Source organism: Episyrphus balteatus, chromosome 2 (assembly GCF_945859705.1).
Source record: "Episyrphus balteatus chromosome 2, idEpiBalt1.1, whole genome shotgun sequence".
NCBI classification, from domain to species: Eukaryota; Metazoa; Arthropoda; class Insecta; order Diptera; family Syrphidae; genus Episyrphus; species Episyrphus balteatus.
In genome coordinates, this window is record NC_079135.1 from 120,205,805 (window position 1) to 120,782,520 (window position 576,716).

Below are 576,716 nucleotides of genomic sequence, written 5' to 3' on the forward strand. Positions count from 1 at the left end.
CTTCTTGCAAATCGATTGGTTTATGTCGACTTTCCTGTTCTATATGTAAGCCGTCATTGTCACGCTACATCAGAATAAACCAAACAACCTTATACAATCAGTGCCAACGTATGTATATAATGAGAAAACAGTAGAACCTATTAAGAGCGCCAACTACAACTCTTCTCCAACTGTGCTTGCCAACCAAAAGCCCATTATTATCCTTGCCACAGAAGGAAATGCCTCACTTAAGCAGTAACGCATTAAGTTGTGTGTCACACAACACAAACTATAGCCTACATCTCTCCCCGTGAGTCCTTTAAACAGTAAAAGTAGCAATAAAATTGTACTTGATTGTTGCACTATAACAACATCAAGCCATCATGCCACTTGCATGCGGCGAAGCATTCATTTCAATTAACATCCTAACGTTCTTTTCGCACCTTCCGGTGGCACATAACGACGACTGAAGCGGCTTATCGTGAGTTTAGTTCATTAACTCTTGAATGTTACGAATGTTGATGTCGATGTGGTAATGTGAGCGTTTCCTCTTCATCGAATAAATAATTACACAGTCAAATATAAAAGAAAACGAAAAAAAACTATATTTTTAAGTACCCCCAAGGTACTGAATAAGTTACAAAGTCAGTCTACCTCCATCCCTATACTCATTCGTCTACTTACAATTTGCATGTCATCATAGAATTTCACGCCCTACTTTTAGTATTTTATGTCCTTCAGCATTTTTTTTTTACCAGTTTTTACCCTATCTTTATAGAACATTATAACTACGAGTACCTAAATACACATACGTGTAAATTTAAATATACAAAAATATGCACAAATTTTAAATTGAAACAATAAATCTTTTCGAAAAAAAATTTTTAGTGAGTCAAAATATATATATAAAAAAAAAATGTTCTAAACACGCTACTGCCACATTTATTCTTAAGAGCTGGTATTAAAAGCATTTAATGGTTGCATGTACCTTCCGGTTGAGCTTTAAATTTTGTTTTTTTTTTTTTATATTTTCACGACTGTTTTAGGGAAATGTATTGGATTTGGAAGAGATTTGTAAAATTTATTTCAACATTGCATTTTCATAAGCGATTGTCAATAAATCTATATTTGTGAAATCTCTGATAAGTTTTGTGAAATATGTATATTAGGCTGGGTCAAAAATGTATGAAACAATTTTTTTTTTCGAATTTCAAATTATAATAGCGCGGAAAAGTGGCGAATGGTGCAAATTAAAACAAAAAATCGAAGAAATAGCATAAAAAAAGGTCTAAATTGTATTTTACTACTATGGTACTTTGTGGTCTTTGTTTTAAATTTTTTTTTAATTTCTTTTTCATTGAATATGAACAGTTCTATAAATCCAAGAGCAAACGTCTATTTTACATTCATTTAGTAAAATTTCTAGGTTATGTACAGTTATGAAAAAGAAAATTCTATTAACACTTATTCTGTCCGCCATTTTGGAACCACCATTTTGAAAAAATTAAAGTTGGAAGATTTTTCGTAATTCTCATACTAATAGATATGCTTCAGTGTACCAAATTTCATGACTTTTCGTCAAGAAATGGTATTGCAAATGATTTTTGACGCCATAAAGCACCAAATTCACCACTTTGTGGCGAGGACAATGATAAGTGGCCAAAGCCAGCTTGACTGCCAGATTTTCAAATCTTCAGCGAGTTCTGACTTTCCCTGATGGTGTCAACTTCATTTTTACCTCTCATTTGATAAAAATAATAATTTAGCATAATGGTCCATAAAAATGAAAAAATGTCGTAAAAATAGGAATTGTGCATTATTTCGACAGATTTCAAAACGTCAGAAGTCTGGAATCCCTTACCCAAAAAATAAGGCGTTAAGGTTGTCAAATTTTTGTTCTAGAGATACAGTTTTTTAATTTTTTTTTTTTTTCAATTTTCAAGGTCAAATTAGAGGCAGAAGATATTAACTGATTTTGATTATTTTTTAAACCCTTCTTAGTCATCACCATTCGCCACTCACGCTATTAGGATTTGAAATTCGCAAAAGTGGATTTTTGACTTATCTTAATGTATATTAAAGAAAAAGAATACCATAGGGTTTTAGGGCTGAACTCGTCTTCCTTGAAGACTAAAGCAAGTCAAGTACAAATTTTCGTATTCTCCCTCCAATGTTTCTCCCTTGTTTCATCTCTTCCATTTTTCAAATGGATTTAATTCAATTTTTATAGCTAATAGGGAAAAAGTGTATGACCATAATACATTTGCCTTAAAATGTTGAACGTTTTTTGTTAAAGGCTTGACTCTACACAGTGTTACATCTTGAAAAATGAGAGATTACTGCGATGTCTGGAAATAATTGTTAGTAGTTATTGGTTTTATTAGGTTGTACAAATTTAAATAAAACTAAAAAAATCTAAAAAGTCTCCAAATTTTCTTAAGTGTTGTATTTTATTTAAAAATTTTGATTTTGATCTTTACTTAATTATTTATTCAGTTAATAACGCGGTAAACTAAAATTAAATTAGTTAACTAATTCATTAATTCAGAACATAATTGAAAAATGTATTATATAGTTGTTATGAAAGTCGAGCCTCTACACTTGAGAACCGATTTTTAACGCGTTCCTTTTCTAAAGTGGATGTTTTGTTTACAAGACAAACTCAAATTTTATTATGATGCAATTTTTACCGACTTCCAAAAAGGAGGAGTTATTCAATTCGTCAGTTTTTTTTTTTTTTTTTTTTTTTTTTGTTACCTCTGAAAATTATTTTTATTTTTAAGCATAGTGATTGAATATACATAATTCAATTAAAAAGTTTAAGTGACCTCAACTCCATATGCGTTTCGCCCAGGTATGACAGTGGACTCATCAGTTAGATGCTGTCATACCCTTACTAAGACGCAAAATTTTAGTCCATCGCCATCGGTAAGGCCGCTGCTGAAAATGCTTATGAGAATATTATGGATGGAAGAGTATTTTGGGGTATCCGAATGAAATTTGGTATAAACGGTTTCATTTGGTAGAAGAACCTAGAATTAACCCTCTGTCGGCACACGGGTGCGAATTTGGCAGGACAAAAATAAAAAAATTACGATTTTTCAAAAAAGTGGTCACAAAAAAGTCTCTTTATAAGGGAGAAAATATTTTTTTTTTTGAATTATGAATACAATATTCGAATTCCTTGGAATATTCTACATCAATTTCATATTTGATTCTCCATAAAATATTGTGACCGAAAAAAGTTCTAGCTACATGAAAAAGTATAAACCAAATTCGCACCGGTGTGCATATCACGTCACAAAAAAGAGGTGTGCCTACAGACTTTATAAATTTATTTTGTTTAAAAGGGTTTTTTTTTAGACAGAAAAATGTTTCTTCTTGTGAATAAGTTTACGAAGTACTTTTAAACCTTAAAATGGGGCAACGACTTTAAGCCACACTATATCTTTCCAATATATATTAAATATCTCAAAATCAACTGTAGGTTTTACGTTTTGAATTGCATTTCTTGTCACTTTTTTCAACGCATAATTTTTCGGGAGCGGGTCATAATTCTGCTTGTCAAAATTCTGTACGACAAAATTCTGTGGGGTCAAAATACTGTAATACCATAATTCTGTACGTCATTATACTGTAAATACAAAATTCTGTACGTCAAAATACTGTATCAACAAAATACTGACATGCAAAATTCTGTTTTGTAAAATTCTGTACGGCAAAATACTGTATATCAAAATTCTGTAAAAATGCTGTAAAAAAATATCGTTTTGATAATGTAAAAAAGTGCGCGCGCACTTTTTTATATTATCAAAACGATATTTTTTTACAGCATTTTTACAGAATTTTGATTTACAGAATTTTGATGTACAGAATTTTGAAATACAGTATTTTGACCAACCAGAATTTTGCTGTACAGAATTTTGACTTTCAGAATTTGGTTCGTACAGCATTTTGCACGTACAGAATTTTGACATACAGTATTTTGGCATACAGTATTTTGAATACAGAATTTCGCAACATACAGAATTTCGACCCCAACCCTAATTTTTCATATTTTTTCATACAGTTGCCTTATTGAAAAGAAAAAATCAATTAATTTTTCCAGGAAGAGACCCCAATTTTTCTTGAAAATTTGCATAAATTTCAAAACTTCAAAGAATTAAAATTTAATAAGATTTTTGATATTATGTAAATATTTAACATTTAAAACAAATTTAAAGAAGTTGATATTAAACTGACTTCAGACATTTTTTTAAACTTTTACTTCTAGCACCAAAAAATAGCTTCCATTCAAATGTAGTCCAAAATTTCCATTTTGTTTCCTGGAAAAAATACCCTTCCATCCAAAAAGTTTTTACAAATACTTTTGACCCTTAATCCTTTTTTCAAAAGAAAACGTTTTGCCAAAGTTTAATGAGGATAACAGTTTTTTTTTTTTTCTTAATTTAATATCTTTTATACCTGTGCTTAAAACTTATTATTTGTTTGAAACGGGTTGGGGTCGAAATTCTGTATGGGCCAAAATTCGGATTCCAAAATTCTGTATTCCAAAATTCTGTATTTTAAAATTCTGTAAATTCAAAATTCTGTATTTTAAAATTCTGTAAATTCAAAATTCTGTATTCTAAAATTCTGTAAACACAAAATTCTAGATTTTAAAATTCTGTATTCCAAAATTCTGTACTCCAAAACTCTGTAAATGATAAAAGAAAAATTGTTTTGATAATGAAAAAAGTGCGCACTTTTTTCATTATCAAAACAATTTTTCTTTTATCATTTACAGAATTTTGGAGCACAGATTTTTGATATTTTATATGCAGAACCTTGAAGCAGTTTGCGTTCGACAGCTTAAGTTAAGTGTTATGAGTTAATCGTGATATAAAATGAATTCAGAAAAATGGAAAATATTAAATTATTAAAACCTAATAAAGGAAAGGATAAATTGTGTGCCGATGGTTTTATGTTTAATAACGAAGAAAGAACAATTTACAAAAAAAAAGTGCATGACAACTCCATTCGAATTTTGTCGAAAAAAATTGAATTTTTTGAGAAAAATGAAATTCAAGCCAGCAGAACATGAAAATCTCGGAAAACTTATCGGAAAATGGAGCGCTTAGTTCAAATAAGTTTAACATTCAATTATTTATGTAAAATTTTTTCGAAAAAGTGGAATTTTTTGAAAAAAAAAAAACAAATTCAAGTTGGTAAAACATGAATTTGTATGGAAAATGAAAATATTTTTTTTAATGTAAAATTTTTTCGAAAATTGGGTACTTAACTCAAAGCACTTAATTATTCAAGATAATTTCAAAAAAAAAAAAAAAAATTTTTCGACGATCACAGAAAAAAAGCACTTGATATAATTTTGGGGTACTTGTTCTGCTTACTTGAGGGACATGTTTTAATGTAGGGATTTAGAATTACAGAATTTTTAAAAGCAGAATAATGGATTTGCAGAATTTTGAAAAACAGAATTTTATATTAACAGAATTTTGAAATACAGAATAATAGAAAAGCAGAATAATGGAATACAGAATTATGTTCATACAGAATTTTTTCTTCAGATACAGAATTTTGCTCATACAGAATTTTGGAATGCAGAATAACGACCCGTTCCCGTTTGAAACATTTTGCCAAAAATAGTGAAAGTGCGTGTGCATTTTTTTACATTATCAAAACGATATTTTTTACAGCATTCTTACAGAATTTTGATATACAGAATTTTGATGTACAGAATTTTGAAATACAGTATTTTGACCAACCAGAATTTTGCTATTCAGAATTTTGTTCGTACAGCATTTTGCACATACAGAATTTTGACATACAGTATTTTGGCATACAGCATTTTGAATACAGAATTTTGCAACATACAGAATTTCGACCCAACCCATTAAAAGAATTTAACATAAATCAACTATAGTCAAAACTGGCTCAACCTAAGCTATTATACTTACATGGAAAAAAATATTGAGAAAATACAAATACATATATAGACAAATGAGTTCCCTTAACATATTCCGTCTTTTTATGAATCGTCCAAAATAATAACAAACATTTTTTTTTTTTGATTTGGGGTTGGGGTCGAAATTCTGTATGTTGCAAAATTCTGTATTCAAAATACTGTATGCCAAAATACTGTATGTCAAAATTCTGTATGTGCAAAATGCTGTAGGAACAAAATTCTGAAAGTCAAAATTCTGTATAGCAAAATTCTGGTTGGTCAAAATACTGTATTTCAAAATTCTGTACATCAAAATACTGTATACCTATCAAAATTCTGTAAAAATGCTGTAAAAAAATATCATTTTGATAATGTAAAAAACTGCGCGCGCACTTTTTTACATTATCAAAATGATATTTTTTTACAGCATTTTTACAGAATTTTGATATACAGTATTTTGCCGTACAGAATTTTACAAAACAGAATTTTGCATGTCAGTATTTTGTTCATACAGTATTTTGACGTACAGAATTTTGTATTTACAGTATAATGACGTACAGAATTATGGTATTACAGTATTTTGACCCCACAGAATTTTGTCGTACAGAATTTTGACAAGCAGAATTATGACCCGCTCCCTTTGATTTGGTCAATTTCATTGCATTTCCGAGATAGCTACTAAAAGAGAAAAATACAGTGACGACTATGAACCTTTGAACTTCAAACATTTTGTAGACAGAATAAAATAGAATTTTTACGATTAAAAAGGTTAACGCAAAAACAAAACAGTCCTTAAAACTCATTGAAACATTTGCTACGTAACAGAAATCAAAATTCCTCATAATTTCATCTACATACCTAATCTAAAAGCACCAGCAATAGCATGTTTAATATCAGTAAGAAAGCACAACACCGTGGTGTGTTTTATTACATTTTTAATTTTCAATCTAGAACTCTTTCAACATACATCTAGCATTTTTTGTTTTTTTTTTTTTTGTTATTGCTTGTTATTTATACGCCAATCCGTCATCCGACCCCAACTTTTATTTCACTCTAATTCAGCCTTCTTGTGAATTTGAATACCTTTTATAGAGGGTATACCGGGTTACCTATGTGTGTTTTTGTTTAGCACCGTTACCGTTACCTACCTATACATCAAAATTTATACGTCGCAGTTAAATTAATTACACACCCCCTCACCACCACCAACCCCCACAAAAAAAAAACCCAAAAGCAAATTGTTAAACCCTCTAGCCGGAAAGCTTAACATGCTTAGATTTTACCAGCAAGCATATAGAACCTACGTATACAAAACCTATTACGCCGTTAACGGTTTATTGCCACCCTTGTCATATTAAATAAGTTTCATATAACGTAAAACGGATTTGTTGTATTTGCAACAAAACATTGATCCAAAGTAAGGTATCACAGGGGCTATGGCGATGTGTGTGGAAGTGTAAAAGGCATAAAGTAACAGTAAATTGTGGAAGGTCGGAGTATATGGCTTCCTGACTTTCAGATAATTCTAGGGCTCATCCATTCAATACAAATAGTTATCACCTTTATAATTACACGAAGGTGGATTGGCAACGTATGATGTGAAAAGGGAGGAGGGAAAAAGAGTACCTATATAAATATTGGCAAGGATAGGTTATATGGTGTGTCGGTCTTGGCATTGTAAATTTAACTTTATTGTGGCGGATGTGTCGTGCGTGGTAGGTAACACTTGGGTTTGAATTTAATAACAAATCTTCACAAACAACTTGTGAACATATATTAAACAACACCCCTTTTCATTTTGAGAGGGGATTTCGTTCTATAAACTATGTACCCATTTATAGTTTGTATGTGTAATTATTATGGGGGGATTTCATATCTTCGTCATGTTATTGTGTTTTAATTATCACACCCAGGTAATTGCTGTATGTGTTCTTGTTGATTGGATGGATGGTTGTAAAAAAGTTAAATTTGCATTGAGGAAGTTAAATAAAGAAAAACACGAAAATTAATGCATATTTTTACGGGCAATTAAAAATGAAAAACACTCTTTACTTGAAAGGTATATCGGCAGTAAAACAGAAAATCAAATTTATTTTTACATAAAAACTTAAGACAGGAAGGAGATTTAAAATTTATAGCATTTTTCTGAAGATGGTTTTAATTGCAATTAATATGCAATGCCTTTTAAAAGCACTATAATTTGAGGTGTTATTTAACAACTTGATCCATTCATTAAAGCTCTCACTGCTTTGACATGGATACAAAAATAGTATATACCTACATGAAAATAGTATTGAATTTTCAACAAGAACAGATTTGAAATTTTTTTTATTTCAGAACTTGTCGAAAATATTTTATAATATAATCGTTTTTAATATAATGTAAGCCTTTGTAAAAATTAACGCAGATCACATTTGTAAACGGATTTACCGAGTGAAGATTTTCCTTTAGTGAAGAATATTAACCAATAAATCAATTAAAGGGCGGTTCGACGCCTACAATCAGACCACACTAGAAGGCACTAAAACTGAAATCTTTTACTAACAAAGATCATCTAATATTAGATAATGCACAAAACTCAATTGACTAAAAAAAATTATACAAAAATGTTACTCATACACCACAGTGACCGTTTGCGTTTATTTTTTTCTTTGGAGTTTGAGCATCATCTTAACAAAATTTAACACATAACATAGTGTTGGATTTTTAAATGATGCCTACCAAATTTGTATCCATTTTTTGAAAATGGTTAGATTGAATTTTTCAAAATTTTGTTTTTAGATTTTGGTTAAAAGGTACCTACTTTCTTAACCCTTTCGAACCCAACCTATGAAAATGAATATTAAAAAATGTTTTTTCGGTATTATCGGGTCAAATACATCACAACTAAGAATTATAAATAGCAAAAAGTTATTTTCCAAAATAATAAATAGCAAAGCTAATGTGTTTTTCTCTGTTACATGTAAGTAACATGCACTGCCTATGACCACCAAAAAAAGTCGGAGAACTGAGAAAATAACTTTTTATGAAACTATAATGTATGCTACTTCTTCTAAGCAAAAAAACAAAACACTTTCTGCATTAACATTTTTTAAAAATTTTTTTTCAAAATTATGACCATATATAAAAAAATTTTTTTTTGCAAAAAATGTGTGATTTAAGTATGATATTTGACTAACTTTTTGTAATAATCCAGTAACTAGGCATTATTAATTATCTTTCAATTAAGATATCGTAACCTAAAAAATTGTTTAATTTAATATTTTTTACGAATTTTTAAAAAAATGTTACATGAGAGTAACGCTGGGGCCGAAAGGGTTAAAAGAATTTTTTTTGGGAAAATGTTACATTATTTTTTATATATATAAAAAAATCTTTCTTTTTTGTAACGGCTAGGCTCCGTTTTTTTTATAAAAATTGCTTTTTATACAGGAAATCAAATGGAATATTTTCTGTTTGTGGTCAAAATCATTTAAAAAAGGTCTTTAGGTGTTTATAAAAACCAGATTTTATATTTTCTTACACTTTTTATGGAATTCCTTAAGAACATCAAAAATAATAATTTTTCACTAATATTATATAATTTTTCATAAAAAGCTTTAACAAAAGAGCTTTTGCTTTTACAGCAAAAGACGACTGTGACCCATTCGTGCATAATATTTAGCAAAGTGAGAGTAGACAAAAAATTGTCAAAGAGAGGAAAAAAATTGTAACAGGCAGATTTTTGGTATACAGCTTGGTGTTAGGGTAGTTTACAGTCGGTGAAAGGTCCTGAAGTTTCCTTTATTCGCTAGTACCATTATAAGGGGTCAAAGGTCACAACATTCTAAAAACGGTAGGTTTTAGAAACAAATTATGTTCTACAAAATTATAGCTGCAGTTATTTATTATTTGCTAATATAATAGTGCAATTATAACAAATTTTCAAAGTGGATTCTAATGACAATTAATTTCTGTGTTAAATTAAACAAAGCTATATATCAATTTTCACTAGGATAATAATTTTATGATAGATTTTTTCATTGGCTATTTAACCTGTTTTTTGAATTCTCCTAAAAAAAAAACACTATTTATCGGATAGTCATAAGGACTTTTTAATTACATGTTTCTCATTGCAAATTTTTCTTATTCGTTATTGCTGTTTCTATAACACATTGATACTGAGTTTCATCAATGTATCGTAATTTTCTTTAAAAAAAAACGAGGTTTTCTGTAAAGCCGGTTTACGGACGATGATTTTACGTGATAACTAAATCAGAAAACGGGTTGTGTGCTTTTGTTTAAAATGAGTCAATTGAAGCGTTTACTTTTTTCAAACAATCATAATTTACAAGAAAAAGGTAGAGAAAAAATACCTTTTTCATTTTCTCATTATATTAATTTTTTTATTTTAAAAGCTTACAAAAAAATTATGCAATTTAAAAGCATAGTATTTCTTCTTAAGAATAAAACCATTTTTAAATTTTTACAATGCGCAAAAAGGAAAAAAATAATTTATTGAAAACAATCATTTTCATAAAAAAAAAGCAAAAAAACATGAATTTTTATCTTCTCACGTCATTAATTCCATTTTTTTCCTAACAACCTATAAAAATTCTACAAAAAGAGCTAGAATTTTTTGAACTCGATCAAATTTCATTAAAAAAAAGCAAAAAAAAACATTTATTTTTATGTTCTCAGGCTATGGAATCAATTTTTTTGTTTGACAACCTATAAAAAATATATACCATGTGAAAGCTTATTATTTCACCTTTCATATGACGTATCAATCTCATTTCAAAGATGCCCACAAGAGAAGTTAGAATTTTTTAAAGTCAACCATGTCGAATTTCCAGACTGAGATTACGGTACTTCCCACACTGGTGGGTGTTTGGGGGGCAACAGATCTCCACTGGTGTTTTGAGGTTTTTCGCAAGTTTCTTGATTTAACATTGTATAGCTTATAGTTAGTCTATAGTTCTGTGTGATATACCAAATGAAAGGTAATTGTATCAGGATGATTAAAAAGTTTAATAAAATTTCTATCTGCTCTTGGTCAAAAGTTATAACCTGTTGAATTCTAAAATTTTATTTTACCGTTATCTCAAAATTGTGTATACGAAAATGATTGAAACTTCGCACACATATAGTCGTAGTCATGGTCTCCATATACTTTTCCTGTATCTATTAAAGAAAAAAAGATCAAAATAAAAAACGATGAAAATTGGTTAAAAACTGTCAAAAAACGTGTTTTTTGTTAAACTTGTTTCTTCTGTTATTCAATCTAAACTCACTAAACGATATGAATTTGTATGCATAAGGCAAAAACCTACATGTTCTATAAGTTTGAGATTTTTTGAACGCTCCAAATCAAAAACTATCCAAAAATACCCCTAAAAAACAAGGTGTTTTTCAAAAATTCATATTTCGAAACGCAGAGTGTTGGAAAAAAATCCGTATTAGACTCCTAATTTTTTTTTTTCTCATCTTTCACCTGTCACCTTTAGAATTGTCAAAAAAAAATTCCCCTACCCAAAATCATCATTTTGTCATAGCCCCAACACGTGTACAATGTTCAAACAAAACGTTGTAGCTTAGTTTCAAAATTTTTTAGAATTTTTTCTTGAATGCAGTTATTCTTAAATTATTTTTATCTATCTCTAGCAAAAAAAATTAACTCTCTACAATTTCGCGTTTAGATTTTAGCCCAAACTTCATCTTTAAGTTTTACCCCTGTTTACCCTATTAAATGATGGAATTTTAAAAAATCCTTCATTTGCATTAAGCTTTAGGTTATTATCTTTCAAATAAGCTATAGAAGATTTTTGTATCTCTAATAGTTTATTTTTAATTTTTAAAATGGCGCCACTTTTTTGTGGTGGCTGCCATGGTTCATCGATTTATAAGACGTTATCACGTCAAAAAAGCCTTTCTTCTTTTTAACCAAGTTTCTTGAGGGTAACATTTTCGTCATTTTAATGTGGGTTTCTTGTGATATTTTACCTGAAGTACAATAAAAAAAATAGAATATATAAAAAATATTGGCAAATAATAAAAGTTTTTAAAATATTTCATCATTTTTATTTCTCGTAATTCTTCAGAAAATTTACTGATGCAAGTAAATATAGAAAAATAGGCCAAATCCTTTTCTTACTTTTCCCGCAGGTTCTTATATACGCGTACATTATACGTTTTTTATATTTATCTAGATAATCCTATTAAAAGTTTTTGCCTATGATTTTAAAAGGACTGTTAATTTTTATTTACATTGTTCACCTGGAAAATTATTATTAAAAAAAAAAAAGAAAGAAAGTAAAAACAAGGTAAAATAAACTTACAAACCTAATAAACCTCTTATTTGCCCTTCTTTTCCCTTTTACAAGTTTGTTCCGTTTTAGTTTTTCTTTAATCACGTTTTTTTTTAATAGTCCGGAAAACAATTTTGTATAAAAGGAAGAGTCTAATAAAATTAATTACGAACAAAATCAAAAAGAGTCATATCAAATGTATTTAAAAAATCAAAATAACATTATCCTTTCACAAATTCCAACATTAATTCTCAAACTATAACCATTACATGTGCCTGACCTAAGCCAACCAACTAAATGCTGAAAGGGAACCTAGAGGTTCACTTGACCCCTTTTAATCTATTCGTTTTCGCCATCCAGCAAGACTACCAACAAGGACCCTCCGCTTTTTCTCTCCACCATCACCAGATAGAAAACTACTGCAGCGAAAAATAACTAACTTTTTTCTCATTGTGGTTATGGTTGGGAGAGAGATAGTTCAACATCATAGGTCCGTGATACATATTATTATTAGGGGTATGCATCCGAGATAGGTATGAGATATATATTTTTCCTTCTTTTTTGTCGTCAAGCAATCAGGACTTTCTCATTAATTTTTATTACACGAACTGGGTGAACACCCAAGATTGCTGCAGCTGGAGTATTCTAGATAACAAGCGGAAGTACCATAAGCATGAGAAGTTTTCTACGAGTACCCGAAAGAGTGGAATAAGATGGCAAGGAGTGGCACATAAAGGTGATGGCTGATGAGGTTATAAGAAGGAGAAGGGTACAAAAGCTTAAGTATAGTTAACATAGAAATTGCGGATCCTAGTTCTTGTCCTTCTTCTATTCAATGCTTTTATAGGATTGTAAATAGAGGCACATCCTTTTGTTGTATACCATCTCACAGAGAGTTTTTACGAGCGCAATAGATAGGCACAGGCACGTTTGGTTCGGTTGTCTATGTGTGTGTGTAAGTCTGAACTTCATTTATGTAATTGTTGTGATTTCCCATGCAACTGGCAATAAGGAGACAATGGATGCCATTGAACATCCTCAAGCTGAATAGAGAATTCATTTTAGGCTATAAGTTTCTATTCATATTGCTTTGAGAGTGTCTATTCTCTGTCTTGTACATTCTATTTACACCCTATTGCTACCCGAAGTGTATGTTTTGTATATTGCCTTTTGTATATTGCAATACGTACCTATCCTGTGTGTTTTGTGTAGGGCTTGTTGGAAAACAATAATTTGTCTTTTACTCTGGTATTGTTCTCGAATGGGTGATATGCAAGGAGACGACAGCATCTGAGTTGTTGGTGATAGTTTTTGAATGTTCTTTTGTTACCTATAAGATAGTGGGGAATTAGATTCTTGTTTTCTTTGAAAAGATTCGAGAAAATATAATTAAAATCGTTTCGTCTTCTCAAAAAGGCACTCTCAAAGAGACAATAAGTAAAGGTTTTCTTCCTTCTTTTGTTTACTTTGATAACAAAAAATTCTCTTGTAGTAAGAATATGCAATGTAAACCGGAAATTGGAGAAACTTCATTTTCGAAAATAAAGTTAATTTGAGTGTGCTTAATAAATAATTGATAGGATTACAACGCATATAAAAGGATGGTAAGAAAACTTGTAGGGGTTTCTTTAGTTTAAGATTTTTGTAAATGTTTGATATAGTAAATTATTTTTTTTTTTTTGTTCTTTCAAAGATGATACTCTATCAGACCAAATAAGGAACCGAAGGCTAAAATCATTGATCGATTTTCTTCAAATTTGGTTTACAGAATTTTTTCAGTAATTCTGCAGAGGAGTATTATTTTATTTCTTAGGGCATCTGTAATACATCAATTTTGGTCAAGACATACAGACAAACCCTTTGATATAATAAAATTTAGTACTATTCCAAATACCTCTCGTAACAGCAACTCGAATGAAGCCTTTTTCAAGCAATTTAAACAATGAGTGAATGAGAAAACTTAAGGTTTTTGAGGTTATGGATGCAGTGTTCAATCAAACTAAAGACTACCAGAAGTAAAATATGGACAAAAAATGGTAAGAACACAGATAAGAGTCAAACAATAGAAGAACTACCTAGGTATGAAAAACCAGATTCAAAAATGTCGTTTAGTGTTTAAAAACCTACTTTTGTCTTAAAAGAGGTTGTCTGTAAGGCCGGTTTACGGACGATGATTTTACGTGATAACGTCGTAAGAAAACAGGTTGTGTGCTTTTAAAATGAGCCATTTGAAGGGTTTATTTATTTCAAACAATCATAATTTACAAGAAAAAGCTAAAAAAATACCTTTTTTCTTTTCTCATTATATAAATTTTTTTTATTTTAAAAGCTCACAAAAAAATTATACCATTAAAAGCCAAATATTTTTTCTAAATAATAAAACCATTTTTAAATTTTTACAATGAGCAAAAAGTATTAAAATAATTTATTTAAAACAATCATTTTCATCAAAAAAAAAGCAAAGAAAACATGTAAATTTATCTTCTCACGCTATTAAATCCATTTTTTTTTTTTAACAATCTATAAAAATTTTTACACCATCTGAAAGCTTATTGTCTTAGCTAAAAATATATATATAGATCAAGTCTATGACTATGAGACATCTACAAAAAGAGCTAGAATTTCTTAAACTCGATGAAATTTCATCAAAAAAAGCACCTTTTAAATGACGTATCAGTCTCATTTCAAAGATGCCTACAAGAGAAGTTAGAATTTTTTAAAGTCAACCATGTGGAATTTCCAGACTGAGATTACGGTACTTCCCACACTGGTGGCTGTTCATTGTTCATGGCGCAACAGATCTCCACTGGTGGTATGATGTTTTTCGCAAGTTTCTTGATTTAACATTGGGTGATATGCATAAAAAATAGCAAATGCTTTTACTAGAGAATTTTCAAGTATATACTATTTTTCATATGCATAACAATCAAGTAAATGCTGAAAATTAAGTATTTACTATCATTCATAGTAACTACTTTTTTGGATGAACTTTTTCAGTAAATACTTCATTCCATATGCATAAAAACTAGTAAGTACTTTTTTTCTTTAGGAATTACTAGATTTTTTTCAAGATTACAAAATACCAACTTGTAAAATTGATAGTATAATTAGTATATACTATTTTGTTTTAAAACCGCAATTATGAAGCCATGAAACTTATGAATAGCAGTCTTGAGTCATATTTTGACGCAATCTTTTCATGGTATTTCTTAAAAATGGATGGTTGTTAATATTTGTCGAAATGGCAGAATTTGTATGTATCAATTACCAAAAAGTTTAGAATGATCGATTATCGGGCTCAGAGTTAAATTTAAAAAAAATTTATCAATAAGTCATAGTAATGAATAGTAATTTTTTTTCAATAAGTTTTTATTTTAAGTAATGTCAAGTTTCAAAACTGTTGAGATAATTTCATCTCTGAATCATATTTGAATTGCCAACAGTATATTAACTTTACTAGCCATGAATAATATATTTTAAGGAATTCGCAATGAAAAAAAAAAAAATGCAAAACTGTGTCGCACGTACTTGCTCTTATGTCAAAAGTTGCTTGAAATATTAAAGCTTTTTACAAATTCATAAAAGATTATTTTTAAAAATATAAAAAAAAACTTTAAAATAATATAAAATTTGGTTTAAAGTTAAATAACGTTTTTTTTTTTTTTTTAATGCATCACAAAGAATTGGAAATCTAGAGCCGCTTTTTTAAAAAGAAGTTTTTTTTTCATATAAAAATGTTCACAAATTTTTTTAAAAATAAAAATGGTATTCCATTAAAAAGAAGATATATTAATTGATAAATAAAAATAAAGTTTCAATAGATAGATTTTTCATACAAAATTTCGATCTTTTTTTAATCCAAAAATCATTTTATTGAAAATTTTGTTTTATTTTAATATTAAGGCCACTAAAAAGTTTTTGTTCATATTTTTTTTATTGAAATTGGTGGTGTCGTTTACTAAAAAACGGTTCTATGGGAAATACCGTTTATTACGGTCCATATTTTCAATATTAAATTTTTTAAAGAAAATCGTTAGAGCCATCATGTTATATCTGACTGTTATCTCAAGTTCAATTTTTTTATGCTGCTGTTAAGTTCACTTTTGACTCACAAAAAAAGCACGAACAGATGTTCACATCACAAACTCAAATTTAAGAAACAGTAAAAATTTGTATTGGATTACACGGTAAAATTTTCAGAACAATTTATTTGTAAGCCCTAGTACGCTGCTAAAGCTAAACGAAAATTTGTCTAGGTCTCCAAAGTCAAAAAACTCTTTTTTAGCAAGTAAAATGACCTGGACAATTAAATGCTAGTGACAAATGATTTTAATTTTTCCAAATGTGCGGGCAAAGCTAAGAATTTCGTTGGCTAAGCTGAAAATAATTTTTCGTTCAATTTAGTTGTGCTTTTTTTTGTAAGAAAATTTTCGTATCGCTTCAGCAGCATACGTACCAGGCTTAAATTCGAAACGAATACCAATCATCTAAAAAAAAGTATTTACTATAATTTTTTTTGTGAATTCTAGTATTTACTTGGATGAATTTAGTATCTACTTAAAGTATTTGCCTGCTAGCAGGTACTTTTTTTTATGCATACGAAATTAAGTAAATACTATGAATTTTACCTTTTACTAGAATTTATAGTATTTACTTTCACCTTTTACTTTGAGTAAGTACTACTTTTTTATGCATATCACCCATTGTGTGGCTTGTAGTTGGTCTAGCGTTATGTGTGATATACCAATTGAAAGGTAATTGTATCAGGATGCTCATAAATGTTTAATCAAATTTCTATCTGCTCTTGGTAAAAAGTTATAACCGGTTGAATTCTAAAATTTTATTTTACCGTTATCTCAAAATTGTGTTTACGAAAATGATTGAAATTTCGCACACATATAGTCGTAGTCATGGTTTATCATTACTCATATATAATATTCCTCTATCTATTAAAGAAAAAAAAGGTAAAAACGGTTAAAAACGGCCAACGGTTAAAAAAAAACAAAAAGAATCAACTCTCTACAACCACGCGTTTAGATTTTAGCCACAAATTTCATCTTTCAGTTTTACCCCTGTTTACCCTATTAAATGACGGAATTTTAAAAAATCCTTCATATGGATTAGGCTTTAGATTATTATCTTTCAAATAAGATTTAGGAGATTTTTGTATCTCTAATAGTTTATTTTTAATTTTGAATTTTAATTTTTTGCCGCACTGCGAAAGTGCGAGAGTGTAACGCTAGAAAATGGCGTCACTTTTTTGTGGTGGCTGTCTTGGTTCATCGATTTATAAGACGTTATCACGTCACAAAAAAAAAAACAATTTGTTTTGTGTGTTTTTAGACAAAAGAAGGTTTTCCTGATTCCGATTTCTTCAAAACTTAATGACATTTTTGGATCTGGTTGCCATTGTTTTTAAACTTCATTTTTTTTTTATTTAAACGTGGAGATAGAAACCCAGTCCTGAGTTTAAAAAATGCTTGTATTGGATCCCCCTAAAAAACTTAAATATTTGAATATTTTGTTTACGGTGTATTATTACAGCCACTATAAAAAATTTCGTATTTTTCTATTCGAAGTTTAAATATTAAAAATAATGCGCAAGACAAGTACATTGATTAATGTATCAGTTTTGTATTGACTTCTTCTCGACAAATTTTCAGGAATGATTAATCGCACTTTCTCAAAATGCGAAAAAAGTGACAACATTCTTGCAAGAAAAAATAAATTAAAGTTCAAAATTCTCTATTTTTTAAAATTTTATGTATCCAAATAAAGTACCTAAATGTTAATGAAAAAATAATATAAAAAACTTAAAATTTGTTTACAAAGGAAAAAACAAATTCTAAAGTGAATTCAAGCTCTATTAAAGTACGCAATTTGATTTCTTTTAATAAGATGCATTCAAAAAAAATTAAAAGTCGTTAGAATCACATCTGGGAAAAAGTATTTTTGTTTTAAATAATTGTCTAAGTAAGTAGCCTAAACTGAAATAACAAACAAAATTAATGTCCCGTTTATGAAAATTTGATTTTCCAAAAACCAAATTTAAACATTTTTTAAAAATCTAAAAACTTATTTTTTCAGAGTTTTATTTTTTATTTATATTAAAACTTAATAGGTAGGTGCTTTTTAATATTAAAAAAAATCCTTTAAAATTGATTCAGTTGTTAGGTTTTCAACGATACCTCATTTGCAAAATTTTGATAAGTAGCTCAGCGTAGCTCACACTTTAAGCCATTTCAAAAATAAATCTTAAATAAGTAACATTTTTTCTGTTGTAATTTTGTTTAAGTTGAAAAAAAATGTGGTTCAACTTATAATAATTGACTCAACTAAAACAGCTTATTTATCCAAGTAAAGTAAACAGCGCAAGCCGTCTCATCCTATTGAATTGACTTGAATTTCCTTCATCCTTTTGAAGCGGCTGCTGCTACCTTTTCGCAGACTCATTTCATTTCAAATACGTAATTTATAAATTTACTCTTTTTTATGTCTACGAGTATATAAAAGCATATACATATTTTTTCAGTCAGACTGAAAAACATCCTGTGAACTTTTGATTTCATCCTTTACCCATCAGTTACTTTACTTTAAAAATAATGTACACACATATACATTTGACGTATACAATACACCTTTCAAAAGAGGTCTTTCTCATCTTTTTTAAGAAAAAGGAAAAATAAGTAAACCCACTCTTATGCCCACGTCGAGTCCATTTAATGTTTTGATGTATTAAGTTTATCCGTGTAAATATTTATCTTTTGCACAGCAAAAAAAAATTAAGGGAAGGAAACGAAATGTTTGAGAAGATCCTTTCACTTTGTGCGTTGAAGGATTTTACCTTCATTAAATCATGATGAAAATGTTGACAACACCGCCAGGCCATCTTTCCGTCTTCGTCTTCTTTTGACTAATACCTGTATACTTTTTCATCTTAAATTTTTTCTTAAATTTCAATTAAATTTAATCCAAAAGGAAATTAAATTCTAAGCAGCGATTATTTTTGTTTTCTGTTATTTGTTGTGTATTTTTCTTTCGGAATTTTTCGGGTGAAGGTTCATTGGACGGAATTTTGCTTTTCTAAAACGAGAATCATATCCGTTTTTACCCATCTCCATTTTCTACATTTACTATCCCCTTCTCCATTTTAATTTCAAATCAGCTAAAGTCGAAGAAGAAGAAAAAGGACACAAAAGACGCAGAAATATACAAAAATGAACGGCCTTTGAACAAAATTTATTATGCATGACAATTAAATGAATCCTGTTGGATATAAAAATGATAACGATTTGTCAGGCAACGCTTTTTCATCCTCAGTTGATTTTGAGGGTGGATTCTTAGAAAATGGATAAGAAAAAGACAAGATAAAAATGTGTTAGAAAGATAATAATTCAAAACACACACAAAAAAAAAATAAAACTAAGCAAGTAGGTTATGGAAGTCCTTTTTCGGACTTCACAAAACATGGATATTGAATGAATACGTTAGCAAAAACTAGATAAGATGTATCTTAAGGAGGATGAAAGAAGATAAAAAGAAAATTATGTCAAATTCATCATCAAAATAAGAAGAAAAAAAATAATCATAATACCTCCTTTAAGACCTTTGGAACTTATTTTATTTTATTCCAAGACAAGTTGTTGGCTTGAATTTTAAAAATGTTTTACCCAAGTGGATGTTATTTCTTTTTCTTCTTCTGTTTTTGTGTTGGCCTCATTAGCATAAATGTTTTTTTTTTTTTTGGAAAAAAAAAAACTGAGTGAAGTTCCTTAATATCTCTGGGAAATTAGCATTTTACTTGAGTCCTGTCGTGCAATTTTACCAAACTTATTGCTGTCAGACATGACGAGGACGGGGTCTTTATGCTACACAGGATACACAGACAATCCTCTCTTCACTCGCATCTTTGCATAATAAAGTAGTTTTTGTCTGTCAATATGTTGTGTTTTGGATAAAAACACATTCCTTGTTTCTGTCTTGATGCATAAATTTTGTGCTTTAGAGTGTGAAACCATAAAGCCTATGGTTAGTCCAGAAGAAGTCAGAGATAATAATTGTTTTGACCATGGTTTATATTTTTTGACAGACATTAGATTTTGTCAACTGAATTTTATGATGTCACTTTGCATTAAATGGTAGCTATTGTTGATGGAAATGAATGGATACACAAATTACGACAAATTTTGCGAAGCTTAAAATTGTTAAAGATTAAAAAAAAAAAAGTTAAGCAAAAAAAAATAGAACATTTCAGTACATTTTTTAGTGGTATAAAATGATGAATTATTATTTATTAAATCTTTGGGAAAAATGATAAAAATAATACAAGGTTTAAAAAAAAAGTATTCAAGTAAAGAAATAATTTTCTACTTTGCAGAAAAATAGAAAATTCCGCAAAGGGTTTAAATGAACACCCCTGCAGAAAATAATTGCGTAAACAAGGAAAACAAACAGCTGTTTGCTAAACGTCAAATTGAACTTATAAAATTTGTTGAATTGATAAAATAAAGTCAAGCTAATTTTGCAAATACTATGCAACAATAAAAAAAATGTATTTTGATGAAATAAAAAAATATTCTGTTTTTAATATTAACATATTTTATTTGTGGTTATCTGAATAATAAGACATAAATCGCGTTCAAAAAGATATTCCAGATAGCCTACATATATGATAGGTGATTGAGCACACACGTCTTATAAATCGATGAACCATGGCAGCCACCACAAAAAAAGTGGAGCCATTTTCTCCCGTTCCACTCTCGCAATTTCGCAGTGCGGCACAAAATTTCAATTAAAAATTAAAAATAAACTATTAGAGATACAAAAATCTTCTATATTCTATTCTTATTTGAAAGATAATAACCTAAAGTTGAATGCATTTGAAGGATTTTTAAAAATTTCTTAATTTAATAGGGTAAACAGGGGTAAAACGGAAAGATGAAATTTGGGCTAAAATCTAAACGCGAAGTTGTAGAGAAATAATTTTTATTGCTATAGATATATGAGACTAATTTAAAAATAACTGCATTTAAGAAAAAATTCTAAAAAAATTTGAAACTATGCTATAACGTTTTTTTTGAACATTGTACACGGCTATGACAAAATGATGATTTTAGGTACGGAAATTTTTTTTTGACAATTCTAAAGGTGGCAGGTGAAAGATGAGAGAGTAAAATATTAGGATTTTTTTCCAACACTTTACGTTTCGAAATATGAATTTTTGAAAAACACCTTGTTTTTAAGGGGTATTTTAGGGAAGTTTTTGATTTTTAGCTTTTTTTGGAGCGTTCAAAAAATTCCAAACTTTTAGGTAATGCAGGTGTAAAAAATTGGAATCGTTTAGTCAGTTTTGACTGAATAACAGAAGAAACAAGTTTTTAATAAACACGTTTTTTGACCGTTTTTAACATGGTTTTTTTATTTTTATCTTTTTGTATTTAATAGATACAGGAATAAAGTTTACGGAGTAATGATAGACTATGACCACGACTAAATGTGTGTGAAGTTTCAACAATTTTGAGATAACGGTAAAATGAAATTTTAGAATTCAACAGGTTATAACTTTTGACCAAGAGCAGATAGAAATTTTATTAAACATTTTATAAGCATCCTGATACAATTACCTTTCATTTGGTATATCACACATAACGGTACACTAACTACAAGCTACACAATGTTAAATCAAGAAACTTGCGAAAAACCTCAAAACACCAGTGGAGATCTGTTGCCCCCCGAACAGCCACCAGTGTGGGAAGTATCGTAATCTCAGTCTGGAAATTCGATATGGTTGACTTTAAAAACTTCTAACTTCTCTTGTAGGCATCTTTGAAATGAGATTGATACGTCATGTGAAAGGTGAAATAATAAGCTTTCACATGGTATACTTTTTTTTTTAGGTTGTCAAACAAAAAAATTGATTCCATAGCCTGAGAACATAAAAATAAATGTTTTTTTTTTGCTTTTTTTAATGAAATTTGATCGAGTTCAAAAAATTCTAGATCTTTTTGTAGATGTCTGATAGACCTCATCAATATATATATATTTTAAGCTAAGACAATAAGCTTTCAGATGGTATAAAATTTTTATAGGTTGTTAGGGAAAAAAATGGAATTAATGACGTAAGAAGATAAAAATTCAATGTTTTTTTTTGCTTTTTTTGATGAAAATGATTGTTTTCAATAAATTATTTTTATACTCTTTGCGCATTATAAAAATTTAAAAATAAAAGAAAAAATACTTGGCTTTTAAATTGCATAATTTTTTTTGTAAGCTTTTAAAATAAAAAAATTAATATAATGAGAAAATAAAAAAAAGTATTTTTTTTAGCTTTTTTTTGTAAATTATGATTGTTTGAAGAAAGTAAACTCTTCAATTGACTCATTTTAAACAAAACCACACAACCTGTTTTCTGACGACGTTATCACGTAAAATCATCGTCCGTAAACCGGCTTCACAGACAACCTCTTTTTTTTCTACGGTTTCTGCTTCAAATTTGTGTGATAAAATTCTATGATTTGCAGAATTTTTTTCCCATACAAATTTTGACAGCTCATTTCTACCGATAGAAAATTCTACGGTTTCTATGGGTTTTCCGCGCTTACGTGAATACCCATATTAATTCAAGTTACAATTAATATCAAAGGAAAAAAAGTAGCTGTCTGTAAAATTGGATTACGAACGATAATTTTACTTCATAACGTCATAATTTAATTTTTGAAGCTCAATACATACTATAAAGAAGCAAACAAAAATGAATTAAATTAAAAATCAGCATTTCTCATTATGTAAATTTTTTTTATATCCGATAAGCATTATATTTCTTCTAAGGAATTAAACCATAGTATTTTTCACACATTTTTCGAAAAAAAAAAAAAAAAATTCTCTTTACACATCATATTGTCAATATTTTTGCATACCAACCTATAATAAATTTTATATCCTCTGAAATCTTATTATTTAAGCTTTCAATATTCACCTCAATCATGTTTGGACGACATCTAGAAAAACAGCTGGAATTTATTGAATGCAGTCAGTTTTCATAAAAAATCTCGATTTGATCCTTTTTTTTTTATTTGACAACTTATAACAAATCTTATAATTAAAAAGTTTATCTTTTAGCCTTTAAAAATATTCCTCAAATATATTGGTACAAAAAAAGTTACAACTTTTTGAAGACATCCATGTCAAAATTGAAACTGAAATGACGTTACTTCCCTCACTGGTGGCTAGTGTCGGAAAATGATCTCCCACAGGTGTTTTATTCTCGCTCGTCCCGATCCGTGCAAGGTTCGTACAGTCGTTCCATACCTACACATTCCTACATTCACGTTAAGCGAACCACCCGAGTGGGTGGTGTTGGGTTTTTTCTTCGTTACGAAATTTCTTGATTCGGTCGCCGCACTAAAAGCCCGCGATAATCTATGCAAAGCTTAAAAATTGGAATTTTTTTATTGTTGCCAACATTATAACGCCAAAATATATGGTACAAAATTAAAATAAATTTTAACGCCATATTGACTCAAGCTAACGTGCTTAAAAAAATATTTGATTTAATATTTAAATTTAAATATTATACCTATTTATTATATTTATATTTTATTTATTTATTCCAATCATGCATCAAAATTAATAAGATTCAAGAAAATTATTCAAAAAAATCAATCAATTTTTAATTTGCTACAAAAAATAAAAAAAAAATACTGATTTATTTTAATTAAAAAAATATTCAATAATTTATGCATCCTTTATTTAATAACAAACAACAACTAAATCTACATTCGTTAGTGCTTCAACATTTATAATATATTCACCCAAATAAAAAAATGAACAAAATAATAAAAAAAAAATAAAATACACAACAACAGAATATATTCCAATGGAAAACCCTCAGTTAAATTTACGCTCGTTAACGACCAATTTGGAAAATTATTCACCAAACATCAAATAAAGAGTCGAACGATTTGTGAACGTAGTGGGTAATGCTAGGTCCTTTGACTTTTTTTTTTTTTTGTTTTCTTTCTAAAAGCCAAAACAAATAAAAATATAAATTCTTTTTCTCTTTCCTCAGAGCAACAAAAAAAAAAAACACATAAACAAGAAACCCTCACAGATGGAAAAGAAGAAGAAGAAAGGGTCAAGAACATATCCCCGAGAATACTCAAAGTTCAAAATTTATAAAATTCAAATGGTAAACAGCATCAATGAAAGGTCCGTAGCTTAAAACTCAATTAAAGGGGGGAGGGGGGTCATTGATTTTGGTATGGTAAATAGTTCTTCCTTACTTCCAAACGTCAGGCATTAGATGTTGGAAATTTACTTTTCTTAGGGACCACCATCCATAGTCTTGGATAAACTAGCAATTAATGGACTATATTAGAACCTAAAGAGGCCGAATAGCACTCAACTTTCAAACTGAATTAATTTCGCATTAAAAACGAAAGTTGAGGATATACTTCAGACAAAATAGACATAAAAAAGTGCAAACCCAGATATATTTTGTACAGAGCTGAAAATTGATATAGAGAAACATCGATTAAATTAAAATGTCAAAAATCCCTAAAAGTCCCATGTGTTGTGTGCATGAAATGCTATTCAAGGTTAGGTATATAACGAAAATTTTGGTTTTTCATTTATAACTTTGAAACGGGTTAAGCTATCAAAAAAAAAAAAAAGATGAACCTAAAATTTCCTAAAAAAAGTTTCCACTTGTTTTTGCGAGCAATCGTTTAAAAGTTACCATGATTTTAAAATGTGTCAAATGTCGAATAACGATTTTTTGTATCATACTCTTCAATTGAAAAGTTGTATTTTTTGTATTAATTAAAAATAATTTTGAGCGGAAGTAACAAAATACTGTTGCAAAGTAGGAATTAGGGTGGTAAAAAAATAAAATATAAAATATAACGTTGTGAAATTGCAAGTCGCTACCTTAAGCGCAAGAGGGTGCTGATTACAGTTAAGGGCCATTTGCTGAAACGATGCTTAAATATTTAAGTAGAACATAAACTCTTATTCTCTACTTTTTTTTTAAATTATTATTTCTATGTTTTTTCAAAACCAAACTAAGGGGTGGCCCAACCACTTTTTGAAAATTTTATTTTTCCCATACAAGCGTGGACCACCTTAGTAGGGATTTTTCGAAATTTCACAAAAAACTGCATTAAATCGAAAACATTAAAAATTTGTGATGAACAAGTTACCAAATTCTGAGAGCCCTTTAGTTCAGCATATTTCTTTTTGATCCATTACTTTTGGGTCACCCTGTATATATAGGAAATATCGTTTTTTGCCAATTTTCTTCAAATGTTCGATATTATCAAAACAAAAATTTCAAACAATTTGTTGTAATTTAGTTTATATTTCTCAGAGCTTTTAAAATAGCAAAAATATTTGCGGAAAAATAAAAAATTACGGTTTTTTTGTACTTGACTTTTCGAAAACGCGGTTTATGAAAAAAATTTTAAATTTATTTCATAGATCATGATGCTTTTTAAAAAAAAAGCTTAAATGTGCTTTTTGGTACTTGCCATCGATAGTTTAGAATACATTAGGTTTTAGGGAGAACACTATTCAGCTATAAAAATTGAGAAATCTTCCGGGTCAAAACTTCGCAGTTTTGTCTGTAGCTTATTTTAAGGTTAGAAACGCTTAACATGAGTTATTGAAGTGAAAACTTCTTTAATATTGTATTTGAAACAAGATGAAACGAAAAATCGACAGGAAAAATCAATTGATTATAAGTTTTATATAGATAAATTAAATTATTTTAATAGATAAATGAATGAAATTTATACTGTAGATAGATAATTAAATAAACTATGATTGTGCAAAATTTCAATTAATTTCTTATTCGATATCCTGAGATAACGGTAAAAAGATGTTTTTTTTCTACAGACGTTGTATTTTTTGATCTAGAGCACATAAACATTTTATTTAGCTTTAATACGCATGCGATAATATTACCTTTTATTTGATATATCACACATACGGGCAAGTGCTCTACAAGTTACACAATCTTAAATTTAAAAACTTGAAAAATACCTCAAAATACCTGTGGAGATCTGTTGCCGATGACCAGGCTGGAATTTCGACATATGGTTGGCTTTAAAAAATTCTTACTTATTTTTTTACTTATCGTAGAAATATGATTGAAGCGTCATATTAAAAGTGAAATAGGTTTCCAGATGATATAAATTTTATCATAAGAGAAAAAAAGATTGATTTTTTTGCTTTTTTGATGAAAAGTGATTGGGTTCAAAAAATTCTAGCTCTTTTTTAGATGTTTTATAGACACGGTTAATATAAATAGATACATATAAGCTTTCAGATGATATAAAATTTATTATAGGTTGTCATATAAAAAACATGGATTTACAGGTGATAAAATACAAAATAGGTAGAATTTTTCGATTTTTTTTTTTTTTTGCAAGAAAAATGATTTTTTAAGGTTTCACTTCTACCATGTGTGAATTGCACACATGAAGTTTTTTTTTTGTTAAACTGCTGTTTTTTGGTGTGTTGGTCGACGAGTTACTTTTTTTTATATCAAATCAAAATTAAAACTAAACACATATCTATATAGGAATTTCACCCCCAAGCTACTTGACTTTCTGACTTTTAAGTAGACGTTTATGCCTTTAATTTTAATTTAAATTCATCTTTAAACTCGTCGAATTTTTCTTGAGTTATTCGTCGAAATTATCATACTTTTTGCAAAAGACTGTTTTGTATTTAATTGTTTATCAATCTCATTATATGCCTGGAACTTGTAGATTAATTTTTAAAGTTTTTTATAAATGAACTGGTATTGTTCACAGTACATTGAACAGTGTTTCCCTCCTCCAAGCTACGACACTGAATTTTTCACAATTCAACACCACACAAACGGTCAGGGTTAAAATGCAAATCAGTTTCAATTGATTGTCCTTATTACCATTTTTCCCGTCTTTTTTTGTATTGGCAGCTCCAAACGAAACAAAACAGAAAGAACCAAAAAAACAAAACAAAAAAATATAAATGGCAAAAGCATTAACCATAGCAAAGAAGAATACAAAAAAAAACACCCCCTAAAACCGAGAAATTAGCTTCGAACTTGGATTCAAGTTGAGGTGTCAGCTAAATTCAATTTCTGTTCTATTCGATTGAAATTGAAAGAGGATGTGACCATTTCTTTTTTTTTTTCTACACCAATAAACTTAAGCAAATTGAATTTAATAGCTTAGTGGGATCATTTGGTGTTTATTTTTGTGGTGCAAATTCAACTATTTTATACTCCTTCATTTTGAAGGATATTCCAAAGTAGTTGTCTCAATATTAGGTATATTTCCTCAAGGACCTTTTATCTTGAATTTAAATTTTACAAGGAATTAATTTAAATTAATTGTCAACGCAATAATGTTAAGTTTTGAGAAGATGCAAACTATGACATGTTGGTATTGCTATGTGCTCCTTAAAGGATATCACAATATCAAATTAGAAGCACTTAAGTGCGTTTGATGAATTTTGAAATGAAGTTGTCCTTGTTTGTGTGTGTGTGTGTGTGTGTGTGTGTGTGTGTGTGTGGAGGAAATGTGCAGGATGGAATGGAATGGAATGTCTCAGTTCACAACCAAAATATTTCTTCATTGCATCTATAGCAAAATGTAATTTGAATCATTCAAGGACTTGCCATCAAAGGATCTCTCTCTACTCTGCAATAGTGCATAGGAAATTTGTGTATGTTTTTGCATATAAATAAGAGTAGTTACCTCTTCTAAAATACAAATACTACACAAACACAAATACACAAACACATCGTTTTAGTCATATCAAATGGATTTGCTTTTCATATAATGAACTTCTGTCAAAGGCAAATTAAATATTAAGACAACAAATATCAAAGGACTAAATGTCCTTGTAGTAGAGTATGTGTGTATTTTATATCCTTTTTTGGAATGAAAAAAGGTTTGTGGCCAAATTGGAAACATTTCATTTTAATGGGTACAAAATAAATGGATTCACATTAACATGATACTCTGGATTATTCTTTTAGCCTTAAAAACAAATGTTTGTCCTTTCAACCAAATGCGGGCTTAATTCATTTTTTATGTGTTCCTTTTTTTTTCAACTGTTATTTTTTTGACCAAAAAAAAAAAACCCATTTGAAATGCTAAATGAGTGTCGTAATTTGGCGAAGCATAAAATCTTCTTCAAGGAAAAACGATAAGCAAATTGTACGAAATAAAGTATCCTTTTCTTTGCTTTTAATTAGTTACACATCACTGGAGTTAAAGGATGAAGGAGGAGAGTAGTAGCTAGAATTAAATGGCAGGTATAAAGTCAGGAATGGATTGAGAAGAAGTAACGAAAAAAAAAAAATGTAGAACAAGTCAATTAAAGTCGGAAATACCAGCTTTAAGTAGGAGATGCTGAAAACGCACAAGGACGATATGATGACTATGACAAACGAGAAGTACGACAACCAACGATAAGGAAAACGAGAGAACGACAACGACGAGATGGAAGATTGTGCTTATTTTAATCCTTTTTTCGAGAGTTTTGCTTAATTTAATGCCATGGTAATGTTACTGTGTGGTTTCTAAATGAGAAGTTCTTAGGAAAAAGCTTTTATATTTTGTAAGACTTCCAAAAAAAAAGGATGATGAAATTAATTTACTTATTTTGGGAATTAATTTTTGTTACTTTTTGCTGATAAATCGAAATTGTGGTTGTGATTGAGGTTAAATACGATTATTACTTAAGTTGCATAGATTTGTAACTCTTAATTAAATTAATATAATATTTGAGACCATGGTTTTTGAATTTAAATTTTAATTTGTGAGGTAAACTCGCAGCTTATTTAAAGAAAATACACAAAATACGGGTGGCAATGGTACAATGGATGTAGTGGCTTCACTACTAACCTGGAGGTGTGTTATCGAGGCCTACCTTAGGCAGCATTCTTTTATTTATTCCTCAGCTTGGACGCCACCCGTGGGATTATATGAGATAATAAATCATCCTACTCTCAATTCACTGTACCAACAAAAATGTGTTCCTATCATTCTATTTCTTCTAACAAGTGCCGTGCAACATGCATTATAAAACCTTAGGTCTTACAGGTATATAAAGTTAAAATTATTTTTAAAAAAATCTTAAAACTCCCCAAAAGTAGAATCAATATGGTTGGTTCGAAAAAAGCTAATACATATCTTCTTTTAAAATAATTTTTTTATAGGTAGATATGTACCTATAGGTATATAAAAATTTTCTAAAAATGTTCACAAAAAAAAATTGGTAAGCCATTTTGATATAATAAATTTACACTTAAAAACCAAATTTAAAACTATTTCACTAACCCGTTTTCAAAAAAATTGATTTTTCAAAAAAAATTGAAATATTTTTTTTTTATAATCCAAAAATGTGTGTTTTTTGAGAATTTTCTAAAATTTTAATAATAATACGGTTACAAAAATGCTTTTGTACAATAGTTTTCGTTGAAATCGGGTTTGTCTTGTTAGAGATATTCAGAAAACAGAAAAACGGTTTTATGGCAGGTACCGTTTGTAACGGTTCCAAAAAAAATGTTTGTTTTATCTGTAAGATTACACACACAAATTTTAATCAAAATCGTTTTGAAAAAAAAAAAAAAATACTTTTCTATTTCTGTTATATGGGAGGTACCGTTAGTTTTGGTCCATAAAATAAAATTCCAATTTCCCCTCTAGAGAATCACTTAAAACTGTTAAATACCAAGTTTGAAGAAAATCGCTTTTCTAGTTTAGGCTGTAACTTGCGAGGTATATACAGACAGACAGAATTGCAGGACCAACTTTTCTGGGATTCTCCATCATCGTAATTTTTTTTTAGCATTATAAACTTTTCCTATAGTATGATCCTGAACTTTGCAGACAATTTGTCTGCTGAGGTTCGGACAGCCGACAAAGTCGCAAAACTCGACTAGTTTTTAAAAAATAAACGCCAATCGCTTTGTTAAATCATAATCTAGGCCAAAAAACGCAAAAAATACAAAAAAATTAATTTAAAAAGTTTTGGACTTTCGTCACCACTGTAATAATGGACCCATTTTAAAAAAATAAATGTTAATCAGTTCGATTAATCAAAATCTAGGGGCGATATTTTTTAGCTTTTTTTTATTTCTCTTAACAAAAAAGTTATGACCAAAAAACTCAAAAAACACCAAAAATGTATTAAACAAATTTTGGACTTTCGTATCCACTGTAATAATGGACTGATTTTCATAAAACAAATGACAATCGCTTTGTTTTATGAAAATCTAGGGGCGATATTTCTTAGTTTTTTTTTTTTATTTGTCTTAACAAAAAAGTTATGGCAAAAAAACGAAAAAAAAAACATCAAAAAAATTATTTTTTTTTAAATTTTGGACTTTCTTCACCACTGTAATAATAGACTCATTTTCATAAAATAAATGGCAATCGCTTCGATTAATTAAAGATTTTTATAAAACAAAGTGATTGTCATTTGTTTTTTAAAAATCAGTCCATTATTATAGTGGTGACGAAAGTCCAAAATTTAAAAAAATAATTTTTTGATGTTTTTTTGCGTTTTTTGGCTATAACTTTTTTGTTAAGACAAATAAAAAAAAAACTAAGAAATATCGCCCCTAGATTATGATTAATCGAAGTGATTGCCACTTATTTTTTGAAAATGGGTCCATTATTACAGTAGTGACGAAAGTCCAAAAATTTAAATTAATTTTTTGGTGTGTCGTTTTTTCGCCTTGTCCCTTTGTTGCCTGGTATCCTTGTCACCCTTTCTCAATGTCGTCGTCTAGTTGAGTCTTGTCTGCAAATTATGAGTAATTAATAATTAAAAAGAAATATAAACATTTTATTCAATTATTTTAGAAAACAAAAATATCAAAATAGATGAAAACACCGACAAAATCACATCCGGAATCACAGTGTTGTCAACAAAACTTCAACCAGACCCTGGAGCAAAACAACTTGGAATCGTATTTTTGAAACAAATACAATCCATCTCTCAAAAATTAATTAGTTACTCACATCCACACTTCCATTGAAAACCATATATTTTTCTTTTGTTGCCGAAAAACCTCAATTTCCAATAGCCCGCATGCAATGATAAGAAAAATAGAGGAAAGACTTTTATTTCTTTATTTTATTTTTTAATTAAATTTCATTCATTTGTACTTCTTGGTTTGGTGGTGTTGAAGTTGGAAATTGAATGGATGTCTGGGATGGTTGTCCTCCATCAAACCGGAAAACTAGAAAATCTTTTGTTTGAACATCCGGTTCTTTTTATTTTTTTTTTTTGTATGAGTGTATATATATTTTACGTCCGGTCCAATCATAGTGGTATTTGTTTGAATTTTTTGAAAGAATCGATATGAAAAGAAAAGCCATCAGAAATCCTTCGAGACTATATACAATATTTCAAAAGTTTCATAGTGTTTGTATGTTTTTTTTTTTTTTTGTTCTTCTTTCTTTTTGCAATTACCTTTCTTGTAGATCTAAGAGTGTTCCATTGTGAATTATATTCCACTTCCTCTCTTCATTCAATATGTCCTAATTAAAATGAAGATAATATTAGTACTTGATTGGTGAAATTATTGAGCAATTTCTTGTTTCTTAAAATCACGAAGTGGTGCAGATATATTTTATTTAAGTTTTTTCTTTTCTTCAATTTTTCTTTTATTCTTTGTATTTTTTTAATTAGTTTTCTTCGTCAGAGTAAGTACTTTAGAAGAAGAACTGCACTGTTTAATTGAGTTTCTTTTGGCACATCAATTATACAAGACAATTAAGTAGGTACAAAAAAATTGAAGAGCACCAAGAAAAAAAATAAGAAAAAAGGTATTGAAACGGGTAAAGTAAGTAAGTGGTTATTTTTCAACTTAATTTTTTTTTTTGCTGAGAGACAAGACGTTGAGACGTTTTCAAGATGCCTAACTATTTTTGATGCAGTTTTTTTACTACACGGAGTAAAAAAGGGCACCTTAAATTTAAAAAAAAAAACCATTGCAGCTTAAAATAAGTGGAATCCTCTTAAATACTGTTAATTTCAAGTCGATATCTTTATTTCATTTTAATGTGAATTTTCATCTTAAAAATCCAACAAAAAATAAAAATTTTAAAACTATAGTCAGACTTCAGCTTAAGTAGTTACAGTTTCTCATACTAATTTCCAACAGTGAGAAAGAATGATTGCTAAGCACTCGCCTGACTAAGCAGTTTTTAGTTTAATCATAATTGGTTGTCAGTTTTTTTTTTTATTAAAATGTTTCCACATAAAAATAAAACAACTTTCCGCTTAAATTAAGTGGATTTATTTTAAATTTGCACATTCAAGAAATAAAGAAGATTTTTCCGCTTAATTTAAGACGAAAGTCATATTGGCAAAAATCCATGCAGAAATCGGCTTAATTAAATGTGGAATCCGCTTATTTTAAGGTGGTTTTTTCTCCGTGTTTTGTCGAAAATACATTCTTTCGGATTCTTTGCAGAGCTCCACATGATTTTCTTAGCAAAGACGTCGCAAAATTATTTATTTTTAAACTAATTTGGTTTTGTTTTCCTTATTTTATTGAATTTTCCGCCAAAAAAAATTGAAATGAACGCTTTTCAATTCCACAAACTTGGTTTTTATAACATGAACAGTTTTTTGTTATTAAAAACTCCGCTAAAATAAGACTGAAGTTTGTGGACAGTAATAAGAAAATAATTATTTTTTAAGATGTTGAAAATTGTAGCAAATTAAATGTTAATTTGTTGCGCATTCATTAATTTTGTAGTTCAACCCATTAATTTCAGGTTTGATCAGGCTACTGAAAACATTTTTAAAAAATATTTTTTTAAATTTTTTTTTTCTGTTGCCAGTAATTGAAGCTTTTCAAAACCAAATTTTCTAATTTTGTAGCTCCAAAACTTTTAAAAATATTCAAGGTTTTGTTTAAAAATATTATTTGAGCTAATATTTTTAAACAAAACCTTGAATGTTTTTAAAAGTTTTGTAAGCTTTCAAAATCAAAAAAAAAAAACGAAATGCAATCTTTTTTTTACCGACTTCCAAATAGGAGGAGGTATTCAATTCGTCTGATTTTTTTTTTTTTATGTTTGTTACCGCATAACTTTGGACAGAGTGCATCAATTTTGATAATTCTTTCTGTATTGGAAAGCTAGTGGCTGCAATGTGATCCCATTTCAATTGCACAAAAATTATTTTTATAGCACTTTCAATTCGCTGTACCAATGCATAAAAGTATAAAAAAGATCTTTTTTAAATTTTTTTTGCCAGTAATTTTACCAAAGGATTTCAACTTGCAATCACTTCTTATCGTCTTGAAAATTTAATTAAAAGGTCACTTTTTGTAATATTTTTTTTTTTTCTATAAAATTTATAATTCACATTGTGTTTTGTTGTTTCATGTAATTACAAAAGTGTCAAAATTGGAGACTTCCTATATACTAACCAAAATATGCACATTCTATCTATTGAATTTCAATAAATGTTTAACCAAGATAACGTCACAAAACCTTCTATATTGTGAGGTAATCTGCCAATAACGGACACTCTTATGGCTTACCTCTCTATAACCTATTTATCTATACCAAAAATAGTCGGTCCATTCATGCTTTTCTCGGTAGGAAAATAATTTCCGTCTTTTCGTCCCCTAAATACCAATTTTCTAGACAAGAAAACATTATTAATGCATTCACCCACAGCAATTGAGTTTCGGTTAAGTCCGGAGGAGCCAAGTTTTACCAGGGTTAGAACCTACCTTAAGGGATCTCTGTGAAGGTAGTCTATTAAAATGTTCGTCCTTGATTGTATTCCAAGTGTTATTCTCCTTGTCCTATATATATAGCAGTGTAGAGAGTTTATATGTTTATCCAAATTAATATTGTTTCCAAGGAAAATCTATCTGTTTCGGAAATTTGGTCAAAATGATTCCCACAAGATGAGACAAAGTCCTCATCGTATCAATCCTGGTAAATTTCCTTATATTCACTATTTTGTTGGTTCGATATATTCTATACATATGAATATTTGTAGGTTTTGTTTTGTATCTTTTTAGTAAAAGATTCAATCAGGTGGATTGCAACGATCGATATTCACTTTAAACCAAGCATTGAAGCGTATTATTTTTAACAAAATTGTTGTGATAAGTCAGAGATTTACATACCCCTACAAGAATTAAAAAGATCTTCAGTCTTTACAGTGTAAAGGATATGGATTAGGATGAGTTTGGAAAATGGAAAGTAATGGTTTTAACTCATGTCGTTTTTCGAATATTTACTCCTAATGTTGTTGAGAATATATTAAAGGCCGGTAAATAATTTGAAAAAAAAAAATATTTTTGTCTAGGACGGTCATATAATAACTTTCCGATTGGGAAAAATCGCTTATAGGAGTAATAACTCACATAATCCATCATTGAGAAGCTTTATATAAGCGTTAGAGAAGTAATTTCTTCTATTATCAAATTATTGAGGAAGTTTTTCTACAATAAATCATCCTGTAAAATATTTATAGAAAACTTATTGGAGTTTCTGTTGTTTTATTTCTTTTTTTTTATGAGCAAACACATAGAACCTAGCCTGCAGTTTATTTATATTTTACAATGAACCTTGTATCTGTTATGGGGTTGTTTCTTCATCAATTTGTTTATTTTTTTTTTGCATTTTTTTTTTTATTTTAATATCCTACAGTCATTATACGAATATACTCGTATATACCAGTATTGAAAAAAGGATTTTCCATTTTTATTAAGTTATATAGAGGACACAGTGAGCCTGAACAAGTTTAAGGTTGACCTAAAATGACGACAAAAACTAAAGATGAGGCTTTGTTCCTGAAGGCCTCAGCAATAATAATCCGTTTTTACCAAAATCGGATTAGCTTCCTTTTTCGAGATACCCCCCTTAAACGTGTTTTTTTCGAGAAAAATTTATATCAACGCAAGGCTCCAGTACGATAACTTAGGCGCCGAGAATTGAAAACGGTTTTTAGTTGAGGTATTCAATACAATCATTTTTGGTCTTGGGAGGGAGGGTCTATGCCCCCCCTTTAGGCGGGAGGGGCAGTTTTCTAAAAAATCAAACAAAAAATTATTAAAAAACAATGGCAACATTAACAGTTATGAATGATACCTTTTTCAAAAGCTAGAATTGTACACTTAATTTAAGTTTTTAAACAAAGTTATTTTAAACAGTTGTTTTCGAAATAATCGATTCCAAAGTCAACAATTGTGAAAAAGAAGTTTAAAAAAAAATACATTGAATACTATTTTGTCAAGACTTTGGGTTTCATTACGGGATAAATTGATAAAGTAAACTACCTCAATAAATTCTTTATCAAATACCGAAAACCATATGTTTCTATGCCTTCTAGTTTTTGAGAAAATTGAAAAATACGAAAACTACTTTCTTTATCTTATTTTTATTTTCTTGGCTATTTTGCTTTGCCATTATCAAAAATTAAAAAGTACTGTGCTTAATCTACTTCGATTCCATGAATTTGTTTTATTTCCATTTAAAATTGGACCTTAAAAATAAAATTTCTTAGTACCAGTGTGGTACCAGAACGCTCATTAGTGAGCCTGATAAAGAAAGTAGTTTTCCTATTTTTCAATTTTCTCAAAAACTAGAAGGCATAGAAACATATGGTTTTCAGTATTTTATAGAGAATTTATTGAGGTAGTTTACTTTATCAATTTATCCCGTGATGAAACCCAAAGTCTTGACAAAATAGTATTCAATGTATTTTTTTTTAAACTTCTTTTTCACAATTGTTGACTTTGGAATCGATTATTTCGAAAACAACTGTTTAAAATAACTTGGTTTAAAAACTTTAATTAAGTGTATAATTCTAGCTTTTGAAAAAGGTATCATTCATAACTGTTAATGTTGCCATTGTTTTTTAATAATTTTTTGCTTGATTTTTTAGAAAACTGCCCCTCCCGCCTAGAGGGGAGGACATAGACCCTCCCTCCCAAGACCAAAAATGATTGTATTGAATACCTCTACTAAAAACCGTTTTCAATTCTCGGCGCCTAAGTTATCGTAGTCGAGCCTTGCGTTGATATGAATTTTTCTCGAAAAAAACACATTTAAGGGGGGTATCTCGAAAGAGGAAGCTAATCCGATTTTGGTAAAAACGGATTATTATTGCTGAGGCCTTCAGGAACAAAGCCTCATCTTTAGTTTTTGTCGTCATTTTAGGTCAACCTTAAACTTGTTCAGGCTCACTGTGAGGAGAAAGGAAGCAAGATTTATTGAAGCGTCACCTTCGATTGTTGTGAATTCTCTTGTGGATGTTGAAAGAAGAAAACAAAAATGAAAATGAATTTGCATTTTATTTAAGACGATTCATTTTTAAAAGAATAAATCTTATTGTTCATTGAATCAAAAACCAATTTTTATACTACAAAAAATAAAGCTAAAAGAGATTTAAGATTAAAAAAAAAAAGCTTTAAAATGAACTTCATCGCTTCAATGGTTCATATGGTATAAAAAGAATCTTAAATTATTCCATTTTTACCGACTTCCAAAAAGGAGGAGGTATTCAATTCGTCTGTATTTTTTTTTTTTTTTTTTTTTTTTTTTTTTTATGTTTGTTACCGCATAACTTTGGACTGAGTGAACCAATTTTGATAATTCTTTTTGTATTGGAAAGCTGGTGGCTGCAGTGTGGTCCCATTTCAATTTCGTTCACTTTTAGCCATAGGAACTATTTTAAAAACCATAAAACCCAGTTTTGATCCATGGAAGTCGGTTTTGTTTTTTTGCTAAAAATGATTATTATATATAGATTCAGTGTGGTAGAGTTTTCTTATAGAAAATTAAGCAACTTCCTTGTTAGAAAAAAAAGTTTGGTATTAACAACATTTTATTTACCAAAAAAATAAATAGATATTTCACCTAAAATATTTTCAAAGACTGTTTACTGACCAAGCTAGAGTAATTGCAATGTTTGAAGGTAGGAATGGCGGTTGTTAGTACAAAAAAACCGGTTTTCGGTTTTTCCGGTTTTTTTTCCTTTCTGTTGAACCGGCCGGTTTTAAACCTGGCCAAAAAACCGGTTTTCGGTTTTTTTTTGCTTGATTTGACAGTTAAAACAAAAATTTAACCTAATTTGTCAACCAAAAATAAACTCTTCAAAAAAAATCCCTAAGATTTTGTTGTAACGGCCATATTATTCACTAGATAAAGTGAATCTTCTTCGTTGGCTATAGGTCTTGATTTGAGTCTATCTTTTCTTCTTTGTCAAAGAAGAAAAGATAGACTCAAATCAAGACCTATAGCCAACGAAGAAGATTCACTTTATTTAAAAAGAAAGGTCACGGAATAAGGAAGTATTTATTATTCACTAGTTTAAAAAATACGTCTGGATGTAAAATTGTCAAATGTCAAAAATAAATCCAAATCCAAAATAGTTATTCCGATTTTAACTATGAAAATAGTTGAAAAATAGTTAAAAATGACTATTTTTTTTCTCTTTTTGACATTTCAATTTCTTTACATCCAGATGTATTTTTTAAACTAGTGAATAATATGGCCGTAAGAGTTCTTAACTCACTTTTAGTAGGAGTTTTGAGGAATTTTTAAAGCTGAATATGAATGAAAATTTATAATTGTATGGTTAGTTAAGAGAGGGAATGAAAGTTTTGACGGTTTTCAGTTATTTGTCTCGTCGGGTCTTTTTGTTTGATGTTTCTTTTTCTTCCGGTTTTTTTTCGGTTTTTTGGTTTTTTTTTGTAAAAACTGGTTTAAACCAGGAGGACAAAAAACCGAAAAAAACGGTTGACCAAATCAAAAAAAACCGAAACCGGTTTAAACCGGTCGGTTTTTCCCATCCCTATTTGAAGGTCTAAAAAACCATTTTTTGTCTCTTAATTCAGTTTTTGAAAGTGTTTTGAAAAACAGTTTTAATATATTCAATATGACCAATAAAACCTATAAGGTTTTATAAGGAAAGTATTTTTAAATTTCGTTTTTTTTTGCTAAACAGTGTATTGAAATGTAAAAATCTGTAATTTTTCTAAATAACAAAGAAGTCAAAAAACTAAGTTAAATCAAAAATTTGGCAGATAAGTGTCAAGTTATATTTTGTTTTTGCTCTCTAATAACACTGGTCGGCAAAAAAACAAAAAAAAGTCGGGAGCAAGAACTCTGTAAAGTGATTTTAATAAACTTGAGTGTGCTGAATTCAAAACAGTTAAGAGATTTTTTCCATCACGTCTAGTTTTTGAGCTCTGCTCATCACAATTTTAGCTATAAAGTTCCAAAAACTAATTTTAAATAAAATGTTTTTTGACATTTGATCTAAAAATATTATTTTTCCGTAATATTTTGCTATTTTTTCAACCGAATCAGGAGTCGAAAACTGAAATTTACTTCAAATCTGCTTCAAAAACCATAAGTTACCTTAACCACCAAGATTTTTCTATACCAAATATCTTTTAGAAAAAAAATAATTTTTTTAAAATAAAAATAACCGTATTTAAGAAGATAAAATATGGCTTTTGAATATTGCATATGTAGTTTTGCGAAAAAAAATTTAACGGTGATGAAATTGAAGGCCAAAAGTACCACAAAAACACGTTTTTGACCTGTTAATATTAAAATATTTCGAAAACTTGATGTGTCAGTGAAATTTTGACTTCAGATAAGGAATCAGTACATAAAAGTCCTTTAGAAAAGTATGGTTTGGTTCAAGCTCCATTTTCGTTGCCGACCAGTGTAATATAAACATTATTTCAAATACCTTTCTTGCTGATTTTTGGTGAATTATTCCTCAAACATCGAGTTTCACAGTTTTGACTTTTAAACATCCATATCTCGAGTTGCTGATTTTTTACATTTTTTTTTTTTTTGTATGTTTGACTTTAACAGTACATATTGATTCCAGTATCAATATTTTGAAGTGAGAACTTCTTTAGTATCGTAGTGATTTGAAACAAGATGAAACGAAAAAGCGAAACGAAAAATCAATTGATCATAACTTTTTTGTTTTAATAGATAGATGAATGAAATTTATACAGTAGATAGGTAATTAAATAAATTATGATTGTGCAAAATTTTAATTAATTTCATATTCAAAATTCTGAGATAACGGTGAAAAGATGATCTTTTTCTAAAAAAATTTCGACTTGGTTGGCTTTAAAAAAGTCTTACTTTTTTTGTAGGCATGGTAGATATATGATTGAAGCGTCATATTAAAGGTGAAATAATAATGATATAAAATTTATTATAGGTTGTCTTTTAAAAAATGGATTTATTGGCGTTAGCAGAGAAAAGAGATTGATTGTTTTGCTTTTTTTATGAAAACTAATTGGGTTAAGAAAGTTCTAGCTCTTTTTGTAGATGTTGTTTGACATGGTCGATATTTTGAGCTGAAACAATAAGCTTTCAGATGGTTTAAAATTTTTTGTAGGTTGTCATATAAAAAAAGGGATGGAATAAAAAAAAGTTATATATTTTTGATTTTTCTTTTAATGATTTTTAAGGTTTCACTTCAACCACGTGTGAATAGCACACATGATTTTTTTGTTAAGGAAATAGGTTTTTGTACTTTTTCTTAATTCACCTCAGTTTACTAAAATTTCAAATTTCTAGAATGCCTGAATATTCGGATTTTTAAATTTAATTTTCTCTGACATGATATTTTTTTACACCTCTAAGACTTACCATATAAGCATCAAAAAATTAATTTTAAAGCGTGGCAACCCATTGCCTCGACAGGACGTCGCCATGCAACCCATGTGCAAATTGTTTCACTACCTTTAAGAAAATATAACTCTCAACCGGTATAACGATAAGGATTGGTTGTCCTATGGCGGGATTTTAGACTAATTTGGGTATCACTTTTGTCACAGGTTTTTTTGTACTAACTCTTAATTTCACCTTTTCCTTTTCTTAAAAAAAAACATCCTCTCTTTTAATATTTTATACCATTCATATGCGTGTGATTTCGATTAAATCTAATCGCTGATGTCTTTCCCAAAGACATCAAAGTTCTTACAGCCAAACATGCATTCGACAAACAAAATTTAATGCAACTTCCTTTTAAATAGAATCCGAGTTTTTAAATTTCTGTTGATTTCAGTCCTAAATTACCAGTTTTTGATTGATAAGTTCCTTAAATCAGTAATACATTATTCCACGATCTCAGTTTTCAAATATATATCATTATTTTTATTCAATACTATTTTCCGAAAACTATAAAACTGTTAAAATTTCCCAACAAAACTATATCAAAAGTCACAATTTCAACTTTGCCTTTTCTCAATCGATATAACCTCTAAACCTAAGCCGGATCTTTTTTCCTTTCTATATGAAAAATACTTTTGTCAACAAATATGGGACCATCACCCAATTCAAAACTCTTTTATTTGCAAAACAATTGAAAATTTGGTATACAAATTCCCAATGAATTGGAAAACGAACAACGAAAAGGGGTTTTATGTCGAACTTTAAAATGCCCCCAAAACAGAGTGGCCTAAGCTTATCAATAAACATTGTGATCATTACGATTTGATGTTACAACAAATCCGCATATATACAACCTCCTCCTCTAATTTTTATATTCTTTCAGTTGTGCGAAGCTGTGTATAGGCTATTTTCATATCATGAAGTTCCCACTTTTAAACCAAAACTTTTTGAATACCCCAGCTATACCCACTATACTTTTGGCTCATTTAAACTCGGATAAAAGGGGGCGATAATGGTAGGTTGTATTCGGTAAATGGGTATCATTAGAATTGAAAACCACCAGAAGGCTTATTCATTCGGTTTTACATCAATTGCAGCACAGCACTCGCAGGCAAATATAGAAAGTACAAGTTGTTCATTCGAAACCAAAATACAAAAGTGGTATCATTAGAGAGAGAGAGATACGCACAGCACATGTGAAAGTTTATTTACACTCGAATAAATACCTACCACGCCCTCTAGTTTGTTCAATATGTTGAATTGTGCTATCGGGTCTTTTGAAGACCGCCATCTAAATCCACAACATTATGCACTCTATACACAGACATTTCTAACCTTTTATAGTTTGGTTGAAAAGAGTTGTTCAATAACTCTTTTTAACTCGTTTGTTTTTAATCCTTTGTGAAGGTTATAAGTTCTTCAAAAGCTTATAATATAACTGGAAGATGGAGAGGTTTAAAAAATTGTTTATTAATTTTCTGTATTTTGAGGAGCTTAAAACAATGTTTATAAATTTTTTGAAGACCTTTTCTAATTTAAAAAAATGAGTTGCTGAAGATTGGAAAAAAATGCTGCCACTAAAGTTAACTGAGGGAAAGCGTTCAGTAAGTTTTTCACGGTTTCAAAAACGCTGTCTACAATTATTTCAACCTAATATTCCCAGACTATATTTGTATGCATTTGTCCTGAAAAATTAAAACAAAACAAAAAATCTGTTTTGCAAAAGACCTCACTTCACCACAATGTACCAGTTCCAGAGACCAACCATTCAGTTCGCTCCAAACTATATACCTACACATTTTCGTCGAATTGAATTTAATGTGCTAAGAGCACAAAAGCCTAAATTTCTAATGGCCAATTCAATTGCGTTTTGTTCTAACGCTAATATAATAGCGCAATTAGTGGAAATTATTTTCCCATTAACGAGAGCATTTATGTAGGTAATTTTGTGTTTTATAATAATTTTTGCATTTGAATCGGGTCGCTCATGAAGAACAGAACAAAAAAAAAAAAAAGAAATAAATTTGAATAAATTAAAACCATTTTCACCTCAAACTCAATTTGAAAACTATTATATTCCAAATATCAGGATAACAGTGGCGGCGCTTCCAGCAGTAGCGGTGTGCAATTGTTGTCAAGTTCAAGGGAAACTTTAAGTTAGGATATTGTTTTAAATCTCCAAAGGCTGGATAACCAATTTGAAGCCGACTTCGGTTAAATCGCCATTTGTACAGGTTTCTTACACTAAATTTATTCTTTTGCAAATCAAATTCACCTTCTGAATTATTTTCACATTTAATTTAATTCTCATTCTACATCTAGGATCCGAAGTTCCTGAAGACCTAAATATTGACGAATAAGTTATAGGCTTTTCGAAACAATTAAAACACAGAAAAGATATACAGAAAAAATGGACTAAATTTAGTAGTAGATCGAAAAAAATTGGTAAAGCTCAGAAAATCGTTTTGATTTATGATAAAGTTGGTTCTGAATCTGCTATTTTATAGGTTTTTATTATTTTATATTTCAATACCAGGGTGTTTTATGAAGTTCCTAAGATCTTCAATATTTTCAATTTCTTGTAATTTTTGCTTTTGTTTTATATACAATGAATTGCACGACTGGGGTCGCACGTACTTGCTCTTATGCTTAAGGTAGCTCTAATGTTAAAGCTATTTGTTTTTATTCAAGAAATTTAAAATTTGATATTTTGAAGAAATTTCAAAAGTAGTAATTAATTAAACACCGTTTTAAATGATCTTTTACAAAAAACCAAGCATGCCATTTTATTTCTTGTATAAAAAGGTATTTTTAGAAAAAAAAATTTCGAAAATCTTTGTAGCCGTTTTTTTAAAAAATAATTTTTTATAAATAAAAATTTTCTAACATTTTTCAAAAAAAAAAACGTTGGTATGCCATTTTGAAGAAATAATTAATTTACACATAAAAACGAAATTTAAAGATTTTTCGTCAAAACCGTTTTGAAAAAACTGATTTTTCGAAAAAAAAATTTTAAAATATTTTTTAAAAATTTAAAAGTTTGTTTTTTGAAAATTTTCTTAAATTTTAATATTACCTTTACTTAAACGCTCTTGTATACAAATTTTCGTTGAAAGCGGATTAGTCTTGTACGAGTTATTATTAAGTCAAAAAAACCGTTCTATGACAGGTACCGTTAATAACGGTAAAAAAATATTTTTTTTTATTTCAAAAGTTGGCTCTTATGTGTAATACTTCACACAAAAATTTTAATCAATATCGTTAGAGCCGTTTTTGAAAAAAATTAACTTTTCTATTTCCGTTATATGGCAGGTACCGTTAGTTTTGGTCATAAAAATAAAATTCCAATTTCCCTTATAGGGAATCACCCAAAACTGCTAAATACTAAGTTTGAATAAAATTACTTCACTCGTTTAGGCTGCAGCTCCAGGTAAAGACAGACAGACAGAATTGCCGGACCCACTTTTTTGGCATTCTCCATCATCGTAATGTCACGTAAAATTGTTATATCGAGTTCGATTTTTTTACGAATCCTAAACTTGCCCTATAGTACCTATATCGCAAGTAAAAAGGATAATCCACTTGAAATATCGGCCCTTCTTCCATGACAAGAAGTGAGCTCTCCATTTTCAGAATTTTACTACAAACAGTTCTCTCGTTTATTCAAAATGATTTTAATATCCAAATTTTCTCCAAGTTATTGCCATAAGTCCTAATTTTTGGCGTTACAATTCACCCAAATTCTCCTTCTTCTTGATTTTTTGATAGACATCTTTTTTGATTATTTAGGCTTGGTTTTTCTTCGTCGTTGAGTTTTTTTTTGGTACAGTAATTTCACCACCAACTTTAACCAAAAACACATCTTTGGTTTTCGTCCAATGTTTTACCAGTTACATATTTATTTGGAAACTCAGCTTTATCTCGACAACCTTCAGCTGCAGTTATGCGACCAAAGTTGAATACCTTAAATCTAGCTACAAAAATGGTCAGTATAGGAATGATAGGACTTTGACAACTCCATCAGACAATCGCATATATAAAAGCTCATACAGTGATGCAATGTTATGCATACTAATCCTTCTAAATTGTATTTAAATTGTACCACCTCCCCTGAACGATATTCGGGAACTTGTTCATTCATTTCATGGAGAAATATAAATTTTCAATATAAATAAATGTCTACAAAATGAAATGTTAAAAAGAAGAGGACCTAGATGTCTGCCTTGGGAACATTTGAGTTTGTTAACCAAAATTTGATGTGTAAATAGTGATAGGTTTTTTTCACTTGTTGGTTATGACTTAAATTTAACAATACTTGACTTGAACCAACATTGGAAAACAAACTCAGGTAAAGTTAAGCAACGTGTTTTTTAACATATGCTTTTAAAAATTTCCAAAGTGTAAAAAAGTTTGAGCAATATTGCAAACTTTCACAAAGTCTTATTATATAAAATCATGAAACTCTATAATGAGTAGGGTGGGTCAAAATACAATTTTTTGGATTTTCAAAAAGGCTCAGCGATTAAAAGGTGCTAAATGGTTGGGTTAGCTTATAAGTAAAATTTCATTTCATTATTTTAAGCCTAAGTGCCTCCGGATTGTGGTTTCATTTTTGAAAAAAGTTGTTTTTTGCCTAAAAACCACATACGCTTTGCTTAATTTATTATTATTTCATTTCTTATACCAGCTAATTCAAGAGGATGTGCCAAAAAGGTTAAGCGTGTAGGTTGAGTCGGGACAAAAAAAATCGTTTTGGAGGGGGTTAATATTCGCCCCCGTTTAGCCAAGAGGGGCAATTTTCTAAAAAAAATATTGAATTAGGAAAAAAAAATTATTAAAAATCAACCGTTATACCTACAACAACATGTTATACCTTTTTGTTGAGCCCAAAATCTCCTTTTTATTTTGCTTTCAAATAAAGCTGTTTTAAAAAACAGTTTTTGAAAAATTAATTTCGGAAAAAAATTTTTTAATTTGCGAACTAATTTTTTTTCAAAATTTTATGCGTTTAAGTACTATTTAAGTTTTCAAAATTCAATGCTCTTATTTGTTTTCAAGCAAAAACAGAAAACCGGATGCAAAAATGTTTTGTCGTTTTTGAGAAATGAAAAAAAAAACCAAAACTACATTTTTGTAAGACTTGTTAATTACTTTATGAAACATTATACCTATATTTCTTTTATTATTTTTAAGGGAATACCACGCCTCCAAGGCAGAAAATCTGATGTTTGAATATGTTTCCTTTGCATTAACTACAATACTACCAAGTTTTAAGATTTTAGGGTATTCAGAAGTATATTTTTTAATAAATTGATATTAATTCTACCAAAATGGGCGGTTACCACTCCCCCTGAATGTAAAAACTCAATTTTTCGATTTTCTTCTTTGTATGTACTTCAAGATCCATGACCATAACAAGTTTCTATGAAAACTAGAAGTTTGCCATAATTTGTATCATTTGTTAGTTAGTATGTTAGTGAGTAAATCAGCTACTCTTTTTGCGATTTTTGAAAGCCTTTTTCTCAGAAACTACCAATCCTACGTAGCTGAAAGTTTTGAGGAGCTTGATTTGGACTATGTTAACAAATAAAACGAGTTTGAAATGTTTGACATTATTGAAACAAAAGTTAGAATGGTTCGAAAACGGCCTGAGTTGTTTCCAAAGGGTGTAAGACCAAAGTTCATAGAGAACTTGGCTGGGCAACCGGAGGCAGAAGATAAAGTCTGATTATAACCAAACTTTATATTATTGTTCTATTTACAGTTTGGCACCTTTTCATCACTGTGCCCGTAAAAAAATCAGCAAACAAAATTTCTCCATACATTTGTGACCCAGCCTAATAATGAGGCTCTAAAAATCGTCATAACTGTGTTTCATTCACAAATATTAAGCACAATTTAGAAAAGCTTTTAATGTCTGTCCACGCGGAAGCGATAACAAAATGAACTCAACACTAAACCGCATTATATACCTACTCAGCTATATCTCTCGATTGTTACTAATTATTAATAATATTATTCGTGTGTGTGGTTTATTTGAAAATTTTGCATAATTAAAACGCCAGAAGGACAGTCTCTCAGCTCAGCGAGTTCCCCCTAAAGTGTATATCTCCACAGTTTCAATTTAATTGGCTTAGAAATTTAATTTACAGCCTTGATGGGTTTTGCCCGTATGGAATAGCCATGGCCTCGCTCGCTCGTACACAACCAAACTCCCCTTTAGCAATGAGTTTTGATGGAAAGACATGTACCGGATATGACACTCCTAATACCGGATGCATGGTTAAACAAAACTATTATATGTATCGAAGAACATTAATCTTTGTCATCACTCTTTGGTGTCTCTCTCGCACATATCTCCCTCTGTGGAACCAAAGAGAGTGAGTGCGAGTATGAGAAGTGTTATCCAACCGATTAAAGACGGAAGTCCTTGTCGAGAATACAAATTATGTGCGAATGCACGTTCTAGTCATGCGTTAATAAATATTCCGCTCAATTTAACGATGAATAATGTCATGTTTTTTTTTCTTATTTTCATTTATTTTTTAATGCTCATGCATTTGGCATATGTCTCTGTTTTTTTTTTTTTTATATCCTTAAGCTCGAAAGGCAGATGAGATCTTCTTTCTTTATTTTTTTTTTTTTTTTTCATTTTCGAAACCGCCTTAACGATAAATTTTGTGGAGGCAGGCGAAGAAAGTATGAAAAACCCATCCGTATTTTGTTGTATGCTCGTAAATTTTGTAATACCCAGGGTACCCTTTTTGCTAGCTTTTATAATGAATATAGTGTCCTTTGCAGCCGATATAGGGGTGTTATGTTGTGGAAATAGGAAATCTTCTCTGTGATCGGGAGGAAGTTGGATATGGAGGGGAAAAAAAGTGCAACTATAAATATGCTTGGATGAGGTTTTGTGTTTGCATTTTTATGGCTTTTCGCACAAACCCAGTAGAAGATAGGTTTATTATAGCAACGGGTCGGTGTTGGATGAGAACAAAACGTTATGGAAGGAGTAGTTTTTTTTTATATTTATACGCACACGAAGAATAGATACAGTTGGGAGATTTAATTTTAGATCGTTAAATTTATATATATTTTTTATATTTAAATATATTGCAGTATTTTTGTTTTTCAAGGAAATTGATATTTATAAAATATAAAAACGGTTGTTATAAATTAATTTTTATATGTGATGGAGACAACTGCGGAGCAAACAAAAATTTAATTTCTTGAAAATCTCACTACCGGAAATGACCAAATAAGATTTCGTTTTTGGAGAAAATTCTGAAAATTTAAGAGTTTCAAAAACGCGTCAAAAATATAAAAACAATACTGGAATAATGAAACTTATGCCATCTGATAGCAGTACCTCCAACCTTTCTTAAAAGACCACGCCCACTTTCCCAGGCCCACGCGTTTAGCTGCCAGACGCAATTTAAGCCTTTCGAAAACTATCCCAAAAATTAAAGGGGTTCGAAAACATGTCGAAAACCCTAGAAAAAACAATCCTGGAATAACAGGACTTAAACAATCTGATAGTATAACATCCCACCTTTCATTAGAGACCACACCCACTTTCATACTCCCACGCGTTTAGTTTCTAGGCGCGATTTCAGCGTTTTGAAGAAAATCCCAAAAATTTAAGAAATTCTCACACCTTCCACTTCTGTAAAAATTAATGATTATAACATAATAATACTTTGCTTTATTTAATGGACTAAGCGATGATCGACGCACATAGGAGTATTTGCAGTAAAAACCTTCTCATAAGTCGATTTTCTGAAAATCAAAATTGACACCAAAAAGTTTGGCAAAGTGGGTGCAAAATAAACCTGTGTCAATATGCTGCACACATTTTTTTGTTTTTCGATCGTGTCTTGTTAAAAAATGAGTTCAAAGTTAACTGTTACATCTACCTCATTCTAATTTGAATTCGAAGTATTTTGGTAAGTGATATTCTATATGCGATATCGAAGTGTGTTGTGATAGAAATCTAAAATTTAAATGTAGAATTTTTCTTCAGTTATTTATTCACGATATTAATAAAGTTTTGAAAATGTTAGATGGTTTTTTCTATTTTAATTCGGGCTTAGAACTAGTATCTAAAAACTTGATATTTTTGGTAAGTTATTATTTGAAATTCTACATTTTAATTTAATTTAATGATTTTGTTTTAGTATACCCCGTTATTCTGCGATGAATTGAAACTTATGAGTTAGTTTATATATTCTTTAACACAATGCAACAAAAATTGGGTGCTCTTAGGTGCTCTTTAGAGAATCGAGGGTCAATTAGTTTTTCACTTTCTGATAGAAAATACTCCTTACATTATGCAACGTTTTTTATTTTTAAATTAAATTTACTGATGTTATTAGTGTATTTTATTTTAGGTGATCTTAATTAAGGTTGGGGAACAAAGAAAAGAAACAAAGAATTGCGTATTAGGGATGAGGAAAAAATTTTGAGAAAAATAATGTCGACAGGAGGAGTACAGGCCATTAATCAATTTTTTTAGTTTTTGGTAAAAAAATAAAAATAACAAAAATTAGGTTTATATTGTATTTTCTTGTAGGAATACTCATTTTAAACAGAAATAATAACAAAAACCACGAAAAATTTTTATGGCCAGGTTTTTGATGACAATACTCCTATGTGCGACGGAAGATAAAACTTAGACCTTGGATAACAGCTTCGCAAGGAGAAGGGATAGACTTTCTCTACTGTTCATCGATAAGACTTTTGGTGATAATGAAATTTGGCTAAAAGTTAGATTTACGTGTTATAATATCCACGCCTTCAGCCTTCAGACTTCAACCCTTCTGTCAGAAATAGTTTACTATAGAGTAGAGTAATACCAACTGGTACTAATAGTTTTAAGGAAGGGTTAATACCCGTTCCGTGATCCCTTCGTAATCAAATGTCTATTTTTTTCGTTTGCCAGATCTGTATTACCTAGAATCTGGCTGTGTTATATGGGCCCCTTATTACAATGGTCACAAAAATATATTTGAAAGTGTCCAAAAGAAATTCATAAAGTTTTACCTTCGATTTCTTTCTCGGGCAAATTTAATTGAATAGCCCTTCTACCCTCAGAACCTAATTCTATTGAATATCCCATCCCTTTCTGCTCATAGAGAGTTTTTACAGCTTTGCTTCATCGTTGGATTAATGAATGGATCTATTTCCTCCTTCTCAGTTTTGGGTCGTTTGAACTTTAACGCGGCCCGTTTCGGGTTAAGAAGTAGATTGCCAATACGTCCCAGTTTTAGCAGATCGAACTATGGGTCTAACAGCCCGGTTAATCAGTGGTCAATAAATCAAATCAAATCAAAAAGATGTGAAAATTTCATAAAAGACAATTTAGAGGTTCGTTTTTTGTTTTAACACTTCCAAAATGTTCGTTATCGGCTAACGGACCACCCTGTATCTTTATTTATAATATAATAAATTATATGACATGCAAACTTATAATAGAAAAACAATATTACAAAATAAGTAAAATGTAACTCATTTCTGATTGAGATAAAAAATGTTACGTACACGCCATACATACATATATTTTTTTTATTATTTTTTTTCATTATTATTAATTATTAAATTTCAAAGGTGCCCTGAACTTTACGAAATTGTGTTTGTATTTATTAATAAAAAAATGCCATAAGACTTCTGGCCAAAACTTAAGAAAAAACACGGGGAGCGGGAACATTTCAATTTATATTTATGTATTTGTATAGCAAACACTTCAAAGCACAATTAAATGCATTCAAATTGCAAAAATTATTTCACTTTGAAAACAGACAAAGGCAAAATTTCTTATAAACCGGAAATAAGAATTTCATTTCATTTAAAAACTTATGAAATTTAAATTCTCATATATTTTCATTTTCAATTCTAATAAAGTTTAGCCAATAAAATGTGCAAAGATTGAATCCTTAATTTGTGATATTAATATCACCTTATTCTTTTTGAAAAGCAAATTCATTCCGTTTGACATTCAAATCTATCAAAGACTTTTTTTTTGTATTTTCAAATGAAAAACCCATTCTCAAAATCAATGTAGAAAGACCTAGAGGGTGAAAAAGTCTATACCACAATAAACGATTGTCAAAATCAAATGTCTGTCCACACTCAAGCCGTGCGTATGCGTATGACTTGAGTCTATTATGTAAATTGATAGTAAAGCCTTAGCAAAAACTATAACCTAACCTGCCAATGACAAATCCAAGATGACCAGAAAATGATTTGAAATAGACAAACGTCTATGACAGAATGAATTGGTCAACTTATGTGCCCGCCTTTTGTCAATAGGTACTGTAGACTTCATGGGCGTAGATAATTTTAAATATGGGGAGAGCGACTGTTAAATCCTTGATATTAAAACATGGTTTTGACTTTAACTTTTATAGCCTCTTTTTTTTCATTTGTCTATTAGACCAGTTAATACCAGTCAATAGAATAACAAAAATAAGTGCCGTTCATATCCCGAGAAAGATTGATCAAACTCTAGAAAATTGATACTTTCCTGGTTTATACCAATCAGTTCTTTATTTATTTTTATACCATTTATACCATTTATTTAGATTTAGATAATTTTAAATATGGGGAGAGCTACTGTTAAATCCTTGATATTAAAACATGGTTTTGACTTAAACTTTTTTAGCCTTTTATTAATTTTTTTGTTTCAGTTGTCTATTAGACCAGTTTATACCAGTCAATAGAATAACAAAAATAAGTGCCTGTCATGTTCCCGAGAAAAATTCATCAAGAGACGCTAAAAAAGTTGATGTGCATTATTTAAACTCTTGAAAATTGATATTTTCCTGGTTTATACCAATCAGTTCTTTATTTATTTCTATACCATTTATACCATTTATTTAGATTTATGTAGATAATTTTAAATATGGGGAGAGCGACTGTTAAATCCTTGATATTAAAACATGGTTTTGACTTAAACTTTTTTAGCCTTTTATTTATTTTTTTTTTTCATTTGTCTATTAGACCAGTTTATACCAGTCAATAGAATAACAAAAATAAGTGCCTGTCATATTCCCGAGAATAATTCATCAAAAGAGACGCTAAAAAAGTTGATGTGGATTATTTAAACTCATGAAAATTGATACTTTCCTGGATTATACCAATCAGTTCTTTATTTATTTTTATATCATTTATACCATTTAACCTTTCTCACATAATTTAATGGCGCTATTTTGTCAATAATTAATAAATCCAATCATACATTTGCTTCACTGGTCATAAATTTCATTTATTAGTTTCCTAACTGGTATAAACTGGTCTAATCATCTTAAAAGAATTTAAATAAGGCACCTTTGTAACCTTTGAAAAAAACTTCGTCAGCCGTCTATGTCATACCATTTCTTGAAGAAATAAAAAAAGCCCTCCCAATCACTGAAATTCTACACCATACAACAACCTTTGCAATGTCAATAGATTTTCATTTAGTGTATCGACTTCTTGCCACAAAAAAGGATCATATATATGTTATTGGTACAAAATGTCAGAAAGGTCAAAGCAACTCCATATCATATCTACACATGATGGTAATGGTTAAAGAGGGGCCGTAGTCGATGGTACATTGTGGACTATGGTAACATGCAGAAAAAGCTGAGGAATCCTTTTGTGTAAATGCCATATCAAAGTCGATTTTATTGTCTATCGTTTCCTTGTTGATGGGGATGTGAGTTTCAGTTTTATATACCCACAAAGAATTCCAAAGCAATTTCGGAGGTTTTTTGAGGAGAATATTCTCTTCTATGTGTACTATAGTGCCATATGCCCTGAATGATATGTTTTCTGTGTGTGTTTGACTAAAAGTGGATAAGCCTAAAGGATTCTATTGTTTGAAGATTGATACGTACCTACTATGTGTGTGGTTGGTATAGATTTTGGATTTTTTGTCCATAAAAGAGATTTTTTTTTTTCTTTAAAGAAAATTCCATTGAGTTTATCTGAACGATTACAATTGAATCGATTTTGAAATTATATCAACTGATGTTTGGTACAATTTTGTATGCTTTTAAAGTTATGTTTAATACTTTTAAGATGGTTGGCGAGTCTTTAGAAAAAGCTATAACTTTGATCTGTCCATTTTTAATGAGAATTCTCTCTAGGCCTTAAAAGCTTGTATTGTAGGTTGGTTGTTTTTCTAGAATGAAAGCTCATTAAAATTGTTAAAATCCAGGTTTATTTTTTGTAATTATTCTACGTTATCGTATTTCTGTATTTTTTTATACAACTTCCTAGTAAATTAAGGCTTTTACTACCACGAACTTTTTTATTTATAACTTTTTTAATGGGAAGCTTATTTTCAGCCAGAGATTATTTTTGTTTAATTAAAATCCATAAAAAATATAACATAACATAGTTATACAATCAATCTGATACAATTTTTCCAATAATTCCTCACCTTTTCTACTTGCAGAGTGATGAAATTTGTCATTTTTATTTGTCAATTTTATTATTCATAGAGATATCGATTGGTTTTTTCATCCGAATGTCACAGTTTCAAAATAATTATGTATTTTCACCGAATAATAAATAATTCCAATTTATTTTGTTCTGTATTTTTAATCACATTCAATCAAACAAACAAAAGAGATTAATGAATGATTCTTGAATTAAAGCAAAGTTTTTAACAAAAGAACACGTCCATATAATTTTTTTTTTTTAATCAGTGGGTGTTGGTATTCAGAAATAATACCCATGGGATCATTAAAATATAATGACATTTCGTTTCAGTAATTATTTCATAATTTTTTTTTATTTGTTTTTTTTTTATTTTAATTTCACTTTCGAGATAATTTTTATGTAAATTATGAGACTTAAAAAGTTTTTTTTTTTTTATTTTTGTTTCATTTTTCAACTTTTCGCTAACAAATCCGTTGCTTTCACAAGGAATTATAGTAAATTCGTTCCTATCCGCCTTAGTAAAAGCTTTCTGTGAAATTATTTTTTTTATTTTTAAAACAATAAGAGGAATTACGGAGATTAAATCGGTTTTTACTCACAGAATTCTTGTCTATAGAAAAATTTTATTATTAGCCAAGGAATAAATTAAGAGAATTGCATGTTGGAAAATAAAGTTATACAAAATTTTGCAATATAATGTTTACCTTGAGTGCTTTTTGTGTATGACATAATGTACCTATGCACATGTTTTTCTACTTAAATTTTCAGAGAAATATTTGTCCACCTCCACATAACTGTATCATGGAAATGAAAAATGTCATGCATTTTGATTTTTTTTATATTGTCAAAATAAAAACTTCACCTGCAGATATTTCATGCAAATGGGTTTTGTGAAATATGAAAACTCGTTCAAAATTGCACGTCAGTTACATCTGTTTCTTCTAAATACCATGGGAATCGAAAGGTCATTTGACAGTAGTATATTTTTTCAGACAATTTTTAATATATAAAATGTCCAGAGCTACATGTACTGTACATATAGGTACTTCTCTATAAGATTTTGTTCATATAGTTTGAGATGTTTGTATTTGCAATGTCTGTCAGTTTGATAACAAATTGAAAATTTTTAACTGGCTCTTTGTATTTTTTGATTTTAACATATTATGGTCGCTAGTTTTTGATCTTGTAATTATAATTTTTCTATGAAAATGTATTAAATTCATAATTACAAAACGAAATCCCTCTACCAAAAACCATTATCAATTCTCGGCGCCTAAGTTATCGTACTCGTGCCTTGCGTTGATATAAATTTTACGCGTTTACTTAGATATTTCGAAAAAAAATCTAATCCGATTTTGGTAAAAATTTCGATTATTATTGCCTTCTAAATAAAATGCACGACTGGGGTCGCACGTACTTGCTCTTGCAGTTCAAAGCACTTTTATGTTAGTTTACTTGTAGATTTTAGGAGCTGGCTCTATATAAAGAAAAAAAAATTGATATGGGGGAAGAGCAAAATTTTGTTAAATGAAAAAAAAATTTTTTTTTATTTGACTTTTTTTGGAAAAAAATAATAATGCAATTTTATTGCATTTGCTTTGAATACGACGCACTGTGGTCTAGAACGCTTTTTTAGCTGGAATTAATTATAGAAATTCTCGAAATAATCTAAAGTTGCAGTTAAAGCCATAGAGATGATGTCGAATGATATAATAATGATAATTTTATGGTACAACAGACACTAAAGATAAGACCAACAACAAAAATAAACGAAATATTATGTTAAATAAGGGTTTCCAATTTACAACAGATATTATTGGTATAAAAAACAAAAAAATGAGTTTTTTGAAGTTTGAAAGCATCAAACTCGAAAATGGTGTCATTGAACGCTTACAAAAGTTGTTTTTACTAAATAGAGAAGGTAAAATGTTAATGCAAAAAAAAAAACCGCTATTTGAAAACATTCAACACGTTTTTTTTCATCGTAAGTGGTTTTTTTGAACATTTTCTCACTATACTTTCAGAGTTACAGCGAAAAAAGTTTGCTCTTATAGGACATAGTTTTATAAAAAACATAATGCCATATAGGCTAGCTACTTTTTAAAATTATTTCTAGAGTGTGCCTACGCGTGCTTTTTTTTTAAAGCTTAGGAACATTCGTTTTATATGAAATCGGTGCTAGCAACATACTTTACCTTAAAATTTATAAACAAAAGTTCAATATAATTACAATTTAAAAGCAAATACTATATTAGGATATATCACTAATTGATAAACTAGCAAAATTTTCACAATCGATCCGTTAAAACAAACTCAGTAAACGAATATCTGGATAGAGGAAAAAGTGGACTTTTTTGTTTTTTTTTTCGAAAACTTGCTTTTCGATTGTGTTTTTATGTATCCAATGATTGCTTTGACCTCAATTTTGAATGAACAATTAAAGCTAGTCCATTTATCTATCGAATAAGACTAAAATGAGCAATATTTGAAGAAGTTGACTTTTTAAATAATTCCTGCTAAAATAGCGTTCTAGCCCACAGTGCGACGTCTGCAAAGTTTAATCAAAATCGTTAGAGCCGTTTTCGAGTTATTTGGTTAAAAAAAAAAATTTGTATGGGAGGCACACTTTCTTAACGAGATAAAAAAAAAAACAAAAAAAAACAACTTTCAGAATTCCATAAAAATCATCTGTACCAAATTTGAAGAAAATCCGTCCACCCGTTTAGGCTGTGGAAATGTGTAGAGGTGGACGCACAGACGGACGGAATCGCGAGACCCACTTTTTCGGAGTTCTCCATCATCGTAATGTTGGTTTTGATTAAAACCTCAATTTTTTTTCGACACGAAACCAATACTTGCTTTACTGAACAAGTAAAAATTTTTCGGTATTTTAGTCTATTCACAGGATCTTGTTTTTTAATCGATAATCCAAGATGTACCTTACTTAAAATTGTTCATCCATTTATATATCGTTGTTATTAAAATATTTAATAAGTCTTGAGTTATTGAAATTCAAATTTTTTGTATTAAAATATCAAGAACTTTTTCCTGAATTTAAAGTTTCAGTTTATTATACCTAATGATATTTCTTTCTGTTTCTTTTTTATTATTTTAATTATTTTCTTTCTTACTTCTTTAAAATGAAACATAATACAGTAAAATAAGGTGAAAAAAGGGGTACTTGCGGACATGAGATTTTTTTTAGATTTTTGACATAAGATATAGAATATCCAAACAAAGATAGAAACAAAAAAATTGCCTATTAGCACTAATTCCGAGATTGTACCAGAAGTGCATATCCCAAAATTTCCCCTTGTCTCAAAAAATACCAATTTTTCATAGATATGAATGTTTTTTTCATTGCATTGTTTTGATTCTTAATGATGATGGATATGAAAATCTTCATACCAATTTTGGTCCCTCTACCATAACTTTTAAGGGTTTTTCGGTAGTAAGTTTGCAACTGTTATAATAATATGGTTTGACAGATGAAAAACTGGTATAACTTTTTTCAGAGACGTCAGATTGTCTTGACTTTAGATTTTTTGGCATCAGCATTAAAAAATACCTCTAAGACATGTATCATATGTGTATATAATACCATTGTCTATTATTGCTAATTCTGAAAATCTCCTTTCGCGATTTGACCTTGAAAATCGTGACTTGCGGAGCAAAAAAAATTTCTATTAGCATTCATTCCCTTATAGACCAGTGCCGATGCCTTCAAAAACATTAAAAAGTACAAAAAAATCATAGTAGGATGAAACATATTGGAAAAGGAGGTGAATATGATGAAAGGATTTCATGTAACATTGATAAATCTTACGTTTTTTTGAGTAATTAAAGTGTAAATTTGAATAAATAATCCAAAATTGTAAGCAATGAGAAAAAAAATTTTCCAAATTCAAGCTTTTTTCATTTTTTGAATTTTACGAGAACATGTTCTATAGTATACTAATGTAAATTTTTTTTACACCATCAGAAAATAGACATTTTAACGAACGAAATGCCCACCGACTTTTTGAAAAAAGCTGATATTTTGACACGTGAATTTTGGATTGAAAATTAGGGTGTTTTTTTGGTATTAAGTCAAAATAAGGTGAACAAATTAATATTTTAAATCAAATAAATTACAGTGTATTAGGGACATAATAAGGTAAGTTTTCACCAAATTTCGTAGAAAAATTTTTGTTTTTGGAAAAGATAAAAATAAAAAACCAAAAACTCGGTTTTTTGAATTTTTCACATAAATTTTAAGGTTATGTGAAAAAATTGTTGATACAAAAATTGTAGATCTTTTTATTACTTACAACTTTGCCATACAACTTTTTTCTATAGGATTTGTAGTTTTGTCGGAAATCGAGATATACCATTTTTTACCATTAAAAACTCAACCCACCCACTTCCCGAACTCGGCTCGCCCGTAATTTATTTTTCCTTTAATTTTCATCATATTCACCTCCTTTTCCAATGGGTTTCATTCTACTATGATTTTTTTTGGTTTCCAAAACTATCGACCCTGGTCTATTATTTGACTGGATTAACAAAACATTTCTGAAAGTGATTAGTCATCATAAATATAATAGAGGTGATATTATTATCTCTTTGTTTTTCCCAAACTATGTGAAGTGAAATCTTATTGCCGATCAAATTTTGTCATTAATTAATACATTTTACTTCGAAAAAAACACAAAATAGTGCAAATTCAGATTTTTTATTTTCTAACAGAAAAATTTTAATAAATAGGCCAAAGTTATAAACAATGATAAAAAATATTTTTCGAATTCAAGCCTTTTTCATTTTTTTTGCATTTTAGAAAACATTTACTATAGTACACTAATGTAAATTTTTTTACACCTTCAGAAAGTAGACATTTTAACGAAAGAAATGCCCACCGACTTTTTGAAAAAGCTGATATTTTGACACGTGAATTTTCGATTAAAAATTAGGATGTATTTTTAATATTAAGTCAAAAAAAGGTGAAAAAATAAACATTTTAAATCAAATAAATTACAGTGTATTTGGGACATAATAAGGTAAGTTTTCACAAAATTTCGTAGAAAAATTTTTTTTTTTGAAAAATATAAAAATAAAAAACCAAAAACTAGGTTATTTGAATTTTTCACATAAATTTTGAGGTTATTTGAAAAAATTGTCCATTGAAAAGTTGTAGATCTTTTTATTATCTACAACTTTCCCATACAACTTTTTAATTTAGGACTTGTAGTTTTGCCGGAAATCTAGATATACCATTTTTTACCATTAAAAACTAAACCCACCCACTTCCCGAACTCGGCTCGCCCGTAATTTATTTTTCCTTTCATTTTTATCATATTCACCTCCTTTTCGAATGGGTTTCATTCCACTATGATTTTTTTTGGTTTCAAAAATTATCGACCCTGGTTTATAATTCAAAAGGTTGTATTAAAAACTACGACAGAATTTTTAATCGTGAAAGATTATTCTTTCATTGAAAAAGAAGTAGATAATTATTTCTATATTTTTTTGTAAGGCATGTAGGAATTCTTTAAGAGCATTGCTCTTTAGTGGATTGAAGAATACAGAAACTAATTATAAGTTTATGTTATGATTTCTTTATTGATTTCTGTATTGATTTCTTTATTGACAAACAGATTGAATTTTACAATTACCAATTTGGGCTATTCATTAGGATTACACAAGGATTGGTTTCTTATAAAAAAATGGTGGTGTAAGTTCTGACCGTTTTATTACTTTCTCACTGCTGAAATTTAGTAAGCCTAACTCTTCCGAATCAAAGCAAGTAACAAGCACCGCTGCTATAACTGCCCTGATATTCCTCAGTAGAATTCTTGTAATATCTTATCACAACAAAAACATTACTGTTAAAAAAAAGAGCCAAGTTCTTCTATGTTGAAGTTATGCTAGCACAAAAAGTACTGAAATGTAAAAGTGTACCAAGCTCTAAAGCTTGGCTTTAAATTTGTATATAAATAAAATGTTGATTGTTCTCTTGACAATTTTTCTTTAAATTACCGATTTTAAAAGCTATTTGAAAAATTACCAAGTAAACAATCAACATTTTATGTATACAAATTTAAAGCCAAGCTTTAGAACTTGGTACACTTCTACATTTCAGTACTTTTTGTGCGAGCATAACTTCAACATAAGAGAAATTGGCTCTTTTCTTAACAGTAATGTTTTTGTTGTGATTTATCTATCGACATTTATCTATCGACATTTATCAAGAGACATTTATCTAGAGACATTTGTCTAAAGACATTTGTCTATCGACATTTATCTAGAGACATTTATTTAGAGACATTTATCTAGAGACATTTGTCCAGAGACATTTGTCTATCGACATTTATCTAGAGACATTTATCTATCGACATTTATCTAGAGACATTTATTTAGAGACATTTATCTAGAGACATTTGTCCAGAAACATTTGTCTATCGACATTTATCTAGAGACATTTATCTATCGACATTTATCTAGAGACATTTATTTATCGAGATTTATCTATCCACATTTATCTATCCACATTTATCTATCGACATTTATCTAGAGACATTTATCTATCGACATTTGTCTATCCACATTTATCTATCGACATTTATCTATCGACATTTATCTATCGACATTTATCTAGAGACACTTATCTATCGACATTTATCTATCGACATTTATCTATCGACATTTATCTATCCACATTTACCTATCGACATTTATCTATCCACATTTATCTATCCACATTTATCTATCCACATTTATCTATCGACATTTGTCTATCCACATTTATCTATCCACATTTATCTATCGACATTTATCTATCGACATTTATCTATCCACATTTATCTATCGACATTTATCTATCGACATTTATCTATCCACATTTATCTATCGACATTTGTCTATCCACATTTATCTATCCACATTTATCTATCGACATTTATCTATCGACATTTATCTAGAGACATTTATCTATCGACATTTGTCTATCCACATTTATCTATCGACATTTATCTAGAGACATTTGTCTAGAGACATTTGTCTAGAGACATTTATCTATCGAAATTTATCTATCCACATTTATCTATCCATATTAATCTATCGACATTTATCTATCCACATTTATCTATCGACATTTATCTATCGACATTTGTCTATCCACATTTATCTATCCACATTTATCTATCCATATTAATCTATCGACATTTATCTATCCACATTTATCTATCGACATTTATCTATTGACATTTATCTATCCACATTTATCTATCGAAATTTATCTATCGATATTTGTCTATCCACATTTATCTATCCACATTTATTTATCGACATTTATCTATCCACATTTATCTATCGACATTTATCTATCCACATTTATCTATCGACATTTGTCTATCCACATTTATCTATCCACATTTATCTATCGACATTTATCTATCGACATTTATCTAGAGACATTTATCTATCGACATTTGTCCATCCACATTTATATTTATTTATTTATATTTATTTATCTGACTTAATTCAAGCGAAACAATATATATGAATAACAAATAAAAATAAAAATAATTACAAATTAAAATATAAAAATATAAATACAAATAAAATAAATATATATATATACATTATGTACAGGTCAAAAAACAAAAATTTTAATGACAAACAAAAAAATAATCAAATTAATTAGAGGATTAAGGTAAGGAGACATATAGTTCTTTTCGAAGGGATGATAGGCTCTTATTAAAGTCAAGGATATTATGTGCACTATTGGCAAGGCGTAGCATTCTAGTGATAGGGTTAAAATGACCATAGTTGGTGCGATGAGTGGGGAGACGAAAAAAGGGGACTGATCTAAGGTTGCGTGGGTTTGTATTAATGGAAAACAACTCAAGGAGTTTTGGGGAATCGATGGTACCGGTAATAATTTGATGGACGAAAAGAATGTCTGCTATCTCACGGCGCCTGGCAAGGGTAGGTAGATCAATTAAAAGAAGACGATTTTCGTAAGGGGGCAAGATAAGAGGGTCTGACCATGGGAAACTGCGTAAAGCAAAACGGAGGAACCTACGCTGCACTGCTTCAATTCTGAGGGATTGGGTTATTTGATAGGGGGACCAGACCTCACTGCCATACTCAAGAATAGGTCGCACGAAAGTGATGTACAAGGTCTTGGTTACATAGGGATTGGAAAATTCTTTTGACCAGCGCTTGATAAAACCAAGGGATGAGTTTGCTTTCGCAATAATTTGATCAATGTGAGCCCGAAAATTGAGCTCTTTGTCACATACAATCCCGAGATCACGAATTGAGGTAACAACGGGAATGATATCATTTCAAAAATGATAAATTCTAGGAGGGGATGGTAGACGTTTGCGAGAAAAAGTCATTGATTGGCATTTGTTCACATTTAGTTCTAAGAAATTATGTTCACACCATATAAGGAAAGAATTTAAGTCTTCTTGAAGAAAAGAAGAATCTAATGAGGAAGAGATTACCTTAATGATCTTTATATCATCTGCATAGATAGTAAGTTCGGAGTTGGTTATAATACTGGTTACATCATTTATGGCTAAAATAAATAAAAGAGGTCCAAGGTGACTGCCCTGAGGAACACCTGACGTGGCAAAGATGGGATTGGACACAGCACATCTGAAAATAACGTTATAAACACGATTCTCCAAGTAGGACTTCACCCAAGTAATAAAAGATGGTGGGAAACCTAAGGCTTTTAATTTTAAATAAATGATTTGATGGCTAATCTTATCAAACGCCTTGCTAAAGTCGGTTGTTATGACATCGACTTCATGACCTTTTTCTAGAGCGCACAGCGTTGTTGAGACGAATTGAGAAAGATTCGTCGTTGTAGATCTTCCTTTTAGGAAACCATGCTGAAGTGGTGAGACGACGGACTTACAATGGAAGTACAGGGCGTCATAAACGAGACTTTCAAAAAGTTTGGGTATAGAGGAGAGCTTGGCTATAGGGCGATAGTTGGAAATTTGATTTTTACTGCCTTTTTTATGGATAGGAAAGATAAAGGAGTTTTTCCAAAGGGTGGGGAAGACTGCTTGTGATAGCGAAAGACGGAAGAGGGTGGTAAGGGGTAGGCAGAGTGAATCAACACATTTTTTTAGGAAGATTGCGGGGATACCATCAGGGCCAGGAGAAAAATCATCTTTTAATGAAATTATCTTTTCATTAACAGTCTGAGGACTTATATCAATGGACTGGAGGGAAGTGTTAGAGCAAAGGGACAGAAATCTATGGTAGTCCAAATTAGGATTCATTTGATCGATGCTGTAGGATTCACTAAAAAAATTAGCAAACAAATTGGCGATCACAAGAGGGTCAGAAGATGTTGTGTTGTTACAATTGAATGTGGAGGGAAGGCCATCAGATTTCCGCTTAACATTTATAAATTGGTAAAAACGCTTTGGTTGACAGATGAGGTTGGACTGCATTTCTTCAAAATATTTATGGTATAGTGATTCGCAGAGAATGGAAAAATCAGTAGATGCTTGTTGGTAGTAAGCGTAGTTTACGGGAGACTGGAACTTCATATAATTTTTCCACAGTTTATTTCTAATATTACGAAGAGTTCTTAAGTTTTTTGTATACCAAGGTGGTGATGATACAAAACTTTTTTGAACTGTATATGGAACACATTGGATAATACAATCGAAAATAGAAGTGAGAAAGAGGGAAAGGGCTACATCAATGGGGGTTTGTGAGTTGAGAAAGAGGTTGAAGTTAATTTTGTTTAGGAGCACGTTCAGTTGGTTGAAATCGGCTTTTCGGAAGTTGAAACGAGAGGGATTTTCTGATTCAATGGTCGGGATTATTTGGTCCAGAGAGATGAAGAGAGATAGAGGAGGGTGATAAAGGTCAAGGGTGGACAAGAGGTGAGAGCTTTCGGAGACGATGGAGTTGCAAGGGTCAGAGGAAAAGATAAGATCAAGTTGTCTACCTAAATTATTGGTGACCTTACTTAGTTGGAAAAGGCCGGATTCAAGTAGACGGTCTGAGAATAGAGATTCTTTTTCAGAAGATGCATTGGAAGGAACAAAACAAGATTCGTCCTCAGAAGGGATCCATTGCAAATCAGGCAGATTGAAATCACCGATAATAATAAAGTCGTCACTTGATGTTGCACTTTCAATTATGGAATCAACCGAGTTTATCTATCGACATTTATCTAGAGACATTTGTCTAGAGACATTTGTCTAGAGACATTTATCTATCGAAATTTATCTATCCACATTTATCTATCCATATTAATCTATCGACATTTATCTATCCACATTTATCTATCGACATTTATCTATCGACATTTGTCTATCCACATTTATCTATCCACATTTATCTATCGACATTTATCTATTGACATTTATCTATCCACATTTATCTATCGAAATTTATCTATCGATATTTGTCTATCCACATTTATCTATCCACATTTATTTATCGACATTTATCTATCCACATTTATCTATCGACATTTATCTATCGACATTTGTCTATCCACATTTATCTATCCACATTTATCTATCCACATTTATCTATAGACATTTGTCTATCCACATTTATCTATCCACATTTATCTATCGACATTTATCTATCCACATTTATCTATCGACATTTGTCTATCCACATTTATCAATCCACATTTATCTATCGACATTTATCTATCGACATTTGTCTATCCACATTTATCTATCGACATCAGAGTTGGGTAATCGAATCGTTAATTACATTACATGTAATTACAGGGTAATTGCATTGTAATCGAATTACTTTCCCATTACAATGGAAATGTAATTCGAAATGCAATTACAATTAAATTACCGTGTAATTTTATTGTAGTTACATTATGAAATTACAAAAGTAATTGCATTGTAATTAAATATTTTGGAATTTGAAAGTAATTATATTGTAATTGAAACTCTGAAATTAATTTCTAAATTAAATTAAACATTTTATTTTAGTCAAATGAAACAAAATCATTCAATAAATTAATTAATATTCGCTGTGTTTTATTATTCCCGTGATCTAGATCAGATTATTTTATTTGTTAGCTATACAATAACAAAGCAAGATCCTGCTTTTTTTTGTAAGAGAAATGAAAACAATATGATTTGATCTGGATCACGAGAAAAATAAGACACAGCAATTATCATATTACGCGAAAAGTTACAGTAAAATTACTGGTAATTTATTATTGCTTTAAGCAAAACAAACTTTTCAAAGTTTGTGTCCGATAACTTATTTCACCGCAGCGCATTTATTATGCCCGCAAATGAAGAAAATCTTTCAATGGGAGCGACGACGATTGAAGTATTGTGTTGTACATCAGGAACAATGGCTTTGCAACTTCCTACATGCAACTTCCCACATGCAACTTGGCACATGCAACACATGAAACTTGCCACATGCAACTTGCCACATGCAACTTGCCACATGAAACTTGCCACATGCAACTTGCCACATGCAACTTGCCACATGAAACTTGCCACATGCAACTTGCTACATGGAACTTGCAACTACATGGAACTTGCAACTTGCCACATACGGCTATATCTCGGAATTTTGAAAAAAATGAAAAATTTTTTTTTTATGCCCAAAGGTAGCGGGGACTCCAACCTACATTTGGGTACAACTCCTATCCCTGTAGGTGCACGCGTTCTCAAACCGGGAGAACTTAAAGGTCAAACAAAAGATAAGCCCGATTCTGAAAAAATAGGCATGATGCGGTGGTTTAAAATGGAAGATGATTTTTTAAAAATCTGACAATGTGCAAAGCGTAGGCCCATGACACAAGCTATCATTTGGCACAACTCCCAAAAATTGCTCTCAAGCGGTTAAGCTTCGCGGAGCGTTGAAAGGTTCGGGGATTTTTCGAAAAAAAATTTTACCCCAACTTTCAAACGCAATTATCTCGGAATTTTGAACAAAATCCAAAAACCGGATTATACCACTATTGGGTAGCTGAGAATATAATCTTTCATATGGCACCACCCCCATGTCTCTAGGTCAAAGCGTTCAGCTCCCAGAAGCTTTTTCGCGCCCCCAACTTCCAACGGCTATATATCGGAATTTTGAAGAAAAAAATGAATACAAAATTTTTGATGCCCAAAGGTAGCGGGGACTCTAACCTACATTTGGGTACAACTCCCATCCCTGTAGGTCCACCCTTTACATGTGGCATGTGTCATAGTTTTTCTTTGAAATGTTGAAGGTTTAGATTTTGGTTTTATTTTGTTTTTAAAATATAATTACTTTAAAATTACAATTTTAATTACAATGCAATTACTTTTGTAATTTCATCGTTTTAATTACAATAAAATTACACGGTAATTTAATTGTAATTGCATTTCGAATTACATTTCCATTGTAATGGGAAAGTAATTCGATTACAATGCAATTACTCCACTAGTAATTGCATTGTAATTAATTAGTAATTAATTACAAATGTAATGATTACTCCCCAACTCTGATCGACATTTATCTATCCACATTTATCTATCCACATTTATCTATCCACATTTATCTATCCACATTTATCTATCGACATTTATCTAGAGACACTTATCTATCGACATTTATCTATCGACATTTATCTAGAGACATTTATCTATCCACATTTATCTATCCACATTTATCTATCCACATTTATCTATCGACATTTATCTATCGACATTTGTCTATCGACATTTATCTATCCACATTTATCAATCCACATTTATCTATCGACATTTATCTATCGACATTTGTCTATCCACATTTATCTATCGACATTTATCTATCCACATTTATCTATCCACATTTATCTATCCACATTTATCTATCGACATTTGTCTATCCACATTTATCTATCGACATTTATCTATCCACATTTATCTATCCACATTTATTTATCGAGATTTATCTATCCACATTTATCTATCCACATTTATCTATCGACATTTATCTATCCACATTTATCTATCCACATTTATCTATCCACATTTATCTATTGACATTTATCTATCGAAATTTATCTATCGACATTTATCTATCGACTTTATCTAGAGACATTTATCTATCGACATTTATATATCGACATTTATCTAGAGACATTTATCTATCGACATTTGTCTATCGACATTTATCTAGAGACATTTATCTATCGACATTTATCTATCCACATTTATCTATCCACATTTATCTATCCACATTTATCTATCCACATTTATCTATCGAAATTTATCTATCCACATTTATCTATCCATATTAATCTATCGACATTTATCTATCCACATTTATCTATCGACATTTATCCATCGACATTTGTCTATCCACATTTATCTATCCACATTTATCTATCGACATTTATCTATCGACATTTATCTATCCACATTTATCTATCGAAATTTATCTATCGATATTTGTCTATCCACATTTATCTATCCACATTTATCTATCCACATATATCTATCCACATTTATCTATCGACATTTATCTGTCGACATTTATCTATCCACATTTATCTATCCACATTTATCTATCCACATTTAGCTATCCACATTTATCTATCCACATTTATCTATCCACATTTATCTATCCACATTTGTCTATCGACATTTATCTATCCACATTTATCTATCGACATTTATCTATCGACATTTGTCTATCCACATTTATCTATCCACATTTATCTATCCACATATATCTATCCACATTTATCTATCGACATTTATCTGTCGACATTTATCTATCCACATTTATCTATCGACATTTATCTATCCACATTTATCTATCGACATTTGTCTATCCACATTTATCTATCCACATTTATCTATCCACATTTATCTATCCACATATATCTATCCACATTTATCTATCGACATTTATCTGTCGACATTTATCGATCCACATTTATCTATCCACATTTATCTATCCACATTTAGCTATCCACATTTATCTATCCACATTTATCTATCGACATTTGTCTATCCACATTTATCTATCCACATATATCTATCCACATTTATCTATCGACATTTATCCATTTATCTATCCACATTTAGCTATCCACATTTATCTATCCACATTTATCTATCGACATTTGTCTATCCACATTTATCTATCCACATATATCTATCCACATTTATCTATCGACATTTATCTGTCGACATTTATCTATCCACATTTATCTATCCACATTTATCTATCCACATTTCGCTATCCACATTTATCTATCCACATTTATCTATCCACATTTGTCTATCAACATTTATCGATCCACATTTATCTATCCACATTTATCTATCCACATTTATCTATCGACATTTGTCTATCCACATTTATCTATCGACATTTATCGATCCACATTTATCTATCCACATTTATCTATCCACATTTAGCTATCCACATTTATCTATCCACATTTATCTATCGACATTTGTCTATCCACATTTATCTATCCACATATATCTATCCACATTTATCTATCGACATTTATCTTTCGACATTTATCGATCCACATTTATCTATCCACATTTATCTATCCACATTTAGCTATCCACATTTATCTATCCACATTTATCTATCGACATTTGTCTATCCACATTTATCTATCCACATATATCTATCCACATTTATCTATCGACATTTATCTGTCGACATTTATCTATCCACATTTGTCTATCGACATTTATCGATCCACATTTATCTATCCACATTTATCTATCCACATTTATCTATCCACATTTATCTATCGACATTTGTCTATCCACATTTATCTATCCACATTTATCTATCCACATTTATCTATCCACATATATCTATCCACATTTATCTATCGACATTTATCTTTCGACATTTATCGATCCACATTTATCTATCCACATTTATCTATCCACATTTAGCTATCCACATTTATCTATCCACATTTATCTATCGACATTTATCTATCCACATTTATCTATCCACATATATCTATCCACATTTATCTATCGACATTTATCTGTCGACATTTATCTATCCACATTTATCTATCCACATTTATCTATCCACATTTCGCTATCCACATTTATCTATCCACATTTGTCTATCGACATTTATCGATCCACATTTATCTATCCACATTTATCTATCCACATTTAGCTATCCACATTTATCTATCCACATTTATCTATCGACATTTGTCTATCCACATTTATCTATCCACATTTATCTATCCACATTTATCTATCCACATTTATCTATCGACATTTATCTATCGACATTTGTCTATCCACATTTATCTATCCACATTTATCTATCGACATTTATCGATCCACATTTATCTATCGACATTTGTCTATCCACATTTATCTATCCACATTTATCTATCCACATTTATCTATCCACATATATCTATCCACATTTATCTATCGACATTTATCTTTCGACATTTATCGATCCACATTTATCTATCCACATTTATCTATCCACATTTAGCTATCCACATTTATCTATCCACATTTATCTATCGACATTTGTCTATCCACATTTATCTATCCACATATATCTATCCACATTTATCTATCGACATTTATCTGTCGACATTTATCTATCCACATTTATCTATCCACATTTATCTATCCACATTTCGCTATCCACATTTATCTATCCACATTTGTCTATCGACATTTATCGATCCACATTTATCTATCCACATTTATCTATCCACATTTAGCTATCCACATTTATCTATCCACATTTATCTATCGACATTTGTCTATCCACATTTATCTATCCACATATATCTATCCACATTTATCTATCGACATTTATCTGTCGACATTTATCTATCCACATTTATCTATCCACATTTATCTATCCACATTTCGCTATCCACATTTATCTATCCACATTTATCTATCCACATTTGTCAATCGACATTTATCTATCGACATTTATCTATCGACATTTATCTATCGACATTTTTAATTTGTATAAACAACCAGCTCTAACATTCTACCAAATTTCAAGATTCTACGATAAAACCAGAAGCACTCTATAATATTTTATGAAAATTCAGCGGAAATGGGCAGATGCCACGCCCCCTGAATTGAAAATCTCAAGTTTTCGATTTTTTCCTTTGTATACACCACAAGTCCTATCACCGTGTAAAATTTCAAGTTTCTACGATATCGGGAAGTTCTCCATAATTTTGATGATCTGTCAGTGAGTCAGTGAATCAGTGAGTCAGTGAGTCAGTTACGGTTTTTGCGATTTTTAAAGCCCTATATCTCAGAAACTACTCATCGTAGGAGGCTGAAATTTCTAGCATCTTTGGTGTGGAAGTTAGAGGGGGGTCGAAAATGGCCTGAGTTGTTTCCTGTAAATAAGGGTGTAGTGCCAAAGTTGCTAGAGAACTCTGCTGGGCACTACCGTGCCCCTTGATCAAATCTCCTCGAACAAAAAACAAAAAAACTGAAAATATTACTGACCTAATTTATTATATCCAGTTTCAGATACATCAAAAGGTCATGTTATCAATTCTAACAGAAATCAGATATAACTCAAAAATAATTCTTAATTTGACTAATGAAACAACAACTACAGCTGCAACTATTGAACGTTAACAATATTTATCAACTTTTACAGATAACGTCCTCAACCCTTACTTTCTCTATCTCTCTTTAAATATTTTCCTTTTTCTAACATCAATCCTTAATTATGACATAAAATATACAAAAATACCCCATATTACTTTGTTCTCATTGAATTTGGTCTACGTCTATATCTCTTAGAATCCCCAAACTCCTTTGTCCTTTGTCTTCTTTCTCCCATTAATATCAGCATAAAAAAAAATCATCATAAAAAAAAAGAAATCTATTAATTTCTTCAGTCTACGACAAGCCTTCTCTTCCCATATATCCAATACACAAACTAATTCTTCATAAAAATCTTTAACCCACTCATACTTTCTCTTTTAATACAAGTTAACTAAACCAAGTTAAAGGCAAAAAAGATTTAATAACTTAGCTTCGTTCTAGGTTGCCTTTCTAGAGAGAGTGCTCAAACTCACAATAAGGATCCTTTAACCACAATAATAAAAACGTAATAACTCCAAATAAATAATAAAACCAACAACTCAAGTCACACCACACCGCCACCGCTAAGATGTGGGAGGGAGAGGGACAAAATGGTACAACCAAAAGGATGAAGAACGTCTCCTTCGTTTTTTTTTTGCTTTTCGACAAAAAAAAAAAAGAGTGTGTGTACACATGTACACTCGACTGAAGTTATACTTCTCATTCAGTATACATATATAAATGAATTTCATTTGATTTTTTTAATTTCTATTATTAAATTAATTAATCCACACTTCGTTTTTTACATTTTTATCAAGTGAACAATAAATTAATTCTTTCATCCTCCTTGCGTCCATGTAGTTTTCAATTTAATCTGTGAACTTTACTCATGTTGTGCGGTTCAGAACGTACTATATATGGTTAACGAAAGTAAATGATTGCGCATAAAATGTGCGATATGGTAATTTTATGAGAATTGTGTGTGCTTCAGCACTAGTAGTAGCAATATGGAACTTGCAGGGTTGCTACAAAGCTCAAAAGTCAGCTGAGCTCAGCTCGCAGCTCAGCTCAAATTTTGAGCTAGCTCACTTTTGAGATATGTACCATAGCTCAGCTCATTTGAGCTGAGCTGAAAGTGAGCTGAGCTGATGGTTGAGCTGAGCTGTTGGGTGAGCTAAGGTAAAGTGAGCTGAGCTGAGCTGTGATGGGTGAGAGGATACATTGATTTTTATTTGGAAAGTATAATGAAATATGAAGATATTTTAAACTTTTATATAACACCATAGCTTAAGATGTTTGGTTCTAGTTATTAATGGAATTATTTTAACACATAGATATTTTTATAAATAAGACAGATAATTTTTCGTGATCTTTTCTCTTGGTGTTTTTGATAGTAAATATATTTCTATTTTTTTTAGTAAAATATTTCTTTTTTTATCATAAAAAAAAATTAAGGTACAATCCGGTTTTTCGATTTTTTTCAAAATTCCGAGAAAATCGCGTTTGAAAGTTGGGGTAAATTTTTTTTTCGAAAAATCCCTGAATCTTTAAACGCTCCTGGAAGCTTAACCACTTTAGAGCAATTTTTGGGAGTGATGCCAAATGATAGCTTGTGTCATGGGCCTACGCTTTGCACATTATCAGATTTTTAAAAAATCGCCTTCCATGTTAAACCACCACATCATGCCTTTTTTTTTCAGAATCGCGCCTATTTTTTTTACTTTTAAGTTCTCCCGGTTTGAGAACGCGTGGACCTACAGGAATGGGAGTTGTACCCAAATGTAGGTTAGAGTCCCCGCTATCTTTTGGCATCAAAAATTTTATTTTCATTTTCTTCAAAATTCCGCGATATAGGCGTTGGAACGCTTTGATCTAGAGACAGGGGAGTGGTGCCATATGAAAGCTTATATTCTCAGCTAGCCGATAGTGGTATAATCCGGTTTTTCGATTTTTTTCAAAATTCCGAGAAAATCGCGTTTGAAAGTTGGGGTAAAATTTTTTTTCGAAAAATCCCCGAATCTTTGAATGCTCCTGGAAGCTAAACCGCTTGAGAGCAATTTTTGGGAGTGATACCCAATGATAGCTTGTGTCATGGGCCTACGCTTTGCACATTCTCAGATTTTTAAAAAATCATCTTCCATGTTAAACCGCCACATCATACCTATTTTTTCAGAATCGGACTTAACTTTTTTTTTACCTTTAAGTTCACCCGGTTTGAGAACGCGGGGACCTACAGGAATGGGAGTTGTACCCAAATGTAGGTTAGAGTCCCCGCTATCTTTTGGCATCAAAAATTTTATTTTCATTTTCTTCAAAATTCCGCGATATAGGCGTTGGAACGCTTTGATCTAGAGACAGGGGAGTGGTGCCATATGAAAGCTTATATTCTCAGCTAGCCGATAGTGGTATAATCCGGTTTTTCGATTTTTTTCAAAATTCCGAGAAAATCGCGTTTGAAAGTTGGGGTAAAATTTTTTTTCGAAAAATCCCCGAATCTTTGAATGCTCCTGGAAGCTAAACCGCTTGAGAGCAATTTTTGGGAGTGATACCCAATGATAGCTTGTGTCATGGGCCTACGCTTTGCACATTCTCAGATTTTTAAAAAATCATCTTCCATGTTAAACCGCCACATCATACCTATTTTTTCAGAATCGGACTTAACTTTTTTTTTACCTTTAAGTTCACCCGGTTTGAGAACGCGTGCACCTACAGGGATGGGAGTTGTACCCAAATGTAGGTTAGAGTCCTCGCTACCTTTTGGCATCAAAAAAATTTTTTTTTAATTTTTTTCAAAATTCCGAGATATAGGCGTTGGAAGTTGGGGCGCTCACTTTCAGCTCAGCTCACTTTCAGCTCAGCTCAAATGAGCTAAGCTATGGTACCTAGCTCAAATTTGAGCTGAGCTGTGAGCTGAGCTGAAATGTGAGCTTTTTGCAACCGTGGCAACTTGCCACATGGAAATTACCACATGCAACTTGCCACACGCAACTTGCCACATGCAACTTGCCACACGCAACTTGCCACATACAACTTGCCACATGCAACTTGCCACATACGACTTGCCACATGCAACTTGCCACATGAAACATGTAACTTGCAACGTGTTGTGTGTTTTATGTTTGCCGTACTGCGGCGTACTGCATTTTTAAATACTAAAGTACTGCCTACTCTAAAGGTGAAACGACAGCCCTGCTACCCAGGGTGATCGCGTCATAATCCCTTTGACATTCTTGTCAAAAAGTAAATTTTCATACCCACCCTCCCATAAGAAGTATAACTTCAAAAAAGAGTGAGAACAAAGTCCTTGAACTTTCTTAAGTTTACTACAGCAGGGTCGTAGATGAAAAAAATGTATTACAAGGAAAAAGGGAAAGGTACTTTGTGTCTTGCTTGTCGCCAAACCTTTTAAAGCTAAGTAAGAAAAACTAATGAACGCATCAGTTTTTCTTAGAACCTAACGAGTTTACTTAAGCAAAGCCTTTAAAAAAGAAAATAAGCAAAAGGCCAATAAACATATGAAACTCACTCCTCCTCAAAGAACAGCCTTGACTCTTTCACCCAGGTGTGAGTACCCAGTATCAACTTTCAAAGAAAGAAAAAGCATAAATTTGGACTTAGTTTCAACGAGTTTTTGACGGCTGTTTGCTTTCACTTTACGTCTACGTCTACACACGTTTTGAAAATCAAGATGATGGCTGGTGGCTCCCCCTAACGTCGAATAAAGTAATACAATTTAATTGAATTGCATGCGCCAAGTCACGAAAAAGAGTTGTATTTTCAGTTTCATTTCAGAAATCACTGATCCGAAAAATAAATATAAATGTGTCGTGTATATGCAAGGAAGGCAAGAAAACCCGAAAAAAAACCATACAACTCCTAAGAAATATTTCAGAATTCAATAAAATTAACGACTGCCTTTAACGCCTTTTGAAAAAAAACTCAAAGAAAACAAAGAAAATAACGAAAGTATCCGACATCTACAGAAGAACGGAGAAAAAAATTCCACAAGAGGAATGTGGTTGAAAGTTTTTTTTATTTCCATTCAATGAACACCCGGACCAAGTGGTAAAAGTCGAACTATGCATATAGTTTGCCTGAGCTCTTGAGGCCCTATAGAAGGCAGAAGAGAGGCTGAGAGAGAGAAAGCCGGTTAACCGGGTGGCTAACTCGATAGCTTTAAATATAAGTTGACTCGACTGGGCATCTGGCGTTCTTCGATCGTTTCGTCGGATGAAGTTAATCAAAAAATGAAAATAAGGGTAATAATCCCTGTAATAGCACAAAAGGACGAAAAGCAGTCGTCGATGAAATGAACGAGGCTGCCAGAAAGTTTGATAGGCTTTCCGCTCGTATGGATCTTCTAACATAAAGAAATAATATAGCCTATATAATATAAAAGGAAAGTGAATTACTACTATTTTATTGAAACTGATGGGGGTTTCTGAGGGGATTTTTGTGAATTTTTTGTTGAAAAAACTCTCAGGAATAGAGAGGAACTATATTTTCGAAGGACTTCTTCAAGTAGATTATAAAGTGGGTCTCTTTTAAAGCGTGAAGAATTATATGCATTTTTGGTATAATGTAATATGAGAATGTGTATGTTGGGTATGTGTATGTGCTTGTGGTTTGAAGGTATGAAAAATTTGAATACGTAAAGTGTAGATGGAAAGTTTTGAAGGTAAAATGTATTTGAAAGTTTTTCTTATTTTTTTTTCTTTCGAGAGAACTAAATGGATTGAGAAATATGAGGACTTTTTGAACTTCTTTTGAAGAAGTTTTCCTTAAGTGATTTCTGATGCTTTAAGTTACGGTGGTTATAGTAGAATTGCTTTTATAGAACTTTCGTTTAAATAAACGAAAGAAAACATTATTTTTCTATTTTAGAATATTAAAATGTGTTGAAGTTAAAAATAAATAGCTATTAGTTATTGGAAAACAAAATTGAATAACTACCTCAAAATAAAATTAATTGTTTTTTTTTTACATTTTAAATTGTAAAAGAATTAAATTAAAATTTAAAAGATTTAATACATATATGTTAAAGAGTTAATAATCCTCTTAAAAATATAAATCTTAGACGTGGTGAATAAAATAAAGATTTTTGAAATTCTTATACGTTTTGGTCCAAATTGATCTGCTATAAATTGACACTAGACTATTGTTTAGTATTCTGAGTGTACAAACGTTCTGGGTCTTCACATAGACTTGCATCAATACTTCGCTGGCTGAGAATTATAAGGGTATATTTCATACAAAATACAAAAAATGAGTTTTATACACCAAAATTTTCGTAATTTCAACGGCTTTCACATAAAATTTGAAGAAAAAATAGAAAAAAAATTAATGCCGACGGTACTGGTTAAAAAGACATACAACTTTCATGATTTTACATAAATGTATTAATATAATAAGGTTCTATGTTATTCAAATTGCAACATAGAACGCTTTTACTGATTTTTTTCAAACAAACAAAAAAATACATTGACTTAAGTTACATAGAACTTTTTTGTGCAAATTTTTCAAAATGAAATCTTATGGAAATGATCTTTTTTTAACTAAAGTAAACATAAAAGATCTTTTGATGCTTTTGCTGGTATTGAACAACAGGGGTGGAATCGGCTAACTTGATAGTCAATAGTTGACAGTCAAAAACGAAGATTTCGCTCCATAATTCGTCGTTTTTGACTTTCAACTATCGACTATCAAGTTAGCGGATTTCACTCCAGGGCTTTTGCTAAACAGCAAAGAATTTATTTGTATCTCATTCTGTACTCTTTAAACCAAAATCAATCAATTTTGGCATACATTTTGCTGTTTTGTGCAAAACTTGAATAAAATAAAATTAAATCAAACTCTATAGCATAGGGCAAGTATTGGTTTCGTGTAGAAAAAAAAATTCGAGGTTTTAATCAATACCAACATTACGATGATGGAGAAGATCAAAAAAGTGGTTTTCGTCATGCCGTCCGTCTGTCTGTGCGTATGTGCGTATGTGCGTCCATCTGTACATCGAGCTAGGGCCTAAACGGATGGACGGATTTGCTTGAAACTTGGTACACACGATTTTTACGTAATTCCCTAGACCCAATTTTTTTTTATTTTTCTAATATCTCCTTTTAAACGCATATCTCCCATATACAGTTTTCGAGGTATTGCAAATTTCTCGAAAACGGCTCTAACGATTTTGATTAAATTTGGTGTAGGTAATACTCCCATTGATTCTTACAAAACTGCGTTTTTAGTTTTTCTCAAAAAATGCGGCGAACGGAAATATGACGTTGCCGTTTTTCAAAAATTAACATATTTTTTAAGTCCATATATTTCATCAAAACATGAGTTAATTTTATGCAAAATTTACAGACATAATTTTGAAGTGTCAAAAATAAAAAAAAAAATTAAAAAAGTTTTTGAAAATTTTTTTTTTTTAAGTTTTTGAAAAAAAAATTTTAATTTTTTTAACTTGCAATTTTTTTTGATTTTTTTTTTCTCGACGCTTAACAAAATCTTAAATTTCCAATAGCTTTGAATACAAGAGCAAGTACGTGCGACCCCAGTCGTGCATTTTATTTTTCATATAAAATCAATTTATTACATGTAAGCTCTTTATAACTATAAGGTTCTATGTTGAACATACATAGAACCTTTTTCAAATTTTTTTTACAAACTTTTTCATAAAAAGGTTCTATGTCATTTTTTAAGAAATGCTCATAGAATCCTTTTTTGTTGTGAAATTAATGTTTTTTTCATGGTTTTATGATTTTTTTAGGATCCTTTATGAGACTGCATCAATACTTTACTGCTTTATAACTATTTTATCCAAAAACCAGCCTTAAAAAACTTTGAGATCGATTTCCTCAAAACTAAGGTGAGTTGACATACAACCCTATAATTCTCAGCCAGCGACTTGTTAGCAAAATTCTTTGCTGCCTTGTACAAAGGGGTTAAGTCAAAAAAATCGTTTTTCGGATTTTTATTGGACTTCAGTCAGTTTTTTTTTCTGTCGTTTGATCCTATCGCCATAGCTCTAGTGTATCTCCTTCCGTTAGAAATGATTCGGTACAAAGGGTTTAAGTCAAAAAAATTTAAAATTGTGTTGTTTGTAAGTTAGTGTGCGTAAGTTGACTTAACTCCTTTGGTTTTTGTTCTTGTCTAGTAGTGCATCGCCCCTAGGTGTGGTGTTTTAAGTTTGTTGTTCGCTTTGTGTGGCGTTGTTTCACTTTATTATGTGTTGTGTAGCGTTGCGTAGCGTTGTGTAAGTCAGTCCATATCAACATGATCAGTATAAGTAATTGAGACAAAAAATGTGAGGTACTACAGCAAAACGACAGATTTTGAACTAAAATGTATCACGAACATTCTCACAATGAAAAGTCACAATCATTTGTCATTCTTTAATATCTCACTCCTTTATACATTAAAAACTATCTTGAAATAAGTTTTGCAAAAATAAAATAAACTTAATTCTTTCCTAACCCCTCTTTTCACACAAATACTTCTAACTTCACATGTGACAATTCTGTCCAAAAGGATACCTGCTCTGTGTGTTAAAGTTTGTTTGAATTATTCTCAAAGGACTTCCGAACCATTTTCATTTGAAATAAATCCGTTTTTAATTTGATTGCAAGGAAAAGACTCACAATAATAACTTTTCCATTTCAGTTCTTGAAAATAATAAACTCGCACAGGGAGAGAAAGTCGTCAGGTACGAGAGAGTCCTGTGGCTTATTTGTTCACGTAGCCATAAACAATCATCAAACAAAGTTTCTTAAGGTAGAGGTATAGTCGCATGTAATATAGCAACCAACGTCCTTTAGTCCTTTTCAGTTGAAAGTTTACTTGTTGAATTTTTATTCTCTTTCTCTCTCGAGTCGTCGTCTTTCTGTTTCTTGTGATTCTCTGTTTGTGGAAAAATAAAATAAAATCTTATAACTTCAACTGCAAAATTGCAATAAATATTCTTTCTCCCTCAACAGCATTGATTCATTACACAAGAAAAAGAACGATCCCATCACAGGACTTTCATGATGTTATTACTTCTAATTTGACTTGAAGTAAAAGAGATAAGAGAACACCTAAAAAAAAAAAAAAAAAAAAAATATATTTTATCTCTTTTTTTTTTTGCGTGTCCTGTTCATCGTCCTTCTAGTTGTGGTGTTCTTGGCCATTTGTTTATTTGCAAAATATGAATGAAAAAAAAAAAAAAATATGAACGAGAAAACTTTCAAAAGTTATTAAAAGAACGGCAAAACGTGTTTGGCAAGGACCTGTTGTAAAGAGGCAGAGAATGGAGAAAAAAAGAATCGAGAAAAAAAAACCATCAAAAGAAAGGGACAACTTTTACGAAAGAGAACAATTTTCTCTGTTTGTATAATTTTTCTGCAATTTTTTTCCAAACAAACTTCGTTTCGCTTCAAGCTGTTTTTGCTTTTTTTTTCATTTTTTTTTACAAAAAAAGCAATACAAAATGCATTTCATTTAGTGTTTTGACCTTTTTTTTGTTTTGAGTCAGTTGTAAACCATTGCCACTCATCGGTCTTTTGACTCTATAACATTAACCACCCACTGTGTGAGCCATGGTACTGTATGATGTTGGCAAAGGGATACTATATTTTTTTTTTTTGTAATTTTTGTTTTGGGGTAGGATTGGGGATTGCAAGAAGGTTTGGTTGTATTTTTATATTTTTTTGGCTGGCATAGCCTCGCCACCCAATTCACGAATATCATCTAGTAATATTTACAAAATATAACAAGCCGTTATATGCTTTTAGAAATATTAAAAAAAAAAAAAATAAAAATCATATATTCGCTTGGTGTGGCTTTTAAATTATTAAGTAATAAGTCTTGGGAATATAAACAACATTTGCAGCAAATGCGGACCATTGGGTGTCATAATCGTTTAAGGAAGTCTGTTTTTAATAACACGAAGTAACGGTTTTTTGGGTATATTTTTTTTTTTAACAGAGCTGAAGACTTTTTATAAAAACCAAGGATCTCTTAGACAGAACAACAATATTTATTAACTTAACAATTTTAAACATGTTCACCAAGTTTCTAGACAGAACAAATATTATGTATACTGAGGGAAAAAACAACTTAAAATAAAAGCAACAAAAACCACGTTGAAAAATAGGGTGATAAAATCAAACAAAAGCTAAATTCATACAAAAATTAAAATTTATTTTACATTGCTTCAATTTTAACTTTAAGATGTTTCATGTTAATTTTTTCAACATTAAATCAACGTTGCATTTTACGTTGCGTTTTTTCCCCTCAGTGTATACAAAATTTCATTAAAATCGTTAGAGCCGTTTTCGAGAAATTTTGCAATTACTGGAAATTTTTTGTATGGGAGGTACACGTTCTAGAGAACCAACCTTCGGAACTCCATAAAAATCATCTGTAACGAATTTGAAAAAAAAATCCGTCCACGCGCTTAGACGGCAGAAATGTGGAAAGATAGATGGAGTGGGGATCGGGTCATAATTCTGCTTGTCAAAATTCTGTACGACAAAATTCTGTGGGGTCAAAATACTGTAATACCATAATTCTGTACGTCATTATACTGTAAATACAAAATTCTGTACGTCAAAATACTGTATAAACAAAATACTGACATGCAAAATTCTGTTTTGTAAAATTCTGTACGGCAAAATACTGTATATCAAAATTCTGTAAAAATGCTGTAAAAAAATATCGTTATTTTTTTACAGAATTTTGATTTACAGAATTTTGATGTACAGAATTTTGAAATACAGTATTTTGACTAACCAGAATTTTGCTATACAGAATTTTGACTTTCAGAATTTTGTTCCTACAGCATTTTGCACATACAGAATTTTGACATACAGTATTTTGGCATACAGTATTTTGAATACAGAATTTAGCAACATACAGAATTTCGACCCCAACCCGATGGAGTGCATGACAAATCACATTTTTTTGAAGTTCTTCATCATCGTGATGTTGGCCTTGGGAACGGGTCGTTATTCTGTATTCCAAAATTCTGTATGACCAAAATTCTGTATCTGAAGGAAAAATTCTGTATGAACATAATTCTGTATTCCATTATTCTGCTTTTCTATTATTCTGTATTTCAAAATTCTGTAAATCCAAAATTCTGTTTTTCAAAATTCTGCAAATATTCTGCTTTTAAAAATTCTGTAATTTTAAATCTCTATATGAAAACATGTCCCTCAAGTAAGCAGAGCAAGTACCCCAACATTATATCAAGTGCTCCCCTACTTTTGGAAAAACTTAATGTTCTGCTAACTCGATTTAAAGTTAGCAGAGCAATTACCAGAAAATGCCTTAAACTGTTAATAAAAAATTCGGGTTTGGTTTAATATTTAGGTGCCAAACAAAAATTCAAAAAAAAAAAAAAATTTTACAAAAATGATTTTTTTTCTGTGATCTTCGAAAAAATTTTTTTTTTTTTTAATTATTTTGAATAATTAAGTGCTTTGAGTTAAGTACCAAATTTTCGAAAAAACTTCCAAGATTTTGCATTAAAAAAAAAATATTTTCATTTTCCATATAAATTCATGTTCTACTAACTTGAATTTGTTTTTTTTTTTTTCAAAAAATTCCACTTTTTTGAAAAAATTGGACATAATTAATTGAAAGTTCGACTAATTTGAATTAAGGCTCCATTTTCCGATAAGTTTTCCGAGATTTTCATGTTCTGCTGGCTTCAATTTCATTTTTCTCAAAAAATTCAATTTTTTTCGTCAAAATTCGAATGGAGTTATTAAGTGCATGACTAATTTGAGTTAAATACCCTATTTTCCGAAAGTTTCTTCTTCGTTATTAAACATAAAACCATCGACACACAATTTATCCTTTCCTTTATTAGGTTTTAAAAATTTAATATTTTCCATTTTTCTGAATTCATTTTATATCACGATTAACTGATAACACTTAACTTAAGCTGGCGAACGCAAACTGCTTCAAGGTTCTGCATAGAAAATATCAAAAATCTGTACTCCAAAATTCTGTAAATGATAAAAGAAAAATTGTTTTGATAATGAAAAAAGTGCGCACTTTTTTCATTATCAAAACAATTTTTCTTTTATCATTTACAGAATTTTGGAGTACAGAATTTTGGAATACAGAATTTTGAAATCCAGAATTTTGTGTTTACAGAATTTTAGAATACAGAATTTTGAATTTACAGAATTTTAAAATACAGAATTTTGAATTTACAGAATTTTAAAATACAGAATTTTGGAATACAGAATTTTGGAATCCGAATTTTGGCCCATACAGAATTTCGACCCCAACCCGTTGGCCTTTCCGACAAACAATTTTGGTTCTATAAAGCTTTACAGATGCAATTTTTGCTTCTGTAAAGCATTAATATAGAAGCAAAATTGTTAGTAGGGTTGATTAACCCCTTGTAACCCAACATCGCAAATTTTAAGATTAATAATGTCAATCGACTTGCCTTCGGCTATAATAAAGTACGTATTTTTTTAAAATTCAATATTTTCATTATTTACTTAGTTATACGAAATTTAAGGACTAAAAAATAAGTTTAAATAATTTATTTTTGTTGATAAATGCAAAAATTTAAGCAAAAGCTATCTAATATTAATTTTTAGGCGCATTCCTAAAATCCAAAAATGAAACCCCGTTAGTTCATGCAGAAAAAATATTTTTTCTGAATTTTGTAGTTTTTACACAAATTTGCTTGTTTTAAAAAAAAAGCCGAACTTTCAACTTTAACTGCCAATTAAAAACTATTGGTGTCAATTATTAAAAATATGGTATAGGTACTATTTCGATAAACCAATATCTAAAAAATATGTTATAAGCTTCAAAAGAAGAAAAATATAGTTTTTGCAACTTTTGTGGGATCTTTGTTGGTTTGTAACAGATATGTCACATGGGGCTATAAGGGGTTAAAATCTCGATTTTTTACATGAAACCAATACTCGCCCTATTGAATAAGTAATAAGGACTATTAAGGCAATTTCGTGCCAAAATATTTGTTATCTTATAAATGTTTACTTTAAGATGGATGCCCAAGTAACATTTTCGGAGCTACGAGTTGTTTAAATGTTCGATTTAAGCTTTGAAGGAGTTAACTTCGTGACTACAGCTCTATTTTATACTCCGTTGCAACTTCTGACATTTTTTTACTAATCATGAGCTCTATATTTTAGTTTCATAACATCTTCAAGCTCTATAGCCTTATAAAGCTTACTGCTCTATTAATATGCTCTTATACACTTTAAAACACAACCTTCCACGAGCCATACTTAATTTCTCATACATATGCTTTAAAAAGGCATTTTTTGAGAAAGACAAATGCTCTTTAGAGCCACTCAGTAGCCTTTTGATTTAATTCGTACCCATACAAACAAAAAAGCAAAAGAATCGCCTACAAACACGAAAATAAACAAAATCATAAACAGGGTGATTCATTTGTTAAACTCCTATTTATTTTTTAGAAATAATTAATCAAACAGAAAATACTTTTAATAAATATTTTGCGTAAAAACGCATTCACTGCTTGATATTTTGACAGTTGCTCGTGTATTTATAAGAAAAACTTTTAGTCTCTTTTTTGTGTTTGTTAGTCAGATGTCAAATTTTAGGAACACCGAGATATGACTTATGAGAATACCAACACGAAAAAGTGATAAATAATTTTTCTTATATAAAAACTTTTCGTGCTGTGTCGCTTTCTCGTATCGCATTAGTATTTAAAACGACAATGACATTTGGGTTTTTTTTATATTATGACAAAACCTACACCGACGTACGCGATGTCATTATCGTGTCGCATTTGCTTTTAAAACCCTTGTGGTTTCGCGTAGGTATTAATTTTTTTTAAATATTATCGTAGGCAAAAAATCATCTCTTTCACTTTTAAGAAATAATTTTTTGTTACACATTGAGAGAAAATCGAAACAACAAAATGTTCGTGCACAAAAATAAAATCGCTAATGAAAAGCAAACTCCGCGACAAATATGTTTGCAATTATTGTTTGTTTAAAAAGATGTCTTCAAAAAATTTTTTTATTTTTTTTTTTTTGATCTGAGGCACCCTTTATCTTAAATAAAAAAGATGCTTTACAACATATCTCAAGCAATACTTTTGTAGACATTGAGATCTATAGAAGCTCTAAAAGAGTTATTCTTGTTGCTCTACCAAAATGGCTCTCTCGGTAGATGCTATGAAGTTTCTCCAAACATTTTTTTAAATTTTTATTTTCAAAATAATATTAAAAAATTAATATTTCTGAGGCGCGTTGTAAAATTTGAGGTGCAATACCTATGTTTGTGATGAAAATAAAGTGGCACATAAAATCATGCATTCGCATGTCTTAATCATCATTATTTAAAGTATAAATATTTTTAGTAGGTATAGTTTGAAGTTTTACTTTCAAAATATTTGTGTTTAAGAAATGTTTTCACAGATCAACACAAGCAACCATCTCATTTTTTTCTTTTGTTATTATGTTTTACTAATACTAAAGCAAAATGAATTTATATTTACACTTCATAGCTCTAAATCAAATGCAAATACACTTACACAAACGCTACTGGCCACTAGGAGCTATACAAGAAATGAAATAGAGCTCTTTTTAGCTCTAAAAATCGAAAAAATAGCTCTAAATAAGTTTTTAAAGAGTTTTATTGACGCTATAGAGCTAAATGAAGTTAAAGAAGCCAAATTATTTAGCTTTATAAGCGCTTCTAGAGCTAAAAACGAACTAGAATTGTTACTTGGGTGGCGTATCAAACGAATTGTAAAAGAGCAACTGTCGATTAAATTGCAAAAATTTGATATCATTTGTAAAATAAATAATAAAATAAAATTTCTTCTTTCCACCCAGTTATATATATATATTTTTTTTTTTTTTTTTGATGAGATTAAAAACAATCTATTATATATCCACTTTAATTTGATGTATACATTTTACAAATCGAACTATATTTGCCAAAGAGCTTATTATATAAACTATTCTAAAAATGGGTCACTGTGGTGTATGGGTAACCTTTTTTCAGCTGAAAGTTTTAAATATCGTCGCCGTTCAGTGAAAACTCCTTAAGTCAATTTCGACTTCAATTATATTTTCCAAGTTAACCATTTCCCAAATAAAACAATTATTTTACGGAAATGTTAAAGAAGGTGTAGATTAAACCAATTTTGGATTTTTAATATTGGACAACCAATTTCTAATGCAATTTCTTAAAAACTGAAAAAATTACTTTTTAAGTTTTTATTGAACAACGATGATATATAAAAAGCTTATTAACTGAACGATAGAATTTTGTATACGTATAAGAGTGAAAAAAATTATCACAGTGTCCTAAAAAATTCATCATTTGTCATCCAAAATTATATTTAATCATAAAATCCATTTGTCACTTCAATAAATATTTTTTATATTTCTCACAAAACCATATATGTACAAGTACATATATGCCCGTATATATTCCATAACAATAAAATTCACATTATTTAAAAATAATTACAGCCGGAGATGAAAAAAAGTCGTCTGAGCCCTTTTGAGCAATCGTCATCACACAAAATAATCGTCATCATAACTACAAGGATCATAAATACTCTCATTGGCATCTCCCTATGGAATTTCCACTTTCAATTACTCACAGGCTTGCTTAAATATGATGATATTAAGTTTGTAAAAGGTATTTAACGGATAAGAAACGATATAAAAACCAGGATATTATAGAGTCCTTGACTGGTTTTTGCTGATGGTTTTCTCCAACACTCACGTCAAAGCGATAAAATTTACATTTCTTATTCTCCCTGGAAATTAGCTTTCTTCTTAAACTCAAATAAACTGATGAAATGGTGGCAAACAAAAATGGAGATTTTTATGATTGATATTAAACCAAACGAAGTGAAACAAATAAAACCAAAGTCAAAGACCTCGAAATACTTTGTTTGAATTAAAAAAAAAAAAATCTCTTAAATTGAAAATTACCCAGGTACTACACATCCATCCTAAAGCTATCAGATTCAAACTTTATCTTTAAAGACAATTTAATGACATCATCAACTTACACATCTATTTCCGGGCAACAACAACTGTAAAAATTTCCCCAGAGGGAATTCGCACATTTCTTTTTAATGTTATACCCAAATCTCATGGATGGGGGTAGCCATTTTGAAGCGACCGGAAACAAAATGTCCGACAACCAAAAGAACCTAACCTAGAAATAAAAAACAATTCGTACAACCACAACTTCTGGAAATAACAGAGTCCTAAGGCATCATTCTTCATTGCAAATAGTCCAGTCGTAGGTAAAGTCGTGTCGTGTTCCTTTAAACAAAAAAAAATGTTAAAACATTGAGATTTAACAGGAAATTGGGTGGGAAGATTGATGGCGTCATTTGTTAACGTTTTCAAAACATGGTTCTTACTCCTGTTGTTAGTCTGTTTTTTTGTTCTTGTTTTTAAGACACAAATCTACAAAAGATACCAAAAAACAAAAAAAGGATACCTACCCAATTCCGCCCACTTAAATGTTCTTTTCCACAAAATTAGATCAAAGTCAAGGTACCTACATAAAACGAAGATAAAGTCGGTCATTATTGACATACAAAGTCTATCCTTTTCTCGTTTTGTTTTTGATTTTTTTTTTTTTTTTTTGCAAAATGCTAAAGAGAAAACATTAACTTGAGGTTGCGAGTTGGGCCAAGTAAAGTGCAAACAATAAATTTAATCCCAACATAGATTGGAGGATAAATTTATATGCAAAAGAAGAAGATGTACTTCAGTGGTAAAGTGATATATAGAACAAATAATCTGCATGCTACACATATCGTACAAATGCATGTGAACAGCTGTAAGGAGGAGATTCAGTTAACACTTCAACTCATTCGGTTTAAATTATATCCTCCATATCGGTTGAGGAGGTTTGTCTTGTTTCTCACGAGTGTTAATGTGGTGAATTTAATTCCCAGAGATGTTATAAAATAAACCACACAACTAAAAATTTTTCTTCTATATAAGGTAAGGATCTTCAGTTTCTTGCAGTTATTATTTCTACAGTTTTTATATTTAGTTGGTGTATCAAAGATTCTAACTTTCGAAGTAATACTTTGATAAACAGCAAAATACATTTAAGCTATTGGCCATAAGCATGCATTTGAAAAAAAATTTCATGCATTTTAAAGGATTTTTGACAAAATAACTGAAAAAATGAGTTTTTTTTACCCAATTTTGTTTGCCCGTTTTTAACCGTTTTTTTTTTTTTATTTTTATTTTTTTTCTATAATAGATACATTTATACTGTAGATAGATAATACGCAAGACTATAGTTGTGTATTTCAATCAATTTCGTATTCACAATTTTTAGATAACGGTAAAATAAAGCTCTTTTTTTTTAAACGTTATATCTTTTGATTTAAAGCAGATACAAATTTGATTTAACTTTATTGAGCATGGTGATAATATTACCTTTCACTTATTATATCACATGTAACCGTACATTCACTTAAAAGCTACACAATCTTATCTGAGTTTGAAATTTCGAATGGTTGGCTAAACAAAACTTCTTACTTTTTTTTATATTCATCTTACAGATATTATTGAAGCGTCATTTTAAAGCTGAAAAACTTTCAGATGATATGAGATTTTTATAGGTTGTCATATAAATAATAGATTTTTGGGTAATGAAAGTGATTTTTTCATTTTTTTTTATATAAAAAATTATTGTTTTCAATAAATTATTTTTACACCTTTCGCCCATTTTATTTTACGTGTGGTTTTATTCTTTAGAAAAATATTAAGCTTTTTTAAGGTATAATCTTTTTTTTAAGCTTTTCATATGAAAAAATTGATGTAATGAGAAAAGAAAAAAAAATCCGAAGTAAAAAAAAAAAAAAATGAGTTTTGAGATATAAGAAGTTCAAAATGAATTTTTATCTACGAAATGTGACGTCAAATATTATTTTTCACTTCGGATTTGAATTAAGAAAAGTATATTTTGGTTCACCGAAAAAATTAATTCCAACTTTTATTGAAATTTATATATCTCATATTTAATTAAAAACAGTTGGCAACCATATAACCCCAATTTATTCAACTTTTTATGAAACAGAAGAGACGTCAAAATTGTGCTAATTTAAAAAATTAATCCATGAAATAGCGTAATAAGAGGTCTAAAAGTGTGTTACTAATTTGGATTTTTTATTATTATTTTCAAAATTTGTGATTTTTTTTATGGAATTTGAATATTTGAGTTCTAAATCTAAGATCCTATACTTGTTTGGCCTGAATTTAGCCAAATTTCTAGCTTATATACTATTTTGAAAAAGAAAATTCAATTTAAAGGCTTATTCTGCCCGCCATTTTGGAGCCGCCATTTTGATTTAAAAAAAGTTCGCAGCTTGTTCGCATTCTTCATACTAATATCCTTCAGTGTACCAAATTTCATAACATTTAGTCAATACGTTGACCCAAAAATGTGTGTCAACGCGAGTGCCATCGTACCAGTCAACGCAATGACAGCAGTTTCCGTTGGCGGTCACACGACGTGACACTCTTGGTGTCCCAACGCATTGATCGATTTCGTTGACTGTGTAATCATAGCTTTAAGCCTTGACCACATCGGAAGGGTATGCGGTAGCGGTACGGGTAATTGTGTGAAAAAATTGATATTTTAAAAAGTAGGTACAGGTACATATGTATATAATTTTTAAGAATTACACAACTATTTAAATAATTCACATAATGCGACTCTTAAAATCCCATACATGATGAGCTGAGCGTGTATAATGGGTATAAACAAAAAAAATTATTAGCGGTTTTATAATCGGGTGATAAGATTTCTGATTAAAGATAATAATCTGAATTGGTTAGTTTATTATGTAATCATCTGAGTCTCATCGGCTTCATGAAGTTTTCTTTTTCATTTGCTTGCATGAGATTGAGTTTATCAAAACTCCAACAGTACCTCAGATCATACGGAAAGAAATCGATTGAATTCACGCCTGCAGTAAGGAAATCAATAGCCTTAAAATAAAACAAAAAATAAAGCAAACAAATGAAAAATTAGTCTATAGAGCTTTGTTAGTTGTGTGTGTTTAAAGTTAAAACATATTGAAACGTATTAAGTTATGGAATATTATGTTTTTTCTTAATAATAAAAAGCCAATAAAAAAGATTCATAAGAACAAAATATAAAATGATCATTTACACAAAACTAAATATGTCATTTGAATTCTTGTATAAAAAGGATTAAAAAAAATCGACATAATCTTTTAATAATTTTTTAAACATACAATTTTCTAACAACAAAAATTTTTTTAATATTATTCCACAAAAAGGAAATTTCGATAAAATTTATCAATCCGTTTTCATAAAATGTATTTTTAAAAAAATTTAAATACTTTTTAAGTATCCAAAAAATTGTTTTTTTTTTTGAAAATTTTGTAAAATTTTAATATTAGGATTATCTAAACGTTTTAGTATAAAATGGCTGAAATCGACTTGGTGGTTAACAAGAAATTCATAAATCAAAAAAAGCGTTTTATGGAAGGTACCGTTAAAAACGATTCAAAAAATATTTTTTTATTAGAAAGTTGGGTCATATTTGTAAAATTAGACACAAAAATTGTAATTGAAATCGTAAGATCCGTTTTTGGAAAAAAAGTAACTTTTCTATTTCCGTTACTTTTGGTCCTAAAAAAAATTTCAATTTGTCCTCTATTGAATCACTCAAAACTGTTTCCTACCAAAAAATGCAAAAAATGATTACATTCAAAATGTTAACATCCATAACAATGCAGTTTTTAAGTTGTGTTTTTTCTTATTTTTTAATCTTTCTATTAAAAAAAAATTTTCTAGATCCCAAACACAGAGCTCGTTAAGATGGTTAAAACAAATCTATACACAATTTTAATTATTACACTCAACTTTACTACATTTGCTGTTCCATTAGATTGGTGGGAAGATGCATCACTTTACCAGATCTATCCAAGATCTTGGAAAGATAGTGACGGCAATGGAATTGGAGACTTAAAAGGTAATAATAGAATTTATGGAGGTTTCGAAAACAAAACAAAAAATATTTTTATCATTAAAGGAATAACCGAAAATCTTGGTTATATCAAAAAAATTGGCATGACGGCAACTTGGCTATCGCCAATTTTCAAATCACCCATGGCTGATAATGGTTATGATATTACCAATTTCACCGAAATCGATCCAATCTTTGGAACAATGGACGATTTTGATGCTTTAATAAAGAAATCCAAAGAAATTGGTATTAAAATAATTTTGGATTTTGTGCCAAATCATTCGAGTGATGAATGTGAATGGTTCCAAAAGTCAGTCAATCGAGAAGATGGATACGATGATTTTTATGTTTGGGCTGATGGCTTGGATGATCCGAAAAATCCATTAGGACAAAAATTACCTCCATCCAATTGGGTACTTGTTCTTTTTGAAAAAAAAAATACTTCAAAACTTGTGCAATTTTATCAAAATACTCTCAGGTCAGTTTACTTGGAGGACCAATGTGGAAGTGGAACAAAAAACGTCATCAATTCTATCTCCACCATTTTTTGAACCAACAACCTGATTTCAATTTCAGAAATGAAATAGTTCACGAAAAAATGTTTGAAATTATGAAATTCTGGCTCGATCGTGGTGTTGATGGTTTTCGAATAGATGCTGCTTCACTAATGTACGAAAAAGTATTTGAAAATGGAACGTATCCTGATGAAGATCGAAATACTGTTACCTACACTCAGAATCAGTATGAAACTGTACAGTTGTTGTACGATTGGAGGAAATTTTTGGACATTTATCAAAAAGAAAATGGTGGAGATACAAGGTATGGGAATGCCTTAAAATTTTGTAAATTGATTTGGTACTAAATTTATTTTAGATTCTTGCTTGCTGAAGCATACTCACCGATTTCATGGCTTGATAAGATCATTGGCAATAGAACAAAAAAGGGTGTTCATAGTGCATTCAATTTTGCATTATTAGAATTGAATAAAACTGCAAATGCAAGGAATGTAGAAAACCTGGTCGATTCGTGGATGAATGTCATGTGGAAGAAGCATCAAATAGCCAATTGGGTGGTAGGTTTTCTTTATACTTTTTTTTTTTACTTTTCGTAAAGGAAATATGTACCAATTTTTGATTTTAGACTAGCAACCATGATAGAGACAGAATTACAGAAAAAGTTGGTCAAAACAAAACAGATTTAATGTATTTCTTGGTTACTGGTTTACCCGGTATAACTATCACTTATTACGTAAGTCTTTTTTTTTCATGTCTTGAATACCTTTTTAATACCTTTTTAATACCTTTTTAATACCTTTTCCATACCTTTTTAATACCTTTTTAATGCCTTTTTAATACCTTTTTGAGTAAGTACCTACTCTTAATTTGTAATTTGTATAGGGTGAAGAAATTGGAATGTCAAATGGTGATATTTGCACAAATTGCTCTAAACATTTAAAGCGTAATAATGAAAGGACTCCTTTCCAATGGAACAACAGTACATCAGCTGGATTCTCATTGTCGAACAATACCTGGTTACCAGTTAATAATAATTACAAAAATGTTAACGTACAAAATCAATTAGCTTCGGAAAAAAGTCCTTTGAGAATTTTCATAGCATTGCAGAAATTAAAAGAAACACGTGCATTCAAATCATTCAAGGACAAAAATGGTTTTAGTTATAATTCTGTTAATGATAATGTTTTTCAAATTATTCGGTAAGTAAAATATTGTGGAATGTCTTTTTTCAAGAATCACGAATTTAAATAGTTTGCTGTTATTATATAGTCGATCATCAGATGAAGAATATCGTTTCTTGATCAATTTCGGTGATAATGAAGAAGATATTGGAAGTTTTTTAAGTTTAGAAGAAAATAGCCAAAACAATTTAATGGAATACAGAGTTGTTAGCAGAAACTCTCCGCATGCGATTGGGTAACATTTTAAAAACAACATTATTTTTCAACATTTAAATATTTTTGTTTTTTATTTTATTTTTTATAGAGATACTGTAAAATTGACAGATATTATACTAATGCCATTTGAAGGAATTGCTTTGAGAAGAGTTTACAAAGACTAAAGAAAACGTTACTTTAACTAATTTGTCTAATATGTTAAATATCCAAGTTTAAGAGAAAATGATAACCGTTAAAATGTTTTTTTTTTAATTGTTTTTTTTTTTATTTTTTACTCCATCAATCGATCTCATTTACCTCCAAATGCAAATTTTTTTTCGAATGCATTAGAAACATTGCATATTTGCAAGATAAAAACATTGCATACTTACTTATAAGTAAAAAATATTGCATACTAACAAGAGAAAACGTTGCATACTTATAAGAACTTTTTGAAACTTTCTAATGACTTTCAAACAAATTTGAAAAAAGCCTTTCTTTGTTATTGAAGTTTACAAGGCTTCTTTTAAACACTTCTTGGAAGTCTTATAGGGACCTTCTTTTTTTTTAAATCGTTGACTTGCGTTAGCAAGCTATAAACTAAACCTATACAAACTATAGCTTCTCGAATCGAAACACATTGGACCTTATGCCAGAAAAAGTGACGCGAGTCATTCTTGAAAAGCAAAGCAAGTCATTTTTCAAAAGTGACGCGATTTATTTCTCAAAAGTGTAAAGCGTCATTTTTGAAAAGTGACAAGCGACATTTCCGAAAAGTGGCGCACGCAATATTTAGAAATTGACGTGAGTCATTTTTAAAAAGTGGAGCACGTTATTTTTAAAAAGTGACTACTATCATTTTTGAAAATTGACTAGCGTCATTTTTTGAAAAGTGACTAGCGTCATTTCTGAAAAGTGACGCACGCAATTTTTAGAATTTGACGCGCGTCATTTTTGAATAGTGAAACGCGTAATTGTAACAAAGTGATACGAGTCATTTTTAAAAAATTACTAACATAATTTTTGAAAAATGTGACGCACGCAATTTTAAGAAATTAACACGCGTCATTTTTGAAAAGTAACGTGCGTCAAATTGGGAAAGTCACGTGCCTCATTTTTAAAAAGTAACGCACAACATTTTTTAAAGTGACGCGTGTCATTTTTGAAAAGGGACCAGCCAACTTCATTTGAAATCAAATTTTTGAAAGTGATGCACGTCATTTTATAAAAGTGACGCACGTTATTTTTAAAAAGTAACGAGTGTCATTTTTGTAAAGTGAAACACGTTTTTTTCGAAAATTGAGCTGAGTAATTAAGTTTTGATTTGATTATTACTCAATCTCTAATCCGAAAATCGATACAATCCGAAAATACCGTTACACTATTGTGGTTGTTTTTGCATCTGATCAGACCATTTTGTAAATCATAGTAAGAAAACAAAAAACTGATAACATCCCTGGTTTGAATGCACTTTTAAGTTAGCATATCATTTTGAGTTTCATTTTTTTTTTTTTTTTATTGAAAATGCCCTTAAGCTGACATTTGCAGAACTGGAACTCGAACTCTCTTATTCCTTTCGTGCATTGCACATTTCATTCGAAAGAATGTTAGCAAAAGATATTGCCTAGGGAATCAGTTTATAATGTGGAATGTAAACGAATATGCCTCTTCTACTATTTATATATAATATGGACGGAGGAGTTTTGTGCCTTTGTTAAGAAGAAAAAGAGAGAGGATTATCGACATAAAATCGTTTTGGTGGAAGTTTGCGTTCCAAACCAGAATATCCTTGAGGGAATATCCCTCTGCGCCGCCATCTGGGGTTTTTTTTTATTATAATATACTTACTCTACGCATATACAGTATAATAATGAATTTCTTAACTTTTGTAGAAACTCTCTCCATTGTAGTCGTTTGAAATCGTTATCCGAATATTTTGAATTATTTCCTTATCCGGATCCGACGAAACGACAACGAGCGAGAACAACTTATATACAAAGGGCTATACACGTTTATGGCTTTGTGTTATTTTTGTCGTGAATATTTAAAGTTTAGAACTGAGAGAGAAAAAGAGAAGGTTTATAATATGATTTGCCAGAAAATCTACATATATAGTAGGAAAAGGTATGAGGAATGTTTGTTTATATGTAATTAAGGACTTATTGAAGTTAAACACTTTGAAGCCTTAGGGAACACATTTGTGTTGTGTTAAAGCTTAGTTTTTGGAATTTCTCCTGATTATTATCAACACACAGTACTTGAACCTTCAAAGGTTTTCTGTTATAAGAATATATGTATATATTTTTTTGTATTAAGAGAAATTCTTTTATATTTCATTAGACGATGAAAAATACAAAGGAAATATTTTAATCCCTTAGGTGTTATCAATTGTTTGGGTAAGTATCTGATACTGACTTTAAATTAAATTTTTACACTTTATTTATGAATGGGGAAAAAGCCAGAAGGGCATTCTTCTTCAATTGACCCTTAAACTTTATAAAGAATAATCGAGAAAGTTCAAAAAGTTTTATTAGATGGGAAAAGGAAGTAGTTAGCTGATAATATCTTAATGGCAAAATATTATTAATTGAACCTGATAAATATTGAAAAGGAAATAGAAAAGGATGACCTTTTTTTAATGAAGGTAATCGTTTTTTTTTTTTCAAAAAAAAAAGGCTTTAGAGTTCAGAGAATTTACGTCTTACGTCAACTAGATTTAAATTACATCACACTCCTTCCAAAGTAAAACAGAAAAAAAAAATGCATTGCTAATAATAAAAAAGATCAATAGAAGATTGGATCCGAATAGTTAATTTCTCAGTTCTTATGATTGATTTCGACGTAAAATTTAAGCAGCAGTAAATTAGGTGGGAAAGTTTAAAGTACTTCAAAATCATATTTTTTAGTTTTTCTTACCACGTAAAAATAGTGGAATTAGGCAGAGGTGATAGTTAATAAAACCAAGAAAAAAAAATTGTTTTTAGCAGGGTTGTAAAAAATAATTTTTTTTAACCCTCTGTAGGCACACCTCTTTTTTGTGACGTGATAGGCACACGGGTGCGAATTTGGTTTATACTTTTTCATTCCACTAGAACTTTTTTCGGTCACAATATTTTATAGAGAATCAAGTATGAAATTGATGTAGAATATTCCGAAGAATTCCAATATTGTATTCTCAATTCCTAAAAAAAAATATTTTCACCCTTATAAAGAGACTTTTTTGTGACCACTTTTTTTAAAAATCGTAATTTTTTTATTTTTGTCCTGCCAAATTCGCAACCGTGTGCCGACAGAGGGTTAATGTAGGTATTTTTTTTTCCATTACAAATTAAAAAAAAAATATTTATAGCAAATACAAAAATTTTGTATTAAAAAAATATTTTTATTGCAACTGAAAAATATTTGCATTGAAAACAAAATTTGTATAGCAAACGCAAATATTTTGCATTAAAAAACAAATTTTCTGCATTGATACAAAAATTCAATGCAAAATGTGTGCCTTAAATATTTTTTTAATATAGTCAAAATTGTAAGAAATTAGACGAATAAAAACAAAATACTTAAGGCACACATTTTGCATTGAATTTTTGTATCAATGCAGAAAATTCTTATTTGCAATAAAAGTTTTTTTTTTAATACTTTTATTTGCAATACAAATTTTGTTTTAAATGCAAATATTTTTCATTTGCAATAAGACTTTTTTATAATGCAAAATTTTTAAATTGCAACAAATATATTTCTTTGATGCTAATTTTTTGCATTTGCAATAAATATTTAATTTTTTTTTTTAATTTTAAATGCATTTTTTCAATTGATATTTTTAAATTTCTAGTTTATAGAATCTATAGCTCTATCACAATTGTTTTTCAACGTACATATTTTTTACTAGTACTAGTGTTGTTTTTTTAAGCTCGCTCCATACGGCCCCCATTTTTTGAAAAAAAAAATACCAAAATGGCCCCTCTTTCCTTAAACCTACAGTTTTTGATGCTAGAATTATAAACAAAACAAACTGTAGATTTGAATTACTTAGTTTTGGTTAATTGTCAAAATCCAATATTGAATTATTTTTTTTAGAAATCTATCAATCTTTTATGTAGTGGAAGGACCCTGCAAATAGTTATTTATTTTCAAATTAACAAACCAATTTCATTAATTTAGTTGACTTGTCACATTACTTACCAATTAATAAAAAAAACCTATTTAAATAGATTTAAATTTAAGATAATCAACATAAAAGTCTTTTGCTTGTCCTTATTATGTCAGTCAAAGACAATTTCCTCCTCGCAACCCTCAGATTTGACTTTAATTAAGTGATTTATCTGCATTTAATGTACTTCTTCAATAGCAGAAGAAGAAGTTATTTTTTGCTACTGTTATTGCTGTTGAAGTTGTTGTCATTATTTCTTCTTCTTCCTGTCAAAGTCTTTAAATGACAGATTGTCTCGTTAAATTGTACACAAAAACAAAACAAGAAAAAACAACAATAAATGAAACCATCGAAGGACACCCGATTTAGAACGTCAAAATGAAAACGAAATTTCTTTACTATAGAAGCAAAAAAATGTTAAAGTTGATTTTTCTTTTCGTTTATAATTCTCTTTGTTTTATGATTCTTTAGATGATTTCTCTTTATTTCGTTTGTTTTATATTCATATAAAATTATAATTCGTTATCGTTGAAAAAAGTTATTTTTAAATGTCATTCAATTCACAGGGAGAGAAGACATTTCTTGATTTATGTGCTAGACGTTTTTGACAGTTATATTTATGTTAGGTACATGGTCTAAATAAAAATTAAAATTGGTAATTGAGGACAGACTGGATTAGTAAATATAGGTTAACAACAGTACTGAACAATATTAGAGGAACTTAATAAAAGGAAATTTTTTATAATCCAAATAGAACCTTTTGAAAATCTTGAGTGGATGAAAAATCGTTTATTAATCATAAACTCGCTAGTCGCAATTTCTTAGAATTTAATTGTTGGAATTGAATGTATATCCTTAAAAGTTGCTAATTTTTTCAATCATATCGACACATTTTTCCAGTTTGATAATATACTTACATACCTACACTTTAAGAGTTGGTATTATTATGCTATTTAGTAAGTTAACATTTTGACAATATGCCTTACACTTGTAATCAAACCAAATTTGGAGTTACACATAATATTGTTGTCAATTTTGTTTTCCATTTCGGTTGATATACTCAATTGATAATTTCTGTTCAAATGAAATAGATAATAGGAAACCTTTAAACTTTTAAGAAATATCAGCGAAACTAGTTGCGAATTTAAAAAAAAAAAATAAAATAACTTTCATCGATTAGGATTTTAAAATATTTTAACTTGCAAAGCATATAATCACTTTAAATTGGGAGCGGGTCAAAATTCTGACTTCAAAATTCTGATTTACAAAATTCTGCTTTTTTCAAGAAAATTCTGTTTTTCAAAATTCTACTTTTCAAAATTCTGCCAGCATTTTTTTAACAAAAAAATTCTTCTAATTCTGCTTTTTTTCCATAGCATATGAGTTTACTACCCCAAAATACATCTCATTAATGTTTTCTTAGGTTAGTAGGTATTTTCTTAACTGCTTGCTGTAGTGTCCGACCGAAGCTTCGGTTTCGGCCGGATTCGGCCAAAAAAACAACATTCGGCCAAACCTTCGGCTTCGTCCATTTTAGGCCGAAGTTTTGGCCGAAGCCTAGGAATCTGTTTATTATATGGAGCATCGTACTAGGCACCGGAAAAAATGTCAATTTTTTAAATTTTTCAATACCGAAGAAAAAATTGCAATCATTTCTTCGGTAGGTATTCAAAAATTTTAAAACACATGTGTGTCATCATAAATAAATAAATATAAATAATATTTTTTTCCATTTGGCAAGAAGAATTCTTGACTTTTTTCAACCTTAGGCTTCGGCCGAAGATTTTCTTTCAGCCTAATAATTCGGCTTAGGCTTCGGCTTCGACTGAAAATCGACCTTGGGACACTAGCTTGCTGTTTAACCATCACATAATAACCATTATAATTAACTATAAATAATTTTCAAACTGCTTAGAGTACTGACTTTCTTATAACTCACATCTATACGAGTATACCGTGTTGAAAACCAATTGAAGAAACGATGTTGTGTGATAATAATCCAGTCAAATAATGGTTTAACCTCGGAATGAGTGTTAAATGAAATTTTTTGCTCAATATCTTCCTTTTGCCATTCTATAACATATCTCAAAAGATTAGAAAAATCTCATGTCCGCTTGTCGCGATTTCAAGGTCAAATCGCGAAATGGACATTTTCAAAATTAGCAAAAATAGTCTATGGTATTATATACACATATGATACATGATTTCAAGGTATTTTTTAATGCTGATTCCAAAAAATCTAAAATCAAGGCAATCTGACTTCTCTGGAAAAAGTTATACGTGTTTTTCATCTTTCAACCCATATTATTATAACAGTTGCTAACTTACTACCGAAAAACCCTTAAAAGTAATGGTAGCGGAATCATATTTTGCATGAGGGTTTTCATATCCATTATCTTTAAGAACCAAAACAATGCAATGCAAAAAAAAACATTTATATCTATGACAAAACGGTATTTTTTGAGAAAAGGGGAAATTTTGGGATGTGCACTAAAAAACATCCTGGTACAATCTTGGAATAAGTGCTAATAGGCTAATTTTTTTGTTTCTATCTTTGTTTGGATATTCTATAACTTACGTCAAAAATCTAAAAAATCTCATGTCCGCAAGTTCTAATTTTCCAGGTTAAACTAAGTTAGGTGCAGATTTAAAAAAAATAATAAGAAAACTTTAGATTCTTATATGTATACCAACATAACAAATATCATTTCAAGGTATTTTTTAACGCTGATTCCAACAAAACCCACAAACAAATCAATATGACCATCCCTGAAAAGTAATGTACCTTATTCATGTTGATCTGACACAAATATCTGAAGAGTAGTTTTTTCAATTTTTTCAAATCTGCACCTTATCTTCAAACCAAGAAAATTAAGACTTGCGGACATGAGATTTTTTTTAGATTTTTGAGGGTAGTTAAAGAATATCCAAACAAAGATTAAAATGAAAAAATTAGCCTATTAGCACTTATTCCTAAGATGAACAAGAATCTTCTTTAGTGCATATCCTAAAATGGAGGGGCAACTCCATCAAAAAATACCATTATTTCTTAGGTATATATATTTATTTATATATTTATTTAATAGATTGTTTTGATTTTTAATAATGATGGATTCTAAAATCTTCATGAAAAACTTGGTTCCGCTACCATAACTTGTAAGGGTTTTTCGGCAATAAGTTTGCAACTGTTATAATAATATGAGTTGACAGATGAAAAACAGGTATAACTTTTTCCAGAGAAGTCAGATTGTCTTGATTTTAGATTTTTTGGAATCAGCATTAAAAAATACCTTGAAATCATGTATCACATGTGTATATAATACAATAGCCTATTTTTGCTAATTTTGAAAATGTCCATTTCGCGATTTGACCTTGAAATCGCGACAAGCGGACATGAGATTTTTCTAGACTTTTGAGATATGTTATAGAATGGCAAAAGGAAGATATTGAGCAAAAAAAATTTCTATTAACATTCATTCCGAGATTTACCCCTTTTTTCTCCTTATTTGACTGTATTATAAAGTATATTCCTTTTCTTATTTAATGTTTTGAATATCAATTTTTATTTGACTAATTAAATAATAGCTGTGCTTTATTTTCCTCGTGATCCAGATCAGATCATTGTTTTTATTAGCTTTACAACAAAAGCAGAATTTTGTTTTGTTATTGTTTTGCAAATAAATACAATGATCTGATCTGGATCACGAGGAAAATAAAACACAGCTAATGTTCAATTATTATTTTTCGAAGATATTTACCATAAAAACCTTTTCTCAATATTATTAAATTTATGGATTTATCAAAAAAATATGAATATTACAAAAAATTGAAAAATTACTGTAACTAACCCGACAAACAATTTTGGTTCTATAAAACTTTACAGATGCAATTGTTGCATCTGTAAAGCATTATAGAATCAAAATTGTTAGTAGGGAAGTAATCTCAAATAGGCAGCAAATTCTGCTAGAAGATGATTTTACGAAATTCTGCCAAATATTAAAAAATGATTTGGAAAATGTTAAAAAGCTCGCGCTTTTTAACATTTTCCAAATCCTTTTTTTAATTTTGGGCAGAATTTTCTAAAACAGAATTATGAAAAGCAGAATTTTGAAAGCAGAATTTTGAAAAACAGAATTTTAAAAAGCAGAATTTTGAAAGCAGAATTTTGACAAAAGAATTTTTACCCCCGCAGAATTTTAACCCAAACCCCTTTAAATTATGTAGTTAATTTTTTAAAATAAAAATTTTAGTCGAATTTTATCTGGGCTATGTTTTCTTTTTTTTATTTTAAAAACTTTTGTATATTAATTTCGAAAATTCTGAATTTATCCAGATTTTTTTTTTAAGTACGAAATAATCAGTTTTTCTGTAAGAAACAAAAATTAACTACAACTAATTAAAAGTTCCAAAAGTGAAAACCATCAAAAAGATTCAATATTCATATAGTGTCAAGTGTGGAATTAGAATCTTATAAAAATGTACCTATTTTTAACTTCTAGAGTTTTCCTACAAATACAAAAAAAATAAACTGAAAACAAATAAGAAGCCTTTCTTCAAAGTTATCTTTTAATTTAAAATCCATCTATGAATCTTCAAGAAACTTCTCTTCGATTTATTCAATTTTAGGCAAGAGTTTGTTCTCTCCTTGAAATACAAAATAAAAAAAAAAACTGTCATAAAAATATAATACATTTTGAGCACTTGGCAAAGAAATAGCTAACTCAGCATTACATTTTTATATAAAGTGGATACTCAATTGATGCAATTGACCTGAATGTGGTATTCGTGTAGGGACATACTATGTTCTCATAGATAGATATACATCCTTGTACTTCATCTCCTTGGTTTGTATCGTCAAAATGAGTATCCTCAAATAATATACAATGACGTATCCATCTCTTGATGCACATCATCTTTATGGGATAGCTTCAAAAAGTTTGTTATTTTGATGCTACCTCATACGAAAAAAGAACACACAAATATAGGTTAGTTTAGATAGCTTGTTATATTTGTAGGGTGACCAAATGTCTTTATGTTTTGTCAGTGCAACAATTCTATTATCATCCGAAGATTTATAGGAACCAAATAAAAAAACAAAACCGACAAACTTTACGCTGTTTTAAAATTTTATAGTTTAGATAAAACATACTCAATCCATTCTTTTTCTTGCAATTACATTTTTAGTGTAGGGTAAACAGGGGTAAAACGGAAAGATGAAATTTGGGCTAAGATCTAAACGCAAAGTCGTAAAGAACTGATTTTTTTGCTATAGATAGATGAGACTAATTTAAGAATAACTGCATTTAAGAAAAAATTCTAAAAAATTTTGAAACTAAGCTATAACGTTTTGTTTGAACGTTGTATACGTGTTGGGGCTATGACAAAATGATGATCTTCGGTAAAGGAAATTTTTTTTGACAATTCTAAAGATGCCAGGTGAAAGATAAGGGAAAAAAAATTAGGCGTCTGATACGGATTTTTTTCCAACACTCTGCGTTTCGAAATATGAATTTTTCAAAAACACCTTGTTTTTTAGGGGTATTTTTGGGTAATTTTTGATTTTTAGCTTTTTTTTTTTTGAGCGTTCAAAAAATCTCAAACTTATAGGACATGTAGGGTTTGGCTTTATGTATACATGTGCAAAAAATTGAAATCGTTTAGTGAGTTTTGACTGAAAAACGGAAGAAACACGTTTTTTGACCGTTTTTAACCGATTTTCGTCGTTTTTTTTTATCTTTTTTTCTTTAATAGATACAGGAATAAAGTACATAGCGCAATGATAGACCATGACTACGACTATATGTGAGCGAAGTTTCCATCATTTTCGTTTTGAGATAACGGTAAAATTTTATAACTTTTGACCAAGAGCAGATAGAAATTTTATTAATTATTATGAGCATCCTGATAAAAACTTCTAACTTCTCTTGTAAGCATTTTGAAAATGAGATTGATAAGTCATATGAAAGGTGAAATAATAAGCTTTTACATGGTATAAAATTTTTTATAGGTTGTCAAACAAAAAAATTGATTCCATAGCGTGAGAACATAAAAATAAATGTTTTTTTTTGTTGCTTTTTTTAATGAAATTTGATCGAGTTCAAAAAATTCTACCTCTTTTTGTAGATGTCTCATAGACCTGATCGATATATATATTTTGCGCTAAGATAATAAGCTTTCAGATGGTATACAATTTTGTACAGGTTGTTAGGGAAAAAAAATGGAATTTATGACGTGAGAAGATAAAAATTCATGTTTTCCTTGCTTTTTTTTGATGAAAATGATTGTTTTCAATAAATTATTTTTATACTTTTTGCGCATTGTAAAAATTTAAAAATGGTTTTATTCTTAAGAAGAAATACTTGGCTTTTAAATTGCATAATTTTTTTTTTAAGCTTTTAAAATAAAATAATATTATAATAATGAGAAAATAAAAAAGATATTTATTTTTAGCTTTTTCTTTTGAATTATGATTGTTTGAAAAAAGGAAACGCTACAATTGACTCATTTTAAACAAAAGCACACAACCTGTTTTCTGACGACGTTATCACGTAAAATCATCGTCCGTAAAGCGGCCTTACAGACAACCTCTTTTTTTTAATGCAAATTTTTTTCAGTTGCAGAAAACATTTTCTTTTAACACAAAAAGTTTGCATTTGCAATTTTTTTATTTTTAATGGAAAACAAATGCATAAAAAAATTATTTTTTACAATCCTCGTAGGTATATAAACCCTTTTTAAAGAAGAATATCAGAGGTACTTTGTATTTGTTTAACTCCTTTTGCTCTACTTGTTTAAGAAAGATAAATGGTCAATGGTCAGTGGTCACCCTAAATTTATTGTAAGTACATAGGTAAAGCTAGGAGCATCAATTTAGTTTGAAGTGAATTGATCCAACGGTAGAGGCGATGCAATATTATTTTGAGGAAATTTAACCGAAAAATTATTGAAGCATTTACCAGCAAAGTTTGAAGAAGAGAAAAAAAAAAATAAAACAAACCACAAACAAAAGAATTTCAAGTTGAGTTTTGAAAAAAAAACTTTGAATTAGAAGGTAAAATCATTGATTTTAAAAAGGATGAGGAAAAACAATTTTTTGTAGGTATTGCAAAGTTATCTCTAGGTATTATTCGCATGTAGATATTTTATTTGAATTTTATAGGAAAATTATTCTATTCATGAATTTTTGGTATTTTTTTCGGTTGAGTGGAATATTTGAAAACTTTTTGTTTATTTTATTTTTGTATATTGATTAAATTTTGCAATGATGGTTATTGGAATCAAAACTTACACCATGAAACCAAACTATTCCAGGAAAGATAAATATTCTAGGGTAAAAAAAAAAAACTAATTCGTAAAATTGTTAAAATTGGTATCAGAGAGGATTTTTTGTATAGAAAATCCAGAGTTCTCCGCAATACCCTGCCCTTATTAGCCTTTTGTAGATAGGTAGTAGGTTTTTTTTTTTTGTTAAATGAACTGTTACCGAATTTTGTTGGAATAAAATTAAAATCAATACATTTTAAACCAAGAATTTACCGAATTAGACTTGTGTGATACATAAAGGACTCGATGGTATTTATTTTAAAAATATTTTAAACTAAAATAGATCTTCCAAAACAATTTCAAAGAATTTTCATTTTGAATAATATGTATTTGTTTGTTTTGTTTTCTTAAAATTCCTTCACTCCAAAACAAACGAACCAAAAATAGAAAAAAATCAACACTTGACCCAAAAAATAAACGAGCAATATTTTAGCTAGCCTCCTCCACTTATTTTCCAACATTTAGTTTACAAAATTCCAAAAGAACCAGTAAAACCATTGACAGTCCTTTAAACCGAAACCATTTGTCTAACAAACATTCCTCGTTTGCCAACATATGACACTTTATAAGATTAATGTGATTTTCCTTCGAGAAAAACAAAACAAAAACCTGCAACAAATAAAAAACAAATCACAATCTTTTTTTTTTCAAACTTTCACTATCACTATCGAAAACGCACGTTGAAGATACACCATCTTTTTTTCTTAAAATTTAAATAGATGGGTTTTATCCATCTCCAAATCATATCCTCAATTTCGATAAAGGAAACAACAAATCTTGTATACTCGTACCTTGTACGTGATTGAGGAAAGTTTGGATTTATGTGTTGTTTTATTTTTTTTCCCCGTATTATATACAAACGCAATGCTGCATATATTTGGTTCTCGGTGTTTTTCTTATTTTCAATTTTTGTATATGGATATTAAATTGGATACTTGGAGTAAAACAAACAATATAACAAGTTTTCCATAGCCGAGATGTGTCCTTAAACAAGGGACAACTTGTTTTATACATATCTTCCAGAGTAAAGTTTTTTTTTACTTATGATATGGTTAGGTAAATTTTGTAAGGACAAGTAATTGAGTCATAAAAAAACAAAAGCCTTTTAGCGGAAATCCGACTTTTTAAACACAAACTATCAAAATAATTCATATTGCTTCGGTATGGGGCCCAAAAGTCCATAATGGGCTATTGGCCCTGTTGGGTTATAAGGCCACAAATCAATTATGGTAAATAATCCACAAAAAATGAGCCAGAACTCCCACTTTTAAAGGTTCTTTTTCTTTAAACAATGTAACAAGATTTTTTAAATTGTGTAATAAATTTGGTTTTTGTTTTAAAATTTCATGAATTTTTTCGGAAACAGAAACGATTTTCGTTTTTGTTTTAACTTAACGAAGTAATTTCGAAAAATCGTTCTAAATTTTAAAAATAACTTTATATTTTTTTCAAAAATGAAAAACATTTTTCATCTTTTAAAAGATTTGTTGGAGAATAATATCTACTTTCCGATGGCAAATTGCTACCCGGATTGAAAAAGGAAAAAAATGTCGGATTGTACATCTGTTCGATTTTCAAAACACCTATGAATCAGCAAAATGTGTTCGAATACGAAATTTGGAACAGCTAAAATTTGAACACGAAAGAAAATAGAATTGGAATGGAAATCAGAACAGCCTTGATAGTTTATGGTATCTGTGAAAAACAACATTTGCCAAGATTGGCTACTCAATTTTTTTACAAAACTGGGATGTGAATCAGAATTCATAGAAAAATTTCTGCGTTAGTGTCTGTTTTTTGACGTGATAACATCTTATAAATCGTTGAACCATGGCAGCCACCACAAAAATGTGACGCCATTTTCTAACGTTACACTCTCGCGCAAAAATTTGACGGCAAAAAATTCAATTCAAAATTAACCCTCTGTCGGCACACAACTTAGCTGCAAGTATTTATGATAAACTTTTGTATGGGCTCGACACACTGTGCACGGGTGCGAATTTGGCAGGACAAAAATAAATAAAATGCACGACTGGGGTCGCACGTACTTGCTCTTGCAGTTTAAAACACTTTTATGTTAGTTTATTTGTAGATTTTAAGAGCTGCCTCTGTATAAATCAATTAAAGAAATTTTGTTGATGTTGGGGAAGAGCCGACATTTAGGGCAAAATTTTGTTAAATGAAAAAAAAAATGTTTTTTATTTGACTTTTTTTAAAAAAAAAAAAAGAATGCAGTTTTATTGTAATTGCTTTGAATATTACGTTTGTAAAGTTTAATCAAAATCGTTAGAGCCATTTTATAGTTATTTGGTATAATTTGAAAAAATTGTATGAAAAATGCAGTAAAAGTGCAAAAAAAGAATGCACACAGAGAAAAATATGACCCGCTAAAAACTAACAGATTGCCATATTGTTTTACCGTCCATACATTTCATAAGGAAATCTTATTAAAAACAACGATTAATAAGGTTTTTTTAAGGAGATTTCTTATTATTTTTATAGAGAAAATCTTATTAAAATTTGACTGAAAAGTTGATTTTTTTTTGCAAACTTAGCACTAGAAAAAAAATCGCGATCAATATTTTCATGGCAGGTTGGTTCAGGTGGTAAGGTGGGCGACTAATGATTTGAAGTCTCCAGTTCGATTCCCAGCCTGGTCATCGTTTTTTTTATTTTTTTGCAGATTTTAAAACAATAAGGAAAACCCGATTGTTTCAATAAGGTTTCCTTCTTGGATGAAAACCATAGAGAAATCTTATTGTTTTTGTTCTATTTTATGTGGTCTATTTTTCTCTGTGCAGTTTTATTGCAATTGCTTCAAATATTACGTCTGCAAAGTTTAATCAAAATCGTTAGAGCCGTTTTCCAGTTATTTGGTTTGAATTGAAAAATTTGTATGGGAGGTACACTTTCTAAGCGAGATATAAAAAAAAAAAAAAAACAACTTTCAGAATTCCATAAAAATCATCTGTACCAAATTTGAGATGGACGCACAACCGCACAGACGCACGGACGGAATTGCGGGACCCACTTTTTTGAAATTCTCCATCATCGTAATGTTGGTTTTGATTAAAACCTCAAATTTTTTTTTCGACACGAAACCAATACTTGCCCTATAGAGCACGTAAAAATTGATATTGGGGAAGAGCCGACATTTAAGGCAAAATTTTGGTAAATGAAAAAAAAATTTTTTTGTTATTTCACTTTTTTGAGAAAAAATAAAAATGCAGTTTTATTGCCACTGCCTTAAATATTACGTATACAAAGTTTAATCAAAATTGTTAGAGCCGTTTTCGAGAAATTCGTAATATCGTATTTTTTTGTATGGAAGGTATACGTTCTAAACGAGATATAAAAAAACAAACAAAAAAAAAACTTTCAGAATTCCATAAAAATCATCTGTACCAAATTTGAAGAAAATCCATCCACTCGTTTATGCTGTGGAAATGTGTACAGATGGACGCACAGACGCACAGGCGCACGGACGGATTTGCGAGACCCCCTTTTTTGGAATTCTCCATCATCGTAATGTTGGTTTTGATTAAAACCTCAAATTTTTTTTTAGACACGAGACCAATACTTGCCCTATAGAGCAAGTAAAAAATTACGATTTTTCAAAAAAGTGGTCACAAAAAAGTCTATTTATAAGGGTGGAAAGTATTTTTTTTTTTTTCAGAATTGTGAATACAATATTCGAATTCCTCTGAATATTCTACATCAATTTCATACTTGATTCTCTATAAAATATTGTGACCGAAAAAAGTTCTGGCGACATGAAAAAGTATAAACCAAATTCGCACCCGTGTGCCTATCACGTCACAAAAAAGAGGTGTGCCTACAGAGGGTTAAAAATAAACTATTAGAGATACAAAAATCTTCTATAGCTAATTTGAAAGATAATAACCTAAAACTTACTCCAAATGAAGGATTTTTAAAAATTCTGTCATTTAATAGGGAAAACAGGGGTAAAAATTTGGGCTAAAACCTAAACGCAAAGTTGTAGAGAGTTGATTTTGTTTGCTATAGATAGATGATACTAATTTAAGAATAACTGTATTTAAAAAAAAATTCTAAAAAATTTTGAAACTAAGCTATAACGTCTTCTTTGAACGTTGTACACTTGTTGGGACTATGACAAAATGATGATTTTGGGTAGAAAATTTTTTTTTGACAATTCTAAAGGTGCCAGGTGAAAGATGAGTGAAAAAAAATTAGGTGTCTAATACGGATTTTTTTCCAACACTCTGCGTTTCGAAATATGAAGTTTTCAAAAACAAGTTGTTTTTTAGGGCTATTTTTGGGTAGTTTTTGATTTTTAGCTTTGTTTTGGAGCGTTCAAAAAATCTCAAACTTATAGGACATGTAGGTTTTTGCCTTATGCATACATGTGCAAAAACTTGGAATCGTTTAGTGAGTTTTGACTGAATAACGGAAGAAACAAGTTTAAAAAAAAAACACGTTTTTTGACCGTTTTTCACTGATTTTCATCGTTTTTTATTTTTATCTTTTTTTCTTGAATAGATACAGGAATTAAATATAATGAATAATGATAGACCATGACCACGACTAAATGTGTGCGAAGTTTCAATCATTTTCGTAAACACAATTTTGAGATAAAGGTAAAATAAAATTTTAGAATTCAACAGGTTATAACTTTTGACCAAGAGCAGATAGAAATTTTATTAAACTTTTATGAGCATCCTGATACAATTACCTTTCATTTGGTATATCACACATAACGGTAGACTAACTACAAGCTACACAATGTTAAATCAAGAAACTTGCGAAAAACCTCAAAACACCAGTGGAGATCTGTTGCACACCCCAAACAGCCACCAGTGTGGGAAGTACCGTAATCTTATTCTGGAAATTCGACATGGTTGACTTTAAAAACTTCTAACTTCTCTTGTAAGCATCTTTGAAAATGAGATTGATACATCATATGAAAGGTGAAATAATAAGCTTTTACATAGTATAAAATTTTTTATAGGTTGTCAAACGAAAAAATTGATTCCATAGCGTGAGAACATAAAAATAATTTTTTTTTTTGCTTTTATTAATGAAATTTGATCAAGTTCAAAGAATTCTAGCTCTTTTTGTAGATGTCTCATAGACCTGATCGATATATATATTTTAAGCTTAGACAAAAAGCTTTCAGATGGTATAAAATTTTATATAGGTTGTAAGGGAAAAAAATGGAATTATTTCAAAATTCATGTTTATTTTTGCTTTTTTTGATGAAAATGATTAAATTATTTTTATACTTTTTGCGCATAAAAATTTAAAAATGGTTTAATTCTTAAGAAGAAATACTTGGCTTTTAAATTGCATAATTTTTTTTTTATAAGCTTTTAAAATAAAAAATTAATATGAATAATGATAAAATAAAAAAAAGCTATTTTTTGTTAGCTTTTTCTTGCAAATTATGATGAAATGAATGAAATTATGTTTGAAATAAGTAAACGCTTCAATTGACTCATTTTAAACAAAAGCACACAACCTGTTTTCTGACGACGTTATCACGTAAAATCAACGTCCGTAAACCGGCTTTACAGACAACCTCTTTTTACAAGCTATCATTTTATAGGCCATCAAGTAATATAAGTAACTGATCTTTTTTCAATAAAATAAAAATAAACGAAATGTTGTGTTTTCAAAATCATGAGCAAGTCCATGCTATGCAGTTTAACACTTAATTTTCATCCATAGTATCATTTTATTGAATTAAAAATTTGTTTTTTCGCATTTTTGTTGTTCTTTTTCTTTTGAGACTTCAAGGAAGGATGAACAAAATTGATTTCATTTGGGATTTTCTTTTTCCCAAAAGTTTGTGTTCTCAGCTTTTCCATATTACGAGTATTTTCTTTATAGAAAAACAAGCATATAAGAAGTGAGAGTAGATATACAAAAACCAACTTGAAAAAGTTGGTTCCTCTCATTTTCATGAATGGAAAATGGAATGAATAGAAAAAACATTTTCAACAAAAAAAAAAAATAAAGAAAGAACTTTGAAGCAAGGGTTAAGTGAAATAGTATTTTTGAGGTGGGTGGTACTTTACAATTTTGTGTAGAGAAAGTTATTTATAGTTTTAAGTGCGGAAAATAGTGGAGATGTTGTTTTTTTCTTGTTATTGTAGATTGGCAGTTTGTCAAACGTTTCCTAGAATCATGTTCAAAGAAAAGTTATAGCAGTGAACTTTTAGTTAAGCTCTGTAAAAGATTCTGGTTTCTGTTTGATAGTTTTTCCAAGTTCATTTTCGAGCAATTAAAATAAAGAATTTGGAGTTGGAATTTTCTTCAAAGACCTCAACTCATTTGGCATATCAAACTCAGGGCCGTCTTTAACTATCCTGGGGCCCTTGGGCACACAAGAATTTGGGGCCCTTTTGGAAAGTAAAATAAGTACAACGGTTGGCTTAAAAGCAATGGTTGGTGAAAAAAGGGGGCCAATATATCGTTCCATATTAGAGCTCTTGATACCCGGATACCCGAGTACTCGCCCGAGTACCCGGGTACCCGAGTATTCACCATAGGTATAAGATTGAAGGCAAAAATTAATTCAAAGCAGTTCTCCAGTCAAAGCAAAGAATCGTCGTCAAAAAGAATTTTAACTTGGTTTCCTACAAAAAATTAAAAGATGCAACATCCGCATCGTCTCCATTCCTCTGGGTGGCCGAAGTATGCCCACCGGAGAAGGGTCCTTGCCGTGTGCAAAGATACCTTTCATTTTGTTTATTCAGATTTTTATAGATTTCCATAAAAAATTTCCAAAATATTAAGTAAAAAAAAGCGGAGAAAATGAGATTTGAAAAAAGCTTTCCTTGAAAAAATAAGCGAAAATTTGTTTTAAGTGGTTGCATTAAAATGTAAATATTTCCAGATATACGCTATACACTTTCCAGATTAAAGTCTTAAATTAAATCTGATAAGATTATTGAGGGAATGTAATCATAAAATTAGAAAAAGGTCCAAAAAAGTTTTGACGTTTGATTAAAAAAAAAATCGGAAAAAAATCAATATGGCTACCTTCAAACGCTTATAATATAAGAACGCCGCAAACCAATGTTAGTGTTTATTGTCTTAAATTGTAGCTTAGAATATACCAATCATTTTTGGTTTTTGGTAAAAAAAAAAAATGTCCACCCATCATAGATCCCATGGCCCTAATAGTCTTAAATCAAACACTATCAAATAAAACAAACAAATGGCTTTATTGTACCCGGGTACTCGGGTATTATAATATATGAAAATACCGGGTACCCGGGTACCCGGGTACTCGAGTAATACTCGAAAATACGGGTACCCGGGTATTAGTGAAGACGGGTACTACCCGGTCGAAATGAAGAGCTCTATTCCATATAAAGTACCTAGTGTCTTTATTATTGGCAGGGGCGCCAATAATACATGCATTGTGACATCAATCGTTGCCACTGCCAATAATAATCCTGTATCCGTTATAAGTTTCAGTTCGAAGAATTGGAAAAAAGAGCTCAAAACGGATTGATAGATTTGTTAAAAACTTTGTAGAGACGATTTGTACGGATTTAACGGATCTCCAATATAAAGTTTTCGAGGTATTGCAATCTTCTCAAAAACGGATAACAATTTTGCTTTAAAAAAAACATGTAATGCTGCAAATAAGCCGCACTTTTGAAATGAGAAAAATGTTTGTTTGGACTGTTATTAACGGTACCTACTTGCCATAGAACCGATTTTTTAATGTAAACGACACAATCGATTTTAATGAAAATTTTGACATTAAAATGTTTATACTGATATTAAAATTAAGAAAACTTAAAAAAAAAAATTATTTTTGGATATAACAAAAAATTATTTTTTTTTGAAAAACAATTTTTTTAAAGTTATTTAATGAATTTTATGTGTCAATCTGTCAATCTTTAAATACGAGAGCAATTCGCAATTCAAATTAAAAAATGTTTGGGGGTGCCAACCATTGTACCATGGCGTTTTCCATTGAACCAAAACATTGATGTACCGTCGACGAGCTGGCAATAATTTTTTCTTAAACGTTTTCCAACGGAAAAAGTATTGATGTTTTTTTGCCGACGAATTGATTCTTTTTTCGTCTTTTAATACGAATCTTCACATATTTTTACACAAGCACTAAAAATTTGACAGTTTTATAAACTTTAAATGAAATTATTATTTAAGGAAAAAGATAATGGAAGAGAATTCGTTGTTTTTATTAATAAATAATCTTACCTACCTACAGTGGAAAGAAAAAGATATTTTTCTTGTATTTTTTGAAAATATTATTGTCTTATTTTTTGGAAAATTGAATTTGGGTTTGGTCGTTTGAATTTAAAATTTTGTCCGCATAAAACGCCACATAATTTGTTTTCATTTTGAAAACATACATATATTTTCCGTATAGGTGTAGAAAAAACTTTATTTGGTTGTTTGGTTGCCATATAAAAACTATAACTTTTTTGGTAGATGGTCTACCCGACAAAAATGTTTTAAGAATAAATGTGTGAGAGAAATTTTCGTTCCTTGGGGGCCCCCCTGAGAATGGGGGCCCTGGGCACGGGCCCCGTGTGCCCTTATGGTAAAGACGGCATTGATCAAACTGCTAAAGCCCTCTGCACAAAAGAATAGACTGAAAAGACATTTTGATTGACGTCTTTATCTACTTCTGAACACCTTTAAGGCTTAAATTCAAGCTTTAGGTTTTGTGAGAATTTGCTAACAATCATCGATTTTCTTGCAAATTGGAACATGCAGCTGTGCGAAAATATACTCTCGACTTTATTCAAATAAAACTTTAACTAAACACAAAATTTTTGCCCGAATCTTTGCGAAAAAATACTAAAAACGCATGTGGTTAAATCTTATTACCAAAATCACTACCGGAAATACTCAAAATAAATCATTTCACTTAAATCCCAATAACTGCTAACGATAACGACCACCATTTCATATCCTAGCCCGTACACACGTTTTATTATTTCCTCTCCAATTTCCAAAACACTGAAACAGTATAACAACATTGAAATGAATAGTCTTGAATATTGACTTTTGCAGAAACATAAATGCTCTATAAGTGGAATACATGATCTCATTTCCGATTTTATGCTTAAATTAGCTTCATATCACGTATCGACCATTCCACTCCACAACTATCATACAATTACCTTGAATATCTCTCTCTACTCGTACATTCAACTTTGTATCCTATTCGTATACCTGGTAACAAAGTTGTGTGTGGATATCCTCATAGTGCTCCCGATATGCTACATTATCACCATCATCACTATCAAAACTATGTTGGTATAAAGTTTTGCATCGATTTCGGTCGAAAGTCACGTTTTGGTATTTTATCGAGTTCTGAATGGTTGCAATAATGATATTATAGATAGATACATTGTCCATTCGAACATATTGCATATGATGCACCAGTACAATAGTATCACTGATGAAGGTCTCTCCTCTTAGTATATCCTGTAAATTATTATTATCTTCCTTAACTTTGTTCATTCAGTTGAAAAATTAAGAAAGAAAAAAAAACTTCATCAATTCATCTGGGAAATGCGTTTCATTATCATCCTGCTGTGCAAAAGAATTTTAATTTTCTTTGTCTTAAGTTTTTGCAAGTCGTCTTTGGTCGGTCGTCATGGTTTTTTTTTTTTTTTTTTGTTTCTTTGTATGTGTTCATAAAAGATAGAGAAATTCACTCTAATTAAGTTTGCTTGATAAATTTTTCGTCTTTCTTTATCCTCTTGATTATGTTAAACAAGACATACTCCCTTCGTTTCTTTTTAAGTAACGAAATTATTTTCTAAAGCTTAAGAGAGCTTAAATACGAGTATGAAGGTGGATTTCATTAATTTCACAGCCACACAAAAAAAAAATTTCTGGCCTGAGGTTGCGACTTTGATTTTCATATACTTTTTGGGTCGCTGAACCCGTTTTACCCTATCACGTCAGGTTTTTGAAATATTCTCAAAAAATGTGAAGACCAAAAAAAAAAGTTCTTATCTAAAATTTTTTGAGGATATCTCAAAAACCTGACGTGATACGGCAAAATGGACTTCGGATTCGGTTTTAGCGACCCAAAAAACATACGACTAACATATTCACACCCCCAGATAAAAACTTTTGTTTTTTTGGTTTTGACATTTTTTTGAGGATATCTCAGAAACCTGACGTGATAGGGCAAAATTAACTTCGAATCTGGATTCAGCGACCCAAAAACTATATGATGAACATATTCGTACATTTACATTTCCTGACATTTTTGAGGTTATCCTGACGTGATGGGGAAAAACAGACTTTGGATTCGGTTTTAGTGACCCAAAAACTATATGAAAATCACTGTCGCAACCCCAGGTCAGAACTTTTTTTGGTTGTGTTTTTAATTTTTTCAAGTTTGAGAACAATAGCATTTGTACTTGCATATGTATTGTGAAATATTTTTTTATTTAAATGGTAGAAATAATTTTGACGTTATTTCGTCTTATAAATCGATGAACCATGGCTGCATCCACGAATTTTTTTTTAAATACGTTCATTAAATAGGGTAAATAGGGGTAAAACGACATTGCAAAAAAGCTATTTTCTAAATTCAATGTTGTAGGAACTTGCATTTTTGACGTGATAACGTCTTATAAATCGATGAACCATGGCAGCCACCACAAAAAAGTGACGCCATTTTCTAGCGCTCCACTCTCGCACTTTCGCAGTGAGGCAAAAATTTCAATTTAAAATTAAAAATAAACTATTAGAGATACAAAAATCTTCTATAGCTTATTTGAAAGATAATAACCTAAAGTTAAATACATTTGAAGGATTTTAAAAAATTCTATCTTTTAATAAGGTAAATAGGGGTAAAACAAAATTTCAAAAAATTAACTATTTTCCAAACGCGACAATGTAAAGTGTTGAATTTTTTTTTAATCAATAGATAAATTTATTGCAAAACTGACAATGGTATTGAAAAAATTCTAAAAAATTTCAAAAACCAAGCTATAAATGGTTTTCTAAAACTAAAACATGAGGCAGACCTTTGACAAAGTAGTGATTATAGGAAGGTAATTTTTTTTTTACAATTTGAAAAAGGTCATTCGAAAGATAATTTAAAAAAAAAGTTAGGGGTCTAATACAGATTTTTTTTTAAGTCTCTGCGTTTCGAAATATAAATTTTTGAAAAACATCTACTTATTTTGGGGTACTTTTGAGTGAGTTTTATTTTTTTATTTTTTGTAGCATTCAAAAAATCTCAAGCTTATAGAACATGTAGTTCTATATGACTGTGCGCAAACATGTGCAAAAAGTTTTTTTGTCCCAAGTTTTTTTACCTTTTTTAACCGTTTCTTATTTTTATCTTTTTTTCTTCATCAGATAAATAAATGAAATTTATATTGTAAATAGATAATAGACAGGACTATGTATATCTGTGCAAAATTTCAATCAATTTTGTAGTCACAATTTTAAGATAACGGTAAAATAAAGTTTTATTATCCAACAGGTTCTATCTTTTGATCTAAAGCAAATACAAATTTGATTTTACTTTATTAAGCATCCTGATGATATTAGCTTTCATTTGATATATCACACATAACTATACATTCAGTACAAGCTAAACAATGTTAAATTAAAAAACTTGCGAAATACCTCAAAACACCTGTGGAGATCTGTTGATCATGAACAGCCACCAGTGTGGGAAGTACCGTAATCTTAGTTTGGAATTTCGACATGGTTGGCTTTAAAAAATTCTAACTTTTTTTCTAGGCATCGTAGAAATAAGATTGAAACGTCATATGAAAGGCGAAATTATAAGCTTTTACATGATATAAAATTTTTTATAGATTGTGTAAAAAAAATTGATTCAAAAGCGTGAGAACATACATGCTTTTTTTGATGAAAATTGATCGAGTTCAAAAAATTATAGCTCTTTTTGTAGATGCCTAATAGACATGATCAATATATATATATTGAGTTGAAGCAATAAGCTTTCAGGTGGTATACAATTTATTATAGGTTGTTATATCAAAAAAATGAATTTTTGTGTGATGAAAATGATTTTTTCACTTTTTTCATAAGAAATGATTGTTTTTAATAAATTATTTTAATACTTTTTGCGCATTGTAGAAATTTAAATATGTTTTGATTATTTGGCTTTTTAATGGTATAATTTTTTTTTTTTGTATGCTTTTAAAATAAAAAAATGAATATAATGAGAAAAGAAAAATTGTATTTTTTTTTAGCTTTTTCTTGTAAATTATGATTGTTTGAAAACCCGTTTTCTTACGACGTTATCACGTAAAATCATCGTCCGTAAACCGGCTTTACAGACACAACCTCTTTTTTTTTAATCGACAGATAAATTTATTGTTAGGTATTGAAAAAATTCCAAAAAAAATCAAAATAAAGTTATGAAGAGTTTTTGAAAACAAAATCATGAGGTAGACCTTCGACGAAGTATTAATTATGGATAGGGGGAATTTTTTTACAGAAATTTGAGTTATATCGATGGAAAGAAAGAAAGAAAGAAAGAGAAAAGAAAAGAAAAAGCATAATTATTACATCTAAAAATTTAACATAGGTGTAGAATCAAACCCCACCAATTTATGACTAAGAGAGATATGCAATGCATGCACTTGTTGTGTGAAAGACATTCGTGAAAAAAAAATAACCCTTAGGCACAATTCAATGATTTAATATCCTTTCTGCATCAGGGAATCAAGAAAGCCTCTTCAGATCAACAAACAAAGCAGCAGTTTAGATGACTATTATAAATTTTTATTCACTGCAGCTACTTAGGTTTCAATGCATTGTATTTTATATCTGCACGGGTCTATTCTTAAAATCAATGTTTTGTTATAGAAACCTCTTATTTTCCACTTAAAGCCTGGTTAAATCCACCTTTGCTATTAAGCTACTGGGGAACACAATTGTGTTCGCGAACACTAAATCTGTCAACAGCAGAAGCAGCAGCGGAAACATCAAGCACTGTGTGCCACTAAAGATGAAGATACAAAAAATAAGTTGAAAAAAAAAAAAAAACAAAGTACGGTACTTTTAAGCTAATGCATTTAATAAAGTTCCTCGTCCAACCTCCTCTCACATTGTTTGCTGTATAGTTAGATGGAAGAGAGCGAAGGCGAGGAATTTCATCCTCAAGTGAAGTAATGAATAGAAGGATTTGTATCTGGCAGGCTGTCCTCCATCTCCTCTCTAGCTTGTACACAAATCCGCTGTATACCAACGTCATGCAATAAGCTGTGCGTTGCTAACACCACGAATTCTTGAGTGGATTCTTCGTATAATTTTTTTTTTTTTTTTACATTTTTTGTTGGAGATTTTCATAGCTGACAACATCAGACAGAGTGAGAGAGAAAGTAGTGCAGTGGTGCATCATATAGTACAGAAGCACTGAGGAGAAAATCAAATTGGATTTGGGATTGGGTAATATCTCTGAAGAAGAGGATTCCAACTCTTCTGTGCTATCTGAAATCCAATTTTCGCTATCTAACCTGGAAACGACAAGAAGTAGAAATACAGAAGTGAGATTGTGTGGAATTTGTGTCGCCAATGTTGTCGAGACTTCTCTAAGGCTAAGTATAAAACCTGGAGCCTGATCTTATAGACCGACAACACGGTACAACAGCAGTAAAATCAGCAGCAGCAAATGGTTGTTGTTCATGTGTGTTTATATGCGCCTCTTGGTTGATGACTTCAATATTATGCCATTTGATGATGCGTACATTTTCGTTTCCTTTTATGTGACTCAAGGATATATTCACAAGAAGATGCAATTTTTCAATGCAAATTGTATACGTGGCAACACAGAGATACAAATTGTGGTAATAAACTACATGAAAGCACTCCATGGCGGTGGAGATTTCTATGGCATGAGGGAAATGTAAGATGATTTGTATATTTTGTGTGACGACAAGGTCGAACGATTGAATTTATTTGACACTTTTTGAAAATTCTACTTCAAAATGTTTTATATCAGTTGAGATGTTATTTTATTTTTTTATAATTTCTCCACATTTTGAATTTATAGTAAATTGTATTTGCAAAAGAGTACAAAGTAATGTGTTATAAAATCTAACACTTTCATTCAGTTTATGTCTGTTACACGCCAAGTGATCGCCTGACAGTAATCTTCGATAAGTTTCTCTTCAATTCATTTTAAAATCGTCTTTGAAGTGATAACACTGAAGACCCAAGGATAAAGTGTATGGAGCTAACTTGTCGATTTCGGTATATCAAAGCTTTAAATAAAAGTTTTACGGTGCACACAAACGATCCATTTATCCACCCATGATAAGAATGGTTACCCTATTTTTTCAAGTATAACTTGAATTTAAAAAAAAAAACACGAGAGGGATATAAAATCCTTCGAATAACTATTTTAAATCAATTGACTCTATAAATTGATCAGAAGTGAAAGATTTTATATTTTAAGTTGTACAGCTGAAATAAATGTTACGCATACACCACAGTGACCTATATTAATTTGGCAGAAGAATAAAAAAAAGAAGATCGGAAGACAAGACTGGGATTAGTAAAATTAGTACAGAAGAAATCAGAGAGGTGGTAAGAAAACTCAAAGAAGCAATACGAATAGAATGGAATTAAAAAAAAAGAGGTTGTCTGGTAAAGCCGGTTTACGGACGATGATTTTACGTGATAACGTATTTTCTCATTATATTAATTTTTTTATTTTAAAAGCTTACAAAAAAAATTATGCAATTTAAAAGCCAAGTATTTCTTCTTAACAATAAAACCATTTTTAAATTTTTACAATGCGCAAAAAGTATAAAAGTAATTTATTGAAAACAATCATTTTCATCAAAAAAGCAAAAAAAACATGAATTTTTATCATCTCACGTCATTAATTCCATTTTTTTCCCTAACAACCTACACAAAATTTTATACCATCTGAAAGCTTATTGTCTAAGCTCAATATATTTATCGATCAGGTCTATGAGACATCTACAAAAAGAGCTAGAATTTTTTGAACTCGATCAGATTTCATTAAAAAAAGAAGCAAAAAAAAACATTTATTTTTATGTTCTCACGCTATGGAACCAATTTTTTTGTTTGACAACCTATACAAAATTTTATACCATGTAAAAGCTTATTATTTCACCTTTCATATGACGTATCAATCTCATTTCAAAGATTTCTACAAGAGAAGTTAGAATTTTTTAAAGTCAACCATGTCGAATTTCCAGAGATTATGGTACTTCCCACACTGGTGGCTGTTCGGGGGGCAACAGATCTCCACTGGTGATTTGAAGTTTTTCGCAAGTTTCTTGAATTGACATTGTGTAGCTTGTAGTTAGTCTACCATTATGTGTGATATACCAAATGAAAGGTAATTGTATCAGGATGCTCATAAAAGTTTAATAAAATTTCTATCTGCTCTTGGTCAAAAGTTAAAACCTGTTGAATTCTAAAATTTTATTTTACCGTTATCTCAAAATTGTGTTTACGAAAATGATTGAAACTTCGCACACATATAGTCGTAGTCATGGTCTATCATTGCTCCACATACTTTATTCCTCTATCTATTGAAGAAAAAAAGATTTAAAAAAAACAATGAAAATCGGTTAAAAACGGTCAAAGAACGTGTTTTTTAAAAACTTGTTTCTTCCGTTTTTCAGTTAAAACTCACTAAACGATTCCAATTTGCACATGTATGCATAAGGCCAAAACCTACATGTCCTATAAGTTTGAGAGACACTCCAAGAAAAAGCTAAAAATCTAAATTTACACAAAAATACCCCTAAAAAACAAGGTGTTTTTCAAAAATTCATATTTCGAAACGCTGAGTCTTGAAAAAAAACCGTATTAGACTCATATTTCACCTGGCACCTTTAGAATTGTCAAAAAAAAAATTTCTACCTAAAATCATCATTTTGTCATAGCCCCAACACGTGTGCAACGTTTAAACTTCAAACAAAACGTTATAGCTTAGTTTCAAATTTTTTTTAGAATTTTTTCTTAAATACAGTTATTCTTAAATTAATCTCATCTATCTGAAGCAAAAAAAAATCAATTCTCTACGACTTCACGTTTAGATTTTAGCCCAAATTTCATCTTTCGGTTTTACCCCTGTTTACCCTATTAAATGACAGAATTTTTAAAAATCCTTCTTTAGCTTTAGGTTATTATCAAATAAGCTATAGAAGATTTTTGTTTCTCTAATAGTTTATTTTTAATTTTTAATTTTAATTTTTTGCCGCACTGAAAAAGTGCGAGAGTGTAACGTTAGAAAATGGCGTCACTTTTTTGTGGTGGCTGCCATGGTTCATCGATTTATAAGACGTTATCACGTAAAAAAAAAAAACATTTCTTGGCCCCCGCACCACAGCCATACCACCGTTATTTGGCGGAAAATTTTGCCGCACTACCGCCGCAGCACAGCCGCACACTTTCATACCAAGATAAATAATGTTGGATTGAAAAATTTAAAAAAAAAACACTACTCGACGAGAAAATGTTTCGAACCCGGGTGCTCAAAGCAAGTTGAATTAGCAATCTAACGCCTTAACCACTCCACTACCTGTACTTAGTCATATTGGTAGGGACTGACATTATGTTGTTTATGTCAAAATAGCTTCCAAGACGATTAAAACATTTGCAAAATTACGAGAATAGAATTTTTGATCATGGTGCGGAAGTGATGTGGCGGAGTAGACATTTTTTAACATGGTGCGGCGGTGATGCGGTGGAATAGATCGTTTTTGATAATGGTGTGGTGGCGATGGTGCGGCGGAGTTTAATTTTTACTCGGGTAGATTCAGTATAGACAAAAAAATAATGAGGGAGGCTTTGGAGTGAGAGAAGGGCTAAGGAAAAAGAGTGGCGAAGTTCTACAAAGGAACTATGAGTAGAGTAAAATCGGCAGTATCGATGGGGGAAACATTTGGACTGGAAAGGGAGTAAGGCAGGAATGGTCGATGAGCCCAATTCTGTTCTGATGCTTGTTTACGGCAGATATATAAGATGAAATGAAGAAGGAGAGATGGCAATGGGTGAAAGTGTTGGAAAGAAGAATTTGCTTACTGGGTTATTGGCCAAATAACAATTTCGCTTCTATAAAGCTTTACAGAAGCTATAGAAGCACCTGTAAAGCTTTACAGAAGCAAAATTGTTTGTTGGGTGGCCCACTGGATGGCGTATTGGCAAAAATGAAGATGAGTTACAAATTATGATAAGAAGACTGGAGAAGTACTTCGAGAGGTAAAGACTGGAATTAAATGTGGTAAAAAAAGGTGATGAGAAAAAATCAACTTAAACTTATTCCGTACGAATTGTAAACACAGATTCCACCCAAAAAGAATGTCCATCTCTAGAATTTTCGTGGTTTGAAAGACAAACCTTCTTCACATATTACTCATTCCATCCCTTAAATTTAATCTCACTTTCGTCTCATCGGATAAAAGAACAATAATACTAAGATAAAAGGTGATAATAGGTTTTCTATAGAAATTATATGGTGTGCGTTAAATTTGAGTCTGAGTGTATATAAATTGTAAAATATTTAAGCTAAAAATTAAATAGAGGTCTATCAAACTTTAACTATTTTATTTCTATTTCCTTTTGGAATTAACTATAATAGTTATGCTCTTCCTCTTTGTACAACAAGTAACCACGTAAGAATCAAATACCATCAAATTCGAAAAGTCCCTTGACGAAAAGTGTCAATTTTCGTCCTTTCATAACATGTCTACGATAATTTTTTGTTACCTTTTTCCATCATTAATGATGGCAGCGGTGGTGTCAACCTCTTATTTAAATACCGGACGATATTATTAAATCGTTTCAACAATTTCTATTTCAAAACAAAACATTCAAGTTTATGTATAGAAAGTTTTGTCCCCTGTCTTTCATTGAAAAGGGTAGGTAGTATACCTATAAATGTCCTTTTTGAAATTCTCTATTGAAGAAAATGCCATTAATCTTCATCCTGAAGTTGAAAATTAAACAATTTTCAGCAATCAGATAATCGGGTAAACTAATTTACAAAAGCTTTGCAATCGAGGCAACTGCCGCCCCTCGCAATTTAATGTCAAGCATAACGTTGGTTGTCGTTGTCTTTCGGTTGTCGGCATTTACCACAACAGAGGCACACCCAAATCCCTGTCATCACCTCTGAATAATACTTAATCCCCCTTCGAGCAAGGTCAAACATATTCTGTTTTTGGATTTTAAAGCCAGCAAATACTCGTAAACTTGTTGTATATTAAGCCCAGGAGCGCGAGCTGTGGCGAGTGTGTTCCTGTCTGTGTATATCCACAATTCCCATGTGAAACTCCCTCCATCTCTTCGACTTGTTCCTTGTTCGTTCGGGATGTTACGAACAAAAAAACAAAAATCAAGGATTTCACTCTATAGCGTCCTACCTCCCCCAGAGCCGATGCCGAGGGAAGCTAGGTATAATTTTTAATCTTTTTCAATTTCTCAGTCTTGGTCTTATGCTGGCAGGATAATATGTGTGTGTTTGTGTATAGCGATGGCTTGAAATGGTTTCTCTGTGTTTTATACCATCCCATTGCCACTCTTCCACCATTGACTTTTTGCAGCTTTAAGGAGGAATGGTGAACTACGATTTAAAATTAAATGTAATGGCACTGCAATGACGTGCCGACGATTCATGGCCAACGCCTTCGGCATCGTCAGCCATCAGTGGCAGAATGTTATGTATATGAACGTATATAACAACCGGAGCCGGATGTTGCGGCGGATACTGCTTTAAGTTGTTCGTGAGAGTGTGAGACACCGGGGTTAGCATAACTTTGAAAACAGGGTCGTTGATGGCTGCGGAGTTAGTTGGTTGGTTGGTGTGGGGGATGGCAGTTTAAGCTAACAAATCGTTTTGGTAGCAGGATTTTTCTGCAAATGGTGTGACAGATCACAGATTGAAAATATAACAAAGATGAAGTGCACAAACGGGTGTTTTCAAATTACGGCCATTTTCATTTTTGTGTGTTCTCGTAGAACTTGGACAAAATGTGTTACTATATTACTGTGTTTTTAAAATTTCGGAAACCATCTTTAACTATCTATTTCATTGCAACTGCTTATTTTCGAAAATTCAATGCAAGAACACAAGCGCCAATAAAATATCAAAAAATAAATGGAAACGCAGCGAACATTGGTATTGAAGATTACAATAGTGTCCAGCTGAATTCCAGTCACGTTGTAAGTAACTTAACACCATTTCGGTTGGTTGAATAGTTGCGGTTGTGGAATATTGGATTTGAGTTGAGAGTACCAGTATCACGTGCTGAATTGTGAGATTTGGTTGGTTTCTATATGTTACGGGAAACAGCTTGAGGTCAAAATGTTACAGAATTTGTGAGTGGGTGTTTTGGCAATTTAAGAAACATAATTGCTAAACGGAAACGCAAAGCATGGTTTTAAGTGTACTCATATTTGTTCGGAACATTTGGTATCTTGATATGAGGTAATTTTGGTTAAATGAGAAATTATTTTTATCTCTTGAAGAGGTACCTACTTTTAGAAAAATACAAATAAGCTTATAAGTCTAAGGCATGAAGGAGAGTAGCTTTAAAAGAAATACATTGATCTTCGCAAGTCATTTAAAAACTAAAACAAGCTTATTTGTATGCTGTATCTAACAATATTAAAACCAAATTTGTACGACTACTCTAAGTCGATATAAAAGTTCTTTAAATGTAGAAGCTATTTTTAGTGCAACAAATACATATTTTAGAAAACTTACTTCCAATGATGTTACAGGGATAAAATTCGACATGAACGTTTCATTTGCCATTAGAACCAAGAAACAAAAAAGTGCATCGAAATATTTTGGTTTTTGGCCGAAAGGGTGTTTTTCTTAAAGGAAAAAGAACGTGAAACAAGTACTTAAACACCCTGTTAAAATAATGCTGGATTTAAAAAAATTGATCAAAATTTTTGATGATCATTGGCGTAACGAATAAAAATGACCATAAGCATATGCTTAGTAAAAGAATGTTTTTTTTTTCTATTAAACTGAATTTTAATTGGATTTAAGAGCGATAGCTATCAAAATTTTGCATTATTTAAAGTAGGAAGATACATAATTTCGAAATTTTGGAGGAGAAGTGAAAAAATTGAGTAACATTTTAATTTTTGTAGAATATGTTTACTAATGAGTAAACCGAAAAAGAATAACTTATTAGGTTTGTACTAGGAACGAAATTAAATGACAAAGAAAGGAACACATAACAGTGCAACACACAGTGGGACGACTCATGGTAAGTAAGTAATCCCAAATATATGAAAGCTCAAAATGCAATCAAATTGTTTGCAATTATTTATTAGTCCATAAGTTGTAGACAAGTGAACATAGCCTCTTTTCAGTTTTTTTTTTTATAAAGAGTTTTAAGGTTTTTTTTTGTTACAGCTCATTATTGTGCAAATATATTTCTCCTGTGAAAATTAAATTAATAATGGAGTGTATTAATAGTCAAGGTCTTTAAATAAAAAATAGTTTTTTTCGTGTTTTTTTTGTTTTAAATGGTGATTTTAAATGTGTTAGTGCGATATGAGAAAAAAAAATATTTTCAAATTTTAAGTGGAGTTTTCTAAATATGGTCAAATATGGTTTTTGGGTTTTTTTTATTTTTATAATAAGCAATGTGTCTATAAACCGAATCAAGAAAAAAATTTTGCGCAAGTTTGCGCCATTTTAAATAAATTGACATTTTAAGGTTCAAAATGGTGACTTATTTACAATATGGCTCGATTGTGAAAATTTCAAAATTTTCCAACAAAATTAAACAGTTACTTGGATTGAAAGAGCTTAATGAATTAGAAAATGCGAAATTTAAAGAAATTTCGAGGATTTTTGTGTCAGTTTGAAGCTAAAATAGCAACATTGCCAGAGAAAGAAGAAGGGCTTAATGGAGGATAACCAACGATGGCTTCACTTTAATTTTTTTGGCAAGTTTGTAGACCAGAATATAAGCTTCTGTTTGATGAAAGAAAAAAAATTAATCTAGAGAAATTTAGGCAAAAAATGGGACTTCTGGTGGACATACCGAAACCTGGTTATGGCACAACAAATGGTGCTTACTTTACGTATAGAAGTATATATTTGTTTAACTATTTATTTAGCTATTAAAATAATGTAATCTATATATAGCAAAACATAAGCAAACAATTATAAATAAAAATTGAAATAAAAACAAGTTCGCTGCTCAGCTCTTTTAAATCAAATAACCTAGATTTATATGTTTAAGTGTATCAATTTCTTTGTTTTTAGGTTGCAATCATAGATATAAGTGCTAAAATACTATTTCAAGCATATTTGGCTGAATTTCTTATTTATTTCAACTGTGCAACAGTCCAAATCATTTAAAGAACTTAGGGAAACCTTTAGGCAACTTTATAAAAGTAAAAAAAAATACACTCAGGCATTTTCCAGTAGTGAACTCTTTGATTAATTTTCACAACTTCAGATTCTTATTTAGAACTTCAAAACACATAAACTAAGCCCTAAGAAACAATTACAATTTGTTTTGAATTCCAAACAAGAAAAAGAAAAAATATGTACCATGTCCAAAGCTATGCCAGTAAGCACTTTAGATGAATAGAAAACCCTTAATCTTTCCATTAGTTGTAAATTTTGCAAAGACCTCCACTCTGCATTGTGTTTATCAACAAGAAAACAAAATTAAAATTAAAATAAATTCCTTTGCAATCTTTCCACTTGACATTTTGTTTTCGTTTTTGTAATTCATATTCATCAGGCGATAAGATTATATGCTGGTAGAGTTTTCATTTTGAATAAAGTTGTCAACTTGTAAAGTACTTTATCCTTCACACACTTTGCACCAAACATTGCGGCTTGAGTAGGTATAGTTTTATTATAGTAGAAAAAATACCAAAAAGCAAAAGCACCTACACCTCTATGAACTTAAATAAATTCCTACTGCACGCGTGAAATTAAATTAAAATATTTCTCCTTTATGAAGCTTGGACTTTTTGTATGTTTATATGCTTTACCTTCACCTCGTTTTTAATACTCTGTCTGCTCAGCCAACCGAGCAGTCTTCATTCCAGGTACAAACAGTGCCAGTGTATATAGTATAGTAGCCCCATCAGGATTGGGTAACATGGTTAGTTGACTCTGGTCAAAGTGTTGTGTTCAATTAGAATAATTTATTTAGTCAGAATGACCCTACCGCAATTCTGTGGTAATATTTGTATGGTGTTGGTTTTGAGTGTGAGTATGTGTGTGTGTGGTACGTTGTTGAGACGAATTAAGGACTCTGCAATTGCAGTATTCTTAATTCAATCCCTGGTACATACAAAGCCATGCAGTTGTATACTGAACCGAAATTTAAACAGAAAGTATATTTTCTGCAAAGAGAGAGAAAGAGAAGTTAAAAAGTTCAAGGATATGCACAGTATTCAGTCAGAATATATCCCCACTAACAAACCCTACTAAACCCCTTTACTCTCGCACAACACACAAGACTCAATCACGTCACCTTGAATTGGATTGGAGGAAAAAGAAACTTTTAGTGAATTTAAATTGAAAACAATATAACCTTACGGAAGAATTTCAAAAAGGAGGTCCGGGTTCGAGTTCAGGTTCAGGTCCAGCCAACCATCAGCTAGCCAAGCCAGCAGTGTGATCGTTTTTGGGTTAAATAAATCCCAAAAGTTTCGTTTCGTATAAAGCATATCCTTTGAGAAGTTGTTGAACAAACTTTTTTGACTGCCAGAGACTTTGAAATCCTTTATACACATTCAATGAGACCGTGAAAGGACATTGCTCACCGAGAAAGAGTGAATACCTGTATGTTTGTTTCAAATTCTTTTTTCCCCCAAAAAAACAAAACAAAAGAGCATAAGATGTGTTCGTTGTTCACTGACCGAAGACACTCTCGCAAACAGAGGACACAATAATTGCGTACCGAATAAATTGAAATTGACTTTGGAAAAGTTTGTTTGTTTTATTTTTTCTTTGTTTTTATTAAGTTCGAATTTTGTATGAAAAGTTTTTGTTTAATATAAAAGTTTTGCCGGAAGAAAATCATACATTTTTTTTTGGATATTTTTGTTGGATAGGAAAGTGCAACTTTCAATTATGTAGAGGTGAGGTTTTAAAAACTCGTTTGCAAAATTGAACTGCAAACTTAACTTTTTCTCCGAAAACATATTATTATGTTATAATAAATTATTGACAGTTAAAATCAACAAATAATTATTCTAATCTAGAAATGAAAGCCGCAATATTTCCAATTTAGAAAAACCACAAAATAGTTTTCAAAATAGCTAAAGCTTTTCCTGCTAGAGACATTTGAAAATTAACAAAATCAATTTTTAATGAACTGAGGTATAAAAGCAAAAAAATGATTCATACAAGGATTAAAAGCTTCAATTTATAATGATACCTCTTTTTTTGATTTAAACTTTCTTAACTCTTTTTTTCCATTTGGTATCGCTGATTTCAAATCTGCCCACAATTTTTTTTAGCAGCTCTTGTTTGGGTTATATAGTAGCAAATAATAGATTATTAAGATTTTATAACAGGAATATCTCGAAAACACAAGCTGATAATGATAAAAAAAATTTGATTTCTGATTCGAGTTTATATACTTTGGAAAAGTATTGTTTTGTTTCCGAAACAAGACCACTGTACGCTAAAAACCACTGTAGCTTAAAAAGTAGTAAAAAATCGATGACTGAGATTTTATAACGGGAATATCTCAAAAACTCAAATCTCAAATTGTTGGCTTTGGATTCGAGTTAAGTTCAATTAAAAGCTTAAACCACTGACTGTAGCTTAAAAAGTAGCAAAAAAGAGGTTGTCTGTAAAGCCGGTTTACGGACGATGATTTGACGTGATAACGTCGTAAGAGAACAGGTCTTGTGCTTTTGTTTAAAATGAGTCAATTGAAGCGTTTATTTATTTCAAACAATCATAATTTACAAGTAAAAGCTAAAAAAAAAATTACCTTTGTTCTTTTCTCATTATATTAATTTTTTTATTTTTAAAGCTTGCAAAAAAAATTATACCATTAAAAAGTCAAATATTTCTTCTAAAGAATTAAACCATTTTTAAATTTTTGCAATGCACAAAAAGTATTAAAATAATTTATTAAAAACAATCATTTCTTATGAAATAAGTGAAAACTTCACTTCCATCATCCAAAAATCCATTTTTTTGATAAAACAACCTATAATAAATTTTATACCACCTGAAAGCTTATTGCTTCAGCTCAAAATATATACATATATAGATCATGTCTATTAGACATCTATAAAAAGAGCTAGAATTTTTTGAACTCGATCAATTTTTATCAAAAAAAGGCAAAAAAACATATAATTTTATCTTCTCACGCTATTGGATCAATTTTTTCAATGACAACCTATAAAAAATTTTATATCATGTGAAAGCTCATTATTTCACCTTTCAATCATGTCGAAATTCCAAACTGAGATTATGGTACTTCCCACACTGGTGGCTGTTCATGATCAACAGATCTCCACAGGTGTTTTGAGGTATTTTCCAAGTTTTTTAATTCAACATTGTTTAGCTTGTACTGAATGTATAGTTATGTGTGATATATCAAATGAAAGGTAATATCATCAGGATGCTCAATAAATCAAATTTGTATTTGCTCTGAATCAAAAGATATAATCTGTTGAAAAATAGAACTTTATTTTACCGTTATCTCAAAATTGTGTTTACGAAATTGATTGAAATTGCAAAAATATAGTCCTGTCTATTATCTATCTACAATACAAATTTCATTTATTTATTTGTTGAAGAAAAAAAGATAAAAATAAAAAAAAGTTAAAAACGGTCAAAAAAAACTTGGGTCAAAAACCATTTTAAAATACCAATTTTTTGCACATGTATGCGCACATGGTCTATGAAATTCAGATTTTTTGAACGCTGCGAAAAATTAAAAAAAAAACAAAAACTCACCAAAAAATATCCCAAAATAAGTAGGTAGGTGTTTTTCAAAAATTCATATTTCGAAACGCAGAGACTTAAAAAAAAATCCGTATTAGACCCCAAATTTTTTTTTATTATCTTTCGAATGACGTTTTTAAAATTGTCAATTGTCCCCTACCTATAATCCCTTATTCGTCAAAGTTCTACTTCATGTTTTAGTTTTAGAAAACCATTTATAACTTGGTTTTGAAATTTCTTAGAATTTTTTTCAATACCATTGTCAGTCTTGTAATAAATTTATGAATCGATTAAAAAAAATTCAACTCTTTATTTAATTTAATTTTTTGCAATTTTGTTTTACCCCTATTTACCCTATTAAAAGACGGATTTTTTTAAATCCTTCAAATGTATTCAACTTTAGCTTATTATCTTTCAAATAAGCTATAGAAGATTTTTGTATCTCTAATAGTTTATTTTTAATTTTAATTGAAATTTTTGCCGCACTGTAAAAGTGCGAGAGTAGAACGTTAGAAAATGGCGTCACTTTTTTGTGGTGGCTGCCATGGTTCATCGATTTATAAGACGTTATCACGTCAAAAATAATTATAATTCTATACAAATTTTATTTTTGGATTCGAGTTCAGCACACCAAAAAGCTACAGAAAAATATTGTTTTGTTGATAAAAAAAAGAACACTGTAAGCTAAAATCCACTGTAGCTTACAAAGTAGGAAAAAATCAATTATTGAGATCTTATAACGGGAATATCTGGAAAACTCGAACTTATAACAAATATAATGATTTTAGATTGGAGTTCAACACCCCATAAACCTGTAGAAAATTATTGTTTTGTTCCTGAAACAAAACCAATATAAGCTAAGGAAATGCTTAAAAAGTAGCAAAAAATAGATTATTGAGATTTAATAACGAAAATAGGAGCTTATAGAAAATTTTTGACTTCGGATTCGAGTTCAAAAACCTTCGGAAAAGTTCATCAAACTTAATAAAACAAAACCCTTGTTGCTCAGTGTGATCTGTTAACCTAGTCTTGGAGAAGAATTATGTTAATCATTTCCAGGAAAATGTCTTATTTTTAACAATATAAAAAATTTCATCAGTTATCGTGTTTATTTTATTATTTAAGCTTGTTCCACGCAAATAGTTCATAGTCATTTACATAAATATTGTCTTTTATGATCCCGTGTTGATAAAATTAGAATGCAATTTTAACTTTTGTTTAAAAAATCCATCAAAAACTTTATTAATTTTCCAAAAAAACAAAGATAATTTGTTTACTGAATCTTAAATTAATCACATTTATTTGTTATTTCATCTATTAAAATAATATTACACATTTTTCTTATAAAATAAATATTTACACATTCAACCAATTATTTACATTTTTTGTCAAAAAAAAAATTAAAAATCGTTCTTATTTATCAGTAACATTACCCAACTGACGAGTTATCTCTGTCAAATTATCAATTTCCATTCGATCAACTCCCATAGCACTTCGCAACTTTCTCAATGTAGCCTCACTGCAACCGGTACTTTTAAGCTTAGCTTCAGCATGAGCAATCACATCTCTGATACATTCCAGTGCAGCAGCATTTTGGGCCAATTTCATTGTAATAAACTTATGACGAAACTTGGACTTGGCCTTCTTGATTTTGTTATTGATTCTTGACTTTCGACACGATTCGGCTCTTTGTTGTTGCAATGGATCACGAACTGATGAACTTGATTCAGAGCCCGATCGATTTGACGGTCTTCGTTCGACGATCACTGGATTTTCAATTAATTTCTGATCTACGAAGCTTGCCTCTTCAGCAGTGTACTTGGCCATGACTTTTTTCATCTCGAAGTCGATGATTGTGTCAACACTTGCTGGTGTAAGATCATGATGGCAAGCTAAAGGTTTTAAAACAGCTTTTTCGCTAGTTGTGGGGTTGAATTTTTGTAAAAATATTCCCGAAAGGTAGTTGGTGGCCTGAATTTGCATTTCGGTTTGCATTTTGAGTAAAAATTTAGTCACTTTTTATTCACTTTTCTTAAAGAACACTCTTTGACAGTTAAGTTGTCACTTCTATGTCAGTTGGCAGACTGTGATGATCGGTTGAGATCCTGTTAGGTTTTATATTTTCTCTTCTCCGCGCAATTTGCTTCTTATCATCCCCACCCTAACCATTCTAAAGTTGTTTTTGTTTACGACAAAATGTGTCATAAAAACAGACAAAAACACATATTTTTTTTATCACTGAATGAACACAGGCTTGAGAGAGGCTTAGAGCAGGTAGCACTTTGCGCCTTTTACAGCAGATCAATTAGTCATTGTAAAGTGTTTACTGCCTGACAGATTGTGTCGTATGCAATAAAAATTGGTTTTTAATCGAGGGGCACACGCTGTGTCTTTTGTTTACGAACAAATAAAAATGTTGTTTGTCTGCCAAAAATTGATGACAGTCACGGTCACAGGACGAGACAACAGACAATATACTCGAATTCTCATTATGATGACTATCTTTTGGAGAGTTGTTGTTTTGATACTTTTCTGGACTAGGGTTTTGTGATGACTTTCTTACACAAACATGTTGTTGATGTGCAAATATGTACATTATTTGAAATGGATGCAATTTTGAAAAAAATTAATGAGATAAGTAATGTTTTTCTAATCTATTGTGTCGTCTAGGTGGAATTTCTAACATCAACAACGATAACAAGTCTTTGAATTAAGAATTGAGTAATTTTTAAACACATTGTTGTTTTTGGTGTTGTTCATGAGGAGACATAATTTTTGTTAAATTGTGAGATAAGCAAGATGCAATTTTTGAACAATGGCAACATATTTGAAACATATGGTGCGGCGGGCATACATATTTATTGTTATTTTTCAAAAACGATGATAAGAATTGCAGAGTCATTTTTGAAAAATGGGGAAGGTGGTGAGTCATTTGTAAGATGTTGATGGATATAAATTCACAAAGTTAAAAACTTAGTTAATACTGGTTTATAATAGTGTTAACGTAATTTCGTTTGACATAGCATTGCTTTTGAGAATAAGGTTTTTTTATCCACCTTCTAATAAAAAAAATTCCATAGTTCACAATCAATGTACATACAATAATTAAATTTTTGGGTAAAATATTAACCCTTTTTTATAATATGTTATTTAATTTATTACGCGGAAGTTGGAAGATGCCTTTTTCTGAACTGGTATAATTTGCCCTATACTCTTCTTGGAAATTGGCGTACGAAATTTACATATAGTTTTATCAGTTTTTTTGTTTAGATCTTAAAAGGATTAAGAGCTTACTTTGGCCAGACATTTTTATGGTATAACGCAAAAACATAATCAGGTAAAAATTATAAAAAGCTTTTACTATTATTGAAATATTTACTCTATTCTTGTATTTTACACAATACCTACCATTTTTTACAGGTTAAATTGAAATTCATCATATTGAAACTAAAATGGGTTTTTGTTCATTTGTGTTTGTGTACGCGTTACCTTGCAAACATTTTTGTGAATATTCACTTAACGTCCAGTTTATGTGAAGAATGTTAATTCGAAAAACATTCATTTTTCTGCATCAAATATGAATTTCTAAACAAAGGTTCAATTTTCCTTCACATAATGTGAATGCGCACAAGTAAAACCTCAAAAAAGTTATATCTTGGGTGTGTTCACGTCCTATTTATGTTCACTTAAATGGAGAATTCCCTGATCATTTATGAACCATAAAAATGATTCGAATGTGTTGCCACGCTACCCAGGAGAAAGGACTCAAAAAGGTTCAAAATTGAATTCATAAATGAAGGTTTTGTTCACTTATGTGAACCAATTATGATTCAGTTCTGAAATGTTTGGGAAATGTTTGCTGGGTACTGTTGGTCTGTGCATGGATTTGTACAGTACACTAAGCCTAATAATGGATGGACTTGCTTGAAATTTTTTACAGATCATTTTTACGTCATTTTATAGAAAGGTATCTGTTAAATAATCCGCGCCTATTTGAAGAAGAAGCCTACTAACACACACGCATGGCATGCCAACCAACAACACCAACCAACGATCGTGTGTGTTTCATTATTCTTCCCTCCCTCTCTTCTCCTCAGTCTTAATAAGATCCTTGAATAAACAGGACGCGCAGTCCAATAAGAACAAGAATTCATTTGTGTTTTATTTATTTATACACTACTAATAATTTACAGTCCACTACAACGGCGTATACAAGGGGGGGGTCACGGGGTCATGACCCTTCCCAAGAACTGAGAACTTAAAAAAGAAATTATTGTGTGATACTGAAATCTCTTGATTAAGATGATTTTCAAAATGTTGAAGTTTTAGAACATGAACGAAAATTAAAAGTTAAAAAATTTTTTGGTATTCAAACAAACTAATTTACCATAATTTGGCGATGTGGTCATATTTTTAGCGAACGCTATTCTGGATTAGGATTATTTTGATTTGTTTGATAAAATATTAGTTGAGCTGTACTGTAGAGTTTTGTAGTTTTGTATGGATTTAAAATCCGAAAAAGTATTATATTCAAAGCTTTTTAAAAGAAATTAAATAGGGTAGTTACACAAAAATCATCTCTTAAGGGCTAGTCACTGCTTACCAGTAAATAAAAAAAGCAATCTTGTTTTTTTATATGATGATTATATGATGAAGTGAATAAAATATCAATTAAATAGGGAAGCTTTCTGTGCCTTGCTGTGTGAAGGTCATACTGTTGATTACATTCGCCATCGGCAAAATTTTAAAGAAGGATATCATTACTCAAATCTTTTTAGTTTTTTTCAATGTTCCAGTTCAATACATTCGTCTGATCAAATTTGGTGAATTTTGTTTGCTTACAGAATATAACAGTGTTTTGTACTAGATTAGTCAACTCTGTTACATTTTTTGAAACAACTATTGATGTGTTAATCATCAATGGCAAACCGATTATAAATACGAATGTAAGCAACCTTGTCTAAGGCAAATATTATTATAAATATTATTTTTAAATATCACTTAGGGCTAATTTTTCAATAGAGTCAGTTAGAGCTTATTCCTAGAAATAAAAGTTTTTTATATTGACATTTATTCTTCTGATAGTCTAACTGACGATTGAAAAAACAGGGCTTAATCTAATAAATAAAACTGAATGTGTTTTATATTGTAAACCGCTGAAAACTGACGAATTCCAAAATATCGCAAAAAATATTTTTTTGTGTTTACTATTTTGATAGGGGTATTTGAATCAGAAACTATCCTTAACATGTGTCGGTGTTAGGTTTTATGCAAACAGCATTGAATTCTAATTTCTTGTAAGAAAACTGTATCCCCCGCGTCATTAAAGTAATAAAATTCCCATACAATTTTAAAACAAAATTTAAAAAAAATTATATTTTCAAATGCATTTTTTTTTACAAAACTTTGCGATTCGTTTGACTGAGGTTAGGAAGTCTTTTAATTCAAAAGTTACCACTGTAACGTACGCTGCTGATGTGAAACGAAAAATCCAATACAAAAATGAAACAATAAAATGGTAAACCAAAAATTTCGTCCAACTTTTCGTTCTGCAGTACGCTGTTCGGCACAACGAAATTGAAAAGTCTCCACTTCTTTTTCGCACACAAACAATTGCCGGGAACATTAATTGTGTGTGGAAAATGACATTTGTGTTTTTACTTGCTCTATAGGGCAAGTATTGGTTTCGTGTCGAAAAAAAATTTGAGGTTTTAATCAAAACCAACATTACCATGATGGAGAATTCCAAAAAAGTGGGTCTCGCAAATCCGTCCGTGCGTCTGTGCGTCTGTACGTCCATCTGTACACATTTCCACAGCCTTAACGCGTGGATGGATTTTCTTCAAATTTGGTACAGATGATTTTTATGGAATTCTAAAAGTTGTTTTTTTTTTGTTTTTTTATATCTCGTTTAGAACGTATACCTCCCATACAAAAAAATACGATATTGCGAATTTCTCGAAAACGGCTCTAACGATTTTGATTAAATTTTGTATACGTAATATTTAAAGCAATGGCAATAAAATTGCATTTTTATTTTTTCTCAAAAAAGTTAAATAACAAAAAAAAAAAATTATATAAAAAAAATTTAGTCTAAATGTCGGCTCTTCTCCAACCTCAACAAATTTTTTTTAAAATTTAAATAGAGGCAGCTCGTAAAATCTACAAGTAAACTAACATAAAAGTGTTTTGAACTGCAAGAGCAAGTACGTGCGACCCCAGTCGTGCATTTTATTTTGTTTGTTTTTGTTGTTCATTTTGTCATTGCATGTCTTTCTGCGATGGGTGTTTACTTTTTTTTTATTTATTTTTTGCAATTTTTGAGTATTTTTCCGTCCAGATTTCGCAAGCATTTCTTTGTCCTTGGGAGACCGACGAAAAATTTCGTTTCACATCAGCAGCGTTCTAGGCCCTAAGGCTTAACGTTAAACTTAAACGAATCTCATACCGTTTTTGTTTGGTTATTTTTAGAACTATTTTCGGAACTATTCGAAGCAGATTTTCAAGTTTATGCCTGCTATCAAAACTTTTGAAAAAAAAATTTTGGCATGACCCCCCCCAAGAAGCAATCCTGTATACGCCCCTGGTCCACTAATAGATTATTGTTCAGTATCTCTCATAGTTTTCTTTAAAAAAGAGGTCTACCCATTTCGATTCAACTTATTTTCTTTATGAAAAGTAGCCCATTTAAGGTCTCTTGTAAATTTTATAATCGGTTAAGAGTAAAGTCATAACATTAAAGTATGAAATTCGAAATTCTTCATTATGTCCAATTATAACATGTCTGCAACGGTTGATTTCTTAAACTCAATTTTGAGTAATTTTTTTTTTTTTAATATTTAAACTAAGTTTATCTTCTAATGAAGCAAGTCAAGATCCCATTCCCGTAGCCAGGCGGGGGCGGGGGCGGGGGCGGGGGCTTTGAGGGGCAATGTCCTACCTTAAATTTGAAATGCCCTACCTTAAAATAGCTTTACCTTGGAAAATGCCCTATATTAAAAAATGCCCTACCATCAGAAAGGGATTGCCTCCAAAAATGCCCTACCTTCAAAAATACTTATAAAAATACCGTACCTTCAATAATTCCTAGCCTTAAAAATGCCCTAATTTAAAACATTCCCTAGTTATGAAAATATCCTACTTTCAAAAATGCTGTGGCTTTTAAAATGCCCTAACTTCAAAAAGGCTGCCCTTATAAAAATGCCCTACCTTCAAAAAAGCTCTAGCTTTAAAAATGCCCAACTTATAAAGATGCCGTAGCTTCAAAATTGCTCCAGCTTTAAAAATTCCCTGCCTCAAAAATACACTACCTTCAAAAAAATGCCCTATTTATGAAAACGTTCGACTTTCAAAAATGCACTTCTTTTAAAAATATCCTACTCATAAAAGAGGCGTTATATTTCTCTTTTATGATATTATAATACGCCAAACAAGTGAAGATATCTCAGATAATAAAAAAAATATCGGAAAGATTTAAACAGTTTTGACAGAAGACAACGTTTTTTAAAGGAACCGGTTATTAAAGCATAACCTCAAAAAAATTTCACTACGAAATAAGGCCCCAATGAAATAAGACCCCAACACTAATTTTGAGGAGCCTTATTTCATTTTTCATAATTAAGATGAAAATGCTAATGCTTTCAAAAAACTTTTGTGAAATTCCGATTATCAAGGACCCAGAATTGTCAAAGTACCGCTTATTGTGGACTCGCTGATGGGAAGTAACAAAATAGCTGACAAAATCGGGCGATTTATATAAAATAAGGTCATGAAAAAGAAAAATTGGAGATTTATTTCATTTTTCCACAAAAGGTCAAAAGAAGTTATTGCCTAATTTCATTTATTTCTGAGGCATTTTTTCATTCCGTTATGGCCTTATTTCATACCCTAATTTGGGGCCTTATTTAATTTTTTCTTCTGGGGCCCTATTTCCAGGGGCCTAATTTTGCAGAGCCGAGTTGTATTGAAATAAATAAGATTTCACTATTTGTCAAAGATTACGCTGTGTGACAAAAACTAACATTTAAAGATTACTTTAGTCAACACTTTGTAAGTTTTGTCAAACACAGTAAAGAGGCCTACTTTGTTCCTTCAATATACCCCCAAAATCTGGATTTATAGCAAACAAAAACAATAGGGGTATTCCCGATTCGATGCAAATGGTCTCGTATCGTTGCAAAAGTGTACACTTTTGTACTTTTGCTATATATAAAAAATACAATGGTGCAAAATTTTTCTATTTGTAGTTGTAGTAGTAGAAAAATAAAATTTAGCAATTTAACACTTTTTTGTTGCACCGGATCGTGAATACTCCTAAAAAAAAACTAAAACTAGTTTTGCTTGCAAAATGGGGATACTAAAACAAATTAAAAAATGAGAGATTGTTCTAAACGCATTTAATTAAAACCTTTAACAAAAAATATAATATATAAAAAAAAATAAGAAAAAGTAAGGAATGTGATATTAAAAAGAAATCAATTAACAAACTAATATTTACTTTAAAGTTTCAGAAGAACAATCAAATCGTAATAATCCCATAGATTAATAATAACATTAAATGATCACAACACCTTAAATTAAGTACACACTACATAATCAAAAGAAATTTCATTTAAATATATTTCAACTTATATTTGGATGCATTTCAACAATTTTGATATTTAAATAAATGAAATTTCTTTTACTTGTGAACTCAATTTAAGGCTTTAATCATTTTATGTTTTTATAAAAGAAGTACCGTTTTCATAATGTGTTGAAGGTACATATTGTGTGGGCCTTACAACGCAAAAAATCAGTTTTACTAATTTTTTGTCTATTTCTCATGATTTTTTTATTTGTGAATTAAGCATGTATTTTGTAAAAAAATCGGGATTTTCGGGATTTGACGGGATTTTAAAATGCGGGATTTCAGAAAACGGAATTTAAAAAAGCGGTATTTTAGTAAACGGGATTTTGAAACTTTTTTTTGGGGATTTTCGAAAAACGGGATTTTAAAAACCGGGATTTCGATACGCTCCCCATTCAGCTTTGTCATTTTTCAACTGACTTGGGTGTAGAATAAGATATTTGGGCCATTTCAGGAACATATACTATATGTGTTTTGATAAAATAAAAACATAGACCTTGTAAGATCAAGAATCTCAAGAATACTGTTTTTCTTGTAAGCTTCATTTTTGCCATTTTGTTATCGATTTAAGCTATACGCTATTAAAAGAACATTTTTTAGTGATTTGGATTAGATTTTGGATAAATGTTAAATTGTGCAACCGAATTCCATAGCATTTTTCGTCTAACTGCTAAAAATTTACTTTTCATAAATGTCTAACTTTTTTTTAGTGATTATTCAGAATTCAATAAATAGTTATCGATTTCAACGAATTATGTAAATTTTTTGTGAGTGTGGGAGTAAGCGGAATGGTGTTGATTTTTTCTGCTATGTTCATTATTCTTGAAAATTTCATGAGAATCGAGTGAGTAGTTTAATTTTTCTATAGTTTTTTCCCCTCTACCATACAAACTGCCCCACTGTGTGCCGTTCCTCGGTTTGTTCGTCCTTGTGTACATATTTTCACTGCTTAAACATATGATAAAATATGTCCAATGATTAGGCACCTAAAAGTGTTATATTTCAAAACGTCCTCTGAGTATAAAATCTTATTTATGTTTTTGTACTTACCACCAGTTCTACCTTTTATTCAAGATTTGATAATAATTTAGAAAAAAAACAGCCAATAGGCCCCTTGAGAACAAAGTTTTATATTATTTCCTTTGCATAAAATACTCGTGCAACCAAGTTTTAAATCTTTGAATTTTTCAAATCGGTTCATTAATGCCTTAGATATGACCAATTGTTTATAACTCATTCTCTCTTTTAATCTTTTATTATAAACAATTGGTCATATCTCAGGCATTAATGAACCGATTTGAAAAATTCAAAGATTTAATTGTCTTGATAGACATCAATTATAATATTAACTCATTTTGTTTTAAATGGCGCTTACCGATTTTGAGATAGTTCCTTTTGTTTATAAAATTTCAGGAATTTGTAAAAACTAACATGGCAGCTAGATTTCTAATGCCTAAAAACATATAAAAACACTCCCATATTGCGTTGATCTTAAAATCTATACTCAAAGTGGGTAAAGTTTAAGCTGAGTAGGGGTATAGTTTTTTTACAAACTAACTCAAAAAATATGGGTCATATAGAAAAATTTATTAGGCTAAAAGTTATAGAAAATTAAATTTTCTACAAGTTTTACTCGTATAATTTTTGTCAAAAATCAAAAATGGCCGAGTTGTTCACTAAAACGTGTTTTACCTTTAATCCAAGATGGCGGCTTTGGCTCAAGGTCGATTTTCCCGAAAAACTGGTTTTAAGCTCTCAGTCCTATGAAAAAAAAATTGCACGATCTAATTTTTTCCATTTGAAATGATTAATTCGACTGGGCTATAACCAGATTCATTAGAGGTTTAGAGGGATAAGGTTTATGCTACTAGAAAGTTGCTGTTGTCGTGGTATGTAAGTTTACAGTGTGATTTGATTGATTTGACTACCAAAAACAAATCAATGTCTAGCGTAAAAATTACGTCAAAATCTTTCCCAAGGTTTAAGTCATTTCATGTGTTCACCCACAAAAAATCCTATCAAAGGGTTGATGCGTAGGAAGGCACTCACACTGAAACACATAACAAAATCAAATACTTGACAAATAAATTATATGTAAATATTGCCCAAGGCTGATAAATATTATAATAATGTTTTAAAATGCTTAAATTTTCTACTTGAATAAACTTATATTCAAATTAAAATGTAAACACAGAACCACAAAAAAAAACACAACTTAAGTTATTAATTTAAACAAAAAAAAAAAAAAGAAAACAGAATGTCATCATCATTTTACCTTAAAAAAATCCCAAAGTCCTGATTATATATATTCAGCGAAACAAACAAAATTGTTGGCCAGAAAATACTTCTTATTTATATCATCGAAAAATATCACCCTCAGAATATTCATGACAGCTTAAGTGTGTGTCCTTTTAAAGCCATGACATAGATGAAACTTAAGAAAATGTTCCTCTTCTTTAATTAAATTTCCCACTTCCACCCGAGTAAACTTTCACTTTTCTCTTGTTTATGGTTGGGAAGTCTCTTATAGGAGTCTAGTATACCCGTAGAAGGAAAACATTTCTATATTCATAAGCCGTGTTGATGATGATGTTTTTTTTTTTGCAAAATTTCAAGCTTCATAGCTATTATGGTAAAGAAGTAGCAAGAAGCAGGTACCTCTTCTAGTGTGTGTGCGTGAAGTTTGAGCTTGATAAAATATTCTGATGAAGAATAAGATGAATAGGGTGTTTCAAGGTCTTATTTTAAGACTGTAGTATTATGGTCTTTTTTTTGGTTTGAGGGACGAAAACTTAATTTCGCCCTTCAAGAAACTAAATAAATAAGAGGTAGAAAAAAAAAACAGAAAACATTTTAAAGTGAAAACAAGGATTTTGAAAAGAAGCAGACAAAAGTTGATTAACTTCACACCTGACTTGGTACAAAATTTTTTAACGACAAACCAGACTTTTAATATTTGAAAATGTTTTCTCAAAATTTCTACTGAAAGTTTATTTCCACTATTAAAGGCATTAAAGGCAAATTAATTATACATATATCTGAGTTAAAAAAAAAACCTCTCGAGAAATACGAGTGAGTGTTTTCAAACACCCTGTCAACACTCTAAAACTGTTTGCTTGCCTGTTACTGACAGATAGAAAATTTCCTCTCTTACGCGAATGTGACACCAGACTCAAAAATACCCTTCGTTAACCAAAATGAACCCGAAATATAAGTCTGAAAATTGTTGGGGAACCTTAATTAACACTTTAACACCAGCAGACTCCTATCAAGCATCAAGCACCAACTCCATTGGAAACCAACGTGAAAGTTTGTTTTTTTTTTTTTTACTTGCTCATGATTTTCAATTGCTTCTGGGATTTTCGTAACATTTTCACAAAACATTGAATTAAATTTACTGGAAATAATATTTAGAACCAAAAAAAAAAAACACATCACAAGAAAAAAAATATATATATAAAAATAAAGGTTATATTAAAGGGTTGTTGGTTTGCTTGACGGTACTGAACTCAAGGGAGAACATTTTAACGAAAATTTTTATATCAAGAAAAAGGCAAAATTGTATACATAAAAAAAAAAATAATGTGGGTATAACTGACGACAATAAATGGGCTGACATAAAATCTTCATTAGAAACCATAATGCCGTAAAAATTTAAGTACCCATAATTTGAGGTGTACTCTTGGGAAAAGTACCATTTTTCATATACATTCTTTTTTTTTTTGTCGTCTTGTTTTTTTTTTTTTTTTGTTTAAGAAAAGTTTTATGCACAGTATTAATCTACTGGATGGTCATTAAAATTGCATCAGCTTTAAGGAAACAAAGAACAAATCTTTAACAACTTGAAATGACATTTAAGTATAAAAAAGTTCTTCTTTATAGTTTCACATTAGCATAATATAAAAATGTGAAAATGCTCAAGTTCTTTCTTAAGAGTAAAGAAAATTAACTTTTAATCTATTTCCTGAAAGAAGTCATTTTTTTCATGCATTTGATATGCTTTGAATATTATGTATAAAATCATCGGAGGTAAAGGTCAAATTAATAATTAAAGAAAAATCCTGAAAAAAAGTAAAAAGCAGAATTATTTACAAATAATAAAATTATAACTGGCTTTTCATTCCAACAAAGATGAATAATCAAGAAAAGAGCCGAACTACCTGCATTAATTATTAAGAATTTTCAACAACAAAAAAGTTACTCATACACCACAGTGACCCAAATAATGCATTTTCAAAATCATCAAACAAAATGGAGTAAGTTAGCGATAGTAACACAAATTTGCAACACTAAATTTTGAGACACACATCGCAGGCTGCTGTATAACTTTTTTATGTTTTTTTTTCAGGCTTCATAAAAAACACACAGACTTAAATTTTTGAAAAGCACTAAAGTCGAAATAGAGTTATAATACCTTAATATTCCAGATAAATCATCGTTTACAAATATTAATAAATATAATGCAGGAATGAATTGTACGTATGTATGTAGGTACTGTGTAGCTAAAATGTTGTAGAATTTTATGTAAAATGGGGAAGCTAAAATAATAATCCGATTTTTCCAAAAGAAATGAAAAAAAAAAACAGCATAAAAACTATAAAACTCGTATTTTGAAAGACAAATTTTTGTTCAATACAAAAAAAATGTTATTTCACTTTTTGAGAAAAACTGAAAATGATTTTATTGCAATTGCTTTGCGTATTATGTATGCAAAGTTTTATCAAAATCGTTAAAGCCGTTTTTGAGAAATTTCGACTAGAACATTCTGTATAGGAGGTTCACGTTCTAAGCGATATATAAAAGAAATAACTTTCAGAATTCAATAAAAATCTACCGTACGAAATTTGAAAAAAAAAAAAAAATCCTTGCAACCGTTTTGTATGTTGAAATGTGTACAGATGGACGCACAGACACGGTGGTCTTGAAAACGCGGCAGGTTTTATAAAAATGGATCCCAAAAGTAATGATGCAGATTTGTTCGAAATGATCTCATGATTCCAAATTTGTAAATTTCAAAATCGTACCTGATCCCTTTTTTGAGTTACAGGTATTATACATATATAAACATTTGACTTTGAATGGGGGAAAAAAAATTAAACAAAAAACAAAAGCACATTATAATTTCCTATACCTTTTTGGAAAGCTAAAACATACTCCTTGAATTTGATGTTTATTTGAAGTTGATTGAGTAAATAGTTTTTGAGAAATTTAATTTCAAAGTCAACATTAAAAAAAAAAAAAAATAATTTTTGTAAAAGTTAATTTTTTTTAAATTTGGTACAAGCTACAAGATTTTTTAATCTTTAAAAATAGATGCAAAAAACTATTCTAGTTTTTCAAAAATGGAAAAAAAGATATAGCCCAGGGAAATTAGTAATTTAAATCGCATTTTTCGCGGGACAAAATTTCTTTCATGGAATGTGTTCGGGTGGTTATCCTTATCATAAAAGTCAATTTGTTGGGAAAATTGGAGGTTGGGAACAGCCGCCATCTTGGAAAAGAGATTGGTATCGTTTTTATTGAATAGCTCCATTGTTATTCATTTTAACAGAAAATGACAAAGGTAGGACTTATTAACAATAAAATTATCTAAACAATGATATACAAAACAATTCCGTGAGTTGATTAAATAAAATTTTATAGTTGGTCAAAGTGCGGGTTTGTATCGCAAGGTTGGGACAAAATGACATTTTTTCATATATCTGACGAACTTTTGATTTGTTTGGATAATTCTTCAAGAATGAATTGTAGTACTTATAATTACCTATAAAATGAGCCCACAATCGTTATTGTAACCATCGTATTGTTCAAGTAATCTAACTCCGAAACTCTCCATGTACTAGTCAAAAGTGAGAAAAAAGCTAGTTTTTTGCTAGTAGGCCGAGAAAATTTTGGGAGTAGAGGTATAACCAAAATATAAGTACGCAGTTTTGCTGCCATACTCGTGTTAATGTCGATTTCAAAGGTCTGACAACTCTAATTTTGGGCTTTATACGGTTTTTGGGGGGTTAAATAACCTAAGTTTTCCAGTTAACGTGAATGGGCTAAATTTATACTATTTGAAATTATAAATATACAAGCTGATGCTCTATTATTTTTCCTAAATCTGGACACCTCAATCTCTGCGATCGGGTTAATAGAACTCACGATATAAGCTTTTTTAACTAACCATATCAGGCTTTTCAATTCAAATAAACAAACAAAAATCTAAACAAAAAAAGCTTCTAAAACATAATCGTATAAACGGCTTATATATAGTTCTATTGGTCACATCCTCAAGATTGGGGTGTTCAGATTTAGGAAAAATAATAGAGCATCAGCTTGTATATTTATAATTTCAAATAGTATAAATTTAGCCCATTCACATTAACTGGAAAACTTACGTTATTTAACCCCCCAAAAACCGTATAAAGCACAAAATTAGAGTTGTCAGACCTTTGAAATCGACTTTAACACGCGTATGGCTGCAAAACTGCGTACTTATATTTTGGTTATACCTCTACTCCCAAAATTTTCTCGACCTACTAGCAAAAAAACAGCTTTTTTCTTACTTTTGACTAGTACATGGAGAGATTTGGAGTTAGATTACTTCTACAATACGATGGTGACAATAACGATTGTGGGCTCATTTTATAGGTAATTATAAGTACTACAATTCATTAATGAAGAATTATCCAAACAAATCAAAAGTTCGTCAGATATATGAAAAAATGTCATTTTATCCCAACCTTGCGATACAAACCCGCACTTTGACCAACTATAAAATTTTATTTTATCAACTCACGGAATTGTTTTGTACATCATTGTTTAGATAATTTTATTGTTAATAAGTCCTACCTTTGTCATTTTCTGTTAAAATGAATAACAATGGAGCTATTCAATAAAAACGATACCAATCTCTTTTCCAAGATGGCGGCTGTTCCCAACCTCCAATTTTCCCAACAAATTGACTTTTATGATAAGAACAACCACCCGAACACATTCCATGAAAAAAATTTTGTCCCGCGAAAAATGCGATTTCATGCCCATATTTTGACTAATTTCCCTGAGCTAATAGGCACTTTTATATATGTTTTATTTTGTTCCTAAGGAAAAATTTGTGTAATGGTTATTTAATCAACTGATTTGTAAGTTCTAATCACACTTAGCGTGACTCAGAATCAACCCCAAAATCGTAGTGGCATTTTGGATCCTTTTTTGAGGTTTTTTTTGTTCATTTTTTGTGTAAGTGTTTTTTGACATTTTTAGAGTATTTTTTTTTTAAGTTATTTTTATTACGTTCTGAATATTTCAGGATTATTTTTAAAAGAGTTATATTATAAAAGATACATTTTTCCTTAAATCTCAAAAACTAAGATACTTTTAAACATGCGATTTTTTGTTTTTGACTTAAAATCAATGAGAGCATTGATTTGTGTAAAATAATTGTACCCTATATTAAAAACAATTGAATAAAATAAACTAAAAGAAAAAAAATATTTTTTTCTAAAATAATAACTTTAAAATTAAATTTCTCAAAAACTATTTACTCAATCAACTTCAAATAAACAGCAAATTCAAGGAGTATATTTTAGCTTTCCAAAAAGGTATAGGACATTATAATGTTTTGCTTTTTGTTTAATTTTTTTTTCCCCCATTCAAAGTCAAATGTATATATATGTATAATGCCTGTAACTCAAAAAAGGGATCAGGTACGATTTTGAAATTTACAAATTTGGAATCCTGAGATCATTTCGAACGAATCTGCATCATTACTTTTGAGGTCCATTTTTATAATACCTGCCGCGTTTTCAAGACCACCGTTCTGCAGAGCGACGACGGACGCGATGTTGGCTTCGAAATTTTTTTTTGACAAGAAACCTATAGGGGAAGTGGGGGCAAGACCGCCCCTTAAGTGTTTGATTGTCTTCAAAACTAATAAAATAATTAAAATAAAGTCTTAGGCATAGTTTATACGCTCTCGATTAAATTTAAAATGTCCATTAAAAATTTGAAAACTGTCAAATCGCATACAAATTTTAAAATTGCCCTTTTTAAATGGTGATTTTAAATTTAATTGAGTGTGAATAAATTGGGCGTTAGTCCATTTAGTTAATTTTTTACTGTTGGAACTTTCATTATTATAAAAAAAAATAAAAAATATTAAACAAAAAATAATAAGTTTTGACAAAACATCAAACAAAAAACGGTCTTGCCCCAACATGGGAGTAAGACCGCCCTCTAAAATTTTGTTGGTAGAAAGTCTCTTTTGATTTTAATATATCCTATATTTTCATTAAAAATTTTATTTTTTTTAGTGTGAAAAATGCAACCGACTTTTCTTATGAAAGATAACAATTTGATGAAAAATCACAAAATTTACCGTAACTCTTTGGCGTCTCAACTGAACTTGCTAAATCTTACAGACGTAATCGATCATATCAAAAGGCACCAATTTTATATTGCAAGTGGTGCCAATTCTACTTTTTTTCATACAGAATAGTACAAAAACGGTCTAGCCCCCACTTCCCCTACTTGCCCTATAGTAGCAAGTAAAAAACAACAAACGTGTTTTCGAAATTTTATAATTTTAATTTGCTGTTGCTCAAACACTTCTGTATATACAAAATTTTGTTGAAATCGGTAAAGTTATTTAGGAAAAAGTCAGAATTCAAGAAAACGGTTCTGTTATAACTTGTTCAAAAAATATTTTTCATTTTAAAAATGGGACCTTAGTTGTTCATTGTTTAAGCCCATCGTTATAGCCGTTATTTAGAAAACCAAGCATTTCCATATAATTGGTCACAAGACGTCCCGTTAATATTTGGCCCTAAAAATACAATTTTTTAACCTCTAGAGAATCTGCCAAAACTTAAACTTAAAACTACAAAGTTTGAGGAAAATCGCTTTAGTGGTTTTTGGCCCCAGTAAGTTGATTCAACCTAAAATTATTTGAGGTCGATATTCACAGGCCCCTCATTCGGTGAAGCTGAAATGACGTATCGTGAAATTTTCTGTGGAAATAAAAAAAAGAATGTTTAATTGCAAACCGCAATAAAACATTGCAATATATTGATCTACTTAAACCATTCTACTTAATTTAAGCTGAGGTCCCTTCGAATACCATGAAAACTATCATATTTTCAAGAAACTTAGTTGAATGTTTATATGAAAGCTATGCTGTAGTCAAAAGCGTTTATATATTGCTTAAAACTTTAATCGCTTGCGTTATCTTGATGATAGGCAATTTATCTTTGTATTGTCAATCATCATTGAAATCAAGAAATAAATTTGTAATTTATTGGCTTTCATATAGTTTACCATAGGACATTAGTGATGGTGCTAAAAAAAATAATTCTCAGAAAACTTAAAACTAAAGTATAGAAGAAAAAACTCCCATTAACAAGTTATCAAAGATGCTATATAAGACAACACATTCAACAAGACCAGAACAAACTCATTGATTGATTCTCAAAAAGTACAATAAACTTATATCTTTTTTCATCCCCAAATATTTATAAATAAATAAAACTTCTTATGCAAGAGAATTTCAGATTTCCTTCTTTCTTTGACAAAACTGGCTGGAAATAAAACTGCCACACATAAATTGGCTTAACATTGAATACGTTAACCTCTCCCATTTATATATTATTTTTCATTAAAGTCCCATAAAAACGACGTTCGCACATCTGTTGCTCAGTAATAAATAATCTCATCCTCTCAGCCTTGTGACTTTGTGAGTCTCAAAAGTAAGGATTATGGCCTTAATGACTCCAAGGTGATGGGTAGTTATATACAAAAACATGCCTGAAAACCGTGATGGGGCTGCAAATGCCGGCAGGACTTTTATGGTAGGTATAACTACCAACATTCCATCCGAAAAACAAAGTTAGCCTTTCATTAATAAATTGCTCTTTAATTTGTAGTCATAAAGCTGGCTTGAGCTCCTTTGTGCCACAGCAGCATAGCTGAATTGGTATTTTGAAGGTTTGTGTGCTCTGTAAAGCCAAAAACAACAACGAAAAAACAACAACAAACACCAGCAAACCAGAGCAACAACTAGTAGGTCCCTATACAAAAGAAAGAGTTGTCAACTTTGAATTATTCCTGCCACGAAACTCGTGAAAGCATCGCGGTACAAAACTTTTCGTCGTTCGAATAAATCGGTTTTTAATTATAATTGAAGTTTTTTTTTATTTTTTTTTTTTGCTCTCTCATTCATACTTGGCTTGCTGGCTTTATGTTGTGTATAGGTAGAGGTCTTGCCGTTTTTGACTTTCTGCTTGAACTGCAAGTGAGACATCAACTTGAATTACAAATGAATTACTATCCAAGTGGAATCAGGCGTTTCTCGTAATTTCACCATACATATTATTTTGTTCGTTTAAATTGATTGCTATAAAGAAATATGCCAAACTTAGGGACGGTATGAAACTTTTTCACAGGCATACAATCTTTTTTTTTAGTCTCCCCGGTGGCATATTATATACAATGAAGGATTTTCATTTCCCATCACATTCTTAGAAAATTGCTGTCGTGGAATTTAATTCCCATGCCATCATCACATCACATCATGGATGGCAGAGAGGCCAAAGTACACAGGTTCATACTTCATACATACAATGCGGTTCAAAAGGTTAGATATAATAGCAGAATTGTATTTAAATTTTGTTTTTAGGGTTTAACTTGTTGTAAGTATTTTTTATTTTAAATGGCGCCCGGGTATCACATTGTTTTTTCAATTTAATTAACAATTTTGTTGAAATCCAAGACTTCCTCTAAATCTATTGGGGTGGGAAAAAAGAGTTACTGAAAACCTTAAATATAGGATATGAGGAAAATCATAGGAAAATAAATTTCATATTGGCGCCCAACGTGAGTCTCTAACTTAAATTAAAATTCTTACCGCCTATTTCAATATAAATTACTATCTTAATGCAGAAACACCTTTAATTTCAACAGCACATGCTAAATAGGCTCTAAATCAAGAAAGTATATTATAAATGGCGCCCGGGTATAAAACTTTTAAATATAATTATTATAAAATGCTCAAATTGAACTCCTTTGAAGTAATATTCCATTGAAATTATCCAAAAATTTAAAAAAAGAATCGAAGTATTTAACTCTTTATAAGGGAATGTGTGAAATTAAATGGCGCCCAATGCGAGTCAACTACAGTTTTGTTTATTGAGAAACAAAATGACAGAAAAAACACTCGCGCTTTGGCTTTTAAAAAAGAAAATAGATGGGAATACGTAGGAAACTAATTGATAGTTGAGTTTGGGAACTTAAATCACCATAAAAAACAAGACTTCAATCGAAGGATGAAACAAGTAATGAAACGCCATTAAATTAGTCCCCACCCTACAAACAATTTTGCTTCTATAGAGCTTTACAGAAGCAACGGTAGCATCTGTAAAGCTTTATAGAAGCAAAGTTTTTCGGGCATTTTCACATTTTTTTATACACTAGAAACTCCGTTATCTAGTGCATAGTACGATATAGATAATCACGTTGGAGGTTTTGGGTTCGTTGAGCCAACGAAAATTTAATTAATTTTCAGCCGATGAAAAATTTAATGGGCTAAACGAAATAGCTTTCATACGTTAATGAAAAACTTCATCATTCAACGAAAACTATAGTATTTTAATGAAATTTTTCATACAAATTTTTGATCGAGAATTAATGGATTTTTACATCACTTTACGAAATTTTTTCATCGATTAACGTAAAATTTAATCAACCACGGTCATATTTTTCGTTAGTCAATGTGTTTTTTGATTAATTTATGAAAGAACTTTCGTTAGCTAAGGAATTTTTTCGTAAATTTCGTTAGCTAAGGAATTTTTTCCTAAATTTTATGAATATTTTAATTAAATTACGAAAAAATATTCGTTAGCTAACGAAACTTTTCGTTGTATTAATTTTTTTTTTAGTAGATTATAGTATATATTTATTGGACTTGTTAAATTATTATTAATTTAATACAGTCCAAACAAAAAATTGGCGTTTCGACCCGGTGGAGCTCACTTGGACTCATCAGTTGACTTATCCGTGAGACACCTTGTCAATACGCAAATATTTTTTATATTCAGCTCAACTTACATAGATTTTTAAACAAAAACCTAATGTGAACTATATCCAGCAAGATTAAATTATTAATCCATAAGGCAACGATTTTGTTTCGTTAACTGATGTATTTTTTCATAAGCCAATGTAATATTTCATTAGTATATGAAGAATTTTCATAAGCTTATGAAGATTTTCGTTAGTTAATGTTTAATTTCATAAGTTAATGAATTTTTTCGTTACTTAATTAAAACTTTGATAAAGTAAGGAAAAAATTCTTATTTTTGTTTTTTAAAATGAGTAGGAAATTTTTCGTTAATTGATGAATCTTTTCATTGAATTGGATTTTTTGGCACTAAAAAGGAAGAAAAAGTGTATGAAACGTTTTCATTAATTGATGAAGGTTTTCATAGCTTGATAGAATTAGAAGTACAAAGATCCGAGGAAGCCTTCATGTTAAAAATACCATCTCCCAAAAAATTGAACACGACCGACTCAGTTGGTATTGCCATGTTCAAAGGAGAGATCCTGAGAACCCCGTCAAAAAAGCAATATCATATAACGTTCCAACACGAAATAAAAAGAAAGGTAGGCCTAAAAACTCCTGGTACAAGCAAATGCAAAAACACCAGCATTCAGTTGGCCTCAGAAACGGAACAATACAAAACCGGGAGGCTTGCCGCCGATTTCTGAGGTCAACCCGGCGAACCCCACAGGCGGATCACTAGTGTGAAGCAGTAACGTGGGAAGGTTATGATCCCCTCGACATCGAGATCATAACAGCCCCGAGAAAAAGGAAGAAGAAGATGAAGGTTTTCATATTACGAAAAATTACATATTTTCGTTGAGCCAACGAAAGTTTCGTTGGGCCAACGAAAATGTAGTGTATGAAACGATTTTCGTAATTTTACGAAATTTATTATTTTCAGTGTAGATGTCCTCCATTTTTGCACACAGAAATAGTTCAGAGTGTAAGTTTCTACGCCTCCATTTTTTCTGAACTATTTTTTTTTGTTTACAACCTTTAAAAATGACGTCTCCAAAAAAAACTTCTACGAGCTCCCCGTTTATTGCTTGAGCCATCATAAGTTTGTAATCATGCAAACTCCAAAAATTCTAAACGCAGAAAACCCAGAATCCAGAAAATCCAATATCCTGAAAACCCAGAAGCCAAATTAAAAATCCAGAAAGCAAAGTAGAAAAAGTAAATAAACTCTTCCAAATTTTTACTGAACAAAGAGAAATAAACTTTAAACGTAGAATTATTTTTCTTAAATCGGGACTTCGAGATTTTTGGTTTTCGGGATGTTGAACTTTTGGGATTTTAGATTTTCGGAGTTCTGGGTATTAGGGATTCTAGAATTTCGAATTTCTAGACTTTGGGTTTTCGGATTTCCGGTCACCCAAAAAGTCCAGAAACTAAACTCAATTTTCAATGTTCAAAATAGAATGACAAAAACTCTCTTATTTTTTGAGTTTCGTAAACTTTTCGTTCAATCATGTCAAATCCAAGTTTATGATGTTTATCAAGAGGATAAAATTAATAAAAAGTTAATAATAATTCTGCATCTTAAAAGCTTTATAGAAGCTATATTATTTGGGTAATTAAAACGGTGCTGAATCAACTCTGTTTTTTGTATTTATTTACAATTTACCGACTTAGCTATTTTCGGGAAGTTCACAATATGTTTTCGTTCAACAGTTAAGCCATTTATTAAGAAGAAAAAATTCAAAGTATATCTGCTTGGTTCCCTTCCTAATTGATATAAATCCGCTTACCCGTAAGCTATTCTATGAAAGAATGCTCTTCTGTCTCATGCTAACCTAATAGAACGCTTTTGTTAAGTGCATCCAACCAAACAAACCGCAGTGTAGAGATAACTTTTTCTATCGACCAGAATGTCAGAAACTTTTTTTGTACCCAACATCTTTGTTGGGATTTGTTCCTTGCCGCATTGGGCTTTGTTAGGTGTTAAATTTTTTTGTTCAGTTTTTTTTTGTTTTAAATTAAAATCGTCCCATGAGAGGAACTCAACCGAAAAAAAAGGGAAACCTCCAAACCGGAAAAGGACATCTTTGAAAACAGAAAGATATAAAACTTTTATAACCATTAAAATGGGAAAAGTTCTTAAATATTTCATATATACATTAGGTATAGATGCGCCTACTTTAGGTTCACGTTGAATATTGCTGTAAAAAAAAATAATATAAAAATGGAGTAGAGAGATGAATTAAAGAGCCTCTCTTGTTCGTCGGAAGAATGCATTACCAACACGGGACACTGGTCTCGAGACAATAAATCTTTTTATTATCATTTAAGCTAATTTTTTTTTGTTTTGTTAAAAGGTAAGAGGCGTTTTATGATGTCGAATGAAATTTTGTCTTTTTTTATTTTTTGTAAATTATAAATAACAAAAGGAGATTAAGTGTTGGGTCCAATAAAATGAAATTATTCTAAATCCGTGGCAGGTCAGTAAGCTTGTTTATGAGCGCACAGAGATTTAACTGCTAAGAAAGCTATTTTATTGTGTTAATTTGGTCACTTAATTTTGACATGGAAATGGAGATAACTCCGACTTGGTATGGCTTGGATAAAAGGTATTTTTTTGTGCACTGAAAAAGGTAGTTGTATTTAAAACAGTATATGTATGTAATGGGAAGTTCATTTTAAATAGGTGCTATAGGTACGTATAAAGAGACGATTGCACAGATTATATAAGTTACACTCCATCAACTATTTTGGAACATTAAGGGTGACTATGGAAAGGCTATACCGATCCAACACAGTGAGTGACTTTATGTCAAGTTCGTTTGTACGCGATATTAATCATTACATTTTGTTAACGTTATGTAATAAGAGCTTTTTAATACCTATTCTTATAATTTTTTGCCAAAAGATCTCTTTAGTTCGGGCAAGTTCTATGATATCCTTGCTTTATTTCCAACTCTTAAGCTTCATTTGTAATCATTTTCAGGTACGGTTTAAGTTCCCACTTGTTGCCTTTTTAAACATAGGACACTCTTAGGAAAGATATCAACTAATGATACGTATTTTCTCGCCAAATAGGTTATATCAAATTTGAAATCGTTAAAGGCTTTTTAAATAAGTCGCAAAATCTCAAAATAATCATATGAAAATATTAAGTTGCTCCAAATTTTTCTGTTCTTACAAACACACCGACGCACGTTCCGACGAACAGTATGGCAAGATTCAGTTTTTTAGACATCTTGATCATCGCGATGTCAGTTGCCATTAAAACCTTAAAAAATTTGCTCCACAAAACTAATAGAGCATATCTGCGCATATCCACATGTCTACATATCCGCATGTCATAACCGCATGTGTCCGCATATCTGCAAAGCCACTGTCCAAACATTCGCATAGATACATGTGTCTGCATATGTCCATATGTCCGGCATATCCGCATATGGCTGCATATCTGGATGAATATGCATATGTCCGGCATATCCGCATATGGCTGCATATCTGGATGCACGCACACCCGCATGAGACGCATATCCGCATGTGTGCATGTTCGCTACCTGCATACCGGCATATCCGCATGTCCACATTTCCGTGTGTCCACATACCCGCATGTCTGCATATCCGCTTGCCTGCATATCTGGATGTCAGCTTATTCGCATGCCTTCATATCTAGATGTTCGCATAGCTGCATGTGTCCGCATTCCTGCATATCCGCATGTGCGCATCTTCAAATTTCCGAATGTTTGCATACCTGCATGTGTTCGCATACCCGCATGTTCACATGTCCACAAACCGTATGTCCGTATGCCCGCACGCCTATATATCTGGACGGTCCCATACCCGCATATCCGTATCTCTGTATATTCACATGTTCGCATATTGGCATGCCTGCATATACGCATGTTTACATGTTCTCAAGTAACCGCATGTTTGCATGTCTTCATCTTTGTTTCCAACATATCTCTAAATCTTAAATCCAATGACAAGTTTGTAGTTTACATTTGTCTGCCCAAGCGAATAAGTCACTAAATAATTGTGAAAGTAATTTTAGCATTCATGCCAAGTCGTAGATAATTTAAAATTCTGCTAAATCACCTAATAATCCAAGAAAATAATCCACTAGATATAAAGTACATGATGTAGGTAATCTAAGGTAATTCCAAACTCTGGACATGAAATCGTCTTAATTAATAGAGCTCTGGGATATGTCCTATATACTAATCACTTTTATAACCAAAAAGTAAAACTATACCTCTACTGCAGCAGAAAAAAAAAGAACATACATAAACTCCTATTAATATTCCAAGTTTACATTTGCGACATCCTGTTCCGTAATAAAACAGAAACCCAACCATCACCAAACAGAAAGAAAAAAAAACTTTTTCTTTTTTAACTTAATTAATGCTCCCAAAGTCATTATCATCACCGAACGTACATCCTTATGGCCAAGCCATTATGAATGATGCTTTCCATAAGCTGCCTCCTAATGACCCAACATTATCCTTGGTCTCATTTCAAACTAACCCCAAACTTGTGCTCCTCTCCATATCGTCCTTATTAGAATTGCTAATATTATAGCTGGCAACAGTGTTTACGATTAGAGACCACTCTATATGTCCTGATCCTCTCTGATGGCAAAAAATTCATTCAAACCCATAACAAATATAAAATAAAATAAAACTCACATGTTTGTATCCTATTTTCTGTCTTTGAGCCTTTGCGGCACAGCGGATATACAAAAATAAGACAATTTACATTCATTTCGAGGCAAAGTCAGGCCTCGCTTCGAATATAAATGATGGCAAAGTATCTGTCACACAATTTCACTGCCGCAACTAATAAAATCATATTATCATCATAAGGCAGAGCATATGAATTGAGTAGATTCTGTCTAAGGATTAGCCATGCATGCACATTCCCTTGGTTCTTTTAAATTAAGTCAGAAACAGGAAAAACAAGCAGATATTTCCTTTTATCTATTATCGCAACCTCAATTAAGTAACCGAAGCTTTATCGTGCCTGCTACCTCTTTTCTCTCTTTGTGTGAGCTCATCAACCAGCAACAGGAAGGACACCAAGGACATCTATACATTCGTTTACACATGAAAAAAAAAAAGTAAAAATAAAAAAAAAACAATGGCGTGCCATCAAATGCCGTCATTTACCTACCTTTCCGCAACCTGTGTGATGCTTCTGTTTGCGTAATAATTAAGTGGATTATATGAGTCATTTACGTTGTTCTTGTATATGTGTGTGTGTGTGAGAGTTGTTTGTATAATGTGTGATAATTTTTTTTTGTCTAGAGAGTGTATAGCTTTTGTTATCCTTTGTTTTCTATTCTTTTTTTTTGTGAGCGTCGTCATCAGTTTGTGGTGATTGTTTGTCGTTTATTGTCACAACAAAATGCTGGTGGTGTTGTTGTTTACTTTCGTTTTAGAAAATTGTATATTATGATGCCTGTGTGTGTCCTGTGGATGTCCTTGGGATTTATTTGAGAGCACTTTTCTCTGCTCTTCGGCTCTGGCTCTGCTGACACAAAAACACAAGGATTAAAATATAAATTGCGGATTTGTATTTTAATTGCGGCGAATTTTGTTATTTTCTCATCTCTCCAGGAACAGGCTGATGAAATTGTTTATTAAGTGGATTAAAATTTAAAGCCTTTTGTTTTTGAAAATCTTTTTTTTTTATGGCTTAGATTAGATTCAATATTATAGGTAGCTCGATGTAGAAGGTATATAGCTAGCATATTTATTTTTGGGATAAGGGTGTAGCGAAAAATCGTTTTTGGTTATCAAAAGGATCTGGGGGATTTAACAAAGGATTTATATATTTTTTTCCCTAGAAAATTTATAAAATATTATGCAATGTTTGAAACCATTAAGAGCTGCGTGCTATGGGTTTATTTGGGTCAGGAAATGATTTTATTTTCAAATCAACCATAAAGTTTACCTACGTACCCTTTGACAAAAAAAAAAAAAACCGAATTTATTAGGGAAAGAGTGCGTGGGTTAAAAGTTAATCTTCGATTTATTACATTCCGAAATGTGTCAATTTGGCACATTAATTCGATTTTAATAGCTGGGATTCGAAATGGTCACCTTTGGACTCAATTTTACCCAAGGAGAAGGTTGCAGTCGATTTTATTGATAACATACCTTTTTATTTTAACACTGTATTTGAAAAGTTATTTTGCTTTCGGTTTTACGTAAACCCAACAAGAAATGATTTTTCTCATCAAAGTACGTGGAGTCATTAACAGAAATGTTCCGCCCCCGTTTACCAAATCAATCATGCCTTGATTAACGTAAGGTATTCTTCCAATAGGTATTCTAGATGTACAATGGTTTCGAATAGCCAACTGGGATGACTACAATATCTCGTTCTTGAACAATCAACACCAGAGTATGTACCATTTTAGCGGAATACGCTAGTATTTACCTAAATATTCAGTTCATGTTTGGAAAATTGAAAGAACGCAGCTTTAAGGCGGGTCATCCTAAGTAGGTAAGTAACTTTTCTGAAAAAATTATTTACGAGCTCATTTGTAAAATAAGTCCGAAAAAATTACTTTGAAAAAACATAACTAGAAGCTCAGCATTATCGACCCGATTCCACAAAACAGATGCTTGCATTCTCTGCGACAAGTAGAAAAGTATCTTTTTGAAAACCTCCTGAAAGATTCTTTCAAACGTTTTGTCCATTTTAAACCGTCTCTACCGTCAGGTGCGGAATTAAAAATATTTCTAAGGGATAACATCTTTTTATATTTGGATAGACTGCACTTTTGTTTTGTAGTTTTCACTTGTTGCGATACAAAAATATTGGAAATTTTTTTTTGAGATTCAGCTCTTGTGGAAGATAGCTTTTTTTGGATTTTTTTCTGGAGTAATAAATTTCGCGGCAGTAGAAAGATGAAATGTGAGTTCTAACAGCAGTTGTTCTTTCAGAATCAACGGGTTTAGCCCTGTTTCCTCCTCGTCTCTCTCTTGGGATGCCCATTTCATGCAGGTCATATTTGGCTATGATTGCCAGACTACTTTCAGATACTCCCAAGATATTTTTAAAAAGTTGGTTACAACCTGGAACTCTCTTGTTTTCTTTTGTGTTTGTGAAGTACTTAGTCGCTGTTGCATGTGGCTTCTTTCTTTGGGCGTTGGGTTCAGTTTATCCTGATCCACTTTGTTTTCAATTTTTTTGAAATGATCGGAAAAACCAATAAACCAACACCAATAAACAACTTAAACCAAACAACTCATATAATAATAATTACTTTCCAACCACAGGCAAACTTTGTAGAGTTTTGCAAAAACGAGCCATTTTGTTGAGTTTTGCAAAAACCTCCAATAATTTTGTTGAGTTTTGCAAAAACCTCCAATAATTTTGTTGAGTTTTGAAAAAACGTTCGATTTTAAATATTTTTTAAAATTAAAACTGTTCACTTTTTTAATATTTTTATTTTGTCATCTTGTGCGCCTGGTCGTGCCAAAAATTTCGATACCAATAACTCATTTTCGCAAAAAATGCGTTTGTTGAGTTTTAAAAAAACGCTCCTCATATGGACACATCGAGCTGTTAATAAACTACTATAGTAGTACACCTTCACCCATTGAAAAAATTCTAGCTTCGACAATTTTGTACCCATTTACCAAAAATTATTAAAAAAACAACGTCAACACTTACAGTAATAAATGATACCATTTCCTAAAGGCAAAATTGTACATTTGATTTTAATTTTTAAATCAATATAATATAACCAATAGTTTTTGAAATAATCGATTTCAAAGTTAAAAATAGACGAAAAAAAATTTTTTAAACTCATTTTATACTATTTTTGTCCAGACTGTGAATTTTAGTAAAAAAAAATTACTCACACAGAAAACTGCCTCAATTGATTCCTTATCGAACCATGAAAACTATATGTTTCTATGTCTTCTAGTTTTTGAGAAAATTGAAAAATTATTTTATCAGATTTTTCTTTTTTTAAAATACATATTTTCTCATAAACTAGAAGACATAGAAACATATAGTTTTCACGGTTCAATAAGGAATCAATTGAGGCAGTTTTCTGTGTGAGTAATTTTTTTACTAAAATTCACAGTCTGGACAAAAATAGTATAAAATGAGTTTTAAAAATTTTTGTTCGCCTATTTTTAACTTTGAAATCGATCATTTCAAAAACTATTGGTTATATTATATTGATTTAAAAATTACTGTAAGTGTTGCCGTTGTTTTTTAATAATTTTTTTTTTTTTTTATTTTGATAATTTTTTTTTAGAAAAATGCCCCTCCATTAAGCAAATTGAGAATCGCTCATATTAGGCCTAATTTCGGAGGATTATTGAAAAGAAGGCTATCGCAAAATCTTATCCTGTCAACGAAAAACTGATCTTACGTAATAAATGATCTTTAATATTTATGCGTAGGTAGATTTCGTGAGGGTTTAATAGTAACTACCTATTGCATATTTCCAAGAAATTTTGCACAAATGGAAACTCCGCCTGTTTTTATTGCACCATAATGCATGTTGTACAATTTAAAGGTAGATACAATTTCCTATATAAACCTCTTTCAAATTGCATTTTCAAATCAGTATTTAACACTACATTCAAGTGATAACCTTATACACCAGTATAACCAAAAATCATTTTTTCTATATAAGCAAAAATGCAACATCCCGCACTGCCAGACATTTTTTTCAAGAAAGTCAACTTTTCCGAAACACCACCACCACCAGGACCAGTAAATTTTGATGAACTTGGAGACTACAGTGAACTCACACCAGAAATTGTTGATCCCGTCATTGAATCAGAAATTCAAAGGCTCAGCAATAAATATTTCACCCAAGAAGAAAAATTCATAGACATAAATCTACGAGAAAATCCAATAATTTGGTATAATCGAACATCAACTACAACACCAGATAGTCCCAAACCAAGTACTTCGAAAGCAGCTAAATTAGAACAATTGTCAAATTGTACTCGATGTAAAATGCTTTGCAAGATCAAAAAAGCTAAATTTAAACTTCGTTATAAATTTATTACATTGAAATTGGAAAAAAATGCTGCAACATTACAAAATTTACGAAATTGTATAGCAAGTGCTGAAGCGAGTTTGAGAAGGAAAGGACGAAGTGAAAACGAAATAAGGAGACTGCGAGAAGCAATGGGAATTGATCGAGTCAGAGTTGAAAATCTTCCAGAAATCAATAGACAATTTTTCAGAGCTGCTGAAAAAGCTAAAGAATAAATTCTCATTGCTATAAATGTAGATTTAATAATTGTAGATTTTTTTTTAAATATTGTAAACTTATTCCTGTGAAATTTTAATTTTTGTTTTAATAAAAAAAAATAATATTGTAACTAATTTTATGTGTATTCTTCTTTAACCACTGACGTCAAATATGCTTTGCCTTTTCACATGGATTTAAAAGATATTTTCTCTTCGTAGCTTAGAATTACCTAACCTAACAATTTTATCATCTTTCTCCTGCTTGCCCTTCCTTTCCTGATGGCAATTCATGGACGGCCAGGTCCTTTAAGAACTCCAACTACCACATGTGCCTGAAAAAACAATCGGGCTTATCACGAATTCCATTCGTATCGGAAATGTTCTACTATTCCCGAAAAAAAAACAATCACGGAATCCGTTCGTAATGGAAAATTTCATACAAATCGTCACTACGATCGGATTTTGTGATTGTTTTTATTTTTTTTTTTCTGGAATCTAAGAAATTTTCTGCATGGCATTCGTGATAAGGCCGAATATGCATGATCAAGGATAATGCTTGAGAATCACTTTCCAAGAGTAGCAAGACGATGTAATTTTTGTTTGCGGTTGTGCATGAAGGGTGTACAATGTACATTTTCAATAATATATGTAGCTTCTATTTTGATTTAGGATTAGGATTCGTTTGCAAATCGCAACATTGATTGCCCAAAATACAAAAAAATGTCCAAAAAATCACAAGAGGTTTTCAGTTTAAACGAGTGCGTGTTCTGATTGTGACGAAAAGCCTTGATGAATGGATTAAGGGCCATTTTTTTCACTCGGAGTTAAACATAACTTGAGAATTTTTAATATAAAAATTCTCAATTTATGTTCAACTCCGAGTGAAAAAAATGGCCCTAAATTCTTTCAAGAAATCTCAGGCACGAAATTTGGATTCATCATTTAGATGTTATTATTCCTAACAGGTGGTTAAAGTCATAGAAAATTTGACTTAGAAATGGGTTCAAATTGTCAATAAATACCTACATACCTTTGATATTTTTGGAAAAGCGAGCAAAGAATACGAAGGGCCTGTACCGGCACTATTCAAGAGCTATGACAAAACACAAATAAGGAAGCAATCATCTTAAAAAAAAACTGCTCAAAGAATAAGAAATGCTAAGAAATTTACTATCAATATTGAAGCCCAACTGCTCGTGGAAGATGACGATATTCTTCAAGGATGTCGACAGTATTGTGAAGGAATTTTAAATAAACAATTTATCAGGCTATACTTTTTAATAGCTTCAACTTGCTTAAGCAAAGTATCCGACGACGTCACAGTCGAAGAAGTTAATGAAGCGAACCACAGAGTTTTGGCAAAAAATTGGAAGACATGGCTTATGATTCTTGTCAAGCTTATAAATCACACCAAATCAAAGGAGAGAAGGTTTCCTTCTTCTAATCTGCAAAGGATTATACGCGAATATGTGATAATTACCGTTCGATCAAGGTATCACACACCATGAAGATCCTTGAGCGAGTCTTGGGTAGTCGACTGCGAAAAATAAATTAGGCTATCTGATGACCAGGTTTAATGAGGCCCTGCCTCATACGGTTCACAATTTTTGACAATTTAAAAAAGGTGTGAGAGTAAATTAACATCAGTTGAGATGAAGATGCTTCACAATGACAGCTTGAGTAACAAAGCTTGATTGAGTTACAATTATGGAGATCCGTGGAAGCCTTCAGGTTAAAAATATCATCTCTCTCTCTCAAAAAAAAAAAAAAATAGAACACCCAATATCCAAACAACATGTAACAAATTTGGAAAGAAATTTCTCACTGAAAAATGATATTGAAAAAAAAATATTCGAATTCGAACAAAATTGACGATATTTGAGTAGCAATACCTTGAAAGTAATTAAGTATGTATATAGGAACGTTCTTAGGCTCAAATTATAGGAAATTATAATTTAATTTTGATTCATTAATTTTGAAAATAACTTGTCTTTAAGGCTGAAATCATCAAACATTAATAATTTCGGATATTTTTCGACATTTTTGAAAATGTTGTGTTCAACAACGATAGCTTTGGATGTCTACTGGCGCAAACAACTGCAATCAGTTGTAAATGAGGATATGCAATGAAATCTAGGTAAATTTGTTTACCGATTTTGTCTCGTGCGGGCTCGAAATGACCGCAACGAAAACCTTGAAAAACAATAATTTTTTTTCTTTACCTGCACTAATATTAGTTTTACATAAATTGTAAAACTTATGATATTCTTACGTTTGTTAATGAAGTTATTTAAAAAATAATAAGGATTAAGTTCTTACTGCCCTACATCTGAAATACCCAATCTTATACCTGAGGTTATAAGTTCTCAGAAACTTTTTCAAAAAGATGAAGACTCCTCCCATTTTTATTGCTCTGTTATTGTTATTTTCTTCAACAACAGATGTGTTTACCACTTCTAATTATTACTGATGCTATTTCTATAAAATCTTCCTCAATAATCTCTTACACTTCAGTCTCTAATATACCACAAAGCTGATAACTTCATAAAAATGCGACCTCGAAGACCAAATCTCCTACCGGCAGCCTTTTTCCAAAAAGTGCACTACTCAGAAGATCTACCAGCATCGGCACCAGTTGATCTCCATGCATTTGGCAGCAACTATCGTGATTTAACTCAAGAAAATGTCGATCCAGTTATTGAAAAAGAAATTGAAAAATTCATGACAAAATTTCGTGCCGAAGAAGAATCATACGTTGATCAAAATTTACGTGAAAATCCAATAATTTGGTTTAGTGAAAAATCAACAACATCATGCAGATCATCAAATTCCACTAACGAACAACAAACACCAAATTGTACTAGATGTAAAATGCTCGCTAAGATCAAAAAGGCGAAATTCAAGCTTCGTTATAAATTTATGACCACAAAATTGGAACACCATGCTATTACACTACAAAGTCTTAGAAATTTCATTGCCAGTGCTGAAGGTAAATTAAGGATGCGAGGACGAACTGAACAGGATTTGCAAGAACTACGAGATGCATTGGGGATTGATCGACATAGAGTTGAAAACCTAACTGAAATTAATAGACAGTTTTTCAAATCGGCTGAAAAGGCTGCAGAATAATTTTATAAAATCTCTTTTTTTACGACATGCTTAAACTCCTGTGAAACTTTTTTTAAATTTAATAAAATGATAATAATAAAATCTTAAATATACAATAAATGACAACTAATTGATGTTTCCGAGTTCTTTTTCTTATAACAATCCAAACAATGTAGGTATCAAGTTAATACATTTCATTCTCGACAAAGTCAACTATTTATACACACATTTGCCATCAGAGCCTTTTCAAAAAAACAACAAATCTACAGACTCAGCAGGATAACATTTGAAGTAAATTGCATGTCAATTTATTTCGTTTCTTGTCAAAACGCAAGAAATCAAATTACAAAAACTTGCAAAGGCAACATGTTAGTACACAGAGAGAGTGCAACTGCAACGTAGATCCATTTTAGGAGTGATGCACGAATACGTTATTGGATTTCTGGCAGTTAGAGGATATGCAATGAAATCTGTTTCAATTTTTTTTTCTTTTTTAAATTTTTTTTTGCATTCGTTTTGTTCCTGCACATTCCTTGCGCTGCTGAAAATGGATATTTTGTTCTCATGGCTCTTGGTAACATGCAGCTCCATTAGTTGCAATGACATGCATTTCCCAAGGGACCTGGTCGATGTGGAGATGATGGTAGAAAATGACGACGACGATGGGGGCAACCGACACGCCGTCGACGATTGTAGAAATAAAAAGAGGTCCTTCCATAGCATTGGCAGTGGGTTGCACAGCAGAGTAGTTGGATGCAATGCATCCTAAGTCACTCAAAGTACTCTCGTTCGTCGTATACCTCCTAACTACCTCGCTGAGTAATTCAATTCGTTTCATTGATGGTTTTGTACCAACGTTTGATTCGTTTTTTTTTTTTCTATCTTTTATTTTTTAATATATTGGATGAAAAACCTAAAGAGCGAAATTTCAATCATTTTCAGGGACAATGATCGAATAGAATTTTTGAACTTTTATTTTTTTTTTAGTTTTTTTTTGAGTTTTTTCTGAGTGCGATGTGGTTTTTCCATGAATTGCATTTTGATTCTATATTTAAGGTTTTTGTTTGGTTTTCATTTGACATTTTTATTGCATGACAGAGATGGGAAAACAATCACTTGGGGTTTTCTTTTCAAATGTCCAACATGATTTAAAATTAATTAAATGAAAGACAAAAAAATATAATATGACATAGAAGAGTTAAGTTTGAAATGGTTAAGTATATTTAAACTTTCTCTTTTCTACATTATCCTTGAAATAACGTGGCATTAGAAAGGATACAGAGCGCCAAAATGTTTCAGATACAAATGAGATTAAAAATCTAGAAAAAAAGAACATTTTGAGAAAGTGATTTTATAAACCTTCAAGTCATTTTCAAACCTCAAGGAGTTACCTACCAGAATTAAAATTGAAGAATTAGGGTTGAAAAGGAGATAAAGTTATAGATGTACATTTGTCTTAAGTGTCTGGACATTTAAATGGAAATTAAAATAGAGTTGTTAAGCGATTTCACATTCGTGTTGTTCCACTAAAAAACGATCTCTGAACTTGACGGTTTGTCCGAAGTCAAATCAGGATGGGTCCTTTCCACTTATTTCTCATTGGTCAATCTGCACTGTTGAAGAGCTTAAGAAACATTTTTTCCAATTCTAATTACAATAAAAAAAAAAAACTATTTTTCAGTACAAAAAACGTTTGTTTACATCCTCACCAGTCCAGAACTGACATATTCGGTGGAAGTTCCCCGTTCAACCTCACAATGAACGCTCTACAAAACTTTTTAAAAAATAGTGTCCGCAATTCACGATTTTCAAGGTCTAACCTGGAGGTAGGTAATATTTTTCAATGACAATTCCAAAGAGACCAATATCAAGACGAAAGACCATAATGTCGACTTTTCACGAGTTGATCTTTGCCGTGCGGCGAAACTTTTTGGCGTATGGAATTGTGAAAATTAGTAAAAACAAGAAAAAGTTTTTCGTATATGCAATGGAACAATAAAATATTTTAACTCATCAGCAGAACAATTTGTTTGAATTTGTTTGATATTGCAATAAGCTGTGACGAAAAATGAATTTGCAGCAGGAAAAGGAATAAATACAATTTTAGCAAGAAATAATAGTTGCATTGAAATAAAAATTCTAAAATTTATAATCGATTTGTAGGTATTCTATTATTTGCACTTCGAATCGAATAAAAACATCACAAAATACATATTTTTTTTGAATTTTTTTCTAAATTCATTTTCATTATGTGTATAACCGCCCCGGAAACAGTTAAATCACCAACAAAATTCTGAGAACAACCCTCTTATGAAAGTTGTGTACAATGCAACTGGTTTTATTACTTTCTGGATGGATTTTAAGTCGAAAAACTTATGAGGTAATTTTCTCGTTTTCGTCCCGTTTTCGAGTTACCACGGTTTTTATGATTTTTGTTCTCTTTTCCCTTATCTGGCTTTATCTATGCCAAACTACTTTTGATTTGAAAGATTTGTTTTAGAACCAATCAAGAATTTATTACAGTTTTAGTTTGTCTCAAAACTTTTTTTCTGCGGACAACCGTTTTTCCACAATTTTGCATCAAACACAATTTTCTTCGTTTTTTAAGTTGTTTTTTACACTTTCATATCATTTAGGTCAAAAAAACACGTTAATGAGTATTAATTTTGTGTGCTTATAATTAAAGCCCAGTTTATTTTCATAAAAAAAATAAGTTTTATTTCATAAAAAAGGCTACTGAAAGTAATTAAAAAAATAAACAAACTGAGTGAATTAAAAAAAATTTAATTTTTAAATAAATAATATTAATTTATATGAACTAAAAACTTTTTCTGAGCTATTGTGGTTAAGAAAAGAACAAATAGATAAAGCTCAGAAAAAGTTTTAATTCATTTAAATTAATTTTGTATTTAAAAATTATTTTTTTTTTAATTCACTCAGTTTGTTTATTTTTTGTAATTACTTTCAGTAGCCTTTTTTATGAAATAAAACTTATTTTGTTTATGAAAATAAACTGGGCTTTATAAAAAGCACAAAAAATTAATACTCATTAACGTGTTTTTTTTTTGACTTAAATGATATGAAAGTGTAAAAAACAACTTAAAAAACGAGGAAAATTGTGTTTGATGCAAAATTGTGGACAAACGGTTGTCCGCAGAAAAAAAAGTTTTGAGACAAACTAAAACTGTAATAAATTTTTGATTGGTTGTAAAAAAAATCTTTCGAATAAAACGTAGTTTGGCAAAGATAAGGACAGTTTAATGACAAGAGAGCAAAAATCATAAAAACCGTGGTAACTCGAAAATGGGACGAAAACGAGAAAATTACCTCTTAAGTTTTTCAACTTAAAATGACCTCAGGAATCCATGGTTTTCATTTGGGGCGGTGACTGTGTGACACCCTGTATATTCCAAAATTGTTCAGTGACATTGTAAAAAAAAAAATAAAATAAAATGGCTTTTGAAATTAAAATTGTTTAAGTCTTTTCCTAATTGACCGCAAAAGGACTTAAAAAATTTTAATATAATCGAGACCACAAATTTTGTTCTTTTTAACAGATTAACTTGTTAATAAAAAATTTTTGTTTTGCTATTGGCTTTATATAATATGCACTACATGATCGCAATTTCTTGCTGAATAAAAGAATTATTTTAATTTCATTTGAAAAGAAATGTTAAAATAATAAAGCATACAAATATTAAAATTTACGAAAACTTCAAAACTCTCAAAACTTTTTATGAGATGTAGGTAGGTACGGTTTATAATAATTGGTTCAAAAATTATATCATTGCTCTGCCTAGAAATAGCCAATCTGAGCCTATGTAAACAATTTTTATAATAAATAGAGTTACTCTGTTTTTATCATTGGACCTTATTTCATTTTAGCTTATTTTAGTGGAGTAACTAAAGCTCAAAAATTGGAAATATTAGGAAATCCGGCAGAACAGCTTAGATTTCGATGATCTTTTTTTCCAAACGTCGGTAATTAAAAATACTTTATAGTCTATAGATTAAAAATTGCCGATGTTGCCGTATTGCTCTTTAAAATTAAAATTAAATTTTTTTTTAACAAAACCATTTTTTTTTTTGCTTTAATTTCATAAAACAAATGATAGCAAAAGATTCTCTAGGTAATTTAAGGAAAAAAATATAAGAGAGTAAGGGACAATCTTCCATCGTTTAATCGATAAATGCAATTTTCTCACAATCTGACTTCAAACACAAAAAAAAATATTTTGAAAACAACGGCAACACCTACAATGTTTAAAAATACATTTTAAAAAGCCAGAAGCTCATTCTTATCTCTTAAATTTTAATCCACTAAATTTAATTAAGAGTTTTTGAAAAAATTGCCGGGTTCCCTAATAATTTGCTTTAGTTACTCTACTATTTATCTGGTTTGGTAATCTTAATTTTTATATACTTAAATAAATACAAAAGTATAAATTTGATCATATTTTCGAGCACCAATATGTTTTATGTCAATTTCTAAAAAAAATCAAAATTCTAATTACCTACATACATATATTAAAAAAAAAACTGAAAACATGAAAACGAATAAAACTAAAGATTGCACTAAAAAGACTGAAAAATCTTTAAAAAATCTACTTCTTGCATTAGAAGAACAATTTAAGAACCATTTAAAAGCGTTTTATTCTAATCTAGATATTCAAAAGAACATTATTGATTCAATATGGGTTATAAGTCAACGATTTTTGATCTTAACAAGGTTTGTTTGGAAAATGCTTGTATTGTAAACAATTGACAAATTTATAAAATTATAGAGGTGCCATCTGTGTACGTCCATATCCAAAAGAACAAAGTGATCGAGAAGAACGAGAAATGCGATCAGATTTTAAAATTCAAAAAGACAATCTTACCAATTTAAAGTACCAACATAAATCGATATCGTTCCAGTTACTTATGAATGTTTATCATTCTTCCTTTTTATTATTTTAGCTTAAAATTGGACGTCTCATTGGAGACCTTGAAGCAAAAGTGTAGAACATTCGACAGGACTTTGGCAAATATCGATACGAGTCTACCAAATCAAACCATAGAAGGCAACAACGAACGTCAACCAATACACTATTACATCGAACTCTTTGCTGATTGTTTAAAGTTTTTTAAAGCCACTCAAAGCCAATTGAGTCCGTTGGGAAGGTTTTTGAATGTTGAAGATATAAAATCAATTGTAGAGTGTAAAAAGCTTTTGGAGCCAGACGAAATGGTGATGGAATACTTTGAGAAATCGATATGTGAGCCTGTGAATAGACATCTCTAAGACTTTTTAAAACTTGAATCTTTCCATTTTTTTTCTTAAATTCAAAAACCTCAATTTTATTTTTGAAAGATATACTATGTACTTTTATCTCTTTATATAACCAATTACTTTGAATTGAAATATGTTCCTGATTTCTAAAAACAACAATATCCTTGAGAAACTGGTCCAATAAAACATATCATTGCATACATGAAAGTTTGCTGTTAAATAGTTTAAATTCAACTATAACCACGTATTAAAAGGCAACACTATATAAGAAAACCTTCATTCCCCATGTCCTTAGCTGGGTAGAAAATTTATGATCCCATCAATCTTGGGGCTGTCCTTGTTCTTGGTCACATATCCTTCAACAACTACGACGTGGTGGCGCTCGTGGCTGTGATGGGTGATATGGTTGGTTGGTATGACGATGATTTCAATGCTCATTTAATACGACAGCCTCATATATGACTGCAAGACTCTACGAACACGACCACCTGCTCGCTCGTAAAAATTGGTTCAATATGACGTGATAAATTCACCTGCAGATTCCTGTTTGCACTCATGCCACACGCCATCAAAACACACAATGACATACACACACACACACACACACACTCGCAGCAGAGAAATTCGCTCATGGGTGATGGTCGCTGCGGGAAAGCTGACAGAAGATTTATGTTTAGTGCAAACAGAGTAGCGTTTTGGAAAAGCCCTTTCATATGCCATATGCGGTGATGTCTAACAAGGTTTTCGCTGGTTGGCTGGCTGTGTGTCGCTATCGGCTACATGTATTGCTGTCCTGTCATATAAGATTGCGACCTCTGCTGAAGACATTTTGCTGGTTAGGGTGATTTACATTTGTAACCCTAGCTAAAGGATATTATGTGAGATGTCTGTAATGCTACTCTGCTGTGCATACTTGTAAGTCATAGAGGTACACGGACAAGTGATGTTTGATGTCATTTTTGGTGAATAATTTAGCGTCCTTGAAAGTGTGTTGGCCAAATTGATATTTGGCCATTTATCGACTTACACCCCAAACAAAGTTCATGGAATTTTTTTTTTCCATTTGTGGGGAAATTCAGGTGAATTCAAGCATTTAAGAAAAGATTTTGCATATATTCCCTTTAAAATAATGATACTAAAAAAAATTCGTAAATAAATCGAATTGCGTGTATTTCTTTTTTTAATTCTTTCCTTGAAAAACCAAATATTATTATGGCTTTTTAACAAGCGATGATCAACAGAAGCTAATAAAATCGTGGAAAATTTTGTAAAATGTTGGCCACCAACAAAGTAGCATTGAAAATTAACAAAACTTAAAAAAATGTTACACATACACCCTAGTGACCCATTTCATTTATAATCCACTAAACATCCTGTATTTCGACAATTCCCTTTTTATCTTAATAAATGTGTGTAGGTTATAAGAAAAAAGATATAACAGCTATACTTAGTATACTTAGGTGTAGATAAAGGAGCCTTAAAAAATGCACTTAATAAATTTAGGCAGAAACCAAAAACCTGTTTTAAATAAAATTATAGCATTGAATAATTATATATAGAAGTGACACCGATAGTTTCTAGCGCTACAGAATTTTATTTTTTTCGGCAATCAGGGCCCTATTTCATAAAACTATTAGTCTAATAATTATTAGCGAATTTACTAATAATTATTAGTTTATTAGCAAAAACGTGTTTCATAAAACATTTTCCGCACTAATAAATTATTTCTCCAGCGCCAATAATATTAGTGGGAAATTATTACTGTAGGAAGATGAAATTTCATACCGACAATTTTATTATTAAATTTTTCTGCCGGACTAATAAATTAATATTTTATTTTTATTAGTCTACGAACGTAGGTAGAAATACTCTAATAAAAAAATATAATAGACAAAAACGGTCAATAGCTGAAAACGCTGTCAAAAAAATTGCAATAAATTAGTTTAAATTTAACATTTAAATGTTATCTGATAGTGAAGACGAATGGGAGGAGTACGAACTCATAAGAGCTCGCCGTATTCGCTTTTTCAAGCCAAGAATCAATTTTGTGCTAAATAATACTTTCGAATTTAATGAAAAATTTAGAATTAAAAGTGAATCCATTGAATATTTGCTGCAAAAAATTGGTCCATATCTTGATACTCCAACTAGGCGGAATTTCGCTTTGTCACCTAAGCAAAGATTACTAACAGCACTTCATTGGCTAGGAAATGGAAGCCAATACCATGGAACAGCAGATATGCACGGCATTTCGAAAGCCACTGTTTGCCGTGTTATAAAGGAGGTTGTAAGGGTAATAAATGAACACGTTTTCCCACACGTTGTGCGATGGCCTAATGACATGAACACTGTTGTAAGAAGATTTTATTCTATAAATCAAATGCCTGCTGTTGTTGGATGTATCGACGGCACTCTTATAAAAATTGATGCGCCTAACAATCACGAAGACCGTTTTATTGACCGCCATGGAAATCATTCCATAAACTGTATGTTGGTGTGTGGGCCTGATCTTCGATTTTATTACTGCAGTGCTAAATGGCCCGGTAAAGTACACGATGCTCGTGTCTTACGAAATAGTATTCTCTATGAAAAAATGGAAAATGGTTGGCGCCCAAATCCAAGATCAGTGCTTTTGGGTGATTCGGGCTACCCTCTTAAAGAATGGCTTATTACTCCTAAGTGTAATAATTTAGAAGATCCTGCCGTGCGCAATTTTAGTAGGGCTCATAAACGAACAAGATGTTTAGTTGAAAATTCAATAGGTATGTATATAAGTATATCTTTAAGCTTTGAATAAAGGTCACTAACAATAATTAAAATATTCAATAGGTATATTAAAGGAAAAGTTTCCTTGCCTCAATCATTTGAGAGTACAGCCTATTTACGCCTGTAATATAATTAAAACATGCGTTTCAATTTGTAATTTGACCACAAACACACATGAACTCTCAAACCAACCCAGCAGTGACCAAAACTTTAATGAAGGTGAGCCAACGAACGAAATGCTAATACAACCATCAACATCCGGGATAATAAGACAACAAGAACTTGTAAATTCATTTAGATAATCAAATAAATTTATTAATTACAAAAGAGTTTCATATAAAATTATGTACGTTTATTTACACATTTTCTAAAGTTAATTCAAAAAGTTTTTGCAAATTATCTTGTTTTCCACATCCGTCAGAAACAAGCTTTTCGAGAAGTTGATTTTTAAGCTTCAAATTTTGTGTTTCTAGGTTTTTTTTTATATTGTCCTTCTTCAATCCCTCTATTTTTAATTCTTTGGAACACATTTTTAATTTGAACTTTCAAAACGCGTCAGAAAAATCAACATTTATATTTATTTTCAAAACATGTCAAAATAATTTTTAAAAATATTTACTATGGCATACAGTATTTTGTTTGGGAATTCTTTACTAATAATTTCTACACTAATAAAATATTTGTTTAGGTATGGGATATATTAGTAGAAAAAGATTTTTTTATGAAACTCAAATTTACTAGTCAAATATTTATTAGAACTAATATTTTTGAAATTATTAGTATTAGACTAATAGTTTTATGAAATAGGGCCCAGATGTACTAAAAAATCCCCAGAGAGAATGGGGCTTGTCTTAGAAAATTATTTTTCCAAAAATTTGTTTTTAAAAAAGGAAATTTCACAAATACAAACGTAACAAAACAAATATCAAATAAAAATAAATTGTATCAACACGTCGACATCCTATAGTAGAAAAAAAAATAAGGAAATTTTACTCACACATAAAACATAAAACAAATATCAAACAAAAATAAATCGTATCGACACATCGACATCCTATAAATGAAAAAATAAAATAAGGAAATTTTACTCATACATACAAAATTACACAAATATCAAACAAAAATATTGAAAAGTTAGTTGACATTATAAATGTATCCATAGTAACTCGAAACTAAAAACAAGAAATTTTGTATTAACGACGAGAATTTGAACAAAATTAAATATTATTGTTGTATATCCTAGGCACGTTATAGCTTATAGGGCATGAAAGTTACCCTTGTTTCAATAGTCCTATTAGCGTAGGTGACAAGGTGATTGCTGTTTAATTTTGCTTTCTGAGTTCGTATCCCCACAGAGATTGCTATTTTTTTTATATTATATTTTGTTTTGGAATATTATGAAATGCGTAACAATTAGAGTCTTTTTTTGCTGAATCGAAACTTAAGCATTTAATTACAACATAAATCCTTATGTGACAGTTTACGCCGAAGTCAAAATAGAGCCTTAAAATTTATGTTCAACATGAATTATTTAAGGTTCGTTTCAGCTAATGGCCCTTAAAGAAAAAAAGAAAAACGTTAAGAAAAACTCAATGTAATAATTTAAATGAGGTAAGAGCTCAAACCAATAAGTCGTTTTGGCTCAAACTTTTTGTTTATTTTTGATTCCAAGGAGGGAAATTTGAAATTTTTTAACGGCACCAACTAGAGATGCTGCAAATAATGATTCGGTCGAATACCGAACATTCGACCACGCTTATATGTACAGTGCGGTTCACTTGGTTAGACGCACCAATTTTCGTTTACATAAATTTCATTTTTTTTTGTGTGTGTGCAAGAATAACCAAAAAAATTGTATTTATTAGAATGGTTATTTAGTTCTTAATAGAAAAACAAAAAGAATTAGTGGGTGAGTGGAAGTTAACTGTACTTTTTAGTCCTTCTTGTCCTTGATGTAAGAAAAAGGGCAGCTTTTTTCGGTTCACATGATTAGACGCACACCTTAAATTAGTTAGTTTGGCGAGATCTATACAACTGATTTTTAAGATATAGTAGTTTTTTTTGAGATTTTCAAAATACTTTAATGCGAATATCTCAGAATCCTGACGTGATAGAATTTTTTTTGACTTCGGATTCTAACTCATCACATCAAATACTATAAGACAAGTATACTTTTGTTTCTAGGAGAAAAAAAAGCATTACAAGGCGGTTTAGTGAATAAGATATTTATAATTAGAAAAATAGTATATAAAATTACAAAACACGTAAAAATTTTGTTTAATGTATTTTACTATGGTTTTCTTTACATATCCCTCTGTAGGCACACCTCTTTTTTTTTGACGTGATAGGCACACGGGTGCGAATTTGGTTTATGCTTTTTCATGTCGCTAGAACTTTTTTCGGTCACAATATTTTATAGAGAATCAAGCATGAAATTAATGTAGAATATTCCGAGGAATTCGAATATTGTATTCACATTTCCGAAAAAAAAAATATTTTCACCCTTATAAAGAAACTTTTTTGTGACTACTTTTTTGAAAAATCGTAATTTTTTAATTTTTGTCCTGCCATATTATGAGGAATAAGTACTTCAAATTTGAGCTCAATGCGACAAGTAGTTTTAATTTTATACAAGTTCAAATGAATCTAAAAGGATGATTTTTTAGAAACTACCCACATTTTTCAAAAATCATTTTTACAAAAATGGTACCTGATAGAATTTTTCTGAAACCAGATTTAGATTTAAGAAAATCTAATCTTTCATAATATCAAAAAGTTATTTGAAGGAGAAAAAAATAGTTAAATTTTGCAGACCAGTGTAATCAAATTAAAGGTTCACTTAAATATTTAACTGAATTATACATATTTCTCTCAACCAATATAAACAATTTAATACTCAGATTAAAGGCTAAAGCTCGGCTAAATTTAATACTTGAGTTTCATAACCATAAAATTTAACCGAGCATTAGCTTTTAACCTGAGTTGTTTTTATACACTAGCCCAAAAAGTTTAAGGAACAAAGGAAAATTCGTGATAGCTCCAAAACAAGTACCAATTCGATTTGATTTTTTCTACTAAGATAGATTTTTAGAAAAAAAAAATTTCAAAATCGTTGGAACCTTATAAATTAAAAAAAAAAAACTCAAAAATAAAATTGGTATGCAATTTTGTAGAAATTACTAATCCAAAAACTATTATTTTCCCAAATTTTCTTTCTGTTTTATATCTAAACTATATAAATGCTTTTGTATAAAAAATTCGTTGAAATTAAATTGGTAGTTTGGCACGGTTCTACGGTAGGTTAGTAATAATTTTAAGAAATGTCCATGATTGCCCAAAAACTATTATATAATTTTTTTAAACAAAATCACTGGTACCGTTTTCGAGAAAATTAAACATTTCCTAAATTGGTTTATGACAGGTATCGTTATTTTTGATAAAAAAAAATTAGTTCTAAAAACCCCTATGGAGATTCTGCAAAAAAATGCTACATACCAAGTTTGATGTTACTCGGTAGATCCATTTAGCTGTTCCTTTGGGAGGTGGCAAAGTACTACTAATAGTTAACTAGCGATTTTCAATGGAACGCACTTTCAACGAATTCAATACAAATCGTATCCACTCGGGAAGAAGAGCATGAGTAGGTAGATGATAGTACTAGATTAAACAAAAAATCTACTATTAGCAGACTACCACCTCCAGTGGAACAGGGCTATAGTAATCCCATGTCTGATTGTTATCTCAACTTTTTTTTTGTACGAATGCATAGCTTGACTATATCATGACAAAATAAAAAGCATGTAAAAGCTACATTCTTCTAGTTTTAGAATCTTAGAACCAAATATGTATTTTATTTCAAATGGTGAAATAGAAAAATCATTGGAACTATCCCAAAACCACATTTTCTTGCATTTGCGATCAAAATATGCCCTTTTACCTTTTGAGTTTATTTTAACATTTTATTTATAAATATCGTTTAAATTTTAGATAGCAAAAATGTTTTAATTAAAAATAAAAAAAGTATACAAAAATGGTACGAAAAGATTTTTTTTTCAAAATTTAATATTTTATAAAAACTTTTAATTTTTATTTGCAGTTGCAAATTTGAACAAAGCCGTATATCCAGAGTCCTTGTTCGCAAACATAAATCAGTTTAAGCAAATAAACGAGGTTGTTTCGTATTGTATTAAAATACTTTAAAATAATGTGAAATATGGCCATATTGTATGAACTTGATCCCTACCTACTTTTGCATTATGCGGTTTAAGAAAATAGTAAGTATATGACACAGTGCATGTGGAAAACATTCAAACAATGTGAACTACAACTTTGGCCTAGATATTATTACAAAAAGCACCCTAATCAAAATTAAATAAACACTTCTATAACTGAAGAAAATCTTCTTCTTTTCGTTAATAAAAACAAAAAACAAAATCCTTCCAAACATACATAAGAATCAAACATTCAAAAATAAATATTCAATTCAAAATAATACAAAAATTTAAAATAAATTAGGTCCGTCAAGATAGCACCCACACCCCCAAATTTCCAAAATCTGAGTATGCAATAATTTGTTGCTAATTTGTTGCTAATTAGTTGCTCTAATCCCGAATTTGTTGCTCCACCCCTTCCCCCTCAAAATTGATGTGGAAGGTGTGGGTGCTATCTTGACGTCAAGATAGCACCCACACCCATTAAAAACTCAACATTTAAAAAAACTGAGTATGCAATAATTTGTTGCTAATTTGTTGCTAATTAGTTGCTCTAATCCCGAATTTGTTGCTCCAAGATTTGACCTTGAAATGCACTTTAACAGTTTTCTCAAAAAAGCTAAATTCCCTAAAAATGAACGCACAGCAACAAAAATGGTGTCAAATTAAAGGGCTTCTCAACACCTTTTCAAAAAGGTCTCATTTGACTTTTAAATCCATCTCCTTCATGTCCAAAATGCATTGTGGAACTTGTGGAACATATCAAAACGTCAAGATAGCACCCACACCAAGAAAAACTTACAAATTTAAAAAAATGAGTATGCAATAATTTGTTGCTAATTTGTTGCTAATTAGTTGCTCTAATCTCGAATTTGTTGCTCCACCCCTTCCCCCTCAAAATTGATAGAAAGGGTGTGGGTGCTATCTTGACGTCAAGATAGCACCCACACCCCCCTATTTCCAAAATCTGAGTATGCAGGATTTTAGTAATAATTTGTTGCTAATTAGTTGCTCTAATCTAGAATTTGTTGCTCCATGATTTGACCATAAAATCGGCTGCAACAGATGCATTTTTTTGGAGACTTTTTATCTATAATTTTTTTCAAAAAACTAAAAATGCCAAATTAAAAACATGATTTCATGCTCTGCAAAAAGTAACATACAAATTTTCCATCACTTTCCATTCCAGTCTTATAGTCCAAAAACTAGTCAACTCTCGCCCCTAAAAACTATAAAAAACGGTGTGGGTGCTATCTTGACGTCAAGATAGCACCCACACCCCCCTATTTCCAAAATCTGAGTATGCAGGATTTTAGTGATAATTTGTTGCTAATTAGTTGCTCTAATATTGAATTTGTTGCTCCACGATTTGACCTTCAAATCGACTGCAACAGATGCAATATTTTGGAGACTTTTTATCCATTCGCTTTTTCAAAAAACTAAAAACGCCAAATTGTAGACAGAATTTGTTGCTCTGCAAAAAGCTATTTTTAAATTTTCTATCACTACCCAATCCTCTCTTACAGGAGAAAAAATTTTGCGATAACGTCATCTATCAAGCTGAGTACCTACGCCACAACGAAAAATTGAAAATTTAAGTACGCATTAATTTGAAGATATTTTGTTGCTAATTTATTACCCTAATCTAGAATTTGTTGCTCCACGGTTTGACCTTTAAATCGGCTGCAACAGTTGCAATATATAGGTATATATAGCTTTATATAGGTATATTTTCAAAAATGAATGCTTTTTAAAAAGTTACATTTCCAATACTCAAGTATTCTTGCCCTTTCATAAGCCCTTAAAACGAGTACCTACTTATAGGTACGGAAGACGTTAAGTAAAACTCAACAGCAAAAACAAAGTTTATAAAGGTACCTACTAATGCCATTTAATTTCTCTATATTATATAGACAGCTTTTCCGTTCCTATTTTACCATTAGGTACCTTACCTCAATTTCAAAAAATTAATTTGATTTAACGTATAAACATCTACCTACCTTTTTCAAAGATATCTTACAACAACGAACATCTATTAAAAGAAAAAATGTCTCCCATGTCCTAGCCTAGAAGAAACCTAGACATCTCTTGAAAACGATGCCTACCCCCCAACATTTTTTTGTAATTCTTTTCATCGCTTTGTTACACTTTAAGTCTATCACTCTAGTTTTGGAGAGATGCATTTTACTAACTACCACTAAAGCAACCGAAAAACACAACTCAATGCTATTCAACCAATCAGGTTGCGATGCGACTATTTTTATTATAAAAACAAACCAAATACATAAATGTGTTCATAGTTAATAGGAATAATCGAGTGTGTATGCGTTGATTTATATTTTGACTCCGCCTTCCACAGTCTGAACACATAAATGTGTTCATAGTTAATAGGAATAATCGAGTGTGTATGCGTTGATTTATATTTTGACTCCGCCCCCCACAGTCTGCTTTGATGAAAATAATACAAACGCACACCTTGAAATGTTTTTTCCTTAGTTGGTTTCAGACCTCTATGAAGGTATGATGTACGGTCTCTCGCTCGATTTAATAATTTTATGACTTAGGTACCTACATAATTTATTATAGACACACCAAAAGGTAAGTTAGGTACGTATGTTTGTAGGGCCTTCCAGTTTATCTGGATTTATGCAATTTTTTGTGTTATGGTACCTATGTCGCAAGGGTCTTATGAAAAATGTTGCATATTTTTAGGGGAAAACTTTAAATTCAAAACCACTGAAAACCCGAATTGAAAATTTCTTTAATTTGTTGCTTCACAATTTGAACATTAAATGCACTTCAACACTACAAAAAACCTTAGGTAATTGCCTAAAAGGAAAAACTTTAAAATTTAAGAAAATATGTAAGCAGGTGTGCAGGAATTTGTTGATAATAATTAATTGCTCCAACAGATGCATTAGGTAGGTATTTTAAAGACTTTTTATCTATACCTACCTAATTTTAATTCAAAAAAAACTAAAAATGCCAAATTATAGACATGAATTGAATTGATAGTTAGCACCTTCCTTCTTATGCAATAACTTCATTCCCCTTAGGGTGAATGCCTCAATCCCACATTACCGAACGTTTTCAAAATTGAAATTGAACTTAAAAATCTTTGGCACCGGGTACAAAGGTGTTAAGTCAGAAAAGGTAATTTTGAGGAAAATGAAATTGAAGTTTCAATTTTTGTTTGTAAATCTGAATAATATTATTTTGAAAAAGTAATGATGCAGAAACATTATCTATAAGATCTTTTTTAATATCCATATGCTGTTGTACGGAAAATGACCGTTCTTAAAAAAAATTGTGTTGACTTAACACTCTAGAGCCATTTACCTAGTCTTCATAAATAAACTTGGTCCAAAGGTGTTAAGTCAAGAAAAATCTTTGTTTATATTGATAACAAAGCTTAATTTATAAAAGAAACTTGGAAATATCAATGTGATTAATTACCAATGTGAAAATTCTTTTTTAAAAAATATGTACCTAATATAATTCTGTACAAAAATTGCTTTTCGTTTTCTGTCTTCCTCTTGACTTAACTCCTTATGATCAATTCACAAGAAAAATGATTTATTAAGGTATCACTTCTACCACGTTTGAATTACAAACATGTTTTTTTTAAAGATTTTGTCAAGCTAAATTATGTACTGTGTTACCCCAAAAACTAAGTTACATAATAGTCCAAGAGCTAGTGGCACATTTGACTAAGGTAGCTCTTGTAAGGCTTAAAATTCTTTCAGTGGTAATTTTTAACATGATTAGTAAAATAATTTTGGTCTGTCAGACCTCAGCTGTGCATATCATGTATATATATGACCTTGAAAGTGTAACTTTCAACTTTTTATTCTCAAAATTTGACTTTGTTTAATATTCTGCCTTTTGAAAAATGTCTCGTTCATAACTGTAGGTGTTGCCGTCGTTTTTAAATATTTTTTTTTAGTTATTTTTTTAGAAAACTGCCCCTCCCTCCTAAACGGGGGGAGATAGACCCCTCCCACCTATATTAAAAAAAACTCTTCTACAAGAATTCGTTACTAATTTTGCCGCATTTTTTACTATAGGTGGGAGGGGTCTATACCTACCTAATGCATCTGTTGGAGCAATTAATTATTATCAACAAATTCCTGCACACCTGCTTACATATTTTCTTAAATTTTAAAGTTTTTCCTTTGAATTTAAAGTTTTCCCCTAAAAATATGCAACATTTTTCATAAGACCCTTGCGACATAGGTACCATAACACAAAAAATTGCATAAATCCAGATAAACTGGAAGGCCCTACAAACATACGTACCTAACTTACCTTTTGGTGTGTCTATAATAAATTATGTAGGTACCTAAGTCATAAAATTATTAAATCGAGCGAGAGACCGTACATCATACCTTCATAGAGGTCTGAAACCAACTAAGGAAAAAACATTTCAAGGTGTGCGTTTGTATTATTTTCATCAAAGCAGACTGTGGGGGGCGGAGTCAAAATATAAATCAACGCATACACACTCGATTATTCCTATTAACTATGAACACATTTATGTGTTCAGACTGTGGAAGGCGGAGTCAAAATATAAATCAACGCATACACACTCGATTATTCCTATTAACTATGAACACATTTATGTATTTGGTTTGTTTTTATAATAAAAATAGTCGCATCGCAACCTGATTGGTTGAATAGCATTGAGTTGTGTTTTTCGGTTGCTTTAGTGGTAGTTAGTAAAATGCATCTCTCCAAAACTAGAGTGATAGACTTAAAGTGTAACAAAGCGATGAAAAGAATTACAAAAAAATGTTGGGGGGTAGGCATCGTTTTCAAGAGATGTCTAGGTTTCTTCTAGGCTAGGACATGGGAGACATTTTTTCTTTTAATAGATGTTCGTTGTTGTAAGATATCTTTGAAAAAGGTAGGTAGATGTTTATACGTTAAATCAAATTAATTTTTTGAAATTGAGGTAAGGTACCTAATGGTAAAATAGGAACGGAAAAGCTGTCTATATAATATAGAGAAATTAAATGGCATTAGTAGGTACCTTTATAAACTTTGTTTTTGCTGTTGAGTTTTACTTAACGTCTTCCGTACCTATAAGTAGGTACTCGTTTTAAGGGCTTATGAAAGGGCAAGAATACTTGAGTATTGGAAATGTAACTTTTTAAAAAGCATTCATTTTTGAAAATATACCTATATAAAGCTATATATACCTATATATTGCAACTGTTGCAGCCGATTTAAAGGTCAAACCGTGGAGCAACAAATTCTAGATTAGGGTAATAAATTAGCAACAAAATATCTTCAAATTAATGCGTACTTAAATTTTCAATTTTTCGTTGTGGCGTAGGTACTCAGCTTGATAGATGACGTTATCGCAAAATTTTTTCTCCTGTAAGAGAGGATTGGGTAGTGATAGAAAATTTAAAAATAGCTTTTTGCAGAGCAACAAATTCTGTCTACAATTTGGCGTTTTTAGTTTTTTGAAAAAGCGAATGGATAAAAAGTCTCCAAAATATTGCATCTGTTGCAGTCGATTTGAAGGTCAAATCGTGGAGCAACAAATTCAATATTAGAGCAACTAATTAGCAACAAATTATCACTAAAATCCTGCATACTCAGATTTTGGAAATAGGGGGGTGTGGGTGCTATCTTGACGTCAAGATAGCACCCACACCGTTTTTTATAGTTTTTAGGGGCGAGAGTTGACTAGTTTTTGGACTATAAGACTGGAATGGAAAGTGATGGTAAATTTGTATGTTACTTTTTGCAGAGCATGAAATCATGTTTTTAATTTGGCATTTTTAGTTTTTTGAAAAAAATTATAGATAAAAAGTCTCCAAAAAAATGCATCTGTTGCAGCCGATTTTATGGTCAAATCATGGAGCAACAAATTCTAGATTAGAGCAACTAATTAGCAACAAATTATTACTAAAATCCTGCATACTCAGATTTTGGAAATAGGGGGGTGTGGGTGCTATCTTGACGTCAAGATAGCACCCACACCCTTTCTATCAATTTTGAGGGGGAAGGGGTGGAGCAACAAATTCGAGATTAGAGCAACTAATTAGCAACAAATTAGCAACAAATTATTGCATACTCATTTTTTTAAATTTGTAAGTTTTTCTTGGTGTGGGTGCTATCTTGACGTTTTGATATGTTCCACAAGTTCCACAATGCATTTTGGACATGAAGGAGATGGATTTAAAAGTCAAATGAGACCTTTTTGAAAAGGTGTTGAGAAGCCCTTTAATTTGACACCATTTTTGTTGCTGTGCGTTCATTTTTAGGGAATTTAGCTTTTTTGAGAAAACTGTTAAAGTGCATTTCAAGGTCAAATCTTGGAGCAACAAATTCGGGATTAGAGCAACTAATTAGCAACAAATTAGCAACAAATTATTGCATACTCAGTTTTTTTAAATGTTGAGTTTTTAATGGGTGTGGGTGCTATCTTGACGTCAAGATAGCACCCACACCTTCCACATCAATTTTGAGGGGGAAGGGGTGGAGCAACAAATTCGGGATTAGAGCAACTAATTAGCAACAAATTAGCAACAAATTATTGCATACTCAGATTTTGGAAATTTGGGGGTGTGGGTGCTATCTTGACGGACCTAAATAAATTCAATTTCAATATTACAGAAACAAAAATAAAAAAACACACTACTAGCACAAAACAAAACTAATACAAATACACCAAATATAAATAATATTGTAAATGTGGTTACTTAGTAACCAAAAGTCCTTTTCAGGGATTTTTCGGCCATCGAATACACAATCCTAAAACGATTGTGGCGCCACCCCTCAAACGATTGTGGCTCCACCCCTCAAACATAGCGGACGTTTTTTCCGGTGTCACTTCTATATATAATTATTCAATGATTATAGTATACTTAATTTGGCAATTCAGTTTCAATTTTCAAATAGAAAATCAAAAAATTCAATTTTAATATTTAGCGTAGAATTGTGTTTGTTGAGAAAAAAAGTATATGTGAAGCTTGTACCAAAATACTTAGTTATAATTTAAGAGAATTTGGCATCACTTACCGTTTGCGACGAAAATAAAATGCCTTTTATTTTTATTTTTAGAAAATAAGAAAAAATAAAATTCGTTCTTCGAAGGAAAAAATAACCCCTTTGGGTTTGCTGAAAATTTTAATCAACCTCCAAAAACAATATTTCAAATTATAAAATGCTCGACTGGGTCGCACGAACTTGGTCTTAGAATTTGGTAAATTTTGTGGGAAAAAAAAACTTTAAAAAAAAAAACAAAAATCTTTCTTCAAAGAAAAAATAAAATGCACGACTGGGGCCGCACGTACTTGCTCTTATGATAAAAGTAGCTTTTATGTCAAAGATTAAAAAAAAAAATATTTTGAATTAGTTAAAATTTGATTTTTTTAAGGAATTTCATAAGAAATGCAATCATACGAAATTATTTTTTTTTTAGTTTTTCTTACGCCATATTTTTGTTACTGGTGTTTTTTTGACAAAAACAAAAAACGCAATTAGCTACGCTACATATATTAAAATCACTTAAAGCATTATGTATGTCAAATTAAGTCTAGAAAATTGTAATAACTCATTAACGGTGTACGGGAAGAGCCGACATCAAAGATTAAAAAATAAATGTAAAGTCATATTTCCATTATCCGTATTTTTTGAGAAAAACGAAAAACTAAAAATGCAGTTACGTTAGATTTACGTATAACATTACTTGTGTAAAATTTAATCGAAATCGTTTGAGTCATTTACGAGAAAATTGCAATAACTAAATTAAGATGTAGGGGAAGAGCCGACATCCGCGATTTAAAAAAGAGTTAATGTCATATTTTCACTATCCGCATTTTTTGAGAAAAACTAAAAACGCAGTTATGTTAGAACTGCAAACAGCATTACGTATGTTAAATTTAATCAAAATCGTTAGAGCCGTTTTCGAGAAAGTTGCAATAACTCCAAAACTTTGTATGGGAGGTATACGTTTAAAGCGAGATATTAAAAAACAAAAAAAAACCAACCTTGGAAATTACAAAAAAATCATCTGTACCAAATTTCAAGAAAATCCCTCAACCCGTTTAGGCTGCAGCTTCATGTACAGCTTTTTGTGACGACGCACCGACGCACCGACGCACAGACCGACGGACGTCATGACGAAAACCACTTTTTCGGACTTCTCCATCATCGTAATGTTAGTTTTGATTAAAACCTCGAATTTTTTTTTTACACGAAACCAATACTTGCCCTATTGAGCAAGTAATAATATCTTAAGACTGGGTTCCCTTTTTCAGCGAAGTCAGATCACATGTAAAAGCATTTGTGTGTATTAGTGAATGTGTTTTGCTCTCTCGCCATCGAATTCTCTGGTTTTTTCCTCTCCAGGAAGTTGGTTTTCATTTTCATTCATGCAAACTGGTTGCATGAACAACTTTATTAACTTCTCATTAAAAAATACAAAAACATTTTAAAAAATAATCACGCTTTGCCCCATGACTAAAATGCTAAAAAAGTGCATTTTGACACCTTTCCTTCAAATTAACCGTTCAAACTAAATTTAAATTAAATTTTAGAAATTTTATTGGATTCTCCTAATTTCACTTTATTATTTTCTTTTTGTTTCATCTAAAAACACTAATAAACGGTAAAGTTATTCTAAGAAGAGTGAGTAAAAAAAACATGAAATTACAACAAATTACCGAAGCTTTTTTTCTAATAAAAAAAAAAAAAATCTGTTACACGTACTAGACCAGTGCCGATGCCTTCAAAAACATTAAAAAGTACAAAAAAATCATAGTAGGATGAAACCCATTGGAAAAGGAGGTGAATATGATGAAAATTAAAGGAAAAATAAATTACGGGCGAGCCGAGTTCGGGAAGTGGGTGGGCTGAGTTTTTAATGGTAAAAAATGGTATACCTTGATTTCCGGCAAAACTACTGCAAAACATACGTTTATTACCTTTTCAAAAAAGTACGTTTCATAAGATTATCTTATAAACTGCAAAAGTTATACAACAATTAGTCAACCATCTTCCATTAAATTGCTATGGAAACCCCCCCTTAAATGAATGAATTTGAGCTCCAAAAAATTTATGCAATTTAAATTCCTTATTAAGACCTAAAAAAAACTACATATTATTTTTATTTCCAGAAAAAGACGATAACGCTGAAGACGTGTACCGATACTTTCGAATGGCCGAAATCTTAAAATTAATTTTTTAAACTGACCCGCCTCGCAGTTTGTTCTGAATTTACATAATCCTTCCCCAAACAAGTACAAAGAATATACAAAAAGAATAAAGGTAATTGGACTTCCCGTTTGGTTTACTATATAAAATACTATATATAAAAGTATTATGTATAAAAATTTCGTTGAAATAAAAAATGAGGAAATTAAATACGGATCTATGAGGAGGTGCCGTTGATTTTTGAAAAATAAATCATCAAAAGATTGACCTAAATAAGGTTTTTTTTTAACAAATTCATAGCAGTCGCTTTTAAGAAAATTAAATTGTTCCAAAATTGGTACCGTAATTTTTGGTGCTAAGAAATTAATTCCAAAAACCCCTCTGTTAATGAAAAAATTCGCTTAGGCCATAGCACTTTATACAGACTCAGAAACAGACTGACTGACAGAGAGACAGATGGACTTGCAGGACCCACTTTTTTGAATTCTCTATCATCTCAATATCTTGTTTGATTGTTATTTCAACTGTTTTTACGAATGCATAATTTAATATACAGGGTATCCCAAAAATCATGGTCCGAACAAAATATGCTTAAAGCCCCACTAAAGAGCTCTCAGAATCTTGTAAGTTGCTCATCTCAAATCCTTACGGTTTTCGATAAAATAGAAATACCGGGGACCCATTTGTTTCGCATTGTTATTATTGTAATGTTATGTGTGCTTTGCTAAATCAAACTAATTTTTTTTTTTTACGAATTCAAAACCCCGTCAGAAATCTTCTTTCTTCTATGTTTCGTACTGAAAGTATGAGCTTTCGAGTGCTGTTTGGCGACAGAAGACAAAAAATAAAACCGTCTACAATTAACTTTTTCTTATCAACACAGGAAGATCTATCTTATGGCAACATTTTTATCCTATTGTCACATTTATTTTATTTATTTTCTTGTACGTGCGAGTACGAGTTAACTTGACAAAAATCGTCTATGAAAAAATCTTTTCACAATTTAAATTTATCACATATCGGCCATTCCAAAGTAACGGAAAAGACATATTGACCTTGTTTTCAGTCTATCTCATTGAAGAAGCAATTTTTTTTTCTTGAAACTTGGTAGGTGTTAAGGGCTCATGATAAAGTTGATGTTCTAGAAGTTTCACGAAAAACTAATTAAACGTAACCAAATTATTCACAGATAAAACGGTAACGGAGAAGACGCGTACAAGTCTCATCCGTTACCGTCTTTGTTTATTAATAATTTTGCTACCTTGACTTAGTTTTTCTTGAATCTTCTAGAACATCAACTATTTCATGATTCCTTAAGACCCACCAACTTTCAAGAAAAAATACTCTTTTTGGGGGAAGTTTAAACTTTTAATACTTTCCCATGTTTTTTTAGACCATAAGCTCATGAGGCTTGGTTCTTCTTAATCTCCGAACATGGTTTCTTATATTCAAGACGGACTCCATTTCAGAATTAGTATGACTTTGCAGTCTCTGGTTGTGCGATACAGCATAGTTTTTAACAACTTCTGTAACAATTTATATTTGTAAGTCACGATGTAATGTAGATCCTTATTTCTTATGTACCAAGGTGCATTAACTATTCCACGAAAGACTTTGTTTTGGAATTTTTGGATGATTTCGGTTTGTTTTCTTTGTACAGCCCCATAATTGGATTCCATAGGTCCAAACAGGCTTTAGTACTTGATTATACAGCATTATTTTGTTTTGGATTGATAAATCAGAGTTGTTACCAAGTAACCAGTACATTTTTCTATATTTCAAGTTTAGTTCTTCTCTTTTCTTTTTGATGTGCTCTTTCCACTTTAGCTTTGCATCCAAAGTCATTCCACGGTATTGAGCTGTATTGGCGTAAGGTACAGCTTGATTATTAATGAATATTGGAATACTGTTTATCTTTTTATTTGTAAAGTTTATATGTGAAGATTTTGTTTCATTGAGTTTGATACGCCATTTTTCGGTCCAAGCTCTCACTGTGTCGACGGCATTTTGTAGTTTTACTACTGCCTTAGAGACACATTTGTCGGGTACCCAAATTGCGGTATCATCTGCAAAAGTAGCCATTATGGTGTGATTAAAAATTCGGAAATCCCTTGTGTATAGTAAATACAGGGTAGGACCTAGGACACTTCCTTGTGGTACACCGGTTTCTATTTTCTTCAATTCCGAGTATTCTTGATCGTACCTTACTTTAAACAATCGGTCTGAGATGTACGATTTTAATATTTCATAGTACTGTCTGGGAAGATCCCTTTGCAGTTTGTACTTAAGTCCCTCATGCCAAACCTTGTCAAAAGCTTGAGCAACATCTAAGAAAATAGCTGAACATACTTGTTTTTCTTCTAATGCTTTTTCTATTACATCCGTTATTCTATGAACTTGATCTATCGTGGAATGTTTATTTCTAAAGCCAAACTGATGGTTTGGGATTATGATTTAGCTAAGTCTCTTTAGAAGCAGTTTTTCAAAAACTTTTGCCATAATTGACATAAGCGATATTGGTCTGTAAGACGTCACCTCTGTAGGTGGTTTACCTTGCTTTGGTATGACAATTACTTCAGCAATTTCCCAATGGTGTGGGACATACCGTTGCTTAAGGCATGCATTTATTATAAATATTGGAGTTTTATGAAGGCTTTCAATGGCATTTTTTTTTTCATAACCTGAGCAGTAATTAGATCGTAACCTGGTGATTTTTTATTTGATAGTTGATGTAAACGGTGCAGGGAACTAAGTCCACGGGAACTAAGTCCACTGAGGGACTTCGTTCTCATTGAGTGGGAACGAAATCCACTTTATTGAAGTGGTTTTCTTTCCCATTCAAGGTGAGATTGAATTCCACTCTCTAATGGGAACCTACAGCCCTATTTAAAAACTCATCATAGAGAGTACATAGCATTATGTACTCTTTATAATGTATTTAAACAAAAAATTGTGATTTATAATATTTATGCAACGTTTAATAAAGGTTGTATAAGCTAAACGAGTTTTTAGGTTGTTTAGAGCCTGAATAAGAATTTATTTTGCTTAAATGTCATTTGAACATCAAATAATTTTCAGAAAAAGAAAAAAATGTCAATATTTGTATATATTTTTGTTTTTTTCATTGAAGAATTTATTGTTTTGATTACATTTTCAATTAAATGAACAACTTGAAGTCAACTACATCAAAAAATAAGAAATTTGCAGATTTGTTCCTGGTATAATTTACGAGAAATTTTGGAGGCAGTGCTTATAAATTCATGTGGGTCTGTGTATTCATCTTTTTCTTATGTGTCTACATTTTCATACATGTGAACAATTTGTTATCAAATGAAATGTGTTTTTTTTAGAGATTTTCTTCTACATACATACAGGGTGTCCCAAAAGTAATGGATCAAACGAAATATGCTGATTGGGGAACTTAAGGGCTCTCAGAATTTGGTAACTTATTCATCCCAAATCCTTACGGTTTTCGATTTAATGCAATTCTTGTGCAATTTCGAAAAATTCCTACTTGGCAACAGTATTTTGCTTCCTGCGCCCATTATTGATTTTTGTTTTTTTAAATTCTTTTACGAAAACATTGCCAAATAATTAGGAACCATTAATTTATCAAAAAAATTTTCATTCCATACGCCATTTCGCTGCAAATTAACTAACAGTTTCAAGTTTTATAAAAAATCTATTTCTAACTTTTATTTGAAAGCAACACCGCACAAAAAATTTGTATGGTGTGAGAGTGGTTTATTATTTTAAAAAGTTGCCCTGTTATTGCAGTTTTCAAAAAAGTATAAATGTTTCCAAAGTTGAAGTTAGATCGCAAAATATTGCAATTTGAATTCAACAAAACCAGATTTTTCAGAGCAAAAGTTCAAACAAAAATAGACGCTTTTGTTCAAAGAGAAATAAACAAACAACCGTTCAAGAAAATTTGTTTATTCTTGTTTGTTTTTTGCTCTGAAAAACCCTGTTTTGTTGAATTCAAATTGTAATAATTTGCGATCTAGCTTCAACTTTGGAAACTTTTATACTTTTTTGAAAACTGCAATAACAGGGCAACTTTTTAAAATAATAAACCACTCTCACACCATACAAATTTTTTGTGCGGTGTTGCTTTCAAATAAAAGTTAGAAATAGATTTTTTATAAAACTTGAAACTGTTAGTTAATTTGCAGCGAAATGGCGTATGGAATGAAAATTTTTTTGATAAATTAATGGTTCCTAATTATTTGGCAATGTTTTCGTAAAAGAATTTAAAAAAACAAAAATCAATAATGGGCGCAGGAAGCAAAATACTGTTGCCAAGTAGGAATTTTTCGAAATTGCACAAGAATTGCATTAAATCGAAAACCGTAAGGATTTGGGATGAATAAGTTACCAAATTCTGAGAGCCCTTAAGTTCCCCAATCAGCATATTTCGTTTGATCCATTACTTTTGGGACACCCTGTATATGACATTGAGAACTTTGGTTCACGTTTTTGTTTATTTTTTTTTTTGTTCATTTTTTAATCAGATGAAATTATTTTATCGACAGATGGAGTTGTTTGTCGTACTAATTTTCCATTTTTAGTACTTTTTTGGACACAAACCTAGCATAACAATAATGGCTAGGAAAATGTTTAATAAATTGGAATTTATGTAACGTTGCATAAAGGCTACATAAAACTTTATGTATTGTATAACTATGCAGCCGTTTAGAGCTGTTTAGTGAAATCTAATAAATAAGGCTGCTAGTACACACTCAACAAAATTAAAAGAGAATTTAATAACGAAAAACGAAAGTAATCAAATAAGTGTTATTTTTCGTAAAAAAACGCGTAGGGGCATAAGTCCCGATTTTTTTCGGCATTTATGTCCTACTTTACTAGAATCCAATTCGGGACTTAGGTATGTCCCTCACTACTGAGACTTAAGTCCCAAAAAAAACAATTTCGGCACTCATTTCCCACATGTTAATGGTTAGTCGAAATAGCATCGTAACAAAATAAGATCATGGAAATGAAAGTCTTTTCGAAAATATTTTTGATATGTATTCTTTTTGAGTTGATAACAGGGTGAAGGGGAAAAACATTCGTGCGAATTTTTATTTTCACACCTCAAAATTGATTCTCCCCTGGGCAAAATTTTCTATCTACAAATTAAATAGATTCTCATATTAGCAAATGTTTTTCTGCTTCTCGTTTGCCAATTTATAACACTTCACTAACATTAGTCCAGTCAAGTTATACTTTTGCTGAGAATTAATTCGCAACTGCTATTCGTACCTAAAATATGAAAGTACACTAGTACAGGAACTAAACCCCCCATTTTCCTAACAAATGTCTGGACGACTTTGGCCGCCATTTTGTTTTGAACAGTTTTGCGACTATCGCTTGTAGTTCGGCTAGTTTTGGTGTTAGAGAAAAATGTTATGGGACAAACTTGTAGTAAATTTTATTTCCCACAAAATATATTTTATAACTTTTTACTCTAAAACCCACCATTTAGAAATTATAATGAATTTCGTAAAATGCTTTGCTCACTTTTTTTTTATATGCACCATAACTTTTTATTTTAAACTTTTATCAAAAAATTGTTGTTATAAAAATTGAAGAACTATTAATTAACTATGTTTTTCTCATATAAGGTTTTTTTGTCCGACGTACCGTTCCCTCACTAGAACGAAAAATCAATAAAAAAAATTAGAAAAAACAGGGTGAGGGGAGAGCACGATAACTATGGCGCTGAGATTTGATAACTGTATTTTGTAGAAGGGTTCAATACAAGTATTTTTTACTTTGGGAGGGGGGGTCTATCTAACCCCGTTTAGGCGGGAGGGGAAATTTTCTAAAAAACAACCTAATATTAAAAAAAAATATTAAAAAACAACGGCAACACTAAGAGTTATGAAGGATATTTTTTTCAAAAACCACAATTAAAGGATTTATTTTAATTTTTAAATAGTGTTATTAAAATTAATAGTTTTTGAAATAATCGATCTCAAAGTTAAAATTAGCGAAACAAATTTAAAAAAAAAAACACATTCAATACTATTTTTGTCATGACCATTAATTTCAATACAAAATTTACTATTAGGTACAATAAAACTACCTTGGCTGATTTTCTGTCAAACACTGAAAACCGTATATTTCATGACTTCTAGTTTTTGAGAAAATTAAAAAAAAATACTTTTTTATCAGATGTTCACTTATTTTTTTTTTTGCTATTTTGATAACTTTGGCCATCAACAAAAAAGTTGGTAATTTTCTGCTCCACTTAGGGTACGAAAAGTCGTCAGGTAGGCGCCAATGTCAGCAGTTTTTTAACTTAAAAGTACCTTACCTGCCCTGCTTTGCGGGTTCTCAGCATCTCTGTGGTGAGCGTAAAATGTTTTTTTTTTTTTAAGGCATAAAGCTCTCAACTAACTCTATATGTAATAAATACATAAGATCTTTTTTGTTTATGATATTGTTAGTACCAAAGTTATCAAAACAGCAAAAAAAAAATAAAAAATTGTTAATCTGTTTTTTTGTTTCATTTTTCAATTTTCTCAAAAACAAGAAGGCATAGAAAATCAGCGAAGGTAGTTTTATTGTAATAGTAAATTTGTATTGAAATTAATGGTCATGACAAAAATAGTATTGAATGTGTTTTTTTTTTTTAAATTTGTTTCGCTAATTTTAACTTTGAGATCGATTATTTCAAAAACTATTAATTTTAATAACACTATTTAAAAATTAAAATAAATCCTTTAATTGTGGTTTTTGAAAAAAATATCCTTCATAACTCTTAGTGTTGCCGTTGTTTTTTAATATTTTTTTTTTAATATTAGGTTGTTTTTTAGAAAATTTCCCCTCCCGCCTAAACGGGGTTAGATAGACCCCCCCTCCCAAAGTAAAAAATACTTGTATTGAACCCTTCTACAAAATACAGTTATCAAATCTCAGCGCCATAGTTATCGTGCTCTCAACTCACCCTGTTTTTTCTAATTTTTTTTATTGATTTTTTGTTCTAGTGAGGGAACGGTACGTCGGACAAAAAAACCTTATATGAGAAAAACATAGTTAATTAATAGTTCTTCAATTTTTATAACAACAATTTTTTGATAAAAGTTTAAAATAAAAAGTTATGGTGCATATAAAAAAAAAGTGAGCAAAGCATTTTACGAAATTCATTATAATTCCTAAATGGTGGGTTTTAGAGTAAAAAGTTATAAAATATATTTTGTGGGAAATAAAATTTAATACAAGTTTGTCCCATAACATTTTTCTCTAACACCAAAACTAGCCGAACTACAAGCGATAGTCGCAAAACTGTTCAAAACAAAATGGCGGCCAAAGTCGTCCAGACATTTGTTAGGAAAATGGGGGGTTTAGTTCCTGTACTAGTGTACTTTCATATTTTATGTACGAATTGCAGTTGCGAATTATTTCTCAGACCTCCATACAACCAAATATAATTTGACTGGACTACATACAAACATTTGCGTCTGCCTGGCGATCTAACATTACCTAAGCAGAAGAACGAACTTGCGTGAGCGGTCCACTTAGGATATTTAAAGTCGCCAATGTCGGCGTCTTTGTAACTAACTGAAACCTTGCCTGCCTCGCCTCACGGGTTCTATTTTTCAGTTCTTTAAATCCCTTTTAGGGTTCTCTGTCCCGCTCACGTAACTTCGTTGCTCCGCTAAAGGTATGTAAAGTCGTCAGGAAGGCGCCAATAACAACACTTTTTTAACTAAACTGTGCCTTGTCCGCGCGGATGTTAATTCCAAATTAAATGGAACTAACATCCAATTGGATTAGTTCCGTGGGTGTTACACTCCCTACTACCTAACAATTTTGCTTCAATAATGCTTTACAGAAGCAAAAATTGCATTTATGTAACCAAAATTGATTGTCGGGCTCTTTTCAGTTTCTTGAAAACTGGATTTCGAAATGAACTGCTGATTTTCCAGATTCTGTAAAAAGTCAAATTTAAAACTCGCGACTCTTTTTCTTCTTATTTAACTTCTTCTTGGTGAAATGGGAATTAAGTTAACATTCAGAGGGAACGAACACCACACGTTTTTTTCCGGAATTAGATTCCCACCTAGCATGGGAACTTACTCCACTTTACTAAAGTGGGTTTCGTTCCCACTGAGTGGGAACTAACTACCTCAGTGGACTTAGTTCCCCGCACCGATGTAAACACATACTTTTTATTTCTTTAAGTCTTACAATTGGTATTTCACTTTCATCTATCTTATCAACAAACTGTAAGCTATTTTCAGCCTCGTTTGTTGGGTATGGCTTAAAAACATTCGCAAGATGTTTAGCGAAAAGGTTAGCTTTTTCTTTCGGGTTACCGATCCATTTCCCATCTTGAGATTTCAAGGACGAGTTTTGTAACTGCGGTCTTTTCAGGCGCTTGGCTGCTTTCCGTAGCGAAAAATCGGTTAAAGCATCAGTCGTTAAATTCTTTAGGAATGTACTGAGTGAATCATTTTTGAATTTATAAATTTGTTTTTTTAAGATTGTTGCTTATACGGTTAAACGTTGTTTTATCATCTGGAAATCTAGTATTTTGCCATTTTCTTCGAGCTCTTCTTTTCTCTATTATCAACTCTCTTATCTCTAAAGGATATTATATTTTAATTTGTCTTCTATTAGAGTGTTAAACTGACTATTAAATTGGTAATTGGTATCGTGAAATATGTAGAATTTAGTTAAATATTAAAGTGAGCTTTAAATTTGACCATTAGTTGGGCCGTATGAGTTTCAAAGCATCTAGCGTGAACCATACATAGACATAACATTGGCCATACTACATTGTATTTCCTATTCTACTTGAGAAATATCTCATTTGCGTGTCAGACCACATTCACAGAATTCGGTTAGCTAGAAGAGTATTAAATCAATATCTTCATATGATATTGATATATTTACAGGTGAAATCAATATCATCAAATGTTCTTACATTTCTTCACACCTCCAGAAAAATAATTAAAAAAGAAAAGAAATTCAACAAACAGAAGCTCAAATGATCTTAATTATCTAATTCGTTTATTTAAGTTTGTCGGTAAATAAAAGAGAATTGTAAAAAAGAAGTAGTTTTTTTTTGTTTTTTTTGGAATCATATTAACCAGAGCATCCACGACACCCGCAATGCACACATTCGACCACACGTCCTTCTTCCAACTTTGATTTCGGCACTCTGCAAATGCAATTTGTACCGAAATTTGTATCTCTCGTTTGAATGCAACGCAGGCAACAAAGATTTTCATATCCAGACTTTTTCCATTTGGCAATTAAATTGGGATCTGCAATTTTTTCTTTCAAACAATAGTCGTAGAGTTCCCGACTGATGGCTTTTCGACGATAGAAGAGATCATAAATGTACCTGGACTTTTGATGATGGATTTTGAAAATTGGCCACAACGATTCATTGATACGTTTACCTTCATGTGGTTCAGTTTCAGCTGGAGTCGAAAAATATTATAATATTCTTTAATTAATTGAAATGTTAAAATAAAAGCAACACTTTACCTTCTCGCATTTTTTGTTCCAATTCTTCTAAGGTTGGTTCAATTAATTCCCATCCATCTGGAGGTGCTTTTCTGCTACGCTTTACTTTAGGCATTTTTTATTTTGATTTCGTTTTATTCGAAAATAATAAAATTAAGTTAAAAATTTAAGATTTTAGAAGAAATTTACTTTTTTTTAACAAACAAACGACCATCGACTTCAAGGTAGCTGAATGACAGGTGACAGGTGTCATATTTGATAGTTGCCATTGTTAATTAATTTAGTTATGGTAAATTCACAATGGGTGCTGAATATGATTAACAGTTTAAGGCAGTTATTACACTATTAAAGATTTGAAGGTATGCATGTGACGGCACTAGTTGTCAAAGTTAAAACTAAACTTGAAAAAGTAAAAACAGTTCCGTAGTTTCCAGTATTGTTAAATAATTTTTCTTTGTTATATATATATATTGGGCACATACAAAAATGGCAAAAATAAATAAAATGGATCGTGCTTCAGAGCAGATCACAAATTCGAAAGTTTTTACTATGCGAAAACTTTACAACATAATCATAAAATCATAAATATAGGTGCTCTTAGGGCTAGTTCAACAAATATTTATTCCGTGGTTCAGCTACTTTTATCTTCTGAACTCGGAGGTGAAATTGATTTTTAGCTTTGGTTCTAGGTTCATATAGGTTGAAATAGCTAAATCCATCCTTGAACCAAAGTTGAATCACAGCTAATCCGCCGAAAACGGAAAGTTAAATTAATGATCCGAGGCTGAACCACGTTTGAACGTTTGAACTTCGAAACAGCTTGTATAGCTCTTTAATACATGTCTTATCGAAATTAAAAAAAAAAAACAACTACAAAAACAAAAAAGAATTCTTTTTTAGCAGGTTTTAAATCATAAATTTTATCTTTTGACCTGATATAATATCTGCGTTCCTTTGGAAATATTTATCTACTTTTTAGTACTTAATAGCCTGTTTTCACTACACCCCAAATGAGGTAATTTAGCAAATTAGCAAAAAAGTGTTTTCACTACAAATTATCTCATTTGGACTGACAAGAAGTGTCAACACTAAAATTTGAATTTGACGTGTCAGGCATATATTGACGATTGACACATTTAAATGTTTAATTATTCAAAGAATTAATAAAATGGAATAATCCAAAGAGGTTCTGGATAAAGGTTTGTACTTTCTCTAATAACTATATAAAATATGTTTATCATTTATATGCATATAAACTTCCAGCCTTTTCTTCTTCATTATTCTGACTTTCTGAGCATTTGCAATCTCGCTGTCGAAGGGAAAGAGAAATCATTACCTACCCAACATTTGGTAATTGTGGCATTATACCGTTTACCCAACCTCGGACATGATTATGGAGCAGGTTGCTGCAGATCCTCTTGCAAAGGTGAATTTGGAATGGAAAATATGTAAGACTCAGTCTAATCTTTGTCTTACTATTCAGCTCGTGACAGCATTAACCAACATCAAACCAGAAAACAAAATGATGCCGTCCCGCTGCTCCAAAACTTTGGCAAAGATCATCAATGCCAGTCAGGACAGACTTTCCTTGGTTATTGGGCTCGATTCCCGCAAGACCAGAAAACACTTTTAAACTTTGAATGCTCCTCTTTTAATGAATAAAAACAAAAACAATTTTTTCGTATTTTTTTTACGTATAATTAACTTTTTCTCTTTTGGACAAAAAACTATTCAACTAAGTTCCAAATCTTAATGTTTCTATCGTCACTACACGACAGCAATTGGCTAGCTACTGAAGGATTCCATTTCAGATACGCTTTGTTCACAGCAGTGACCAGCAAAAATGTTGGTCGTTCTTTGATGAACCTTCGTCTTCCTTGAAAATGTAGATGTAATCATCCACACGCCTTTGCTTCCCCGGTCTGATGGCACCAACTTATGTCATAAACTGCTCGTGTGTGTTCCCCAGAAATGGTGCACACGGTTTCGTTGTCAGGTGTATGGACGTCCTTCGTTGGCAGGCAGGTATGCCAGCCAGATCTGGATGGTTTTGTCATCGGAGTAGGAAGTCAGTCGTATACCGAGAGATATAGAAAAGAGTGTTATTCGTAGCCTTCAAACAAAAGTTGAGCATTTCTTGTTTCATCCTGTAAATTAATATATAAAAAGGATAAATATTAGGTATATTGAGAGAGAAAATTTGCATTTATATTCTTACATCAATTTTTGCTTAGGTTGAATCATTTGCCAAACCACAGTTTTCTTCAATTTCTTCAAAAAATTGCCGAATATTGAGGAATTTGAGGTTCATTTGGTGGCACTACGATCTGGCATAGTTATTTCGGAATTATAAGGTTTATTTTTAATTTTTGTTTACCGACGCGACACCATATATACACAATTTAATTTTACCGCTGTGCTATGTTTTTTTTTTTTTATTTTTTTAGTTTGACGTTTTGTAAGAATTCATTATTGTGGCCTATTCACAATGAAATTTTATGAGCGTTCAGGCGATTTGACTTAATTTCCTACCTAATTTCGTCGAAATGAGATGATAATTATCTCATTTCAAATTTGAAATTTGTATGGGAAATTATCTCATTTCGAACCTCATTTGGCAAATTTGATCGAAATCATCTCATTTGCTCTAGTGAAAACAGGCTATAAAGCTGCTTTGAACTACTTTTTCAGTATAGCAAAGTAGATCAAAGTAGTTTTAAGTACTAAAAAGTAGATAAATATTTCCAAAGGAACGCAGCTTATATATAACATTCCATTAGTATTTAGTATATCTATTAATAATAATTTGAAAAGTATATCATTTTTTACCACACCCAGGAATCGAATTTCGTATCTGCTTGGTAGTAGTCCATCACTCTACCCACTCGGCCATCCTAGTATATTCATTAATGAAATAAAAAACTTAATCAGTTCAAATAGCAGAAATGTCAATGAAAAAAATGTCCGAGCTAAATTATTCAATTTCAAAACCAAAAAGTGTCCGAGCTAGATTTTTCAATATCAAAACCAAAAATCAAATAAAAACTTGGTAATTTCTGTAGCCTCTATAAATTCACTAAGCAAGCTTATCCGAAAAACAAGCTTTCTTCGTTTAAGTTTCTTTAACAGTATTTAAACAACTTATTAGAAGCTATTAAACAAGTCCGAGCTTCTATAAGCGATTAAATTCTGAAGGCTTGGCCACACCGGAGGGTATGCGGTATAGCGGCAACGATATTTGTACTAAAAAAATTCCACACCTGAACGTCGATGTGTCAGTTTGGAATTTTTTTCATACAAGTACCCTCACCGCTACCCGTACCGCTACCGCATACCCTCCAGTGTGGCCAAGCCTTGAAGCAAGCTCAATACAAGCTGTATACAAAGCAGAACCTGTGAGATCTCAATTTATAGAAGCTGTTGTGCTAGTTGGGTACTAAATTTTAAAGGCTTGGCCACACCGGAGGGTATGCGGTATAGCGGTAACGATATTTGTACTAAAAAAATTCCACACCTGAACGTTGATGTGTCAGTTTGGAATTTTTTTTCATACAAGTACCCTCACCGCTACCCGTACCGCTACCGCATACCCTCCAGTGTGGCCAAGCCTTAAGGCTTGGCCACACCGAAGGGTACATACGGTAGCGGTACGGGTAATTGTATGAAAAAAATTCCACATCTGAACGTTGATGTGTCAGTTTTGAATTTTTTTCATACAAGTACCCGTACCGCTACCGCATGTACCCTTCGGTGTGGCCAAGCCTTTAAAAGAAGCTGAAATGTAGATTTTGTAATACCTTAACCGAAGCTGAACTACAATGACCTAAAAAGTGAAAAAGGGCCTGTGTTGTGCACAATCACGTTCCAATTTACATTTCATAGGAACAAACGTCAAAAAGAGGAAAATCCTCACCCCTCTTCCCAACTAACATTTCAGCTTCGGTTAAGGTATTACAAAAGCTACATTTCAGCTTCTTTTAAACTTTAGTAAGGTTGTTGGGCATGGAAAAAGGAGAACGTTATACAAGTTTGACCCTCTATAAGGATTTTAAACGAAGCTTTATCGAAGCTCTACCGAAGCTTTGAGATTTGACAGATAGCTTCGGAAGAGCTTGTATAGCTCTTTAATACATGTCTTATCGAAATTTAAAAAAAACAACTACAAAAACAAAAAAGAATTCTTTTTTAACTGGTTTTTATTTGATTTTAAATCATGAATTTTATCTTTTGACCTGAAATTATGTATATTATTCCATTAGTTTTTAGTATGTCTATTGATAATAATTTTAAAAGTATATAATTTTTTACCACACCTAGGAATCGAACTTCGTACCTACTTGGTGGCAGTCCGCCACTCAACCCACTCGGCCATCCTAGTATATTCATTAATAAAATCAAAAACTTAACCAGTTCAAATAGCAGAAATGTCAAAAAAAAATGTATGAGCTAAATTATTCAATGTCAAAACCAAAAAGTGTACGAGCTAGATTATTCAATATCAAAACCAAAAATCAAATACTAACTTGGTAATTTCTGTAAAGCTTCTATAAATTCATTAAACAGGCTTTTCCGAAAACAATCTTTTTTCGTTTAAGTTTCTTTAACAGTATTTAAACAACTTATTAGAAGTTGTTAAACAAGTTCGAACTTCTATAAGCAATTAAATTCTGAAGCAAGCTCAATTCAAGCTGTATAAAAAGTAGTACCTGCGAGATCTCAATTTATAGAAGCTGTTGTGCTAGTTGGGTTGCCTACAACCTGACTGGTTAGGCGATTGAAAAATCACGGTGTAGCCCGGCACAAAGTGGGAAATTTACAAAAGTAAAAATTTTATATTCCTTTTAAACGCTATTTTTGTTTTTGGAAAAAAATACAAAAATTATTTTTAAGACCAAAAAATAAGCTTTCTCCATAATTATTTTTAATTTTGTGGTCGGAAAAACTGTCACAAAATGAGTTTGAAAATTTTCATTTTATGACTTTTTGCAAAAAGTGGCCGTTGTAGTTATACCTTAATTTTATAAATTTAAATTTTGTTTTATTTGCTATTTTTATACAAACGGTCCACTAATTTTTTGTGAATAGTATATTTTTCCCAGCGCCCCCTACAATCGAACACACAACAACAACAATGCTATGAAATTTTGTGCACCCCTTTAAAAATCAATTTGACAGTTCATTCATTTTGCAGAAATTTTTTTTTTTTTAATTGTCAAAACTTTCACTTCGCGAAGTCGCACATAATTTTTTTTCCATCTCAAAAAATTTCAATTATTTTTTTTTCTACAAAATTTCTCAATATTAATTAGAATAAAATTCTTATTGAAATAATGATAAATCAATTGGAAAAATGTTAAAAGGTTTAAGTGCAACAAGAAGAATAGAAAAGTTAAGAAAATTTTAGAAAAGATACGAAAAGAAAGGAAGAAGAAAAAAAAAAACCTATTCAGTGCGTGTGAAAACAAAAACAACACACCATTCAGCTACTATGTGCAGCACTACTGGCTGTATTTATTTTTTTTCTATTGTGAATAAAATAATGATGTGATGATGAAAAATTGATGGATTTTGATTTGATTTTGGATTAAAAAGAATTTATTCTCATCAAAATAATAAATTTAAGTGCGGAGTTAATCAATTCACACTCACACACACAAAACATTCTAATGAGGAATATAAATAATCATCATTCAGGTAAGTTTTTCATACTAATCAATTTTTATTATAATTGTTAGTGGTGACTGGTGACAGTCTGGGGAAAGGTATTCTTTTCTATTTAGCATCCATCGACGTCGTTGTCATTTTTCTCGGAACACTTCAAATTGTACATTTTTTTTATAATCTGGTTGCACTACCTTTTTTCAATTGAAGTTTTTTCTCTTTGTTTAAAAAAAAATACAACAAAGTCGTAGCATGGCAAAGAAGCTTAACGTTGTCGTAGTCGATAACAAAACTTTTCATCGGAAGCTTGTTGTAGTTTGGAGCAATTAATTTGCACTCCATCCATTGCCATTGTTTTGGCTGTTATTATATTTGGCAGATTGATGTGGGATAAAATCAATTTGTGGTCCAGCGAAACGCGAAAGAATGTACATTTTTTTTTTGTGTTTTTTTGTTCGATTTTACTTGTAAGTGGGCGTTTTGTTAAATGGGGGAGGGGGAGTAGGAAGAGCGTGTTAGCATGTGTGCCTGGTACTGCCATTAATGACTGATAATGCTGTGCTGTTGTACGAACTGAGTCTGAAATGCATTTTAATTTAATATGACCGTAAAACAGCGTCAAATGGAGCACATAGTACCTCTACAGTCTACACAGAAACTCTTAATTCGTTCACAAAGTTTCTTGTTGTTGTTTTTTGTATTCATAAGTATTTTTTTTTTTTCTGTATAAGTAAATTGTTATTTGTGTATTCGAATACGATTGAGATCGTGATGAATGCAAATGACCTTAAATAAAAATTTAGTGTTTATTTGTTTTTAAAAGTAAAACAAAAAAACACACACGAAAGTATTGCTAGCTCCCAGCGAACAGATTATGTGTCTTTTTGTTTTTTTTTTTTTTGAAATTCCTGGAAAAAACAAACAACTCATCTCCGGATGTAAACAAATCATAAATGGGAACATAAAATGTTTTTATTATAAATTATGTTAATAGCACTAGGGCAGTGAATATGAATACTGTAAGAGTTATGCGAAAGTGAAATTATTCATTTTTGCTGTTTTATTTTTTGTTTATGAAAATTACAGTAAAACTTGTTTGATATAATCTGAAGATCTGAACAGATTAATATAATAAAAAAAGCTTATCTGAGGCTCAGTTTGCTTTGTGAACTTTTTAAGATGTATTTTTTAAATTTCTAGTTGGAAACTCAATTTTCTTTCAACTCTATTAGTATTGGTAGACATTGTATAAATAACATATAACATCTGCAATTATATTATGTAACTAGACTTTCAGAATATGTCTTAAAAACTGACGGCCAATTTCTTCACATGAGTCCTAAATCAGCCTAGTACCCGGTCTAACTAGACCTAGGCTCGAACTACGGCATACGTTCGTATTGACGCTTTATGTCTCTATCATTTTATTCTGATTAAATAGAGAGAACAATAGTCAAAACGTTAACGAACGTATGCCGTAGTTCGACCCCAGGAACTAGCACTAGTACTCGGTCCTAACGAAAAGTTAGTACCTGAGCATTTTTTCACATTTATCTAAGCGAATCTAAGCGATCTAAGTTCACAACGCGGTCCTAAGAAGTCATCGATACGAGTGGCATTATTTTACCACGTACCACATAGCCTGCCTGAAAAACTATTTGTAAATATAACAGATATAATGTCCCTATTTTGTGATACCATAGCTTTGGAGGATTCAAGAATGGTTACCCTCCTCCTAAAAAATGGACTCGAAAGATCCTACTTTGAGCGAATGCTATTTACATGTGGCTCCACTTATACTTTCATAAGGCATGGTTTTTCTATAAAAAATAGAATAATCTATTGTACCAACAATTTTTTGTTTACTTCCATAATACCTACAGAATTCAAAAACTGAATTCCTATTGCAATGTTATATGCACGAAAGAACCATCTTTCTTGACTTGGTTTTCACTTTTAGAAAAATCAAACCAAGTTTATATACTTTTTTGGTACTTCTTCATCAGGAAGTGTTCTTTTGTCCATTCTTCCCGTTCCGGCATTGCATTGTGATTTCAGATGTTTTTGGTAAATTTTTGAAAATCGTTCAAATCATTTAAATCACAAAAAAAAAAACTCTTGTCAAGCGAAATAACACCCAAAAAATTAAAAAATCTGGCAGATTTTTCTTAAAAAAATTTGAGTAGTAACTTTAGGACTAAGACCGGTATTAGCGCTAGGACTCTGTAAAGAAATCGGCCGTAAAACTATTAAAATTGACTTGATATCCATTTTCTTAACTCTATATATCCCTAAACAAAGGATCCTTGCCTTTACATAATCACTTTTCTTGGTTCACGATCGCTGGCATACAGTGTCGTCTGGTAAGGCTTATTTTTAAACCTCGTAGACTGCTGAAACGAAATTTAAATATTTAAGTAAAACATAAAATCTTATTCCCTACTTTTAATCTGTGCAAACTGTCACATATGGTTTTATGTAGAACTTAAATCCTGAAGTTTCGTTTCAGCAAACAGCTCTTAGTTCACAATCACGAAATTTTGTCGAAAAATTTTTCGCTTCAACTATTTCTGCTTTTCGTCTAACAATTATTAGTGACATACATAAATTAAGTAACGGGCAGGCTAAGGTTTTCGTAGTGCAAAAACTTTGGCTTTCCAATTACAGTAGACATATTAATGTATTCTTTACCTATATCATATTCCATATTCCGATCGGTGTCATTCGTGCAGTTAGTATTTACTCCGAAATAGATCAAATTATTCTCTAAATGTCGATAAAAAATTTCATTTACCATAACCCGAACAATTTCTTACTCACCTTGAATTGTTGTCAAAGGCTTTAATAAAGCAGCCGATAATCACAATGTTCTCTGCGTATCCAAGCATTTGAACTAATTTGTTGAAGCCTTATCCATTTTAACACCAATCCTGGTTCAGAACAGGATTGAAAAAAGCTGACGATAGCGCAACTTCTTTCCGCGATACCGAGTTCATTCACCACCATAAATAGCTCCTGACGATATTTTGAATACATACCTATGGTGACGAATGACAGATTTTAATTTCCTTTAAAATTTCCAGAACAACACTAGTTTACTGATAATGACAAAATGTAGCTCTGACTGACCTCACTGATTATTTTGGGTAAAATGAATTTTTTATTGTATTTTAGTCTTACGAGGTTCTACACTTTAATGGGCGATAGCTATCGTATCCGGAATTAAAGTTAATGAAAAATTAATATTTTAGTGGCATTCATATGGAGGTGCGACCTGCGTCTGCGATTTGCAAGTGGTCGCTGAATTTGGCATTTCATTCAAATGAGTAGACGCAGAGAGCTGTAAACTGTAATACAAAAAAGTTAAGTTAAATTAAAAGCGAGTTTAAATTCGAGCGAATGCGTCTTGTATTTGTAGACTAAGAATTCATATTTGACAGTTCGCAGGTACCTAGTAGTTATGGTTGCATAGAAAACATTAAAATTTTTTTTGTAATTTTAACTAATTTGATGCAAAATACTATATTTAAATATGTAAATATGACCACTTATTCACTTTATTTAACAATCAAAATATGAATGAGTTGATATTTGCTTTAAAAAAAGCTTTAAAATAAAGACGCAGGTCGCAATTCATAAATGAAACTTTAGAGACTAATAAGCTCATTCCAGAATAGTTTAAATAAGTAAGATAGGATTGTGGAGTACATTGTTTGATTCGAGCTGCAAGGAAGTTATAAGGTCAGAGAGGTAAGCTTCGGTTGTTACAAAGCCAACCGTACAGAGTAAAACCGGAAAATATTAAAACAAGCTACATAAAAAGTCCAACAATGTCCATATTCGACGAATCAAATTTTTGTATGCTCAAACAAATACTTAACATGTTAAATAGGTATTAAACATTTGTGATAATTTGTAAAAACAGTAAAACTCTACGTTATCTTCGGTTCCAACGCTTGTCTTTAATGACAAGACTTTCTTTTGCCAAAATATCTCACCTTATCATGATTGGAGAGATCGCAATTAAATGATGAATGTCTTCTCGGATGTTCAAATTGCAAAGTAAAGGCAAATCCGGGCGATGAGGCTTAAAATGGTGTTTCTATAATCTGCTTTCTAAAAATTCTAATTCATTAAATTGTTTCGTTGAAAATAGTTACCTACCTCATTTTGTTTATATCTTTGAGGATTTACAACATTGTCCTTGGCATGTAGAACTTCAACTGCAAAATATGATAAGTTAGATTTCTTGATTTCTTGTTGATTGACTTTAGCAATCGATAAAAATACGGCCAACTTGCCGTCTCTCGTATTGTATTAGAAATCTCCATAAATGGTTTACCAACCACTAAGTTCATAGAAAATCATTTAAATGCGCAGAATATTAAGCTACCAATTCTATATCATCTATTTGAATTTGATTATTTTAGATGGATGAACGTTAAGTTTTCCTATATTAACTTCACTTTTTACTTGCGATATAGGTACTATACAGGGTGTCCCAAAAGTAATGGATCAAACGAAATATGCTGATTGGGGAACTTAAGGGCTCTCAGAATTTGGTAACTTATTCATCCCAAATCCTTACGGTTTTCGATTTAATGCAATTCTTGTGCAATTTCGAAAAATTCCTACTTGGCAACAGTATTTTGCTTCCTGCGCCCATTATTGATTTTTGTTTTTTTAAATTCTTTTACGAAAACATTGCCAAATAATTAGGAACCATTAATTTATCAAAAAAATTTTCATTCCATACGCCATTTCGCTGCAAATTAACTAACAGTTTCAAGTTTTATAAAAAATCTATTTCTAACTTTTATTTGAAAGCAACACCGCACAAAAAATTTGTATGGTGTGAGAGTGGTTTATTATTTTAAAAAGTTGCCCTGTTATTGCAGTTTTCAAAAAAGTATAAAAGTTTCCAAAGTTGAAGCTAGATCGCAAATTATTACAATTTGAATTCAACAAAACAGGGTTTTTCAGAGCAAAAAACAAACAAGAATAAACAAATTTTCTTGAACGGTTGTTTGTTTATTTCTCTTTGAACAAAAGCGTCTATTTTTGTTTGAACTTTTGCTCTGAAAAATCTGGTTTTGTTGAATTCAAATTGCAATATTTTGCGATCTAACTTCAACTTTGGAAACATTTATACTTTTTTGAAAACTGCAATAACAGGGCAACTTTTTAAAATAATAAACCACTCTCACACCATACAAATTTTTTGTGCGGTGTTGCTTTCAAATAAAAGTTAGAAATAGATTTTTTATAAAACTTGAAACTGTTAGTTAATTTGCAGCGAAATGGCGTATGGAATGAAAATTTTTTTGATAAATTAATGGTTCCTAATTATTTGGCAATGTTTTCGTAAAAGAATTTAAAAAAACAAAAATCAATAATGGGCGCAGGAAGCAAAATACTGTTGCCAAGTAGGAATTTTTCGAAATTGCACAAGAATTGCATTAAATCGAAAACCGTAAGGATTTGGGATGAATAAGTTACCAAATTCTGAGAGCCCTTAAGTTCCCCAATCAGCATATTTCGTTTGATCCATTACTTTTGGGACACCCTGTATATCAAGTTATGCATTCGTACAAAAAAAAAAAAGTTGAGATAACATTTTTCCATGACATTACGATGGTAGACAATGCCAAAAAAGTGGGTCCCGGAAGTCCGTCTGTCTGTCTGTCTGTCTGTCTGTCTGTCTGTCTGTCTGTCTGTCTGTCTGTCTGTCTGTCTGTCTGTCTGTCTGTCTGTCTGTCTGTCTGTCTGTCTGTCTGTCTGTCTGTCTGTCTGTATAAGGACCTACAGCCTAAACGGATGGACCGATTAATGTCAAACTTGGTATGTAGCGTTATTTGGCGACTCTCCAGAGGGGTTTTTGGAATTAATTTTTTTGGACCAAAAATAACGGTACTTGTCATATACCGATTTTAGTAAAATTGAAATATCTCGAAAACAGCTCCAACGATTTTGTTTAAAAAATTCAAATGTTAGTTTTAAGCTAAGGTCTATATTTCAATGAAAAATTTTTTTTTTGAAAATCATTATTAACGGTTACTGCCATAGAACGATTTTTTTCAAATTCGAATATCTCCGAAACTTCTTATTCGATTTCAACGAAACTTTTTGTGAAAAAGCATTTATATAATTTAAATATAAACCAAAAATAAAATTTCCAAAAAAATAATTTTTGGATTTTTAAAAAAAATTTGAAAATTTTTTTTTGAAAAATCAAATTTTCGAAAACGGGACATTGAATTTTTTTGAAATTTTGTTTTTAGATGTTAATTAGTGATTTCTACAAAATGGCATACCAATTTTATTTTCAAACTTTTTTTCCAAAAAATTATTTATAAAAAATTGTTTTTTTTAAAAACGGCTCTAACGATTTTGAAAATTTTTTTTCTAAAAATGCACGTTAATATATCAATCAAAACTGCATACTTGTTTTGGTGGGCAATTCAATTTCAGATTTTATTTTATTTTTTTTTTTTTAACGAATTTTATTTTTTTTCCAAATTTCTATATAAAAAGTCTTAAAAATTTAAGCAACTTTAACTCCAAGAGCAAGTTCGTGCGACCCAGTCGTGCATTTTATTTCCTTCGTCTTACATGCTCATATAAATTGTAACATATAAGTAAATATTGAACTAAAAGAAGAACATTCCTAAATTAATGTCACTCGTTTTCCCGAAAGTCATCTTAATCTAAACTGCCTAGTGTTCGTTTAATGGGGAAATACACAACGATTAAATTTAAAATTTATTATAACAGTCATGAATTTGATTAATAAACATGACATTAACATTTGAACTGATTATTCATAGCTTTGATCTTCTATTCTCTATTGGAACGATTTGAATAAACAAAAATAATTGCTAATCAGAATCACAAAATATTGCAATTCTTCTGTAACTGTATTCCATGTAAAGCTATTTTCTACCTAATCTCGAAATGTCCTACAATTTGTTTTTTTTCATAAACTTTAACCTTGGATTTCCCATTTGATTATGATTGTGTAATATTTGTACAACGTAGGTAATGTCTATTATTATTATTATTATTTTTCAAATTCCACCTTTCCAACCTGTCGATACTATAAATAACATTATGAATCACTCGATTTGTGTTTAATATCCGTTTTGTTAACTTCCTAACAAGAACATCTGTCACGGAAACCTTATGACAGTGTGTATATTCTGTGGTGTCTATGGTAAAGACTTCCCAATTAAGGGTGGCATTCAACATAACAAGTTTATAACTTCATTTATATCGTATCGTATATCAAGTGGTTTGTGTATAGTAAGTGAAATAGATATACATACTCGTATATCGAAGAAGAAACATTTGTCGCAATTGTTGGCTTCTTCTTTATCAGGAATCGCCAATGACGAAAAAAATACAATAAATTCTAGCAAAAATGATAAGATAAAGAATGTAAACATTTATTGTTTATTTTTCATATTAGGTAATTCCTTCAAACACACATTTTTTGCAGACTAAAATGCATTTAGAATTTGATGATTTATTTAAAAATGCAGAAGATAAGGAAACACATTGAATTAATATTTCAGATTTGCACATTCTGTCCTGAACTTTCCAAGTAAAAGTACATTACTCAAACATCAACACACCATGGATGGGGATGGCGAAGGTAATCTATTGGAGATTATGGATCTTGCGCGTACTTTGCGCCAAGAACAACTTTTTATCCAGAATGAACAAGCTGCATTTGCAACCTTAACCGAGTCAGTGGCTTTGAGTTCTTCACAAATAGCTCAGGTATGTAAAAAAAGCTAGTTATAATAGCTCTCATCCTTTAATTTGATATTATTTTTCAGCTTGCCTATATTTGTGCACAACAAAGACAAAACCTGAACGATCTTATCACTTCGCGACCAGAATCCGGTCCATCGATCTGTTGCAATCGGGCTAATGGGCTTGAGAATACCAAGTTTGTTGATGCAAACAAAGCCAAGTCTCTTAAATATGAGGTACATAATTCTTTGAGGAGTTTATAAAAGTGATCAGACATTTTATTTTTCTTGATTTTAGTATATCATTGCATATGTAGAGCTATTCAACTATCTTTATCGAACTCCTTATGTCCTGGCTATGGCACTATCCACTGGCGATCGCATTCCCGAAATTACCCCAAGTCAAATGAATTCCGTCAATCATACCATAGCAACGGGACTCTATGGCAACGCAATTCACACCAAGGATGTTGAAACACTTCTCAAGCTGTTGCGAGAACTTATAGAAATTCAAATTGTCGTTAGTGAGAATCCTAGAAGAATGATTCGTGCAGGATCATCATCATTTGCAAGACTTTTCCACCGACTTAATGAATCTATGTTTTCGGCAAAGATATTCCTCACAGCAGCATTATATGAACCCTTGATGAATGTCCTTGTTGAAAGTGAAACGATGCTGGACGTCGATTCCAATAAGGTAGTAAAGAATTTCAGCAGCAAAGAGAAGCTTAAACGATTTGGTGAAGAATCATCGCCAGACTATCAAGAAAAAGTTCAGAAATTTCGTGAAGATATCATAAGCAAGCTTCATAAACTTGCGAGTTCATTTATTACGAATATAACCGCCAATTGGTCACTATTCCCATCGACCTTGAGATGGCTCATTCAAACTATGTGCCATCAATTGAAACAGGCGCGAACCAATGAAAAGGATATTAATGAGATTATTACCGATATGGTTTTTACTCATTTCATTTGTCCGGCAATTGTGAGTCCAGATTTACTTGGCATCATTGATGCTCCCATCTCTGAGCTGGCTCGTTTTAATTTGATGCAAATCGGTCAAATCATTCAAATGCTTGCCCTGATGAAGTATCAAGATGTGGATCCAAAATTCAGTGAAGTTTATCAACTTTTTGATGCAAATATTGTTAGTAAACTCTTGGATTTGCTTTTGGTGAGTGATTCTGGGGAGGATGTTGTTGCAATTAGATCCCAACAAAGTGATTTTGAGAGGGCCCATCTTCTTATCACTCAGTCCGAGTTGAATACTTTTATTGAGTTCTTCAGAGTTCTCCTGCAAAGTGATGAGCTTGCTCTATTGGAAGAAGATCGTCTCAAGCTGAAGAAGATAATCGATCACCTACCAGAGCATGTTCAGGTAAATGGTGATGCACCAAGTCCTATAGAATCTTCTTCACCACGTTCCAAACATAGCCTTATCCATTTGGGAAAGAGCACAAAAAATAAGCTTTCAAAAAGTCTCAGCAATGGAGCAACTGCATTAACCAATGGTCATGCTTCTGTAAACTCTGCTCCGCTATCACCAAATGGTGGAGAAGAAAATGAACAAGTTTTAGTTTTTCGCATTTGCATATCCGACGACAATACTCTGCAACCCCTAACCGAAGAAGAAGTTCTTAAAATGAATGCAATTGGACAAGAAATCACCGATGATGCCAATAATATTGAAAAACTAGAAACCGATGGAATGGATGGACCTTTATTGAGGCCTTTGCATACAAAAACAACACGTTTTTCACTTTCACACGACGATGCATCGATTGGAAATTCAGATAATCTTGAGGCAGTGAGTGAGGCTCCAAGTAATCACTCAGTGACAAGCTCTCTAGAGCTAGAAGAGAATGACCAGAATGATAATCTCTCCGATATGGTTTCGGCAAATGTATCAGGCCGTGGAACACCAAATATTTCTGGACGAGATACACCTTCATCGCAGGTTACAGACGGTGAATCTGTAACAAATGTGATACCTACTCCCCAGATGGCCAAGTTGTTATCAAAAGCCCGTTCCGATATTGAAGATAAGTTTTGTAAGTTTGAGATTAAGAAACTAATGGAAGGTGATGAGACTGTTTCAATCATATCGGATACCTGGAGTACAGATGTGCTGGCTAGTGATTCGGAGACTTTGGATGCAAATGAGCGAGATCGCAATTTCTCAACTCCACTCATTCCATCTGCAGTTGTTCTGCCGGGGGATAATAATTTTGATCCCTTATCGAATGCAATTCCTCAAGCTAACTATCTAGAAGGCTCTGAGACGCGTTCTGAGTCGAATTGGAGTACCGATGTATTGGCCAGTGATTCGGAAAAGCTTGCTGAGGTCGATACCGATGATAACTTAAGCATCACAGCCAAGTCTGACATTACCAATGCCTCAGTGGCAGAAAATCTCTGCACTCCCGACTCACCTTTCTTTGCTCCTCGAGCAATGAATGTAAATTATAACCAACCAGAATCTCCTGCTGAGGCAGCTGCTGGGGGAGTCCCTAATGGACAACCATCCCAGGATTCGGCGTTTTTCGATGGATCCGACCTGCAGGCAATATCTTCACTAGCTCGGAGTTCAGTTCGCACTACAAACCAGTATTCGGGTGAGAATAGTTTTCAGCAAAATTACAAGAGTGACAAAGAATCATTCTTATCGCCTCGCATGAGACGTCAAAACTCTGCCGAAAGCAGTATCTCCAGTCAGAGTCTCAACATGGAAGACAAACCATCCATATCGAGACAGAAAAAGAAACAAAATAGGCAATCAACAGCATCTGTTAAGGATCTCATAGATTTTTCTGATTTTGATGATGGAGCTGTTGGTCTCGAAGAGAAGGTTGTGCCAGTAAATGAGGATGAAACGGAATCTTTTAGTGACATGTTTGAAGCAGTTGTTGTTCACCGCAGGTCGGCCCATGAACCAAGATCACCGCCATGTGATGGACGTCGTAATGGCATTATGGTGGATTCATCAAAGAATTCAGATCCCACCTCTTCTTCGTTAGTCAATATTCGACGTCATCAGAGTTTGAACTATGAAAACCATGAGATAATTGTAAATAAAAATTCTCAAAGGATCACTATGACAGAGTCGTCTGTTAGCGACGATGTCAAGTCGCAACAACAACTCAATGACGTAGCCATGTTATCTCTGAAAACAGAAGAACTCACTCTAAATGGCCCCTCGCATTCATCTATGGAAAATGTAGTTCCAGTACCGTCACAACCAGTTGCATCTACATCCACAGCAAAACCAATCAAATCGACAGGCGCCATCCCAAAGTCAATCAGTTTTGATGCATCTGCTGATAAGTCAGCACGTAATATGCATTTGCGTCGACTTCAGCAAGAACACACTCTTAAGGCTGCTTTGATACCATCGACAAGCATTAGTGCTGCTGTAACGCATGGCGTCAATGGATCTGGAATATTCAATAAATTGAAACAGAATTTCTTTAAAAATCGTCGTGGCAATAAACACCATGCAACAACTGATGATTTTCCCAGCCGCAACGTGTCATTTTGTACAAATGCTGAGACACTGGAATTTAATGATGTTAACATGCAGGTCGATGCGGCAGCAAATGACCCGCCATCATACTGTGATAACAACGAAGATATTTTAGCCAAATATCGGACAAAAGCTTATGCTTCGAATTCGACAACGAATTCCAATTCAACGGATAATAGTTGCCATGTAAATCGAAAGAATTCCACCGATAGTGACAATAGGTAAGTCTAATTATGAGTGTATCATAAAACCGACTTTAATTCCATGAGTTATATTTCAGAATTCCTAGCGTTGTTTTGCATGACAAAGTGGTGGCTTTTAATATGGTCAAGCGAAAGATACGCAAAGTTTTATCTAAAACTGATCTTCATACTGGTGATTTTCGACACACCACAGTAAGCCCCTCAACAAATTGAATTTATCAAAAATATCTTCATAACATTTTCTTTGCCTATTTTAGTTCTCTAATGCCTCGCCCTTGCTCACATATCTGCAAATTCAAATGGCCCAAGCAATTAACTTGCAGAATTCCCAACAAATCTCTTTTGTATCGGAGGCAATTAGATGTCTGGCAACACTGGAAGCACCACAGCATCAGCAGCTAATGGAAGAACTACAAAGTGACATTCTTAAACGGCAGAGTTATTTGCAATATCTAATGCGTTATCGCCAGAATTTACTCTTGATAACGGAAAATATCAATCAATTCGATCAACGTTTGCGTAGTGAAACAAAAATATGTAACAGGCATTTGGTAGCTGTATGTGTGAGAATGTTTTTGGAGAAAAGAGAAACTCGCATTGAGACTTTCCATGAAGATTTTATCAAACTTACTGCTGTCGATGATAGGATTTATTTGTTGGATGTTTTTATGAAAGATTTAATGTCTGAATTGGCGGATGGTGGCGCATTAAATGGCATGGCCGAATGGCAGCTACAAGAGGCGAAAATATCAATAGAAAGAGCTCTTTTGCAAAGATTGTATCAGCATGTGATGTTTCCAAATGATGAAGTTGATTTGAATAGAGATAAGTAAGACAACAAAGTTTGTGTTTTTAATGTTTGTTTAATTTTAATTTTGTGTTTTGTATTGTAGAGTTTTAAACGAACATATCCGAAAACTTCAACAAGTTATAAGACCATCTCATCCAGCATTACGTATACCACCAGAGTATCTTACGGAAGCACCATGGACATTTGCTCAACAACAATTATATTACATTTCAGCATATACAACTCCACAAGAGAAACTGCAGTGTGTAATAAGGTAAGACCATTCACTGATAAAAACTACTCACTTTCGTTGTTTTCCGAGAACAATCCGCCAAAACTCTCTGCGGGATCATAAAATAATTCTATTAAACTAAGACTTCATGAAAATCCCCGTTTGTACTTAACCAATTGTAAGGTCTGTAAGTGAAAAAGTTGTCCCAAATGTCTTACAACAACTTTACAAAAGAAAACTAATATCTGTGTTTTCTTTTGTAAAAGTAAAGCTAAACTCCTCATTCTGCAACTACGAAAAGAACTGCGATAAGCGGTGAATACAAACTGGAAATTTGAATAAAATGGCTCTAATTTTGCCTACTTCACACTACAAGAATATTCTGAGCTTGGGATAAACAAAAAATGTTTCTTTTAATCTGATCACGAATTTTAATGGAATTTCTCTTTGTGTTCCTCACTCATCTTACCAAGATTTTCGGAAAAAAGTCTAAGCGGAAGAATAAAAAAAATTCTCACATTCCATACGTACACTTTAAAAGTCTCTGCTATTAGTTGGTAGTATTGCTTTGAAGAACTTGTCTACTACAGCAAGATAATAATATCATGCTTGTGGTGCCTTGTGATATTTCTAGGTAAATCAACAAAGGTGAAGTTATTGATTTATGGTTGATACATATTTCTTACTGGTCAATTCTTGTTGGTTAAGTTATTTTTTGTTAAATTTTTTTAATTAAAAAAAAAACTGTTTTACTTACTGAACCGAAATACATTACATTCGAAAGACATTTTTTCAGCAAAACTTTAAATACGCATGTGATAAAAAAAAATTAATAAAAAAAAATAATATGCAATAAAATGAAGAATGAAAATATCTAAAAAATATACCTCCTAGAAAGGAACCAGTCTGATTTTAAGCTAAGTGAACCCAACTACATTAGGTTCACTGAAAATTTTTCTGGAAAATGTTCTGGAAAACAGTTAAAATAACCATAACTTTAAAATAAGTATGAAATTACCCCCCAAAACCTGAAAAACTAAAGTATTTTTAAAAAATAGAGCTCCTAATGCAATTTTTAGGCTTACTGAACCCAAATACATTGATTTTAATATTTTTTTTTCTGGAAAATATTAATAAACGCTCAAAATAAGAAAAATTTTAAATTAGTTTGAACATACCCCCAAATGAATATTCTGGAGCTGCTAGAAAAAAAAACAATATGATTTTTGAGCTTACTGAACCCAAATCCATAAAATTTGATATAAATCTTTCTGGAAAATTTTAAAAAGTTGAAAATTGTTGGCCAGTGTAATCAGTCCTCGCAATTCCATACTTTACCGATAATATCTTTTGATTGTTATTTTATGGAATTTAATTAATGAGTTACGAGGTCTGACGGCGACGATATGCTAAAATTAAAGCGCCCGAATCGCGTATATATTTTACGATCGATCGGATGACAATCTGGGATTTTTCAAAGAACAGTCTATTCTACGTTTTTTCACAATATACCATCCTTGAAAAAATTGGTCAGAAGAAAAAAACTTCAAAGTTATTGAAAATTTATCATAATGAGTACTTAAAAATTGTTTTCGTGTTTTTTGGCATCGTTTAAGTTTTACAAGATACAAAATGGTCACAAAGGTTTCCCCTAATAGTGTGAAGTCACAAACAAAAATATCTCGGAACAGTCCGTAGAGGTTTTTAAGAAGTTAGTTTTATGTGATAGCTATAACAGAAAATATCGTAAAATGTTAGAAAGGCACAAGAAAAGTAATCCCTATGCATCGTATGAAGGTGAAGAAAAAAGTCTGAAATTATTGAAAAGAAACCTGCAAAAAAGCATTAATTCTAATGGAACGTAAATCAAATAAAGTTTATTCAAAAATAATTCAAAGTATTAAATAATCAATTGATTTCCAGATGCATCACCAGTATAATGAACCTCCTGCAAATGGCATGTGATCGTATACCGGCGGCCGATGATTTGCTCCCAGTTCTCATATATGTTGTGATCAAGGTAAATTTATTCAAATTTTTTAACAAAAGTTATTTTTTCATAACAATTTATTATTTTTTACAGGCCAATCCGCCCTATTTATTATCAACAATCGAATACGTTACAAGTTATATTGGTGAAAAATTAGACGGTGAGGAACAATTTTATTGGACCCAATTTTGTTCTGTGGTTCAATTCATCAAAACCATGGATTATTAAGCAGAAAAAAAATATATATATATTTATTCATTATCATTCTCCCCTTTTTACACCAAAATTGTTTTTGTTTCTTGTCTATTGTTTACTTTGTTTTAGAAAAAAAAAAAGAAATGTATTTAAACAAAAAAAACCCTTGTTACATTTTGCCAGATTTATAAATATTCTTAAGCAGAAAATTGTTATTTTTTTACAATTGTATACCCATTCTCAGCTCGCAAAGTTGAGATATTAAAACCAACCATAGCAAAAATTGTGTTTCAATATTAAAAAAAGAAAAAACAAAAAAACAATAAAAATCTTTTTTACATTTTTTCCAAAACAAACTAACAGAAAAAAAAAAATAATTTAAAGAAACGAGAGAAAAAGAAAACAGTTGTAACAATGCAATAACTAATTATTAAGTTAGATTACTACAGAATATTTCGCATACATATATACAACATATAAAGGCGTTTGTTTATTTAATAAATACAAAAAGTTCTAATATATAATTAATTGAAAATAATTGCCAGAGGATTGTTCTTTTTCTAAATAAATGCTTCATGGATATATAAAATGCAAGTTTTTGTTTTTTGAAAATAAAAAGAACGGAAATGTGTAAGAAAAGAAATATATTTAATATGTATGCAAATTCTGTTTGTTTTTTTTTTTTTTGTAATAAATTAGTGAAAGATAACCAGATTAATATTAATAGACCAGGTGCTGGAAGTCATTAGTTTTGCAAAACAAAGTGAAGCTAACGTTTCTTTTGTATTCCGTCAGAATTATGGAACACATATTTCAAAACTTTGAAAAGTTAATTTTAGAATATTTGCAGTTTAAAGCGCGTTTATATTTCGATACTAACGTTTTTTTTTATATTGAAATCTTTTGGACAATATCCTTTTCCTATAGTTTGTTCATACATATACCGAATACATTTTAATGAAGCAGTGGCCAAGCACTATTGTTTCTAAACGTAATTTTATTTAACTGGGGGAAAGAATCACATTGTAAATCAAAATAGTTTTCTTTTGTGCATGTTTTGAATGCTCCATAGAACTGAATAAGCATCTTGCAGAATGTTATTTCAATAATAACCAAAAATAAAGAACGGTTTAGTTCAACTAAATTTTGCAAACGATATAACTTCTTAAGCACCTGCAATATATATGTATTCGCATATTTTTTCGATATTTATTACATATAATTCTTAAAAAGGAAATAAAACAAAAACTTAAAAAAGAATTCTTTTATTTCTGCATCAAACAGTTAAATTTCTGTAGTGTTTGTAAAAAAGATATGGTAGTTTTAAAAAACTGCTTTTGCCAATGGTTTCAAAATTGTTAATCATAAAAACAAAGCTTACATTCAGAGTTTTACAATAGTTTAATCACAATTTTAGAGCCTTAAATGAGAAAAAAGGATGAGCGATTTGTTACGACTTTCGATGTTGATTATCAAGATAAGAGTGCAGCAATAACGAGTTCAATCGTAGTCGTGATGTGTTTACTGTAGAATTACATGAAGACCGTTATTTGACATACCGTTGCAACGGCTGGATTCAGGCAATATTGGAAATAAGCAAATAAGTAACGTTCATTTTTGGGGATGAAAAAAAATTTGTTCAATTACACATAATTTGCCAATAGCTCAAAAAAAGTCTCGTGTAAATTTGTGCAAGGAAATGCTTTAAAAAATACAAACAAGGCTGCTTAAAATTGAAAAAAACGTGACAGGTGACGAATCATGGATAAATGCGTATAATCTAGAAAGGAAGAAGAAATCGACATAATGGGTCTTTGGAAGCATTAAAAAAACACTTTTTGAAGATGTCTCGAGCGGAATGGCAAACATTTTTTGACAAATGCAACGCATACAAAAAAGTATAAACGGCTACGACTTTTTCAAAGCACTTCAGGTTCATTAAAAATTCTTAGAACTTCATAAGTAAAACTTTTTAACTGTTTAAAAGGTAAGTGAGTGGTGAAGTTATTTAATTTTTCTTCAGCTGGACAAAGATTTCATATGAACAGTGAAATTAGTTTTTTTTTGCAGAAAATGTTACACATACGCCACAGTGTCCTTTTAAGTTTAAGCACTTTTATATCGTAATTACTTTAATTCAACTTTTTTGATACGAAACCAGAGTTATTAAACTCTGGAGGTACTTTAAAATTTTAAAATTGGCATCTATATTGCTCTTACAGGTTTGAGGAAGATACGAAAATGGCAGAATTACACATATACTTCAGCCGTGAGCCAGGAATCATAGTAAACTTGTCTCATAAGATAGAAAACTAAAACTTGTTGCAATTATAGGCTTTGTTAATATATTAAAGAAACCAAATCGGCAAAAGTGTAAGTTAAGAAATAGAGTTGCCAGAGTCATAAAACTATAATTTTTTAAGTACATACATAATATAAAAAAGAAACCTGACTTAGCACGAGGTTAAAAATTGAAACCCATCAACCAAATGTTATAAAGATACAAAACCTTACAAAAGCATACATAGGTGAAGCGAAATGGTTTCCTGATGCCAATAAATTTTCAAGCATGGGAAAAATATTTTAAATTTTTGCTAATATGTATACAAAGCTGAAACTAAGTATCTAAATAGCTTTTATTGTTAGAATAGAGAAAACCCCTAAATTAAAATGTATGTAGCCAAAAGTCATTAACCTTTAAAATGTAAAAAAAAAAAAAAATTGAAAAAAACCCTTATTACTTTTATTAATCCTTTGAAGAAAATAAAACGATTGAAGTATAGGTTAACAATGCATATTGCCCTTTTTGCATCAATATTGTATACAGGCTCATAAAGAGTGAGAAGTTCTGGTGTAGTTAGTTTTAGTAGATTAGTTTATGTTTTTTGGGGGTGCTGACCACGAATCTGAACCCAAAAAGTGCCAAAATTTTTTTTTGCAGTTAAGCGTTACAAAGATAGTCTTCCAGCCCCAAAAACGTTTATATATATATTCTTAGCTAAAATAGATAAATATATATATTTTTTTTTTTTCTACGAAGGTACATATGTAAACTCATGAAAATAAACTCCGAACTTACATGAATCATTAACTAACCCTTTTAACTTATATAATTTCTATAAAAATAAATTCAACATTTTAAATCCGTTCAGAAAACTTCGTGACAAAGGTATACTAGTTTTAAATTCTATCATCAACATCACCCAAAGGTCAAAAGTTGCAGATCCACAACAAAAGCCCACAGAAATAAAAAAAAACGTAAACAACATTGTTTCCATTAGAATTTTACTCACTACTAACCCACTTGGACTTCCATATGCATTTACTATACGAGTATATCCAACCTATTCACGCGAATTCATCGACCAAAACAAAGATCGTGATATTGTGTGCGCTTAATCTCTGACGTAATATCAATAAAAATCTTCAAGAAGCCAACAGAGACGTCATCAAATATATATAGGTACAAATTAGCCACCTGCTTTAGCTCCGAGAGCATTGCAATAATCCCTCACACCCGCACCCAGTAGGTATACACAAGATTCGTGCTTCGTGATGACCCTGAAAACCAACAAAAAATACAAATCTTATGCCTTTTATTTCTCTTTCTCATTAACACAATACGTCTCTCTAAAGTTCTCTCCGCTTTCTGCACAGCAGCAGCAGCATCTCAGTCTCTGAAAACTAGACTGGACTGGCCACTTAACCACAACAAAACATAAGCCACCTTCACTTTTTATTATTTTTTAGCTAAGCTTCGTCGTCGTCGTAGTCGTCGTCATCTAATGTTCAGCTTCGATTCTCACAGCAAAGCACGTAAAGCGGATGAATCGATCCGTCAGTTGAACGTGTACGCTTTCCGAGAGAAGTCGCGCAAAAAATATCTCCAGGCTTACCCGGACGCACTTAAAAAGCTAAATACCAGGGTTTAAACAGTTATTTAAAATTAACAAATCTTTCATTAGCCAAAATGAATGATGCCAAACTGATTGACCTTGTAGAGGCACAACCAGCCATCTACGACAAAACAGACATTTTCTACAGTAACAAGGAGCATGTACGTTCCATCTGGCAGATGATAGCTGGAGAAATGCAACAGGAGGGTGAGTAGGGTGCAAATCCCAAACCCAGACCACTGCATGTGGCGCGGCTAGACAAGATAATCGCAGCGAATCAGTTTAATTTATGCAAACATTGCGCGGATAGTGAATGTTCACATCAGATTGCTCGCTGATGATAAACGACCAACTAGAGAGGTAGGCTATAGTAAGTTGCATAGCGGACCGAAGTACGGATGTTATGTTAATGATTGCTCGTAAAAAGCTGAACACACAAATCTAGATAGTGGATGGCGACCTTGGCGTTTGCGTAAAAACCGCTTTTGCATAAATTTTTGCAATACGATCACTTTACAGCATCAGCAGCAAAGGAATTAGAAAGAAAGAGAGAAATACAGAAAGAGAGAGAGAGAGAGAGAAAAAAACCATTTGAAAAGAATGCCGCTAATCTTCGTTTATATATCTTTTCTTTGCAGTTCCGGTTTGCCAGAAGCGCTGGAGATATTTGAGGGATTATTTTGTTCGACAATTGCACATCACTGAAAACAACAACAACAACAATCTTACCATTAACGAGGACGGCGAGAAGCATCAATTGGCAACTACTGGTAGCGGAAAGCGAAGCTATTGGCCATTTTATGATCGATTGTCGTTTCTTAAACCATTCTCTTCTACTCGTCGACGAATGAAGAGAATCTCAACTGAAGAACTTAATCAAACATTGAATACTTATGACGACATCAACTCTACACAATCTATTTGCAGTGAGGGAAGTGATCAAACGAGAGTTAGTAGTAGTACAACGGTTTCCGGAAATCATTTGCCCGAAGACAACATTTCGAATTTGGACTATTTGAAGTTCTATCAAGCTATGCAGATGGCAGCACAGCAAAACTTTAATTCCACAAGTAGTGATGGTTCGAATGGGTATGGAAATGGTACTTTTCCGGTTGAATGTGATAGAAGTCAACCGAAAAGGAAACTTCATCAAAATGATCTTCGTTCAAGTTTCCAACAAGTTGATTATGCTATTGATGAACATGATTGTTTCTTTAAGAGCATTTTAAGTTCGGTTAGGAGAATTAGTGATGAGCATATAATTGCTTTTAGAACGGAAGTTCTACAGGTTTTAATGAAATTTCGAAACTTAAGTGAGGGCACCGATAATGAAGGCTCGGATATAGAAGCAAATGATGAGTTAAATGGTGATGATGATGTGGTTGTTGTTAATACAGAGGAGGCGCATTGGAGGAAGAATCTTTTTCGAAAACAGTTTTAGAAAATAAAGAAAATATTATTTAATTGATTATTATGAACTAATGGATTCGTCTTTATCATAGCCAGTATTTATAGTACAAATATGTAAATTGAATTTTTATTTTTGTTTGCTCTTTTTTATTTTGAATAAAGTTATGTATTATAAATCTTATTATTTTTTTTTTATTTTAAATTATTTTTTTAAGCCTTTTCTCATCCTGGTTGTTTGTATTTTCACCACTGCTAAAAGCTTTTCTCGCATAAATTAAAATTTAAATGTGCACTATGGTGTATGAGTACTATTTTTTAAAAGTTTTTTTTTAGCCGAGATAAAATTCCCATACAAGTTATCGATAATTTGTATATGGGATCCATTTTAGCTGGGTTAAATTTTTCGATAATTTGTAGGGGAGCTAAATTTAGCGCGAGCTGCGTACCAGGCTTAACGCTCTACTCCGCGGACTTTGGATTAGAAAAAAATGGAAAATATTAACATTTAAAGAAGTATCAAGATCAGATACAAGACGATTGAAAAGAAACAATAAACTTTTGAATTATGTATTCACAAAAAAATATTTGAATTTAATTTTATTAGAAATTCAATAAAAACATGAAACAAAAATATGGCACAGTTTGTTTGGAGGTTTTTTTGACCTCCAAACAAACTATGCCATAAAATTTCTTGTGTAATAAAACATTCTTATTAATTTTTTTTTGAAAATCATTGAAACCATTTAAAAAAAATAGATTTTTATAAAAAAAAATCAATTTTTTTTCAAAAAAAAAAAAAAAAAATGGTATGCCAATAAAAAGGAAATATTTATTGATATCTATATGTATAAAAACAAAGTTTCAAAAATATTCGTTAATCTGTTTACAAAAAATAATTAAAAAAAAAAAAACAAATGTTTTGTATTGTAAAAATGTATTTTTTTTTTTTCATAAATAATTTTTAGAAAAAACAAATGTATTAAAGTTGGTATGACATTTTGTACCAATTAATTAATACCTTATACCAGAATTTCAAAAATTTATTTTTCAAAAAAAAACATTTTTTTTTTCAAATCCAAAAAAATATTTTTTCAAAATTTTATTCAAATTTTTATTTAATTAAAATTGAATCAGATAGACATTGTTAAAAACTAATTCCTGAACTTTATTAAAAATATCGCTAGAGCTTTTTTTTTTGAGAACGTTATACTCTTTTATTATTGGTATAGAATAGGTACTTACTTTATTTTAAGTCTTAGAGACATTAATTCCAAAAACTCCTCTGTGCAATCTTCAAAAAAAGCTATATACCGATTGTTAATAAAGAGAAGAATACAAATTTGGTTAAAATACTTTTTAAAAAATTAAAAAAAAAAAACTTATCTTTTGAAATGAATTTATTGAGCTCCAAAAAAGTAATTCTTTTATATGTATTTTTATTTTAAGAAAACAAACTAAATTGTTAAAGTCGATTTGAAAATAAATTGGTAGTAATTATCAATCATCACAAAAAAAAAATATAAATAAAAATCCCTTAAAAGAAATTCCAAAAATTAAATTTTGGATTTTTTTAAAATTGTTTTTAAATCTAAAAATAGATGTTTTTGAGAAAATCGCATAAACTAGAAAATGATTTATGATAGCGATAAAATTATCCATCCTATTAAGCGAGATATTAAAAACTCAGATTTTCATAAAAACATCTGAAAATAAAATGCACGACTGGGTCGCACGAACTTGCTCTTAGAGTTCAAGTTGCTTAAATTTTTAAAACTTTTTATATAGAAATTTGGGAAATGTACCTACCTATATAAAAACAAAAAAAAAAAACAAAAAAAAAATTTAAAAAAAAACATAAAATTCGTTTTTTTAAATAATTAAAACAAAATCTGAAATCAAATTGCCCTCCAAAACAAGTATGCAGTTTTATTTGATATATATATAATTCTCCTGTGCGTTTGTTTGTGACCCTACTCCTTCTAAACGACTTGATAGATTTTTCTGAAACCTGGTGGGTGGGATAAGGTCCATCCAAGACAGGTTTTGTTTTATAATTGGACCCGGTAGGTGGCGCTATTGTCAAGTTATATGCAAATTCCGTATTTGGGGTCGAATGACTGAACAGATTTTTGTGAAATTTTGTGTGTGCGATAAGGTCTATCCGAGACAGGTTTTGTGTTATAATTGGACCCGGTAGGTGGCGCTGTTGTCAAGTTATGTATACGCAAATTCCGTATTTGGGGTCGAAAGACTGAATAGATTTTTGTGAAATTTTGTGTGTGCGATAAGGTCCATCTGAGACAGGTATTGTGTTATAATTGGACCCGGTAGGTGGCGCTGTTGTCAAGTTTAATTCAAAATTTTTTGTGAAATTTTGTGTGTGTGATAAGGTTTGCCCCAGACAGGTTTTGTGTTATAATTGGACCCTGTAGGTTGCGCTGTAGTCAATTTATTTGTGCTCCACATATCAACCGAACCGAGTGAACCGGAAAAAGTTTAACACATTACAGGGCTAAAATTTGAAAACAAATACTTGGAAAGGCGGAACGAAGTCCGCCGGGTCAGCTAGTTTGATATATAAAGGTGTATTTTTAGAAAAAAAAAAAATTTCAAAATCGTTAGAGCCGTTTTTTAAAAAACTAATTTCTTGGAAAAAAAAGTTTAAAAAAAAAATTGGTATGCCATTTTGTAGAAATCACTGATCAACATCTTAAAGCAAAATTTCAAAAAAAAATCCAATGTCTCGTTTTCGAAAATTTGATTTTTCAAAAAAAAATTTCATATTTTTTTTTAAATCCAAAAATTATTTTTTTCAAAATTTTATTTTTGGCTTATATTCAAATTATATAAATGCTTTTTCACAAAAAGTTTCGTTGAAATCGAATAAGAAGTTTCAGAGTAAATCGGATTAAAAAAAAAACTGTTCTATGGCATGTACCGTTAATGATTTTCAAAATAAATTTTTTTTATTGGAAGATAAACCTTCTTTTAAAACTTACATTTAAATTCTTTTAACAAAATCGTTGGAGCCGTTTTTGAGATACTTCAATTTTACTAAAATCGGTATATGACATGTACCGTTATTTTTGGTCCAAAAAAATTAATTCCAAAAACCCCTCTGGAGAGTCGCCAAATAACGCTACATACCAAGTTTGACATCAATCGGTCTATCCGTTTAGGCTGTAGCTTCGTTTACAGACAGACAGACAGGCAGACGGACTCCCGGGACCCACTTTTTTGGCATTCTCTATCATCTTAATGTCATGGAAAAATGTTATCTCAAATGCATAACTTGATATATAGTACCTATATCGCTAGTAAAAATTTGAAAAAATTCCATTGCATATTTGTGCTTGCACATGCACAAACCGTGACGGATGGAATGACGGAATTCTTTTTGCATTTTTCTTATCGCAGTGTTGTTTTTGCTTAAAACCACTATTTTGTATACCTACTAAATATATCAATCACAAAATCCGATCGTAGTGTCCATTTGTATAATTCATTCATTACGAACGGATTCTGTGATTGTTTTTTCGGGAATCGTAGCAAATTTCCGATACGAATGGAATTCGTGATAAGTCCGAATATAAGTGAAGTAATTTTAGAAAAAGTTAATAAGCCATATTCCTGTGCACCGTTTCTAAAGGTGGAAAAGTACTTTCCTACGTTTTTTATCAAATTAAACTAGCTGCTTTTAAGAAAATAAGCTTTTCAAAATTAGTAGCGTATTGTTTTGTCCTCCACAATCCACGAATCCTTTGGGAGAGTGTTTAAACCATGCAAGTACTTAAAAGAAATCGATCATTCGAATAGTGAAAACCCTCTTCCTAAGGATTTTTCATTATCGTAAAGTCACGTTAAATTCTTTTTCAGACTCTATTGTATTAGGTACAAGCACAACTTGAGGTAAATGTATAAAAAGTATGAATACAAATGTTAAGACAACCCAGTACCAGTATGCGTTTGTATGTACCTACTTAGCTACTTACCTATAACCTATCACTCCGATAAGAATAAGCTAAACAATTAATCAATTTATTTAAGCCACTTTATTTTTGTAAATGATGACTGCACACATAATTATGCAAAGCTATTTATTATTATATTGCTAAGGATGCTGTTTATAGATTTCTAAATAGATAATTCGATAAGTAAACAAAATATATGTTAAGCATTTTTGAAAACACAATCGAGTCTTTGGAAGATTTTCGTTTTTTTTAAATTGGTGATTGCTTGTAGAGAACTCCTGTGATTTCCCCGTCTTTTTGAATAATGCATCTCCTAAAGCAATACAAATCAAATGATTATAAACATATTGAAATAAATTGTTGGTACTATGAACAATGAATTTTACCTATTTCCACTGTACATGCATATAGTAGGTGGATTTAAGTTCGGTTCCAATTTGCAAGCCTGCTCAGATATTGCTATACCAATTCCAGCCATTTCTGAGCTAATTGCTCCTTTTGCTATTGATAACAAAGTACAATTATTATTATTTATTGCTAGAGATTATTTATTACATATTTATTGAACTTACTGCAAAGACAAAGGCCTTGTTTGTTGGCGAACAGACATGCTGTGGTTTCAGGTGCTGAAACACTTTAAAATATAACAAGTGAGTGTGGAAGTTATTTTATAATTTTAAATTAATTTAACTCACATATCAGTTAAGACTTTTTCTAAAGATTGTTCCATTTTTTTTAATTTTTTATTGGGAATTTAAAGAAAATTTGTGTCTCAGACTTGTCTGGCTCTGCCCAAAGATGAAAAATGCACAAAAAAAAACATAAACAAAAGTGACGTATGACATTTTTGACAGGTGTTATCAGCTGACAGAATAGGGTGACCAAATTATATATATTTTACTTTTTTACAGGTTAGCTGGATTTACACAGCGAATTTTTAATTTTCGGTCCTATTCTGCTATTTGATTCATGTGATAGCCTAAAATAAGAAGCGTTTAAATGGGGTTTAAAATTAAAGTTAGGCTTTTTTATTTGATTTTCTAAAACAGACGGACGCAATATGCTTTGCTTTCGAAAGTAAGAGGTTTTTCAAAGCCATTTTGACGTTGTAAAGGAAGAAAATCTTTCGATTCACGTGAATCGAGTACCAGAATAGGGCTTAGCAGAATTTGTGAAAGCGATTTGAAGACAATAGCTGCGTTCCTTTGGAAATATTTATCTACTTTTTAGTACTTAAAACTACTTTGATCTACTTTGCTATACTGAAAAAGTAGTTCAAAGCCATGGTATAAAAAGACAAGGTATGATCATTAGAGCCGCCATCTTACAAAATGGGGTAATAAGGTTTTGACGTGTGGCATTTGGCAAAGTCAAAAGCAACAACAATTTCCAAGACAAATTTGTTTACAACAACAATTTCAATGGGCTGGGCTGTCAAAACCTTAAGTAGCCATAAGTTTTGACAGTTCTCGATACTGAGTTTTTTCTAATGATCATACCTTCTCTTTTTATACCATGGTTCAAAGCAGCTTTAAGTACTAAAAAGTAGATAAATATATCCAAAGGAACGCAGCTAATGGGGCGTATTCATAGACACTGTTCAAGCAACTTTTAAGAAAAACTCGAGTTTATCTAATTTGAATTACACTGGGTAAATACCATTTTAAGTTCAACATCAACTATAATTATGGCCCAATATGGCCCCTATTCTATAACGTTTTAAATGACAATAAAAGCAATCATATCTCATTAATATAGTAATAGATGTGTTTTTTATCACAACCTATCTTAACTGGACAAAAAAACGCAGTCGGAGCTAAGCAATTTACATTTTAAATGCAACAACACAAAAGCCCCTTGGGCTTAGTTGTTTAGCCCGGGGATTTCTCTGGGCTTAACTTTCTGAACAGTTTTAAATCTGTGCTAACAAACTATTTTTTTCATAAATTGTTTAGAATTTGTTTACAAACGTGAAAACTGACGTTTGGATTGACAAAATGTATTTTACTAGTTTTGCTAGCATACATACAACTCTAAATTTTTGTTGTGTCTTGTGTTTTTGGAACATTCAATATAAAGTGCTGCCAAGATTTCAGGTTAAGCCCCGAGGCGTTTTGTTTGTCCAGTTAAGCCCGGTGGTAATAAAAAACACACCTAATAACAACTTTCTTCAAAATCGATTTTTTGAAAATAATATTCATAAGTACTGAATGTAAACAAAATTCTTCTGAATTAATGGAATTAGGTTGGTTATAAAGATGTTCAGCAATTTTATATTTTATTATACTGTTGCTGTCTTTTTGTGAGAATTGTGCAAAGTACGTTCGTTAACGTATTGACGATTTATGTCTCTATCATTTTCTTCTGATGAAGTAGAGAGAGCAATAGTCAAAACGTTAACGAATGAATGCCGTAGTTCAACCCCTGATTGCGCTGTGAACTTTCGACTCTGTTGTTGATGGGTGGTGAAATTAAGGCTTCGAATCACGGCACACGATTACGATCATAAGTTAACGTTTTGACTATTGTTGTTTCTATTTTATCAGTAGAAAAAGATAAGGACATATAGCGACCATACGTTAACGAACGTATGTAGTAATTCGGCCCAAATTTACTATCTCTCCTGAACTATAAGGCTGTAAAATAAAAAACTTACGGTGTATTATCGTTTTAAATTTCTATGTGTTTTATATATTTTTAAATTCAGTACGTCATAACGTCAATATATGATTTAAATAAATACGAAATAGCACGTATACGCCACAGTGCACATAGACAACGTGCAAATAACGTGAATTACAACTTTTAAATAATACTAGCACTCAATAATTGAACAAAATATTCATCTTTGTCGTCACTGCTGACAAATAACTAGAAAAACAAAATCGTTTTAAATAAGAATCCAGCTTCGTAAATTTTCTTATCAAGATTTCCCTTCCCAAAAACAACATCTGTTATATGATCCAATTAGGAAATTAGATAAAAACTTGTTTAACACTTCCGCAAGATAAAAAAATGCGTTTTTTTCCTCTGTGAAGCATAAATGTTTATTTTTTTTTATCAATCATATCATTCTAGATGTACATAACATTTTTTCTAACTTTGATTTAATGGCGCTGAGAGGAGAAAAAAAAGTAACGTGTTTAAAATATTGGCGCAGAGTTTCTGTTATCTTAAAGATATACACACTTCCTCACCTTACTATAATAAACATTTTTTTATGATAATGTACCTAAGTGTATTAAAAATAAGAGAATATGTATATTTATATTTGTTTTTTTTTTTTTTTTTTTGTTGTATAGTGTGGGGAATACGAATATAACAGAAAATAAAGACAAAAAAAAATTATAAGAAACTGAAACTAAAATTATTTTTTTTAGACAATTTCATATTTATCCACAAACAAGACTGATTCGGTTGAGTACTTGACTGGCGTTTCATCATCTACAGAAACCACATCCTTGGCATGTAAATCAGCAAATGGAGTTTTCGAAACAAATGTAACCTAAAAATTTATAATAATTAGAAATATGGGCTATTAGAGTTTTAAGAGAGTTTATTACTTGTAATGGGAAAAAGTCCCCTGGAATGGATGACGCACAACTAAATTCCATTGATCCTGCCTTGTTTGAACCATCAATGATCGGAATAAGCCATTGAAGAATATGTTTTCTAGAATCGTAATTATATGTTCCATCATATTCACCAACTGATGGTTGAATATTCAATCTAAAAAACGAAGTTTTTTTTGTTAATTTATTTGAAATAAGGACACGATCTTAAACTTACGGCAGGGGAATAGCAATGCAAACATCTTGCAATTCAAGGCGCTGTGCCTCAAGTTCATATTCAATGTTGACATCACAACCACCATCACCATTCTCTGATGGCCAACAGTTAACTAAAACAAAAAACCAAATTATTAATTGCTGAAAGACATTTTGTATGTTGGAAAATTACTTGTAAGGGGAATAGCTGAATCATCTTGAGTGGTATAACGCCATTTAAGCACACCAACATCTGTGTTCAATGGGAATGGCCTGGCTGGGTTCTTAAGTCCAATTTGTGAGCGTGTTTTGAAGAGTTCCTTGTCGACATTTGGATGCGTTTGCAATTGAATACCATGCTTGTCCTTATTTTCCAGATTGACCTTGATCCGTCCGAACGATTCATCTGAGATTCTCAGTGTTAGCAAACCAGAGAGTTCGAATGTTTGCAGTCCTCCATCGCGACCAAGACGAACAACCAATTTATCTTCCATTTTGAGATGAACGCTGGAAGGAAAAAAATTTTTTAATAAATTTGCATTCGTAAAAAAAAAGTTCAGATAACATTAAGACATGACATTACGATGATAGAGAATGCCAAAAAAGTGAGTCCCGGAAGTCCGTCTGTCTGTCTGTATACGAAGCTATAGCCTAAACGGACGGACCGATTAATGTCAAACTTGGTATCTTGCGTTATTTGGCGACTCTCCGGAGAGGTTTTTGGAATTAATTTTGTTGGTCCAAAAATAACGGTACTTGCCATATACCGATTTTAGTAAAGTTGAAATTTCTCGAAAATGGCTCCAACGATTTTGTAAAAAAAAAATCAAATAAAGGTTCGAAGACAAAGTCTATCTTGAATTGAATACATTTTTTTTTGAAAATCATTACACTGGTCAACAAAATTAAACTTTTTTTTTGCCACAAGAACCGAAGTATACTTTTCTGAAGGTTTTTTGTGAAAAATTTTATTGGCTTCCGTTTTAAAATATAACCGTTATAAAATGACAAAAAAAACTTAATTTTGGCCGTTTTCGAAGCTAAATTTTTATGTGAGGTAATTTATTACAAACAAATTTGCAACGGTTCCTTTGGGAACTTATTATTTTCTTACAAAAACTGTTTAAATCTTTCCGATATCTCTTTTATTGCTAGAGATATCTTAAGTTTAAGTTAATAAGCCAAAAACAAACTTAACTTTATTAAAAGTTTAAGTCACTGGTCAACAAGATTTTTGCCACAAGAACCAAAGTATATTTTTTTTTAAGGTTTGAGGGTTCTTGAACTCGAATTCGAAATCAAAAATATTCTATTAGCCTTCGTTTTTTAAATATTATTAAAAACGGTAATATAACGGTAATGTTTCAAGAACGGATGCTAATCGAATTTTTCTGATTCAAGTTCAGCACCCCAAAACCCTTCAGAAAAGAATATTTGGGTTATTGTGGCAAAAAAAGTTAAATTTGGTTGACCAGTGCTATTTTTGAGCCAAATACTTATACATAATAATCTTGAGATATCTAGGGTAATAAAAGAGAAATCGGAAGGACTTAAAGAGTTTTTGAAGAGGGCTCGGTCACAAATTTCTTTGTAATGAATTACCTCGCATAAAAATATAACCTCCAAAACCTACAAAATGACGTTTTTCGCCATTTTATAACGGTAATATCTCAAGAACGGCGGCTAACAAAACTTTTCTGATTTTGGCATTTAGTACGTATATATTTTGGTTCTTGTGGCAAAAGCCTAGTTGACCAGTGTTATTAACGGTACCCGCCATGTTTTGTTTTTAATTCGATTTTCTCCGAAACTACTAATTTCGATTTCAACGAAATTTTTTGTAAAAAATCATTTATACAATTATAATATTATGCCAAAAAAAATTTTGAAAAAAATTAATATTTGGATTTTTGAAATTTATTTTTTTTTTTTTGAAAAATCCAATTTTCGAAAACCGGACTTTGATTTTCTTTTGAAATTAATTTCTTAAGAATGGCATCCAAATTTTAGTTTTTTTTTTTTAAAGACTAACGCTTTTGAATTTTATTTTTTAAATGCTTCTTAACAAAAGAAATGAAATTGCATACATGTTTTAGAGCTCAATTTGATTTCTTTTGAAGAACGAATTTTAAGTTTTTTTTTTTTTTCAAATCAATTTTCTAATTTTTTATACAAATACCCTTAAAAAATGTTAGCATTTTATTATTTACCTTTCGGTGAGAACATCGGAAATAAGTTTTGGCCTGACGGTTGTAGTTGAAGCAGCTCCACCTAAACTTGGAGTTAAATTGGCAATCTTTTCACCTTCGCTCTTTAGTTGATCAACAAAACTATCAACATCCTTGGTTTTGCCACCTAATTTGAGCGCATTACGAGCCATTGGTTTCCTAAAACAAAAAATGTTTTATCTAAAAAAATAAGGAAGAAGATTGGCAGAAACTTACTGTGCTTTAGGAGCAGATTTGATTTCACTAGAATCAATACTTGGTGTTGAAATGGATGAACTACTAATCCCACCCGATGATGGTCCAAATCCTTCCAAACTAGAACTAATGTGATGACTCATGCTGGCAGAGCTACCTCCACGTTTGGCTGATTCCATCCGTTGTCTTTGCAGTTCCTTGGCCTTTTCTCTCATCTTTTGACGAGCTTCACGTTCTTGAGTCTCTCTAACTGCTTGATAGACTTTCTCTTCGTGAGAATCCATCTCAACGAATGTCTTAATCTGTGCCAAATTGACACTTTCGCGATAACCAAGAGCAACAATTTCATCGAATGCAAAAATTAAATTGAATGCATTATCGAGGATGTCTTTCTCCTCCAGGGAGTGACAATATTCTGGAATCTATCAAAAAACGACTTAGAAAAGTATTCATTTTTTTGGAGGAATGAGAAAACTTACAACTTTCGAAAACAAACGAAGTGTTTCTAAATCTTCCAAAATGTTACTAGCTTTTGTGGTAATTAGAAGCATATAGAGCTTCTCCATGGGTTGATAGACATAACGAACTGAGTCTGTTTCAACGAATGTATGTTGCTTGCCGGAGGTCATTAGTTTGGGGAATGCAGCAAGTAGACCTTCAATACGGGCTTTGGTCATTTCGACAAACTGTCGTGATATAATGACTAGAATTTATTTAAACAAATTGAGTTTTAACATTTTCAGGTTATTGCAATCTTTTAGAAAACAAGAAAGACAAAAAAAAAAGTAGATAGGTATTTACCTTTGCCATTCTTGGTGCATACCGCTGAGGCGATGAGAACCTACAAAAAAAAAAATTTGGACACATATTTTTGTTAGTTTTGAAAGGTTTTTTTGATGAATTTTTATATTTACCATATTGTTTGATTATTTGAGAATTGTTTTTAATAGTTTTTTGTTAAATATTTTACAGAATTTGGGTAGTTTTTCTGAATTTACTGCGGTCCTAAAAAAATAATTTAATGTCGCTGACGTGTTCGATAATTTTTTTTTGTAGGGAAGATGTCAAAAAATATTTTTGTGTGCTGTTGACAGTTTTGTGGTGGAGAGGCTATTTATCGATATTTATTTTTTCGATATCAAAAAGCTATGTTTGTTTTTTTGATTTTTTGTGAGTTCTATTTGATTGTGAAAAAGAGGGTGTTCAATTAAAAGAATCTATCTATACCTGAAGCCTGGTACGCTCTCCACGCTAAATTTTAGCCAAGATAAAGTTCCCATAAGCCTGGTACGCTGCTCGCGCTAAATTTTAGCCGAGATAAAATTCCCATACAAGTTATCGATAACTTGTATGGGATCCATTTTGTCTCGGCTAAAAATTTTCGATAATTTGTATGGAACTAAAATTTAGCGCGAGCTGCGTACCAGGCTATACAAGTTGGGCCTTAAGCCTGGTACGCTGCTCTCGCTAAATTTTAGCTGAGATAAAATTCCCATACAAGTTATCGATAACTTGTATGGGATCCATTTTATCTCGGCTAAAAATTTTCGATGTATGGGAGCTAAAATTTAGCGCGAGCAGCGTACCAGGCTTAACCTGACTATTAAATTGGTTATTGGTATAGCCTGGTACGCTGCTCGCGCTAAATTTTAGCTCCCATACAAATTATCGAAAATTTTATCTCGGCTAAAATTTAGCGCGAGCAGCGTACCAGGCTTATGGAGAAATATTTAACGCTCAGTTAAATATTTAACTGAGCTTTAAATTTGATTATTGGTAAGGCCCGTTGTCGATAATTTGTATGGGATCCATTTTAGCTCAGATAAAATTTTTCAATAATTTGTATGGGAGCTAAAATTTACCGCGGGCAGCGTACCAGGCTTCAATGACAACAAGAACAAAGAAAAAAACCGACACAACAGCCAAACCCTCTCGCACAGGACAGACAAAGATAAATTTGGAAGCACCAAGAAAATTGTCAAGACCTCCGGTCTCGGTTACTTTGGCAAATTCATTCCTATTCTTTCATCACGCAATCTAACCCACCGCTAGTTCCTCTCCCAATTGTGAATGCAGCTCCTACAACGAAAATTCAATTCAGATACGTCTATCTACTCGGGAAGAAGAGCATGAGTAGTACCGGACGAAATCGTAAACGAAAAATTTCTTTCTGCAGTACGCTGCTCGAGCAGCGAAATTGAAAGGTCTCCACCAATTGTTCTTACAAATAATTGCTGGTGACATATTTGTGTCACATTTGATTTTTTGGTTTTGTAAATCTGATATTTTATTTGAATTTTTAAAAGAATATAATGGTGTTTTCGTTTGGTAAAAAAATCAACTTATTTTTTGATCTAGGTCTGTCAAAAAGCAATTTTTGATCAATTAAGTAGTCGCAATTAAGTAGTCGCAACAACAGTTTTTTGACATGTTTAGATCAAAGAATAAATTGATTTTTTTACCAAACGAAAACACCATAAATAATTTTCCTACAAAAATATTTTGAAAAACTGTCCACTACTACACACTCTACAAATCTGCCTTTTTTTAGAAAGGAGAATTAACGAAACGAGTGTTATTGAGACTTTTCACGAGTCGTTTTTGCCGTGCGGCAAAGCTTTTCGACTCGTGTGAACGTAAGTCGCAGGTGGCTTAAGTGACATTCCCCATAGAAAAATCCTAGTCGACCGACATATCGTGCGGCCAAAAACGACTTGTGAAAAGTGAGCGTTACTTCTCGACTACACATTTGTAATCATTTCTAAAAATGTGCTATCCTAAGTCCGTATTTGGCGATAACTTTCTTACAAAAAATCGATAACATTTAATTTGTGCATTCAGTGCGAAAATATTTATTTTCATCACTTCAAATTCAAAGTGACAGTAGCGAACAAAAAACCGCCTAATTTTGCTGAAATGGCTAAAAAATAAAAGAACCTTTTCAATTTGTTTTAAATTTATGTTAATTTTTGCTCTCATAAAAAAATAATAAAAAAAATCGACAAAATGAGTTTCGATGAAGCAATAAATGCCTACTTCTTCATTGACGAAACAAACGATGACGAACCAGCCGAGCTTAGTTCAGCTTTTGCCACACTCAAAGAACACATCAAAAATGATAATCACATCAAATGGATACAATCCCAAGAAGGTTTCTCTTTAATACGTTCTGGCAAACTAACCCGAAAAGATGTCTTTATATTTGCTAAATTTGATGGTGAGCTATTTGAACAATTACAAACTACAAAATGTTTAATAGTTGGTCCAAAATGCTTAATTAATTGCTTACACAAATGTGAACCAATTCCATCGAGTTCATCACCAATTTTCACCACAGCAATGAGAGGATTGCATATATCAGCATCTGGTCTAAATGCTGCTGATAAAGAAAAGATTAGAATTTTAGTTTCTTGGATGGGTGGGTCGTATTTTCAGAATTTAGGTCGTTCGATTACACATTTACTATCGAATACTATCAAATCGACAAAGTATGAACATGCTACTTTGAATGGCATTCCTGTAATGCATGTCGAATGGGTTCATAATGTTTGGCAAAAGAGTTGCTCTACGAATTCTGTCTCGGCGACAGATCCCGAATTTGACAAATACAAATTGCCAGTGTTCTATGAGGTGAATATCACCTGCTCGGGAATTGATAGTGAGAAGAAAGCCGAGATTATGAGGCTCGTAGAGGAAAATGGGGGAACCTATAATCGAGCTTTTCGGTCACAGTACACTGACATTGTCATTACCGAAAGAAACAAAGCGAATTCTGATAAATATCAGGCAGCTATCAAGTACAAAAAAGACGTACTTGTCCCTGAGTGGATATTCGATAGTGTGACTAAAGGTTTCGCTCTTCCAACAAAGAACTATAAAGTCACTACGATGAAAGCATCCACTCCTACCAAATCCGATCATAGTGTGAGTGATTACACTCAACTTTCGGATGTTTCTAGAATCTCGGTTATGAATGCTAGCAAACGCATGGATTTAACCGTAAACGATTCCATTTGTTCCACTTTAAACGAAACTGGTCGATCTCAGGGAATGGCCAAAGCGGTTCTGACCAAACAGGCGAACTCCGTTGTTCCACAGTACAAATCTATTTTAGCTGAGATTTGTCCAAAAAAGTCAAAGAAAGCAGGAACCTTTTTAGATGGTTGTTGTATCTATTTAAGTGGTTTTCGTGGGGAGGAGAAGGATAAATTAAATCGAATCCTTAATGCTGGAGGAGCGACTCGTTATGATGAAATAAATGAAAATTTGACTCATATCATAGTTGGTCAATTAGATGAGGCAGATTTTCGTGCCTGGCGAAGTCAGGGATTACTCTCAGTGGTGAATATAGTTCGCCTTGATTGGCTTTTAGAAAGTATAAATCAAAAGCAACCGGCTAGTGAGAATATTTATCGAGTCTCATTGCCAACTAATCGTGAGCCAGATGCTCCATCGCCGTCGAGTAAGAAAACTTTGCGATCAATGAATCATAGTTTTAAACAACCAGATTTGCCAACGAGGAAGAGATTGTTTTCTGGTGGTGCCAGTGCAACTCCGACTACTTCAGAACCACCATCTTCTGATAATAGTTCAACACTCTCAAAAAATGAAGAGGATGATTTGATATCACAGTACTCTCAAGATACACCGGTTGTTTTAATGCCACCACCACTACCTATGGCAACACCGAGATTGGAAGATGCATCATCAATTAGAATGCCACCACCAATGAGTTCTTCAACTCAATCGAGTTCAGTTGGAGTTCCACCACCAGCTCCGGCTGTTTCAGCTCCATTAACTACAGACTCGGAGATGAGTAATGGATTGACAACATTAGATTATGAGAATTTGAATTTCCTTCAAGGAATGGCTGTTTATATTGATCCGAAACATTTTGATGATGAATTTCATACACAATTGGTGTGTGAGTGTGAGGCAGCTCATGGTAATGTAGTGAAGGCGAATTTTAGAGATCCAGTTGATTATGCAATTGTTTCGTTTGAGAAGACATTGGATGTGAAGAAATTGCCGGTGAAGGCGAGGAATATTGTTACGGAACTTTATGTGGTAAGTAAATAATATAAATATGTTTTTTAATGTTTTTGTTTTAGTTTTTGAAAGGAACACCGTAGATTCTAACACAGCATACATTCATAGTTGAAAGAGAATATGACTGGAAAATAGTACAATAACTTAATCTGACAGATAAATTTCTAGATAACCTGCATAAAACCAAGCTGATGAAGTGTTTTTAATTAATTTGGTACTTTCGATTATTTTGTAGTTTTGTATAAATTTCTTCCATTTTCCACCAAAAGAGTCGTTTTCTGTGAAATGCTGATTAACATTTTAGCCGGAAAAATAGTTCCCAATTAAATGAAATTTTTCGAATTTAAAAGTTTTCCGCACTAAACTCTTATATAAGAAATGTGAAATATTATTTTTTCCGGAGAGAATTCTTTTTAATATTAGCCAGTCAGTATTGTTTTTATGTGTCTAAATTTAATCAAACACTCCTAAAATAATATAGTTTCCAGTGAATATTCGCAATCGCAATGGAGGTGATTGCGTCGGAAATAAGAAATTTTTAGACGATTTCGTGGTCAGCGCAAGGCTCTGTAATAAATTTAAATGATAATCTGTGAAAAATTCGAAGCAATTGTTAGGGAAGTATGAAAACGATAAATTCAACAGCCTTATGAATTTCCAAATTATTTCATCACATTGAAGTTTCATCCAAAAAGTGCAGAACAATGCATTTTTTTCAAAAATTAAATTTGAAAAATAAATGGTGAAAAGAAAATTAATTAAAGGCTTGGCCACACCGGAGGGTACGCGGTAGAGGTACAGGTAACGGTACGGGTATTTGTATGGAAAAAATTCCAAACTGACACATCAACGTTCGGGTGTGGAATTTTTTTAATACAAATATCGTTGCCGCTACCCGTACCGCTACCGCGTACCCTCCGGTGTGGCCAAGCCTTAAAACGATTTTATTTATCGTCGGCGTAAGCAAAATTGTTCTAAATCCACTTTTCACCGAAAATGACTTAATGATGCAGTTTTACTAATTTGAGGGTGCTCTTTCCGAATTTGAAAACCGTTTTTTTCAAACAAATTTCATTGCGCAGATAACATAACTTAATGGGACATAGAACAATAAAAACAGGGAAGTAGCCTTTTGAAAATGAGCCCGAGTATTCTTGATTGTTCTAAGTATCATCATATTTTGTTCTAAGTCGACTTTTCATTTAAGGAAAAACGTACTGGTATAGGAATTGTTCTAAGTCCAATTTTGGGTTTTTAGTTTTAAAAAAATATTTAAAAATAGTATGCAGCTATTAATGAGGTAAACTTGTATATTTTATTCAAGAGAAAAGAACAAACTTAATAAAAAACATAACTTGAATGGCAAACGAGCAGAAAATTGTTGCTTTAAACCAATTTGAAACTTAAAAATCGTCCCCTGTAAAATTTGCTTTTTGTGACTTAGAACAATTTTGCTTTACGGCGACGTTATGTTATTTAACAACACTTTTGATTAAAATCTCAAACCAATTGTTTAAACTACGTTGTAAAGTATCAGCAAATAACGAAATGCATTTTAAGAAAAATGAATAACAGTAGACACAGTGGATGATCCTTGAACGGACTGCACATTTTCTATGAGTAAAGTACGATTTCAGACATAAAATAAAGAAGATAGGGCTATTTTACTTTTGTAGATTTCAACTGTCACCATAATGTTTTTTTAAATATCGTTTTATACGAATTAAAACAGGTTTAGGGTTGACCTAAAATGTCGACAAAAACTAAAAATGAGGCTTTGTTCCTGAAGGTCTCAACAATAATAACACGTTTTTACCAAAATCGGATTAGATTTTTTTTTTGAGACATAAACATGTTTTTTTCGTGAAAAATTATATAAAAAAATTCAAGAAAAAACATCAGAAAACAAGTTTTAAAGCAAAAACAAAACAAATTTAAGGCGTGTTTTTTCTACAACTCAGTAACTACTCATTTTTTTATTTTATTCGAAAAACAATAAAAACAAATACTTACTTGTGTAATTTTTATTATTGTTTTGCGAATAAAATGAAAAGTGAGTAGCTACTGAGTAATAGAAAAAACAAGCCTTTAGTTTCGTTCAAGATTTCGTTATCGAATGTATGTATGGAAAATTTCGTTTCGCTTCAGCTGCGTACTAGGCTTAAAGGTGAAAAAGAAAATTTAGTACATTTTTATTTGATATTCATGAATTTAAGTTAAAGAATAGTCAATTAAATATAGCATAGCATTAATTTTAATAATTTGACTTAGTCACTTAACATCCATAATTTGCAAACAAAAAAAATTGTTTTTGTTTCATACATCTTTTCAAATAATCTTTTTATTTCAGGAAGAATGTATGAAGCAAAACAAACTTGTCCCAATTGAGTATTTCCATCGTCACATTCCGAATACTGCAGACGCTGGTCCTCTCAAAGGAATGACTATTGTCGTGAGCATATACGCCGGTCTAGAACGTGATTTTGTTGATGCTGTGGCACAACTTTTGGGAGCATCTGTTAATAAAACATTTGTCAAGCGTGAGAAACCTCTGCTCATATGTCCCCAGCCTGAGGGTTCCAAATATGAGGGAGCTATTAAGTGGCAATATCCAGTTGTTACATCCAAATGGTTACTAGATTGCGCTGAAATGGGAGAAAAACTTCCATATAATGATTATCTTGTTGGCGATAGTCCGCTAGACTTTCCATCATCTCCAGCACTACGGGAAAAGAATTCAAATGAATTGTCTCGCACATTGACTCCACGTGTAACACAACAAGCACCTGTTCGAATGGATACAAGTGAGTCAATTGAAAATGTTGCAGTGCCACCAGCAGTAGCAGCTCCAGCACCTGCTGCGAATCTTAATGTCACAACAGAATTTACTCCTTTAAGAAATAAGCGGGTCACAGAATTGGCAGGACCGAGCAGAAAAAGTCTTGGAGGAGATTCACCACAAACTCCGACAAATTGCGCCGGAAGACCATCATGTAACTTCGAGCTAATGGATGAAATTTTGGCCGAAATTGAAGATGAAGATGAAAGGGAGTGTCTACGTGAAGTCATCCTCGAGATGAGAAATAACCAAACACCGGAACTCGAAAGAATCAGACGCCAGGCATGCACGCCAATTAATAGAAAACTTCCAACACCTAAAGGCATTCCAGATTTTTGTACAACTCCCGAATTCGAGCAACGAATGTCTGAGGAGATCGAACGTCGATGGCGGTTACCAACAAAGAAACTTAAACCTAACACTCCTATTGAGGAAATTCGCAAAAGAATGCTTCGCGCTACTTGTAAAATGATTGGAATTGAATACAAGGGTTACACAGAGAGCCCTGCTTCCACTACACCTGTGGTCAAACCAGCTGCAGTAGCTGCAAATGAGACCACTACTCCACTCGCAGGAACTTTGTCACGCAAAAAATCTTCCTTCCAAGAGAAAATGGACTTTGAAGACTGTTCAACTAACAACTCTGCTCAGACGCCAGAGCTGAAACAGATCAGTGAGTATCTGAAAAATTGTGAGTCACGTCGGCAGAGTATTCAAAAGCCCAAAAAGCCACAAATGTTCGACAACACTGAGCAAGATGATGGACGTGTTATGAGATTTGAATCTGAGCAGTTTGGAGGTGGAACTGAAGAGATGGTCACCTGGAAAGATCCTACTGAATTTTCGGTCTCTAGACGATCCAAGAGTGCGTCCATGCAGTTTGTTGGAACTCCGCGATTCAGTATTTCATGCTCTAGTGATTCTATGCGTCAAGAAATCATTGAGAAATCACAACGTCTTCGAGGAGAAATTTCTGAGAATCTGACCAATTACGATCCAGAATGTACACATTTTCTGTGCGAGCGTCCGAATCGTGGTGAAAAAATGCTTGGTTGCATAGCATCTGGTAAATGGGTTTTAGGTCTGGCATACATCGAAGAGTGCTTCGCTCAAAATTGCTTTGTAAACGAAGAACTCTTTGAATGGGGTAATCCAAAAGCATTTAACCTACCAGAATTGACAAAAGAAGAACAAGTAATTGCCAATGCTGCACATCGTTGGCGTAAACAATTGGCCGATTCGGATGAACCTAATGCAGGTGCCTTCAGTGGTTTCCATGCTATTCTTAGAATTTCTGATCGTCATAAGGAATCTTTGAAAAATGTCATCAAAGCTGGACATGGTAAGATTCTTCAAGTTGAATCGCCCTACTCCAGTTCGGATCAGGTAAGACATGCCACACATTGTTTTGTCGATGTTAAAAAGGCTCCTCTAACACCGTCCGATTATGCTGTTCTTATGGAACATGGAGTTAAAGTTCTATCGCAGTTATACATTAATGCATATCTGATGAATGGAAAGGACGCTGATGTTGGCCCCTATACACTTAAAATTTAGGACAAGAAAAATATAAAATTTGTTAAAATTAACCACTTATTGTTATTTATCTTTTATTATGAAATAAATTATGAACAAAAAAAATATACATAATCAAAATTCACCGTTTTCGACATAATTATGGTCTTTTTTTATTTAACTAACACGAATGAAATGGTCTTAAAGGGTGGAAACCGTTTTTGAGAAAAGTAATTTTTTTTTACAAATTTGTTATAAATTTGTTTAAGTTTCGTATGTTTCCATACTTGCAGTTTGGCTGCTATTTTATACCGTCAATTTCATTATAATCTTTGAACAACAACAACATCTTGAAGGTGCTACCACCAAGCTTGAGTTACAGTAGCAGTAGTTGTTGTTTTTGGCTCTTAAAAGATAGATACCAGACATACATGGCTAACCATGCAGTCATTAGCTATGTTTTCATTTGCTAAATCAATAATCCGATTGATTTCTGTGAATCATTTGATTTCATTCATTCATTTCTGACCATACAACGGGTTTGTTTTCTAATGAGACTATTCCATCTCAGTGTATAATTTTCTTACACTAAAACCACCAAATATATAGACCACAAATTTTACACTTTTGCTATATTGCAACAAAAAAATACAAGTGGAAAATTTGTCTGTTATTGTTGCTATCTTTTTATTGCACCGGATCGTGAATACACCTAATAATTAAATACAAATAATTTAAGTTTTTTTATTTTGAAAGAAATGTAAAAAAGTTGTAAAAGTACGAAAACACCTTCTTAGATGGTCTTAATAAGGTATGCCATTAGATTTCTTGTAGGTATATCAAAGAATTTTTGGAAATTTAATTTTGAAAATTGTAGGGCGTTTTTTAAAAAATAAAAAAATAATTTTTTGTATAAAAAGTTTTTTTTTCAAAACAAAATTTGGTATGTCATTTAGAAAATCTTTGCAGACCCGTTTTGAAAATGTTGTTTAAAAAAAAAAAATTTAATTAAAAAAACCAAAAATAATAAAACTCTCTCTTACAAAAATTTTCTTTGAAATCGGTTAAGTCGTGTTCGAGAAAATTCAAAATCAATAAAGCGGTTTTATGGCAGGTATCGTTAATAACATTTCAGTGAATGAACAACAACTCAAACTGTATCAAAAACCGACTTGGTATAATTCGGCATAAAACCCATACAAGTCTCTGTTGAACTAAACATTTTAAAATAAAAAAAATTAATATAAAAGCAACTCTTATACGCTTCTGATAAAAATTCGTTGAAATGAGTTCAGTCGCTAAGGCGAAAGTCAGAAATCAATATAACGGTTCTATGACACAGGTACCATTAAAAATAACGGTTTTTAAAATCAAAAGTAGGACCTTTTGTCAAAGACAAATATTAAAATCGTTAAAGCCGTTCTTGAGAAAAACAAACATTTATTATTTTGGTCATATGACAGGTTCCGTTAATTTGAGTCCCAAAAATAAAAATTTCAATTTCGCCTCTAGGAAATCTCACAAAAATCCTATCTACCAATTTTGAAGAAAAAACCTTCAGTAGCTTGAATATCCGTTTTCACTAGAGTCCAAAATGAGATAATTTCGAAAATTATGTCATTTCGAATGTCAAATCGTAGGTATAGAAAAAAAAATCGTAAACGAAAAATTTCTTTCTGCTTTTCGCTGTTCGACACAGCTAAATTGAAAAGTCTCCACCTTTTTATAGCACTCAATCAATTGATGGGGACATTAATTGAGTGCGAAAAAATGAGTTTTGTTTGTTTTTGCATGCCTTTCTGAGATGTGTGTTTGCTTTTATTTTATTATTTATGTTTTGCAATTTGTAAATATTTTTCCGTTTGAGATTTCGCAAGCATTTCGTTATCCTGGTGGAGACCGACGAATATTTTCGCCACCGCCTACACTCTTGATTGTGTAAGAACGCCGTAAGTTATTCCCTTTAAAAAAAAGTGATATTTTTTGTTCAAGATGCTATTTTTAAAGTGAAAGCCCCGCCTAAAATAAACTTCCTTAAGCCTGGTACGCAGCTCGCGCTAAATTTTAGGCCCCCTACAAATTATCCAAAAATTCTAGCCGAGCTTAAATCTATCCCATACAAATTATCGATAACTTGTATGGGAATATTAGGGGTATTCACGATTCGATGCAAATGGTCTTGTATCGTTGTAAAAGTGCAAAAGTGTAACATTTTCTTAAAATAAAACAACCAAATATGCAGACTACAATTTTTTTTTACACTTTTAAGCCTGGTACGCTGCTCGAGCTAAATTTTAGCTCCCATACAAGTTATCGAAAATTTTTAGCCGAGATAAAATGGATCCCATACAAGTTATCGATAACTTGTATGGGAATTTTATCTCAGCTAAAATTTAGCGCGAGCAGCGTACCAGGCTTTACACTTTAGCCTGGTACGCTGCTCGCGCTAAATTTTAGCTGAGATAAAATTCCCATACAAGTTATCGATAACTTGTATGGGATCCATTTTATCTCGGCTAAAAATTTTCGATAATTTGTATGGGAGCTAAAATTTAGCGCGAGCAGCGTACCAGGCTTTTTGCTATACCCCAAAAATAAAATACAATGGTGTAGTAGTAAAAAACAAAATTTTGCATTTTTACACTTTTTTGCTACACCGGATCGTGAATACCCCTATTATCTCGGATAAAATTTAGCGCGAACAGCGTACCAGGCTTGGCTTTAATAAAAATATGATTACAGCGATCGATTGACATTACTCGACCCCAAAAATTAGGGGTATTCACGATCCGATGCAACTGGTCTTGTATCATTGCAAAAGTGCAAAAGTGTAAAATCTTACAACACTACAACAACAAAGTATACGGATTAAAATTGTACAATAGTCTTGCAATTTTGCTGTACCCTAGACCTATTGCAAAATAAAAATACAATAGAGTAAAATTATTTTTGACAGATCGCAGCTCACCGTCGTCGCGTCGCCCATGATAAACAGTTTGTCTTTTTTATTCTGTTTATTATGGTTGTCGACTTGTTGGTACTCATGTCACGTAATTTAGCTTCTTTTGATGTAAAATAATTTGTGAAAATTAATTAACCCGAACAAAACAAAGAATTTAATTACAAAAAATGGAAAAAAAGAAGAAGCAACAGTGGAGGAACAACCCTGTTAAAAAAAAACATCATGGATTTCATTTTGTATTAGAAATATAAAAAAATAAACAAAACGAACAACCTTTTTTAAAATTTCAAATCAAACACACCTCGATAACAAAATATAGTTATCGAAAATCCAAACAACTCCTCAAACTTTATCACATCATTCTCTTCAATTTGACATTCGCTGACAAAATAATAAAAAAAAAAAACACTCCCAATAAAAAAAAAGATAATTTTCCTGCATTCGTTCACTTGCTCGCTTCCCGAAAAGGAGAGTTTTGTGATAATAATCGTCATCCTGGACGGTCACAGGAATCACGTCGCTCAAATCCTGCTTACAAAAATCTTCTCTCAAAATAATATTCAATTTAATCTTCCAAAGTTTTACCATATTTTACATAATTTTTATGTTCCAAAAATATGCAGTGTTTTTGTGTGTGTTCCAGAGATCATTTTAATTGAATAGTGTGGAAATGGTGAATGAGAAAAAATAAAAAAAATTCATATAGGTTCACGAATCTTTGAACCAGAAAGCACCACAAAATAAAAAAAAAATAAAAAAAAAACCATCGCCCTTCTCTTCCAGTTTTTTATTATTCGTTTCTTCATTTCGATTTTTATACTATTTTAAGTTTTTAATTTTTGTATTTTATTTCGTGGAAAATTGTTCCCCTTTTTTTGTAAAATGTATTTTGTATTTTTGAAATAAAATTAAATATTTGTATTGTTGTTGCATTTTCGTTTACAAAGAAGGCGCGAGAAGAAAGTGAACAGAAGGACGCTTTTTGATTAAAGTGATTAAACACAAAAAAGAAAAATACTCGAAAAGAACGCGAACAGCGACAACGTCGACGATAGCGACCATAGGAACCGACAAAATAATAATATATTCTCCCTTTTGCGAGAATTCTAAATCGTTGAATGTTGTATGTGGATGTTGTTCCACTGGCACTCAACACATACAGGTGGTGTATGCTTCAAGTGCATCTCTATTCTATGTGAATTCATTGTAAAATTGCTTCTCCCCTCTTCTTTTGTGTGTCTGTTGTCTCTCCCTAAACAAAAGTAAAAATACAATCAACAATGGCAATGGCAAATGATTTATGGCGCGAGTGTGTCGCCTGGTTAACTCGTTGTAAGATTCTTCCTGTGGATCACAAAGCCAATTGGCCAGTATCTGAGATACGAGTATTGGCTTTGACCCTACGCGATGGTGTACTTTTGTGCAATCTTATCCTGTTTTTGGATCCAACTTGTATGGATAAAGGCGATTTTAATCGCAAACCACAAATGGCACAGGTAAGTTAGAAAATGATGATGAAGAAGACGCATATGTCTTTTGTTTGTTTCTATACGAGGGCAGTTTGAATAGTTTGCGGACTGACCAATAAAACGCAACTTTTTTTTAAATCCTTTTCTACAAATCCTTTTCTTATGCCTATATACACTTTCATCTGTGTCCTGGTCCTTCAATTCCCTTTTTACAAGTCTTTAAAAAACCGCTCCGACTCAGCAATCACCTCCTTGTTGGTGAAGAATTTGCGTCTAGCCAATTTTTTTTTTTTTTTAGTTTGTAAAGACTTAGTAGTAGTTTGTTGGTGACAAATCAGGTGAAAAAGGGGGTGGTTCAGTACTCCAAATCGAAGTTCATGGAGTTTAGATTCTCTCTAGAGATTTCAACTCGATTGAATATTTGTTCTTTTTTAAGCAAATGCGGCCCAACCTTGCGGACAGTTTTTACGACCCTAATTCTTCGGTCAAAATGTGGTAAACCCGCTCAGAAGAGATCACCATGCATACCCGTAGCTAGGATTTCATTTCGGGGAGGGTTAGCTTAGACCGACGAAATTTTTTTTACATATTTTTATATGGGAGCATTAGCGAGCAAAAAATTTTTTTTAGAAGCTTTCCTAAGCCTTATACAAAAAAACACTAGATACAATCAAAGGTTTAAACAGCAATAAAATGAAAAATTAACTTTTCTCTTACTGATGGTTTGCTTCTATAAAAAAGTATCTAGAAATAAATATTGATGTTCTTGTCTCTTAAGCTGTTTGTTAATTGGGTATTGGGTTAATTATTCAGCCAAAGAAAAAAGATTTACAATTTCAAACTCCCAAAATGTGTTGTGCTTTGAGTTTTATGTTTGGTCAACGTTCTTGAATTATTTTTTCAAATTTCTTTGTTTATTTTGAACATTTATTTACAAAAATACACAAAAACCCTTTTATCAAAAATGTATTCTCTGAAGATACAAATTTAATTTGCACCCCGAACAGGATAAATCTTAAACAGCAGAAATTTTATTTTTTGACCTCTATAGTGTCTTTATCCTTGGCTAAATATTTAACTCAATTCACACACGGCCTTAATATCGAATCAGATTGAAATCTTCCACCTCAAATAATTTTTTTTAATTAAATGTCTATGTAAAAAAAAATTGTATATCACGTATGATTTTGAAAACTCGAATTTTTAACCCCTAGTTCCGAAGTTCAGAAAAAAATTTAAAAAAAAAATTGATTACTTTTACGCCATTTAAGATTTAAATATTCAATATTATAACGTTTAAAAATGAAAGTTTCAAATATTTAGGCTAAAGGAAGATTTTTTTTGCATTTCGTTTCTTGTTTATATTCAGCTGTTTCGTTGCAAGCCCTAACATATTCATTACATTCCCAAGAAAAAACAAAAATGCATATTTTTTGTGTTTATGACGTATTATTTCAAAAGTGAACTCTTCTAGCAAAAAAAAAATTGTTTAAAAAGAAGAGACACTCAATATATGTTTATCCACTTTTGTGTATACGACTTATAGTTATAAAAAAAAAAAATACTTTTTTCAGATATTTTAATTTGTTCAAACCTTTTTGAAACTTAACCGCGACAAAAAAGAAAAATTTCTAAAAATAATTCGGGGGGGGGGGGGGGGGGGGTTTAAAACCTGTAACCCCTCCCCTAAATACGGCTATGTCACCATGGTCTTGCTTATTTTTCGCAATATTAACCTTCGGTAGTCTAAAACCATTTTGTGGACTTTATCGACGTTTTCTGAAAAGGTGGATGTTGTTCGCCTTCCGCTTCTGGGATCATCTTGCACGATCTGTCTGCCATGTTTAAATAAAGCTGCCAACTTTTTGACCGTGGAATATGATGGTGCAGAAGCAGATTCCCCCAATGTCTAATAGAAGTCTTCTTTAATTTGATTTGGCGTCATATTCTTTTTGGCCAAACTTTAATAACGGCTTTAATTTCATTCTTATCAATTTTCGTTATTAGCAATAGATAAGTTAAAACAAAAAATTGCACTGATAAAAAATACGTGACCAATTTTAATGAAACTTCACATACAATTTTAATATATATTAGGCTATTAATTTGTTTAAACAACGTCATCTATGTTAGGTCGAGAACTTTTTAAACAGCCCTCGTACTCTAGCTAGAAATGAGTGAAAGAATAATACTAATTTTAACTTCGTATATAGTGAAATTACCGGCCTTTGAGGTTTATAAAATTTTAAATTATTTAAATAACACATCCTTTTGCGGTTTTAATGGTATTTCAAATCTTATGTTGAAGCAAATAAGTTTAAACATTGTTGATAGTGATTAATTGATTGTTTTCTTGAATCCGTACTTCTTAGTCCTGATTTTTGAATCGTCAGCTAGACTATCAGAAGAATAAAAGTCAATATAAAATAAAACGCACGACTGGGTCGCACGAACTTGCTCTTAGAGTTAAAGTTGCTTAAATTTTTAAGACTTTTTATATAGAAATTTTGAAAAAAAAAATAAAATTCGTTTTTTAAAAAAATAAAATAAAATCTGAAATCAAATTGCCCTCCAAAACAAGTATGCAGTTTTGATTGATATATTAAGGTGCATTTTTAGAAAAAAAATTTTCAAAATCGTTAGAGCCGTTTTTTAAAAAACTATTTTTTTATAAATAATTTTTTGGAAAAAAAGTTTTAAAATAAAATTGGTATGCCATTTTGTAGAAATCACTTATCAACATCTAAAAACAAAATTTCAAAAAAATTCAATGTGCCGTTTTCGAAAATTTGATTGTTCAAAAAAAAATTTCAAAATTTTTTTAAAAATCCATAAATTATTGTTTTGGAAATTTTATTTTTCGCTTATATTTAAATTATATAAATGCTTCTTTACAAAAAGTTTCGTTGAAATCGAATTAGCAGTTTCGGAGATAATCAGATTAAAAAAAAAAAAACGGTTCTATGGCAGGTACCGTTAATAATGATTTTCAAAAAAAATTTTTTTCATTAGAAAATAGACCTTAGCTTAAAACTAACACTTGAATTTTTTAAACAAAATCGTTAGAGCCGTTTTCGAGATATTTCAATTTTACTAAAATCGGTATATGACAAGTACCGTTATTTTTGGTCCAAAAAAATTAATTCCGAAAACCCCTTTGGGGAGTCGCCAAATAACGCTACATACCAAGTTTGACATTAATCGGTCCATCCGTTTAGGCTGTAGCTCCTTATACAGACAGGCAGACAGACTGACAGACTGACAGACTGACAGACTGACAGACTGACAGACTGACAGACTGACAGACTGACAGACTGACAGACTGACAGACTGACAGACTGACAGACTGACAGACTGACAGACTGACAGACTGACAGACTGACAGACTGACAGACTGACAGACTGACAGACTGACAGACTGACAGACTGACAGACTGACAGACTGACAGACTGACAGACTGACAGACTGACAGACTGACAGACTGACAGACTGACAGACTGACAGACTGACAGACTGACAGACTGACAGACAGACAGACAGACGGACTTCCGGGAACCACTTTTTTGGCATTGTCTACCATCGTAATGTCATGGAAAAATGTTATCTCAACTTTTTTTTTGTACGAATGCATAACTTGATATATAGTACCTATATCGCAAGTAAAAAACTTATTCGTAGGAATAAACCTTAACTGGCTGGGGTTTATCTGACTAATGAAAAATTGGCTCTTATACTATGTTTCCACCTACCCTAAATCAGAGATTAAGCTAAGTAGATTTAGAATAAATCTCGAGATCTATTCTAAATCTTCGGTAAATCACGGATTTGGGTTCATTTAGGTACCCTAAATCTAAGATTTTCACCTACCTTTAATCCGAGATTTAGAATAATGACAAAGACGCAATCTTCTCTCCAGAATATAGATTCCAAATTATAAATGATTTGTATGCATTTGATACGGTATGAAAATACATCATGGGCAAACAGTACCTACACACTAAACAGAACGCCTTTTTTTGTAAAGAATCAAGCCCAATCAAAGCACATCTTGACGGATATGAAGGAGTATCTATTCTCCATTTCAGTTGCCTAACTACAAATCTTGTGAAAGCCTTTTGAACTCTTTCAATACGAGTTATCCTAATGGAAGTAGAAGGACAATCTGGTTGAACATATGGTAGTTGTGGATCATTGGAACTAAAATACGATGTGCCGTAAAAACATTACATTTTGTGTTGGTTAGCCTACAAGCTATCACGATGTGAAACAGACTTATACAGATTTTGTTTAGCTAGTGTTAATACACAACTATTTTCAGACTTTCTTTCAAGGCGCCTTTCACTGTGATACTAACAACTGTGATACTTTAAATTGTGATGCTTCGATCTGTGATAAATCTGATGAAAATTGTAAAAGATTTGACTTTTTGAAAGCTTTTTCATACTTGTTTGAAATAAAGTTTGTTGTAAACACTGACAATATTTCAATGTTTATATCTAGAGCGAAATTCATAGTCGTTACTTGAGTTAAGATTTTTCTCAACTCCAGTTAGTTGAGAAATATTTCAAACAATCGCTCAAGGGAATTGAAAATAGGGCTGTCGCTTGAGCAAAAAAAAAATCTTGTCTTGAGGAAAATTTTTGCTCAAACTTGAAAATTTGACTGATTTGAATTATGTTACTGTCATCAAAAAACATTTTTTTAATAATTCGCACTCGTTTGTCCAACATACTCGTCGAATTCATCTTCCCACTCGTACAACTCAAATCAAATATTCGCAATTAATTTATTTTACTATAAAATTAGTGGAACTTTTAATTGTTAAATAATAAAAACAAACGCACGCAATGACACTTGCGTTTTAATTTCAACTGACTGAAAAAAAGCTTAAGCGCTTCCTTAAGTAAAAAAGCCTCCTCAGACATTCACTTGACGAAAATTTCGACTCAAGTGTTGACTATGAATAAGGATTCGCTTTAGCGAATGCTTAAGATATTTCTCAACTTGAGTGATGACTATGAATTCCGACCCTAATCTTATTACCAAATGTAAGAATACTTTTTGAGCTAGTTTATATGTAGGAACATATATTGCAAACAAATGGTTATTCTTTTTCTGTCTTTCTCTTGACTTAACTACTTAGGATCAGATTTAGTATTTGGAATGGATACTAAAAATTAATATAAATACAAACAAAATAATTCAATTTTACGCCCTTAATACCATACAATTTTAAAACTTTCTGACTTAAGGCCTTTCTACCAAATTATTTTTAAGCTAAAGCTATGGCGAAAGACCAAACTAAAGTTTAAAAAAAAAACTAACCAAAGCCCAATAGGTAGGTAACAATCCGAAAATCAATTTTTTTGACTTAACCCCTTTGTACCCGGCAGTAAAGATTTAAGCCATGTTTTATTGGTTACTCAGTACTTAGCTCAGTAGAATTTTGCACGGAAAACAAAAACAAATGATTGCTAAGGATAAAAAAAAGTTTTTTATTTGTTGGTTTACAGAGAAAATTTGTTTCTAAACTTATAGGTACACTTTTGACTCTTCAACAGTAAAAGATTATTAATTATAAATCTATGGAGTTTAGTATTTACAACAATAACAAGTCCAAAATCGTCGTTTTGAGATAAATGCATTTTAAAGTTAGAAAAATGTCCTCCAAATCCAGTTTTATTTAATACAAAAATATATTGGGATGCAATTATTTTTGACGTGATAACGTCTTATAAATCGATGAACCAGGGTAGCACCCACGAAAAAGTGACGCCATTTTCTCCCGTTCCACTTGAAATTTTTAGCAGTGCGGCAAAAGTTTCAATTCAAAATAAAAAATAAATAATAAGAGATACAAAAATCTTCTATAACTTATTTGGAAGATATTAACCTAATGTTCAATACAAATGAAGGAATTTTAAAAATTCCTTCTTTTGATAGGGTAAATAGGGGTAAAATAAAATTTAAAAAAAAATTACTATTTTCTAAACGCAACGTCATAGAAAGTTGATTTTTTTTAATCGATAAATAAATTTATGATTTTTGATTGAATAACGGGAAAAACAAGTTTTTTTGTCCCAAGTTTTTTGACCGTTTTTAACCGTTTTTAATTTTTATCTTTTTTTCTTCAACAGATAAATAAATAAAATTTATACCATAGATATATAATAGGCAGGAATATATTTCTAATGTGTTCAGTTCAAATTTGTTTGTTTTAAAGCAAAATTGTATCAACTGATGTGAACGAAATTTCAAGCTATTATGGCATATAGAATCTTAGATTCAAGATTTTTTTCGATTTAAAAAAGCAACATAACTTAAAAAAGGCACACAAAACCAACAAAATTACCAAAAATAGACAAAAAAAGGCACCAATGAGTAAAAAAAGCAAAATTATAAACATATATTTGGAATGGACATGAATCGTGTTTGTATACTTTTTTACGATAACGCCGAAAAAAAGGCAAAGTTCGGAAAATCCGTTCCTGATGAGCAATCGAAGAATACGCACACGTCTCACGTTTGCTTCTATACTCTGACTAGAGATAGGTATCTCTTTATGTCACTTCCTTCCGGTTTAACCAACAATATTGTTATGGGCCTGGTTGATTTGCAAAAAAAAACCTGCCACACACGTTAATTATCAGAATTTATTCATATCTACATTCATTTGACGGAGTCGTTATCATCATTGGGACAAGTTAACCCGTTCTAATGGGAATGTAATTAATTCTCTCCAGAGGGTAGACGACGAATGGCCAGAACAATAAATTAGGAATGCTGCCCTACTTTTAGTAGCAACTAAATTGTGGGGCTGTTCTTTTTTATCAAGGACAACACATTATGTAGAAAATATACTCGACCCACATCGACATTACAGCACACACAATAATAAAAGTGTGTGTAGGGAAACATGGAGCTTGGGGTTTTTGCTTTTTGTTTTGTTCGACTCTGGCTTTTGTTGTGTGAAATTGTTTACAATACACAACTAAAAATCTTCTTTGGAATGGAAGTGAAATGAAAAAAAAAAGAGAGAAACAACAATAACACAAATATTTACACAGAAGCTTCGGGGAGATATATAATTCACATCACAGACAGTTCAATGCCAGAAATGAGAAGAGCAAAGCAATGAGGATTTGGGTTTGGGGTGCGCACAGTGGGCCCATATGGCCTTATGCGTCTCAAAAATCTGTAACTTTGTTGTCTTTTGTGATAATTGCTTCAAATTTGGAACATAATGCCTTTGATATATAACGAATCATTCAACTTACTTTTTTTTTAAATTAAAATTATTTTTAAGCTTTTAAAAATTAGTCAAAGTTCAAAAAGTACGATTTTCGCTTGATTTGGGTACTTAAAAATATCTGTAACTTTTTTGTCTCCTGAAATAATTAAACCAAATTTGGAACATATAATCTTTAATGTATCAGAAATCATTGAGCGTAGTTCTTTTTAAATGCAAATTATTTTTGAGCTTTGAAAAGCTAGGCAAAGCAAAATAATTAACTCAAATTAGGAATATATTACCTGAAATGTTTAATAAATTATTTGACACACTGTTTTTTTAGCTAATATTTTTATTTAAGTATTAAACGTTTATTCAAAGCTAAAAAACTACGATTTTGACTAGGCTAGAACGTCTCAAAAATCTGTAACTTTGTTGTCTTTTGTGATAATTGCTTCAAATTTGGAACATAATGCCTTTGATATATAACAAATCATTCAACTTACTTTTTTTTGAAATTAAAATTATTTTTAAGCTTTTAAAAATTAGTCAAAGTTCAAAAAGTACGATTTTCGCTTGATTTGGGTACTTAAAAATATCTGTAACTTTTTTGTCTCCTGAAATAATTAAACCAAATTTGGAACATATAATCTTTAATGTATCAGAAATCATTGAGCGTAGTTCTTTTTAAATGCAAATTATTTTTGAGCTTTGAAAAGCTAGGCAAAGCAAAATAATTAACTCAAATTAGGAATATATTACCTGAAATGTTTAATAAATTATTTGACACACTGTTTTTTTAGCTAATATTTTTATTTAAGTATTAAACGTTTATTCAAAGCTAAAAAACTACGATTTTGACTAGGCTAGAACGTCTCAAAAATCTGTAACTTTTGTATCTTAAAAGATTATTTTCTCAAATTTTGCAAAATAAGATAAAACTGGTTTCTTAATTTTATAAAGGCCTTCCCTTCGTGTCTTAAAATTACTTAATTATTTTTATGAGTATAAAATAAAGAAAAAATACATTTCAATGTAGTTTGTTTGTGTTACGTTATTTGAAATTAAAACTATTTTATTGAAAAATTATAAGAAAAATATTGATTATACTCATTTTAAATAAAGTCGTTTGTAAGGCAAAGTGAAATAGTAGAAAAACTACGCTTTTGAGAAAAGAGCAAAAAAAAGAAATCACAAAAAAAAAATGGTTGTCAATTTTCACGAAAATCTTTCTTAATTAAATACTTTAAACGGCTCTTTTGAAAATCTTCGAGTAAAATCAATATCAGTAAATAAAATCTCTATGTAACTTTTTCCATAGATGAAATTTTTTTCAACAATTACAATATTAAATTCTAACATTTTTCTGCTACCTTAGACTTTTTCTAATAGTACAATGACTGAATTGTTCAAAATACAAATATCTTCAATTTCGGGTGCATATACTAAGTCTAAGAGCCCACAGCAAATTTTGGGAGTTGAGGTATAGCGTATAACCAAGATGTGAGAATGCAGTTTTATAGCCTTATGCGTTCTAATAACGAATTCAAAAGTCTGGCAGCTTTAAATCGCGGCTTTATATGGTTTCCAAGAGGTTAAATATCGCGAGTTTTCCAATTAATGTGAGTAGGCTAAAATAACACAAAATCACATTCTGAATATAAGGACTGATGCTCTGTCATTTCCCCAAGGCCTGAAGACATTAATCTTGACAGTGCGATCAATAGAACTCAAGATATGTATTGAAACAGGTCAGGATGCACCAAAATACGTTTTTTTGTACTATGTCTTTCGACAGATATATCGTTCTCTATCAAAGAAAAGCAGATAAAAGCAGCCAATTCTTTTTGTTTCTTTTAGTACATAAACCAAAGAACAAAATTGTGAAAAAAAGTAGACAGCGGAAGACAGCGCAAACATTTAAAACTCAATTCGAAATTAAAAAACTGCAAATAAAAGCTTATTGTGTGAAAAAAATAATATTAATTAAAAATATATTTTTAAAAAATTTTATTTTCAGCAATATTAATAGCAGTTAAAATAAGCTTTCCAACGACATACAACACTTATATAATTTATTCAAATATAGTTTTGAAAACGTATCGTGAAGATTTGGTTTATTTTGTTACTCAAACATAGTATTTTCAAGTGGAGACTTCAGATACAATTTTGTAATAGAGAAACTCATTTTAAAAATCAATTTTTAATGAAAACATATAGATTGACTTTCCCTTGATTCATTTCCGTAAAGAAATTACCAAAAATTAAAATTTCATAAAAACCATTTTTGAGACGCAAATGGTCCTTTGGGCCCATTGTGGTGCGGTGCGGTATTGGTTGGGTGGTCAAATAATATAGTAGTGGTCAGTAAAATTTATTATTTTAGGGGAAAATTATGTTATGGCAAAATAAGAATTATATTTATTAATAAGTGCTCTTACGTAAGCAATCGAGGGTTTCCATTGCCTTGAAAAATGTTTGCAGAACAAGGATTTCAACCTTAGAAGTAGGAGTAAATACAAACTCGAAAGATATGGATTTACTCTTTGGACTGCAAGCAGTTGTTACCTGTAAGCTTTATCGTACTTTTATCTAATGACGTTTTTCCTTTTAAAATATGGGTTGTATTTACAGTAGATATGTCAATCCAAAACTGCAAATTTAGACAACATCTGTTTTGTTTCTTAGAATTGGTTAGTTATAATCTCAGTTAAAAGAAAAACAGTCAAACATAGGAACATTCAGCCCTATTCTGATATTCAATTCATTTGAAAATCTTGGAAAAAAACGATAACTTTGGCGTCAAGAATTGATAACGGTATTTTGTTGAGGCGTTCAATACAATCATTTTTTACTATGGAAAGAGGGTTTATCTCCCTCCTATAGGAAGAAGGAGCAATTTTCTAAATAAAAAATTTAAAACAACGGCAACACTTAAACTTATGAATGATACCTTTTTTAAAAGCCAAAATTTTTATTTTTTATTTTTATTTTTAAATCAAGTTCATTCATTGGTTTTAAAATAATCGATTTCAAAGTCAATATTTTGGAGAAAAGTTAAAAAAATGACCTTGAATACTTTTTTTTTTGTCAGACTGTGGATTTCAATACAAAATTGACTGATGAAGTTAACTGCCTTAACTAATTTTTTACTAAAAACTTCTAATTTTTGAACAAAAAAAAAAAAACAGAAAATAGAGAAACTACTTTTATGGCCAATTTTTCAATAGTCAGATAAACCTCAGTTAGAGGATATTCCTAGGAATAAAAGTTTTTTTATATTGACATTTATTCCTCTGATAGTCTAACTGACGATTGAAAAATCAGGGCTTAATGGATAATTGAGAATGTGTAGGTAACGATTTTTTTGTAGAGCTTTAAATTTCCTACAAGAATATGTATAGAAGTTTGCTTGGCAGTTGATAAATAACATGGAGATTTTTTTTTTAACTATATGAGATTGAAGGAAAAAAGCAAAACTGCGAAGCGGAAGATTTTTCCTTCAGGAAAAGATCAGCCCTTTTTGAAATAACTCGAAAGCAATTAATTTTAAATTATTCCTGTTTTCGTGACCTTTTTCTTTTCTTTAGTCAAAAAGTTTTTTTTTTTTTGTAGAAATCAAAGTATATTTTTCTAATGGTTTTTTGTGCGCTGAGCTCGAATCTGAAGTCAGAAAAATACTATCACATCACTTTTTTGAAATATTACCATTCCAAAACATTACAAAAATAATGTTTTGGAGGTTCAAAATTTAATTTCTCAACAACTTTCCAGGTTAGAGCTATTCTAATGCTAGATTCAAATTAAAAAGGTCAAGGGCCATTAGAAAAATATAATTTGTTTTTTTATGGAAAATTATTTCTCGCCAATATTACTGTCATTTACGGAAAAATCGATCTTAAAAATCGTTTTTTTTTTTGTTTTTTTTTTTCTCAATGTTTTTTAAAACAAAAGTATAGTAGGTACCTATATTTTCCACACAATCTTAAATAAAAAGTTTTAATCTAAATAACTGCATTCCAAACTTTTCAAAAATCAAAAATAGTTTCGGTAACTGTTTTGTTCGCAAAAATAGGCTATTTTATCAAATTAAATTCGTCAAAAATCCAAAAATTAACTTTTTGCTCAAAAAAACATTTAAAATATATAGAAAACATAACAAAGTAATTTTTAACCAAGTTTTATTAAAATCTAACCATTTTTGTAAAAGATAAAAATATAAAATAAAAAAATCGTATTTTTGCATTTTTTTTTTCAATATTTTTGAGGTTATATACCTACGCAAAGCTAGGACCTGATGGATCAAAACGAACCTTGGATTCGGATTCAGTGAATGAAAATATATAACTCTAGGTGTGTCTTCTTCGTACGTACGCACCACTTTCTTTGGGTAATCTATAATTAAAAGAATTCATACCACATTTAAAAACTGTACCATTGTTAACAACAAAGATAACAATAATACACACTCACTTTATTTTTTTCAAAGTAAATAAATCAATATACCTACATATGTAGATATAATTTTTTGTAATAAAATTCTCTTTTCATAATTCTACGAAAAATGTGTAATTTTGTTAAAACTTTTGAATATTCATTTTTAAGCTTTCAAAGTTTATTTTTCTCCCAACATAAAATCTCCAGAATTCTATGCTGCTATTATAAAGCCAGTTAATTTTCTTAAAAATTCTATACATAGGTAGTATATGTATGTATGAACACCATATTGTTAAACAAGTTAAAATTGACTTAAGCAAAAACTTACTCTTTCGTGGAATTTTCAGTTATTTTTCAAACGAAACTAATTACTAAATCATTTTACTATTTTATATTTATTTAATACTTCACTTACAGTCGTCTCATGATCTGCAATGTACTCGTAAGTCCTTGTTTCATTTAATGCTCTAATTCCTTCTACAAACTTATTTGAACTCTTTGCATCGTTGTCGTCGCCGTTTTATAATCCGGTTATATTTTGAATTTCTGAGAAATTGTAAATCCTAATCTCTTTTGAAAATGAAAACGAAACTATAGTGCTTTAGAATTTTGTTAGAATTTTATGTTTGTAAGGATTCTTGTGCCTGAACGTTTCTTAGAAATGATAAAAGAAATTAACTTAATGCAATTAAATGCAAATCTTCTTAAAGTTATATAAAACTAAGTGAAATAATTTTCAAATCATAACAAAATTGTTTATTTTTTTTAACCTTTAAAGGTTTTACGATGATGGAATTTGCAATAATTAGCTTTTTGATGGTTTTAGGATGAATTGCGTGTTAAGGGTAAATTATCCTTGTCTTTAACACGCTTTTAATTGAAACATTGCTATGAAAATTACCTACAAACACGAAATTGTACAAAAAAGAACCAACCCACGTTAATGATATTTCTACTTACAATCAGGCATTTTTTGTAAAGCCATTGACTAACCCAATTTGGGATACCTAATAAAATCAAAACAGACTACTTTAATCAAGTTATAATTAGTATTGATTATTATTATGGTAACAAGGGTTGTCATATCAATTTTTCTATGGCTTAGTGACGACAATTTCAAGGTTATCATGAATCATACATTTTTAATAGTTTAATCATTCATAAAGATTAAGTAATTAGCGGAAAGAACTATTTATGTTATTCCAAGAATTATTTGATATCAATGTTTTTTTGATCTTTTATGAATCGGGAAATATAAAAGAATTGAAAAAACTTAGTAAGTTTCTTGAATGAAACCTTTCAAAATTCAAAAGATATCGCTTTCTATTTGCTATTGGAAAACGGCCTTGTCAACTGTTCCATTGATAACAAAAAAGAGGGAAAATGTGCTAAATAATAATAATTGCAAATCGATTTGGCATTCATTTTAACTGAACAAAAATATTGGTTTAAATGTACGTCCATACATATTACATACCCACATTGTTATTCAATAAACATAAACGTGTTGTGTTGTTGACCTCAAGCTCGAAATGGATAACCATTGGAGTCTTTCTTGTCTTGACGGTTTATTTATTGAAATTTAATTGCTACTTGTGGTGATGAAGAGAAGACTATATACAAAAAACGACGACTACAACGTAAGAGTTAAATAGCAAAACCAATTGAACCATGAACAAAAGAAAAAGAAAACTCAGAAAAAAAAACGAATAAGAATAAAAAAAGTTGGGAAGTAGAACAATCAGTAAATGTTAATTAATTTTCCGCTCTTTGAATGATCAATGGTGTGTGTATATATTATGCAATGTACTCGTGTATAATAAAGGTACAGTATTTGACAAAAGTGTAGATTCAATTTGGCATAAACATACATTTTGTGTGGTGTTTTTCACACTTAATAAGCATGTCATTCAAATGTGTTTTACTTATCAGAATCAGGAAAACTATGAACTTTAATTGAAATCCAATTCTTGGGTGAATATGATCTTTTGTCCATCTCCATTAAACAAATTACGTATTCTCCTTACAAGGGTTTTTTAACGACACTATTCTTCATTAAATAAGCTTTTTGGTTTAGGCAAGGTGTTTAATTTTTTCAAAAAAAAAAATTGTAATGCATATTTCAATTTCTAAAATAAAAAAAAATGTGAGAAAACCAATAATTGTTCGTAAGAACAAACTTTTATTCGTAACTACCAATTTGTTTTTTCATATTTTTGTTTTAGATATTAAAAAGAAATTTTTTTTTTGAAAATTTAAAGTTTAGTTACTTTGCTACTGTTTAATAGTGTTTTTATTAAAAAATTTACTTTATAAATACATTAAGGGCCATTTGCTGAAACGAAACTTAAATAATTTTAGTTGAATAGTGCTTTAAACATACTTAAATATACATCTCTTAATTTCTTTAATGCCCAAGTAAAAAAAGTCCACTTAATTTAAGCGGGAAATTATCTTATTTTTTGATAAAAAAAAACATGGCACCCAATGGGGAACGAACCTACAACTGTTGGGTCACTAGGTGAGTGCCTTACTATTAGCCTATCTCACTATTAGAATTAACTGCCACTTAAACTAAAGTCTGACTATAATTTTTAAATTTGTATTTTTGTTCGGTTTTTTTTTTAGCTGAAAATTCACATTAAAATGAAATGAATCGCACATTAAATTTAAGTGAATTCCACTTATTTTATGCGGAGATCGTGTAGTTTTAAGGTGTGCATCAGGGTTCGGACTTCAATTTTAAAATTTCGAAGCAAATTTGAAAAAAAAGTGAAGTAGATCCAAAATTTCGGAAGTAGATTTCAAAATTAAACTTTCAGAACATTTATTTAGGTACAAAAATTTATTCTAAAAAAATAATTTTTCAATAAAATTATTTTTCTTTACTTTTTTTATTATTTATCTTTTCCAAAAAACCTTTCTCATCTAGTGGTTGTAACGGTGCTTTGGGTTAAAATGGTTGATTCAGCATAATCTAACAAATTTTTGATCAGGAATTCTCCAAAATCAGTCAAAATTACTTTGATAAACTTTATTTATATCTTGAATTCGAAGAATAATTGACCTCCATTCATCATTTGAGATTTCAGTTGAGCTTTATTTCTCAATGCCACGACCAGATTTAAAATTGAAGTTAAATCCCTTTTAGCTCAGGGCAATTAGTCAAAATATGGGCATGAAATCGCATTTTTCGCGGGACAAAATTTTTTTCATGGAATGTGTTCGGGTGGTTGTCCTTATCATAAAAGTCAATTTGTTGGGAAAATTGGAGGTTGGGAACAGCCGCCATCTTGGAAAAGAGATTGGTAGCGTTTTTATTGAATAGCTCCATTGTTATTCATTTTAACAGAAAATGACAAAGGTAGGACTTATTAACAATAAAATTATCTAAACAATGATATACAAAACAATTCCGTGAGTTGATTAAATAAAATTTTATAGTTGGTCAAAGTGCGGGTTTGTTTCGCAAGGTTGGGACAAAATGACATTTTTTCATATATCTGACGAACTTTTGATTTGTTTGGATAATTCTTCAAGAATGAATTATATTACTTATAATTACCTATAAAATGAGCCCACAATCGTTATTGTAACCATCGTATTGTAGAAGTAATCTAACTCCGAAACTCTCCATGTACTAGTCAAAAGTGAGAAAAAAGCTAGTTTTTTGCTAGTAGGCCGAGAAAATTTTAGGAGTAGAGGTATAACCAAAATATAAGTACGCAGTTTTGCTGCCATACTCGTGTTAATGTCGATTTCAAAGGTCTGACAACTCTAATTTTGGGCTTTATACGGTTTTTGGGGGGTTAAATAACGTAAGTTTTCCAGTTAACGTGAATGGGCTAAATTTATACTATTTGAAATTATAAATATACAAGCTGATGCTCTATTATTTTTCCTAAATCTGGACACCTTAATCTCGGCTATGGGGTTAATAGAACTCACGATGTAAGGTTTTTTAACTAACCATATCAGGCTTTTCAATTCAAATAAACAAACAAAAATCGAAACAAAAAAGCCTCTAAAACATAATCGTATAAACGGCTTATATCTTGAGTTCTATTGGTCACATCCTCAAGATTGGGGTGTCTAGATTTAGGAAAAATAATAGGGAATCAGCTTGTATATTTATAATTTCAAATAGTATAAATTTAGCCCATTCACGTTAACTAGAAACCTTACGTTATTTAACCCCCCAAAAACCGTATAAAGCCCAAAATTAGAGTTGTCTGACCTTTGAAATCGACATTAACACGAGTATGGCAACAAAACTGCGTACTTATATTTTGGTTATACCTCTACTCCCAAAATTTTCTCGGCCTACTAGCAAAAAACTAGCTTTTTTCTCACTTTTGACTAGTACATGGAGAGTTTCGGAGTTAGATTACTTCTACAATACGATGGTTACAATAACGATTGTGGGCTCATTTTATAGGTAATTATAAGTAATATAATTCATTCTTGAAGAATTATCCAAACAAATCAAAAGTTCGTCAGATATATGAAAAAATGTCATTTTGTCCCAACCTTGCGAAACAAACCCGCACTTTGACCAACTATAAAATTTTATTTAATCAACTCACGGAATTGTTTTGTATATCATTGTTTAGATAATTTTATTGTTAATAAGTCCTACCTTTGTCATTTTCTGTTAAAATGAATAACAATGGAGCTATTCAATAAAAACGCTACCAATCTCTTTTCCAAGATGGCGGCTGTTCCCAACCTCCAATTTTCCCAACAAATTGACTTTTATGATAAGGACAACCACCCGAACACATTCCATGAAAAAAATTTTGTCCCGCGAAAAATGCGATTTAAATTACTAATTTCCCTGGGCTATTTCTCTAAATTTATTTTTTGAAAAATATTTTTCAATCAAGAAATAGAAGTAGATCCTGAAAAAGAGAAGTAGGGAAGTAGATTTTATTTTTTTCCCAAAATCGAAGTAAATCTACTTCGATCGAAGTAAAGTCCGAACCCTGGTGTGCATTATCTTATTTCAAGGTGCCCTTTTTTTCTCCGTGCGAATACCTCGTAAAAAAGGTGATACTAAACAACGTTCCAATAATATCTGGAAATAAGAAGAAAGGCCTAAAAATTCCTGTTACAGGCAAGTGAAGAAACATCAGCATTGGCCTCAAAAATGGAACAAGAGAAAAACATGGAGGCTTGTTGCTGATTTCTAAGGTCAACCCCGCGAACCCTACAGGCGGAACAATAGTGTCCTCGCCAAGACCATAATTAAATGTTTTGAAAATATAAATCCCAAAAAAAGTGTTTGGAAAAACAAATAAATTGCCAAACAAATACTTTTAAAAATGTTTAAATCGTTTTTATGAGTTTTAAATATTTTCTATCTTTTTAAAACTAAGCTATAACGTTTTGTTTGAACGTTGTACAGTACAGTAGTGTTGGGGCTATGATAAAATGATGATTTTGGGTAAAGAAAAATTTTTTTTTTGACAATTCTAAAGATGCCAGGTGAAAGATGAGGGAAAAAAAATTAATCGTCTGATACGGATTTTTTTTCAACACTCTGCGTTTTGAAATATGAATTTTTGAAAAACACCTTGTTTTTTAGGGGTATTTTTGGGTAATTTATGATTTTTAGATTTTTTTTTGGAGTGTTCAAAAAATCTCAAACTTATAGGGCATGTAGGTTTTGGCCTTATACATGTGCAAAAACTTGGAATCATTTAGTGAGTTTTGACTGAATAACGGAAGAAACAAGTTTTTAAAAAACACAATTTTTTGCCGTTTTTAACCGATTTTCATCGTTTTTTATTTTTATCTTTTTTTCTTTAATAGATACAGGAATAAAGTATGTGGAGTAATGATAGACCATGACTACGACTATATGTGTGCGAAGTTTCAATCATTTTCGTAAACACAATTTTGAGATAACGGTAAAATACAATTTTAGAATTCAACAGGTTATAACTTTTGACCAAGAGCAGATAGAAATTTTATTAAACTTTAATGAGCATCCTGATACAATTACCTTTCATTTGGTATATCACACATAACGATAGACTAACTACAAGCTACACATTGTTAATTGAAGAAACTTGCGAAAAACCTCAAAATACCAGTGGAGATCTGTTTCAAGCAAAAAATTGATTCCATAGCCTGAGAACATAAAAATAAATGTTTTTTTTTTTGCTTTTTTTAATGAAATTTGATCGAGTTCAAAAAATTCTAGCTCTTTTTGTAGATGTCTTATAGACCTGATCGATATATACATATATATATATATTGAGCTAAGACAATAAGCTTTCCTTTCAGATGGTATAAAATTTTGTACAGGTTGTTAGGGAAAAAAATGGAATTAATGACGTGAGAAGATAAAAATTCATTTTTTTTTCTTTTTTTTTATGAAAATGATTGTTTCAATAAATTATTTTTATACTTTTTGCGCATTGTAAAAATTTAAAAATGGTTTTATTCTTAAGAAGAAATACTTGGCTTTTTAATTGCATAATTTTTTTTTGTAAGCTTTTAAAATAAAAAAATTAATATAATGAGAAAATAAATTATTTATTTTGTTTTTAGATTTTTGTTTATTCAAAATTTTCAAAATATTCAATTTGTTTACCTATTTTTTTTTTATAATAAAAATATGTGAAGTATGTGAATAGCAGCAATTTATGAAGATTTAAGTTTTGTTTTTTGAATTTCTTATACACTTTTTTTTCTTTTTATCTCGTATTCACACCTAAATTATATCAAAATACTCATTAATTAAATTCTTGTTTGTTGCCGAGTTGATTGAGATTATATTTGATTTAAACTGAAAATGATTCACTATCACTTTGAATATTATATCACACTTGTTAGTAATTGCGAAATCAATTGACCTCTATCAGAAATGTTGAAAATATAATTTAAATTAAAACAGTGTGTATTTTTGGTATTATTAAATTGCAATTACTTTTAGAATAGAATTGTGTATACGTGTGAAATGAAAAATAAAAAAAAAACTTCCTGAAATGCTAGAGATTTAAATCAATTTAAATCAATATTTTATTTTTCCAATTTGTGAAAAAAAAACAAAAAAATTCTTTATTATTCTTAATTGAGCCACAATAAATTTAATTGATTCATTATTATTAAATTCCATTTATCGGATTTTCAATATGTATCCATCTTTTATAATTAATAACTTTTGAATGATTTTAAATTTAAGTTTAACAGTATTATATTTAATTAATTATGTTATAGTTTTCTTCGGTTTCTACATCGTAATTCCCTAGTTAAAAAAAAACTATTGTTGTGATATCTGGAGTCGAATTCATTTGTGGGATTAACTACCTAACACTCAACATTAAAAAACTGGCCCTAAAACAAAAACATTTCAAATTAAAGTTTTGTCGTTTTGGTTATTGTTTTCATAAGAATGCAAACATTTTAATGGCGCGCACCTGGCAGCATTCGCATTATAAACCTAAACAAAAAACACCTCTCAAATACATAACATATTTCTAACAATAGAAATTTATTCTAAAAAAACTCAACCAACAACACAAAAAAAAACACTTCTCTTTTTTTATTCCATTGTAGTATTTTTTTGAGGCACCCAGAAGCATAAATATCTTAACGACATCCAAGTGGATCCTTGTGTTTTCTAACACAAAAATCGTAAAAAACATCACTGCGAACTATTTCAATTGAAATGCTTTTAGGGTCACTTAGCTTCGCTTTCCATACAAAAAATGCTGACATCTCAATATTATGTACTAAACTTTTGCATTAACGTCAGTTTTTTTTATGGACTTGTGAATGTAATTTTTGTGTATATTGGATTTCGCAAAGTGGATTTGGACAAACAAAAATAAATCTCATTCAGAATCAAGTAGCAAATAAAAAAAAAAATACAGACCAACAAACGATACGATGTTATCTAGTTTTTTTTTTGTCACTAACAGAAAATTTATTGACATTTTCGGTTTCTTTTTTATTTGTAAGCGATTTTCATTTCCAAATGGATAACGATGAGAAAATAATAGAATGGAGATCGTTTTGCACCCAACTTTAATCAGCTTATGTCAACTTTGTGTTTTTTTTTTGTTAATATTCTTCAAAAGGAACAAAATAAAAGGAAGATATTGTCCTTGTTGGCTTTGAATTTCATAGAGCAAAAATTCAATTCATTCATTGAATCCTAACTAGAAAAAAACGTTCAAAAGAAACAAGAAATTTCTCGCGAAGTAAACAAAAAAATAATCCCACTGATTACCAAATATCTAATGGTGCAAATGAAAGAAAGAAAAATCGTTTGTCTTGTTGAACAAAAAAATAAGCGTGATAAGCAAATTCATTCAAGGTACAAATTTAATTTTTATTTAGAGTTCCAAGAACAGAACATTGTTCGAGCTTTAATGTGGGTTGAGTTTAAAACTTGAATTTTTTGTATGTCTTTTCAAAGACATTAACACAGATTTTGGTCGGCTTCACAGATAAAATCCATTTTATTTGTCATTGGAAAATATTTTTAGATGCGACTTAACAACAATTTCTTTGATGCCAGAGAAATGAGGTGAGGTTGCATCTGAAAATCTCATTTTTTATTTACCATTCTTTGATTTAAGAATGGTTAGATTTTAATCTTATTAAAGTGTTAAGGCATTGTAAAAAAACAACCATTTTCTCTGTGTTCGAAGAAGTTAGCTATTTAAGTATTTGAAAAAAAAAAAAAACAGTCTTATTTAAATAAACAGGGAGGTGGAGCTTAACATCCTTATCAAAAACAAATTGCGAAAGCCCATAAATGGCACTTTAAAGCCTATTTTTTATTATCGAAAAGCACACCATAAGGTTGATTTTTTTTGTAAAAATGTTTCCCTACTAAGACAGATGTCACAGGCGCTTAAGAATCTCATTTAAATGTGTATAGAAAAGCCAAATATTTGTGTTTTGTCTTTGTTGTTCTTTATATTTCTTTACTGTGTTTAACTTAGATAAAAAAAAAATTCTCCTAACCCAAAACGTATCTCATTATTTTTGTCACATTTATTTTATCTACACAAGAACTACAACAAAAAACAGATTTAAAGTCAGTTGAAAGATCTTATGTTTTATGTAACATCCTTTGGAAAATAAAACACAAAAAAAAAAAAAAAACAAAAGAAAAACAGAAAGACCAATAAAATAAGAAGAAAAATACCAAAATAAAACGGCACAAAAGTTAATTAATCTTTTTCTTTCAATTGGATGTTTGTCTTTTGCTGCTTTTTCATATATACAACCGAAGATAATCTGCAAAGTGCTATTAAAATGTAGACACAATATGGAAGACATTACAGCGGCAACAACGACGAAGACTTAGAATTCCCCAAGACACCTTTTGTCAGTGGCGGATTTACCAATATATGTATATTAGGGTGGGTCAAAAAAATCGAAATTCTTTTTTTTTTATTTGGTACTCCGAAAAATCAATTGCTAGACACCTCTAGAATATACACACCAAATATGAGCTCGTAATATTAATGGGAAGGTCCTCCGCTTCGCAATTTTCCATTTTTACATCAAGCTTCTACAAAAAAAAAATCATTTTTTTTTAAATCGATTTATTAGCAAATTTCTTTACAAATTCTTGTAGGAAATTGAGCGCTCTACAAAAAGACCTTGTACACTTTTTTTGTTTATCTAACCGTTTAATAGATATTTGAGGTCCAAAAATCGAGAAAATCTTTAAAAATTCGTTTTTTGTTCTTAATTTTGTAACAACTTGAAAAATAAACGTTCTATAAAAAATTCCTTAGAATCAAATTGATTGCTTTAACCGTTAAGAAGATAATCGTATCCAAATCGCAATGCATACGAGTCATAAGAAAACAACTGAAATCAGTGGGCATTTGTTTGGATACAAATATCTTCTAAACGGTAAGCAATCAATTTGATTCCAAAGAATTTTTTATAGAACGTTTAAACCTCTACAAGAATATATCTTGCTAATTTGAAAATAATGAATTTCCAGTGAATTAGAAAATTTTGAAAAGTAAAAAATGTTTTTATAATTTTTTTTTAACTTTGACCTCGAATATCTTTAGAATGGTTAGATTAATGAAAAAAAGTTATTAAGACATTTTTTGTGGAACAATCTTTTTCCTACAAGAATATGTCATGCGCGTTTGATTATTATAATTTTTCAATTTGTTACAATATTAAGAACAAAAAACGAATTTTTAAAGATTTTCTCGATTTTTGGACCTCAAATATCTATTAAACGGTTAGATAAACGAAAAAACGCTCTTTTTGAAGAGCGCTCAATTTCCTACAAGAATTTGTAAAGAAATTTGCTAAAAAATCGATTTAAAAAAATGATTTTTTTTTAGTAGAATCTTGATGTAAAAATGGAAAATTGCGAAGCGGAGGACCTTCCCATTAATATTAAGAGCTCATATTTGGTGTGTATATTCTAGAGGTGTCTAGCAATCGATTTTTCGGAGTACCAAATAAAAAAAAAGAATTTCAATTTTTTTGACCCACCATAATGTATAATTACATCAGGCTCATTTCGACCATAGAATATATACATACATAGAATCCTTATCAGTTTTGTTGAAAAAAAATTAGGTACCTAGTTCACGAATTTAGTTTATCAAGATATCTGTTCCAGTTTTTTTTAAGCTTCCGAAAAAGCGTAAGACGTTTCTTGTTTGAAAGAAAATACTCGTGCTGTTGATCTGCGTCATGATTCCTGAGGAATCAAATGGTTGCGTCATGCGTCAAAAAAATGCATGTTTCCGACTCCTGAAAGTGGCCAACACAAAATATAGAAGCCAAGGTAAATTCTTGCCGTTTTTGACTTACTGTATCATTTGTTAATAGTCTGTAGTAGACTTAATAAAATAATTAAAATCTTAAAACGAATATTCGGGTAGAGTCAACTAAGTCGAGTGAAGGATTTACATATTTTTCACTTATTGGTAATGAAATCCACTTTATTTAAGTGACCTATCCCTATTTCCGAAATAATTTTCGAGATTTTCCAATAAAAAAAGAATTTTTTTTTTCAATACAAATCGTTGCTCTGCTGACTTGAATTTCGATTTCTTCAAAAAATTAATTTTTTTTTTTTGACAAAGTTCGCCCTTATACATAAGTGCCTGACTAATTTGAATTAAATGCTCCATTTTTCGAAGAATTTTCCGATATTTTCGAAAAAAAAAGATGTTTTTTCCTAAATATTATATCAAACCCGATTTTTATACCAACTAACGCATTTTCTGATAATTGCTCTGCTAACTTTATATCCGATTGCAGAACATTATTTTTTTATTTTATATTTTATATAAAATATTTAGCTTTCAATTACAAATTAAAAAAAAAAAATTATTGCAAATAAAAAAAAATATTTATTTCAACTGAAAAATATTCGCATAAAAAAAAATTATTGAATTATTCCCAAATAAAAAAATTTCTGCATTAAAAAAACAAAAAAATAATGCAAAATGTATGCATTTTTTTAAATTATTTGTCGAATTTCATACAATTTTGACTAATTGGCCATAAATTAGCTATTTCAGCTATAATATTGAAGCTAATATAAGGCCAAATTATCAAAATTGTAAGATATTCGATGAATATAAAAAAAAAATATTTAATGCTATGCATTTTTTTTTAATGCAGAAAATTTTGTATTCGCAATCTATTTTTTTAATGAAAAAATTTTTTTTTTATTTGCAATAAAAAATTTATTTTCAATGCAATAAAATTTTTTTATGCAAAATATTTTTACTCGCAATAAATACTTTTTTTTCAATGCCAATATTTTCTGTGGCAATACATTTTTTATATTTGCATTAAATTTCAAATGCATGTTTCTTGATTGATATTTTTACAATTCTGATTGCGAAGAAAGTACTCTTGATAATTTTTGTGATGTCAAAACTTTACTGTACCATAAAAAGAAAATAAGTTATCAAATCAAATCAAAAAGTGTGCTACTTTTTCTTGACAAATACATTCTTGGAGGCTTAATTAATTTCCCTTAAGAGCCCTTACCCCTAAAAAAAAGGCTGGTTTTTCAACCCAGACCTTTGGCGTCATAGTTCATTGCACTAACCATTACAGGTACAGTTAGGTACCATTGAAAAACATATTTTTTTCAAAATTTAAATCTTATCTGCAAAAAAAGTACACACATAATATTTTAATCCTTAGAGCCTTTTGAGAAAATAAACTTTTTCCATCTTTTTCCATTAGTTGTCCTTAATTTTGGTTCAAAATATAAAATTAAATTTCTGCTATTAGAGGGAATGACTCTGGTAAACTTTTGGAATCCATTGACTTGAGGTGCAAAATTGGAAGCCAGATGGAAATCAAATTGGCCGGAAGAGGATATTTACCCACAAAGAACTGTATAGGTGTATAGTGCTATCATAAATCACTAATAAGTTGGTATGAAATCCACGTGCAGTAACGTTGATTAAAGTGAACTCTTGATCCTAAGCAGAGCAATTCATTTAGGGAATTATTTCAATACCAAATTGAGGATGTATACTTCATCATGGTTTCCAAGAACTCGCATATCAAAATAAAAGCTTTCCTAGAATTGAAGATTTATTATAATGGTTGTTTAGGATTATTCCATTGAGGAATTATTCCACGTAATATGAGCTTTATTCTGACTACAATAATTAATCAATGGAATATGAATAAATCCGCTACTGTTACTGACGCAATGAAATATAATTCTTTTGTTGTTGATATTCAATGTTATGTGAAATAAATCTCTCTGACTGTCTTTTTTTTTTGGTTCAATGCGAAATGTGAAAGCTAAGGAAAAAAGACATTCCATCCTTCTAGCTAATGTTCCGTTTAATAAGAACAAAATCCTTGTTATGGAAATGATATATGTTCCATATACACGAAAGCTTATTCATATAATAAAAGTTATAAAATATATTCGTGGCTCTATAAGAATTTATCTACCTCAATAAACAAAACAAAGAAAAATCAATAAACAAAACAAAGAAAAGTCAAAAAAGGTAAACGGAATTTCAATTCAAATTAACTATGTGTTACCTCAGAGCTCAATTCAATTCGGATAAAGGCATACAAAAAAGAATTCAACGCAAAAATCGATGGTTTAACACAAATACGTTTGGCACCTGTGGAGTTTTTTGTCTGTTCCCTTTTCGAAAAGCAAATATTTTATTAAACATTATTACAACATTGTTAACCTGAAGGGAATCAATTTCATTGAAACATATTTTTTTTCATCGTTAAAAGCTTTCAATTTTTTACATTTGTGCTTACTTACTGTCTACATACGAGCGAAGGGTAGGTTCTGGATTTGTAAAAAAATCAAACCAAGCATCAATCTTATTTTTTGAAACGGGTTTCGTTCGCAATTGAAATTTACAAACTTCATTAAAGAGGATATAAGGATATAAGCAGTCAGTAGTGTTAAAGTTACTTACTTAAATATTGATTTAAATTTTCATTTTTTTTTTTCTAAAAGCTTCAACAAGTATCTGAAACGATGCTGGAAGTAAATTTTTTAATTTATTTGAATTTGTCACGTCCATGTCAAAAACATCAGGGAATATTTAATGCCTTTTTAAGGGAAGATTGAGTTAAATTTACCATCAGGATGTGCCATTGGATGCCATTCATCTAGTTTAATTAAATTTGTAGGGTTTAGTAGAAACACCTGACACCCACGTTTATACAATTTTTGTGTTTGCTTTTAGACCTTTGTGTTATAAATCAATTTTAGTTTTTAGAAGTTGTTGTAGATCTATTCTTATATCCACCTGAGCAATGAAATTTTTCATTTAAAGAGGGTTGCAAGTTGTCCACAGTTTGGAGATGGTATCTGACGTTTTTTAAAAGTATGAAAACATTTTACTTTAACTCTATAAAATATTGTATAGGTATTTTAGCATTTTGGCTAAAAAAGAAGTGAATTTTATAGTTTGTTGTTTCATTTAAATAGACCTTACTTTTTCTAACGTCCTCAAATTATTTTTCTGCACACATACGGCTTTATTATTATTTTAGAATCCACTTGACGGGTGAATAGTAAAACAACATTGAATAAATTGCTATTCGTAAAAAAATTATGGATCCTTCAGTTATAATGATCTTGTGTCAAAAAAAGTACCAAAAAGCGATAATCTATTTCTTTTAGCTGTTACACACTCCTTTTCATCAGAATAGGTACACAACTTTTCAAATGTTCATTGATCGTTTGTCCTCAATAGTGGTGCGTGACCTAACAAGGTTTTATTGTTTTTTGATAGTTTAAGATGTTGGGAAAAGCAACAGCTAAAATTATTTCAAAATGGACCATAACTTTCGCATTGTTTTTCTTGTAAAGTATTTTTTGAGGAAAAATCAACTTATTTTTTTCTTCATCAGAATAAGAAAAATGAATGGTGGTAAAAAAAAAAAAATGCAAAAAAAACACTAGGACGAGTAAATTTTTACATGTGCTACCAGTTTTGGTGAATTAACGACAAGAATAAAAGTGAAAAACAGTTGTTATTTATAATTTTAGTACAGTAAATAGGATGGTCATTAGTCCCAATCTTCAAAAATGGCTGAATTTTGAAAAGACACCATCACTACACCAAGAAATCCTTTACCACATGAAAAGTTGAGTGGTATTTCTTGTTATTTTTAGATCAACACATTTAATTTTGATGTCCTTGGTGAGTTAAACTATCAGTTTAACATTCTGCGAAAGGAGAAACCATTTTGAGACCAACTTCATTGTTAAAAAAGAAGTGTTAAGGCATGAAAGAAAATAATCTACTACGATAATACAAATAATTAATTTCAAACGTTAAGAATGGTCACAATTATTTGTAAATGCATATTCAAGAAACTTTTCCTTAATTCTCTAGTATTTGTGAACCAGTATTCTGAATTTTCAAGAGAACCACGCCTCCTACCACAAAAAATGCTCTGTAAAATATTAGGAAGAAGTGCAAATTTAGAAAGTACTTGAGTATCTACAATAGAAAACAACCCTGAACCTTGTTGAAAATGTTTGGAAATGGCGAGCCCGTACTGATGAAATTTGTGATATTCGATTTTAAGAGAAAAATATTTCCTAACCTACCATTTAAAAATTTAGGGAAGAGATTCAGATTGATTGCATAAAAAGATTTAACAATGCAATTCCTGGACAGTTTTGTTATTTTTTTATGAATAAAAACGTCACTATACAAAAAATAAAATAAGTAAAATACATTTTTAAGAAGAACTTGGTTTAAATTCATTTCACCACTTTCACATCATTCTCTATGTGTACCTATTCTGATGAAACAAAAAAATTACTCAGTTTTTCGATGTGAAATGCTTTGCCATAGAGAAACAAGAAAAATAACCACACGTTTTGAATTATTTTCTTTGCTGATTCTGCTAAAATCTTAAACAATGACTTGACATCAAAAAATTATTATTTTTCCTACACTGTGAGGAAAAAACGAATACTGAACATTTGAAAAGTTGTGTAGGTACCTATTCTGATGAAAAGGAGTGTACTTAATAGGATGTCTTTGTAAACAACATGAAAAATTGAAAAATAAAAAAATTGAATCAACCAAAGAACAAAAGAACCCGTGTTAAGATCGGAGAATTGTCCGATAAAAATATGCAACTATCAATAAATATATAAAATGCACTACTGGGTTGCACGTACTTGCGCTATGGTTAAAGTTCCATAGATTGTTGAAGTATTTTTTTAGGCATTCATCAAAAAATAATTTTAATTTATGTAATTTTATCATGAATTTTATAAGAAATGTAAAAAAGGATTAAAAATTGTTTTTAAAATAAAAAAATATCATTTTATGTAAGTGGTTTTAATTTCCAATAAAGTACTAAAATATCAAAAAATTTTACATTAATTTTCAACAGTGAGATAGCCTGTTACTCGTCTTTTGACCCAAGTATTGTAGGATCCCAGTCTCTGACAGTTTTAGTTCTCTTTTTTAAATGTTTGTGTTTTTTTTTTTTTTCAAAAATTGAAACAATTTTGATTTAAGGATGTTTTATGATTGTCTGATAGTCAAGCTGCCCTAAAAATAGGTAAATCCTGTGAAAATTAACTAGAGGCTAATATTGGAGTGTATATAAAAAAACGTACTTGGCAAAATAAGCAAAGTCACTTTCCACTGGGCACGACACGAGGAGGCGGAATCTTTAGCAAAATTGGGAGCAATTTTCCCTTTAATGGGCCCCGAACAGTATTTTTGGAATAGAAAAAATGTTATTTAAAATAAAAGAAAAAAAAGAAGAGGAGGCCAGGAGAGCACAAGACTGGGCAAAACTACCAAAACTGAGACAGGTCAAAATAATTCTCGGGAACTACAATCAAGAACGTTTCAAATACTGTATCAGTCTAAGTAGGAACAACCTTAGGATAATCGCTGGGCTTCTCACAGGCCAATCTTGTTAAACGCAAAATCATTCAAAAAAATACTTAGCTAAATCAGTGGTTTTCGTTGATTTTTATTTTATTTTTCCTCAGTGTACCTACGTACAAATGATGTGAATACGTTATATATACATATGAATAACCGATATATTTTCCTGTAGATCAAGGGGCACGGTAGTGCCCAGCCAAGTTCTCTAGCAACTTTGGCACTACACCCTTATTTACAGGAAACAACTCAGGCCATTTTCGACCCCCTTCTAACTTCCACACCAAAGATGCTAGAAATTTCAAACTCGCTACATTTATTGAGCTTGTCAAAACCAAACTCCTCACAAAATTTCAGCCTTTTACGATGAGTATTTTCTGAGATATAGGGCTTCAAAAATCGCAAAAACCGTAACTGACTGACTGACTGACTCACTCACTGACAGATCATCAAAATTATGGAGAACTTCCCGTTAACGTAGAAACTTGAAATTTTACACGGTGATAGGGCTTGTGGTGTATACAAAGGAAAAAATCGAAAATTTGAGATTTTCAATTCAGGGGGCGTGGCATCCGCCCATTTCCGCTGAATTATCATCAAATATTATAGAGCACTTCTGATTATCGTAGAATCTTGAAATTTGGTAGAATGGTAGAGATGGTAGTTTATACAAAGGAAAAAATTTCAAGTTTGAGAATTTCAGCCAGGGGGCGTGGCAACCGCCCATTTTCACTGAATTTTCATCAAATATAGAGATTTTCAATTCTACAGCCATACCTTGCAAAAAGTAGTGAAATCACAACAAAAACATTACTGTTAAAAAAGGAGCCAAGTTTTCCTATGTTGAAATTATGCTGGCACAAAAAGTACTGAGATGTAAAAGTGTACCAAGTTCTAAAGTTTGGGTTCAAATTCGTATCAATAAAATTTTGTTTGTTTACTTGGCAATTTTTGAAATAACTTTAAAAATCGGTAATTAAAAGAAAAATGGTCAAGAGAACCACCAAAATTTTATTGATACGAATTTGAACCCAAACTTTAGAACTTGGTACACTTTTACATCTCAGTACTTTTTGTGCCAGCATAATTTCAACATAGGAAAACTTGGCTCCTTTTTTAACAGTAATGTTTTTGTTGTGATCTAGTTTACTATAAAAGATCCACGCTGAGACTTTTTCGTTGCATTTTTTTTTTAAGGTTTGCCAACAAAATACAAAAACCGATCTTCACCTGATTAAAAACTTGCAAGTTCGTCTCATTTTTTTTATTTGTTAAGTAATCTTTTTATTACGATTGTTCATTATCAATTGAATTTGATGAAAATTTATAAAAGTGATGGTAAATTGTAATAAAAGGGTTAAAAAAAATAAATAGTTGGCCAATTGCTTTAAAAATCGAAATTTTTTGAGCAAAATTTTAAAATTTATCAATATCAGTTGATAGTAGTTGACAATCGTAAAAAGGGTATTAGTGTTGGTAAAATAAGTATTTGAAAAATACAATTAGGTTCGTAAGCCAAAATACTTAAATCAAACACAAATAATTTCAAAATACCTAATGCGAACAAAATGTGTGATATAATCTTGAAAAAGTCAATTGAAATCAAAAATTTTTCTGAATGATTGGATGATTACCTAAATGAAAATTGTTAAATCAAGCAGGATTAATTTTAAGTGACTTCCTACTTAAAAACAATAATTAAATAAAACTCATTCACCATTATTTTTGAAACAAAAACTTTTTTACTTCAATTCATTAGAAAAACAAAATTTCGATTTCTAAGATTCGACCCACTTCGTTTTTTGACCCTGTGTTAATATACCTATTGCAATTGCATAAATTTTCTCAAACATAAAATACCAAGAATTTAGTTTCCATTTTTCATATGAAATTCCAATCCATAGAGCTTATTTAGAGAAACCTACACTCAGTTTCAAAAATATTTTAAATCTAAACCTTTTGCAACATGTTCGTAACTACATAAATGTCAATTTATTAATAAACCCAATGTTTATTTAAATCACCCAATGTTCATATACTTAATTTATAATTTTAGTAACATTGCATATACCATAGAATTCTCAATAATTGCTATTTGTAAAAGAAAAGGTCAATATATAAAATATCATATTTTCTACTAAAAATGACTACAAAAACCCACTCAACTCTCTTAAGATTCTTATTATACGAGTAAGAATATACATATTCTTACTTTAATGTTTTAAGGTAATATGCCTTAGGGTGTAAAGCATCTTGCTTACACACTTTATTGAAGGTATTCAATATTGGGATACAATTTGACCATGTTTTGATTAAACCAAAATAACATACTCGTACCTACTACAAACTACATATACCTACTATATAAAAGGCTTTTTGTGTTTAACAAAAGGTTATTTTCCCAATACAATCGCCCACAGCTTTTGTGTATACATATATTCCATAGAATCCCTATGACAGAAATTTCATTCCATTTGATACTTCAATTAAGGACAAATGTATGTGATTTCTTCTTTAATTGGTAGTTCTGGGAAAATAGTTACAATCTCAACAAGAAGATATGAAGAAGAAAGTGTCCTTATTTAATTATTTTTTATTATTATTATTAATGGTGGTTATTTATATCTTTTGTGTTTGAGAGAAAAATAATAACTGCAAGACAAAAACATTGCTACTTTTTACCGAAGAGGTGTCATCAAAACACTCCTTTTTTAATAACATTTTTTTTCACTGTCTAGCTTCGACTTTCTCAGAAATTCTAATTAATTTATATAGCCGAAGAGAAAGATTTTCTTCTTTAAAAATAATTATGACATGACGGATTTGTTGATACTGATAAAAAAGGATTAAGTTTTCAATTAAAAAAAAAGTTACACATACGCCAGAGTGACCGGTTAAATTTAAATTCTTAAAAAATGATTAAAAAATATTCTGTTGTTAAGCAAAAAATTAAATCATTTGACCTTAATAATTTATACAATTGAATTCTCAAAATTGAACATAAATAGGGTGCAAATGCAAACATCTCTGTGCCGGCTCATTTTATTACAATTTTATATTATTATATAAACGTTTTCAATTAATTAGAAACCAAACCAATCCTTCTTCTGTTTTTTGATTCCTTGCACACATATTTGGATATTCTATCTTAAATTGATTCTAGGAAACAAACATACTCAACTCATTCTCATACATGGCTGATGGTTTGAAAATTCAATTATAATAAAAATTTCTAGAAATTTTTTAAATTGCCAATATTATTTAATACCTTTGGTGAAAGGATGATAAGTTGCCAACAAATGTTGTATGAATTTTTAATGTATCACACGTGGAAGCATGGAAAAATCATATTTTCACACTTTTATCGCTAGAAAATAGTAAGAGAAAAGAAAAACAACAACAGCAAATCGTTTGTTATTGGATATAATTTACTTAAACGATTTACAAAGGTATTAAACATAAAATGTTCTCTTTGAAACCAGATGCCGACAATTTATTATCAGCAGCAGCTATTTGATTATTTTTACGTGTGATGTAGGAAACTGACAGAAAGTGTAAAGGCATGATATGTTAGAGAATGTGCAAAAAGAAGTGGCGTAGATTTTAAAGAAAATTATTCTACAGTTATCAATTACCATTAAAATGCACTGAGAGTTGCTTTGAAAATTGACCATTGTGATGCACTGCTTTTTTCACATGTTTAAGTAATACCTCTGCAGTCTTTTACAAGCGTATGCCAATGATACACCTCAGGTCAATAAAATAGATTTACTTTATAACCGAAAAAAGAATTTTTTTCTCTTAGAAAAAAGAGTTTTAAGAAAAATATTTCATTGATGCACTTTCAAGAAGAGTCTTTAAAGTGGAGTATTCATAAGAAAAAAAAAATCGGTTTAAAACTATCAAAATATGAATTAAATAACGAAAAAAATGGGTTTCAAAATTTTTTCTATCTGCTTCTATCTCGAGACATAGTCAAATTGAAGCAAAAGGGGTTTGAGGGATTCCTTAGACGGGAAGTTGAATTGTTCTGAAAATCAAAAACAGTAAGACTTGCCATATTACCAACATAGAAGAGGTTGTCTTTCTCAAAAATGGCTCTAACTTCGTTTTTGAAATACATATTAGCGTTATACAATGAAAAAAAAAACGTTATTTTGACTGTATCTCTTTTACTTGCCGAGATATATCAATTTTAACCCTTTCGGACCCAGCGTTACTCTCATGTAACATTTTTTTTAAAAATTCGTAAAAAATATTAAATTAAACAATTTTTTAGGTTTTGATGGCTTTATTGAAAGATAATAATGCCTAGTTACTGGATTATTACAAAAAGTTAGTTTAATATCATACCTTTAATTTTTTTCTATCGAAAAAGGGACTGAAATTCACATTTTTTTTTTTGCAAAAATTTTTTTTTTAAATGTGGTCATAATTTTGAAAAAAGATATAAAAAATGTTAATGCAGAAAGTGTTTTGTTATTTACTCAGTTCTCCGACTTTTTTTGGTGGTCATAGGCAGTGCATGTTACTTACATTGAACATGAGAATAACACATTAGTTTTGCTATTTATTATTTTGGAAAATAACTTTTTGCTATTCATATTTCTTAGTTGTGATGTTTTTGACCCGATAATACCGAAAAAACATTTTTTAGTATTGATTTTCATACCTTGGGTTCGAAAGGGTTAAGGTAATAATCCAAAGATCAACAAGATTTTTGTCACAAGAACCAAAATTTACTTTTATGAAAGTTCAAGGTATGCTGCACTCGAATCCAAAGTTAGAAATATTCTATCAGCCTCTGTTTTTTTGAAATATTACCGTTATAAATAAAATGCAGAAAATAACTTTTTTCTTTATAATGGTAATATATATAAAAAAGCGGAAGCTAAAAGAATATTTCTGACATCTGATTCGATTTCAGCAACCCTTAAGCCTAAAGGTTACACGGTGTAACACTCAAAATATACGCGGGCGGAGACCTATCACGTTTTGTAGAGCTAGTCGCACTGATTACGAAACGGTATTTAAAAAGTCCCTAACACCCCCAAAATCTGGAGTTAGGGGCAAAAAACGGTTTTTTTTTACCTTCACCCATTGAAAAAAATCTAGCTTCGTCAAATTTCTACCCATTTTCGATTTTTTTACAGTTTCTGATAGGAGATAAATATACCTTTTCAACAATGTGTAAAACATGTAACTCGGTTAAACCACCTAGAATTTATAAGCTGTCAAAGTTCAAAAATTCCATTTTTTTCATCATTTACCCAACTTCGACATCAAATTAAAATATATATTTTTACAAGAACATGCTGTTTTAAAAATATATTCTAAACAAATATTTATTTCCAAACGAAACGAGGTATTTTTAATGAAAATCAGTTTAAAATTGGCTTAGAAAAAAAATTTTGCGATTTCAACCCAGGTACAGAAATTCGAACTTTTAGGTATAGAACAAAAATATTGTTTTGGCACGTAGTAGGATAACTTGGGCAACTGGATTTGAGTACGGGTTTTTGTAGAGGAGCTCAATACAAACATTTTTTTCTTTGGGAGGGGGGTCTATCTCCCCCCGTTTAGGTGGGAGGAGCAGTTTTCTAAACAAAAATTATCAAAACAAAAAAAATTATTAAAAAACAACGGCAATACTTACAGTTATAAATGAATCGGTGATTGTTAAAACAACATAAGTAACATTTTTATTTTTTTTCAGGAGAGACAAAAAACTCTGTATTTTTGACGACGCGGCCGCATTGACAATTTTAGCTTTAAATTCGGTTTAGAGTCCTTTTTGAGAGTTGAAACTAACTAAAAGTTTTAAAAAAATATCTTTATCAAAGAAGATTTAACAAAAAATAAATATTTTTTATATGTTGTTTTAACACCCAACGTTTTGTTGGGAGTCAAAACCACTTAACTACTTGCCAATAATGTTGTTTTGACACTCATTTTACATCCAAAGTATTAGCAAATTTAATGGAAATGAATAAAAGACCATTATAATTCAGCAATTTTATTAATTTATTAAAAAACAAGAACATTAAACAAAAAGGCGAAAGTGGACGTTCCTTGGCCAGCAATGAATTTGTTATTTTTTGAAGCAGTTAAGTCTTACTAATATTGTGCAAAAGTTTTATCCTTGTAACGTAGGTACTTCAAAATAGTATAAAATGCATTTTTGCATTTAACACTTTTTATTGATTGCCTCATTGCATTGATGTAATTTTAATGTTTTTTTGAAGTGAAAAATATGATGGTTTGTAATTTTCCCTGAGTTTGAAGACCTTGATCTTGAATATCAAACCAATAGAACCCAAATTAGAAGGCTTTTAAGAAAACAGTTACGTGTTTTTTTTTTTTAAGTTCGGATTTTCAATTCTTTGCTGGTTTAATCGCTTGAAAACTCTCGAACAAAATCTCGATGTTGATTGCTTAAAAAGTTTATATTAAGAGGTCTATTGGCATGATATTCAAGATTTTACCTTCATGCTCAGGTAAAATAACAGAGAATGATACTTCATATTCAAAATAAAAATTAAATTCAATATGTCCTTCACATATTGCAAGATGCATTAACAATACTAATATTGCAATATCTTACATTATTAATGCAATGCAGTGAAAAGTTCATAGTAAAACTTTTCCTTAGATATGGTTTTTTCATTTGTAACTGCCGAACGTCCAACTCAGAATTTCCATATTTTAAAAACCTAGAACATTTTGAAAGATGCAATTCCACTCAAATGACCACGAACAACTGACAGTAAATCATCGAAAAAAACTGTAAGAAATAACAGTATACTTACTTCGTTTTTCCAGCGTTGAATTTAAAAACAAATTAATATCAAGTACTTAAGGTGTTTTAATACTCAATTTCAAAATTGGCAGAAGAGATATGTTGTTTTAGCACACAATGCGTATTTTAACCTCGAAATTTTATATGATCCAAATATCAAATCATGTTGGTTTTACTCTCAACGCTAGTTCTACCCATAAGCAATACAAAACAGTTATAAAAGTGGTTTCAAAAAATTTGTCACTTATGTTGTTTTAACAATCACCGATTCAAATGATACCATATCCGAAAAGCGAAATTGTACATTTAATTCTAATTTTTAAATCAATACATTATAACAAATAGTTTTTGAAATAATCGATTTCAAAGTTAAAAATAGGCGAAAAAATTTTTTTTAAAACTCATTTTATACTATTTTTGTCCAGACTGTGAATTTTAATAAAAAAATTACTCACACAAAAAACTGCCTCAATTGATTCCTTATCGAACAGTGAAAACTATATGTTTCTATGTCTTCTAGTTTTTGAGAAAATTGAAAAATTATTTTACCAGATTTTTCTTTTTTCAAAATATTTTATGTTTTTATTTTTCAATTTTCTCAAAAAGTTGGGTAAATGACGAAAAAAATGGAATTTTTGAACTTTGACAGCTTATAAATTCTAGGTGGTTTAACCGAGTTACATGTTTTACACATTGTTGAATAGGTATATTTATCTTCTATCAAATACTGTAAAAAAATATCTAAAAATTTGACGAAGCTAGATTTTTTTCAATGGGTGAAAAAAAACGTTTTTTTCCCCTAACTCCAGATTTTGGGGTTGTTAGGGACTTTTTAAATACCGTTTCGTAAAATCATTTTTTTTGAAAACGAATCAATGTGAATACCCAATTTCATTATAATGGGTATGTCAATTTTTGTTTTAAATATTTTTTGAAAATATTTATTTGCAAACATTTTTTTTTAAATGCCTCCAACAATTTCCAAAATAAAAATTAAATTAAAGAACTTCGGTTAGAGATTAAAACTATTTTAAAAGATGTGTTCGCAATTTTAAAAACAATTTTTAATGCTTTTCTGTATCTCTTTCAAAATAAATGTCGTGATTTGAACTGAAATGAATTTCCTAGGAATTTTTTATAATGGTCTAAGTTTTGCTATAAAAATTTGTCGTGCGGTTATTGAGCAAAACCTAGAACTAGCATGAATTTTTTTGTTTAAATGACTTTTTGCTATAAATTTGTAGCATTTTATGTTCCTTGCATCAATCTGTTCGAATCTTCCTATCACAAGTAGTCTCCCCTCATGCCTATGCGTAAAATCACTTTTCCCTTTTAAATCTTTAAAATTAGTAAGAGTCCTCCGTATCGCCCAGTATCAAAATTCATCTCTGTTCCCAATTTATCTTTGAAAGCATTGTGTATGACTATTTTTATTTCTACTCCACCTTAATTGTTACTTCACTACTAAAAGGCAAGGTCCACCACGAAGAGCCCAACTCAATTTGTTTCGATTAAACTTTTTGCTTTCGAAAAAGGTTATGTCGTCGTTGTTATTGCTAAACCGACCTCAATAAAGCCTTTGATAAGATCTACCACCAAATAATCTACATAATATTAAACTAATAGCTTTTGGTTTTTACCATTATACAGATACCCATGATGATAGAATTCTTCTGCTGAACTGAATACATAAGGGTTATTTTTTTTTTTTTTTTTTAACAAATGTGCAGTGTCCTATCCAATTTCCGATATGGGATGAAATCCAATTTAATATACCTATAAAATTTCATTGTTTACAAATCATGCCTTGCTTGTGACCTATTTTTGTTGTCTACGTCATATTTGCTTTACAGAATTTTTCTACGCATTTGGTTAAAAATAAATATAAAACTTCCCACTTTTTAGCTACCGATATGAACATGAATCTATAAATGTATGGTACATATAAGTTAACAAGAAGTTTCTATCAAATTGACAAAACTATTCATAACTTTTCTCCTCCAATAAATCACACATTTTTGTCTTCCTTATTACAGAGGATCAAAATTCTTAAAGGGTTTCCTCTGGAAATTGGCAATGAAATTTGAGTTTAATGTAAGGGTTTTTTGAATATTTCAAATTCATAAAGTTTTTATCCATATTTTATTTTAATGAATCCTTCAATGTTAAACTTTTTCAAAGTTAGGTACTTAAAAAAAAACTTAAATTTAATTATATTTTCCCATAAACTGCATGTGTGAGTTGACTTATATAACTTCTGTTGAATGAGTTGTAGTTGTTTGTAAACTTTCTACTCTTGTAATAAATTTTGTAAAAAAACTAAGCATTTTTTTAAAGATTTTGTACTTATTCTAAATAAATAATTAAACGCTACAATCTCACGCCTTATACGATACTTCCTTTGAAAAAGATTTACCCACAGTGTTTGACAATAATTTATCTCTCTTCACGAAACTTTTCTTAAGAAACATTGAAAAAAGTTTTCTTTAAAAAAAAAAAGAAAATAAACTGATAACACTTAAACAGAAAACATTTTAAAAAGTTTTCTTCTTCTTTCTAAAAAAGAAAAATAGATAGGTTACTGAAGAAGAAGTTAATATATTACTCTAAATGAACTCTTGGAATAGTCAAGTCATTGTCAGTAAATGGTTTTGAAAAAAAAAAAACAAATCCATTTGTCTTTGAGGTTAAGAAAAATGTAACGATTTTTTTAGGTCCTTATTCAAATCTTTTGCGTGTTTAAAAAAGTCAGTGATTTCGAAGACAAAGTTTAAAGTTCATGATTTACGAGGGTTATGCGATTTTGTTTTCTGTTTTTTTTTTTTTTTTTTTATTTTGCCTTTAATTTATTTACATGTCTTTCTTTAGCAAGGACAAAAATCCTTGTGTCTCCTTTGTATATATGCAATGTCGTGCACGAGTATGTTGTTCGAGGTGAAAAAGGCGAAGGTTTTCCCATTCAGAGAGAGAGAAATAAATTGAACAAAGTTTTAAATGAAAAATGGAGAAGCCGAACAAAAAAAAAAATTGATATCACTGATTTCTCTGAATATAAATGTAATTTAGTGTGTGTATGTTTTTGTTTTTTTTTTTTTTAACTTTGCAAACTTTTGTGTCCCCATTTGATGAGAAATTCATTTAATTTGTTTTATAATAGGTTTCCAGAGAACGACTACTGCGTTATCGGTCCCATGTGCGGTTGTTCAATGGTGCAGTAGAGGATTCTGACGAAAATGTTTGAGAGATGACGCGATTTAGGAAGGCATTTTAGGTTGATATTCAATTGGGTTGTATTTTACTTGTAACATTGTTAAATTCTAAAGCGCAAACATGCTTAAAAGTCTCGAAATAAATAAAATTCAAGTTTCTATCATTATTTTAAACCAACGCGTCAACATTTCACAATGTTTCCATACAAAATATCGATAAAAAATTACAAATACGTAGCTTAAGAGTGTTTTACTAAAAATTCTAAAAGTTGATAGAAAGCTGGCATATTAAACTCTTGAAGATATTCTCAAACCACTCTAGCATGCATTATCGTGCACCAGACTAAACTGTGGACCAAATCTAGGAGTGATTGGAACCGCATGCTGTTCGAGGACGAGGATATCAGTCAAGTATCTTTGATTGCTTAACGTAGGTTTAGGAGAGCTCACTAACTCCGTATGTGTTGTAAAGCAGATTTTACTCTATAAAAAAATCTCTCAAAGTCTTCCACATAAACATTTTATTCCATACCTTGAATTTAATTAAGATCACTCCTGTATCATTTGAGGACATAACCATGATACTGTGATATAAAGTAATAATAGGACTTTTCTTTTAAATAAACCATAGTGCGTTTAATTTGAGTAGGAGTATATGTTAAGGAATGTAGGAATTGTAAAAAAAAAATCATGTGTGCAATTCACACGTGGTAGAAGTGAAACCTTAAAAAATCATTTTTTTTTGAAAAAAAAAAAAAAATTACACCATTACAAATTTTCTTTTTTTTTCTTACACCATTAAATCCATTTTTTTATGACAACTTGAAATAAATTGTATATAATCGGAAAGCTTATTATTTTACCTTTGATATGACGCTTCAATCATATTTCTACGATGCCTACAAAAAAAGTAAGAATTTTTTAAAGCCAACCATGTCGAAATTTATAACTGAGATAACGGTACTTCCTACACTGGTGGCTGGTCATCGGCAACAGATCTTCACAGGTGTTTTAAGGTATTTTTCAAGTTTTTCAAATAAAGATTATATAACTTTTAGAGAACGTACCATTATGTGTGATATATCAAATGAAAGGTAATATTATCAGCATGAGTATTAAAGTTAAATAAATTTGTTATGTGCTCTAGATCAAAAGATATAACGTGTTTAGAAAAAGAATATCTTTTCACCGTTATCTCAGAATTTTGAATATGAAATTAATTAAAATTTTGCACAATTATAATTTATTTAATTACCTATCTATTGTATACATTTCATTCATCTATCTATTAAAACAAAAAAGTTATGATCAATTGATTGTTCCTGTCGCTTTTTCGTTTCATCTTGTTTCAAATCACTATACGATACTAAAGAAGTTTTCACTTCAAAAAATTATTTTCAAATTCTTCAAACAATATTGACAGAGTTAAAAGTAAAAAAAATATAAAAAAAATGTAACGATAGATTGTTAATTTTTTTTTATATTTGTTTAAAGAATTTAAATATTTTTTTAGTCCTCATACTTCTTAACATGTGTGCCAAGTTTGAAGATTTTCTACCAACTACCTGTAATTTATCAATTATTTAACTTTCAAATAATGCTGCGAATGGTTTTTTTTTTCTTTAGATTGTTTAATAATTGCATATCTATTTTTGTGGATGACTAAATTAAAGAAATGCTTAAAGATTTAACTGTCTTTTCAGGAACGCTAGTTCTTGAATAAATTTTAATACATAAAAACAAAGTCGTGTTAATTACAGGATCTTTGGTTGGATTCGTCTTCTCTCTTAACAGCAATATAAATATTGACACATCGAAAAGAAAATACACCCACAAAAAAATAAAGAATATTGATTTTCCTAAACAAACATTTTGTGGTGCTGCTTTTTTGATAATATGTCGAGACGGATTGATGTATTTATATGACTTTATTTCGTTCTGCTCACACTTAAGAAATCATGCAATAGTTTTCTTGATAATAGCCTAATGGGTAATGAGATAATTAAGCATGATTTTTGCTTCATTTGGATGAAATGAGCTAGCAAATAAAGTGATTGAAATAAAATGACCTATTCACAATAAAGTATTTCGTGTCTTCGTAACTTCTTCATATCCTTGCTGTTTTTTTCTAAATGAGATGGAAATCATTTCATATTTGTTTGCAAAGTTATGTCATTTGTTCTAGTCCAAATAGCCCATAATATTATGCGCTTGTATTAATTCTTTAAAAAACTTTTTATGCCGAACTCATTTTTCATATTTCACAGTTAAAGATTTTGGTAGGTAGATAAAAATACGTTTGAAACAGATTTTATTTAATTTTGTTTTCACATATTGAATTTTGCTATTCATTTTTTAACTAAACGGATTTTTTTTTTAACTAATAACGGTAAACAAAGATTTTTATTTATACCATTTGTAAAGGACCGCTAGAAACAAAAATGTTGGCATCAAAATCATAACAATTATGAAAAAAATTATGAAATTAAAAAAAAAAAATGTATGAAAATAAAAACGAATTTTGGAAAATGATTTTCATTTTTGATTCCAAAAGACATCAAGACCGAACACACTTTACCTTTTACAATTACAGAGAAATGAAGAAAAACAAATCGTTTGCTTAGGTTTGGGTTTAAAGTTTTTGTGAACTGAAATTAATGCATAAGAAGAAAAGTGTTTAACCCTAAATAATTTGGAAGTTATATTAAACAAAATAAACAATATAAAAGTTTTTCTTAATTATCTCTTTAATGCAAAACCTGTTTTAGAAGGACGTCTATTATTGCTAGAAATCGTAGATATTTGATGACAAAAACTTGTACGTAACGCGTTTTTTGGGACACGTTTTTACTTTAATTTTATTGAATGACACCAATTTATTAACAATGCCTGATCAGTCATGATCAACATTTGCTGCCCGCAAAAATTTGAAAATTTAAGCAAACTTTTACATACGAAGAATTGAAACTTAAAAAAATTTGTCGCATCCAAGTAAAATGTGTTAAAAAAAGTAACACATACGCCACAGTGACCGTTTATGTTTAAACTTTAACAATTGATACAAAATACAGCGGTAGCTAAAAGTTAAATCAATTAGTTCGGTGTTCTATGAAATTGATAAAAAAAATGACAAAAATTTAAACTACTAAAACAATATTTGAATAAAACTGTAAAAAAAAGACTGGCAAGTCGAACTGATTTGTTATGGAGTTATAACTATATCTTGTCGTAATAAAAAAACAAACTCTACTATACAATAAGTGCACAAACGACTTGTTCACTAAACATGTTGGGCATGTGATCTAATTTGTCACAAATCCTTAAATGCTAAAATATGTTTAATATATTTTTTGATATATATTCTTCTTTCTAATAAATACTTTGGTTTTCGTGTGAGAAAATAATTTTGGCCGAATATTTGTGTTAAATACATCACTGTTTTACAGCCTTAAGCGATATCCAAACAGATAAATGGCGGCTTTATCGACACCAACTACGTTTTTATATTGCATTTTTTAACAGTTTACTTTCTCTTTGAGTTGAAAATAAATTGAACAAAAAAAAAGGGGGGATAAATCCTTAAACAAACTCCCACCAAAGGACACGGATGTAATTTCAGTCTTATGATGGTTTGCTGAAAATGTGCTATTCAGCATCGTTACCGCAGTAGCTGTAGGAAAGCAAATGACATAAAAATATAAGAGCACCCAAACAGGTCAAGGCCGGAGTCTGTACGTGAATTTTAGATTTAAATGAAACCTTAAAAAAAAGCTTGTCTTTCCGAAATGTGTACTGTGGATTGTCACAAGAAATTGCTGATCAAAGATGAAAGTAAAAAACGAAAATAGTGGAAAAGTTTGAAAAAGAAAAAAAAAACACAAAATTGTTCAAATGGAAAATTCTTTTGTATGACAGAGAATGAAAAGGTTAAAACACAAAAAGAAAAAAAAAAACACATAACTTTATTATCCTTTTTGACAACACCACCGAGACCAGACCATCACACACACAACAAAAAAAGAGAAACCACATCAGTAGCCAGGAGGATATAAATATAAACTGAAAAAATATGCTATCCAATTCCCTTGAATAATAATAATAATTATTCCGCATAAAGCATTTTTAACGGAAAAACTTTTTCTTTTTTTTTTTTTTGAAACATGGGAACTCTAAAATTTGATATTTTTAATCAAATTAAAGAGGACGACACCAATATTCAGTTGAGGGTGAATAAATTAAAGGTTTCAGTTTCACGAATCGCGAATAGTAGTATATTATTATATTCGTCAAATTGGCAGGCACTGAGGTCTAATTCTGAGGAAAAATTTAATTAATTAGTCATATTCATGAAATGAAATGCCACAACGTCAATTTTTGGAGCAAAGTGTTTGTTTTTATTTTTCCGTTAATAGCTAAAAGTGGTGAAACGTTCTTTATAAATATGCGTTGAAAGGGAAAACTTTTATCTTCGATGTAAACAAATTTAATTAAAAATTTATTTCAAAAAAGAAAAAGTTATTCGGTAAATTGAACTTGGGAAATTTTTCTCAAAAAACAGTATTTTTTAACTTTTGGTCGGTTTGTGTGGCATATTTGAGTCATTTGGTAGAAAGTCAGAAATTTCAAGCATGCTTTAAGTGTGTAAAGCGGAAATTTCTTTTAAAAAAAAGCGGACATTTCTTTTAAAAAAAATGAAATAATATGTTTGGGAATACGCCTTGGTTTTTGGTGGGAAGCTAAAGCGATTATATTTGGATCAATCAATTTTAAATAAAAATCTAGAAACCACTGAAGAATATTAGCTGGAAATGAGGAAAGATAAGGAGAAAAATCGATTGAATTGCATTAGATGTCCGAAAGTTGGGTGAGAAAAAGGGTAGGGGTCGAAAAACAAGGTTTTTAACGAATTGTGGTGTTGCAAAACCTTTTAGGTATCGAAAAAAATGATCCATATAAAAGTTGTAAATAGTTAAAAGTTTTTTTCCATCATTTTTTTTTACTTGCGATATAGGTACTATAGGGCAAGTTTAGGATTCGTAAAAAAAATCGAACTCGAGATAACAATTTTACATGACATTACGATGATGGAGAATGCCAAAAAAGTGGGTCCGGCAATTCTGTCTGTCTGTCTGTCTCTATCTGGAGCTGCAGCCTAAACGAGTGAAGTGATTTTCTTCAAACTTGGTGGTTAGCAGTTTTTGGTGATTCCCTAGAGGGGAAATTGAAATTTTTTTTTTATGACCAAAACTAACGGTACCTGCCATATAACGGAAATAGAAAAGTTAATTTTTTTCAAAAACGGCTCTAACGATTTTGATTCAAATTTTTGTGTGTAGTACTACACATAATAGCCAACTTTTTAAATAAAAAAAATATTTTTTGTACCGTTATTAACGGTACCTGTCATAGAACGGTTTTTTTCGTTTCTGAATATCTCGTACAACATTAACCCGATTTAAATGAAAATTTTTATACAAAAGTGTGTAAGTAAAGATAATATTAAAATTTTAGAAAATTTTCAAAAAACGCATTTTTAGTTTTTTTAAAAATATTTCAAAATGTTTTTTTGAAAAATCAATTTTTTGAAAACGAATCAATGAAAAATTTTGAAATTTAGTTTTTATGTGTAAATTAATTATTTCTTCAAAATGGCATACCAACTTTTTTTTTGAAAAATGTTAAAAAATGTTTATATATAAAAAATTATTTTTTTAAAAAACGGCTCCTACAATTTTCGAAAATTTTTTTCTAAAAATACATTTTTATACAAGAAATAAAATGGCATATTTTTATTTTTTTTTAAGATAATTTAAAACGGAGTTTAATTAATTATAAAAACAGATTTAATTTTTTTATACTACTTATGAAATTTCTTCAAAATATCAAATTTTAAATTTCGAGAATGAAAAGCTTTAACATTATAGTTACTTTAAGCATAAGAGCAAGTACGTGCGACCCCAGTCGTGCAATTTATTTTAAATAAACCCAAACATTTTGAGAAAAAGTAAAAATTAACCTAAACTAACTAATTTATAACAAAAATAATTTTATTTCGATAAAATTTTGGTAAAATGTATGTTTTTATGTTTCAAATAAGCTTTTATATCGGTTGAAGCTTAATATTATTTTTGGGCCTAATTTTCAATAAAAAAAAATTGGTATAAAATGTTTTGAATTTTTAGGCTATAGGTCTGGTTTATAAGTTTTTTCTATCTTGTCTCCGACGTTTCGACCTCGTTTATAATAAATGTTAAAATCTATTATCTTTACTTCAGGCGTTCCGCAAGGTAGCCATTTGGGGCCACTTATATTTTTTATTTTCATTAATCTGGTTTAAATACTTGCAAATGTTTAATGTATGCGAACGACTTTATATACATAAAAGGTGTGGACCTTTTTTTTCCTTTTAATACTTATGTAAGAAACTTCAATAAGGTCTTTCTTTTTATTTAGGAGAAATGTTATTTTTTTTAACTGCGTTTAAAAAAATGTTGATATCTTTTAAAAAATTATAATAAATGTTAAAAATCTATTATCTATACTTACAGAGTATTCTGTCTTCTAATTTTAAGAATTTAATCTTATCAACATTTTTTTAAACGCAGTTAAAAAAAATAACATTTCTCCTAAATAAAAAGAAAGACCTTATTGAAGTTTCTTACATAAGTATTAAAAGGAAAAACAAGGTCCACACCTTTTATGTATAATAAAGTCGTTCGCATACATTAAACATTTGCAAGTATTTAAACCAGATTAATGAAACTAAAAAATATAAGTGGCCCCAAATGGCTACCTTGCGGAACGCCTGAAGTAAAATTCACTTAATCTAAAAATTCACTTAAAATGAACGTGGCGTGTTTTACTTAGAAAGTATGATTCGATCCATTTTAAATTCGCATTTAATATTTTATTTTTCGCCGCCATCTTTAGAAGTAAAGAGTCCTTCTTATTCTTTAGAATGCAGTAAATTAAGAGGGCTACCATCAATCAATCAGAAAAATGTTAACCATAATCAGAATATACGTTTTTTTCGGAATTATTACGAAAATGTGTTTTTTAACAACTTCAAAACCATTTTGTATTTAGGTACCTACTTATAAATACAATGAAGTCAGAGCAAAATGACAGAAAGTCTTTTAAGCATTTTTATTTTTTCTCAAGGTATTGTCTGGAGCCTAGATATTCGATTAGAACAAAAATATCCCAAAAAATGTATTTTTGTGTATAGTTGTAAACTTTTTAGATAGAACCCTATCGATCCACGAAATAAAAATAAGACAGTGCCTCTGCGCTTTCTTATTGGAGTATAAGGTAATATTGAAGTTTTCATTCCAACGAATGATAAAAATAGTCCACTTTTTCCATATTAAGTATTTTTTGTAAAAGATATTTCTAAGAACACTAACCGAACTATTTATATTTTTCTTAGAATGATATGCACTAAAGAATAATCACTTCAAAGTATTATAATACCTTCATCGACTTAAACTTCTATTCTGGTGAAAATAATTTTTAAAATTTCGAAGGAATTCAAATTCCTAAGGTACGAGTTAAATATTATCTGCCTGAACCTCTTAATAAGGCTAAAACTGAGAATTCTACTCCTTCAATGAAAATAGACACAATATTTATACAGGCAAAATATGTTTTGTGTGCAAAAGTGTAGTTTTAAAGTTATTCTAATAGAACCAGTTCCTTGGATACAGGATTTTAAAAATGAAGCAAACATTAAGAAGCTCTTAATACAACGAAACTAAGAGGAGATTTTGAATTCACAATAAAATAAAAAAAATCAAGGTTTGAGATAAATCCTCATTCAACCAATTTGCTTTTTCTCAATTCCTACTGATGAACCGATAAGAGAAAATTCTATTGTTAGAAGTGCTAACAAATACCCTATGCCTTTCAATTTAATTTTTATTCATTATAAGAAGCCAAAAAGTGAATCGATTTCAAACCATTTTATCATTTTTTTATATGTTAAAAATGAAAATTTTAACATATTTCCCTTCAAAGTGATTACCTACTAAGATCCTTTCTGAATGAAAATCATTCATGTTTAAATAAGTGATTACGATTCTTTAAAACAACCTTACTTTGGACCAGTTTATCTTTTAAAATGTTCCAATATCCAGTTGTTTTGGCCACATTGCTGACGAAGACACCAACAAGGACATTCTCCGGTGTTGGTTTATATAGTTTCAAAAGGACCTTGACCCAATAGCAATATTTAAACCTCACGTTACAAAAATAATAAAGAAAAAAAAAAAAAAAGATGAAGCCAATCAATGGACATGAAGGTACAAAGGATTTAAGCAAAAAAAAAAAGAAGAATCAAAGTAAAAAAGAAGAACGAAAAGAAGGATATTTTCTAGATTATTGAAGAATTTCCTCCATCCTCTTTTTATATCCACAGAATATCATACACATATTGTTAGAGGGTGGTATAAAAATGTTAAATATTAAATGTACACATTGTCCTTAAAAAAAAAAAAAGAAATATGAGAAAGTAGTCCTTTTTATCTATTCTATTGGACCGGAAATCAAATTACTAAAATATTCTATAATGAGATTATCTTGAGGGTTAACAAATTCAAAATCGATAAAATATCATCAATTTTGACTGAAAAAGCCCAATATATCAGGGTATAGGCTATAGGCCACTTATAATAACTTATTTAAAAGTCAATGATGTAATATCCATTTCAAGTTTTTTTTTTTCAAATATTTGGTGTGAGGAATTAAAATGTTTTATAAGAAAATCCTTTTTGAAAAGAAAAGGAATCTTTTGAATAATGAATATAATTTTGCCTGTAGGCGGTAGTAGCGTTTCCAAAACACTAATTCCATTATCAATATTCTTTTAGAGTATACAAGTTTAGGTCTGTTAAATTTTGTGTTGAAATATTAAAATTGCTACAAGAGAAATATCCTTTAAAATATATCTTCTAATCGGCAAAAAAACACAAAGTTGACATCACACTTAGTAGAAATATTATACAAGTATATTTCTCTATAACACCGCATTGTTATGAATGAGACTTTAATGGGAAATTTTGTACTTGAAGGAACATTTAGCTTGACTATATAAGTAAGTTTTATTGATCGAGATAATAAGCAAATAAAGTTCTGTTTAGTTTTGTGTGTTTTTATAGTTGTTCTCTTCTGAATGAATTTAAGGATGATGAGGATGTTTATGATGAGGCAACAAATTGGATGTGGGACAAATTCCTTCATAGAGAGAGCCATTAAGCTAAGTCACAGGGTTTATCGTTTGCTTTTGGCAAGAGAGATAACACAAGTCGGTCTCGTTTATTCAGAGTTTATGAAAATAGAAGAATGGGAAAAAACAGATTATACATAATACTTAAATGTATATGTATTTGGTAAACATAGTTAAATGAGATGAAAATAAAATATTCGTTTTTTTTTTTTGTGTTGCTGTCATGAATGAAGCCACACGCGTGTGTCTTAAATTCAATTGTGTTTTATATTCAATGTCACAGTTTGTGTGTGTGTGTCAAAAGAATGGCATTTTTAAATGGTTTAAAAAAAGTTAGAAAATTAATTGACGTTGTCACCTCAATAAACGTTATTTGTTGGGTAAAATGCAAAATGAAAGACAAATATTTGCTCAACATTTTTTGTAGATTAAGAATTTTTTTTTTCAAGGCTTTTAAGGTTAGAAGGTTACTTATAAAGTCTTACCATCAATTGATGTGAAGATAAGTAGATAATGCTGTATTAATTTATCTCTATTTAGAGATTTAGGTTTGATCAAAAATGTAGTAGAATTTGTTTTTTTTTTTTGTTTGTACTTTAGTTTAAAATAACCATCGCACGATAAGATAGAAAAAAAAAAAAACTCTTTTCGCAAACCTTCTGATGAAAGAACAATTTTACTGTTTAAAAACCAAATTATAACTATAAGAAAACATACAAATCGTCGGTCTCATGAGAAAACCTCGTAACTCCCAAAATCAAAATTTTACAAGAGAGACGAAAGAGTAAACAAACAACAGAGTAGTTGGGAAGAAACGCGCTGTGCAAAATTTGAATTTAAGTCTATTTAGAGTTTTCGGAATGACCCCAAATTTTCTGGGTCGCTCCGCTGACATATTTTCTAAAGAAGCTCCATGAATCCAGAACTACAAAAAACATTGCTCATCCATTCGTTGTAAATGTGAAAAGGCCATAAAAGTATTTAAAAGCCTTCTTTCAAACTAAGAGTTTAGAAGACAATAATTCCAACTACTTATGACAGTCAAGTCAAAGTATTTTTTACATTTTTATAAAAAAAAGCATTTAATTTTGTTTTTGTCTTGGGAGGCTAACTTTACTTTCGAGTGGTAAACACAAATCTGAAGTTGTGCAAAAAAAAAAAAGTAAAATAAAACAAGTAAAATTATCGACATAGTGAAGTTGGAACAATTTGTTGCACTTACTAGTTGAAAAGTAATTTTTTTTTTTAATTTTGGTGACTTAAAATGGATTTTGAAGTCATTCAAATATTTAATCGCTAAGTTAGTGTTCAAAAAACAACTTCTTAAAAAACTTGATCTCTAAAAAAATACACAACTTTTTTTTTTATCAAACAATTAAAAGTAAAAAATGTTAACTATTTTATAACATTTTTCTGTTCAACGCCAAAATTCATAATTTCAAAAAATTCAATGTTCCGCATCGAAAGAATGAGTTTTCTTTTTTTGTACATTTTTACTCATCAAAATAAAAAATACCCTCTTACCTAAACCTTATACAAAATATTGGCTACAGTTTTCAAGAAAATTTAACTGAAATTTATTGAATAAAGTGTGATTAATCTGAACGAAGCCCAGTGGATCAATGACCGATTGTAACATTAAACCCGCACTTTTTGAAGTGAAAACTTCTTTAGTATCGTAGTGATTTGAAACAAGATGAAACGAAAACGCGACACGACTTTAACTTGTTATAACTTTTTTGTTTTAATAGATAGATGAATGAAATTTGTACTGTAGATAGGTAATTAAATTAATTATGATTGTACAAAGTTTCAATTAATTTCATATTCAAAATTCTGAGATAACGGTAAAAAGATGTTCTTTTCCTACAAACGTTATATCTTTTGATCTAGTGCACATACAAATTTGATTTAACTTTACGCATGCTCATAACATAACCTTTTATTATATAACGGTACGTATTCTACAAGTTACAAAATCTTAAATTGAAAAAAAAATGAAAAATACCTCAAAACACCTGTGAAGATCTGTTGCCGAGACCAGCCCCAGTGTAGGAAGTACCGTAATCTCAGTTTTAAATTTCGAGATGGTTGACTTTAAAAAATTCTTACTTTTTTGTAGGCATGGTAGAAACATGATTGAAAAGTCAAATAAAAGGTGAAATAATAAGCTTTCAGATGATTTAAAATTTATTATTTTTTAATTTATAAGGTTGTCATATAAAAGATATGGATTTAAAGGTGATAGAATAAAAAAAGGTAAATTTTTTTCGATTTTTATTTTATGCAAGAAAAATAATTTTTAAGGTTTCACTTCTACCACGTGTGAATTGCACACATGAATTTTTTTATTTAGAAGGTGAACATTTATTCTAATTAAAATCAATCGGGGATGTGCGAGGAAAAACCTGTGAAATTGGCAAGGATTGTGCGTCTCATGAAAATGTTATGAAGAACTTTTTTTATTTGCCTTGAATTAACTTTCTGAAAAAACTTTTCATCTGATGTAATGTTTTAAAATTCACCTCTGTAAATTATTTCAAACATAGTCTAAAATCGATCAGAACATTTGAACACATCCATAAGCCATCAAGATTATTAATTACTAAACATCCTTAATCTCAATTGTTTCTTTATTTACCATATTTTCCGTTACATTGAGTAAGTTATAATTAAATCAATTAATTAAGTATGAAATATTCATTGAAACCATGTGTGTTGAGAGAAAACTATTCAATAAGAAAATTGCATCGACTGAGGCATCAGATTAAATATTAAATACACTTACGTTATTATTTCTTGGATAGTACCTATCCTATTTTTGCTAAAACGTTACTTCAACAAAAAACAATATATACTTTTTTTGTTATAAATTTTTTGTTTTAATAGATAGTTGAATAAAATTTGAACTGTAAATAGGTAATTAAATAAACTATAAATGTATTAAATGTTCATTTAATTTCATATTCAAAATTCTGAGATAACGGTAAAAAGATGTTCTTTTTCTACACACGTTATATCTTTTGATCTAGTGCACATAAAAATTTGATTTAATTTTAATACGCATGCTGATAACATAAACTTTTATTTGATATATCACACATAACGTTACGTGCTCTACAAGTTACACAATCGTAAATTGAAAAAATTTAAAAATACCTCAAAACACCTGTGGAGATCTGTTGGCGATGACCAGCTACCAGTGTACCGTAAGTACCGTAATCTCAGTCTGGAAATTCGACATGGTTGACTTTAAAAAATTCTAACTTCTCTTGTAGACATCTTTGAAATAAGATTTATGCATCATTATACAAGGTGAAACAATAAGCTTTCACATGGTATAAAATTTTTTATAGGTTGTCAAACAAGAAAATGGATTTAATAGCATGAGTACATAAAAATAAATGTTTTTTTTTTGCTTTTTGGATGAAATTTCATCGAGTTTAAAAAATTCTAGCTCTTTTTGTAGATGTCTCATGGACTTGATCAATATATATATTTTGTGCTAAGACAATAAGCTTTCAGATGATATAAAATTTATATAGGTTGTCATATAAAAAACATATATTTGAAATTGATAAAATAAAAAGTAGGTAAATTTTTTCTCTTTTTTTTTTTTGCAACAAAAATGATTTTTTAAGGTTTCACTTCTACCACGTGTGAATTGCACACATGATTTTTTTTTTCTATATTAGAAATGTATGTCCAGCAATAATGGACACACAAAATGGATGTTCTTAGAAACCATAGAATGTTTTCAATCATGCTAGAGGTTTTAAAGATATGTATGTACCTACCTATAAAAAATATCACCATGAAAAGAATTTGTTGGGAAAACAATATTTTACAATTAATGAAAGTTTTAAAAATATCTAAAAAATATCTATAAGATCCGTTTTGAATAAATCATTGCATTTTTACTAAACAAGGTTAATTCTGTTTCCGTAAAAAATAAAAAATCTTAACACATTTTTGGTCAGATCTCCATAATTTGATATTCTTTCTGATGTTTTTTATGTATAAGATATAAGTTTTTAAAATGGCATATTCAACTGATTCCATTATTTGTTGATACAAAAAATATTTTTTTTTATCGCAAAACTTCGTAATTTGTATTTCGTTAAAATTAATAAATGAGCCATTTTTGTCACGATGACGACCAAATGAATGGGCAAGATCTAGTGACCTAAAACTTTTAAGCATTGCTGTGCTTGTAATTAGTTTTTAAGAATGAAAGGGACCTACGTTTTACTACCGATTCCGAACGGCAGATTTTGACTGATTGTTCAAAATGATTTTTTTGAAAATTTCTTTTTAAATTTTAAATAGGTAATAAAAACAAATCGTGGGTAAAAAGAGGGTTGCTTCCAAAAATGTTTTTTTTTTTTAATAATTTTGTCAAAAGTAGACGTCCTATTGAATAAAAGTCATTTTGAAAGTTGTAAATAAACATAATAGGTATCTAAAACTTTAAATTTTTAAGTCACTTTTTTGATACACCTAAAAAATGTCAAAAGACAAAATTTTGTTTTGTTTTTTTGTCTTTTTATTTTCAAAGAAAATATTTGATTTTGTTAAAATCTTGTGAAAATCTACATTTTTTATTTCTAGCAAAATATAAATGTTATTATTTTTTTTTTTGAAAAATTTAAAAATTTAAGAAATTAAGAAAAAAACTAACATTTTTTTGAAAAATCAAATTGTTTTTTTTTATCATTTTTTTCGTTTTGCAAAATATTTTTTTTTTAATTTTTGTGTTAGGTATTGATTAATGAATGCTTCAATTTGGCATATACAAACTTTTATTAATTTTTTTTTAAACTTATTTAAAAAAAAAAATTAGTTTAAAAAAAGCTCTAACGATTTTGAAATTTTTTCCTGAAAATGCATCTTACTAAATGAAATTAATGAAATCGTTTCATTTGATCATATATTATGCGTTATTTTATTTATTTTTGGGCTTTAATGATCATTAAGGTTGATCAAATTTATTAAATAAAAACAATAATTCATATTTTCATCCAACGCAACGTTTCGCTAATATTTTCCAGCTTCCTCAGAGGTTAACATTTATTATCTTTTAACAATAATAACAATATAATTATAAAAGTGTATTTTTAATATGATTTAATTTGGTCTATTGCACTTACTTTTTTTTTTAAATAAGCTCATTAATAAACACTTATTTGGAAAACAAACAAATTAAATCCATTTTGTGAAGCTCAATTTCAATTAAATGTTTTTTGTTTCCTTTGAAGAACGAATTTTTTTGTTTTCTTTATTTTTTTTTTCCATATACATTTACCAAATTTGAATATGAAAAGACCTAAGCAGTTTAAATTCTAAGAAAATTTCGTGCGACCCAGTTGTGCAATTTATTTAATGTACCTATCTTGATAGCACATCACATTGAATTGACATTTTGACATTTTTTTGCAGAAGAAAAAAATCAACGCACAAATTACACAGTCGAATTATATTCCATTTTTTAATCCCATTTTATGAAATATGTAAAGTAAAAAACCCTTTTTCTCGACAACAAGTCAAAGGTAAAATTCACTACTCCATAAATCAATTGATAAAATCTTATTAAAATTATCAATCAATTTAAAATAAACAAGCTCAATTCTCTTTAAATTTTGTTGTTGTATTAAATTTTCTATCACGCTTTAAATAACAACGCACCTTCGAGTTATAACCCAATTAATTAAAAAAAGGAATCAAGCCTTTAAGAAAAAAAGAACAAAATAATGATTGAACTCCAATAAGTTACAAACTTTTCCACTTGATTTAAATGAACGTTCGCTCGTCTTTGAAACTTTTTGATTTATTTGGAATAATTTTTTTTTATATTAATTAAGGTTAAAAGCTAATTATATTGAAATGAAATTGAACTAATTAAAAAGCTTGTAAAATTTTTTTTTTTATCTCAATGAACAATATTCAATTGAAATGTTTTTCTTTTTTTTTTTCTTCCAAATTAATATTGGCTGGTTAAAATTGACTTTCCACTGAATAATAAGAACGAACAAAACAAAACCTATATTTTCCATTAGCTTTTAATTGGAAACGGCAAATCTACTTTAAATGAAATTCAAACTTTTCAGGGCAATTCTATATACATCGCAAAAGCGAAATAACAATTCTCAGATTTTCGAAACAAATCAGAATATTTATTGATTTTTTCAACCATCACTTTTCTGCTAAGGTTGTTTAATAGAACATTTCGGGAGAAAATCCTTGAGAATAGGTTATTTTTTTGAGATTGTTTAACATGGTTATGGAATTGGATTTGCTATTTTTTCTTTTTTCATATTTTTATTAGTTTCTACTACTTTTTTTTTTATTAAAAAAAGGACACATTTTCCAATTTCATTTTTGTACCTTCATTTCCTTAAAAAGTGTTCAGCTTCAACACAATTTACATAAATGTTGATTATTATCAGCTCAACCCTTGTTTTTTTATCAACATTTTTGATAAAAAAAAACTCAAAAGTAGGTACCTACTTTCGGTACGGGAAAAAATTGAAGAATAAATGTTTAGAACGTGACTTCATTACCTTTAAGGTCTCAAAAATACTATACTTAACCTATTTAGGATTGCATATGTCCTTAAATATTCCAATTTGACACGTTTTCACTATAAAAATGTTTTTGAAACTTTCATTTTTATCCACAAAATTAAATCCTTAAATTTGATTTTTTATATAACACGAGGTAGGCTGTGTATAAGAGTATAGCTACATATATGTGATATATTAAATGTCAACACGATTCAGTTGTTTGGTTGAGTTCTCCTTTTTTGTTACAATTTTAATATAATATACGTATATAGTATATCTACCTGATGTGGAATTTTTATTTACTCATTCGAGATAAGAATTCCAATTTCCATATGAAAAAAGTGAACAACCTTTCACATTCAAAGAGTGAACTAAGGTAGATATCATCCAGACTGGGAGGGTTTGTTATTTGATGTAAGCCTTCAAATACTTGGCATTTGTTACACTTGAAATACTTTTTATTGTAAGTTAAGTTGGTTGCTCTAAAGTGTCGTTGTCGTTGTCGAATCAAAGGCAAATACAAAGTCGAAAGTTCAAAACACTTTTGGAATAAAAATATTTCAATTGCGTTATATAGGGTGTCCATTAGGGTGGGTCAAAAAAATCGAAATTCTTTTTTTTGAATTGGTACTCCGAAAAATCGATTGCTAGACCCCTCATGAATATACACACCAAATATGAGCTCTTTATATTAATGGGAAGGTCCTCCGCTTTGCAATTTTCCATTTTTACATCAAGCTTCTACTAAAAAAAAATAATTTTTTTATTAATTGACTTTTTAGCAAATCTCTTTTCATATTCTTGTAGGAAATTGAACGCTCTACAAAAAAGGCCTTATACTCTTTTTTCGTTTATCTAACCGTTGAATAGATATTTGAGGTCCAAAAATTGAGAAAATCTTTAAAAATTCGTTTTTTGTTCTTAATTTTGTAACAAATTGAAAAATTATAATGATCAAACGCGCAAAACATATTCTTATTGGAAATTGATTGTTCCACAAAAAAGGTCTTATCAACTTTTTTCATTAATCTAACCATTCTAAAGATATTCGAGGTCAAAGTTAAAAAAAAATAATAAAAACATTTTATATTTTTAAAAATTTTCCAGCTCACTGAAAATTCATTATTTTCAATTTAGCAAGACGTATTCTTGTAGGGGCTTAAACGTTCTACAAAAAATCCCTTGGCATCAAATTGATTGCTTTAACCGTTTAGAAGATATTCGTATCCATATCGCAATGCATACGGGTCATAAGAAAACTATTGAAATCAGTGAGCATTGGTTTGGATACGAATATTTTCTAAACGGTTAAAGCAATCAATTTGATTCCACGGAATTTTTTGTAGAACGTTAAAGTCCCTACAAGAATATATCTTGCTAATTTGAAAATAATGAAGTTTCAGTGAATTAGAATTTTTTAAAAATATAAAATGTTTATATATTTTTTTTTAACTTTGACCTCGAATATCTGTAGAATCGTTAGATTAATGAAAAAAGTTAATAAGACCTTTTTTGTAGAGCAATCAATTTCCAGCAAGAATATGTCTTGCGCGTTTGATCATTATAAATTTTCAATTTGTTACAAAATTAAGAACAAAAAACGAATTTTTAAAGATTTTCTCGATTTTTTGACCTCAAATATCTATTCAACGGTTAGATAAACGAAAAAAGAGTATAAGGCCTTTTTTGTAGAGCGTTCAATTTCCTACAAGAATATGAAAAGAGATTTGCTAAAAAGTCAATTAATAAAAAAATTATTTTTTTTTAGTAGAAGCTTGATGTAAAAATGGAAAATTGCAAAGCGGAGGACCTTCCCATTAATATAAAGAGCTCATATTTGGTGTGTATATTCATGAGGGGTCTAGCAATCGATTTTTCGGAGTACCAATTCAAAAAAAAAAATTTCGATTTTTTTGACCCACCCTAGTGTCCATGAAGCCAATTTATTTGTACTTAGTGATATTGTAAAGGGCGTAATATTATTGTACAGAAAAAAAAAAAAAATATAAACACCTTGGAGATATACAGCTAAAACCTTGACAACGACAATGAGAGTCCATGGAAATGAACCCATTTGACTTTCAAAGAATTTTGTTTTTTTTTGAGTCACTTAAAATCCTTTAAAATTCCCAAAAAAAGAACAACAAGAGACTTTTGTTTGTGTTAAAAATGTATTTGAGTAGGTATATAGTAATAGTTTCAAAGCTTTTGTTAGTCCTTTTGTTTTTAATCCTTCAATATCAGATAAATAAAATGATTGTTTGAGTTTTTAAGCTTAAATCGATTGGATATTAAGGAGGAATTGTTTTTTGATAGTTGACAAATCTGAAAAGATTAAAGACACATTGATTGATTTCAAACAATTTAATCTAAGATAAGTCTTTGAGTTTTACAATAAAGACGTCAAAGAAATCTAAAACAAAAGGCAAAAGATTATGTTTTGTATTAAGTTTAATTCTTTCATCAAGAATAAAATAAGGGTTTTTTTTTCAAGATAAAAAAAAAATCTGAGTTGCAAAGTGCTTCTATTTTATTTATTATGTTGCAACTTTAATGTACACAAAGAGCTTCTTTTTTCCCCTAACTAATTTTGTATGCCTGGACCCTGGAGACAAATGAAAATATTTAATTTAATTGTTAGAATAATTTTTTTAAAACAATTTGGTATATACAATTTTCAAACTACTCGTATTACAAACCAAACCCTAATAACAAAATTTCATGTTTTATTCCGACCCGTTTTTCAATTGTTTTCATAAAAAAAGTTAATCATTTAAAAAAAAAATAAATTGCAAGTTGTTTAAATTTTTAAAACTTTTATATGTAAAATTGATAAATTTTTATTAAAAAACAAACATAAAACAAAATATTTTCAAAGGAAAAAAAAACGACATGTGACAATAGGTGGCCACACAATTAGGTATTGTTGAGATAAATCGGTTTTCTAAGCCATAAACAGAACTGTACAAAAAAATTAAAGTAATGACATATTGCTTTACACAACACTTCTATGTAGGAAAAAAAAATCAAATAATTTTTGAGGGTTCAAATTAAAGAACTAGGGACAAATTAGTGAAAATTTCAATCGGTCATATTCATTTGACCACCTACTGTAAATAAATTAGTGAGCTCCAATAAAAATATTCAATTTAATTTCTTTTGTTAACCCTTTCGAACCCAAGGTATGAAAATCAATACTAAAAAATGTTTTTTTCGGTATTAACGGGTCAAAAACATCACAACTAAGAAATATGAATAGCAAAAAGTTATTTTCCAAAATAATAAATAGCAAAACTAATGTGTTCCTCTCATTTTACATGTAAGTAACATGCACTGCCTATGACCACCAAAAAAAGTCGGAGAACTGAGAAAATAACTTTTTATGAAACTATAATGTATGCTACTTCTTCTAAGCAAAAAAACAAAACACTTTCTGCATTAAGATTTTTTATATCTTTTTTTCAAAATTATGACTATATTAAAAAAAAAAAAATGTGAATTTCAGTCCCTTTTTCTATAAAAAAACAATTAAAGGTATGATATTAAACTAACTTTTTTTAATAATCCAGTAACTAGGCATTATTATCTTTCAATTATAATCAATTCAAAATTGTTTAATTTAATATTTTTTACGAATTAAAAAAAAAATGTTACATGAGATTAACGCTGGGTCCGAAGGGGTTAAAATGATTTTATAGAAAAAAAATTTCAAAATCGTTAGAGCCATTTTTTTAAATACATTATGTTAATTCATAAATAATTTTTTGAAAACAAAAAAAAATTAAACAAAGCTGGCATGCAATTTTATTGTTATAATTACTCAAAACCTAAATCCATTATTTCCCAAAAATTCAATTCGTTTTCAAAAATCAAGGGGCCCAGCCAAGTTGTCTAGCAACTTTGGCATTACACCCTTATTTCAACTCAGGCCATATTTGACCCCCTCTAACTTCTTTACCATAGATTCCAGAAATTTCAAACTCGCTTCATTTTTTTAAGCTGGGTCAACAAAATCCTCACAAAGTTTCAGCTACTTAAGACGATGAGTAATTTCGGAGATATAAGTCTTCAAAATTGTAAAAACCCTAACTGACAGATTATAAAAATTATGAAGAACTTCCCGCTATTGCAGAAACTTGTAATTTGGCACAGTGATGGGTCTTGTGGTGCATACAAAGGAAAAAATTAAATTAAAAATTTTCAATTTGATAAATATCGTTTAAATTTAAGATAAACCAAGGAAAAATTAAAAGTTTTCAAAAAAAGTTAAATTTTGAAAAAAGGCTTTTTATACCATTTTTGGATGTTTTTCCTAATTTTGAATTTTTTTTGTTTGTTTTTTCTTGGTTTATCTTAAATTTAAACGATATTTATCAATAAATGTTCAAATAAACTCAAAAGCTTTTGATTTTGCTCACAAAAAAGTTCAAAGAAGTAAGTCATTTAGACCTGCAGAAATATGGTGTTTTACTTCATCTCAAAAATTCAAACCCTCACAACAGAAAAACTGCTTGATGAATAAGTCTGAAACTTTGCATATTAATTTCAGGTATATTAAGCTTCAATAATTAAGCCTCAGTTCAATCTTATCACCCATAGAAATTAAATAGCGGTAAATTTTCTAAAAAACCGTAAGAATGCCTATTTTGATAGCTTTTCTAAATTAAACTAAAAATTAAGAAAACAATTTGTTTAACAAAGCAAACTTAATTTCTTTGTAGAAAATTGAATGAAGTTTTTAAATGTGTCCTTGAATATTCTGTACAGTGATCCGTTGTTGAGATATTGATAGTCAAAGTCAAAAGTATGGTTTTTGGTTTGATGACTTATATTGCAGTTAAAAAAAATCGTAGAAGTTTGAAACAAAATGAATCTTAAAGAGAGATAAATAGCCTTTTTAAAAACAACAATCATTTTTTCAGAAAAAATTTTCCCACTTTCTTAAGAGAAAAGTAAAAACAAACAAAAATTGGAAAATTTTTGTTTTTTAACAGTTCCAACGATTTAGCTATTTTACCGTTAGAAAGAAAATATTTTAACATTTAATCCTAAAATAAGAAGAATAGAGCTTTTACACGCTTTTTATTTTGTCATGATGCGATCATTTTTTACTGAGATACAGCCTATCGAATATCACTAAAAAAATCACGATTTTTTTTTGTTCCCTTAATTTTTTGGGCTAGTGTATTTTAAGAGCACTTCTGATTATCGTACAATCTAGAATCTTGGTGGAATGGTAGAGCTGGTAGTTATACAAAGGAAACAATTTAAAATTTGAGAATTAACCGCCCATTTTCGCTGAATTTTCATTAAATATCAGTGAGCGCATCTGATTCAATCTTATACATATAGCTTAGTAGAATCTTAAACAAAAGAAATATTTTAAAAATAAAGTCTCTTATGAGAAGGCGTTGTCCCAAACCCTAGATATTCGAAATATATAAAAGACTGGTAACTCATGCAATCACACTGACTTGAAAGAATTAGGAAATATCAAATGCTTGAGTATTTCTAGGTTAAGGTGCTAAAATAACCAAATAATATACATAGATTTTAAATGTTAAAGCAATACCTTGCAAAAAATAGTAAAATCACAACAAAAACATAACTGTTAAATAAAGAGCCAAGTTCTCCTATTTTAAAATTATGCTGGCACAAAAAGTACTGAGATGTAAAAGTGTACCAAGTTCAAAGTTTTGTTATAAATTTGTATCAGTTAAATTTTGATGGTTTATTTGGAAATTTTTCATTCTTGAAAACAGATGGCATATCGAATAGAAAAGTTACAAGTTCAGATTTTTTACAAAACCAATGTTTAAAGTCCAGCTCATAGATTCAGATATTAACAGTATTTTATTCTATTGTTTCCTGAAAAATATTCGTTTAGAACACGTGGTCTCACTTTTTCCGATTTAAATTTAAATTAACTTTTCTTTGTTTTCTTGTATCCGTATAAAATAATAGAAAACAAAAGAAAAACAAAAGTACAATGGATGATCTCCTGAATTAATTTAAATGAATTCAAATAATAAATGAGCATCGTTGAGGTTTCGTCTGGCCTTTTGTTGATAATCTCAATCTTCAAAACATAATATTTTTAGAAATTTTCGCAAAAGAAAATTCTTCCTAAAATTGAAAACTTGAAGACCCAAAGTTATGACGTTCGTTGGTTTCAAAAAAGTCATAAAGATATGCGTCATCTTTTATGGTTTAGATTTTTACAAGAATTCTACGAGTAGGTTCCTACGAGTATAAAATGTCAATTGAAAAAAATTAACTCACTTGTATTCCCCCAAGTACCATTAGGGTTAACTTTTTTTTTTATAGCACAAACTCTTTCATGATGCAAAAAGTGTGTTTGGTTAAAAGTTATGTAAACTTTATAATTGTTTTTGCTCCTTGGTAGAATGTTGAAAAAGTTTAAGGTAGGTAGGTAAGTCGTAGGAAGGTGGTGTAAAGAGAATGAGAAAGCTCTTGCGTTTGATAGAAGTGTTTTTACAGCTCATGTCGAGAACGTTTTCTTTTTTTTTATATGAAGACAACAACGATAAGAGAGCCAGGTTCAAGAGTATCCGTATTCAGTTTGTGGCATAAAACAAATTGCTTACTCCTGTCCTTTCCTCGTTTCGTGTCGTCTCGGTCGTCGGTGTTCTTTTTCCTGGTCCTTGTTCAAGGTAGGTATTAGGTTACCTGGGGGAACGAATGAATTCTTGTGTCCTTGCCACAAGGCTAAGTCGAGTCGTCCCCCCCCCCCACACATAACGACTTTATGTGTATGAAGATTACGACGAGACAAGAGAGCACATTGAATTTAAATGCAAATAAAGGTAATTGGTAACTCACAGAATTTGAATGGATGTTGTATATACGGTCTCTCCACTTTGTTCGAGGGTCTTAAGTTGAAATATTGCTTTTTAAGTGATGCTTGATGACTGGGGATTTGGTATAAAAGACCAATGTGAAATAGTAGAGATAGAGAATTGTTGTTTTGTTAAAATTGTTTTGTAGACAAAAAAAAAATAAAAACATTTATTTCGGTTGCTCAAGCAGATTGATAAACAGGATAACTTAATGTGAACTACTTTTTGTCGGATAAAGAAAATATTATTCAACAATTTCGGTGGAATTAATTTGAATTTTATTTCAGAATTTTAATTGAGTTGGTCTTTTTTTTTTTGTTATCTTTTGACACGTGTCTGGTGGATTTCTCACTTTTTTTTTGTTTAACAAGAAATAAGAGAAAATCTAGTCGTTAGTTTAATGATGATTGTGAGGCAGCATTTACACTAAGTTTTTATGGTGCTATGCACAGTGCAGTTTTAATTAAAGATTTTAGTTTTATTATCTTTTTTACTTGCTAATTGCTGTCAAATAGTAGATGGAAGTGAAGATAGTCATTAAGGGAATTACTTCTCTGGAAGCAGTGAAACAGATTAGAAATTAAAATAAAAAAAACGCTGCTACCATAACTTTTCATTATGGTTCCTTCATGTTTTTGTCGACTGCAGTACGGACGCGAAAAAGTTAAAGGTATTCAATTATTTTAGAGTTACAAACTTTATCTCGAATAACAAAAAAATACAGAATTTCGGACCACAAAGTTTTGAAATCTAGAATTTTGAAGTATAGAATAAATAAAGACTGAGTAACGTAAAACTAAAATTTACAGCATCAATGTTGTAAATAGAGTTCCTTCGGCTGCTATCTATAGAATTTTCAGAATTCACATATATCCATCCAAAGTTGGAACAGTCTTATTTCCTCACTTGGGTAGAATTCAGAAACTAAATTTGAAAATGATAGGAAATAATAGTAAAACAGAAACTTGTACGTCTCTTGAATAATATTTCATACATTTCATTATTTTACATTTTTTTTTTTTAAGTATCTATTGGAATATTGAGATGCATTCCTCACTTTATATTTTGAGAAATGTTCATTAGTTTAACATGAATGCAATTTGGAACGTAGGTCGTAGGTACGAAGAAGCATATAATTTTATACATTGTCTCTTAAGTCCCACAACAAGAATTTGAAATGCAGTTTTCCCTACTACATTTGGTTCAGACTTTTAAACTCAATTTGAATTTATATTGCCTTTTTAATAATGTACAATATTGTGAGCTAGCTAAAATAAAAAAAAAAATCATGTGTGCAATACACGCGTGGTAGAAGTGAAACCTTAAAAAAATCATTTTTCTTGCAAAAAAAATCGAAAAAGTCTACCTTTTTAAATCCACCCAAATATAATAAATTTTATATCACCCAAAAGCTTATTGTTTCAGCTCAAAATATTTATATCGACCATATGTCTATACAACATCTACAAAAAGAGGCTGGTCATCGGCAACAGATCTCTACAGGTGTTTTGAGGTATTATTAAATTTTTTTTCAATTTAAGATTGTGTAACTTTTAGAGCACCTACCGTTATGTGTGATATATCAAGTAAAAGGTTATGTTATCAACATGCGTATTAAAGTTATATCAAATTTGTATGTGCACTAGATCAAAAGATATAACGTGTGTAGAAAAAGAACATCTTTGTACCGTTATCTCAGAATTTTGAATACGAAATTAATTGAAATTTTGTACAATTATAGTTTATTTAATTACCTATCTACAGTGCAAATTTCATTCATCTATCTATTAAAACAAAAAAGTTATAACAAGTTGAAGTCGTGTCGCGTTTTCGTTTCATCTTGTTTGAAATCACTACTATACTAAAGAAGTTTTCACTTCAAAAAAACTATAAACACTGGTGATAACAAACTTTCAGTAATGACAAGATTCTTATAAATGTTTTCAGTCTTAAATACACCTTTAAATAAATATTAAGTTGCCCAATTCTGATATTTTGATGCACTCGGAGTGCTTAAAAACCCAATCTAAAGCTTGAAGTGAATTTTTTAGAGCTCTTTAAAGTTCTTAGTCTTACTACACTTTCAGTACTGTAACCAATTTTTATTAGAAAATTAAAACCCAATCTTCTTATTTAGAAAAAAAAAAAAAAACAAAAATATCAAAAAATACATTGAATCCTAACGTTGACAGTGTTTTTAAGTATTCAATAACGACCTAAAGCCCGCTTAGGATTCAATATATTTATTAAAAGGTCACGAAGATAGAAATAATTATCAAAAAATACTTTTGTCTAGAAAACTAATTTTTTATACTTATACGTGTTTTGACTTTAAGAATTAAAAAAACTAAAGTATCTTCAAAATTTATCTAATGGATGCTTTAATCTAGGATATTTTTTTAAGTGCATAAACGGATATTGTTGGTGGTTTTATTATTTTGTCCCAGCAGCGTATGAATGGCCTATCTTCTCCGTTCAACAGTTAGCCTTGATTTGTTCAAACTTTAATGTAACTTTCAAACAATACATCTTCAAAGGCAAAATTCAATAGACTCAACACTCTTTTTGTTGTTTTACGTGTGTGCCCCCGTCACACAGTGGGAAAAAAGTGGAAAAAACTCATTGATGTGAAAGCTGGATTTTTTTATATGTTGGAAGTTTTTCTTACAGTAATAATGTTGTAGAATCAGGATGTGAAAGCATTTCTTTCAAAAAACATTTCTAGATTTAGAAAATTGTATTCAAAGTTGAAAAATTATGAAAACTGATGTAAATACGAGTATTTTTTAAATAGTATAAAATCAGTTAAATTTTTACTTTTCAAAAAATTTTTGTTTGCAAATATATTAAAAATAAACAGTTTAACAATATCAGTTACAAGTTTAGCGGGAACAAAATTTTTTCGATTTTCCATTTTAAGAATACTTATAATTTTCCGGAATTTTGAGTTCAAAAATTGTTTTAACTACTTCCTCTGTTTGCCTCTGTGGGCGGGGACTCATATCATATGATAGTGAAATGTGAAAAACGTATTTTCTAAAAAAGCAGATTATAATAAAAAATGGAAAGATTTTTTTTTAAATCATATGTTTTAATATGTATTTTGATCCGATGAATTCAAATCTGACGTTAGTTTGAAAATACCTACATATAAAAAAAAAATCTAAAAATACATAAAAATGGACGGTTTTTAACGTTCTGTGCAATTTATTTAAAATTTTCTGGGGCTTACGAATATTAGATTCACAGCCGTTTGCTGAATCGAAACTTAAGCATTTATGTTCTAAATAAACTCTTATGTGGCAGTTTACACAGAGGAAAAAGTAGATAATAGGAGCTTATGTTCAACTTAAATTATTTAAGTTTCGTTTCAGCAAATGGCCCTCAGAGCACAAACAAACTAAAATAAAGATATGAGTAAAATTAAAACCTACAAGTTGTTTCTTAAATTTCTTCCTAAGTCTTAAACAATAATTAAGCTTGCAAGAAAATCTTATTTTCTGAAACTTTATGAGAAAGAGAGGGGATAGTAAATTGTACTCATTTCTGAGTACAATTCAGTCTAATTTTTCATATAATTTTCTCTCTTTTATATCTCAAACCCAAACCGTTAGAATGTTGATGGAATGATTCTTCTTTGTTTAACAAGCTTTTTTAAGTTGATGCAAATTAACAACTGTTATCTTTCTAGTCAATGGTGATGATTATTCAAAGTTTCGATTGAATTCAGCGTGAACATTGGTTTATAAAAATGTCTGTTTTGTTTTCAATTTCGCGATCAGTTTTAGCTGAATTAATCATTAAAAAAGAAGAATCGCTTGAATTGTTTTTAAAAAAACATTAGCTATTCGAATCTTATTGAAACCGAAAAAGGGCTCGGCTTGATATATCATAAAGGAGATAATGACGGTATAATTTATATGGTAGATATACCATGCCAAACAACTCAAGATATCTCAGGCAGTAAAAAAGATATCGAAAAGATTTAAACATGTCTTGAAAGAAGGAAATCAGTTATTATATTAACCTTAACTAGTTCAGACAATTTTTCTTATAGTAAATAGTAAAAAAAAAACACTTTTTTTTTTGGATTTTCTAATGGTAATATTTGAAAAACAGAGCTGATTAATTTTGTTATATTTGTATATTTTGGTTACTGCAAGTCACGTTGTCTTCGTTAAATTTCATACAAAAGTACTAGTTTTTGACTTTTTTCAACTTAAATAGCCATTTTTCACTATAGTGGGAAGGGCAGTGGGCGGAAATTACTGGTGGATTTATCTTCTTATTTCCTATTATTCCTGAAAATTTCATCAAAAACGGTCCAGTAGTTTGGATTTTACGGAGTTTTTTCCACTCTCCTATACAAGGTTCCCCACTGTGCGTCATGTCAATCAGTGTCAGTGTTTCCCTTTTCATCGGTGTTAGTCCTTATCAATAGCTTCGCTTTATAGGCCCTGTCATTCAAATGTACCTCCGTAAATTCTTCATCATCAAGTTCTCCCCCAATTTTCTTTCACTCATTGAGGTTGGCTGGTGGGTGTTCCGGGAGAAAAGAAAGTTTTCTTACAATCTCAGGTCTTCGACCCATTGACATCCGTATCTAAACTTTCGATTTTCAAAACCTTCGGACACTCAATTTGAATGAGAATTCATTCAACCGCGGAATGTCCTTGTGATGATTGAAAAATAAGACGTTATGGTGCTTGACATTGCGTGCCTGTTTCAGAAGTTTTTTTTTTTTCAAGTTAAAAAAAATCGCCTCCCTTCAGATTATTTCTTTGATGTCGTTTTTCAGGGAATATACAAAATTTTTTTTCCAGTAGTTTGAAGTTTCCTCCTTTTCCTTACTTGTCTCTGTATATTAAAAATTAATATTGAACTTTAGCAAGAATTTTTGCTGTCGATATTGTTCAGTGGCTCTAAAAAGTAGGTACTTTCCAATATAACGAAGAAGCACTTGATATTACCGATGTTCATAAATTCATATTAAACTGGCCCACGATCAAACAAAACAAGATACAATATGGACAAAAAACCCAATTAAATATTAATTTGTCAAACGTTTTAAAAAAAATCAGTTCTCAGAAAAAAAAATATCAAAAAAGGACACATCCGGATTGTCTCGCAGTTCCTCAAATAATGCCATCACTTTGATTTCGGTTGAACTTGATGTTAAATTGAGATTGGTATGTTTCTTTCTACACACCAACAAATATGATTTCTATGAATGAATCTTCTTTCGCAATATTGCAGATTCAAGAGGTGGAACTTAAACATTTTTTTTTTTGAAATACACACAAAACCGGATGACTACACAAACAGACTATATCACAAAGAACTGGGAATTTTATTTGTTAATTTTCGAGGAAAATTCTGTTCTTCCGATTGCTCTGGGAAAACTGATGCGTATGGGTTTTCCAATTTTAAAAGTAATTTCAAGGCAATCAAGTTTTCTACTTTGAACACAACTTGTATCGATATGGTTCACTTAATTTATCTTTTTTTTTTCAAGGCAAAAAGTAAAATTTTTAAAATCTTTCGTTACACGTTGCTAATATCCTTGGAATCCTTTCCCACTTGAAACCATTTAAATTAAGATGGGATTCTGCACGAATGTTAAAAAACTTATCTTTTTTTATACCTATTTTTCTTCCCATGAAATAAAATAAGAAATTCTATGAGTAATAAAATGTTCACAAATGACTGAGAAGAGTGTTCATCCTTGTAAATGAGCCGTAAGTCGTTAATTATTTTACAACTTGTAAATGCGTTCTAAGAAATCGTTAAAGCAAACTGAATGCCCCAAAGGACATTTTTGTGAAAATGTAGGCTTATGTTGTCGTTAATTAAACTTATCACTGCCATTTTGTGTTCTTTTTTTTTTTTTCTTTATGCTTCTTTCAAGACCCAGAACTTTTGTTCATTTTGATGATGATAGATAATGCTTTTTTTGGGGGGATGAAATAAAATCTAAATAAATCACTAACATTGATGGAACAGCATTTTTAATGGAGACGACATCTTTTTTAAGGATTCTCAATAAAATGATAAGTAGCTTGTTGGTCGAAATACTTTAAGAAGTTTTTTTTTATTTTTTGTTGAAATAGGTTTAATTTTGTAATAATGAACTATTGAGTATTATTTTTTTTTGGTTTTATGTCTCTTGGGAAATTTGAGTAGAGAAAAAAGGAGATTCGTAAGATTCCGGTTAAGGGTTTAAATATTTCAAATTATGACATAAATTCCATTTTTACTTTCATCCTCAATATCTTTTTTTTTTTTTCATTTACAAAACAATTCCAACTATTCAAATATATTTATAAAAAATCTATATAAAAAGGTTAAGATACCTTTCAAGAATTCCCTAAGCCTAAGAAATCAAATAAAAAGATCAAATATCCAAATACCTTTCAATGCTTATAATATTTACTATATCCCTATACATATCAAAATAAAAACTAAACAAATATATTTGACAGACAATCCCTAACTCATTTTTATATTTATTTTCTTTTTTTATTTGCAGTTCCTTTGTTGTAAGAACATAAAACTCTTCCTAGATGTATGCAAAAACCACTTTGGCATCCGTGAGTCGGATTTATTTGAACCGACAATGCTCTATGATTTGACTAATTTTCATCGAGTGCTCATCACATTGTCAAAGCTATCGCACTGCCGTAAAGTACAACAACTTCATCCGGACATTGAGTAAGTAAACAGAAAAAAATAGAATATAGAATTAGTACACTCCGCATCATGTATTTTAAGACAGGTTGTTTTATTTTATAAGTTAATTTTAGAAAAAAAATTGTAATAATCAGAAAAAATTGAAACACTTTTTTTTAAGCTTAAGGCTTATACCAATAATTTTCTTCGTGACGTTGTCGATTCCTCACAAGAGACAGTATTCTAAAAAAAATAAATTGCACGACTGGGGTCGCACGTACTTGCTCTTATGCTTAAAGTAACTATAATGTTAAAGCTTATTATTCAAGAAATTTAAAATTTGATATTTTTAAGAAATTTCATAAGTAGTATAAAAAAATTAAATCTGTTTTTATAATTAATAAAACTCCGTTTTAAAATATCTTAAAAAAAAAAACAAATATGCCATTTTATTTCTCGTATAAAAAGGTATTTTTAGAAAAAAAATTTTGAAAATTGTAGGAGCCGTTTTTTAAAAAAATAATTTTTTATATATAAAAATTTTTTAACATTTTTCAAAAAAAAAGTTGGTATGCCATTTTGAAGAAATAATTAATTTACACATAAAAACTAAATTTCAAAATTTTTCATTGATCCGTTTTCAAAAAATTGATTTTTCAAAAAAAAAATTTGAAATATTTTTTAAAAAACCAAAAATGCGTTTTTTGAAAATTTTCTAAAATTTTAATATTATCTTTACTTACACACTTTTGTATAAAAATTTTCATTTAAATCGGGTTAATTTTGTACGAGATATTCAGAAACGAAAAAAACCGTTCTATGACAGGTACCGTTAATAACGGTACAAAAAATATTTTTTTTATTTAAAAAGTTGGCCCTTATGTGTAGTACTACACACAAAAATTTTAATCAAAATCGTTAGAGCCGTTTTTGAAAAAAATTACCTTTTCTATTTCCGTTATATGGCAGGTACCGTTAGTTTTGGTCATAAAAAAAAATTTCAATTTCCCCTCTAGGGAATCACCAAAAACTGCTAACTACCAAGTTTGAAGAAAATCACTTCACTCGTTTAGGCTGCAGCTCCAGATAGAGACAGACACACAGACAGACAGACAGACAGACAGACAGAATTGCCGGACCCACTTTTTTGGCATTCTCCATCATCGTAATGTCATGTAAAATTGTTATCTCGAGTTCGATTTTTTTTACGAATCCTAAACTTGCCCTATAGTACCTATATCGCAAGTAAAAATATCTAGACAGTGAACGCTGGATTTGAACCCAGAACCTCTGGCGTGACCTTCCATTGCACTCACAATCAAGCAAATTTTTCAGACAAAAAATGGTCAATTTGCAAATTACACTCGACTCCCTCAAAGTCGAACTCAATCTAAGTTGAATTTCCCTCTTACTCGAATTTTTTCCACCATTTTCCATAAAAAAATTTGAAGAAAAAAGAATATATTAACCCCCCTAACTCGAACCAATTTTCGTGTCCCCTGAACTGTAGTACCTTTGGGAAAAGGAATGTTGTGTATTTAACCGGTTTCTATGTATGTGGGCATGTATGTTCCTCTATAACTTCTTAACTATTTATCGTAATTTGATAAATGAGGTATCGTTGGAAGCATTTTGCTTGTCCGCTGGTTATAGGTTATGTAACGTTCTCTAATACGACAACCTCTAGAAGCAAAAATCATTATTTGACAAAGTTCCACTGTACATCAAAAATTAGTTCATGGCGATTACTTCTACTAGATGACGCTATATTAGTTAATTTGAGTCATCGGACAAGCGAGACCCTTTAAAAATACAATTTGACTGAACTCATCATAATCCTAAAAATATTTGAAAAGTTTGTAGATTTTTCACCAATTTTTAGAACGAAATCAACAAAAAATATTCTTTTTTTTTTGTGGAAAAGTTGAACATTAACTCGGATCAGGATTTTTGCTTTAGTTTTTGTGTTACAAAAAAAAACAACTTTTGAAATCAAACTCAATTATTGAGTAGTTAAGAAAAAAATTGAAGAAAATTTACTTCTTTTTTGTTTTTAATAAGAACATAGAACATTGCTTAATTTGGGTTCGATATAGAACTTAACGTTTTAAAACAAAACTTTATTTGTATTTGCTTATTTTCATTCTCCACCAAAGTTTACGTACTTACTTTGGTAAAGTAATTATGTGGTGGTCCCAAGAGAAAAGTTTGCTTTACCAAAAAAACATCTTACCCAACATTAAATACATAATTAAAAAGCAAATAACATGATAAATGCTTTCTCCAAGTTGAGATGGTTATGGAGAAAACAGTTCGTTGTTTCAGTTGATTTCTGTTAATATATTTAAGTATAAATTATGCAAAAGATGTTCTCAAGAACAAAGTTTTCTTTCCACAAGATTGTTATATAGAAGAATAGATTTTCATTGTGTTTTTCTTATTTAGCAAAAATATTTTCTTTAATGTAAGATGCTTAATAGAGCATTCCATATATGCTCACGTACACACAAGATAAACTACTTTTACTCGTATCTTATTCTAAGATGTCTATAGTTTTAGATACATAAATAAGTGAACATTTCGTGTTGTAATTTTATTGAATATTTTATGCATTAATCTTTTGTTAAGCATAAATAGAAAAAAAGCCGTCGAGTAAATCAATACTCTTAATTTATTGTTGTTAACTATGTATCCTTGAAGTGTATTAAGTGAAAACCAAAGTTCACTGTGGTGTATGCGTAACATTTTTTTGTTTACAAATTTTTTTGTTGGTTAAGAAACAATTATCTTTTGCTAAACAAAACAACACTGATTGACACTTGTAGAAGAAAGAAATTGGATTTAGCTGGTTGAAAAACTCATCACTCTTAATGTTAACCGTTTAAGCGGTTGCTGTTATGCTTCTTTGTTTGCGAAACCTTAGGAAAATTTACTGAAACATACTGTTTTGGAGAGCATTGTTAAGTCTCTTAACCAAACAATGTTTGCAAACAAGAAAGGAATATTCCAGCCCATATGGAAAAAAACCAATCAAGAATGACTAAAAAAACGTGTCCGATTTCGTATCACCGGATGATAGGCCAGCTAGTAGTCTCAATTTCAACCCTTTGAATATCATGTTGTGGTCCGTGTCAGGAGGAAACTTACCACAGAAATAATGAGTCTTTGAAGGGAGCCCTTGTCTGAGCTGTTGATAACTTTGCGATGAAAGTAGTCTGTACTACTACTTAAGCAAAAGGCGGTAATTTTAAATACAGTACATTCTCGATTAACGTTACTCGCAGTTTTTGAACAGTCAACACTTTTTCAATAAGTGTTAAATTCTGGTCACTTCATCGAATTTTTGTATTGAAAGTTGCACTTATGGAGTCAATTTTTGTAGAAGAGTTGCGATTACTGCGTCAACAATGGTAAAAATTGAGGTTTTGCGAACATCGAGGAGTTGCGTGAATCGAGAGTTGCGATATTCGAGAACGTACTGTAAAACTTTTTAATACATATGTTTTTAATTTGGTGTAAGTTTTTATTTGTATCATTATTTATTACTAGACTAGAAGATTGAGAATAGCACCAGTTTAATGTGTATCACCCCTAGATTCAGCACTGGTACTACACACTGATTAAATTTGGTGCTCTTCAAAAGAGTCATATGTATTTGCAAATGTTTTTGGTAACTAACCTAAATTTAAGGGAAGACGGACTAGAAGTTTTAAAAGTAAAAGTAACAGCAAAAATGAACTGTGTTGCTCTTAGAATTATAAATCGTTTTTGAGAGAGTAGTACAGGAAAGATAGACTTTTTCGTGGAACGAAATACAGGACGGCTGATTTTTTCAAATCTGAGAGAAGGGTACTAGAAAAGCTTAACTCCTGGTTTTCGGGAGGCCAACCCCCTGGTGAAATCCACCATTTTGAAAAACGCGAATTGGTCTATATCTACTTAACTACTGGTTTGACCGAATAAGTTACTTAACCAAAGTTGTAGTTAATATAATTAACTTTTCTTGTGCATTCACTGTTTTTTAGCGAGGACAACAATTTTTAGGTTATGTCGTTTTATTTTTTATTTTTTCGGTTTTTTAATTTTTCTTAGTCACTGTGATAGCTACATAATTTTTTATCATCACTAAAGTTGTAGAGCATCAGATTTCCATTAATTTGGTATACTTTTGAAGATTATAAGACTTTTCAAACCAAAGATACCGAACTTTAAAGAGTAATCCCTCTCAATATCTTCAAACACTATACTAATATGTTTTTCCATAAGGTATGAAAAGAAGGCTTTATCGTGTACGTTATGTAAAAACAAGACAAATTTGATATGAGTGGGAGTGTGTTTCCCATTATTAAGGTGGGTCGGGCAATTTCCTCTAAATATTAATTTAATATTAAAAGAACAAAAAATAATGTTAAAACTTACAATAATGTGGCATAAATATTTTGTTTTAAGTCAAACATCCAACTTTTATGATGCTAAAAAATTATGTAACTATCATAAGGACTGAGAAAAATTAAAAAAACCGAAAAAATAAAAAATAAAAAATAAAACGACATAACCTCAAAAGTGTTGTTCTGGATGAAAAACTGTGAATGCACAAGAAAAGAGATTTATACTACCTATAACTTTGGTTTAGTTACTTATTCAGTCAAGCCAATAATTAAGTAGATATAGACCGATTCGCGTTTTTCAAAATGGCGGTTTTCGCCAGGGGGTTGGCGTCCCGAAAACCTGGACTTCAGCTTTTCTAATACCCATCTTACAGATTTTAAAAAAAAACAGAGTTCCTATATTTCTTTCCACAAAATGCCTGTTTTTTACTAAATTTCCCGTACTAAAACTATAGTTTTCAGATCAATAACTTTCGAATCATACATCGCATGACTTTAAAAAATATACCAAATTATTTGAAATTTGATGGTCTATAACTTTTACTGTTTAAGAAATTATTTAACTATTACCGAGAATAATAAAAAGTTTAAAAAAGCCGAAAAAAAATAAAAACAACATAAGCTCAAAACTATTGCCCGCTTAAAAGAATAATGTATCACAAAGAAAAAGATAATTAAATTTCCAAGAACTTTGATCTGATAACCATTTCTCTAGGACCAATAGTTTTAGAGATACAGATAGATTCGCGTTTTTTCAAAATGGCGGATTTCGCCAGGGGGTTGCCGACCCGAAAACCAGGACTTAAGCTTTTCTAATACCCCTCTTTCAGATTTGAAAAATTCAGCCGTCCTGTATTTCGTTCCACAACATACCTCTTTTTTTACTAACTTTCCTGTACTAGAGAAAAAATTTTGATTTTCCCCTTAGCAAGCGAAACAGATTTGGCTGATATATTTCCAAAATTGTAGGAAGTGCTTCAGTTAAAGCAAAAAGTGTTACTTTTAGCCCCGCTCTCCCCTACTTGCATTTGTACTTTTAGACATTTGAAACAATATTTCAAAAGCTTTATGAGAATAATCAGTTTATTCTAGATTTAAATCAGTGCCATTGATGCACTAAAAAACATCTACTTTTGAATGCAAGTGATTTCTAAGCTCATAAATTTAAAAGTTCAGCAACATTGCATCTGATCAACTGAAAGTCGATCCGTTAGAATTTTTGTATGTTTGTTAATTGGCGTATTAATGATATTGTTCAAGTGTAAAATTTTGGATTTTTTTAAATTTTTTGTTTGGAAAGATGAATGCAAAATATGCATTTATAGTAAAATTTGCATAGCCCTGAAGATTCAATGTTTCATTTCATAATTTTTTCTTTCATAATTCTGATTACAACGAGTATGCACTTTGAGCTTGTTTTGTGTTCTAACAACATTCTAAAAATTATCTTCATTTGGGTTATTTAAAAAAAGTTCTGCCAAATACAATGGTCGGAAAAAGTATTTTGACAAAATGAACATTTTTCTAACTGATGAGAATAATCTGTAACGGTTAAACATAAAATAAGTAAGTTGACGGTTATTTATTAAGTATATTATGGTGAATCTCATAATGGTCAATGTCAGTCATATAGTTGGTATTATGCTTCGAGGCTGCATTTTTTGTATAAAAAGTACTAATTTTTGAGGGAAAAAAATATTTTGACAAACGTTCTTTTTCAACGTTGGTAAGGTAAGGTATTTTACGTGTTTCAAGCACGTATAAAACTGACTGACTTGTTAAGGCCCCGATTTGTAAAAAATTGGGAAAAACGGCGGAACTTAACATTGAAATTAGTGCATCTTCTGTTGCAAGTCGTAATTTCGGTGTGTCTGTTGAAAAATCTGTGGAGAACTGAATTTATCACGGGAAACTACAAATTACCAAATATGAAAACACAAAAATATAATTATACAATATTATACTATTCAAAATTTACCATAAATGGACAAAAAATGAAAAAAATGCACTAAAAAAAATAGACTCATTTTGAAGAATTCACTTTAAATCGGGGATTGACTCTAAAAAGTCTGAATTTGGAAATGCCATTCTTTCATCAAAAACTTTGTTGCAAAAGTACCCTTTGCATTGAGCTCGAAGAAGACAATTTTACCATGTTTATGGGAAGATAATACAGTATTTATCTCATAAAGCAAAAATCGAAAATAAAAGAATGAAAAAAGCATACCAATATGTTCCTTTGAGAAACTTACTTATTTTATGTTTAACCGTTACAGATTATTCTCATCAGTTAGAAAAATGTTCATTTTGTCAAAATACTTTTTCCGACTGTTGTAATATTTAAATGCTTTGATAACTGCTCAATTTTTTATTTAAGGTTATTTAAAACAAGAGACGAGGAAGAAAAGTGTGCAATATATAATTTCAAGTAAACATTTAATAATGCAATAAAGCTGAAAAGCATTTAAGCCGGGTCAATTATTCATGGATTACTGTATATTTATTTCAATTTTACGTAAAATATTTAATAAAACAATTTCTTTTATTTATTTTTGTTCAGAATCCCCACAAAACTTTATTTTTTTTATTTTATTTTTAATCAAAAATGATGCGGAGTGTACAATGATTTAACAACTGTGTGACTGTGACACAATGTCAACATCCATATCTTTCAAACATACAAACATATCTCTACCTACAATATAACCATTTTTCAATCTATTATTCCACTCTTCCAGAGGATTTAACATTCAACTGTCGCACACGGAGAGAAGTCATTCGGATGAGGCCATCTACAAGGACCTGCATTCAACGTGAGTAGAATTTTATTTATTTTTTTTTTACACAAACTGGAAAAGAAAAAAATATTTTTTTTTATATGCGCATTGATTTTTACTTTGTGTTTCACCATTTTGTCAATATTTTTTCAAGCCCTTTTATTTTTGGATTAAATGATGGAATTGTTATTTTTTATTCTGATTCCTCAAAGTCGTCCTACAACTTGTGTTTTTGTTTTAATACTTGAAGCGATATAAAGTGATTAATTTATGAATATACTATATAGAAAAAAATATCCTTCTATCTTTCCTCTTGATTTATTCTCTTCGCTATCTCTCTATCTTTTTTTGTACAAATCAAAATCGAAAAAAAAAACTTTCTTCTTCCTGGGACAATGCTTTTCTTGCACCAACCACCTACCTATGTTTTGTACGTCCATCCACAACCAACCCAAACAAAACCCACTCAAAATCGAATAAAAATCGTCCCACACGCCCTTGGGCCGATGTCATTAATCCACACCATAGTGAAAGAAAAACTAATGGCACCACCGAGGCGGTAACATCATCGTCATCCACGTCGACAACAACAACAACAACTGAACCAGAGCCTCCAAACGAAACAGAAAACCATCAACATGAACTTGACGCCCGTAGTAGTTCACTTTCTGTAGAAGATGACAACAGTGACATTACCGTCGAGGCGGGCAATGATACATGCTTCGAAGATGACAGTTCCTCGTTGAATGGTCAATCGAGTGTTGTTGGATCGGTGGCGTCTATAAATTCTTCATCGTCGAGCATCAATAGCCGGCTACATAGTGCGGCTGCAAAGGCGACAATATGGACATATACAACACACGCTGGTGGGGGAGTTGACGTCAACGATATTTACTTTGATGAAGAGGAAAAAGTTTACGAGGACTTATGCTATGTCACGTTCTCGTCTAATTTACGCGAGGTGCTTTTAACTTGAGACTCCTATATAAATATTATATATATACAATTTTGTGTTCTGTTTTTTTTTATAACTAGCTGTCTTGTCTATCTCTTTATTAATATTGTCTCGCTCTCTGTTGCATAATGTTGTTTGCATTACGAATTTAATTTGTTTTTGTCTTTACTTGCGTTTCGTTACTTTTTATTCTTTGAATTTATATTCTTTTGTATAAAAGAAAAAAAAAAAAAGAAGAAAATCCTCTACCTTTTAGTGTTGAAGGGTAATATCGTCAACGAAGGAACAGTAAGAAACTCGTATTCGAATTTTTTTTGCATGGACAATATTTCTAGAACGCTCTTCAGTCGCATCTTGTAACACATTTTCAAAAATCTTGCCTAGCAACTTGTGCTAGCAACAATCAAAATTATTTTTTTTTGTAAGCACGCGGAGTCACCAACTTTTCAATGACCATAAACTTAGCAAAGTAGTACGGTTGCTTTTCTGAGACATTTCGCTGAGTTCATATGAATATGAAGTTATCGTAAGAAATCGCATTAAAATGGAGTATATATTAGGGTTGGTAAAAAAAAATCGAAATTCGTTTTTTTGATTGAATACTTCGAAATTGATAGACACCTCTAGAATATACTCACAAAATATGAGCTTTTTATCTTAATGTCCTCCGCTTTGCACTTTTCCATTTTTACATCAATCTTCTAAAAAAACATTATGTATCGACTCTTAAACAAATTTCTTTACATATTCTTGTAGGAAATTGAACGCTCTACAAAAAAGGTCTCATTCACTTTTTTTCGTTTATCTAACCGTTTTAAATATAATTGAGGTCCAAGGTTTGAGAAAATCTTTAAAAAATCGTTTTTTGTTATTAATTTTGTAATAAATTGAAAAAATATAATAAAAATAATCAAGTGGACAAGACATATTCTTGTAGGACACAGATTGCTTCACAAAAAAAATCTTTAAAACTTTTTTTATTAATGTTACCATTTGAAAGATATTCGAGGTCAAAGCTAAAAAAAAATATAACATCATTTTTTTACTTTTCAAATTTTCTAAATCTCTGAAAAGTTTTTATTATTAAATTAGCAAGATATTTTCTTGTAGGGACTTAAACGTTCTACAAAAAAGTCCGACATCAAATTGATTGCTTTAACCGTTTAGAAGATATTCGTATCCAATGCCTACTGATTTCAATAGTTTTCTTATGATAATAGGATAATTAGTTTACATTACGATTTGGATAAGAATGACTTCTAATCTAAAAGGTTAAAGCAATTTAATGCCAAGGACTTTTTTGTAGAACGTTGAAGCCCCTTCATAAATATATCTTGTGAATTTGATAATAACGACTTTTACAGTGTATTAAAAAATTTTGAAAAGTAAAAATATGATGTCAAATGGATCTCACTTTTCAAATAAAGTTCGAACTATTAACTTAAATTTTCGTAATATCTTCCAATGTTTGTCAAATCGACACATTTCCGGTATTCCGGCAAGTAACTACTCACTCAAGTAATCAACTTTGAATATGAACTCGACCAAGAAAGGTAAGGCAAGCTAAATACGGAAGATAACGTTTTAAAAATATGTTTGGACACACAAAATATGACTTTATTTAAACCCCTTCCATCTTATCCATCTTGAGGACCGAAACCAAGTCCTAGAACTAATGTATAAAGGGTTAAGTAATAACTGCTATCGAAACTAAAATTTACAATGATGCAGTAATTTAAGTGAACTTCAAACAAATATCTTTTCACCTAAAAAATGTTTGGGCGACCTTACTTTTGGCTTTCCCGTAGTCGGGAAAAAATAGATAAGATTTAAATTTCATTTCACCCAAAATAATAGCTCAGAATAAAGAGATTTCTTTGAGATCGATATAAGAGCGAGCGAGAGCGCACATGAAATTGGAGGCATATTTTATAGCCTTATGTGTTCTAATAACGAATTCAAAAGTTTGCCAACTTTAAATCGCGGCTTTATATGGTTTTCCGAGGTTAAACAACAAGAGTTTTCCAATTAATGTGAGTAGGATAAATTAACTCAAATTCACATTCTGAATAATAAGGGCTGATGCTCTGTCATTTTCCCTAAGCTTGAACTTCTCAATCTCGTAGAGTTTTGAATTAAAAAAAAAAAATAAAAAGAAAGTCTCTAAAAAAGGCTGTTAAACAGCTTACTTATATAGATTGCATTTTCAATATTGATGTCTTCAGGCTCAGGGCAAATGACAGATAATCAGTTCTAAATAAAGAATATGTCAATTTAGCCTATTTATATGAATCGGAAAACTCACGTTTTTCAAACCCCTGAAAAAAAATATAAATCCGCGATTTAAAGCTGTTAGATTTTTGAATTCGTTATAAAAACTTCAAAGCCATTTTTGGTTATATTTTCACCCCTAAAATTTGCTGCGGGCTCTTAGTATGCTTTTTGGCTCAAATTGACAATTAGGGAAATTGATTTGTTTTCGGGTAAAATTTTATTCATCTTGAATTTCCCATAGAACTGTTTCTCTAATTTTTATATCTTTTTTAACTGATAACAAAATAAAAAAAATTCATATACGAGATTTTTACTGTTGGAAGTAGAAGGCTATAAAAATGCACTCTCCAACTCTTATAATTTGAAATGCGCGTGTGGAAAAGGTTTGTTTGTTTGTATAACACACACATCCAGTTCTCCTAGGGATTGCTTCTGCTGGGATTCTCGAGCACACTTCGTTTTTGGCTTAATCCTCTTCCTATACTTTACGATTGTTGCTGCTGGTTCATCATCATTGCTCGTGCCGTTCGTGTTTTTCTGTAGATTTGAATGCATTTACGTTTTGTTTGTTTTCTACTTTTATTTTTTTTTTAATAATTTTTGTTGTTTTGTTATTTAAAATGCACATACAAACTTATTTGTATTCCGCCCTTTTCAATTTAAATGATATGAAATTTGCTATTTAATTTCATGATTTTTTTTTTGTATTTTTTTTATTTGGAAACTTAATACGCGATATGATTACACAGACTTACCTCCATAGTCTATATTGTCTACATCATAATACCTGCATGATTAATTGTTTTTTTTTTGTTATAGAACAAAAATTATATTGGCATTATGAATAATGTCTTCATTTTTTTTTGGTCAGCCAGTTCAGTGCTGAAAGCGTGGGAACTTATTCTAGTATAAATTGGTGTGGATTTAGGAAATGTTTTGTTAATGATATGGGATAAGTTATCATTTTATTATGCTTCGAGTTATGGTGCTGAACAAAATAATCTGTAATTGTTTTTTTTTTTTTTTTATTTATTTGGGTAACAATTTAGGATTATGTGTTATCTCAATTATAGTTATTTATATAATAAAATTTCCGGTTTTGAAAAAAAATGTAGATAATTTTGTGGTAATATTCCAATCAATCATTTAAATAGCTTCAACTTGTTGAATGAAATTTTTTCTAAGATCTTAAAAGATTGTATTTATCATTTTTTTTACGTATGTGGGGTATATAATTAGATAGTTTGTCTTTTGGAACCACTCAAAAATATATTTCTGGTATCAAAAATATATACGTTGATAAGTACTGGTATAACACATGAATGCATCCCAAACACATAAAAACCCTTTAAGTCGATGATATCAAACGCTTATAAAAAAAAAACATACTGACTATAATTATGAAGCTTAATTTTGCATAGATTGTCATAATGTACTCTTCCATGTGAAATATTATTTAGCCCAATATCTCTTAGCGGTGCTTATATAATATTTTAAAAGATTTATGAATTTGATTCCATTATCTGGAACTACACAATTGTTTTGCATATATTTGTATACCCGCTTCAATTCTGAAATACACACCTATGTAAACAAAAAAATTTATGAAAAAATTGGACTCCTTGCATAAAAAATATTCCAAGCAAATAAAATGATTCATATTTTTTTATGCTTAATTCAATTAGTATTTGGAAAATTTTAAACAAATTTCAAAAATGCATACATTTACGCATATGTCTTTGGCACCATTTCCAAATTGAACTTTCTTCCTAAAAAAAATCCACGATAATTGGATGTACTTATTTTATTATTATTTCTTATGGTGTATAAAACGTTCATAAAATGTTGTTCAAATCATCAAAATGGTCATCCCACGTGATTACTAACCAGTTCCAGTTCCGGTGAATAACCGATCCGGAAAAAATCTAGAAAAACAATTGGTGTTGGCCATGCTAAAACAACCAAAAATTAGCTCCAATGCCCTTAAATTTAATCAAACAATCCCAGTAAAATTTTGTTATTTTTTTTAATGAATAAAAAGCCACTATCCAATTCAAGATTTATCAATATACTTTGTTTCATGTTCAGTTAAAAAAAAAAAAATAATCAATAGATCTTTTGCCCCCTATTGTTTTATAAAACCGAAAATATCCTTGCATTTATAATATATGAACTTCACTCGGTATAATCTCTATAGCCTCACATACGATTTTGATCAAACTTTGCATTGCAACGCATACAAGAACCTTTTATTGGACACCACAGTCTTATGGCTTGAGCCTTTTGCCCGAGTCCGATACAATTTTTCTGCTAAAAAAAAATCCAACTTTTTAAGCTGCGTTCCTTTCGGAAAATTTTTCTAATGTTTTTTTGTACTTTTTCTTTTACTCTAGTGAAAAAGTAGTTCAAAGCAGCTTTAAGTAGACAAATGTGCCCAAAGGAACGCAGCTAAGAAGATTTAAAACTACATATGTAGCCACAGTAATAGCAAACTTTGTCGTTTTTTACTGGTTTCTACTGACTTTTACCATGATATGTATTTTTTTTTTTAGAAAATATTAGCCAAAAACTAGAAAAAGTCGTTGAAAGTGTTTTTTGTTTATTTAACCAATTTAAAAAAAGAGTACATTTTATCAAATTTCAAATATTTATTGCGGAAAATTATGAAATAAATAAAAAAAAAACCAATGTGCGATCGAATTTTTTTCTTTATACATATATATTTTTTTTAATAATTTTTGCATTGACATTATTTATATAACTTGAAAAGGCATCTATTGTTAAAGACAGAGAAATTATGTAGATGTGGGTGATAACATAAAATGATTGATATCTGAGATGTAAAATTCTTGCAAACAATTGTAGGGAAAATTCCAAATTAAAATACATTAACAATACGCTTAGATTTTTTTTTTATTGATTCATTTCGTTATTTTAAGAAGAAAACTTCTTTTATACGATTTCCCTGCATGAAGGTCCGTAGAAGTCATCATTTGTTTATCCCATCAACCTTGATATATGTCTTCCATAATTTTTGAATCCTTATGAAACAACTACTGTTCTCCTTATTCTTCGCTATACGAGCCTAAATTTTCGGAAAATCTGTCCAAATAATTTTGAAGCTAATAAACTTTTACACCTAAGCCTTTTAAAATTTCTCTCCAAGCCCAGCACGCACTAGATCTTGGTAATTTATGGACTTATGTTTTCTTAAAAATTTGTTCACAATATTTACAAAGGCTAACCAAGCTGCAGATTCTAAAAGTCATTTCATATTTCATCAAAAGTCTTATCCGTGGTCCATCAAAATGCTGGCCTTAGGCGTTTTTGTTTTTAAAATAAAGAAGTTTCTTGATGTACATATCGATACCTTCCCGTAAGAATGTATCCACATTCTTGGCGCAGTAAAAAATTAACCATTTTCAAATGAACGCATATAGGTAACCCACTGGTGATTATTTTAGTTTTTTTTTTTTCTAAAACAAGAGAAACAGTTAAATACTGCTTTTTTGGCTTCGTCCAAATCATAGGCACACTGAATTTAAATGCGTTATTTTTACATACAACAGTCATCAGTGTTTCTGTGAATTTCTCAGTATTTATTTGGATACAAAATATCTACCTCGTTTAATTAGGTATTATAGATACGGGTATTCCAGATTGCCTCTACGATAGAGGTGATTGAATGCACTAAATTCGTCAATGTAAGGAAATAATTCACACTATCATGAGCGCTTTGATTCTACGAAAAACTGCACAATGTTTGAAGAGCAATCAGACTAACAGTTATCGAATAAGACTAGTTTCAAACTGACTTTGCAAACGACCTTATGCATCTGTATTATCTACTAAACGTTTAACTCTTCTCCTAACTTTCAAAACTGTCTGTGTAAAGAAATGTAAGGGTTTCCCCTAACTACAATCTTTTTACAGCACGCACAAACTATACAAAAAAAAAAAAACTGACGTGTTACAAATTCAATGGTCAGTGCTGTTTTACACGTAATCCAACCAAAATTAACCAAGTAATTCAAATGCTTTGTTAGTTTCTTGGCAATTGAATTTTTTTAATGCAATAAATTACAAGTTTTAATCCCTCAACGAACCTACTCAATATAAACATCTCGCCATCCAATTCTTATATTAAAACAAATGAAAATCCAAAAATTTCAAGTGCAATAGAAACCTTTAATTTATGTAATTATGCTCGAGACTTGTGTGCATTTCGTTTTTTTTTTATAGAACAACAAACACATGAACAAAACTACAAAATAGGAAAAAAGCGCACTCTTTAAATCTTAAGCAATAAAAATTATCATAGATTCAGTCTACAGAATAAAAGAAAGCAGTCCTTTTTGTCCTCCTCGTCATCATCATCTCTACCTTAAAGCCCACTCTCATCTGATGGTGGTGCTTCAGCTGATGATGCAGCTGTACAAGAAGATTCCGTATCTTCTTCCATAAACACAGTCTCAGACTCATCGCTCTCATTATCATCCTCAGTCGATATTTGGTCAGATTGTCCATCCAACTTGCTAGTGTCAACATTCGGAAAGTATTCTTTAACCATTTGACCAACAACATTTAGCAAAGCATCCATACGACGCTCATTCCGGCGGTCATAACGTCTCTTGTGTTTGTAGTACTTGTCTCTTTCCGATGGTTTTCGCTTTTTCTTGGTTTTTTTAACCGCCGCCGAATCGGTGGCGATAATTTCAGTTTGTACTATTTTCTCGGGCTCTTCAATTTTAATACTATTCTCAGAATTCTGTCCCGAGACAACGACAGATTCGGAAACCCTTCTTGGCGATGTTGCCACTGTCGCTTGATTTGGTATTGCCAATTCATCTGATTCCATTTTAAACAAAGATGGAATCTCACGACTTGCCGATTTGGAATAAAAGTCATGATCTGTATTTGGTGGAATTGTTGGGAAAGGTTTCAACTCGTCGTCGTGATCATTGCCATTCTCATCGGCAGCGTCACGTGGATTCTGGGCATAGGAATGAAAATTAGTTGGCTTCTTCGACATGAAACTGTGAATGGGATAAAAGAATTCCCATTCTTCGCTAATTTCGCGAGCTATTTGATCGTTAATTTCACCATTTTTGCCAAGTTGTCTTAAACGTGTTCGCTGGAAAAGGGGAAAATCCCTCAGAAAAAGGACCAAAATAACTGTAATAAGGAAGTATTTACCTTATAAGCTTTATATTTGGCCAATAAATTAGCCCATTGTTTGCGAACGAAACAAACATTGAAATCATTCAATTTTGCTGTGGTCATAATTTTCTTCCAAGAATCCATACAATTTGATGATTTTCGCGAAAAGATTCCATCGTAATTGATGCGAGCTTCAACAAGTTTGCGTTTTTGTTGGATGGTCCCTTTTTTTGGAAATTTGTTTTAAAATTAATTTCAATTGGAATTTGCAAAAAATGAAAAAATTAAGCTCACATTTTTTGTATCCTCGTAGTTTTGCATACGAGTGGAGTTCCATGGTGGTTTTTAGGTATTTTCTTTCTTTTCTTGAAAAACAAATTAGATGAACAAGAACAGAATAGAGAGCTTTGAATATTCGATTATTGGTAACATTTTTAATTGGAATTTATGTATTTTTTTTTTCTTGTAATTTGTGGAGAAGAAAAAAAAACACGAGAAAATACGGACAGGAATTCTTCTTCACACGGATGAAATGAAAATTCAAGTGAGAAGAAAAATGTGCGCAATTGACAGAGAGCAAGAAAAAAGTGACAGCCTGAAGTTTGACGTTTACAGAATGTGCTGTGGCTGGTTCACAATGGTGTTTAATAGTGGTTTGTGTACATAATAAGTGGGAATTTTTATTTTGACAGGGATGTTTAAAAGGTTTGAATTTGAACTAAGTTCGTTATATTTTGAATTTAAACACAAATATGTACAAAATATTGTTTTTTTTTTAATTTGATATAATGTAAACTTACTCTATTAACTCAATAAATTATAATTTTGATTCATTTTTTCGCCCTATAGACCAGTGCCAATCCGGTTTTCAGAAGGCAAAAGTTGAACAAATTATTAGCAGCATAATGGTGGTGGGAAAATTTAGGATAAATGGTATATAAAAGGGGAAAAATAAATTGCCCACAAAAAATTGGTGGAAAGGGGGTGGATGGGCAAAAAAGTGGGGTGGGTGTCAAAAATCATGGTTTTTTTACGATTTCTGTCAAAATTAGACGTCCTATCGAAAAAAGTCAAATGCAGAAGTTGTAGGTAGTACAAATGTCTACAACTTTTACTAAAATAATTTTTTTCTATAACCTCAAATATATTGAAAAAAAAAATGCAAAAATACGATTTTTTGATTTTTTATATTTATCTTTTATAAAAATACCTACCTAGTTGGATTTTAACAAAACTTGGTTAAAAATTACTTTGTTATGTTTTCTATCTATTAAAAATGTTTATTGAGCAAAAAGTTAATTTTTGGATTTTTGACGAATTTAGTTTGAAAAAAAAGCTTATTTTTCAATCAAAAAAGTTACCGAAAAAATTTTTGATTTTTGAAAAGTTTGGAATGCAATTATTTAGCTTAAAACCGTTTTTTAAAGATTGTGTGTAAAAACTATACTTTTGTTTTAGAAAATATTAAGAAAAATTGAAAAAAAAAAAAAACAAAAAAACGATTTTTTCGCAAATGACAGTTATATTGGCGAGAAATAATTTTCCATAGAAACCAAATTATACTTTTCTAATGGTCATTGACCTTTTTAATTTGAAATTAAATAGAATAGCTCTAACGTGCAAAGTTTTTGAGATATTGAATTTTGAACGTCCCTATTTTAATATGTCAAAAACGTGATGTGATAGAATTTTTTATAGAATTCCAGAGAGGGTGGTATCCGCCCATTTTCGCTGAATTTTCATCAGATCATCGTAGAATCTTGAAACTTGGTAGAATAATAGAGATGGTAGTAAGTAAAGGGAAACAAATTTAAAACTTAAGAGTTTCTCCGTAGGGGGCGTGGTATCCATCCATGTTTACTGAATTATTATCAAATATTACCTATATGCATATATCACTTCTGATCATTGAAAAGAGTCTTGAAACTTGTTAGAATGGTAGAATTGGTAGCTAGTGTAGCAGAAAATTTTTAAAACTTCAGATTTGCTTCTGAGGGATAACCAAATTACAAAAGATTTTAAATTCTACAGTTCTTAGAAAAAGTAGTGAAATCATAGCAAAGCGTAAAAAATTAAAATTTTTAAATCATATAAAAATCTATAAATGTAACTTTTCTCTCTTTTTCAAAAACACATTTGCTCTCATCGATCGTTAAAGCTTTAATTTTTCTTCAATGTAAGTGTATTTGATATTAAAAAAATTTTTATTGTTTTCATTGCAAGACAAGATTCTAAAACACCCTGGGCCCTACCAATAATGAAATTTAAAGCTGACTTTAATTTTTACCTTAATTCTACATATTTCAAAATACCAAAAACCAATTTATTAGTCAAGTTAAAGGCTAATGCTAGATTAAAATTTATAGTTGGGAAACTCAACTATAAAATTTTACCTAGAGTTAGCCTTTAACCTGACTATTAAATTTGTTTTTGGTATTGTGAAATATGTAGAATTAAGGTAAAAATTAAAGCGAGCTTTAAATTTGATTATTAGTAAGGCCCCCTGTCAACAAATTTTATTGAAAGTCGTCAAATTTATAGTTATGCGAAAATGTGAATTACTAGGTCTGTTTGGTTTCTTTTTGCACAAAAATATGAAACCTGTCAAATTTTAAGGAGTGGGGATGAAATTCTCTCAGAGAAAGAAAAATTGTGTAAAAGTACCCAAACGCTTTTGGCACAAAATTTTCTGCTACTTTTTCTACAACAACAAAAATGTAAACAACAACACCAATTGAAAAAAAAAAATAAAGAAAGGAAAAATATCAAAACATTTTGTTTTGTTTTACGAACACTTTTTTTTTGTTCATTTTTTCATAAATCATTTATAAAATAAAGCACTTCTTAACCATTAAAACACAAAAAAATAAAAATAAAAACACAAAACATAGCCACATCGCCATGTTTGTACTTTGTTTTGTGCATTAAAAAATGTAAACACAAATAAAAAAAAAAAAAGAAATGAATAATATTAAAAACACTTTGTTTTATTTTTGAAACACTTTTTTTATTATTTTGTTCATAAAATATTAATTTGTTTTGAGCATTACATAAACGAAATAAATAAAAAAAAAAAACAAGAAAAAAGTCACGCCGCCATGTTTGTAGTTTGTTTTGTTTATGTTGTGCGACAAGAAAAAAATAAAGAAAAACAGAGAAAGCACTACCTTTGACAGATTTCAGATTTTTGTCCGAAGAAACTTTTTGGGCAGAAAATCGCAAGAAGGGGAAATTTTTTTCTCTCTCGCGGCCATCTTTTTTGTGAAAAAATGCACAATTTCGGAGTACCCAAACAGGAATTGGGTTGAAAATGTTGAAAAAAGTTGAAATATTTCTGTTTTAGGCAGTACCCAAACAGACCTACTGTGCGTCTTGGGAACCTGCAAGTCTTTTTACTCGCTTGAAGAAATCCCCATGCCTCGTCGTTCCACAAGTATTTTCATTCTCAATGTATCTGTGAGTATACTGTAAGAATCTAATGTTACAACATTGAGCGTCAAAACAGGCAAGTGTGTGCCGGGGTTAAAGGTCGCCAGACATGCACATTTTCAAAAGTTTCCTGATTCTTAACTCAAGTTCCTATTCAGTAAATGGACCTTAGTATCCGTTATAACAAAAACTTTTGAGAACACTATTTTTAATTAAAAGTAACATTAATTAAAAATTGTTTTATAAATTTTCTTCAGCACCTAGATTAAAAAAAAAAAAAAGAAAAACCAAAACAATTAAAATGAGAAATTAAAAAAATACATAGCTATTTTTTTTATACCTATCTTTAGTGTCCGACCGAAGGTCGATTTTCAGCCGAAGCTGAAGCCTAAGCCGAATTATTAGACTGAAAGAAAATCTTCGGCCGAAGCCTAAGGTTGAAAAAAGTCAAGAATTCTCCTTACCAAATGGATAAAAATATTATTTTTATTTATTTATTTATGGTGACACACATGTGTTTTGAAATTTTTGAATACCTACCGAAGAAAAGATTGCAATTTTTTCTTCGGGACCGTAACATGGGGTTACTTTGCTCCTTTTTTTTTCACTATTTTTAGAAAACCTCTTAAAAATGTTAGAGACATTTTTGTATCTATTTTTTTTTTCTTTTAATTCATTGATAAGACATGAAATAATGCATTATTTATAAAAAAAACATTCAAATAACAGTACAAATATTTTGTTTTTTGAGTTGAAAAGTGGGGCAAAGTAGTCCAAGGGACGGGGTTACTTTGCTCTACCTGAAGTTTTTAACTATACTGCCTGTATTTAAAGAGCTGGAGCAAAGTTAGTATTGTATTTTAAAAGCCCTGGATCAAAGCTGCAAATCTCTAAGAAAAAAAATTTGTAGGTACACACACAACTTTTTTTTTTACAAAAAACAAAACAGCCTCTTTAATTTCATTAATTGATTATAAATAAATACGAATTTAAAGAAAAAAAAGAGAAAACTTCATTAATTTAACCAAAGTAAGTTTAAAATAAACATAAATAACAATTTAACAAACGAAAAAATAGTTCACTTTTAAAAACAATAAAAACATACATAGAATTAAAAACACATTGAATTATAAAAATAAATTGCTCCTGAAGCAAAGTAACCCCAACACAAAAAAAAACTGCTTAGTCACATAAAAAAAATGCAGTAATTATTATTTATAAATTAAACAAACAAATGACAAGCGCAGAGTAATAACAAAATAATATCATAACTAGAATATTTGTACTTACTTTGTCAATTATCACACAACTGGTTTTACACACCAAATTTTTCACCACAAAAAAAAAACACGAATTTGTTTGTTACCTCATAAGTCATAACTTTGGACTGAGTGGACGAATTTTGATAATTCTTTTTGTATTGGAAAGCTGTTGGTTGCAATGTTCATTTTAATTTCGTTCAGTTCTGGCCATAGCAACTATTAGAAAACCCATAACCCATTATTAGTTCTACTTTTTCTTATAGAACCTATAGGCTATTGATTATGTCGAAAAAAAACAGGGTAATAAGGAACTAAGACGTTCACGGGTTTTTATTGCAGGCATTGTTCAATGGATTATAAAAGAACATAAAACCGCGGAGTGCTATTAAATGAGAGGGTGGAAACTGAAGATAGGGGTGTAAAATCCAACTTTTTGGTTTTTCCAATATATCTCATAAACCGAGCAAAATTTTAATATATTGCTCTCAAAACTTTTAGTAGAGAATTGAATTTCCTATTAGAATAATGTTTTTTAAAAATTGAAAAAAAAAAATTTCCATACCAAAATAGTCGAAACAATCATAAAAAAAATATCAAAAAAATCGATTTTTTGAGTTTTTTTGCTTTTTTACTTGTACATTTTTTTTGGGTTGAGATAACATTAACATTGCTCCAAAGAAAAAAAGAAGATTAAATTTCCTTCAAAATGCTGTACTCACTAAATTTTTTCATTGAAAATTAACCGAAGTATGGCCATTTTAATATATCTTTTTTTCACATTTTTAGTTTTACTCAAGTAAAACAGAAACATTTGAGGGGAAAGTACGATAACTTAAGCACCAAGAACTGATAATGAGATTTTGTAGAGGGGTTAAATACAATCATTGTTTACTATGGGAGGGGGGGTCTATGTCCCCCCGTTTTGGCGGGAGGGGCAATTTTCTAAAAAAAATACTTAAAATAAAAAAAAATTATTAAAAAACAACGGCAACACTTACAGTTTTGATTGATACTTTTTTCAAAAGCTAGAATTATAAACTTAATATTAATTTTAAAATGAAGTTATTTTAATCAATTGTTTTTGAAATAAACCAGTGATTCCGATAAAGAAAGTATTTTGTCTATTTTTGAATTTTCTCAAAAAGTAGAAGGCATAGGAACATTATGATTTTCATGATTTGATAAGAAATCAATTAAGGCAGTTTACTTTGTCGATCAATTTCGTATTGAATTCCACAATCTTTGTTTAAATTGTACTCAATGTGCTTTTTAAACTTTTTTTTTTCACAAGTTTTGACTTTGAAATCAAGTATTTCAAAAACAATTGATTAAAATAACTTCATTTTAAAATTAATATTAAGTTTATAATTCTAGCTTTTTAAAAAAGTATCAATCAAAACTGTAAGTGTTGCCGTTGTTTTTTAATAATTTTTTTTTATTTTAAGTATTTTTTTTAGAAAATTGCCCCTCCCGCCAAAACGGGGGGACATAGACCCCCCCTCCCATAGTAAACAATGATTGTATTTAACCCCTCTACAAAATCTCATTATCAGTTCTTGGTGCTTAAGTTATCGTACTTTTCCCTCAAATGTTTCTCTTTTACTTGAGTAAAACTAAAAATGCGAAAAAAAGATAGATTAAAATGGCTATACTTCGGTTAATTTTCAATGAAAAAAATTTGTGAGTACAGCAATTTGAAGGAAATTTAATCTTCTGTTTTTCTTTGGAGCAATGTTTATGTCTATCTCAACCCAAAAAAAATTTACAACTAAAAAAGCAAAAAAACTCAAAAAATCAATTTTTTTGATATTTTTTTTATGATTGTTTCGACTATTTTGGTATGGAAATTTTTTTTTTCAATTTTTAAAAAACATTATTCTAATAGGAAATTCAATTCTCTACTAAAAGTTTTGAGAGCAATATATTAAAATTTTGCTCGGTTTATGAGATATATTGGAAAAACCAAAAAGGGGGCTTTTACACCCCTATCTTCAGTTTCCACCCTCTCATTTAATAGCACTCCGTGGTTTTATCTTCTCTTGTAACCCATTGAACGATTCCCGCAATAAAAACCCGTGAACGTCTTAGTTCCTTTCTAAATGACATAATCAATAGCCTACTAGCAGATTTGTGGAGAAGGAAATTGAATTTATTTTTTTTGTACATGTTTTATTCTTCAAAGTCTCACGGTCTCATATAAAAGCTTGAATTTTTTACTTTGAATTGTTGGGAAAAACATAAAAATGCACACGATAGTTTTAGCGTTATCTGTCAATAAATTGCACTTCATTTTTTTAATGATAAATTTTCAAGAAGAGGTAAATAAACTCCGTTTCAATTTTAGTCTGTTTTCCTTACATACTTCATTAATGTTCATTTACTTAAAGCTTTTGTTTCAAACTTTTCAATGGTACCATTAACATTCATGTACATATGTCAATTACATACTGATCAATTTATCGTTTCTACAGATCGCAGTTTGATTCCATTTTTTTGTTCTTAAGTGTAGTTTAAATGGGGATATTTGTTTTTAATAATGTGGCTACTTTAATAGCCAATCATAATCATATTATCTACAAATTGTTTACTTGTGGGTTGTAGAGCTTAAGCTCTTTTTTTTATTATAAATAGCAGCAGTTGTACCATCTATAAATATTGAAGTATTTCCATGATAGTTTTCAGAAAAATAATTTCTAATAAAATCCAAAAAAAAAGAGATCAATTTGTTTTTTTTCAATTTCTAAATACAGGTAAAACCATTCATTGAGTTAGGTATTATCTTAAAAAATCTCTTCTTCAAAAATGTTTTATATCCACTTAATTTTCCATATTTTAATTTTGTATCTGATTGTAAATATTGATGCACAGTTTTGTTTTTTAATGTTACATAAAATATACCCTTGTTTTATATTAAAAAAAAAAAATTTATTTCATTTCTTTCAATCAAGGAAATGCGTATTTGAAAAAAAATTGTGTTGCACTTTTTATAATTTTTATTTAATTAATTTTTTATTTTTATAATTATGAAAAATTTGTTCTTATTTGTTGTTTCGATTTTCTTGTTATTTATTTTTATGTAAAACTATTGGCTTTTGGCTGACATTCATGTGGCGTTATCAACAACAAAACAAAAAAAAAAAATGCACTCATGTTTTACGTTATTGTTTTAATTTAAATAAAATTACAAAAAAAAAAAAAATTGTTTGGATCACACAAAAAAATATTAGTACCACCTACAATTCGGCGTGCAATGCAACCGTTGAAGAATTAAATACAAAAGAAGAAGAGGTCTACCAGGACCTCTGTGTAGTAAACAAAAAACGTTCAAGCCAGGTATTTATTTTTTATTTTAATTTTTCTTTTTTAATTGACAGAAATTTATCACAGAATTTCTTAAAAATTCATTAAAAAGTACTAGATTTTGTTAACTAATTCTTACATCACAGAATCCGTTTCTGATCAAAAATTAAAAAAAAAATACTTGAGAATCTTTATATGTGATGAGGTTGACTAAAATTTTTGAAAATTGGTAACACAATTCCAATGACTTACTACAAATCCTGTGATAAATTCATTTTTCGTGCTTTGTATTGAATTTTGTAAGTTTTATTTTGTTGAAATGGAAAAGCATGCAGTTTGTTGCATTTTTTTAATGCGAGCAATTTTAGCTCTACATTATGCTGGGAGCGATTTTTATTTTTATTTTTTTTTTATTTTTATTTTTAAAATTAACTTTTAAGAAAATTTTTAATTAATGTATTTTTTTTAATCACATGTCTGCTATATTAGCTGACGACAAGCTTTGAACAACGTGATTATGTTATACGAGAACTGATTGACACCGAGTCAAACTATTTAGATGTACTAAACGCACTCAAGTACAAATTTATGGTACCAATGGAAAAATATCTAGCAGTGGAGGATATCAAAACGATATTTCCAAGAATTAGGGTAAGTAATTTGAATTGATGTTTTTAAAAAAATGGCGCCCTGGTAAAAACTCCTCAAAAAGTAACTACAAAAAATAACAACTTATTCATTATGAAATTTCCCAAATTTCTTCTGCGACTTACCTGTACGATTTTTTTCAGTAAGCAGCTAAGCATGCGATAAACTGTATAGTTTCCGCTGCCATTTAATAGTTTTGGCTGCGATCTGCCAGTTTTTATAGCAATAAATACGTTACCGCTGCTAAAATCGGACCTTATGCTTATGCTGCGATTTAATACCAAATTCGGTTGCGGTTTATCAGTTTCGGCTGCGATTAACTAGCTTCGGTTGCGATTTACCATTTTAAGCAACAATAACCCAATTTCGGTTGCGATCTTCAACTGCGATTTATCTCGATAAACATGTTTCGGCTAGTGAAATCGGATGCAATTTAATACTATATTCTCCGATTTAATACCAAATTCGGTTGCGATTTACAATTTTCTATGTTTTGGTTGTGATTTAAAAAATCTGTTGTGAAATGTTAGTTTCGGTTGCGATTTATTAAATTCAGCTGCGATTTAGTCGCTTTATCTGTAATTTACTGGTTTAAGCTCTAGTTTTTTCAGTTTCGGCTGCAATATTTTATGTTTTGATAGCGAATTAATCGCGATTTAACAGTTGACCTGTGATTTCACTTCGGTTAACCTGCTTCTTTTGATATTTACCGCTTTGGACTTCAAATAGCCAGTCGGGTGCGATTATTAGCAATACCTACGATCTACCAATTTCTGCAGTTTCTACAACCATACCATCTTGGAAGTTATTTTACTAGGGAGTTATTTCCCAAGCCATGAAAATAATTACAAAAATTAATTAATAAAATTTTTTACAGGACTTGGCAGAAATCCATAGTAAATTCTTGGATAAACTTCGCGAAGCAGTGTTGCCAAATACTAAATTAAAACTAAGTCAAGTGTTTTTAGATTTTCGGGAGCCATTTCTAATATATGGCGAGTATTGTTCGAATCTTATAAATGGCATTGATGCACTGGGTGATATTTGTAAACGAAATAGTCTGATTGAGCAGTTGGTTCAGGTAAAGTTTTTTTTTCTCTTCTGAATCTCTCTTTACTCACAACTTCTTTCTCTTGAAAATAAAGCAATGTGAAAAAGAGTATAATGTTGGGAAGTTGCAACTTCGAGATATTCTCTCAGTTCCAATGCAGCGAATATTGAAATATCATTTACTTCTGGATAAACTAGTCAAAGAAACTTCTCCTGTAAGTCATTTAATTTTGATTTAAATTTATAGAAAAAATAAACATCTTTCTCTTAATTTTCAAATTAGGTACACGAAGACTTTCGTGGTTTGGAGCGTGCCAAAGAAGCAATGGTTGATGTTGCTCAATATATTAATGAAGTCAAACGGGATTCTGATCATTTAGTTATTATACAAAAAGTCAAGGTAATTTATTCTCCCTTAAATCTCTTTACATATTATTAAAATAATTTTATTACTCTTTTTTTTTAATTACAAATAAAGGACAGTATAATTGATATTCAAGGCCTTAAAGATGGCAATGATTTGGCACAATATGGTCGACTCCTGCTGGACGGCGAGTTACACATCAAAGCCCATGAAGATCAAAAGACTAAACTACGATATGCATTTGTATTTGATAAGATTTTAATTTTAGTTAAGACACTTAGTTCAAAGACTGGTGATACACAGTACACATTTAAGGATTCACATAATTTAGCTGATTATCGTGTTGAGCAAGGACATTCGCGACGGACATTAGGAAGAGATACACGTTTTAAATATCAATTGCTATTGGCAAGGAAGTCACAAAAAACTGCATTTACGTTATACCTGAAATCTGAACCGGAAAGAGATAAATGGAGGAAAGCACTTAGTGAAGCAATGTTGGTTTAAAACAAAAATTTATTTATTTAACACAATTATAATATCAAACTTTGTATTATTTTAGGGAAAATTTAGATCCACCTGGATGTCGAACTACGGATCACAAAATGGAAATAACAACTTTCGATGCACCTGTACAGTGTACACATTGTTCGAAGTTTTTGAAAGGTCGAATACATCAAGTAAGCTTTAAAATTCCAACCACGTAATAACTATACAAATTATAAAGTAAAAAATGACCTTTTTTTAGTTTTTTATTTTGATTTCTTGAGCAAATCTTTATAAAAACATGAAAAACAATAATGCATATGACCGTTTCACACGTCACATGATCGCAAAGATAAATGTTTATCCCAGTAATAAATTCTAAAACTAACTCACATTAATAATCAATCTTGGAACATTTATGTATTTTTGTCCTGTAAAATAACAATTTATTTAAGTATTCTACTTTGTTAACATTTTTCCCTAAAAAATTAAGTTACACACTCACTCATACTCGATATATATATATAAAAATCCCATTAAAATTGCGAAATCTTTCAAATTCAAATTTAAAAATTTCTCGTTTTAAAAGACGATTTTAAATATAATGGAGAGTGAATATATTGGGCCTTAGTTTGTTAGTTATATCTGAACTTGTATTGCGTAATCAGACTAAAATGTTAAAACCGTATTTTTTGCTTGCAATTCAAATTGTAATTTGTTCGAAAAAAATATTCAAAATAGCATTCATTGGTAGCGTTTTTACTTTAACTCATTGTATCTCCGAATTCACTTTTTGTGACTTGGTTTACTTAAGCTTTTAACCCTATATATGTATATGGTTATCCAAAACATCATATATCCATTATTCTGCTTTGAATCTCAAACGTAAAATCATTCACGCAACATCGCGCCATATTGTGCAAAAATTTCAAAAATGCATGTCAAGAACGCTGTTTTTGAATCAATCTACTAAGAAACTATTTTTTCAAAATCTTTTTAAAAAATTTCAAAGTTCGTATCTGTATTTCAAAGCAAAAACATTCCCTTAAAAAGCTTTAAATGAATATTAAAGAAAAAAAACAGAAATCCATCAGAATTAACAAAAAAATTCTAGTTTCAAAAATTGCACTTGGTGCATTCGTAGATTAAAATTCTAATTCTATTCTCGACGATTTAAGTTCTTTCTGCATAATATTATGACTCGAACAATTGATAATCTTTACTACTCGAGATATTATTTCCTCTCGACAGTTGCCACTATCTCGAATAGGAACCCCCCCCCCCCCTCCCTTTTACTGTTGCACATTCAGGGTCCAAATTTGAGGGTCGCCCAACGTTCTTTCCAGTTATGTATAGAAAAAATCCTAATCTATTATTTAATCGGTGTTTATTTTAAATAAAAACGTGTTCTTTTTCTCTCTGTTTCTCTTTCCTATAGTTTTCTTACAAAAATTTGGGTTTCCAGGGTTTTTTTAATTTTTAAGTTTCCATTTGCTAGTTATTCATACCCAGTCTGTTATTTGTTCAATATTTTTTGTAAAAATAAAAATATTAAAAAAAAAAAAACTTGAAATAAATAAAATGAGTAGGTATGAATTTAAACAGGAACGTAAAAATGGTTCACTATGGTGTATACGTACTTTTTATGTGTTTATTTAAACATAATTTCAATGTATTTTAAACATGAAAACTTCCTTAAGAATACTTTTGAAATAGAATGAAGTGTATTAAAGAAGCAATAGTCGGTCTTAACGAAGATATATGTCTTTTTTCAATTTATGTATACATATTAGAAATCTAATATCTTAAATGGCAACCCTGGATGTGACCAACTGTTGGCTAGCCAAACGTATACTGTTGTACAGAGAGTCGCAGACCCTTTTAATTAAAACAAAAAACCGATTAAATAACAGACGTGTGGATATTTTATTCACACACACAAATATTAAGACCTGGAAACACTCTAGCTAGACAGGAAACCCATTTGCAATTTTTCATAGCCAACATTATATTTCATATTATCTTCGCCATAACAGATGGAGAAATAAATAAAACACAAGTTTCAATCTTCTTACTTATTTCCCACCCCTGATGCTGATATTCAAAGGAATAGCTACTAATATGAGTCAAAAGGATGATAAGTTTCTTATGTTTGGAACAAATTGTTTGGCTGGAGTTCAAATTCTATTCCTCTATCAACGAAACTTTATGCTATTCCTATAAGAAACTTTAGTTGTTTCCAGGCAAAAAATCTATTAATAATTTAGATTTGTTTATAAAATAAATATTTATTTTAATTTATTTGTATGTGTTCTACTTTCCTTGCTTTTAATTATAAATCTTTTTTATTTTCTATTATTTTAGGGCTACAAGTGCAAAGTCTGTGAAATTCCGGTGCACAAAGGCTGTATCTCTTCAACAGGTCGTTGTAAACAAAATCCTATAAGTATACCACCTCCGGTATGTGATCGACAATTAGCTGAATTTAATTGGTAACATAATATTTTCTCTATAAAAAAAAATAATAAATTAAATTTGTTTGTTTTTATTCCAAAATTAAAGGTTTGTTGGTACAATGGATCGAGATACAGCTGCTTCAAGACTCGAAGGACGTAAAGTTGGCACATATTTGTTGCGAGTTAGGCCACAAGGTGCATCAAATTCTCATGAAACTATGTATGCTGTCAGTTTAAAGTGAGTATGGCTTGAAAAAAAATTAAGAAACCCTTAATCCAAACCTTTTTATTTTTAGAACCGATGACAATGTGATAAAACACATGAAAATCAATCAAGGTACTGATGGTGATCATGTTATCTATTGCCTCTCAACGAGGCGACATTTTAAAACAATTGTCGAATTAGTCTCTTACTATGAACGGAATGATTTGGGTGAAAATTTTGCTGGGTAAAGTTTTAAAATTCTCCTCCAAAACTGTGAATTAATTTTTTTTAATTACAATTTTTCAGTTTAAATCAATCACTTTTGTGGCCATTTAGAGAAGTGATTGCAACAGCAATTTATGAATTCGAACCCAAAGGTACTAATCAACTTCAACTCAAGCAGGGCTGTCAGGTTGTTGTGATTGGCAAAGATGGCGATAGTAAAGGCTGGTGGAGAGGGCGAATAGGCGAAACGGTATGAGAATATTTGTATATCACCATTCCTAAAGTTTCAGTTTAATTCTATTGATTTCTTTCAGGTTGGCTATTTCCCTAAAGAATATGTAAAAGAACATCCCACCACAACAGACGATCTATGATATTACAATTATTTTGTATACATTGAATCTGACTTCAACCCATCCTCTCTGCCTGCATCGTCACTAGATCTACGACGATTCAGCAACTCAAGTAGCCACAATAATTAAAAATAATAAAAATATTTATATACAAATTAATTTATCAAGTTCAAATGTCTCTTAACGACATCTAGCGGCCAGTTCCAAAACTATCATATGAAACTAGCAAACAAAAACCTTTACTAAAAAAAAAAATAAAACAAAACGAAAATTTAAGCTTTAAATGAAAGGCATTAGCGCACGCGTCTAACGACACTAAATTTGTTGATAGAAATATTTTAAAATTATATTAAACTAAAAATGGGAAATTGAAACTAGAAAAGTTAAGAGTGAGAAAAATTGTAACACACAAAAAAAAAACATCATTATCCGTCGTCATAACAAATGTTAACATAAAAAAATTATTAAAAAAAAAAAGAATTATATTATATACATTTAACAAGATTTTATTTTTCAGTGTAAGGCTTTAAGCGCCATCTGTTGTGCAACATTGGATGTAGTTATTACTTAGTAATTTAAGAAAACAAAATCTATTTTCAAAAAAAATAAGAAAAGAAAATATACATATATTATACATGAATAGTAGTGTATATTTTTGATCATATACACATTTATTTAAACACAAACATTTAAAACAAATAAAACATACCGACATAAATAATTATATACATAAATATAAAAAATATATTTTAAATAAAACCAAATAAATAAATAAAAAATATTTATATTTCTATGAAATTTAAATTATAAAAAAAAATACACACACAAAACGTTGCTGGTTAATTGATACATTATTTATATGTTTTATTCATCCCTCTGTCATATCCATTCATAATGTGAACTCTATTGCAATTCGTTATTTGAGATGAGAAATATTAAAACATTAAACATTTCAAAATAAGATTATGTTCTAAGTACGTGGCCGCTACAAGATGAGTTTGTGGCCAATAGGGAGGTGATAAGAGGGAAGATAGTTGCCTGAAAATCTGAATTTGTTGTAAAATCTTCAAATCTTCATTGAAAGAATTAGTAATTGTGAAAAAGGAACAGTGGTTTTTCTTTCACGCAGTTCTGCATACGTTGATTTTAGGGGCTTAAGTAGTCCACCGTGTTACTACCACACAAGCCGGCCTAGGAAGTCCGTGTGTATGTAGCCAGATGTAGAAAATTATCGAATTCAAAAGCCTGGTAGCTCATATTTCAAGCTTTATAAAATTTTGAAGGGTTCAAAAACGCGAATTTCCTAATTCATGTAATTTGACTTAAAGCATTTCAATCCTCATTCTAATTACATGAAGGCAGAAGGCCTCAATCTTGACCATGCAATTGATAGAACTCGGAATATAAAGAAAAAACAAACAAACTGTATACAATCGAGCAGTGGTAGTACCTAATTTTATTCGATCGAGCGTTCTTTTTTTAAATAATATTTTTATATTTTAAATACTGCCGATACTAGATTGTATCAACCACTTTGCCTTTCAGCGAAGATATTCGATTTAGATTTCATGGTTTCTTTGAGTCAGGTTTATACCTCTTTGATCGCCATGGTTTTCGCTTGGGGCACGCTGCAGTGGTTAGGTTAACGGGATGAGAGATTTTAATTTAATCTTTCTGGGTAAACGCCATCTCCACCCACTTCATATGTGGTATCTAAACCATCCATATACCGAAGGGTGACTTCGTAGTTATTTCCAAAAACTATTTGTGTGGTGGGGTAGTCAGAGTAATAATTCAAATTTTGTGTGTGCCCAATAGAATTATTGGTCCAAATATAAGACACTCTAGGTCTTTGAGAGGACTTATAGTTAAAACTAAATCGGTCGTTAAAATTATTTATTTAAAAAAAAAATGCAAATAAAAGCTGTTACAAAAAAATTCATTGTTTGAATGAGTAAAACAACACCAAAACAATTTTAGCTTTAAGGGAAATACAAAAATAATGAAAAAACAAAATAATTGGGATATAAAGGAAGTTATTTGCATGACTTATGACCAAAAATCAGACTTTTTGATGTTTTAGACTAATTTATTAAGGGAATCAACTTGAGCTACATGGATCCGAAGAGTTTTTTAATGGTAACGGGTTGGACATGAGTTCAATTTTTAAGTTCTACTCAAAATTGTTCCCATTTTACATAGATTTTCATAATGCCAAAAGTTGTAAATTTAGTATACTGTATATAAAAGTTACAAGGCAATGAAATATATGACAGTCAACTTAATTGTTTTTGAATAAGACATGGTTCTGTCTTTTGTCACGGGTGGGACATATAAAAACATTTATTTTGAGGTAAGGTATAGTCTTACATTTGATGTGTTTTCTGCTTAATATTCCTACTCAAAATAGAAATTCATCTTGGTTCATAAGCAATAAGCCCTGCATCATATGCAAATCACCTTTTTATTATAAGTACTTAAACAATATTAAAATTGTGATGTCAAGTTTGTGATCTATTAGAAATGTTTTCTTATTTTTCATTTAATAATGAACAAATTAATTCACAAAACCCTTAATAGAGTTCACTTGTAAATTTATTCTCTTCTCTCTTATATAACCTTAAATAATAAATTTTATCCTCGGACTGTCCCTAAAGTTTTTTGACTTATTATATTGTTAAACTTCTTAAGCCTTTCATATACTCGTACTCCTATCAGGCTGTTCTTCTTACTATTTGCCAAATCAACTAACTGTGTAACTTCCTTTCACGCACATTTACTATAAAAAAATATTTAACTGTTTGCACAAATTATATTTATTTAAGAAAAGAACACAAATATTAATAAAATAAACAGAAAAATAATAAAATAATTTAAAACATAATAAGTATCGATTGTCACATTCCACATATCAATATTTTGCTCTTAAATACATATTTTCTTTTATCAAGAAAGTCACAAAATACCTAAATATGTTTAACAAAAAAAAAAAAATAACTTACTTATATTTAAAATTTAAACTCAAAACTCTGCCTCAAATTTTGATTATTTTGTTTTGTAGAAAAAGAAATAGAATTTTTTCAAGTTATATTGCAAATTGTTAATTTTAAATAAATACAAAAGTTTTTATTCTATAAGAAATATTTTTTTTTTCTAACAATCGTTCAAATGAAAAAAGTTATACCTACGTATATAAACATACTTGTATTTTATTCTTATATTTATAATCCTATATCTACTATAAGTGTGCTGCGAACTAATAATGTGTATAAACAAAAAAAAAAAAAAACTGATTAAAAATAATTAATTAAATGGAATGAGTTTTGTGTAATGATAAAGAAAAAAAAAATATTAAATTAAATTTAAATAATAATTGTCATTTAACGTTTAATTGTTATTTTAATTTTATCATAGATAAAGAAAACAAATATAAATAATAATTATATTATTTTAATGAGAAATTGCGAATAAATCAACGAAATAAATTTAGCTTGAATTATTTTTAAAAAAGAGAATGCGGAAGAAATAAATGTGGCAAATAAATTTATTTTTTGTTATACATACTCACTTACTTTTTTAGTTTTGTTCAGGAGTTACATATCGAGGAGAAAGCTTTTGATATAGATTTTGGATGATGGGAAGATATTGATGAGGATAAAATTATATATTCTTTTGTAGCCAAAATGGGCAAGCAAGCCGCAGGCTAAATTCATTGGACCTAGAATACGGTGGAATGAAAACCCAACTATACCTGCATAAAGGTACCTTAACAACACCAAAATATTTGTTTGCCTAACTTTTACGTGAGCCCCAGGTGGCATTAAGTTCTTGTAATCTACCTGGGCATTTTATATAATGCCTATGTAAAAACATTCGAAAAACATCACTCATACACCATGGCGAACGAATGGTCGCATTTAGGTTAGGTTAGGTTAGGTTATATGGGCTGACAGTTGATTTTGTTACCGTCACACTTAGATCAATGTAGATCCTTTGTGATACCCTGAAGTATTGAAACTTCATGAAAAAGTGTTAACCTATGAATGCTATGGTTGTTCGAGCCATTTGGAGGACTTGACAAAGTTCAGTAGGCTATTGCCTGAGAGTTCCGATAGTTCTTCTAATTCATTGAAGAAGTAGTTTCCTAAAAATTTTTTCCTAGTGCGACAGAGTGCTGGGCAGTGACAGAGGAAGTGAACAGTGTTTTCCTGTTCGTCCTCATTGCCACAGCCTCTGGATAGATCATCCGTACTAAGACCCATTTTCTTTTTGTGGTATCCTAGTAGGTTATGTCCCGTTAAGACGCCTATTAGGGATCTTAAGGAAGGTTTACTAAGTAGTAAGATCTTATTTGATTTTTTCTCGTCGTCCTGGTGTGACCGCAGGTTTCTAGGAGGTTCCATCTTTCATTTGTTTTTTGTGAAATATTGTTGACGATATTTCGCTTTATTTCACATTGTGGGATTCTGATGTTATGGTCTATGAGAGAGGGATCAAGAACTGAGCCCTCCCTTGCAAGCTCATCCACTTTTTCGTTGCCGAACACATCACTGTGGCCGGGAACCCAGCAGAGTATTACATTATGCTGCATACCAAGAACCCTAAGCTCTTCGCGACAGCAAGAAACAAGCTTTGACTTGATTAAGGTGGCAGAAATCGCTTTTATTGCCGCTTGGCTATCAATGAAAAAGGTGATGTCAGCAGGTGATATCGCCATCATGGATATTTGTTTAGCAGCATTTTTCACTGCCAATATCTCGGCTTGGAAGACACTGCTGTAATCGGGGAGCCTGAAAGAACTGGCAAGGTTGAGGTTTTCTGAGTAAAAACCTGCACCAACCCCAGTGTTCATTTTCGAACCATCAGTAAAGATGGCGATAGTCGACTCATTTGAGAAAGGAACACTGTTTTCCCATTCTTGTCTCTTAGGGAAACTGGGGCCCTATTTTGTAAAACGATTATCGTTGAAATTACTTCGTTATCGTTGAAATGCGATTGTGTTCAACGAGAATCGTTAGAATTTTACGATACTCGTTAGTCCTTACGACTGTCATTTACCTATCGTTTGACTTTCGTTCTCGTTTGTCTTGCTTAGAAAAAAAAAAAAAAAAATTGCCAAACTTCGAAGTCAATTTTATTTCCACTGATTGCAATGAAATAACAAATATGTATACAAACATACTCAAATATTCAAACGAAGAAGCAATTTTTTTATTATTTTTAAAGCACCACAACACAACAAAACGATAAAACAAACAATTGATCTCAATCTTCATGTCCAATTAACAATGGCAGAGATAAAGTTCTCGGAAAGATGATTTTCTTCTTTAAACTTATAAAATAAATAGTGGAAATCACAAAATATGTCCATAAAGTCAATTTTATTAAGTTTTTGAATAGAAAACATTATTAAATAGCACAAGAAAAGTAAAAGAAATTTTTTTTGCCACTGAAGATTTTGTTTATCTACTTATTTTTTGACAGCTTTTCATCGGCGTGAAGTTGGTACGCTTGAAAAAAAAAAATGTTTTTTTCATTTTTATCTGGCAATATTTTCAACCATGCATTATCGTTGTACTAAATCGCTCTATGTCGTGACTATCGTTGTCCTGGGTACTTGTTTTGCCTTTCGTTTCGTAATACGAAATAGGGCCCCTGGGCAAAGAAAGATCTTCAAAATGTTCTCAAAAATTGAAAAACTTGTCCAAGACCCTTATTGCTATTACAAACAGCAAATCTTAAGTACCTCAGCTAAACGAAAAAAAAAAATAGGTTAACGACAATAAAAAATCGTGGTTATGTAAAAAAATCACTCATACACCATGGCGAACAAATACTACACAGATAAAAAAAAATAACTATTCTAATAGTTAAAACCGGACTAGCTTTTTTAAATAGTCAATTTTGACTATTTAAACAGTCACATATAACTAAGTAAAATTGACTATTTAATAGTTAATTTGGAGAACACGAGTACTTCGATTGACTATTAAAAAATGGAGTGTGTGTCTGTACACTAGGGTAGTTTTTATTAAAAAAAAAATGGAATTCGTATGCTCCCAAGGGCTTATATGGTTGAAAATAAATACAAAAACTATTCCCAAAGTTTCATGTCCCTTACTAAATTCTAACACCGGCCTCCATTCCTCCAAGCGGTTGAAGTTTCTTATGAGAATAACTGGGGGTTGAAACGTTATAGACTTTACCTTATATTTGTACAGGTATTATCTGGATTTTTTTTTTCATATTTTTAACTGCAATAATTTCGGAGATTTATTTTGGGTAAAAAAAAAACATTTTTTCAGACTTTTTCAAAAAGTCGTTCTTTACAAGTTTTATTACAAAAATTAAAAAAAAAAATAAATATTATAAAGCTTAATATGTTAATGAGAAGATTTTCATCTTAAATTAAGTGAATTTCCGCTAAGTTTAAGACGAAAACCATCTTGGTAAAAGACCATGCAGAAATCCGCTTAATTTTAATTGTTTTTTTTCTCCGAGTAAGTTGAAATAATAGTTAATTTCCATCGTTGTACTTCAAAATAATATTCTTCTTCCAGATTCTTTTAACCGACCACTGTGCGAAGTAAGAGCACAAGAATCAAAATTTCATTGAAAAAAAAAAACACTCATACGCCACAGTGAACGCCTTTTATTCGGAGCCCTTACACTCGAATCAGTCATTGGTCGATCAAATGGAAGACACTTCAAGATAATTATCTTTGAAAGAGAATCAAAGGGTATGTATATTAATTTTGTAGAAGATAAAAACCGAATTTGGTAGTAAGAAGGCTAAAATAAAAAAGAAAAACCTAGGTTAATTTACTGTTGGTACTATATTTGGTGGCCGTAAGTATCTCAATACAATTAAAAATTTAAATATTTTTAACCCTCTGTCGGCACACGGGTGCGAATTTGGCAGGACAAAAATAGAAAGTGGTCACAAAAAAATTGTCTTTATAAGGCTGAAAATACATTTTTTGGAATTGTGAATACAATATTCGAATTCCTCGGAAAATTCTACATCAATTTCATACATGATTCTCTATAAAATAGTGAGACCGAAAAAAGTTCTAGGGACATGAAAATGTATAAACCAAATTCGCAAAAAAGAGGTGTACCTACAGAGGGTTAATTTCTTATTTCGTTAAATATGCTTCACTTTAGTGATATATTCAAATGATTTCTTATAAACAGCAATATTTTCCTCAAAAATTGATTTATCAGCGTTCTATTTGTCTCCGGTATTTTAATACTTCTGATGAATGTTTCCTTCTTTTAGTTGCTAGCTTCTTATATACCACCTCTAAATAATAGAATTCAACAAAAGAACACTTAAATGCAGAAACGAAAAAATGCCAATTTTCTTATCAAGTGTACCTTTGAGTATATTGTATTGGGGCATCCACGATTAAATTGTTTCAACTACATTATGCAATTAAGAATATATTATACCCAATCTATTTATAAATACGAGCACATTAATTTGCACACTTAAGTGGCAAATTGAATAAATAAATCCTACCAATGTTCCAACGGATAGTCGCCATTTATCAAAATTATTCATAATATAGTAATTGAACTGCGACTCATCGATTAATTATTGCTAAGGGGTTGTCTACATGAACATGATTGATCACAAAAACCCTTATCTCATACTAAAAATATCAATGTTTGATATCTAGGTGCGATATTAACAAACAAACACATCAAAAATATACATCCGACTCAACGTGACGTTATCAGAATCAACACAACAGGTGCTGTAAAAACACCCACACCAACACCACACACGCCCATTATGTTTACACTTGTTTCCATACGATCAGCTGTCAAATATAAACCAGCTGTTCCAACTTCAAAACAAAACTACCAAATAGAAGCTTTCTCTTCCGAACCGATAACGACAACTTATTCAGGTATCTTCAAACCTTCGAAGCTACCGCTTCAAACATGTTTGAATGCACGTAAATGCCGGTGGGATTGGCATTATAGCTCCATCACAACTCCATTCACTGTGCAAGATTCAGTCAATGTCGAGAGTTCCGTTAGTTTCAACGTGTGTTAGTCCATTCGTCTGTATTGTGTACCGAAAAATAAGTGAAGCTCAATCTGACATCAACATAAAGTGATCGATCGTGCAATATCAGTTTTATGGTTGGCAATATATCGCATGCAAACCAGAGTAATCGATTTAATCGTTTTAAAATTTCTAACACGAAATTTGCAAATCGATAACAACATACGCCATAAGAGCCAAAGAGGGTGTGGTGGCAGTGAATGGTACCAATTTACGGATACACTGTTGCGGATGAGCAACCCAGTGAAATGTGCATAGTTCTCTATTTTTTCTGTAACCGAACTCATTTCATTGAAAATAAAAAAAATATAATCTATTCCACATTATTTGTTACGGTTCGATAGTTACTTTGAGAAGATCGTTTGCTCCATAGAGTCCCTCTCTCTATTTTTCTTTATATTATTTTTTTACGGGTCTATGGCTTTTTGTGGTCACAAAAAGCACCATTTTCGTGAGCTATGAGGTTCAATTAAAAAAAAAAACCTTACCCGTGTGTACAAAAAAGTTTAATAAAAACTATCGCGTTCAGTGCGATACATTTGCATGTTTCCATCCTACAACCTGTTAATGTTTTTGTTTTTGTTGGTTCATTGAATTGCTGCCGGCGCGTATTATATTTTTAATAATATATTTTATTATTGCACCAACTGGTTTTTTTTTGAATATAAAAAAAATATATATTAATTGCACTGTGAAAAGCTTGAGAAAAAGAGAGAACCAGAAAGTGAAGTGAATAAAAAATTTCAACTGTTAAACCGTTAATTCAACTTACTACCACTCTCTGTGTTGGATTATTTTTTTTGCATATATAAATTGGAGCAAGATGTCACAATTTCGAGATAATTCATGGGTAAGTTGTTGTTATTCGTTGTTGTGTATGGAGTTGTTAATTTTGACATTTTTTTTAAATATAATTATAACTGGATTTTTTTTTCTTACTTACTTATTTTGCAAATAACACATATTAACACTTTATAAGTTAAGCTACCGGAATAAGAGTTGTAAGTTTAAATGAAATAAGAAAGTGGTGAGTTTTTAATTTCATTTGTAAAAGTAGGTAACTTGTTTTAGATTTGTTGCAATTTGAAGAATGCAAACAATCTGAATTGAATTAATAGTAATTCTGATTTCGCGTTGGGCGCCATTTATAGAATAACAAACATTGTAAATATGTACCTATCTATACTTCGGCTCTTAACATACCTTCCAGCAATTCGAGTAGTATTCTATTTTGCATCAGTTTTACTTGTACTAAAATTCAATGAAGTGAGTTAATTAGTTTTTGAAGTTTTATTCGTTTGAAATCATCAAATTTGTTACTTGCTTTTAGGAAAAAATTGTTAATTAAAAAAACAGTTTTAAGTTTTATACAAAAAACATTGTTATTTGCAAGCAACAAAACAATGAGTATATGCATCTACTTGATGTTTGCAATTAACAATTTTGCTTTAATTTCGTCTTAATTTGCTTATTAAATAAATTCCGTTTTAACACGAATAGTTAAATAAAAAAAAAAAAAAAAAAAAAAAAATAGGTAGGTATAACTTAATTATCACGGAAGTTTGTTTTGACCTTAAGGTTTTCAAAGCCGTGAGGAGATTATATTTTCCCAATAAAATTATTAAAAAAAGATTCAAAAAAAGGAAACTTGAATATTCTATTCACAAATTATTATCCTGATATTCACAGAAGTGTACTCTTTTGATTCTAGATTCTCGTTACAAATAAAACGTTCGTTCGAAATATTCCTTTTAAGGGTTTGGTAAGCTACCGAATAAAAATTCGCGAGTTTCCAAAAAAAAAGTACAAAATTAAAACTTGTTTAATATTTCGTGTTGTTTGAAAGCTATTGCAGTATACTGATCTAAAGGGTTTATATTGAGTCAAACTTGCTCAAATCGATTTATTAATTTTATAGTTATAAACAAATGAAATTTTGTATCGTTTTTTGTTAAAACGACTGTCTTATAAATTTGTGATTAAGAATTAATTAAATTTGGTACATAATTCCTAGATGTAAATACAAAAATTTACTAATTTTTCTTTTCTTTTAACAACAAATTATTTATAACAAATTTATTTTGCAATAAACAATTGAATTTTTAACTAACTTCTGGGCTATGTAGATTCGGCTAATTATAATAAAATATTCTGCTTATCATGCTAGAGGCTAGAACACTTGTTGATGAAACACAAGACATTCAAAAGTGTTATATCTCCTTTATGATACTATAATCTATAACCCAAGCGTATTTACAAAAGTTCGCACAAAGGTTTGAGTTTTTTGTAAATGCTGGCCAGAAATAGCTAAGCTATGTGACTGTGTGAGTAAATTAATTTCCACTATAGCTTTCTACACTCACTCAAGTTTGAAATTGCAATATTAATCGGTATTTTATTACCACCCGCTAAAATCCTATCAGAATCTAATTGTCTTTCAATTTGCTATTGATATTTTCTATAGAAAACGAAGTACTTGACTTCTCTTGTTTGTACTTGTGTTTTCTATTATACCATTTTAAAATATATTGTACTAGCTGTCCCGGAAATCGTTGTTCTGCCACTTCCGATATTGATTGTTAACCCTCACTTAGAATTATGTCTCATAATAGTAAAATGTAAAATAGTCGTTATTTGGCTTTATGAATGATTTTTTTTTACAAAGCGAAGATGCGTTCATTAATTTTATTCAAAATTCCAACCTTATTGCTAAACGTCAAAACCGTGGGCGAACTATGGTACATGGAATTTGGGTTCCTTATTTTTATCAAGAGTTAAAAGTTAATCCCAAAATTATTTATCCAAAAACTTTTGATGTTCTTTGGGCCATAGCTATTAACAATTGCGTCACATACCTAAGGTTACTGAATATAAATTCTTTGAGAATGATAATTTGACTCAAATCTTTTAATTTAAAATAAATTTTTGATGGAATAGGATTTTTTGCATTGATAACTTGTCATTTTTATGCGATCTTTTTTTCGCATTAGCAACGAAAATAATGCTTTTGTAGTCTAATGTCTAATTTAAGATAACATAATTTTTGTTTCTATAAAAAGCTAACTTCACAATCAAAATGATAACAAAACAGTGACATTATAAAAGATCAACATAACAAAACCTGTGCCAAAAATACTCACAATTTTTTTTTCTGAATATGCTCTGTTATCAGTCCAAAGTTTTTAATTTAAATAAAAACTTGACCAGCTTGTGGTTTAAATGCATATTTAAAAATTAGCTATAAATACGAATTTTTATTACTTCGATTTATTCCAATTTAAATAACATTGAAATACTAACCAGTTTAATTGGGATAGGTGCATATTCAGAAAAAGGTAAGACACAGTATGGTAGGAAGTATAATGACCAAAAGATGCTTTTTTTACGACTATAAGTCTGACCAGGTCCATATTTAAATAAAAGTTGTTATTTAAAAGCAATCTCAGTTTTTATACCTCTCAAGTGGGTGTATAGGTATTGACAAGATTCAAGGTTAAAAGTTAAAAAAAAGTCGGAGAGTTATAACAGATTTGTATTTGGTTAGTTAGTTTCAGTAAGTCCCGCTAATTGCAACAAAAGGTTTCAAGGCGTCTACTGCTAAATTTTGGTTCATAAGACGATAGACAATAAAGTGTTGTTGAGCCAACAAATTTTAACTCATTTTGGACTTTTTAGAAGGTAAACGCTGTTTTTGAAACTATTATCAAATGTTATAAGTTTTAACTCTAATAGAAAAGTAAGATACTTAAATTATTGGTCTGGTGAACATTTTGCTAAGAAGTTCCAGCACAGTTTTCTTTTAATAGATTCATTAATATTCATAAAGTGAGAAATTCTAAAGACAAATCGGACAAACAATGTTCAAAACCTATACAAATTTCTAATTTGATTTCAATCGAGATCATAATATAGATACGAGTACAAACATTTTGGCATAGAAAGTATACAATTGGCTAGAAAGTATACCTACATTTCTCAACTTCATAAGTGAATAATTGCAGTATATATAAATTGCAATTATAAAATAAACACAACAAAATCATAAATTTTGATCGATAAAGATAAAAACGAATTTCGCCATTTAAATCAAAATGTCTACATAAAAGAGTTTCAATAAACTCATTTTTATTTCAAAAGAAACCGATATCTTCAGTTTGTATAGACTTCCTTTCGATAAGATGATCATAATACGAGTACGAGTTAAATAAAATTATTTTGTTGACATTTTAGCGCATTAAAATGAAAACGCATATACCTCTACCATTAATCTAGAAACTATAAACAACTTTCAAGTGTGTTGTGCTGTTAGCTGTTCAACTAGGTAGGCTTGTAATATTCGAAAGTTCGATAAACCTTTGTCACGCAATCGACCTATTTTTTCTTGTTTTCAAACAAAGACCAGGCGCAGTAGTGTTTGATGTTTTTAATTCTTTTATTTACCTAACCATTCAGTTGTGACTAATTTTGTTTACCTACTTGACTAGGTATAAATGTTTTTTTTTTTTTTTTTTATAATCTTAACACTCTTATCTTGATATCGATAGCAGATAACCAAGAATGTACGTAATCTAACAATTGCGACTGTACTACCCAGAAAGACACAATGTCACCAGCTTTATATTGTTATAGCATAGGATTTGCTTTGTGGTGTAATGGTTTGTTATGATTTAATTTCAAAGTTCAAGGATTTATTAGGAATTTTATATCGGTCAAAATTAATAAATCTTAAATCATCATTGATGGAAAAAATTGATAAATCGAAGGTCATTCGAATATCTTATTTTGTTTAAAAGTTAACTGACCATCAATGATTTCAATGGTTAATTAATTGGTTATTTGCATACATTTACGAGTTGAGTGAAATTGTATTGTGTAGTACCTTTACTTAAGTAATGCAAAATATGGAAGCGAGTAAAAAATATTGATATTTTAATGTAGAAAAGAGCTGAGAAACCTAAGAGATGTTAATATTGTTGACTTTGTGATTGATGATGTTGGCCAAAGCAAAAACCTCAATCTTTCGATTAAAAATGAGAAAAAAACATTTGTTTTTTCAATTTTGGTTTTAAATAAAGCCTTAATCTATTATATATATTAAAGTTTGGTTTTGTGTACGTTCGCTAACCGGCCACACAGACTGACTCATTTTCTTAATTTTTTTTTGAAATCAAAGAGGCATAAGAGGAGAAGGTTTAAGGCAAAAAAATTCAAGATTTCATAGGGTAAATAGGGGTAACACGACATTGAAAAAAGAGGCTATTTTCTGAACTATAAGTCGTAAAGAGTTGACTTTTTTTTTAAATGATAGACAAATTTATTCAATAGTTAAAAAAGGTATTGAAAAAATTCAAAAAAATTTCAAAACCAAGTTGTGAGGGTTTTTTTGCAGTCATAGACCTTCGACAAAAGACTAATTAGAGGTACGCAAAATTTTGCACAGAAATTTGAGTTTCACCATGAGAAAGATATTTTAAAAAAAAATTAGGGGTCTAAAACGGATTTTTTTCATAGGCCCTGTATTTTGAAATAAAAATTTTTGAAAAACAACCTAATTTTTAGGGACATTTTTGAGTAGTCTTTTATTTTTTTGGAATTTTTAAAAGTCTGCAAAAAATCTCAAATTTATAGGAAATACAAGTTTTAATCATGCGCATGCATGTACAAACTTTTGAATTTTTAAATCGATTTTTGACCGAATAACGGGAAAAACAATTTTTTTTTGTCCCAAGTTTTTTGGCCGTTTTTAACAGTTTTTTATTTTTATCTTTTTTTCATCAATAGATAAATGAATGAAATTTACAGTGTAGATAGATAATAGGCAAGACTATATTTGTACAAAGTTTCAATTAATTTTGTAATGACAAATTTGAAATATCGGTAAAATAAAACTCTATTTTTCAACACGTTACATCTTTTGATCTGGAGCTTACAAAAATTTGATTTATCTTTATTGAGCATCCTGATAATATTACCTTTCATTTGATATATCACACATAACGCTACATTCACTACAAGCTTCACAATGGTAAATTAAAAAACTTAAAAAACGTTTTTAACATAGGCCACTTTTGTTTAAATTTTAAAAGTGAATATTTTTAAATTAATTGGACGAACCTTTCAAGTTTTGATTTCCTTTTTGTATTGGGAATTATGACAAATTACAAAGTCGAAAATAGAAATAAATACAAGAAATGGCGGAACGAAGTCCGCCGCACAGTGGTTCCCTCATGGAAAAAACCCAAAAAAGTGAAACAATTTTCTCAATTTTTTTGATTTGGTTTTTCGATTAACAATATATTTAAATACAGAATGCAATCAATTTTAATTTTTTGCATAGCTCTGGTCCCGAGTATACTTAGCTCAAACTAGATTCTTTAAGATTTTCGAAATTTCGTTCTTTTTTTCTGCAACTTTTGACGATTTTTTTTTAAAGAATAGAGCTTTTTTTTAAAAAAAAAAAGTATGTAGTGTTGTTAATGGTATATTTGTCCTTAAGTCTACATTTACCGTTTGTTGAATTTGCTTTTGAATCAGAAAAACCAGAATATTATATAAAGACACCTCTAGAGCGAGTAGTTTTTACTCTTTGTCAGCCTATAAAAAAAAAGCTCCACGATGCTCCACGTTCATTTTAGTATTAATTTAAAGCTTATGATATATACTATTTATGGTGTTAAAACAAATGACCCATTTTGACCCATTCTCCCGTAAGAGCTTCTTGAGTGTAGCAATGCGTGTCACTCAAACAGCACTTGAAATCGGTATTATCGTTTCTAATTTAACGGCTTTTTTGATAAAATAAATTTTTTTATATTATAAGAGGTCTATGTAGTCATCACTGATAAGCCAAAAAATAAAGAAAAATCAAAAATTTTCCAAAAAAGGAAAAATATCCAAAAACGATATGAATTTTTTTTTTCAAAATTTAACTTTTTTTGAAAAATTGTAATTTTCTTTGGTTTATCTAAAATTTAAACGGTGTTTAATAATAAAATGTTCAAATAAACTCAAAAGTATTTGATTTTGCTCATAATCACCCATAGTTATAAAACAGCGGCACATTTTCTAAAAACCCATAAAAAGGCCTTTTTTGATAGCTTTTCTAAAATGATCTCAAATGCAAGAAAACATTTTTTTAACAAATTAAACTTAATTTATTTGTAGAGAATTAAATGAAATTTTCAAATGTATCCTTAAATTCTCTTTAAAAAGATCCGTTGTTGAGATATTGATAGTCAAATGTCAAAGTCAAAAGTATGGTTTTTGGTGTGATGACTGATATTGCAATCTAAATCGTAAATCGTAGAAGTTTGAAACAAACAGAATCTTAAGGCCAAATAGTTCTAAAAATAAAAATCATTTTTTCGCTTTTTTTAGAAAACAAAAAAAAAATTGGAAAATTTTGGTATTTGAATAATTCCAAAGATTTAGCTATTTTACCATTAGAAATAAAATATTTAGTTTAAAAATAGAGGAATGTAGCTTTCAATGCTTTTTGTTTTGTCATGAAACGATCATTTTTATACTATCTATCGAAAATCACTAAAAAAATCACAATTTTTTTTTTGTTCCCTTAATTTTTTGGGCTAGTTTAGTAAGTATAAATTTAAGGTGCTATAATACTTATGAAACTTTTTAATTTTTTGCTTTCTGAAAAACCTTCTCTGTATTCAGTTTTAATTTGCCTTAAAGTGTAAGAGACATTTACATTTTTAAGAAAAAAAAAGAACAAAAAAAGGAAATAAAAAGAATAAATATATTAATCAATACAACTTTTAAGAAAATGAGTAATTTTAAAGCACGACACACAATTTTTTAACCACGATGAGAACTCGTTTCATTTAATTTATATACCAAATTTCAATCAAATCAGTCCACCCGTTCGGTTTTTATAGGTTTTTTCCACTTACTCCATAGAAGGGAACCACTGTGCGCCGGGTCAGCTAGTAATTCTTATAATATTAGTCTAAAATCTATATTAGGTCCAAAATATTGTTTTTAAAATTTGTTAACTTTTTAGTGTCAAGTCAATTGCAATTGCAATTGCTGTTCATCATGTGAAAAAGTTTTGGAAAATGAGGAAGCAATTTTTTGAAAATTGGTACAGAGCCTTGTCATATTTCGGCATTACTACCAAACTCATAGAAATGTGTTTCTACTAAGTTTGGTCTGGACTTCAGTGTTGGTATAAAAAATGGGGTTCTTGGTATCATTTACTAACAAAAGCAAAAGCTGGATTTGCACGTGATTAGTCCAGATTTTCCTATAAATATTTTCGTAACAACTGAATGTGAATAACATTCTAACAAAAAAAAAGTTTTTAAAACCGGCATTAATAAAAATTTCTTTTTGACCACTGCTGTCTTCTGACGTATTACAGGCAATTGATCTGAAGTGTACAGAGTTAAGGGAGAGTAATAAATTGACAAGTTCAATGAGTTCGAATAAAAGGCGGCTGTTTAATTATATAGTGTTATTCATTTAAATTATTTATTTCGGTATCTTATTTCCATATAATTTTTCAAAATAATTTTGATAACGATGCAGGGTACAAAATCACAAAATGATCTTTGTCTTTGACATCCATACCACAACCAAAACCATAAAATAACCTACTCTACTCATTATTTTCTTAAAAAACAATGTGTTAAATATGAAATATATTCAATATTATGAAAAACTGATATCAATTTATGTGGTATTTTTTTAGCCACAAACTTGCTCAATAGCCTTGTATGTTGATATTCTACGAGCTATCAATATTACTCTTATAAATTCTATTATTGTGGTATTGTGCAATCAAATCAAAACGCATCTATTTTATTGAAACCAATCTCAATTAAATGACCTAGATTTTAACGCACAATTCACACTACTTAACAGTTGAATGCACCCCACAACCAAACACTACTTCAGTCTTTATTCCAGAGGGAAATAAATAAATTGCGGAAGAGGAAAGTCTGTATAAATGTTCTACTCGTATAACCAGCTGCCATAGTTATACTAATTGGAAATACCACAAACAATAATGTGGCTTCTGTTTGTCAATCAAAATCTATTTATATATATAGAAAAAAAAACGAATCCCACAAAACCTTTATTTCTATTGCAGGAACATTTTTAATCTTTTAAGTACTCACACATCAAAGCATTTAAATATGAATTGGAAACAATTCATTATCGAGATTCGGTGTTTCAATTTTTAAAAGCTTTTAAGATTTTAAGGAATTTTAAAATACATACAAATATTGATTCCAATCGATATTGATATAAAGCTTCTTGAAGGAAATAAAATGCACGACTTGGGTCGCACGTACTTGCTCTTGCAGTTCAAAGCACTTTTATGTTAGTTTACTTGTAGATTTTAAGAGGTGGCTCTATATAAATTAAAAAAAAATTGATATTGGGGAAGAGACGATATTTAGGGAAAAATTTCGATAACTAAATGAAAAAATTTTTGTTTTTATTTGACTTTTTTGGAAAAAATAAAAATGCAGTTTTATTGCAATCGCTTTGAATATTACGTCTGCAAAGTTTAATCAAAATCGTTAGAGCCGTTTTTGAGATATTTGGTTTAAATTGAAAAAAATTGTACGGGAGGTACACTTTTTAAGCGAGATATAAAAAAAAAACAAAAAATAATCAACTTTCAGAATTCCATACAAATCAGCTGTACCAAATTTGAAGAAAATCCATCCACCCGTTTAGACTGTGGAATATGTACAGAGGGACGCACAACCGCACAGTTTTTTTTTGACACGAAACCAATAACTTGCCCTATAGATACGGTGACCGTCCGTCCCGGTTTACCCGGGACTGTCCCGTATTTCTACAGCTTGTCCCGGGTTTTTATTTAAGAAACCCGGGACGTATAAGTGTCCCGTATTTTGTCATTTGTCCCGTGATTGTCCCGTATTTGCACATTTTCTGATTTTTATATTCAATATTTTAAATGCTTTGTACGGAAAACAAGAAAACAGTGGCTGAAAAAAAATTTTTCTAATTTTTCGGATAAAGCATTAGGCCTAGTACGCTGCTGAAGCAAAACGAAAATTTTTCTAAGTCTCCAAAGTCAAAAAACTTTTGCTGCAAGAAAAAATGCCTGAACAAATAAGTGGGAGTGACAAACGATTGAAAACTCTCCATACATTCTAGCACAGGTAAGAATTTCGTTGCCTAAGCTGCGTATTGTGCAACGAAAAGCAAAATGTTCGTTAACGATTTCGTTGTGCTGGTTTTCGTTTCGCCTCTAGACTAGGCTTTAGTTTTAGATTTAATTTTAAACGTTCGTCAATTATTTAATTCCAGCTTCTGTTTGTCGGGTTGCTACACCAGGAATAATGTTTTCGAATAAAGAACAACATAGCTATCGAAGAGTACAGAACCCAGATAAGTTCCAAAACTTTTAAGGGCATGTTAAAAGTTTTGTTAAAGATCATACAATTTCAAAATCATTTAAAATAAAATAAATATGTAAAAACAGCTCTCCCGATTTTGATTAAAAAAATATTTTCTTAGAAGTTATTAACAGACATTATTATAAAACCATTTTCTTGATTTCTGATTTCGGATGCTACTTAAATGATTTCAACAAAAACTCTCCCATAAAGGGAGCGTTTCGTACTATCATTATCCCATCCCCTTTTTTTCGAATAAATTTAAGTTTATTCGAAGTGTCAAATGTGTCGGTCCATGTTTTGGTCAACTCGTGAGTTTTTTTTTTAGGCAATCTTGATATCAAAATAAGGAAAAATTATGAAAACTCAAAAATTTAAATTTTTTTTGAAAAATCAATATTTTCAAAACAATCCAACGAATTTTTATCTGTCCCGGGTTTCGCTTCCAGAAATATGGTCACCGTACCTATAGAGCAAGTAAAAATTAGATTTTCAAGCAGTGTGGAGACGACATTTTGAAGAAGAAGCAATATTTTACTATTGATATTTTTTCGGTTTGCTAATTGCAAGCTAGGCTTCATAATTTTTCATAAATTTACCATTTGGGTCCGTTTCCAACAATTCTACTTCTATAAAGCCTTTACAGAAGCTACATAAGCATCTTTAAATATAATATCTGACAAAACGCATCGGCTTAATTAGCTGTATTATTTTCCCAGCTGAACTTAAAATGATTGATATTTTTTTCACAAAAGTAAGTATTTTTCCCACTAAAAGTATCAGTGAATTTAAATGAAAGTCAAGTTCGATTTGTTCACTCCTATAGAAATCTTTTCCTGCAATTCGAATAAAGCAACTACTTTGCCTACAACAAATCGTTTGACAATTTGGAAAGAAAGTAATTTTTATTGGAACTTTTTTTTCTTTAAAGTCACGTTCTTTTTCCTTTGCAGTCTTTTATTTTCTTTCTTTTTGTTTTGTTTTGAATTTTTTTTTTTTGAGGGCCTCACTTACACAAAAAATTATTTTGAATGTAAAATGGAATTGGTTTTGTTAGGTAGGTATACTAGACTTCTATGAAGTCACTATCGTTGTCGTTGTTGTTGTCGCCAGCCATGTCGTCGGCCGACAATCGTGACAAACATAAAATAAACGAAATTTAATTGTCTTCGTAGTCGTTGTTTTTTTCGTTATTGTCGTTGTTGTTGTTACTTCGGCCAGCGCAGTTAAATGGAATTATGTCTGACTCCATAGTCCAGATATTTTGGAGAAAGGGAATCATTTTCAAATTTCTTTTAAGTTTTCTGTTTTCAAAAAGATTGGCACAAATTCAAATGCATATAAGGAAGGTTTTTGTATCAATTTAATAAATAATTTAAACAATTAAACATTTTAATAACTCTTATAGATAATACTTGAGTTTATTGGTTAAAAGTAAACATTTAAAGTAAAAATGTTTTGAAATTTCAAACGTTGTTCAGTTTGTATGTGTGTGGTTTCTCAAGTAAATCAGGGTACGAGTTGAACTTTTTGAACTTAAATATTTAAAGCAAGAAAAGTAAGAAGTACTAGCTGCAAATGAGAATTTCATCCTTTTTTTAAATCGGTTAAAAACTATTTTTTTTTTTTACCGTACTTTAATACCCTCAAAGTAGTTTTGATACTATGCCAAAATAAAACTAAAAAGCAGTAGCCCAGAAGCCCCTAACAAAAGATTTGGTTGGTTTCAACTCAACTAATAAGTTTATCAAGGGAAATAATTAAAAAAATAAAACAACAACCCAAAAAAGTTTCCTCTTCCAAAAGCAAAACATCCAAGCAAACTAAACTTAAAATAAATTTGTTCCAATCGCAGCTTCTGATGACGTTACCCATGATGAGTTGTCCTATGATGATATGCGCTGTGACCGATCCGATCTGGTTCCTCCTGATTTCGGATTCGAGTTTAGAGCTTTTGAAGATTTTCATAAAAGTATTTTCTGGTTCTTGTGGCAGTTTTATTTATACGCACACAAGTGTTGTTGAGAAGTGTTGTCACTAGGCGGCCTTTTTTCCTTAATGGGGTGTCGTGTCAAAAATTATCATTCTATTTATGACAACATAACGCTATTGCATTATCCACAAAAGTCAACTAGTTCCATTATAAGTTTACACAAACAAATTGTGTTAACCAACAAAATTATAAAAAAAATTACGAATACGCCACAGTGACCCTTTTTGGTTAAAACTTTGAAAATTAATATAAAATTCGCTACCGCTTTTTTAGAAAATTAAACCAATTAGGTTTTATTGAATATTAGGTGCTTTTTGCAATGATCAAAAATCAATGCGTTGCCATACCAAAAGAAACACTGCCGACCAAAAGAAAACTGTGACTCGTTTTCTTATATGAAATGAAATAACAATATTTTAATTTTCATTCACAATAACAAATAAAATTATCTCAATTCGATTGAGAAAAACATTTTAAAATGTTTATTAAATCTGTGATCAGTTTTTGGTTACAATGTATAAAATTGACTTCTTGTATTTAAAAAAAAAAAAAAATTACCAAATAGCTAAATACCCTGCAACCGGAATAACATCATTTTCTCTCTCCAAAAGCTTAAGTCCATTGACGCGCGACGTATATCAATATATTTTGTACCTATAAAATTGTCAGATAAGACCATCATGTTTGTGAAGATTTCCGTTAGTGGCAACTTGTATTACAAATCTGTCTTCAAAAAGCCAATGTCTAGTACGCATTTAAATTTGTATTTGATCAATAAATTGATGATCGTGACAAGTTAAAGTTGTCTCTTATAGCTATATTTGTATATGAACCTCTTTTTTAAAAACAACTTGAAAAAAAAAAACATGACACTCATTACGAGTTACGAGTCATCAACTCAAAACTAGCTATACCAACCATAATTGTGAGAAAAATTATGGCGACTGTTTTCTAAGAAAATGATTTGTATCCAAACACCAATCCATAAGACAGAGTCGAGACAACTATAATTTACAAGCTAAATTACCGCATACTAAAGGAAATTTATAATCGTAGAAAAAAAAAAAAAACTTTTACTTTTTCCTAATGCGGGTCCGGAAGTGTGGCCTGGCCCCAAGGTGAATTATCTCTCTCTGCTGCATTCGAGTATACCGATAATTTCTAGGAAATCCGTGTATATCATCAAATCGTCACTTTGAAGCATCCTCGATATTTTTTTTGGCGTCGTCGTCCTCATCAAGATATTCATGAAATATTCAAAGATGTATCATCTCAGATATATCGCGTTTTTGAGTAAAATTTCACTTGACACTTGGTGGTGCAATGAATTTTCTCTCTGCATGCGTTTAATGTACCATGCACATTATTGCAATCTCCCATGCAACCAACCAACTAACCATACGGATGAATGAACATAGTTATACCGCATGATGAGCCAAAGATGGAGCTAGTTATGCATCAACTAGACGTATACAACAATACACCCGTTATCGTTTGGTTATTGCCTCGCAGAAGCATTATCTGCCGTCACTCTTGTGTGTTCACACTACGTCTTCAGTTCTGCACCTGTTGCGCACGAGATCTGGAAAAATGGTTGGAGACTGTGCAGTTTTATGTACGATGACATTGCCAGCATGTGCTGGCTGCTAAAGGCTTTGAATATATGGCCATGAAAAAATTTCTCCTTATAGTAAGTAAGTACTGTTTGCGCCCGGTTGTGGGTTGTCAGTCGCACGGCTTTGGTGGCTGGAGTCAAGATTGATGTTTGAGAGTTTTTTCTTTGCGTTGACAGTGAATTTTCTTAATGGATGCGAAATGGGATTGTATATCCGTTTTATTGAGATCTTATAGGCATCTGAGAATACTTTTTTATAAGAAATAAAAAAAAATACATTTCAAGAGATTGTGCTTATTTTTTTTCTACTTTTTTTGCAAACAAAAAAATGTTGTATAGTCGGCACTTAATGGCCAATAGACCTTCTATATTGACCGAGTTTTGTTTGCAAAAAGATAAAAATAAAAACGAATAGAAACGAATAAAAATAAAAAACGTGACCCACTGCAGGAAATGTTAGAAGGTTAATGAGATGCTTAATGATCTTCTATCTTCATGGTATTTGATTAATTAGTGATGCATTTGTTAAGATAGAAAATAAATTGAAGGAAGTCGAATATGATATCGAAATAAAATCGTATTCGTTTCCTTTTTTGAACAAGGTTTTGATAAGGGCTATTAAAAGAGGCCAAAGACCTTCACTACATAGCACAAAAGGTCTTGGTACGGTTTTGTACGCAATCAGTGAAGTTATACACTACTAGCTGACCCGGCAGACTTCGTTCTACCATTTTTTGTATTTATTTTTAATTTTGGACTCTATAATTAGTTAACATTTTAAATGAAAAAGGGAATCAAAACTTGAAAAGTTCGTAAAATGAGTTTAAAAATATTCACTTTTAAACTTTCAGCAAAAGTGGCCTATGTAAAATATGGCCTATGTTAAAAACGGCCAAAAAACTTTTGACAAAAAAACTTGTTTTTCCCGTTATTCGGTCAAAAATCATTTAAAAATTTAAAAATTTGTAAATGCTTGCGCATGAATAAAGCCTATATTTCCTATAAGCTTGAGATTTTTTGGAGGCTTATAAAAATTACAAAAAAATTAAAAACTACTCAAAAATGTCCCTAAAAATTAGTTGTTTTTCAAAAATTCAAATTTCAAAATCCAGGGCCTATGAAAAAAATCCGTATAAGACGCCTAAATTCTTTTCTTAGTATCTTTCCAATCGTGTAACTCAAGTTTCCGTAAAAAATGTTCCCTACCTTTAATAAGCCTTTTGTCGAAGTTAAACCAGATGTTTTCACTGCACAAAAACCTTCACAAATTAGTTTTGAAATTTTTTAGAATTTTTGCAATACCCTTTTCAACCTTACAATAAATTTATCTATCATCTAAAAAACAAATTCAACTCTCTACAACTTACCGTTTAGAAAATAGCCTCTATTTTCAATGTCGTGTTACCCCTATTTAACCTATAAAATCATTAATTTTTTAGCCTAAAACCTTCTACTCTTATTCCCCTTTGATTTAAAAAAAAATAAGCAAAATAAGTTAGCCGGTGTGGCCGGTTAGCGAACGTACAAAAAACCAAACTTTAATACCTATATATAAAAAGCAAAAAAACATGTAATTTTATTTTCTCACGCTTAAAATGGGCCTATGAAAAAAATCCGTTTTAGACCCCTAATTTTTTTTTAATATCTTTCTCATGGTGTAACTCAAATTTCTGTGCAAAATTTTGCGTACCTCTAATTAGTCTTTTGTCGAAGGTCTATGACTGCAAAAAAACCTTCACAACTTGGTTTTGAAATTTTTTTGAATTTTTTCAATACCTTTTTTAACTATTGAATAAATTTGTCTATCATTTAAAAAAAAAAGTCAACTCTTTACGACTTACCGTTTAGAAAATAGCCTCTTTTTTCAATGTCGTGTTACCATTATTTACCCTATAAAATCTTAAATTTTTTTTGCCTTACATCTTCTCCTCTTATGCCTCATTGATTTAAAAAAAAAATTAAGAAAATAAGTCAGCCGGTGTGGCCGGTTAGCGAACGTACACAAAACCAAACTTTAATATATATAATAGATAAACTCCGTTAGTATAGTTTTCGAACAGAAAATACCAACTGGTAAAAAATTGTACACATGTAAATGAAGAAGAATGTATTGGAAAATGGTTTCGGATTTTTTTACAACCATAATGCCCCTTAAATTTGATCAATTTTTATGGGTCAATCAGTGAATAAGCTGTTATCAGACGGCAGGCCTTTCCAGTCTCCACCTTTTTAAAAAATGAACTTTAACTTCTAAACCATAGCAATTAGCCAAAAAAAAAGTACTAACTTATTTTGTTTTTCATATCGTCGGCTTAGACCTGCTAACTCCACTTTTACACTTGTTACAAAATTGTTAAAAAATAAAATATTTCTAAATGTTTCAATAAATTCAAGACAGCATGAAGTTATTCCTTAGATTTCATACTATTAAATGCTAAAGAATTGATAAGACTTGAAAGCTTTTTTAATTTTAAATCAATTTTTGAAATCATTTTTATATGGCGTTTTCAGGTTGGAGTTAGCAGGTTTACACTCTAAGCGGACGAAATATAACTTGAGTTCCTAGTTTCAAAAATACACGCGTTATATGCAAAAATAAAAATAACAGTAAAAACCAAATGGCGGCTATATGACAATATATATGCAGTTGAGGAAATCTAGTTTTTAGTTTGTGTTTTGACAATCTATCAAATAAAGAAAACATTATTCAAGTCGGATTTTTTTCCCCAGAGCGCCAAACAAAAAAATCTAGTAGCTCCTGTCTATAACTCACTACACAACGTATTAGAAAATGTACTTTACATAAAATTTCGATAATTGAAATATCTACCACATACCTACTCAAATTTTTCAAATTAAGTGACAGAAAAAAAGTTAGCTGATAGAACAAAATTAACCCCTACAATTTTTAAGAAAATGCACTGTAACTTTTTAACAGTAGCAATGAGCGAAAAAGTATTTACAATTTTTTTTGAAAATTTAATTTTCTACAAAGTTTTCCATATAACTTGATGTTCTAGGATCAAAAACAAGCGAGTAATGAGCGAAAACTAAATAATCGTTAAAAAGAAAATGTCATATAGACACCATCAAATATCATCTATCAAATACCAAAGTCAAAATTCGGCTCGGATTTTTTCCCAGCAAAAGTACAAATGTACGGTACTATTAAGCTTTGGGGGCTTTTTCGTTCACAGAAGATCGCAAAGTTTTCTCGCCAATTCATGATTGCATGCAGATTCCAGAACCTTTCAAAATTGGGTAATGGACTTCATTCAGCAAATGGACACCATAAATATTCTATCTTTTTTGCACTAACGCATTATCTATGTCCCTTCAAAACATCCACTAATACACCAAGAGCTCATTGCAAGGATGCAGGATCGTCATATAGTATGCATCAGCAAAAAAATTTACTTTCGGATCCATTGAATGAAATTCAAGCAGAAAGTCAATCACTGTAATAAGGAGAAAAGGACTAAAGACAAGACCCTTTACCCTTTGAAGAAATCAACAAGTTGACATGAAAACCTCTTTTTATTCACTTAGAAACTTCATTTGTGCATTAACACTGGAAAGGTAATTGCACTCTTTAAATGAAACATCTTTTACTTTAACATTTTATTAATTAGGACGAGGTTATAAAAGCCATATCTAGCAAAGAGTCCAATTTCAGTATAGTTCAAATGTGCATCATGCTGAAATTAAGTACATGAAATCTATTTGTACGCAATCATGCGCCAACTACTGTCAATTAAAACCATAAAAAAAAAAATTAAAGAGAAACAACTTCTTACTGGACTGGACCAAAGTCTTTACTTATAGCTAAGACTAAAAAAAAAAAACTAGAAATATGATGAAACACCAAAGTGCCTCTTAGACATTTTATCTTCTATCTTGAATATGAAACAAATTAAAAGGCCATAGTTCACCATTTTATTACCAATTAGACTCACATTCAGCACATTTTTACTATCTCCATCTCATTAGGCCCGACAGCAACTTTGTTATAAAGCTACCTACGTCAACATACAGAGCTCACAACATCGGGCGCAATGTTGCGTTTCATTGATGCTTTTTGCCGTAAATATACAGCTTAGACATTTCTATCATAAAACTGATTACACATCAACCCGGCGAGTAGTCATCTGTTACAGGTAGTAAACCAGGCAACAGACACACCAAACAAATGATACATAATTCACAAGTTAGAAAAAATTTCGGCCAAGCTATTTGCGTCGATGTGTTTCTATAAAACACAGCTTAAAGGCATTACCGAAAGATTCATCGAACCATGTAGCTACACCTTAAGAACGATCAAACTCGTTTCTCTGTTTTTGTTTTTTTAGGTTATGCAATCATAATTCACATGTCTGTCGGTTGCGATGGTGTAACAATTTTTTTGAAACTCACAAAATAAGGCTATACGAGTCTACTTTGTGACTTGTGTGATGGATGTATAGATGGGTGGATTGATGGATGCTGTGATGTTGGAAACTGAAATGTAATCTAAAAAATGCAAATGCATTTTAGACGAAGAAGGTATCAAATGTTAGTATATCAGTGTATGAATTGAAATATTGTAATTTAATCGAGGCGAAGTAATGACATGTGTCATATTACTCATCAAACTATTGAGCAATTGTAACTGACATAGTTTAAAGAATAAACATAGTTCTTTAAAGATGATATAAGGCTTCTTTAAGAAAAAAGAAGAAGACAGAAATATGAGTTAGGCGCCAAGTAGAAACGGACATTAAAGACTCAGTTTCCGCATGACAGGTAAAAACAACACTTGACCATCATCATACTTCCGCGTCATCTTTTGACAGATGATGGCCATATTAAACGCAAATAAAAATACGACTTTTAATAGATGAGTGAAACGTCTGCCAAAGTTTAAAAAGCCATTTTGATCAAGGAAGTCATTTGTAAATAACCGTTAAATTCTTTGCACTTTCATGCCTTCAAGAGATAAAAGCGAATGACCGACCCAATGCTATAACCCATAGAGCTCATCAATGGCAAATAGTTTAACACTCACGTTCATGTTCAGTACCAATCAATTCAGCAGTTGTTAATGATGATTTGTTTTTTGTAGTGTTTCGATATCCAGTCAAACCAAACAATCAGTCAGTCATATTGCACTGAAAGAAAGCGTGTGTTAACTGTTAAGAGAGTTGTTATATAGATATGCGGAATCGAAAGCGAAAAAAAAATAAAGAAAAGGAAACAAAACAAAAAAGTTGAAAAGAAACAAAAACCAACAACCACCCGACTCAAAGTCTGAGTCGGAAGTTAACCATTATACCACATTCAGCCATATGCCACTGTTTGGTTAAAACAATACAAGCTTGTTTGTTCACACAGGTGGGCATTCCTAGCAGTAACTTTTCTTTCTTCATGAGTTTTTTTTTTATTGTTTCTTTTCTTTCTGTAAGATTGGTGTAATGGAAAAATGCGTTGGAAATTTAATTGTGTGTAAAGAGCTTACATGTTGTGCATAAAAAAGTGCAAAAGAAAAGTTTAATAAGAAGTTAAACTACTATATTCACCAAAGATATGATTTATATGTGTTGGTAAAGTTCACTGACCGGCAAAGGTGTACTAGCAAAATGGAAGCCAAACGAAGGCTTTGAGTGAAAGAAAACTGGAAAAACAATTTCTAAGAATTGCATTGACAAACACCTAGCACCTAATAAAATTTCTTGCAACAGGTTCAAAATGATGGGAGAACAAATTATAACATAACTTATTGAGACATTATGTCATAATTCTTCTTGTTATATTATTGTAGAAGTAGATTCTTTTGTGTAATATTTCAACTAAAAGCAAATCTCGGACTTATTAGAAGGAGCTTCAACAAGTTATTGGTTATCAGCCCTATTCTGAATGAAAATTCCCGAGAGATCGCGTTCTGGAGAAGGCCTCCCAAACAAAAATTTAGGGGCATTTAGGGGCATTTTGAGCTTTATTTCTTTTTCTTCATTATTACCGGCAAAGGAACAAAATTAAAACAAAAAAAGAATGATATTCTTCTTCCGAACACATTTCCCCGGGAGTTTTCGTTGAGAATCGGGTTTCTTGCTCGAAACATCATCGATATTTGTTGTTTTGCTGCGGAAGTCCTTGATATATTTTGCTTCTCAGATTATTTTTGTTTTTTGAGTTCGAAATGAAACTTTCTCTATAAAAAATTCTTTTAGATGCTAGCTATCCTCTCATATTAAGCTTTTCAAGCAAGCTTACAAGATAAGATTTTCAACGCGTTCTATCACGCTTTTAAATAACCAGAAAAAAAAAATGTTTTTTTTTAAACTTCAAAAATTCATCGCATTCAACTTGATTTCTAACGACTAACTTTTGAGGCTCAGAAAGCTTTTTTTATATCCCAGTATTACATTTTCAAAAGCAGATCAATGTTAACAGGTCTTATCCACCTACGCTCTGGTGAAACTCAATGTCTGAAACAGTTGATCAATTTAATGCTGAACAGCATTTAAAAATGTCCACACATCTCATTCCGCCAACACTTTCTCCCGCCTTCGGCTTTTGTATGGCTTTTTGAACATTTTATTGTTTGATACAAAGATATGACGAATTCAGCCATGTAGTTATTTTTGCTTAAAATAGTAATTTTTGCCAAATAGAAGTTCCCATATATTTTTTTTACTTTTGATTTTACACCATTTTAACCCTTACCTTGGCTTAGTAACTCGACGGCCGCTTCTTGGGCTATAACTTATTGGTTGTCTCCGATATTTTTATTTGAGTCAATTGGAGGAAATGCCTATTTATGATAAACCAAAAACTCTGTTGAAGCTACTGAAGCAGAAAAACAATTTTTTTATTTAAATTAACTGATTCCTTATGTAGAGTCGCTTATACCAAATATTTTAAGGTAAGTCTATGTAACAAATGCAAAAAATTAACGAAACGAAAAACCGTTTTTTCTAAAGACACTAATATCCAAACCACATTACGAATTTTGAGTTCACGTTTTTTCAACAAAAAGGGTGAATGAATGCCAGGAGAATTTTCATTTGAAATTAAATTATGTTAAAATTAACTCCATTCACGTGTTATGTGTGAATTTCATGGAATTGTTGTAGATATATCGGTTTAAAACGAACTCAATCTTAAGATATGACGTCTAGTGTTTTTATAGGCAGAGAACAAATAAATAGTCCTTATTGCTGATTCTTTAATTGTTTAGTATCCGAAGGACTCTAATATAGGCCGTGATGATGTCTACGTTGTTTGTACACTTAAAGCTGTTGAATGTAGTCACTTTCCACATTACAGATTCGGTTGTAGAATAATTAAACTTGTTCATTTTGGAATACTTCGGAATTTGGTGTAAGAATTCCCCACCAGTTAGATAGTGCACCTATGTACATAAAACAGTTTTAAAAATCTCACAAACACATCTGAATTATTTTTCCCGAAATCTTGAAGTTACTCATTTCCAAAAAGAGCTTCGATTTCCTTTTGGGATCGGGTGTAACTTTTTCGTAGAATGAAGTCTATACTTATTTCATTGTTCTGCTAAACAGAACAGTTTTTCCAACTTGAGATGTGATTTGCAATTTTGTTTGGTAATTTCAAACTTCTTTAAAAAAAAAATATTTCAGAAGCTTCACAACTTCATAAAACTCCTTATGGACCTAAATATTCTCTATATGTGATCGCTTTAGTTATGCTTGCATGCAGTTACAACTCTCAACGTCACCAAAAATCAGATTTTCGATTTGACTAAGTTTATCTGGAGCCTTATTCGTTTTTGTATACCCAAAACATCTCTACTTTTTATCAGAACTAACATTTATATCAATAACTATTTTCTTACTTTAGCTACTTAATTATTAATTTTCCTGACCTTAAGGTTTAATAGAAGAATAATTAATTCTTATCTATCCATCTGTTCAAAAACTGATGAATAAAACATAATTTTTCAGGTCAAAAAACGTAACAAAACAATATGACATAAAGATAAAAGATCAAGGCCCTTTGTTTTAAATTTACATATTTAGATGTTGCTCTTATTATAGATTTCTTCCATTAAATAAAAGTACAATACAAAAAGCCGGTTTATAAAGTAATCATCCCCGATGAACATGAATCTATCTTCTATCTTCTCATACAGTTAACTGTCGTCAGTATGAATTCCCATCAGCAGCTTCTTTATAAAAATAAAAAAAAAATCTTTTAAACTAAATTTGCATACATAAACTATAAATAATGCTTCTCTGCGTTCGTTTAGTTGAATCTTTAACCTTGATAAAAATAATGTTGCTTGCTGAAAGAAAAAAAAAAAAAACTTAAACAAAATTTGAATAGTTTAATAATTTCGCATTTGATTACTTAAATCTTTTGGCGTACGACAAAAATTCCGTCACATGGTTTTTTAGCCAAGTTAAACAACCACATGACGATGATGGTGGAACGCGGCGATTCATTGGCGGATAGAAAGCAAAAATGAAAGTGAAACCTATCGCAGTGATTCTTTTGCTGTTATCCCAGCTGTATTGACCTTCATTTTGCTCTATCAGCTAAATGGTTGTAGTACCTACATAAATAAAATTCCAGACAAGTTTTTAAGTTTTTTTTTTTCTGTTGGTTTTGATTTTGTTATTTTATTTTTTAAACTGGATTGTTGTTACTCCTGTTCCTGGCTAACTGCTGGTCTCTTATATCAGGTTATTCACAATTTTGTATTTTATTTTATATACGTTTTACCAGTTTTGGTAATAAAACATTGTAATTTAAGGTATAAATGAACTATCTAGAGACTGATATACATTTAATTTCAACTAAAAACTTGTTTTGTTACTAAAAATGCAGCCCTATCTTTGTTTAAAGGTCATTTGCTGGTGTTCCTTATGGAGATTTTTCCTCTTCGCACAGTTTACTAATTTTGTTAAATCCTAAAGTTAAGTCGAACTTTTCAGCAACTCTATATCCTTGACTTAAGTTTTTTTTTTTCAAAAATTTCCAGTTATATCCACTAAGATCTAATCGCTCACTGTTCAATAAAAAATAAATGCCTTCCAATTTTTAAGAGCTTAATTTATGACTTTACCTCTAAACAATTGCCTGCTGGGCAACACAATTAAGAAATCAATGCCAATTACCTTGTTTTTGCAGTTTTAATTTATTACCATTAGTGGATAAGACAATTTTGTGTTTGGTAAATTTTGTACCATTAGTATAATTTAGTAATCACTTGTTAATATTCGCATCGTTACAATAAATCAATAATACAGTATTTTTTGGACTCTGTCGGAGATCTTTTCAGTGAGATCCACTTAAAAAAAGCTTGTTACAAATCTATCAAGCTATATAATAACTTATAGTATGAGAAATAATGTTGGCAAAATTTTAGTCATTGTGATTTTGTAACATCTTGAACATATATGTATAGTAGTACCTACATACATAGATTCAAATATCTTTTAGGAAAAATAATTGTACACTAAGGCGTATACGTACTATTTTTAGAATATTTTTACAAAGGTAGTGAAATGTACAGCGGAAATGTGTTGCACAAAAATCTCTCGTTTAGAAGTTATCAGTTAAGCCCAGTTTACTTTTATTAACTCGATTTATAAACTGAGTATGTTGCTCTCCACTGCTTTCGAGTCAAAGGGCGGCTGTAGCACATATTTGCTTTTAAAATAGCAAAGATTTGAAGGATAAGTTAGATGTTGTTGTTGAATATTGGCTCAAAGAAATTATAACAAATTTGGAGCAAAAAAAAAAACATTAAAATCATATGCTAATTATAAGATTTCAAAAAGCTCTTGCATAAACAATGATTATACGAATTGGAGAAGAACCTAAATAGCCCAGGGAAATTAGTAAATTAAATCGCTATTTTCGCGGGACAAAATTTTTTTTATGAAATGGGTTCGGGTGGTTGTCCTTATCATAAAATTCAATTTGTTGGGATAATTGGAGGTTGGAAACAGCCGCCATCTTGGAAAAGAGATTGGTATCGTTTTTATTGAATAGCTCCATTGTTATTCATTTTAACAAAAAATGACAAATGTAAGACTTATTAACAATAAAATTATCTAAAAAATGATATAAAAAACAATTGCGTGAGTTGATTAAATAAAATTTTATAGTTTGTCAAAGTGCGGGTTTGTATCGCAAGGTTGGGACAAAATGACATTTGCTCATATATCTGACGAACTTTTGATATGTCTGGATAAAATGTGGCTGCAAAACTGCGTACTTATATTTTGGTTATAACTCTACTCCCAAAATTTGCTCGGCCTTATAGCAAAAAAGTAGCTTTTTTCTCACTTTTTACTAGTACATGGAGACTTTTGGAGTTGGATAACTTCTACAATATGATGGTTACAATAACGATTGTGGGGTCATTTTATAGATAATTATAAATACTATAATTCATTTTTGAAGAATTATCCAAACAAATCAAAAGTTCGTCAGATATATGAAAAAATGTCATTTTGCCCCAACCTTGCGGTACAAACCCGCACTTTGACCAACAATAAAATTTTATTTAATCAACTCACGGAATTGTTTTGTATATCATTGTTTAGATAACTTTATTGTTAATAAGTCTTACCTATGTTTTTTTTTGTTAAAATGAATAACAATGGAGCTATTCAATAAAAACGATACCAATCTCTTTTCCAAGATGGCGGCTGTTCCCAACCTCCAATTATCAAAACAAATTGACTTTTATGATAAGGACAACCACCCGAACATATTCCATGAAAAAAATTTTGTCCCGCGAAAAATGCGATTTCATGCCCATATTTTGACTAATTTCCCTGAGCTAAAACAGCAACTTCATTTTTTTTTTATCATAATGATCGATAAACAAATCCCGAAAATATTGACAAAAAATGGAGTACATAAACAAAAGATTTTAGAAGAAACTAATGGCACTTGCGTTTTTTTCCATTAAGATAATTTGTTTTAGAAAACCAACATACATAATTATTTTATGCCGTTATTATTATGTCCTTATTAACTTCAGTTTCTTGGTAAAGGGTTCATGCCTGACGTACTGGGAATTGTTTTTTAGGTTCTCAGGAGTGCTAGCCCGTTGTTTAAAAAAAAGAGAAAAAGTATGTATAACGTTCAAGAAAATAATACGTATACGCCACAGTGTACACCCAAACTCTTTTGTTTTTGTTCTGCTGCTATTTCGATTTCTCCTCGTATTTGAACCATGTGATTTACTTTCGGTTTTGCATTTGCGATTTTTGTTATTCCAGAAAATATCATGATCCGAAAAAGAAAACATAAGTGAGTAATTAAATGTTCTTAAAAAATTTCTAAAATGTAAAATTTTCTTATACAAAATAAAAAAAAAATAATAATAATAAACTCGCAACTATTTCAACTACCACAAACTCTTCCCGAAGTGTAAAAACATATTCGTTTATCAAAATTATCAAATTAGATGGAAAATCTAAACAAAGTCGTATTTTAAATTTTTAATGATAATCCAAGTGTTGCCAATTAAATTCACACATAGTCGTACGGTGGCACCAGCAGCAATATAATAATTAAAATATCGCGCTAATGCAATTGACTATGCGGTATCTATTCACACACAGAAATCCGTGGATCTGCCACAATATGACCGCAAGGAGAAAGTGATTTATCTCGTTTTTCATTCATTGAAAATGCAATAATATGTCGGTAGTTGTTAGTATGAATGTTGGTTTGAGTGAAAATCATCTTTTGTGTAAACATTTTTATTAGTCAACAAAATAATTAAAAAGTTTGTTGTAAAAAAATGTCTAATGGTTGTTGCAATGTAACTATAACTATAAACTTTGTATCAAACAGGCGTCACATCTCACAAAGTGTGCGGTTTATTTTTTCTCTAATCTGGGATCAGAGTTAGGTGTTATTGCCAAGTTTAAAGTTGTGTAACAATTGAATTTCTTTTTTTAATATGGCTCGAGATGAATGGCCGACCTTAGGGGAGTTAGTTGGAAGTTTTGTTTTATTGAAGTCTATTTGGCGTATAAGAGTTCGTAGGCAATTATTTTATTGTTCGCTCTTGTGACTTTTGTGATTATGTATTTTTGTTATAAGACAAAAAAAGTCAAGGCATTTTTTAAAATTGTGATTATTATGAGGTGAACTTTCTAACACAACGTAATTTTAATTAAGTTTCCTGGGGGAATTATTTTAGTGTTAATTACATGTAGGTATCCATATAATTGGAATTGCTAGCAACGTATTCAGTAGTATACGCTGCAAGCAATTTGTGATGTAACATAATGCTTAAAAGTTTGTTGAACCTTTGCCTGAGGTGCAATAAATTCGCTAAGGTATTTAAATTGTTTCCGCCTTATTTAATATGGATTTAATAACTTTGTTACTGACAGAGGCTTTCAACTGACAAAAAATAATTTCGGTTACAAGAGGAATGGAATATATTTTGTCAAGTATTTTTACGAACTAAATACTTAATAGAGCTAAAAAGATAGGAGATGGATATAAAAACGGCATGGGTAAACATTAACCGATATTGATTGCACATGCGTGTAGTGCAGTTGAGGAAAAACGCATTATTCAGGAATGTACACAAGTCAAGGGAAGTAAGTAATTTAGTTGTGTTGTTAAATAAAAAAGCCAGGTATTCTGAAAAACGCAAGTATTAAAATTGAAATAATTATTTTGAGAACAGAAATGAAAACTGCACAGAGAAAAAGACATTCTCAAAACAAGTTAAATCTGCATCAAATAAAGGGAATTTCTGCATGGTTTTTGACCAAGAAGACTTCGGTCTTAAAAAAAGTGGACAAATCTGCTTATTTTCTTTGCAACTTAACAACGCATTTTCGGTGCAAAATGAAAGCACCAACAGAATTTATTAAAAAAATCCTTTTAAATTAGAGTGAAAATCCTTATAATTTTCATTCTCTTGGGGCCTGCATATAAAAATTTTATATTGTGACTTTTAAAAAATAAAACGAACCATTGTATGTTCTTTTTAACATTTCTAAAATCCAAAAGTACATACATTAAGCTCACAAGACTCTCTTACCAAAACAAAAAAAAACTTAGTAAATATCCTGAATGAACAGCAGAAAAACACTCTAAACCTCATTCAAATCACTTCTCAAATAGCTCTCAACAGAATATAATCCAAACACAAATACTCGTATACAACCAAAACAGAAGCTTTCACTTAATTTAAAATTACCAGCGACACTCGATCTTCAATGGCTCTACACCACTCGAGTCATATTTTAAGATGCCTCTTTGTCAAAAGAAAAACAAAATAAAAAACAAATAAGAAACCTGCGCAACAAGTGTATTTTAAAACCAAATCAGATTGTAAGCGACCTGCATATTAAAACCATCGACATTGAAATCAACCGAGGAGCTCCCAAGAAAAAAGAGCCTTGAATGATGGACGCATGGTTTACTTTATGGTAATAAGCTCGGGTAGTTCTATTGGCTATCAGTACACCGCATGACAGTTTTGTTATAGATTGCATGTTATTGCCTTGAGCATTTACGTATAGTCAAACAGTTTGAATTTTCCTTTTTTTATAACACGTCTACCGTGAATGAGGTCAGTAGTTGAACTCAAAACTGAGTATATACGCATTGAAGACCAACAGACTGAACCGCGTAAGTTGAAGACGCAAGCTTAAAAAAAAAGTAAAACAACTTGAGTGTGTGTTATTTGTTACCACATCTTTGAAAAGTGACATATGGAGCAACACAAGACCACAAACCGAGCACTTGGAATATTGACCAAGTTATTGTGCTAAACACGCTTACCTGCTTGACTTGTTCTTAAAGTGTAACCAAACAATACTTTACTTGAATTCAATGGTGGATTTCTTGTATTATTTTTTTAGGCGGTAGAACACAGAGGGCGTCAAATAAAGAACAACTATTTAGAACTTGTTCAAAATTCGAAATTTGACAGCTGTCCAAAATTGTTAGATTTTTGGCGAAAACAATTTTCTTATCTCTTAGGACTCAAAATGTTGAATATCGAGTTGAAATTTCTTAAGTATACTTAAGTCACAAAATCTACCAAGTCCGCCCCTGGTCAAAGACAGTAGACACTTGAGAATTTATTTTGTTTATTTGCTGTTTGCCTGTCACAAAAAGAAGACGAACTTCTTAAGTGGGATTCTCGGTCAGGAAGTTGATTATAGTCGTTAGTGCTTCTATACTTTTTATGTTTTTTGTTTTGGTGTGATGATTGTTGGTGAAGCTGTAAAGTAATTGTTACTGCATTCTAGTGTTAGGTGAAGCTATATAAAATGATGATAGTACCATAAAAATATAACTGTCCCAGATTAAGATTGATGGCATGGTATATGGTTTTTTATTTATGATTGCTTGTTTATTTTTTTTTGTTAAGCGTTCACAAATTACAAAATGTAGTTTTACTGCTAAAAAAAAACAAAGATGGTAATCAAAGAACAAAACAGAAAAACTATGAAATTATAAATCTTTTCTTAATTTGGTTTCTTTTTTTAACAGTTTCTATAACACTTATAACTTATACTCCTACAGAATTATTTCCGAGAGGTGATTTTTAAATGCTTTGGCAACCTACTTTTTTCAACTCCTTCAAAATGTTAAACTTTAGTTTTTTTTTGATTAGTTCTTTTAGAAAAACTTGTACATACATATATATGAATTACTGGGCACAAAACAATGTTAATCTAAGTAGCACCTTTCTAGAAACCGATGAAGTATTTTTTTTCAGATTTTTATTTGTCAGAAATACCTAGGTCCGAAATAAACGAGTCTCTCCAAACCAGCCTTCAGTTCCATTCCACTAGGTTAATTGGGTTAACTTTCCACTTTGAGGGATTTTTTCAGGATCGATTTCTTTAAAATTCCCGATTAACTGGACAGATCATTTAAAAAAAAAAAAAAACAAAAAAGATCTTGCATCCGATCTTGACAATATCAGAAGGAATATGAGAGTTCAAGAAATCGCTTTGTAGTCCAAAATAGTAACGAAGAAGTGTTTTTCCTATGTCGTTTTTTTTTTAAGTCACTTTTACGGCTTTGATTAAGCTTCCGAACATTATTTCGGCGAGAGCAACTTTTTTATTAGACGTCCGCTTACTAGACCATAACCATTGTAGTGTATTGCAAGTGGAAATTCTGGCGATTAAGTTCTAACTTGGCTAAGAGAAAACTTTGTACCCAATACGGTTATGAAGATCTTCTCGGATAATTAAATCTCTTTGAAGATCAATCACGACTGTCAAAATTTCTAAGCGAGATGTCTACTTCGTACTTAAACGTTCAAAGGATTTTTTGAATTTGAATCGACTGTAGGAGTTGCATGGACGAAGAAAAAGAAGAAACTATTCTCACGTCTTCTGTGCACCTACCCTGCTCTCTCCAATAAAAGACTCGCATCTAGGAGAATTCTTCTAGGGATGTAATGAAAACAGAGGAAGGAAAGTGTATCCCTAGAGGCTTCGAGTGGCTCGACTAGTGAGTTCCAAACTCGCTAGTTTTTTTTTTGGTATCCAAATTGACCCATGAGGTTTAAGTGAGTATAGGCATAGGGTCTTCAGCATTGAATAATTACAAATAGAAGTAACACAGCAGATTACTCATGCGACTAGGAGTATCGGAAGATAGATGAACTACATAGGGCTGCCCCTCAACTATCATGTATTTTCGAGTTGCGTCTAAACTAATTCTTTTTTTAAACCTTCATAAAAAAATTAATTATTATTATTATATATTTCAAAGAGCTTATATTGATATAAGTTTTCGTATATTGAAAAGTCATATTAGTCTAGCGAACCAAGTGGATGCCTTTTACTCCTACCGGCCTAGGTTCGAATACCGGTAAAAATTGAAAATGTTTTTTTTTTTGAGGAGATTTTTTTTGACAAATTTAATTAACTTTTATTCTAGTAATGTAAAAAAAAAAAAAAACACCTCAATTTCCCTTCAGATTCGAACTTAGGCAGGTAAACTTAACAGACATTCACCTTATCCTCTAGTCTAGGCTATCTCCACTGTTTGAAATATGAAAACATTTATCTATATAAGCTGTTTAGGATTTGATTTTGGGTTGCTGGATTTGCTTTTGGATTGTTGGATTTGCTTTTCTTAATTTTTTGAATTCACAAACCTAAAAACGATACTAGAGACTGTGAGAAAACAGCGGAAGTTTCCCTTGGTGTCTACTTCTATTTGTAATTATTCAATGGTCTTCAGTCTTCACCCAACAGCCACTTTAACTAAGAAAAAAAAAATAAAAGAAGAAATGAAAGAAGTCTGATTATTATCGGACTGGCACCCGTGAAACAGCTTTAACTCTAGACACGAGACTTGGTTGTGGTACCTTTGATTTGTTGTTGTTGTTAATCAAAGATCACAATAAAAGTACTGTCACTACTACTCATTATTCATTCGTTAAGTGTCGTAATACTTACTTACTTACTTACTTACTTACTTAGGGTCACCAGCGCGCGTAAGGCGGCTACAATCCGCTGTGGATTTGAAGCTCAACCAAGAAGCTTTGCCAGCCAGCTCTATCTTTAGCTCGCTGCTTCCAGTTTCGCACGCCAAGTTGATTGAGGTCTTCTTCCACCTGGAGGTGGTACTCTCTTGGCTAGGTTAGTGTCCTTGTACAACCCGTTAAGTTCATTGTTGTATCTTCTTCTCCAATCACCATTAATGTACACGGGACCAAATCTCGCACGAAGAACTTTTCTCTCGAAACATTCCAGGATGTTTTCATGCACCTTCGTTAAAGACCATGCTTTTGCATAAGGTCGAATTTTAATGATGAATATAATGAAAACTAGATTGAAGAAGAATTTTTTTTTAATAGAAGATCCATGCGGAATGGTCTAGCAAACTTGCATGATTAAACATCACCATATTTGGCAAAAAATCTCATAAGGAATTCCTCTTAGAAGCAACTTTTTAAAATTTAAATCTTAACAGAAATTTTTAAAAACATCTCTTTAATAATTTCAGAAACAACTTTGCCAAAAATAAACTAACCACACAAAAAGCAATTTCTGCATGAGGTGTCTTAAACCAGCAAAATAAAAAATATATTATAATTTTGATCAATAATTTTATATTCATATTATAGTCTCTTAAAATAATATTTATCTAATTTCTATTCATCACATTATGATGCAACACCAAATACAAATAAAATATTTCTTCTTGCGTGCGATACCATACAACCTAAATTTGGAACCTTTTAAGGTCACTCCTCCACAATCATTAAAAAACAAAAATGTGTATTATGGCTCTTTAAAGCTATTAGCTTTTTATTTATTTATAATTTATTTATTCAAATTGAGTAAAGTGTAGGTAGGTATAAAACTTTTAATTGGTAAGCGTAGATTTTCTATTTTTTTTTTAATAAATTGGTATGCGCTACTAACTTCAATTAATATCTATCAATGGAAATTGTATGTCTGTGGTAGTTTTGTTAGTCTTTTAAAAACATTATATTGCTGTGACATCAATCACTATAGCTAACTGGCATTTGAACAATGGGAATTCTCTGTTCGAATAAAAAATATGGTACGCTTCACTTTAAGTGAGTTTTGTGTGCATAAATGAGAAACACATTTATGTGACGATAAATGCAAATTATTAAGTACATAAATGAGTCGCATGAACATACTTTCATTACTGATTAAGCATTTTATCAAAAATCAAAAAATCATGGAAATATGAATATGTTTTCGAGATTCTGTTCTATGTTCTGATCTGATTTTTTTATTTAAAATTGTTAATTTGTTTTTAAAATACATATTTTTTTTTAATCGAGTGTGAGGTCTTCTTTAAACTTACTAGTTTATTGTAGTTTTTTGTGGCTCCATTACCTTGCTTTTAAAATACGCAAGTGAAACTCAACTTCTAGTTAATCAAATATACAAATTCAAATTGGTACAAACGCTTGACTGGCTGCAAAACGATAAATTAAATGCGCTTGTTATGCCCATCAAAAGTTGAAAACAAAAAAATAAAAAAAAACATTTTTTTTATTTTTAAAGAAGTTAAAAAAAAAGTTTAAAAACACGTTAAATGATTTATGGTTTGCAAGCGTTAACGTATAAACATGAATTCGATCTTTATTTTCGTTTGGAAATAAAAAAAACTGATGTTAGAAATACATGTATTCATTTATTTTGTTTGCAAAATTATGTAAGTTCAGTGGCGGGTCAAAATTTTGTTCCGCCTCAAACAACGTACCTCATAATAAGGACAGACCCATTGAATCAAATATAATAGGTGGAGCTTATTATTGACCATTTGGTTCATGCCTCCCTTATAGTGTTTTCGGATGAATTTTTCATCCAAAACCAGGAGAAAAAAAAAACGTGTAGAGTCATAATTCTACAGGCTAAAGTCCATAAGGAACTATTGGCCAAATTGTACGTGTTATAAGACCACAAACCAATTATGAACTTACAAACCACCCAAGTGTGTCAAAAATCCCCAAAAAAGGAGCCATAACTCCCTAATCTTAAAAAGAATGTGGGTTAATAGTGTTTTAGAAAAAATTATTTGTAAACAATGAGGAATCGCACAATTACTAGATTTTTAAAATAATAAATTAATTAATTAAGTTTAAGCAAAGTTTATGAAGAATATTTCGAAAACTGAGGAGAGCTCCGTTTTAAACTTAATGAGGAAATTTTCGGAAAGTTGCACCAAATTAGTTAATTAATTTTTCTAAAATGAAACACTTGATAACTTTTCTATATTTAATTTTCAAAAAACCCAATTTTTGATTCGTCAAAACAGCTTTTGAAAGTAGCTTTACAAAATTGAGGGTTTAATATTTATTGAAGAATCTTTGAAAAATTAAAAAGTCAACATTATGTCTTAAAATAGAAGAGAACAATACTACTTGTAATCAGATTTATAAAAGAATCAATAATAAAATGCATTTGAAATTAAAAAAAAGAAATATTTATTGGAACTGAAAAAAGTTGCATTAAAAAAATATTTATTGCAACTGAAAAATATTTGCATAAAAAAAAATATTTATTGCAAATAAAAAAAAAAAAATGCCATTAATTTTTTTTTTGACTTTTTTTTTAATTTGTGATAGAAAACAAATGCATTAAAAAAATTATTTTTTACAACCCTGATTGTAAATAAGAAATTCTTATAATTTTTTCTCTTAAGATAACAGCTGTGTTTTTATGACAATTATATAAAGCAGAGGAAAACTTTTTCACGAAAACGCTCGAAAGGGAATCTGATTTTTAAGCTCTATTTTTGTATTAATCTTCTAAAAATTGTTCCCAAATATTTATCTCAACTTGTTTTTACTTAAAGAAATAATTCCCAGTGAATTTTTATTGTTCAACTCTGTGTTGTTGACTTAAATCTTAAATTCACAACTGTAAAATTAATATTACTAAAATCTGAACTTAAAGTTCAAAGATCATGGGAAAATACTTTTTTTCAGTGTTCCTTTCAAAAGCTAATTGATGTTTCATCTTAATAACCACATTTCAATAAACTTGTCAACATTATTACACCTAGTCAAATAGTCAACTTTTTCCAATAAATTATGTTCGTTCTTTATGGGATCACTTTTTTTCTATATCGAACACATAATCTAATATAATTGACCCTAGATCACTAGTGAATAATTATTGCATTTAAGATAAAAAAGAGAGAAAAAAAAAAAAACATAAAATTAATTCCCATTAATTACAGTTCAAACGAACCTCCACCTTCATTATAAATATAAAAATGTTTTTCAATTTATTTTTCCATTCACACACAGCATCCGCATCTAACTTTTATTCAGCGGTTTTTTTTTTTTAATTTTATTTTTCTATAAATGTTCATATATTCCACCCCAACTTCACCGATAACCGCCCATGTTAGTTCCCCCACGCGTTCAATTATAAATCCACCGACCAACGCGCTACCAACAACTACTGACCTACATGGGAATCTTCAAGCCTTTTACAGCGCACAAAACAACACAACAAATGAAATTAATTCTCAGCTTCAACTTCAGGTATCTAATAATAATTTATCTTTTCAAAAAAACTCATTTTCATTTTATTATTGTTGTTGTTAGTTGTTATTATTAATTCAAGTGCAAGTGCTCACTCAGTGAATCCGCGGCGCGCGATATTTTATATAAATAAAGCCTGACCGCTGCGGTGCGCTGGTGCAGCATGTAATTTTGCAGCGGCCTTCTCAAGGCGCACAAAGAAACGATTTGTCTTGACAATGGTTTCACTATTTCATTTAATGATGTTTGTTTGCATTTATACTATGGTGGTCACGCCAGCAGAAAATTACACTTACTTCAAACAAATGTAGGCACTCGAAGTCGCACTTAGTTAAACATAAGTGGGAGGTTTTAACATATCAGAGACAGAGGTATTCTTGTTGTTTAAGATCATCATCTTGACAATTCATTTTGAGAGAAATGGATTTGAAGTAATTTTTTAACAGGTGAACTGCATTGTTTGGCTTAGAGATTATGAATAATTGTGTTAATATTTTTCGTGGCTTATTGGTTACTGCGCATTTTTCTCGCTTAACAAAATGATTTAACGTGAGATCATTTTAATGTCATTAACACGACTAACAGACGTTTACCTAATGATGCCTTTAGTCATTTTTGTTGTGAGATTTCGAACTACTGTTCCCCTGAGTAAACTGATTTCATAAAATTACTTACATCATATTATACAAAATCGCTTTATTACTCACTAAGTGAACTGTAGAAATCAAGAAAAAATTGTTTGTAATATGATAGGCCCTGTGAGGTTTCCCTGCGGTACACCAATTTTAACTTACTTTACCTTGTTTTTACGTTATAAGTTATAATTTAACACCACAAATAAATTGAATTCCCACCATAGATAAGAAAAAGATTCTTAAGCAAAATTATCCAAAAAATTTTCAAATCCTTTTTCATTTCTGTACTTAAAATGCTTTAAAACTAAGTTTCTTTTCTTAGCCCCAAATGAAACTCATAAAGCGTCAGGGTACAAAAGATTGATTCATATCCATTTAATTTCCATGAGGTAATGAAGCATATCCAATTTCAGTTTGAAGTTTTTTTTGTGTTTCCATTGTTAACATCGCGAACTGAGGTGTGCACTGCAAACAACCTAGTTATCGGTATAGGTTGGTCTTGCAATCATCATAATACGATGTTTGTTTGTTTTTTATATCAACTGCGCGAATTTGTAAAACATGATCATCGTTGTTGTTGTATTATTTTCTTCAATTTCCATTTTTTTAATTATCAATGCAAATAGCAGGTTGTCATGTCGGCAAACAAACGTGTAAAGGTTAACACGCTGTTCTTATATTAAATGATAGAAAGTTGATAGAGTGAATACTTTATTGTTTCAGTTTCTATTAGTTTCCCGCGGGAGCTATTTTTTCCCATGGAAGGTACTTATTTAATAAAAAAGATTATTTTTAAAAATAGAAAAATATTACGTAAATTAAAAAAATTCTGAAGTTAGTAGGTAAACATTCTAGTTTTTTGAGTTTATTAAGTAATTTTTAGGAGACTACCAATGTCTTCTAATGAGTTAACTTAACAAAATTTAAGGAAAATTTATGGAAGTTTCGAAAAATTTGATAATTAATTTATTAATTTTCATCTTCAATGAAATGTTTTGAAACTTTTTTTTATCAATAGGTTAAATATTTTTTATGTGTTTGAAATTTTTTAAATTATAAAAATATTTTTTTTAAAGGCTTTAAGGGGGTCTTTCTCCCTTCGTTGAGGTGGGATTAGCATTTTTTTTTAATGACTTAAAAACAAAACAAAAAAACTTTTAAAAACTTATGTCAAAATGGGCAGGTTCAGAAACGTTAGGCACTAAATATTTAGGTAATTTCTCGGTCTCTGATTGGTCAGCTGTCAAAAAAAATCTTTCCAATTTAGGTAATTTTATTGGAAAGCTAACTGGAAAGTTAGGCAAGAAAATTTTCCCAAAAAATTTAGGAAAGTTTTTTTTGTCAAAATGACAGCAGATTGTTTTGAATTAAGGAAATTATTTAGCAAAATTTAATTTATTTGTGTGAAAAACGAGTAAAAAGTGCATTATCGGTTATAATTAATATTATTTATTCATTAAAGTTAAGTAAAATTTGGTGTATTCCCCATGCGATCGGTAAAATACTTAAGTAAATTTTGAAATTTAACAATAGCATCATATCCAAACTAATTTAGTAAAATTTCCTCAAATTTAAGTTCAGAAAATGACGTTGCCTAAATATCTAGTCGCTAATATTTCCTGAACGTGCCCAATGATACATTTTCAATAACTAGTTATTTCAATCAATTATTTTCGAAATAATCGATTTTAAAGTCAAAATTTGGGAAAACAAGAGTTAAAAAAACATGCACTGAATACAATTTTGTCAAGACTGGATTTAAAAACAAAATTGATAAATAATTAAGACTGCCTCAATTGATTCCCTACCAAACCAAACACTGAAAACCATTTCCTATATGTCTTCTAGTTTTTGAGAAAATTGAAATCCATTATGGAGGCATTAGGAAAATAATCGATTGAAATAACTGGCTTTCGAAAAATGCATCATTCATAACTGTAAGGATTGCCGACTGTTTTTTAAATATTTTTTAAGACATTAAAGTAATTGTAGGTATTCTAACCGGGTCATGTATTTTCAAAATTTCGAAAATTTAAAATAAAATTATTTGCAAAATTTTAATGAGTTCCGTCAACTTCTAATGCTTGCTTAGCCGGATTTCCTTACAGATTGTTTGGGGGTCCGAAAATGTGATCACCGTTTATGGGAAAGGAATTTTACAATTTCTTAAGTGTACTTTACAAATTGTCACATGTCGCACATGTCACATGTCGCACTTGTCACATGTTTATAAAATAGTTGAGCATATCTACAGAGTGTAGGCTTTTTTCAAAATTGTTCATTTAATGAAGAGATCAGATTTTAGAAGATTTTCAGAAAAATAAAAAATAAATTACAATTACATAGATTTTTTCTTTCCTGAGGGATGAAGATTTTATGTTTTATATTAGACAAACCAACAAAATTAAAAGTTGAAAAAAAAAAATCCATAACAAACAAAAAATAAATATATGGCATTTTTACACCTATGTATCTACTAAACTTTAAAATGATCATAACCAAAAACTACCTCCTTATTAAAATGCAACTTGTCTTGTTTTATTTGGTCAGAAAATCACTAATATGTCACCTTTAATGATCTCCCAATAACAGCATTGGCTGTTTTTATTAAGTTAAACAATAATTACTTTGTATCTTTTTGTGTTTAATTTTGCATTTTCTCTTTTTTTCTTTCTTTTTATTTTGTTTCTTGATCATCTTCTACTTTTATTCGTGATCTTACACAATAACCATAAAAAAAACAATAAAAATAAAATTCAAACAACAATCGATACAAAAAAAAAAACCAAAACATATAAAAGCTGGCAAGTTCACGGTCAAAATCCGTCCTGATGAGTCTCAGATGTACAACAAGCCGTTCGAGATCGCGTTCACTTTCAACCGATAATCTTGGCCGGGGAAAACATAACAAACTTCAGGTAAGACATCTCTAAAAGCACCAACAGCAAAAAGAAACAACACACTCCGACTGTATTTAAGCTTTGGGCTGCTGTTTGTTTTAACGTGTTTTTCGTTTGTGTGTTTTTCTTTTTTTTTGGCGTTAATAACCTGGATTAACATGTTAACATCTAGATGGTCAATGAAGTTTTTCATTCATTTTTTGGAACCTCTGCCATAAAAAAATACATAACTCTTTCTTTAAATTCCCATATTAATAAAATGCCTTAACAAAAAGACTCACAATGCTTTTCCATTTCCACTTTTTCTTACTCAATTGAAACAAGTTGATCTTGTTATGGTTTTTTTTTGTTTGTTTATTATTTAAAATTGCACCTTAAAATTTACATATATCTTTTGTCACACCTCCGATACATACTCACATTGGGTTCATCAAATAACAATCATTTTGTGTGAATTTTTTACTAATTGGATAGATGTTTTGAAACTGTCATGGTGACATATAATTTACTGCTATAAGATCTTGTTTTTTTTTTTTTTTTTTTTGAAATGACGTCAGTTATAGTCAACGGACTGACTCTTTGGAGTAGAAATATTAAATAATAATTATTAACAAATTTATTTACAGCGACTTTCATCTTTTGTTGGGAAAATTTAATTTGCATTTCTATATGGTTTGAAAGAATAACTGAAGCGATAAATGCTAATTTGTATGGCAAATTATTACGTACCCGTTTTTTTACTTCGAATTTGTTTGAGAAGTTTGATGTTACAAGAAAATTAAATTTAAGTCTTTTCAGTGTAATTTACAAATATACGATAAATACTGCAAATGGTGGTGGTAACCTACGACGTCAATAACTTTGCTTTTCAAAATTTTTTTAGTTAGTTAACTAGCGGTGGCCATATTTTTTTAAAACCGATTTTCAAAAAGAAAGAGGTTCTAAACTCGTCTGAATTTTTTTTTATGTTTTTTACCTCAGAACTTTGAACTGGGTGAACCGTGTGGTCACATTTCGATTTAGTCCAGTTCTGACTATGGTATCCATGAGAAAATCATATAAGCTTGTGTTTCGATCCATAAAAGTTGGTTTTTTTCAAAGTTTTTAAGACTTATGCAATCTTATGGTTACTCGTGTATCGGAAATTAATAGTTTAGGCTTCTAGACAACAGATGTAAGATTGGAATCGACGCAGTGAATAGAGGGACAGATAACAAGTAAAATGACGCATTAAAGTGAAAACGTCCAAAAATGCAGATTCGCGGTTTTGGCGTTGTGCCGACGATATCATGATTTCAAAATTCCTATTTCCAATTTCAAAAATCTGTGTGTTCAGAATATGGTTATCATAGAAATTTTACTCCGACCTCGCGAAAACGAAACGTTTTGAAAAACTTCATTTAAATATTGGGTATATATTGAAAATTACATAAGTTTCTGAGGAAATAAAAAATTAATCTTATATCTTTATCTTCTCACTTATTTTTCTATTTGCCTTTGTTATACTTTTGATATTAGCAAAAATATAGTATTTTGCATTATAATTTTTGTCTGTTTTATGATACACAGATACACAGTATTTAATTTAATTAATTTTAAATTATTTTGAAATACAGAATTACAGTCAGGCAGTATTATTATCATTCAAAAGTAAGCACAATATCGCAACACACGAAATGTGAAAAAAGTACGTTCACCGGCATACATAGTATCCCCACCATGTTATTTTCTAAATGTTTGTATGAAAATATTAGTTATTATAGAATTTTATGTTGATGGTTTAAGTTTTTCTATAGAAAAAAATATTACACATACACCACAGTGAACCGTAAAACGTCCTAGATAATTTCGCCACATATAGAGGAAGTTAAATCCAATTTAGAGGCGGAAACTTCATTATAGGAAAGGTGTATAATACAAAAAACAACTTTTCATCAATGATATTTAAAAAAACTCTTCTGATTGAAAAATATATTTTTTAATGAAGGTTTTGAATGAACAACAACAACCTGTATGTGTTACCACCAAGTTCATAGGCTGCAGTTAACTTGGTGGTAACACACACAGGTTGTTGTTGTTCATTCAAAACCTTCAATATAAATTGATATATAAAATAAAGTTAATCTCGTTGAAGAAGAATTGTTGTTTCTTGAAACTTGGTAAAGACTAAAGAGTTCATCATAGAGTCGATGTTCTTGAAGTTTCACGAAAAACTAATTAAACGTAGCTAAATTATTCACAGAGAAGACGACGCTTACCTGTTTTCTCCGTTACCGTCTTTATCTGCGAATAATTTGGCTTCATGAAATTAGTTTCTCCTGAAACTTCTAGAATATAAACTACATCATGTGCCCTTAAGACTCACCAAGTTTCAAGAAACAACAATTCTTCTTCAACGAGATTAACTTTATTTTATTTTAATGTGTTGAATACTAGTTTTTGAAGAATTTCATTCCAAGTTTTGTGAAAAATGTTTCGAAATTTTTATTTATAAAAAACTGTTAAAAAAACGGTTTTACAAAAAAAGTTTAAATTCCATGGTAGGTTAGGTACACAAGAAATCAAATTGCAAACTTCGTATGAGGTCGAAAAAGTTAAAAAATACATTTTTGTAATTTTATTCTTGATAAGAAAAATATTTTATTTTTATTTTTTGTATAATAAGTAAGAACCGTTTTCGATAAAATTGTAAAACCTTGAGAATGTTAAATGTAAAATGAAAAACAAAATGTTTCAGAATTCCATAAGCACCAATATTTTATGAAAATCTGTCCATACACTTAAGCTGTGAAAATGATGGCAATGCTGGGTTTTGATTAAATCCTTATCGTTTTTTTTTTTTGAAACGAAACCAATAAATTTTAAATATAGATAAAGTTAAAATGGTTCAAACATCAATACTTTTGATTGAGAGGTACCTTTTTTACAGCAATACCACAAAATTGGGACATTTGGTGTTAGTTTGTAATATTCGGTGCAAAAATTGTTTAACTTACAGTTGAAATCAGGCTTTCCTTTATATTGGTATGTCAACGTTAGAGCTATTTATAACCTCACAAAGATATTTTTCATAAAAATTGATTTTAATTTGTAAATGTTAAATGTTAAAAAAAATTCTCATCACGTAAAATTGATCAATAGCTGAATGGAATAAATAAAATTAATACAAAAATGTCACCCGTCGTCGTCGTCGCACAAAGTAAGTAATTATTCAGTGTTCCGGTTATTACCAATTCGTACAAAGAAACATTTTGCAGAGAAATTATAACTACTCTCTATTACTCTGTTTATGCGCATTTGTTTTCCAAATGCAAATTTTGTAAAACATGTTTTAATTGCACTTACATAATTTATCTATTGATATAATCTCATGGTCAAATGTTAAGAAGTTGTTTGAAGCAGGTGTAAACAAAAACAAAATAAAACAATTTTCTTTACATTTTTCCAACCATTGTTTTTCCCTCTGGCGGAGCTTAAAAATATTTATAAATAAGGTAATTTGTATCCAAAGTACATAAATGTGAATCTGTCAAACAATGATTCATTATTTCCGGTGAGTAAATTAACAATAATTTTCTATGTATCATCACTCTGCTGCGACACGGGATCGGCTTTTCAAATTATAAATTTCAAATAATGTAGGTACGTATGTAATTATTTTTAAAGTTTAAAGCTCTCTTCAAATTACAGTTGAGCTTAAAAATTCAAACAAACTAGTACAATTTCATGGCACTTTTATTGCAGTTAGTAAAAAGGTGAAAAACTTTGCTAAGTCACTTTTGAAAAATTCAATGTAAGAGGTTGAGATCTTAGCTAGGCGCATTTCGGATAAGTTAATGTACAAACCATTACAATAACAAGTTAATGTTTAATTCAATATTGTACTAGATTCAGATTGAAAATCGGATAAATACCGTAAATTTATCAAGATGTTAATTTCAAATAGGAATAATTTATATTAAGAGTTAGTCTAGGTTGTTTTGTCTTGTTATTTTGAGTAAATAAACCGAATTTTTTTTTATAGATAAGGTGTTCAAAGCAGGGTGGTAAGAATATCAATTGCAAAAAATGCATTTGAAATAAAAAAATAAAATATTTATTGCAAATAAAAAATGTTTGTATTAAAAAAAACATTTATTGGAACTGGAAAAAACAAATTGTATTAAAAAAAAATTTTTACTGCAACTGAAAAATATTTGCATTAAAAAAATATTTATTGTAAATAAAAAAAATTTGCATTATAAAAAAAAAAAATTCAATCAATGCAAAATGTTATACATTACCTAAATATTTTTTTTATATACGTCGAATTTCTTACAATTTTGACTTTCGACCATACTATTTCAACTAATATTGAACCTAATATATGATCAATTAGCCAAAATTGTAAGAAATTCGACGAATATTAAAAAAAATATTTAATGCATTGATTTTTTTTCAATGCAGAAAATTTTTTATTTACAATAACATTTTTTTGTTCGCAATTTATTGCAAATACAAAATTTTGCAAATTTTTGTTTAATTTTTAATGCATTAAAAAAATGATTTTTTGTTTAATTTTTAATGCATTAAAAAAATAATTTTTTACAACTCTCGTTCAAAGACGTGTAAAGGGAGATACATACAAATGTACTTTGGGTTAGAAGTTCTGAATATTAAAAGTGGACGGGATTCAAAATCACCAGGGACTTGAACGAATTCTTCCATAAAATGAAGCTATACGCAAATTCTTTTCTACAAAAAATTAATGTCACTTAGCAATGATTTGTGGAAGGAGGAGAGACGGAAAAGGCTGTGATTCTGTTGTTTGACGTTCGTCTACCTATAAATTGATTTTTGTAAGCCTTTTGCGAGAACTAGGCTAAGACTGCACAACAGCAGAGGAAGTGCTCAAGATTAACGTTTTTGTGTGAAGACTTGTCAGAATTGAATGCTTGCCTTTCGATCAGAAGTGACTCGTGCTATAAGCTATAATCCTATTAAGATTGGAGTCTCCATCCATTAATCCAAAAAATTCCATCTAACTTGAAGAAATATCCTCATTCAACAAATTCTCTTGACTGCAACAAAATAACAACTTATACTCATTTACAACTTAGCACCAATAGCTAAGCACTTATTAAACTCAAATTGAATACAATTTACGTTATATGGTGCACTAAAACATAATTTGTTTATTAAATCCTCACCACATGGTGTCACGCAAGCTCGTGCCATGTACCAACTATCTCAACACAAAATATTACTTTATTTGCAATGAAGACGCGACAACAACGGCAAACGAAGTCTTTATGATGTAAAGACTTGTGCGGAGGATGCGTGTTTTACGCATCAACTTCAGCATCGTATAAGAGATCCGCTATATAAGTACTATAAATATGTTGCATTTCATCTCCTCATGCAATATTCCTCATTTTCCAGTGTAAAATGATTTTAATAAAATCTAAAGTTTAGTGCCACCAATTAAGTTGGACACAAATATTTGCTAACATGCTAGGCTATAGGCTGGGAGCTACGAGACGCAACTTAAAATGAAGAAAACACACTTTGTGTTGTTCTCATTAAACTGACATTTTTGTTGCTTATTTCCCATGGGATACCAGAAAAATGTTGCAAGAAGTTGGTTTGTCTACATTTTAAAGATAAACAGCCATAGTCACATTAAGATGAATTATCCAGCCACACAGCTACTACTTGTGTATATTTTCTATACAAAAAATTAAAAAGAGGAGAATCGAGGAACAGAGGGCATAACGAATATTTCGGGTCTTTTTAATTCTAGAGATTTTGGTATTCATTTTGTATGAGACAAAAATTGAAGATTTTATTATTTGTACTCTTGTTAATTTCTAGAAATTCGTATAGTATAACATTTTTGAATTACAAAAGGCTGAAGAAATTTATTTATTTTTAATTTTAGATTGGTCCATGGCCTTATACTTGGATACGATGTTGGCATATAATTCATATTAAACAGGTGAAGTGCAAGAATTTTTGAGATTTGATGCGATGATACGAATAAATGTTGCGTCTTTTTGAAAAGAATGTGTGCCAATTCACCAACTGCGCTTCCACTTGTCTGAAGAGTCTATTCATTTTACAAGTTTAGGTTTCAGATTTATTGTTTTTTTTTTTGTTGTCTTTTTTCTTTTGTCTTTGTCATTTTAAGTGTTTTCACTAGCTTATGGTTTTTGTGTTACTAACATTTTGCTTTTTCTTATAAATATTTCTGCACAATTTATGTTTTTTTTTGTAGGTATATACCTAATATAACATTATTTTAATATATTTTATTTATTTTCAGGTGAGTTCAGCTTTTTGAATTAATCGGGACAAAACTCTGATTACACCAAAACCACAAATGATTGTAAGAAATGTATGTTTATTTGCATTATAATAATTTTAGATATTTTTTCTCAAATGTACCAATTTTAATTTTAACCACAGTAAATATAAGATAAAAAACCTATGAATTTTTGAAAATATGTGTCAAGATCATAGATATTACTTTATTTCGGTGTTAGAGGACCGATTTCTATAAAAAAAAGAGGTTGTCTGTAAAGCCGGTTTACGGACGATGATTTTACGTGATAACGTCGTCAGAAAGCAGGTTGTGTTCTTTTGTTTAAAATGAGTCAATTAAAGCGTTTACTTATTTCAAACAATCATAATTTACAAGAAAAAGCTAAAAAAAATACCTTTTTATTTTCTCATTACCTATATTAATTTTTTTTATGGTAAAAGCTTACAAAAAAAAATTCTGCAATTTAAAAGCCAAGTATTTCTTCTTAAAAATAAAACCATTTTTAAATTTTTACAATGCGCAAAAAAGTATAAAAATAATTTATTGAAAACAATCATTTTCATCAAAGAAAGCAAAAAAACACAAATTTTTATCTTCTCACGTCATTAATTCCATTTTTTTCCCTAACAACCTATAAAAAATTTAACACCATCTGAAAGCTTATTGTCTTAGCTTAAAATATATATATCGATCAGGTCTATGAGACATCTACAAAAAGAGCTAGAATTGTTTGAACTCGTGAACTCGTTTTGAACCATGTCACCTTTCATATGACGTATCAATCTCATTTCAAAGAGGCCTACAAGAGAAGTTAAAATTTTTTACAATCAACCATGTCGAATTTCCAGACTGAGATTACGGTACTTTCCACACTGGTGGCTGTTCGGGGGGCAACAGATATCCACTGGTGTTTTGAGGTTTTTCACAAGTTTCTTGATTTAACATTGTAGTTAGCTTGTAGTCAGTCTACCGTTATGCGTGATATACCAAATGAAAGGTAATTGTATCAGGATGCTCATAAAAGTTTAATAAAATTTCTATCTGCTATTGGTCAAAAGTTATAACCTGTTGAATTCTAAAATTTTATTTTACCGTTATCTCAAAATTGTGTTTACGAAAATGAATGAAACTTCGCACACATTTAGTCGTGGCCATGGTCTATCATTACTCCATATTTTTTATTCTTGTATCTATTAAAGAAAAATAGATAAAAATAAAAAACCATGAAAATTGGTTAAAAACGATAAAAAAACGTGTTTTTTAAAAACTTGTTTCTTCTGTAATTCAGTCAATACTTACTAAACGATTCTAATTTTTTGCACAAAACCTACATGTCCTATAAGTTTGAGATTTTTTGAACGCTCCAAAAAAAAGCTTAAAATCATAAAACTACCCAAAAATACCCCTTACAAACAAGATGTTTTTCAAAAATTCATATTTCGAAACGCAGAGTGTTGGAAAAAAATCCGTATCAGACGCCTAATTTTTTTTTCTCTCATCTTTCACTTGGCACCTTTAGAATTGTCAAAAAAAAAAAATTTCCCTACCCAAAATCATCATTTTGTCATAGCCCCAACAAACAAAACGTTCTAGCTTAGTTTCAAAATTTTTTAAAATTTTTTCTTAAATGCAGTTATTCTTAAATTAGTCTCATCTATCTATAGCAGAAAAAAACAACTTTCTACAACTTTGCGTTTAGATTTAATCCCAAATTTTATCTTTCCGTTTTACCCCTGTTTACCCCATTAAATGACGGAATTTTTAAAAATCCTTCATTTTGATTAAGCTTTAGGTTATTATCTTTCAAATAAGCTATTGAAGATTTTTGTATCTCTAATAGTTTATTTTTAATTTTGAATTAAAATTTTTACCGCACTGCAAAAGTGTGAAAGTGGAACGGGAGAGAATGGCGTCACTTTTTTGTGGTGGCTGCCTTGGTTCATCGATTTATAAGACGTTATCACGTCAAAAAATGCACGTTTAAGGATGTACGAAATGGTAATTCTTTTGAAAAGAGTTTGTATTACAGCAATAATTGTATAGGAATTTTATTAATAATACCAAAAAGACAAAGAAGAATGTCAGTAAAACTAAACTATGTAATCTTATTTATATCCTAAAACGACCGTTCCCGGAATGATGTATAATAAAAGTATATTATTAAGTAGGTATATTTATTTATAAAAATTGGTGTGCAATGGTAAATCTATTACATATTAAAAAAAAAAACTGTTTGCAGCACCATTTTAGGCGATTACTGAATTTAAATTACCTATATTTTTTTTTGTCAAGATCACAAGATCACAAGCACAAAACGTGAAAAGTTAAAAAAAAAATCGTATTTTTACTTTAATATTTCTTGCAGTGTATCTGATACTTCCGATGCTATGAAATCACTTCCCCTAAATAAATGTAAAGGGGTTTTTGTTTACTCCCCATCTGCAGCAATGCTTAAAAAAAATTTCACGTACAAAAGTTAAACTAAACATAATTTTAACAATATAATATACATATTCCGCTTATCATTTTGTTATGTTTAGTGATCCTACATTCTGCATAGTATTCTTGTTTACTTGTGTGGCGTTATTCAGTATCCAATGTTATTCAATTATTTTTTATTGCAATTAAAATGCGATATATCTTTGCCAAAAAAAAAAAACAAGTATACGCCCGAGTAACCGAAATTTAATTTTTCATCTTAGAACTCATTATTTGAACTGCAAATAGAAATGTTATAATTTTTGTGATGAAAAAAAGATACTGACCGTAATGCAAATACTCAGAGAGTATACTATAATACTAAAGGGCATTACCTTAAACTATAGACCTATACAAATCGGGCTGAATATATTTCCTAAACAATTCTTTCTCAACTCTTTTATCTTCAAAATATAAACCTAATTCTACATAAAATTTAAAAATAGAAAACTATTCAGATCAGACGTAAGTACAGAACAAAATAAGAGATAAAATAAAAAAAAAATTCCCAAATAAAACCCGGTTGTTGGTTTGTATCCAAAAATTCATTGAATTCCTGTTCAGCCTATCAATTTGAGAAAAAAAAAATAAATTAAATAGAAACACCAATTTATTTTTAAATCTGTTAGTGCTTCAACTTATAAGAGTCACTCAATTTAGAACTACGATGAAGTTTCTATCTAATTGAAAATATTTATTTATGATCAACCCCGTGGTATTTTGAAATCCTCATCACACCTTGAAAGTTCATGTTTGTTTAAGGGAAAATGTTCTTCTATTAATTCATTAAGTGATGATGCGTTGAGATTTTATAATAAGAATGTTATGACACTAAAAAAAACTCAAAACTTAATATGTCTTTCATTTGAATTCATTCCATTAATCCAAGGAAACTTGGAGCACACAAATTGAAACAGAGGTAATAAATCCAATTAGGGTGTTTTTTCCACCTTTCAATGTTCTACACAGAAAATAAAAATATAAAAAGACCCCTCTAAATTGGAACACTGTAAATACAAAAAAAGTTTCTACTCAGAGGTGGACTAGACATGAAGTAAAGGCAATAGCAGAGCTTTAAAGATTAGCAGATTCATGAAGGGATCACCTTGTCTTTTCGATTTCAATTCAAGTCCAGCCCTGCTTTTAGCAACATGTTGCTTAAACTAACTAGAGCATAGAATTGATTTAAATTAATTTAATCGAAGTGGATGAGATTGTTGGGGTGGCAAATAAATCATTTCCTGTTTTAAATCAATTAGCAATCATTTTGAAAAGATCGATGAACTCCCCACAATACGTCGTTATATTTTATAAATATGGCAACTTTTCTATTTTCCTTGCAACATTAAAAGAACTACAGTGACTTTACCTTTTACATCAATCCACCTCATGAATGTCTCCATAAATAAAAAATAAAACCATCAAACTGCAAGAAACTGACTTGTTTTATGTCGGTGTGTGTTTGTGTGTGATTTTGCACCGGTTGGACACGCAATTTAACCAAAAATGGTAAAAGTTACTTGGGCTATGCGAATAATACTCGTAAAAATGCATCTGAAGGAAATGATTTTTTTTTGTCTTTTGTATAAATTCCAATTTAAACAACTTGTTTCCTTAGAATGGCGCAAGATAACTTTGTGATGTTTTTTTTTTTTTTTTTTTCAGTATTTTTTATGATCCATTTAAATGAAGTGAAGTTTATTTTTTATGAACAACTTTATTACACCCACTGCACATACTAAAATGGGAGTGGTTGTTCGGTTGAGGTGTTGCAAAAGAGAATTTTGAGTTATTTGTTCTTGCAGGCGTTGTCGTCGTTAGAGTCGAAGTCGGAGTTCTTTGATTATTTGATACAATTGTGTTAATAGTTTTTTATTTATTTGTTTTGATTTTGAAGGTTAAAATAAATTTTATTTACAAGCATTGTTTGAGGTAATTTTTAAAAATTCTTAAAATATTAAACGAATTAACCTAAATAAAATCAATAAAGATAAATGACCAAAATGCAGAGCAATAAAAGAGGACATAACCGTACAATGCCTATTTCACTTCAAGGATCAATTGATTTTATTGAATTATTTTTTATGACACAACTTCTACCATCAATATTAGAAAGAAGAAATTTAAAATAGGGAATTTCATTTCAATTTTCTTTGACCAAAATACTTCAATCTTACTCTAGAATACGATTTTACCTCAGGGTTTTTGTTTTAAGAATCTTTAAACGTTATTACTCTCGGTTTGAAAATATCTTAAAAAAAAAATAAAATTGTATGGTCAAATTTAAGTTTAACTAATTTTGTGTTAAAAATTAAATTAAAATTATTTGAGAAAAAAGTTAAGATGTATTTTTGAAGTTTAAAACTATTCATTTTTACTGTATATAATTTATCAGATCTATAATTTATATGATTCATTTTAATGAATTTTCATAAAAAAACACCAAAAATCGTAGAAAAATGTTGAGTGAATTTCTGTTTTTAATTTCTGTTTTTTGAAAGCTAATTCAAGAAAATTTATAAAAGTGTTCATTGGGGAAAAAATTAAGAAAATAAAAAGCTAGTTCTAGTACCACCCTCAATAATATAGGAAGAGTATAAGAAAGATTTATCATAAATGGGTAAAATTTTAACTTTACCCTTATTTTATATCAGTTTTATTTAGTACCAAAACTAATGGTAGCTGCTATAGTCAGAGGACAAAAGTTATTATTTTTTGTTTAAAAACGGCTATAACGATTTTGAATAAAATATTTTTTGAACTGTTACTAACGGTACCTGTCATAGAACGTTATTTTTTTATTTCTGAATTTTTCATAAACGATTAAGATGATTTTAACGAAAACTTTTTTACACATTTTACACACAGTTTTCGATTAAATGAAGGTTTTTGTAAAATTTCATAAATCTCACTCTAAGCTAGTATTTTGCTTCCCCTGTCCATGATTGATTTTAACTTTTTAAAAATTTTTTATTTATACATTGGGAAACATTTATTTATCAAATTTCAACTTTCGTTTTAGAACAATACCCTGAAAATATTTTTGAGGGTCTGATTTTGGTTTATTTATTTTTAAAACTTGCTTTGTTATTACAGTTTTGAAAAAAAAAAAACAATAACATTTTATCATATTATTTTAAATAGTAGCTTTAAGAGCCAATAAAATAAATAAATACCATTTTTTTCATGGACCCACAAAAATGCTTAGGTACTTTTCTGAATCAACTCGTACAAAAAATTATAAAATTTCAACTCATAATTCCATTTTCTTTTCATTGTACACATTCAACCACTCGTCTGAGAATGCAAAATATTCAAAAGTATTTTGTACCCGTCACGGTCAAATAACTATATCGGTTCTGCACATAAATAATAATCACATAGTAGTCACAAGTACAAATAGCTTAAAAAACACATACTTTTAACTTTATACCGGCTTTTCTTTGAAAAATACTTCGAAACAATAGCGCTATTGGGTGTTGTCTACATTTTCAATGTGGTGCATGACTAACTTTCTATCACATAATTTTCTTGTCTTGTCAATTCAATTTCAGACCATATATTTTTGGGCTCTTAGTCACGTGGGTATTGTTCGATTTTTATGCAATTTATGTTTGTTTACCGTTAAGCTAAGAGTTAAAAGACAAACAATGGGCTAGCTGAAATTAATACTTGTTTGACAATTTATTTACTTTATCAGAAAATTGAATACAGACTTTGTCTACAAAAATTTTATTTTCATTTTTAGTCACACCAACTTCTGTAAATGGAAAACGCCACCAGTAGGTATAATCTCTTGTAAACGCCTTCCTGATCTTTCCTTTATAAAACCTAGCCCACATTCTAAATATTGACAAGAACATACTCTGGTAAAAAAAAATCCTAAACAACTTCAAACGAACCAAAGAAAACTTAAACCATGTCCCGTCTCCTTAAGTACCTCCACAAGTACCATGGAAAAATCAACCTCCCATTTATGTAGAGCTTCCAGACTAGACTTCCTGCCACCACAATCGGCACCGGTATACACCGAGACTAAAACTAACTGCAACGCACCTGTTTTGTTTTATCAGAAATGACACAGAAATTACTTTCAAATCAAAAGAAATGTGTAACGAATGGATGCCATACTCATTAATATGACACATCTGGGAAATGCCATCTTCTCCCGTTTTTTACTTCTGTCATTTTTCCATCATAAAGACTATGAGAACGGTGGTTATCTAATCCTCAACTAATGAGTTGGTATGCATTACAACCGACCGACTTGACGTCATTTTGTACGTACTCGATGGATGCACATGGAACCATCCTTCCTTTCTTAAGTTGCGACTTGCAAGTTGCATCAAAACCAACAAGTTCTATGTCAATCTTCTGCTGTTGCTGCGTCTCTTCTTGGAGAGATCACGCTTACGTTTTGTTTATGCTTTCTGCCGTTATAATTATTGCTATTGCAATCTTCTTTCCAATACCAAAACTTCAGAGTCGGAGACTGTTGCCGTAAATAGTCAAGACTGTTATTATACCCAACCTAAGCTAAGTTGTGCCTCCTCTCAATATCTAGCTGTCAATCGGTTACAACAACAACTAATACGACCATCTAATTGTGGCCTAGTGTACTGGCGTACAATGCACACATGCACACATTATATCTTTTTAGTTCAATGAACGACCGATAGAAGAGTTGTTTGTAGGTTTGTTTGTTTTGTTTTTATTTTCATCAAGAAGTAGTGTTATGTTTATGGGCAATGTTTTTTTGCTGACAAAATAGAAAAAAAACATAGAATAACATAAAATTGTCACTGTTTTTTAGTTTGGTCTCTTATGAGAGAGTAAAAGTGTTCAGGTGATTACAGAAGTACCCAGTTAACTGCTTTCAATAGTTTATAATATTAAATATGAGACACATTTTTGAATGTAATAAAATTTGATTTTGAAAATCGTTTTTCAATCGTCGTTGGTATACCAAATTTATATTAGATTCGCAAATCTGTACAAAAATTTGGGACACCACATTTTTTAGTACATTATGGGCTTACACAATTTTTTGCACAATATCGTTTGATATTTCCAAATATTGATCAGTAGAAATTTGTATGTGCCAAATTGTATGGTAGATTTACGGAAGGAAATAATACTTTTAAGGAAAAGAAATTGATGTCCAAAATTAGAGTCGACAATTTGCTCAGAATTCTTTAAAAAGACTAAAAATTTTTTCAATAGTTTATAATAAAAAATAAACAACAATTTTTTCTTTTTTAAAATTTGGTGTACTAAATTTTTTTTAGATTCGTAGTTCTGTGCAAAATTTTGGAACACAATATTTTTGAAAATATTTTTTGTGGGCTTACAAAACTTTTAGCACAACTTTTAGCTTAACATCATGCGAATCTATACGAAGCATTGATATTTCAAAATGTTGATCAGTAGAAATTTGTACCAAATTTGATCTTTGATTTATTCTGGGAAATAAGGATCTACAAACTAGGAGAACTTGAATTTCAAAATAAGGAATAACAGAAGTTCGTACAGAAACTTTGTATCAAAAAATCATGAGAAAGAAATTGAGGTCGAAAATTTCACAAGTTAAAAAATTAAGGTCGAATATTATAGTTCTAAGACTTATGGTGAAAAATTTGTTCAGTATTCTTTAGAATGACTACAATTTTGAAATTCTGAATACATAAATGTTTTGTTCCAAATTTACAGGAAGAAAAAAATTTAAAAATTCCAAGGCATATTATGTCCTTAATTTCATTGAAGAAAAGAAATTTGTACAGAAAGTTGGTGTTTCAAAATTTGAAAAAGAGTTCCAAGACTTAAGGTCACAAATCTTTTTAAAAGCAGAAAAATCTAAAAATTCTGAGGAAAACGGATATATTACATAAATCTGTTTTTTTTTTTTTTAAATTGAGTACAAATTTTAACAATATGTACCAAATATCTTAATTAAATTTAACCGACGCATTTAAGTAGGTTCCACTTTTTTTTTTTTAAAGAGTTCTACATTTGTGCCCATTTTGGCTTCATAGAGAAGTGAATGCGTATAACCATCATCCTCGTAGTCGTCATCATCGTTGTGTTTCTTTATTCAAAAGGAAACTCTTGAAAGATCCACTTAAACCCTAAAGGGTTGCAGAATAAGCCTTATAGCAATGTTCCACGAGTGGGAATGAGAGTATATTGTACCTTTCAGTGCTGGGCTAAAGGTACGTACAGAGTACAGTGCATTATTTTCATTATTGTGGCGCGAACATATATTGTCTTGTCTATAGAGATATTTTTTTTTTATATTTAAAAGAAGAATATGTATGGGCAGTGATAAACGCTAATTGGAAAAGAGAGGAAGAAACAACTCTCAAAACTCATTGAACTACCGCAAAGTGTGCGGTGGTTTTCTTGGGTGGTGTATATTTTCTTGATGCACTGAAAAAAATACCATTACATAATATTTAAAAACGATTTCGATAATTTTTAAGTAAGGTGAGTACAACTTATCCTTGCGATCTTTGGTTTATCTAAAATTTAAACGATTCATTGAAAATAAACTCAAAAGAATTTGATTTTGCTTATAATTCATTTACAGCTGGAACAATGTATAGTTTTGTTTAATCTCAAAAGTTGAATCGCTTAGAACAGAAAAACTGTTTGATGAATAAATCTGTAACTTTACAAATTTGTTTCAGGTATCTGAAGCTTCAATAATTAAGTCTCATTTCAATCTTATCACCCATAGTTTTAAAAAAGAGGTAAATTTACTAAAAAAAAAAACGTAAAAAGGCCGTTTTGATAGCTTTTCTAATAAATTTAAATGTAAGAATACATTTTTTCTTTAGTAAAGAAACTTGATTTCTTTATAGAAAATTAAATGAATTTTTAAATGTATCCTTGCATTTTCTATATAAAGTGATCCGTTAATGTGGTATTGATAGTCAAAGTCAAGAGTATGTTTTTGGTTTAATAACTGATATTGCAACCTAAAAACACCCGCAGAAACTTGAATAAATAACCTTTTTAAAAATAAAAAAAATTTCTCACTTTCTTAGGAGCAAAATAAAAACGCAAAAAATTTTGGAAAATTTTGGTTTTTAGATAGTTCTAATGTTTTGTCATGATACGATCATTTTTAACTGAAATACAGTATATCGAGAATCACTAAAAAAATCAAAAAAATTTTTTGTTCCTTTAATTTTTTGGGCAAGTGTATAAACTAAAAGGGACAATTTTATTTAATATTACATCATCAGCTACAAGTTCTTAGACATAATTTTCCATGACTTCTTACTAGGTTATAATGAAAACTTCTATTTGCTTTTTTTCATGAAATTTAGCTATAGCCCAGGAAAAATAGATTTTTTTAAAGGAACAAATATGTAACAGGCTGATTTTTGGTACACAGCTTGGTGTTAGGGTGGTTTACAATCTGTGAAAAGTCCTGAATGGTTACAACATTTTTTATTTTCAAAACGGTAGGTTTTAGAAAAAAATTATTTTCTACAAAATTGTAGCTGGAGCTTTCCATTGTAACGTATATGAAATTTTGGCATGTTTTTTTGTGTTTGAAATAGATTTTAAGTGCCGTAACAGTTTTTAGATCGATTTGAACACTTAGAAATAATTTTATATTATCGCTTCTATGTAATGAAGCGTCCACAAGTCGCAATTTAACAAATATAGCTACCATAAATTAGATACATTTGTGGCGTAACGTATGCGACATTAAGTCCACCACGTTTAAGCGTTTATTTTTACTTAAAACTTGATGATAAATTTGGCTAGGTGAATATCGATTTAAGAGTTAAGTTCGCAAACACTTGTTAACTCTTGATAAAGAGTTTTCTGCTTCTAAAGAAGTTTTTCATTGCAATAAATCCCATCTATTACTCTTTTTCCTAATTATAAAAAATTACCATTTTTCATGGAATGCTCCAGCTGAGGTTTTTTTTTACAAAAAATTGTCATATAAAGTTTTCTTTCAAATTACATGGGATAGTTTGAAATGTTGTAATGTCTAAACGGTAAATGATAGAAAAAAATCTTAATGTGACAATTTTTTGAAAAATAGCCTCAGCTACAATTTTGTAGAACATAAATTTTGTCTAAAAGCTACCATTTTTAAAATATAAAAGGGAACAAAACCCATTTAAAGGAACTAGTGAACAGAGGAAACTTGAGGGCTTTTCACAGATTGTAAACCACCCTGGCGCCCGCCTTCTTGGAAAAGTGGTTGGTACCGTTTTTATTAAGGTAATACGTTTTTCACGTTTTTCTCATTTCAACCATAAAAAACCTAGTTTTAACTTTTAATTATCTGTAAAATGAGCCCTTCATCGGTATTGTAATTTGATTTACTAATTTGCCTGCTAGCCCAGTTTGTGAAAAATAAAAAACTTGTGCTATTAACAAAACAAAAAGAAGTTACGTTGCAAAAATGCGCATCATTTTTTCCATTTACCGCAAATTATCATAAATTGTATCATAAACAAAACACCAATTGATATAACAGTTCAACAGATTCCAAATGCAAATTATGTAGTTCAAAGTTTGGTTTTGAAATTATTTAAACATTTTACCATAACTGTGACATAAAAACCACGAAAGAAAATAAATTCCTATTTAATCTTACATCTTTTCAAAAGAATTAATCACGACACTTCAACCTGTCATAGCTGTTTTAGTTTATCTGATACTGTCCTAATACACAAAAGTGCGTAAAAGGTTAACCTTTTACATAAAATTAATATAAAAATTTATATGACATAGCTGACAAACAATTCACCAGAAGCGGTAACCTTAACACGAGCACCATCTCAAAACATAGTTCTTATAAGTGTTTTCTACAATAATAATGTAACGGCAACAACCGTTTTAAGTTGGCACCATTTGCCACTAGGTCTTCTTTTCATCACAAAAGATTTATCTTTTCATGACCAAAACTTATATTGAAATTCATCTAAATTTAAAAATCAATCCCTTTTGTTTAAGATACAATTTATTAAATTAATGAAATGACGCTCATTAAATTATGACTTAATTATCAAATTAATTTAATATATTTTGTTGACCCGTTGGAAGTTGTAAAAGTTCAGAACCAGTTTGACAAAAATTTAACATAATTTTCCCATAAACAATCTATTTTTAACGAATACCATTGTTCACACATTTTTCTGGGTGTACACTTTAGTGTGTAGCCTCCCCTTAGTCAGCCTCAGCTTCAAGCACAACATTTACAAACGAGCCCACCTAGAGCCAAGAGAATTTTTACTCGGGTACCCTACTCGTGTACACTGACGACAACATTGACGCTGCGCTGTTCCCAGTAGTTGCTGGTTGTGCTGTACACTCCAATCGACCACCGACATTTCTAAAGCTAAACGCTTGAATCTAGTATACTTTTCTATAGCTTGCTGACTCTCTAGCCTTTTAGTCGCGTAGAATAGTCAGCGTCGCACACAATTTTATTCTTGGAACAGACGGAGAACCTATCGGGCGTGCGTGCACCTTACACAAAGTCTCTATACTCTTTTTAGATTCCGATCTCTCTAGCTGCCGCGACTCGGCTGTTGCACCATAGAATTTTGTCCATGTTTCCCAGTTGCACATTGAATCCGAATCGAAGTCATGTGGTGATGGTGAACACGAAAATTACTCTGTGCGAAGAAGAATCAATTTTCATTTACTCACGGGCGTGATATGAAAGCCTCTTGCTAGACTAAAACCTTCCATTTCGTTACTGTCGGTGCTAAACGCGATGTGTGATGTTTTTTTTTTCTATTTTGTTTAAACAATTAAAAAGTCTATAGGTAGAGATTCAAAATTATATTTGTTTATCTCATCTAACGGAGCAAAGAAAAAAAAAAATTATTAAAAATAGAATTTTGAGCAATTATTTGCACATAGCTCGTGTGCGGTACTTGATTGTGTCGGCAACATTTTGGCCTTTAATCGGTTTTTCTTTTTTTTTCTTTTAAATTTTATTTTTTTTTTTCTATTTTTAATCACGAAAAATTAAAAGTGAAAATCCAAAATAATCACATGCGATTTATTAAAATACATGAATTTTTATTAAAAAAAAAAACAACATGAATGTTGCTGCATCATTGTTGCAATGGTTCAATGAGTGATCTCTTTGGAAGGATTCAGCATCACACGCAAAAAATAAAAAAAAGTTAATGTACTTGAAATCATAATTAAAATTCAGTAAAAAAAAAAAACAAAGTGAGTGTCAAGATAAGGAGAATTATTTCCAAAATTAGCAACTTAAATGTACTGCAATTAATTTGGAGAAACATGTTGCAGAAAAAAAAAATCAAAATTTATTATGCAATTTGTGATCCAAATTGAATTTAAAAAAATTTTATATTACTTGTGTTATTGATCCAAATTGATAAATTCTTGTTTTGTTGTAAAAAAAATCAACAAAAAAAAAAAATTGTAGTTATTTTGACCTGAAAACAAGTTTAATGTTATTCGTAATTTTTATTGTGCTTGATAAAAAAAAAATAAAACAAATCAAAAGAATGTGACATAGAAGTTTGAAGGTTTTGGTTTATTCTCTTGTCATACGACAATTTTGTGCAAAGTTATGAATTTTTTTTTTGTTATTTAAATTTTTTTCTGATTTCGCGATTCTTGTGTTTTTTTTTGAATTTTCTAAATGCGTTTTCTTCATTCTGGCAATGAAAATAGACAAAGTTTTCAATTTTAAGTTGTTTTTTTTCTTCTTTTTTTTTGATGAAAATTATATTTTTGAAATGGAATTTTCTCATGTCATCATTTATATTTTTGATTTGAGGAAGACATTTTTTGTTTTTAAATTCGTTTGAAGGTGTTGAAAGAAATTTAATTTTCAATCTTTGACGATTATGAAAATTATCTATCCTACCTACTTTGGAATGTTGTTGTGTCTGCTGTTAAGTTATAAATTATATTCTTAAAAAAAAAGAGTAAATAAGAGAAAAACATACAATTGTTGACAAAAGAATAATTATATATTTAAACTGACCCAAATTTTGAAAAGCAAGTAAATTAAATGAGCAAAAGTTAGACAGTGTTATTCCAAAACTCAAAGTTTTTTGTTTAATACTTCTTGTTCTTGATACTTTTTTTTTAAAGATATAGAATATTTTTATTTTCCAAATATGTGTATCTGTTAATCATGAGACAAAAATTTTTTTGATTAAAACAGGATCCTGTTACAAGAAGATGTATTATCAAAAATATTTTTCTTTTACCATTTTCAAAATTTTTGTTAAGAATCTTTATCTTATTAAATGTTGTTGAAAATTTTCGTTTCGATCGAAAAATGTCAAACCTGTTTATTTGCATAATTTTGAAAAGTAGAATTACGGATTTGAAAAGTTTAAAAAAACAAAAATAGTAACGAACCGTTCCCATATTTGAATGCCTTCACCAGTTTTAAGGTACTTACTGAGCGGCAATCCTGAGCGGCTGTTTGTAAAACCCTACAAAAATAATATGAATTCAATTAGTTTTCGACTCTAATGGAGTTCACTGAGTGAACGAAATTCACTTTAGTATGGTGGCATTCGTCCTCATATATTGTAGAATTAAACTCCATTCTTTAAAAATATATTATTTATCCATACGCAGCGAGGACGTCTTCGATGTTGACGTTTTAGATGGTGGTATGAACTTTCGAAAATATGCATACAATTTATTCAAAATCTTCTACTGCAGTGCACTGACAAAAAATTTTATATTTACTTTAAGTTTCACAAAGTCAGACAACCGCCCGATAAAGTCGTCCGATGTCAGCCGATAATCGGTTTTAGTGTACGCGAACGTTTAGTCTGACTATGGTGGCAGGGATTCTGTATGTACACGAGAAGTTTTCAAGTGCTCTAGATGTCTGGATACATCTTTTTCTAAATAGTTATTAAAGGTGTCACTCTATAGACAATAGTTCAGCTTCTAGATCACTGGTTAGGGTTAGTGCTGGTACTGGTTAGTGCCTCAAATTCCGTAATTCTGGTACAACGAAAACTAGGTTTGAGTTGACCAGAAAGAAATCCGGTTATGATGGGGTTCTTATTGGAAAGATTGGCTTCGGTGGGAAATTGATAAACAAAGAATGCTGATCACTGTTGTCGTTCAGTATCCGCAGTTGATGCCTGGATTTGAAGTCAACATTGTATATAAATTTAGATTTAGAATTTTGTTGCACTCTAGAGGGCGTACAGTAAGCCATTCATGTAAAGTAGGTAATAAAATGCCTTATCTGTGTTTTTCGTTTTGAAAACAAAGAAAAAACACTATTTATCAGGTGATTGATAGAAAAACGCAAGGCGCTATGTTTGAAGTGAAAAGACGTTCACCGGTAAACTGACATTATGATAAATTGGAAACTGAAAGACTTATACATATGTATATACAATATCTACTAACTGTTTGACAAATTGATTGCGCCAGATAGATAGCTTGACACTCTGTTTTTCCTCTCTGTATGAAAGTATAATGTTTATTTTAATGTCTGTTCTCTTAGACCAAATATCATACGCAATTGAGATTAAACCCCTTTTCAATACTGTATCTAAATTTTGCTGAAGTCACAAATTTTTCAGATCTTTTATACACTCCTTTTCATCAGAATAGGTACACAACTTTTCAAATGTTCCTTAATCGTTTTTCCCCAATAGTGGTACGTGACCTAACAAGGTTTTATTGTTTTATGATAGTTTAAGATGTTGGGAAATGCAACAGTTAAAATTATTTCAAAATGGACCATAACTTTCGCATTTTTTTTCTTGTAAAGTATTTTTTGAGGAAAAATCAACTAATTTTTTTCTTCATCAGAATAGGTACACCCTTGTTATCTTGAATGGTTTCGTGGATTTCGAGCAAATTTACCATTTAAACAAATAACTGGACTTTAATAAGTGTAATTTAATAATCATACTACCATTTTGAAAAACATGGGTGGATTAAAATCGCTAAATTTTGGTGAAAACACCTTAAGAAAAAAAAACAAACAATGAAGGATCCACCAGTACTGGTATGATTAAAAAAAATTACGAATTGTGAATATGCTCTATCCAGACTTCAGATACAAACATTTTGGGGTTAAAAAAAAATGAATGGTTGTAAAAAAAAATACAAAAAAAAAACACTTTAAGACGAGTAAATTTTTACATGTGCTACCAGTTTTGGTGGTTTAAAGACAAGAATAAAAGTGAAAAACAGTTGTTATTTGTAATTTTAGGACAGTAAATAAAATGGGCATTAGTCCCAATCTTCTAAAATGGCTGAATTTTGAAAAGACACCATTACTACACCAAGAACAGAATTGTATGCATTTAAGGTTTTTGAAATCCTTTACCACATGAAAAGTTGAGTGGTATTTCTTGTTATTTTTGAGTTGGTGAGTTAAACTATCAGTTTAACATTCTGCGAAAGGAGAAACCATTTTGAGACCAACTTCATTGTTAAAAAAGGAGTGTTAAGGCATGGAAGAAAGTAGTCTTCTACGATAATACAAATAATGAATTTCAAACGTGAAGAATGGTCACAATTATTTGTAAATGCATATTCAAGAAACTTTTCCTTAATTCTCTAGTATTTGTGAACCAGTATTCTGAATTTTTTAACAGGACCACGGCTCCTACCACAAAAAATGCTCTGTAAAATATTGGGAGGAAGTGCAAATTCAGAAAGTACTTGAGTATCTACCATAGAAAACAACCCTGAACCTTGTTGAAAATATTTGAAAATGGCTAGCCCGTACTGATAAAATTTGTGATATTCGATTTTAAGACAAAAATATTTCCTAACCCACCATTTAACAATTTAGGGAAGAGATTCAGATAGATTGCATAAAAAGATTTAACAATGCAATTCCTGGACAGTTTTGTTATTTTTTTATGAATAAAAACGCCACTATACAAAAAATAAAATATGTAAAATACATTTTTAAGAAGAACTAGGTTTAATTTCATTTCATGGACCACTTTCACATCATTCTCTATGTGTACCTATTCTGATGAAACAAAAAAATTATTCAGTTTTTAGATGTACCCTTCAAGCAAACAGGTCCGACCTCGGTCCGAATCCGCTCCGCCTGAGGCGGAGCTGAGTCCGACTTCGGATCAGAATCTGGTCCGAAGGCGGCTCAAATTAGTATGGAAATTATAATCACCGCGAAGTCGATTGCATATGTATTGGTGTGGTGAAAATCTCCATTTCGAGAAAACGGAGCCGAAGGCGGACCTGAGCCGGAGCAGCGAAAACCTACCAGAAAGAGGAATAAGAAAGGGATGACATTTCGCATTTGCGACCAAAAAAAGAACAAGATTTATTTTTTTTTTCACTGAAACTGTTTTATTTTTTATTTTATTTTGGCAAACGAAATTTTCACAATAAGTACAATATAAAATACAATACATTTTTTTGTATTTTATTTCATTTGATGCTGCTGCTGTTGTTGGTGTTTTTTTAGATACCCAATCGCATGTTTCACCTTCTAGATTTTTCTTCATCATTAGAGATTACATCTACAACACAAGAAGAAACAACATTTTAACCCAAACACTTTGAGCGATATAAAAAACATACCTTTTTTGTTTTCCATATTGTTTATAATTTAATAAAATTGTTTATAATTAATAAACTAACATTATACAAACAACGACACGAGACACGACGCGACCAAACACTTCAACAAAAAATAACAAAATGACGCTTTGGCTCTTGTTGGCCTTGTCTTTCTTTTCCTTTTGTCATTTTTCACCACGATTCTCGTTCGACTTTGTGTTCATACACAAAAAGTTGCAAGTGTGTGAGTGCAAGCCCGATTTTCGCGGTCTGAGGTCGGAGTTTCTTTGTTGAACTCAGTTTTCTTGCTTGAAGGGTAAAATGCTTTGCCACAGAGAAACAAGAAAAATAACCACACGTTCTGAATAATTTTTTTTGCTGATTCTGCTAACATCTTAAACAATGACTTGACATCAAAAAATTATTATTTTTCCTACACTGTGAGGAAAAAACGAATACTGAACATTTGAAAAGTTGTGTACCTATTCTGATGAAAAGGAGTGTATATAACTACTCAATTTGTTAAATAAAATTCAAGTTCTAACAAATTAAAAATAATTCAGAAGAATCCTACAAATTTTTTTTTTTTCATTTTGAGAATTATTTTTGTTCCAATCTATTTTCCTAGCTCATGATAATATTTTTCTTTGCAGATTCCTAGAATTATCTTTTATAATCTCATCTCATTTCAATCGAAAATCACTTAATTCCAAGCAAAAACAAAAATCTTCAACCGCATCGTCATACTTCAGTAAATTGGTAACCAATTTTCATGTTATTCTTCCAAAGAAAACCAACTAAAAAAATAAAAAAAAACTTTGTGCTCACGTAGTTTAAGGAATATCCTATTCCAATAACAATAAATAGTTACCTTGGACATATTGAGAATACCAATTGTCCGTAGATCGGACCAATAACATACCTGATATAACAACTCTTCCATTATTATAGACTCGATGGATATCCCCTATCCTTAACGATTTGCATAGTTAGTTCCTTTTGAGCTTTAAAGGTGCCTTGAAGCGGCAGCGGCTATTTCCGATTACCCTTTGAAGGTATATAGTCGGCAAATTGCTGTATAAAAAGAGCCCATGTAGAGTCCATTGATTCCTAAGTTGACTGAAGATCCTAAGTGAAATAAATAACTCTAGAATGGAGCAGCAACTTAATCACTAGGTCTGCCAGTTACACCATGTTACCTGTTACCTTCTATTACATTATGAGCCAACAACATATAGACAAAAGGATGTTTATTTTTTTTCTTCTTATCGGATTCAACAAGATATACGTAAGATCCTTGCATAAGATTCGTTGGCAACAATTTAGATTTTAGATTCTTTTTCCTGAGAAAATCACCTTCAAGGGATTGATGCAAAGGGCGGACGAACTACTAAGTATATGTATGTAAGTGTCCTGAATGTGCAATTATATTGTTGCAAGTATCCTTTGTTTTTTTTTTTACTTGTTTTCGAGTAATTGCGATTGAATGAGATGAGAATATGAACTTGTTTCTGGGCGGGATAATTGCAAGGATTCGCACTCGAAATTGAAAGGGCAATGCCAGATAATTGTTTGAGACCAAATCATAATAATAATAAAGTGGGAAGGCACATGGCAATTTAATTATAAATTAGTTTGAGATTTAAATTGATTAGAAATTATAAATACACACATCGAATGTGAACAATAATTTTGAATTCTGTTTTTTTTTAAGGGCGAAAAGAATTTTTACATATTAAAAAGGCTCACATACAAATATTTATTATATCTAAATCCCCATAACCCTTAGAATCACTTGAGGAGTATTAAAACATAAACTGCATATATTAAATTATTGGATTTGGGTTCGAATTGGGGTCCAAAAGTTGCGAGTTCCTACAACATGAAAACAAAAATTCAGATTTCTCGGAATACCAACCCTAGGAAATTTAAAACGCCAAAATCTTAAAATTTTAAAACCGTAATGGTGAAAACCAAAAAACTAAGTGCGTTTTTCCTTTGGACCCACGAACTTGAATACCCAATCAAATATACACGCCTTAGAGCATGCTCGTATTGGTACATTATAAAAGGAAATGAAAAATATTATAAATATTTTATGAATGGGTTGGCAGGTCAGAAAAAAAATTTCGAAGAACAAAATCTAAAAATCATCGAAATTCAAAAAACTGAAAATGAAGAAAAGTCATTATCCCCAAATTAAAAATCAGAAAACACGTAATCCCGTATATCCAAAATTACCGAATGTTAAAATTTGTCCAAATTTCATTTTGGTCTCCAAAAATTTTATGGCTATTTCAGAAAATAAAATTGTGAACTAAGTTGTATGTTATATTCCAATTACCAATTTTGTACAGACATTTTTTTCTTTGGTTTTTCGGTTTGGATACCCTGAATTTTCGCTATAGGGTTGTTTGGAAATACTAGTTGATAGTGGTTTCTACATACAAAACATTTTCATAATGGGGAACTAGATTTCGGATTTGTTTTTATTATATCTTGATTTCGAGTTTATAGTTTTTCAGTAGTCCAAAATGTGTTTTTTTTTGTGAATTTTTGAGAACTTTCATAATCCAGTCAAATAAGGGTTTAACCTCGGAATGAATGTTAGTAGAAATTTTTTTTGCTCAATATCTTCCTTTTGCCATTCTAAAACATATCTCAAAAGTCTAGAAAAATCTCATTTCCGCTTGTCGCGATTTCAAGGTCAAATCGCGAAATGGAGATTTTCAAAATTAGCAAAAATAGGCTATGGTATTATATACACATATGATACATGATTTCAAGGTATTTTTTAATGCTGATTCCAAAAAATCTAAAATCAAGTAAATCTGACGTCTCTGGAAAAAGTTATACCTGTTTTTCATCTGTCATCTCATATTATTATAACAGTTGCAAACTTACTGCCGAAAAACCCTTAAAAATTATTATAGATGAACCAAATTTTGCATGAAGATTTAAGAATCCATCATTATTAAAAATCAAAACAATCCATTACAAAAAATATATATACCTACGAAATAATGGTATTTTTTGATGAAGGGGCAAATTTTAGGATATGCACTAAAGAATATTCTTGTTCATCTTAGGAATAAGTGCTAATAGGCTATTTTTTTCATTTTAATCTTTGTTTGGATATTCTTTAACTACCCTCAAAAATCTAAAAAAAATCTCATGTCCGCAAGTCCTAATTTTCTTGGTTTGAAAATAAGGTGCAGATTTTAAAAAATTAATAAGAAAAGTTTAAATTTTTATATGTATACCAACATAAGCGACATGATTTAAAGGTATTTTTAACACTTATTCCAACAAAACTCACAAACAAGTCAACCTGACCATCCCTGAAAAGTAATGCACCTTATTCATGTTGATCTGACACAAATATCTGAAGTGTAGTTTTTCAATTTTTTAAAATCTGCACCTTATCTTCAAAGCAAGAAAATTAGGACTTGCGGACATGAGATTTTTTTAGATTTTTGAGGGTAGTTAAAGAATATCCAAACAAAGATTAAAATGAAAAAATTAGCCTATAAGAACTTATTCCTAAGATGAACAAGAATCTTCTTTAGTGCATATCCTAAAATTTGCCCCTCCATCAAAAAATACCATTATTTCGTAGGTATGTATATTTTTTGTAATGGATTGTTTTGATTTTTAATAATGATGGATTCTAAAATTTTCATGCAAAATTTGGTTCTTCTACCATAATTTTTAAGGGTTTTTCGGCAGTAAGTTTGCAACTGTTATAATAATATGAGTTGACAGATGAAAAACAGTTATAACTTTTTCCAGAGACGTCAGATTGTCTTGATTTTAGATTTTTTGGAATTAGCATTAAAAAATACCTTGAAATCATGTATCATATGTGTATATAATACCATAGCCTATTTTTGCTAATTTTGAAAATCTCCATTTCGCGATTTGACCTTGAAATCGCGACAAGCGGACATGAGATTTTTCTAGACTTTTGAGATATGTTATAGAATGGCAAAAGGAAGATATTGAGCAAAAAAAATTTCTACTAACATTTATTCCGAGATTTACCCCTTTTTTCTCCTTATTTGACTGTATTATCAGGTTTTGTGAACTTTTGTTTTTCTGGATTTTTTCATCATATGAGTTCAAAATTGTTTATCTAAATTCTAATTTCTAAATTTTTGGATTTTTTGAATCTTAGTAGGTAATATCATGGACTCTGGGCTGGGCTGGGCTGGGCTGGGCTGGGCTGGGCTGGGCTGGGCTGGGCTGTGGTCATTGATAATTTTGACTTTAAGAATTTCGGATTCAAGGGTAAATTATCTGATATTCAGTTTTTATTAAATTTTGCATTGCGTAATGTTTTTTTTTATTTCGACATTGGGTTTGGATGTTCTGGGCATCCTTAGTGAAAGAATTTGTGTTTTTTTCATTTTTTAAATTTCATGATTTTTAAATCATTTAAATTTAATGGTTTACGTTTCGATGTTTTTATAATATAGATATTATAGTCAGAATTGCTTTGTTTTAATTTCAGATTTTCTGAATGTATCTACAATTTTGAAGTTTTCTCAATTTTTGGGGTTTTAGGTTTTGAGTTTTGGATATTTCATAATTTCTAGTTTTTATTGTATTGACTATGGAATGATGATGATTTAGGAATATCTTTGTATTTTTAGTGGGATTTCTGGGGTTTTGTCTTTTGGGGACAAGTGTTGTGGATTCTCGATTTTGATTTTCTTGAAAGTTGGTATAGTCTGCAATTTTTGTTTGCTGTTTTTTTTTTTTATTGGGTTTTTGGATTTTTAATTTTAGAATGATTTCTAGTTTTTAATTTATTTTGGGTTTCATGTTTTTAAATCTTAATCTTACTGATTTTGGGATTTCGTCATTCCCGAAAATAATCCTCAAATTTGGTAGATTAAAGTTTTTTTTCTAAATCCTTTGGTTATGAGCCGTGTTTTATTTTCCTCATGATATATATCAGATCATTGTATTTATTTGCGTTACAATAACAAAGCGAAATCCTGCTTTTGTTGTAACACTTATAAAAAAATTGATCTAATCTGGATCAAGATGAAAATAAAACACGGCTATTATCAAGGAATTAAAAAAATTTAATCTTAGCCACATTTAACTTAAATTGCATATCGATTTTAAGTTTTTTTAAGTAATTATTTTTGTCGCATGGATATCATAACTTAAATGCATTATCACAGCATTCAAAAGTTATAAATTAGAAATTTCATAACAATGCAAGTTTATAAGAAGGAGTTAATATTTTTTCGCAAGGTCGATCAAGATTTTATCCCGCAAAATAAACATATTTGAACAAAAAATATTGCACTAAAATTACATATTGTTGCAAAGAATAATGCTTGGAACCCCAAACAAACACTTTCAATAAGAATGACTGCGAGAATCTGAAAAAAAACCATAGAACAATAGAAACCAATGAGGTGTAGAAATTACGCCGAGATTGAGTTATAGATGTAATTAGCTACTTTATAGTTGCCATAACAACAACTTTCCATTGCGCTATTACGACACTCCATTATAATTCAAAAACACCACTATACAGCTCTTATAGGTGCATAACCACGTAATTTTGCGGCAAACTCATATATGTATAAAGTTTGAACTCATTTGATTAAATATGTTAACCCTTTAAGGTGAAGTGTTAATTTCTGCACACATTGCGCACACTTAAAAAAGTGCAAATGCCCATAAAGTCGCACATGAGGCTGCGAGGTTGAGGCACGACGATCGAGTCGAGACCAACGACTTTATACGACAAAAGACATAACTAGATCAACGATCAACATCAAATGAAACTAAAAACCAACAACAACAAATAACCACAATTTGTGTCGTGAAAAATGAAATTGTTTTTGTTCTCATGTGGTTGGTGCTGGTTGGGTCTTGGATTGGAGATCTGGTTCTTTTGCATCGTGAACTAAAAATATCTTTTCTATAGATACACAATGCGACCAACTACGAGACCAATAATAGACAGATAGATGTGATTTTCCCATAAAATTGTTATTGTTTTTATATTTTCCCGCTCTCGGTGTGTGATCGATTGCATTTGCGATGCACTTGATCACTGAAATTAAAAAAAACACACACAGAAAATGATGATGACAATCTTAAAGCCGGTACGACACTCGGCAAGTTTCTTCGGTTTATAGTTTGTTTGATTTTTTCAGGGGGAGACTGGGGGTCTTTATTATATAGTCGGGGTATATCTTCTGTTGATCTTTATAGTGCTCCTTGCGTGTGGCTTGATATTATTATTCAATCGTAATGATCTTGCTTCTAATTTTGACATCTGGGGCTATTTTTATGCAATCCACTTGATCTTTAGTGTGTTTGTGCAGTGGTGTACAAGAAAATCGTGGGCACATTTTTATATATTCAAGGACTGACGTATGATGGCAATATATGGTAATTATTTGTGTAGATAAAATGCTTTGATTTAATTTTTGAATTTGGTTAATGAATTAGGAGAGAAACTAAGGCAAGAAGGCCTTAGAAATCGTGGGGTAATGCTATTTACACTTGAATGTAAAAAAAGAATTGCATAATTATTACATACTAAATCAACGTATGTTCAAGTAATAATAAGAGTAGTAGTCATTTGATATTGTGTAACTGTAACAAGAATGTCAGGGCGCTTAGGTTTCTAGATTAGGAGAAATCATAAATGAAACAGATTTAAAATTTTCACTAATATTGTTAATCCATCAGAAAACCCCAGAACCAGATTTTTATATGGGCACTTCTAGACTATTTAAGCCTGAGCTAGTGATGAGTTAACAAATCATCCGCATAAATCTTGTATCTTTTCAAATGGCACAGGTCGATTGCATTTCATAATACTATTAGTTAATCGTCCAATACCTATATTTGATCCATTAGATACTACGGCTGAAATGAGAAATTGAAATTTTGAAACAAATGGTTTTTTCTTAAAAACGGCTGTAACGATTTTGTAAAAAAAAATAATGTTATGTGGCAAATAGGGTCATACATATTTAAAATAAAATATTTTTAAAGACCGTTATTTACGGTATTTGCCATAGAACCGTTTTCTCGATATCTTTCTTTTCTCCTAAGCGACACGATTTCAATGAAAATTATTACATAAAAACGTTTTCGTAACTCTAATGTTAAATTTAAGAAAAATTTTCAAAAAATTATTATTTTGTGTTTTTTAAAAACAAAGTTCAATTTTTTTTTTTTGAAAAATCTTTGCTTTGTATGTGTCTCTTAATATTTCCTTTTTAATTGCATACCAAATTTTTATACATATATATAAAAAAAAACTAATTTGAGAAAAAAACAGCTCAAATGTTTTTTTTTTCTCAAAATTTTTTGCTACACATGAAATTAAATGTCATATTTATTTTTGAAGGTCAGAACCATTGTTTTCGTTTTTGTGATTTGAAACCAATTTTGATATAATTTTTTCGTTCTTGAATTTATAAAAAGTTTTAATATTACAAGCAACTTTTAACAATTTTACTATATTTTTAAAATTTTTTTAAAACAGTCAATTTTTATGAAAAACTATATGAAAGATGTCAAAATTATGCTTATTTAAAAAAAAATCCAAGAAATTGCATGATAAAAGGCCTCAAAATGTATTTCACTAATTTGGTATTTTTTGGGCTTTGATTTCAAAATTTTTTAATTTTTTCATAAATCCATGATCGAACACGTATTTGACATCATGTTAAATAAATTTTTTTGCTTCAAAAAGAAAAATCTTTTTAAACGCTTATTATGATCAATATTTTGAATGATCTTTATCAAAACTGCTAAAAAAAAAATAGACACCTTTTGTTGTAGATACAGGAAATTCTCCTTAAATTTGGATAAAAACATCGCACGCATACCTTGACTAAACGTTTAGTCACTGTCAGTTGAAAAAAAAAACGAAAATCTTGAAAGTTAAGAAACCTACTTAACAAATCTCTAAGCAAAAACTCCTATAAACCTTTGTCATTGAAAAAAACTCAAGTGAAGATATACAACCACATAAGAGTCTGCTCGCCAAACAATTCTTCGCCTTTCAAACCTCAACATAAAAACAATCCTTCCATTTTTTTCATCTTAAACACAACAATGAGACACAATGATGATATTCTATCCTACAGGACGTGGCTAAGTACCACAATGTCTCGCACGCAATCTTTTTGTTGGCATATTGCACCCATTATTATTATATGCGCTTCCAGTTCCACTCCACGTTTTCGGATTGATTGATTTATGAAAATACTCAAGAGAAGATGTAGACAAAGTATGCGCACCAAGATGTGCTGAAACAATTGCACAAACGAAACAAAAAAATTGTATACAAGTCGGAAAAAGTAGGGAATTCATACAAGCACCGCAAGGGCATTTTTGCCTCCTGCTGCAAACTGCAATGCCAATCAGTGATATCTCTTTTTCTTTAAACGATGAGAAGATTTTTGTCGGAGAAAATCTTCAAACGAAAAAAAAAATTTATGAATTCGTGCAGAAAAACTTAAGGTTTTTTGTTTGCGATATTGTTCCAATGTTGGGGAATGCTATGGGAGAGAATAATTTTACTCTCGAATACTTTAGAGGTATTTCAGATCTTAGTGGTACAGTAGAACATGATTAAATGCACCAAGCAGATTCTCATCAAGTTTTAAGGGATTTTTTTCACTAAAAAATTCTGTTCTTGGAGTTTGTTTAGAACTTCTGCACTGAAAATGTTCAGATGTTCTAAACAAACTCTGAATGATCCCAATAACATGTTTTGCTGAAAGAATTTATTTTTTTTATCAAACTAAAATTAACGACAAAAATTAATTTGTTTAAGTAACTAAAACATTTTTTTTTATTACAAAAATAATCTTACTTTTTTTTACTAAATCGCTAAATTTTTAAAAACCGTCTGGAATTATCAATAGGTACAGTTATTTAAATTTTCGTAACAGAAGATATATTTGGGTCTTACTGTGATTGTTTTTTATGTGTCTCTATGCCACAATTTTCATTCAGTAGTTTTATTTTTACATATTAAAGTTACAGTCACAGTCACAGTAAAACAACGACAACAAGAAAAAAAAACATGAAAAATGCCCGTGGGACTTCCAGTTTTCACTCAATTCCATAGCATAGTTTGTTTTCAAATATGTAATTGACTGCGTATACATTTTGTAACTAAATCTCCTGAGCCATAATTTTGTTGGCCTGCTTTTGAATCTGTGAATGAATATGTAACTTTATCTGGTTTAATAAACTTTATTGGATACATTTTTGTATGTGTTTGCCACTTTTGGAATGTCGCAGAAAGTAAATATTTGTTAATTTAAATGGCCACTGACTGTGAAGTTTGCTATTTTTCTCATCACTGATAAGATAAGATCTTAGGTGTTGCAGATGAGGTTATTCATAATAATAGCTGAATCTATAGCGATACAAATATTTAAACGAATTTTGTTTTTTGTGTAAAAGATTAAAATGAGTGTTTTCGTTTCCGAGTGCAAAATATAAAATTCGTAATAAATCACACAATCTTTCATATTTCATTACAAAAGTAAACATTTCGAGGTGGATAAAAATGAAACCTTGATATGTGAGGGGAAACGAAATCGTGAATAACTTAAAATTAATATTCAAGGAAATTCGTTAAATATAAACTTAGCACTAAAAAAGGACATTAATTTTGTAAACAAAAAATGACTTTAGGTCTCCGAAAGAAAAAAATGTCTAATAATACCTTTCGTTCAGTCAATCATGTCAAAAATTGGCCATGAAATCGTAATTACTTACAGAGGACAAAATTTTTTCATGAAAGGTGTTTAAGTATTTCTTGAATAATTTAGTTCAGTTTATGTACCTACTCCTTATTTTAAAAAACAATTCTTTGGAAAGATCGCAGAACGATAGAAGCGCCCATCTTGAAAATGAAATCGGTTCGGATAATAACTCATTCGTGGATCAATATCACAAAATGACCGGTACGAAATTCTTAGATAACAAAATTATCTATTGAATGAGCCATTAACCAGGTTGGTTTATTGAATCAACTTTGAAGTTATTGTGGATCAAAGTTGTTGCCCCCTCAACCGCTCAGGGTTTAAAAGATCTAAAAAAAATATTTTCTACTCCTGCACCTGACTCGTATGTATTTTCTCTAAAGACTATAGTATGCACAACGAGTCTAATTTCAGCTCCACTACAAAATTCTATCTAAAATTTATTATCCAAGAATTTCAGCCGAGATGAATCTAGCTTAAAATTAATTTTTTTGTTTCCAACTATAAGTTTTTTATCTTTCACAATTTAGCACATAGAAAACAAGTTTGTGATCTAAAATTTAGGATTTGTGAACTAGGTTCTATGGTTAAATTATTAAACTCATGCAATCTTATAGAAATTCGTGCAACGGAAATTGATATCTTAGGCTTCTAAGCAACAGATGGAGGATTGGGATCGACTCAGTGAATAGAGGGACGGATAACAAGTAAAATGACGCATTAAAGTTAGTGTTCGTTAAACATCGATAGTTTAAGATTTCGATAGTATCGATAGTTTTGGGAAAACCCTATCGATACTATCGATAGTATCGATAGTTTTACCAAATTTCCTAAAAAGCTTTAAAAAGGCTTTTTTGAATAATAAAAAAACGTTTAATAAATCAGAATATTGCAATTTAAAACTTATTTTAAGCAACTGGAAATGTATTATTTCAATTGTTAACTTGCAAAACATTTTGAAAAACAAAAAACCAGATGTATTGAGGTCCGAAAAAAAAATTCGGTTCGATATGGCCTGTGGCAAGCTTGCCAAAGCTACCAGACAATTATTTAAAATGAAAACGTTTAACGCATATGTGCACGAGTTTATCGAGCACAAGAGAACATTTTTGTATGAATAGATATATGTACAATACAATAATAGGTACATCTAGCAGTATACTGCATACTCTTTTAGGTACATCAGCAAATAAGATAATGTAACCTTGTCGATTCCTACATATACATATTTATTTAACAAAGAGAATAAAGATCCTACATTCTAGTAGGTGCATGTATAAATACTAAAAAATGCCTCAAAAATAAAGTTTAGATTTTACATAAGTAACATTTTACAAACATGGTCGTGTTTCCACCGACCGGCTTGAAAAAAAAAAATACTAAGCAAGCAGATGATTTTTTATTTGGTGTTGTCATAACGAACCAAACTATTGCCTTGAATGTATTTATGAAATGATACAGCTAAAAACACAATACAATAAAATAAAATTTATTAAAACAAATCGCGCAGCAACCAAAACCGAAACTAAACAAAATGCAACAGTGACATGGTATGACAATGTTAACAATTAGTATTATAATTCGGTGGTTTCCCAAACAAAAACTCATTCATAAATAATTGAAATGATGAGAAATGAAGATTTCACTAAATTTTCAAAAGTTTTTCAGTGTTTTAGGAGTTCAAAATTAAAAAGCTGGTGCGTTTAGAACGAAAAGCTTGGGGTAAACTCTTAAACTTAAAACTATCGATAGTTTTGTCGATAGTTTTTTAGAACTATCGATGTACGCGATAGTTTTTTACTATCGATACTATCGATAGACTATCGATGTTTAACGAACACTAATTAAAGTGAAAACTGCAAAAAATGCAGATTCACGGTTTTGGCGTTGTGCCGATGAAATGGTCTACGAACATAAAATAATATACAAAAAAATTTTTTTTCTAAATAAATCTTTTAAGAACCTAGTTCATTAAATAATAATTTTATAATTAAATAACTAAAGTTTGATAAGTATCTTAAAACATTTTTGGGTCTGACCACTGATCAAATAGCAATCCATTAATCTGTGTTTTATCGTTTTATCACCTTGCAGTAATATAATTATATCAGAAGTAGGTAAATCTAAAAAATATTTTTCTTATCGGGAAAACAAACAAAATCACTGATGATCACATAGAACGTTTATAGTTTCAACTCCTATCTACATATATACTTAGCTTACATGTTTATCTAGTATAAGCTAACCTCTGTTGCAAAATGCTAATGTGACTGAAATCGTATACCTTTAATAAGTCGGATGTCAAGTAATTAGTTGCTTTCAAAACTGTTTAGCCAGATTATTTTTTTTTTACTGATGTACCCAGAGAGAGAGGTACAAACTCCATTAAAAAAACAAACTATTCAATGTTTTTTTACTTGCTCTATAGGGCAAGTATTGGTTTCGTGTAGAAAAAAAAAATCGAGGTTTTAATCAAAACCAACATTACGATTATGGAGAAGATCAAAAAAGTGGTTTTCGTCATGCCGTCCGTCGGTCTGTGCGTCTGTGCGTCTGTACGTCCATCTGTACATCGAGCTAGGGCCTAAACGGATGGATGGATTTGCTTGAAACTTGGTACAGATGATTTTTACATAATTCCCTAGACCCCTTTTTTTTATTATTTTTAATATCTCCATTTTAACGCATATCTCCCATATAACGTTTTCGAGGTATTGCAAATTTTTCGAAAACGGCTCTAACGATTTCAATTAAATTTGGTGTGCGCAATACTCTTATTGATTCTAACAAAACTGCGTTTTTAGTTTTTCTCAAAAAATTCGGAGAACGGAAATATGGCGTTGCCGTTTTTCAAAAATTAACATTTTTTAAGTTCATATATTTCATCAAAACATGAGTTAATTTTATTCAAAATTTACAGACATAATTTTGAAGTGTTAAAAAAAAAAATTAAAAAAGTTTTTGAAAAATTTTTTTTTTTAAGTTTTTGAAAAAAAAAATTTAATTTTAATTTTTTTAACTTGTAACTTTATTTTTTGATTTTTTTTTCTCGACTAAACAAAATCTTAAATTTCCAATAGCTATTTAAGATAACGATACTTTGAACTGCAAGAGCAAGTACGTGCGACCCCAGTCGTGCATTCTATTTCAATAATTCTTCTAAACCTAACACACCTATCCCCACTTGCCCCTACATTGTACCTCAACTCATAAGAGTGATAGTGATGGTGATGAGTTACGCAACATTTGCGGTCACCTGTAATTGGATTTCCACCTGTATCTGTATATTTCTAGTGTGATTATCTATTTACACATCATCAACACATGGAAAAAGATTAATACAAAAACAAAATAACTGAAACTAGCACAAGTGGAAGTAAGACACAAAGTTTATAGTCAGGTTTCCTTTCGAACTGAATTTTCAGTATTAGCGGGTTTTTATTTTTATTTTTTGGTTTGACACTAAATGGCGTTAACGTTATAGCCACTACAACAGCAACAACAACAAACTGTCAAAACATTGAAATACTATCCACTTCATTGAGCAATATCCAACTAATCGATGATGCGAATAACTTTGCAAAGTAGGCAATTTAATAATAATAATGACGATACGATGTGAGGTTGAAAGAGACGAGACATTATTTCGGTAGACGACTATTAAATTAATCGTTCTTTTTCGGTGGCACAGTTTAAGCGACGAAATACGAGACATCGACATTCTTCTCGATTTCAAAATTAATGTCAATTTAATTTTTCATAAAGTCGTTAAAGCTATCAAATTATTGTAAAAGTAGGTAATAATTGTTGTAGCTTGACAATAAATGGCGGTAAATTAACACGTTTTTTGTTTATTTTTTCTATTTTTTTAAAGTATAAGTAATAGCCGTCATGTGCTCGAACTGATAGGTCACGTTTTTGTTTATAAATACAAAGAGCTAATTGGCTTCACGGCCTTGAGTTAAGAGAGAGGGTGAGATTGTGCGTTAGCTTGTCTAGTATTTGTTTGAAAATTCTGTTTTTTTAGACGAAATTTAATGAAGAATAATTTGAGAAGAACGAATCTAGTTTAATTAGTTTTTCTACAAATCAAATTATTTGCACGTTTTTTGAAACTCTCTCTTCCTCAAGGTGTTTCTGTTTTTACGACTTGAAAAGAAAAGTCGTAAATTGCTATTCAGTTTAATTTACAATGAAATTCCGTCATACTTTGTAATAAAGTTCAAATATTATTATCACAAAAAAGCTTTAAAAATGTTTATCTTTTGTCAGAAAAATAAGGGTAACCCGAGGCAAAAAATGTCTCTAGTTGATATTATATGATCTTGTTGATCTTTTTTGAGCAAACAAAAGGTTATGAATCATTAAAAAAAAAAAAAACATGATATTAATTTATTTAAACAAAAAATGAAATCTTAAACGTGCAAATTCACAATATGATTGTCACGATAACACATAACGAGAAATTTTTTTCGGAAACAAAAATAAATAACAATTCAATTTATAGACATGCGTTTAAATCATTATAATTTGATTCACGCTTTTTGTTAAAAATATTAGTACCTATGAGTAGAGTATCTGAAGTTGTAAAATAAACTGAATGTGTATTTTTTCGCTCGATTTTCTAAAAGCTCTCAAAAATGTGAACAGAGTTAGTTAATAGTGTACTAAAATGCATACAACATTGCGTGACAAGAAAAACAAAAAAAAAGTAGGTAACAAAAAAATTTTACTAAGCAATCGCTTACAGCTCCCGATAGTCAATTTAACGCAATTTCATATAGCCAATAACAAGCACATAAAAAAGACCCTTCTAACTATATATCATTTGTCAAGTTAAGTTCAGTAGCTTAGGAGCTATGACAGAACAGATGAACAAACATTTGTCTAAAAAGACATCCTTTAATCAAAATTCTTATGAGATACAGAAACGCCAGATAATTTTATCAATCTATAAATCGCTTTTTTCAAGCTCTTCAGGAACTTTTTCAAATTTTAATATATGTAAGACCTTAAAACGTATTCCGTAGTATTTGTTTAGCCAAGATTTCGAAATTCAAAACCGTTCGAAACTTAAGTAGGTAAAACTAAAACTTTGTGTCCTCATTTGTTTAGTTTTTTTTTTTTTTTAATTTTTATTTTGATTTTGTTTTATTCATTTCTTTTTACTTTTTCTTACTTTCGATTTTTTTTTTTGTTCCATTTTTTATATACAAAAGGAGAATTTCCTTCAATAAGGCCACTTACCTATATTCCGCAATAACAACCCCAAATGCATCATCACTATCGTCGTAAGCGGCTTAAAGGTCTGGCGGCCACAGCTGATGACAAATTAAACAAACGTCAACACTTTGCGTTGACCGTTCTCTATTGTTTAGTTGTTGAGGTGTACACATATTTTCTTCTATTTTACAACCACCTGAAGAAGTTAAGAAGTGAGACTGAATTATAATCGGATTGCCCGGTTTTTTGTATTTATTTCTATTTTCTATGGATTTTGTTTTGTTCGAGCCTTAAAAATGCTTAGGCAGCTAGCAGGAGCTGTCAATTTTGTTTAACTATGTATGTTTTCAGGTGGGTGGTAAAAAACGTAGGTGAGTGGATACTGCATGATGGTTTTAAAAAAAGTTTGTTTTGGTTTTTATTGTTTTTTTTTTCTTCTTTTAGAGGCATGTTATGTTCAAATTGAATTGATTTGTTGTGGTAGGTTAGTGAGTTGTTTGCATTTTAAAATTCTTCATGAAAAATTGACTTCGATTTCGATTGTTCGGCACTTTTCATTTCAATACCTAATGCTTATACTATACCAATACTCATGTGTCATGTGTGTTTTGCTTTTTGTTTATTTCTCTCTTTTAGCTTTTAGCTTTTGCGTGGTGTTTTGTTAAATAGGTCATCGGCTGTATTGTTTATTTTTTTGACGAAGCAAATACTTGCTGAGAAGTAGAATTTTTGGGTAGGGTTTCTACGTACATTGAACAATAAATTGGATTGAACTAAAAATTTTGTAATTCATTTTAACTATTCCCTTATCAGGACAAATCTGTAAAATAAATTAAATACATATGTACATTTCTAATAATCGAGAAAAAAAAAACTAAAAGCAAAATTGTAATTTTTAAAGGATTTTCAGTTTACAACGGTTTTTAGAACGCGATTATTGGGATCAATTTTCTGTTATCATTTAACTTGAGCTGGTTAAATTAAGCACAAATATGCTGAGAACAGAACAGTTTGAAATGCACTCCTCAACTATTATGATACCAAAACCAGGTTGCAAACAGTGGTCAGTGACAGGGGCGTACACACCTTTGGAGCAAGCGAGGTGGTGCCCCGGGGCCACTGACTTACGATAGGGCCCCCACTGAAGACAATGCAGAGAAGGCAACTTATTATAAAAGTAATGAAGCAAAAAGATAAGATATTTTTTCATGAATCCCTTTGGACAGAAGAGAGAAAAATTATTTTCTTCAGTATAATGCATTATGAATTGGTAGCCAGCAACAAATAATACCTCAGGGGCCCCCAAAAAATAAATTGCATTTTTAAAAGAAAAATTAAATATTATATTAAGGCCCCAAAAAATATTACATTAATAACACTGGTTAACAAAATTAAACTTTTTTTTTTGCCGAAACAAAAATATACTTTTCTGAAGGTTTTTGGTGTGCTAAACTCGAATCCGAAGTAAAAAAAAAAAAATTAATTAGCTCCCGTTTTTGAAATATTAGGTACCGTTAGAGAATGCAGTACTTCGGACCTTATTCTTTATATAAGGAAAATTGTTTGAGCAAAATTTAGTAACGGCTTTTATAAGAACTATCCACCTTTTTAAATCTGTTTAAATCTTTATAATATCTTTTTAATTGCCCGAGATATCTTCAGTTGTTTGGTATTTTTATAAATTTTATAATGTCATTATTTCCTTTATGATATATGAAGCCAAATCCACTTAATTCATTTTAAGATATGTATATCGGGCAATATAAAAGAAATTGAAAAGATTTAAACAAGTATCGAAAGATACTTTTTAAACAGTTCTTATAGAAACCAATACTAAATATGCTCAACTAATTTTCCTTATACAAAAGAATAAGGTCCGAAGAACTCAAAAAAACGTTTTTTTTTGCATTTTCTAAAGGTAATATCTCAAAAACGGATTAGTTGTAATATTTCAAAAACGGGAGCTGATGAATTTTTTTTGACTTCGGATTCGAGTTCAGCACACCGAAAACCTTCAGAAAAGTATATTTTTGTTCCGGCAACAAAAAAAAAGTTTAATTTTGTTAACCAGTGTTATCGGATAAGATTGTGAAAATTAATTTTGTACAAGGTTTCTTAACACAATCTTCTTTGTTAAATAATCTTTTTTATCAAAAAACAAAACCGACTTCCATGGATCAAAACAGGGTTTTATGGCTTTTCTAATAGTTCCATGGCTTAAACTGCACGAAATTTAAATGGGACCACACTGCAGCCACCAGCTTTCCACTACAAAAAGAATTATCGAAATTGGTTCACTCTGTCCAAAGTTATGCGGTAACAAACATAAAAAAAAAAAAAAAAAAAAAATACAGACGAATTGAATACCTCCTCCTTTTTGGAAGTCGGTAAAAAAGGGTCTTTTCCACTTTTTCAAGACTTTTTTTTTTAATTGAATTTTTTTTATCAGAGAAGTTGTTTTTTTTTTATTGATGTGAATCCAAGCGGATTCTGTGTTATTAATTTCCTTTACTTTTTAAACTGTTTCGACCAGAGAAGAAAATGTCTTTCTTTTGAAGAATAAATGCTTGTTTGGTTCACTATAGACTCAGAGAGGAAAAAGGAGAGCTACTATTTTTACCTGAATGTAAGGACGTACTTTTGAACTTATAATGATTGTATTATTTTAAGCGTCTTGATTGCCAATTGCGCTTCGTTGACGCCCTCTTTAAGACATACAATTTAGTATAATACCTCTTCAAATAATCTTTAAAGAAATTATAGCCATAAATTAAAATTCAATAATAAAAAAGTAATTTCAAAAACTGAGACCCGACCGTGAAAAAATCATTGAAATGTTCATTGTGTAATTTTGATGTGGTACGTAGCAAAATATTAGGTACTGATTGTATGAAACATGATTTTGGAACTTTTAAAGCTGTGGCCATGCACAACTGGGTTCATATTCATTTGCAACAAAAACTCCGACATTAGGCAAAATTTTCAGTTCGATTTGTGTGTGACAAGAAATACTCTTAAGGTCCTTGTCAATAAATCTTTGTTCGACCTCTAATTAAAAGATGTAAAGTGAAATCTTTCGGACTCAAACACAAGTCTCTGGAGGTAAAAACAAAGTGTACATATTTCCTATTTGTAATTATGAGAAAACCGATTAGTTATCACATTATGTTTCAATTTCCAAATGCTCTTTACATTTTCCTAAATCACATTAAAAAAAAAAATGTTATAGTACCTACTCCATTTTATAATAAAATAAAGTTCGCCATTTTGTTAATTTAACTGACCATTTCGCAAGCCCAATTGCTTGCTTTTAACTTTCTAACTAATACACAATAATTAACATTAATAAAATTTAGGAAATGAAACTCTGTTGCTCAAAAGTGTTTTTCGTAAATTTTTGGTTTTCATAATTTTGCTTAGAATTCATGACAAGATTAAGGCATAGTACCTCTAAAATCCACTTGGTTAAGTTGAGATAGTTTAACAATTCCTTCAGTGAGAAGTAATAGAGAATCATAGTTATACATATAGTTTGATGGGAGAGGGGTACACAACGATATTCTGTGAACATCTTGTGAATATTTTTCTTTTTTTCCTTTTTAAAAAATATTTGGGATGCTCTTTGATTTGTTTTGCACAACATTAATATTTTTTGAATGGCTTGCTACCGAGAGATTGAATTTGTTTCATTTGAACAAAAAACATGAGAAACTTTGCATAATGGAATCAATAACACAAGTGTTTATTTAGTTTTTGTTTTCTAAACATCAATTTCATCAATACCTTTCCCTTATACGTTCTACAGTTGTCAATACTTTTAATTTATTTACACTGTCATCATGAACAAATTACGATCTGGCAAGTACAAAACCAATCCAGATGGCAGCACTAGCACTGGTCTATTTACCAAAATCACCAAACGCTATTCAACGCTCAGCAACAAAATCATCAAACGTCAGTCTCCCGGTCGATCTGGAGTCTCACCTGCCAAAGTAATATCTGGCAGTTATAACATGACCGGGGCGAATTCAGAAGATCATCGTTTGGAAATCGGTGAACCAATTCTAATATCGACGACAACGATCAATGCTGATCGTATGGAAGATATGACTGGTCGATATAAAGCACTTCCTATTAATGATACTCATCCAGGTTCATCGAGTAGTGAAAATGAAGTATTTGTTGATGCGGTAGATTGTGGTTCACCAGGGTTGCCATCTGATACGAAATATGAATATCAAACAAGATCACCAATCACAACGGGGAAGGAATCGTCCCCGGAAGTAATTGATACAACAGTTTCGTCGGCAGATTTAAACGATGTAATGGAGAGTTATTATGAAACTCCAAAAACTAGGAAAGTTCTGAAGAAAAATCATTCAAAATCTGTACAAAGTCTTCATCGATCAGAAATCAAAGTTTTTCTTCAAAAGGCTCCATCTTTGGAAATGAATAAAAGACTTGCAAGCACCGGGAATGGGTTAGATGAATCTCATGAAGAAGAGGAAAATAAGGAGAATGCTCGACCTGGTTTGAGTAAAAGTGAGCCAAATACTCCTCAAAATCCAGAAAAAGTACTTTTGGCAGCACCGGTACATCGTTATCAAAGTGCTGATTCTATTAACACTGCACCGAAGAAAAATCGAAGAAGCACTAAATTTGCCAGTAATTTAAGTATGAATCATGGCAGCAAGGATAGCGTCGCCTGTGATAGTTCTTTAGAAAATTTCGACATGAAATCTGTCAGCTGTCAATCTTTGACCGCACAAAATTTATTCATTTCCATCGATGAACTTAATGAAATCACCCGACAGATCAATGAATCGGAGGAGTTTAATAAAGAAATCGATTTTGAGTACTGTACTCATCGGGATAACCTCAAGCCTAGCGAAAGAAGAATCACTTTGATGAAGAATAAGAACTCCCGACTGATCAATTTCAATCAGAATAAAGAGAAGATCAATAATGCTTGGAGTGGTTTGAAGCATTGGATTGGAGAAGAGAGTGTTAAAATTAAAGAAGTTGTCCAAAGTCATGCAGCAACGCAAAGAGTTGGACACAATTTTTCATCAGAATCAAAAGTTTCACCGATCCGGGGAGTTCGAGGGGAATCGGTGGAAAGAAATCAAGACTCAGAGTCTATTGCTGCATCATCGTTGTTTTTACCACAACTCAGTGCTCTTAATACGTCAACTGTCATTGGGACAGATAACGATGATATGGATTCGTCGGTGACAGCTACACAACATGGAGAGATATCGCCATTTTCGAAGAAGTCACGACTCAAAGAGAAATGGGAGGTGAGAGATGGGATGGGTTGTCTGTGTGTGTGTATCAGAGTTTTGTTTTTTCGTTTTATCTTTTCGAATATTTTTTTAATGACATCCCTGGATTTGACTTTAAACTGACATTTAATTTTTTCTTTTAAGGGTCAAAATGGTTTCGAAGAATTGCGACGATATATCAAACAAGGCGGTGACTTTGGAAAAGAACTCATACTTATACTTCAAGAAAGGTAAGTTCGATTTAATAAATGGTAGTCGTTTTCGAATTCGAAAAAACACACACCATCTGGTAATAATCGTTTAGAACTTTTACACTATTTTTAGTTGTTTCCGACTATTTTCGAACATACAAAATTTTTCGATTTCGAAAAAAGTCAGGAGAAAATATTAGGCAACTACAATTTAACAATTAACTCATTTATGGTGACTATTTTCGAAATTCAATTCATGCAAAACAGATATCGAAAATGCTTGTTTCGCATTTCTTGAACTTCGAAAAAAATTATGACGTTTGAGTTGATTTTTATGGTGGTCAGCTATCAAAATTAAAGTTGTCCGATGAAATTTGCAGAAGTTTTCGAATTCGAAATAACACACAATGTCAAAAAATCAGCGGATAATAATCGACTAGAACTGAAGACGTTTTTTACACTATTTTTTGTTGTTTCCGATTGCTTTCGAACATAATGAATTTTTCGAATTCGAAAAAAAAACAGCAGAAAATATTAGGCAACCACAATTTGAATTTTTTTTTCGAAAGTCAATTTATGCAAATAAGACATCGAAAATGCATGTCTTGAACTTCGAAAAATATCATGACGTTTGAGTCACTGCCAGAACTAAGTGTTACACTTCCAGTTAATTTGTTTTCGAAGTTTTGAATAAGAGCTTGAAAATTTAATATACCTTTTAACTATTTCACAGAGTCGAATCTGAACAATTATATTCGAAATCACTTTCGAAAATGGCCACAAAACTCAACAAAGCATGTCGAGAACTACCCGGAAGCATTGCTGATGCCTGGCGTGGTGTTGCAACTGAAATGGAAAGTCGCAGTGAAATTCACAGACAGCTGTCAAGTTCGCTGGTAGAAGAATTGGTTAAACCATTAAAAACTTTGATTGAAAATCATCACAAAACAAGAAAATCTGTAAGTTGTTCGCAAATTTATCTATCTTCGAATATGTATAACAGTTTTCTTTTTTAACTTTTAGGTTGAAAACAATGTCGATAAGAGTTCTCGTGTTCTTGCCGAATGGAGAATTAGCGAAGCCAAGGGTAAGAAAACCTCACACACAGCTGCTCGAGAAAATGAGAAGCTTCAAGATGGAATGCTTGATGTTCGAATACAAAAATCACCATCCATTGCCTTACTGCATCAAGGTCCAAACAAAGTAGCTGCCGAAAAAGAAATCAAATCTGCCGAAAAAGACTGCGCCAAATTGGACAATAAACGTCGCAAAGCCGAAGAATCTGTCAAACGTGCTGATGTCGAATATTATACACTTTGTGTTAGGGCTGAACGTGCCCGTGTCGATTGGGAAATGTCAGTTCTACGTGGATCATCACTTTTACAAAATGTCGAAACTCAACGATTGGCCAGTATGAAAATGTTTGTTACCAATTATCTTCGACTTACAGCAAATATGAATCCAATATTGGATGGTCTCGTTCAGAGACTTCAACCGACAATAGAATCTTGTAATGTTCAGAAGGATTTGAGTGTGATAAAAAATATTCGAAGAATTGCAGAAGGTCCAAGTGAACAATTACTGCCAGATTTCTATTGTGAACATACTACGTTGGCTATGAATAGAGAGAGAAGGAAGCATGCATTGATTAAATTATTGCAACTTGTCAAAACTGATTTGGAAAGAGAACGTAGATCTCGAAATGGTTTGAAAGTTATTTCGGATTCATTGAATAATTCTGATAATCAAAATATCACAGATAAATTGTATCACGTGAGTTGAATTGATATGAATTTTGAAGACTTGTTTTTATGGTTTAAATGGTAATTTTTGTTGTTGACAGATTCGATCAATGTTGACATACCTTGAGGGTGCACGTTTTAAACTACACTCAGCGTTATTGGAATTGGATCATAAACCAAGGAGTTCACATCCATTAGCTCAACACATACAGGTAAGAATAATTTTAAAATAAAAAAAAAAAAATAAAAAGTTCAAATGGTCAATTCTGTCTAAAATGCAAATCACTTTCTTTGTTACAAAATTCCAAAAACGGTCCTTTCATATACTTTCGAATCACTGAAACATTTAGAGTCCTGTCCAACGCAACGTGTAGAATAATGTTTGTTTTTTAATTTAACTAAAAAGCAGCTTTCAGTCAAAGTACAAAACTGTTATACGGATTAAATAAAATCGGCAATTAAACGAGGTTAAAAGCTTATTTGCTCAAATACATTTTCAGTTAAAGATGAACTGTTATACACATTTATTAATCGGGTACTCAAGTAGATAACAGTTTTTTTTTTTTTACTTTAACTCATAATGCCTTTTCAGTCGAGACACAAAAAACTGTTATATACATTGAATAGAGTACCAATTGAAATGAAATCTTTGACCCTCAGTGAGGAAATGTGCTGCGTTGAAAAGTACCACATTTTCATAAAACATGTGATCCTAGCGTTCAGTGAAAGGATTTTTAAGTTCAGAATTTTTGGACGTATAAGTTGGCTGGCGGTCATAATAATTGGAGCTTGTGTTTTTTTTTATAACATAAAATGAAAAATTGTATACTTTAAACGTAATACATGATATAGTATTTTATAGAGCTCAGAAGCTCTTGCAATGTAGAAAAACTGTATAATTCTGTTATACTATTATACAAAAATCTGTACGAAAACAAACGATAACGTATCATGCTATTTCTTACTAGTTTAAAAACTTCTTCAATTCGAGTCAATACTGGATAGTGAATTCATGCAAAAACTTCCTTAGCAAAACTGTTATAATAGGAGCTGCTCCGTTTTTTATGTCTCTTTATTTTTTTTTTTATATAGAACGTAATATTTAATTTAATGGTACCACTGATACATTTAACTAAGCAAAAATAAACTGTTATAATCTGTATGAAATACACCAAATTTTAAGGCAAAGTGATATGTTTCGACTACCCATGTTAAACTGAGATCAGTTGATGTTTCTTCAATCTCAAGAAATACAGATTTATGTATAACAGTTTTCTGGTGATCAAAAGCACGAAATACCCAACGAAATTGGGACTTTATCATGTGTTTTTCTGCTATCGTAGAGCTACTGGGAGTTGGAGTGCAATATTTCTGCATTTAACTGTTATACTATACATTCCTGTACCAGTAAATTGTCATGTTTCATGAGACAGTCGGGACAAACTTTGTAATTTTTATAGTTTATTCGATTGTTAAGCACTCGCCTAGTGACCCAACAGTTGTAGAATCGATAACCAGTGGCTGCCAGTTTTTTGTCAGTGCTTCCACAAGATGATTTTCCGCTTAAATTAAGTGGATTTCTTTTAAATTTGCGCATTCAAGAAATTAAGAAGATAAATCATCTTGACAAATAACCATGCAGAAATCTGCTTAATTTAATGTGGAATCCGCTTGTTTTTAGGTGGTCTTTTTTCTCCCTGTAGATACAATTTTTTCGCGACCTCAAAAATGTTTTTAATATGTCAATACCTCTTCTTACTTTACCTTATAGTCATGTTTTAACCTTCTCATGTTTTTCTTTCCAGATAACTCGTGATCGAACTGGTCTCCAGCAAAGTATTCTCAAAGTTCCACTTTGGCTTAAAAACAACGACAAAGTCAATAGTCCCGATAATCGTGACAATGAATACGATTCAGTTAATGAAGAAAATGGCAGTTGCTCAGATGTCAAAAATGATATTTTAGTCAAACAATTCCAGCGCAGTCAAAGTAATCTCGAAACCATTAGCACTAATGGAACTATCTGTCTCGGTGAAAAAGCCAATACAATTCCCACGACAGTTTTGGATAGTTCGTTCTTTGATCGAGGTATTGCTGATGGTGGTTCAAATCAACCAGATTCAGATTTTGATGAATTTAGTTCTCAAGATGGCGATGATAATAATGAGGAAGAAATTAAACCTTCGAAACAAAATGGCGTCGCAACATCTCCAATGACTAATGGATCATCAACAGCACGTATAGATGATTCCACAGTTACAGATGAGGCAAATAATTGTCATTCGGTGGTGATAAGTAAATGCAAGGCTCTTTACAGCTATACACCAAAATTATACGATGAACTCGAATTGAATCCTGGGGATATAATCGAGGTGCATGTAAAACAAGAAGATGGCTGGTGGTTAGGGGCGTTGAGGAATAATGTCGGCATCTTCCCTGCCACTTATGTGGAAGAATTCACCCAAGACTGATTTATTTAAAAAAAAAGGGCTAACTTGAGAAAGCAGCCATTATTTTGGTTTGAGAACTCTTGTTAAGTATTTTGGCTAACATAAAAAAACTGCTCGATCGCGTCTTCCATGTTACTGCCTTTTTTTAAAAAGGGTCTAAGTTCTTGACCTTTCTCGTTATATTTTTTAAGTTTTTTAATTTTATTTTTAACTTTTTTTTTATATTGACATCCGAAATCGAATAGAATTCGAACATTTATTTTTATTATTTAATTTTTTTATTTTCTCAAAATTATTTATGTGATGAAATGCACTTTTAAAATTTAATACATTATTTAAAAAAATATAAATTTGTTTTTGGTAATTTTTAAATTAATATTAATAAAAACAATGAAATTGATAAAAAAAAAATGAAGAAGAAAGAATAAAGTTTAAAACTTATAATCTTGTTAAACTAGTTTGTAAACACACTGTAAATCATATAGATTAATCGCAAGTTATATTTAAAACATTTAAATAATATTTAAGAAATTGAAAACAATTACTTGTGTTTTTTGCTTTTAAAAACAAAACTAAATTTTGAAATGTACATAAATAGGATTAACAATTTTATTTAAATATAATCTTTAAACAAAACGTCACATTATTATTATTTTTTTGGTTAATCTCATCTTCTAAGAGGGATTTACATGAAAACCATAAAAAATCATGCCTTTTGAAACTTAGTTTTGGATTCTGATGGTGTAATAACAATGGATTTAGATTAGCAAGCCTTTGAACCCAGCCTTTTATAAAAGAAAGCGAACAATTGGAAGTAAATAGGTGGTTGCTGTCAGATTTGTTAAAATGGTAATATGTTTTCTTAGAGGATGTTATGTAAGAAAATGTGGCCAATAACCAGCGGACAGACAAAACGCTTTCAACTATACCTCATTTGGTAAATAATCATAAGGAGTTTAGAAGTTATAAAAAAAAAAGAGTGTGTGTACACATGTACACGCGACTGAAGTTATACTTCTCATTCAGTATATGTAAATGAATTTCATTTGATATTTTTAATTTCTATTATTAAATTAATTAATCCACACATCGTTTTTTTACATTTTTATCAAGTGAACAATAAATTAATTCTTTCATCCTCCTTGCGTCCATGTAGTTTTCAATTTATTCTGTGAAATTTACACATGTTGTGCGGTTCAGAACGTACGGTATACGCTTAACGAAACTAAATGAATTGAGCATAAAATGTGCGATATGGTTATTTTATGAGAATTGTGTGTGCTTCAGCACTAGTAGTAGCAATATGGAACTTGCAGAGTTGCTACAAAGCTCAAAAGTGAGCTGAGCTCATCTCACAGCTCAGCTCAAATTTTGAGCTAGCTGACTTTTGAGCTATGTACCATAGCTCAGCTCATTTGAGCTGAGCTGAAAGTCAGCTGAGCTGATGGTTGAGCTGAGCTGTTGGGTGAGCTAAAGTAAAGTGAGCTGAGCTGAGCTGTGATGGGTGAGAGGATACATTGATTTTTATTTGGAAAGTATAATGAAATATGAAGATATTTTAAACTTTTATAAAACACCATAGCTCAAGATGTTTGGTTCTAGTTATTAATGGAATTATTTTAACACATGGATATTTTTATAAATAAAACAGATAATTTTTCGTGATCTTTCTCTTGGTTTTTTAACCCTAGAAAGATAATCATAATATACGTCTCAGAGACGTATGATTCTAAAAAAGATTTTTGGTCTTATGTTAACACTTTTTGTCATATTTATTTAACTCATTACTTAGATTATTTTAAAGAAGTGATATAATAAATGCAATCAATTTAACAAAAACCCAGAAATTTGAATTGAATTAGATAAAACAGTTCTTTACACGTTATACGTCTTACAGACGTAGATTATCTTTCTAGGGTTAATAGTAAATATATTTCTATTTTTTTAGTAAAATATTTCTTTTTTAATCATAAAAAAAATCAGGTACAATCCGGTTTTACGACATTTTTCAAAATTCCGAGAAAATCGCGTTTGAAAGTTGGGGTAATTTTTTTTTTTCGAAAAATCCCCGAATCTTTGAACGCTCCTGGAAGCTAAACCGCTTGAGAGCAATTTTTGGGAGTGGTGCCAAATGATAGCTTTTGTCATGGGCCTACGCTTTGCACATTATCAGATTTTTAAAAAATCGCCTTCCATGTTAAACCGCCACATCATGCCTTTTTTTCAGAATCGGGCTTAACTTTTTTTTACCTTTAAGTTCTCCTGGTTTGAGAACGCGTGTACCTTCCTACAGGGATGGAAGTTGTACCCAAATGTAGGTTAGAGTCCCCGCTACCTTTTGGCATCAAAAAAATTTTTTTCATTTTTTTCAAAATTCCGAGATATAGGCGTTGGAAGGATTTGATCTAGAGACAGGGGAGTGGTGCCATATGAAAGCTTATATTCTCAGCTACCCGAAAGTGGTATAATCCGGTTTTTCGATTTTTTTCAAAATTCCGAGAAAATCGTGTTTGAAAGTTGGGGTAAATTTTTTTTTTCGAAAAATCCCCGAATCTTTGAACGCTCCTGGAAGCTAAGCCGCTTGAGAGCAATTTTTGGGAGTGATGCCAAATGATAGCTTGTGTCATGGGCCTACGCTTTGCACATTGTCAGATTTTTAAAAAATCGCTTTGCATGTTAAACCGCCACATCATGCCTATTTTTTCAGAATCGGGCTTAACTTTTTTTTTACCTTTAAGTTCTCGTGGTTTGAGAACGCGTTTACCTACAGGGATGGAAGTTGTACCCAAATGTAGGTTAGAGTCCCCGCTACCTTTTGGCATCAAAAAAATTTTTTTCATTTTTTTCAAAATTCCGAGATATAGGCGTTGGAAGTTGGGGCGCTCACTTTCAGCTCAGCTCAAATGAGCTAAGCTATGGTACCTAGCTCAAATTTGAGCTGAGCTGTGAGCTGAGCTGAAATGTTAGCTTTTTGCAACCCTGGCAACTTGCCACACGCAACTTGCCACATACAACTTGCCACATGCAACTTGCCACATGCAACTTGCCACATACAACTTGCCACATGCAACTTGCCACATGAAACACGTAACTTCCTACGTGTTGTGTGTTTTATGTTTGCCGTACTGTGGCGTACTGCATTTTTAAATACTAAAGTACTGCGTACTCTAAAGGTGAAACGACAGCCCTGCTACCCAGGGTGATCGCGTCATAATCCCTTTGACATTCTTGTCAAAAAGTAAATTTTCATACCCACCCTCCCATAAGAAGTATAACTTCAAAAATATACAAACCCACATATGTATAAACAGGGTTGTAAAAAAATCAATTGAAAAAAAAAATGCATTTGAAATTAAAAAAATATTTATTTTAAGGCCGTGTGTGAATTGCGTTAAATAGTTAAATCTTGTAAAATTTTTGACACTATTGAGGTGAATAAAAAATTTTCAGCTGTCAAAAGTTTAACGAGCAATTGGGTGTGTGAATTAAATTAAATTTTTTACGAGGGTTAAGTTTTTTCTTCATAAAGTTCTTTTGTTCGTCATCTTCATAAAGTTCTTTTATTCGACAGATAAATTTTTCTTTATTGAGACATTGTACCAGCACCAAGCAAAAGCGTAAATAGAACTTTTATTTGTTCCAAACAGGCTTGTAAAAGAATGCAATCTTTTGTGAATGCAGTCATTGCCATTCAGTTACACAATTCCAACAAAAGATTGCATTCATTGACTTACACTTGAGACTTAGACTTCAAATTTTGCAATCACCAATCATTTTCCATGAAATGATTGCAATCTTTTTTTTTCCCCAATCAATTGACTGCATTCAAATGATTGCAGTCTTTTGGGACTGCATGCAGTCTTTGCATTCTTTTTGCAATCTTTCCATTCCTTGGCAGTCTTTGCATTCCTTGGCAGTCTTTTGCATTCATTTGCATTCCTTGGCAGTCTTTTGCATTCATTTGCAGTCTTTTGCATTCATTTGCATTCTTTTGAATTCTTTTGAATTCTTTTGCATTCTTTTGCATTCTTTTTGCATTCTTTTGAATTCTTTTGCATTCTTTTGCATTCTTTTGCATTCTTTTGCATTCTTTTGAATTCTTTTGCATTCTTTTGCATTCTTTTGCATTCTTTTGAATTCTTTTGCATTCTTTTGCATTCTTTTGCATTCTTTTGAATTCTTTTGCATTCTTTTGCATTCTTTTTGCATTCTTTTGCCACACCCACACCAAACGTATGGGTTTCACAAAAATTTTAACATTTTTTTAGTTCAAGGATGAATTTGATAGTTTTAAGAATTAAGTTCAACTATAGTATCATTGTCTATGCAGGAGTAATAGTACAGTCAAATAAAGTGAAAAAGGGGTAAGCCTCGAAATGAAATCTAATAATAATATTTTTTTTGCTTAATATCTTCGTTTTGGCATTCTATAACTTACCTCAAAAATCTCATGTTCGGAGGTCGTGATTTTTAAGGCCAAACCACAAAATTAAGATTTTGGAAATAAGCAATAATAGACAATGGTATTATTCAATGATGAAAAAAAAACTAAAATCCAGGAAATCTGACGTCTCTAAAAAAAAGTTTTAACTCTTTTTCATCTTTCAACCTATATTATCAAAACACTTGCAAACTTACTACCAAAAAACATTTAAAAATTATGGTAGAGTAACCAAATTTTGCATGAAGGCTTTTATATCCATTAATCATTAACAATCATAACAAAAACATATCTCTGAAATCATGTATCATATGTTTATATAATACCATTGTGGTTTGGCCTTAAAAATCACGACCTCCGAACATGAGATTTTTGAGGTAAGTTATAGAATGCCAAAACGAAGATATTAAGCAAAAAAAATATTATTATTAGAATTCATTCCGAGGCATACCCCTTTTTCACTGTATTTGACTGTACTATTACTCCTGCACAGACAATGATACTATAGTTGAACTTAATTCTTAAAACTATCAAATTCATCCTTGAACTAAAAAAATGTTAAAATTTTTGTGAAATCCATACGTTTGGTGTGGGTGTGGCAAAAGAATGCAAAAAGAATGCAAAAGAATGCAAAAGAATTCAAAAGAATGCAAAAGAATGCAAAAGAATTCAAAAGAATGCAAAAGAATGCAAAAGAATTCAAAAGAATGCAAAAAGAATGCAAAAGAATGCAAAAGAATTCAAAAGAATTCAAAAGAATGCAAATGAATGCAAAAGACTGCAAATGAATGCAAAAGACTGCCAAGGAATGCAAATGAATGCAAAAGGCTGCCAAGGAATGCAAAGACTGCCAAGGAATGGAAAGATTGCAAAAAGAATGCAAAGACTGCATGCAGTCCCAAAAGACTGCAATCATTTGAATGCAGTCAATTGATTGGGAAAAAAAAAAGATTGCAATCATTTCATGGAAAATGATTGGTGATTGCAAAATTTGAAGTCTAAGTCTCAAATGTAAGTCAATGAATGCAATCTTTTGATTGAAGTCATTAAAGATTGCATTCAAAAAAGATTGCAATCTTTTACAACTCTGGTTCCAAACCATGCTGGATCTTTTTGTCTTATCAGGATTAAAACCTATTTTATAACCAAATTCTTTTGCAGCCGAGATTTATGAATGGTCTGGCGCATCATAGGTATCAGAAGTCAGTTGTTGTTGTAATTATTGAGTTCATTAAACAGGTACATGGTACACATAACACATACATACAGGGTGTCCGGTAGAAAATGGATAAGCCTAAAATGGCTGATAGGTGCACTTTTGACTGTTCTGAAACCGAATAGAAAAAGTTTCTATCGCAACCAGTTTAGAAAATATTAGCTTTTTTTCGTTCAGTGTACTTTTAATTTCATCATCTTACGTTTTCTTTAACCACAACCACGAATGAATGAATTTTATAAATTTCTTATTTTTATAATTTTCTACAATAATTGGCTCCCTACATAAGAAGTTAAAAGTTTTAACAACTGTTGCATCTTTTCTTTAAAAAAAATTTGAAATTAGTTTTTGATGCAAAATGTAAAAAAAAATATTTTATGAAAATTTTCAAACACCTGTGGTATAAAAAAAATCCATAGGAACGTAGGTGGCCAACTTTTTTAAAAATATGCGCGTCCAAAGGGGATTGCAGAATGGTAAAAGTTTTTATCAAATCTAGAGTTACTAGGAAGTTATTGGTACCAAAGTACAAAAAAAGCCTATTATTTTAATAAATTATTTTAACTGTAAAATCTTAAGTTTTTCACATTGCTGCCACAAATGCATGGATTCCATCAGTTTTTTTAATCAGTCATATTTTACAATTATTCTTCTTACACATAACTACTAAAAAAAAAATGTTATAACCGTTGGATAATGGCTATTTAAAAATTATTTAACTTTTTTTTACTGCAAAGTAGAAAAAAAATTTTTTGTTTGCTAATTCGCTAATAAGTTTAAAAGATAAAATAAGAGGTGGCTCACAATATTAACTGTAAATTAAATTGCATCTAACAAATATTGGATATTTTTCGTAGCCCAATAACATTGGGAATTGAACAAAAATTCGAAAACATTGCAACATTTTCAATGCATTGGGCCAAAGGGACCGAAAATCTCAATTTTTCTTTAAAACGAGATCATTAAGAATTCAAAGCTCAAAACAAGCTGTCCCGATGCACAATTGTATGCCCATGCTTAAACTGAGCAAACAATTTTTTTTTTCTACTTTGCATTAAAAAAAAGTTAAATTATTTTTTTTATAGCCATTGTTCAACGGTTATAACATTTTTTTCAGTAGTTATGTGTAAGAAGAATAATTGTAAAATATGACTGATTAAAAAAACTGATGGAATCCATGCATTTGTGGCAGCAATGTGAAAAACTTAAGATTTTACAGTTAAAATAATTTAATAAAAGATAAAGAATTTTCTTATACTCATATATTATATAATATATGAGTATAAGAAAATTCTTTATCTTTTATTAAATTTAAAGACTCATATAGTTTCCAAAAAAAGTAATTTTTTACTTATTCAAATTTAAAATAATTTATTAAAATAATAGGCTTTTTTTGTACTTTGGTACCAATAACTTCCTAGTAACTCTAGATTTGATAAAAACTTTTACCATTCTGCAATCCCCTTTGGACGCGCATATTTTTAAAAAAGTTGGCCACCTACGTTCCTATGGATTTTTTTTATACCACAGGTGTTTGAAAATTTTCATAAAATATTTTTTTTTACATTTTGCATCAAAAACTAATTTCAAATTTTTTTTAAAGAAAAGATGCAACAGTTGTAAAAACTTTTAACTTCTTATGTAGGGAGCCAATTATTGTAGAAAATTATAAAAATAAGAAATTTATAAAATTCATTCATTCGTGGTTGTGGTTAAAGAAAACGTAAGATGATGAAATTTAAAGTACACTGAACGAAAAAAAGCTAATATTTTCTAAACTGGTTGCGATAGAAACTTTTTCTATTCGGTTTCAGAACAGTCAAAAGTGCACCTATCAGCCATTTTAGGCTTATCCATTTTCTACCGGACACCCTGGATATACACCCACATCTGGAACAAAATAAAAAGCTTCAGGATAATCAATTCAAGCGTCAAAGCCAAGAGAGGGAAATTCATCGCAGTTGACTTGGAGAAGCATGTTGAAACTCTTAACAAAGAAAATCAGAGGACTAAACGAAAGCATACAACGAAGTGCAGATGATTTGGAACGTTTGATTGAAACCACGTCAATTCTTATTGTTTATTCTCTGCCTTTTTGCTGACATGATACTCCTGAAAAACTGTATATGAATTGATTTACAATGCACAAAATAACAAAACCATGTGCAAAAAAAATTTAACTTCGATTAACCGGCTCCCAGAGGCCATTAATGTTTTGACAGCTGAAAATGTTTTATTCACCTCACTAGTGTTAAAAATTTTACAAGATTTAACTATTTAACGCAATTCACACACGGCCTAAATAAAAAAAATTGCATTAAAAAAATATTTATTGGAACTGAAAAAAATTTGCATTAAATAAAATTTGTATTGTAACTGAAAAATACTTGAATTCTAAAAAAACATAAAATATTTATTGCAAAGAAAAAAAAATTTAATTTTGCATTGAAAAAAAATTTATTGCAGCTAAAATATATTTGCATTTAAAATAAAATTTTGCATTGAAAAAAAAAAATTTAGTAAATAAAAATTTTTTTGAAAGGCAGAGAATATTACCGCAATTAGTCTTGGAAAGCAAGGGGTAAGAATAAAATTCTGATTTTTTAAAATTATCATTTAAATATTTTAGGGGTTGCCGTTCTGTTACAAAAAATATTTTTTTTTTTTTTTAATCAATTTGTTAGAAAACTTCTTCTACCACTTTAACGTTGGAAAATTTTCCTTCACTCTTTTATCACTTTTTTCCTTTAATAATATAAAAAATCTGTGGAATTTTTGTTCAAAAAAATTATAATTTTAATTCAAAGATTCAAAAAAATATTCAAAAGCAATTTTTTTTATTGGCTTCACGAAATAAAATCAATTATTTGGCAAAAACTTTTTTCAAGACAACTCCCTCATATGGCATCAATACTATTTTCCTAACATCAACACTTTCTCTGTAAGAAAAAAATAAAAAAAAAAACAATAGGTATTAAATTAATATCTTAATAATATGATAAACAAAATATAGAAATTACCCAAGGTAACGAGGAGAATGGTCTGTCAATAAGACATACTCATAAATATATTCTTTCGGATCAGTTGAAACTGCCACTGGCCTAACTTTTTGGACTTTTTTGCCCATATTTAACAAAATACGATATTCTTCACCAACGGTAGAACTGTCAAAAAACCAATAAAAAGTTATTCTAGTACCTACTGATGGCAACTCTTCTTCAACTCACCGAACAATCAAAAATACATCATCATTAATAGCTCCATAAATAAATCCTCCATCATCTTTAAATGCCTTAAAAGCTTTAGTTTGTCTCAATCTCTGCATTCCTTTGTAAATGTTCAAAGAACTCCTTGGCACTCCTCGTTGCAATTTAACATTGACAGTTTTATAATCACGATGAACTGGCATCCAAGTTTTGGAAGAATTCGAAAATCCTGCTGAAACTTCATCGTTCCATTGCATTGGTGATCTACCAAAAGTTCGGAATTCCCTAAATGGACAGTCAACAAATGAGCAATTGTCATTAATATTACTCATTCCAATTTCTTCACCCTAAACAAAAAAAATATCAAATTTCATTCTACTATGTCAAACGAAAATTGCAAACTTACATAATAATTGACAGAAGCACCTGGAAATGCCCCAACCAACATTTGAATCAAATCCTTTTTCTCATATCCCATTCGGAAAGTAACTCTTGGTCCATCGTGAGTACTTGACTATAATTCAAAATCTTCCTGAATTCTGACCATTTTTTTTTTGTGCAGTTTCTAACTTACCACCCAATTAGCCATTTTGTGATTCTTCCACATAATTGACATCCATTCGTCAGCTTTTTTCTGTACCGAAAGAGCATTTGCTGGGTCTGACAAGTCCTTAATTCCAAAATTGAAAGGTAGTTGAACACCCTGATGAGTGCCATTGCCAACATATTTATCCAACATATTGATTGGAGAAAATGCTTCGGCCATTAAAATTCTGAACAAAATCAAAAAAAAAAAAAATAAACAACGAATGGCAATGATGGCTACTCATTACTTACCTTGTATCACCACCATTTTTCTTTTGGTAACTGTCCATAAATTCTCTCCACTCATACAAAATCTCTACAGTTTCATTCTGATCCATTGTGTAAATGTGGTCTAATTTGCTTGTAGTATACGGACCTGGATTAACAGCTAAAGGTTCATCAGGATAGGTTCCATCGTCGCTAACCTTCTCATACATATGTGGAACAGCATCGATCCTGAAACCGTCAATACCCCGATCTAGCCAGAACTTCAAAACATCCAACATAAGAGTATGGACCTTTGGATTTCTGAAATTAAAATCTGGCTGTTCTTTATAGAATTGATGCAAGTAATACTGCTGACGTTTATCGTTCCATTCCCAAATCGATCCTTCAAAAACAGCATCCTTTGAAAAGAAATATTAGGAATATTTCTAGAACGGTCATGAAATAATTTTTACCCAATTGGATGGAGGAAGTTTCTTTCCAGGATTCTTTGGATCATCTTTGCCATCAGCCCAAACATAGTAATCATCATAACCATCTTCACGATTTACCGACTTTTTGAACCATTCACATTGATCACTAGAGTGATTGGGCACAAAGTCTAAAATTATCTTAATTCCAAGTTTCTTAGCTTTCTTGATCATTTCATCAAAGTCTTGCATTGTCCCGAAGAGAGGATCAATATCGTAAAAATCAGAAATGTCATAACCCATGTCAAGCATTGGAGACTTGAAGATCGGTGACAGCCAAGTAGCTGTGATACCTATTTCCTTCAGATATTCCAGTTTCTCAGTGATACCTATACAAAGGACATTAAAAATTGGTACAAAATTATTCATTTTTAGGCACTTGGTAACCCACCTTTAAGGTCACCAAATCCATCACCATCACTGTCCTTAAATGATCTTGGATAAAGGTGGTAAAAGGATGCATCCTCCCACCAATCCATTTTTACTCCCAAAGCAGTAAAACTTGATAGTGCCAGTATGGCTATAATAAGGCCGAGTTTTCCCATGTTTTAACTACTGTTTTATATTAATGTCACTTTTTGACTCCGTGGATGGTTGCTTTCCATAGTTCATTTTATACCTCTAGACATTCGGACAGTAAATTCTTTGACACTTGAACGTCTTTAATTAAAAAAACGATAAGAAAATAATAAAGATCTAAGATTAGGTAACTTCTATCTGTTCAAGAATTCATTTTTCATGACTTTACAAAAAATAACATTGTTGAAAATATGGTAAATCATGTTTTGTTTATAAACAATGATGATTAGAAAACATACTCACTCATCAAGTTTCACATGCTTTGAATTCATATGGATTTTATATAAAAACTCACAAGAAACTGTTATACCAGTTTGCTAATTCATAATACTTCACAAAAATATTTTTTAAATCTTCTATTGGCTAAGTGTGGTACTTCAAAAATTCTCGAGTGCATCTATCTTTTTTTGATAATTTTTTTTTTTGTCTGTGGAAGGTTGATGCGCGTTTATTTAATCGACTTCAATATGGAACGAAGAAATCGATGTATCAACGAACCCTCCATTAAATTGATAAAGAGAAGCTAAGAAAGTCTAAAAGGTTAAAAGGTCCTGGTTCGGCAGTTCTTTAACTGCTGTGAATAATTCAGCTCTTCGCAGTATCTTCTCCAGAAAAAAGATGAACAAAAAATCACATGATAGTGCTTCTATTCTCAATTTTTTTTTTATTCGAAGAAGAAATAATTTTCAATTCAAAATGGAAGTCACTTTCTTTTTAATCTAAATACCGTGTTTCATATAAAATCAAAACTAAAGCAACTTGTTCTTGCATTGTTCAGATAAAAAAGTATAAATTATGTCATTCATTACAAATCGAATTGAAAAAAATATAAAAAAAGTGAATTTTCTAAGTGTTTTTTTTTAACTTCAAAGTGATTTTGGTGAAAAATTTTGATATGGACATTAGGGTGGTCGTTATTTTCCAAAAATTGGAATTTCTATGCTCCCAAGGGCTTATATGGTTGGAAATAAATAAAAAAAAATATTCCCCAAGTTTCAAGTCTCTAAATTAATTTTAACCCGTGCCGAAAAGCGGTTGAAGTTTCTTATGGGAATAACATGGGGTTTTTGACCTTGTCCCATCAAATTTAAATTCCAGCCAAACTATTCGTTCTAAAAATCTGAAACTTGGCAGACTTATACCTTATAGTTGTAGTTAGAAAACTAAAAGGGTCTAAATTGTCTGTGAATAAGATAAGCGAGATAAGAGTCACACTTTGACCAATATAGTGTAGTACTAGCTTTATAGTATATTAGATTTCTGACGAAGACCTTTGATAAGTATGTTTTTCTATCTTTCGTTTGGGAGCTTTAGAGGTCTCATGGGAAAAACTGAAAATGGCAAGCTTTGGTGTGCTCAAGCTTTAAAACTTAAACTCTTAACAAGATAATAATGCACGAAAAATGGAAAGAATCTAAGATTTCCTATCACACTATGCATACAAATTTTCTATGAGCGGCAATTCTTATTCGAAAGTAACGAGTTTTTCAAAGTGGACGCTTGAGCTCCATAGCCAAAGATGACGCAAATTACAAGAAAATACAAACTAAAGAAAAATGCAAAAAAAAAAATCAAAATTCATTATTTTTAATTGACTACTTCAAGCAAAAACAAATTATGTATTTTTTATTTAGGAAAAACTTTCTTCAACACAACTCCTTCGAATGGCATCATTATGATATTTCTCACGTCAACTTTTTCTCTAAAAAAACAAAAAAACAATGGGAATTTAGAAACAACTCAAATGTGTGATAAAAATAATACTTACCCAAGACGATGAGGTGAACGATCTGTGCACAAAACATATTCATAAATAAATTCTTTAACATCGCCTGACATATCAATTGGTTTAACATTTTCGACTTTATCGCCCATATTTAACAAAATACGATATTCTTCACCTTCGGTAGATCTGTTAAAAAACAAAACATCTCATGAGTACAAGTCAATTAATACCCATTAATAACTATTTGCTACTAACCGAACAATTAAAAATACATTTTCTGAAACAGCTCCATAAATAAAAGCACCAGCCTCCTTAAAAGCTTTAAAAGCCCTAGTCTTTCTCAATTTCTGCAGTCCTTTGTAAATGTTTAGAGAACTCCTTGGAACACCTCGTTCCACTTTGACATTTAGAGTTTTGTAATCCTCAGCAACTGGCAACCAAGTATCGGTTGTGTTGGAAAATCCAGCAGAAAGTTCATCGTTCCATTGCATTGGTGATCGCCCAAAAGTACGGAAAATGCTATTTGGCTGATTGGTCAAATTTGTATAAATATTACTCATTCCCAGTTCTTCTCCCTATTAAATAGTAAAATTAGTTTCAGGTATAGAAAAATTGAAAAAAAGCCTACATAATAATTAACAGAAACACCTGGCAACCCTGCGATTAAAATTTGAATCAAATCTTTTTTCTCATGTCCCAATCGGTAGGATACTCGTGCTCCATCGTGAGTACTTGACTGTAATACAAAATCATCTTAAAATTCACATCCTCTTTCTACAATTTCTAACTTACCACCCAGTTAGCCATTTTGTGTTTCTTCCACATAACTGACATCCATTGGTCAACTGTATTCTGTATGGTTTTAGCATTTGGTGGAGTTGGCATATCCTTAATTCCAAAATTAAATGGCAATTGAACACCAACATGAGTTCCATTTCCAAAATATTGATCGAGCACATTTATTGGAGAAAATGCTTCAGCCATCAAAACTCTGAACAAAATCAAGAAAAATAAACAACGAATGGCAATGATGTCTACTCTAAACTTACCTTGTATCACCACCATTTTTCTTTTGATAATCATCCAAAAATTCTCTCCACTCATACAAAATCTCTACAGTTTCATATTGATTCATTGTGTAGATGTGTTTCAATTTACTCGAAGCACCTGGACTTGCATATTCATCAATAGGCTCATCAGGATATGTTCCATCATCGTTAACCTTCTCGTACATATGAGGAACAGCATCGATACGGAAACCGTCTACACCACGATCGAGCCAGAATTTTAAAATATCCAACATAATTGTGTGGACTTTTGGATTTCTCAAATTGAAATCGGGTTGTTCTTTCAAAAATTGATGCAAATAGTATTGCTGACGTTTTTCGTTCCATTCCCACATTGATCCGTCAAAAACACCATCCTTCAAACAGAAATATAAGTAAATTGTTAACAGAAAAGTCTAAGTCTCTCAGAATGATCCTTACCCAATTAGATGGTGGAAGTTTTTTTCCAGGATTCTGTGGATCATCTTTGCCATCAGCCCAAACATAAAAATCATCATAACCATCTACTTTATCGATAGACTTCTGGAACCAATCTAATTGATCACTGGAATGATTGGGTACAAAGTCCAAAATGATCTTAATTCCAAGTTTCTTAGCTTTCTTAATCATTTCATCAAAATCTTTCATTGTTCCGAAGAGAGGATCAATATCGTAAAAATCAGAAATGTCATAACCCATGTCAAGCATTGGAGACTTGAAGATCGGTGACAGCCAAGTACCAGTGATACCTATTTCCTTCAGATATTCCAATTTCTCAGTGATACCTTTACAATTAAAAAAGATTTAACAAAAGTTTTCTTAATTTTTTGGTTTTTTACCATTGATATCTCCATATCCATCACCATCACTATCCTTGAATGACCTTGGATAAAGGTGGTAAAAGGATGCATCTTCCCACCAATCCATTTTTTCTGCAAAAGCAGTCAAATTTGATAGTGCCAGTATGGCTATAATAAGCCCGTATTTTTCCATTATTCAACCGTTCAACATTGATTTCACCTTCGAACTAAACGAATGTCTTTAATAAACTTTTAAGTGGTGCTACCTTAGATCAGATGGTTTTTTTTAATAAATAAATAGCTAATTGGATTTACCAAATATGAATGCGTTAAGCTTAAACATGATAAGATAATAAAATTATTTTTTTTCGGTAATCTCTATATTTTGTCTGAAGATCTAAGATAGTTTTATTAGTGAAGAATTGAGTCAAAATTTTATCAATTGAGTGGTTTTTTTCCCATTGTACAAGGTACCAGCTATGTTGTAGGTTCTGGGCTTAAAATTTTTAAGTTTTTTTTTGGATAATTAGGTAGGTATTTATTTTTTCTACTCAATACATAAATTATGTTACATAACACTGCCCAACACACAAAAATTTTTCAGACCGTTCTTTATAATTTCTTACTAAGTTTAGGGTGCTGATTCCAAAAATGACATTCGTTTTTTTCTAGCAGCTTTAGTTTTTAAATTATTCATACATGAAACTTCATAAAAATTTATTCAACAAAACTTTTAAAACGCTTGTTGTAATAAAATCTAAGAAAAATAGTATGAAATTACCCCAAAAATGTGAAAAATTAAAATATCTAAAAAAAAAATAGAGCTCCTAGAAAGCAACCAGTATGAATTTTAGACTAAGTGAACCCAAATGCATTAGGTTCGATAAGAAAATTTCTGGAAAATGTTAACAAAAAATTAAAAAAAGTATAACTTTTAAATAAGTACGAAATTACCCCCAAAATGTGGAAATGTGGAAAACTAAAATATTTAAAAAAAAAATAGAGCTCCTAGAAAAAAATGAATGTGATTTTTAGGTTTAATGACCCCAAATACATTGAGTTTAATATAAATTTTTCTGGAAAACTTTAATAAACGCTCAAAATAAGAAAAACTTAAAAATTAGTATGAATATTTCCCCAAATGTGAAAAATTAAATATTTCAAAAACTATAGAGCTGCTAGAAAGAAACCAATATTATTTTTGAGCTTACTGAACCCAAATCTATAAAATTTGATGTACGTAAATCTCTCTGGAAAATTTTAAAAAGTTGAAAATTGTTGGCCAGTGTAATTTATGAACTCTCTTTGAAGTTATACTTCTTATGGGAGGGTGGGTATGAAAATTTACTTTTTGACAAGAATGTCAAAGGGATTATGACGCGATCACCCTGGGTAGCAGGGCTGTCGTTTCACCTTTAGAGTAGGCAGTACTTTAGTATTTAAAAATGCAGTACGCCGCAGTACGGCAAACATAAAACACACAACACGTTGCAAGTTACATGTTTCATGTGGCAAGTTGCATGTGGCAAGTTGTATGTGGCAAGTTGCGTGTGGCAAGTTGCATGTGGTAATTTCCATGTGGCAAGTTGCAAGGGTTGCAAAAAGCTCACATATCAGCTCAGCTCAAATTTGAGCTAGGTACCATAGCTTAGCTCATTTGAACTGAGCTGAAAGTGAGCGCCCCAACTTCCAACGCCTATATCTCGGAATTTTGAAGAAAATGAAAAAAAAAATTTTAGATGCCAAAAGGTAGAGGGGACTCTAACCTACATTTGGGTACAACTGCCATCCCTGTAGGTCCACGCGTTCTCAAACCGGGAGAATTTAAAAGTAAAAAAAAAATAGGCACGATTCTGAAAAAATAGGCATGATGTGGCGGTTTAACATGGAAGGCGATTTTTTAAAAATCTGACAATGTGCAAAGCGCAGGCCCATGACACAAGCTATCATTTGGCATCACTCCCAAAAATTGCTCTCAAGCGGTTTAGCTTCCAGGAGCGTTCAAAGATTCGGGGATTTTTCGAAAAAAAATTTTACCCCAACTTTCAAACGCGATTTTCTCGGAATTTTGAAAAAAGTCGAAAAACCGGATTGTACCGAAATTTTTTTTATGATAAAAAAAGAAATATTTTACTAAAAAAATAGAAATATATTTACTATTAAAAAAACCAAGAGAAAATATCACGAAAAATTATCGGTTTTATTTATAAAAATATCCATGTGTTAAAATAATTCCATTAATAACTAGAACCAAACATCTTAAGCTATGGTGTTTTATAAAAGTTTAAAATATCTTCATATTTCATTATACTTTCCAAATAAAAATCAATGTATCCTCTCACCCATCACAGCTATAAGATCACTTTACCTTAGCTCACCCAACAGCTCAGCTCAACCATCAGCTCATCTCACTTTCAGCTCAAATGAGCTGAGCTATGGTACATAGCTCAAAAGTGAGCTAGCTCAAAATTTAAGCTGAGCTGTGAGCTGAGCTCAGCTCACTTTTGAGCTTTGTAGCAACCCTGCAAGTTCCATATTACAACATAAGTAAATTTCACAGAATAAATTGAAAACTACATGGACGCAAGGAGGATGAAAGAATTAATTTATTGTTCACTTGATAAAAATGTAAAAAAACGAAGTGTGGATTAATTAATTTAATAATAGAAATTAAAAATATCAAATGAAATTCATTTACATATACTGAATGAGAAGTATAACTTCAAATTGAAATTGAAGTATAACTTTAAATTGAAATTGAAGTATAACTTCAGTCGCGTGTACATGTGTACACACACTCTTTTTTTTCAAAATAAACTAGAATTCAGAGTTCATTTTTTATCAATTCGGTATTTCGATATATTATACAATTTTCTCGAAAACAGTCCCAACGATTTTGATAAAATGTAGATATGTTTTAAATGCTCAGGCTAAGCTGTTAGCTTTTCTCAAAATTCCCAAAATGGTTGTATTGCGGAAATTTAAGAATTTTTTTTGTTTTGTTTTTCCCGTATATCTTGGAAATGGCTCAGCCAATTTGTTTCAAAACTTATTGGCTTATTTTAAATCGATTTTTTTTCAGTACCTATTGATCGGAGATAAAAGTGTGAATATGGTAGTTTCAGTTTTTTAGGTGTTTTACTTTTGCCGATTGCTAATTTTGATTTGTAGAACTGAGCTTCCTATGGATATTTGATGTTGTAGTTTGTAGGTTAGGTTAAATTAAAACCCAAGTTGAACTTTACGAAATACCTGGAATATTTTGATTTGATTTAATTTTTTTTTTTAATAAAATACACGATATCAACCACAACTTTCGGTCGACTCCCTCTTAGTCGAATTTCCTTTTAAATCGAACCAATTTTTGTGTCCCGTAAAACTTCGACTTAGAGAGAGTCGACTGTTTGTCAATTTTAAAATAAAATAAAAAAAAATAAAATAAAATAAAATAAAATAAAATAAAATAAAATAAAATAAAATAAAATAAAATAAAATACAATAAAATAAAATAAAATAAAATAAAATAAAATAAAATAAAATAAAATAAAATAAAATAAAATAAAATAAAATAAAATAAAATAAAATAAAATAAAATAAAATAAAATAAAATAAAATAAAATAAAATAAAATAAAATAAAATAAAATAAAATAAAATAAAATAAAATAAAATAAAATAAAATAAAATAAAATAAAATAAAATAAAATAAAATAAAATAAAATAAAATAAAATAAAATAAAATAAAATAAAATAAAATAAAATAAAATAAAATAAAATAAAATAAAATAAAATAAAATAAAATAAAATAAAATAAAATAAAATAAAATAAAATAAAATAAAATAAAATAAAATAAAATAAAATAAAATAAAATAAAATAAAATAAAATAAAATAAAATAAAATAAAATAAAATAAAATAAAATAAAATAAAATAAAATAAAATAAAATAAAATAAAATAAAATAAAATAAAATAAAATAAAATAAAATAAAATAAAATAAAATAAAATAAAATAAAATAAAATAAAATAAAATAAAATAAAATAAATATGATTTGTAAATTAAGTAAAAAACATATGTAAAGAAGTGAGCTATTTCAAGCGGCCAAAAAAAATTCACCTTATGATATAAATTATGCTTGCATAGGCCAATTGCAACCCGTCTTCATTGTTGCGAACGACTTAAATCGAAGACAAAGAAGCATTAAAGCAACTGGTTAAAATTAATACGGTAACCCTATTTTATTAATAATCATCTTCAAACTTCAACGTAAGCAAAATCATTCCGGAAGTAGTTAAATCAAAGTGATTTTGTGTGTGATGATCAGTGTACCTAATTATTTTAAGAGGTGAAAAAACAATTCGTTGACTTTTTTGTGTAGACTTTAAGAAACCATTAAAAATATTAATAAACACTAAAATCTTTTACCAAAATTTATCTCATTCTTTATTTAGTATCAATTTAATCAATTTTTCAACTTATTAAAAATGTTTTGTTCAAAACTTTTCATAAATCATTTGATATTTTTTCTAAGTGCTGCTACCATTCAAAAATGTTATTAAAATTTCCTAGATGAATGCTCAGAAAATTTTCACAACAGAAAGAAAAATAGATTTTAAAAAACAAATTTAAAAAAGTTTAAAAGTTTTCTTTAAAACAACAGCTTCATAGGGTTCCAATACGATTTTCCTTAGATCAGCCTTATCCCTTAAATGCGAATAGGATTAATAACTCAATACTCTATAAACTGGTCTTTTTAAATTTCTTACCCAATATCATGTGGAGAGTTACTTGTCACTACAGCGTACGTATACATATTTGAAAGTTCACCTTTAGAATTACTTAATCCGGTAACTGTCTCTGTTTTATTGCACATGTTCAACAAAATACGATATTGTTGAAATCGTGATGACCGAACAATTTGGAAAACTTGATCATTCACTGCGCCATAGCTAAAACCACCACGGTTCTTGAAAGCCTTAAATGCTGGTGATCGTCTAAGTTTTTGCATATTTTTGAAAACATTCAACGAACTTCTTGCATATCCCTGTTCAACTTTAACATTGATTTCTTTGTAATTATCAACAACTGGCAACCATGTGTCTGATGAATTGGAAAATCCAGCAGCTATTTGATCATTCCATTGGAATGGAGATCTACCAAACTGACGAGTCTCACTCCAAGGACACTCTCCACCTTCAAGTTGACATGATAAACTTGTCATTCCAATTTCTTCACCCTAACGAAACAAAATTCAATAAAAACTAATATTGTCATTTGTGGATTGTTTAAATGTATAAACTTACATAGTAAGTAATAGCTACTCCGGGCAGAGAAGTTAGTAAAATATTTGATAGGTCTTTTTTCTTCATGGAACCAAACCGATCAATTGCTCTTGGGGCATCATGATTACTAACCTGATGGATTAGAAAAATTAATGTCTGTTTTTTTGGACACTTTTATGATCTTACCACCCAATTGGCTGTTTGATGTTTTGGCCATATAAAATCCATCCATTCATTTGTAAGTTTTTCAACATCGCGAGCATTAGAATTTTCCTCCAAATCCATCAGTTTAAAGTTCATTGGCAATTGAGCACCAGAATGTGTTCCGTTGCTAATATAATCGCTCAAAATATATACTGGCGAATAAGATTCAGCCAAAAGTACTCTACAAAACATTCAAAACCTTAATCCATGAACGGACCTGATTTTTAATACAAACAAACCTGGTATCACCTCCATTTTCCTTCTGGTAATCTTCCAAAAACTGTCTCCATGAATACAAAAGCTCCTTAGTTTCAACTTGATGCTGAGTGTAGACTTTGTTTGCCTTATTGACAGTATCATTGGGATCATCGCTTGGAGGAAAATCTGGATAAGTACCATCGTCATTGACTTTTTCATAAATATGTTTAACTGCATCAATTCTAAAACCATCAACACCACGATCCAGCCAGAATTTCAAAATATCCTTCATAACTTCATGCACTTTTGGATTTCTAAAATTGAAATCAGGCTGAGAATCCAAAAATTGATGCAAATAGAATTGTTGACGTTTGTCATTCCATTCCCACATAGAACCTCCAAATGTACTTTGCCAAGTCGAGGGAACTAGTCTTCGGCTAGAATTGTTGGGATCTACAATACCATCAGCCCACATGTAGAAATCATCGTAGCCATCCTCACGATTGACTGATTTCTTAAACCATTCACATTCGGTACTTGAATGATTTGGAACAAAGTCTAAAATTATTTTAATACCAAGACTTTTGGCTTTTTTGATAAGTGCATCAAAATCGGCCATAGTTCCGAAAACTGGATCAATATCATAGAAATCAGTGATGTCATAGCCATTGTCAGCCATTGGAGACTTGAAGAATGGAGAAATCCATGTGGCAGTCATTCCAATATCCTTGAGATGGTCCAATTTTTGAGTGATTCCTGTCAAAATTGATTATATTATTGAATAAAAGTCTTAAATGTCACTTTTTCGAACTTACCTTTCAAGTCTCCAACTCCATCTCCATTACTATCCTTCCAGGATCTTGGATAGATTTGATAGATTGATGCATCTTCCCACCAATCGGTTTTTACTCCAAAGCATGAAGTTAAACTTAAACAAGCCAAAACGGCTACAAACAGTGTGAACTTGGCCATGTTAAACACGGATATGACAATTTCACAAACTTTACCGATTTTATATATAGGTATTTTAAATCAGGGATATCTTGTTCGATCTAAATACTATCTTTTGAAGACATCTCTTTATCGTCACTTTGGTATACTTCAAAAATAGCAAGGTGAAAATAAAGAAATCTTAGACAGAATGATTGTGGCAAAATTTCCATTAATAAATGAACATTGGATAGATAATCGTGTTTCGTGTTGTGTCATCATGGTTCGACTTAAAAATCGTGTTTTTATGTGATTAGATATTTTTTGGTTTGCAAAACAAAAACAAAATTAACAGTATTTAATAGGTTTTATCTATGTATGTTCCCCCATGACTTCTAAACTATTCGTCATAATTTGACAAACAAGGTATTATTAAAAGCCTTTAGCATATAGGTTCTTTAAAGAACAAGTATAAATGTAGTTCGAAAATTATTAAAAAAATCGGTTCAAAAACTAAGACCTTAATAGTTAACGATTTTATTCTCTAAAGATTGTCAAAAGAGAACAGGTCGATTTCATCTCCATTACTGCCCTTCCAGGATCTTGGATAGATCTGACATATTGATGCCAAAATGGCTACAAGATGTGTGTACTTGGGCATATCAAACGCATCTGAAGATTCAAAACGTTTGTTCAGTTTTAATATTTTTTTGAACCAGGAAAAAATGTTCTATCTATTGAAGGGAACTCTTTATCTTAACTTTGGTATACAACAATAGCGAGGTGAAGATAAAGAAGACATGTACAAAATGTTTCTCCATATTCATTTACAATCATAATGATTCTGTCAAAATATTTTCCATGAAACATTAAAGATAATCGTGTTATGTCAAAATGGTTCGACTTAAAGACAGTTTTTTTTTATGCGATAAGATATTTTGGTTTGCAAATAATATGTATTTAGTTAAAGCGTAAAATGTACTAGATTGTGGTGTGGAAGGTATTTTTAATCGTATTTCATTTATAGTACAGTCAAATAAGGTTTAGGAATCACAAAATATATTATATATTTCTTGTAAAATATTTAGCCCAGTCAAATAAGGGTTTAACTTCGGAATGAATGCTAATAGAATTCGTTTTGGCATTCTATAACTTACCTCAAAAGTCTAGACTTTCGAACATGTGATTTTTTTTTCTAGATTTTTGACATAAGTTATAAAATATCCAAACAAAGATAGAAACCATAAAATTAGCTTATTAGCACTTATTCCATTGTACAAAGATGTTTTTAAGTGCATATCCTGAAATTTCTCCTTTTCACAAAAAAAAAAAACCATTTTATCATAGAAATATATGTTTTTTTCATTGCACTGTTTTGATTCTTAATAATAATGGGTATTTAAACCCTCGTGCAAAATTTGGTTACAGTACCATTTCTTTTAAAGGTTTTTCGGTAGTAGGGTTGCATCTGCTTTAATAATAAAGGTTAACAGATGAAAAATAAATATTACTTTTTTCTTTTTAAATATTTTCTGTACTCACATTTTTTCCCCATTAGTCCAAGCGGTTAGAGGTTAAAATTGGTGTCAAATGAAAGATGATTTGATACTGAAAATAAAAAAAAAAAAGGGTTGCCACTTCTACAATGAGAACTTCTATTTGGCAACGCTATTTTAAAGGAAAATTTTCACATAACTCATATATTCATATCTTTGTTGTTTGGCCAGATAAAAAAATTTTTGCCAAACGAAAGTCTATATAGTGAAAAAATAATAATAAAATAATATAAGGAACATCAGCCTACAAATGTGGCAACCCTATTCAAAAAAATCTTCTTTGAACAAAACAGTATAACTTTTTATGCACTAGAAAGCTTAATTAAACACCATATTTTAGATACTACTCTCTTCTATCTGAAAAAACGTTGGGTGCCACCTCTCAAATACAGTCAAGTACCTACTCGGCATCCCTAATCAAATGCTTAAAATCACTAAAATCACTTGTTTTTAAGCCAAACTATATAATATTTGATAGAATAGAGTTTAAGGCTATAAAATACATCAGCTTTTAGCTAAGACTCTCTTCTATCTAAAAAATTTCGGGTTTCACCTCTAAAATGCACACAAGTGCTTGGCAACCCTACTCAAATGCTAAAAAACAATAAAATCACTTCTTTTTAAGCCAAAGTGTACACCTAATATTTGATAGAGTTAAAGGCTAAATCATAAATTTTTTAGATAAAAATAGAGTCCCAATATATTAAGTGCATATGTAAATTCCATGCTTTTATCACAAAGTTCACGATTTTGTTGCCAAGTCGCCCCACTATAGTGTAGTTTTTGGAACTCCAAATGTTTTTGATTTTTTTCAGCTCATATTATATATATATTATATTTATATGGCCACTGGCGGATCCAGGGGGGGGGGGGGGGGGGGCACGAATTTTATTGTTTTTTGCATCCCTTTGCCATGAAAAGCTCCACCTCACAAATAAATAAACGACTATTTGTTGATGGGTAAACACGAATGTTTTTTCGATTTAAAAAAAAGTGAATTTTCTAAGTGTTTTTTTTTTTTAACTTCAAAGTGATTTTGGTGAAAGATTTTGATATGGACATCGACAATCAAGGTATGAATGGTATTCTAAAAAAAAATTAAATATATATGCAACTCTATTTTTTCATACGGAGGGATTGAAGTTCACACCTAAAAAATTTGCACTTTTTTCGTTGTTTTTTTTTTTAACATTACTGTTTTTAAAATAGCGCAACACTTCACAACATTACCTATATATTATTGAACTGCTGGATATGTAGAACAAACTTGCATTTCAGAAGTTTGCCCAAAATTGCACCCCGAAAATAAAGACCCCTTGAGAAAAACTCCTCAAAAGCGACCCTTACTTATAGATTTTTATAAACATTATGTTATTGAGAAAATTTCTCCAGGGATTCCTTTAAAAATATATAAAGAAAAAATAGTGTTCCAAATTTGAAAAGAATCGGTGCATTAGTTTTGAAGTTATGAGGGGCACCGGCTTTGAAAACATTAGTTGTGGGGAGAACGATTTAAAGTTATAAACTCTGGACTAAAACGTTCGTAAGCGAAGTATTTAAATACCCATAACTTGGTAAATTTGGCTCTAATAGACCTTCAATTTGAACACAATATTCTTGAGATATAAAAAAATTTTAATGCAAATAAAAAAAAAAACAAAACTGGGTTTCCCGGGGAAAAAGTATGTTTCAGTTTTTTTTTTGTTTTTCTTTTAGAACTTTAATAATTATTAGAATGAAGATTTGAGTATTTGACTAAAAACTACTAGGTCATTAAATAATGGTATAATTATGTCCATGATATTGCAAAATTTTATACAAAATCAATTAAAAAACGTAAACATTTTTTTTTTCTAAATTTTATCTTTAAAACTCAATTTCTCAAAAACTATTTAATGAAACAACTTAAGTCAAAATATAAAATAAGGAATAGAGTAGGTACTAACTTTAATAAAGCACAGGATTGTACATGCTTTTTATGATTTTTTATATTTTTTTTTCAGGAGATAAGTAGGTAAGCACTTAAGTGGCTTTTACTGTAACAAGAAAATGAAAATTTTTCCTTCCGAATAACGTTTTTGTCATTTGGTACCTATTTGATGCAGAAAATGTGCCAAAATATTTTTAGCCAAGTTTTAGACCAAAATACCGCACTGTACGTCGTTAGAATACGCTGCTTGTCAGTCAGTCGTCATTTTATTTCTAACTGTTATTGCTGATTTTTTTTGCCAATCCATCCCTTGTGGGTCTGCATATACTTTATCAAATTATAGCTAGAAAATTATCAAAAAGTAAAGTTCCAAAAATTCAAACCGGGATGGTTTATGATTTTAGCCCTTAAGATCGTCATAAGAGAACAGGATTTAGCAGATAACCAGCGGACTAGCAAAAGTCTTCTAACGATTTGTCATTTGTCAAATTCTGATAGCTAGTTCACAAGTTGTGCAGGAACATACATAAACAAATCTTTTAAATACATAGGTAATGCAGAAATATGGTTAGTAAATGTTTGTGATATTAAAATGTAGTTTAACTGAAAAAAAATATAATACATTCCACACCCCAATCTAAACCGTTTAAGCTTATAAAAATCTTTAATTATAATTATTTAATTACTAGAACCATGGTGACACAACACGATTATCTATCAATTTTCATTTAAAAATATTTTGCCAGAATCATTTTGCCAGAAAATGAATTTATTATAAATCTTAAAAAATATTCTGTTCACGTCTTCATTATCTAAACTTTGCTATTGTTGTGGTATACCAAAGAAAAGATAAAGAGTTCCCTTCAAGAGATAGAGTTCCAAAAGAACAATATTTTTCCTGGTTTTAAACAATATAAAAACTGGGAAAAAGTTTTAAATTGTCATATTTGTTTTTAACATGGCTAAGTATACACTCGTTGTTGCCATTTTGGCTTGTTTAAGTTTAACTACATGCATTGGAGTTAAAACCGATTGGTGGGAAGGTGCTTCAATCTATCAAATCTACCCAAGATCCTGGAAGGATAGTAATGAAGATGGAATTGGAGACTTGAAAGGTAAGTTCGAAAAAATGACAATTTCACTTCGAATCAGTCATAATAAATTTTGACAGGAATCACTCAAAAATTGGACCATCTCAAGGATATTGGAATGACTGCCACATGGATTTCTCCATTCTTCAAGTCTCCAATGGCTGACAATGGCTATGACATTACCGATTTCTATGATATTGATCCAATTTTCGGAACATGGCCGATTTTGATGCACTTATCAAAAAAGCCAAAAGTCTTGGTATTAAAATAATTTTGGACTTTGTTCCAAATCATTCAAGTACCGAATGTGAATGGTTTAAGAAATCAGTCAATCGTCAAGATGGTTACGATGATTTCTACATGTGGGCTGATGGTATTGTAGATCCCAACAATTCTAGCCGAAGACTAGTTCCCTCGACTTGGCAAAGTACCTTTGGAGGTTCTATGTGGGAATGGAATGACAAACGTCATTCTATTTGCATCAATTTTTGGAGTCACAACCTGATTTCAACTTTAGAAATCCAAAAGTCCATGAAGTAATGGAGGATGTTATGAAATTCTGGCTGGATCGTGGTATTGATGGTTTTAGAATTGATGCCGTTCCGCATATTTATGAGAAAGTCAACGATGATGGTACTTATCCAGACTTTCCTAATGATCCTAATGATTCGTCAAATAAAGCAAATCAAGTCTACACTCAACATCAAGTTGAAACTCAGGAATTGTTATATAAATGGAGACAGTTTATGGATGATTATCAGAAGAAAAATGGTGGTGAAACTAGGTAAGCTTTTATTAAAGTTCAAGTTCATTACTTCATTTAGTAATTTTGACCGTTTTGTAGAGTAATTTTGGCCGAATCTTATTCGCCAGTAGACATTCTTGACGTATATGTTAGCAATGGAACACACTCTGGTGTTCAATTGCCAATGAACTTTAAACTGATGGAATTGTCGACAGATTCTACTGCTCGTGATGTTGAAAGACTTACCACTGAATGGATGGACGTTATGTGGACAAAACATCAAACAGCCAATTGGGTGGAAAGTTCAAAAAAAAGTCTCCAAAAATAATAATAATAAATAAATGGTTCAATTAAGAAGAAAGATCTAACAAATATTTTAGTCGCCTCACTACCCGGAGTAGCTATTACATACTACGTAAGTTTTGACATTGTCACATTCCAAAATTGGTTAAAGTTTACTGAATCTTGTACTACTGTTAGGGTGAAGAAATCGGAATGACAAGTTTGACATGCAAACGCGTAAATGAAGAATGTTCATGGACTGAGATTCGTTCATTTGGTAGATCTCCATTCCAATGGAATGATCAAATATCTGCTGGATTTTCCAATACAACGGACACATGGTTGCCAATAGGGGACAATTATAAGGAAGTCAATGTAAAAGTTGAGAAGGGATATGCCAGGAGTACTTTGAATGTTTTCAAGAAAATGCAAAATCTTAGACGATCACCAGCATTTAAGGCTTTCAAGAACCGTGGTGGTTTCAGCTATGGTGCTCTGAATGATCAAGTTTTTCAAATTGTTCGATCATCACGATTTCAACAATATCGTATTTTGTTGAACATGGGCAATAAAACAGAGACTGTTACCGGATTAAGTAATTCTAAAGGTGAACTTTCAATTATGTATACCTACGCTGTTGTGACAAGTAACTCTCCACACGATATTGGGTAAGAAGTTTAAAAAATTCCATCCATCTATATAATATTGAGTTAGAATGTTCTGTTGTTTTTAGGGATAAAGCTGATTTAAGGAAAATCGTGTTGGAACCCTATGAAGCTGTTGTTTTAAAGAAAACTTTTAAGGGTATGTTTCAGGGCCAAAAAATGATTAAGACTTTGCGCGAAGCTCTGTAGAATCCACATTTTTGAGAAGATTTTATTGAAATAAACGATTTTGGATTAAGAATATATTAGGTGACATATATTAGTGGCTTAAAAAAAAAAAATTAAAATTTTGTAGTTGTCAAAATCAGTAAAAACTATGAAAAATCGTCAAATTTAGATGTGTGTTGTTAAGAACCGCTGGGAAATTCATCAAATGTTATTTTTTTATTTGTGAATATTTTTTTTTTACATAACAACAAATACCTCCAAGTCTCGACTGAATCGTTTTTTTGAAATTTGTTATAATTTGTCTGAAAAAAAATATTGCCAAACCCCGAAAAAAAGGGCAAATTTCCAAAAAACATCAATGCTAGATTTCGCATAACTTTTAAAGTTCAAAAGTTATAGAAACAAAATAAACTGTTTTTTAAAGCCTGAAAATTCATTAACATTACTCTATTTTTTTTTTTTTTTTATAAAAAAAAAAATGAGTTTTTGGAACAAAAAATCTGAAAAAATTATAGGTTTGGTGTCTTTTTTTTGTTTTGATGGCGGGTAATCCATAAATAATTTTTTTTATTATTTTAATATGATAAAATATATTTCAGAGCTGGGATCTGTTGATTGTTTTTTTTAATTTTTTGGATCTAACATACTTATAAACGCAGTTGAATATGTCAATATGTATAATGTCGTTGTGAAAGAAGGGAAACCTTGACAATATCAATTTATTTTTTTTATTTTTTTTTGTCATTTTGTCAATAAGTTCCAATAAAAAAAAATATTTTTTCATGCATGGTATATTTAATTTTAATTTTTGAAATTGTGTCTATTTTGCGTTTTTCACCTAAAAAAATTCTACGATCACGCACACAAATAACTTTAGTTCAACAAAATTCCACTGCTAAATCAGCGCTAAAAAATTCTCTTTTCGCTGTATTCTCTTTTTTTTTAATAAATCCGCTCTCATTTTTTCTCACTTTTTTGTTTGACTCTCGTCTCGTCTGTTTTTTTTTTTGTCTTATTTTTTATTTGTCTCATTTTTTTTAAATGCTAGACTTTGTGGAAGGTCAGATTTTTTTTTGTTGCAAGATATTTGCTTGATTTTTGTTTATGGGTGACAGTAATTGTATGTTTTTCGTTTTTGTTTTCAGAGACGTAAGTTAGGTATGTACTGTTTTTTTTTTTGTTTGTGCATGGTCATGATTGCAATATTTTTTTTATCGTTGATGAACGAATATTACTTTTCGGTACATATATAGTGTATAGGAACATAGCTTGCATACATAGTAAAGTAGGTAGAATTAGTTTCGACATAATTTTTTTTTCTTTATTGGTCTGTTCTATAATGAAAAGTCATAAAACACAAATAAAATACATTTTCGGGACATCATCCTGGTCGTGTGCCACTACCAGCGTCCTCGTCCTCGTCCTCGTAACCGACAGACATGGTGTCGTCGGTCGGCGGCGGCGGCGCGTCGGCGTGCGCCAGCCATTAGCATGCCTTCGTAGATATTGTTGTTAAAAATTTGTAAACACTTTTGGGTAGGATACAATCTATCTACTTTTATTTCTTTCAAGATACTTGTAAATAAAATCTGTATAGTGTATTAATTACTAGTTGGTCTAGGTACCTATCTTGAACATTGGTTGGGTTGAAGAGTAGGTATTTTAAAGGACAATTAGAATTTACTAAATCATAAAATCAAATGGTGAGCGAAATTCTGCAACAGACAATGAATGTGTCAACATTCAGTGTTATATAATGTATTTACCTAATAATATGTAGTAGGTACATCAGAGAGGAGAAAATTTCATTTTTTGTTTTCTGTGGTTACATATGAACATTGTGAGAGAAAAGGGTTGAGTGGGTGATACCTAAAAGGAGGAGAAAGGATATTGTAGATATATTGCATACCGTTTTTTTGTTCATCTTTGATTTGCATACAGAAAAATATTTTCTGAACTCCCGTCTGTAAAGATGATTTCTTTATTGTGGGTACACATGAGCATTGTGAGAGGAAGGGGTTGAATGTGGAATAAGTCTAAGGCGCGCAGAAAGAAAAGTAAATAAAAGCGTTTCCTTGTCATGATCATGTGCACTTGTCATGGTATCGAATAATTTATAAAAAGTTTTTAATAAAAAAAAAAAAAAACATTTTGAATAAGTTGAAAGTTTGATTTTAATGTGAAAATCTAAATAAAGAATAATATGCATTTTGATATAAGTTTTTGTGTTGGTTAATATTTTTTAAGTGTGTATTTTAAGTGTTTTTTTTAGTCGAATTTAAACGAGGCACGAAAATTGTTTGTATTAACAGGTGTTAATATCATATTTTTTTCTTCAAACGTGTTCATTAAAAATGAATATGACTTTGCAAGAATAAGCCAATGTTAGACATTTTTCTCAATTTGTTTTCAGTATCTAAATCTTATCCAATACCTATATTAAAACAGATTTCTGCTACAAAAAAAAAGAACACCCAATTTCGTTCCAATAGCACCCCTCACATGCTTAACGCACTGAAAAAAGGCAAAAAATATTGCATTGTGCTGTGTTGTTTAGTTAAGAGTTTTGAGGGATTACCTACTAGACTGGGCCAAAAAAATAAAATATTTTTTTTTTTGAAAGTTACTTCGAAAATCTTATTCAGGATGATGAAAAAAAAATTTGGTGAAAATTTGAGCCGTTAAAAATAATTTTAAGAGGTCTATCATCGGTGTTTTTTATTTTTATACATGATATGATGTGTTACAACAGAACTGCTAGACGATCAAAGTAAAAAAAATTCTGTTCATTTTTTCTTATATAAAATTAAATTTCCTACAAAAAAGATCTAATTGAAAATTTTCGTCAGACGAGCCGTATTCGAGTAATTAAGCTTTTTAAATCGAAGTGTTTTTTCAATTTGACTGTTTCACTTTGGAATTTTGTGATGAGCAAATAAGTGAATAGAAAAATAAAACCACGACAGATTCTTATAGGAAATTTAATTCTCTACAAATTCTCTCTGATTATTTCAAAAGATGATTTTTATTTTGTTTTTAACAATTTTTAATTCCCTTTTCCATTTTTTTTAATAAATTTAATAGTAAAATTAAATTAAAACTTTTATAAATGCCATAAAAATCTTTAATATTCTAAGCAACTTTTACCATAAGAGCAAGAACGTGCGACCCAGTCGTACATTCAATTTTTACTCAAATCGTTAGAGCAAAACATCCTTTTCCTTGTTGGCCAACACCAGTGGCGTACGTTGAGTCGCCGGGGCCCCGGGGTAAGACTAAATTTTGGGGCCCCTTTGATATTTGGGGGCCCCTTAGTTACAAAAAAAAAATACGTATACTCCATACATTTTTTTTTTTTTGTATGGCTTATTTATTTTTGGGTTTATTTTAATGTTTTAATATGTTTGTAATGCACTTTGCTATACTGACTTAAAATGTCTCTCGCATAAAAGTAGTAAACACTTGTACTAGGGCCCCTAAAATTAAATATTTAGAGACCCCTAAAATAAAATTTTTTTTAGCTTAGAATTGATAGTTCTTGGGGCCTCTGTTCTGAAGTAATAAATACATATTTTATTTTCCATCATCAGGCCGCTGAAAAATTATTTTTAGAGCCTCAAATTGAATTGCTTAGAGGCCCCTAAAATATAATATAATTTTTTTGGAGCCAAGAATTAATACATAGGTATTGGGGCCTCTGTTCTGAAGTAATATTCGGAATGCCACCAATAACGTAGTGTTTTTATTTTGGGCCCTGATGTATTTATGTTGGGGCCCCTAAATTTATATTTAATTTTCCATTTGATTGTTTTGAACCACTTTTGAAGATCCTCAAATAATATTTTTTTGCTTTTTTAAGGCCCCTAATGTATTATTTGTGGTGGCAAAGATTTTTCAAGTAATATTTTTTGGGGCCCTAAGATAAAATTATAATTTATCTTTTAAAAAAGCAGTTTATTTTTTTTTTGGGGCCCCTGGGGTAACTTTTTTTAAAATCAATATAATATTTTGTGTGGCTACCAATGCATTATACATTACACTGAATGACATAATTTGTCTCCCTGGTTACTTCGTAACTCAATTTATGCTAACAGTTTCCTTCTCTGCATTGTCTCCAGTGGGGGACCTGGGGCGGTCGGGGGCCCCGGGGCACCGCCCCTCTTGCCCCAAGGGAATGTACGCCCCTGGCCAACACATAATATCGCAAGTAAAATAATTTGGGCGGGTACAAACTGTTGGGTTCTTTTTTTTCCGTTTCAGTAACCTTATGATGAACCTTTTATCACACTTAAGTTATGTATATTGATGTAAATTTTTGTCAATATAATTCACACTTTCATTGAGCATAGACAAGTTTTTGTTTTTTGTTAGGTGTATCTAATACATAATCAATGAGTTACATGAGCTGTAAATTTTCATATGATTTCAGTACTAAAATTCAATACTACATTTTTTGATTTTTTAGATAAATTAAACATTGGCAAGTTAGTATAAAACAGAATTATAATTTATTTCTTTATTGATAATACTTTTTCAATATTTTCTTTAGAACAACTGTTTCGAATGGATTCAATGAAACTCTTCCAAGCTTGATTCTTTCACTGAAAAAAAAAATTAAAAAAAAAAATAGTGGTTACTTAAATATTTGATTTTAATTTAAAAAAAAAATTAAAAATAACTTACCCAATGTGATGAGGAGAATAATTTGTCACCAAAGTGTATTCATATTTATTTTGTTTATCTTTATGGCAGCCAAGCAATGGACCGATTCTCTCAGTTTTGTTTCCAAAATTTGCTAAAATTCGATATTCTTCACTTGAATTACCACTTTAAAGAAAAATTTATATCAATTTAAAAACAAAATTAGAATAAAGTCTTATTTACCGAATTATTTGAAAAACATTATCATTAACAGCTCCATAGCTAAATCCATTGTTATCCTTAAAAGCCTTAAACGCTGCAGTATGTTTGAGCTTCTGAGATAATTTAAAAACATTCAAAGTACTTCTAGCAACTCCACGCTGAGTCTTAACATTGACTGTTTTATAATTATCAGCTACTGGTAACCAAGTTTTGTTGGATGTGGAAAATCCAGCTGATACTCCATCGTTCCATTGGAATGGTGACCTACCGAAATTTCGTGCCTCCCCTAACAGACAATCACCACAATCGTACTTGATATTTTTCATTCCAATTTCTTCGCCCTAAAATATATCGTTTTTTGGGACTTGATTGGGAAATATTAAACTTAAATAAACTCACGTAATAAGTAACTGTAACTCCAGGAAGTGCAGCAACCAACACATTTATCAAATCCTTCTTTTCTTCACCAACACGATTAACAACTCTTACCAAATCATGATTACCAACCTTAACAAGATTGGACTTATTTCTATTTCTTTTTCCAAATTTTGGTTTTAACTTACCACCCAATTAGCCATTTTGTGCTTCTTCCATATATCATCCATCCATAGACTCACCGAGCTTTCAAAATGTTTGGCATTTAAGTTTTTGTTTTCAAAAATTGAGTAAAAATTAAAATTAAAAGGTAAATGAGCGCCAAAGTGTGTGCCATTGCCAAAATATTGTCCAATCGATTTTAGTCCAACATAAGCCTCAGCTAACAATATTCTTTAAAAGAAAAATTAGTTTTTGAGCTGAAAATATGAAAGCTTAACGTTTCCAACCTGGTATCTCCACCATGCTCTTTCTTGTATGTTTCCAAATATTCTCTCCATTCATACAAAAGCTCAACAGTTTCATACTGTTCTTGAGTGTAGTCATGTCTCAAATAGTATTGGCTACTTGTGTCATTGGTAAATCCACTAACAGGCTCATCGGGAAAAGTTCCATTTTCGAAAACCTTTTCATACATATGAGGAACAGCATCAATTCGGAAACCATCAACACCACGATCTAACCAGAATTTCAAGACCTCCAACATAAGAGTGTGAACTTTTGGATTTCTAAAATTGAAATCAGGTTGTTCTTTCAAGAACTGATGCAAATAGAATTGCTGACGTTTTTCGTTCCATTCCCACATCGATCCTCCAAAAATACCGACCTATTATGTTCAGTGATGAAATGAACGTCCAATAAGACTGGAATAAAAAAATTTCTATCAATTCTTACCCAATTTGATGGAGGAAGTTTTTTTCCAGGATTTTGGGGATCATCTTTGCCATCAGCCCAAACATAAAGATCCTCATAACCATCTTCCCGATTTACCGACTTTTGAAACCATTCACATTCATCACTTGAATGATTTGGTACAAAGTCCAAAATTAATTTAAGACCTAAGCTCTTTGCTTTCTTTACTAGAGCATCAAACTCTTCCAAGGTACCGAAAATTGGATCAATATTGGTAAAGTTTGAAATATCATAACCATTATCGGCCATTGGGGATTCAAAAATGGGTGAAAGCCATGTAGCAGTCATGCCAATTTCTTTCAGATAACCAAGTTTCTCAGTGATTCCTGTGAAAAAAAATAAATTTAGTTCTGAAAAAATCATGCAAGTCTACTAAAATGTAGGTACCTTTTAAATCTCCAATTCCATTTCCATCACTGTCCTTCCATGATCTTGGATAGATTTGATACATTGATGCATCTTCCCACCAATCAGTCGGAGAAGAAGTATGACATGATACACTTAAAAGTGTAAAAATTAAGCCAAGAAATATTATTTTAACCATTTTCGTCTTTACAAGACTACCCCAAAAGTTAAACTAAATTAAAATTTTTCACAAACAATAAAATGGGCTCATTTAAATAGTTACGATTTATAAATTTTTGGCTGTATGGAATGACCAAGCAAATTTATGGTATCAATTCATTTATTCATACTCGTATGATATTTTTTTAATTAAAACGATAAGCTTTAGATATCAAATTAAAATAATAATAATCCTCTTCAAATGGGGATGTTATTGAAGTTTTATAAAAATAAGTAAAAAAAAAAAAAAACCAAAAAAGAATTATACAGGTTTGGATTATAAGAAACTTGGGCCGTGAAAATATTAATAGTTTTTTTGGACCTACGAATTTTTTCTGGTATTATTTTTTAAAATTTTGATTGAAGTGCTGTGCTGTTCAAATTTTTGTATCTGCTTTAACTACAGATGTGAAATTATCACAATAAAAATGATAATTTTATTTCTGTAAATCTTTATGAAGGCCTCCACGAATTCATCTCACAATTAAATTACCTATTTTAATTGGAGTTTTTAAATAAATGTTCGTTCTTGTTGATTCTCATGAATTCGTATGACTACCATGAACTAATTAAATGAACAAATTAGGTATGTTCGGTTAAAATCAATTAAGTTTGCTGTTAAGATAACATCCAGGTAATTTTAAATAAAATTTGGAGTTAAGCATATTTTGTGAATAAGTCAAATTACAGTTCTTTGATACATTCGTATCTCCTCTTAAACCAAATTTATACATTCAGAAGAATGAAAGTTAAATATTATTTAATATTATCTACTCTCTCATATTGACACAGAGAACAAAGTAAGTTTTGGGAATTTCGGTATAATTTAAATCCAAGTACGCAGGTTTCATCATATAGGATTCAAAAGTCTGGCAGCTTTAATTTGCGACTTTATATAGTTTCACAGAGTTAAATATAGTAAACTTTCGATTTCATTTAACGTGAGTAGTAGTGGAAGGCTTTTTATGCACCCCCAATTTTAAGAGCGCTCGTAAAAAACTCCGCCATATTTTATTTAATTTGAGCAAATACATCGAGAATATTTAAAAATATATTTTTAATTTATTCATTTCAACATTCTAAATACCGTCCATTGTAGAAGAGTTCGAATTTTTAAGTGACTTTATAATACTGAGCAACATTATGTTGCCTACTTTAATCCTACCCACGTTAGACCAAAAATAGCTGCACCTGCCATATGCTAATTTGATAATAATAAGTCTCAAAATCGGATCCTACACAGACAGAAAATAACGCCGCCGGTATAACTTTACTTCTGGTATATTTAAATTTATTTCTGTACATATTTAACTATATTGTGACTAACTATACCAGAATGTAAAGTTATCCTTGCCGTATTTTTTCTTTTTTCAGATCTAAGACAGATGTTTCTTTTGGTGGAATTTTTTTTTTTCGAAAATCATTTTTAAGGAATTCCTCCCTCAAGACGCTTTTTTAAAGTTCTGGATTTCTACTAAATTTAACGATTTTTTTTTTTCGACATACAAGTAGGTTGGGGTCAAAATTATTTTTTTTTTATAATTTTGTTTTACAAAATTCAGCTTTTAAAAATTCTATTTATAATACTCTACTTTTAAAATTTCAGTTTTATTTATTACTCTCTTTTACGAAATTTTACAAAAAAAATTAAAAAACAGTTTGGAAATTGTTGAAAAGCGAGCATTTCTCAACAATTTTCTCAATTTTTCGTCAGTACGGCTCTACAGAACCTTCCGTAAAGCTGTTTTAAGTTGGCGAGATAGTCCTGGGAGTTTATGAAGAAATATGTAATTAATTTTTATATTTACAGCAGATTTTAAAAGCTTTTCGGTGTAAATTTAGACTTTTGTGTTGGCAATACCAATTTTATTGATTGAAAAAATAAAACATGATTTTTTTAACAAAAACACTAACAATGGGGTTGTTAAATAATTTTAAATCAAACATTATATTTGAATCAAATATCAACATGGTTAAATCAAATATTTAGGCAGCTATTAAATACAATAAATATTTTTTTACTGTTGAAAAACTGATATTTAAAAAAAAAAAACTTTTAAAAAAGGATGATTTCTGAAATTAAAGCATTTTGATGTAATTAGTTCTATTAGACGCTATCTAATTGTTTTTTTTTGACGTGACGTCTTATAAATCGATGAACCATGGCAGCCACCACAAAAAAGTGACGCTTTTTTTCTAGCGTTCCACTCTCGCAAATTTCCATTAAAAATTAAAAATAAACTATTAGAGATACAAAAATCTTTTATAGCTTATTTGAAAGATAATAACCATTTGAAGGATTAAACAAAATCCATCTTTTAATAGAGTAAATAGGGGTAAAACAAAATTTAAAAAAATTGGCTTTTTTTTTAAACGCGACAATGTAAAGAGTAGAATTTTTTTTATCAAGAGATAAATTTATTGCAAGACTGACAGTGGTATTGAAAAAATTTTAAAAAATTTCGAAACCAAGCTATTAATAGTTTTCTAAAACTAAAACATGAGGTAGACCTTTGACAAAGTAGTGATTATAGGTAGGGGATTTTTTTTTTTTGACAATTTGAAAAACTTCATTCGAAAGATAAAAAAAAAATTAGGGGTCTGATACGGATTTTTCGAAATATGAATTTTTAAAAAACACCTACTTATTTTGGGGTATTTTTGGGTGAGTTTTATTTTTTTTTAATTTTTTGTAGCATTCAAAAAATCTCAAGCTTATATATATATATATATATATATATATATATGACTGTGCGCATACGTGTTCAAAAAATTGGTATTTCAAAATGGTTTTTGACCGAATAACGGAAAAAACAAGTTTTTTTGTCCCAAGTTTTTTGACCTTTTTTAACCGTTTTTAATTTTTATCTTTTTTTCTTCAACAGATAAATAAATGAAATTTATATTGTAGATAGATAATAGACTAGGACTACATCTCGGCAAAATTTCAATCAATTTTGTAGTCACAATTTTGAGATAACGGTAAAATAAAGTTTTATTATTCAACAGGTTCTATCTTTTGATCTAAAGCAAATACAAACTTGATTTAACTTTATTGAACATCCTGATGATGTTACCTTTCGTTTGGTATATCACACATAACTGTACATTCACTACAAGCTACACAATGTTAAATTAAAAAACTTGCGAAATACCTCAAAACACCTGTGGAGATCTGTTGATCATGAACACGAACAGCCACCAGTGTGGGAAGTATTGTAATCTCAGTTTGGAATTTCGACATGGTTGGCTTTAAAAAATTCTAACTTTTTTTCTAGGCATCGCAGAAATAAGATTGAAACGTCATATGAAAGGTGAAATTATAAGCTTTTACATGATATAAAATTTTTTATAGGTTGTCTAAAAAAAATTGATTCAATAGGGTGGGAACAAGCTCTTTTTTTCTTCATTTCTTCTCTGCAACGTTATCTGATTCTTTGTATTGGTTTGTATCAAGACTAAAAAAACAATCTATATAATTTATAAAATGTTAGTACAATATAGGTACTAATATTAGCCAACGGAATTTTTTAGCTTATCGCATCTTGTGTCATCCCGCTGATGCCATGTGTAAGATTTATCAGTTAATTTATTTTAGCCAATATACCAATACTAACTGGTTTATGTTATTGCCCAAATGCGGTATACCTAATTAAATTGATCTATTTGAATTGATATTTGATAAAAATCTGTGATTTTCAATTAAAATACTTATGATTAATCAATTTTTCTATCACATCTAGATCAAAGAATATTCATATAAAAGACACAATTCAGACTATAGTCTCAATAAAATAATTTCTTTAGTTAGTGAAAGACCTTTCGCAAAGGAAGAAAGGCTGGCAAAATGGGAAAAAGTACATTATTTTTGGTCCTTGTGGCCTTATTTGGTCTAACTTCTTTGGCCTCAAGTGCCTCTGATTGGTGGGAGGATTCTTCATTGTATCAAATCTATCCTAGGTCCTTCAAGGATAGCGATGGCAATGGTATTGGTGACATTAAGGGTAAGTCAATATCATTTGTTTTTTGTGTGACAAAATTCTCAAGATTAATTTTTGTTAGGAATCACTGAAGGTCTCGATTACTTGAAGGAAATTGGCATGACAGCCACTTGGTTGTCACCAATTTTCAAATCTCCAATGGCAGACAATGGCTATGATATTTCCAACTTTACCGATATTGATCCAATTTTCGGAACATTGGGTGACTTCGATCTAATGATGAAGAAAGCCAAGGAAATTGGTATTAAAATTATTCTGGATTTCGTACCAAATCACTCAAGTGATGAATGTGAATGGTTCCAAAAGTCTATCAACCGTGAAGATGGCTATGATGATTTCTACATTTGGGCTGATGGTAAAGATGATCCTGAGAATCCTGGAAAAAAATTACCTCCATCCAACTGGGTTAGTGTTTTTGGCGGATCAATGTGGACATGGAACGAAAAACGTCAACAATTCTACCTTCATCAATTCATGGACCAACAACCTGATTTCAACTTCAGAAATCCAAAAGTCCGTGTTGCTATGTTGGAAGTTTTGAAATTCTGGCTTGATCGTGGTGTAGCTGGTTTCAGGATTGATGCTGTTCCTCATATGTTTGAAAATATCAATGAAGATGGAACTTTTCCAGATGAGGACCCAAACATTCATGTAGAAACTCAAGATCAGTACGAAACTGTTGAATTATTGTACGAATGGAGAGCATTTTTGGAATCTTACCAAAAACAAAATGGTGGAGACACAAGGTATTAACCTTCTAGAGACTAGAAAAAAAAACTGGTCTTAAACTAAATTTGATAAATTTATTCTAGAATCTTGCTGGCTGAAGCTTATTCATCACTTGAAATGCTTGATAAATATTTCGGAAACGGAACACACTTCGGTGCCCAAATTCCATTCAACTTTGCTCTTTGGGGTTTGGACAATACTACAAATGCCAGAGATGCTCAAAAAATGGCTGATGGTTGGATGAATGTTATGTGGAAGAAGCATAAGACAGCCAATTGGGTGGTAAGATTTCTGTTTGTCAAGTGATTTTGAAGTTGTTAAAAAATATTTCTTCCCGAACTTCTAGACTGGTAACCATGATATGGGAAGAATTGTCGATCGTATTGGACAAAACAAGAAGCATTTGGCTCATTTCTTGCTAACTGGATTGCCCGGTGTTACTATTACCTACTACGTAATAAGAACTTCTAACTCTCTTAAAGCAATTGAATCATAAAAAATCTTTTTTTCCTAGGGTGAAGAAATTGGAATGTCCAATGTTATCACTTGCACAAACTGTACTTACTCAGAAAGTCGTTCCTACTCAAGGTCTCCCTTCCAATGGACTGACGAAGTATCAGCTGGATTCTCTTCATCCAACGAAACATGGTTGCCAGTAGCTGAAGATTATAAAATTGTCAATGTTAAGGAGCAACGAAAACATCCAAGAAGTACTTTGAATATTTTCAAAGCTTTGCAAAAATTGAAGAATACACCAGCATTCAAGGCATTCAAGGATAAGAATGGTTTTAGCTATAAACCAGTTAACGATAATGTTTTCCAAATTATTCGGTAAGTTTTTTAATGAGTTTCAAAATGAGCTATTAAATTAATTGGATATTTTTTTTAAGTCGTAATAAACATGAGGAATATCGTTTCTTAATGAACTTTGGTGACAAAGTTGAAAAAGTTGGTAAACTAATTTCTTCGTGGTTTAACAAGAACGAATTGGTGGAATACACTGTTGTTAGCGAAAAATCTCACCACCATATCGGGTATGAATTTCTTACAACAGGTTTTCTCTTTGTTTAATATTTTAATAACTTTTTCTATTTTTGTCAAATTTTCAGTGATAAAGTGAAATTGGGAAAAGTTACCCTGATGCCAGTTGAAGGAATTGTCTTGAAGAGAGTTTACAAACACTAAAGAAAAGTAGTTTGGACTTTTCGAAGCTTTAAGATGTAAATTTTTTTCAATTCCTAGTCTATTATAGTAAATAAAAAACATTTTAAATTGCAAAATAATTGAGTCTTTTGTTTGGGAACTTTAATTTTTGATCACAAAGCATTGTTAAAAGCTTTTAACTCCAACTTATTTACGACCAATCTTTTTCAGAACATTGTTTTGGCAATTACAAGAGATTGCCTCACATTTCTCGAATGATATCCACTCTCGGAAGCTTTGTCAATTCCTATGTTTGAGGTGGTGAAGGCTGGGAATCGAACTCAGACCTCTGGCGTCATAGTCCATCGCACTAACCATCACGCCACTATTTACTACGTTTGTTTAGAATTTAAACAAAAAATATCAATCCAATTTTAGCTTTTATCATAGCTTCCTGCTTATCTTTTTTTAAAACTGTCTTGTCATTCAGCTCATTGTCTATCGAATTTATCAATTTGTTTACCAATTCAAAATGTTCAGTGGTTCTTGTCTTAACTCTCAAGTTTAAAAGTGATTAAATTGAGTTATGTTTGATAAAAAAAATTAAATTTTTTGGTACAATTAATTGATCAATCTTTCTCGTGTGTGTCTATATCAAAAATCGATAAAGGGGAGATTCTTATTTTCATTTCTTTCATAAACGAATGCAAAATCCCACCTTCCTTCTTTTAATTGGGTCAAAATTATTATAAATAAATGCAAGATTAAGCTGAAAGTACACTGCCTTTATGATATAAATTGCTTCGAATATTAAAACTTTTTATCTACCTAAGAAATTCAAAATATCTATTTCGTATCATGTGTCATCCAGCTGATTGTTTTTTGAATTTGCTTTGTCATTGCCAAATTTATCATTTTTTAAAATTTTAGCCGATACTAACTCAAACTGGCTTATGTTATTGTCACAGTGCGGTAAAATTAAATTGGGATTCTTGAAATAATTTTTTGATAGAAATCATCGAAATTCAATTAAAATTGTTCTGATGAATCTTTTTTCTATGCCTGTATCACGTCTAGATTTATTAAGAAAACCTTTAAACAGGGTGTCCCAAAAGTAATGGATCAAACGAAATATGCTGATTGGGGAACTTAAGGGCTCTTAGAATTTGGTAACTTGTTCATCCCAAATCCTTACGGTTTTCGATTTAATGCAATTCTTGTGCAATTTCGAAAAATTCCTACTTGGCAACAGTATTTTGCTTCCTGCGCCCATTATTGATTTTTGTTTTTTTAAATTCTTTTACGAAAACATTGCCAAATAATTAGGAACCATTAATTTATCAAAAAAATTTTTATTCCATACGCCATTTCGCTGCAAATTAACTAACAGTTTCAAGTTTTATAAAAAATCTATTTCTAACTTTTATTTGAGAGCACCACCGCAAAAAAATTTTGTACGGTGTGACACTGGTTTATTATTTTAAAAACTTGTCCCAGTATTGCAGTTTTCAAAAAAGTATAAATGTTTCCAAAGTTGAAGTTAGATCGCAAAATATTTCAATTTGAATTCAACAAAACAAGGTTTTTCAGAGCAAATATTCAAACAAAAATAGAGGCTTTTGTTCAAAGAGAAATAAACAAACAACTGTTCAAGAAAATTTATTTATTATTGTTTGCTTTTTTGCTCTAAAAAACCCTGTTTTGTTGAATTCAAATTGTAATAATTTGCGATCTAGCTTCAACTTTGGAAACTTTTATACTTTTTTGAAAACTGCAATACTGGGACAAGTTTTTAAAATAATAAACCAGTGTCACACCGTACAAAATTTTTTTGCGGTGCACACAGGCGGATTTCTTTAAATTTGTGGCCAAAACTAATAAATCACATTTCTAGCCGAATCATGTGAAAATGGAGGAAAGCGATTTCTAATTTTGACTCCGAAGTAAGTTCCAAATTCGTTGAAATGCTCTATTTTATAAGTATTTTTGTGCACTTGAAAACTGCCATATAAAATCGTTTGCAAATTTCACAGTAGGTACCTATAAAATCCTGAATAACTAACTTTGGTCTGAGAAAAAAATGGTAAATCAATTTTTGCTGTTTTTTTTTTTGCAAAATTGTTTTATATGTATATAAAAATTGTAGACTAACATGTTCTGCGGCCCACACAAATTTTTATCTCGCTGTTTTGGCCCCTTGTAACCATTGAGTTTGACATGCCTGCTTTACGGTATATAACCACATTTTCAGAAGATGAACCTTGAAATAATACAAAAAGTAAACTTAAAATCAAAATTAAAATTAAGGAAATTTTTTTTATTATCACATTCAAATCAATGTTTATGTGTGTAAGTCGCAGAGTAGTGCTTTGTAGCAGCTTAATTTGACATATATATAAAGCTTTTATGTGTACAATTTATATAAGTCTAACAACGTAGTTCGATGTTACTGGATCCTATACTTTTAAGTCTTATCAAATGGTTTTCTTTTTAGGCTCTACGATCAAATACGTTTTATTCTTTTTTTTTACTAAACACTTGAGGATTAACACAAACTTCACTGAAAACACATAGACAAATATTCCCAGGTGCATAATCCATGAATCAAAATAGGTCAAACACTTTCACGGCTTAATATTTGGAATTAAAAAGCACAGCAAGGTATAAACCGCGATAGATTGTTTTTCTTTAAGGTAAACTTTGTTACAATTTTTAACAACTAAAATATGAGTTAAAAATATTATGCAAACCATCGTTTGGTGTAACAGGCCAATGACATTAGAAAAATATGCCACGTGGACTGTCATGGCTTATTTTATTTTTGAGGTTTTGGCCAGGAATTTTGGGAAATCCGCCTGTGTGCGGTGGTGCTCTCAAATAAAAGTTAGAAATAGATTTTTTATAAAACTTGAAACTGTTAGTTAATTTGCAGCGAAATGGCGTATGGAATAAAAAATTTTTTGAAAAATTAATGGTTCCTAATTATTTGGCAATTATTGACATCAAGGGTAAGTTCTATTGATTTCGATTTTATGTTTGACAAAATCTTTTTTTCACCAGCTTTATTAGAAAAATTGTAGATATAACTAATCTAGAACGAATCTTCAGTTATACTCTTAGGTCCCTATTCCATTAGAAATTTTATATGTACAAAAATTTTTTTTTCTGTACGTGGTCAGGTTATGTTAAGTTGGCACCGCCAGATGCTAATTTTTTTTCAAACCTGCCTGGTTTGATTGACCAATATTAGCTCAGGATAGTCCGGGATTTTTGTTCGCTAGCACAATCTTAGTTCTAAAATTATAACGGAATTATTTTGTTTTTTCACCTCAAATATCACAAAAAATAATTTATTTTTTCAGTGTAAAAATTGTTGGTTTTGTACTGTGGTTTGTTTGTCCAAGGTAAGCCCAGGATAGCCCAATTTTTATTTACGTTATCCCACGCTTAATTTAAAAATTATAGAAGCATTAGTTTTTATTCAACAAAAAAAAAAGTACGCATGCACCACAGTGACCTTTTTTAATTTATAATTTCGAAAAACTAAATCTACTGATGTGGCATTGCCCACGCCTCAAATGCTGTTCATTTGACTTAGAATTATTACTTAATTGAATGCAGTCCATATATAAGAAGCTTAAGTTGATTTGTTTCATTTCACATTAAAGTGGTTTTTAATAAAAATATTTTTTCAAGGGCAAAAATCATAGATTTTTTTGGTTTGCCATAAACTTGAAAAGCTTCAAATTCTATTAAGTTTATTAAAGTATTTTATAAATAAATATCGTTTAGATTTTAGATAAATAAAATAAAAAATTGAATTTTTCAAAAATAGTTAAATAAAAAAAAAAAAAATTATTTTTAAATTTTTTTTGATTTATCTAAAAATAGAAAACTTAAGTAATGAAAATAAATTCATAGTATTTGTTTATGTTTTGATTTTTATGATGACCCAAACTGTTGTACATGGGGGAAACGCATTTTGGACAATAGGTAATAAAAACTTTTTTAATTGGAAATTGTAATAGGTTATAGGGAAAACTAAGGACTAGTTAGTGAAAGGGTTAAATTGTTTATTGTTAGCATTATCTTAAAGCTTCGCGTGTAGGTACATGTGTACTAACACTCTTGTTTCTTTTTTAATCAATTTACCCAAGAAGGTTGAAAACTTTATTCGTCTGTAATTTGTAGATAAATTTGCAAGACTCTTAGTCTTTAAAATAGGGCTTATCTACAAATTCTTTGCAACCTTTCGATCAGTTTTGGTTTTCAGGTTCATGTAGCAATAAACAAAAGGTTCGTGGTTCGTGTTAACACAAAAGCCCAAAAATAGGCAACGAAAATTACACAATTTGAAACCAAATTGAAAAATTCACCACAAAGTACAACACAACAATAATATCGTAACGGTTTTCTTTATATATTTTTTTTTTTCATAGAAGCATTGTTTACGCGAATTTTCCAGATCGAGTTGGTCTGAATTTAGAAGAGTCTTAAGTCAGTGAGTGAAGGGTTTCAAGTTCATGTTTGAAAGTTGTTGGTTATTTGTCGTGGTTTAATTAATACGAGTTGGAAGTTTATTCCTGGACGTACCAGCCAGTATCTTATATTGAGAAGAATAATTATGTTAATTTAAACAAAATAACGAGGAAAGCTTCCTAATTACACTGGTCTGCAAGGAAATCCTCCTTTAAATAAAACTATACTTTTCTAAAGGATTTTTGTATGCTGATTCCAAATCCGAAGTCAGAATTGACCTAGCACGTCACATTTTTTAGATATTCCCGTTAGAAAATCTCAAAAACCATTTTTTTGCTATTTTCGAAGAAATATTTTGGATAAATGTAATCTTTTTCAATTTAAATTGTTACGCACTGAAAATAATAAATTTCATAAAATTACGAAAATATTTTCATACACTACATTTTCGTTGGCCCAACGAAACTTTCGTTGGCTCAACGAAAATATGTAATTTTTCGTAATATGTAAACCTTCATCAAATAATGAAAACGTTTCATACACTTTTTGTCCCTTCTTAGAGCCAAAAAATCCAATTTAATGAAAAGATACATCATTTAACGAAAAATTTCATACTCATTTTAAAGAATGAAAATAAGAATTTGTTCCTTACTTTATCAAAATTTTAATCAAGTAACGAAAAAATTCATCAACTTATGAAATTCAACATATACTAACGAAAATCTTCATCAGCTAATGAAAATAAATTATTGGCTTAGGAAAATTCTTCAAAGACTAATGAAATTTTACATCGGTTTACGAAAAAATACATCAATTAACAAAAATAAAAAGTTTCCTTCCAAAAAAAAACGTAGACTAACGAGAAAATGCATACAGAGTACCCTTTATTTTCGTTTGTTGTGTGCATTTCTGGTAGTCAAAGTCACAGTTCGTCACAGTAATATTCAACCCTGGAAGTGCGGAGAGTTATCACGCGTAATAAATAAAACAAATATTGTGTGCTGAAAAAGTTTGAAGTAGATAGGCGTTATTATAAAAAATTAAAAAATTTATTAAAAACTAAGTTATGATTATAATTGCAAGCGCCCAAGAAGCTGATCCTAACCAAAAAAAGTTAACATAAACTTCTTTTTAGCTGGAAATTAGACCATTACTGGAGCATTATGTAGGTAAGATAAATTGTAAACTAACTACCAATAACTTTGATTATGTTTCATCTTTTCAAAAAAAAAAAAGGAGTGTGTTAACGTTCTCAAAACTATGAAAAAGGAACACATTCACTTGTAATTCAACACTATCCCCACAGAACACAACATAGTTTTCGAATGTATGCTGAAAAAATGGAAAAAGGTCAGTTATTGGACTTTGAAAACAGACATTCTTCTACATCTATTATACATCTGTTCAAGGTCCTACCACGAGCAATAGATCGTCCCCTTTACCAAACTCTTAAAATTTATATCGCCACCTTTACCAAACTCTTCAAATTTAAGTCTTGGACGAGTGGATCAACGATGAGATATTGGAAAGTAAGTACTATTCGATTATTACCTATATATTAAAAAATAAGATAAATATTTTTGTTTTTTGAAGTATTCTAACTTTTTGTTTTGTTTTTCTATTTCTTTTTTATTTCAGATTCCAAAGATGCCATCTTTATCTACCTTATGGATATGAACTTAATTAAAATTAAAGGACAATTACTGAAAAAAATCTACGATAAAGTATACCATTAAAGACTCCTAAGAAGCTTTCAAGTGTGATACTTTTCAGCTGGAACACCTTAAAAGCATCCAAACATAGCTGATTGGCATAGGAGATACAACAAATCCCTGAAGGAATATGTTTAATTTATTTTTTATTTGTTTTTGTGTTTTTAATTTAATTTGTTTATTCCATGTATTTAATAACCCCTCTCATTTTTTAAAATTAAAAGTTCAAGTTCAAAATAACTATTTTTTTTTGTTTTTAATGGTACACAATTTTAGATCCGCTCCACTTTTTTTGAATTTCAGGTTTTTATTCCAAATTTTAGGGAAGAAAAATGAACGAAAAAATTCGTAGGATTACGAAAATAAAGTAAGCATAATCTACTAAAACAATAAATTAATACAACAAAAAGTTTCGTTAGCTAACGAATATTTTTTCTTAATTCAATTAAAATATTCATAAAATTTACTAAAAAATTCGTTAGCTTACGAAAGTTTACGTTAATTGATGAAAAAATTTCGTAAAGTGATGTAAAAATTCATTAATTCTCGTTCAAAAATTTTTATGAAAAATTTCATTGAAATACGACAGTTTTCGTTAATTGATGAAGTTCTTCATTAACGTATGAAAGCCATTTCGTTGAGCCAATTAAATTTTTCATCGGCTGAAAATTAATTAAATTTTCGTTGGCTCAACGAATTTTTTCGTTGTATTTACGTAAGGATTTGGTTCAGTGTAACTAGAAACACTGGGCCTTTTGAAAGGATTGAATAATAACCAATTTGTATTTCAGGGTGAAGAAATTAGAATGACTGATGTGATCACTTGTACAAACTGCACTTACGAAGAAAGTCGTTCCTATTCAAGGTCTCCCTTCCAATGGACTGACGAAGTGTCAGCTGGTTTCTCTTCATCCAACGAAACATGGTTGCCAGTAGGTGAAGAATATAAAATTGTCAATGTCAAAAATCAACGAAAACATCCAAGAAGTACTTTGAATATTTTCAAAGCTTTGCAAAAATTGAAGAACACACCTGCATTCAAGGCATTCAAGGATAAGAATGGTTTTAGCTATAAACCAGTTAACGATAATGTTTTCCAAATTATTCGGTAAGTTTTTGAGTGGGTTTCAAAACTAATTCAATTTTATTTATTTGAACCTTTTTAAAGTCGCTCTAAAAATGAAGAATATCGATTCCTAATCAATTTTGGTGACAAAGTTAAAAAAGGTGGGCAAGCTTATTTCTTCTTGGTTCAACAAAAACAGATTGATGGAATACACTGTCGTTAGTGAAAACTCTCCCCACGCTATCGGGTAAAATTTCTTAAAACTGTTTTTGTTTGTATACACTAATTATAATTAATTGTTTCCCTTTTTTTGTCTAATTTTCAGTGATAAAGTGAAATTCGGAAAGATAAACCTGATGCCAGTTGAAGGAATTGTCTTGAAAAGAGTTTTCAAGCATTAAAAAAAAGTTAACAGCTTTAAATTGTTAAAACTTTGAGATGTAATGCTTTGTCAATGCCAATTTGTTGATTTTTAATAAAATATTTTAAATTGCAAAATTAATTAATTTTTAGTTCAGAAGTTTTGATATTCAGGTTCATGTAGCAATAAACAAAAGCTTCGTGTTAATACAAAAGCCCAAAAATAGGCAACGAAAATTACACAATTTGAAATCGAATTCACCACAAAGTACAACACAACAATTATAATCGTAACGTTTTTTTTATATTTTTTTTTTTACTTTCATTTATTTTTATTTTTTATTTTCGGCAAAAGGTAAATTTGTTGACAAAAAGGTCACATAAATAAGAAGGTTTAAAACATCGATTAGTAGGAAGTTATAATGAGTTTTTCCCAGTAACATCATAAAAAATGGAAATTTTTTAAATGTAGCTAGCTATAAAAAATCATAGAAGCATTGTTTACGCGCGATTTTACAGATCGAGTTGGTCGGAAATTAGAAGACTCGTTCAGTGAGTGAAGGGTTCCAAGTTCCATATTGAGAAGAATTTTGTTAATTTAAATAAAATAACGAGGCAAAGTGAACTAATATTCACATAGCTTCCTAATAAATTATCTCAAAAACATATATCAGAGAACATCACCTACAAGTTCTTTGCATCACTTTTGAAAGTGACGCGCGTCGCTTTTTGAAAACTAACGAGCGTCACTTTTTAAAAACTGACGTGCGTCAGTTTTACAAAAAGTGACGCGCGTCAGTTTTCAAAAAATGGTGTGCCTCACTTTTGCAAACTAAATGCAAATGCTAAATTAATAAAAATAAAATGCACGACTGGGGTCGCACGTACTTGCTCTTGCAGTTCAAAGCACTTTTATGTTAGTCTACTTGTAGATTTTAAAAGCTGGCTCTAAATTTAAAAAAAAAATTGATATTGAGGAAGAGCCGACATTTAGGGCATGAAAAAAATTTTTTTTTGTTATTTGACTTTTTTGAGAAAAAATAAAAATGCAGTTTTATTGCCACTGCTTTAAATAATACGTATACAAAGTTTAATCAAAATCGTTAGAGCCGTTTTCGAGAAATTCGCAATATCGTATTTTTTTGTATGGGAGGTTTACGTTCTAAACGAGATATAAAAAAACAAAAAAAAACCAACTTTCAGAATTCTATAAAAATCATCTGTACCAAATTTGAAGAAAATCCGTCCACCCGTTTAGGCTGTGGAAATGTGTACAGATGGACGCACAACCGCACAGACGCACAGACGCACAGACGCACAGACGTACAGACGCACGGACGGAATTGCGAGACCCACTTTTTTGAAATTCTCCATCATCGTAATGTTGGTTTTGATTAAAACCTCAAATTTTTTTTTCGACACGAAACCAATACTTGCCCTATAGAGCAAGTAAAAAGGAGAAAAAATCTTATAGGTAAGACATACTACATGGACAATTTTGTTTTCCAGTGTTATTTGTGCAATATGATTATTTACTTTATTTTATTTTTTCAATATTTTCTTCAAAATAACAGTTTCAAACGGCACCAAGAAAACACTTTCAAGTCTTACACGATCACTGAAAAAAAATAAAAATTAATTTTATTATTTAGGTAATCTTGAATTGAAAAAATTAGTTACCCAATGTTATGTGGAGAATAACATGTCACCAATATATATTCAAAGTAATTTCTTCCATCTTTATGGCTACTTAGCAATGCACCGATAGTTTCAAGTTTATTTCCAAAATTTGCCAAAATACGATATTCTTCATTTGAACCACTTGAAGAAAGTTAATTAAATTAAAAAATATTTGGAGATATCTCGATATAAGGGCTTTTTTACCGAATTATCTGAAAGACATTTTCATTCAAAGCTCCATAGCTAAAACCACCTTTATCTTTGAACGCCTTAAACGCTGCAGTATGTTTTAACTTCTGTGAGGCTTTAAAGATATTCAAAGAACTTCTTGCAACTCCTCGTTGAACTTTAACATTGACTTTCTTATAATTCTCAGCCACTGGTAACCAAGTATTTGGTGATGATGAAAAACCAGCTGATATGTCATCATTCCATTGGAATGGTGATCTTCCAAAATTTCGCTCTTCACCTGTTAAACAATCTTCACAATCGTAGAAAATACTTGTCATTCCTATTTCTTCACCCTAAAAAGTCCGTTTAGTAGCATATTTGTGTATCAATCTTGGAATAGTACAGGTAAAATAGTAAACAAAAATCAGCAAATAAAAAAAAATTGTTAATGAAACTTGGCAAAAAGATTGCTTTTGGGATAAGAACCAAGGATCAAAAGAGTCTATAAAAAAATTGAATGGAGGGGTGTTCTTCCGAAAAAATTCGGAATAACGGTTTAAGATATGGCAGGCACAAAGGATCCATTAAGGTAAAAAAATATATTCTGGTGAAAGGGTGTTAAGTAAACATTTTAAGTAACCATATGACCAATAGTATTATCACATTGCATTGTTGCTGACACGATGGGAAATGATTTCTTACCAGTTCCCACTGAGTGTTCTTTTTAAGTATAATTATGTATACCTACTTATTTTTTTGTATTCTATCACCCATTTTTACCTTTCCTACCATATCATATTTCCACCCAACTCCTACTTCTGCGTGAGACCAGACGAAATAAGATCATTTAATAAAAGTTCAATGTTTAGTCTCACGCGCTGAGTGTTCATTATGCTGACTTGTCATTTTTGACAAAGTACCTTTGAATGATCGGCATAATGGGCACTCGCTGTCCAACCACTTTCAAGTGAACATCTTATTTAAATAAAATTGTAATCAATATTAATAAGAAAATATAAATCATCTTATTCAAATAAAATTGTAATCAATATTAATAAGAAAATATAAGTGTTTGTATTTCATTAACATACAAGGTTCTAAAGTTTAAAGAACATTTGGCGACCGTGACAGGACCTACTAAAAGAGTTTAGTGGCCTGTAAATAAAATAAAATAAAATAAAATAAAATAAAATAAAATAAAATAAAATAAAATAAAATAAAATAAAATAAAATAAAATAAAATAAAATAAAATAAAATAAAATAAAATAAAATAAAATAAAATAAAATAAAATAAAATAAAATAAAATAAAATAAAATAAAATAAAATAAAATAAAATAAAATAAAATAAAATAAAATAAAATAAAATAAAATAAAATAAAATAAAATAAAATAAAATAAAATAAAATAAAATAAAATAAAATAAAATAAAATAAAATAAAATAAAATAAAATAAAATAAAATAAAATAAAATAAAATAAAATAAAATAAAATAAAATAAAATAAAATAAAATAAAATAAAATAAAAGAAACAGTGTTGTGAAGTGAGTCGTTATCAAGAAGTTCATTTCAATTACTAACAATTCAATATAAAAATTCAATAATTAAAATGGTGGCTACAATAGCGGAACTTACCAATCAGCAAGAAGCTGTAGGAAAAGAAATCTGTACACTTGCTAGCAATTACGGAAAGGATGGTCCATTAAGAAAAACCCTGGATTATTTAAATGCGCGGTGGACAAGATTAAATGAATTATGGGAAGTATTCGACAATGTTGATAGCGAGATAAGAGACAATTATCCGCAGGTAACTGAACACGAATACTTCACTAAAGGTTTTTACGATGGGGTAAAAAAAAATCATGATGGAATGAAAGATGACATCTTCAAGCGGTTTGCAGTAGCGGAAGAAAAAAAATCTGATGTGGTTATAGAGGAGACCGCAGCAGTCCATCCTCAGCCGGAGCAGCTAAAAGGAACCCTCGAAGGAATAGCAGCGGTTAAGCCCCCAGCAGGGCATTCAGAGGGAGTTACCGCAGCAATTTCCAAATTTAACATACCACCAGGGCTGACAATAAAGCCCACTTTAACAGATGACACCAGTTAAAGGTCAACAGGATGACTACGGATAGCAAATTCCGATTACTCTGCAAAATATTTCAAGGAGGTCTTAATAAGTGCCCATTGAAATTGCGGGAAACTTTACCGCAGCAATTTAACCAAAAAAATAAGTAGGTATACATAATTATACTTAAAAAGAACACTCAGTGGGAACTGGTATGAAACCATTTCCCATCGTGTCAGCAACAATGCAATGTGATATAATACTATTGGTCATATGGTTACTTAAAATGTTTACTTAACAAATGGGTTGATTTATGTGTGAGAAAGGTATTATAACAGCTGACATAAATTTTGTTAATTTTTTAAACTTGGTAAAAAAATTTTGTTTATTTATTATAAGAACTAAGAATCTAAGGAGTCTACAAAATTATCTCGAGTGAAAGGGTGTTTTTTTTTTTTGAAAATAATAAAATTCGGAATTAGTATCAACCACAAAAATTGGGACAAAATTTTTAACCCAGTTAAAATTGGTACAAACATTATTTCATTTATTACAGAAACCAAGAATCTAAGCAGATTATAAAAATATTTTACGTGAAAGGGTGTTTATTTTGGGAAATAAAGAAAAAGTCAGATAAAATCAATGGTATACAAATTACCCTAACGAAATTTATTAAAAATGTTGTCTTTCATTACGAATAAAATAAGTCTAAATTATTTTTTTCATATGAAAGGGTGTTTTTTTGTTGGGTGTAGAGAAAATGTATATTGTAAAAACTAAATAATAAAAGTGGTAGGTACCCGATTCAAATTCAGCAATTATATTACTTTTGAGATTTTAAACAAGAATCTAAAGTGTCTATACCTAAGAATAATATGGTTAAAAGGGTGTTTTTTTGAGTGAAGACAAAATTAAAGGGAAACTAAAGAAATGTGGTAAAAACGCTGGATATGAAAAAGAAAGCAAAAATAAGGAGTTTTCATACAAAAAATTTTGGTGAAAGGGTGTTTTTGTTTCGAAGAGACAATAAAATCCTGAATTGATCCCAAAAAGCCAAAGATATTCATGTATAAAGTCTAAGAACTTTAGTATAAAAATTCAATTTGTTTGGCTTTTTGGGATCATTACAGATTTTACTATCTCTGTAAAAAAAAAAAACACCCTTTCACCAAATTTTTTTGTAAACACTTTTGATCCTTTTTCATGAGTGTAACAATATTTTTTTTTAAATGCCTATTTATCTGTACTAGAATAACCTTACGTAATATGTAATTGTAACTCCGGGAAGTGCTGCAACGAGAATATTGATTAAATCCTTTCTTTCTTCGCCGACACGGTCACCAACTCTTAACAAGTCATGATTACCAACCTAATCAAGAAGACATTTTTATGACTTTCAGTGCGGTACAATGCTTCTACTTACCACCCAATTACCCATTTTGTGCTTCTTCCAAATGCTATCCATCCATAAGCTTACAGTTTCTTCAAAAATTCGAGCATTTAAATGAGGCAATTTCAGCATTGCATCGAAATTGAAATTAAAAGGCAAATGGGCTCCAAAATGTGTGCCATTACCATAGTATTGGTCAATTGTTTCGACACTGACATAAGCCTCAGCTAACAATACCCTTTAAACAATTTCGTCTAAGTGGGAAGTAAAGAATTATGTATAAAAAAAGCCTCCTACCTGGTATCTCCACCATGAACTCTTTTGTATTCGTCTAGAAATTCCCTCCATTCATACAGTAGCTCAACTGTTTCATATTGTTCTTGAGTATAGATATGTTTCAGGAAGTCCTGACAATTTGAGTCATCTGTTTCACCACTTAGCGGCTCATCAGGAAAGGTACCATCTTCAAGGATTTTTTCGTACATATGCGGAACAGCATCAATTCGAAATCCATCGACACCTCGATCGAGCCAAAATTTCAAAACCTCTAACATGGCAGTGTGTACTTTGGGATTTCGGAAGTTGAAATCAGGTTGTTCTTTGTAGAACTGATGCAAATAGAATTGTTGACGTTTTTCGTTCCATTCCCACATCGATCCTCCAAATATGCTGATCTAATTTTTTTTTTGTGATGAAACGAACTTGGAATAAGGCTAATATTTACCCAATTTGATGGAGGAAGTTTCTTTCCAGGATTCTGCGGATCATCTTTTCCATCAGCCCAAACATAGAAATCATCATATCCATCTTCCCGATTAATGGACTTTTTAAACCATTCACATTCGTCACTAGAATGATTTGGAACAAAGTCCACAAGTACTTTAAGTCCAAGGTTTTTGGCTTTCTTCAAAAGAGCATCAAAATCTTCCAAGGTCCCGAAAATTGGATCAATATTGGTAAAGTTGGAAATATCATAACCATTATCAGCCATTGGTGATTCGAAAATGGGCGAAAGCCATGTAGCAGTCATGCCAATTTCTCTCAGATAATCAAGTTTCTCAGTGATTCCTGTGTAGAAAATAATTTTAGTCTAGAAAATTATGACGTAAATTTGGTACCTTTTAGATCTCCAATTCCATTTCCATCACTATCCTTCCATGATCTTGGATATATTTGATACAAGGATGCATCTTCCCACCAATCGCTTTTTAAAGTTAAACAGGATTCACTCAAAATAATAAAGAAAAATGCAACCGATAGAATTTTTATCATTTTTTGGTTTTTGAGGGCTTGAGTCCAAAAGTTGAACTAAACGATTCTCTATCAATCGAAACATTTTAATAGGTATCGATTATCATACATTTTTATTTAATTAAATCGATAAGGAGAATGTATAATGAATAATGGAAGCTATAATCGCATCTTTCATCAAAGTTTATTGAAGTGTTTAGAATGCCTAGAGATGAAACAATATTTTCAGTCGATAACAAGAACTTTGGAAATCGATACATTTTACTGCTTTGTATCGAAACGAAAAGCTGCTCATTTAATAGATAAACATATTTCAAAAATTATTCGCAAATTTGGAAAAAGCGGTAATTTTTTTGCATTCCTTTCTAGTCTAATTTAAGGAAAAAGTCTTAAAATGCATTGAACATTTCAAACCTGCTACATCAGTGAAAGAAAAATACTTTTCTTAAAAACGGCTCCAAAATATTTTTTTATAATTCTTATTTTTGAAGAAATGTTTTTGTCTATTAGGCTCCAGGAAATTAAGACGCGTTTAGGAAGCGTTTTGGGCGCGTTTTAAGCGCGTTAAGAAAGCGTTTAGGAAGCGTTTCAGACGCGTTTCGGGCGTGTTTTGGACGCTTTTGGGACGCGTTTTGGACGCGTTTAGGAAGCGTTTCGGACGCGTTTCAGACGCGTTTAGGACGCGTTTTGGACGCGTTTGGGAGGCATTTTGGACGCGTCTAGGACGCATTTTGGACGCGTTTTGGACGCGTTTAGGAAGCGTTTAGGAAGCGTTTCAGACGCGTTTTGGGCGCGTTTTGGGCGCGTTTTGGACGCGTTAAGGAAGCGTTTAGGACGCGTTTCAGAAGCGTTTTGGACGCGTTTCGGACGCGTTTTGGACGCGTTTTGGGCGCGTTTAGGAAGCGTATAGGAAGCGTTTCAGACGCGTTTTGGGCGCGTTTTAGACACGTTTTGCACGCATGTTGCACGCGTTTTGGACGCGTTTTGTATTAACCAAAAGGAATACCCCAAAGGGAGTGCTGTTTATTTATTTAATCCGTTAATAGCCTAACGTTAGAATTTAAAACTATTTATGTACATACAATTTTAATAATAAAATGTTTACCTAAAAAATAAATAATAACTATAGGTAATATGTTAAAAAAGTTTTCTTTAAATGTTTTGCTTTTGACATTGTCGTTTACAGATGAGATCAAAAAGTAATATTTATTAAAGACTGAAATCAATTGATTTAATGGGCTATTCACACCATAGTTTGTTCTGCTGAAAATCGGACATAAAGGCAATTGTCTTCTTATGCTAGTTTGACTATAGCTGAAATTTAGACGACACAGAGTTGATGGACATATTATTGAACCATTGATTAATTTGACAATAAAACAAAGCTGAATATATTTTCTATGTTGTAAAAGTGAAGGGAGATTTATAAGTAAGAGTCTGTGAGAATAGGGTGGGTGTATGGATCTTTGGGACCATGGAAGAAAATGAAGGCAAAAACGCAAAAACCTCCTCTGTATACCTTCAAGTCTATTTATATGAACAGAATAGTAAGGAGCCCATATTACGCAGCCGTATTCAAGTACAGGTCTAACAAAAGAAATATAAAGAAGCTTGAGGACATAGGGATCACAGAAATCACGAGAAAATCGTTTGATAAAACCAAGAATCTTATTAGCTTTTTTTTACTATAAAGTTATAATGGTCAGTAAACGTCAACTTAGTGTCAAGAATAACTCCTAAATCAGAGAACTCGGAAAGTTTACAGAGAGAAGAAGAATCTAAAATATAATTATAAGTTATAATTGTTTTTTGTGTGAAAAACACATAGTTTTACATTTGTCTATATTCAAATAAAGTCGGTTAATATTGCACCATTCCCTAAATCTATGTAGATCTTCTTGAAGCTGTGAGCAGTCATTAATTGAGTTTATAATTTTGAAAATTTTAATGTCATCAGCGTAAATTAAAACAGACGAGTTTTTTATAATGGATGTTATGTCATTTATGTACAAAATAAATAAAAGGGGACCTGAATGGCTACCTTGTGGAACACCAGAGTTGACATGAAATTGGTCCGATTGCTCATTTCTGAAAGTAACAGTATAACTTCTATTCTTTAAATATGACGAAATCCACAGTAAAAATTTGTCATTAAATCCTAAGGCCTTTAGTTTGTGGACTAAAGTCTTGTGGCACAATTTGTCGAAGGCTTTACAAAAGTCTGTGAAAACACAGTCTACTTGCTTCCGGTTTTCAAAGGAATCAAGGCAAAAAGAAGTAAAATGGAGCAGATTAGTAATAGTTGACTTATTTTGGACGAAGCCATGTTGATTGTCGCAAATAATTGACTTGCAGTTAAAAGATAACATGCTACAGATAATGGACTCAAATAGTTTAGGAATAACAGAAAGTTTGGCAATGGGTCTGTAATTCGTGATTTCGTTCTTTGACCCTTTTTTGTGAATTGGACTTATAAAAGCATTTTTCCATAGTACTGGAAAGATTGAGCACCTCAGAGATTCGTTGAATAAAACATAAAGAGGATAGGATAAATACGATACGCATTTTTTTAACACACATGATGGTACACCATCAGGGCCAGGGCTAAAACAGTCGTCAAGTTCTGAGACATTTCGAATAATTAATTCTTCACATATGGTAAAATTAAGTGAGCTAAGGTGTGGAAAATTTTGGGAAGGAAAGAATGGAGGGGTAGTTTGACAAGAAGAAGGAACATCAAAAGCATCTTTGAAGAAACTAGCAAACATGTTCGAAATCAATTTTGAGTCATGACTTGATGTGTTGTTATATGACATAGAGTTAGGGTAGTCGTCAGAATTTCTTTTGCTTTTCACGAAGTTCCAAAAGTTTTTTGGGCTCTGTTTTAACTCTTCCTCAATTTTACAAATATAGTCTGAATAAAGGGTGTTGAAGTAGTCAGCAAACATGAATTTAGGTTCGGAGTAAATTCTGAAATCAACATCCGCTCTGGTTTTACTAAACTAATGCTAAGAAGATACAAAGATTGACGTTCGTTATTGCTTTTAAGGATTTGGCAAATCAACTTATTGAGCTTTTTAAGTAGAAGTCCTCTCCACCTAGTCTGGTCATTTGATTTTAATAAACAAGGGACTTGGCCGTCAGTTGATAATCACAGTTTCAAAAAAATAAATTGTATAACAATTGAAACGTTTTGCATTGAATAGTCCACTTAACATCGACTCGGATGAGTCTTACTATTAAGTACCTACTCTTTACTTCTTCTGAGTGCATTCAAGAAGAAAGTGATATGAATGCAATCAAAAATTCTTAGAAGTAGATACTAGAACCCAATGAATCACGCCTACTATAAAAGCAAAATAACAACAGGAACAACAATTTGGAATAAATATTTTATTTTAAGAAGTTCTCATAAATAAAGAATCTCATATTTTTTATTTTTTAATAAGTTTTCTTAAAATAACAGCTTCAGACGGCATAATGGTGACATCACTTAGTTTTACTCTTTCACTACAAAAAGAAAAGAGAAACGGTGTAAAATCTCTCTTATGATTTGAATAAAAGCAAAATAACTTACCCAATATTGTGAGGAGAATAATCAGTAACCAATGTATATTCATAAATATTTTTACGGCTACGCGAAGAATCAAGCAGCTTACCAACATGCTCAACTTTTTTACCGAAATTCGCTAAAATTCGATATTCCGCTGTTGAATTACCACTATAAGGAAAATTATTTTGTTATTTTTCAATCAAATTGATATTGTAATTAATTTCTTACCGAATTATTTGAAAGACATTATCAGTCACAGCTCCAAAACTAAAACCACCATCATTTTTAAACGCCTTAAATGCTGCAGTATGTTTGTGTCTATGGACATTTTTGAAAACATTCAAAGAACTCCTAGCAACTCCTCGTTGAAGTTTAACATTGACTTTTTTATAGTTATCAGCAACTGGTAACCAAGTGTTGTTTGATGTTGAAAATCCAGCTGATACTCCATCATTCCATTGGAATGGAGATCGTACAAATTTACGTTCTTCACCTTCGTAACAATTTGGACACACAATAGCTGAGTTTGCCATTCCAATTTCTTCACCCTAAAAGCAAGTTTTAAATTGGTAAAAAAAGACTTCAAAATCCTTTATGAACTTACGTAATATGTTACTGTAGCCCCGGGAAGTGCGGCAGTTAGAACATTTACCAAATCATTTTTATCTTTTCCCACTCGAGTTGATAACCTTGGAATGTCATGATTACCATTCTAAAAGCATGATTTTATTCAACAAATGATAAAAAGGTATCAATTTTCTAATTCTTACCACCCAATTAGCCATTTTGTGAGTTTTCCACATAACATCTGTCCAATTTTTGGCATATGTTTCAAAATCTCGTGCATTTGAAAATTCTCTAACTGACATCATATTAAAGTTAAATGGTAAATGAGCACCATAGTGTGTTCCATTGCCAAAATACTGTCTAATAGACTTCATGCTAGCATAGGCTTCTGCTAGAAGAATTCTTGTATCTCCACCGTTCTTCCTTTTGTATTCATCTAAAAATTCCCTCCATTCATACAAGAGCTCCACAGTTTCGTATTGTTCTTGAGTGTGTTTATGCTCAAGATAGTATTGTGAATTTGGATTGTCAGAATTACCACTAAGTTTCTCATCGGGATAAGTTCCATTTTCGAACATCCTTTCATACATATGAGGAACGGCATCAATTCTGAAACCATCAACACCTTTATCGAGCCAAAATTTCAAGACTTCCAACATGACTTTGTGTACTTTCGGACTTCTAAAGTTAAATTCAGGCTGTTGTTTAAAGAACTGATGCAAATAGAATTGCTGACGTTTTTCGTTCCATTCCCACATAGAGCCTTCGAATACGCTCAGCCAATTTGATGGAGGAAGTTTCTTTCCAGGATTTTTCGGATCATCTTTGCCATCAGCCCAAACGTAGAAATCATCATAACCATCCTCACGGTTAACCGATTTTCTAAACCATTCACATTCATCACTGGAATGATTTGGAACAAAGTCCAAAATCACTTTTACACCAATACTTTTGGCCTTTCTCACAAGAGCATCAAAATCATCCATTGTTCCGAAAAGAGGTTCAATTCTGGTGAAATTAGAAATATCGTATCCATTGTCAACCATTGGCGATTCAAAAATGGGCGATAGCCATGTGGCAGTTATACCGATTTCCTTGAGATAATCAAGTTTTTCGGTTATTCCTATAGAAAAAAATTTGAATTTATCTAGGAACCAAAAAATTAAGGTAGAAATTTTTACCATTAAGATCTCCAATTCCATTGCCATCACTATCCTTCCAGGATCTTGGATAAATTTGATAGAAGGATGCATCTTCCCACCAATCGACATTATTATTTGAAGCCAAGGAAAATTGACTTAAAACACTAATGACCACCAGTATTGAAAATAATATAATTTTAACCATTTTTAATGACTTTCCTGGTCACTACCAGGAACTTAACTGAATGTAGATTTTTTCCGATCGAGCAATAAAAATACTTTCTGGTTAATCTTTCATCTCAAAACACGTATAATTGTTTTGCCTTGGGCTTGATAAGCGTATGTACAACTTACATACATAGAAATAGAAATCCATCGATATGATATAAAAAACGTTAAATTTTAATTAAAAAGATTTAAATCGAAATGAATATGATTATGATAAGGTTTTTTTTCCCCAAAAACTTAAGGACTTTTCAGTGGAAATAATAGAGCGCAGATAGTTTAATAAATAGATTATCATTAGTGATTCACACCACTTATCCTACAATTAGCGTGATGTTTAATGTGTAGGGTGAATTGGGATAAAATGTACGGACAAAATTTTGGTATCGTTAATAAAATGAAAGAAGAAAAAGGATTATAAAATGGATATGGCATTAACTGAAACTTTTCTGTTCTTTTACTGAATCACTCTCTGAATGAAGTTAGTCTCATCGTTCCTTAAAGCCTCTTCACTTTATGAAGGCAATTTTCCTTTATGAAGTCTCATTGCACTTTGAAGCCATTATATTTTATGAAGACACTTTTCCATTTTACTTTATGAAGATACTTTTTATTAATGAAGTCTCGTCTTTTTCTTTATGAAGACACTTTTCCTTCATGAAGTCTCATCGCTCTTTGAAGCCATTTTACTTTATGAAGATACTTTTCCTTCATGAAGTTTCATCGCCCTTTGAAGCTCTTTTTCTTTATGAAGACACTTTTCCTTTATGAAGTTTCATCGCCCTTTGAAGCTCTTTTTCTTTATGAAGACACTTTTCCTTCATGAAGTCTCATAGCCCTTTGAAGCCATTTTACTTTATGAAGACACTTTTCCTTTATGAAGTCTCATCGCACTTTGAAGCTCTTTTTCTTTATGAAGACACTTTTTCTTCATGAAGTCTCATCGCTCTTTGAAGCCATTTTACTTTATGAAACACTTTTCCTTTATGAAGTCTCATCGCACTTTGAAGCTCTTTTTCTTTATGAAGACACTTTTTCTTCAAGAAGTCTCATCGCTCTTTGAAGCCATTTAACTTTATGAAGACACTTTTCCTTCATGAAGTCTCATCGCTTTTTGAAGTTCTTTTCTTTATGAAGACACTTTTCCTTCATGAAGTCTCATCGCCCTTTGAAGCTCTTTTTCTTTATGAAGACACTTTTCCTTCATGAAGTCTCATCGCTCTTTAAAGCCATTTTACTTTATGAAGACACTTTTCCTTCATGAAGTCTCATCGCTCTTTGAAGCCATTTTACTTTATGAAGACACTTTTCCTTCATGAAGTCTCATCGCCCTTTGAAGCCATTTTACTTTATGAAGACACTTTTCCTTCATGAAGTCTCATCGCCCTTTGAAGCTCTTTTTCTTTATGAAGACACTTTTCCTTCATGAAGTCTCATCGCTCTTTAAAGCCATTTTACTTTATGAAGACACTTTTCCTTTATGAAGTCTCATCGCTCTTTGAAGCCATTTTACTTTATGAAGACACTTTTCCTTCATGAAGTCTCATCGCCCTTTGAAGCCATTTTACTTTATGAAGACACTTTTAATTCATGAAGTCTCATCGCCCTTTGAAGCTCTTTTTCTTTATGAAGACACTTTTCCTTCATGAAGTCTCATCGCTCTTTAAAGCCATTTTACTTTATGAAGACACTTTTCCTTCATGAAATCTCATCGCTCTTTAAAGCCATTTTACTTTATGAAGACACTTTTCCTTCATGAAGTCTCATCGCTCTTTAAAGCCATTTTACTTTATGAAGATACTTTTCCTTCATGAAATCTCATCACACTTTGAAGTCCTTTTATTTTATGAAGACCCTTTCCCTTCATGAAGTCTCATCGCCCTTTGAAGCTCTTTTTCTTTATGACGACACTTTTCCTTCTTGAAGGCTCATCGCTCTTTGAAGCCATTTTACTATATGAAGACACTTTTCCTTCATAAAGTCTCATCGCCCTGTGAAGCCATTTTACTTTATGAAGACACTTTTCCTACATGAAGTATCATCGCTCTTCGAAGCCATTTTACTTTATGAATACACTTTTGCTTCATGAAGTCTCATCGCCCTTTTGAAGCTCCTTTTCTTAATGATGACACTTTTCCTTCATAAAGTCTCATCGTACTTTGAAACTCTTTTTCTTTATGAAGACACTTTTCCTTCATGAAGTCTCATCGCTCTTTGAAGTCCTTTTACTTTATAAAGACACTTTTCCTTCATGAAGCCTTATAGCTCTTTGAAGAAATTTACTTTATGAATACACTTTTCTTTTATGAAGTTTCATCGCATTTTGAAGTCCTTTTATTTTATGGAGACACTTTTCCTTCATGAAGTCTCATCACCCTTTGAAGCCATTTTACTTAATGAAGCCACTTTTCCTCAATGAAGTCTCATTTTTCTTTGAAGTTCTTTTACTTTGTTAGGACCCTTTCTTTCATGAAGTCTTATTTTTGTTTGAAGCCCTTATTCTTTATGAAGACACTTAAAGTCTCATTGTTCTTTAAAGGCCTTTTGATCTATTGAAGATACAGATGAGTTTTTGATGGCTTTATTTCATTTCCGTTCAAAGTCCTCCCTATGCCTAAAGGGACTTAAGTCTTGCAATAGGTACCCTGATCTGATTTGATTAGGTGGTTGGAGCTCTAGAATTTTATTGGGATTAAATTCTTCTGGCTCCTTGAAGCATTTTCGACTTTAGAATTCACTCTCTCTCTCTCTTCGTGTAGGCTGTAAAAGAGTTCTGCCTCCCCAGCTTTATTGAGGCTCTTAATTATTTATAATCCGCAACTGGATTAACTTGATAGTTTCTTTTTTATTCGGACTTCAGTAATCTCTTTCGGATTAGTAGTAAAAGATAAGTACTTCCACTTTGACATAATCTCCAAGAGTTTATCGTCGTTGTCACAACATTTGAAAAAGTAAAATAAGTCTCAAGTGGTTAGAAATTTTGGCTCGATTACTATAAACAAAAAAAAAAGTTGATAAAAACATTTTATGTGAAATACTATCGTCTAGTGTAACTTTCGACTCTTAACTATAAGGTTCAAAATGATTAAAATTTTACCTGTCACGTTTATTTTAACACTTTTAAGTGTAAACTGTTTAAGTTCTTCGATTGATTGGTGGGAAGATGCTTCTTTCTATCAAATCTATCCAAGATCCTGGAAGGATAGTGATGGTGATGGAATTGGAGACATTAATGGTAAATATAAAACGGATCTTCTTTTACCATTTTTCTAAACTCCAATTTTTCGACCCACAGGAATAACTGAAAAACTTGACTATCTCAAGGAAATTGGAATAACTGCCACATGGCTTTCACCCATTTTCGAATCACCAATGGTCGACAATGGATATGACATTTCAAACTTCACCAGCATTGAACCTCTTTTCGGAACAATGGAAGATTTCAAGGCTCTCTTGAAGAAGGCCAAAAGTATTGGAATTAAAGTGATTTTGGATTTTGTTCCAAATCATACAAGTGAAGAATGTGAATGGTTTCAAAAGTCTGTTAACAGAGAAGATGGTTTTGATGATTTCTACGTTTGGGCTGATGGTCTGGACGATCCTGAAAATCCTGGAAAGAAACTTCCTCCATCAAATTGGTTGAGCGTCTTCGAAGGATCTATGTGGGAATGGAACGAAAAACGTCAACAATTCTACTTGCATCAATTTTTTAAAGAACAACCCGAATTAAACTTTAGAGATCCAAAAACGCACACTGTCATGTTGGATGTTCTGAAATTTTGGCTCGATCTTGGCGTCGATGGTTTTCGTATTGATGCTGTTCCTCATATGTATGAAAAAGTGTTTGAGAATGGAACTTACCCAAATGAAAAACTTAGTGGTAAATCAAATAATCCAAATTCACAATACTACCTCGAGCATAAACACACTCAAGAACAATACGAAACTGTGGAGCTTTTGTATGAATGGAGGGAATTTTTAGATGAATATAAACGAAAGAACGGAGGAGATACAAGAGTTCTTTTAGCAGAAGCTTATGCCAGTATTGGATCTATCAAACAATATTTTGGGAATGGAACACATTATGGAGCTCATTTACCTTTTAACTTTAATTTAATCTCAGCCAGAGAAACGACAAATGCTCGAGAATTTGAGATGTTTGTCAAAAATTGGACAGATGTTATGTGGACGACTCACAAAATGGCCAATTGGGTGGTAAGATCTTGACAAAAGGAAATTGAATATTAGAATTTTTTTAACTGGACTGAATTCTTATAGAATGGAAATCATGACAATCCGAGATTAGCAACTCACGTTGGTCAGGAGAAAAATGACCTGATGAATGTTCTAACTGCCGCACTTCCTGGAGCTACAGTAACATATTACGTAAGTTCTTTTAACAATTACAAGGCTCAAAAATATTAAAGCAATCTATTAATAGGGTGAAGAAATAGGAATGGCAAACTCGGATACCGAATGTATAAATTGTTACGAAGGTGAAGAACGAAAATTTGTCCGAACTCCATTCCAATGGAACGAACAAATTTCAGCTGGATTTTCTTCATCACCAAATACTTGGTTGCCAGTTGCTCACAATTATAAAAAAGTCAATGTTAAACTTCAACGAGGAACTGCTAGGAGTTCTTTGAATGTCTTTAAAAACGGCCTGAAGCTTAAACATACTGCAGCTTATAAGGCTTTTAAGGATGATGGTGGTTTTAGCTTTGGTTCACTAAATGATAATGTTTTTCAAATAATTCGGTAAGAAAACATAGGTAGTTTGAAAATATTTCAAAAATAACCAAATTAATTATTTTTAAAGTGGAAATTCAAAGGAAGAATACCGAATTTTAGCGAATTTCGGTAATAAAGTTGAACATGTTGGTAAACTGCTTGATACTTTCCACAACAGTACAAATGTTTATGAATACACTTTGGTAACCAGTCATTCTCCTCATTCCATTGGGTAAGTTTTTGTGTCTGTGATAAGATGGTTATACATTTTTCCTAACATCTTCTTTTTTTTAATTTCTTTTCCAGTGAAAGGGTGAAATTAGGTGATGTCAACATGATGCCATTTGAAGCAGTTATTTTAAAGAAAATTGTTAAGAAATGATATGAAAATAAAAATGCTATTGATGAATCTTTATTTAAATTTAACAACGATGTTTAAAAGATACAATTATTATATTATTTTCAACCACTTTTAAATGTGAACAATTTTTGGTTGCATGATTCTGGCTTTCACAAAAGCGCATTTTTTTTTGTTTTTTTATAAATTAAATTTTGGTCTTTAAGTGTTAGGTATTAATAAAAAAATTATAAGGTATCTCTAAATTTTTTTTTTTCAAAATCTCTCTCATTATCATAGAATGAGCTATAAACCAAAAACATTAAATGACGAATACTGAAAACACAAAACTAGCCATTTAACTGCTTTTTATTTCAATTGATTTATGATTTGTAAGTTCAAGAGCTGACACTGCTATTGCTATTGCGATTGCTGATCACTCTGCTCTTTCACTGAGCATTGAGCAGTTGCGATCGCTTTTTAATATAGCTGCTCACTATTCAGTCCCTTACAAAAAAACCCAGACTCATCTAATTGTCTGTGTTCACTGCTCTTTTTCAGAAAATGTTCTCGGCTCTTTAAAATTGTACTGCTTTTTTTGTGAGCATTCTGTTCTTCATTTATAAAATAATTTGTATAACGATGACAAAAGTAAAGATTTAAACAAAAGTTTAACATGATGATGACGAAACTATTTGAAATACCATTGTTTCAGTGCAAGCATTCATTCATTTATTTCTTATTAACAAAAATCAAAAATGATAACTTACTATTAATATTTTTCTTTTCCATATATTCAAACATATGTACATCAAATAATTAAGAAATTAAAGAGTAATTTGTGGATTTAACTTAATTTAGCTGTGATTAAATAGCAGTTATTAGTCGCTGCTTTCCTAAATGCTGTTCACTGCTATCACTGCTCTTTAAAAATCACTGTTTAGCACACCCCTAGTTTATTCTAAGTAATTTCCGAATTTCAGGAAAAGTATTGATACCTATATCTCTATATTTTTTGAACAAAATTGGTAGATGTCTTGTAGATTATAAATCTACGAGACATCTATGTATATCTAGATCTTTAAAAGTGCGGCAAACACTTTTTGGACTTCGACCCCGTCGTTGATCGTTATTCTTTGATATGTCTGTTATCAATTTATTACAGTCACTGAAAGATTGGATCAGTTTTAGCTTATCGATTGGCACGGGTATTTTCCTAAAACATTTCCAAGCTTCTGCAAGTCCTCAAAATGGCTATCTCGCCACATCAACAAGGTTTCATGAAGCGTAAATAAACTTCAACAAACCTGTGAAGAAACAAAATGGATATTAAACAACTGGTATTACGTACGTACTAAACTGATCATTGGACACCCTGCTTGCTTGCTTGCTAATCTGTTACCTACATATATCCAATAATATATGTTATCTTTAAACACAAAACATCAAAAAAGATAATTATGCATTCCGGTGTTACCCAAGGAAGCCATATTGGACCATTTTTATTTGTATTGTTTATTAATGACCTACATAACCGAGTAAAATTTTCAGATCTTCTTTTGTTTGCTGATGAAGCTAAAGTTCCTCTATTTTACAAAAATTTATGAAATAAAACAAATCAGCTTCTGAACAAAAATGTTATATGGACAACATTCAACTTTTTTTAAATTATAAATTAAAAACGGTCACTGTGGTGTATGCGTACTATTTTTTTTTTGTGAGGTGAATAAAAAATAATGATTCTATAAATTTTTAAACTAAGCGTAGGATAGCGAAAATAAAAATTGAGCTACCTTGGGCTAACCTTTGGCAAACAAAGCACGGTTTTAAACTAACGATTTTTTCACATGAAAAAAAGTTAAATTTTTTTCGGCTTTTTGTTGTTTTCTGAAAAAAATAGTGAAGTAAGGAAAAAAAGTTAAGATATCCTGGGCTAACGTTGGGCAAACGAACCACAGTTAAAAACTAAGAATTTTTACGCTGAATAAAAAAAAGTATTTTTTTGTGATTTTTGAGGTGAAAAAAAAATATTACCGTTATAATTGTAGAACTAAGGGTTTGCTAGCGAGAATAAATTTTGGGCAATCCTGGGCTATCCTTGGGCAATCGCACCAGGCAGGTTTGGAAAAAAAATATTTTTATTATTTATTGGGTAAACTTTATTTTAAACTCTGAAATACAATAATCTCCGTTCCTATAATCCGTTGTTGCTAACTACGACACATCTTCATACATTTTTAGTTAATTCTTCTACCTCTAATTTCATGGCAACAATTTTAAAAATATCCGTATTATCACCGCACCGTGGGAAAAGCCGATTTTAGTATACAAGTTGATAACGAATTGTCAATATTGATTTATTTATTCCTTATATCATTTTTATTTCAATAATATCTTTCAATTACTATCTTCATCACCCAAAAAAATTAAGTCATAGTAAACCAAAATAATTGCGTATAATTTTTATTGATTATAACCACTTCGTAACCAAATGCTTTGTTCATGGTGTACTTTAAACTCAATTGGTTGTATGTACTTGATTTTAATTATTTGATTAGATGAATCATTAACACGAGTTATTCGATCACCGAACTTCTTCGTCTAACATTAGACAAAGTATAGGTACTTACAAGCATATTGCGGAAGACAAAGTGTATTTTAACAATTTTTGATCTGATTTTTGATTACGAATTTTGTTTATTTTATTTTATTAATAAAAAAAATGAGATAATTTGATTTAAAAAGAATTAGTTTAAGTTTTGTTTTCAAAGCAACTCCTTCCATTGGCATCAGTTTAACTTTTCCCAATTCCACTTTATCTCTGAAATAAAAAAAAAATCATTAAATGAGTATTCTAAAACCAGTAATTTTTTATTATTTTACCCAATATTGTGAGGAGAATTTTCACTAACAACCGTATATTCCATCAATTTGTTCTCCCCATTTTTTGAACTTGAGATTTCTCCAATGTCTTCTTCATTGTCACCGAAATTTATCAAAATACAATATTCTTCATCTGGAGAATGACTAATTAAAGTGAAACAATAGAACAGAAAATCCTTATGAGGCAGATTACAACTTACCGAATGATTTGAAAAACATTATCATTCACAACTTCATAACTGAAACCATTTTGTTCTTTAAATGCTTTGAAAGCAGGTGTTTGCTTCAGCTTCTGCAAAGCCTTGAACACTTTCAACGAACTTCTTTCAGCAGCCAATTGATTTTTTACATTTACTGCCTGTAATTATTAGCAACTGGTAACCAAGTCTTGTTTGAAGAAGAAAATCCTGCAGAAATATCATCGTTCCATTGAAAAGGACTTCTTGCATAAGCACGCGCGACTTGTTTGGAAACATTTCCAGAGCCTACATTTGACATTCCAATTTCTTCACCCTTATTTGAAAAAAAAGAAAGTTTTATGCATTTAAATGTAATTTAAAATCCCTGAAACCAACTAACGTAATAAGTGATAGTAACACCTGGTAGGCCAGTAAGTAGGAAATACATTAAATTCGTCTTGTTTTTACCAACACGTTCGATAACTCTTTTTATGTCATGATTTCCAGTCTAGAATCAAGAATTATTTACTCTTAACAAGAATTAAACCAATGATTGACGAAGAGAACCTACCAGCCAATTGGCTGTATGATGCTTCTTCCAAATAACATTCATCCAATTATCAACCAAACCCTTTACATCCCTCGCATTTGAATCATTGGTCACGTTCCTCAAATTCAAATTTAAAGGAATCTGGGCACCTTGATGTGTTCCATTACCACAATATCTATCAATCATTTCAATTGGTTGATACGTTTCAGCAATCAAAATTCTTAAACAAAAACAACCGAATCAAGTTAATCATTCAAAGTCACTCAAAAAAAACTTACCTAGTATCTCCGCAATTTTGTTTTTGGTAAGATTCCAAAAAATCCCTCCAACTATACAACAACTCAAAAGTTTCATCTTGATTTTGAGTGTAAGTTTGAATTTCGGAATCTTCTTCATCAGGATATGTTCCATCTTGATTAACTTTTTCAAATAAATAAGGAACAGCATCAATTCGAAAACCATCAACACCTCGATCAAGCCAGAATTTCAAAACGCCCAACATTTTTTCGCGAACTTTTTCATTTCTGAAATTGAAATCAGGTTGTTGTTTAAAGAATTGATGAAGATAGAATTGTTGACGTTTTTCGTTCCATGTCCACATTGATCCACCAAATTTACTGACCTGAGAAAATTTCATAATTTTGAGATCAGAGATGTAGTTATAATTCCTGTGAGAGAACGTACCCAATTGGATGGAGGTAATTTTTGTACTGGATTTTGTGGATCATCCAATCCATCAGCCCAAACATAGAAATCTTCGTATCCTTTTTCTTGATTGATTGACTTTTGGAACCATTCACACTCATCACTCGAATGATTTGGCACAAAATCCAATATAATTTTCAAATCAAGTTCTTTGAATTTTTTCACCATTGCATCAAAATCATCCAAATTTCCGAAGATGGGATCGATTTCGGTATAATTGGAAATATCATAGCCATTGTCAACCATGGGTGACTTGAAGATCGGTGATAACCATGAAGCTGTTATACCGATTTCTTTGAGATAATCCAATTTCTCTGTTATGCCTTCAAATACATTTTTTTTAATATTAGAAAATTGAAATTTCTTGAAATTAATACCTTTAATGTCCCCAATTCCATTACCATCACTATCTTTCCAAGATTTTGGATAGATTTGGTAAAGTGAAGAATTTTCCCACCAGTCGACAGTAACAGCAAATACTGTATAGCTTAAAGTTAGGGTAATTACTAAAACTCTCCAGAATAATTTTTTCGACATCTTGTTAACTATAAGTTCCTAAATCAAGTTAACTTATAAACGATCTTTTTACAAAACAAAAAAAAAAAAACTTCGGATGACGCGGAAAGTCCGAAAAGTAAATTTAAAATAAAAATGTGTTACAATCGCGAATGTAAGAGGTAGTTTAAAATCTAAAAAAAATGGTTATTAAAATGTTGTTAATCAGCTTATTAAAGTTGATTATTAAATAATTACAGTTAATTCCAGACGTAAGTAGTCTTTTAATGACTGTTTTTGAGTATAGTTACATAACATCTTCAGACAAATCGCAAATGGGTTACGCGGACCGTTGACAATTTTGTATTGCAAAGGAGTACAAGAATTTGATGCACCTACATTAGTCGAAAGGACATTTGATAGAGATTTAGTGAAGGCAGAAAATTTGCCGTACATTATCCAAAAAATGTTCAACAAAAATGCAACAATATATTATAAGACTCCTTTTAAGTTCTTCTTTCTGCTTTCAAAAACATTTTTATCGCGATTTGTGACATGAATGAATGAATTTATATTTTTGTTAAAAATGATAAATAAAAATAGAAAACACTTTAGAACCAAAAATAACGATAATGAGTTGCAAATTCTGACTGCAAGTGTCTGTGAGACCGTAGAAAGCCATTTTTAATAAGTTAGTGACAAACCCAGGATGTACAATGACATAAACATTTTTTTTTTAAATATTGATTAAGTTTTTTATCAACTCTAGTTAACAGCACACTAAATGAAGGAATAATCATCTTGGGGTTTGCGGCAACCCAAAAATGTTATGCTTACCAAAACAATGAGTGATCACAGTTAAATCGAAATCTCGATAACCTACTTAAATTTTTTGCAGGGTATTGCTGTGGACTTTTAAGGGCGATTTTATTCACTAAAAGCTGAAGACAACTTGAGGATCAGAAACGTTATAGCCTGTTTTCACTACATGTAAAATAATGTTACACTCATGAAACTTGGCAAAAAGTTTGCTTTTGGGATAAAAACCAAGGACACAAAAATCTAGGTGGAAGGGTTTTGTTTTCGAAGATACACTAAAATCTGTAATTGGTCCCAAAAAGCCAATGATCCATTTTATTTTTGGTTTTGATGACAAATTGAACATTTATACTTAAGTTCACACACACACACGTGCTTTTCCTCAACCCGGACTTATTGCAAAATCTAAAAAAAAGTATGCAAAAGTTCTGTACAAGTTCTGTACAGTTTTGTACAAAGTACAACCAAAGTTTAGTACAATCTTATATAAAAAGTTATGGCTAATTTTAGTTTATGCTGGGTATATTTAGACAAGTGCCAATAATTTTTGAAAAAAAAAATTATTAGCAGCATGAGAGTGGTGGGAAAATTTAGGATAAATAGTATATTTCAATTTCAATAGGGTACCACTGTTATTTCTTACTTTTTCCAATATACCCACATTTTCTCTACACCTTAAATTTCACATGAATAAAATGTCTAAACCTACCTTTTATACCACTGATTTGACATTTGATCGGATCGCGGAATTTCCTTATTTCCCAAAAAAAAAAACACCCTTTCACATAAAATATTCTTATATATGAAACATTCGTACCAATTTTCATTGGTGTAACAATTTTGTTCCAGTTTTTGTGGTACTAATTCCGAAATTTATCATTGCTTTAAAAAAAATACACCCTTTCACTCAAGATAATTTTGTACACTCTATTGATTCTTAGTTCTTATAACAGATATAACATTCTGTTATGACACACACAACCTAACCCATAAAAAAAAACACCCTTTCACCAAAAATATTTTCAAGAACTTTATGAATCCTTTGTCCCTACTTTATCATGAACCTTCATCCCGAATTTTTTTAGTGTATCATGTATATCACATTTGTTTCGGTTATATTTTACCTGTTAAAGCAAAAAACAAACACCCTTGTTTTAAATCGACAATAACTTTTCTTAGAGCAATCGTATTGACTTTATTTTTTTTTGTCATTAGATTCAGCATCAACAAATATCTTGAAAACATGTGTCATATGATGATATAGACAAAGAATTTTGTTCAGTATATTTTTGATACCCAACTTTTTTTATAGACTTTTTTAAAGCAAACTTATTGCCAAGTTTCATAAGTGTAACAATTTTTTTTTATTTGTTGATTTTATGTACTATTTTACCTGTAGGTACTATAAATAATACAATTTTGACTGATTTTTTAGTAATTTCTTGTTTTTTTGCTCTTTAAACTTTATTTGGTATAGTGATTTGATTTTTTTTTAATTATTTGATTAGATGAATCACAAACAATAGTAATTGAATTTAAAAAAAAAACAAAACTTCTCCAAGTTAGTTAAGCACCAGACACCCACTCAATTAATATTAATTGAGTAAAGATAACAATAATTATTTAATTTAATTTATTTTATTTATCTAACTAAAAAATCGTCTTGCTTAAAGTTCAGCTTTAACAATTATCTATTTGATGTTTTACATAAAATATTAGATAAATTAGATTATTATTTATCTTCATCCAAAAGATAACAGTTTCATTAATTTTCGTCAACTCTTTTCAAAGCAACTCCCTCAACTGGCATTAGTTTAATATCTGCCAATTTTACAGTATCGCTAAATAAAATAAAATAAAACAAAAATATTTAAAAAAAAATACTAATCAATGTTATTTTGAACATTTTACCCAATAGCATGAGGAGAATTTCTGCTAACAACCGTATATTCGAACAAGCTGTTCTCGTTTCCTGATCTTAAGATTCCTCCTATGTCTTCTTCATTATCACCAAAATTGATCAAAAAACGATATTCTTCATCTGAAGATCGTCTAAAACAGAAACCTATTAAAACCAAGACTCTTTTCAAATGATATTCTAGAACCTACCGAATAATTTGAAAAACATTTTCATTAACCGCCGCATAACTAAAACCATCTTTATCCTTAAATGCTTTGAATGCAGGTGTTGCCATTAATTTCTGCAAAGCTATAAAAAGTCTTAGCGGACTTTTTTTCGAAGATAATTGATTTTGTACGTTAACTTTTGTGTAATTATTGCTAATTGGTAACCAGGTATTGTTCGACGATGAGAATCCAGCTGATGTATCGTTGTTCCATTGGAAAGGACTCCTTGCATTATTACGCTCTTCAGCAATAGAACAATTTTGACATGTAGCAACATTGGACATTCCAATTTCTTCACCCTACAAATTACAAATACAAGGTATTCAAAATTATTCTCGACTTCCTTGAATAAGACTTACGTTATAAGTGATGGTTACGCCGGGTAAACCAGTTAGCAGGAAATACATTAAATCTGTCTTATTTTCACCAACTCGTTCGATAATTCTGTCTTTATCATGGTTGCCAGTCTAAAATCAAGAATTATTTGCTCTTAAATCAAAGTTAAACCAATGATTGACCACAGAACCTACCAACCAATTGGCTGTTTGATGCTTCTTCCACATAACATTCATCCACGAATCTACCAAAGTTTCTATATTCCTTGCATTCACTGTTAAATTTAACTGTAAAAATGCAAAGTTGAATGGAACATGAACACCGTTGTGTGTTCCATTTCCAGTGATCTTATCAAGCCATTCGATTGGTGAGTAAGCTTCGGCAAGCAAGACCCTGAAATAAATTTATCATACAAAAAGTTCATTTTTTAATGGAAATCTTACTGTTCAACCACACATTAAAATGAATTTAAATACAAATTAAAACATATTGTATAATTTTATAAAAGAAATGAATTTACTAAACACTGAATTAAAAGATTAAATAATTTATTAAAAATCTTGTTTTTCATTTTTTTTTAAGATCACATATTACATATCACATTTTAAATTCTTAATCTAACTTAATTCTAAACTTAAAATTAATAAAAATTCTTAATATTCAGCTTCAATCCTGAAAAAGAAAAAAAAATTTTATTATATGTTGCAAAGGTAAAATATCATCAATTTACCCTATTTTATAAATGCAATGTAAATAAAAAAAAATTGCAAATTTATGTCCATTGGAGCACCAGCAAAATCCAATTGCCTAATAAGGGAGTTGGAACCTGCAAATGAAAGAAAAATTAAATTAAATTGCTTTAGTTTCATATTTGTAAACTATTAGCACTAAATTACAAACAAAAAACAACACATAAATCACAAAATTAACAATTTACATTGAAGTTGCAATTTGCAACCCTTATATTAAAACACACAACGTCACAAGTTTATTTTTTTGTATTAAATATACATAAACAATTAAAATAAACAAATATAATCACTTCAATGACTAAACGAAAATGTTTAATTGTATATAAACAATTAAATAAACAAATTTACAACAAAAAGGTTTTACAAAACATAACCTACAAAGTACACATATTATTTTTACTAAAATTTCACTTATAAATTTATGTCCCCGAACAAATACACATTAAATTTAACTAATTTAACAATCTTTTAATATTTTTACAATAAAAAATTAAACAAAACACAAATATTTCACGAATAAAATAAACAAATAAAGTTAAACGTCACTTGTAAACATGCGCGAATAAACAAAGTTGTTTTGACGATACAACTTTATAAACCGAGATTAAAAAACTTATTCACAATACAAATATTTAGTTGGGGAACAATAATTTTGTAATGAATTATAAAAAATGTTAATAATTTATTAATAATTTAATATTTTATAATTCCTAATAGATCCAATAAGTGAAAAAGAGACAAACATATATACCGACAACAACAAACAATCATATGAAAGCTAAGCAGCTGGAAGAAAAATGCTGCCAAGGTTCATTATTTTCAACAAATTTCTACAAATTTGAATGGCAGCACCAAAGCTCGAATTAGAATATAAAAGGGCGACAATTTTCTGGAGAAACTCACTTTTTCCCGACATTCCAAGCGAGAAGGATCTATCAAAAATTGTAAGTTGTAAATCAAATTGAAATTGTTTTACGAATATATACGTAAAACAAATATAATTTGATATATTTTTTAACATTAACATTTAAAACTAAATAGTAAAGAAAAGGTGAAATTCGAAATTGAAATCGATCGATGACAATATACGTCGTTCGAACATAATCTCGAAAAAACCCTTTTTTAGTTGTGATTGTTAGTAATTAATTAACATAAAGTAGTATTTATAATTAAAAATTCGATTGGAAAGTGTTTGATGGCAATATACGTCAAACACAAATCTTTCGAAAATAGTTATTTATATTAAATTTAATTAATTAAGCATTATCCAATAATTGTTAAGAAATTGAACGGATAATAAAACTTACATTTATTAATAAAATTATCACCGCTTCCGACTTCTTAATTTTATGAAATTTGAACTTTCGTCGAATACGTACAGTTGTAAGTATCAACGTTGGTCAAAAAACATTGGTGGTTCCATCCAGGAACGGTGATAAATATTAATAATTTGTTAGTTTATTAAAACCGAATATTCTTCTTTTTTTTTATTATTTTTTTTTGTTCACTTTGTTTTTTTTTCTGTGCTAATCACAGCAAAAAAAAATCAATTACACGACCGGGTCACAAATTAATCGCATTTATATCCATTCAATCATGAATGATCTTGACAAGCTATTAGTCAACCAACTCGTTTTGAAAACGAAGATTGAAAAAACAATCGAAAATGGCAAAAAAACCAGATTGGAAAAACGAACGGCTGGTTTTTACAAACAAAAAATGATCGATATGCGTGAGTTTTGGCATGAATTCGTTAAACAAGATCGACAAATAAATGAAGCCATCATCATATCAAAGGCTGAGTGTGAGAATGCCTATATAAAAAAGCAACAATTCGATGAAATCGAAGTCAAATACGATGAGTATATGGGCGAGCTTGAAGATGGTATCAATAGAACAGCTACAGATACCAACCCAAATTCAACGGTTTTAGCAGAACCTCAGTTCAAATATACTCAATTGCCAAAAATTACATTGCCAAAATTCGATGGTGATTATAATTCATGGAGATCATTTTCCGATTTATTCACATCATTAATTCATGATAACAACCAGCTGCAACCGGTACAAAAACTCCATTATTTAAAGGGATGTCTAAGTGGTGATGCGGAAAAATTATTAAAACATACTCCCATCACTAATCAAGATTATGAACCGGCTTGGAGTAAATTAAAAAAGCGATATGAAAATACTAGAACTTTAGCAAATTTTCACCTCAAGACCCTAGTCAACCAAATCAAAATTACTGCTGAATCGGGAAAGAGCCTAAAAATGTTAGTCGATACAACCGAAGAGTGCTTACAGCAGCTCAAGGCGTTGAAAATAGACACCAGTCAATGGGATGCATTGTTAATATTTTTAATAGTTCAAAAATTACCATTTATGACATTGCGCCTCTGGGAAGAGGAATTGGGAGATAACCAAGAACTTCCAAAATACTCAACATTTTTAGCATTTTTAAACAAAAGGATTCGAGTATTGGAATCCATCGGTAATACCATTGGTGCAAAACCAAGTACCGCCAACATAAAAAGGGAAAACATTCAAACCTATCACACCGTCGTTAATTCTCATTGCCCCGCCTGCAATGAAAAACATTACGTTGGGACCTGTAAAACTTATTTAAATATGGATGTACCTACACGCAAAAAAATAATTAAAGCATCGAATAGATGCCTTAACTGTTTTTCAAACAAACATTCGCACGCAAAGTGTCGAAATAAGTTTAAATGCAAACAATGTCATCAATCACATCACACTACACTTCATTTCGATGAGTCTTCATCAAAGGATTCAAATACTGAAAGGGTTAACAGTAATGATGCTGAAAGGACAAACACTTTCCTGTCAATGGAAAATTGTAATGCTCTATTGCCAACGGCGTTGGCAACAGCATGTGACCGCAATGGTCGTTCAACAATATTGCGATGCCTGATAGATACAGGATCGCAAACCTCATTCATCACAGAAAAAGCCTGTCAGAGGATGCAAATACGTGGAACACCCACATCAATACAAATTCACGGTCTAAGCAAAAACCAAACTGCATGTTCCAAACAAAGGGTGCAGTTAAGACTTAAATCTACTAAAAACAACCATACGGCGGTAGAAGTGAAAATGTTCGTATTAGAAACAATCACTGACCTACTGCCAGCTAAAGAAACATCAAGTCAAGTCTTAAAACATTTCAAAAATCTTGAACTAGCGGATCCAACATTCTGGAAACCTAATCCAGTCGACATTTTACTTGGAGCTGATGTATATGGCCATATTATTCGCGAAGGCATACGCTACGCTCCAGGTAGATCCGTAGTCGCCATCAACACTATATTTGGATGGATAATATTAGGAAATAATTTTATCTCACCTAACGTTTCAGTAAAGACATTCATCGCAACTACATACCCCATCAACGAACTCGGATTTCTACTTCAGAAATTCTGGGAGATGGAAGAAGTGCAAACCTTCAACACACAAACTCCAGAAGATCAAAAATGTGAGGAGTTATATAAAGCCAACTATGAACGGCTGCCAAATAATCAATATATGGTAAAATTACCATTCACAGATCCAAATGGACCAAGTCTAGGTTCCTCAAGGGAACTCGCGCTGAGGCGTTATGAATATTTACAAAGGAAACTATCCAAGAACGCACAACTTAAACGCGAGTATGAAGCCTGTTTGGATGAATATATAACCATGGGTCACATGGAAGAATGTGAACCACCCAAACCAAATGAACCACATTATTACATACCACATCATGCGGTTTTTAAACAAAGCACCACTACCAAACTACGGGTAGTTTTCGACGCATCTGCTAAAACTACAAATGGTAAATCACTGAACGAGCAATTATTGATCGGTCCAACCATACAACCGAAGTTATTCTCTACTGTTCTCAATTGGAGAAAACATAAGGTAGTGATCACAGCAGACGTTGAAAAAATGTATCGAATGATTTGGATGCACCCAGAACATCGCACGTTTCAGCGCATCCTATGGAGAGATCCAGAAACAAAAATGCTTAAAGATTATCAACTTAAGACCGTCACCTTTGGCGTGTCCCCTGCACAATTTTTATCCGTTCGCACAGTACAACAAGCAGCACTAGATGAACAAGAAACATATCCATTAGCAGTGAAGGCAACATCATCAGAATTTTACGTTGATGATTTACTGAGTGGAGCAGAAACCATCGATGAATGCCTGGAATTACAAAGGCAGTTACGAGATATGCTTAGTAAGAGTGGATTTAAACTCCGAAAGTGGGCAAGTAACCGAGTAGAAGTCATATCACGCTTACCAACAGAAGATAAGGAGCTACAAGGTTCACTCGAACTACAAGAAACGGAATCTGTAAAAACTCTGGGAATTCGATGGTATCCTGCAGAAGACTACTTCACTTTTAATGTTCAAGGTTTATCAGATACGCAGGCCAAAACCAAACGTATCATACTCTCGGAAATAGCATCATTGTACGATCCAGTTGGATGGATCTCGCCTATCATCATAACAGCCAAAATACTTATTCAAACCCTTTGGATCGGCGGTTACTCTTGGGATAGCAAGGTTTCTCAAGATATCACACAACAATGGTACGATTTTAAAGAGGATTTAAAAAATCTGAATAAACTAAAGATTCCGCGATGGATTGGTATATCGAAAACCAACCAAACAAACCAAATTCACGGATTTTGTGATGCTTCTATTAAAGCATATGCCGCAGTTCTATATATTCGAACCCAAGATGAAAATGGAAACATCAAGGTAAATTTATTAACTGCAAAATCCAAGGTTGCTCCAGTAAAACCAATAACTTTACCTCGTTTGGAATTAAACGGCGCATTGTTGCTAGCCAAACTTATAAAAGCTACGATTCAAGACATGCAACTTGAAACCTTTCCTGTATTTCTATGGACGGATGCTACTATTGTTTTACAATGGATTCGAGAGCATCCATCGAAATGGAAAACTTACGTTGCAAACAGAGTTGCAGAAATTCAAGATGTGACACCTACTGAATATTGGCATCATGTTCCAACAAAGGATAATCCAGCTGATTTAGCTTCGCGGGGAATAACAACCAGGCAAATCCTTGATTGTGATCTATGGTGGCATGGACCTGAATGGCTTAGCCAAAATCAAACCCAATGGCCAAGAAATCCAATTCAACTAGAAGGAACAACCTTAGAAGCCAAGGCACCATCTATAAACACATTACTTTCAACGTCTTCAAGCGACTGGTTGCCAAAGTATTCATCATACACTAAACTTGTCAGAGTAATAGCTACGGTATTGCGATTCGTCGAAAATTGTCGCGACCGTGAAAATAAACGAACAAGTCCGTTATCCGTTAAGGAATTGAATGAATCAAGCACGCTGATCTTAAAAATGGTACAAATCTCAGCCTTTAAATCTGAGTTAGATATATTCAAGGCAGAAAAACCTCTATCCAAGAAAAGTCAGCTTATAACGCTTAGCCCATTCTTAGATGGAAATGGTTTGATCCGAGTTAGAGGTAGACTGGAAAACGCAGATGTTCCATATGATATGAAACACCCCATCATTTTACCACGAGATCATCACGTCTGTAACTTGATTATTGATAAGGCCCATAAGGAAACATTGCATGGAGGCACTTCATTGGTTCTTAACACTCTTCGCAATAATTTTTGGATCCTCGATGGAAAACGAGTCGTAACACGGGAAATTCATAAATGCGTTATATGTGCAAAACATCGAGCAGCAATAACGCAACAACTAATGGGAGCTTTGCCGGCACCTAGAGTTAACCTCACAAGACCCTTTACACATGTGGGTATTGATTACGCTGGACCCATACAACTTAAAATGTCCACTCACAGAAACGCAAAACATTACAAAGGATATTTTTGTATCTTCGTATGCATGGCAACCAAAGCTATACATATAGAGGTCGTATCAGATTTGACCTCAATGGCTTTAATAGCAGCTTTAAAAAGGTTCGTGTCTCGACGAGGATTATGCTCGGACATATATTCAGATTGCGGAACGAACTTTAAAGGTGGAAAGGTGAAATTGGATCGCGATCTAGAACAAGCCATCAAGGAAGCAGCTCCAAACATAGCAAATTATTTGTCAACCTTAAACATTAACTGGCATTTCAACCCACCTGCCGCTCCACATCACGGAGGATTATGGGAAGCAGGTGTAAAATCCATCAAATATCATTTACGTCGTGTGCTAGGCACAACGGTTTGCACATTTGAAGAACTCGCGACATTGCTTGCTCAAATTGAAGCATGTCTAAACTCAAGACCCTTATGTGCATTGAGAAATGATATTGATGATCTGGCGGTTCTAACCCCAGGTCACTTCCTCATCGGTCAGGCTTTAAATGCAATCCCTGAACCTGACCTAATAGCATCAAACTCTTCGTTCAACCAAAGATGGAAACATGTCCAACAAATGAATCAACATTTTTGGAAAAGATGGTCAACGGAATATTTAAACCGTCTCCAACAACGCCCTAAATGGCTAACCAACGAACAAAGCCTTAAGGTTGGAGATGTTGTCCTAATAAAGGATGAAAACACTCCACCGACTGCTTGGCCTTTAGGGATAATACAAATGATTCATCCTGGAAAGGATGGATTGGTACGAGTTGTAACGGTTCGAACAAGATTTAGTACTTGTCAAAGACCCATTGTAAAAATTTGTCGTTTGCCGATCGACCAAGTCGAAACTATTACGACAACATGAAACCAATTTATACTAATACTTTGTCCATGTGTTGTTTGTAGTAGTTACATGTCGTGTCGTACTTATAAAACTTTCATACAAATTTCTACAGATAAATATTCTTACAGTTTAATATGCAATCCAACTGGGACGATATGGATTATATCACCATTCTTGAGGATATAAGGTTTTCACCACCTACCATTTCAACCCCATTGGTAGAATTGATACAGGAAAACCTAAGGTGGTCGGCTGAAGTGGAGAATGAATCCGAATTAAGGTGGTCGGCTGAAGTGGAGAATGAATCCGAATTTATTCAAAATAATGAAGGCTTTACCGAACCCCAAATACAAATTCATAGAAACGAAGGCATACCGATTCCGGTTACTATTAATGGGTCGACGATACATTCCCTCGATAGATTACGCCCATCCTCCACTATCCAAGAAATAAAAATGAGGATAGATAATGATTACCAGAAGTTTATAACCCGCGAAGGGGAAGAACTCTTCATTAACAGGGATACTCTTAGTAGGATTGATTTTGAAAGGATCCGAAATAGTAAGAGGAAGCAATTTTCGGTAAACCTACCTGACAGGTACCAAGTTAAGGTAAACGTAAACAAGGCTGGAAAGGTTGTCTTTCATCACCACCATCGCCGTGGGATAGAAAAAATAAAGGCCAGAATACTTGAACGTAACCGTTCAACGGGGGGAGTATGTTCAACCACACATTAAAATGAATTTAAATACAAATTAAAACATATTGTATAATTTTATAAAAGAAATGAATTTACTAAACACTGAATTAAAAGATTAAATAATTTATTAAAAATCTTGTTTTTCATTTTTTTTTAAGATCACATATTACATATCACATTTTAAATTCTTAATCTAACTTAATTCTAAACTTAAAATTAATAAAAATTCTTAATATTCAGCTTCAATCCTGAAAAAGAAAAAAAAATTTTATTATATGTTGCAAAGGTAAAATATCATCAATTTACCCTATTTTATAAATGCAATGTAAATAAAAAAAAATTGCAAATTTATGTCCATTGGAGCACCAGCAAAATCCAATTGCCTAATAAGGGAGTTGGAACCTGCAAATGAAAGAAAAATTAAATTAAATTGCTTTAGTTTCATATTTGTAAACTATTAGCACTAAATTACAAACAAAAAACAACACATAAATCACAAAATTAACAATTTACATTGAAGTTGCAATTTGCAACCCTTATATTAAAACACACAACGTCACAAGTTTATTTTTTTGTATTAAATATACATAAACAATTAAAATAAACAAATATAATCACTTCAATGACTAAACGAAAATGTTTAATTGTATATAAACAATTAAATAAACAAATTTACAACAAAAAGGTTTTACAAAACATAACCTACAAAGTACACATATTATTTTTACTAAAATTTCACTTATAAATTTATGTCCCCGAACAAATACACATTAAATTTAACTAATTTAACAATCTTTTAATATTTTTACAATAAAAAATTAAACAAAACACAAATATTTCACGAATAAAATAAACAAATAAAGTTAAACGTCACTTGTAAACATGCGCGAATAAACAAAGTTGTTTTGACGATACAACTTTATAAACCGAGATTAAAAAACTTATTCACAATACAAATATTTAGTTGGGGAACAATAATTTTGTAATGAATTATAAAAAATGTTAATAATTTATTAATAATTTAATATTTTATAATTCCTAATAGATCCAATAAGTGAAAAAGAGACAAACATATATACCGACAACAACAAACAATCATATGAAAGCTAAGCAGCTGGAAGAAAAATGCTGCCAAGGTTCATTATTTTCAACAAATTTCTACAAATTTGAATGGCAGCACCAAAGCTCGAATTAGAATATAAAAGGGCGACAATTTTCTGGAGAAACTCACTTTTTCCCGACATTCCAAGCGAGAAGGATCTATCAAAAATTGTAAGTTGTAAATCAAATTGAAATTGTTTTACGAATATATACGTAAAACAAATATAATTTGATATATTTTTTAACATTAACATTTAAAACTAAATAGTAAAGAAAAGGTGAAATTCGAAATTGAAATCGATCGATGACAATATACGTCGTTCGAACATAATCTCGAAAAAACCCTTTTTTAGTTGTGATTGTTAGTAATTAATTAACATAAAGTAGTATTTATAATTAAAAATTCGATTGGAAAGTGTTTGATGGCAATATACGTCAAACACAAATCTTTCGAAAATAGTTATTTATATTAAATTTAATTAATTAAGCATTATCCAATAATTGTTAAGAAATTGAACGGATAATAAAACTTACATTTATTAATAAAATTATCACCGCTTCCGACTTCTTAATTTTATGAAATTTGAACTTTCGTCGAATACGTACAGTTGTAAGTATCAACGTTGGTCAAAAAACACTTACCTTGTATCTCCGCCATTTTCTTTTTGATAATTGTCCAAAAAGTTCCTCCAACTATACAACAACTCAACAGTTTCATACTGATTCTGAGTGTTGATGTGATTATTTGGATCTTCATCAGGATAAGTTCCATTCTCAAAAACCTTTTCATACATGTGAGGAACAGCATCAATTCGAAAACCATCAACACCTCGATCAAGCCAGAATTTCAAAACATCGAACAATTTTTCGTGAACTTTTTCATCTCTGAAATTAAAATCAGGTTGTTGTGGCAAGAATTGATGAAGAAAGAATTGTTGACGTTTTTCGTTCCATGTCCACATTGGTCCACCAAATACACTAACCTGTAAAATTATGGTAAAATGGCAGAGGTTTTGAGACTTCACATGAAGGTATTCTTACCCAATTGGATGGAGGTAATTTTTGTCCCGGATTTTGTGGATCATTCAAACCATCAGCCCAAACATAAAAATCATCGTATCCATCTTCTCGATTGACTGATTTTTTGAACCATTCACATTCATCACTCGAATGATTTGGCACAAAATCCAAAATAAGTTTAACACCAATTTCCTTGGACTTTTCAATCAGAGCATCAAAATCTTCCAAAGTTCCGAAAATTGGATCAATTTCGGTGAAATTGGAAATATCATAACCATTGTCAACCATGGGTGACTTGAAAACTGGCGATAACCAAGCAGCTGTTATACCAATTTCCTTGAGATAATCTAGTTTTTCGGTTGCTCCTTTAAAGATTAAAGTAGTTATTAAAGTGTTTTTTAATAAAGTCTTTTTAAATTTAATGTTACCTTGTAAGTCTCCAATTCCATTGCCATCGCTATCCTTCCAAGATCTTGGATAGATTTGATAAAGTGAAGCATCTTCCCACCAATCTAAAGTAGCAGCAAATGTGGTAAAACTTAGGCTGAGTGTAATAATGAAAACTGCATACAGTTGGGTTTTCATCATTTTGTTGAGATTTGTGTTCTTGGGATCTAGATTTAAGTGAACGATATTGCTTAAATTATACCACTCTCGGTTCTGTTATTAATTGTTTTAATTGCGTAATACAAGTTTTTTATGTTATCACTTAAAACATATTTGGCAACAATATACCGCATTTTTTTTTTTTTGGAAAATTAATAGAAAAGTTGTCGCAATTTTGTTCCAAATTAGAAAAAAATTGGCAGATGTTTAGATTTTTTATTCTAATATCCTTCATTTTAATATAACATTCAAAATATTTTAATATTATTAATTTCATAAAATAGTTTTCATTCGTTTAACTGACTGCCCCTAATCCCTTAAAAATAACACTTTTACACTTTTTGTTAAAATTTTATTTTACCAAATTTTAGTCTTATAGACTAGATATATCAAGAAAACCTTACCTTTTTCACAAAGATCTTTCGGAAGAAAACAAGCAAAAGTTAAAACTGATTTCTTTTATAGTCTAACCTGGTTAACAAATACCTAAGAAAATTTAAATTGTTGTTGTTAATGAAACATGTGTGTAAACATAAACAAAATAAAATAATTAAACTTGACAAATGGCTATAAATGGTTTTAAAAAGCCAAAATTAATGTTTGTTATATGTAAATAAACATTTTTTGAGATAATAATTTGCAAAAAAGGGTGATACAAATAATTTTCTAATTTCCGTTAAAAATGGGACAAGGTATCTGCTGCTAATGTGGAGACTCTTTCGTTGGTATCAACGAGTTTCAAAAGCAATTACGCAGTTCAATAAATTAATAATCTGTTTAAAATACATTTTTAAGTTTTCTTAAACAAAACTTGAATAATGAAAAATGATGTTCCAATTTTTGCCTTAATTGACATATTTTTAGTTATTGACTTATGTCTTGTTAGCAGATCAGCCAATTTCATTCAAAATTTATTTAGAGTTATTTCGTGTCAATTTAATCTATAGAACCGAACAATTTATTATTAGTGGAGATCCAACAAAGTAAAACAACTTAAAAACAAAAAAAACACTGAAATTTAAATTTAAATTATTTAATTAGACACAATAGGCACTCCAACTATAAAAACAGTGGTTTTTTGGTAACAATTTACTAAGATTGGTTACCATTTCACATTGTAAACAACAAAATTTTATTGCTTAAATGATTGTATAAAACAATTATTGTATATGTATTAGGGTGGGTCAAAAAAATCTAAAATTTTTTTTTTGATTTGGTACTCCGAAAAATCGATTGCTAGACCCCTCTAGAATATACACACCAAATATGAGCTCTTTATATTAATGGGAAGGTCCTCCGCTTTGCAATTTTCCATTTTTACATCAAGCTTCTACAAAAAAAAATAATTTTTTTATTAATTGACTTTTTAGCAAATTTCTTTTCATATTCTTGTAGGAAATTGAACGCTCTACAAAAAAGGTTGAATACACTTTTTTCGTTTATCTAACCGTTGAATATATATTTGAGGTCCAAAAATCGAGAAAATCTTTAAAAATTCGTTTTTTGTTCTTAATTTTGTAACAAATTGAAAAATTATAATGATCAAACGCGCAAGACATATTCTTGTTGGAAATTGATTGCTCCACAAAAAAGGTCTTAATAACTTTTTTCATTAATCTAACCATTCTAAAGATATTCGAGGTCAAAATTAAAAAAAAATATAAAAACATTTTATATTTTTAAAAAATTTCTAATTCACTGAAACTTCATTATTTTCAAATTAGCAAGATATATTCTTGTAGGGGCTTAAACGTTCTACAAAAAATTCCTTGGAATGAAATTGATTGCTTTAACCGTTTAGAAGATGTTCGTATCCAAACCAATGCTCACTGATTTCAATAGTTTTCTTATGACCCGTATGCATTGCGATTTAATACTTTTAAAAACTGACAAAAGCCATAAATAAAAAAAAACTCATTCTTTTATTACAATCACGTTCTAGAAAGTTAATCTTTTATCATATTATTTATTTTAAAAGAGACCAAATGTTTGTAGTTATATTATTTTTATTTATTTAAATTTTATCTTACCAAATTTAAATCTGCACGGAACTAGTTGCTACTTTTTAAAGAAGGCTTATTAACTGAAATTTAAGATATCTCGAGCAATAAAAGATATATCGGGAAAATTTAAACAGTTTTTGAAAGAAGAATATCTGCTCTTATAATCACCGTTACAAATTTGTTTTAAATGAATTACCCCACATAAAAACAGAACCTCGAAAACAGTCAAAATGACATTTTTAGATTTCATCTCCGAAACTTTTACCCCATTTCATAGTGGAAGTATAAATTCGATTTCGGTTTACTTCAGTTGGTGTAACAAGTTTCACAGTTTCGTTCAAAAACTTACTATAGACCAGTGCGAATCCGGTTTTCAGAGGGTAAATGTTGGAAAAATTACTAGCAGCATATGAATGGTGGGAAAATTAAGGATAAATGGTACATGAATGGAAGAAAATAAACTGCAAACAAACAAATTGGTAGAAAGGGGGTGAGTGGGGGAAAAAGTCGGGTAGGGTGTAAAAATGTGTGTTTTTTAACGAATTATGTCAAAAGTAGACCTCCTATCAAAAAAAGTCCAATACAAGTTGCAGATAGTAAAAAGATCTGAAACTTTTCCTCAAATCATTTTTTATATAATCTCATATTTATATTGGGAAAAAATCCAAAAATACGACTTTTTGTTTTTTTATTCACAAAAATAGTTGCACTTTAACAAAAATATTTTTAATTTTTTTTTTTTTCCAAAACTATTAAAAAATTACCGTGTTTTAGATTAAAACTTTTTATTTAAGATTATGTAGAAAATCAACAAATAAAAATAAATTTGTTACACTCATGAAGTTTGCTTTTGGGATATGAACCAAGGATCAAAAAAGTCTATTAAAAAAAGTTGGGTGAAAGGGTGTTTTTTCGCGGACAAGAGGAAGGGGTGAAGGTCAAAAATAAAGTGAAAAAAATTGTTTGTCGAATATCATCACATGGCACATGTTTTTATGGTATTTTTTGATGCTGAATCTAATGAAAAGTTATTGCCGATTAAAAACAAGTGTGCTTGTTTTTTAACTTCAACAGTTGAAATATAATCAAAACCCATGTGAAAAACATGATGAAATTTGGGATAAAGGTTTTGGATAAAGCAGAAAAAGGGTGTTTTTTTTTTGATGGGTTGAGTTATGTGTGAGAAAGGTATCATAACAGCTGACATAAATTTAGTTAATTTTTCAAAACTTGGTGAAAAAGTTTTGTTTCTTATAAGAACTAAAAATCTAAAGAGTCTACAAAATAATGTTGAGTGAAAGGGTGTTTTTTTTTTTTTTAAAGAAATGATGAAATTCGGAATTAGTATACCACAAAAACGGGGAAATTAATGTTACACCAATAAGTATTGGTACAAATGTTTCATTTATAACAGAAACAAAGAATCTAAGCAGTCTTTACAAATTTTAAATTTTTAAATTTTAGGTGAAAGGGTGTTTTTTTGGGAAATAAGGGAAAACCGCGATAAGTCGGATAAAATCACGAAATGTATTAAAAATATTGTCCTTTCCATGGGAATTACGAATAAAATAAGTTTATACATTTTTTTCATATCAAAGAGTGTTTTCAGGTGTGGAGAAAATGTGGGTATATTGAAAAAAGTATAAGTAATAACAATGGTACCCTATTGAAATTCAGCAATTGTTACTTTTGAAATTAGAAACAAGAATCTAAAGTGTCTATAAGAATATCATGGTTTAAAGAGTATTTTTTGAGTGAAAACAAGAATGATGGGCCATACTAATGAAATTTGGTGAAATCTTTGAATTTTGGATAGAAAGCAAGAATAAAGAGCTTTAATAAAAAAAAAAAGATGAAAGGATGTTTTTTCGAATTGGTCCCAAAAATATAATAATTTGTGTAAAACGTCTAAGAACTTAAACATAAACGTTCAATTTGTCATCAAAACCAAAAATAAAATGAATCATTAGTTTTTTTGGGACCAATAAGAGATTTTACAGTTTCTTCGAAAAAAAACACCCTTTCACCTAAATTTTTTTTATGAAAACTCTTAATTTTTGCTTTCTATTCCAAATTCAAAGTTTTCTCATTTTTCAAATTACGAAAAGTACTTTAGAAGCTATGAAGTCACATATAAAGAACATTTTTACATATATAGAGGTACATTTGGCCACCTTTTGGCCTTGCCATGGTCACATCTTCAGGAAAATTATCATTTTTAGTTGATAATTCCCTTCTTAAATTTTCATTTCACATATCCATGGCAACAGTTTTGAAAAAATAAACTTCAGCATTATCACCGTGGGCAAAGCCTATTTAAGTATTCAAGTTGATTGTCAAATATAATTAATATTGATTACACTGGTCAACAAAATTAAACTTTTTTTTTGTTACAGAAACCAAGGTATACTTTTCTATAGGATTTTGGTGTGCTGAGCTCAAATCCTAAGTCAAAAAAATTCTATCACATCACGTTTTTGAGATAATCCCGTTAAAAAATCGAAAATGTCGTTTTTTTACCAGTTTTCGAGATTATTTCTTAGCTTTTGGTTATTTGTTTTAAATAAATTTGTAACGGTTTCTAATAGAACTAAATGTTGTCTTTCTAAATCCGTTTAAATCTTTTAAAAATCTCTTATCTTCTTTGAGAAATCTGAAATTGAAATCAACGTGTTTGGTATATCTCATGTTTATTTACTTTTAATAGCGAATCTCGAAAAGTTCTTTGCCAATCGCTTTCAAATTTTGACACAACGTTCCATTTAGAATCTTGCAAGTTTTTATATTTGCGAAGGTGGTGAATCGCAGTGAGATACATCAAAGCGTGACCGTGTCAGATACTTATACTAAATAATTACTAGTGAGAAAAATATAATTTTTTTTCTTGTTAAAAACAAGATAAGAACTTACTGGAATGTAAATGAAACGTTGTGTCAAAATTTGAAAGCGATTGGCAAAGAACATTTCGGGATTTACTATTAAAAGCAAATAAATATGAGATATACCAAACACGTTGATTTCAATTTCAGATTTCTCAAAGAAGATAAGAGATTTTTAAAAGATTTAAACGGATTTAGAAAGACAAGATTTAGTTCTATTAGAAACCGGTACAAATTTATTTAAAACAAATAACCAAAAGCTAAGAAATAATCTCGAAAACTGGTAAAAAAGCGGCATTTTCGATTTTCTAACGGGATTATCTCGAAAACGTGATGTGGTAGAATTGTTCTGACTTTAGATTCGAGCTCAGCACCCAAAAACCCTATAGAAAAGTATATCTTGGTGTCTGTAACAAACACCTTGTTGACCAGTGTTATTATTAATTTTGTACATTATTTCTCTTTCAATAAAAGAAAAGAGATAAGAATAATAGATTATTATCTTCAACACCAAAAACATTAAATCATAGTAAACTAAAAAATTGCGTATAATTTTTTATTGATTATAACCACTCTATAAACATTTTTTGTATGCATGTACTTTAAATTCAATTGCATGTACTTGATTTTAATATTTGATAAGATAAATCATAAACACGAGTTCATCGAACTTCTTCGTGAGACAACAGCAAAAGTAGCAACAAGTATTTGCGGAAGGTCAATTTTTTTTATTAATAATATAATTTTCTTAATACAAAAAATCAAATACCTAGGTAATTTGTAAAAAAAAAACATTTTAATTTAACTTTTGTTCACTTTTTTCAAAGCAACTCCTTCAATTGGCATTAGTTTAATTTTTCCCAATTCTACTTTATCTCTGAAAAAAAAAAACAAAAACCAAAAGATTAAATGAGTAAGTATTGTGAAACCAGTAATTTTGACTAATTTACCCAATATTGTGAGGAGAATTTTCACTAACAACAGTGTATTCCATCAAATTGTTCTCTCCATTTCCTGAACTAAATATTTTTCCAATATCTTCTTCATTATCACCGAAATTTATCAAAATACGATATTCTTCATCTGGAGAATGACTAATTAAAATGAAACAATAGAACAGAAAATCCTTATTCGAGGCAGATTCCACTACTTACCGAATGATTTGAAAAACATTATCATTAACAGCTTTATAGCTGAAACCATTTTGTTTTTTAAATGCTTTGAAAGCAGGTGTTTGCTTAAGTTTCTGCAAGGCCTTGAACACTTTCAACGAACTTCTTTCAGCAGCCAATTGATTTTTTACATTAACTGTCTTGTAATTATTTGCAACTGGTAACCAAGTCTTGTTGGAAGAAGAGAATCCAGCTGAAATATCATCGTTCCATTGGAAAGGACTTCTTGCAAAAGCACGCCCTGCTTGATAGGAACTATTTTGAGAACCAACATTTGACATTCCAATTTCTTCACCCTAAAAAAATTTATTATCTTTTAAAGCTATATAATTGAGAATCCAGAAAAGAGCTTACGTAATAAGTGACAGTTACACCTGGTAAACCAGTAAGCAGGAAATAAACTAAATTCGTCTTGTTTTGACCAACACGTTCGATAACTCTTTTCATGTCATGATTTCCAGTCTAGAATTAAGAATTATTTACCCTTAACTAGAGTTAAACCAATGATTGACCAGAGAACCTACCAGCCAATTGGCTGTTTGATGCTTCTTCCACATGACATTCATCCAACCATCAACCAAACGTTGTACATCTCTGGCATTTGAAGCCTTAGTAACATACCACAAATCAAAATTGAAGGGAATATGGGCACCGAAGTGTGTTCCATTGCCAAAATATCTATCAAGCATTGCAATCGGAGAATAAGCTTCAGCAAGCAAGATTCTGAAACATAACCACCGAATAAAATTTAAATATCCAAACGCACTCAAAAGCAAGCTTACCTTGTATCTCCACCATTTTGTTTCTGATAAGATTCCAAAAAGTTCCTCCAATCATACAACAGCTCAACAGTTTCATTTTGATTTTGAGTGTAAATTTGATTTTTTGGATCTTCATCAGGATACGTTCCATCGGAATTAACTTTTTCAAACATATAAGGAACTGCATCAATTCGAAAACCATCAACACCTCGATCAAGCCAGAATTTCAAAACATCCAACATTTTTTCGCGCACTATTTCATTTCTGAAATTAAAATCAGGTTGTTGAGGCAAGAATTGATGAAGATAGAATTGTTGACGTTTTTCGTTCCATGTCCACATTGGTCCACCAAATACACTAACCTGTAATATTATGGTAAAATTGCAGAGGTTTTGAGACTTCACATGAAGTTATTCTTACCCAATTGGATGGTGGTAATTTTTGTCCTGCATTTTGTGGATCTTCAAAACCATCCGCCCAGATATAAAAATCTTCGTAGCCATTTTCTCGATGAATTGACTTCTGGAACCATTCACATTCATCACTCGAATGATTTGGCACAAAATCCAAGATAATTTTTAGATCAAGTTCTTTGAATTTTTTAACCATTGCATCAAAATCATCCAAAGTTCCGAAGATGGGATCGATTTCGGTAAAATTGGAAATATCATAGCCATTGTCGACCATGGGTGACTTGAAGATCGGTGATAACCATGAAGCTGTTATACCAATTTCTTTGAGATAATCCAGTTTTTCTGTTATGCCTTCATGAATACAATTTTTTTTTTTTTTTAATTTAATAGAATTGAAATTTCTTGAGATATTTACCTTTTATGTCACCAATTCCATTGCCATCGCTATCTTTCCAAGATCTTGGATAGATTTGGTAAAGTGAAGCATTTTCCCACCAATCAACAGTTACAGCAACAGCTGTATAGACTAAGCTTATTGTAATTACTAAAACTGCATACAGTGGGGTTTTCGACATCTTGCGAACTGTAAGTTCCAAGATAATGTTCACTTATGAAAGATCTAATGTAAAAAACCCACGTTACCCACGTAAAGTGATAGTCATGAAATAAAAAACTTTTAAATTAATCTAATGAAAGTGACAGTATTCATAAAAATGTATGTTCAGTCAGATTATAAAGCATCTGTGTAAATAAAAGTTAGCAAAGAATTTAACCTGATACAGTGATATGTACCTAAATAAAAGTTTTATTCTATCCAAGTTAGAAAATAATAATAAAATCAGCTTACAAAGGGTGGTACGAAAACTTCTTACTTTTACTATCAGTTTATTATAATAAAAGCGGTTAAAACTGTAGAATTAACTGGTTGCCTTTTTTCCCCCTAAATTTCATGTTACTGTAGAAATTGGTGACCTAGTACAAGTTTTTTTCAACTTTTCGTTTGCCGTTTTGGAAATAAAAATTAACGCTTTCGCAAATCAAATTCATCTTCTGAAAATCAAATTCAAATTTTTAATAATTCACCTACTTAAGGAAGAGTTTTTATCGGGAGCGGGTCATAATTCTGCTTGTCAAAATTCTGTACGACAAAATTCTGTAGGGTCAAAATACTGTAAGACCATAATTCTGTACGTCATTATACTGTAAATACAAAATTCTGTACGTCAAAATACTGTATGAACAAAATACTGACTGACAAAATTCTGTTTTGCAAAATTCTGTACGGCAAAATACTGTATTTTCAATACAGTATTTTTAAAGAAATTTCCTTTGATAAAAAAACACGAAATAGTAGCTTTAAATATAATTATTGACAGTAAAGTTGTAATTTTATACAAACATAATTATTAAAGTAAAAAAGTAAATCAATTCTAGGAACACAAATCAAACTTTTCTTAAACATACAAAATACATTTTACAAAAAAAATTTCAAAATCAAATAAATTTAATTTTTTTTTCAATCCGTTTCAGGTATGCAACGTGGTTTAATTTAGATTGTTTTTTAAATAAGTGTAGTTTTGTTTTCTCTCTCTTTTTTCCGTAGCTCCTAATAAAGTACCTAGATTAATCACCATTAGAAGCTTGCCTCTTTATTAAGTATATCTCTTAGAAATTCATAGTAAACCCTCTTTTAAATATATCTGTATTTCAAAATTCTGTAAAAATGATGTAAAAAATATGCGCGCGCACTTTTTTACATTATCAAAACGATATTTTTTACAGCATTTTTACAGAATTTTGATATACAGAATTTTGATGTACAGAATTTTGAAATACAGTATTTTGACCAACCAGAATTTTGCTGTACAGAATTTTGACTTTCAGAATTTTGCTCATACAGCATTTTGCACATACAGAATTTTGACATACAGTATTTTGGCATACAGTATTTTGAATACAGAATTTTGCAACATACAGAATTTCGACCCCAACCCGTTTTTATCCTGTGGGCGAACATTTTGTCGGGAAACATTTTGAAAACTTTTTGAGCATGTGCTTAACATAGGGTCTTATCATACTTTAATACGATATTCATCAAACAAAGCCCACACTTGGGGCCTTTTTGTACCATCCACTTCGCGTTTTGCAACTTTTAACTTTAACTTTGCAAATTGGTGTTTGGTGAATAGAAATTTGAGAAAAATTTTTTTTTTGAAAAGTAAAACCACAATTCCTTCTTTTCCCTCATTTCACCAACTACAAATCTGCAAAGCACAAAGTACCTACTTTTCTTTCTGAAAAGCGCAAGGTTTTGCCAATTTGCAAAGAATTTCGTGTCACTAAACAAAAAATTTTGATTTTTGCATTTCAAATTAAAAATTTCAAAATACATTTAGAAATTGCAAATAATTTCTTAAAAGTTGAATGTTTTCGCTTGGCAACCACAAATATTTTTCCATGTGTGTCCGTATAGTACAAAAAATTAGATATGAAGGTCTGGGAAAAATTCGTACTTCAGTATTTGAAAGAGTATCAAGACAAGAGTCGAAAACCTCGTTTTCCACAGTCGCACCAATTCCATTTTGTTTTTTTTTTTTAAGTTTTACAACACATACCTAACTCGGGTTTTTTTTTAACCTAGAAAAGGAAATGTATCACAAACTTGAAGGTAATTTAATTTCCCGCTTGTATGTTTATACGAAACGAAAAGTTAAGTTCCATTTTTAGTTGTTGGTGAAACGAACGCACTTTTTAATTTGCAAAAAAGTTTGTAAAGTGCGAACTCGAAGACTTTCAAAAATATATAGGCCAAAAATAAATAATTTTCTAAAATAAAAAGATGCGTTTTTAATTTAATCTGAACTAAAAGAAGCAAAAGAAAGAAGGTAATAAATAAAATAATTATAAAGTTCAACATAAAAAACAAATAAAATATACTTTCAATTTTTGGTGAAACACTTTGCACTTTCACTTTGCAGGAAAATATTATTTTGTAAAGTTGCAAAATGCAAAGTGAAAAATGGTTGGTGCAATAGAACCCTGATCAGGAACCAAAAAGCAAAATAGTGTTTCAAATGCACGTATAAGATACATACAGGGTGTCCCAAAAGTAATGGATCAAACGAAATATGCTGATAGGCCAACTTTAGGGCTCTCAGAATTTGGTTACTTGTTCATCCCAAATCCTTACGGTTTTCGATTTAATGCAGTTTTTGTGAAATTCCGAAAAATCCCGACTTTGCAACAGTATTTTTCTTCCTCCGCTCATAATTGATTTTTGTTTTTTACAATTTTTCACTAAAATATTGCCTAATAATAAGAAAAAATTAATTAATCAAAATATTTTTCATTTCATACGCCATTTTGCTGCAAATTAATTAACAGTTCCATGTTTTAAAAAAACTCAATTTCTTTCTTTTATTTCAGAGCAACACCCTGAAAAAAATTTGTATGGTGTGGCACTGGTTTATTATTTTAAAAACTTGTCGCGTTATTGCAGTTTTCAAAAATGTATAAATGTTTCCAAAGTTGAAGTTAGAACTGAAGATATTACAATTGAAAAGCAACAAAACAGGGCTTTTGAGAGAAAAATAACAAAGAAAAATAAACACATTTTCTCGACTGTTGTTTGTTTATTTCTTTTTGAACAAAAGACTCGATTTTTGTTTGTTATTTTGCTCTGAAAACGTCTGATTTTTCGCATTCAAATTATGATATCTTTCGTTCTAATTTCAACTTTGGAAACATTTATACATTTTTGAAAACTGCAATAACGCGACAAGTTTTTAAAATAATAAACCAGTGCCACACCATACAAATTTTTTTCAGGGTGTTGCTCTGAAATAAAAGAAAGAAATTGAGTTTTTTTTTAAAACATGGAACTGTTAATTAATTTGCAGCAAAATGGCGTATGAAATGAAAAATATTTTGATTAATTAATTTTTTCTTATTATTAGGCAATGTTTTAGTGAAAGAATTGTAAAAAACAAAAATCAATTATGAGCGGAGGAAGCAAAATACTGTTGCAAAGTCGAGATTTTTCGAAATTTCACGAAAACTGCATTAAATCGAAAACCGTAAGGATTTGGGATGAACAAGTTACCAAATTCTGAGAGCCCTAAAGTTGGCCTATCAGCATATTTCGTTTGATCCATTAATTTTGGGACACCCTGTATATGAAGACAGCTTTAACACATTTTTTTTTACCAATTATTCTTTTCCAATCACTAAATACAAAACTTACACACTTATCAAATTAATAATAGTTTGAACAAAAGTCAGATGTTCTTGAAGTTGCGTCAGTGCAAAAATGTCAGGTATATCTCTTAAATATTAGAAAGTACTCGGCAACCCTACTTAAATGCTAAAAATACCAAAAACACTTATATTTCAGACCAAATATAATGTTATTTGATAGAGGTAAATGCAAAAATATGTATAAATGTATATATGTTTATGTATATAAGTGAAACCCTCTTCTATCTAAGAAATGTAGAGGCTCATCTTTAAAATTGCAAGTATAAGACGTAGTGTTGCCATGTAAATCAAATGTAAAAAAAAATAAATGATATTTTATTGTCAGTTTGTCCAACTTCCGCATCTTGATGGATCTTCAAATCAATCAAAAACAATTTATTGAAACAAAGTTTAATTAGATAACATAATGCATTAACATATTCACATTATTTTTATTTTATTTTTTAATCTTCTTACATAAATATCTTTGCTATTTTTACTCCTCCATTCCCCTTTAAATTTAAAAAATAAAAATAAAAACAGAAATATTAAAAAAAAAAAAATAAAACACATTTTCAATATTTGTTACAACACACGATCAATAAATTAAATAAGTTTTGTAACTAAAAATCTTTTCTTTTGTCTCTTACTTAAACAAAAAAAAAAAAAAAGATGATCTCCCTCTCTTAAACAGCCTCCGAACTATTACTGCTATCCAAGTCTTTGATTTTCTGATACATATTGATATAATGCATTTGTAATTGCTTCTGATACTTGAGGACTTTTTCCTTCTCTTCCGCCCACTGATGTCGTTCCATTTCGAAATTGCCCCTCAATTCAGCCAATTCCTTTCTCAACACACTAACTTCATCTTTTGACGCCATCTTCTCATCAAGATATTGTGAATTTTGAGCAATATCTGGCAAATTTAATGTACCATATACAAAATTCTGTATATCAGTTGACATTTGTGCCAAACGTGACTCGGGTGTCAAATGTCGTTCCAATGGCCTTTGCGGGGGCTCAATAAAAGGCGGGACAATTTGTAGACAATTCATAATCACTTCAAGATTCGAATCGTCAATTGTCTTTGGTGAGAGATCTTTTTGCTTCTCTTCGTTGTTCATTTGGTTTTTCTGACAGATGTTGGAAATTTTATCAATTTGATATTTCAGTCGGCTTAGTTTTCCCGACGGTTCTTCACCGTATTCATGAAAAATGGCAAGATCGGAAAGTTCTTTGCGCAGCTTGCCAAGTTCATTGGTAAGTGCTAAAATTACTTGATCTTTAAGGATAATAATACGATTTAGTTGACTAATTTCGACTTCTTGGGCTTGAATTGATGGCGATGGAGGAGTTGGTTCAGCGGCTGATGGAGTTGTTGTTGTTGTTGTTTGATCGTGTTTGAGGTGGAGGATTTCTTGATCTTTTGCAGTTAATTCAAGCTAAAAATTTTAAAAAAGGTTATTATTTGTCGAAAAGGAGAGGTTTTTTTGACGAACTTACATTAGCCTCTTTGAGTTGATTTTTTAGTAAAGCTATTTCACCATTACGTTGACATACAGTCCATTCGTTTTCTTCCAGTTGGGCTTTTAGGTTTCCTATAAGACCATCCATAATGCGGGTTTTTTCTTCCAATTGATTAATACAATCCCGTATTGAGCGTTCTGATGTCTTGAGACCTTCATTTTCACTTCTGAAATGTAATCAAAAATTTAAAAAATTGCAAAAAGGATATCAATGAGTGTTAAAGTCTGAAAAATTTTTAACTAAAAAAATAATTGCTGCAAGTGCAGTCAATTTGTCGGAATTTGACCGGAAAGCAACTTCAATGAAGAATTCAATGGGCACGTTCAGGAAATATTAGGGACTAGATATTTAGGCAACGTCATTTTCTGAACGGAAATTTGAGTAAATTGAATAAATTAGTTTGGATGCGATGCTATTGTCAAATTTCGAAATTTATTTAAGAATTTTACCGGTCGCATGGGTAAGACACCAAATTTCACTTAACTGTAATGAATAAATAAAATTAAATATAACCGATAATGCACTTTTTTGTTGTTTTTCACACAAATAAATTTAATTTTGCTAAATTAATTCTTTAATTAAAAACAATCTGCTGTCATGTTGACAAAAAAAACTTTCCTAAACTTTTAGGGAGAATTTTCTTGCCTAACTTTCCAGTCAGCTTTCCAATAAAATGACCTAAATTGGAAAGATTTTTTTTGACAGCTGACCAATCAGAGACCGAGAAATTACCTAAATATTTAGTCCCTAACGTTTCTGAACCTACCCAATGTAGATTCCCAAACATAGGGTTTGGCTTTAAAATATGACTTTTGTAATCGGATATATTTGAAAATCCAGTAAAATTTGTTTTGAAAACAGATTGTTTTTTTATCGACTTCCAAAAAGGAGAAGTATTCAATTCGTCTGTATTTTTTTTTTTTTTTATGTTTGTTACCTCATTTCTTTGGACTGCGTGAAGCAAAACTGACAATTCTTTTTGTATTGCAAAGTTGGTGCCTGCAGTGTGGTCCCATTTTAATTTCGTTCAGTTTTGGCTATACAAACTATGAGAAAAACATAAAACCCAGTTTCGGTCCATGGAAGTCGGCTTTGTGTTTTTGATAAAAATGATTATTTTTAAGTAGTAAAAATTTTGTCGAAGACAACTTTGCGCGTTCCAGAATGTTCATTCAAGAACGTTGATTTCCAACAAAATTTATAATCCTAAGCTACATTGCACGTGACAAAAAATTACTGCAAATGCAGTCAACTAATAATACAATTTTTGGTGAAATTATTTTAAAAACAGAGCAAATTTAGCTAAAGGTGAATTGAGTGATAGTTCAAAAAATCTCATTTGAGAAAATTGACTTCCCCCACAAATTGATTTCAAACCAAAATTTCCTGCAAATGTAATAAACTCAAATTATAGTACTACTTACTCCAAAGCAAGTCAATTGATTTTTCAGGGTTGCTTAAGAATATATTTTAATATGCTTTCGTAATGAAATATAATTTTTACCATAAGAAATATTACTCAAAAATGCAGTCAAATATTCAGATTAATCATTGGTCAGGATTTGAAACTTTTCAAAAAAGTACTGGAAAATGCATTCAACTTTATCTGAAAACTGATTGGTTTGCCAAAGAAACTGGAGTCATGGTGAATCGATGGGTTTTGTTCCTGAAACTGATTTCAAGAAACTGGATTTGCAGCTAAATTCATACACTTTAATAAAACTTACAAAAATGTCCTGCAAAGGCAATCAACTTATTTGTATTGAAGTATTTACTCGAAAGTGAGTTGAATGATTTTAAAAGCTTATAATCAGATATATATCAAAAACGTACTCCAAAATGCAGTAAAAGTACAGTCAAACAATTTTGAGAATATGTTGTTTTTTTTTTACAAACGAAAAATTCGTTGAAGGTGAATCAAAGTGTTTGTTAAAAAAACTTCAAGAATTTGCTGCAAATGCAGTCAATTTATATTGGTTTTGAAATTATGAATCGAAAATCAGTCATTTTTTTTTTTTTTTTCAAAAATAGTTTTGAATTTTCAAAAATACAGTAAATTTTGTTTAAGAAATAGAAAAAAAAAATTGTTAAAGCAAATCAACAAATTGATGTAGACTTCAGTTAGTAGGTAAAAATTTCTTTTGAATGTAGTAAAGTCATTTTGGAATTTCGACTGAAAGCCAAGTCAAACAAACTTCTAGGGTTGTTTAAACAAAAAACAAAAAGTAGGTACTAGAATATGCAGTATGTACACGCAAATAAAGGATTTTATCAGAGGGGTACAAGTTAATGTATAAATATTGTATCCCATGCAGTCAAATTCAATTCTCCTAAATTTTAAATGCCATTTTTTAAAAATCGCACAGTCCAAAATGGTCAGTCTGCAAAAGTAACAAATTTGAAAAAATAGCAGTATTGCTTGTACTGCAATAGTATACACTAAATTTGTATGGCAACAATTACTGAAAAGCGCCTTCATTTGTTACTGAGTGTTACAAACGCAGTCACTTACCTATTCATATTGGTTAGTTTAATTGTTGAATTTTATAAGCAAGCAAGGAATTAATTTAAAAGACAAAAATGATTGCTATTGCAGTCGCTTTTTTTAACACAAGGAAATTCAGCTTTAAAATTATTTGTTGGCTTGCCGAATTCTACAGATTTCTGCAACTGCCAGTCATTCCAGTGGCAGAATTTGTCAAAACCACACTTGTTATATCGTCGTTTGTTTCATTACAATACATTTTTCAATGGAATTTTAATCCAGCACATCTAGTTTTAATTACATGAAAAAATTCTGTACTCTGTATAATAAAAATTGGAAAACATATAATTTGTTTTACTTTGTCACTAAAAACAATAAATCGCATTATTTGCTAGCAAAATGAAAGCCTTCATGAAATAAAATCTTTAAATGTAGTCATTTTTATAAGAAAAAGCTTATGAAGAAAAATGTTCTAACAAAATAGGTACGCAATTGCAAATAAACAAAAACCGGCAAATCGAGTGTTAACTTCATTTGAATCATTGGAAAAAATAATTAACATTGCGTTTCAACTTTAGAAATCATAAAAATGTGTTTTCGACAAACCTTAAAATCTGTATGTAAAATAAAAATCCTTCCAAAAGATTTCTGCTAACGCAGTAGTTTATTTATTGAGGAAATAACTGCAAAGTTGCAATACCATCCTGATCTATAGTAAATCTTTTTCCTTTAAAAAAAATATATAAGGGAAGTTATGTTTCTGAATTGCCAACAGTTAAAAATGGCGCGCAAATCCAGAAATTTTTTGTTTGCAAAAAAAAACTGCTTACAAGAATCAAGATCTGAAATCATGGAATTATATTTTTAACCTAAACAGCAAGATAAACTTCAATATTTGCATGGAAAATAAAAGTTTTTATCAAAAAAAAAAAGTCTTAAAGGCTGTCATTTTACAAATTACTTAAAAATTGAAAAACAAAAAAACAGAAAATCCAGTAAATTTTTATTTGAAAAATACTGTACTTAATGAATAAGTACAACCTACACTCAGAGAACTTCTTCTTCTTCCTTTTTCTCGGCGCTGCTATGATCTCGATGTCGAGGGGATCATAACTATCCCACGTAACTGCTTCACACTAGTGAGAACAAAATAGTTAATATCAGGATAACTATTAAAATAGTTTTAAAAAATAGTTATTTGTGACCATTTTAATAATCAATCGAATTACATACTCGTATTCTCCAAATTAACTATTAAAAAGTCAATTTTACAATTAAAATAGTTATATGAGACTATTTAAATAGTTAATAAAGACTATTTAAATAGTAAATAATGAATGTATAAAATAGTTATCCCGGTTTTAACTATTAAAATAGTTTTTTTTTTTTTTCTCTGTGTAGAGATAATAAAATTGTATTTTATTTTATCTCTTAAATATAACAAAAACTTTAATATCGTGAGTGTCTAATAGATCAATACTATTTACTGGAAATGCAGTAAATATCAGTTTCTTAAAACTATGCAATGTAATTAAAAAATTTCTAATAGAAAAGTTTTAAATTTTAATATAGGTATTACTTACTTTAACAATTCACTTTCTTTCTTCAAATCACCAAATTGTTCCTTCAGTCGATTTGTATTCTCTGTAATTCTCAATTTATTTTGCTTAAATTGAAATGACTGCAATGTCAACATTTGTTCCATTTTTTTAATTTTCAATAAAAATTCTTTTTGTTGATTTTCATAATAAGCTTTTAAACGTTTTGTTTCATTTTCCCAATAAGCCTCTTTATCCTATATAGAAAACATAGAAAAAAAGAAAAAAAAAACATAGAATTAGAAAAAAATGTTAATTGAATTCAAAAATTTTACTTTTTGAACTTTGAAAATCACTTTTTCATTATGTTCCATTGTCTGTCGCAAATATGACAATTCTGAATCACGATCTTTTAATGCAGCTTCTAGCTCGGATATTCCTGAATCGGATGGTGATGGTGTCATATCGAATTGTTCACTTATGATGTATTTAGTATTACCACAGTTTGATTTTCTTTAAAAAAAAACAACAACAAACTTAGTTAAAAATCAATTAAAAATAAGTGGCATCACTGTTAACAGGGTGTTTCTATTTCTTATCGTTAATTTAATTTGTTTAATTTTTTTGATGTTTTTTACTAACTTTCTATTTGGTCTTCAATTGTTTATCAGTGAGATACTGTCTTTTATTGCACGACAACACGAACAAAAAAAAAACACCCTGTATGAAGTCGTAATAATATACTCACAAAGTACTATTTTGGCTAATTGCATCTGAGTCGGGTGTATGTCGAATCGATTCCATGCTATCGTTGATCTTCAACGATCTGGAACACCTTCGACGTGCCATTAAATTATTGCAATAACTATTGCTGGACGAGTAACCATGCCGAAGGTCAGTGGTACCTTGGGTAGTAAAAAAACAAAACACACAAGAAATAGAAGTGATTCATATGAATTCGACTTACTTCCAAATCTTAGATTGGAGCCTTGAACTGGTGCCAGGGAAGGCGTTGATCCATAACGATCACCCAGCTCGTTATATCTCACCGGAATGCTATAATCTGGTTCGAAGGGGATTGGCTTGAATGCGATGGGCCGCAGAAGATTTGTTGCCTAAAAAAAATGGGGTAAGGGAAAGTTAACATAGAATCTCTCTCGGAATGACCAATGATCACGCAAGATCACCATTAATGGCGAGCTTGATGATGATGATGACCTCACCTGATCTGATTTTTCTGAACGATTTACACGATCAGTGCTGCCACTGCTGTCTGTTTCAACGATATTCAAACTATCACTATACTCCACTCCGCCGCCCATTGTGGTTCTCTTCAGCTGCGGGTGGTGATGATGATGGTGATTGCTGGAGCTACTGGTGCTATAGTTGCTGGTTGCACTGCTCCCTCGGTGACCCAGTTCTGGATGCGCATGCATCACTGTCGCCATATGAATATTTTGCTGGTACTGGGAATGATTTATTTGATTGATTGGATGCATTTGTTGCTGCTGTTGCGATTGTTGTTGTTGTTGCTGGTGTTGCTGTTGCAGCTGCTGTGGTTGTGCCTGTTGTGGCATTTGTTGTGTCTCACATTCCCCGCTACCACTACTTTTAGTTGCCTCAAACATACTTCGTATATTTTGAAACTTTGATCGGCTCTGTTGAACGTAATCCTCTAAATTACTTTGACTGCCAAATTTGTTGCGCAGTCGCTTCTGCTCGTTGCGTGACTTGAGTGTGCCGGTAAAGCCCGGCTGCACTAAAGGCAGCCCTAGGGTATTCTTCGATATAAATGAATTCGCATTCTCCAGCGATGCGGATCGAATGTGACCTCGCTGCTTGTTGTATGAGTTTTGGATTGAGCTGTCCATTTATTCGGATTTCTGCAAAAAAAAATATACAAAAAATTATAAAAATTTTTGATTGATAGTGTACGGATGTTAATTGATTGCGCAATAAACGAATGCAAAAAAACGGTATTAACATTATTTGTCAAAATACATTAATTATGTGTTGTAAAAATATATAAGTCATGACGCGACGTAATGTCGCGTCGTCAGACAGACAGACCGGGTTACGGTATTGCGACTTCTGGCAGTAATAAAATTAATGGAAATTTTTATTCAACTTGATTTGAGTGCGGAGTTTTGGTTTCAGGTTTTTGACTTTGAATATTAAGTAAAAAAAAAACTGGAGGCACCACTTAAGGGCTTTTTTAAGAGATTTACATAATTTGGATGCTGCACATGCAAGACTGTTGCATCTTGTTGTGGTTTTGTTTTTTTTTTTTTTTTTGTTTTGAGGAAATCCAAAAAGATATTCAACTTATTTTTAGTTTTGTAACTTTATTTTTGGAATGAAAAATATTTATTTCAAGAATGCACACAAGCCTATATTATGCTAATGAAGGTGTGTTAAGTAAGGTTTATTGTTTTTTTTTATAAAAAAAAAAACAATGAAAATGAAAGTAAAGTCGGAAAATACATAAATTAGTGTAAAACAACAATCATGACGTCAATTGTCAATTTCATTTCGAATTAAACAAGATTGTTGTTGAAGATATAAGTGACATACAGAGAAGTGACTTAGTCTGGAATGTTTATAGTCTACTATTTGTGACATAAGAGAAGGCAATAAGTAACTCATTTGCTTTCATTCAGGTGACATAATTATGCAGAAATGTATTATTTTTTTTTTCTTTACAAGTTGTTCGATTAATATTCAATTTGAACTTGAGACCTTTTTAAATACACTTTGTTTGATCCGCAAAGGTGAGATACCATGTGCAATATTGTCATTCGAAAAATTTGTCTACTGTTTTGCATGAATCATAGCATTTTTCTCTTGCAAAATCTTGTTCAAAGGAAGTTTAGAAGGAAATTTAGAACAAAGAATTTAACTTAAGTCAAAAAGTAATATAGTGCAATGTTCATAGTTAAAAGAAATGAAAAATGTTGAATACATAAAAAAAAATAATTGCTTTTTTTTGTATTCATAGCATTTTTAATTTCTGCCCTCAGCCTTCAGAATCATTACTTTTTGTCCAAAGTTCAAAAGTGCTTTGGTGCTTAATGAGAAAATTTATGTTGCAAACAGAATTCGTTGACGTTCTTTGGAGTTGAGCTTATGTGTAATAGTTCTGAATAAGCAAAAAAATATTTTTGAGGTTTTTTTCATTAAAAAAAAGTAATAGGTACGAATCAATTTTCGACAGGATCTTAGCAATAAAAAATATTAGTTACCGGTAGTTTGCGACGGAAACGGGTCGTTATTCTGTATTCCAAAGTTTTGTAAGACCTTAATTCATTATCCGAATAACTAAAATTTAGTTTGAACATAACTCTACTTTACTATTATTCTGCATTTCAAAATTCTTTTGTCCAAAATTTTGTTTTTCAAGATTCTGCAAATCCATTATTCTGCTTGTCGAAATTCTGTAATTCGAAACCTCTACGTTAAAACTCCAAATTATGAACAAATTTTTAAAATTTCTGTTGAACAGTTTAACAAAGTAACACAGTACCTACATAAATAAAATGCACGACTGGGGTCGCACGTACTTGCTCTTGCAGTTGAAAACACTTTTATGTTAGTTTACTTGTAGAGAAGAGAGTCGACATTTAGGGCAAAATTTTGTTAAATAAAAAAAAAATATTTTTGTATTTGACTTTTTTGAATTGCAGTTTTATTGCAATTGCTTTTAATATTACGTTTGCAGAGTTTAATCAAAATCGTTAGAGCCGTTTTCGAGTTATTTGGTTTGAATTGAAAAATTTGTATGGGATGTTCACTTTCTAAGCGAGATATAAAAAAAAAACAAAAAAAACTAACTTTCAGAATTCCATAAAAATCATCTGTACCAAATTTTCTTGAAGATTTTATTTTCGGGGGGTTTCAATGCTAATATGCCCGGTATTTTATGGTAAATAATTTTCGCCAAAAAAAATCTGGCAGTCTCAATCATGGGAGAAATGTCCGATCATTTTGTTGAACATCAGTCGTTTTTGTTGTTATTTGATCCAAACAAACAATCACAAACCTCAAACACCTGCAAATGTTTATCCAACATCTCGAAGATATTAATCATATTTTGCCAAAAAAAAGTTGAAAGTTGACCTCGTAAAAAAAGTCTTTAAAAATCTTTCAGAATATCTTTTAAATTATAAAAATTCACCACCACCTGCCACTTTTGCATAATTTCTTTCCCACTTGACATCAATATAATTTATTCTCTTTCTCATGGTCAACACTTTTACTTGCAATTTCTCTTCCACAACACATCAACCAATTGGTTAATACACTTTTAAACTTCATTTTAAATTTTTTTGCTTAAATCAATTTTTGATTGATGTGCACCTTGAAGGAACCTCACGTTCCTTCCAGTAAGAGTCACACCCATTTGTATAGCTATTAAGTGATTTTAAATTGCCACTGACACCCGGACAGAGTATAATCTACTACATAACAGGACACAGAAAAAGAACAACAATAGAGCAAAAAAAAAAAGTGCAAATAATTTTCAGAAAAATTGTAATTACAAAATAAGAGTCATAGCTCTGAGAAACTGTTATCACGTTATGTAGGTCAATGGACCATTGTCTGTCTTGTCTGGTCTTGGCTGAATGGCTGGCAAATTGGCAACAAACAAAAAAAAATAAATTAAATTAAATTAAAGTGCCTGCTGGCAGCACTGAAATGACAGTTAAATTGACATTTGTCCCCCACATGTTCTCGTAAACCTTTTTTATACAGTTAAACTTTTATAACGTGTTCGCACCTCTCTGGTGATTTAATAGCCTCAAGCCTTGGTTGTGGTTTCTTTAAAGACGTCGATCGTCTGTCACAAAGATCTCCTGAAACCCTTTCTCTTTTATTTTCCCTTCATTGCTGGATATGATCATGATTGCCACACAATTTGTCGTTAAGTTGATCTTTTTTATTTTCTTGGGGAATAATCTAGGACATTAATAATTTGGAAGTAGTCCTACAGTAGTCCTAGAGAAGTTCTATAACACTATAATAGTCCTATAGCAGTCTTTTAGCAGTCTTATATCAGTACTATAGCAGTCCTAGTCGTCCAACTCGGAAGAACTTTTAAAAATCGACTTTACCTTCTCAAAACTAAGTTTCGTTCAGTTTAACCCTCTACTGCATATGAAGCCAAATATGGTTTTGTCTGTTTGAATGCACTTTTCTCTTCTGTATCACAAAAAAATGGTAAAGATTCAATACAATCCTCTTCTTTGTGTTTCTGAGAACCCATAGAGATAGTTTTTTTCGTGTGTCCGACATAAAATAAAGATGTGTTTTATAATCACAGGTGAGTCGATCAGTCGTGTACATTGAAATCGAAAGTGTAGAATATATTCATACTTTAAGTGTTAATTACTGCGTTTGTTTGGAAGGTAAAGTAGAATTAAAAATTTATTTTTGATCGATTGTCTAATTGTGTATGCTATGAACCAATTTTTATTGAAAAAAAAATTTTTGGCCAGGTCTTGGGAGGGCAAAAAGTACGGAAACCATATTTGGCTTTGTATGCATTAAGGGGTTGTAAATCTACACAATTTGTTAAATTTTTTTGTTGAAAAATTTTGTTATTTTACATTGTTATTTTGCTATGAAGCTATGTTTTACTTCAGAAATGGAGCCCCTTCACACTTAGAGACATTTTTCTCATGTTAACCCCATTTCCAGCGGCGTAACCATAAAAATTGTAGGGAGAGGGGGGCTCACCTATAATATTTTTCAATAATTTTACTACTTTTTAGTTTTTGTAAGATCTGGGAGTGGGTGAAAATGTTGGAGCAAGACTTACTTCGACAGTGGAAAGAATTTGAACCAGAAAAAATATATATGACGGAAAAAACAAATTGCTTTTCTCGTTCCATGGCTTGAAATGAGCCAAATTTGAATTAATTCTTAACCTTTTGTAATGCAATGTATTTATTTTACTTTATTTTGTTTTTAAATGATAAATATTTATCTTTTGATATTTTTAATTGTATTCTTTACATAATCTGAATAAATAAAATTAGTAAAATTTCTTATCCCTTAATGCATACGAAGCCAAATTTGGCTTATAAACAAATTTTTTAAACAAATTAATTCAAACAAATTTTTTTTATGAAAACCGTATTAAAACAATCCAAAGAACCCATGTAAAGCATTTTTTAATTTTTTCGTCCGCTAATATTAATTCATGCAGTAGAGGGTTAAAGTGACCTTCGTTCTTCAGAAATCTTATGAAGTTTTGACAAAATTCGATAATTCCAAATTGTTTCACTGAAGCATATTTTTCCAAAGCCACAAAAAGAACAAAAGCAGGCCTTCAACCAATGTCAGATGACATTCTAGTACAATCAATTTTGTATATCCATCAAAGTGGTAACCATGAATATGACGCTTTCACATCATAATGATGCCTTCGTTCGGTCCAATATAAGGTTCTAGTCACCAAAAAGCGACTATATACCGTTTCTCAAGTTTGTTTACCTAGATCTCAAAATGAAATCTTACCCGTTGTCATTTTTTTTTTTTTTGGTTTTTCCTTCGTTCTCTTTTTAGGTTGCTGCTGTTTTTTGTTCATTCAGTTTTGTTGATAAAGTGTAGGCAGGGCTCAAAAAAAGAGATACAAATTGCGCAGCTTGAGATGTCTTCATTCACGATTTTGGCCAAATCAAAAGCGAGTATAGTTCTGAGTCTTGACAGTTAAACCAAATCTATACCGTTAAAACAAAAACAAAAAGCCTTCTCTCTCTGAAACGACGGAAAAGTGTGACTTTTGATTGGAATAAATATCTACAAGACAACAACAACAAAAATAACTTTTTCTTATTATATTTGTGTGGTGATGACCTTTAGCTTATGCCATGTTTAGAGCCAACACAAATGTAGGACACGATGTAATCGCACCATAAAAAGCATTACTCTCAATGGATCATGATGTTGTTGGTTTTCTTGTTGTTGTTGTTGTTGATTTTTGTTGTTGTATGTTGTTTTGTTTATGGTGTGTTGAATGTTGTGAATGTTTTGTGAAGGGCCATTAATCAAAATTATTATTATGCGTTTTGGTTTTTTTTTGTTTTGTTTTGTTGTCCAACATAAAAAAAGAGTGGGTGATGATTATGAAATGTAATTACGCTTTGTAGTTCATATTTTATGAGAAAATGGAAAGAATCAATTAAATTTAATTTGTTGTGCCTACTCATACGGGTTCAATTAAAAATATATTTAGGTTTGTTGAGAGAAAAAAAAATGAGATATGCTGGGTCGATGCCAAAGTTTTATTTCAAAGATCAATTATTTACTAGATTTCAGTAGATAAAATTCAATGGAATAACTCAAAGGTTTCATTTTTTTTACATTTTCGCTTTTAGAAAAAATAAGATGGCTTGCGTACGTGAGCCTCATTGGAAGCTGAAAACTATTTAAAGATTGGAATTTATGTATTTTTTATATTTATGGAAAAATAAATATGTTTACTTTTTTACACTTTTACACTTAAAAATAGATGAACAGTCACTTTTTAGATAGCATATTTTTTATCGGCTTCTTTCAAACAAAAGAGTTGAGGTCCGAACTTTTTTTTTAATTAAATTAATTTTTCCCTTTAAATATTTTTTTTCTTTAAATATTTTTTATTAATAACTTAAGAACGTAGACAATTAAATTTGCACTGATTTAAACCATCCTCAATGGTAGAATCATAAGTTCGCATGAAAGGTATTTATTGGGACCAAACTCACTAATCAGTGAACAGGGTATCTCCTTTTACGTCGATGGATGATAAATGGAGAAAAGGAGCTGCGGGTGTTTTGAGAAGCTCTTTATATAAGAGAATCTGTAGATAAGACATTTTTAAACAAATCTTTTTCATTACTTTTAAACAGGTTTGTTGAAGAACTGAAAAATAAAGTTCAGGTCTCAATGGCAAATATGAGAACATTTATAGAATAGCCTGGTTCACGGCCTAGTCTTATAAGGGAACTGACTTTGTGCTGTGAACAACCCTTCAAACCTAAGCTTCCTTTGATACTGTATCATTAAATTAAAACAAAAATGTGGACCACTGTGGTGTATGAGTAACCTTTTTTTAATAATTATTTTTTTTTTGTATACATATTTTTATTTTGCTAGAACGTCACTTAGCAAAAAAATGAGAATTCTCTGGAATAAGGCAGACCATTGTGTAAATGGTAAAAGGTTTTAGATAGGAAGGGAGACCGAAGATAAGCTTCAAAGGGATCAAAGCTAGCCAATCATTCCGTCTGGTGTTTTGTGTATTAGTGACCCAAAGTCAGAAATTTCAGTCTTTCCAGGATAAAAAACATAAAAGAAAAAAGAACCCTGCTTGGGTGAATGCAATCTCCAACTCTTTCTATAAGTGGAATATTTTTCTTCACATTTTACAAAAGTGGTTCAATAAAAGCACTGCTCCAAGCTACTTGACTAAAACTAAGTAACGCATTAACTATAACACTATTTCTTAAAAAAACAAACAATTTATTGGGTATTAAAATTATAACGATAATGAAATTTCTGCTTTCTAACTTACAAAACTGTGCTGTTTCACAAAAACAACAAACTTAAAAAAAAAAAAGAAAAAAGTTTCACCTCTCATATCTTAAAACCCTAAATTTATCACCTTCACTAGCCATTTAACGTCATCGTTCCTTATATTTAATACCTCATCCGGCAGGTCATTATCTCCTTTCTGCGTATACGCAGAAGCACGACCATTAAAAAAAAAAGAATATTTTAATGAAAATCCCTTTAATCATTAAAAATGTGTGCTCCTCGTATAATATATCGTCTCTCCTCATAACTCACCTTGGATTATAATATTTTACTTTCACTTTCTACTCGTGTAACCACAACACTTTATCCATGTACAAAATATTCTCATTCTCGTGGTGTGCTGCGCACACGCATCGCATCATCATGTTGTGTACTTACTCGGTGGCCAATTGCGGTAAGACCTCGAAAAGACATTCCAATTCATCGGACTTTATAAGAAAAAAATCCAAGAGCCTGCAAAATGGAAACTTTTCAACTCCCAGAGAGCTCTCGCTCTGCAGAGATCAAACGGCTTCTGTGACCCACATCTTTAATAGGTTATTCGTCGTCGAGTCGTGTCGGTCTCTGGCGACGTTGTTGTGGTCTTTATAGTGCGCACTTGCCCCACAGAGAAGGTGCAGATATAAACATGAACGGACTATGTTGAGAATCTGATGGATCTTGAAAAAACTTGTATGATTTTTTTAATTGTGACATGGTATTAAAGTCTGCTGTCTGTTTGAAAGGTGATGGAGCAGAAAGGTGCACACACAAACACCACCATGACTTGAATTAATTAATTTATGTTTGTTGTTGTTATTTTTCATTCTTCTCTCTAGATTGTCTGGAGGCATAAAGTATAAGATCATTTGAATTATAGTGTAAATTATTGACATTCAAAGTAGCTATTGGATCTACTGGAAGAAAGTTATTAGCGTTTTATTACTTCATTATTCTATGGTATATGTATAGAAGACTACACTGCTTCGGCAGTAAAAACTAAAACTAACACCACTGACACACTTGGTTAGTTTAAATAAGCAGAACAGTCCACTGTCAAAACGTACCCTTGCTATTTCTACTAATCACTCCATCCTCAACATAATTTGAACGAGATTTACTATCCTGTGAAAGGTTTAGCATGCAGATCCATTTATTTAGATGCCAGAGTTCATTGACTTCCTCCAAAAAAAAAAGTTCGCTGCTCAGCTCTTTTGTTTAAATTAGGTCAATAATTATGCTTGCTACAAAACCATTATTTATCTATTTTCAAATTTAAATAACATGAAATTATGTTATTTATATTTGCACAAATATAAAAAAATACAATGCAAAATAGTGAGAATGAGTTCGAGATTGTCAGCTTTAGCTCAGTTACGTATGAGTGTCTCAGAGATTTTCGATATGAAAATAAAATAGAACAAAATTCAACAGGGATTGTGAAATATTTCATTCACGAAGATAAAAAAAAATTAAAATTCTCCATCATCGTCACAATAAACAGTTTTAACTTACATAAAAGTCCAAAATTTATGTTTGATGGTGATCTTAAAGTTGAAACTTACCTCATATTTTATGCATTTTAAGTGTTAAAATAGAAATTTCAAAGAGAAAGAGAGAAGAGTTATAAATTATTTGTTTACTTCTAGGATTTTTATTTTAAAACAAGTCATTTATTATAAACACATTGCATCTATTTCTTCATACACCGTTATCTGACTGAATAATCATCATCATCAACATCATTTCAAAGTCACGTATATGTACCTAGATGTACTGTCAACATACTTAACCTTGTCTCTTTCTCGATGTGCGGTGGTTTACTACCGTCTATGAAGTCTTTGTAGGTAAAAAAAAAATATCTCAGATCTTGAACCAAGAGATTCCCATAAATGTTAGCAAGAATTTATTTCATGTTCTTCAAAGTGTTTTGTTTTATGTTTTTTTATTTATTTTTAAGACTGCTGATTCAATATCCGGTTTCGGTCTTGGATTTTGTATTCTTTTTTTCAAATATTTTTTTTTGTAGTATTCCATTGAGGAGCGTAAATTTTTTTTTTGGGTGTTGGCGTTAAAATATAACAAACACTTTAACTTTGAGCTGTCAAAGTTTCCCACACCACATGCAAACATAAATTGATGCGGTGTTGACTTTTCCAAGTATCTAATGAATTTTGTTTATTGTTTTTACTCAAATATATAAAATAAACAATAGAATCTATCTGCTAGTCTAAGTAATTCTAAGACATAATGTTAAGCAATTTATTGTTTCCTTTTCGTTGTTTGAAAATATTTACTTAAAAACATCATTTCATGTATATGATTGGTAAGTAGATGATATATGTTGGCATGGGTATATAATTATTTAAAAAGAAGTTTAAAAGAATCGTGATGAGAAAGTCTTTTCACCATGAAGCCTGTTAGATCGTTTATCATCTTCATCATCTTCATCATCTTCATCGTTTTCTTCCTTTTGCAAAAGAATTTTTTTTTTTTGTGATTTTTTTGCGATGTAAAAATAGACACACGTTCATCAAAAAGCAGGTATAAACTCAATAGATTAAGGTTATGTTCTCGATGTTAGTTATACCCTTTGGCATGGCCTTTGGCTAGCATTTGAGTGAAAATTGAATTTTATGATGGTTTTTTTTTTTTGCAACTTTCTGTTTTTTTGGGATCCAATGACTGATTTGTATCAAAATAAAGAGCTCTAATAATTTCTTTCACATGTTTAAAAGTAAAGTCTAAAGGCACCATGAGTACATTGGTCACATGCCAAAAGAGGTTAATGTGAAAAGGTCATTAAAAAAATTGTAAAATGATGTCATCACAATGTTTATAAGGTGTTGGTATGATGAGAGCTTATAATGTCAAAGTGTCAATTGTTTAATGTATGAGATTCAGTTAGGAATGTCTGAGTCCAACTGAATATAGCGTGTTTTCGCATTTGCTAATGCCAAGAACTTTAAGGCATCAAGGTTGTATTGGAAAGTTTTTTGATATTGGTTTATTGACGGGGTTTTTTAAAAAATCAATCGGATCCTTATCCAAACTCCTCTGAAATTCTTTTTTCCAGCTTGTTTTTGGTCAGCATTTAGGCAATGTGGCATCTACCTTGCGCAGAGATTATTCATGGCTAATTCGTTGCCCAAGATGTTTCAAAACAATTTTCGGATATTGTTACAGTTTCGGCTTTTTCGCAAGCATTCATATATGCCTACAGTCCAGTACTATTTTATGAACCTTTTTTATCATCTTCGAATGAATTTCATCATTTTCTAATGCAAAATGCATCCACAACAAATAATTTTATCACCGTTCGCTATTCAAGTTTTTTTTTTTCCAAAATTAAATGACGGAGGAAGATTTTTGAAAGAATCTTGGTACCAAATTAAATCAAATAAAAATTAAAATTTTTTTTATATTATATAAGACATTCAAGCCAATGTGGGATCTATAAATTTTGGCTATAACTATGTCAGGCCGACAGCTTCTCACTTTCGTCTTATGTGTTAAGTAAATTCTTGAGGAATAAATCCAAAAATTGAAATTAAATGGATACAAACACATTTTGTCTGCGTTCAACTTTGTCCAGTAGTCCATTTCAAAACAGTAGAAGTGAAATGATTTAACCTTGAGGTACCCCAAAAATCCTACAATATTTGATGAATATTCTTCTCATAATCTTTATTCAATTTATACAAATTAAAAAATAAAACCTTTCTCTTCATCTTCCCAACTATTTAATTAAATTTAATTGATTAATTAAATTCACTTAGTAATTTGTAAATAAGATAATTCAGTAAAAAAAATGTAATTCTATAACAAAAGTTCATTAACATAAAATCATCTTAAAAAAACTAAACAATAATTGTATAATAATCTAAGCCGGAATTAGCTTAACTCACATAAGCTAAAATGATTTTATAAAAGTCTTAAACCTTGAACTGTTTTAGGATTTTCTTTGTTATTTTTTTCTGTCTTTATAATTCAATCTAATAAAACGGAAATCATATAAACTCATGCGTTTTTGATAGAAAATAATTGACTTACAAATTATATTCGAACAATTTAGAATGAATCATTCGCACACATATTTTTTCTTTGTAGGTATAATAATAAAACAATAAAATAATTGCACTGTAGGGTCAATTATTGACTGATCACAGACAATTAGTCACTTTAAAAACCGGATCATAAGAAATTCTGCTTGTTTCTTTAAAAATATCCATAAAGCTCGGCAAAACGTTCCACTTGAAATAAAATCTTATCTTCTCTCCACAAAAACAAAAACAAAATAATTCAAAGTTGTTTTGAGTCCCGGATAGTCAGTCATTCACAAAGGGTAACAACTTGAAAGTATCTTTCGCCTCAGGTGATTTTGTTGTTCTTTAAAAAACAAAAGTCAGAAAACAACAATAAACTCCTTAGCTGAACCATAACATGGAATTACCTCACCAAAGCCAAGAAAAATCCACCTTTTATAAGAACCACAATCGTTAGCCGTAAAATTACAAGTTCTTCCGGTCCGAAATTCGTATTTTGCAAAAAAAAGAAATACAAAAAAAACGGATAGCTGGTACAAAAAAAAAAAAAACAAAGAATCATCTGTAACGTACCGTAAACTATGATTTACCCCAAAGGAGTCTCAAGCACATAGCGTATAAAAAGGAAATCTAGAGGATTCATCCACTTGAAAAATACAATTCCATTCCCACCTCTCTTATGGTTGCTTTGTTATGTACCAAAGCTAGCCAGCACCCAGGAAAAGCCAAACCATAACCATCTATTACTGAGAATTTTCCAAAGAGAATAATATGATAGGTTATTTTGCCGGCCATTGTTGCGCTCGAATCGGTTCCGTGGCTTAACTTGGCTTAGTTTATCGAGAGGCTTAAATTGCGCGTAGGTACCTACGTACCTTTGCCTGGATTATGTCTTGGTCATGGTTATACAAGCTGCAATGTACCACGAATGGACTTCGAAGAAATGAATCCACCATAAAGCTGAACCAGAGAGAGATGATTAGAAGTGATAGCAGCCCCCAAAGGGAAACTACTCATTATACCTACACGAAGACACTGACACCCGGCCACAACAATAGAAGAGTTTCCTCCTCTCAAAAAAAAAAAAGAAGTTTGTCTTAGAATCGTTTTGGAGAGAATCGTAAAAATGACAATGGCCAGATCACGTTTTACATAAATATCTTGGCAATTTTTTTGTTATTTTTGTTGTTGTTTTAAATTGTGTTTCTTTGGCCAAAACAAGAAACATCTTTAGAAGACTTTTTGTATACTCTCTCATAGACATTCGGTAGGGAAAATCTTTTGTATATTTTAGTTCTTTTTTTTCAGTTAGTTAATGTTGCCCGAATAAAGTATCTCAGATGTCAATTGTACTCATTTGAAGTTGGATAAAAGGATTAAATTACATTATTTTATCTTGAGTTCTTTTGATGAACAACTTTGAAGACGTTTAAAAGCCTTTGAATTGTGGCTTTTTGTATTTATTAACCGTTATGAAACTTAATAAGTTCTTAGTACAATATGTTTTGATAACTGTACTTGTAACAATAGCTTACTCATGTGTTTAAAAAAAAAAAAATGAATGGAATTCCAGTGATGAAGTTTTCTGGTAAAAATTTCTTGATTGCGCAAAAGTCGTGCAACCTCATTTAAACACTCAGATAATAGGTTAATTGAAGTATGTACTAAAAAGTACTCAAAAAGTAAGTTCGATACTCGAAACTGAAAATTCTATTACGAATACTATCCACTCATTATGTAGAAAAATTATAAATGTTTGTTCTTGTTGATTCTCATGAATTCAAGTAAGTAAATCTCTAACTTATGCCGTTTGAATTATGTAACTTCTCTCCATTTTTCTTAAGGCACGTGGCTATTTTTAAATTAACACCAATAAATAAATCAGGGGAATAATTTACTGTTACCAGCATGTTGTAAAATTAAATGTAAATTTATATATATTGCACTATTTACTTAGAAAAAAAAACTTGTAAATGACACCATAACATTGTTCCTCATTCCAATATCGAACATGGCATAATAAACCATCTTGTGAAGTAAAATGCTGTTAAACAAGTATTTTTTAAACCTTAACCAACGGCATAATAATAATAATTAAATGTTATTTTCTTGTTAGTAAGCTTAAATTAGTACCTATTCTTTGCGGTAGAGTTATAGTGACGAAGTTTTATGGAATTTTTTTGCGAGTTAATCAATGCAATTGGTATGAAAAAAAAAAGAAACAATTAAGTTGTGGTAATAAAGTTTTGCGGTTATATACGTCGAAGAACAGTTAAGAACAGAAGTGACAATAACAAAGAGAGGTGTTAAGATTAATCTTAAGAGAGGTGTTAATTGTAGGACTTCTATTTTATAAAATTAAATTGTAGGTACGAATGTCACCTCATTTTTTCTGAAAAGTGAATTTAATAAGCTGTACTTATTGGAAATTATTTGTGAAAAAGAATTCGAAATAACAACAATTAAATAAGAATAATGATGGTTAAACGTCATTTCCGGGAAAGCTTTAGGATTTTGAATGATTGATGATGGATTACCAACGTTCGACTAAAATAGTCGAACCGTATTCAAAAATGCTCAAAAATTTTTTTCAATCAAAAGTTAGACCTTTTATAAGAAAAAATTCCACGTTTTTTCAAAGTTAGAATAATAGCCAAAAATTTAATAATTTTTTTATAACCTAATCTTAAGATACCTGTGATACCTACATTCTACATTATACCAATTTTAGAATAGTTAAATTTTCTTAAAAACGCCTTTAACGATAAAAAAAAAACAGAAAGTAGTTTTCCTATTTTTCAATTTTCTCAAAAACTAGAAGGCTTAAGAACATATAGTTTTCAGTATTTGATAAGGAATTCATTGAGGTAGTTTATGTTATCGATTTATCGCGTATTGAAATCCATAGTCTTGACAAAAATTGTATTCAATGTATTTTTTTATACTTATTTTTCACAAATGTAGACTTTGAAATCGATTATTTCGAAAACAACTGACTAAAATAACTCGATTTAAAAACCAAAATCAAGTGTACAATTCTAGCTTTTGAAAAAGGTATCATTGATAACTGTAAGTAGTGCCGTTGTTTTTTAATAATTTTTTTAGTAGTTTTTTAGAAAATTTCACCTACCTCCTAAAAGGGGGGCATAGGCCCTACCTCCCATAACAAAAAATGATTGTATTGAATACCTCTATAAAAAACCGTTTTCAATTCTCGGCGCCTAAGTTATCGTACTCGAGCCTTGCGTTGATATGAATTTTTCTCGAAAAAACACGTTTACGGGGGATATCTCTAAAAAGGAAGCTAATCCGATTTTGGTAGAAACGGATTACTATTGCTGAGGCCCTTAGGAACAAAGCCTCATTTTTAGTTTTTGTCGTCATTTTAGGTCAACCTTAAACTTGTTCAGGCTCACTGTGGCTGCTCAGTAGGGTGTGTCACTTTTGTATGGAAAAAAGAAGTACTCTAATTTTCAAATGTAATAGTGGTCAAAAGTTGTATAAGGGTCTGAGATTTAATAATGTGTAAACAAAATTTATAATATCGTTCGTCTTTGGCTCGCTCAAATCGGTTGAAGTTGTTAAGAAAAAAACGATTTTATATGAAAAAATGATTTTTTTTATTTACTTATTATTTCGCAGCTTCTTTACTAAGTGTTCAATTCCAACAAATATAAGCTTAAAAGTTTTTTCTTGCAATTATCTTTCACGTGAAAGCCTAAATATATTCAATATATTTTTTTTTGTATCCAAACATATGTTTCAAAAACCTCTAAAAATAAAAATTTCTTCGATTTCTTCCTATATTTTGAGCGAGCCAAAGATATTAATTAAAATGAAAATTGTAAACGCAGGATTTAATTTAGATCAGCAATGCAACTTTTAAAAGCAATGACATTTGAAAATTCTATATTTTTGCATTTTGACACACCCTACTGCTCAGCCACTAAGCCGATCAAGCTATTTTTAGAAGATTTTCTGTCACAAGATTAAACAACCGCTTAGTAAACAGAAGGTAATATTAAAATCTCATCAATTTAAGTTTCAAAAAGGCTTCTCTACAACGTTCCTCAGAACCAATCTTCTTATAGAAATAATTTATTTTTAATGCAACCAACTGCGGTAAAGTGGCAACTCTTTAATTAATACTAAATGAACATTAAATGAAGAAATAATCATGTACCAATAGTCATGATCTTTAAACAAAAAAAATTCAACGTTGAACATTCAATGTACAATGTTCATACATTATGTTACCCGGTGTTAAAAGACGTTGACCTCAATCGACCAAATTATTAAAGCTTGATTAAACTTTTTTTTTTTCTATCTGCAAAGTTGGTATCGCGCAATGTTAATTTGAGAAATATTTTTGTCTGTTTTTTTTTTTTTAATTTTTTGAAGTGACATTACTGCTGTCTTGTTTGCATCGGATAGCGCACGTAATGGTGATGTCAGCATGTCTCATAAATCTGAATTGGAGCGCAAATAAAAATATATTTCATTGAATTGAATTTTTTAGAGGAATTCATATTTGTTATTTTTGCGGTAGCCTTTGATAGGCTTAAAGGATTTCATTTTGGGATGGGCTTGGGCTTTATATGGTTTTCAATGGCGTCATTATGGATTTATAAGATAAACAACTCTTTATTGAAGTGACAGATATATTTTGTTTACCAAGAAATACTCTGGATAAAAGTCTGATCATGTTGTTTGTTTTTTGATGGATCGTTTTGGGTTAATTTTAAAATTTTTTTCAATTTTTTCTTGATTGATTTCAAGCACTAAAACTGGGATCTACCGACGATGATTCTCCAGAAAAGAACTTCCAACTCTTATGTAATCAAGATCAGAAGGGTAATTACCTGTCAAATAAAATTTGCATAACTTTTTTTGCCACAGTACTGTTTATATGGTATAAATTTGGAAGGAAAATACCTGGTTTCAAAATGTACCTCTCAAATTCTTTTTTCTTACCATTCACTTGTAAGAACTTCACTCAACACAATCACAGTCATTATATAAATAAATTTTCAAACAGAAGCCCAACCTTAAAAATATGTTCATACAACAGCGGCAACTTCAAAAGAAGATTCGCCTTTCAAAACCTCCAAAAGCTCTAAACTCACAATGTCAATTCACTTGACATTATATGTCTGTCAGTTCGTTTTCATATTATCCCCGCCAGTAAAACGTCATTCATCTTTTACCAAAGCAAACAAACCTATAATGTACCATCATCATAACAAAAAGGCACCAAGCCTCCATTTGGAAGCACTTGCCTTTTGCCTCTATAAAACTCGAATTGCACCTTGCGTGTCTGAGAGCAGAGATCACTTGCTCCAGTGTGCAAGTTCTTTTTGTGCACATGCTACACGCACAAGGCCTCTATCCTTTTGCAACCTGCTACAGGCTGCATGGTTCATTCTCACATCTTTTAACCAGCAAATTCGTGTGTGTGTATCTGTTAGCTTGGTTGGGTGTGGAATATCTGTGTTTTATGCCGCGTTGAAGCGGAATGTCACTCGGAATCCCTCGCCTTTCGAACAAGCGCAAGCGGAATGTTTGAAGCACGCGTGTGCGTCGATTAAAATTCAGTTGGATCGCTTTTGCTACACACATCGTTGTATTGATTTCGTCACCCTAATTGATCGCAACGAATGAAATGCTTTAATCGCATTTAATTGCAATCGCTTGACTGCATTTTCTTCATTTTTTTTCATTCTTTTCTTTTTAGTATTGACTTGTGTTCACCACGAATATGTTAGTGTTCTATTTTTTCTATATATTTGCCCTGATCGTGATTTAAACATAAATAATGTTCAGAACAAGAAGGAAAAAAAATTAAAAACTAACAAATTATGAATTATTGATTTGTTTCAAGTATAATTAACGGTAATTGCGCATAAAATATATAAATGGAGAAGTTTTCTTTAGCTTTTTGTCTTTCTTTTTTTTCTGTGGTTTGAATGGTACTGACTGGTATGGCCTATGGCGGCTTCATAGGGTTTCTTGGCTTGTGCAGCACTTGCTGCGGTCTTAGAAGCTGTGAGGTGCATTCCGGAAAATCTGCAGAATGTTAAGGTTGTTTGATGACATAGTTTTTTTTCTCTGTCGATTTATTGAGGAATTAAGCATTTTTTATATAATTTCTTGTTTCTTTATTTGCAAAAGTTTAGATGAACTATGGCTTTTTTGTTAGCAATTAGTTTGTTTTTTCAAGAAATTATTTTGTTGAAATTCTTTGTTTACTTGATATAGATTTCGACTTTCAATGAAAAAAAAAAATAAAAAGTATTATTAACTCCAATTTTTATTAACCAGAAAACAAGTCACTATGGCGTATGCGTAACTTTTTTTTAACATCGAAATATGTTATGGATTACTACATACTGAATGATCAATGGAAAAGCAAGTAGATTTAAAGAAAAGGTTAACAGATAAGGTTAACAGAAAAGGTCAACACATTTTATCCGTTGTTTAAACAAATGTTTTGTTTTATTCAAAAAGTTTTGTCATTTTAAAGAGGTTAATACATTTTTTTATCAGTGGAAGAATTTTCTGTGCATTTAAACTTAATTAATTATATAAATGAGTTACAGCATTCATCAACTAATGACCATACCGAAAAAACTTATTTTGACAGGAATATTATGTAGTTTAAAATTATATTTTTTCGCAATATTATGATAAAAAATAATCAAGACTACCTATAGCAAAATAATGCCAATAAATAATTTGTGATAAATTGTGAAGTAACAAAATAAAGGACATTAAAACGTCATTTTCGTTAACGCTCTAGAACTCTGAATGAATGACGTTTGATTGCTCACAAGCTTTTGTGTGGTTTTGTTATTTGAAATCTATCCAAATATGATCGGAATATCAAAACGTATAAATTCTTAATAAAAAACTGCCAACAAACTTAAAATAAAAAACTTAAGGCGTAGGTGTTTCCGACAAGCAGAACTTAAATTAACCCTCTGTAGGCACACCTCTTTTTTGTGAATTTGGTTTATACTTTTTCATGTCACTAGAACTTTTTTCGGTCTCACTATTTTAAATGTAGAATTTTCCGAGGAATTCGAATATTGTATTCACAATTCCAAAAAAATGTATTTTCATCCTCATAAATACACTTTTTTGTGATCTTTTTTTATTTTTATCTTGCCAAATTCACACCCGTGTGCCGACAGAGGGTTAAAAATAATAACTAAACCCAACTTGCTCTTTAGGTTCAAGTTGCTTAACTCCTTTTTTTTTTTATTTTTTATATTAAAATTTGTCATATGTAAATAAAAATAAAATTTTTAACTTCCTTGAATTAAAATGAGGGCGTGCACAACTTAATTTCTTTATAAATAAAATATGCATTATTAGAATAAAAAGCGGAGTCGTTATTTTTAAGAGTTTTTAATAGATGTTTATTTAAATTTAAAAGTCAAAATTAAATTAGTAGGTACACCATTTTATTTACAGAAACATAAAACTTCAAGAAAAAAAAAATGCAAATAGGTAGTAAGCGTATATCTGTTCTTATAATCACCGTTACAAATTTGTTTATAATAAATTACCCCAAAATGACGATTTTTAGCTACTTCCGACTTCAGATTCGGATTCAGCACCCCAAAAACTACTAAAAAGTATATTTTGGTTCTTGTGACAAAAAAAGTTAAATTTTAGTTTTACTTTAAAAATAAACTTAGGAATAAGAAAACGGTTGTATAAAAGATGCCCCTTTTATAAAGAGGCTAACCGAAAAAGGTTCATTTAAATACTTGATTGAAATCGAGAAAATTGCAATGCTTCCAAAATTTGGTATGTGAAATATATTTTTTAAGTGAGATATTAAAAAGAAACTTTTAGATTTCTTTACAAATCATCTGTAGTTGAAATGAATCCTTCCACCCGTTTATAGTGGAAATATGTGCAGACGATCATACAGATCGCACAGACCGATGAATTGCATGACGAAAATCCTTTCTTAACTTTGTGAAAGATTAAATTTTTCTACACTTAATCTACTCCACACTTATCTTGTCAACAAGTTTAGACAATGTGAACTTGGAACGTATTGTGCACGTGTTGATCAACTAAGTGTGAACTCGACTTAAGAATAACATTATACATACCAAGTCTTGCCAACCTGTTTGCCAAGTTTCATTCATACATTATTATCACTGCTGCAAGTTTTTTTTTTTTCTAAACCAATTCATAAATAAACAATATCAGTTCTATAGAATCATTTAATCCACATAGGTACTAGGTACCTAAGTAAAGTCTTGAAATTCAATACCAATATCTGAAAAAAAAACAAGATTTTGTATCTTGATTTAAAACGCTGGCACACCTTATCCTCAGTTCTTGTTTTTTTTTTATAAAACTTACAAAACTTTTATAAATTTTGTCTCCCTTTTAGAGAATTTTCCTTACAAAATATTCTCAAGTTGACAGCACTGGAATACATTGTAAATGCAATTTGTATAAAGATTTATTAACACACTGTCTAGTCTGGACGGGGTTTCTATATTAAACTTGACCTTTTTCGATATCTTTGAAATTGTAAATAAATATACCAGTTTGATGGGTTTTCAAACTTCAAACCAATGTGATTTATTAGATGTCTGTGCGTACCAAGTCTTGCAAAATATTCCGAAAGTAACGATAATTACCACTGAATGGTTCAAGCCTTTAAACTGACATTTAAAATTATTCTGTCAATTTACTGCGGCTCACCTGTCTATATTGATTTTAATTTATTCACAACAAATGAGTGCTGTCCTAATTAACTTCAACACAGTTAATTCCAATGTCCAAATAGATTTAATCTGGTAATACCACCAACTGAAGCCATCTGACATAAATAGAAACCATTTGAAAAAAAAAAACGGTAAAACTTCTTCAATGGCCGTTTTATATGAATACTTATAACTCAATTAAATCCATTGACACAATGTCAAAACCATACTTCCTCATCAATTTTTATGACCCAAACTATTCTCCAGAAAAAAATGGCAACTTTCTCACACTCCATTTGCGACCGGATTAACTACATACATATTCTCTGCTGCTACACCAGCGCCATAACCACAGCCAGTTTTATAAAGAGAAATCATCAACATCATATCTATAGCATCTCTCTGTAAAGAAGCTCGCGCCCATTCAAATTCAAAATGACAGCGATGATAGCTGTTTGCATATAGCCATTTGCATAATATTGCCGCAAGATGGCTTCATAGAGAAACAAACAAAAAAATGGACCATCACTAAGCACTTTAGTGGCAAAGAATATGGGAAAAAAGGGAGCTTTGAATTATGGAATTGGAATGATTGTACCAAAATTTACACACATCATGGCATTGAGACAAAGTCCCATCTCATTAACTTTGCAATAAAACTTTATTGCATCAGCGTTAAGTCAGTTAGTAGGAGAACAAATCGAAGAAAAAAAAAAGTTTGGTGGAGCTCCATTTATAAACTACTTGATACAAAAACAGACAGAAAAGTGACTGTCAGCGAGTGTTGTAGTCCGGACACACTCATTTCTAAACAAACAAACAAAGACCAAGAGCGTGGGAAAATGTTCACAATTCATTGCGATCCCAGGTCTATAATGCAATTAAGAGCCTCAGCTGTATGTTGTTGTATACTATATAGCTTTAGGGTCCAAAGAGTCAGACATGAGTCACAGGACCATAATGGGGGAGCGCACATTATTACAACGCGGAGCAAATACGTGCTTCGTCGACGTCGTATTCATTCATCGCTTTGCGTATACAACAGACTCTCAAATGGTAGGGGAAAAGGGGGCAAGTTTTTGTATTTTTCATGGAGCATTTTGCAATTTCATGCATCTCGTATGTATTCGCGCGCAGGATCTTTTGTGCCAAGAGATCATAGAGTGCTTTGGTGGCTTGTAGTGGCCAAGTGTTCAAGTCGGGTTGGCTTTGTGAGATCTTTTTGAAGCACAGAAATAACATGAGCTGCGCAGCCGCGCCGCCACGCTATGTTGTTGTAAGTAACAAAAACTTCCATGTTTTTCATAGTGACGACAACAAAGATGCCAAATACGACGACGACGATGGAGACGACGAACGATGATGATGACGACGTTTGACTATGGCGATTTGGACATTTTGATGATGCTGCTGCTAAATCATGTCCCTTGAGGGTTGATAGAGCGCACAAAAGCAAAATACAAGGCGCCACACAGTCCACCTTTCACTTTGCCGATTGACAGAAGAATTGCAATTAATTGGCAGCGTTTTTGTTGGAGCGTTGTATATACGGTGGCGGCCTTCAGTGTGTTAAAAAGTTCTTTCATTTCTTCTATTTGAAATGAAAAAAATAGAGAAGAATTCTAGAAAAGAATTAGAAAAAAGGGTAAATGCCAAAGAACACTTTTAATCTTTTATAGGTTTCATTCCAATCGATGCGCGATGGTGTGAAGAATTTCATGATTTGAGAGGACAAATTTTATTGGAAGGAAATAACTGAACGTAGAGAAGGGATCTTCAATGTATTGTTTTTTTTTTATTGTTTTTTCTATAATAATGGTAAAGATTATGGTTTATAATGGCAGTTTTGGAATTTTGAGAACTTTGATATCTGATTTTAGTTTTTTTTAAGTTAACAAAAATTCAGCACTTGTCTTTTTACAAACAAATATAAATTCAACTCAAAAAATCTGGTGAATCTTCCCTTCATTATGGTTAGCCTTAACGTGGCGGAGGTGACTACTGTTATGAAGATTATAGCTATGCGAAACTTTTTTTCGCATAAGGCCCTCTTATGCCTGACTGGTCGAATCCGATTAGGATTTTGTAGCTGATACAACACAAGCCTACAAGGTTTTTGGTGCCGAGACAGAACTATACTTTTCAAAAGGTTTTCAGTGTGATCTCTCGAGCAATAAAAAAGATATCGAAAAGATTTCAAGAAGTTTTGAAAGAAGAAAAACAGTGCTTATAGAAACCGTTAATTAATATTATATACAATTTCCTCACATTAAAGCATAACCTCAAAATTTGTTTTGTATTTTCTAACGGTTTTATTAAAAAAGAAAAAAAAAACGGTAAGTGTTCGAATATTTCTGACTTCGGAGTTCAGCACGCCGAAAACCTTTGGAAAAGAATTGTAGATCAGTATAATAATAAAACCACTAAAAATCGAGCTCCTCGATAAAAAACTTAATGCTAAGGTAAAAAGCACATCAAGTCGACTTTGCTGCATAAAAGGATATGGAAGTCTCCAGATCAATCAATATTGTTAACCAGATTGATCATATTGCGATCGACGCTAAACATTCATACAGTATTATGGACAACCGAACTTTCCTAGGAGACAATTCTACAAAAATGTGGCAGTTGTCTGACAAATCGTCGGCGGAAAGCAAAATTGTTCTAAATAAACTTTTTACCGAAAATGAGTCAATGATGCAGTTTTACTAATTTAAGAGTGCACTTTCCGAATTTTTTGTCTAAAAAAATTTCTTCAGCAGATAATAAAATTTAATGGGACATCGAACAATAAAGACAAGTAAGTAGCCTTCTGAAAATGAGACCGGAGTATTCTTGATTGTTCTAAGTCCCATCATATTTTGTTCTAAGTCCTTAGTTTTATTTAAGGAATGTGCGTACTTTTCAGTTCAGTACATCAACTAATTAATAGACGATTCGATTAAAAGAAGATTCCGAAAAACTCAGGAACAAATTTGAGGAAATCAACGGAGGGATCCATCATACATATGAACGAACAAATCACAATACAATACAAAAACAAAAAATTGAATATGGGAAACAAATCCAAAAAAAAAAAAACAAATATAAATGGACAATAGCAGAGTTGAAATTCTAACTTTTCAGGTGTTGATTTTTATCAACTACTGAAGTCTTCTCTGGAATTTCTGACTTGTTTATTTTATGAAAATAATGTAATAGTTCTGATCAAAATTTGGTCTAGGACAACCGAATTCTGCCGTCATTTCTGATTCTGTGAGTAAGTCAAACAAATTCCTCATAAGCAGTTGACTGAGATGAGTTGCCCCGAGGTGAGTTGAGCAGAGTAAAACTTTTATTTTTGCAAATTAAAACCAAAAAGAAAATATATAATTGCCAAATCATCGTGAACACATTTTCTCTTCATTCATTAAAACTATACAGATAGCCTTCAAGTTTATGAGGCCCTTTGTTTTGATATTTTCCGTTCAATTTATATTGAGTTCAGAGTGCGGGTTTCTTGGAGTTAATGCAGGTACAGTGAGTTTTCTTGTATCTACTTACACTGCCAAGGACTAATTTAAATGTTAATTAAAATGATTTGACATACCGCACCCATAATTTCTTGTTGGAGATAACGCCACCTCTCATTTCTGATATAATTATTGTCTATGGAATTTTTTAATTAAAATACCTCGCCATGTCAAACTAATTTCTTTCATAAGTTATTGTAACTTTACATTTATTTATTTCTTTGACAAGAGTGTGATTTTGTAATTTTGATTTTTAATTACAAAAAGCCGCTACATGGTAACCTGCGAATTACATTTGAATAAAAAATTGAGTCAAGAATAAAAAAAAAAATGTGTAAACTTGTTTAAGTTCTTTATGGAAAATATACAAATTAGTAAGCAGAAATAAATCAGCTGTGTTGTTTTTTTTATAATTTCCAATTCCAAGAGTGGGTATCAAGCTGTAAAGTATCAAAAATGTCTTGATTTGACAGAGTTGATACATGAACAAAAGGCAAATTCCAATACCCCAACTGATTAGTTTACTTTCAATAACTTCAAGCTTCTCACAAGTGCCTCATTAAGCAGCTAGAAGTTTGTACCGTTTTTTCGCTAATGAATACACTTTTATAAAAAGCTTCAAACCATTATTAGAATCTTAATTAGCTATTCACTATTAAGTTCTCATAATTTTCTTTATAGGTATAATCAAGGGTTTTCCTTACTGTATTCTATTAATTTTCCTAATTAAATAATTAATAGTATTTTAATTAAAACTAACGTTCCTGGTAATCTTTTAAATAAATTCGCACTCTAAAACTAAATTATTCCTATAAAACTCTTCAGGCTAATTTTCAAAACTATTAAATTCAGTGTGTAAGTAATATTAGAACAATAACCAGGAAGCTATAACTATAGAAACCCAAGTTTCAAGTACCTTTTTCATTGTGAGCATCTTAATTATGCATAAATTGCATATATTTATGTTAGTTGTAAATATTTCACCTAGAAAATTCTTTACCAAGTTCAAGCATCACATTTCTCACTTCTCACAATCGCCTGTCGGTCATGTCTCGGATAATACATTGTTATACCAACATTATAATTATTATGGGTGCATATCTTAAAAGCAAACCTGCATCACGCAAACATCATAATATATTAAGATAATGTTTGTGTACCTGTAGCCTGCATCAAAAGAGCAGCTATTAAAACTCCTTGTAGGCTTTTGAAAAGAAAAATATAAATTATACTTACGAGGCTTTGAGAATCAATTTTGATTTTATTTAGCAAATTTTAATGACTTTTTGAACAGATTTCATGAGAAACTCTCTCATTCAAGTGTGATAAAAAATGATGAAGGTTCTTCTTAGTTCCCAATGAGATGGGGGAATGACTTTTGCTGTCATTCTTGGCAATTTTAATGATTTATTAAGAAACTTAAATGTGAATACTTTTTTCTGTGTCTGGTGGAAGAAAATGAAGGTGCTGACTCACTTTCCCGAATTTTTTTTTATTAATTTTAAGAAATGTTGTGTAAAATTAGAATTGGCATTCATTAAAATAGCTAAAAAAAATAACACAAACTTTTTACTTGTGAATACCTACCATTTATACAAAGTTATGCCTTTGAAAATAAAACCGAATTTGAGTTAACACTTATTAAACATTACATAGGTAACGATAACAGAGAATGCAAAAATTGAGTCCCGCAAGAGCCTACAGCATAAACGGGCGATTTACTTTAAACTTGAAATATTGTATTTTTTGGAGGCTCTCCAGAAGAGTTTTGAAATTATTTTTCCTGCGCCAAAAATTTTTTTTATATAAAAGCTTTCATCTAAACCAAATTTTTCAAGAAATGATATTTTTGGAATTTTAAGAATTTGTTTTTTGAAAAATTAAGTTTTTTAAAACGGCGCATTGATTTTTTTTAATTTCGTTCATTTTAAAATGGCATACCAAAACTACTTTGATTTTTTTATATTAATAGGTACTTTAAAAAAAATTGTATGTAAAAAGTTTAAAAAACATATTAAACTCTAAAAGTAGGTTCGTGCGACCTAGTCGAGGATTTAATCAAATCTAACTTATAAATTGATAAATTCATCGATTTTGATAAGAAAAAATCAAGCGTTATTTTTATTTCCAGAATATCTATCTATGATTTTTCAAAAATGTTTATAAACGTGTTAACTTCCACAGAAGCAATTTTTCTATTTTAGACTTCCTCCCAAAGGGTACCTAGTTCAATTTCAATGAATATTTTATACAAAAGTTTTACCAGTTTCTAAGCCTTAATATAAATCAAAAACAAAAATCACAAAAATAAATTTATGGATCTCATTTTTTTTTTTAAAGGTGGTAAAGGTGCGACAATTATTAAAAAATACAAATTGGCATACCATTACTATTTTTCGTTATTTTGTTTGAATTTACATTTTTCCCAAAATTTTTTGTATAAAGTTTCAAAATACGTAGGTAACTTGAAAGAATATTTTTTGTAGCACATGTGAATGAGTTCCTTAAAATTACCAGTTCAACTATTCTTATCAAAGATCCTAAGACGATCAAAGGGCTCAATATCATTTAATAATAAATGATTTAGCGAAAATAAGCGGTGTCCAGTTCCTATATGAATCTAAAAGGTCTGCGGTAGCGGTACGGGTAGTGGTAACGGTAATTGTATTAAAAAATTTCCACATCTGAACGTTGATGTATCGGTTTGGAATTTTTTTCATACAAGTACCCGTACCGTACAAGTACCGCTATCGCATACCTTTCCGGTGTGGTCTTTCCTTAAGACTCATCACTATGCAAAATATCAAGTTATCACAGCAGAAAGGTCTTCAGTATTCTTATGATTCACGGAGTCAATCACTCAGTGAGTAATAGTTTTATTTTATACCTATTATGTAAGTTATGAGTAGGGATCGGATATCCATGCCAATGCATGTTTTTTTAGGAACACCTTAGAAGCATGGCATCAAATTATGTACCTAAAGGAATCAGGAGATTTCCTTCTAAATGGCATTCAATCGTTAGTGCATATTTTTGCATATTTTACTATAAATGCATATTTTGCATTTATTTGCATATTTTGGTGCCTATATTTTTAAAATAAATGCATGTTTTTTGTCCATATTTTACAAAAATAGGTAAAACTAACGAAATTATACGCTTGACATTTTTGACCAAAAGTGACTGAATGTCAATTGGAAAAAAAGTAAAAAAACGTAAGCAAATACTGTGCAAAACTGAAAGACCAACGTTGCCAAACTCATAAAAAAAATTAAATACAAAACGCGATCAAATGATAAATTGGATTATTAAGTAGTAAATTTTAGGAAATTTTATTTTTTTTTTTTTTTTTAATTTTCATAAAGTAACGTTAAATTTTGATATATGAAAATTATATGGTTTTAAATGCATATTTTAATTGCATATTTCTTATTTTTAAGAGCATATTTTAAGCGCATATTATTCGTTTTTAAGTGCATGAAAATCCTATCCCTAGTTATAGTTATGAGTTTTACAATTTTGCGATCGAATTTACAACCATGTAGTAATTTTTACGATTTGGGGATGGAATCCTCAATTATCTCTTGATCAAATTGACAACATTTGTTGTCGGGTCAATTTCATTGTGATTTCTACATTCGATTTTTTTGGGTATCATTTTTTAACGGAAATTTGCTCCTTCTCAAAAGTCTTTTTTCCTTGTTTTCCAATTTTCGTACTAATTCAGACTTGCCTGCATTAACAAACCACTGTAGAGCGATAGTTCCAACAACATTGATTCTATGCCCGGGCGCCATTTATACACATGAGAATGTGAAAAATAGTTTTAAGAAATTACATTCATAAAAATATCCTATTTAATATGTCATAATATAATATAAAGTAAAGGAACTTTCAATTCTCTAAAAGTTCATAAACCTGCTTTACAATGAGATCATATACTACTTATTATGCTAATTAAAATCTATAAGTTCTTCAAAGTCGGATATTGTGTCATATACAATGTCTTAAAATAAAACAGCCTATACCTCTAACTAACTAAAAAAAAAATAAAATTACTACACCACCTTTCATATTGTTCTCTCCAACATACCTTTCCACCTAATATGTAAAAGTTGTTATGTCAAATAGAGGCCCAACCCAATATAACCAATACGCTAGAGCTTATCGATTTCCAATTGATTTATTCATCAAGTTAATTATAATTATCCAATCAATTAACTTACCAGTATACAAATGCGATATAAATCCGCCTTAAACCTGTAAGAAAATTAAAAAATAAAAAAATATTTAGTGTGATATTTTTATAATTTCTTAGACAAAAAAAAAAGATATCGACAATTTATTAATGTCAAATTAAATAACTTAATACGTAAAGGTCTATGTTTTGGCTCAACGATAGCTAATAAATCTTATATTGGAACCCCCCAGTGCGTTACCAAGAAAACAACAACAACAAAACAGTCTTAATCCTACAACAAGTTTCTTTATATTTCATTCTTTTACAGATTACATAAGCTCCAAATTTGTCAAAACAACATCCACAAAATCACTCATTCAGTAAGTTCTATGAATGGAAAATTGAAAATTGTTTTTCCATGTTCTCCATCATCATTAGAGTTTAGAGGTATATCACTGAAGGTGGTGGTAAATTTTTTGTTAGACCAAAAATTAAGTCATTTTTTAAAACCAACTTCAACTTAATTTGTTTTACCATGTTTGGGACTAATAGTTGTTGTCAAAGTTGGGCACACCAACCACCTTAGAGTGACACTTTTTGAGTGTGTAGGCTTTTCACTATTAACAATTTTGCTCATTCACTCAATTTAGGCTTATTTTTTTCTCGCCGTTTTAAATGGAGGAGCAGCGCAAATTTAAATGTGAAGTAATAAAAGCAAAAAGACATGGATATTTACTCAGTTTGGGTGGTAGAGTGAAGTACGTGATTTACTAAGCGATGTATGGTCGATGTAGGGTTTGGAAGAAGTTGGACCCACGCGCTTTTAGGCTTTATAAGAATATAATAATAAGTCAAAATTGTATGCATATTAAATTATTCAGATTATGACAGATTCAATTTGTTTGATTGCACCAGAATAGAGATTGGGTAAAGTCTGTAGAAAAATGGGTTATGTAACAGTAATAGAGTTGTTTTTCCACCAGCTGTATGTTTAAAAATAGAATGGTAGACAATGTCGGTGTTTTAACAAAAATAACATTTCCGCTATTTCTGTAGCAAGAAGAAAGTTTTCTAGGTTTTTATGTATTTAAAGTAATGCTGTGAGCAAAGTTGGTGATTACACTGTGTTACAAAATAAAAATCAATTACTTTGGAAATGACCTAGCAGAGGTTGTAGGTGTTACTGAGTACATCATATTTCGGCACTTGAAATTTTCCGTAGACCCTCAAAATGTCGAGTTATTGTCAAAAACCGTTTTTAAATGTTTACAGATTTCAACGATTTTTTATTCAGCCTTTTTATGATTTCAGATTTTTTTACAGTTATAAACAGAAAAGTACTTGTTCTTTTTGAAAATATTTTTTTATTATGCTCAAGCACCAAATTTCGTGTAGATTTTATGGCCTGAATCTCAAAGTACAACATTTTTTCAACGTTCGGAGACCGTTTTAAGCTAAATTTTGTGTGTTTGGAATTTTTTTTAAACAGTTTTATTATTTAAAAATTAGAGAAATTTATAATTGGTTTTTCTTTTAAGGAATTTCAAAGTAATGTAAAAAAAAAATTAATTAAATACGTTTTTATAAATAATTTGACACCGTTTTAAATGATCTTTTACACAAAACCAAGTATGCCATTTGATTTCTTGTATAAAAAAGAGCTTTAAGAAAAAACAAAATTGAAAATCGCTAGAGTGCAAGCGATTTGAACATTATTTTAATAAATATCGTTTTAGTTCTAGATAAACCAAAGAAATATTAGAAATTAAAAAAAAACAAGTTAAATTTTGAAAAAAAAAAATAAATATTCATACCATTTTTGGATACTTTTGGCTTTTTTGAAAATTTTTGATTTTACTTTGGTTAATCTAGAACTTAAACGATTTTATTAATAAAATGTTCAAATAAACTCGAAAGAATTTGATTTTGCTCACAAAAAAGAGATTAAAAGTAAGTAATTTACAGCTGCAAAAATGTGGTGTTTTATTTCATTTCAAAACTTCAAACCTTCAGAACAAAAAAAAATGTTAGATAAATATGTAAATCTATAACTTTGTAGATTTATTTCAGGTAAATAAAGCTTCAATAGTTATGCCTCAGTTTAATATAATCACCCATAAAATGAGCTTTTCTAAATTGATCTGAAATGTAAGAAAACATTTTTTTTTAACAAAGTAAACTGATTTCTCTGATCGAGGTATTAATAAAATCAAAGTCAAAAGTATGGTTTTTGGTTTTATGACCGATATTGAAGTCTAAAAAAAATCGCAGAAATTTGAAACAATAAGGATCTCCCACTTTCTTAAGAGGAAAAAAAAACAAAAACAAATTGGAACAGTTCCAATGATTTAGCTATTTAACTATTTGAAATAAAATATTTTGTACTTAATTAAAAGAATGTAGCTTTCACATGCTTTTTGTTTTGTCATGATACGATCATTTTTTACTGATATACAGCCAACCGATAATCACTAAAAAAAATCACGAATTCGTTTTGTTCATTTATTTTTTTCGGCTAGTGTAAAAAAGAAGCATATTCAATTCTGACAATAAAAATATTTTTCAAATTAATGCAAAAAAAAAATTGGCTGCAACAATCAGTTTCTTGAGAAATTTTTGGAATTTTTTTTTTTATTTTCATGAAAAAAAATTACTCATACGCCATACACCACTTTTTTTATAACTGCAAGTGATTGAAATTATTCTTATGCAAAAGCAAAAAAGGTTTTGGTTCTACATAACATTATATAAGTGAAAAAACCATAAGAATCTATAATTTATTTTTATAGAGAAAGAAGTATAATAAAAATTTAGAGATTGAATGTTGCAAGGCAGCCAAACCAATTTTCAAGTAGGTATTAAATGTTTATTTTGGTAATCCTGCAGTAAGTGGCTGATTTAAGTATTGGCATTTATGATTTCATTCAAGAGTTGTGATTATGACAAAACTTCACAATAATTGATAGCAGCAATATCAGCAATTAAAGTTCAGCTATCTCAGAGCAAATATTAACAACTTAGTGTAGATTCGATGAAAAATCATCCTGGTAAATTTATTTTACTTTAGATTTGCATAACAGATATGTTTAAAGTCAAAAGTCTAAGGGCCAATTTATTGAGCCTCCATTAAATATTAGATTTTGTCGTTTTAGTTAAAAGCGTTATTAAACTATTTACGCCATTAAGGAGACTCCATTAAATATTCATTTTATTCACTCTTCTTTAGTTAAATTCTTTGTTGTCAATGAAAACTTTAAATTTAAAACTCTTTAAAAAAATCCCAAGGATTTTTTATTTATTTTGAAAATAGATCTGTCAGAATCTAATAATTTTTTAAATAAAAGAGATTTGATTTTTGTTTTCTAGTTTAAAATGATGAAGAAGAATATATGTATGTAGATACTTTTAAGAGTGTTATATATGTGCATCAGTTCTCTAAAATTAAATATGCGTTACATGCTATCGGAAAGTAAAACAACAAGTTAAGGAATGTTTTAAATAATAGCCGGAAAAGCCAGGCGAAAAGTAATTGCAACAGTCGATCACATCACGTATGCAATTTATGATAAAGGCTGACCATAAGATGAAAATATTATGCAGCACAGCAACGGCAACCGTATTTTTTTTTAATTGGAGTAGTTGTTCTAATAGATGTGACAATTGACAATGGAGCACCTAACGTTAGCTGTATCATACAAAAGGGATACACCCACAAAGTCGGCAATAGAAATTCGCATTGATACAAATGCATAAAAGCCTTATTTAATGAGCAGTTGACCATTTCACATCATAAATTTTAAACACATGTTAGGCTTATAAAATTAAATTAGTTTGAGCTTTATCTACTCCACACCCGTTCAAATAATTTCAAACCAACGATGGTTGGGTTTAACAAAATTAAGCCATCGCACATAGGGGTATTTAGTCAATTTAGGCGGACAAAACACGAAATTTTAAACTGATCCAAACGAAAAAAATCAACATCCTACTAAAAGTAGATAACTTGCTTAGCATTTTCTTATAGTTTTAAAATTGATTATCACTTCAGGTGACTAACAGCGGTGGTCTAGAGTTCAAAGTTTTCAGCCCAAAGATAAAATTAATTTTTTTTTGCAATTTAGCGACTGTGCTTAAGTAAGTACTATTTTTTTGAAGTGGATGTAGAAATAAGTTTTTATGGAATATTGATAAGGAGATACGAAGCTGTCTACTAGATGTTGTATCTAAATGTTGTATTACTTTATAAATAAAAAAGTGATATGTTGAATCTTAATATAAATTAATCGTAAAAAGAGTAAATTTCTGTGTTGGTAACGAGATAAATTATACAATTTCACATTATTGTGTAATAAAATTTAATGTTTTCTAAAGTTTAAACTCTTATCTAATTGAATCTGTAAAAAATAAGTGCAACTAAGTGCAACTTCGACACATTTGCCCTTCTTAAAGGTTTTAGGTTTTGAAAAATGGTTACCTTGTATTCAGCATCCATATTTTAAGTTTTTTTTAAAGATTCAACTTCTTAAATTAGATAACCTGAATCCTTATGATTTCTCCTAAATTTTAAGACCTTTATCTTGGCGATACCATTAACAGAACTAAATTTATAAACGTTTTAACAAACCATTGGGATCCATTCTTGACACTTTTTTGTTTGATCAAAATTTGGTTTAGGAAGAAAAATGTTTTCATTGAAATCAACACTTAAAGCACTTTATTCCAGCACTAAATACAAGCTTTTACCTTGTTGATGAAGATAAACCGGAAAAATAATTTTGTCCGCGTAAAATTGGTAAATACCCCTATGTGCATCGTTTGGGTTCAAGCGAATTTTCTTCATCCTCATCACATAAATCCAATTAATATCCAAGACAATTATCCATATTTCATGCTTTTTGAAATGATTGATATCTTAATTGACGCACAAATTTTCAAATAAATAATGAAAAATAATTAAAATGACAGTTAAAGCTAATGGAGAGTGAATAAATATAAATCCTGTTTAAAACCTCAATTTGCTCTAAAAATCCCTCTTAAAAGGTCGAATTTGGCGTTTTAACTAAAAGGGCTTTAAAATTTAATGCTCAATTAATTAATGATGTGAAACTTCAAAAAAAATTCCTTAAAAGAGACTGAATTAAACGAATTTTGTTTTTAAATTTAAAATTCCCATTTTTAATGGAGATTTAAGTTTAATGGAGAGTCAATAAATTGGGCCTAAGTGCTTTTCTTATTTCTATTGAAATATTTTTTGTAGTAGTTCCAATGAGCATTTTTTGTACAACCTTTGATAACTTTGCATTTTATAAAATAACCATACATATGTCATTTCTTAATGGAATCTCCTAATTCCAAAATCCAATTTTTCTGCATTTCCTAATTCCAATTTTTCTGTACTGAATTTTTGCGTTTGTACGTTTTGTTTGGGATAAGTTGCACAAAAGATATATTAAAATCACCCAAAATTACAAAATTTCTTTAAAACCTTAATTGTGTACATCATGAAACTTCATCAAGTATTATTTAAGAGTTGTTAAGTCTATTTTGATATAAATACCTATTTAAATCCCAAAAGGAATAATAAATCTCAATTTTCAGTTGTCTCTAATATAATTTGTATTAAAATTCCTGACCCTTCTTTATATTTTTTAGTGTGTGTGTTCACCAACGAGTTCTGTCTAATAATTTAAATTTCTCAATGAAAGTGTTTTTTTTTTTCTCTCTTTTCTTACCCAATTAACACTGAAATCAATTGATAATCCCGTTCAGATGGCTTGGCGGATGCACAACTCTAAAATGACATGGCGCCCACAACAATTCAAATAAGCGTGCATCTTGTTTTTTTAACACCCAATTTTTTTCCACCAACAAAAAAAATCAAAAGATAAAAAAAAAGAACTGGAAACACATCAAAACTAACTTCACTTTCACTTTTGAATAAATTAATACCCAAACGTTAACCAAAGCCGATTGAATTCGAATAAAAAGATTGTTGTGTATATTTTTTTTTTTTTAAATTTTTAATTGCAACATCTGATCGGTTAAAAAATGTGTTTCCAGTTTACTGATCACTCTAATTGACCAAACCCGGATTGAATATAAAAGGGGTACAAGCTTAACTTACATACTCGTAGATGATACGAAGTAGCCTTTCTTTTTAACTTTTTTTTTTAACAACAAATCAAATGCAAAGTCAATGGAGAATTAGAGAGATTATTATATCCTCATTGAAGACAAAATGGCTCCTCCATTTAGAAATAGCCAACTTCCTTGCAAATGCAAATCATATGATGGTGGTCTTAATTTCACATTGTACCAACTTTACTATGTGAATAGAATGAGTATCGGAAGTAAGTGAAAATGACGTTTCCTTGCTTCGTGATAGTTGTTGTAACATCATGTTTCATGGTTCGATCTACAAGTAAGCCTGTGACATCTTTTAAAACTTTTACCTATTAATTTTTATGTTGTTTCTATTTTTTATTTTTATTTTGTGTTTGATTTCTAAAGTAGCAAAGAAACATAATTTTTTATATATTCCGGTTTTTTTTTATTTTATTTTATTGATGGCAAATAAAATGAGTGAATTGAACTGATGAGACTTTTCAATAAATCTTTAAGTAGAAAAAAGATATAGATAACAAAAAATATGCAAAACTAAACCCGTTCCGGTGAAAATCAATATTCAAATAGAAATTTAAATAAGTTGTTAGGCTTTTTTTTATGGTTCGTATATATTTTGTTGTTTTGGCAGAAATACCTCTTCATCAGTCTTGACGGGATTTGAATTAATTCTAAGTTAAATGGTATGCTATGCTTTTTATCACGGAACTTGATAAAGTTCTTTTTCTATGTTTTAATTAGAGGTGGCAACATTGTATTTATGTCAACCTGTCGCTTATTACCATAATTTTTGAATTTATGAATATATGGGTTATTTCAAGAAAGCTCTTAATTTCAGTATAAATAAGCCTGGGTAAAATAAACTCATTCAGAAATTTGTATTTAATTCAGCACAAAACACTAATTTCTTTATATTTAACCAGAAATGCAATACAAAGAACTATTCAATAAAGTATTATAGAATCAGAAGTTATAATTAAGCCTTCAAACCTCTAGTCTTAGACTTTATTAACATCCCCCTTTATTTTTTCAAATTGAGGTCAAATCGGTCAACCACACACAGGCGGATCACTAGTGTGAAACAGATACGTAGGAAAGTTATGATCCACTCGACATGTTTTGTTCCTGAAATTTAAAAAAATAAAATGCACGACTGGGTCCCACGAACTTGCTCTTAGAGTTCAAGTTGCTTAATTTTTTAAGACTTTTTATATAGAAATTTGGAAAATGTAGGTACCTACTATATGGGTACAACAAAAAAAAAAATAAAATAAAATTCGTTTTTTAAAAAAATAAAATAAAATCTGAAATCAAATTGTCCTCCAAAACAAGTATGCAGTTTTGATTGATATATTAACATGCATTTTTAGAAAAAAAAAATTTCAAAATCGTTAGAGCCGTTTTTAAAAAAACTAATTTTTTATAAATATTTTTTTGGAAAAAAAGTTATAAAATAAAATTGGTACGCCATTTTGTAGAAATCACTAATCAACATCTAAAAACAAAATTTCAAAAAAATTCAATGTCCCGTTTTCGAAAATTTGATTCAAAATAAAAAAAAATCAATTTTTTTTTTTTAATCCAAAAATTATTTTTTTTGGAAATTTTATTTTTGGCTTATACTAAAATCATATAAATGCTTCTTTACAAAAAGTTTCATTGCAATCGAATAAGCACTTTCGGAGATAATCGGATTTGAAAAAAAACGGTTCTATGGCAGATACCGTTAATAATGATTTTCAAAAAAAAAAATTTTTATTAGAAGATAGACCTTGTCTTAAAACTTACATTTGAATTTTTTAAACAAAATCGTTGGAGCCGTTTTTAAGCAATTTCAATTTTACTAAAATCGGTATATGACAAGTACCCTTATTTTTGGTCCAAAAAAATTAATTCCAAAAACAACTCTCTAGAGTAGCTAAATAATGCCACATACCAAGTTTGACATCAATCGGTTCATCAGTTTAGACTGTAGCTTCGTTTACAGACAGACAGACAGACGGACAGACAGACGGACTTCCGGGACCCACTTTTTTGGCATTCTCTACCATCGTAATGTCATGGAAAAATGCTATCTCAACTTTTTTTTTGTACGAATGCATAACTTGATATATAGTACCTATATCGCAAGTAAAAACATTAAGCTAGGGAAATGCTTAAAAAGTAGCAAGAAATCGATTATTGAGATTTTGTAACGGGAATATCGAAAAACGCGAGCTGATAGAACTTTTTTAACTACGGATTCGAGTTCAGCAAAAAAAAATTTTCAAAACACAAAATGTTGCTTAAAACGGTTTCCGAACTCTAAAAAACGGTGAAAAAATGTTGTACTTTGAGAATCAGCCCATAAAATCTACACCCAATTTGGTGCTTGAGAACAATAAAAAAATATTTTCAAAAAGAGCAAGTACTCTTCTGTTTAGAACTGTAAAAAAATCTGTAACTGATTGAAAAATGGCTGAGTAAAAAATCGTTGAAATCTGAAAACATTGAAAAACTGTTTTTTGAAGATAACTTGAAATTTTAAGGGTCTACGAAAAATTTTCAAGTGCCGAAATATGATGTAGATACTCAGTAACACCTACAACCGCTGCTAGGTCGTTTTACGGACGATGATTTTACGTGATAACGTCATCAGAAAACAGGTTGTTTGCTTTTGTTTAAAATGAGTCAATTGAAGCGTTTACTTTTTCAAACAATCATAATTTACAAGAAAAAGCCAAAAAAAAAACATTTTATTTTGTTTTCTCATTATATTAGTTTTTTTTTATTTTAGAAGCTTACAAAAAAAAATTATGCATTTTAAAAGCCAAGTATTTCTTCTTAAGAATAAAACCATTTTTAAATTTTTACAATGCTCAAAAAGTATAAAAATAATTTATTGAAATCAATCATTTTCATCAAAAAATTTTTATCTTCTCACGTCATTAATTCCATTTTTTTCCCTTACAACCTTTTAAAAATTTTATACCATCTGAAAGCTTATTGTCTAAGCTCAGAATACATAATATCGATCAGGTGTATGACACATCTACAAAAAGAAGTAGAATTTTTTTAACTCGATCAAATTTCATTAAAAAAAGCAAAAAAAACATTTATTTTTATGTTCTCAGGCTATGAAATCAATTTTGTCTTTTGACAACCTGAAAAAATATATACCATGTGGAAGCTTATTATTTCACCTTTCATATGACGTATCAATCTTATTTTAAAAATGCCTACAAGAAGAGATTTTTTGAACGCTCAAAAAAAAAGCTAAAAATCAAAAATTACCCAAAAATACCCCTAAAAACAAGGTGTTTTTCAAAAATTCATATTTCAAAACGCAGAGTGTTGGAAAAAAATCAGTATCAGAGGTCTAATTTTTCTTTCCCTCATCTTTCACCTGGCATCTTTAGAATTGTCAAAAAAAATTTGCTTAACCCAAAATCATCATTTTGTCATAGCCCCAACACGTGTGCAACGTCCTTAAATACAGTAATTCTTAAATTAATCTCATCTATCTATAGCAAAAAAAATCAATTCTCTACGACTTCGCGTTTAGATTTTAGCCCTAATTTTATCTTTCCGTTTTACCCCTGTTTACCCTATTAAATGACGGAATTTTTAAAAATCCTTCATTTGGATTTAGCTTTATTTTATTATCTTTCAAAAAAGCTATAGAAGATTTTTCTATTTCTAATAGTTTATTTTTAATTTTGAATTGAAATTTTTTGCCGCGCTGCGAAAGTGCGAGAGTGTAACGTTAGAAAATGGCGTCACTTTTTTGTGGTGGCTGCCATGGTTCATCGATTTATAAGACGTTATCACGTCAAAAATTATTCGCAAAACTCAACTGTCTAAATTTAAAATTCAATATTCCACCCACACACATAAACAAAACATAACATAATAATTCAATTATGTATAATTTTTTCAACATCTTCATCTGCATAACTAATTTTTTTTTTTTTTCTTCTTTAAAATTAAATTTAATATAAATTAAAATTATGTTTATTTTTTACGACTTGGGTATAAATAGTCACGTTATATTATGAATAAATAAATTCCTTTCAACATTGATTATATATTTTTTTTTTTTTTAATTCTTTCAATTATCATCTTAATAGCGCCATTATTTTGTGAATTTTATGAAATCAACACCAAACATTAAAAAAAAAATCCACTAAAAACTTTTATGACTAATCAACATCAAAAATACCCTCAAGAAACTCTAAATCAACAATCACCTTGAGTTCATTGTGCCATCATCTACTACTTCTTCTAATGCTCATCTGGATACACTGGAAATACGTGAACAAACACTAAAAAAAAAACAACATTCACCACCAGTAAATAAAAGAAAGAAATATCCTATCAGTCTTTCTATCTTATTTATCTGATGATGGTTACTTCGCTTAATAATCACGGAAATCGATTTAATGTCATTTCTAATGGAATTCGGTAGTAGGTTTTTGGACATGAAGATCCAGAATCCAGTTGGTGTGTGTTGGTAGCTTTAGAGTTGTTTGTTTGGTTGGAACACACCTCTTCAATACTGTTTGGCGGTGTTGATGTTTACTCCAAAGCGCCGTCAACAGTATCTACTAGCTTTAGCTAGCTGGTACGAAACAAAATCTCGTGGGTGGCTCAAATGATTTCTAATGAACTTCAGTACGACAACGATATTATTTGGACTCGTAAAAGACAACCATGCAACGGATTGATTGAGATGAAGAACAGTGGGGCACTTAAGTGAGGTTTCTAAGTTAAAATAAAATTTAAACTGATCCTTAAGCTACGTTTACATCTGGCTACTAAGCCGGGATACAAAGTCTCCAATCTGCCCTAAATTTCTTTTGTTTTTAATTTTGAAGTTAACACTTATTTAAGTACTCAGAGTATAGTTTAAAATAAAATGATAAGAGGTGCTGAACGCACTCATTTCATTTTCCGTCAAAATAAAAGAAATTAGAGTTGTTATTTTAAAAATTCCTTTAACCATCTTTTTATAACTCGGTAGAACTTATGGAAAAGACATACTCAAGCGAAAAAATCACAGTTTTTAATCAGTGGAAGCGTTCAGTGCAACAATATCTTTCCAACTTCAAATTTCGATTGTCCTGCTGTTAAACACCATTTGGAGACGCAACATGAGACAGTGACGATGATGGTGATGGTGACGTTCCGGGATGATAAAAAAATATGGCCCACATTAGTTGTTACTGGAAACAGAATGAAGGCAGAATATACAACCAACACAACACGAGACGACGACGTAATACGACGAAAGGAAACAAAAAATATATGTTGTCTATTTATTGAGGATTCGGGGCATTTCATCGGTAATAAATTGAACCAGAGTTAACTTATCTATCTTGATGGCGTTCGAGAGATGCGGTTGTTTTTGGACACGATGCGTGGGGGTTTCCCGGCATTTGCTGGAATGATGCGGTTGGTGCACCTATAGAGAATCGAACGAAGAAATGCATGACAGTTGACAAACTATATGAAGTCGAATTTAATTACTTGTCTGTCATACAGACATGTTTGTATACTCAAGGCATCCAGGGAGGCTTGTCTCTTCTTGTGTGATTCAATAAGACGATCGACGAAGACGATTGAGTAGAATGAAACGATTGATCGTGCTATAGTTATTTGTAAAGATCTCTTTTAAAAGTTTCTATTGACAAAACAACAACATCAGAGAAAGATGACAATAATAATGGAGGCATAAACAACATTATATTGCATTTTATTGATTTCCTGTCAACTTTTAATGTGGGATCGTAGATATATGGTGGTTTGAAGATAGTAAAAAATAATTTCCGGTACTTGAGAGAAATAAATATATTGAGAATGATGAGTGTCTGTCGAACTTATACAAACGCGAGAAGTAAAGTGTTATTTCCATTTCTTAGCAATGTTCTAACTTGGTCAATCAAATTTGAACATGTAATAAGCAAACATTTCAATGTAATGCATTTTCCTTAAGACTCAGGTAGCACATTAAAACTAGGTTGAAAAGATAAAAAAACCTCTTTATATTTCCGGAATTTGAATTTGAGTTAAGACGGAATTTATTTATTTTTGGAAGATTTTTTTAAGATGAAAATTCCTATTAAAATTAAATGAAATTCACCTTAAACAGAATTCAAGCGTTATTCACTTAGGTATTTTAAGCAAAAAAAACAATGGTTTTAGTAGGGAGTTGACTTTTTTTCAACGTATATTAAAATTATTTGTATGGTAACAACATAATGTGAATTATAGAAGTCAAGAGAGAAAAATGTATGAAAAATCCGTTTAACAGCTACTAACGCTTGTTGATGTTGATTGTTGGCAGTTAGTTTATTGATAATTTGGATGGCACACTCTGGGTTGACGGATTGTTATTGTACACTCTGTGCCAGTTGAATAGCTACATTTGGAAAGTTTATTAGTGGTGTGGAACTCTGGATAGATTACTCGTTTGACTTACTAGTAAACTCTGGGTCGGAGGATAAGGTACTACCGCAATGCGGAAAATAAGACTTTGCAACAACAAAAGCAAAATATCCCAAATGTAGTAAGAATTTTTGATCTTCGTAAAAAATAAAATGCACGACTGGGTCGCACGTACTTGCTCTTGTAGTTCAAAGCATCTTTATCTTAAATATCTATTGGAAATTTAAGATTTTGTGAAGAAAAAAAAATAAAAACAAAAAAAAAAAATCGAAAGTTAAAAAAATTCAATTTTTTAAAATTTTTTTGATTTTTTTTTACATTTTACACTTCAATACCTATGATGTCTGTAAATTTTGAAAAAATTGACTTATGCTTTGATGAAATATATGGACTTAAAAAACATGTCAATTTTTGAAAAACGGCAACGCCATATTTCCGCTCTTGGCATTTTTTGAGAAAAACTAAAAACGCAGTTTTGTTGGAATCAATAAGAGTACTGCGCACACCAAATTTAAACGAAATCGTTAGAGCCGTTTTCGAGAAATTTTAAATACCTCGAAAACGTTATATGGGAGATATGCGTTAAATTGGAGATATTAAAAAAATAAAAAAAAACGGACCTAGGGAATTACGTAAAAATCATCTGTACCAAGTTTCAAGCAAATCCCTCCACCCGTTTAGGCCCTAGCTCGATGTTCAGATGGACAGACGCACAGACCGACGGACGGCATGACGAAAACCACTTTTTTGATCTTCTCCATCATCGTAATGTTGGTTTTGATTAAAACCTCGATTTTTTTTTTCTACACGAAACCAATACTTGCCCTATAGAGCAAGTAAAAAGTATACCGATGAGCAAAATTACATCTCATTATGGGTTCTTTTAGTCGTTATTACCGGATTATCAACAAAATAAAATTTCTTATTGACTTAGATTTTTTTTAATTAATTTTAAACCTCTGCTTTAGGCCATTTTGATCTCTCGAGTTTTAAGTTCCTGAACATTAAAAGGTGGTTGAGAAAAAGACACTTATTGTATCAGCAAAATGAACAAATTCATAGCTTCCAGAACTCTATTGGAAGACCGTAAGATCATATAGGTATAATCACTCTTTACACTTTTTCACTGATGGTTAAAAAACCAATGAACTACACGCTCAGAAGTGGTATATTTTCAGAAATACTAAATCTAAGTATTTTTTCCTCATAACGAAGAAAAAAAAAATCATGTGTGCAATTCACACGTGGTAGAAGTGAAACCTTAAAAAATCATTTTTTTGCAAAAAAAAAAAAAATAGAAAAAATCTACCTATTTTTATTCTATCACCTTCAAATCCATGTTTTTTATATGACAACCTATGTAAATTTTATATCATCTGAAAGCTTATTGTCTAAGCTATATTGATCAGGTCTATTAGACATCTACAAAAAGAGATAGAATTTTTTGAACTCAGTCAATTTCCATCAAAAAAAGAGAAAAAAAACACGTATTTTTGTCTTCTCACGCTATTAAATGCATTTTCTTCCCTAACAACCTATAAGAACCTACACCATCTGAAAGCTTATTGTCTTTTTTTCCCTAACAACCTATAAACAAATTTATTACATCTGAAAGCTTATTGTCCAAGCTCAAAATATATACATATATCGATCAAGTCTATGAGACATCTACAAAAAGAGCTAGAATTTTTTAAGTTCGATGAAATTTCATCAAAAAAAAAGCAAAAAAAAACATTTATTTTTGTGTTCTCATGCTATTAATTCAATTTTTTTTGTTTACAACCTATAAAAAATTTTATACCATGTGAAAGCTTATTGTTTCACCTTGTATAATGATGCATAAATCTTATTTCAAAGATGTCTACAAGAGAAGTTAGAATTTTTTAAAGTCAACCATGTCGAATTTCCAGACTGAGATTACGGTACTTCCTACACTGGTAGCTGGTCATCGCCAACAGATCTCCACAGGTGTTTTGAGGTATGTTTCAATTTTTTCAATTTAAGATTGTGTAACTTGTAGAGCACGTACCGTTATGTGTGATATATCTAATAAAAGGTTATGTTAGCAGCATGCGTATTAAAGTTAAATCAAATTTGTATGTGCACTAGATCAAAAGATATAACGTGTGTTGGAAAAGAACATCTTTTTACCGTTATCTCCGAATTTTGAATATGAAATTAATTGAAATTTTGTACAATTATAATTTATTTAATTACCTTTCTATAGTACAAATTTCATTCATCTATCTATTAAAACAAAAAAGTTATAACAAGTTGAAGTCGTGTCGCGTTTTCGTTTCATCTTGTTTCAAATCACTACGATACTAAAGAAGTTTTCACTTCAAAAATAACAAAAATAATACAAAATTATTAAAATTATTTTTATTTTAAAAGTGGAGTGATTGAATATAATTCAATATAATAGACGGAGAGATGGATGCAAGTTTTCGGACTCACTCGGGAAATGGAATTTTTTTTCATGAAATTGTTGGATGGGGGTGGGATAAGCAAATGCCAAATTGGCAGAAAGCAGACTGGATGGAATAAGCGTGGGTGGGCGGTCAAACTTGCATTTTTTTTTGGAAAAAAAACTTTCTCGGAAATGGGTGCAGAGTGGTGGAGGTGGTTGAAGAAGGTGTTAAAGTGACAATTCCAAAATGGCAGAAAGCTAAGTGGATGGAAAAGGGGTGGCAGAAGGGCGCAAAGTGGTAAATTTTTTTTTGAAATTTACTGACTCGGAAATGGCTGCCATTTCGCAAGTGTGTTCCTGATGGTATGTAGTTTCTAAATTCAAAATGGCAGAAAGCAGACTGGATGGGTTATATTTTTTTCAATTTTTTACTTCGGAGAGTGCCAAAAAAAAACTTTTATTTTAAAAAAATATTTAAAAACAACGGCAACACCTACAATCTTGTATTATAACTTTTTTTAAGCCAAAACTCTATTATTTAATTATCTTTTCAAATAATGTCGTTTTCGTGAAAAGTTTTTGAAAACCAAATTTTTAAACTCAAAATTTTAACTTTTTTTTAATTTTTGTTTTTTACTTTAATTTTTTCTTTAATTTTACGCGATCAAGCTTTGTTTTTGGTAATTTAATTTAATTATCTAGCTAATTTTCAACCAATTGTTGAAAACAAGATGCTAAAATGTCGTACAGTTTTTGAAATAATTAATTTTTAAACTCAAAATTTTTAACTTTTTTTAAATTTTTTTTCTTATTTTAATTTTATTTTTTATTTTACGATTTCAAACACTGCTTTTGGTAACTAAAATCAATTTCGTAATCAATTTTAAATCAACTACTGAAAACCAGAAGCTAAAATGTCGTACAGTTTTTGAAATAATTAATTTTTAAACTCAAAATTTTTAACTTTTTTAAAATTTTTTTCTTATTTTAATTTTATTTTTTATTTTACGATTTCAAACACTGCTTTTGGTAACTAAAATCAATTTCGTAATCAATTTTAAATCAACTACTGGAAACCAGAAGCTAAAATGTCGTACAGTTTTTGAAATAATTAATTTTTAAACTCAAAATTTTTAACTTTTTTTAAATTTTTTTTCTTATTTTAATTTTATTTTTTATTTTACGATTTCAAAACACTGCTTTTGGTAACTAAAATCAATTTCGTAATCAATTTTAAATCAAGTACTGAAAACCAGATGCTAAAATGTTGTACAGTTTTTGAAATAATTAATTTTTAAACTCAAAATTTTTAACTTTTTTTAAATTTTTTTTCTTATTTTAATTTTATTTTTTATTTTACGATTTCAAACACTGCTTTTGGTAACTAAAATCAATTTCGTAATCAATTTTAAATCAACTACTGAAAACCAGAAGCTAAAATGTTGTACAGTTTTTGAAATAATTAATTTTTAAACTCAAAATTTTAACCTTTTTTTAAATTTTTTTTCCTTTTTTAATTTTATATTTTATTTTACGATTTCAATTACTGCTTTTGGTAATTAAAATCAATTTCGTAATCAATTTTAAATCAATTACCGAAAACCAGATGTTAAAATAACATACAGTTTTTTGAAAACATAATTTTTAAACTTAAAATTTTAATTTTTTTAAAATTTTTTTTAACTTTATTGTTTTTTTCTAATTATACGATATCAAGCATCGCTTTTGGTAATTAAATTCAATTTTGTAATCAATTTTAAATCAATTACTGAAAACCATATCGTCGGCGTAAGGCAAAATTGTTCACAAAAAGTCACAAAAAGCAAATTTTATAGGGGACGATTTTTAATGTCGTTTTCGATTGGACGTCCAGAAGCGTCCGGAAGCATTCAGAAGGCTTCTGAAACTATTTTATTTGCATAAAAATGACAGCTAGAACGATTCTGACTTCTTCTCTTCTCGATT

At 30.5% G+C, this 576,716-nt stretch overlaps 26 protein-coding genes, 4 long non-coding RNA genes and 1 pseudogene across 38 annotated transcripts; 14 read left to right on the plus strand and 17 right to left on the minus strand.

Annotated features, from left to right (window-relative positions):
• The first annotated feature begins 87,741 nt into the window (after window positions 1-87,741).
• LOC129909687 (maltase A2-like) lies at window positions 87,742-89,965 on the plus strand. The gene is made up of 8 exons (XM_055986761.1): window positions 87,742-87,895; window positions 87,956-88,302; window positions 88,368-88,708; window positions 88,763-88,961; window positions 89,030-89,137; window positions 89,287-89,603; window positions 89,674-89,820; window positions 89,890-89,965. Exons 1-8 carry the CDS (start codon window positions 87,742-87,744, stop codon window positions 89,963-89,965), a joined length of 1,689 nt encoding a protein of 562 aa, XP_055842736.1.
• A 24,323-nt stretch (window positions 89,966-114,288) lies between these two features.
• LOC129908223 (uncharacterized) lies at window positions 114,289-115,112 on the minus strand. The gene is made up of 2 exons (XR_008771238.1): window positions 114,865-115,112; window positions 114,289-114,749 (listed from the first exon to the last, which is right to left on the minus strand). It is a non-coding gene; the product is annotated as an uncharacterized LOC129908223 (long non-coding RNA).
• Window positions 115,113-127,446: 12,334 nt separating this feature from the next.
• LOC129911777 (protein sisterless A) lies at window positions 127,447-128,531 on the minus strand. Its single transcript, XM_055989690.1, has one exon. The coding sequence runs from the start codon at window positions 128,171-128,173 to the stop codon at window positions 127,592-127,594; it is 582 nt and encodes a 193-aa protein (XP_055845665.1). The 5' UTR covers window positions 128,174-128,531; the 3' UTR covers window positions 127,447-127,591.
• Window positions 128,532-155,505: 26,974 nt separating this feature from the next.
• On the plus strand, window positions 155,506-156,087 carry LOC129909688 (protein sisterless A-like). The gene has a single exon (XM_055986762.1). The coding sequence runs from the start codon at window positions 155,506-155,508 to the stop codon at window positions 156,085-156,087; it is 582 nt and encodes a 193-aa protein (XP_055842737.1).
• A 2,532-nt stretch (window positions 156,088-158,619) lies between these two features.
• LOC129909689 (protein sisterless A-like) lies at window positions 158,620-159,198 on the plus strand. The gene has a single exon (XM_055986763.1). It carries the CDS (start codon window positions 158,620-158,622, stop codon window positions 159,196-159,198), a length of 579 nt encoding a protein of 192 aa, XP_055842738.1.
• A 4,470-nt stretch (window positions 159,199-163,668) lies between these two features.
• Window positions 163,669-164,648, plus strand: LOC129912513 (uncharacterized). Its single transcript, XM_055990795.1, has 3 exons — window positions 163,669-163,906; window positions 163,962-164,066; window positions 164,137-164,648. Exons 1-3 carry the CDS (start codon window positions 163,725-163,727, stop codon window positions 164,459-164,461), a joined length of 612 nt encoding a protein of 203 aa, XP_055846770.1. The 5' UTR covers window positions 163,669-163,724; the 3' UTR covers window positions 164,462-164,648.
• A 1,417-nt stretch (window positions 164,649-166,065) lies between these two features.
• LOC129911053 (putative nuclease HARBI1) lies at window positions 166,066-167,517 on the plus strand. Its single transcript, XM_055988693.1, has 2 exons — window positions 166,066-167,211; window positions 167,279-167,517. Exons 1-2 carry the CDS (start codon window positions 166,410-166,412, stop codon window positions 167,515-167,517), a joined length of 1,041 nt encoding a protein of 346 aa, XP_055844668.1. The 5' UTR covers window positions 166,066-166,409.
• A 22,107-nt stretch (window positions 167,518-189,624) lies between these two features.
• Window positions 189,625-190,337, minus strand: LOC129910524 (protein BUD31 homolog). Its single transcript, XM_055987942.1, has 2 exons — window positions 190,105-190,337; window positions 189,625-190,037 (listed from the first exon to the last, which is right to left on the minus strand). Exons 1-2 carry the CDS (start codon window positions 190,196-190,198, stop codon window positions 189,697-189,699), a joined length of 435 nt encoding a protein of 144 aa, XP_055843917.1. The 5' UTR covers window positions 190,199-190,337; the 3' UTR covers window positions 189,625-189,696.
• Window positions 190,338-191,153: 816 nt separating this feature from the next.
• Window positions 191,154-191,767, plus strand: LOC129910930 (uncharacterized). Its single transcript, XR_008771562.1, has 3 exons — window positions 191,154-191,282; window positions 191,347-191,509; window positions 191,567-191,767. It is a non-coding gene; the product is annotated as an uncharacterized LOC129910930 (long non-coding RNA).
• A 3,536-nt stretch (window positions 191,768-195,303) lies between these two features.
• LOC129908730 (receptor-mediated endocytosis protein 6 homolog) lies at window positions 195,304-215,924 on the plus strand. 3 transcript variants are annotated; one of them, XM_055985453.1, is made up of 9 exons: window positions 195,306-195,777; window positions 203,319-203,526; window positions 203,586-203,738; window positions 203,800-207,248; window positions 207,308-207,422; window positions 207,488-208,059; window positions 208,124-208,294; window positions 210,176-210,272; window positions 210,336-211,684. In XM_055985453.1, the coding sequence occupies exons 2-9, from the start codon at window positions 203,380-203,382 to the stop codon at window positions 210,468-210,470; spliced, it is 4,839 nt and encodes a 1,612-aa protein (XP_055841428.1). In that variant the 5' UTR covers window positions 195,306-195,777; window positions 203,319-203,379; the 3' UTR covers window positions 210,471-211,684. The 3 variants fall into 3 exon arrangements, with proteins under 3 accessions (XP_055841429.1, XP_055841430.1, XP_055841428.1); XM_055985454.1 differs by lacking the exons at window positions 210,176-210,272; window positions 210,336-211,684 and adding an exon at window positions 209,869-210,116 and having other exon boundaries at window positions 195,304-195,777; XM_055985455.1 differs by lacking the exons at window positions 210,176-210,272; window positions 210,336-211,684 and adding an exon at window positions 214,972-215,924 and having other exon boundaries at window positions 195,305-195,777.
• A 3,852-nt stretch (window positions 215,925-219,776) lies between these two features.
• LOC129910974 (uncharacterized) lies at window positions 219,777-220,552 on the minus strand. The gene is made up of 4 exons (XM_055988587.1): window positions 220,410-220,552; window positions 220,287-220,348; window positions 220,101-220,215; window positions 219,777-220,027 (listed from the first exon to the last, which is right to left on the minus strand). Exons 1-4 carry the CDS (start codon window positions 220,442-220,444, stop codon window positions 219,964-219,966), a joined length of 276 nt encoding a protein of 91 aa, XP_055844562.1. The 5' UTR covers window positions 220,445-220,552; the 3' UTR covers window positions 219,777-219,963.
• A 2,172-nt stretch (window positions 220,553-222,724) lies between these two features.
• Window positions 222,725-226,970, minus strand: LOC129911305 (coatomer subunit delta). The gene is made up of 9 exons (XM_055989048.1): window positions 226,819-226,970; window positions 226,706-226,745; window positions 226,384-226,607; window positions 225,926-226,326; window positions 225,692-225,868; window positions 223,675-223,988; window positions 223,504-223,615; window positions 223,278-223,443; window positions 222,725-223,219 (listed from the first exon to the last, which is right to left on the minus strand). The coding sequence occupies exons 1-9, from the start codon at window positions 226,819-226,821 to the stop codon at window positions 223,091-223,093; spliced, it is 1,566 nt and encodes a 521-aa protein (XP_055845023.1). The 5' UTR covers window positions 226,822-226,970; the 3' UTR covers window positions 222,725-223,090.
• A 1,864-nt stretch (window positions 226,971-228,834) lies between these two features.
• On the plus strand, window positions 228,835-235,467 carry LOC129910527 (DNA topoisomerase 2-binding protein 1). Its single transcript, XM_055987945.1, has 2 exons — window positions 228,835-230,971; window positions 233,304-235,467. The coding sequence occupies exons 1-2, from the start codon at window positions 228,911-228,913 to the stop codon at window positions 235,347-235,349; spliced, it is 4,107 nt and encodes a 1,368-aa protein (XP_055843920.1). The 5' UTR covers window positions 228,835-228,910; the 3' UTR covers window positions 235,350-235,467.
• A 3,192-nt stretch (window positions 235,468-238,659) lies between these two features.
• On the plus strand, window positions 238,660-336,818 carry LOC129912747 (protein vav). Of its 2 annotated transcripts, none has more exons than XM_055991140.1 (15): window positions 238,660-239,765; window positions 306,979-307,160; window positions 314,245-314,319; window positions 314,812-315,244; window positions 331,153-331,314; window positions 332,189-332,392; window positions 332,457-332,576; window positions 332,645-332,761; window positions 332,840-333,222; window positions 333,288-333,405; window positions 335,576-335,703; window positions 335,774-335,905; window positions 335,964-336,116; window positions 336,179-336,347; window positions 336,412-336,818. In XM_055991140.1, the coding sequence occupies exons 1-15, from the start codon at window positions 239,550-239,552 to the stop codon at window positions 336,469-336,471; spliced, it is 2,652 nt and encodes an 883-aa protein (XP_055847115.1). In that variant the 5' UTR covers window positions 238,660-239,549; the 3' UTR covers window positions 336,472-336,818. The 2 variants fall into 2 exon arrangements, with proteins under 2 accessions (XP_055847115.1, XP_055847116.1); XM_055991141.1 differs by lacking the exon at window positions 314,812-315,244 and adding an exon at window positions 330,591-330,696 and having other exon boundaries at window positions 238,663-239,765.
• Window positions 304,733-306,007, plus strand: LOC129912749 (uncharacterized). The gene is made up of 2 exons (XR_008771902.1): window positions 304,733-305,638; window positions 305,706-306,007. It is a non-coding gene; the product is annotated as an uncharacterized LOC129912749 (long non-coding RNA).
• On the minus strand, window positions 321,680-323,238 carry LOC129912748 (uncharacterized). The gene is made up of 3 exons (XM_055991142.1): window positions 322,967-323,238; window positions 322,709-322,896; window positions 321,680-322,646 (listed from the first exon to the last, which is right to left on the minus strand). Exons 1-3 carry the CDS (start codon window positions 323,007-323,009, stop codon window positions 321,897-321,899), a joined length of 981 nt encoding a protein of 326 aa, XP_055847117.1. The 5' UTR covers window positions 323,010-323,238; the 3' UTR covers window positions 321,680-321,896.
• A 7,655-nt stretch (window positions 336,819-344,473) lies between the features above and the next one.
• LOC129908359 (uncharacterized) lies at window positions 344,474-430,143 on the plus strand. Of its 5 annotated transcripts, none has more exons than XM_055984799.1 (7): window positions 344,474-345,380; window positions 381,992-382,108; window positions 425,848-425,933; window positions 426,628-426,853; window positions 426,918-427,667; window positions 427,738-427,848; window positions 429,442-430,142. In XM_055984799.1, the coding sequence occupies exons 1-7, from the start codon at window positions 345,354-345,356 to the stop codon at window positions 430,105-430,107; spliced, it is 1,983 nt and encodes a 660-aa protein (XP_055840774.1). In that variant the 5' UTR covers window positions 344,474-345,353; the 3' UTR covers window positions 430,108-430,142. The 5 variants fall into 5 exon arrangements, with proteins under 5 accessions (XP_055840774.1, XP_055840776.1, XP_055840775.1 ...); XM_055984800.1 differs by lacking the exon at window positions 381,992-382,108 and adding an exon at window positions 388,011-388,067 and having other exon boundaries at window positions 345,339-345,380; XM_055984797.1 differs by lacking the exons at window positions 344,474-345,380; window positions 381,992-382,108 and adding exons at window positions 400,171-401,090; window positions 424,224-425,718 and having other exon boundaries at window positions 429,442-430,143.
• On the minus strand, window positions 394,780-395,642 carry LOC129908360 (uncharacterized). The gene is made up of 2 exons (XR_008771271.1): window positions 395,004-395,642; window positions 394,780-394,928 (listed from the first exon to the last, which is right to left on the minus strand). It is a non-coding gene; the product is annotated as an uncharacterized LOC129908360 (long non-coding RNA).
• Window positions 430,144-438,570: 8,427 nt separating the features above from the next.
• On the minus strand, window positions 438,571-440,732 carry LOC129910899 (maltase A2-like). Its single transcript, XM_055988495.1, has 8 exons — window positions 440,621-440,732; window positions 440,215-440,558; window positions 439,787-440,160; window positions 439,524-439,722; window positions 439,356-439,463; window positions 438,971-439,296; window positions 438,764-438,907; window positions 438,571-438,682 (listed from the first exon to the last, which is right to left on the minus strand). The coding sequence occupies exons 1-8, from the start codon at window positions 440,706-440,708 to the stop codon at window positions 438,607-438,609; spliced, it is 1,659 nt and encodes a 552-aa protein (XP_055844470.1). The 5' UTR covers window positions 440,709-440,732; the 3' UTR covers window positions 438,571-438,606.
• Window positions 440,733-442,434: 1,702 nt separating this feature from the next.
• On the minus strand, window positions 442,435-444,507 carry LOC129909690 (maltase A2-like). The gene is made up of 8 exons (XM_055986764.1): window positions 444,420-444,507; window positions 444,022-444,365; window positions 443,584-443,957; window positions 443,327-443,525; window positions 443,163-443,270; window positions 442,790-443,109; window positions 442,577-442,720; window positions 442,435-442,510 (listed from the first exon to the last, which is right to left on the minus strand). Exons 1-8 carry the CDS (start codon window positions 444,505-444,507, stop codon window positions 442,435-442,437), a joined length of 1,653 nt encoding a protein of 550 aa, XP_055842739.1.
• A 4,368-nt stretch (window positions 444,508-448,875) lies between these two features.
• LOC129909691 (maltase A2-like) lies at window positions 448,876-451,034 on the minus strand. The gene is made up of 6 exons (XM_055986765.1): window positions 450,878-451,034; window positions 450,104-450,818; window positions 449,847-450,045; window positions 449,682-449,792; window positions 449,145-449,614; window positions 448,876-449,082 (listed from the first exon to the last, which is right to left on the minus strand). Exons 1-6 carry the CDS (start codon window positions 451,032-451,034, stop codon window positions 449,004-449,006), a joined length of 1,731 nt encoding a protein of 576 aa, XP_055842740.1. The 3' UTR covers window positions 448,876-449,003.
• A 4,402-nt stretch (window positions 451,035-455,436) lies between these two features.
• On the plus strand, window positions 455,437-457,450 carry LOC129909692 (maltase A2-like). Its single transcript, XM_055986766.1, has 8 exons — window positions 455,437-455,593; window positions 455,650-455,800; window positions 455,869-456,015; window positions 456,087-456,353; window positions 456,414-456,609; window positions 456,670-456,729; window positions 456,795-457,264; window positions 457,330-457,450. Exons 1-8 carry the CDS (start codon window positions 455,437-455,439, stop codon window positions 457,448-457,450), a joined length of 1,569 nt encoding a protein of 522 aa, XP_055842741.1.
• Window positions 457,451-461,806: 4,356 nt separating this feature from the next.
• LOC129909693 (maltase A2-like) lies at window positions 461,807-464,094 on the minus strand. The gene is made up of 9 exons (XM_055986767.1): window positions 463,967-464,094; window positions 463,562-463,905; window positions 463,117-463,493; window positions 462,856-463,060; window positions 462,692-462,799; window positions 462,314-462,633; window positions 462,113-462,256; window positions 461,959-462,030; window positions 461,807-461,834 (listed from the first exon to the last, which is right to left on the minus strand). Exons 1-9 carry the CDS (start codon window positions 464,028-464,030, stop codon window positions 461,807-461,809), a joined length of 1,662 nt encoding a protein of 553 aa, XP_055842742.1. The 5' UTR covers window positions 464,031-464,094.
• Window positions 464,095-468,209: 4,115 nt separating this feature from the next.
• LOC129911644 (maltase A2-like) lies at window positions 468,210-470,085 on the plus strand. The gene is made up of 6 exons (XM_055989506.1): window positions 468,210-468,890; window positions 468,957-469,155; window positions 469,220-469,327; window positions 469,388-469,704; window positions 469,764-469,907; window positions 469,983-470,085. Exons 1-6 carry the CDS (start codon window positions 468,244-468,246, stop codon window positions 470,056-470,058), a joined length of 1,491 nt encoding a protein of 496 aa, XP_055845481.1. The 5' UTR covers window positions 468,210-468,243; the 3' UTR covers window positions 470,059-470,085.
• Window positions 470,086-479,150: 9,065 nt separating this feature from the next.
• Window positions 479,151-484,210, minus strand: LOC129909694 (maltase A2-like). The gene is made up of 8 exons (XM_055986768.1): window positions 484,057-484,210; window positions 483,663-484,006; window positions 483,236-483,612; window positions 482,972-483,176; window positions 482,810-482,917; window positions 479,518-479,837; window positions 479,314-479,454; window positions 479,151-479,251 (listed from the first exon to the last, which is right to left on the minus strand). The coding sequence occupies exons 1-8, from the start codon at window positions 484,208-484,210 to the stop codon at window positions 479,176-479,178; spliced, it is 1,725 nt and encodes a 574-aa protein (XP_055842743.1). The 3' UTR covers window positions 479,151-479,175.
• Window positions 484,211-487,613: 3,403 nt separating this feature from the next.
• On the minus strand, window positions 487,614-489,800 carry LOC129911640 (maltase A2-like). The gene is made up of 6 exons (XM_055989497.1): window positions 489,491-489,800; window positions 488,513-489,432; window positions 488,347-488,454; window positions 487,971-488,290; window positions 487,767-487,910; window positions 487,614-487,699 (listed from the first exon to the last, which is right to left on the minus strand). The coding sequence occupies exons 1-6, from the start codon at window positions 489,654-489,656 to the stop codon at window positions 487,624-487,626; spliced, it is 1,734 nt and encodes a 577-aa protein (XP_055845472.1). The 5' UTR covers window positions 489,657-489,800; the 3' UTR covers window positions 487,614-487,623.
• A 2,957-nt stretch (window positions 489,801-492,757) lies between these two features.
• On the plus strand, window positions 492,758-494,920 carry LOC129909695 (maltase A2-like). The gene is made up of 6 exons (XM_055986769.1): window positions 492,758-492,911; window positions 492,972-493,891; window positions 493,955-494,062; window positions 494,118-494,437; window positions 494,499-494,642; window positions 494,717-494,920. The coding sequence occupies exons 1-6, from the start codon at window positions 492,758-492,760 to the stop codon at window positions 494,790-494,792; spliced, it is 1,722 nt and encodes a 573-aa protein (XP_055842744.1). The 3' UTR covers window positions 494,793-494,920.
• Window positions 494,921-497,626: 2,706 nt separating this feature from the next.
• On the minus strand, window positions 497,627-499,601 carry LOC129909696 (maltase A2-like; annotated as a pseudogene).
• A 2,483-nt stretch (window positions 499,602-502,084) lies between these two features.
• Window positions 502,085-513,747, minus strand: LOC129911642 (maltase A2-like). Its single transcript, XM_055989503.1, has 8 exons — window positions 513,566-513,747; window positions 513,159-513,502; window positions 512,760-513,100; window positions 503,036-503,234; window positions 502,865-502,972; window positions 502,488-502,804; window positions 502,290-502,430; window positions 502,085-502,219 (listed from the first exon to the last, which is right to left on the minus strand). The coding sequence occupies exons 1-8, from the start codon at window positions 513,723-513,725 to the stop codon at window positions 502,144-502,146; spliced, it is 1,686 nt and encodes a 561-aa protein (XP_055845478.1). The 5' UTR covers window positions 513,726-513,747; the 3' UTR covers window positions 502,085-502,143.
• Window positions 513,748-519,581: 5,834 nt separating this feature from the next.
• On the minus strand, window positions 519,582-521,553 carry LOC129911650 (maltase A2-like). The gene is made up of 6 exons (XM_055989513.1): window positions 521,387-521,553; window positions 520,979-521,322; window positions 520,580-520,920; window positions 520,322-520,520; window positions 520,152-520,259; window positions 519,582-520,093 (listed from the first exon to the last, which is right to left on the minus strand). The coding sequence occupies exons 1-6, from the start codon at window positions 521,544-521,546 to the stop codon at window positions 519,776-519,778; spliced, it is 1,470 nt and encodes a 489-aa protein (XP_055845488.1). The 5' UTR covers window positions 521,547-521,553; the 3' UTR covers window positions 519,582-519,775.
• A 4,244-nt stretch (window positions 521,554-525,797) lies between these two features.
• Window positions 525,798-532,638, minus strand: LOC129911639 (leucine zipper putative tumor suppressor 2 homolog). 2 transcript variants are annotated; one of them, XM_055989496.1, is made up of 7 exons: window positions 531,984-532,638; window positions 531,728-531,875; window positions 531,509-531,665; window positions 531,117-531,273; window positions 530,806-531,017; window positions 526,714-526,903; window positions 525,798-526,652 (listed from the first exon to the last, which is right to left on the minus strand). In XM_055989496.1, the coding sequence occupies exons 1-7, from the start codon at window positions 532,629-532,631 to the stop codon at window positions 525,894-525,896; spliced, it is 2,271 nt and encodes a 756-aa protein (XP_055845471.1). In that variant the 5' UTR covers window positions 532,632-532,638; the 3' UTR covers window positions 525,798-525,893. The 2 variants fall into 2 exon arrangements, with proteins under 2 accessions (XP_055845471.1, XP_055845470.1); XM_055989495.1 differs by having other exon boundaries at window positions 531,096-531,273.
• Between the last annotated feature and the right edge of the window lie 44,078 nt (window positions 532,639-576,716).

Coding starts and splice junctions, on each gene's coding strand:
- LOC129909691 (XM_055986765.1), bottom strand. CDS start 451,034: ATGGCCAAGTTCACACTGTTTGTAGCCGTTTTGGCTTGTTTAAGTTTA. Junction 449,615..449,681: donor GAGTAGCTATTACTTACTAT/GTAAGTTTATAC, acceptor TTGTTTCGTTAG/GGTGAAGAAATTGGAATGAC. Junction 449,083..449,144: donor AACTCTCCACATGATATTGG/GTAAGAAATTTA, acceptor TTCGCATTTAAG/GGATAAGGCTGATCTAAGGA.
- LOC129910899 (XM_055988495.1), bottom strand. CDS start 440,708: ATGGATTGGTGGGAGGATGCATCCTTTTACCACCTTTATCCAAGATCA. Junction 439,723..439,786: donor AAAAATGGTGGTGATACAAG/GTAAGTAATGAG, acceptor GATTTTGTTCAG/AATTTTAATGGCCGAAGCAT. Junction 438,683..438,763: donor CATTCTCCTCGTTACCTTGG/GTAATTTCTATA, acceptor TTTTTCTTACAG/AGAAAGTGTTGATGTTAGGA.
- LOC129912748 (XM_055991142.1), bottom strand. CDS start 323,009: ATGGAACTCCACTCGTATGCAAAACTACGAGGATACAAAAAAT. Junction 322,897..322,966: donor ACTACGAGGATACAAAAAAT/GTGAGCTTAATT, acceptor TTCCAAAAAAAG/GGACCATCCAACAAAAACGC. Junction 322,647..322,708: donor CCAAATATAAAGCTTATAAG/GTAAATACTTCC, acceptor CCCCTTTTCCAG/CGAACACGTTTAAGACAACT.
- LOC129911650 (XM_055989513.1), bottom strand. CDS start 521,546: ATGTCGAAAACCCCACTGTATGCAGTTTTAGTAATTACAATAAGCTTA. Junction 520,260..520,321: donor ATCAAACAGCCAATTGGCTG/GTAGGTTCTCTG, acceptor TCTTAATTCTAG/ACTGGAAATCATGACATGAA. Junction 520,094..520,151: donor GTGTAACTGTCACTTATTAC/GTAAGCTCTTTT, acceptor AAATTTTTTTAG/GGTGAAGAAATTGGAATGTC.
- LOC129911640 (XM_055989497.1), bottom strand. CDS start 489,656: ATGGTTAAAATTATATTATTTTCAATACTGGTGGTCATTAGTGTTTTA. Junction 489,433..489,490: donor TGGAATTGGAGATCTTAATG/GTAAAAATTTCT, acceptor TTTTTTCTATAG/GAATAACCGAAAAACTTGAT. Junction 487,911..487,970: donor AATGTCTTTCAAATAATTCG/GTAAGAAATTAA, acceptor TTTTCCTTATAG/TGGTAATTCAACAGCGGAAT.
- LOC129909695 (XM_055986769.1), top strand. CDS start 492,758: ATGATTAAAATTTTACCTGTCACGTTTATTTTAACACTTTTAAGTGTA. Junction 492,912..492,971: donor TGGAATTGGAGACATTAATG/GTAAATATAAAA, acceptor TTCGACCCACAG/GAATAACTGAAAAACTTGAC. Junction 494,438..494,498: donor AATGTTTTTCAAATAATTCG/GTAAGAAAACAT, acceptor TTATTTTTAAAG/TGGAAATTCAAAGGAAGAAT.
- LOC129909688 (XM_055986762.1), top strand. CDS start 155,506: ATGCAACATCCCGCACTGCCAGACATTTTTTTCAAGAAAGTCAACTTT.
- LOC129909694 (XM_055986768.1), bottom strand. CDS start 484,210: ATGATAAAAATTCTATCGGTTGCATTTTTCTTTATTATTTTGAGTGAA. Junction 484,007..484,056: donor TGGAATTGGAGATCTAAAAG/GTACCAAATTTA, acceptor TTTTCTACACAG/GAATCACTGAGAAACTTGAT. Junction 483,613..483,662: donor AACTTCCTCCATCAAATTGG/GTAAATATTAGC, acceptor AAAAAAAATTAG/ATCAGCATATTTGGAGGATC.
- LOC129908359 (XM_055984797.1), top strand. CDS start 424,258: ATGAACAAATTACGATCTGGCAAGTACAAAACCAATCCAGATGGCAGC. Junction 425,719..425,847: donor GACTCAAAGAGAAATGGGAG/GTGAGAGATGGG, acceptor TTTTCTTTTAAG/GGTCAAAATGGTTTCGAAGA. Junction 425,934..426,627: donor ATACTTATACTTCAAGAAAG/GTAAGTTCGATT, acceptor ACTATTTCACAG/AGTCGAATCTGAACAATTAT.
- LOC129911642 (XM_055989503.1), bottom strand. CDS start 513,725: ATGATGAAAACCCAACTGTATGCAGTTTTCATTATTACACTCAGCCTA. Junction 513,503..513,565: donor TGGAATTGGAGACTTACAAG/GTAACATTAAAT, acceptor TAATCTTTAAAG/GAGCAACCGAAAAACTAGAT. Junction 513,101..513,158: donor AATTACCTCCATCCAATTGG/GTAAGAATACCT, acceptor ATAATTTTACAG/GTTAGTGTATTTGGTGGACC.
- LOC129910527 (XM_055987945.1), top strand. CDS start 228,911: ATGAGTTTCGATGAAGCAATAAATGCCTACTTCTTCATTGACGAAACA. Junction 230,972..233,303: donor TTGTTACGGAACTTTATGTG/GTAAGTAAATAA, acceptor TTTTTATTTCAG/GAAGAATGTATGAAGCAAAA.
- LOC129909690 (XM_055986764.1), bottom strand. CDS start 444,507: ATGGATTGGTGGGAAGATGCATCCTTTTACCACCTTTATCCAAGGTCA. Junction 443,271..443,326: donor ACAAAATGGCTAACTGGGTG/GTAAGTTAGAAA, acceptor TTTGTATTACAG/TCAAGTACTCACGATGGAGC. Junction 442,511..442,576: donor CGTTCACCTCATCGTCTTGG/GTAAGTATTATT, acceptor TTGTTTTTTTAG/AGAAAAAGTTGACGTGAGAA.
- LOC129909693 (XM_055986767.1), bottom strand. CDS start 464,030: ATGTATCAAATCTATCCAAGATCATGGAAGGACAGTGATGGAAATGGA. Junction 463,061..463,116: donor GAGCATGGTGGAGATACCAG/GTTGGAAACGTT, acceptor TTTCTTTTAAAG/AATATTGTTAGCTGAGGCTT. Junction 462,800..462,855: donor ACAAAATGGCTAATTGGGTG/GTAAGTTAAAAC, acceptor AATCTTGTTAAG/GTTGGTAATCATGATTTGGT.
- LOC129909689 (XM_055986763.1), top strand. CDS start 158,620: ATGCGACCTCGAAGACCAAATCTCCTACCGGCAGCCTTTTTCCAAAAA.
- LOC129911053 (XM_055988693.1), top strand. CDS start 166,410: ATGTTATCTGATAGTGAAGACGAATGGGAGGAGTACGAACTCATAAGA. Junction 167,212..167,278: donor TTTAGTTGAAAATTCAATAG/GTATGTATATAA, acceptor AATATTCAATAG/GTATATTAAAGGAAAAGTTT.
- LOC129909692 (XM_055986766.1), top strand. CDS start 455,437: ATGGCTAAGTATACACTCGTTGTTGCCATTTTGGCTTGTTTAAGTTTA. Junction 455,594..455,649: donor TGGAATTGGAGACTTGAAAG/GTAAGTTCGAAA, acceptor AAATTTTGACAG/GAATCACTCAAAAATTGGAC. Junction 456,354..456,413: donor AAAAATGGTGGTGAAACTAG/GTAAGCTTTTAT, acceptor ACCGTTTTGTAG/AGTAATTTTGGCCGAATCTT.
- LOC129910524 (XM_055987942.1), bottom strand. CDS start 190,198: ATGCCTAAAGTAAAGCGTAGCAGAAAAGCACCTCCAGATGGATGGGAA. Junction 190,038..190,104: donor GGAACAAAAAATGCGAGAAG/GTAAAGTGTTGC, acceptor TTTCGACTCCAG/CTGAAACTGAACCACATGAA.
- LOC129908730 (XM_055985453.1), top strand. CDS start 203,380: ATGGATGGGGATGGCGAAGGTAATCTATTGGAGATTATGGATCTTGCG. Junction 207,423..207,487: donor GTGATTTTCGACACACCACA/GTAAGCCCCTCA, acceptor TGCCTATTTTAG/TTCTCTAATGCCTCGCCCTT. Junction 210,273..210,335: donor TCATATATGTTGTGATCAAG/GTAAATTTATTC, acceptor TATTTTTTACAG/GCCAATCCGCCCTATTTATT.
- LOC129910974 (XM_055988587.1), bottom strand. CDS start 220,444: ATGGAACAATCTTTAGAAAAAGTCTTAACTGATAT. Junction 220,349..220,409: donor GAAAAAGTCTTAACTGATAT/GTGAGTTAAATT, acceptor TATATTTTAAAG/TGTTTCAGCACCTGAAACCA. Junction 220,216..220,286: donor ACAAGGCCTTTGTCTTTGCA/GTAAGTTCAATA, acceptor TGTTATCAATAG/CAAAAGGAGCAATTAGCTCA.
- LOC129909687 (XM_055986761.1), top strand. CDS start 87,742: ATGGTTAAAACAAATCTATACACAATTTTAATTATTACACTCAACTTT. Junction 87,896..87,955: donor TGGAATTGGAGACTTAAAAG/GTAATAATAGAA, acceptor TTATCATTAAAG/GAATAACCGAAAATCTTGGT. Junction 89,821..89,889: donor AACTCTCCGCATGCGATTGG/GTAACATTTTAA, acceptor TATTTTTTATAG/AGATACTGTAAAATTGACAG.
- LOC129912747 (XM_055991140.1), top strand. CDS start 239,550: ATGGCAATGGCAAATGATTTATGGCGCGAGTGTGTCGCCTGGTTAACT. Junction 239,766..306,978: donor GCAAACCACAAATGGCACAG/GTAAGTTAGAAA, acceptor TTTTATTTGCAG/TTCCTTTGTTGTAAGAACAT. Junction 335,906..335,963: donor ATGTATGCTGTCAGTTTAAA/GTGAGTATGGCT, acceptor TTTTATTTTTAG/AACCGATGACAATGTGATAA.
- LOC129911777 (XM_055989690.1), bottom strand. CDS start 128,173: ATGCAAACCGAAATGCAAATTCAGGCCACCAACTACCTTTCGGGAATA.
- LOC129911644 (XM_055989506.1), top strand. CDS start 468,244: ATGACAGCCACTTGGTTGTCACCAATTTTCAAATCTCCAATGGCAGAC. Junction 469,328..469,387: donor GTGTTACTATTACCTACTAC/GTAATAAGAACT, acceptor TTTTTTTCCTAG/GGTGAAGAAATTGGAATGTC. Junction 469,705..469,763: donor AATGTTTTCCAAATTATTCG/GTAAGTTTTTTA, acceptor ATTTTTTTTAAG/TCGTAATAAACATGAGGAAT.
- LOC129911639 (XM_055989495.1), bottom strand. CDS start 532,631: ATGGACAGCTCAATCCAAAACTCATACAACAAGCAGCGAGGTCACATT. Junction 531,876..531,983: donor GTTCAGAAAAATCAGATCAG/GTGAGGTCATCA, acceptor CATTTTTTTTAG/GCAACAAATCTTCTGCGGCC. Junction 531,274..531,508: donor ATTAGCCAAAATAGTACTTT/GTGAGTATATTA, acceptor TTTTTTTTAAAG/AAAATCAAACTGTGGTAATA.
- LOC129912513 (XM_055990795.1), top strand. CDS start 163,725: ATGAAAACGAATAAAACTAAAGATTGCACTAAAAAGACTGAAAAATCT. Junction 163,907..163,961: donor CGATTTTTGATCTTAACAAG/GTTTGTTTGGAA, acceptor ATAAAATTATAG/AGGTGCCATCTGTGTACGTC. Junction 164,067..164,136: donor GACAATCTTACCAATTTAAA/GTACCAACATAA, acceptor TTATTATTTTAG/CTTAAAATTGGACGTCTCAT.
- LOC129911305 (XM_055989048.1), bottom strand. Junction 226,608..226,705: donor ATGCACCAAGAATGGCAAAG/GTAAATACCTAT, acceptor AATAAATTCTAG/TCATTATATCACGACAGTTT. Junction 226,327..226,383: donor TTCGTTTGTTTTCGAAAGTT/GTAAGTTTTCTC, acceptor GTTTTTTGATAG/ATTCCAGAATATTGTCACTC.